The sequence below is a fragment of the Phasianus colchicus genome, chromosome 20 (genome assembly GCF_987193195.1).
Source record: "Phasianus colchicus chromosome 20, bPhaCol1.hap1.1, whole genome shotgun sequence".
Taxonomy (NCBI): Eukaryota; Metazoa; Chordata; class Aves; order Galliformes; family Phasianidae; genus Phasianus; species Phasianus colchicus.
Genome location: NC_143455.1, coordinates 7,164,614 through 7,652,200, shown reverse-complemented (window position 1 = coordinate 7,652,200; position 487,587 = coordinate 7,164,614). Strand labels below are relative to the sequence as shown.

Sequence of the window (487,587 nt, the reverse complement as noted above, 5' to 3'; positions counted from 1 at the left end):
GCACTGCACCCAGCGCCCATCCCACCACTGAGCAGTGGCTTTTGTGTTCCTCCTTTCCATTATGCATACCCTTCCTTTTCCCCTTAATGATTTAGTGATGTTTGTTCCCTCACACTGTGCGCAGACCTTGCAGATCAAAATAGCCAGTCATCTAAAAAAAATTCCTCCTCCTTTGTTCTTCAAAGGAACCAAATAATCTCAATCCTTTGAGAAAACTCAAAGGGTGAAGGCAAAGCATCGGGGCTGCTGAGAACAATGGTGGTGCATCCCCTGATGGACGCACGGATCTCCAGTGCTGTGTGGTTATTAAATAATAATAATAAAACAACGATAATTCCTCATACTGAGAATTCCTGGGTCAATTACTTGTTGCCACAGGGAGACTTCCCAGGAGTTTTATTGTTATTATCGCTATTCAGTCATTGTGTGTAGCAACACAAAGGTGAGTTTTCACGCAAAGGAGTGCAACGTTGGGAAAACTGTGAGCAACACACAGATGAGGTGAGAGAGATCAAAGCCCCCACAACCCTGGCAGGGTTTTGGAGCCACTGCTGCCCATGCAATGCTTCCTTCAAAAGCCTGACGGGTTTTTCCTCACTTTGGAAGATGAGGCTGCAGGACACAGCCCCACCGCCTCGCCCCCACCTCTCAAGATGATGCAGGAAAACCTCTTTTACCATCACTGCTTTTTGTGCAGGGAGCGCCTGCTTTGCAGCAACTCCCTCCAGCAGCTGCACACACGGTTTTGCCTTTTGTTTTGTTTTTTTTTCCTCTGGCTAAAGGCAAAAGGAAGCAGCAGAAAGGCAGGAGAGCAACGCGTTCCCCCACGTGCCACAAACTGCAGTCCTCCTTTAATAAAGCAAGGAGAACACTAGCATTAATTGTCCCTGTATATAGTATGCACATACGTATGTAAAAATATAAAAAAATTGGAATATATATAGCAGTTATGTGCACACATACAAGTATTTCTCTTTCTGCACTCACAATACCATGACGCAGCACTAATGCTTTTCCCAAGCACTCTTTCCCACTCCTGCCCCGCTGAGCCCCAGGGGCAGAGCCACACCAGCAGGGCCACCTGAACATACACATGTGGCAGGAACAGGGCCTGAAGAAGGGCTGGATCCCATCAACCTGCTTGCCTGAAGAGAATTAATGTAGTAAGTGCTCTGGAAATATCCATTTGGATGCGAGCGCTGATAGGAAACGCTGTCTGGGTATCAACTAGGTAGCTGAAATGTGTCTATCAAGGCCCTTTGATCATCAGAAGTCACTCATCATTTACACTTCACAGGAGGATGCTCAACTCCAGAAGGCACAGAGTCAGCCAAAAAGGAAGTGGGATCAGCTGAGTGTTTGTGCCTCAGAGTTGCGCAGCCTTAAAGAAAAATACCAAAAAATAAAGCATTCACCCTCCCAAGGGCAGCAGCATCTTCTGCTCAGACAATTTACGCGTGCTCTACGCAACAATTAACTCCACCAGTCACCAGCGTGTTCAGAGAGGCTTTCATTGCTCATGTCACCGAGTAATCTCACTTCTGATTCCTCTAACAAATCCATCCCACAGGACCTCTCCTGTGTTATTCACAGCCCCTCAACAGCCACTCTGCTGCAGAGAGGCAGGACAGAGCTGTAGAATGCTGGTGCCTCAGGGCCATGCTCTCCCTGCACTCAGAATGTGTTTCTACAGCACATAGTGCTGGGGCCAGCCCAGCATCCAAACCTGGCTGGAGAGTAAAAGTCAGAGGAGGATGTAAAACACAGACTTGCATTGCTTCCATGACCAAAAGTGAGCATTAAACAACAGATTTAAAACAAACACAAGTCTCAGACCAACTTATTTTAGGAATAAATAAGACAACGTGTCACTGTAGGGACCAGGCTCTCCTGGACACACACACTCACCTCTGCCAGGACCTTTGCAGCAGCCATTGCACGCCTCCATACACACACACTGCACTCTGCTTACCTGCAGCTTGAGCATCAGGCTCTCCTGATCCCACTTCAGCTCTCCAGCAGACACTCACCAGAGCAAGCTGTGCTGGTGTGGGACTATTCCAGCACCATGCAGCACAGAGATGAGGTGCCCATGGTCCCTTACACCCCAGTGCAGGAGCTGGGCAGTGCTATGAGCACTGCTAAGGGCAGCTCAGGCAGGGCCAGCAGCATCGTCAGGGTGGAACGAGGACAGCTGTGTTTGGTGCAGCCACCTGAGCTGTGTCCCCCCTGCTAAGACAAAGGCATCCCCCCACAGCCCCACCTGGCCCAAATCAGCTCCAAGCATTAGCTCTGGGATAATGCTCAGTGCACAGTCCCATGTTTGCCCAGTTTGTTTCAAGTTCAGCATTTTGCCCAAATTTTGCAAGTGAACCTGGTCCCAATTTGGAGCTGGTTTGAACTCAGATTGAGCTGATTTATAGTTTGGCATTAGAAAACAACAACAACAACAACTGTTCTTTAAAATGGCAACTTTGACTGTAATTTATTTGAGGCCAGATGGAACTTGGTGTTTTCAATTAAGCTTCAGCTGGGTTTTGTAATTCTAGTTTTTTGTTCAAACAGGGAGTTAGAGCAAAACATGGCAGAAGGAATGGAAAGCAGCAATTAATCCGCATGAAGCTGAACGGGAGCATAGGTATGTAGACATCTTGCAACACAGAGCAGTGCCTTCACATGTACAACCAGCTACAAATGGAAGACAGCAGCAGAAGTGTTGCTTTGAGCTCATCCTTGTGCTGCTCGGCTGGGAGAATCTCCTTGCTGTTCAACCCTGTGTTGTGTATGTGTCCTTATAGGAGGCACCCACAAGATGGTATAGCTTAGAGCTGGACTGCCTCCTTGTGTGGTTTGTTCTGCTTGTTCTCTCTTTCTCCCCTCATCCCCAATTAATCTTCTCCTGGCTGGGCAGGAGGAAGCGATGTGACCATAAAAATGTGCTGCGTGACCCACTGTCCCCTTTGTCCTTGTCATTTAGGTGGGGTCTCATGCCAAAAAGTGCTACCCTGGAGGGCATGGGTCATGCCTGGCGCCAGGGCAGGGGATGTGGCTGGGGGTTCACCTTCAGGGACTGGGATTTATGGCCAGCGGAAGACAATGGGAAGAACACTGCTGACAGCACTTGGCTGTGCATGAGGTCTTGGGCTGGGGGATTCTGGAAAACATAAGAGAAGGGTTGGAGAAGGCAGTGGCTTGTGGTGGTGACTGTCCTAAATCCATGTGTGCTCTCCTTCTCTTTCCTTTTCCCTTTATTCTGAAGTTTCTGTGGGAAGAAGGGAGCGTTCTGCAACCTCACTCCTCCAAATGGGGGCACAAGGAGCAATGCTGTGCAGTAGGCTGCCCTGGTTGTCCAAAACTCCAGCAGTTCCATTGCCCAAAGCAGAGGAGCTCCAACTGGAGCTCAGAGGCTGCAGAGACAAGGTTGGATCGTGGGGTGAGGGTAAAGACTGCTCACTGGAGGGCATCTGGGTGGCTTTGGGGCCTTATCCTGCAGGACAAGGAATGAGCTCATTGAGCTTTGCCAAAAGGCTGCAGGAGATGAAGGCCATCTGCATCAATTGAAGGCAGATATGCAAGCAGCAGCCACTTGTACCATGTGGCAGTGAGATCCTCCAGAGCACATGGCAGAGGATGGCAGCTTAATGAAGTTTATTGTGAAATTAGCTGGGAAATCTCTACATAACAGGAGGAGAAATAGAGTGCTGTGTGTGAGATCATTATATCAGAGCCTTTCAAGGCCACCACAAAAGGAGACGAGGAAAAAAGACCTTATGAGAGACTGAAAAAAATCCAGCACCTTTTCACATCCTGCACTTTTAGCCAAAGTCTGAACTTGCACTGAGTCATGCTTTTCATATTTAAATCCAATCAGCACGATGGCAAGCTGGGAGGAAACACATCCAGGCTTTGGAGCCCAGCTATAAAGAGGTGAGCATATAGAAATGGGGTCAGCTGGGGAATGAGGCCAACAGAAATCCCAGTGCAGCCATTCACCCCTGTTTGGTTTGAAGAAGCAGCCAGGTGGGTTGGCTGCAAACACTGCACGTGGGACAGAACATACGAGGAGTGGACGTGGGACTGATGGCACAGCCTCCCCCAGCTTCGGGGAGCTCTTCATAGAAACAAGCAGGGATTGGTCTAGATCCATTTCCTTCAGAAGAGGTGGCTACCAGTTTACCAGGACACACAGATGGGGGTCAGGCAGGAACCCATCTCCAATAGGGCTCAAAACTTTACCACTTTGAAAAGACGGCATCTTAATTAGATGGGAAAAGTACACCAAGCTCATTAACTAATTATGAGGGAAAGCCCCTGCAGCAGATGCCTGGATTGCCTGAAGTACCGCTTGCTCTTAACTGCTAACTTCATAAAAGGATTCTGCTATTAAAGCATTATTTTGTTCCAAACGCACAACAAACTCATTCATTTTTTATCGTGTCTGTCCAGGTTCACCCTTACAGCACAGAAGAGCATGTGTGAGGCAGGGAGCTGGATGTGGGAGACATCTTCCAGCTGCCTGGGACCCTTCACATGTGGCACCAGGTGACATTGGTCTGGTACTAGACCCAAGTGTGGTCAGTGTGGCTAACGAGTGCCTCTACAGCTCTAGGAGCAAAACTGGGAACTGAAGGATGAGGGCTGAAGCATGAAGTTATCATACAGCCAAGAATAAATATAGCCAATGCCCTTGGGCAGCAGACCTTCCCTCTTTTCCTTTCCAGTGGGAGCTGGTAGAGCAGGGGATGAAGATGAGTATTGTGGCTATCCCTTGTTGCACCAGTTATATATCTGTTCTTTAACTGGTAGGAACCAACCTGCAGCAGTGCACTCTCCCCTTCGTAAGGAATGGTGTTTTAGTGCATCCAGAACCCCAGCTGGATCATCAGCTGAAATCCTAATTGCCATCCTGCGTTCACACGGATGTGAAGGAGAACTAATCTTTGTTTCCAGATGCTTCCAGGCTGATTTCTTTCTCCTAGAGCAAGGGAATGAATGAGGACTGTGGGGACAAGGAGCAGTGATGGCAATGATGAACAACATGGTGGAGATGAAGCAGCAGGGAATTGAGGCAGAGACCAGCTCTTTGGGGTGGGATTTCCAGGCATGACAGTTGCACAGGGAACACTTTCTCACCACTGATACATAAGTAGAATGGAAGCAGACCAGGTTTGCTCTGCTACGACACACTGCCTGTGTGTTGGCACGGATGGAGCACAGCACCCAGCAATGGTGCCCTCACTGATCTGAATGCAGAAAGGGTGGAAAGGGTTGAGAGAACAGCAAGAAATGACCTCAGTTGGGCAGCTGCCTGTCCCATACCTGGCACAGCTTCACAGCGTGGGGCCTCCTGCTCTTCCTCAGCTTCATCCCCCCCCCCTCCCCCCCCAGAGAGGCACTGCCCTCCACCATCGCCCTGCACAGGAGAGCTGCTCAGATGTGTGTTCCTGAGCCACACAGAGCAATCCCCAAATATTTGCCCTCCTCCCCTCTTGAGGCTGAAGGAATGCCTTAAAAATGTCTCTAATCATGTAATCTCAGCTGTCATATGACCTCAGCGAGAGAAAACGGCCAAATTCAGAGGAAACTGTTTGCTTAAACCTATCATTAGCTCTTCCTCCCCACCCCCCTTTTTAAATAAACAAACAAACAGCCAAAAGCCCTTCAGCCCCCGGGCTGCTGTTGTTTTCCTTGCCCTAGAAAGCTGCTGGAATGGCATGTTTGGGGAACTTCAGCTATCAGGGGCCGCTCTGAACCCCACACTGGGGGCTGACAGCCGTCCCTCTGCTTCCAGGGGCGTTATCAATGAGCAACGCCATAAATCGTCTGCTGAGCAGGAACTGGAAGAGCAAAGCCCTGTAACTCAAACAGGCTCAAAGCAAAAGAGTCCCTTTAGTGTGAGGGTGGTCTGCGTAAAGTTAGGAGACACCTGCTAGCACGTCCTGAGACACTAGCATCTGTGTAAACGTGCCCCCTCCCTGCGCCCGCAGCCCTTATAAGGTGTTGAATGAATCAGCTCCATGAAAAAGGCTCTGTTTGGGGCAGCTCTAAGGCTCACATGTACCTAAGCAAAACAGAGCCGGTGCTGTGCAGCCCTGGGATGGATTACCAGGGGCTGCAGGGAGGTCTATTAATTATTGTGACAAGATCTGTGTGTTGAGCGGTGCTCGGAGGGATGGGTGTGCAGAACCTTAGCGAGCAATGAAGCCATGAAGCCAAATGGGTGCAAGGAAACTGGGGAACCCAGGGGAGAGCCCAGGGCACCCATAGCTGAGGATAGGGCCCAGCACCCAACTCCAGCTCAACACAGAGGGTGGGCAGTGTGGTTCCATCCGTCTGGACCTGGGGGTCCTTTGCTGCTGCGATCTGCTGCAAGCTGCGTTCGAGCACTGATTTCTTTTTAATTGAAAAGCCAAAGCCAAACAGTGAAATCTCTCCACACACTTCCCTGCGAATTAAACAGAGGGAATATATTAGCACCGGTGAAGCTGAAATCTGGAAATACCAATATTTCACCAAAGCACTTGTTAATATGCAGAGAGTCATACATATTGCTGTGAAGTCTCTAGCTGTAGGTGAAATCTTCTCATCACCAGCTCTCGGTATAATGCGCGCTTATCTTAAAGGACATTTACTTTCCTGTGCTTACTGACTGTATTTGAATTGTCAAATGACACTTTGCTGAAAATATTAAAACTTAGAGGTCATGGAGAGCCCGACTTGAAAGCAGGAACACACATTCTTTCGTCTGAGAAAAGTGCATATTTGGAATTTTAAATGCAAATTTTCTGGGGGAGGAAGAATCGCTTTTCTGGCAGTGAAGCACAGATGGAGCATTTGAAGGAAGGTTCTGCTTTAATTTTTGACAAGTGTTGGGCATAGATACTCTGCACTGCTATTAGAGAGAGGGGACAGAGCAGGGTGGTGGGGAGCTGGGGGGTCCTTGCACTCTCCTCAACGCTTCTCCTGCTGCTCAGTGCCTCCAGGAAGCCGCTGTTCCCCTGGGCAGCTCACAGCATCCCAGTCTCTGGGAGGGGGTGGTGGCAGGGGGATGGGAGTCTGTGGGTACCATACCCACAGCAGAGGTCAGCTCCTCTGAGTGCCATGCAGGGAGCAAACCTTGCCTCAGAGAGACACCAAGCTGAAGATAATCCTTAGGGCTTCTGGTTGAGAGCTTTTCCAACGCCTCTCTGCTCCCCTTGTGCTGGGCTGCTGGCAGGTGTGAATGTTTGGAGGTGAACCCCAAAAATATAGAGGTCACTGCGAAGGGGATGGAAGAAACCCAGACATGATGGAAGAGAATTCTGATTGCCCCTCCCTTCCTCTTCAATGGTTTCCACTCAATGGTTTGAGCTACAGAGTGCAGCCCCACCACGCTCCTGCAGGCAATGGAGGGCAACAGCCCAATGCTATCACCACCACTGCACTGTTCCCATGGTATTTTCACCAACGCGTGCATGGATGTGCTCACCATCACCCCATCTGTGAGTGCAGACCCTGTGTCCCAGCAGCAATGGCCCCAATGGGGACGTGGCCCCTCCATCCCCAGCACGCAGCCCGCCCCGCTGGGCTCTGTGCCTCCCAGAGAGCTCCTCACTGCTCGTCTGACATTTGGATGCGGTGTTGTTTTTATACATAAATGACATTATGACAAATGGTGAAGGATTAAATTACACTTCAATCAAATCAAGCCAAACCAGTAGGGATTGAGGTCCCAGTGGAAAGTGTACATGGAGTTCCTCAGCTTCCTGATTTGAATGACTTTGTTCTTCTTCCAGAGAAAGGCGGGAGGGGGGAAGGAGAAGAGAAGGGAAAGGAAGAGGAGGGGGGAATTTGGCCTAAAATGAAACATCTTCCTTTTAAGTTGAACATTTGAAAATGGCTGGGAGGAAAGAACTGAAATGCTGTAATGGCTGATACTGAAGAACAGCCTGGGACTTTTGCTTTTCGAGAACAGAAGCCAGGGAGAGAGCTGTGGTGTGAAAAAGGCAACGCTGTGCGCCTTGAAGGGGAAGGTGTTTGCAGCAGCCCATCTCCTGCAGACACTGAAAACCCCCTGCAAGGCACTAACCCAATTAGCTTTGCGAAGAGCTGTGCTGTGAAAAGGCAAAAGCACTGACAGTGGTTTTGGTAAAGGCTAAAGACAGCCTCACTCTGCCTTGCACTCCCATCAGAGTCACTTTCTTTTCTTTGTATTGCCAGATCTTGCGCGGGTTGGCTCAAGAGCCTTTAGCTCTGCATCCCTGCCCAACTGGAAAGCCTTTCTCAGCATCGTGCTGGCTCACAGAGCCGTGTGGATGTGAGAGCACTTCTAAAGGCTGCAGAAATTATCATTCTGTGAATGAATCTGCCCGTAGGTAGACAGATAAACAGACAGATGGACAGATACTATTCTCCGGAAACTGTGTTGGATACTTTGCTCTACGGGTTGCCTGAAATACTCACTGAGCATTAATTTCTGTGTGCAAATTGTGGGTATTGTGCCCAGCAGGTCCCATTAGAGACAGTCCATACGCATTGAGCAGAGCACGACAGGGCTCAGCTTGTCTGAGAGATGACCCATGAGGTTGTCTTCACCACTGCTTCTGCAGAAAGCAAGCAGCGATGGGCAAGCTGCTCTATGTTTCAAGTGCAGCTTACATTATTCTGGTCATTAGATGTATGTCAACCACAAGTGTACCTGCTGGAAGAATCTCTTCCACTTTGCAGGGAAAGGTGTCAGTCCTACTGAAATGAAAGGCAACTTCAGCAGGGCTAAAATATTGTCCTCAGTGCACAGTGAAGCCACTTCCATTGCAATGAGTGCAGCCCAACAGCACGTGCACGCGCCTATACATGTGCTCTGGCACAAGCTCCAGCCTGCTATTCCACGGGACCAAAAGCAGAAGATTGTCTCTTTGCAGAAATCAATTGATATGAAGTTTTTCCCCACCTTAATAGGCTTTGCAAAGTATTTTAAGGAACAACGGAAGCAATCGTTCTCAGGAAGCCATTAGTTACCTGTGGTTAACGTCCCGTCTGCTCACATCTCAACTTTCTGATGCAGAAATGAAGGAGAACGCTCGTAGAAATCAAGATCCAAATTGGTTCAGCCTCTGAGGATAATAAAGACTTGGAAATATGTATAAATTTAAGTGGTTTTGAATAAGGACACCGCTTCAAAAAGCAGTTGAATTGTTACTTTGAAATAAGCCATTATTTTCTGCTTCTTTAAATTCCAGTCTTTAATAGGGGATAAGATCCAGACCGCCAAGAAGCAAGGAGAGGTTTTGATGCAAATGAAAAGCAGCATTTAAGAAGTATAAGCATCCCATAATAGAGCCCACACTAAACTGTTGGCTCTGAGATCTGCCTGGAACACCCAGGGGAGCATCAGGGCTGCGAGGTGTGAGCAGGAGGGGTGGGTGAGATGCCCTGTTCTCAGGTGCTGACCCCATCAGTCACCAAAAGAACAACGCAGAGCTCACATCACAGCCCCATATTTGAGCATCGCCAACCTAAGGGTGTGGAAGGTCCAAGTTGGCATCATGGAAAGTCCCTTTGGAATACACTTCCACTCTCCTATTGCCCCAGGGAAAACTCTCTGTTTAGTCAGATATATGGAAAGGCCAAAGAAAATCTACTGTCCCACGCACCCCATCCCTAAGGGCATTCAAGGCCAGGCTGGATGTGGCTCTGGGCAGCCTGGCCTGGTGATTGGCAACCCTGCCCATGGCACTGGGGTTGAAACTGGATGATCTTTGAGATCCTTTTCGACCCAGGCCATTCTATGATTCTATGCCGATTCTCATTCTTGTGACGCTTTCAGAAGCGAGCAATGGAGCAACGTCCAAGGGGAAGAAGCTGGGGCTGGACCAGGCCCTTTTGGTGGGCATGGACTTTGTGTTGCTGCCCCATGGCACGTGTGGAGCAAAGTGGGGCAGCAATCGGAGGCAGCCCCTGTGAGAAGGCCTGGTTGGCCAACAAACAGCCACCATCCCACATTTTCCAAAGAAAATAAAAGGGCTACAGCCGGGATGGGAGGGACCAGCCTAAGTCATGTACATTTATTTAACGAGAAAACTCATTGATAAGCAAACCACCTGATGCTTGCACAGCAGAAAAGAAAACACCTGGTTCTGCCTGTGGGTTGATAAGCCAATTTCTTTAATCTTTCTTTTTTTTTTCTCTTGATGACTGAAGTACACACTCTGTGCGGCCCTATGCTCCAGCCACATTGGTAATAGTAACAAAGCTTTGATGTCCCCTTCATTCAACAGAATGTTGTTTAGTTCAAAGCGAAGAACAGAGGCAATTCTTTGCTTTTAAATTATTAGCTCCCTAAGTCTTCTGTAATGATATAGTTTGACTGAAGTGTGCAGTTTATTAACTACATAAAGACGATATTATTAGAGCGGAGAAAGGCAGCCGAAAGTTTTGCCTTTCAGCTCAGCAGCAGGGGTTTTTGATACTTTGATCTCAATCAATGCTAAATGTCTTTGTGAGATAGAGGGAGCAGCAGAAATTACCTTTGGCACCATGACTACATCAATTATTTAGTTCTTTTTCTTATAAATTAAAGTGTTCTTCAACTTTTACCCCAATTTTTTCTTCTCCTTTTTTTTTTTTTTTTCTTTATTTTTTTCCCTTCAGTTGATTGGGAAAAAGAAGGAAAAAAGAAAAAGCTGATGAGAAGAAGTCTGGCTGTGCACACTAATAGAAATCCCACTGCCCTCTCCCAGTCCTGGCCTGGAAAGGTCTCACCTGGTGTGGGGAGATGGATTCCTGCAAACAACAACAGCAGGATGGTAGCTTGGGTTAATGTGCTGTTTAACCCAATGACTGCATAGGTTGCTGTTGCAAATTTATCTGTGTCCAGTCTAATTTTTTTTTCTTTCTTTGCTCACTTCCAGTATTGCTAGCATGAATGCAACCAGAAAATGGGACACGCAATGAAAGCAAAAGGATTGCTCCAAGCAGGGTTTGAAGTGATGGTGCTTATGAAAACTCCTCCCATTGCTCCCAGCACAGTGCAACAGAGGGAAGGTGTAGGAGCAAGAGCTGCTCCAGCAAGGAGGATGCTGAGAATAAATTCAGGTGTCCCATTGTGATATTCCAGGGAAGGGATGGAGCTGGTGGGCAAAGAGCAGAGCCAAGGGAGGGGGGTATTGCTACCATCCATGGGGAAGGATTGGCAGCTGGGCTCAGTGCTGTGTTGTACCAGTGTGTGTTGGAAACTGCTGGAAGCAAAAGCTGAGCTGATAGATGAGCACTGGGGACATGGTTTGCACTGCTGTAGAGCCCAGTGCTGTCCTCTGGCCTGGGAAATGCTGTGAGGGAGCAATAAAACAGGTCTTTGCAGAGATGCTGAAGCATGAACTATGGGAACTTTGGTATATTTATATGTAGAACATGTTGGAGAACAACATAATTCTGTTTTCATGGTGATCAAAGTTTTCCAAGAAAGAGGACTTGAGACAGTGTGCTAAGCTGCTATGGCAACATGAATTTTAAAAGGTAAACTGACTTGCAATAGCTTATCTTTTCCTCTTTGGTGTGGTGTAGAGGAGATCTGGGAACCTGCAGCCCAAAAGAGATCCTATGAGATGCTCACCTCTGCTTCCAGGCCAGGCATAGTGCAAGATGCATAAAACAAATCCCTGGAGGCAAGGGAAAACTCCCCTGCTGCCTGGATTTCCTCCTGCATCCCTGAGGCTCCGCACCCCAAAAAAGCTGACTAATAATGTATTTATCAGCATTCAGACACTCAGACGTTCAGAGGCAGGGGTGAGGATGCCCTGAACTGATCTTATTCCAGGGCCTGAGCTGGATGCCACGCTGCAGAGGTGAGTTCCAGCCTCAGAACTGTTACACCGCTAAGTTCCCATCTCAGCAGGGGATGCAGCGATGCTCTGGGCCAGCTGTTCCCCACAGCAGCATTTTGGGCAGGATAGGCCTGCTTACAGAGCCATCCCACTGCACAGCCTGCCAAAACCGCCCCACGAACCTCATGGGAACCAGCTTTCTCCTGAGCCAACCGGTGCTTCCTGCTCCCGAGGCCTGATCCTGTGGGATGCTGAGCATTCTTTGTTCCATTTTTAAATTAATGAGGTTTGAGCAATGCAGAGACTTGAGGGAAAAAAAAATAAAAGAGGTGCTTGATGCTTTTGGTGTTTGTGTCCCAGCTGGAGAGAAGAGAGGGAAATGTCAGGTTTGGGGGAAGATTTGAGAGACATCCATCACCTGGAGAACTGTTTTTAATTTGGGTGTTTTAACAGGGGCTCAGCTCCACGGGGATGCCACATCCCACACACCAGCCTTCGGGTCATACCAGCACTGTGTGCCCATTGAGGAGCAGCCCTGGAGGTGGCAGAGCTGCCAGCACTGCCCGCTGCTCCCATCCCATCCTAACAGAGTCCCCTTGAGGTTGTTGGGAGGCAGCCCGGGATGTGAGGAACCCCAGAATCATCCCTTGTAGCCAAGAGAGGACAAGGAAAGTATAAACATACAATCACAACAAACCCCAGTGCCTGTGGGGCAGGCTGAGCAAAGGAGAAGCTGGAACTGGCACACGGCAAAGGATCCACCTGGGAGCAGAGCATTCACTACGTGCCATCCTTCGCCCTTCCCCATGCATTCAAACCATACCTGGAGCCCAGTGGCAGCATGGCAGTGCTGTGCCCCCTCCTACAGCAGGCAGTGAGCAGGGCACTGGGATCCTCACCGCCGCTGCAGACTCCTTTCTTCTCTCAGCCAAACAGCAGGGAGCTTTCTGAGAAACTGCCCGCAGGGAGCGATCACTTTTTCCAGTCATTAACCTTACACATCCCTCGCATTATCGGAATATTCTGGATGTGTAAAGTTGCTGCAGTGAGCTAATTCTTCCAGGTGACTCCAGGTGGCTTTAAATGGGCTGCTGCACAGCGAGGGGATCTGAACTGCTGGAGCTGAAAGCACTCTGACTCCAACATGCCCGGCCTCCAACGGGGCTGTGAGCCTCAGATGTCACCGTGTGAGCACTGAGAGGCAGTGGGGACGTGGGGCCTCTGAAGCTCTGGTTTCCAACCCACAGTGGGCACCTGGGGTCCATAAGGAAGGAAAGTAGTGCAGATCACCTGAGATCGACCACGCAGGGGAAAAATATTTACAAGTCCAGAAATCAGGAGCAGCTGAGGAACAATTTTAACAAAAACAGTCACAGAAGACATCACATTTGACTCTCACTGGGGATGGGTGGTCATCTCTAGTTTGTGCACAGCACAAACAGGGACAATGCAGGCAGCACCCTCCTGCTGAGTAACTTCTGCTTTGGGGTACTGCAGGGTTCTGCTCCTCTGGGAGAGCCTTTGGCAATGGAGATGTCACAGTCTGTTCTTTTTCCCCAACTGCCCTGAGATCTGGAGGACTCTGAAGGTGAGAACAATGCTGTAGATTTTGGAGCATCCAAATGTAGGATGGTTCTCACAGCCTGGCACACCACTCAAACAGGCTGTACTTTCTGCACACAGACTGGCTGCCCAGGGAGGGGAATCACAGTTCCCTGGAGGTGTTTCGGAGCCATGGAGATGTGGCACTGAGGGACGTGGTCAGTGGTCACGATGGGATGGGCTGAGGTTGAACTTGGAGATCTTGGAGGTCTTTTCCAACCTGAATGATTCTACGATTCTATTCTATGGTTCCACGAATGTAAGCTCTGCAGTCAGCCCCATACAACGTACTGATCAGCAGCTTTACCTCCTGTCGTGGGGTGGGGACCACTGAGCATGATGGAAGAGAGACTTTACATCCTACAGCAGAAGTCTGCATGATGGACACTGTCAGCCACATAGGTGAAGCTCCACTTACAATTAGAAGTATGAAATAGCAACACTGAAAGTCAAAGGCCATGTGGCAATTCATAGAATAATGGCCCACACCACACACATCTGGGAAACCCCTCCCCAAGAAAACATCTTGAAATACAGCTTGAAACACTGGCATATGGTATGGAAAGCAGTGTTCTAACACTCTTGAGAACAACACAGATTTAAGTGGTGGCAGTGCCTCAGTCTAAGCTTGGAGAGGTTCAAAATGCCAACTGCCCTCCCCAGGTGCTGCAGGAGTGCTGTCCTCTTTGTGATTTCAGGACCCATCCTGGCACTGAGAAGTCACAAAAGGTAAAGTGGAGTTCATAGAGAAGTGCTCAGGAGGGTTTTCTGCCCTCCTGCACCATTTGCTCTCTGGGATTCTTTTTGGTTTGGATTAAGAAATGATACCAGGAAGGGTTCTCAGGAAGGGTTTAGCTTTGTTTTCTTTTTGTCCCAACTATTAGCTGACTCTTAATGAACCTGGTGCTTGAAGTCTTAGTCCCACTCTGAAAAATGCCTGCAAGCTCTGCTCCAGCTGTGCTGTGTACAGAGTGCTGACACCTCATGGCCAAGAAAGTAATTCAGATAAGACCATTTTCCAGGATATACGGACATAAATTCTCCATCTGCTATAAGGCAAGAAAAGGGGTTCATTTATCAAGAAGTTTGTAATGAAGGGATCTGAATATACCAAAGACAGGAAGGAAGAAATCCAGAAATGCTTCGAATTCTTGAATTACAAACACACGGGTGTATCAGGGCCCATTATTCACAGCTGTGGTAGTCTGAGCTTCCTTGATGCTGAAGGATGCATTTCTTCAGCAGCACGGCTCAGGTACTGAACCATACGTGGCAGAGCTCATCATCTCAGTGAGCAGCATTTGTTAACAGGTGATATCCCACCTGCTTCAGGGACTGCTGCTTACCCTGTTCTGTGGGGCTCTCCCATGGGCAGATGACCTCCTTTGCAAAGTCCTTATGGGTCTGCTGCTGCCCGTCCTCTCCCTCAGAGCCTATGAGGCAGATTTGGCTCTCCAGAGGAATGTCCATTTTTATTTGGAAGAAGCTGTGTTGTGAAACAAAGACTCATCACGCACAAGGCATTTTCTGATGTGCTCTCTGAGGCAGTGAGCACGCAGCACAGAGGCTGGCTTTGAGTTTCCTACAGTTCAACCCCCAAACCCCAAAGCAAAACCCCTGGGCACAAGCCCACATAGATGGAAAATGAAGAAAACTGCAGAAAAGGTGCCCTCTGATTCCTCAGAAACAAAACTGCTGTGCAGCACAGCCCGGCGGATAAAGAGCCCTCAGGTTCTGAATTTACAGTATGGACTCATCCCCTCTGACTGCAGCATGGCTGGTTATAAAATGTACATACATTAATGTAGAGGTTGAGAGCACACTGATTTACCACAGGACAAGGCCAGGAATCGGTCTCAGCAGTGACAGACTGCCCCAAAACCCCCATTCTCACAGCTCCAAAACAACAAACGTTTCCAGGTTCTCTCTCAGGATTTCTGCTTCCTCACTACTTTCGGGTCTCCTCTGACTTTTGGATCATTAAACCACTCCTGAACCAGAGCTCAAGAACCAACACTGACACAAACACACAAGTGCTCTTCAAAACTCAGGGATCGGAAGACCTGCGAGCTTTACACCATCACCAGGAGACACGAGGGCAGCAGAACCACCAGCACCTCGTGCCCATCCTCCTGCTGCAGCTCGGTCTCTCCAGTGCCATGCTGATGGGCGAGGGGCAGGCGGTGTGTGGGGCAGGGCCATAGGGCTGGGGGGCAGCTGCTGGGGCTGATGTAAATGGCTGGATGAGGGGCAGGGGAGGCGAGGTGTGGCTGTGGGGAGGAAAAGGAGAGGTTTGGTCAGGGCTGGTTGTGTCCCCAGATGTGAGGATGGGGCCTCATCACTGCCCGCTGGTCCCACAGCTCCTGCAGGAGAGCGGAGTTGTTACTTGCACGTGGAGGAGCTGTTTGCACGTGGAATGCACCAGGCTTGTTAATGCAGGCCTCAGCAGGGTTGCTGCACCAGGCTGACATGCTGCTGTAGGAGACATCAGTTTGTCCACACAGTGCCTGTTACCCTGAAATTGTGGCTATGAATGGCACAACCACGTCAAAGCTGAGGCACAGAGGCACGAGCTGCCCAGCAAATAGGACAATGTGCTCAAGCCCCTGTGTCTGATATAACAGAAGATGGTGTTACATCTCAGACTGAAGCCCCATGTCTCCAGCTGATGCTGCAATGGCTCAGGCTCAGTTGCCAAAGCCCTCGGGATGAGTAGGAGAGATTAATCCACAGAGCACATGCTGCAAACCAGGGTCCCCCACCCAGCTACCAAGGCTTCGCTGCCAGCAGGATGAAACGCAGCTCAAGGCTTCAAACAGAAGTACTGAGAGCAGAAATACATACAGAAAACACATGCATGGCAAAAAGATGGCAGCAAAGGATGGACAAACTGAGACATGACCGAGAAGGATCAACAGTTTTTTTAGTTTTTTTTTTTTTCCTTCATTTTCTATATTTATTTTTATTAGACAGATAAATGCATGAAAGCAGTGGCCAAGAAACAACCAACCTGCTGCCCTGATTTCCAATGGAAACAATTTTTTGGCTGACATAAAGTGAGGTTCAGTTTGTACCATGGTCACACTTATACCTTCCTCTTCAGGGACTGAGCAGCAAGGGACCAAGCAGTGGCACACTGCGTCATACCAGCTTACTCAGCCTATAAGCAGAACAGAGCCAGCTTCTGCCTGCAAGTGTAGGACTGGAGTTTCACAAGCATGGGGACTGCAGAGCAGCATTAACCCACCAGCAGCACTAACTCTTGCCAGTGGCAAGCAAGGTAAAGCTGAGATGTTAAAAAAAATAAAATCAGAGAAAGGAATGGATAGAGGTAACATAAAAAGCACAGCTACAAAAAAAAAAAAAAAAAGTAGAATCAGAGGGACTGACTGGAACACACAGATTTGTTATTTATTATTGATATCCTGACTTGATCTTCCATATGTTACTACTACTGGCAATCCCAACACGTTCAGTGCTCCATGTTACACAAGCTCTGAAGAGTGTAGAGCTCATCACATCCAAACAGCTTTAAACCAACCCTGCCAAGCTCTTCAGTGCTCTCTTGTCAAGGTAAGCTGATGGTGCTCAGTACCTTGTGTAAACAAGCCTTGTGTTTTAAGCATTTACATCTGAGTCTGCTCCCCCTTATGGCACTGCAAAATTTACCATTGATTCCTTTGGGAACATGAACAGAGATTTAGCAAGCAGGCCTTGACATCAGAGCAAAAGACTCGTACAACTTGATTTCAATTCCTCTAAAAACGTTATATCACCATTAGGTTAACAAGGTCATGAAAATCTCCCATAGCTCAGCTGCAAAACGAAGGCCTGGCTGGCTCCCTCTCAGTGAGAAGTTGGTCTATATGCACCTAAGAGTTCCCACTCACACCCAGGTTTCTCTACCTTCATTTTTCTGCAATTTCATTCCAGTTGTAAAAATGGATGAACAATACCAAGAGGAGTTAAGAACTTTCCTGTATTTCAGTTCTTCCCATCCAGTTCCTCTGCTTCCCCTAGCTTCTAACAAACAAGATTTTCTGCCTCCCCACCCCCACTGCCTTTACTGAGCTTTGCAGGAATCTTCCCAGTTCTGATAATCATCAGCCTAGTCCAGACAGGCAGGGGTTTCACAGCAAAGCCTGGAATCTCCCCAAGCTCTTTAGTGCTAACATAATTGTTTAGATTTCCTATTCTAAGGAGCAAAAGAGACAGTAGAAATGGGGAAAAAAGAAACAAAAAAAAAAGAACAACAAAAAATCACTACTTAAACTTGAAACCAGCTCTTAACACCTCTGCCCTGGCTCTTCTTTGCCTCTGGGCTACAAACCAGTGACAACTGGAACTACCTCCTGTTATTTTTTTATTTTTTATTTTACAGAAAATAGAATAGCAGGAAAAAGACAAGACAAGAGGCAGAAAGGACCTGATAAAAGAAACACAAAAATATGGTAGCATCTCTCAAGCACTCCTGCAAGCTCCTGTGAGAGACAGCTCTAAACCTGCACACCTAGCTCATTGTCTGCAGGGTAATGGAGAGAGAGCAGAGCTTTTCACTGATCTCCAGTGTGCCAGGGGGACTTGGGATTGTCATTACAATTCAAAGAGATATCCAAACTTTCAGAAATGCTCCTTGTACTGTTCTCACAAGAAGCCTATCCCACTCTTCTGCCTACAGCTCCTCTGCACTGATTTGGAGGTGCAGGATACTTGAAGTGCCTTAGAGCAGATGGAGAATTTATGTGACCACTCCTCTCAGTGGATGCACACCATAGGAGGGTGCACATCTTGCTGAGAGGATGGATATCAGCATGGACACATTCTGACGTAGGGCGCCTTGCTCTGCTCCCTGGAGAGTCTTCAACTGCTGCTCCTAAGAAGGTCGGTATCAACCCAGAGGACTGAGACAGCACAGCTTCACTCTACCTTGTGCCATCCCAGCTGCTAGAAGAGCAGAAGACAGGGAGAGGCACACAGGCTGCCCAGTCTCCTGGGGCTTGGGGCAGCTAGAAGGCATCCCCTGTCATGGTGTGCACAGAGGGATTTTTGGCCCCATGCTGTGAATCCAGCACAGCCAGCAGCCTGTCCTCCAGGAGCATTCCCATGCCTGATGTGCCTGGGAAGTGACATCTGCTGTAGAAGCCATGGCAACATGCAGGAAGCAGGCTGCTGGCAGAGCTGGCCTGGGAAACCTAAAGCAGCACTGACACCTTCAGGAAAGGGAGACGAAGCTCAACACCAGCCTCAGCTTGTCTTTTCCCTGCACTGTGCCCTGCAGGGCTCAGAGCCTACTTAGGAGGCTCCTGCTTGAGCTGGCTCCTCCGATCCAGCTTGCTCATGACCTGTGTGATGTCCACGGTGGCAGCAGCTTCTTTGGCTTTGGCTTCTTCCTCCTGCTGCCTCAGGATGATGGGGCTGGGGCTGGAGCGGAGATGACGGCGTCCAAATGGGAAATTGGAACTGGGCAGAAAGAGAAAGAAACAGAATGTTACTGAGAAACTCTGCATAGCTGGATGACCTCAGATAGAGCAGAGCATCAATCAGAAAACCTGCTGAGGCTATGCACGTGGAGAGAGGCACTTGTCACAGTGCCTGCTGCTAACTGACCAGGCAAAAAAAGGCACCACATACATTAAATACAGAGGTGTACCTTAGTAATTTGGCTGACATTCCTCTTAAACATTTTTGTCTCTTAAAATCTCTCCCAAAGAGAAGCCAGTGAGTATTCCATGAGATCATTTAATGAGGAGGGCAAGCGTAGATAAAGCAGCATACATGATGCTGTCACATTCACAACAACAGGGAAGCACAAACACAGACTAAATGGTTTAAAACAGGGCTTGGTGATTCTGTCATATAGCAGCTCCAGTACTACTAAAAGAGTAAAGTCAGCTTTGTTCCTGGTCTTAGTGAGAGACACCAAAGCCAGAAGATGTCTAGAACATTACTCTTCTTGTTTTAAGCATTTGAAAGGGCCTGGAGCATATCTCGTACAAGGAAAAGCTGAGAGACTTCAGACTCTGCAGTCTGGAGAAGGAAAGGCTGAGAGGTGTTTATAAATATCTAAAGTGTGGGAGTCCAGTCAATGGTGGCACATGGCGACAGAAAGGGGCAACAGGCAGAAACTGGAGCACAGGAAGTTCCCTACTGCTTAAGCAAGGAGGTTGGATTTGATTTCTAGAGGTCCCTTCAACCCCTACAGTTCTGTGATTCTATGAAAATAACTAACACTCAGCACGACTCCAAACAACAGCCATCAAATTGAGACCAGTATAGGTGGTTCCCAAAAAGACACCTGCTATCTGTTTCAGCAGAATTGTGCCCAGCAGCAGTGAAAACAAATGTTAAACCACTTCTGGATGGGGTACTAGCTCTCTAGTTTATACAGGATGCTGCTGTGTATCCAGAACAGGCGCTGAAAGATATGATGGTAATCACCAGGGGTAATCCAGCATCTGCCAGTGACTGTGTGTGGCTCAGGGAAAAAAGTAACCCAGCCCCAAACAGGAGGGTTTGTTGGTTTTTGTTGTTTTTTTTTTTCCACTGACTTGGGCTTTAGAAGAAACAATAATGTGAAAATCCATTATTCCTCTTTTTGTTTGCTAGGCTGACGAGTGGAAGAGGAACAGAGAGAAGAGCACATCACCCAGTCTGGCTCTGACGGTGCACATTTTGTTTTAAGAAGCTATTGCAGTTCAAATTGCCTACATTTGCTGTACAACTCCCACCTTGGTCAGGAAAAAGCCATTTCAAGCCTTCCCCTTCTCAGGCAGTCTACCTTGTATCACCCACAGGTAAGATGCGTTTCACCTTCACTGTGTAGGGTGTAAACAGCTTTGTTCAGGCAGAGCAAGCAGAATCCATGGAGGATCCTACAACAGCTCTGCATCTCCTCTGGCAGCCAGTGTTTCATGGCTGAGAGTTCTCGTGCCCAATACACAGTGCTCTCTCCTTCCAAGAAAAATGCTATGATTAATGCAACAATCACAGCATTTCTGAAAAGACCCAACAGGCAAGACAGCTGAGTTATCATCAAGCAGATTCTGATTGCACAGGAGGCATTTCCAAAGGACTCACAAATAAACAGCATAATGAATCTCAAAGAAAGGCATCTTCTTAGTGAAAAAATGTATTTAATTAAGCAAATATCTAAATTATAGTAATTTTGCTGTAACTCAGGCTTTTTCAACCCTTGCTACAAGAAAAGTAAAGCCCAGAACTGTGTTTAGTTTCACTTGCCTTTTTTTGACAGTTTCTTGTGGCACAACAGCCTTGGCCAGCATTTCCTTGTATACTGGAGACTTTAAATAGCGGCCATAGGAGTCCTACTAGGAGAAAAAAGGGAAGCTGGTAGTTATGGGCTTATTAAAATCACCACCAGATATATCTGCTCGGGAGCCAAGGAGGCTGGGAACTGGACAGCCTCACCCAGCAGCCCAAGCGACTTTGCATTTTCAGGCAAATGTAGGTACTTCAACCAATTCCCAGAATTTTCATCTCCTAGTAAAGCTTCCCAGGTACAACCCAGGGGTCCCACAATCATTGCAGGGTGAAGAACTTATGCTTCAGAAGCCAAACCTTTCAGCAACTGGCTTAAAATCAACTTTTTCTTTCACTGTCCATTTGCATTAGCTGCTGATTTGGCCGACAGCGCTCCTCCTTGCTGAGTGCAATTTGACCAAGGGAATATTTAGAAAGAAGGACATCTAACCTCGGCCACCTTGGGGGAAAAAGCAGCAGCAAAATACAAAGAGCTGACCCAGTGCTTGCTTAAGTCAGCAAATCTGAGGGATTTTCAGACAGAGGCCACTCAACAGCTGGTGACAGTCAAAGACATGGAAAGGCCCCGAGACCTGGAATCTCCCTGAGGCTTGAAAACAAATAACAAACCTTTTTCATCAGCATGTAAATGTGGGTCTGAGCAGCATCTAAAACATAGCGATGAGGGTGCTTGAGGCCTTTCACTGTGATGCCCATTGTTGTGCCATCGATGTTAATCCAGCGCCTAGCTCCTGGAGCGAGGAAGAGCCTACGAGGAGAGGTGGATCAACAGTGTCATTAACAAGTGAATTCCCCGAGATTCCTGTCTGTGGATGAAAGGAAAAGTCCCTTCAACTTCCCACTACAATTTGCTGTAATTGATCTCGAGCAATTAATCTTCTCTCCAGCAAAATGAGCTGTGACATTCAGTCACTTCCTCTTGCAATTCAACACACAACATAAACCAAATTTTAGCCCTCTGGAAGCAAAAAGGGTCTCTCCACTCATTCTGCGGCAACCCCAAGACATTGGCTATTCTGGTATTTAAACTACATGCTAAGATTTCTCTTAAACATTATACTGGAGAGCAGAGGGGAAAAGCAGCCATGCGACAATATGCTTTCATCTTCACAAGCTCCATTCCTTCACGGGCAAAGCCTCAGGAATAAATCACTAGGGGAATGACAACATGTCAGGGAGAATACAAGACTCATGTAGAGTGTAAGAATGTAAAATCATCACACTCACTTGTAAATTTCTTCTGCTTTTTCTTTGACCTTGGACTGGTCTCCATATTTGAGATCCTCACAGGCTTCCCAGAAACTCAGGTTCTCTCCTGCACAAGAAGGATTCGTTGAGTACAGGGTGAGACCAAAGAAATCCCGTTTCTTAACTCCTAAACTGAATTTGTTTGATTCAATACAACACCGTCCCAATTCAGAATCTCTCTAATTCTTACAGTCACCCTAAAAATCTCCTGGGGACTGAAGGAGGAAACAGCTTCCCACTGCCCTCTGCTCAGTGACAAACCTGCAGGAGCCTGCAAATGCAACCAGCTGCAGTTTGTCTGGGAACAGTCCCAGCACACGAGCACCCTGTGCAGCTGTACTGTGTGTCCCGTGCCACTAGGTGGTATTGCACGCACTGGCTGCACAGTCGCTCTGCTTCGTGAGTTTATCACTGTTCCAGCTCACAGCATCTATTGCAAAGGCACGGATTGCTCCTGGTGGCCCGGCTCAGCTGAGCAGCATCCTGCTGTGTGCCCCAGGGAAAGAGAGACAAGGGACGAACCGCTGAACTCCTTCTTCAGGAAGAGCTGGAAGTTCTGCCGACCTTTTGGGTCCCGTATCAGCTCGCTGAAATTAAAAGCCCATCGCTCCACACGCATTCTGGTGGGGATTTCCACTCTGTAAAGGTTAAATACAAACAGGACTGCCAGTTTCATGAGGCCCATCTAAATGGCAGATTAATTAAAACCAAAATGTTGGAACGTCAGGAGACTTAGTGCTTTCTGTTTTCCAGAATGCTCTAATGAGCTCCTCAAGTCAGCCCGCTAAGGAAGCAGTAATTAAACAACTTGGTACACAACGGGATGAGGATTTATCTTGGAATTATTCTGCTCTCACAATGCTGGCCCAGCTTTGCTGGAGGTCTGACTCAGTCCCATCCTGGAGGAGGATATCACTGTTGCTCAAAGCTTCCATTCTGTGAAGGTATCTTCTGGGGCTGCCTTAATGGGATATTATCACTATAACAGGATTGTTGGTCTCAAATGAGGACCAGTAATATGCTGTATGCTTCAATCCCAGAGTTGCTAATACATAATTAGCAAATGCTCTCTGAATAGGAACCAAGGGAGACCTCAGAGAAGGAATGGACCATCAGTACATGTCCACAGTCCAAACTCCCTACTAAGAAGCCAAGTAGTTGAACTCTGAATTTCTACACCATTGGCAGGGGCTATATTAGCAAGGTTAATCCTAAATCAACTGCTATGCCTGAGCATAACTTGTCATATTCTACTCTTCTGCTAGTAAAACTGAAATAATTCAAGGGAGGATTAGGACAATTGAGCAGCTTCTAAGTGCGTACTCCCAACATTTTAGGAATTTCCAGTGTTAAGGAAGGTTCAGCATGAAGTATTCCCCACAGACACTTACTTTAGCCATGTCAGAAGGGGAATTGTTGCCCTGCTCATGATCACGGACTGGATATCATGATGAGATCAGCGGTTCCCCTTTCTGATTTCTATCAGCATAAAGGTCACTGTAAACCACAAGCTGACAAAAAAAAGTACGTACAGCTTTGCATTGAGATCCCAGAAATCAGGGTCATCTGTTATCCAGGGGTTGCTAGGGAGACATCCAGACAGGATAGGATCATTGGAGAGAAACTGCTCAGAGTACTTCACAAGCCTGCAAGTAAATTCAACAAAAATCAAAATCATAACTTGCAACAGAATTGCAGTCAGACCCATTACAACCAAATGAATGGCTGTACAGACTGTGGGTATGCTCAGAGCAGCTGCCTTACCATGGAGATCTGGAATGTGGCCCCTGCCTAACTACAAAAACTGATTCAGTAGCACAGTTAATCTTTTGTGCTTCACAAACAAATCTCCCAAGCATCTTTCAAAGCACTGATTTTGTCAGGTCAACTTCTGGGAAATCCAAGGCTCCTTCATTACCTCCTTTTGCCTCTTCACTTCAAGGAAGTGGGACTAAGCCCCCAAAAGACAGCTATCTCCTGCAGCCAATAGGTCAGATAGAGAAATGCCTGCCCCCATGCTGTTTTGTGCCACACATAGCAGGGAAAAGGAAAGCAAGCACTGCATTTGCTCAGATTGGATCCTCTGCAGCCTCCCCACAAGGTGTAAGAGATCCCAGCAAGCTCTGGAAGAGATAAGGCAGTGATCAAGGCACATCCTGACTTCTCTCTCCACTGACATACCATAAAGCCCATTCCCATCCACATGAGGGTGAGGGCTCAGCACAATGCAAAAATCTCCCTATCCTAGCAGGAACCAGACAAACACTTCTACCTTCTAAGTTGGTGAGACTTGTAATTACAACCAATTTCACTAATGTCCTGGAATTTTAATTCTCTCCTCCCTTTTTCATTCTTGAAAAAAATTATCTGGTTTCTCTGTTTAAAATTCCCTCTGGGCAAAACTGCTTTTAAGTGCTCAAAGCAGGGAGTGCACTGTCCAAGGGCCTGTTGCTAACAGGCACTCTGGCATAGATCCTGTGATTGTACAATGCTTCTGCACAAAGTATAGCACAGGTTTGGCACAGAAGTGCTTGATCCTATCTTTTCACTGGAAATGCCAAGGCATTCAGCACCTACATAATTCTCTCCAGTCCATACATTCTAATTAAGCTGCAAATCTAAACCTGTCAACTCAGGTAACATCACACTGTTCTTTTAATGATTAATGCTTTGCAGCTCCTCCTAAATCAATGTGGTGCTCTGATGCATGCATACTATCTAGTTACTGATCTTATCCTCGTCAACAATAATTTGGAGCCAATCCCACAGCTGAAGATGGAGATCCAACTTTCCCAAGTGTTTTTTGCTCCAAGTATTGGCCATAATCCTTTATACGACTAGTACTAATGTGTAACTTTATTTTAAGTACCTCAAATTGCTGGAAGATAGACAGGTGTCCCCAGCTCCAACTCACAATTCAGATAATTGAGGCAAGGAGAGTTTTATGTGACCTGGGTGTATATGACAGACAAAGGAGCAGAACAGCTCGTGCCTTACAAGCTGTGGTTCTCAGAATACAGTATGACTCCCTAGATCTTCCATCCTATTTCATTCATCCATGACTGTCTTTCTACGAGGGAACAGGCCCAAGCTCCACGTTTATCTTGGATTTGAGAGGAACTGCTGGATGGCAATAACACGAATGCAACGTGGACTGGTGGTGTGGACTGCACTTCCAGGGAGCTGCCAACACATGACTCCAGGTGAGAAACTCTTTCAAACTGCAGAGCCATGCTAGATCCAACAGCCACAGCCCAGCCTCAGCCAGCCTGAATATCTCTTGATTTCAAAGGGAATCTTGGCTGAGAGGCTGACACTGCTCTGCAGATGTTTATAGCAAAGCCCCCCTTAGCTGTTTAGCTTCCCTGAAGACGAGGACTCTGCCACCTCCTGTGCCTTGTGCCTTTTTGCACAGGAGCACACAGCCACCAAGATACAAACAACAGGCCATGTGGCCACTGCAGCCATTCCCCAGACTGAGTCACCAGCTGCAAGAAGAGACAGCTTCATCATCTCACTAAGAGATGAGCACCAAAGACTAATTAATGTGTGGACAGAAGGAAACTGGGACTTACCCTCCAAGGGAGACAGAAGATTTCACTCTGGATTTCATGATGGCCTGCTGATAGTACATAATCTGAAAGGGATCAGACATGCCCATGGTTAGGAGAAATGAGATATGCAGACAAGGTCAACTCTATCTGAACAGCAGACATGCCCTCTCCCAGGCAGGAGAGGGGTAGTCCTGCAGTACCTACAACTAAGAGCTCCTCCTCCCAGCAATTTATTGGATGTCCAAGGAATCACAACATCCCTAAACTGTCAGGGAAAAAATGGCTATTTTCACTGAGCTCACTGAAAATACCGGCTGAGCATTTTTCACTGTGAAAGTAATGAAAAAACATTCTCCATGCTATAAAAGAACTGCATAGTAGCTACCGTTCTTGGCACCTAGAAATGCTCTGGATGATTTAGCATGTAATTATCATTGATCCTTGGCTGTCTCTACACTGGCGCCATTGGATGCATCTCCTGTGATTTCCCCACCACTAATTTTGATCTGTTGGATTTTAGCCCCGGTGTCTGCCCATGCTAATCCTTCAGTGTTTCCACACATCACTATGAGAGCTGCTGCCTGGCTCCTGCAGTGGGAGGAAATGTGCTGAAGACACACTGACCAAAAGCTCTGTGGGGCAGAGACTCTGCCAGCCAAACCAAAGCATTCTTAACACAAGCTATCCCCTGCAAAGGGGGCTCTGATCCCTCAAGTAGTAAGAGTAATACATACATGTTGGACAAGTAGTAATCAAGGAACGACCAGTTACCTCTCTCCTATAAACATCCATTGTTTTTTTCTGTAAAATAAAGAAACAAAAATAAAGAAATTGGGGTGGGTGCTTTCACTCATCCTCTTTGAGACATGAAAACATCATTGCACTACTGCTGTCGTGCAGTGCTCTCCAATTAATTCTCATTACAAGTAAAATCAAACACAGCAGCTCAGCTAATCAGGGTATCATCAAAGCTAAGAGCATCCACACACCGTAAATTGTTCCATTAGCTGTATTTACTGTTAGCACTGCTTCTTCCATCACAGCCTGCCTGTGTGCCTTCAATTAAAGGGGTATTCTAATGGAGCTAAAATAGATTCATTTACGAGACACAGATTAGATCATTCAATATTAGGTAAAGGAGACAGGAACCAACACATTGCAAAATATAAACACCACAATTAAAAGCCTCAGAAGATGTATCTGCTGTGCAAAGGGTGCTTACATTGTGATTTGAGTAACTCAGACTATGTTACATGTCATCCACAAATGAGCAAGCAATTGAAGGCAAGAAATTAACTGCAGGGTGTTTATGCACACATCTTTCTTTGAAGCACAGTTACTTTGTGTGAAGTAAACTTGAAGAAGGAAAGGAAAAGACAGGCTAAATCAAAGATGCTCCCAGCAAGCCTTTAAAGGCTTTTGCAAGCTTTCAGTTCTGCACTTCCTGTTCTAGCTAACAAGAGCCACACAGATAATCTGCAGACCAGAATTATCCTATCTAATTAACCCTGCAGCAGACAGTGGCCTGCAGAGTGCCTTGTGGAAGCACAGTGTCTGTCAGCCATGAGGAATAGAACATCTGCTGCCAGACAACACGAGCAACACAGCCTGCTTCTCTCTTCTCACCAAAGAACCTGCAGAGCGCTGCCCCTGTGCCCCTATTCTGGGGAAGGCAGGATACTCTCCCAAGGCTGCTTTTGGAGAGGCACTGATACAGATCTGATTTTGTATTTTAACCATGATCAGCAGCCCTACTCAGAAGGAAGAAACTGTTCTATAATTGGAAGAAAAACGTGTACATTTTGTTGTAACCTGGTTGTTTTTAAGAGGGCGCATTCACCATCTCAGAAGTAGGAGCAGATCAGCCAATCTATACAGCACTACCTCAGAGCCATCCCCTCTGATCCTAACACAAACCTAGCCTGGCCAGTGTAGTACTAACAGGAATCCCGACTGTGTTGGTATTGCAATGGGAGGAAGCTTCTGTTACTGGAAATACCATGACCAACTCTGAATGATGTATGATCTCAGCTGGGACAAGCAGGACAGCAAACACTAGTTGCACCAGCAGAGATGCCCTGCTGATTGCACACAAGGAACTGCATGTGAGGGGCTGAGGGTTGACATGCCAGCAGAAGTACAAAGCTGCTGGACAACAGGATCATTGGCCACAGGGTTGTGCAGCTTCCCTTGCTGATGCAAAGGTTCCTGGGACATCTTATGAATAATTTGAAGATAAACACTGAGTTTCAGCTTTTCACCCTCCCTGGCTCTTGGCCGTACCCCTGATGGCAAACTTTCATGTAGGCATCACTGCTTCCCCTCTTTTTTTTTTTTTTTTTTTTTTTTTTCAACGTTAATACTGTTCCATATACACTGTAGAAATGGAAGGCAAAAACCTGCTTGCACAGAGAATCTAGCTTCATTTACTGACCTAGAAATGCCCACATCAAAAAACTTTGATTCTGTTTCAGGCTACCTAATTCCTGCACAATAGGAGTTCACTATCTCCTTAGGGAACCTGAGATGCAAATCAGGCCCCATTAGATTTACAGTGTGCCAGCTGAACTTTTCCATTTGATGAAACTGAAGAGTGGACAGGGCTTTTACTTAAGGAAAATCAACAGGTTAAAATTCCCAGATGATTTTAAAAGGCTTATGATGTCGTCTTCTGTTTTGCCAGGTGGGTTCCTTGACCAGGTGCAGTGCAGTGGGGTGAAGAGAAGGTGGATGCTGGCATAACAGCTTGAAGGCAGCTCACATGGTAAAGTTGTATTAGTCTTCTAGAGGGATCTTAGCGAGGCAGGCAGCACACCACACACACACAAGACAAACAGCTGCTGGGAAAGAGAAGAAGTCAGTAAGTTAAGTGTTACATGGAGTAAAAAAAAAAAAAATAAACTGTCATTTGTGTATGAGTTGTGTAAGTATATTAAAAAAAAAAAAAAAAAAAAAATCACAGGCTATGCCACATCTGCAAACAAATTATTTTGAAAGTGCATCCTACTCCAAGGATCCCACCTGTCACAGCCTGAGCAGGTAGGTCAGCTCTCTGCACAGGTCCTGGGAAACTTGTGGGCTTTGGTAGGGTACCCCAAGGTGGGAAAGGGATTGCACAGAAAGGGGGCTATGGCACAAGAAGACCAACACTGAACTGGAGAGGAATGAAGCCAGCCCAGCACTGAGCATAGTATCCATCAGCTCACCCCACTGAGGGCTACAGGTGCTGGCTGTGCTCAGCCCTTTCCAGCTCTGTAACTGGGAAGGATCTCAGCTGTTTCACCCCAGAGCTGCACATCATTTCATTTCCCTTCCTCCCAAATATCCCATCCTTTCTCCTATCACCAGTGTTTCTAGTTTTACTGCTGCTATAAGAAAACCTGAATATTCTGTGCCCTTTTGAATGCTGCCTGTGGTCTCCACCAGTTTCCCCATCCTGATCTCCAGCTACTGAAAGCAATGCCAAAGCACTCCACAGCACCTATCCACCCTCCATCATTTGACTGGAAATAACATTTGGAACAAAAGAGTCATTTCTTATAATGAGTTTAATTTTGCAATGCTCTTAACGAGTGACTTATCGCAGTTACTGTGGATAAGCTCTGCAGCCCTTCAGGCTTCAAATCAAAATGGCAATTAGTGATAAACCTCATTCTGTCTCAGGTTGAGTGCTATACGTGCTCCTCCCTGAGAGGCACAGCAGCACCTTAACCCCTGCATGGCCTTGTCACCCCTTGCTGCAAAGCAACCATTGAGGCAGAGCTGGGAGCCAGCCCAGGCTCTGAGTCCAGAGCTGATCCACGTGACTGAAGCAAAGAGCTCCTACAAAAGCTGAGATTTCTCCTGCTTTCTTTCCAACTGGATAGACCTCGTCTGCTCCCAGTATGGGAGCACACAGTGGAGACTATGGCAACTGTGTTTTTGGCTGTCTGGCCACTATCCAGTGTCTACAGAGGCCAGGAACAGCTGGACAACAGCTTTTGTGCATATGCCCAGACAGAGCTTGGAGCAAAGAACAAGCACAGACCGTGGTTATCCAGAGTTCATTTTAGACCTGGTCACTGCAAAAGTGCCTTGCAGTTTGCCTCTCCTGAATGCTGGTCGTGTCCTCCATCCACCATACAGATAAACACCATGAGAGTGCACTCCAGAGGCCAATTCTGTCTGCATCTGACACAAGACCATCTAAGCATGCATCTCTGCTGCGTTGGTGTTTCCACCCCCACAGCTGGAAATCAGATTTTTAAGTGTCCAGATGTCTGGTTTCCTTCAAATAGCTGGGTTTCCTCTATCTTGTTTATTTGCTTCTGATCCTGTTGTTTCAAAAAGAGGGCTGCAGCGGAAGTTTATCAGGCAGCCAAACTGGCAGAGGCTTAAAAAAAATTAAAGTCCTGCAACAAAAAGACTGCAACGAACTGTTGCATGTAGCTCATTTGCTGCATGCAACACAGAGTATTTCATTCAGAAGTCCCCAGATCTAGCACGGTGATTCTGGCCAGCCTAAGCACAATTTAGAAAGGCTTTCTGCTTACAGAAGAATGCAGAAGCAGTAACTACAGAGGAGACAGTGGCTCTGCAGTTGCTTGGTAACTCACTAAGCAGCGATGCTTGAGCCCAAGACCTGGGTAACAAAAGGCTAAAGCAGCCCTTAATTAGCTGATCAATGGACAGCTACTGCTGCCTTACTCCCGTCCAACTATAGCTCCTAACTCATTGTAGCAGTGTGCCCACGGGTCAGTGATAAAAGTCCCCTTCAAAATTGTGCAACGTTTGGCTGAGCACCTGTTTATCTATCAATTAGGGAGGGAGCCGCCCACCAAAGGGTCTGAGGCAATTGAAAAAAAAAAAAAAAAAAAGAGATGTGTGTGCCAATATCAGCTTCAAAGAAGTCGTTCTGAAGTCAGAAATGAATTATCAGCTGAATTACTCAGCTGTCAAGATAAAAGTAAACTAATTGGCCAGTATTGCCAAACTAGACTGAGAGGGAACAGAGTCACAAATCAAGTAAATGGGTGCTGGATTCATGCACTTATTTTCTGCTTCCATTCTTTCACCTCTGTCAGAACCAGAGGGGCTGGGCTCACAGAAAACATCAATAAATACAACCCATGCTGCCTTTAGCAGCGATAAGGCATGTCCAACAAAGCACAGCCCAGCTCTGCACTCACAGACCTTGGACCATCCTTCCAGCTCAACAAAGGCTGTTGAGCCACAGGTGCTTTTCTGCTTGAAGGAAAAAAAAAAATAAAAGCTGCAAGTCCAACGATGGATGTATGTCAGCCTTTGGCTGCTTCGTGTACTGCCAACTGTTCTTTCAAAACCAAAAAGAAGAGCGAGAACAACTTTTCCTCTCCAGCTCAGGCTCCAGACAGCACAGGCAGCTCAGAGATCAGCTTAAAGCAGAAAGGCAGTGAATCACCCCGAAGTTGGTGTCCTTTGGCTCAGGCCCCAGTAACCCCCAGTCCCTTACGAGATGGGGAACTGTTGGTTCCTCCTGTGCCCAGGGTGTGAGCTGAACTGAGATCCCTCAGCTCACTTCTGTTACCAAACAGCTGGCAGATAGCTACAGGCTTTCACACTGTTTGCAGACTGAAAATTTCCTTCCGTGTCAGCTGTAAAACTGTGGGCGAGATGTTGGCTTACTCCTCTTTTCCCTTTCTCTTTCCTCCTCTCCTGCTCTCAGCAGCCGCTAGTTATGGCATGAAAAAAAAAAAAAAAAAAAACAACCCCCAAACCTACATTTTGCTCATTTTCAGTATCTATGGTAACAGAACAGAGTTGGTCAAAGCAATTATCCTGCCTCTGGCTGTTGAGATGTTTAAAGGCTGTTATAAAAATGAGAAGTTGTGGGAATACAGTGAGTGTGATTGCAGTAACATTTGCATTTAATTGCTGAGACATACTTTGCCTTCACTTTCAAATGAACACCATTAAGTGCACAAATGCAGGCTCCCTTTAAAGGACTGATGGAAGAGAAGACAGGCTTCAGCTCCTCATCCACTGCTTTCATCTTACTGTGAACTCTAAACCAGTCCCACCCAGTTACAGCCTCCACAGTCTCAGTTCATTAATTCTGTTTATGATCTAGCACCACAATATGCATTCTTAGAGAACATTTCGTGCCTCTGTCCATCATACCAACTTCACCTCTCACCACATATTACCTTTCTGGAGGTATTCAGTTATTACATATTTTAAAACTGGATCTATCCTCTGATTCTTCTTACTGCTCAAGCCCATACTGAGCTTATTCAGCACTAATAAGAAGGCAGCTACAAGCATTTGCAGGTAGAAGATTCCTTCATTCGGCTTCACCAGCAGAGAAAGCATCTCCGGTAGCTATACAGTCTCACTAACTGATGTGGCAAGAAAGTTGACAAAGTACTTTTTTGACAAAGCCAAAAGAAGCTGCCAAAGCTATTTTGAGGGCTCCACACCCTGTGGACAATGAGACAGCTTCAGCTTCTGGCCTGCTAGCTGTCATGGCTGAGCTAACTTGCTCTGCCTGCATTTTCCAAAACCACCACAGTGCCAGCAACACTGCCTGGATCCTCCCAGACAGATTCAACAGATGTGAAAAAGTGCTTCCTCACCTGGTTTACCTTATCTTCACGGGGATCTGTTACACGGTCTATCCCATATTCTAGGACATCCAGCATGCCGGGCTGTTATGAACAGAAAACATCAAAAGCTTTGCCACTCATTTGTTTTAAAGTCTGTTGGACATACTAACACATGAGGAGATTCCTAAAGCCTGAGGGCTGTCACTCATTGCTCACCACTGTGACATTACCCCGTGCATGAGATGAATGATTCTGACTGGAGGGCAGGGAGCACATTTCAGCACAGCCCACAGTCAGGCTATGAGCAGCACAGCTTGGCCTGGCATTGCAGTGCATGACATCCTCCCTGGGAATGCACCCCTTCCGCATGGGCGTTGCAGCTGAACCTCCCTTCCCTGCAGCTTTGAAAACCATCACAGTGAAGGTGGTGTGGATGCAGGGCTTTGTTTTGCACCCCAGTCTGGTTGTGGCTGGGAGAGCTGTGGGATGTTCCCTCTGTGTGTATGTACAACATCCCTTCAAGCCTCTTTTCTAGGACTGTCACTGTCAGTTGATTCCTCAACCCCGTGGCCCCTTTTCAAGTGTTCCCTGTGGTGAAGCAATGGCATGCACACCCAGGCTCATGCCCACAGCTGATCCCCAGCAGGTCAGGGACTTATCCCAGGGGCTCTTAGAAAGGGCCCTGCTGAGACACAAAAGCCACACACTATCATCTGCAACTTACAGGAGTTCTGTTCACAAGCCAGTAGGCTCTCTCCTGGCAATCCAGCGCGTACCTGTCCGCCTTCTTCCTCTCCTTTCCTGCCCTGCAAAGCCAAGAACAGGATTTCACTCTACTGGAAAAAATCATGGTTTCTTCTTCAAAAACCAGTAGGATGACAAAGGGGACACATCATCAGCCTCCCCACCCCACTGGGTTCCAGTCTGCCTGCCCAATGCTCTGACGCAGGCTCCTGACCACATCTTATCCCAGATAATTCTGGGCTGCAGATCACGCAGTTCACATGGTCACACGTGACTGCTACTCCTCCCTGCTTTTAGCTTATAAGAAATCATCTCCTTCCTCAGCTGGGAGCAGACACATCCTCTTTTGAGTAGACAGACAGCCCTTTCAGAGAGTCTCATGTTAACAACCCACTGCTTGCAGTCAGTCTTGCTGCCTGATGTTTACCCATCTCAGACGTCACCAGGCAGTACATAAGGGCCCCATGCAGAGGTCCTGCCCATACACATTGTGACCCATATCTCAGCTCAGCATTTCTCACAGAAACAACGTGGAAACAGCACCAGCGTTCCCAGGCACTACATCTCAATCATCTCCACAATTAAATAGAAGAGGGACTAGCATGATTTGGGCTCAAACCAAGTAATTTTTCTCCCAGACGTGTCCTGGGTACACATCAGCTCTGAGCATGGACACAGGAGCATTCTCAACAGGCCATCTGCTGTGGCCATAAGCAGTGTCTTAGTGGATGCCTGCTGCCTGCACCACCAGCTGTAGCATCCCCAAACAGCCCCAGAAGCATTTAATCTGCTTCTTCAGATACTGCCTCAGTACCCACGTTTAAAACTGCATTTGGTACCTCTAAGCCTGAGTCTGACCTCAATTTACAAGAACGACAGTCTTGTGCTTAATGAGACAGTTATCAGATGAGCTGTATTCTGACAACTTGGCTTCCATCCCAGTGAGGACAGAAGTGGCTCTTGAACAGTAGAGATGGTGCTTGTTGAAGCAGAAGGTGAAAAAAAGTAGAAGGAATCCAGAGAACTAGGAAATATCTTATCTTCAAAGGAGTAAACCCATCCCAATTCACTGATTTTCATGGGAATTTAAGTGATTCAGCTCCCCACATCAAGCCATTTTGTCTGTCTAAGAAAGCACTTCAGTTTTTTCCAGAAGTCTCTGCTGGGAACACTTACCACTTCTTGATTCAGGACTGAAGTTCTGCTGTAAGACTTGGGCAAACAATAATCAAACCAGACCAGTAACAGCTCCTACGTCCAGCAGGCTCACCCATAATGACACATGGCCATCTCTGATGCCTGAGCTAAAAGAAGCTATAGCTCACGAGGGCTTGCATGCTGCAGCATCAGGCTTCTGCAGGGTAACCTCAATCTCATCAGGTGCAAAACCTAAGCCTCCTGTAGCAAAAGTCACTCACAAAGAGGCATGCCCTTGAGTCACCCACCCCCACCCGTGCTCTCACTCTGACAAACCACTGATTTCACATTATGGGTGGTCAAAGGACGGGCAGGGAGAGAAACACAGATGCAGAAGGAGATAGTGAGACTTTGCAAGCAGACGTCCACTCATTTGAAAACAGTTGCAATCCTTCACATGTGAAGTGCAAACTGAACAAAGTTCCCACGTTAAATGGAAAAAACCTGCAACCTGATATGAAAGGCAGATTTGTCCCACAATTTCAAGGGGTCCTTGCAAGTTATTTTAAAACTGCAGCTTACGCTTTAAACTGTAATTTAACTGTGTAGCAGGACAGTGAAGCTCTGCTTTCTCATACCCACCCCCTCTGATGCAAATAACAGAATGCAAGTCAACTCACTTATACTGCTCTTTGGCCTGCATAATAACAAAATCCCACTTGTAGTTTATTTTTTTATTGAGCATGTTGTAATGTTCCTGGAATAAAAATAAAAAAGCAGTTAGTGTGAATATTCTGGACGAGGCACTCCCATGCTAGGGTTTTCTTGACTCTCCATAGCTCAGCTAGGCCAGGCTGCTAACTGAGCCAAGAAATCTGGATTGTTCTGAATGTAATTATATGAATTGCAACAGTTTAAAAATACCACAGCAAGGAGAGCAATTACTCCTGCTAAAATTATCATTGACTTCAGAGTATTTTTCTGCACCAACCAATTTTTTACTTCCACAGTTTTGCCTTTGATACCTCTGGAGTAACACCTCATTGAAAAGAGGTCACTTTTTGCTATGCTTCATTCATAGCAACAGAGGGCTTAAGCTCTAGCAAATAAGGGGTTTGCCACGGAACAAGTACAGAACCTCCTCACCTTTTCATATTCTTCTAAAATCCCTTTCCTCTTAATGTTCTTCTTTGCTAGGTAAATTGCTGTGGAGGGAGAAACAAACGAGCAGTCAGTTCTACTTAGGCAAACAACTCCAAGAATAATTAATAAATTGCCTACATTGCAAATACAGGAATCTTTGTTATAGTATCCTTCTGAGCATGAGCTCCAGGCTCACAAAAGCTCACTAAGAGAAACAAACTTTATGCTTTACCATCAGTGCCACACAAGCCATTGTATGGGTGGGAGCAGCCACGCACAACTGGTGCTGTGCGCCTTCCACCAGCAGCTGCTCCTCCTTTGGGAACCTGGCCAGGATTTCATGGGCCAAAGTATGCCGAGCCAAATCTTTAAGATACTGAGGTTGTTAGAGCTCGTCCTCCACGTTTTTCAAAAGCAGGCCAATGTTCTGTTTCAACTTCTATTAAAAACATTCCAGTGTAGAATGTACTCTTTTTCAGATCTACAGCATAATGTAGATAAAAACCACAGAGGACAACCTTGGTATAAACAAACCCATCTGTGACTGCACAGCCTAAAGGAGTAATTAAGCTGATCAGCCCAAGTTTCATGACCAGTCCTATGATAAAAGGCATTACAATGGCAGCAAACGAGTGAAGGAAAGAGGTGTCAAGAGATATTGGCAGTCAGTGTGCATTATGTAAAGAAAGATCATCTCTGAATGCAGGGCTTGATCCAAACCTACAGAAGACAGTTTTGGGCTCAGATCCAGGAATATACTTAACTACTCAGGGAAACCTAACCTTGTGTTTAAAGTCTTCCCAACCCAGCAGAGTATTTTAGACACTTTCCAGTCCTATGTCTCTGGTTGGAACGTAAGAGAAGGATAAGCCCTTACATCAAAGGCACACGAGGTGCACGCATCCAGAGCATTCCCTCAGTTCAGCATTACTCACAGTCATTCACAAGATAATATGAAAGAGAACACAAGGGCTGGTCATACCATGTGGAAACACAGCAAGAAAAGACGAAGAGCAAGCACAATGTAGGACTGCCTACACAAACACTTGGACCAGAATTACCTCTCCTAAATGCGAAGCTATCACTTACCATAGTCGGTGTCATCAGCAGGCCAGTTTTGTGCGGGCCAGAAATATGGGGTCTGCAGGAAAACAAGCCTTTTGTTAGTGCAGAGCAGCAGTGAACTCATGCCAAGTGGCACACAGCACTGCCCATACTGGAAGGAGAGAACAGCTTTTCTCTGCCATACCCAGAACCTCAGCTCCTTAGCATGCACAGTGGTGCAGGCCAGCTACAGCATGAGAACTTAAGTCATCAGACTGACAATTTCAAATCCACTTCTGCTCTACAGTCAACTTGTCCAACCTTTCCCTGCTGCACGAACAAATAGACTGAGATCCTGGAGCATGATTTGGCTCATTAGTACTTCCTCATTCAAAGTACTAATGAGAGTACCCTAATTTCCTATCACTGCAGAAACTCTCCAACTGAGAACCTTGAAAAAAAATCTCATTATCATTATTATTTTTGTGTATCCATTGTTCATTTTCCCCAGATCATTCTACAATCAACCATGTATTCCATTTGCTATGATAAACCTGGAAGGAAACATATTTGGAAGAACTCACAGCTATTTTTAAGTTGAGCTGGAGCAGTAACTTTAACTTAAAGGGAGTATCATAGTTTGCCTGTAATCTGTGCTCTGATACACAGAAGTGACACCTGACTGGGTGAACCGGCCTCAAGCTGCTCTGTGGATCCCTTTTTCCTCCTCTAAACTGGGTGATCAGCATGGCTGCACAGCAGGAACTCATGACTCCAGCTCATGGGGAATTGCCCTAGGTGCCTGCATTCAAAACTTGTGAACTCCCTCCTGGTGGCATTAGACAAAGTGAACTCACTTGAAACCTGTACAGGCTGCCATCTGTCCTGAGGGTGAGATTCTTTGGCTCCTGAAGAGGGTAGATGTAGCCATATTTGACAAACAGGTCCCCCAGGTGCAATGCCTCTGAAAATAGGGAAGGTAGAAGTTTTGATTGCATGGGAACACTGCACTGGAATTTAGAAAGTGAACTGCAACTCAGGAGAGAAGGATTCATCTAGGAAGATTTGCCTATGGAGATCTTAAAGTCTTACAATTCTAATCTGGAAAGGTGTCATTACCTTACATTTCTACCCACCTTCATTAGTGACCTGTAAACGCTGGAGAATCCACTGAAATATATCATTACCTGCAAAACAAAGAAAATACTGGGCACTTGAAACCAGAAGTGTACAATTCGTTGGCCAAAATGATAGCTTTCCAGTCCTCACCCCTAACACAGCCTTTGAGAGCACACAGAAAAAATGCACAACCAGCATCTCACTGGCCATGCTGTCACCCTGGCTTTCTTCTGACCAAGCAGGAGCCAGTCTTTGGGAGTGGGAGCACAAGGCAGCAATGAGCTCAGGATGACATGCTATGAGCGTGCAGAAGACCCACGTGGCCTAAGTGACATTTAAATCCTAATCATTGGCTTTGAAAGGACTTAAGTGATGCAACAGCTTACACCTCCAAGGAAGGGTAAGCGTCCCTTGTTCTGCATTATCTTGTCTTGGAAGTTTCAATGCATAGTATCTCCAGATTCACAGAGCATGGTTCTGTCTCAGTTTCAATTAGAGACCAGTGACTGGTCCCCTTTGGTGCTTTATGGAACGTGATCTACAGAGCACAAGGGATGTCTGAGGCTCAGATCCAGATTGCAGTGATAACAGGAGATATCAAAGGCAAGTGAGTTTTTTTCATTCGCAAACACTGCACCTCTCCCAGTTCTTTTCTTGGAACGTGGTCAGTCATACCCAAAGTCAGCATAGATCTCCAGTGGTTTTATTTTCACATTTTGGGAGGCAGATTACATGAACCTCCTTCTGCTTCAATAAGGCCAAGCAGAAATGCACTCAACTCCTGATCAGCTATTGGTCTCTTCTCCCCAAAGTCCCCTAGGATTGTAGACTGTGATGCTAATCTTTCTTGACATTGCAGCGATGACTTAACTTTCTAATAAGGGCTCACAGCTCTTATCCTACTGCCTGCTTCCTGAAATAGATGAAATTAAAGGATTATCTCATCAATCATTTTTAGACAGTTCTCTCTGTATTTTCTCCCACAGGTACACATTTAGCATGGATGTTTCTTTGCCTTTTCTGATGTAAGCCATTTTACTGATACGGAATTTACCTAATTCACCTCCTGCAAGCAAACAGCAAAGTTCTCTGCAGTGAATGTGTGTCCACAGATTGATTTGTTTTACCGTCTTCCCCATTCCATCCTTAAAAATTAATTAATTTCTCAAGCAATACCCAGAAACCAGTATATATGCAATTTTTGCAGCCCCAAATATATCACAGTTTAGAGAGTGATGACTGCCACGTAACTGTAACTCACATGCCCATCAGAAGTTGATGACAGTTTATGCAGGAGGAAACTCGTAACAATTCTGGTTAAGGAACCAGAATAAAGCAGACAGCACGCAAAGAGAACGAGCACCAACGGGCATCTTCCCTGCACATTATCTAGCCACAGACTTTTAGGAAGTAGTATTTTCTATCGGGCAGACATCAGGAGAAGCACTTAGTCTAGTTGGCACACCATCTACAGCAATGGGGCAACTTCCCCACAGCGCTGCCTTAACATTCAATAAGAATAGCAGAGGCAAGGCCAGATCTTTTGCAGATGCAAAACAGTCCACCAAATTTCATTCATAGCAACTATGTAAGGCAGGAGAAGGATGTGCTGTAACACACTGAGGATGCTCCTCAGAACAAGCTTCAGACATCTCCTTACACTGAGTCTGACTGGAACCAGAGGCAAATAGCTTAATCTGCATGCCTCTGCTTCTGTATTGAAGGAAAAAAGAAGGGGGGGGGGGGGGGGGGGAGGGCAAGCAATATGCAGGGCCTGCAGGGCTCCACAAATACAGTCAGAATGAATGAATTTTGGGGGGCTAAACTTCTTCCTGAGGTGCCCTGAGCAAGCTCAGGGGTCTCAGCAGGAGTTCTGGTTCTGAATTTCAAAGTGCTGTAGAAAAAATGAAGCAGGAGAAAATACTGGTACAAGTTTGTGTGAATATTTATAGTGGAGGATCTCTCACAAGTGCTGCTGTGGAGGCTTGGAGAACAGGCAAGCAGAGCTATTGATAGTGCATTCTGCTGCCCTGGGCAAGGAGCGAGCAGTCATAAAGAAGGGCTGTGATAAGAGCTGCCTGTAACACTAGACGTGACACATCACAGTCCAGCTATGTGTCTGCTTCTCCTCCAGCCTGCTTGAAGGAGGCAAAGCTGTCATTTAGAGGTAGAGAAGTGGGCTGAATATTTTATTCTTTTCCTGCAGGTTGAAGAAAAACAATTACTATCAGAGAATGTTGAAAGGAAGACTAATTGTTTGTTGTTCATTTCTGATGCATGATATGTCATTTTGATTCCACTCTGCCTCTTGTAATCACATTCTAATGTTTATCCTTATTTATGATCCAGCAACACCAGGAATACAATGGGTCTGGAGCCCAGAGCACCTTTTCACCTCTACTCCAAGAAAAAGCACAAAAACTCACACGAGAGAGCTCTAAGTGCACGATTAGAAATCTTTGTCTCTTATTCCAAGAGCTAGGAATAAAATGAGACAGGTGAGAGTGAGATAAAGGGGACAGGCACGCCCCAAAGGACATACAGCAAACGTTTATCAGGAGCATGGGCTCCATCATAAAATAGCTTGGGTTGGAAGGGACCTCAAGGATCATCAAGTTCCAACTCCCCACCACAAGCAGGGTTGCCAATCACTGGATCAAGTACTAGGTTGGATATCCCAGAGCTCCATCCAACCTGGCCTTAAACACCTCCAAGCACAGGGCATCCACAACCTCTCCAGGCATCCATGCAGCAATAACCTGCGGATAGACAGGGGGTCTTCACACAGCTTTGCTTTGCTGAACTTGGCCACAGCTCTTCCCTTGGAGAAGTTCTTACCTGCCACAGCATGTGGGATGTTTGTGATCATCACCCTCTGAGTCTGCATCTTGATGCCCGTGTCTGGATTCTGCATCTCCATTATGAGTGCTTCAATCTGCAAAGCATGGAAAGTTCTTTTATTGTACAAATACCCCAGCTGTGCACAGACTCACAGATACTGTATCATTCATCAAGGAAAAAAAAAAGGCAGTATTTTGGCTGGCGACCAAACAGCAAAGGTTCTGTTTCTGGTCTGCAGATAATAACCAGACAGAACTTCAGGAGAGCAGCAGGAAAAGCACACTGCTTTGCTCCAGAGCTGAGCAAGAAGTGCAAACACCAGGGAGATGAGAAGGGCCCATCCTTTGAGAAAGCACAGCCACATTGAAACCAAGCCTCTGAAGCAGGCAAAGGATCGATTACAACAGAGACCAGCATTTACATGTTACATTTACATCCTTCTTTTACACTTGACTTCCTGATAACAGCATCCTAAAAGTGCAAGAGTGTCCCAATATGCTCAGGATGGGTGGGCCTGGGACATGCTCACCTCCTCATTCCATGTGATGCTCAGCTGAGGGCTATGAGAGCTCCGACATTGTGAGAGATGCTCTGATGTTTGCTTCTGCTTCCAGAGATATTAAATCAGAACTGGTCCAACAAGATCAATTTAGTCTCTCTGCACATCCATTTCAGGAGAAGCTGTAGCCTTTTAACTAGGATTTGTGGATTTAACAAGTGTGACTTGATGACACTTATGCACAATGAAGGGCATTGTTTTCACAGGCACCACAGTGACTTTGGCCCTGAGTCTTGCCAAGTTCAGTGAAGATTTAAGCCCATAGTGACAGGATGCAATCTAGGCTTAACAGTAAAAATGTATTTTCAGCTGTCCTTTAAGCCAGTGTCAAATTAATACTAAAACAGAGAAATCTGGTAAAAATTCACACAAATACTTGTATATAAATACTTTAAGACAGCAAAACCAGACCCAAAACAATGGAACATGTTTGGGTTTTTTTGTGATATTTTAACTGAACCCTGGGCTGTGGCACCAGAGATAGGCCAAAGGACACAAGAGTGCCCTTATCCAGCACTCTGCCCTCTGCAGCAACAGCACCACCTCTGCCAGACTAAGTATTTCCTTACTCCAAGGGATACTGGGATGCAGATACAGCAGTGCCCATCGCCACTGGACTGCTGCACTTGTTGCCTGCAGTACAGCACAGCATCCTCTGTCCCAGTCTGCATGGCTGGAGCACCTCAGGGCTGCTCTCCCCTCCTCAGCGGGTTCCAGACAGGTCTTTAGCAGTCAAGAGTGTGGAACTGGCCTGGAAGCCCCCACACACCCCCCAGCACAGAATGTTCTCTTTCACTAACGAGCAAAGAGCTCCTGACTGTCGTCGCATTCATTCTGTTTTGGGCTCCCTCTTATCGATGGAAAAATAACATATACTAAAAAGAACCAACTGAGAGGAGCCAGGGAGCTGGGGGGCACCTGCTGCTCTCTGGCTGCAAACCAGGCACTTTGCTGATCAATACTCTGCCTGCCTGTTCCTCTCCTCCCAAGGGAATGCTCTGCTTTATGGCAGGTTGCTGAAGGCAGGAGTTGCTCTCAGCACCAGCCAGCCAGCGGGAGGCCAGAAGGGCTGCTTAAAATACAGCAAGAACATTTGCTTGCTTTGCTAAGGGCTTTCACACATTTTGTCGCACTTTCAGCCAGAGAAGCATTGTCTGGCTTCAATTTTGTACAGCTAGAAGCCACTTCCTGCCTTTGATGATGGGTGGAGATGTGCAGAGAGGTAAATATCAGCAGGAAAACTGCTAATGGAGCCAGGCTATGGGGTGAGCTCACCTCTAGCACAGAGCCACAGAAAACCATGAACCCCACTGAGATCTCCCATCAGATCAATAGGAATCGCTTCCTATTGGGGTGACTTCACCCCAAAAGCCATAAATACAACGGGAAAACTGTCTCCTAACTGCAAGTCAGAGGGACAGTTAAGTGACAAGCAAATCTCTTCTATTCATGAACCATAAGAAAAAGGATCACTGTATTTTGGGGATACTGGCAGACAATCAGTGACTGCTGGGGCAACACAACCCTGGTGAAGGCTTTCTCATGGGAAGGAGCAGTGGGGACAGGTGGCAGCTGGTGGCAGCTTGGTGACCTGCCTGGGCACACTTCCCATGCCTGTTTCTCCTGACTTTATCCTTTGGGCACCCACCAGGGTCAGGGTGTGCTGGGTGCTGGGTCTGACACACAACAGCAAAACACCAAAGGGAGGAGTTCAGCCCCCTCATGATAGGCACAAGCATCTCCATTCATGATGTCAGACACATTTTCCCAGCAGACTCCAGCTTTCTGCAGTGCCCACTCCTGGTGCTATAGTTAAACATCTGCTGCCTTCTCCATCAGGAATGCTTGCGCAGTTATAGACCCACTCACTGCCTAGTAAAGATCATCCCTCACCATACTGACTTCCCAGGTAGCAATGCAGTTATTTCACTGCTACTCTGAGCTCAGAAGATTAACTCAACCAGTTTTCTAGGTCTGCAATTAACAGTCCTGCTTTGCACATTCATAGATGATGAGGGGGGGAAAAAAAAAAAAAAAAAAAAAGGACATGAGTCATTTGTTAACCAGCTAAAACTCCCTGCTTTTCCTTAATCAAGACTGAGAGGAGGAGGAAGATTTTCCCACCCCACCACAGCAAAGCAATCCAACATCAAAGAGAAGTAAATCCACAAATGGGGAAAGGAGCAGCAGCTGTCTCTTGTGTCATGCATTGTCTTTTCTCACTGGACCACCATCTCCATTCCAAATTAAACCCACAAGGAAACAAAACCAAACCAAAAGACAGCCCTGCCTAGCTGCACATACTGCTTCTCACCAGAGATGCTCACAGCATTTCACACTTCGTGCAGCACTTCACTCAAGCAGCACTGGCATTTCCACTTCTAGATGGGAAGGGCCCTAAACCTCTGAGATGCCTTGGTGATGAACTTCTTGTACCTAGGAGACAGCACAGGGAATGAGGAAGGGAATCACTTGCCCTTTGCCAGCACAGCCCCTGCCTGTACACTCAGGCTAACTCATCCATGGAACAAAACACATGGCTGACAGCTCAGCTCTGGCAATGTTCTGAACCTCATTTAAATGGAGAGCAGGAGCCTACAGAGAAGCCCCTTCCAGCCACAACACAATTCCAGCACTAAGACATCTTTAAAAACATCTAGACAGACAAGTAGTAATTGCTGAATAGTATCAGATGGGAGAATTCAAGATGGAGCTGGGCTGGGAAGCCCCAATAATGCTGTGGATCCAGTCCATCTCTGCCTGTCTGGACATCAAGGAGCTGAATAAGGAAGAGGCAGAGAAAAAGGCAAGCGGCATCCATCAGCCCAGCCCACGAGCTATGAGTCACGATGCAGCTCATGCAGCACAGCAGAGGAAAACACAGAGCCCACCAGGTGCTGGGAGCACAGCCCAGTGCTGCTGTGTGCCTTGGTGCCTGCCACCCTGCGAGGCCAGATCCTCACTGCTGGGGTAGCAGGCACTGTGAGCTTGCTTTGGTTCAGACCACCAAACATTCGCAATATCTGAGCTGAAGCACACGTAGGTAAAACGTGCATTTTGGAGAGTTTTTTTCCTTTCCTGATAGACTTTCTTGCCCATGTTCTTTCTACCAATGCAGTTTAGGAAAAAAAAGTAACAATCAATATAATTTCCTGAAGAAAGCCCTTCCACTCCCTAGATCAGTCAGAAGCTGGAGAACCAGCACATGGAGACAAATTGCAGCTGCAAGGACACAGCAGGACCAGCAGCCTCATGGCACTGCAGGAAACCATTCCGTGCTGCTGGCACAAACCCACAGCTACAGCAGACATGTCAGCCTGTGGCAAAGCCTAAGCACAGGCTTAAGCAATTAACAAAGCTTCTCTCTACAATTTTAGCTCCTTGAGGCTCTAAGCCTCCAAAGTGCTCAACGGATGCGTGCCAAGCATCTTCAGCTCCCCTCTGGGACAACAATGAAGGACTCAGTATTTCAGGGGATGTGACCATCACCATATACACGCTGCAGTGTAACAGCTGAGGCTCTGTCCATGGCTTCCCCAAGGACTGAAAAAGCAGAGGAGGAAAGAAAGCAGAGAGAAGAGCCAAAGCCTGCTCGTGGACCATCCAGGAGTGTCCTTTCACAGTGCCATCCGGTCTTATACTCCCAAAACACTGTAACTACTCAACCACCCTGCTTTTGGCAGAGTGAATGGTGCATGCTCCATAAGCAGTGCTGTATTTTAAAAGATCTTCCCACCTGAGGAGCTCAGAGCACTTTGCAAAGACTGCTAACACCCACCCAGCAGCTGAAGCACAGCTGTGGGAGGCTGTTTTCTCAAAGCACGCTGCCTCTCCTCTACACCTCTGCATGAAACCCCACAAAGCATCACTTAATGCAGAATGTGGCCCCACGTATTTCCTCTGCAGGGCTTCCCTGCCAAGTGTACCTTGAAAGACACAAATGTACAATTCCTGCTTCCTTCTTCGTGAAAAGCACTGTCAGGTTCACACCTGGGCACTGAATGGTCCCTGATTTCCTCACTTGTATCCCTGGAACCTTCGTGTCTCTGTAGGTCGTAGGCGTTGCAGGAGAGCTGACTCGAATAGCAACTGGCTGGCTGTGCTTGTCACTGGAAATTCAGCTAATTCCACTCAGCAAGATAAGCCACAGGCAGGAGAGGTGGGTGGAAGAAAAGCTAGCTTAACACTCTGCTTTTTAAAATCTCTGCAGATATTGCTTGCACTAAAACCCAGTTACACTTTTGAATGAATGCTACAAAAAAAAAAAAAAAAACCAACACTGAATACTTTACAACATTACGCATCACATCCAAAAGCGTAGGCATGCATCTTCCCACTCTTTCAACTGTTTGTGGTCACAAATACGCTCGTCTCTGAAAACGTGGAAGGAGGCAGGAAGCAGGAGCTGGCCATGACACACGCTCATAAAGCAGATAGCAGCTGAGCGGGTGGGAACGCAGCGGAGGACACTGCCCCGGCCACGGCACAGAATTTTCCCCCTGGGAACAACTGGGTTGTAGGGATTTAGGGGAAAAGACAAGAGAGGGAGGAAAACCGTCCGAGTAATTCAGCTAAGCTAATACTAATAATATAAATAACTTTCAAATTACAGCTTTGTTCTCCCCAGGACTTCTGCGCACGCTGCTCCTCAGCCACCAGCCGAAGCCCCGGTGCCGGGGGCTCCACGTGGCCACACGGCACAGCCCTGGGGACGGGGCTGTCCCCGGCGGGCAGCACGCTGCCGGGGGGCCGTGGGGAGCAGCTCCCAGCAGGATGCTCGGACGGCTGATATGGGCACGGGGACTCCTAGCCGGAGCGCCATCAGCCCGGCTGCGATCTGTGCCCCCAGTACTGACGCCCAGAACGGCGCTGCCTGTCACCCGCAGCTCCTCAGCCCTCACCTTTTTCAGGAAGGCCATCCGCGGGCGGTAGCGCTGCCCCTGGTCCAGCCGTGTGACGGTCATGGTGCTGCCGATGAAGCAGAAAGCGTAGCGAGCGAACCGACAGAGCGACGGTTCCAGCAGCGCACCTGGCTGCAGCCCCCCACCACCGGCTCCTGTCCTCGCCGAGGGTGGCGCCGCCACTGTGCGCCGCAGCCAATCAGCACCCGCCGTTCCACGCTGATTTACATGCAGGCGCGGGGCGGCACGGCTCCCGCCTCGGGGCGCCAGTGAGAACCGGGCGGGGCTGAGAGAGCGGGACCTGCAGGGAGCGCAGCCTGCGGGTGGGCGATAGCGCGCATAGGAAGCTGTCCTCGTAAAGCGTGCCGCCGGTGTTTGGGAGGGCAACTGGCAGAGCCCCCCCAACACTGCTCGCTCCTGGGGAGAAGAGAGGAGTCATCCCAAAACGCTCCCAGCGTGCAGCTGGGTTGCTGTGATGGAGCAACGCGAGAGGCAGGCAGCATTCGGGCGGCTGCACCTGTAACCGCAACGCCACTGCCTGACAGCCAGCAGGGCGGTTTTGGGAACTCAACGGATTTGTCATGTGGGGAAACGATGACTAACCGTGACCAGAGGAACGCCACAGGGTTACAGCGTGCTTCCTCACGACAGAGCTGCCTCATGCCAGTGGGTGGGGGAACAGAAACCTGACTGGCAGCACTAAAAACCAAGAGCTTCGTGTTTCTGATTTCTTCAGAGTGGTGGGATTTCCTCCTGCTGCCAAGGTTCGGCCAGACAACACAGCCAGGAGGAGAGGCGGTCCTCGCTCACCCACCCGGCGTGGCCGGTGTTCTCACATCGCACAGACACGCACAGAAATCATACAGGCACATCTATACCTGCATGTTCACACGCAGCACGTCTGCTTTGAAGTCATGCATTGGAGCATCCACACACCCCATGCACGTGCTTTGCTGCTTCTTGAGGCACTGCCTTCCCCAGCACAGTGAGTGTTACTGCTCTGACATTACAATCCGTGGCTCATGTGCTGGAGGAAAGCACGCTGGCTCTGAAGACAGAGCCAAGTTCTTTTCCATTCATATAACACCCTGAGGGCACGGGCTGCTTTCCCAGTTGCTCTGCTGCCCTCATGGAAGGGTTTTATCTTTATCTCTGCTCTTTCATACTATCTGAACAAGCCAGTGCTTTGGAAGGCCTTTCTTCTGTGTCTGCTTTCAGTCATTTCCATGTGAAATCCCCCTGTGAGTCACAGCAGCTGCTGAATCGCAGACACTTCTTACTTTCCAAAGGCTTTTCCACCATCCTCTGCTCTGTGTTGCTAGCTACCATAATGACAATGAGTAACCTGTCGTTCCACTAATACCAAAGTTATCACACCTCATGCTTCGAGGCATCAGCTGACTGCCAGAAGGAGAAGTTCTTCAAGCATTTGCAGTGTCTCGTAGTTCCAGTGTTGTGTTGCTGTTTGATTTTTCAAAACAAGCTCAGATCCTGGTGGCCCTCTGATACTGCCAAGGTGACAAACTGTGGTAGCATAGACTGTTCTGTAGGCAAACAGCAGGAGAGAGGGAATTAAAAGTGGGGTGAGATGAGGTTAGGGAAATAACAGTGAAAACATGCAAGCATTTTGAAGGTGTTAAGTAAGAGAAGTGATTCCATTTCTGAGAAAGACAGATAATGTAAGAAACTCTTTTGGACATGATATCAGGGAAGGCTATGAAGAAGATGTAGTTCAATGTCTTGGCTTAGTAAACAAACTAGAAAAAAATCACAGTAAATTGCAAAAGGTTTCTCTGAATGGCTGTTGGCATTGCCCCTGTGTCATGCATTGCTGTGTTGTGGAAGGATCCAGAAGTTCTCCAGATGACGTGCAAAAGCAAAATCAGTCACCACCAACCTCCCTCATAGCTCAGGTTTGAATTTTTTTCAGTTTCCAGTCTTCTCTGAGAAGCTAAAATAAAATGTAAGAGCATTTCTCTGTGTATTATAAATCTGTTTCATGTCATTGTTATAAAAACGTCAAACATAAGCTCAACAGTGATACTACTTAGAAATGACGCAAAAGAGAGATCAGAGATGAATTGTGTTTCACCTGCTGCCCAGGTGAATTACACCAGCAGTTAATGTGTGATGGCAGCTTTGCCATGTGAAGCACGAGGCACTTAAATCAGATTATACAAGTTCACAAAGGGCATACAGTCCTGGGCTTCCAATGACAAAACACTCACCTGTGGAGACCAAACAGACTTTTTCCATCCCTGATACAATCTGGCAGACTTATAGGTGAATTTGTCAGTCAAAAAAAGCTTGTGCAACAAGCCAGAGCAGAAGAGTGCCAGCAGAAGCCATGTACACTCCCTATCTTCCTGCTTATTTCTAGCTCCCCCTGTTAAGTACTGATGTCCTTGTGAAGTCCCTTTCAGTAATGTTTGTTCTCACCAGACACGTTCACAGTGAAAGCAATAATTCTTGTTACTTTCTATTGTGGAAAGCACTGCAGGTGGAATCCCCCCTTTTTTACAGATGACATTTCCTAAGCGGTTGCCCCTTCTTCACACATCACAAGTTGAATCATGCAACACAAAAGACGTGTGGTAACTACGTTTCTATCTGAGGAAACTGGGGACAGCGGTGAGGGGAAGGAAGGGGTAGGTAAATGAATCAATGAATCAACGTAAATGAATGGCACCCTGAGTGTCAAGCTCAGCCTGAATTTCAGTACGCAGTTCCTTCCAGGAAGATTTCAAAGTAGTTTATCAGAAAATAGTGTAAACTTGGCACAGACAGAGACATGACTTAATCTCAGGTCTCCCAGTAAGGCAACAGTGGAAGCACTATTTCCGGAGTCCACTGTCCCAGCTGGTAGAGCAAAAGTACTGAGGGATCCTTAATTGCTAAAAACTAGTGGTGAGCAGGAACAGCAAGCACTTGTCTCCCATCACTGCTGAACTTTCCAGGAAGTGGCAAAGAAGAAGGAAAAAAGGGAAACAGAGAAATACTCTATGCACCATGCCTCAGAGATGAAACCAGGCTGCTGCTAGGGAGAGAGAACGCAGCTGGGTTCACAGCTGATGCAGTACTGAGGTAAATCCATCATCCTTGTGGCAAGAATAGCCCTCTTCTTGCTGCAGCATTCTGAGGGCCATGCTGCCTTGCCAAGGGAGGGGAATGGCACACCTAAGCAGCTTTAGAAAGCTTAGCAGCTGTTGGGAGTGTGAAGAGGAGAGGACATTGCTGGGAGGAGGTAAAGGATGATCCTGCACTTGGTGATTTGAATAGCTGGAAATACAAGTATCAGAAAATTGGGTGACAAATTTGAGACAGGGAGCTGCACAAGGAGGGGCAGCAGGAAGCAGCTGATAGAGAGTGATGGCTGCAGGGGCAGCTGGAGGGAGGGGCTTGAGCAAAGTAACCGGGCAGGCAAGCGGGTGGGGGAAAGTGAAGTGAAAGGAGGAAAATGAGGAAGGAAAAGGGCAAAACTAAGACTGCCAGGGAGAGCCAACAGGAGATGGAAGTAGCCTTGAAACAAAGTGCAGGTAGCCCTAGGAGACACTTCTCTGTCCTGAAGCAGCAAATACCTCTTTGTGAGGGATATCCTGGATGAAGAAGGTGATATTGCCATGGGGAGACATCAGTAAATAGCTTCTTTCTTCATTCTTTCCCTCATTGTTGTTGCAGCACAGGTTTTATGTGTATTTCTCTGCTGGCGTGGAAAGCAAAGACCCATTATGATATCCATGCACAACCTCGACTGTCAGTTATCTTTTCTGCTGCACAGCTTTGATTTTTAACCTGCTTCGATGACTAATTACATCTCCTTTTGTTACGCTTCCCTGGTGGGCATTAACTCACCTTCAAAAAGAAGACAAGCTGTATGGTCTCTATGCTTTAACTCTATCCATCACTGGGATGCAATAAACGCTCATTTTCTCTTATCAAGAACATCAAACATTTTGAAGGAAAGCAGTTACGAGTTCCACCTCACTGACCAGAACCATTAGAACTTAAATCCAAGAGGAATCACTTGCTCTGCCCACCTCACAGAGAGCAGCCAACTTTCAGGAAAACTTCACTACAAAACGCATCAGAATGCTGGGTTTGCTCATTTAATGTTGGTAAATAAACACCCCGCTTGCTTTTCATCCCTGTGAGGCGTGTGCTTTGTGGTTTGCTCAGTCTGTGCCACGGCGCAGCACCACAGGCGAGCTCTCAGAGCACCGAAGAGGAAATGCGTGCCAAACCGTTCCGAGCGTTTTCACAAAACTGTTTGCTTTTCGAACCGAGAACAAAAACCGCTGAGCCGGCAAAGCTCCATCCTGCTCTTCTGACCGAGGGCTGACCTCCCCCGGCCAGCTTCCCAGCACCGTGCCGAGCCGTGGTAAATGTGCTGTTGCCCAACCCGGCCGGCTCAGGCCTCGTTTTCCGTCACATTCACTTCGTCCACAGTAACGAAACCCGCCGCCGCCCCCCGCCATTTCCTGTCAGGAGCCGCCGCAGCGCGGGACTCCCGCCCAGAGCGGGCGCGACTCGCGGCCACGTGACACCCCCGGGTGCGTTGGAACCGTCACGTGACGCGGGCGGCGGGCGCACGCGGTCACGTGAACGCGCGTGCGAGGCGCGAGGGGACGTCCTACGCCGAGGGTGGAGCCGCGGATGCGCATGCGCGGGCAGAGAGCGGGCTGGTGCGGGCCGGGCCGGGCGGCCGCTCCCCTCGCTGGCAGTGCTCGCTAAAATGGCGGACTTCCTGCCGTCGCGCTCCGTGCTGTCGGGCTGCTTCCCTGGCTGCCTGCTGACCAGCGGCGAGGCCGAACAGCAGCGCAAGTCTAAAGAGATCGATAAGTGCCTCAACCGGGAGAAAACCTACGTGAAGCGCCTCGTCAAGATCCTGCTGCTGGGAGCGGGCGAGAGCGGCAAGTCCACCTTCCTCAAGCAGATGCGGATCATCCACGGGCAGGACTGGGACCGGGCGGCCCGCGAGGAGTTCCGGGCCACCATCTACAGCAACGTTATCAAGGGTGCGTCGGCCGGGGGCGGCCTTAGGGTGGCGGGGCCCGGGGCCGGGGGCTGGGCGGGGGTCCTCGGCCTCCGTCCCGCTCGGGGTTCCTCGTCGGCGGCCTTTTCTCCTGCCGGCGGGGTCGGGATGCGGGGCGGCGGGTGGGGAAGAGCCGCACCTGAGGCCGGGCCGTGCCCCGTGCCGGGCAGGAAGCTCGGCGCGCGTTCTGCTTCCGTGCGAGGAGCGGCGGCGGCGGGCTGACAGCGGCGGGCAGAGCTGCGCGCTCCGAGCGGCCGCAGCCGGGCTGGGCGCCTCGCCTCGCCGCTGTCAGCCGGCCGCGCGTTGTCAGCCCTGCCTTCTCACCCGTGAGTTTGGGTTCTGTAAGGCTTTGGTACCATCTTCGGTGTGTTTCTTGAGGCTGAATCGTGGGCAGATGTCAGCGTTTCTAAACGGGGCTCCGGGATTCCAGCGGTTCTTAAAGAGCCGTTTCACAACAGTGCTTCAGATCGAGGCTGAAAAACGTAGCGAGGAAGTAGAAGTCGCGAGCAGAAATGTTGAGGTGGTAGTCTCTTAATAAAACCAGGTGATTCGTACTGTAAAGGTACACACGGAGCAAGTGCGGGTCTGCTGCCGCAATCATTGCTTTGACAGATACAGCAGTGACAGAAACAGAATGAATTTTGGAAGGATGCTTTGGTATTGATGAATTATAGAATGGCCTGGGTTGAAAAAGTTCTCAAAGATCATCTAGTTTCACTCTGCTGTCGTGGGGGGGTCATTATCCCTCCGTTAGTACACACCATCTTTCTCCGTGCCTTTACAGTTGCTTATTTTTACCAGATTTTCTTTCTTTGCCACCAGCAAACCTAACACTAGAATTTATTTCCCCTTGTTTACGTGATCGGTATCAACACAATTTTATTTCTTTTTTTTTTCCCTCTAAAATCTATGTGAGACAGTTTCAAGATGCTCAGTTTCTCCTAGAGGTTATTTACTTTTTTTTAATTATAGTAAGTGTGGGAAAGTCTTCATGTAAATGCAATTCCAGCTGCTCTTGAGCAGTAAAACCACACAGTTCAGAAAGCTCTGTGTTTTTACTGAGTTTAGTCTGCACATCATGCAGATGTTAAAGACTGTCAACTCTACAATTCAATACGACACTGTAACAAAGTAGTAAGATGTGCTCCCTGTAGGCACTAGGGAGCCTTAAAATTAAGCCATCGAGTGGTTTAATGTATTCTGAAATAAACTTTTAAATATACTTCATTTGTTTGGTGTTCCTGCCAAGTAAATATAACAGCTGTAAAATGATTCAGGAGATCAGAGGAAAATATATGTGAAATATATTTATGTAATACCATAGATTGGGGATTTAGTGGTTTAAAGATGGCACTTTTGGAAGTGTTGTACTTCGGATATTATCCTGTTTCTCAAAGCTGCATTTTCCTGATAGCAGCTCTTCTGAGTTTTGTTACTACCTGATGATGTAGTATTTTAATTCAATATTTCTGAACCTTTTTGATTTTCTCCTGCCTTCAGAGCCTTACTGAGCTTTGATGGTACAGAGTAACATACTGTTGGACACTCTGCAGAGTTATAGGCTAGAAAAATAGTAGGTGCAGACAAATTCTAATTGCAGCGCTCTTTCATGTTGTTAAAGGTGTGAGAGTCCTTGTGGATGCCAGGGAGAAACTTCATATCCCCTGGGGAGATCCTGTTAACCAGAGTAACGGAGATACGATGATGGCTTTCGATACCCGCTCAGTCACGGTGGTGCAAGGAATGGTGGAGACAGCAGTTTTTTTACAGTACCTCCCAGCCATAAGAGCTCTATGGGCAGACAGTGGGATCCAGCACGCGTACGACAGGCGCAGAGAATTCCAGTTGGTAAGCTTTGTTTTTCAGTGTTCTAAGTCTGGGGTGTGCGTGTTGTCTGGTTCGTGCGTTGCTTTTTGGTGAAACGCTTTCTGCTAAGTGACCTCCTTGTGGATGTTCAGCATTTCAGATGGTAGTCTGTTATTGTGTTACTGTGAACTCGTGCATTTAGCTCCATTTTTTTCCCCTTCTTTCCTTTCAAAACGAAGATTTACATGGCGCACCCGATATAATTGTCCTCATTTAATATGTGAGAAAGCCAAAGTATCAATTACCTTTTATGTTCAACAACAAAGCTTGGAACTGCATAGTGTTTTTAACATATGATTATTTTTATGATTTTTTACTTCAAACTTTTTTAAAAAAACATCGTTTGGAGGGATGACTTAAAGTGATCTTTAAGAAAAGATATGCATGGGTTAATGAGAAGAATTTAAAAACCACTCCCTTCTCGATTCCAATTTGAGCAATCTAGCAAACATTCCCTCTGTATACTTCCTGTTTAATTTCGGATGTCTATGTTAATTCTCATGTAATGAGGTTTTTGTTAGATGGAAGTTCTCAGCTAAGGCTGGAGTTCAGTAGTGGGATTGGAAAGGAAAAAGACTGCCTTGATTCTCGAGCTGAAGCATTAACTGTGACAGCTAAAGCCCCTTCGTTCCCTTTCCATGCTGATAGTGCAAGAGGAAATGAAGACTTTGTTTGCTGTTTATTGTTTTGTAGGCTTGTGTAGTAAATGCCAATGGCATAGGCTTGTTTAGGGGTGAGGGTGGGGTTTGACAACCTTAAAATAGATTAAATCTGTTCTTGTTGGTCTCTTAAACCTAACTGGCTTTGTGCTTTTATGTCTTAAAAATAACCTTTGTCTTAATGTGAATCTGAACAATGGCTGATGATGTCTCCTGTTGAGCTATTATGAACGATTGTATAATCACAGGCTGGCTTAAATAGGTTGTATAAATATTCTTTATAAATATGTATTGCCCAGATTCTGGAATGTCTCAGAGAGGTGCCCAACTTGCTTATCGCCTGCCTGACCCGTTTGTGCTATTTCAGTATGTTTTTAATGAGGCCTATTGCATTTTATATTTTGCATTGGAAATTATCACAAAGGGGTAATTGCATGTCTGTATTCAAGATTTTTATCTGCTGCAAATGTGACTTCTCGTTGTCATAATTGCCATGCTGCAGTGATCTGTTTTAAAAATCCATTGAGTAAAAACGTTTCATCTTCTATTAGATTTGTTTAATGACTCGAGGCTAAGTAGCTCCCTTTTCCTCCGCTTCTACTTCTGCCACCTTGGGTTTCTGACAAGTAGGTTCTTTCCATATCTGAACCATGTGCAGAGTTTCACTTTGAGTAGGAGCTGAAAACGTTTTCTACTGAATCTGTGAAGGGAGGGGAGGAAAAGAAAGTTTTGTTTTGGAGGTTCCTAAAGCTGTGTAATGGGCTCTGCAAAAAACACATGTTACCATTCGGGCTTTAGGCAGAATTTAAAGTATTTCTTAATGTGCTATTCATAGTTGAGTGCTGCCCTAGTAATAGGTTTTGCAGATCAGGTAACTGCTCTATTTATACTTACGCTGCTTTATTCCCTAAATTGTGCTGAGATTTTGAAAGGATTTATTTATCACATGATATAAACATGAAAAAAAAAAAAGCTGAATGATGTCATTGCATGGGGTGCAAGCAGCGTGTAAATGCTGCCCAAACATCAAGTCTCAATTTTACCCTAGTACATTTCAGCGTTAAATTCTGACAGATACACGTGGTCAACAGAATGACAAAGAACTCCTGAAAGCAGTGTGTACTTCTGACATATCCACTGGCAGGCTTTGTAGGAGTGTGTTCAGGGAGTCCAGGCATGTGCTGTGGGGTGGAATGAAGACAAATAGCTAAGGTGGGAGTTGAAGGTGTACCTGAGGGAGGGCAAGGGAGCTGGAAGACACATGCAGGTGGCTCAGTTGTACTGAGTACTGACTCTTCAAAGAAGGCTTAAAAACTGAAAATTGTGTTGCAGCGTGGGAGATGAAAGAAAAATACTGTTCTACATCCAGTTTAACTGCATGTAGCAAAAAATGAAATGTAATGAAAAAACGTAACAAGAGAAATCAGCAATAAAGGAATTAGAAAGGAGTATTATTTGCCTGTGTATGCTCTAACTTTAGAGTGATGAGCAACTTTGAGACTGCACTGAAAAACATGTCTGGTATTATAATGGCACAGACAGGAATGCAGGGAAAGTACTGCTTATGATGGGAGTAAAGCAAAGGCAGAAGTGAGCAAATGAAGTACAGAGCAATGACGGATAAGAAGCAAAACAAAAATTTGTGTGGACATTGTGGAGGGAAGGATGCAGGAGTATGGTTCTGGATGCCATTTATAGCCTGAGTGTAGAATAAGAGAGATTAAGATGAAAGCTTACACACGTGTAGTTAAAATTTGAAGAGGGCTGTATATTTGTGAGAGATCATTAAGCTATTTGTTTTGTTTTGTTTTTCTCCATCTTTCATTTGTAGCACCAGAGATGATGCTAGGATCCTAAAGAAGCAGCGTTGTCTTTTTATAGCAATGTGAGGGAGGGGGGGAGGAATGCGGTTATATTTTAATAGAGTTAGAAATCAGCATTTCCATGCCTAGTTCACTGGTGTCCTTCCTCATTTTGTTAATTTAAGTGGTCATGGGGATAGTTAATATCTTAGTTCCCTCTGTATAAAAATAGGGGCCTTCTGGCAGTACTTACAAGTACAGCAGTACTTATGAAAATTCATTAGTTCATCCTTGTGTAATGCTTTAAAACTGAAAAGAACTAATGACAGCTTACAGTGCAATATGTGCTACTTCAGTAATTCTCTGATGGTTAACATTATAATCCCTCAAATTTTATTACAAACCATAACCATTTAGGTACCAGCACGGTTAACTACAGGTTACTTAGGCTCCATAGCATAGTCAGTTCCTGTAATTTGCTCTTGGGGTTTTGGTCATCCACAAGCTTTTTCTTTTGTCTATGGAGCTTTCCTCCTATGGCCTTGTGTCCGACAGCAAGCACGGATTAGCTATGGAGTTAGTCTGTGTCACCCTAATGCTTTGTCATCTCATTCACACTTTGGGTTTCCCATTACAAGTTGACTTCCAGTAAATGCATGTATGCAATCTCCTGAAGTGACTTGGATGAACCTACCCATTCTCTTAATTGTCTCGCAGACCGGTGGTTGTTTAAATACAAAAGCAAACTGGTTTTCCGTTTGGTTGGAAAACTGCTACTTGAGCACTGGAGTGAAATTTGTATTGCTTTACTTGGAGGAGGAGGGAAGCAGAGGTATTTTTAACAAATTGTGAGGGATGTCTGAGTGCTTAAGTAGAGACTTCCTTGCCTTAATGTTTATACCCATGGGATCCTTCGTTCCGTAGTTGTAAAGGTTTGCTGCTCTCATTGAGTTTTGCTTTCAGGCACTGGCAGCTGAAAAAGCATCTCGTTCTGATGCTGTGCATCCAGTAACTGAGGAGAGCACTTCTGTGCAAGTGTTGCTTCTGAAACAGTCTGCTTCTCTCTGAGAGTGGAAAAGTGGGATGAGAGCTGGGTTCCTCATTTGCATGACAAGCTTTGAATGTGTTAAAGATAACTTTTGGGTGGATTTCGACGTTCGTTACTGGTGTTTGTTGATCTTCAGATATGTGCTTCTTGCCCTACTTGCACATTACACAGATGTTTTTTTAATGCCATGACCCTTCAGTGTGAGGAGGCAGTGATGACATTTCATTCTGTCAGCGTTCACCCAGAGCTGCAGGCACTGATGGCACATAAAGGCGATTGGGTATGTGTTCACCTCTGGGTCCTGTTTACTTTTGTGACATGTCTGCAAGTGCTCGATCAGATTATAGAAGACAGGAAAAGGTGTGTTCAGAGTAAAGTTCTTTTTGCTGCAGCTTCTCCATAGTATTTTTTTTTGTCATGCAGAGTAGCACTTTTGGAGAGTGTTGTACAGCTTACTGGAAGATTGTATTTCATCTTCTTTTGGAGCTTTTGTAGCTTCTGCCTCTGAATATTGATGGGGCTATTGTATGCAAGAGGAACATTAAATTAGCTCTTAGGGAAAGAATCAGTCCTCAGATGGCCTTTGCAAAGTACTAGCAAAATTTACTGTTCTTTCAGGCCCAAAGGCAACTTATCTTTGAAATACACATATAGAGTAGTGATCCTGAGGAGGCCAATGCTTTGAAGGTAAACTGGGCTGCGTGACATAGCAGATGCATCCACATGCGAGAAAGAGGAAGTCATGTCTTAGAGGCAGTTCAGAACTCAGCGCTTCAGCAACTCTGAACCTGGAGAAAGACAGAGTATCTTGCCCACACCTCCTCAGAAGTGTCTTCTACACCGTACTTGTGACACTGAATTTCAGAAGGCTTTCAACAGCTTGTATCCTCTGGAATGTGTCAGTACTCCTCTCACTATTCATCCTCTGCAGCCTCCCTGAACTGGAGGGCAAACTTCAGTGCACAGACTGTCAGAAAGTTGTATTGACTCATGGAGGGTTGTTAGAATTGGGTAGTATGGTTAGGTTGTGGTTGGACTTGATGATCTATAAGGTTTTTTCCAACCTGGGCAATTCTGTGCTTCTGTGTAAGAATCTTCTTTGTGATCCAATCACACAGTGATTCTGTAAACATGTATTGACTTAGTTCAGTTAGTGTGTTTAAAAAAAACATTGTGATTACACTGCATGTTGCTTGAATTTTTGTGGATAAAAAATAACCAACTGCTGCTGCTTTGTCAGTGTTGAAATATGAATTGTTTTTCCCCTTTTTCCCTGATCAATAGGTCTGCTAAACATCACATGACGAGATGGCATGTGTACAGTGAGCACGACTCCTTAAAACCCTTGGAAAGGTTAGAGCTACTTGCCATCTTCTGTCCTTACTTTGTATTAAAAGGATTTATCAAAGCTTGTTGCTAACACAAATTTCCACAAAACTCATTTCTATAAAGTGAATCATTCAAATCCTCAGAGAAGACTGGGAGTCTCTGTTGTTCTGCTGTTTTTCCTGTTCCAGTGACAAGATTATGTGGATCTATATTAATAAGGTTTTGTATAGAGATTAACACTAGAGCCAAACAGTAAGGAGGCTTATTTTTTTGGCTAAAATCCCTCCCAACATGTCTACGGGTGCTTTGGGTAATTGGGATTGATCATAATATTGTGACTGAGCTGAATTACCTTTGAATGAGCTCTTAATACAAATTTTACACAAAATGCCAACTTTCATCCTTTTCTAAATTCAGATTAGGATTTCTGTTTCAATCTCTTTGAGTTCCTGTGCCTCGAAAGGCTGCTTCTGGATCTGCCTCTTTCCTCTTCTGCCATTCTACCTTGTCTGCCTGCTAGCTGTTCTTCAGAAAGGTACTGAAGTATCTGAAGAGCAGTGGCCATGGATTGCCTGCTGGCTTTGTTGCATAACCTGGCCTGGTTTTACAGATGGACATCTTTGTCATGTTTTTTTCTGAACACCTAGAAAGTAGATTTTTTGTTATTCACAATAGTTTGATTTTTGTTTTTCAAGTTTGAAAGTAATTTTGATATGGGCTTTATCTCCACTGGGCGAAGTTGAGTGCTGAATGTGATTGCTATGCTGATCTGGTGCAGCTAGTGGCTGTATGAGTGGCTCTTTCTTTACAACTACTCCAAATGAGTGTATATATATCTTGTGAATTATTTTCGTGTACACATGCGACTGGATTGGGATTGTTTCAGTGGAAGCTGACTTGATGTGGATGTGTTATGCCAGTACATACGTCAGACGGAAGCATGCTGAGTTGACTTCCAACCAAGAGTTCAGAGGAAGAGATTTAAGTGGGTGAACCTTTTCTCAGCAGATTCTTTGAAATCTGTGCAGAAGTGTTAGATGAGTTTTTGGTGCTTCTGCTGCCTATGGTCTAATGTGAGACCTTGGTACAAACACGGGCTAGGAGCCAATTTCCTTCCTGGTTACTAACCTGCATGTCAGTACCTGTAGCACTGTTACTTCACACAGTTTTGATGTGGCAGTGGCTCAGACTTTGTCCATTTGGAAATTACTTTGTATGAGGCCAGTCTACACTGCAAAATCCCAATATTCACAGCAGTTGGCAAATCTCCGTGCTGGCATAACGTGTGGAAGCAGCAGTGATGTTCCATTCATATACATTAAATTAATTTTACACTTCAGGCAAAGAATAGAGTGATCTTTTTCATATGTGAACATGGGATCTTTTAGGATTAAGGTGAAGTGCCAGGGGCAGCACTGTCTCATGCTGCTGTTCCTAAATTTTAGCCTTAGAGGCTGGTTCCAGTCTGCTGTTGCTGAGCACATCTTACATCTTCTCTGGTTGTATCTGGATGTCTGCGTAGGCTGTGTTTATCAGTATGAGCTTCACTTTGTGATGAGTACTGCTTAAATGTGCCCTGCTCATGCTGTAACTCTTATGCAGAAGCAGCAAAATGGTAGGAAACTTTAACTTGTGGTAGCTGAGGAAGTTGCTTAAGAAAATGTGAGAAAACAAAAGTGCAGCTGACCTTAATACGTACGAAAACGTATAGAGTAACTATACTGGCTACTGTAGTATATGCACCTTTTCTTCCTTTTTACCAAGGAACTGAAAAGGTCCTGCATCCTTTTTTTATTAGAAGTGAGTTTCTCTGTTTTCCTCCTTTGTTTAATGATGCCAGAGAAATGGCTTTAAGCAACCTGCTGGAGGGGGGGCTCAGCAGACAGCTGGAAGCACTTCTCACTGGCTGTGCTGTGGTGTTTGGTCACCCCGTGGTGACTGAATAAAGGGGACAGGGATGTTGCAGGAAAGGGGATACAATATGCAGATACCTTCTGAAATCCAGAGCATCTCTGCAGAAGCGTGTACAACAGCTACGTCGTTCTTTTAGTAGGTTATCTAGGGTGTAATTCTACAAGTGATGTGAAATGTGTGGATGTTGCTTCTATTTAGGAAGTTTCCGAGGTTCTACTGTCTTGAGTGCTTTAGACACAACTTTCACTACATCTTAAATTAACATTCATCCAATGGTACTTGTAGCTCTTTCAAAAAGGTAGTACATTTATCACTAAATCTCATAAAATATCTTGTTACATGCTCTCATACACTAGTATGGTACTAATGCTTAGTTCTGCTGGTTTAGTGCTGTTTGCAAACAAAAATATCAGAACTTAATTGAAATGGGTTCTGCTAATGGAGACAGAGGAAGAACTAAAAAGCATTTGGTCGCCTAGATTTCTCATGAGGCTGAAATAGAAACCAAATGTGCGTTATAAAACTGAATCCTAGGGATACTTCAGTGCATGCATCAGTATCTAGTTTAGGGTTCTGCTTTTAAGATGTTATGATTTGGTTTACTGAATATGCAATAATGGAATTTTCAAGCATCTTAAAGTTCAACATGACCAGTTTTAGTGCTGATGTGTTCCCACATGCCAAATACTTCTCATTTTTTTGGAGCCTTTGCCAGTCTTGTACAACTTAGAAGCAAGCAAAGCTCTAAATGATGGATGGTGGATTTGCAGACTCACTGCTGCTTCAGTGTTACATTAAATACAGTTTGAGTTGCAAACACATGAAGTCATGGAGCCAGTGGGTCAGCACACTGGAAGAGGAACAAATGTTTACAGTCTTGTTCCAGTCTGTTTTGTGTGCAAAACATCTAAAGTTTACATAGATGCTTCCCAGAGTGTAAATAGGGACTGGGAGGTGGCTGTTTCATCTCCATCAGTGCCTGTTTTCATATGGCTTCTCGCTAGGTCCCTATGTGTTTTGACTTGAAAGATCATTTCATCAATGAAATTTTGAAAAATATTTGCAAAATATTAAGTGTCTTTCCTAAAGGAAATGTTCTGGAAGACAGGTATGGGTTGTAAATACTGAGGGAGCAAGTGAAAATGGTCTTTGAGTGGTCTTTTGTACTTGATCTTCTGAACAATATATTCTAAATTGCAGTCATGGATTGATTTCAGGTTCTGGCAAACCTGAGTGTATTTGTTCGATGCACTGCTTTTGCAGTTGTTGTGTCCTAAATTCTGTCTGTGGTTTTTGCTAACTTGGCTCTGACCTCTGCAGGAGGCTGCAGGAGAGACCTCTGTTTGCATCGTTTGGAGCGGTCCTAAGGATGCATGGCATGCCAGCGTAAATGCTGTGTTTTGCTTGGGCTTTTAGCTGTGGGAAAGCTTTTCAGCAGGCTCTTGGGTTTTGCTCTTGAGTTGTACAAACAGAATCACTTCATACAGCTCAAAATTGTTTCATTTCTTAAAATTCTCAGCTGCTAATGGAATATGGCACATCTTGCTTTCCAAGTAGGCTTTCAGGATTACTTGGAAATATCATAACTGAGCGATGTGCGTGGAAGAAACTGTAGTTTTGTAGGCTTTAATGGAAAGCTATCTCTGTTCTAGTCTAAAAGCTGTAGTGTATTTTCATATCTTTAAGCAAATTTTATTAGGAAGCTGGCAATTAAATCACTTCATCAGGAGATGGGAGAGATACCTAGCTAACAAATGAAATTGGAGGCTTAAGTCAATGAAGCACTTTGAAGGATGATTCAAAACCATATTCAGTGCAAGAAGAAAACAGATGTTAGAGCCTTGTTTGGAATACTGTGTTCTAGGCTGGAGTGCTCATGGCCTGGCGTTCTGCTCCTTCCTGCTGGGACACAGCAGCCATGCAGGTGTCCCTGGGTTTCCAGCAGCCTACAGGTGCTGCCTGCTCACTGCATTGCATGTGCTCAGGTTGACGTGCTCTGTCTACCTCCATTTCTTAACCACATTTTGAGAATTATGGTTTAATTGGATTACTTGGTAAATAGGGAATAATAGATTAAAGGGATATAATTGGGTTAAAAACCCTTCTTAAACTCCTTCACCTTTTGCTGTTAGTGCTGTTGTATGAGATAAAAACGTCAGGCATGCAATGAACTCAGTGGGACTCCTCCCTTTCTTGTTTCATTTTTAGCTTTGTGCTATTGAGTGCCCTCCACCAAATGGCACCCAGCTGTTCCAAATTCTGTTCTACTACCAAAAGGTTTTACAGAAGATTACTTTTTATGAATCAAGACCTAAACCTTTCTTTTTTTAAGGCCAGATCCTCAGTTGTGTGCCTGAATGAGGTCTCACCTGTACGCTGCGTGATGTGTTTCTCATTGCTCTGAAGAAAAGTCAAATACAATGTGATCTGCACACAGGAAGCGCTGAAAAGAGGAAATAGGATGGTGCTGTGCAGAGGTAGGACGAGCTGTGACGCATTTGTGACGTGCATTGGTGCAGGAAGGGATTGTTTTGTACCCCTGTAAAAGCAGATGTACTCTGTGTCTGAGGTTCTGCACTTTTGCAAAAACCTGTCGCTAATTCCAATGAACTAAAATTTTATCTTGAAAACAGGCAGAACAGATTTAAGCTGACTATTCAAATGGTTGCACTGGAGAGAAAGAAGATAGATCCTTAAAGGTCTGATAATGACATAAGGTCTGTGCTTCAGCCCTCCTGAGACTGTTCTTTTAACACAGCAGTTTAAAGCAGTTTGCCATCACTTCTTAGGGACAAATGAGTATAACATGGATCAGATGTTGGGTCTGTTTGTACCACAAGGGGTGATAATGCTTCTGTGGGCATAAGTGGGGTGATTTGCTTTGGTGGAGGTGTCAGTTTGTGCTGGTTTTAACGTAACATTGTCTGTAATTAAAGGAAATGTATTTCTGCTGGAGAGCTGTTTTCTGTGTTAGTCAAGGCTTTCAGTTCAGTAAGTAAATGGACAGTTGCTTACACTGACACTTTTCTCAAAGTGCTTTATTAAAAAGGAATCATTGGATATTCTTATTGTAAACTCCTGAAATGTTGCCAATAAAGTTTCTCTTTAAACAGAAAGCAATATATCAAATGTTAGAACAGATGAATGGCAATTGGGAAATAAATAATTTTCCCCAGCCATAGCAGATACCAAGCAAGTAACTGAAGTCACCGTGAAGTTGGGAGGGTATCTGAGCTTTTTCTTCTGATCAGAATAATCAAGTTACACATATGAATGTGCATGATTTCCATGCTTTTCTCTTAACTGAAATGTGTTTGGAAGAGGAACCCCCACTTAAAAGGCCCAAGAGGAGTGAACAATGAGAGAAGTTAATCTGTAGAAACATCAAAGTTGAGAAGGGCCCAGGAGTGTTCCTCACTCTGAGGCTAGTGAAAGAAATGGAGCAGACTTAATGTCTGGATGTAGGACTTGCTCAGCTTTCACTGTTCTGACTATCAAAATAATTTGAGATTGGAGATAGGTACCTTAATTAGGGTTAGATGTGTTAATGACATAAATGTCATCTTGATCATCTGACTCTTTATGGCAGTGTTTTGAGCCTTGGGGATTGGGTGAAGGGTGAGCTGTGGTGCTCCTACCTGCTCATCTCACTAGGAAATGTCATTGGCTTGACTCAGACACCTCTGAGGATTGCTCCTGTGCTTACTACTGAAATTTCAGAGGACTTGTGGTGGATTGTCAATAGCAGCACCACTGATCTGTAGTCAGAATTCCTTTGGATTGGCTGGGGCAGAGGGAGATCAAGAAAATAAAGGTTACGGGTTCTTTTGGTTGGATTATTTGTAAAAATCCTCAGATGTGATTTTATTTGTATTAAACCTCTAATAGCAGAAGCTGTAAGTACTTGATTGTATGGGTGTTGTAAGATGCAGAATTCTATTTAACAGACTGGTTCCTCCTACATCTTTCCTTCTTCAGGCTGCATTTCCCTGCTTATAGGCAGTTTGCTCTCTATGTCAACTTAGGCACACACATAGCAACCCAAGAACACTTTAGTTACCTGTTCTTCCTTTAAACTAAGCTTTAAAAAAAACATGTTTTTTTGGTTGTTTGGGTTTCTGTTTGTTTGTTTTTAATAGATGTGGAAATGTTGGTTTCTCTTTTCCCAGAAATTCAAGTCAGGTCAGGAAGAGAAAATGATTGGTGTTTGCTCTAGTTATCAAGCTGTATCTCCTGTTCTCAGTAAATACCTGATTTACTCTTTCAGATTCTCAGGCCTTTTTTAATTTATAGCTTCAGGAAGAATTATAGCATCTGTGTTCCCCTAAAGCAGCTACAATTCATTTAACTATCTTAAGGTATCAATAAATCATATATGATGGCTGATACTGTTTTCGTGGAAACCGAGTAAGTTGATGTCACTTCCTGAGCTTAAAAGATGCGTTCATCTGCTGTGCATTTCATGTAGTTTTCTTTCCACAAAATATTTGTGGCTGCTTTGTTGTAGGTACTTGCTGGTAATGTATTAGACAGTAATCTGTCTCTGTACCATCTTTTGTTATGAAAGACTCTTAATCTTCTGGTCTTCTGAATTAAAACAGCAGTTAGGATGCACTGGGGTCCTGTGGGTAAATCACTGTTGTAAAAAGAGTGCACTGCACAGAACTTGAGGTCCTTCATTGTACTGACATAAGCAGGACTGGTAAAAATAAATGCAGTTTTGTGAGGCAGGCTGTTGTTTTAACATCGGATACCTCGATAAGAATATGATTTAGTTGTGTTTTGTGAATTACTCCTGAGTTCATAATAAAATGACTTGGCTGGACTTCAATATAGGGATCACAAGACTCCAGGAGGCACACAAGCTGTTCTGAATCAAACCTTTCTGAAAATGGAATACTTGACAACTATGAGTAAAGTTATTTAACAGTCAACTTCCTGTGGTTTACATGCTTTTCTGAATCAGGAGGAGGCTGAAGGGCTGCAGCTGAAATGCTTACGCTTTGTTTGAAGTAAAAAGGGCATCTTCTACAAGCAGTCAAAGAGATTGCTTCAAATCTGAGATTCGAATACGTTTTTCTTAGTCCCATATTAAAGCTGTAGAAGCACAGTCATCTAATGCTGGAAGATCTTTAAAACTGATATAGGCCATTCATTTGTGCTGCACTGACTGCAGTGGCTGTTGGTTAAAGCTGCTGCTTGTCAGTGTGAGTGCAAGAAATGTGCTGAGGCCTGTTTGACTTCATCACTTACGTCGGTGTCTTCAGGGCCGGGCTGAGGAGAAGGAACTGAGCAGCACCAGCTGAGGCCATTGGGGGCCTTTCACACACTTCACAAGTCTGCTGTTCAGAACTGCTGAGCTGCAGAAATCACTTTGAAAGTTTTACCAGCGTTTAAAAACAAACAAACATAAAAACCAACACCTGGGACCTTCAAAAAGTAAAAGCAGGACCATGCTGTGCTATGTAACAGGCTCACTTGTGAATGTGCTGATGTTACCTGAGAGCAATTGATCGTAACTGCATTTTTATGTAATAGGTATCAAACCCAGTATGTGTGGTATACTTTTTTTTTTTCCTCCTCTCCTGTCTCTGTGACAGGACATCTCCTGAACCAATAAAATAGCATCAGAGATGTGTTATTCCTGGCTTTGTGACTTGTTCAGGGATCTCTGTGGAGCATGAGGCAACTGACACGAGCTCGCTGCATCACCGTGCTTTAACTAGATCTTAAGCTGGACTTTCCGTGATACATGCTCACAGAATGAGGGCTGGAAGAGAACAGCAATGTAATGGAAAAGTTGCCTTTTTTAACAGGGAGATCCTGCAGTTTCCCAAGCTGCTGTTGGGTTGGTCATTGGTGGCTTCTGTTTCACAGCTGGCAGTGCTAGAGCAGATGAGCACTGCAGCAGCCATGTGGGAGAGGTAGGGCATGGCCAGCCAGGGCAGCATGGGGAAACCCAGCTTTTTTTTCTCCAGTCATCTCAGGTATACCGGGTAGTTTACAGTTTGTCTGAGGGAAGACTTTAGAATATGACAGATGTTTGTTGAGTCCAACTGTTTAAATATAGTCACTGCCATGAGTTTACAGTGTGAGATCTAGTTCTGTATCTGGTATCAGGAAATAGCCTCATGTGAAAGCTGTCTTTGGACCTGTTGTCAGACAAGATTGCAGACAGATCATCTTCTTACTCAGCTTTAGCAATTACTGGGATTAAGTCTTTCCATTGGTTTGTTTTGTTTTTTCCTTTCTATGGATTGCTCTCCATTATCGCATAAAATACAGAGATGGACACCTTCCCAAAGTGCCAGTCTTGCTTGAGTGCTTTGTGATGCTGCCTTTTTACGCTTATTTAAAATGTGTTAAAACTCCTCAGTTCTGCAGTACTGCACTCTGATAACAATCTGTTAACCGTGATAGCTTGCTGTTCAAGGGTATCTGAAATTAGTGGTGCTTTTCCTGCTAATAGGAGAATGTTGAGGTCAGAGTGGCTTTGTATGAGTTAGTTTTCTGGCTTGTAGCTGTATGATCTAGAGTATCTGGAATACGAAGGACAAAACGGGTTGTATTTGAAGACACTGGAAGTTCTCAATGACATCCAAATAAATAAAAGTTAATGAGTGTGAATGGCTTAAAGATACTACAGGGTTGAGTCCCATTGACAGTTGCTCAGTATGGTGTCTTATTGGTTATCTGAAAAGATTTTCATGAGGAAAGAGCCCAGTGACTGATCCAAAAGCAATGAGGAGGGAAGCTCGGTGCATCTCTGCTTTTTAAATTTCACTGTTCTTACATCTGATTACTTCTATAGTTTAATCACTTGAAGTTCAGTACGGCCACCTTGATATTTATCTGCCACTGACTTCTGTTGCATGGCAGTGTAAAAACCTAAGCAACTTTCTCTGTGTTACTTTGCTGTTGCTGGACATGTGACTGCAGGGCATTACCACTGCTGCAGGACGATGCATTTTACTGCATTTGTGCTTTCTGGAAATCCCCTCTTTGGGAAGCTGCCTCTGGTGCTGTTAGGTGACCTCTGAAGGCTGTGGTTTGCTTGTGTGCGTGAGCTGCTGGGTCTGCAGTAAGCCCCAGGATTTGAAGGAGAGGCAGTAACTCATGCATTCCAGAACTGGAGAGTTAATGCTTCAGGGAATAAGCATTGCCATAAGTAGTATATAAAAGAACTGATATTAAAATACATATATGCACACACACATATACCTACAGCTCCTGAGGCCTAGGTATTCTAGAATAAATATCTTCTCTTAATGAATCTGACATCTAGCCAGTTTTTTTACATAACCCTGTGGGGGAGGAAGGTTCTCAGCTCCTACTAGAACTTAAACAAGAAATTGAGTCTGACTTTATTTTGCCATAACATTCAGCTAAAGGCAGTGGGTTTAAGCTCTTGGAAGGCTGAGTTCTGTTCCTGTTACTCCTGTTTGGGAAGCTTGAAGCTGAAGTATTCCTGGTAGGTTTGTGTACAGCAATTGTGTTTTTATTGCCTGCGAAATAAGAATGCTCTTCCACCTACACTCTCCTTGCAGGCCTGTGTTTAGAACAGATTTCTGAAATGCTGAAAAACGTAATAAAACACTTCCTGCAGTTACTGCAGGCACTTGGTGCTGTGCACAGCCGGCTTTAGAATGGTGTTACTGCTGTACTTTGTCCCCACTGAGAGAACAGGTAGAGTGGTAGGTCTGTGCTGGACTCTGTTCTACAGGTGTGTCAAGCACAAAGCATGTTTCAACTGAAGTCTCACTCTTGCCTAATGAAAAGTTGATGTTCAAATTGCCCAATTAAAGGTGCAGCATCTACTTTTATTAAGTGACTTATAGGATCTACTAACCTTGCATGTGTCTGCTGGATCCCTTTTTGCTCTGTTTCTTTACCCTAGTGTGATGCTGCTGCTTTGAGAACACAGGTTCACGCTGAGATTTGATGTAATTCCTAGAAAAATTTGTTGAGCCCAATTCAAGTGAAAAGTCATTACTACTGCCATGTAACTGCTGTCCTAATTCACTTGTCTGGCTTGGATGTAGCTGATCCAGTTTTAGATGCTTCATGGTTTCCTGCTCTTCCATCCTCAGAGTGGGAACACAGCTGCTTTTCTTTGTTTGTAATAAAGTAAGTTATGTTACAGCTTGATAATCAAGAGCTGTCACAGGGAAGCATGTTTTGTTGTTGTTGTGATGCTGGGATCCTACAGTACTGTTTTCCTTTTCATTGAGCTCAATTGGTACATTACCTATTGCAAGTAATTATGGATCCAGCAGCATCCTTGTGAGAGTTCTTCCTGGGTTCTAATGCTCTCCCAGAGTCCTGGTATGTTGACTGCAGTTACAAAAAGAATCTTCAATTTTGTGTTAGTGGAGTGATTAAGAGCTGTGGTTACTGTGATAGTGATAGCTTGAACTGGAAGGTTGCCCATACAGTAGATGCAGCATCGCACGTCATTGCAGCACAGAACGCAGTGTATTAATCCCTGACTAAGGAGTTCTTCTCCAACTTGATCCTTGACAGGAAAGCCTGTCTAGTAAAATGCTTCCTCTGTTTCTCCTCCTCTGCTCATCATTTGTTGTGCTCAAGGGCAGCACACATGAGTGGGATCCTATGGCAATACAGCTATAAATTTATCTGCCTCCAGTGCTCAGCCCTTGCATCTGAATGCATGTGCCCAGAGCCTTCAAAGGGCTAGGAGAATTGAATGCATCTTTTCATACTGAAGGCGTGGTTGTTTCCTTGCTTGTTCTGTGAATAACACTGTAGGATTTATCTAGCAATCCTAAAATTGGAAAGAATTTTCCCCTAAACCTGGCTTACTGTGCTTTTGAAGCTTAAATATTAACTGGCCTAAATAAAACTTCAATTGTGTTCTTAGGATTGCTGATTTAGGGGGAAAAAAAAAAGGTAGTAATTAAAGCTTACAACAATTCATTTTAGATTTAAATTAACTGGACTTGAGTGTATAAGCCATTGAGATGGAGTGAGCCACTTGCTAAGAACTGTTTGCTTTCGTTTCTAGGGGGAATCCGTAAAATATTTCTTGGACAACTTGGATAAACTTGGAGAACAGGTAAGCTTTTTGTTTTTCCTCTCCTCAAAGGATTCTTTGATCGCTGGATTTTAAGCCGATCAAATATAATTAGTGTCTATTAAAATAACTTCAGTTAACTTTGCCTACTTCATTACCTCAGCTGTTCATCATTGGTGTGTCAACAGCACAGGGCAACACGAGGGCCAAGAGACTTGGGAAATAAAACTCTTCTGTGGAAATTGAGCAAGAAGCAAGTTACAAATGGCTGCCCACTCAGAAGGCTGTTAAAGTAGCACATTGAGATCAACTGTTATCCAAAAATGACTTAAAAATGTGTATATATATATACACGCTTAGGAAAACTGAGTTAAATCAATATATAAACCAGAGGTACCTTACTGCAGTATCTATTTTTAAGTAGACAAATTTGGTACAGAATAGAATGTGTTTTCTCTGGGGAAAAAGCTGAAATTTCTGTAGAATATTTTCGATATGATGCTGGTTTCTGTTTCAGTGATGAAGTTATATGCTCATTAGCTTTGTACTGCAGAAACAGCATGTGAAGATTGCTTTTAAAATAGAGTGCTAGCTTCAGCTCTGTGTTTCTCCATGGTCATTTCCAGCAGATGGGTAACAAATACTGAAGGAATCCGAGCCACTTCAGATGAATGCTGTTACATCATGCTTAATTTAAAAAGTCAAATGAACAGATTGGGAAAAAAAAAAGTGGAGCCAGACTTTGTGCTTTTTTTTCTAAATAGAGCACTAGTGATGTCTTGTGGAATGTGTGTGCTTCCTGGTATCTTGCTTGAAGTCTAGCACTCACTCTTTGAATTTTTATTGGCCTTCAGTTATGAGAGAATACAAAACTGCTCTAATTCTCTTTAATGAACTACTAAACTTGTTGTAAGTGGTGGATTTCTCATACTCTAAATCCAATGCCACTTGAATTTCAAGGGTTTTTTTCCTACTTATTTTTGTGTACTTGGGTGCAAATTTTTGCAGTTTCTCTTTCAAATGTCCTTATGAGAAATCTTCTTCCTTTGATTACAGCATGAGACCGAAACTCCATACTTCAAAAAAAAACAAAAGCAAAAAAATGGTGTATGTCTATATAGATGTGTATGCATGCACACTCCAATTGTATTTCTGCTGTTGCCGTGGGAGTGCTGAACTCCAAATGACAGCATTTCCTGCTTAAGGTTAGACCGAATACTATGAGATACAAAGGATTCTTCAAGATCTGCAGTCACAGAAAATATTTAATCTTGGTGGAAAAAACTGCTAGCTGTGTTACTAAGAGTGAAAGATTTGATAGGTTCCTCTGGTTTGTTCTTATCTGTACGGAAGATTTATCTAATGATTGTTTCAACAAACTATTAATGTAAGTATTTTAGTGCTTTTATCTGATAATCTGATACAATGAGGCTGGCCTGCAACTGAATTGTGTATAAACAGATAGACCTCTGGTTTGTGTGCCCCTTGCCAAAAGGGAGCTCTTTTGCCTGTTGCCAAAAAGGGAGCTGCTGATAACAGCATGTAGGGAAAAGAACTTGCTGTTCAGATTTAATCAGCTCAGCAAAATAAGAGAGGCTGGGATCGGCTGCATTCCTTGCAATGCTTGTTACTTCTGCTGCCAGTGCAGACTGTACGTATTCAAAAAAGCTCATAGAGACATTGGTTTCCATGGTGTCGTTGGCTCTTATTCATACCTTAAATTCCAGTTGTAAGTAAGCAAACAGTGATGTGATAGGCAAAATAGCTACCTGATAACAAAAAGTGCTGTTGAAAAAGGTAGACGGTAGTGAAATTGAGGAAGATGACAATTCAGGAAGAAAGCAGCAGGTAGGAAAAAGTTGAATTGGGTTTTAGGAATCATTGCTGATTTGTATCCTTGGGAGGAGCCAGTGCTTACGGGCAAATAGAACTGCACAGGAGGAAAAGGAGAAAAAGGGAAGGTAGCAGAAAAGTCAGTCCCCATGGAAGAGCGGACAAAGTGAAGAAGAGTGGGTACAGGACAAGTGCAATGGGTGCAGCAGGAAGAGGGATTAATATGGAGGAAAGGGCTACTTTAAAATTGTTACAGTAGCAAGCTGCTGGTATCCCAGAGATCTCTATGAAGGAGAAAAAAACTAAATTGTCCTTTAAAAAGAGCATTAAAATACTGGGAGATTACTTTGGAGTAGTATTTAGTCTCCTGTAAACAAATGATGTCTCTGTAGCAAGCACTTGACTTCCAGTGCACACAACTGTGGGGCTGTGTTGCATAGGAGTAGCCAACGAGGTAGGATAAAATGTGGTAGGTCTTCTCCATGTATGTGGAACTTGGAAGCACTTGAAAGTGTTTTATCTGTGGTTGCAGTGTGCAGGGAATTTGTCAGGAATTCTAGGATGAAGCCCTTTGCTTGAAAGCCTTACTGAATAAAGAGTCAGGGCCAGCTTCCAGAGGAGTTTGCTTTGTCCTCTTGTTTCAATATGGAAAGCAATATGCAAAGCATATAAGGCCTTTCCTATTATTTGATTTTATTCATTTATGTACTTTTAAGAATATCAGTCACTCCTGAGCTTTTCTAAGACTTCCTGGTTTTGCTCTGAGAACTTGTGACTGAATTCCCAAATAAGAAACCCTGTAGGTGGCTGTTGGCAAGATGGGATATGTGTTGAGCTCTCTTGCCACAAAGCTAACAGTCAACATTACTCAAAATGCCTTCATGTACCCACTGCCATTTGATATTACACTTGTGTTTCTGGTTGTCCTCCCTCTCTTAACAGCATTTGGTAGAAAAAATCCAAGATAAATGTGACTAATATAAACATCCCATTACTTTTTATATTCACTTCTCTTTCATCAGAAGGGCCTGGAAGCACGTCTGGTGCTTGGTTGGAAGAGAACATAGAACTGTTATAGCTGTTGAATTCTCCTGCAGACTGAAGTAGTACAGGCTTGGGATTTGTATAGGGTGGGGATCTTTTGCTTCAGAGAACTGCTTTGAGATTGCAAACCATGATAAAAATCAGTGCCCTAGTCCTGGGCGGCTTGAATGAAGAGAGCAAGGAGTTCAAACAAAACAGTCTAGCTAGTTTCACTTTTGAGCTTACAAAGTAAAGCAAATTAAATGTTTGGAGCATTACGCTTCCCTTGCAATTTTTGCTGTGGTTCAGATTTTTCTAGCTCTCTTAAACTTGGAAATGCCAGTATTTGAATTGCCATATATTTTCCCTCCTGCTCTGAGCTCACAACTTGTTAGCTGAATCAGACTTTCTGGACTATGATCTTAGACATCTTTATAAAAGCTTCCAGTTTGGTGACTGGCAGTGTCAAAGGAAGACATAGATCACTAAGAAGAGGCTAAAGTTCCAGCTCTGAAACCTAAATCATTCTTCCTGAAGTTAGAAATGCTGGAAAAATGTAAGGAAGAGTTTCAGTAAGAAGTGAATGGAAAAGCTGTAAACATCAGCATCAGCCAGCTGTCTGGTTTAGATGCAGTTTTTAAACAGGAGAAGACTTAAATGTAATTCTTACAATGAAGAAATACCCTATACGCTGCATCCTGAATTTCATACCATTGAAAGCTGACTAATAAGAATTCCTCTTTCCATAAGCATCTGCATCTGTTGACAATGATCGTGTAAGAAGTGCAGAAACTTAATGCTGCCTATGAAATTCTGGGAAGAAAGGCAGGCTGGAGAACCACAGGGACAGCTGGCTCAGGTGTTTCCCTAGGCTACACTACTGCAAAAGCACTGCTGTCATCAACTACTTGTTTCTCCTTCTGTTCTACTAATTGCAATTGCACAGGATGTTTGGACAAAACCAAGCTGTGGGAGCTCAGAGGAGGGACACAGCTAATTAACAGAAGTGCTTTTTGGGTTTTTTTTTTTGGACAGATTCAGCTGGATCCAAAAGATCCATGGTACAAACACAGCAAGTTGCTTAGGTTTGACTTTCTAACGTAATTAATTGATTGCCTTTAATTACTAACTGAAGCAGCTCTTTTTTTGCCTAGAGGCAGCTGTGCAGAATGCATGAGAATATGGGGCAAACTGCCCGTAGTTAGAATGGAATACTACCATGAATACTGGTTTGAGAGACCCATTTTAGACCCCATTTGCTGCATTCCTGTGTAGTTGTCAGATGTGTTTCCTAGTTTTGTGGGAAGATGATGAATGAAGCAGAAGATAATTCAGAATAAGGGACCTTGGCATGAGAAGGTGATGGTGCACCTTTCAGGGTTGTTTGTGAATGCTTGTCGTGTGGCAAATGGAAAGCTTCAGTTCTCTGCAGACCAATAAATGTTTTGATTTAACCTTGGGTGTGTTTCCTGGTTTTGACTCCAGATCTTTGCAAAATGCTTCAGTGTTGGAATATAAATATACATACATGTGTATGTTTGTTCAAAGCCTCACGCTGTTCCTCTGCAAGCTTTCTCTCAATTGCAAGTCAGCTGCGATCATCGTGCCTGTGACTTGTCCTAACCATCAAACTGCTTTATTTTTTTTAGGATTATCTTCCCTCACAGCAAGATATACTGCTGGCAAGAAGACCCACAAAAGGGATTCATGAGTACAACTTTGAAATAAAGAATGTTCCTTTCAAAATGGTTGATGTAGGTGGCCAAAGGTCAGAACGGAAACGTTGGTTTGAATGCTTCGACAGTGTCACATCAATACTCTTCCTTGTTTCCTCAAGTGAATTTGACCAAGTGCTTATGGAGGATCGGCAAACGAATCGCCTTACGGAGTCCCTGAACATTTTTGAAACAATAGTCAATAACCGGGTTTTCAGCAACGTCTCCATCATTCTCTTCTTAAACAAGACGGACTTGCTTGAGGAAAAAGTACAAAAAGTGAGCATCAAAGACTATTTTCCAGAATTTGAAGGGGATCCCCACTGCTTAACGGATGTCCAAAAATTCCTGGTGGATTGTTTTCGTACCAAACGCCGGGACCAGCAGCAGAAGCCCCTCTACCACCACTTCACCACTGCTATTAACACAGAAAACATCCGGCTAGTTTTCCGTGATGTCAAGGATACCATCCTTCATGACAACCTCAAGCAGCTTATGCTACAGTGATGTGCAAAAAGACATTTTTATTTGAGTAACTCTTGTGTGTTGTTTTTTTTAACTAGAAGTTTACAGCAGGAGTAGAGAAATCCAGATCCTGTCAGACTTCTTGATATGTGGCTAAAAGCTGCTGCTGAACACATTATTGCCAATTTCTGCAGAATTTCAGGCTTAATCTCTCCCAGTGTAGCTTCAAGTTGACTCAAGTTGTAATTTTATAGCAGACCTATGTCTAAGTTACCTGTAAAGTGATTAAATTTGACCTTTTAAGAACATGTATATTATCTTAGAAAATCATTCTATATTCAGAATTCCAAGTCCAAACTTCAGTGTAATTGTTGCAATTGTTGAGCTTTGGCAGTAATTTTAGGGGGGCAAACCTTTCACATCTGACTTCGTAATGAAGACTGTGATACTGTAGCTGACTTACAATTTCTCAGGTCTATTGTTGGCTAGAAAACCCTTCGATCCCTCACTGGAATCATGCATCTGAAGCTAGGATTCCTGGGTGTAATGTTCTTCCTGTTAAGCATAAACCTCTGCATGGGTTTTGACTAGGATGTGCTTTAAAAAATCCGTGGATTGGAAACTTCAGTCGCCTGGCAGGAGGTATTGGTGCAGGCACAAGTCCAGCGGCGAGGCGTAGTGAATGGCACAGTGCACTGTTTCACTCTGTTGCATTGTAAGTACTGTCTTGGAGCCGTGGCAAACACAGAGCACTATGATACAGTCCTCTTGAAATTCTGATGTGGGAAGGTGAGCAAGCTAAACTTATCTTCACAAACCAGATGTGACATGTAGATACCTTTTCTTGAAGCGCTTTAATATATCACTGGTTTATGACTTCCTGCAGTGTGCCTCCTCGTGATCAGTAAGGATTTGGTGATGGATAGAAGTACTTGCAGACCTAAGTGCCTCCTCGTGTTCTGTCCTACAGTATTTTCAGTGGCCTTATGCAAATGTGTGTTCCCAGCAGAGGCCTTGTGTAGCTGACACCGTGAAGATGAATGTGTTTTCTGAAAAAAGGGCATCACAGCAGAATATGCTTCAGCTGATGAGGTTCTTTCTGAGACTTTCCAGTTGGGTCTAGCAATCCTAAGTGTACTTGAGCCAAACATGTTGCATAGCGTACTTTAGAGTGCTGCTTGTGACTAATAATATTTTACCAAAAGTTCCATTATAGTTTTTTTTTTTAAAGGGTAGGGGGGAGGTATTACTGTTGCCATGTGATTACAAAATAAGAAAAAAAAAATGCTTCTTGCCTAGAAATCCTCATCCACTGTGCAGTGTGCTACTAAGTAAGAGTAAGCTTGCCAACGTGGGTTTTTACAAAGTAGAGCTGCTCCAAGTCTTTCCCCAGGCTGTAGTTCCACTTAGTCTGCCCAACTTGCCACTTTGCCCCGTGGAACCTGCACATTCCTGTGGATCCTGATGCTGGCCAATGTTTTCTTAAATTGAATTTTTATCAGCATACCACATATGTGGCAAGAGGTGTGATGTAATGTTCTCTCTGCTCGGAGCAGCGTCCCTGCAGGTGTGATCATGTTGCTGGAACATAGGAAAATTGCTTGTCTTCTGAACTTAAACCTTACTTACTGTGATTGTAAGTTGTATTAACATCTGTACCTCATTCTCCTGTTCATAGATGGAGCATAGTGTATTTTTATTTAGTTAAGTGCTTTGAAAGACCTCTATTTTTTATATCATCCAATGAATAGTCATAGATTAGTCTGTGTTTGCTGCATTGAGGCACTATTTTGGGAGGAAGGAATTCTGAAAAGATCTGGGAAGGAGTCAGTGTGTTATCAACATAGTGCAACACTGTCGAGACAGTTAATACAATCATTAGATGGGGATATTTAGATTTTGCCTCTGTTGTAGGCATGGATACGGTTATTTTGTCTTCAGTTCATGTGTAAGCAACTCAAGGATGGTGAACTGGATGCCCCAGAAAAGGCTAGTTGAGGGTATTTAAAGGGTTGGACAACATGCCTCTAATGTCAGACCAAGAAGTTTTCCACTTTCCTCTTGGGAGGATGACAGGTTGATTTGGTCAGGCTATAAATGCTGTGTGAGCAGATGACAAACCTCTGCCTTTTGGCCTCCAAGTGCATAACAAAGTCCATTGTTTGCAAGTAGAAGTTTGAACAAATCCACACCCTTGTAGGGAGGGCAGTTAACCATTGGAACAAACCAACAGGAGGAGGAAGGGAGTTTTTTCCATTGCTGACAGTTGTTTGAACAAGTTTATTTTGAAAAGAGATTCGTGTCTGTGCTGATTAAAATAATTAATTTGGAGAGGGTCAGTAGTAAGTGTTTTGTGGGATGCCAGACCGGGTGGCAGCAGAGAAGACTGAAGACTGGATATTGAATGATGAGGAATATTACCAGGAATTTGTCTAAAAAAATAATAATGTAAAGTGTTGATAACTTTCTGTGTCAAGGGACCTGTCAATTTACAAAAAATCCTCAAAACTGATGTCAGTCTAAGGATGTAGTCAGTTTCACCAAGGCACTTCTGACATGAGCTAAAGTAGGAAAATATTCAGCAAGCTTCTCCATGAACCAACATTTACACACAAAACAAAACCGCTGTTTGTAATCCTTTCAGAAGACTTTCTCTGTGAGTGTTGGGGCCTATAAGGCAGCAAGGTGCACCCAGGTGTTGGGGCACTTCTGACAAAGTGGTAATTCCTGGGAGATAAGCACTATACGAATCTCAGGCAAAAATGAATTATTTTAATGAAATTACTGAATGAAATCACTTGCATTTCCCACTCCCACTTCTTTAAAGGGAGGGAGGCAACTAACCTTGATGTAACTGTTTACATGGTTTCTATGCTAACATACTGGATAAACAAACTGAATCAACATTGGGCTTTTCCATCTTTAAACTTAATAGCTACCTGAAAAGGAGCACATCATGTACTGTTGTATTGCTTTTTAGATTTTCTTCTAAACATAATTCCTGTACAGCATTATTTAATTTTGGTACAAGACTGCTGTTGTGGAACAGGCTGCTCCTTATCCTGAAGCAATCACCTTTGGGTAGGAAGGGTCAGCCTGGTTGTCTGCATTCCAATCAAGGTGCATTTCCAGGAGAGGTGGAAAAGCAGGTGGCAAAGCAAGGTTCACAGAACTCTCTTAGTAAGAGACTTAGCAAGCCCTGTTAAAAAAGATGACTGATCAGTGACCGTAAGGAGATATACCACTGTCTTGTACAGGCTTACTGTACTTGGAAGTGAAATCAGTGTTTTAATGACTGTTCCCTGCTGCAGTATGTTCAACTGCATCAATTGATACCTTAAGACTGTGGCTGTTCATCGAGGCTTTAAAAATTTTTACTTCTTTATGTGTTGTATGTGGGAGCGTAAGCCATCAGCTTATGTAAAATGTAAAGCTTTCTTTTGGGATACCCACTGGTCTAAAAAGAAAATAATAATAATATTAAAAAAAAAAATCAGGTGGGTTCATTCATCTTGACGGCTGTATATTGGACTCATTTGTCTAGTAAGTGGCTTTATATTCTGCCCATCAGAATTATTGTAGCATTCTGCTCAGATGAGGTGTTTCAAGCTTTGTGACACTTGGCTAATAACAGTATTTATGGTCGGTTTCAGACAGCTTATCCAACTGATCTGCTCGTGATGTTTAGGAGCAGCTCACTGCTTAACCACACAACTAAGCATGTTTAATTGTCCGTTGCCATCAGAAGACTTCCCTGCTTATTTCTCTTCAAGGTCAATTGCAGATGGTTCATTTTCCAACAGCAGCATTTCCTGCTTCAGAACAATCAGAAGTTTCATGCCATACTGAGATGTTCATAAATTAACTTTACAGGTCTTGCCTATTTGATGGTACCATTAACATAGTTGTTTTTTTAATTATACAGCATTGCAATACAGTGCCATTTTGCAATTTCTTTGCGTTGTACTTGAAAATAAGTTGAATTGCAGACTATTTAAAACCGCTTTCCTGCGCTTTCAGTAGCAGTGAGAGCTTACCTTAAGTGAAGCCTTTATGTAAAAATATATTTTGTAACAATCTCATAGATCTTTAACAAAACCAAGATTTGTATTAGCTTTGTATAAATGTTTGTGGCTTACAATTTTATATGTTTAACTTTTTATAAACTTTCCAGGGACTACTTTTTATTGTAAATTTTTTTTTTCTCCTTGCTTTAGTTAAAGATTGGCAATAAGTTATTTCTAAGGGAGGTCTTAGAAGACAAAACATCGCTTCCTTTTTATAAAATGGTTAAATCAATTTATAGTTTAAAACCTCTTCCATTCGCTTGTACATCGCTCTGTACATACTCTCCAAAAGTGTTGCCTTTCAGCTATTAATATTTGCCTTGTGTACAAAATTACTGACAATGAATAAACATATACAGCCTCATATTGGTATTATGAAATCATTTTTCAGATTCATGGTGTGTGGTGGCAGTCAGATCATTTGTCTCTTGGTTTATCAGGCCAGCTGTTGGGCTTCTGCCACAGCTTGCACTGCACATTAAATAGGTGATGTTGGAAGTTTCTGGGTTCAAGCAAACCCTTTGCTTCAATGGCTCATCCTGATTCTTGTGTTCACACTGCTCCCTTTTTCTCCAGTAAGTGAAATTGCTGTAGTTGCGTTTGGGAATCGGTTTGATACTTGGTATTTAAAGTATTGATGATGCTTGTGTGTGCTGGCGTCAGTGGCAAGCTTCTGTATAAATTATCTATCTCAGTACTGTATACTTATATTTTTTTCATTATTTATGGCTGTTTTCTGCCAACTTCTGCCTCCTCCAGAAATGGGTCACTGGCTGTTTGGCAATGTGAAACAATGTTTTGCAGCAAAACACTGATTTCTCCTTAGTTTGTTTTTTTTAGGCCTGAGAGGCTTCAGTTTCTCCTCAGAACCCAGATGTGGCTGGCATGCTGTGGGCACTACATCTCTGAAAATACTCAGACCAAGTAACGTTGATATATACGGCTATTTCTTAGTAGCCGAGTATTTGTCTTAATAATATTAATAAACAAGCTATAAAAATCCTTGGGTTGATGTGAATCTGCTGCAGGTTAATAGGGACCTGCATCTTCTCCCCAGCCCTCTGCATTGATTGTGAAGAGCAGAATATTTTTATACATATCCCCTCTCTGGAATCAGGAGTGAGAAACAAAGCATTGCTCTGCTTTGCAATGCAGTTTTGCTTCTGGGTCTTCCCTGTTTCTAGAGCAGGTGCTTCTGGTTCTTTAGAAACTTAGCATTTAACCACTTTTTTGTACTGGAGAAGCCTTACTTATCACTTTTTTGCACTTTTTTGAATTGGAACAGCCTTAGTGATGTTTTCCCTCTAACTTGGAAAATCAGTCTTTTTAACGATGTTGAAATCTTGTTTTCATATATGTCTTATTTTCTGTCAGCTGCCTGTGGAATACAACTAACAACATCCAGAGAACTCAGCAGGGTAGTGCCACGCAGGAATTGCAGCAAGGTTCACCCAGGCTTGTAGTTATGGCCTTGTTGAATACAGCTGTCATTAGAAATAGCTTTTCCTTATTGGGAGGACCTGCCTGAGGATACACTGGAGTGGTAACAGAAGTGCTGGTAACATTGAGTGACTGTTTCTGAAATATGCATGCTGTTGGAACATGAGCTCTGTTAGCAGATCCAGGGCTAGTAATGGATTGTTGAGCAGTAACCTGTGGGTTCTGGTAACGTGGCAGTGTGCTGAGCCTGGCAGCAGCAGGGAGAGCCACGTGGGCAGGGAGGGACTGTTAGTGGGTTTGTGAGCAAGTAGAAGTCTCGTTGCTTTTGGTAAATTATTTAACAAAGCACCTAATTGCACGGCCTATTGAATGTAGGTTGGGTTTTTTGAGCCTCTTCCTTCCTGTTAGTTGGTGATTACACAATAACTGACATAAGGGAACCAAAATCAAGTGAGGCTGTGCTGAAGCAGCCCTGCTCACTGCTTGAGCTGAGCATGGCTGCAGGCAGGAGCTGCTCCTGGAGCTGACCTCCAGAGCCCTGGTGAGGAGCTGCCATGGACAATTCTGCTCTGGAGGAGCTGAATGGCAAAGTGCTAGAGCAGCAGCTGCCAGGTGGGAGCTGTCCTGGGGATGTGGGTGGGAATGGGGTGAGTCTGCTCTGGTGCAAGTTACTTCTGAGTGTCTTGCCTAATGCACACAAGCTCTTTACAACTGTATGGAAATTACTCAATGAACTCAGTCCAAGGAGTCCCACAAGGTCCTGCAGTAGTGTGGGTCATTTTCTATCTGAAGTTAGACAGTATTGGATTGTGGTAAATTATTCTGCATTCTTCCCTTGTGCTTTTATGCACACTTACTGAGGGACGAAATGTTTTTTCTTGGTTGAGTGCAACTTCCATTTTTAGCAGCTGTCTGGGCTCTGTGCTTCTTGCTCCTTATTGCTACAAAGGAAAGCTCTTGGAAGGCCCCAGAGTCAGCTTCGCAGTCTGGCTTGTGGAAACTGCTGTGGCAGAGTCAAAGTCCTTCCATGAGAATTCAGTAAACGAGCTGTGATGACTTGAAGATAAGGAATCAAAACATCCAGCAGAAATGTGCACTTGAGATGATAGAAATGGTCACCACTCACGCATGCAGTCAGAGGCACTGAAGACCACATTACTGTGTCTGCTTTGCTCCTCAGAGAAAGTGGAACAGTTTGATTAATCGCTGAGCACTCGATCTGACAAGTCTGAATTTGATGTAGGCTGTTCTGAGGAGGGTTCTGGTTCAGAGCAGCTTCCAACTTGTGCCTTCATACATAGGATAAAATTCAAAGGGCATGTCTTCCAAGCTACTGGCTGTCGCTAGCAAGATGTGCATCTGTTGTTCTGCAGGCAACAAGGGCTGCAGGGCATGGGAGGATAAGGTAGGGACGTGTTTGTCAGCATGCACAGTAAGTGCATAAATCTAATTTCTCTGTCTGGGGTGTTTAGAATATGATGTAATGTGGATCAGTAGGATGACACTGATCAGGGCAAGCTAGCATTGATTAATTTAGGACTTCAGAGGAAGCATAAGACTCTGTGCCTCTCAGTATCTGCTGTCTTTGGATCCAGTGCTCGGTGTAATGGATCTTGTATCCTGCCAGTGTAGAAGATGCTGTCTTCCCAGACCTCTTCCCATTGACAGCACAGCCAAAATGCTTGCAGCCTTGCTAGATTTCCATTTCTCAACCCTATCCAGTATCAGAGGTCTGATGTCTCTGAGCCGTGGTAAAGGCTCTGCCCTCTGTTCTCTAGTTCTTGTTGGCTGCAGCCTGGAAGACAGTCAACTTTTCTTATGTTAAAGAAAGCTGCTTCTTTCTCAGACTCAAAAGGGGAAACAGTAGAGGAAAAAAAGGGTACATATCTTAACACTGAAACTCCACGCAGACTTGAGATGATGAATGTTTCCATACTAAACATGTACCATGCAAGTGACATTTGTGGCATGACACCAACCCTGTGTAATTAATGGCCAGCAACTCACACCAGGCTGTTAAGTCAGTCAGCACTTCCACAATTAGTATGTGTGCTCATCAGCCCTGACACCAGGCTCAACTTTGAGTGCTCTGTGTATCTGCAGTCTTTGGTTGGGAATGGTTTTAAACTTTAATAGAAAGAAAAGGCAATATCTGTAAATGATGCAGACCTTTATGGGGTTGCCTAGCTGTAATGTTTTGCACTGTTTCCTGTATGAGCTTGATTCTTTTACATTAATCCACATCTAGTCACAGAAGCAGCTACCAGTTGATGACCATTTCCTGTTGAAGCCTCTCTTTTTCCTGAAGAAAGGGGAAACAAGCAAACAGCAAACTTCAAAACAACCAGCATTTTCGAAGAGTTAATGTTAGGGTTTGCAGAGGAGCAAGCTAAGCAAGCCTGCAGCAGTGACAGCCTTTTTAGCTCATGTCTGACATTTGCTAAAAAAAACTGTCTAGAATTAAGGGGAAAACTTCCTCTTATTCATGCAGATGACCCAAGCAGACTGTCTTTCACCCTCTCCCCATTCCCCTCTTAGAAAATGTTGAGGAGAAAAGGGGATGTGATTCAGACCAGGCACAGCAAAGTGGTGGGCATTAGAGCTGCTGCCTTCAGCTGCATGCATTGGGCTGGGAGCAGTGTGACGCAGGAGCTGTGTGCACAGCAGTGCTGTGAGCTGATTGGGGGATCCATGCTTGCAACCTGCAGCTGTGAACTTGGCATTTAAGTTGTACCTTTTAAAAAATAAACTCTCAGAGCTTCCAGTTTTATCACCTGGGTACCACAAACCTGCCTTCTGCTGGGAAAGGGTGCTCTGCCTGCATCACTCTGCAATACTAGGGGAGAAATACGTTTTTCAGAATGCAGCAGATCCTTTGTTCCAAGTGAAATGTTGCCATTCATTGTGCTTGTAATAAATTGGTGTATAATCATCCCTACTATCTTTTATTTGTGGATGCCAGCGAGGCAAGGGAACATCTTTTCAATGGATGAACGTCAGCAGCAAGTCACCCTGTCTGTTTCTTTGTCAAGACAAAGCACTGATTGACACAGATTTCCTCCTTCAGAAAGGAAACCCCATTTTTCTGCAAGAGTAGGATAAACACAAGGAGAGCATTTATACATGTGATATGCAAATTGTCAAAAATAGCTCCTCACTAAGAGGCTAGCAAGGTAAAATGTTTTATATTTCCCTCTTGACAGAAGCAAGGATCGAATATGAAAGCATCTGGCTGACAGCCAAGCCTTTAGCTGGAGCCAGGCTTTATTTTCATTGTCTCTGTGCCCTGTATCATTTGCTTGCAGCAAGACAAATGTCTGTGATTATACCAAAGCACGGTGGGGAATGTGCAGCATCACACCTTCATTTACACCTTTGGCTTCCCTTGGTGCTGGAGCAGCCCTGTGCAGGGCAGCTTTCCTTGGATCACAGCTACTGCCCAAATTTAAGCAGTGTTTGTAGCAGCTAGCTGCAACGAGGGTCAGCTTCCATCATTAGGGAGAGAAAAGCCACTGCATAGAGCAGTTCTCAGCCTGAAGCTGTGTCCCAGGTAGCTCATGTGAAAAAGTCACTCCTTGGTCGGGCTGCTTTCTCCCAGGCTGTGTCGCTGTGCTCTCACACACCTGCAGAATGGCTCCAGGTCTTGGCAATGGTGTAGGTTCCTTGAAAGCAAAAAAACTGACAAAATCCTCATTTAAATTCCCATTTCCTTAGCTGGAGCTCTTTGGATCATATATTTTTGTAGCGTGGACTCATTTTTCTCCATCGTTCAGCTAGACAGCACTTGCATTTCATGCAGACCTGGGTGTCTCTCCATTCTCACGTTGCACTCAGCACAGGTAAACCCAGCTCTTAATGCAAAGTCTGTCAGAGCTGAAATCATTACCACGAGAAACAGCGGATCCATAACACTCATAAATGGTGAGATTATTTACTGCTCTCAACCCTGTCCAAAGAACTGCCTGCTGATGTTTGCAAGCAAGTACACTCAGCAGTGTGCCTCGGAGTGCCTGGAAATGATGAGGGCTGGGGGTGTTGCATGTATCCAAACCGCCCCTGTTTTCTTTGGACAAAATCATCTCAGAGGGGCAGAGGGAGCAGTGCTGTGATCCAAGCACAGGACTAAAGTGCAGGAGCATCTGAGCACTAAATATAGCAGCTGTGCTCAGTCAGCACAGCAGATAACATCCCACATTGGGATGGAGCTGTAAGTGTGAAATTAAATCCCCATCTTGGCACTGGGAGAACTGGGATCCTGTCTGTTCACTGGTTTGTGTCTCTCAGATGTCTGGGAGAATGAAAACATCAAGAAACAAACAAGCAACAGAACACAGTTTGGAACTGTGAGCTGAACTCTTCCTCCTTCTCAGTGATTTTTATGGGTCCCTTCCACCTCGGGACAGCCCATAATTCTGTGATCACGCAACACGCCTTATTGATGCTTGCAGAAGCCTCTGAAGACAAACAGACATCATGAGGCTTAAAGACCTGCGTTTGTTTCTAGTTTTAATGCAAACACCAAAGAAACAGAAGCTGTGAGGCCGCGCAGCTCCCGGCGGGGGAACGCAGAAAACGCACCTACAGAACCCAGACTCCAGGAGCTGCGATGCTCCGCACAAAGCAGCTGCTACTCGCGTAGAGAAAGAAACCCATCCGGGTGCATTTACCCAGTGCAGCGCAGCGATCACCACCTTCCGCCTAAAGCTTCGTAGCCTTAACGCGCTGCCCGGCTCGGAGGCGGAAGGTCGGCGTGCCCGGCTCCGCCCGTGCGGGGAAAGGGGCGGAGGGGCGGGCGGGGCCCGGGGCGGCTCCGGCTTCGGTGGGGCCTTTTCCGGCTGCGGGGCTCCGTGTCCCGCGTGGGTCCCGTCTGCAGGTCCGTTCGTCGCCGCACGGACGGGAGCGGTTTTGTTTCGGGTACTCCATCCGCAGCGCTTCGTTTAGTAACGGTCCGTGTGACGCCTGCACTGGTGCTGATCGGTTGCCGTGTATTCGCGTTGGCGTTTGCTTAGTTGTCTTCACAGCTGTGAAATGAATTGCGTTAATAAAATGCGCTCCTCTCTCTCACACGGGCGTGTAAAGCGAGTAGTTGCCGTCAGTGCGTGCTGGAAAACAAATTTCAAGTGCAGCAAGGGCAGCTGCTACACAGCGCTGGGCTGAGGGGGGGGGGGGATGGTCGTGTTGGGATGTGGGATGGGATGTGTTGGGATATGGGATGAGATGGTAGTGTTGGGAATATGGAATAGGATGGTTGTGTTGGGATGTGGGATGGGATGTGTTGGGATGTGGGATAGGCTGTGTTGGGATATGAGATGGGATGTGTTGGGATGTGGGATGGGATGGTTGTGTTGGGAATATGGAATAGGATGGGATGTGTTGGGATGTGAGATGGGATGGTTGTGTTGGGATGTGGGAATGGGATGTGTTGGGATGTGGGATGGGATGTGTTGGGATGTGGGATGGGATGGTTGTGTTGGGAATATGGAATAGGATGGGATGTGTTGGGATGTGGAATGGGATGTGTTGGGATGTGAGATGGGATGGTCATGTTGGGAATATGGAATAGGATAGTCGTGTTGGGATGTGAGATGGGATGGTTGTGTTGGGAATATGGAATAGGATGGTTGTGTTGGGATGTGGGATGGTTGTGTTGGGATGTGGGATGGGATGTGTTGGGATGTGGGTAGTCCTGTTGGGGTTCTGTCCCATGCTGAGGGCTGTGATGCTGCTGGTGGCCCAGTTGGGTGTGATGGCAGATAGCCAAGCCCTTGTTGTGTGGCCATGTGTGTGCGGCGTTGCAGCCATCGTTGGTGAACATTTATACTTCTGTGATGGGCAGAGTGCTGCAGGGTTGGTGAAGGAGGGAGATATCAACACAACGAGATCTTTGAAGCCCCTATATCGTGTTACACGTTACAGTGCTGCACAGCAGCTGGTCTGTGTATTTTTGTGCCATGAAATGAACTGAAATTCATTAAAAATGGCAATAAGTGGGAATATTGCAGCTCTGAGAAAAGCTGTTAAGCGAGTTGATTGGCTTATTCTGCCACAAGGTAATTAATAATTTGATGTCATTTTAATAACTTTGTGCCATTTTGAATCCCTTGTACAGGTCTGTTCAAGGACTCAGTTTGGAAGATGATAGGAGGTGGCTGAAGTCGTACCATGAAGCCTTTTGCTGTGGTCTGACTGTACAGATCCCAGAACCTATTCCAGTTGCAGATACAGCATGTGCTTCTCAAGTAAATGGGCACACTGGGAGCCTACAGACTTACTCAGGTACATAATGCTGTTAGATGATAAACAGAGGGAACTTCAGATTCTTTGTTGGCCACGAATCAAGGGGGAGATGTCTGTTAAAAGCCTGTTCCCAGTGCTTTGTGCTGGAGAGAACAGGTGTGAACACAATTTAAAGCTCAGTATCTGGCAAGCCCAAATCCCAGCTTCTGTAGCTCATTCTGTAGCTTCTATTCATTGAAGTAGTCCCATTGCAGATGGCAGGGTGATCTAAGAGCAGCAGCCTGGTGCTTCAGGAGCTGGTGGAATTACTCTGTGAAGGCTATACTGTCAGCCACTGCGCATGAGAAATAAACTCCCTCAATAACTGCAGTGGACAGAGAGGTGTTTTGCCTTTTGTTGAGCATAATAATGTGGGATTTATGTTCTTGTCAAGTTTAAGTTGAGAAAACAATTAGTAATAAAATTTGCTATTTGTTCATATTGGTGTTTTTCTTCTGGTGGAGTTTATTAGGTATTTTGCTGAGCCTACTCTAATATCCATAGGGCCAAGAAGACTTTGCCCCTTAGCATGCAGCAGCAGATTCAAGCATCTACATTTCTTACTGTCCTTTCTGTGAACCAAAAAAAAACCAACCCAAACTACCTAGGCTAATTTGCCTGGAGGCCCAGGCTGTCCTGCTCAACACTGAGCATTTACTTAATAAAAATAACCCTGCATGTTCACACCTTTTCTCTGTATTTCCACTCGTTTCCTGAAAATAGCCTTGTCATCAATGGTTGTTTGTTTATTCATTTGTTTATCTCAGGGGACCTCTTGCAGTACCTGTAGAAGAAAAGACCAGGAGATGCTTTTTGTGGCAGTAGCTGTGCTACACTTCTATCCAGCTGAGTCTTGGAATTTCCTCTTTGGACAAACTTCTGTGACAGAAGGTACCGTGTTGTCTTACAGCAATGACTTTGTGTGCCTTGAAAACTCGGATGACTTTCAAAACAGAAACAGTCAGCTTCAGTTGAATGTGGTGATCTTTGAGGTCCCTTCCAATGGAATTGTTTTATTCTATTCTGCGCTAATAATACAGAATCATCACATTCTGTTTGCTGTGGAAGTGTGGTGGAAGGTGGAAGGCCATTCAGAGGGACCTCGAGAGGCTAGAAAGGTGGGCCTGGGTGAACCTGATGAGGTTCAACACAGCAAAGTGCAGAGTTTTGCACTTGGGCTGGAGGAGCCTACAAACAGGAGGGGAATCAACTCTTTGAAAGTGTTGATAACTGCAGGACAAGGGGAAATGGTTTTAAGTTGAGGGAGGGGAGATTTAGGTTGGATGTCAGGGGGAAATTCTTTACAGAAAGAGTGGTGAGGTGCTGGAACAGGCTGCCCAGAGAGGCTGTGGATGCCCCGTCCCTGGAGGTGTTCAAGGCCAGATTGGATGGGGCCCTGGGCAGCCTGGTCTAGCATTAGGTAGGAAGGTTGGTGGCCCCGCATGTGGGAGGGGGGTTGGAGTTTCATGATCCTTGAGGTCCCTTCAAATCCCGGCAATTCTGTGATTCTGTGATTCTGTGAAGGTGAGCGGGGTTACTGCTTTTTAGTTTGTTTTATGGCTATATGATTGAAGATGGATGTATTTCCACTTCATTGCTATCTAATCATTGCAGAAGGTAGGCACACGAGTGGCACTGATTCACTGTGCTGCTCAGACACCCTTTCTTCTGCTGAATTTCATATGCAAATAAAACCAAGAGGGGAGTCCCTAACAAACAGCGGCGTGTTTTTTACATGCTAAAAACTTCCTGGCATGTGAGAGATGGGCTGTAAGTCTGATAGTTTCGGTGACCTGTGCCACACTCAGAGCGTGGGTTGGCCCCCTGGTCACAGCAGGGCTCCCTGATAAGTGAACTGTGCCAGTCATAACTACGCTCTTTGGCCCTTCCCTGATAAAGCTATCAAGCGTCAGACTTTGCAAGACACGTCACGCTCAAACAATCAGATTTGCATGGTGACGGGATGTGCGGGTAAGGGCGGCAGCAACCCTACAGTGACTTCAGCGCCTTTAAAATACCGTACGAAGAGCTGAAAGCATCGCTGAGAGCCAGGCCGGAGTGCCGGCTTCCCCCCACGCCGGGCTCCGCTTTGCCATCCGGGAGCCCCGCGGGGGGCGGCCAGCAGGGGGCGCCCGCGGGCTGCGCAGCGCCGCCCGGCCCCGGCTCCGAGCTGCGCCCCGGCGGGGGGAGAGCAGTGCGTGCAGTGGAAAGGAGCGGAGGAAGGTGAGGAGGTGGAGAGAGGAAGACTTTACCTAACGCAGGCTGTGCCGGCTCATGAAACTGGGAGGGTTTTTGGACTGTGCCAGTGCCACTGGGGAAGCTCAGATAGGTGTCATCTGTGCTGTGCCCAGCTTGCAGGCGTGAGCTGCGGTGTGGCACGCTGAAAGCTCTCAGGTCTGGGCAGTCCTAGAAGCCAAGAGCCAAACTTTTCTTTCTTCTCCTTCAGCGGCTGTGCTGTTGGCACCCTGCTGCAGAGCTCTCTCGCTGCTCTCCCACCTGAATCCTGGTGCCATCACCCGCTGCCCTGCAGGTCTTGTACAGCAGGGCATGAATGCCAGCACTGCGTCTTCAAAACTGTTATCAGCTTTCCCACGGCCTCCTGAGGCAGAGGTGTGAGGAGCAGAGCATTGCTGCCAGGATTTGCCTCTGCCTGGGAAGTGCCATGGGAATTGGTGGCCAGGAGCACAAGCCCTGCCTGGGAGCTGCCACCTCACTCGTGAGATTTGATTTCACCATCAGTGTGTACCACTCAGCCTGTTTTAATGTCCCTGCACGGTGAATTTCACAACCCCTGGGTTAGTTTTTGTTTCAGCTGTTGCTGTAGATACTGTCGCTTCTGTCTCTGCACGGCTTCTTGTTTTTCTCATCTTTCTAATGTCTTACTAAAGAACTAAGGGAGCATGTAAGTTTAGGGTTTCAAAAGGAAGCTGTGGTCTGAGACGTGCAAAGAAATGTCAGTGGTAGAGAGTTATACTTGTGGTTAGAAACAAACTGTTTATTTGTTTTGCTAACAAGAAGCAGGTGTTGCTGGGGCACTTGGGGAGAGAGGCAGGAAGGTTCTGCTGCGCACACAAGGGCTGAAGACCTAGCTACCCCACTTTTATGGGGGTAGCTGAAGACCATTAACCCTGCTTTTATTAAGAGCGTGGAGCAGAATGCAGTGGTGAGAAAATGACTCTGAAGTCTTTGGTCTTACAGCATTCAAGTTAAAATCTTTCAGCTTTCTCATTTTGTGTTGTCTGTTTATGGTGAAGGCCTTACTGTCATGGGCAGGACCCAGCACAGCCATCAAGTCTTGTTCCCCAAAGTCCCTAGAAGTGTTCAAGAAGAGCCACAGGTGGTTACCAGCAGGTTTTGATGTGGTGTAGGACTAAAGCATACAGAAAAAGCAGGCAGAAAAACTGTAGAGTATACACAGAAAAGCTCAGGTATTTAAAGGGTTACTTTCCATCATTTACTACAAACTATTTTAAAATTTACAGCGTGATGAGAATCTACCAGTGCATTAAAAATTCTTCACTGAAAAGCTCATGTTTGTATCATCTCTTGGCTGACACTGGTTGCTAACAGGATGCTGCAGTGTTTGGTCTCTGCTGATGCCGCCTTGTATCCAGGAATGTTTGTCTTCATCACTTCTTTTATAAATAGGGTCTGGGGTGTGCTGCATTACACACAGCTGCGAAAGATTCTTGTGCTCTTTAATATTTCACGTACTGTAAGACTAGTGCTAAGGTTGCAGGAATGAGAGTCCCTGTGTACAAGTAAAATAGTCTTTGCAGGTGAAAGGCAGCGGTGACCGAACAGCTGCTTTTTAGGGAGCTGGCTGTGGGTGTGGGAGACATCATCTGAGGGCAGCGCTGTCCTCAAACAGAGCCTGTGTTGGAACCAGTCCTTGGCAGTGCAGTACAGGGAGAGGGTCAGCCGTCTGCCTGCGTGAAGATCAAGAGGAGGTGCTTTGGACTTTAATCGGGGGTTATTTACACAGTTTCTGATTGTTACGATTTATTTATTTTTCTTCTGAAAGCGGGTTCACAGATTTAATTGGTGCTTCACGTGAAAGGTTTAATTTCCTGTGTCGGGGTGTTATTTTTAATTAATGTTACCAGGATGTGGTCAGCCTTTCATTTTGCTTTACATCACCTAGGTAGGATATTTCCTCATCTTTCCTGGTAACTTGACTCACTCATCCCAGGGCCCCAGACCAGGCTGGCAGGTGAGAATTCCCACTGGGCATCATTTCCAGGATTAATTTTTGCGCTCTGGTGCACAAATCTACTTTGGTGCTCCCTTCCTGCTCTTACACACTGAGAGCAATTAGTTTCTCTGAAGTGTGTGAATTATCTGCTATTCTGCCAATGAGAAAGCACACAATAAATTGCATCTCTGTGTATAAATAATATTTTGAAATAGAAACGCACATCCTGATATTTATTGTTTTTACATAGAAACAAATTAACCCTATAAGAATACATCGTTTATGTTCAGTTATCACTTCACATACAGTTTGCTGACCAGTTTGGCTCCTTTTGCACGCAAGACACCGCTGTCCCAAGAAGTGCAGCATGCAGGTTGGGCTGCAAGGTCTGAGAATACAGTCCAAGAAACACTTCCAGGTGTACAGGTACATTCTTAAGTGCTGCCACTGGTCAGATTTCACCAGCAGAGCAGCTTGCAGAAGTGGGTCAGAACTGCTACAGGCACATACATTGGTGACAAAGAAATGCTGGCTGGACTTGGTTAGCCTGTATCTACCTTCAGAATAGCCAGCCCTGCTTCCTTCATGCATTTAGGATCAGGGTTGTATCTGAAGAAATTCTTGAAAACTCCTGTCTTATTCAAGGCTGTGTAAAATAGGTGGAAGAAAAATCGTAGAGGTGCGAAGCTAACGCTGTAGATCTGGGAAGGATATGGGCAGCTTCAATAAAAACCTTTTACAAACCAAAGATTGAATGTGGTTTTGTATTTAAATATTGAGGTGATGTGTTTGCACCAGGACTTCTGCTAATTGTTGTGAAGGGAGTTCGATTCCAAGTTCTCCTCTGAGAGCTCTCGATTGTGATATTGAAAGAAGCTGTGCAGGGCTCTGACTCCTCACCAGCTGGGGCAGGAGAAAAACAGCCCATGAATGGGAGAGACTCTGCAGGTTCTGTCTTTCCAGGTACTGTTTTCCAGGGGGGAGTTTTGCTGTTGCAGAATTGCTGCAGTCAGAGCTTTGGTGCTCACAGGGAGAAGTGTGCAGTGTTTCTGTTGGACTCCGAGGCCAGGAGGACTGAAGTATTGCAGGCAGCTCTGTGCTGAGAGTGTGTGGGTTTTGCTTTTGGGTCTTTCTGGTGATGCATGGGAGGGGTCTGGCTTTTCCTGGAGGCACAAAACCAGCCTGATCCATCCGCCTGGTGAGACCAGCTGACAGCAGTGATCCAGCCCTGCCTCACGTCACCGATAGTGCCTGTGGGGCTGTTCCTCTGAGTGGCTGCTACTGATAAGCTGTTGTTGATAAAGCCTGGGGTGTGTGAGGGAGGGAGATACAAGTGCAGGCAGCGTTTTGGTGACTAATGTGCTGTGGTGAGGGCGAGCTCAGAGCCTGAAGGCCTGGGCTATTGCAGGAGGAGGGTGAGGGATGTTTCCCAGCAGGCAGGGAGCCTTGCAGTGTTTGGGAAGGGGCAGGGTGCTCAGATCCTAGCAGGGCATGAGCCTCCTGCTCCATATGTGTTGACAAATGCCAAGTTTCTTGGCATGCACAATGCAAAGTTCAGCAAAAGCTGGCTTGTAGCACACAGCTGCCTTTGTGGAGCAGAGGAGTCCTGCTGTGGGTTCACCCCAACAGTCTTTGCTGCTGGATCCTGCCCTGCTCTCCCCTCTGTGCAAACCAAGCAGTCTCTTTCCTTACACCTGCTGCTGGCTTTCTAGGAGAATGCAGAGTGCAGCATTTACTGTGCAAGCTCCTGGCTGCCAGTGCTGAGTCATGAATAACAGCGCCCATGAGAATTGAGGTGTCCCCAAAGCACTGCTGTCTGCAGCCAGGATGCATTCCCAGGGTATGCTGACACCAACAGAGAGAAGCAGGCATGTGAGGGGAAGGTTTTAAGTGACTTTGCTCAAATGTTGTGTCTGGAAGTGGCTGAAACTCAAACTGGCCTCAGCAGTGGATTTGTCCAAGGGACAGTGTCAGAAATGGATCATGCCAGAGGTGATGAAATGTCTGTGTATTCTTCAGGTCACCTGGGCACCCATCACTGTGTTACTTAGTCATCAATTCACAGTAACCCCACCGCAGGAAACCTTCCCCCATTGCACACAGTGAGGACGAGCAGGGCTGTGCTGGGGTTGGGGAACCTGCTCAGTGCCCAGGGCAGAGCTGGGGAGTGCTTTGCTCGCCATGCAATGCTGCTGCTGGAGCAACGAGAACCAAAACCCCTCTCCCTGCTGGGGTTGCTTCCCTGTGCCCAACTCCTGCAGTCCTTAGACAAACCATGTCTCTGGTTATTTCGGGTCTTCGGATCATTCTGCAGCAGATTATCTCCGTGAGATTATCTGGTGAGCCTTCACCTGGAGCACTGCATCCAAACGTGGAGTCCTCAGCACAGGAGAGACATCAATGGCCAAATGCAAAGAAGCCTTGCTGTGCAGGTTGTGGTGACTTCACGTGCCCTCTGCTAACTTGTTCTGGTGCTCAAAGCAGAGGGCATGGTGAGGCTCTGGCACAAGCTCCCAGCAATGCTCACAGTGCCCAAAGGCTGGGCAGCCTGCAGCAAGCAGCCGGCAGCAGCTTGAGGAGCAAAAGCCATTCACAACATTAGTGAAAGCTTTGACAAAAAGGAAGCAGGGGGAACTATTGTCTTGTTGGCCTTCTTCTCATAACGTCTGCGTGTAATAAGTCTTTTGGTTACGCTTGTGGCTTCTGTGACAAAGCAGTGATTTAGGGGGCTGTCTTTACAGAGGCAGAGCTTCTCACACAGGCCAAAATGCTGGTGAGTAATATTTTACCACAAATTGTCGTAACTGGGGCTTGACAACTGCTGTAGGAAAGAGGGTGGGGGGTTGTATTTGATTTATTGCATGACTTACTGCAATTTGCAGGGGAAAAAAAAAAAAAAAAGAGCTTTATGCTAGCGTAGGCTATGGGCTTGCACATCTTGCAAATAAAAGTCTGTGCGAGTGCAGTGGGAAGGGAAAAACTCTGTATATCTTTGCCAGGAACCCTGGAGTTTGCCTGAACCCATAGGAGGTACATAAACTTCAGCTGACAACAGGGTTCTTTAATTGAGAGCATCTTTGGATGCCTCCTGCAGCAGCACTACACTAAAGGGAACCATTCTCTCTCCAGCCCAGGCCCCTGTGGGTCTGTGCTCACAGTGCTGATGGGCAGCGGGCAGATTTCTGTGCAAAGCATCTCTGGCCAAAGGGAAACACGTGCTCTTGGTGTGGTGTTCCAGTGCAAAGGAGGGGTTCTGCCTTTCGGTGTTACCCGGTTGTCACCAAGTAGAAAGTAACTCCTCTGAAAACAGCGCTTTGCTCTTTGTTGCTCTTTAAACAAAGCCAGCAGTTACATGAGCCTTTCTAAAACTGAGCTCTGAGACATCTTCAGGGTGAGCTCTGAGGAGGGAGAAGGATTGCTTTTTGTGCTTGCATCAGTGTGAAAATTCAGGTCATGTTTACTATGGGCAGCTGGAAAACAATGATCTCACATGCTAACAACTAACATCTGAAGGGAATCATTAAAACACTTGTGTTGTTTTGTAAGCACCTACTTCACTTTTTTTTTTTTTTTTTTTTTTTCCCAAACCAGTTTAGCTGTTTTTAAAGACGTTTTTCCCTCTGAGTACCTGATGTTACTCATCTAAAACAAGCGACAAAGGCCAACAGGTTGCTGTTCCTTTTAGTTTTCAATGGGGGAAAAGAAAGGGGCTTTCTTTTTAAAGACCTCTATTCCCCCAAACAAGGAACAAGACAGCTTTCTGCTTTAGGATGGACAGACACCTATGGCTGGCGTTTTTTTGCCCTCTGCAAGCTGCCCTTGTGTAATTTCCTGTGCTTACATCTGGTTGGCATTGCCCTCATTGGAGAGATGGCTACAGAGCTTGTACAATCCCTTCTGAAGGGAATGTGGAGGCTTGCAGAAGTGAGCTCTTCTCTCCCACGCTGTCCTCCTATTTACTGGTTCATATGAGATATACAGCTCCTGAGCAGAAGTGCTTTTATTCTATTTTACTCTGGTATTCATAGCCTTCAGACCAGGATTACAGAGGAGGTCATGGGCCATTAATTTAAACCAGGTGGGAAGAATTACTCAAAATTGTGTGCTGGGAGACATGTGATAATGTTACAGCTTTATGTGCTCTTATACCTAAGTACGGGAGCAGCGTGTGCAGCCTTTGTAAAAGCTCTTCTGTTGTTCTTTTGTGGAAGTTGTTGCAAATAATGTTTGTTCACTGCTGTAACTGAGCCAGAGTCAGATCTGGAGACTGATGATCTTCCTGGCACTCTGGTATTTGTGCTGTCTGCTCTGCTTGCACATATCATCATCTCTGCTCTAGAACTTTTGCAACTGGAATGAAAGCAAACTGCAATTAGTGCGTATCAGTGGTGTGATGAGGCTTTCAGCAAGTAGTTAATTTGCAAATTGAATATATGCACTCACATTTGGAATGATGCTGTAGTACTCTTTGCAGGGGTTGGCGATTGTGGGAGTTACAGACTAAGAGAGGGAGGACATAATCTCAACTGGTATAAAGAGAAGTGAGGTTTGAGGGGGAGAAAACTGTCACCTAGTGCAACTACCCTGGTGTTTCTTAGTTTGGTTTCTGATATGCAAGCTGTCTAGCCTGGCAAATAGAAAGCATTCTGCAATTGAGAGAGATGATATAATAATGACATGATTGCCTGCTTCTTGAAGACATGCAGATCACCTCTCTGAGTAGCACCAATTCAATTCCCACTCACACCCAGCAGCAGCAGCAGCTGCTCACAATCAGGCCTGTGCTATAAGGGTTGACAAGAGTACCCTTGAGGTCAGCACTAAGCTACCAGCTTCCAGCAGCTCCTATAGAACGTGGGATTGCCCAAGCTGCAGGGCAGTGCTTCAGCCCCAGGAAGTGATGTGCAGCAGCACAGCCTTCCTGGCAGGGGAAGCAGCAGCAGCAGCCCTGGGAAGGAGAGGGAGGTTCTTCATAATTCAAAAGAAAAAAAAAAAAAGTTAAAAAAAAAAAAAAGAACAAGTTTATTGCAAAAAACTCAGTGTTTAGAGTATTTCCAGAGACCAGTAGATACATTACAAACAAATCAGTAAATCCTGCTTTGAGCTCGTTGGCACCTGCCGGGCCGGCACAGCCGTGCTGCCCTGCTGGAACCGGGACAGAAACGTGCTGTGAGGTCAGTGACAAATGTAGGATTTGAGCTGTATTGGAAACGGTTGTAAAAAACAAGAATATTACAGTAGAACCTCGTAAATCTGCAGAACGGAGAGCTTCCACACACACACACACAGAACCTGGAGGCCTTATTCCACTTTCAAGCAGAGTTGTAATGCAAAGTGCTGTAGTGAGGTCTCTTGTTACAAAGACTTCGATAACCTTACAATTAGAGGCTACAGAACATTTACCAACATGCTTGAAGTATCATAAATTAACAATAAATAAAAGTACATCGAAACGCGACACATTTGATCGTCGACTCACAATGCATGAGTCCTCTGTGAGGGGTCTTCCAGTCCTTGGCGTGAGGTTCTGCTGGGGCTGATAAAGTGCTGAGGCACAGAAAGACACGAGATGCAGCGTGGACACGACAGCTGCCAGGCAGCGGCAATGGGCTGCTGCAGCCAACGGGTTTGCACGAGTGCCTGTATCATTTTTGGACATCTAAGACAGAAAAACAAATCAAGCACCTTCCCAAAGAGGAGTTTAACAGATTGTCCCACATATCTATGGCTGGTAGAATACACAGACGTGTCAGTGTAGCAGTTAATGCATGATGCCACTTCCACTTAAATGCACAGAAATGCTTTTTTTTTTTTTTTTTTCCAAAGCATCGAACCGAAGCAGACTCGTTTTATTGATCCCCCTGAGTTGCCTAGAGGCATTAAGATGCATATAGGTGGGGTAAGCAAGCTTGTGTCACCGGGAGCCTCTCCCACTAAGACTACATGAACAGCTACTACTTTGTCTTACGATTCCTTTTACAGATTAAATGCACACGGGCTCCAGTTCATTTCTCCCTAAAGGCAGCAGCAAAGAGCCTCTCACCGAGTGGGGGAGGAAGGGGCACTGCTGGCACCAACCTGCCTTCGTTCAGTGATGTGGCACAGACCTTGGTGCACCTAGAGGGGAAACTTTGGGGTACATTCAGACATGGTTGAAGACATGCTGGGCCGGATCTTCCCTGCGCAGTGATCTGGTCATGGCAGGGCAGCCAGATCTGCTGCCAGCAGCTGAGGCCTTACAGAAAGAGATGCTGAATTTGTAGTTTATTATTATTATCATCATCATCGTCTTTTAAATAATAATTGGGCTACCTAAGACCTACCTATTAAAAACAACTACGCTGTAAAATTAAGTTTCCTAATGATTTCACAAGCGAGCAATACAATATAGGTATTGAAAAGACTAACGTAAAGACAGCTTCCCACTATGCAGAAGATAATTTTTCCTCTCCAGTTATTTAAAATAATGTCCTTTAAACTATCAGAATAAATTAATAAATAGTTAAATTATAAACAGAAAACGAATAGAAAATAGTTAAGAAAAAAAAAAAAAAAATCAATCAGGAGAAGAAAAATGACCTTATTGTGATACATGTGCAGTAATAACTGGCCATAAAGACATATGGAACCTCCAATTTCCCAGCATTTGTGACATTCAAGTTAATTAGAAGAATAATTGCAATGTATTAAGCCGCTATCCAGCCTGGCCTCCTCCTCAAATTTGAAACATCAGTCCAAACTCTTCTGCAAGAAAATGCAGTTGGCTACTGGTATTGCATGAAATACTCTTTTCTCGTTAGTGTAATTGGTTTCAGGACTGCACAGGACTTGCAGCATGGAATGGAGACAGTCAGACTGCTCCGCTGGCTTGAGCTGCATGGGCTGATTCTGCTCTTCAGTTTTTCACATGGAATCGGTCAAGACTTCAGCTACAGGTGGTATTGGAAAGCAGGAGTGTGCATCACATCTTCATGCTAGGCAGGAGCTGCTCTTTTGTGGCTTTCTATGGAGCTTTCAATTGGTTTTAAAAAAGTTTTTTCTAAGAATAAAAAAAAAAGTTGTTGATAGCAACTGTTCTGTTCACATTTAAAATTTCACATTCCCTTTAGAATGTAGTTTTAAAATGTGGAGCAGAGTTGGCGTTTTCCGTAGTCTTACACCAAGGATGCTTGGTAGAGGAGTGGTTTTTAAGCCACGCTGTCAGAGCCTTTTCCTGAATGATCTGCCTTTCCAATGTCCATGTCTATGAAGTCCTCTGGTGAGTCTTGTGTGCCTTCCACCACGCTTCCCTCTGTGCCCGGTGGCTGCTGGTGGCACATCCCAACCTTGCATGGTCTCACCAAGGACAGAAACACAGCACCCATGACCGTGCCAGCAGCACAGGAGTAGAAGGCTGAGCTGTAGTTTTGTGTTCTGTCCACTATGACACCTATAGAAAATACATCAGTTAGCCACAACCTGCCCCCCACGCTCTTGCCCATCCCTCCCATAGCATTTCTAATCCAGGTACAACAGCACCATTAATTGCAAGGAAACGGCACTTAATGACAAATAGATGTTACTTTAAAATTAGCAGTAAGAATGTGTTCTGTGTGTCATTGCTAGACAAGTCAGAGGATTAGTCACTGCAGTCTCTCTAGGACTGCAATACTTTAGGCATCTCTGTATTATGAGAGTCTGTTTTTTGGCTGAGTATGGTAAAAACACATGCATAGGGCAAATAGTTTGCTTCTACCATTCACTACAGCCTGAAGCGATGCCAGCAGTAGGTGTCTGACAGGATCAGGGTTGCACTGCAGTATTTTTCTCTGCTCTGAGGTTCTTCGGTGGAGACTGCTTCATCTGTGGGACTCTGCAGAGCTGCATTGCAGCAGCCTTCTGGCTCCGAGTCTCCTCGTGCTAGCTGCAGGTCTTTAGGGCAGTTCTATGATTATGGCTAGCAGAATGCTTTCTAGATGAGCCATCTGTCAAACATACCAAAAAAAAAAACCCACCACAAACCAAACAACCCCACAATGAAAGCGTTAGTTACCTGCGAGGGGTGGGCCAGCCAACCCAGAGAAGCTCTGAATAAAGACGTAGACTCCAGCTGCAGAAGACATTCTTGCAATGCCAACCACATCATCTTCTGCCAGCAGCGGGATGTGTGTGCCCGCTACCGTTCCAAGCATGAACCCAAAAAATATGCTACATGTCATCAACCCCCAGAATTCAGAGGCAAAAGGGAAGGCAAACAGTGCTACAGACAGCAGAACGACACAGATGAGTTCGATGTGGATCTTGCGGATGGGCTCTTTGTTGAGCACCCAGCCAGCTGAAATTCTGCCCAAGACCTCTGCAATCGCCATTGCAGACAGTATGTATGCAGAATGGTCTTTGCTGATGCCAAGGCTGCGGCTCAGGGGAATGACATAGAGGGAGGGAGCAAAGAATCCCAGGGTAGCAAATAGGCCAAAGAATGCATAACAGATAAAGCTATAGTCTCTCATCACAGAGAAGTCCAGTAGTTTGGTTTTTGGTTCTGTAGGGGTGCTGTTATTTTCAACAGTTATCTGTACATGGTCCTTTGGTTCTTCACTTTTCGGCTCTGCTTTGGTGTTTCCAGGCACATTTTTGGGTGAGGTAGTTATTTCTACTCCTGAGTCAATGGACTCTATTGAGGTGCGTGTTTGCTCGTTTTCAAGCATGTACTTTGTCTCTGCAGGCTCTTCTGGAGGCTGCGCCTTCACTTCTTCTTCTTCTTGCTCTTTGATTATCATGGGTCGCAGCAGTGATCCACAGATGACAATGCTCAGCTGCAGCGCCCCAACAAAAAGGAGGCTGTATCTCCAGCCAATCTGCTCCTTCAAATGAGTGTTTACTGAGGAAAGAAAGCAGAAAGAGAGAGCATCGTTAGAAATCCCTGCAGTTGCACCGAGCAGCTATTTGAATTTACAGCTAAGGAAGGCTCTGAGCAACCTGACTGAGCTGTAGGTGACCCTGATCAATTGCAGGGGGGTTGGAGTAGTTGACTTTTAAGGGTCCCTTCCAACTCTAAACATCTTCTGGGTTGTCACCGGGCTGAGGCTATCTTCTGAGGTCCCAGCTAGCTGGGGATGCGCAAGGACATAGGTGGTGCTATTTTTAGTGAATGAAAGTGAACTCAAATGTTGAGTTTCCTCTTACAGCTGACCCCACCCTGAAACCAGCTACTAGAGGAAGTCTGTTAGCCTCGCTCTAAGGTGCGTGTAGCTGCTTCATTACAAACCTTCATCTGCAATCAGCTAAGCTCTGTGATGGGTATTAGCTGGAAGCAAGCATGCACATCAGAAACCCATCAGAAGTGGGGGGGAATGACTTCTGAAGCTGTGACACACTGGTGGGGAGCAGGTGGTGATGGGGACGTGTCACTTTCCTGTGCTTAGGACTGCTCCTAAAGGTTAGTGGGCTTGTGATTCGTACTGCCTTATGTTTTAAATAGCTGAAGTTTCTCAGTCTTATTTTTAGCCTGCGAGATCTATATAGGGAAGCAGCAGGTTGTGTATCAGTGTAGCATGTCCTGTTCTGCCTGGTGATGCTGGGTGAGCTCAGCCCTTTTCCCAGCCCTTGCCAGCACCTGGCTGTGCCTTTTCCCCTCTCCCTGCTGTGGCCTAAGACAGCTGCAAGCTCCCCACTGTGCCCCCTGTGCTGGGGATGTGGGTATCCCTGCAGCACAGCTCCTTGGGACAGGAAAGGGTGTCAGACATGGTTCTCAGCCCTCCAGGATTATTGTAACCCTGCCTGCAGGGCATGAGTACGTGAGCAACCACCCATGGGCTGCAGCAGCTCACGGGAAGGCCAGTGTGCACCATTTTGTTGGGAGAAAGATCAGAGTAGTGCTGTGCTTTAGGCATGCATGAATTCATGGCGTTCCGGCACTATACCTGGTGCGAAGAGGAAGACAGCAAAACATTCCCCTGTAGATGCCACTGCTGTGACCAGCGAACGTCTTTTGTCAAAATACTGTGATAAAATGGTGACAGTCGGGAGGAAAGAGAGGCAGTACCCGAGGCCTGTGAATAAATGCCAAAAATTGCCATAACAACAAGTAAGGGAGGGGGAAACACCGATGCGAGAACACGTTAAGTCAGCTTTCCCCATGGCGAGATTACACAGTATCATTTCGGCCAACTCAGCAAGTCACCCTGGAAAAAAATCATTGGGGAAACCAGAATGTTATTTTTTTTAAATTGGAAGAGAGAAAAATAACAAAAGCAAAACCCAAGAAAAAACAAAACGCCCAAAACCCCAAACCTGTTCCCAAACAGCCAGCAGCGTCACTTGGAGGACCCCATCTGCTCAAGGGCTCAGCCTGTAGCAATCGCTCCCATAAGCGAGGCAAGCTCACTGACAGCAGATGTGAGCAGGACACCCAGGCCAGATGGGAACAAGGGAAAAATAACAGGGAGAAAAAGGAAAAGAGAACGTGATCCCACGAAGGGCGTTTCTGAGCCCAGCTCTCCCAGCAGTCAGAGCTCCTGCCTGAGCGTGGCAGCGTTCCCCAGCAGAGCTCGCTGGAAGCAGCGGGAGCAAGCCAAGCGTATGGCAGATCTGAGAAGAGGGGAACTCACCAGAAATGATGCCGATGGTGATGTACATGTGAACAACACTGTGGGCAAAGGAGGCTGTGATCATGCCGGTGCTGACCAGCACCCCTCCAGCCATCACGACGAAGCGGTGACCGAAGCGGTTGCTGAGCACCGTCGACAGAGGAGCTGGATGGGAAGAGAGCTGTGATCAGCACAAGTCGGCAACAACACAACCAGCAGCTCCACCACCAGCCACCTCCTGCAGATACCCCTGTCCCCTCCGTGTGCCACCTCCCCATCTGCTCGCATAGCAGAGCATCGCTCCTGCAGCACCACGCAGCTCGTGGCGGTGGGATAAGAACCAGAAGAGACCAGGATGGGTGGGCAGCCTGGAACAAACCAGCAGGAGCAAATGAGTTTTGATAAAGCTCGGGTTATATTTTGATCTTTTTCCACCACTGAGTCAGGTTTTGATGTTCTGTTGTTGGAGTTTCATCTCCTTTGAGAGCTGAGCAGCTGGGCCAAGGGCCACGTCCTTGTGCCACGCAGGAGCTGTAGCTCAGGGAGAGCAGGGGGCTGGGGCAGCCATTTGGTGGTGTCTCAGAAAACAGCCACGAAGCCTGGAGGCTGCGATTTATCATGGAGCCATTGGGGCACAAGTCCCTGATCCCTGGCCTCCACATGCTGAGTCAGCAGTAGAATTGCACCTTCTGGCTCCTGCCCTTTACTCTTACCTGTGAAGGTCTGCACAAACACACAGATGGATATTATCCACGATATCCTGCTGTTGGTTTCATCAAAGCTTTCCATCAGGTCATTGAAGAAGACTCCAAATGATTTTATAACGCCATATGTAAGAGCTTCCACAAAGAAGAAAGCCACAGCAATTGCCCAGCCCCATCCTCCGTCAGGCACTTTAGTATAAACATTTGGAGTGGTGCACGGCATTTTTACAGCTTTGACAGTCATTTTTGATCTGGAAAAGAGGAGAGAACAAACCAGGCATCAGCTTGAGATGAGTTTTGCTTACCAAGGCATGGCTGAGCAGCTGCCAGAGCTGCTAGGCAGTCCCCGTGCTGCTGAGGAATTAAATCCAGGAGTCGGGCTGAAGTTCCTCCCCCGACAGTCCCAGAGGGACCATTTCTACCCGCGCCCTTTGAACCAAGGACCAGAAACTCTCCGCTCAGCACCGGGTTGAGCCGTTCCCATCAGCAAAACCCAGCGATCAGCTGCGTTCCAGCACAGCGGGATGGATGCAGTTCGTGAAAGATCCACCGCGGCACCCAGAGGGCTGCTGGGGCTGCACGGCTTCCCGACAGCGCCCGACCTCCCCATCCGCAGCCCTTCGCTGGGCAGTGACAGCCCGGGGCCGCCCGCACCTCGGGGTGCCTCTCGTTCCCCGCAGCGTCGATCAATGACACCGGCACACCGCAGCGAGCCGCTGCTCCTTAAAACCCCCAAACGTCACATCGAGCGGCTGTCGGCATTCGGCAACTCCTCGGGAGCACACCTGTACCCCAAAAGCACCGCTGCGGGGCTGCCGAGCCCCCGCATCCCCGCGCGCATCAGCACGGCCAGCCCCGCGGCCCCGGCTCAGCTCTGCACCGCGACACCTGCGCTGCCCGTAGGGACGCGGTCCCGGCGCCGCCTGCAGCCGTCACCCAAGAGGGGCCACCGGTGCACGGCACCCCCCACCCCCCCGAGGCATTTCCCTCCTCCATTTTACGCTCGGTTGAACCCTGGGCGGCTCCGGCAGCGCTTCCCCATCCCACTGGGGAACTTCTCACCCGGCAGCGGGCAGGGCGGCACCCGACCGTGACAGTGGGCGGCCCCGTGGGACCCCCCATCCCCCCTTTCCCCCCCCCACCCCAGCACCCACCGCCACACTCTGCGGCACCGCCAGGTGGGTCACGGCCGGTGCGGGACCGAGGCGGGGGGGAGGGATTTGCCACCAGCATCCCTCCGGGTTAGAGGGGGGAGGGGGAAAAGGGGTACACGACCACCGCCGTGCGGTGCCCAAAGTTTGTGGGAAGTGCCGTGATCCCTCCCGAGGGGCCGGCGCTGGATGCCTGTGTCATGGCACGAGGAGAGGAGATGGGAAGGAAGCACGCTATTAAAGCAGGAAAAAAAGGGGAAAAAAAAAACAACAAAAAAAAACCACCAACCTTAACGTGCATAACGTGCGTTTAAAAATTAAAAGAAATTAAGGTGAACCATGCGGGGAGAATAAAAAATTAAAGATGCCGGAGCCGAGGGACGCAGCGTGCCCCCCCTTCCCTGCATCACTTTCCGAACATTTCAGACCTGGTTTCTGCAGCGCCGGGGCCGCCGGCTAAAAATAAAGGGATGCGGAAAAGCAGGAAGGGGGGGGTGGGAAGGAAGAAAAAAATATATATCTATTAAAAAAATAATAATAAATAATAAAAAAAAAAAAGCCAACCGAGCCCCCCTCTCCCCGAGCCCGGGAGCCCACTCACCGGGCGGCGCTGGGTGCTGCGGCGGGGCGAGGAGCGGGGCTACGAGCTGCCCATGCCGGCAGACCCTCGGCGGGGCGGCGACAGGAGGTGCCGAGGTGCCCCGCTGCCCGGCGGCCGCTCGCTGCTCCCGCTGCCCGCGGCGGCGGCTGCTCTGCGCTCGCTCCCAGCCCCTTATATACCGGCTGGAGCCGGTCTCCGCCGGCGGCTCCGCAGCGCCATGTGCGCGCCGGGCCCGGCTCGCCCCAGCGGCGGCGCCGGTACCGCGTGTGCCGCGGAGGGGCGGTGCTGGGAGCGCGCCTCGGAGGGGGGGGGGGGGTGAGGGTGCGGAGGGGTGGGGGGGGAGTCGCACCGCCGGGCCGGCACAGCACCTGCTGGCAGAGGGGGGGCACCGGGACCGTCCCCAGCCCGGCTAATAGCGGGTCCCTGAGCCTCGTACCGGGGGTTCTCCAGCCTTGAGGCTGTTTAGGGGCAGCCCCCGACCCTGGGTCACGGCTCTGGGTGCGGAGGGTCTTTGCCTCTCTTTTTTGGGGGTGTCCCAGACCTGCTGCTGGGTTTCTAGCATTGTTACTGTAAGGATCCTCAGGCTTGCTGCAGGGGGTTCCCAGCCTTGGTACTGGGGAGACACCAGCCCAGCTGGGTCCGTAGTCCTGGTACTGGAGGGTCTGTGATCCTCTTACTGGAGGGGTCCCTGGCCCTGTTACAGAGAAGGTCTCGAGCCCAGGTGTTGGGTGATCCCTAGTCTTGTTACTCTGGGATCTCCACCCCTGCTACTGGGGGGGTCCCTGACCCTCTTATCAAGAGATCCCCAGCACTGCTGCTGGGTCTACAGCCATCCTACTGGGAGTCTCCAGACCTGGTGCTGGAGGGTCTCTGACCAGGAGGGTCTCCAGGTGTGCTACTGGAGTCTCCAGCCTTGCTAATTGGGGCAGGGAGGTGTGTCCCAGCCATGGTACTGGGTCATCTCCGGTCCAGTTACTGGGGACTCAGCACAAAATGTGATAAAAAGGGTAGAGGGGAGCAGGCAGTGCCTTTGGGGAGCAGCATTAAGCATTACCAGGAGAAGGTCTGGGTTTGCTCCATCACTTCTGCCCGGTGGGAACTTGCAGAACCTGGCACTGGGTTTGCACTAGGAAGCTATGCATCCCTTTGTTTGCAGAATGGTGGGATCGCAGTGTTCTGGGCTGGCTGGGGCTGGAAGGGTCCTTCAGGCAGTAGTGCTGCAGTGCCCAGCTCGTGTGCCAGATATACCAGGCACAGATGGACTCTGCCCATGGTGCTGGGGTGATTTTGGGGCCTCGCACCCTTAGGGCTCATGGAGAAGGACTTTTGCCCACAGATAACAGTGGAGCACACCATACCTCTGCCCTGTGTGCCTTCCTGCACTGCGCTGGGTGCACTTTGCCGGGGCAATGTGTAACCTGTTGATTCTGGCTTATAGAGCTGGAAAAATAACCCAAATGAAACTGCTCCTTCAGTTCCCAACCTGTCAGTAAGCCCCAGTGCTTTAGGTTGGGCTGGAGTCCCTTTGCCTTTTTTTTTTTTTTAACAGTGGAGATTGCAATGGTTGGTTTAGTGGGCAACAAACTTCTGGGAGTTCTTGGGTAAAGAAAATACAGGTTTCACCTGGTAACTTAGACACAAGCCCACAGCAGCAGCACCAGCCCATTGGCCACTCACTGATGCTCCTGTACTGGCAGGGCAGCTTGGCACTGAGTCTGCTGTCCCAGCTGTGGCTGGCAATGCCCTGCGGTGCCAATGGTGAGCACCTCTCACGTTCCTGTTACACAGCCTCACCTTGGGGTTGCCCTCCCCAAGCTGTAACTCAGCCCAGCAGTGACAGTGTGAGCGCTTAAGGGACAGCAAAACAGGTTTGTGCCTCCAAGGGAGAAATAAGAATGCAAATATCTTTGGCATGAAAAGAAACAAAGGCGTTCGCTCCTTGGTATTTCTTGTCGGTATGAGGCATCTGTCCCTTGGCTTTGCCTTCTCGTTCCTTTCCCTGCTGCTTCCCAAGGATTTGGGGAGAGATTTGGGGTCTTGAGATGGGGCTCTGCAGAATGCCTTGAAAAGCAAAGCCTGACCATGGGAGGACAGGAGGCAGCTGCTGGGAAGCAGTGGTTTGCCCAGCACTGTGCTGCCCATGTGGGGCAGAGACCTGGAGCTCAGTTATTCAGCTCGGGTCTGTCCAGCACTGCTGTGTGTGTGTGTAATGCTTTTCCTCAAAGACCGAACAGTGAGATGAGTGGAAAACATTCTCCGGTCTCAGGATCTGGCAGAAATCCTAGTAAGTCTGCAGAAGTATGTTTTTGTCAGTGCTGCTTATTCTGCGAGGGGAGCTTGTATAAACTATTCCAGTCGGAAACCTTTTCCTGGAATAGAGTTCTGACAGCTCAGAACACTGTCAGGACAAGTGTTACCAGGAATGGGCTCTGCTTGCACTGCGGAGGCTGAATGGAGCAGTGAAAACGCTCACACACAAAGCACTGCCTGCCCTTTGCTGTGTTCAAATGAGAAAATAGAACACCTGCACGTGGTAAGGTGGAAACAAAACAACCTTTCCCCCTACCAGGATGTGTCCATCCCAGCAGCTGGATGGCTCCTTGCAGCAGCAGAGCTGCTGTTTGGGTTTCTGCTGTCCCACTGCATCCCCAGGTGCGTGGGGCTGGCACATGGCATCAGAACACTCTGAGCACCACAGCTGTCACCTGGCTCCACGGGCCTGAAAATGTGAAGGAATGTGAAAAATGTGAAAGTCAGCATGCTGGCCCTGAGACTGCAAACTTCTGGCTAATGTGTAATAAATACATGGCGGATCCTCCTGGCTGGAGTTCTGTTGCAGGCAGCTGGGAGGTGGTGGTGGCATCCCTGGGCGCAGCCCCAGAGGCACCTTTTCCTATTCTGCCTTTCCCAGCAATGTCCTGCAGAGGCTGTAGGGCTTTTCTGAGCTGGTTTGTCTGGTTCCACCTTATCCCCCTCCATTGTTTTTGAACCACATTATCTGGCGTGCAAAAGCACGCTTTCACTTTCTGACAGCCAGCTGAGCTGCCCGGGTGTCACAGCGGGTGTCACAGCGAGCCGCACAGTGCTGGCAGTGCAGCACCCTGAACCTCAGTGCAGGTTGTCTGGCGAGTGGAGGAAGTCTCAATTCCTGCAGGTAATGCTGGAGGTCAGACCTGCCGATGGGGACAGTTCCTCTGGCACAAGGGAGGGAAGCACATGCCGCGTCGTCACGTCCCACTTTTCCATTTGTCTTTCTTAACATCTTTTGGAAACAGCTTCTGAAATCGGAGCTCAGATTCCCTGTCTGACAGCAGTGTATAAATATTGGCCCGGATGACTTCCCCCTGTAAATTAGAGAGAATAGAATGTCCTTTGAAAACGCTTTTGATTGTTTTTCTTAGCTGTGTTACGCTGGTGTACCTCCCCAAAGCAAACAGGAGCCCCTGCCAAGTCCGGGGTGACTCCGCTATCTGGATGCTCTGAAGGCGTAGGTGTGCCGGCCGGCTGCTGTGACGTGTTGCCCCCGCCAGGCAGTGTGCCAAGAGAGCCCTGCAGCCCTCATCTTAGTGAGCAGCTTCTGAGATGCTGGATTTTTACATTTGCCCCCTTTGCCTTTTCAGCAGAGAGCGCGCGGGTTTGATTTGCGTCTTTGCAGCTCAAAGATGGGGTTTGGAGGGTTGCGGGGAGCGGTGCGGGGCAATCCTTGGCGCAGGGTGAGGTTGTGGGGCTGGCTTCTATGGCACGGCTTCCTGGCAAAGCTACATCTGTCTGTGATCAGCACGTCCCTATGGGGGGCTCAGCTTTGTCCCTTTTGGTCCCCCTGAATCGACTGCAGTGGGCACTGAGGTGTTGGTGCCACTCCCCATCCCCCTGCCCCATCAGCACGCTGGCAGCCCCGGCACATCACTCCTGTCCCCAGCCCTTCTGTGCTAAAGCAGCACACTGGTGTGGTTTCCCCTGCCATTTCTGGATAGGAGCCCTTTCACCTGCAGGTGGCCTTGCTTCGGTCCCTGTGAGGGGTGGTGGTCCCTGGGAAGGGCTTTGTGCCCACATGGGGAGCAAATCTTTCCAAAACCATTCAGTGCTGGTAGGGAGGAATTGAAAGCACAGCTCCGTATCTGTCTTTTGTTTAGATAGTGCATGTGAAATCTTACATAGGTTTCTAGATAGATATGTTCACCTGGGTCAGTAGGGGAAAGGAGAGCATTGGAGCCTTAACTTGGTCCTCTCCAGCCAGAGAGCTGCAATGGGGCTGAGGTCCTCCCCGCGCCCAGGTGAATTGATGCTTTCAAGCCCCTTTCCTCCCCAGAATCCCAGGGGCTTCTCAAAGAGATTGCAGGCGTTTTCTGGTTGTTGTGCAGCTGGGTGTGCAGGGCTGAGCTGTGGCTCGGGGTGCATGATGGCCCTGTGACACCGCACCCATGGCTCCTCCTGCTGTGCTGCCTGCACCCAGCGCTCAGCTCACGGAGAGCTGCAGGGCCCTGCTGGGAGCTGGTGAGTTAAAGCTCTGGGCAATGAATTATGAATTGAGTTCTGTCCCTAATGCTGTGATGAAAGCCCTGATTCTGCCCATCTGAGCGACAGCCCTAAGCTTTTAAGTCACGCACAGCGAAACCTGCAAATAAATTGTTCTGCCAGCTACAAAACTCTTGGCCTACAGATGGGGCTCATTGTATTCCCTCTCCTGCTTCCTTCTGTCATGTTGTCCTCATTTGTTTGTGACCGTTCCCTCCCTCCTGTCCCTCACACTTTATCTCTGTGACTCTTGTCCTGCTTGGCTGCACGTCCCCATGTGCTCAGGATGCTGGGTTTCACAGCTGTTGGCTTTTGGATTGTCTGCTCTTGTTGCCTCTTTGCCACTTGGAGCCAAATCCTGCCCTAAGCAGCCATCCCAGCTTACATTTTTCAAGTGCTGCACTTCTCTAAACCTAGAAATGCCAGGGCATTATTGCATTTTTGGGTTATCTGGATTGCTGCATGATTTCAACCCTGTGCACCAGGCGGCAGGGCAGCAAGAAATGCAACATCAAAGGCAAAGCCTCAATGCTGGATGAGCCACTCCCTGCAGGCAGTGACCATGGAGGGGCTGTTAGGATTAGGGTTAATTAGGGTTAGGATTTGGGTTAGGGAGCTTCTGCAGGTCCTGATGGCTGCTTGTGTCTCTTGCACAGGAGTTCCCACAGCGGTGACTACCTGATGAAGCAAAGGATTCCTGATAGTTACCAGCAGAGCCTCGGTGATCCTTGCCCACGTGGGACACTGCAGAGAGCTGGGAACAAGGCCTGCTGCCAAACTTGTGCTTGAAACCCTACACAGGAAGAGCCATTTGTCAGACGTCACCCCAACAGGGGCTGCTGAATTTGACTGTGCTTCTGGAGGAAAAAATAACAGTTTGGTTTTGTGTTTCATTAGATATTTACCAGGAAGGAAAGAAAGTTAAAAGTAGAGTGACAGTGACTTCAAAGAGGGTGTCGGACTTGTAAGAATAACACTTTTGCTGGTGCTGGTTTTAGGAGTATCAGCTGTGCCTGTGTTTGAAGGATGGAGCAGGTGTTTCGGCCAGGTCAGTAGCTGAGGTTGTGGATGCTGCCAGGCCCCGGAGGAGCATTTTGGAGTGAACATCACCCTGTTAGCACCATGGGAACTCCAGCCCCATGGTCTGTGCTGCTGCTTGCCGTGCTGATGGGGCTCTGTGCTCTCCCAGTGGCACAGGGGAAGCCAAACTTCATCGTTATCCTGGCAGACGATCTGGGCTGGGGGGACCTGGGGGCCAACTGGGCCGAGACGAAGGAGACCCCACATTTGGATGAGTTGGCTGCTGAAGGGACAAGGTAACAGTGCATCCCCACCCTGGGCCTTTCTGAGCATCCCTGGTACCTCTGTCCTGCTTCAGCCCCTTGTTCCTGGGGCTCCTAGGGCTGTGTGCGAGCTGGGAGGGATGGGGCAGCCTCACGCTGAGCACATTTTGCAAGCCAAGACAAAAGGTTTATTTTCTGTTCTTTTTCCAGGTTTGTGGATTTCCACTCGGCTGCCTCCACCTGCTCACCATCCCGTGCCTCTCTGCTCACAGGGCGCCTCGGTGTGCGCAATGGGGTGACCCACAACTTTGCCATCAGCTCGCTGGGCGGCCTGCCCCTCAATGAGACCACGCTGGCTGAGGTGCTGCGGGCAGCAGGGTACAGCACAGCAGCTATAGGTAACGCCCACAAGCCACACTGTGGCTGAGATGAAGTACCCAAAAAGAAAGTGCTATGGGTATGTAGGGCAAGTGCCGGCACCTAAAGGATCAGGTGGGAGAGATTTTGCACTTTCCCCTCTCTTTTTGCAATCCCTAATTTTCATATTCATATTCAAACACAGCCTGAAGTTTGGGCCTGCCCCAGGTTTCCTGGGAATCTGAAGTTGCTTAACCTTTCAATGGGAACGCTGAGTTTTCCTGAGAAAACATGAGTGTGCAGAGCAACGCTGCCCTCGCACGCCCCGGGTGGGTGTGATGCTGAGTGTGATGCCCCAGGGGCTGGCAGTGCGGGTTGGGATGCTCTGTGCTGCTGGGCCATGATACTGGGCACCCTCCTGTGCACACAGTGCAGTGTGACCTGTCTGAAAGTGCATCAGGTGGTGATGAGTCCTCTGCACGTGGAGCTCCCCATGAACACGTGTGTGTTGGGGTTGCATCAGCACAGAAGCCCTTGCTGTCTCTTCTCCCCATTAATTGTTGCTATTCCCCTCTGATAGCAATGTGCTAGGTGCAGCCAAGCCTTGGGACACTGCAGATCAGAGGATGAATCCAATTCTTTGGGATGGGTTAGGAAATTGTGTCTTCTGAACACAAACACATGAAAGAGCCTTTTAAAGCTGGAGATGGTTGATTTGGACGGACATGAGATACCTTTGGCGTTTTTTTCTGCGTTTCTGTAAAAAGAAATCCAGCCAGCACAAACAAGTGGCCTTTCTTGTTGCTAGATTAAAACATCCTGCACTGTGCCGTGTGGGTTTTCACTGGTGATGGCAGCACCCACGGCTGAGTTAACCACCCAAATGATTCTCTGTGCTTTCCACGCAGGCAAATGGCACCTGGGGCACCACGGCCATCACCACCCCATCTTTCGTGGTAAGGACATGGTGGAGCTGAGATGAGTGCCCAGCATTCACTTGGCCTCCACTGACCACCACCTTGCCTGCAGGGTTCGACTATTATTTTGGGATCCCCTACAGCCATGACATGGGCTGCACAGACACCCCTGGCTACAACGTGCCACCCTGCCCACCCTGCCCACAGCACAGAGCAGCCACCAGGTACAGCTCTGGTGAAAACACACCATGCATGGGGCAATTTGAATGCTGGGATTTGGGATTTGCAAGCTGCAGTCCCATGAACTGCTCCCTGCTATGGTCTCCCTCACGTTCCTTGCAGATGGCATGGAGAGGTGAAGCATGGGGTGCTGGGGTGGTCTGGCTAGGAAGGGAGCAGTCTGTGCCATGGGGACATCAACATTGTCCCCTTTCTGCCACCCTTGGCAGTGCCATTCTACAAATCTGGGTGAACAGTGGGCTCTGTGCCTACTCCCAGCTATCGCAGTCCTTGCTGCAGTGATGATAATGCAGTGATCTCTTCCTGCAGCCCCACCAACAAGGACTGCTACACGGATGTAGCCCTTCCTCTCTTTGAGAACCTCACCATCATCCAGCAGCCCGTCAACCTCAGCAGCCTGGTGGAGCGGTACGTGGAGGCGGCAGCGCACTTCATCCAGCAGGCAAGGTGAGGGCACCACACACCGACCCCATCCACATCCCTCTCCCCACACCTGCTCACGAGGCTGGCAAGCACTTTCTGCTCATCCTGGGGCAGCCAGAATTCACATGCTAGAACTCACAAGCTCAGCTGCACAGTGGCAGTGCTGTGCTGGGTGAGCAGATCTGCAGAGATCAGGCTTTGTTTTCTGATGTCCTGGGTAAGAAAGGAGCTGTTCCGAGGTCCCACAGAGCTCCCATAGAAGTGTTTTGGCCTTCAGAGAATCACATGCAAAGGGATTTGTAATCACAGTTTAACCGCAAAGGTCACAGCCTTTCATCCGGGGGCATCTTCATGGCTGGATGTGCACCAGCATCCAGGCTAGCAGTGAAGGGAAGCACCCATCCTCTTCTATGCTGCTGTCCTTATGGTGGCGTCACCCAGAGGTGACAGGGGACAGCTGCTGGGCAGCATGTGCTGGGAGGTGTGGGCAGCATCCTGGGTGTTGCACCCAAATAAAGGCCTTGGGGTCACCGCATTTCGTGGATGACTTTCCCCAGCGGTGCAGGGAAACACGGAGCCCAGGTTTGCTGCTCCCCAAGGAGCAAAGCACCTTCGGGAAACAGCAGCCCCCAAGCCCTGCCGATGGGTTTCGTAATGCTAATCCCTATTATTCAAGGATTAGTAGCTGTGACTTTGCAAAACGCCTTTCTGCAGTGCTGTAAGAGGCCATCTGAGGGGTAGTGCCCACTGCCTGGCACAGCTCAGGGCTGCTTGTGCAGGGGGGGCTTGGAAAAGGTCTGTGTGCTATAGGGGGGTAAAGAAATGGGAGAGACAGAGAGAAGACTGTAAGGAAAGGGCTGTGTCAGGGATCTGGAGAAGTCTGGGCACTGTCTTGGGGTTATCTGCGTTTACAGAGAACAGGATTAAACAGGTGCCTGCCTTTCCTCTCCTTTGATGGTTTATTTCAGTTTTCCTCTGCCTGACTCACTCATTATGGGGCAAACGAAAAGAACACAGGATTTGTCATCTCGCTGTTTTTTTAACCAGTCGTGTCAAGGTTGAGCAATTCAGTGAGATTTTGCTCTGGCCAGGACGCTTAGAGCACAACAAACACAGGAGCAAAAGCCAAGGACATTAAGTCTTAAGTTATTGATTAAATGTTTGCTCAGTTTTCAGGAGAGGGGCTGAGCTATGAAATGTAGATGCAGCGAGCAGGGCTTTGTGTTTTGGGGGCTGAGTGTCCTGTGAGCAGGGCTCTCAGTGGGGTGCCAGGATAACGATCCCTGCGCACTGTTTTCTATGGGTCTGAGACTTCCCCTGGAGGTGCATGGGACAAACTCATGCTGGGGCTCTGGGCATGAGCCAGAGTGGTTTGGATAGAACAAGAAAACAGACCTGCCCCATGAGAGCTGTTATCACAGGCTACACTGGAGCACTGCTGATGATAAGAAGTGAAGGGGATGCTAAGCATTTCTGCATGGTGAAGGAGGTTTTTGCATGAAGCCCGGTGGCTCCTTGCAGGGCAGGGCTCGGGCAGGTTGGTGTGCTCTGGCTCACAGACAGCAGGCAATCACTGGGAGCTGAGCATGCTCCCCTGTTCCAGGGTGTCAGAAATCCCACAGGCAATGATGCCGTGCAGAAAGAGGCAGCGCTTTGCAGAATGTGCAGCCAGCCCCTGTGTTTCCTAAATCCTGGTGGTTTGCAGGGTGCTGAAAGGGCTCAAATCCACACGGGGTTCCCATTCTGCGCTGCAATGGGATGGCTGTTGTGGGAAGGGTGAGATTTCTTAGTTTGAGATCCCAAGGTGAGTGATGCACAGGGGACAAAGGAAGGAATTGCAGTTCAGTGGGAGCCCGGCAGCCCCCAGCTCTCTCTGGGGTTATGGGGCACCCTCACCAGAACGTCCCAGGGATCACAGCCCCTCCCCGCCATCCCACCCTTCCCTTCTGAGCTCCCTGAGGAAGAGCAGCCACACTGGAGGAGATAAATATAGCCATAAACAAGAAAACAGGACGTGTCCTCTGGTGATTTAAAAGCAAACAGCCGCCCTGCTGCCTCCCCTCTTGCATAAGGGGAGGAAGGGGAGCATCGATGCGGGGCGTTCTGCCCATGGCTGATGTGCCGTAGGACGTGGGAGATGGAGGAAGGGACGAGCTCATCCCGAATGTGGGTGCCCTGGGGAAGGTCAGCACTGGGGGGAGCAGGGGGAGAGGAAGCAACACTGGGGAGGTTTCAGTGGGGAAAGAGTGACTCACTGACAGTGAAGACGTGCTGTCCTGCCGCTTCCTCCCGGCATGGTGCTGGGGCAGGTGCTGCACACCCAGTGCTGCCCAGGCAGTGGTCTGGGAACGTGTCCCACTTGCCTGGGGGCAGGCGGCCTCTGCTTTCATCCCCCACTGGTGGTTCTTTGTGTTTTGGGGGCTGAGTGTCCTGCAGGGTGGCAGAGTTTGCCCGCATGAGCTATAGCAAGCTTGCAGCTCCTGCAAGGAAGGGCCACCACTCCACATCCCCTGCTCAGCTGTGACCCCCTGCACCTCACCCCTCAGCCTTTCCAGCAGTTTCTTGTATTTCAAAACAGATGTGGTGATCTCTCTATTTCTCAGTTATCCCCTAGAACTACAACCAGGTGGGACTGGAACCCTCCAGGTTCCTGTTACCCCAAACCTTTGGCAAGCTGATGATCAGTGGCCGCTGCTTTCATCCCTTTGACGCAGCAGCTCTTGGGGTGCTTCAGCTCCTGGGATCTGCAGGTGATGAGGCATTCAACCTCACTGAACTCTCCTTTTGTTCCTTTCAGGGACAGCAGCCGTCCCTTCTTCCTCTATCTGGCACTGGCCCACATGCACGTGCCACTGCAGATCGCCCCACCACGGGACAGGGGCATCTATGGGGCTGCCCTACGTGACATGGATGCCCTGGTGGGACGTGTCAAGCGCCTGGCCGACAGCTGTGGGAAGGGCAGCACACTGCTGTGGTTCACAGGTAAAGCACTACAACTGGCCGTGGTGGTGGGTGGTGGCTCTACACCAGCCCCAGTGGCACAAGGAGATGGAACTGGTGTTTTTCCGCAGTCCTTGATGTGCTGTGACAGGGGGAACTGGTCGAACATGGGCTGTCACTGTGGGGATGTGGCTCCCATGCTGGCCCTATGGGCAGCAGCTCAGCCAGTGCCCATCCTGCTACCCTCCCCCAGGCATGGCCTGCCTAATTGAACCTCAAATCCACGCTCATTAAGAAGTCCAAATCCACTGGCGCTGTGCAGCCTCCCTAATGAGGACACTTTGCTCCTGGCACAGGAACTGCTCTGCTGCTCATTAGTGCCCAGAGCTGGTGACAGCCACCTCTGTGCCCCTGGATTTGCTCCAGTGCTTACCTGGGACCCCCAGAAGTGGGCCCCATCTCTTGGAAATAAACCTTCAGGAACAAGAGCAGCTCTGCTGCCAGGCCCTGCGCTGCTCCTGCTGGTGTAGGGCAGCACCCAGGGGACCAGAAGGAGGTGTGGGGGCTGCTTGTCCTCTGCCACCATGCAGAGTGGAGGTGCCCCCCCTGCTTGCTGCTCATGGGGACATTTCTGTCTCTTGCAGGTGACAACGGCCCTTGGATGCAGAAGTGTGAGCTGGCGGGACGCCTGGGGCCACTGCTGGGGGCCTGGCAGAGGGCACGAGGTGACCTCAAGGGGCTGGGGGGGCTTCTATGGGGGGTACACAGGGCTGATGCCAGACAGCCCTGCTCTGCCTGCAGGCAGAAAGTGGAAAACGCTTCTCTCTCCTCAGCCTTTCCAGCAGTTTCTTGTATTTCAAAACAGATGTGGTGATCCCTCTATTTCTCAGTTATCCCCTAGAACTACAACCAGGTGGGACTGGAACCCTCCAGGTTCCTGTTACCCCAAACCTTTGGCAAGCTGATGATCAGTGGCCGCTGCTTTCATCCCTTTGATGCAGCAGCTCCTGGGGTGCTTCAGCTCCTGGGATCTGCAGGTGATGAGGCATTCAGTTCCTGCCCTTCATCCATTTGGGTCTCAGTGCCCCTGCACCCCCTGCCCGGCTCCCTGAAGCCCAGCCTAGCGGGAGTTGTATTTTCTTTCTAACTTCTTGTTTTGTTTTGTTTTTATTATTATTATTATTTCCTCCTTTTCCGGCCAAGCCATCTGGTTGGTGGGTTTCTTTCAGCCGGAGCGGCCAGAAACATGCATGAGTCAGGCATTTCCCACTTCTGCTTGTATTACGCACTGTAAATGTGTGGCGGGTTATGTTTCCCCGTTCGCTCGGGGTCAGTGCGGGAGGGGAGCAGCGGGGGGGACACGGAGGCAGCTCCGCTTTCTTTCCTCATCTGCTTCCTGACACCTACCCGGGGGAGGAAGCCGCTGCCGGAGCTGTGTGAGCACGGCCGTGAGGCTGGCAGCCGCTGGCTCCCCCCGCTCCCTTTTCCGGTTCCCAGGGTCCTTCCTTCGGGTGCTCCAACCCTGGGAAGAAATCGTAACCTTCATTTTCTTAGTAAACAAGCCCTGCCGACGACCTGGGTTTCTCTTGAGCAACCAATGGTCACAAGCTGGAGCAGATGGTACGGGCAGCGCGGCGTTCGGGAACAAACCTACAAAAACACAGCCCCTTTCCAGCATCTCGCTGCCCACATGCAGCCCTGCCAAAACAACCCTGCCCTGGGGAGCACGGGATGCTGGAGGAGGGTGGGCTGCCCATAGCCACCAGCTGGTGGTCAGATAGCCTCCTCCTGGGCATCTCCCCCTCCCCACGCCGGGGAGGACAGAGAGGAAGGGGAGGAACTGTTGCTCAGGGTTATATACATTTCGCAGAGCTTGGCGTTTCCTTTTAGGGTCCAACCCAAATTCCAGGAATGTTTTCCACTTGCTTCGGTACAGTTGGCCGTTGCACGCAGAGCACAGCAAACACAAGTGCTGGGCCCCCCAGCTCCAAGTTGAGGGCAGAGCTTCCCTTCCCTTCCCAGAAGCCCCCTGCCCACCCGGAAAACCCAACCCCCATCCCTTGTTCCCAAGTGCCCAGGAAGGGACAGTGTCTGGGGATGTGGGTATATACGGAGCTGGGTTTGGAGATCTGCAATCCCACTGAGGAGTGGGGACACAGTGATTTTTGTCCCTGCATGGGAACGCTCAGCTCTGCGTTCCTGGAAAGCGGCCTCAGCATGGTTGCATTATCACTGCTCTGGAGAAAAATCCTTGCTTGGGTCTGGGGTGCTGCAGCCCAGTTCATTGTTGAATGTGGAACATGAGCTCATACATGGGCAGTGTGGGCTCCCAGCCTGCTCCACAGCCGTCCCAGGCAGGCTGCAGGGGCACAGCGTCTGTCCCAGGGCTGCTCTGGCTGTGGACTGATGGACAGACGGACAGGCTTGCTGCCCTGCTCCTGCTGCCCTCAGACTTTTCGCTGTGCAGCAAATCCCTCGCAATACTGCAAGGATTATTTAATGCTTGTTGTAATCAATACCATTTCCTATGGGAGCTGAACACGCAGGAGGTGCGGTGTGTCCCGAAGCGCCGTGCCTGGTTGTGGGGTCCTGCAGCAGGAACATCCCCTGGCTGCTGCCTCTGCCAAAGGAAATGTCTGCGGGCACGCGCCGTTGCCATGTGTACACTGAAAGCCAGGCAGACAAAGGGCAGTGCCCACTTGGGAGCTCTGTGCAGTGAATGGGGTTGGGATGTTCCCTTCACCCCCTGCCCAACCCCTTCCCTACGGCTGCTTGGGGCCCTCGGTGCTGCAGCAGAGGCAGCAGCTCTGTGACACCCACCAGCAGCCCTGTCATGCTGCTCAGCACATTTTTTTTATTGTTCAGCATCCCCACTTACATCCTCAGCCCCTCTTTGTGGTGCTCCTCCCTCAGCTGCAGGCAGGGCCTGGTGACTCTCCCACCTCTGTGCTTCCCAAGCTTTGTGTCAAGGAAGCAAGGAAAAGGGTTAATTGGTCAGCAGGTGGGATTGCTGCAGGGTCAGCAGCGGGGATGTGTTTTTAATGACACTGGGGACCATAGATGTGCTGGCAGGTATTGCACTCTGTGCACACACATGTGGGCTGGGAGCCCCCAGAACTAATCCCTGCATTCGCTACCTGCCCCAAGCCATGGAGGTGGATGGAAGTATTCAGTTCCATTTCTCATCACTTACTGCTGGAATAGATGTGAAACCAAAGGCAGTGCCAAGCTGAGCCCCTTTCCCACCATCTCCCTATTTCTCGTAATAACTCCTTCAGCTCTTCTCCCTCCCCTGACTCAGCTCCAACCACTGCCACCTTCCTCCCTTTGCGTGCTCTGTGTCCCAGGGCACTCCTGTTCCCGGAGCAGCTCTGGGTCAGAGGGTCCCACCGCTTCACAGCTCCCATGCAGGGGATGCTGAGCACTCTGCTTTCTCATGCAGGAGGCAGCCCTGCCAAGCAGACCACCTGGGAAGGAGGGCACCGGGTGCCAGCACTGGTGTACTGGCCTGGCCACGTCCCTGCCGAGCGGAGCAGCCGCGCCATGCTGAGGTAGGGATGGTTTGGGAAACGGGCTGAGCTGTGCCTGTGCCACAGCTTACTTGCTTCAAGCTGTGGGTCTGCAAGGTCACGCTGCCACACGTGCTGACACCCCCAGAGCCATGTGGTTATCTGGGGCCTGGCAGCACAGGGCCCTGGTTGGGCATTGCCTGCGTTGTGAATGACGCCGCACTTTTGTCCTCTCCCCGAAGACTTTAATGCTTCAGCAAATAGGAGTTGAAAGCTCTTTTTGTGCGGCTGGTGGATCCGCGTTAGCAGCTGCAGGGCTCCGTGCTTCTCTTCCCCTCGGTGGCTGAGTGCCTCCCGATAATTAAAAGATGACGATGTTCTCTCTCTCCACCAAGAAGCAGGCTTAGGCTTTGTGGTTTGCAAATGGCTTAATGTGAAGGAGGGTGCGGTTGTGGGAAAGGCCGTCCGGAGGGACAGTGCTGGCAGTCAGAGCAGCCCCGCTCCGAGGTAGTCCTGAGCTGCTCCTGCACATGGGTGAGAGCAGAAGGGACAGGACATGCTGGGGATGGTGGCACTGCAGGGACTGGCACAGAGAAAGCCATATGGCAGCAATGCTGCCGCTCTCCTGGCAGCTCTCTTTGCAATTCTTGCAGCACTTGCATCCCTCCTTGCAGCAAACAGCTCTGGGATTTCTGTAAGGCTGATGGTTCCAGGTGTGCACGCGAGTTCTGATGCTTGCTGATTGATGAGTGCAGTACCAGACATGCCAGGGGTTCCACCTGCAAATCCCTCCCTGGTTAGGGAACTCCAGCCTGTGTCCCCCTGCACCGAGCAGCCCCAGGGGACCCGGTTATCTCCCAGCCCTTATCTCCTGCATTTCCCAGATCCAGTCCAGCAGGTTGGGTGGCTGTAAATGCAGACAGCTGCCAGCACCGGGCTATGCTGCACACACTGCCTGCTCACCCAGGGGCTCCACCATTCCCCAGGGGTTCCCTCAGCTCTTTATCATTATTATTTTGTACACTTCTGAAGACAAAGCTGCGATGCTGGGCCCGATTATGCCCACACATTGGCTGCAGAGCTGTGCAGTTCCAGCCACGTGTGGTTGCTGTGCCGGTTGGCTGTGGTCACCTCGGTGCTGATGTTCCTGCGCTGAGCCCCATCGCACCTCGGGGCTCCTCCAGGAAGCACAGCCCATCCTGCTTTTCACCACTGCTGACCCAGCTGCACAGCTTTGCTTATTCAGAAATGCCTACAGGGGAGCCTGCCTCCACCGTGGAAATTCAAAGCCAAAGCCCAGGGAGGTTTCGTAAAGTTCAGGCGTGTGATACAAACCATCCCAGGGCAGGGAGCTGCCAGCTGTGGGCTGGAGTCGTGTTGGCACCCAGCCCGACCCAGCTGTGCAGCTGGAGCTGTGCGGCACAGCGGGGCTGTGGGGGTCACTGCAATGGGACACGGGGCTCCTGAGGATCTCAGCAGGGGTCCCACCCTAATGCTTCTGAGTTGTGCAGGTTGGTTCATCCCGTCCTGGAGAGAGGCGACCTCTGCTAGGCTGCACGTGGGGCTGGGCAAGGGCAGGCATTACCTGCGTCCTCCTGCCCTAGGGTTAAGAAGTGCTGGCAATGATTACAGCCTGACTTGGGAGAAAGCTCCCCACCCGGCCCTCCTTCTGCCTGGGGCTATGTGGCATCACCTCTCTTCGTTACCTCCCTGCTGGGTGAGAGGAGGTGAGCGTGGCCAGCGGCTGGGGAGGCAGCAGCTGGAGCTGCATGGACTTGCACCCGCGCACCGCGCCCTGCACCAAGCTGCTTCATCGGCTCTTCTTAATTATAGCTAATTGTGGGAGCCTCCTGCCATGCCCCGCACCCTGCAGGGTGCTGAGGAAGTGGGTCAGTGGAGTGGCCAAGAAGTGAGCAGAACGCAGTGCTCTGCACTGGGAGGGACAGGGCTGCTGCTGCGAGTGCTGAGCTCAAGCTGGGGATTTGGGAGCCTGTCCGTACCCATGGAGCCCTTGCTAAGTGCTGAAAAATGCCTTCTTTCATCCCAATGTTTTGCTTGCACCTGTCTGACACTGTCCCAGTTCTTCTTGCTTTGCCCTTTTTGTGAGCTGTGATGGTTTCCAGGGGGGTCCAGCTGCTGTTTTAGGGTAATTACACATGGGATGGGTACAGACACATCACAGTGCCGGGGTTGCACCCAGTGGGTGCTGAGCACTGCAGCAGCGATGTGGGGCAGCCTCGTGCAGAGCTCAGTGTGATCCTGCAGGGATGCACTCCAGCTCTGCACAGTGGGGAGCCGAGGATTTTGGTGCCTCCTGGCTGCTCCGGCCGTCTCCACGAGAGCTGCATAGCCGGGGCTGCCTTTCAGCTCTCCTCAGCATTGTTTGTTCTTATTTGTCCTCTCCGTCTCTTAGCAGCTAAATTAAAACTCATTGAATGGGAGAAACAGGGGCCCTAAAGTCCTGGGCTGTTTGCTCTCTCTGCTCACGCAACAGCCTGTGTGCGCCGGGCGAGGGGCCCTGCTCCTCCAGTCTGACTGCTGCTGCACCCTGGGGTGCTCAGCTGGGGGATGCTGGGACCCAGAGCTCTTGGTAGGGTGCAGGGTGCACGGTGCAAGCATCACCCCAGCCGAGCCAGCTGCTGAGGGAGCGCAGCACTGCCATGTGTCACTTGCCCAGGAGCGAGGTGTGCCTTGCAGCAGGACGTGCCTTTGCTCGACTTGCTTGCCCTCCGTGTCAGCACTGGCAGTGAGAGGGCACCAGGTCACCCATGCAACCAAGACCCAGCCCTGAGAGATTGTTTGTGGCGGAGGCCCCTGAAAAGAGAGGATTATGGTGGAAATGCTGACAGGCATTTTGGTATAAGTGCACAAAATAGCACCGCTCTCATTTTCCATTCTGGCTGCTATGGCTCGTGCTGTGCGAGGCAAAAGCGAGACCACATTTTCCTGGGGCTGCGGGATCTGCTGGGATTGGCGTAAAAAGTCCCTGTGCTAGCATTTTCTGTGCTGGGTGACCTGGGGCCTTCCCCATGTGCACGGGGGGACGACGTGGCGGGGGCTGCACCCTGCTCTGCTATAGAGAAGCACCCAGGGTCCCCCAAGCAAGGGGTAGCGGGTGCAGGTGGGGCTGGGGGGCTTTGCTCTGTACTCTGATGGAACCTGCTTCTTTCCCCAGCACCCTGGACATCTTTCCCACGCTGGTGGCCCTGGCTGGAGCCACGCTTCCCCCAAACAGGCGCTTTGATGGCATGGACGTGTCCCCGGTTCTCTTCGGGCTGTCAGACGTGGGACACAAGGTAAGGAGAGCCCCATCCTGGGGACGTCCTCGGATCTAAAGGGGGGCTGTAAGGAGAGGGACAGAATCTTTAGTGGAGACTGTTGTGATAAGACAAGGGGAAATGGTTTCAAACCGGAGCATCGTCCCTCCTGCGGCCCCACGGGCACAGCGTGGCACTGCTCCTTCCTGGCCACGAGAGGTGCACAGGCATGGGAAACAAAGGATCCCTGGGGCTCAGGCCTCCTTCTATCTACTTTATTGATCTTGACAGATAGAGATGTAATTAAGCACTCCTTCTCTGAGCTCCTTGGCTCGGAAACGTGCCTGTTATTGATGTTTGAGTGGGGCAGGCAGCACCGTGCCCTGCAGCTCTCTGCCCCTCCAACAATAGGAGCTCCTTTAGGCATGAGAAACGCAGCTACCAGAACGAGAAGTACGGCAATATATTTTTCTCAGAATTTTACAAGTTTTTCACTGAACCAAATAAAAAGAAGTTTGGCTTTAAAGCAGACCCACAGATAGAGCCTGGTTTTGCTTTTCAACTCGGCTCTCCTGTGAGCACCACGAGCCTACTCCCAGCAGGAATCTTGGATCTGCTAGCTGCGTCCATCAGGGTTTTGGTATTTAGTTCGTATTTATGGAACCCTCTACTGAACTGTGAGATAAACCGTGGGAGCGGATGGGACGTGGCTCAGGGATTAACCCTCTTCTTGCAGAGGCACAGCAGCGTGGGGCCGCCCTCACCAGCCCTTACTACGTGCTTGGGACCAGGAGGTGAACCCTCAAACTCGGGCTGCTACCCCGGTGCTCTCGGGGGTGTTGTGCTGCTATCAGGGCCCTCCCTGTCCTAGCTGCTCTGTCCCAGGAGGGTTTGTCCCTGCCCATCCCTGCAGCCCTGCAGACGTGTGCAGTGAGCATCTCCCCGTGCTCCGCTCATCTGCGCTCATCCCCTCCCGGCTCAGCAGCGGGAACGCGGCGCTTTCATCTCTTAATGGCAAAACCACCTTTGATGTCGCAGGGTTTTCCTTGACACAAATCCTCCCAGAGCAGTTCCTCTTCTCGCCCGGCCGCTGGATCCACGCACACTGCTGACAGCTGCTTTCCAACTCAGGCGGGTGGGGGCTGAGCTCACGGTGCGGCCGTAACCTTGCTTGTGTCCCAGCCCGGCTCAGCGCCGGCACAACCTGTGACGGAACTGGGCAGCAGCCAAGGCCCTGTTTTGAGCAAAGGCTATTTACAGTAAAAATAAACACATCACACGAAATGTATCAAGGGTACGAGTGTCAAACAAATACGCTCTTTCCATTAGCGGAATGTCAGAGGGCTGTGCTCCTCCTCTCCATGCATGGCTCATTTGTGAAAACAGCCCGGAGCTCTACGTGCGGATGGAGGGTTTGTCTTTCTTCTTCCTATTTCTTCTTGTTTTTAATAACAAAGTCACTGGCTGCAAACCTTGGGAATGTTTCCTGAAAGGGCTTGGCTGAAGCAAAGTCTTTATGTGTGAGTTTCTTAGCGCTGGGGCTCCAGGAGGCAGCTCAAGAGCAAGCTTGCTGTTTGTTTCGGTGCTTTGCAGCCATACAGCACCATCCAGCCCGTGCTGCTCAAGTTAAAGGAGACAAGCAAAGCTGAGCTGTAAAGCTGGAAGCAGACAGGTTCAGTTCTTGATAGTTGGGCTTCAAGCACCCTAAAATAATTGCTGATTTCTGCTGTGGAGCCACCTGCTTCTTCCAGAGGGCTGCCAACGTGAGCGGTTGGCAGTACGGATTTCCTCCTTGCAGCAGACGTACACTACACCACCTCCTCAGCTCAGATTTTCATTTTTTTTCCCATAAAATACCGTTTTAAAACTAAATTTCAGATGGCGTTTTTGCCTCTCTTGCTTTGCAACTGAGGGCAATAAAGGAAACTGAGAGCCATGGGAAGTTCCCCCCGAATTGTGGCTCTGCTGGGGGTGCCAGGCAGAGCAATGAGTGCTGCGGGGCCCTGCGCCGGACACCTGCTAGGTCATTACAGTGCTGATCAGCTGTGAACACTGTTACTAAACTTGGCACCGCAGCTGCCTACAACTTCGGCAGATGTTTCTAATTTTTAGCACAGTGGAAATTTCTTGAATCACTTTTAAATTCAATTCCCAGGGAGGAAACCTCTGGTGACTCATCACTCAGCGAAGCCATTGGCTCTGCAGCAGATCTGATCAGAGGGACGCGCACGCTGCACCGTCCAGCTCACTTGTCTCCTCACTGCCATGTGCCAAGGCATCAAGTGTCCTAAATACCAAAGAGCAGAGACTCGACCCACCCCTCCCTCCTTCCCTTCCTCCTCACCCTGACTCCCTTTTTGGGCACAGCAGGCAGAACTCGGGTTGATGCTGCAGCTCCTGGGCTGAGCAGTGCCTCTAAATGTGTGCTTTTATTGGGAAGGTGACCCCATGTTGGGAGATCTTGGGACAGAGCAGGTTTTCTCTGCAGTGGGCTGTGTTGTGTTCTTCTTTCAGATTCTGCTTCACCCCAACAGCGGGGCAGTGGGGAAGGACGGGGCGGTCGAGGCGCTGCGGCTGGCTCAGTACAAGGTGTTCTACACCACAGGTAGGGCAGCTGTTTTACAGAGCCTAAAGTCAGAACAACAGCTTCTGGAGTTCTCAATTCCCTGCAGGGATGGGTGAAAACCAAATCAGATTAACACCAACAAGAACAAGCCCAGCAAGGAGCGTGCGCGTGTCGTAGTCCTGGTGCTTCAGAAGCACTTAGCCTAGCAAAGGGCTCCCAAAGCCACCATGGTGGCAAAGGGCCATCACGGAGGTGATACCTGGGCAGGGGTGAGCAGCCTGGCACTGCACTGTGTTTCTCTTTTCCCCCCTAGGAGGGGCGAAGGCTTGTGATGGAAGCATTGGGCTAGAAGAGCATCACTGGCCACCGCTCATTTTCAACTTGGATCGCGATATCCAGGAGCAGGAGCCTTTGGACGTGGCATCCAGGGAGTATCAGGCAGTGCTGCCTGCAATCAGCAGGGCTTATGCCCAGGCCCTGGAGGATATTGCAACAGACAACATCACGGTTGCAGACTACTCCAAGGACCCAGCAGCAGTGCCCTGCTGTAGCACACAGCACGTGGCCTGCCGGTGCCACACACCCACATCTCACACAGCCTCGCTGGACCAGCACACGGACAGAAGAGCAACACGGCTTTGTCTGTAAGCAAATCATTGCTCAAGCTGCTTCTTTTCCAATCCTGGTTTCTGTGAATGGGACTGCTGTTTGTGCTGGCTGCAGGCTTGAGGTTGGCCCAAGAGGGCAGGGATGGAGGCTGCAGCTCCCCGTGCTCTGTGCCTTGCACAGAGCCTTTCCTCAGCTGTGTCTGAGGGAGCAGACAGAGGGTCCCCTTTGCTGCAGCTCATGCAGAGCAGCACTGTCTGCTGGCTGGAGCAGTCACTGCAGCACCTGGTAGCTCTGGGCTTTTTGTAGGGCTACATGTCCCTGACATCTTGTTAGATGGGATGCTTGGTGTGTCCTGCAGCTGCTGTGCATTGCATAGCAGAGGTCAGAAATTGTCTTGGGAGAAGTGTCTGAGTCCTGATATTTTGAAAGGCTTTGTGTAAACAAGTGTGCAATGCAGAACTGGGGGAACTACTCCCTGTCAACTCTATATCTGCGTCTTTTAGGGAGCTCAGGGAGAGGGTCCCAAGGTCTCTAGGCAGCCCAGCACTGCAGGCAGACTCAGCTTCTGCCAACCCTGATGCGATGATGCAGGGCTGGGTGAGGCTCTTGTGGGACATTTGTGGGCACATGCAAAAGCCTGAGGAGCTGCAGAGGCAAAACTGAAGTTGCAGCTGAAACTCAGAAACCACCAGGATTTCCCAGCAGCTGAGTGAGGGTTTTCTGAAACACATTTGGACTCCAAATTACGCACCCAGGTCTTTCTTTGGACAAGCCGTAAGTGGCTTGTTTCAAGCAAAGCAAGGTGTTACATGAGCCACAGCAAACTGGGAGTTGTAATTACGGGCAGTGCTGCTGAAATTAGAGGGGCTGCCCAACCGTTTGCAATTAGCACTGGCCCACAGCCTCCCACAGCAGCACAGTGTGGCTTTGGCTGGGCTGGGTCCGGATGGTGCTGGAGCCACCAACCTCTCAGCAGCGCCCCAAACCCACTTGCTAAAGCTTAATCAAGACTGACATCTTTAGGGCCCCACAAAGAACAGCAGGAGCACGGGCAGCGAGCTGCCAGGGACGGACTGTGACTTTATTCTGTCTTTAGCTGTAGCAAATCGCATCTTTTCTTGTGTCACTGCAAAAATACTTTGCTTGGGTAAAATAGTATGTACTGTACAAAGACATAAGTTTAATATATCTTCCTATAAGTACATTTATACACATAAAACAGCATAAATTAGAAATGGGTAAAACAGGTATATAAAATCCTGGTTACATACAGATCTGATTAAATTAGCATTTACAATGTGGTTCTAACATATGGTTTGTTAAATATAGCAACGTGCATACAGTACATGGACACCCCACCCAGACAAGGATTAAAAACAAGGGGTGAGCAGGACCAGCTATTCACTTACACGTACTCTAGTTAAAAGCAGTGGCCCACCTTGGATTTTTTAGTCTTCTTGAAGACTCACAAATCTGTTCTTCGAGATTCCTGGCTGCTCCAAAGCACTTCCCAGCAGCTGTCCTACACACGGATGTTTGCTTCCATCATGACCTCTTCGCTTTGCCCGGCTGACCTCCACGGCACAAGATTATCTACCAAAATCAAAACAGAACAGCCTTACTTTTCCCAGCAACGGGGTGTGTTTCAAGTTGGTTTTACGTACATGGGAGGAGAAGGGGAGGGATGTCCTGCAGTGTTTTACTTTCCATCCAAAGGCAGATTTGTCAGAGGTTTATTTATTTACTCTCCCCCTCCCCAAATTTAAAGCCTTGGGAACTGGAACCAGCTGCCTTGGTGCTGTGTCCTGCCTGGGGTGGGCACGGCACTGAGTGCAGCCCTGCTTGCAGGACTGGGGTCACTCTGGGTGAGCTGTGTTTGCCCCACTAAGTCCCCTAGAAATTCAGCTTTGGCACAGTAGGAGAACGGAGCGCAATGTTCATCACTGGGGACTGCAGATGAAACGCAGACTGAATTATAGAATTAGAGGGTGATTGAGTCATTAAGGTTGGAAAGGAGCACTAAGATCCCCAAGCCCAACCTGCCCCCACTGTGCCCACTGACCACATCCCTCAGTGCCACATCTGCACTGTTCTGGAACACCTGCAGGGGTGGGGACTCCCCCACCTCCCTGGGCAGCTGTGCCAACATCTGACCATGCTTTCAGATAAGAAGTTGTTCCTAATATCCAACCTGAACAAGGCAAGGCAAAACCAATCCTAAGTATTACCAAAACCATTTAGTGATAAAGCAGCCAGAGAGAGCAAAGTGGGAGCAGCAAAGACTCTGAAACACTTCACATGAGCTACTCATGTATAAACACATGCCACATGCACCATCTGGCTTCACTCCTACTGAATCCTATGGAATTTCTTCTGTGGAACCTCACAGCCCTACCCTGCAGTGCCTGCTGAGGCTGAGCAGCCAGCTGTGAACACACACCAATGTTTCTGACACTGCTAGAAGCTTCAGTGACATCAATGAACCTGCAGAGAGGTGGCAACTGCTTGGTGAGAATGGCAGGGACCATCCTAACTGCTTGCAGCCAGAGCTGGGCTCATTCTTCCCACGGCGCCGTCCAATTGCTCAGTTCAGGTGCAATGCTGCTTTCTTGAGCCCATCTGAGGCACAGCATTTTCTCTTCACCTTCTCCTCCAGCCTGCTGTCCATCTCAAAAATGCCTGAGTACCTTCTGTAGAAGATCGCAGTTACTCCAGAGCCCCTAGGAGACCTGAGAGCATTTAATCCAGCCCATCAGTGTAAGCAAGACACGTAATTCAACTTTGAACTTAACCTCTTGCTACAGGATACTTCAGCAGTGCTGGCATCATCAATAGCAATAGCCACATTCATTCTTACTGAGGTGTTTTTACAAGCCATCCTTGTGCTTATCTCTTCTCTGACCTGTCCCTCCTTCCATTTAATGAAGAGGCAGTTTTCTACCATCAGCCACAGATTGTGCATTAGACCGATGCTGCATTTCCTTGTTATTAACAGCTGAGCCTCTGAAGTCTTGCTCACCAGCACTTGAGGTCAGGGGAAGGCAAACCATTTCAAAATGGAGAGGATCCGCTGGGTCTCAGCACTGCTGTTCCTCCAGAAGTACGTCTGAGTTCAAAGCCGTGCTCGTGGGCTGTGGGTAAATATTCCATTTTGTCACAAGTTTTGAGGTTTTTAAATGTCTTTTTGTTGCACATTGGAAAACAAACAAAACCCTTCCCATGTTTCCACAAAACAGAATGCTGTCAAAACATTTTTGTTGGATAAGGTCAGTTTTCTTCTCCCTCCTTCTCCGCACAGAAGTGACCGATCCCTGAAACCCCTCTTGGACAAGTCACCAAACTGCTCAGCGCTGAGAAAACAGCAAAGCTGAGTGAAATTCAGAACATCAAAACATCCCAACTGAGTCTCCCTATGCAGCACACAGCAGGAGCCAGCACTGCACCAGCGAGCAGAGCAGATGCAAAACACATCACCGTCAGCAATGGAGGGCAAAGCTGAAGTCCTGACTGTACACACTTTATCTGGAAGCTCCAAATGCTAAGCTGCCGTATCAGGGAGTATTTTTGGAAAGCTCCTTCCCTCTCACACCACCTCCTCCCTAACATTACACATGTAAGTTGCTCCGTTAGGTTAATTAAAGCACAGGATTTGGACAGATCAAAGTCCATTTAATAAAACCCCTGCCTGTACAGCAGGGGTTTGGGGCTGGTTTTTACAGCGCAGTCCCAGCAGGCAGGCTCATTCAGGAGCAGCGTGGTTCCTGCTTGCTGGCATTTGCATGGCCCCAAACCACATGCTCAAAGAGCAGGTTCGTCAGAAGGAAGCAAAGGATTTCTCTCTGGCTGTGCTGCTCCTCAAATATTCCTTCCAGCTGCTCTGCGGCCCAAAGGGCTTTGACCAGATGGGAGACACTGAAATGTCCTCCTTAGGGGATGGAGTAGGAGAAATAGAAAACTCTTGTTCTCTGTCTCCAACAAGCTGTGGTACAGGTAAAGAGAATCGGTCTAAGATTTATGTGACTTGAAGAGCTGCGTTTAGGCAGAGTTTCAAAGGGAGGCACGAATTAGTCATCTTTTATATAAATAACTCTTTGCATCACTTAATTTGAAAGTGCCTTACAGAGGAGGTCAGCCCCAGCATATGGAACAAATCCTGGGATCCCAATGAAATTTTTACTTCCTCCTTCTTCAGGCAAATCTCCAACAGCAGGATATGTGAAAGTGGAATAAGGAATTCCAAAGTCTGCCAAGTCTACAGCTTGAAATCCATTACAGTATTCTGCTGTATTAATGCATTACTATCATGAAGATGCTGCTGATTACAGCCAGATCACAGCACTGTAAGCAATATCTGTCCAATTAGGGGTCAAGTATTTAACACCATAAATGCTTATATAACAGGAAGAAGAGCGGGAGAGACACTGCCAGGCTTAAGTTAGATTTTATAAAGCCAGTATGTTCTTCCAACAGTAACTGAGAAAGTGCCACTTAAAAAAAACCAAAACAATGGCTTAAAAATCTGTTTTGCTTTGTTTCTTTTTCTGGAAATGAGATATTTCCAGAGGGCTGATGAGGTTCAGGTATGTTCCAGTTGTTTTCCATAAGCTAATACAACTGATTGAAAATGCAACAGGGAAAACTAAGTTTTTATTTCTAAATGACGGCATTGTTCAAATTAAAGCTATTCCTGATAATACTAGAAATCTGAGCAAGGCACAAAGGTCAGATCTGGGTCTGAACTCCGTTCTGCATCTGAACTTCATTCTGCTCATTTGTTCAGGTCTCTCTCTAATTATGAGGCTGATCATCCTTGCCCCATCCCAGCTGCCATGTAGTAGGGGTGTGATGTTCCTGGCACTCTCCCTATACCTGAATTAGTTATTTTAAGCTTCACAGCTAACTGGGACAAGGTCAGGGCAACAGAATTTCTTCTGTAAGAGGTTAGTACTTTCTTCTTAGCATTGGGGTTGAATTGCTGTTTTAGGGGTCCTGAATGCTCACAGGAGGAAACTCATTCTCGTCATCGAGACACACTGGTCCAGTTGCAAACTCATGCTCTGGGATAACCTCTCCTCGCAGGGCACCACCATCCTCCGAATAACCTGCAGAAGTGGAAATGCAAAGCACTGCTGATAAATGGGTGCTATGAGGCTAGAAACAAACAGCTGTAATGCTGTTATCAGTGTTTTAACACATCCTGATTTCTCTGGCATTTGGCAGAGCATTTGGGGGCAGCAGAAGGGAAAGGTATCACAATCAACACTACCTATCAGGAATGGACTGCAGCTGCCTGGCAAGGGGTCTGGGCAAGCAGAGCAGAAAATAAGTGACCCATTCCCAATAGAATGAACTGGATGAGCTGCAGAAGGCCCTGCTACCCCAGTGTGCCTTGCACATGGGCTGTTTATGGTTAGAGTGAACATCTTATTGTTCAGAGACTTCCCGCTTTGCTCCAGGGGCTGTCTTGCTTTCTTTGCTCCAAGAAAGGGCAGGTGTGGTGCTTACCTGGCATGGTCGAAGTTGAAGGCACTGTACTTTGTCTGGCTACAGTTGCTGCATAAGATTGAGGTAATGGAGGCTGAAGATCATTTTCTTTGTTCTCCTCCATTTTTCCTGAGCCAAGCAGACTGATTGTACAGGAGAAAAGAGGGAAGAAGAATTAGTTCTGATCCCATTCATTCCTCCCCCAGCACTAGCTAGACACACATTTGCACTCGTGTCTCTTTGAGGCACATCACCCAACTGAACAGTTGGAAAGTGCCTAGGCCAATGCCAGGTAGGGTCTGGAACTAGATGGTTTGTAAAGGTCCCTTCTATCCCAAACCATCCTACAGTTCTATGATTTGTAACACTGCATCAAAACTTTGACTGCAGCCCTAACAGTGCTGCAGAAGAGGAGATCATTGTGCTCTCCAAATGAAGCAGGGGGGATGCAGAAGATAGGGAAAGCAGTACTTCAGTTAGAGGACAATGCTGGCATGAGAATAGAAGGGAACAGATTGACCACAAAAGCTTTAGGTTACAAAGGCAAACAGTGTTTCTAATCATGGAGGGGGCTCTAAAGGGCTTTCAACAGGAGTGGACTAGATGGGAAAAGCAGTGCTGGCTAGTTTCGGACGGAGCCTAAGCAGAGATATAGTATGATGTAATGTAACTCATGACCCAAGGGCCCTTTTCAGTCCTCTGATGCTAAAAAGAGGAACCCACATACAATGCAGGGCTGCCAGCTCCGGACAGCCACAGCACAATGGGAGCACGGGAGGGGGGTCAGCAGTGTCTGAAGGAGGTGGGAGGCTGGCGGCCGGAGCACGCTGGACAGCGCAGCTTTGAAGCACTTTTGTTTTGTGGCTTTTAAAAATCTGTTGGCATTTTCCTGGCTGCTGGCCACGTCCTGGCTTACAGCACATATTACATCGCACCCCACCCCAAAGGCTTCACATCTGGAGCCAAGTAGCCCAGATGTGGGGTTACGTGCTTAATCAAATTGGCATACAAACGGAACGGCAGCACGGAAGGCTCTGCTGAGGCACTGCGTGCCTGCAGGCATGCGTGTGTGTGAGGTTTTGTTGACGGAAGCTCCCAAAGCTGCTCCACATGATCGCAGCCCCACAGTTGGCTCTCAACACCCGCTGATGCCTGGGAGAGGTGCTCTGCTCTCTGCCGCCCTCAGGTCTGTGCGCTGCTGATGTAGGCATCTCCTCAAGCCCACCTCTGCCATCTAGGCTATGTCCCACAGCTGCCTGAGATGTCCCTGCTTTGTTCTGCACGATGCTGCTGACATGGTCCTCACTGATGTCTGCTAGATCAAGCAACTAAAATCACAACTCAGTTCCAATGTTCTTGCTCCTACAATTCCATTTTGTGCTTGCAGGTAAAATTTCCCTTTCTTAGTTTTTAAGGATCAGCATTTACCTCAAATGTGTAGGGAACATCAATGCACTGGAGGGGCATTTACCTGTGTTTCTGAATTAAGACACACTCTCCTCCATCTTGCGGGTCCAAGTTGTAGATGTAGAGATGTCCATCAGATGTAGTCACCAGCAGTCGAGGCAGCTTCTGAATCCTAAGTAGAAAAGCATCACGAGTTCAAACACAACAGCTGCATGCACACACTGACAGCAAACATACACTGTGTGCTCTGCAGGGTGCAAGGTAACAGGCACAGCGGGGGAGGCAAGCATCCATAGTTGTGTCTGCTTGAAGGCTGGTGTGGCAGTGGGACACAGATATCAATACATACGTGGAGAGGGCACAGATGTTCCTTTGTCCAGAGATGTTGAGGCGGACAGTGGCAAAGGCTCGATCTTGGTTCATCATGCCCGACACCTGGGCAGGGAGGTAGTTGGTGGCAGCCTGGAACATTTTTCCCATGTACCCACTCCAGGTTGGTGGCTCTTCTGGGCGGCTGAGGGGGGACAAACAGAGCTGTACAGGCAGATGCCCACAGTGGACACCCCTGGAGCAGGTTAGCTCAGGTTACTCCCTCACCTGTCAGTGAGATGCTCCAGTTTAAAGATGTGCACTGTCTCTGTGTTACTCGAAGCACACAGGAACTGGGAATCCATGCTGAACACCAGAGAGCTGATATTCACATACCTAGGGCCAAGCACAGACCATTCACTGCTTGGCGCCCCGCTGCATGGGAACTGCAAGGTTTTGCTCACAGAGGAAAGGGAGAGAAAAAACCCAGCCCACCCCTGCCATCAAGACTTGGGCTCTGTGCAAGTGGCTTAGCAGTTTCAAAACACCTCCTTTGAGAAGGATTAGGATGATAACTCTGAAGACTTCATTATTTCAAGTAAGAAACAAAAAATGGACAGAGAAGATGGACTGAATCTACCTCTGTTCTCTGTGATTGCCCTGTTCTGTGACACACTGAATGGAATTGCTAAGCTTGCTGGAGGCAGCTGGGCGCAGCGCGGCTGTCTGGCACAATGACATTTCTATCTGATATGCTCACTCTTGTTTTCTTTCTGCAAAAGATGCCAAAGCTGCCAGGATCTGACGGTGCTCTGTCCCCATGTTTACATTTCTGCTCCAGGAGCCCTCTGTGTACTTGTCACTGATAGAAGCATGAACTGACCTTTTCATTCCTCGACGGAATTCATAAAGCTTTTGCCCACCAGGAATGGAAAATACACGAATGACTGTGCCCTGCAAAAAATGCAGATGGAAAGATCACACAGGAGCAGGGCAAAGAGCACGAGACCTGACACACCAAGGAAACTCAGAACATGTAGAGGCTCTGTTTGTCAGCCTGGTTCAATATGGGCACAATATGCTGGCCTCCTACAAGTCAGTTACCTGAGTGCCCCTCCCTGGGAAGCTGTGTTTAAAAATGGGCTGCCCCAACATCCCCTGTCCCTGCATTCCATGCTCCAAGGCTGGCTGTGCCCCTCTGCCAGCCATGGGCTGTTAGTGGCAAGGAGGTTGCTCCCAGCAGTGCTCACTCACTTTTTCAGAAGCACTCGCCAGCTTCGACCCGGTGGAGTTGAAGGTTAGGGCAGCTAGAGGCCCATCATGGGCAGCAATCGTGCAGGCTGTTTTCTGTAGGACAGAAGGTGATGTGAGAGTAAAGAGACACACTGCTTCTCAAACTGCGTAAGCACAGGGCGTTCTTGCCTCATGCCCTATGCAGAACTGCCCATGTGTATTCAAGGGACCGTACTGCATTTCTGGTATCCCTTCAGAAGTCCCTGCCCTGCCTCGAGCTCACTCTCCACCTGCTACAAGCACTGTGCTTATCAAAAGCTCCTCCTGGACACAGATGTCCTCAGCTCCTTGCCCCTCAGGCAGGCTGCAGGCTCGCAGCCGTGCCCCCAAAGCCTGGCATTTCTTTGTGCCTTGGCTCTACGCACTCTGGCTGTACAGCAAGTACTGCTGTGGCCCCACTGCCTGTGGGAAGCCCTGGCTCCTGCTAGCATTTCTCCACAGCAGCAGTGTGTTTTCCCCATATGTGCTCTGCTTTCCTCTGCTATAGATCTTCAGCTCCTACTGCATGTACAGAGCAGCAGCCTTATGTAATCCAAATCCCTGGCATAAACTGCAGATAACTGCAACCCCTCTCCTAGCCAGGGGCAAATTTCCTGAGGAGGATGTGAGCACCTCATCCTTCTCATGGCTCGGGGTTCAGCATCCCTTGCAGCCTGTGGCAGCTGTCTGCATCCTATGCCTGGAGCAGCTCCAAGCTCTGTGAGCCACCCCGCTCACATCACTCCCTCTGGGCGTGAGGCTGAAGCTCGCTGAGCCCTGTCTGTGCCAACCTGTCAGCTGCCCTCGAGCATGGGTCACATTCCCCTCACTATCCAGTACTGGGAAATGGATGTTCTGATCTCAAAGAGGCTGTCTGCTTTGTGCGACATCCAGGCAAAGGGGATAGGGAATGTGCCTGCCCCAGGCAAATATTCCTTGCAGTGCAGCAGAGTGCATTTATTCATCTTTCCCCAAGGCCCTGCTGGCTCTGCTGTGGTTCTGTTTGTTTTCAGTCCCTGCCGGTATCCAAATGGGCGAGCTTCACACTTACCAAAGTATTTCCGTCGTAAAGTGCGATCTCTCCGCTGGTTGCACTGCCGGGATAAGCCAAGTAGGAGTTGGCGTGGTTGATAGAGAGAGCGCACAGACCTGGCAGGGCAAGAAGGACACAGCTGAGGTTGTTTGCTGGTGGAGCAAAGAAAGCAGAAACGTGGCCATGGACACCGCAGGGGTTCGGGTGCTGTCACATTTTGGGATGGTGTCCGGTACCGGGTGTGCGCCAGCTGGATGCTGGCAACGCCTCAGCCGTGGGGACACCTGCTGGTACGGGACAGTATGGCTCCTGCACCCCACCACGGCCTCCCCAAACCCTGCTCTGAGAGCCCCTGTCCTGCTGAAGCTCCTTCCTTCTCCTCCTTAAACATCTCCTTTGAGAAGGCAAGAATGTAGGGACCAAAGGTTCCTTGGTCTCAGGGCTAACAGGGCTCCTGTCCCCGCACATCTGGACAGTTGCAGATGTAAGCAGAGCTAAGTGCACAGCTGGAGCTCTGAGCTGCAGCCATGGGGCCAGGCACTGCCACTTCCTTCACTGATAGGAAAAGGGAAGCAGAGGGAGATAAAGCAAATGCCACAGTTGTGCAGGGAGGTTCTGGCAGATGAGGAACTTGAGCTGAGCTGAATCTTACCCGTACGAGGATTTCTTCCCTTTAATAACCATCTGTTTTTATGCCAACATGAGGATAAAATCTCCCAAACATCCCCTTTCAAGTGAGCTGGAATTGCAGGAAACGACAGGGATGGATGAATGTGTGTGTAGGGCTGTCCATCCGCCTGTCCCCCCGCTGACCCAGCAACGGAGGACCTCTTCCTGCCTCTCATTTCTGCCGCTGGCTGAGGATCATCACAGTGGATCATGTCACACGCAGCAATGGATCTCACTTGCTTCCTGCCCCATGTCTGCGTGCTCCCAGTCATCCCAGCACTCAGCCAGGGGCTCAGCATGACCCCAGCTTCCTGGCTGCCACCCAGGGGTCCCACGTCCCCCACGTGGGGAGGAAGCTGCAGGGTTAAAGGCTGCGGGGCTGTGCTCCTCACTGCCCAAACAGGACACACACACACGGGCACATATGCGCACTGACACGCGCACAGACACTGTGCAAGCTGTCATGTCAGGACACTGCTCTGGCCCTGGCCCAGAAGTAGAGAAGAATCAGCTGAAGCTCTTGTTTTAGGTCATTGTTTATAACTAAACAAAGAGACCGCAGCACAGCCAGGAGCTTCAGGATGGGCCAAAGGCCCCTGAGGTCCACTCCCTATCAGTGAGAAGCACTTACATCATGCCAAGGACTGTGTGCGCTGCAGGGAAGTGAAGCAGAGGCAGCAGAGGTGATGGCACCCAAGAAAGGCAGGCTAGGGGAATGCAGACAGCTCTGAGACTGCTGTACAGAGCAATTGTGTGTCTGAGGAGGGTCTTCCCCAGCCCAGACAGCACCAGGGGTCAGTGTAGCCCCTTCTAGTGCGGGCCTATGGAAGGCTGAAGCTCAACAAAGCAAGCTCTGAGCTGGCCGGTGTGAGTCATCCTCTTCCTCTGCTATGCGCCTGTCTGGGAGAAGCAAATGGGAAAGCAGGCCAGGGGAAAACACAGATGTGAGTGTACTGAGCTGACCTCAGGGATGTACGAAGAACACAGAGCACAAGCCATACAGCAGCCTTTGAAAATGCTCTTCTGGTCCTGGCACCTGGCAGCCTAGCAAGAATCAGTGGGCACAGGAGTGGGCATGGCTCAGTACAGCGTCTCTGTAGCTGCCACATCATAGGGGGCTTCCTCTGGCAGCATGGAGAAACACCTACAGCATGGGAGAAGCATGGCTTCAGTGCCAGGGCAGCAGGTCCAGTGGGGTCTCGGGGTTCAAGGGAACGACTTGAAGTAGTTTCCAAAGCTGCAGTTGTTTCCACAGATCAGCCCTCACGGTGTGCATGTCAGCATGAGCACTGAGCACAACAACCTCAGTGCAAATCCTGCCTCTGACATGAGTCACCACACAGCCTCCCTGAGGCTCTCCTGCCCTCCCTGGAGCAGTTTGGGCTGGGACTCTCAGGGGAAAAGAGCCACCAGTGCTCTCCTGAACAGCAAGCATGCTGATGGTGACAGACAGCCCCGCTCTGCAGAGCCGTACTCCCTGGGGGCTTTGCTTCATGCACGAGCAATCAGCCTGGCTCGTGTGCTCGCCTGAGTTGAAAGCTCACAACTAAGCAGTGTGGTTTTCTCTCAGGAGAGAAATTCACTCCTTATTTGAGCATGCATGAAAAACAACAGACTCGCCCACCCCGGGCATTTTCCTCTCCTGCATGGAGGAGGCTGGCCAGACATTACCGAGCGGCAGCCCGCGGCGCGTGCGATCATCCTGGAAAGGCTGTGCACATCGCCCCGCAGGAAGCATCGCTTCTCCTGGCATGTGTGTGTGAGGGGAGCCCGAGGTCACTGCACTTCCCTCAGCCGTGTGACAGCACAGGCTGCTCGACCCGCAGTCCCTTGTGTGCAGCCCAAGCTGAAGGAAAGAGATGGGTTGGGAGCTGGGTCCTGCACAGCGCCAGGCAGTGATCCCACATTGACTGCCCCACGGGAGTGCAGCAAATCCCCAGATCCCTGCTCTGAAAAGGAGCAGTAAGCTGGGCCTGTATTGGCCTCCTGGACACGCTGTCTTTGGGGTCAGGCTTGGGAGCAAAGCAGATGCTGGGGGACAAAGGCAGCACACATGTCACAGCACTTGTCACTCAGCTCATTTCAATGACAGCTGCTGTGGTGAAAGGGTTTTAGAAAATTAAGCCTGCATGAAGTCCTATGATCTGCAGCAGCCTAGTCCTGTCCCAGTGACTGCTGATTGCTGTTGCTTTTAAAGCGTGACCTGATCAGAACAGCTCCGGGCCCGGAATATCCCCTTCCCGCATGCTGCTGCTGGGCTTTCTCAGGAAGGTTTTAAACTTTAATTATATTTGCAGTATTTAGTATGTTTAATCTACATGAGGAGGCCATCTGTTAAGACCTGAAGTAGGTCAGGGGAGAAGCCAGAACAGCATCCCTTGAAAGCCCAGAAGCCAGGCATGAGCACATCAATAACTTCACAACCAACCGCCCTTGGAAAGCTGCTGCGGTCTGCGACCGGGATGTCACAGCTCCATCCGGCAGCGCTGCCGTGGGCGCTCAGCCAGGCTTCCCTGCTCACTGCTAAAAACTCCTCCTCTCCATCAGCAGGATTCACCCTACACTAGGCAGGGAAAATCTGTTGCGCAGCCACCTGCCCTGCCCTGTAGGTTTCTCCTGTGTGTGGAACAATACCAGGCGGCAGCCCAAGCTCGGGGAACTCCCCTGGCAGGGCTGGCTCAGAGGCACGGTGGAATCAGCACTGTGCCTGGCTGTGTTTTCTGTCCCAGGTGCTCTTTGCAGCACTACTCACTCTGGGAGCTGACTCTGAGCACCTAATTGATCACAGGAGCCACCGCGTCCCTGTGGTGTGAAGCAGGTCTGCAGGGAGTGCCAAGGTGTGCCTCCACAGCTGACTCACGCTGGCAGCAGGGAAGCAGGGCCCCTTTGTCCTGAGGGAAAGCACTGTGGGACTCTGACAGAGGGCACGCTAAAGAGAGGGGTTGGGAGCCCCACAGGGAGAATATGAAGTTGCCCTGTATATGAAGGGGAGTTTGAAGTCCTGGCCTGCCTTACAGGTCTTGTAACAGGGAACAAAGGTGTGCTCCAGGAAGCCAGGGTATCCCTTCTAGAATGGGAAGGGACTGAACTTAACTCAAACCATGCTGCTGTCTTTGAAGCATTTACTCAGGACAGAGCAGGGTTTCTTCTCTCAGAAGCCTGACTGCCTCCTTTTCTGGTTCCCCAATGCTGAATTAATCATGCTGCTAAGAATACACACACCACAGGCTGGTTTGAATTCTAAAACAAATACTGTGGCTACAGAAGGCTCCTGCAGAGCTCACCTCTCCCTTACATACAGATTCCTTTGCTTACCTGTTGTATTTGGAGGCGTATCCAGGATAGTCTTCAAGAGCTTCATGTCCTTTATGTTATGGATGTAAATTGACTCCTCCAGGCAAACAATCAGCCTCTGCAAGGACACAGGTACAGAGCCTCACCAGCACTGCTCCCATACTTGGCACACTCAAATATTGCTGCTGGAAAAACTCAGCAGGGATTTTGCCTTAATGCTGCAGAAACATAACCTCTTCTGCTTCTACATCCCCTCCCACTGGACACCCTTTGATTTTGGATGGCTCTGCTTCTGAGAATTGACTACATCTGGTTTTGCCTTAGAAAGCAGATAGAACATGGTAACAACTTCTCTGTTACTCTACAAACTGATCTTCCACATCTCGAGGCCCTAAGAACACAAAGACAGACCTTGGTTATACCCTTGCCATGGGTCTTGGTTAACATCTATTTCTACCCCAACTTCTCTTTGCAGTTCTTTTCACAGCAAACTATGTTTTGATCATGAAGACCAGGGAACAGAGAGGCTGCCAGTCCTGCTTGTTAGCCTGCCTGCAGATGAGATTTCCTGCCCTTGCCCTGACTTTTTCCCAAACTGGAAGCAAGCAAGTAAGTGGTGGGCCTCCCACTATTGCTAAACCTAATGTGTCAGCATAAGCAGGCAAGACTGTGCTTTATGTGCCCAAAGTTGTGAGGCAGAATTGCATAAAACTGGGCTAAGAACAGTTTGTTCAGGGACAGTCACAGAGGTTGGTGCTTCACACCTAGTGTTTGCACATCTTGGCAGACAGGCAGGGTATTTCCAAGCTTATATGCTTGCACCTCTTCTGTTTGAACTGATGAACTCATCAGTAACAAACACCCACCCAGCAGGAGGCAGCTGCGGAGTGAGGAGCTGCCAAACCACAGGCAGGAAAGGCAGAAAGGAAAAAGGAAGCCTAATATTGTAACTTTAGCACTGGGCCACCATTTCTGTGATTGCTCTGCTCTGTGTCTCAGCATGGTCCAGATCTCTATGAGTTTCTGCAGAGGCATTTTACATAGAGGCTTTTTTGGGACCAGGCTTTGGATTTGGCTGGAGGACTTTCTGACCCCTGGGTATGCACAGCTCCACCTATATTAGTGCCATGTGTCCAGAAGCTCTGAAAACATCCCAATAAAAGTGTGAGGCCAGACTGTGCCCAAACTCCTGAAGCTGAAGCACCCAAATCCAATGTACAGGATGTACAGAGCCTCCACCTCTTTAGAAATGAGGCCACTTATTTAGTATCTAAATGTGGAGTTTAGTTACTAACTTGAAAACACCCACATTAGAAAATCTTTGCCTTGCTCCACCATTACTCTCAGATCAAACTCTTTCCCACTTCTATTCCTGCTAACCACAGCATCTGGGGCTGTGTCACAGCCATTTTGCATTTCCAGGAAGACTTTGCCTTTTCTACAGTAAAAGCCATCAACTTGCTAGCAGGGACTGTCAGAGTCATATTTATACAGCTGATTTCAGCAAAGCCACCATGTACTTTCCCAGAACTGCAAAACGCACTGCTATTGATGTACAGGTGAAGGGAAATACTCCAAATGATAGTAAAGCAGCAAGCCAGAGCTGTAGCAAGAGATGTTGGCACTGATAGGACAAAATCCAGGAAAACATTAGAGGGTTGGGAGGTGAAGAGGTAAAAGAGGCCTGGATAAGAGCTGGAGAGGGCTGATTCTCTGCCTCCTGCACAGCCCCAGCTGACATCAGTGCAAAACCTGCTGAGATGAGGAATGAGTTTTATCCTCACTGTGCAAAGACAGCCTCACAGAAGGTGCCTGGTGCTGCAATTGCTGCACACCATTCAAGGCACTGCATCTCACATTTCTCTTCAGAACCGAAGTCTGACACAAATCAAGTGGGGTGGTTGAGTTGTATGTTGAGGACTTAAGATGTGTTAGATATGAATACAGCCAGAAAAAAACTATCAAATGTCTCAAAAAAATTCAGCAGGGTTTTAGCACAGTAACTGAGAATCCAGGGAGGCTGCAGGGGAGATTCTAACTGATCTCATGGTACAGCCTTACTTTCTGCTTTGAGACACACCATGACCTAGCTTCATGTGTATGTGAGTTATAGTAGAGACTGAAACAAAGAATTTCAGTGGATCAGCAACATCCAAGGGGCTCTTTTGTTTGCACAAGGATTTTTCACAGACAGATCAAGTAAAAACATGCACTGTTTGAATTCTGTTCCTGTTTTATTTACTACCATTTTCCTGTGTTAACAGCTTATGTGAGATTTGGCTTTATATGGACTTTTAACATCACCTTCAGGCAGTCACTGGAGCACCACATGGGAAAAATCCTGGACTTTTTTTACTCACATACTTACGTCCTAGAAATGCTAAGCAGAACCTCCCAGTTTCTTTTTATACGTATACATCTATCTGCAATTCACAGGAAGTTCTTATTTTGCTGGTTTCACCATAAGCTTAAGTGAAAAAAATCCATTTAGGACAGATTTAATTGTAGTACAGGAACTTCTGGTCAAACACAGCCTTACTGGAAACTCAACCCTCCGTTTCCTTATGGGAGAGTCTTACTGCAGGTCCCACTGTTGCTAAGTGAGGAGAAGCTGATTATATACAATTACCCAGACTGCTTATTTCTTCATTGTAAAATGTCCTTAGCTTCTTATGGCACATACTTTGAATATAATTATGGATAAAAGAAAGATGATTTTAAATCTTCCAATAGGACTCAGAGCTGCATAAGGCTACATCAGTCCAGAGGCTAACAGTATAAAAGCCTCCTTCCAAATGGCCTGAACATTTTCTACTCCTTTAAAAATAAAACACAGTGCCTAGCAGTACTTGAGAAGCAGCCTTTTGCCTCCATCATGGGGTTCACATTACTCCTGGGTTTTGTTACCAACTTTGACAGTCTCATCTGCATAAGGATGGCAGAGGTGGTCCTGGATTCAGGATGTAGAATCCAGGAGAGGGAGAAAGATGAAGAAAAGGTGTTTTTTTTTTTTTTTTTTTTTTTTTTTTTGCACAACTGGACACTGAGTAGGCCAGAAGGCAAACAACAAAAAGCCTTTGTATAACTGCTAAGAAAACAAGGACTCTGAAGTGGTTATGGCAGATGATACCCACAGCCACCCTCCTCCTTTTCCAAAGGTAACCAGGACTGAGGTGGAGCTGGTAGAAGAGAACATGGACCTATACCTCCAAGCCCTCTGCAGAAACACAGTACAAACCCAGCTGAGCAGCAGGGTGCCAGATGGACTCTGGTCTGTGTAGAGTCAGCACCAGTAAAGAGCCAGAGTGGGACAACTCTGGCTAACCCATTTCCCCAGCTTCTTACCTGACGATTCAGCCGGATAGACAGGATGTTACTGGAATAGCTATAGTTGCAGATCTCTGTCCCTTTCTTGAAGTGGTAGACATTCATTTGCTGTGGCTTGGCATGACTGACCACAACCACAAGGCTGCTGGAGAACAGACGCTCCACGATGTAAACATCTGGGATTTCATCTGGGCATAGAAGGAAAGCAAGACAGTCTTTAGCTTGGTTTATGGTTGGTTTGTTTGCAGTGACAAGTGAAACTCAACTCGGGAAGAAATGGGGTTAGGCTCAGGGCTAAGAAGTTCAACATCAGCTTCTATTAAAAATTTCTCATAGCAGGCACAAAGCAGGAAGGGGTTAATGAAGCCTCTCCTGAAGGCAGAATGCTGTCATGCCCTCCTGGGCAGAGCCCTCCAGCTGTAATCAATCTTTGGGCGGGATTTAAAAAAGGAAGAGCTCATGCCTGTGAAAGGAAATGAGAGCCAGTTTGGTCAGGGACCTTCCTAGAGGCAGTGAATGGCCAGGACTTACCAAGGTAAGGCACAGCTGTGTGTAACTCACTGTCCATTCTGCACGGTGTCTGATTTCTCCTAGCCTTCTCAGGACGTGGGAAGGCTGACACATTTACTCTTCCCATTGCTGTGGTGAACAGTGGTGTGGTATGTCTTGCAGTGACCACATTTGGGCTCTTATGTTGGAAAGGCACTGTTACAATGATACTTTTGGACACTTACTTAAATAACTGGGAACTGTGACTTCTAATTAGATAGTCCTGAACCAGTGCTTGGGCTGTCCTGCACTGGAGGAGTATAAAGACTGATACACAATCATGATGTATGACTATGCATCTCAGCCCCTTACCATGCATGTAACACCCCCAGGGATCTGTTTCTCATTGATCTTTGTATCTGAATGTGTGGACAATCCAAACTCCTAAACAACTTTGAAATATGGCTGTGGCTTGCTGCCTTACAGCAGCTCACTTACTCTGTAAGGCAAAGAAGGAGCTTTAACTTTGTGCCAGATGAAGCTGCTATGCCTGGTTGCTGAAGTTTCCGCTGCAGACAGGAGTGGGTTGTATCTTGTGTGGTGTTATCTCAGCTGAAGCATTTCTGGTTCTGGCCTGAACTACACTGGAATATGTGCTTAAGGTCTGTCTTGTCTTGGGTTGTTGAGTGTGCTGCATGCTGCTCTGAGCACAGCTAATGGCTGAAAGCCTGCTGTTGAATGACCTCTTTAGACTGGAAGCCCATTAAAAACACCTTACAAGTAAATAACACATTGGACTAAAAGCCTGTGAGTTATCCAGAGTCCATGCTAGTGGCCTGCAGCCTCTCATGTGAAACATTCAACCCACAAACTAGCTCTAAATACTGGTTTTTCCAGAACAAACTGCTGCTGTCAGTCTGAGAAGCAGTGAGGAATCAGCTGGATTCTAAACTTGTGGGACTCCTCCAACTCTGTTACAGTACTGATGGTGGCTCAGGAGTTTTTTCACAGCCATAGTTGGCTTTAAAGGCTGCCATGCACAGGGCATTAACCAGAGCTGTTTCTGTCCTGGTAAGTGAGCAGCAGAAATAGATGCCATTGCTGCAAGAGCAGTAAGAAGGATCAGTCCCTCAAAACAAACCAGATTGCAGTAATATAGCTAAAGCCTGTGCCAACGCCCAGGGAGAGGAGACTTACTGCTTTCATGGACCTGGTCCAGTTGCTCCACGGAACTTAAGGAGAAAAGCCTGTATCCAGTTGTGGTTCCAATTGCCAGGGAGCTGCAAAGATAAGACAAAAGCCCACTGGTTTAGATCCGGTAGTGCATTCACAGCAAGGAGTCCCTGCAGATAAAAGGAATGGGTAATTCATCATACAGTGTTCTAAGAAGGCACAACTTCAGTGTCCGCTCAGCCAACTACGTATAACAAACCTAAGCATTCTGCTTTCCATCTGAGGATGCTGAGCAGAGCATCCATGTGCAACAGTGTCACCCACTGGGATTCTGTGGCTGCTGGGAGGTCATCTCTCTGCCTGCAGACGGGGCCTCCGGGCACACCTGCTGCATTACACAGGGGCTTTCCGGAGCCAGGAGTGGCTCTGCCTGCACCGAGGGCTGCAGGCACACGGCACAGCCGTGCCAAGGGCTGGCTCTGCTCAGACGCCAAGCATTGACGTCCCAGTCTTCAGCGAGCAGCTGCTCGGGAATCCCCCGTGCTGGCAGCTGCGGGCTCACGTCAGCAGCTCTTTGTTTGGGCACGGGAGGCTGACAGCACCTCCACAGGAACGTCCGCAAACCTGACCGGAGCTTCCAGCCCAGCGGTGCTCGCTGTGCCACCGGGAAAACGGCTCTCGGCGCCGGGCTGCGGAGGGGCAGGCCGCAATTCAGAGCCGGGGAAGCTCCGTTCTCTCACAGCCGAGGGCGGCCGGCAAATCGAGCCCTGCTGGACGCCGCTTTCCAGCTGCCCGGGTCTGACCGGGAGGCACCGGGCCCTGCGGGGCTCTGAGGGCCGCCCGGCGCGGCTCCCTGTCAGGCCCAGCCCTCCTGAGGGGAGCGGACCCGCTCCTGGCTGCCCCCCCTCCCACCCGCCGTCGATCTCCGTCGCCCCTCCGCCCCGCTTACGTGCAGTCCTGGTTGTAGGAGAAGCAGCTGAGCGCCGCCGGCCCCCCCGGGGCTTCGGCCGCGGCCTCCATGGAGCGGGCGCGGCGGCTCGGCCCGCTCCGGCCCCCGCCGCGCCGCCGCCGCCTCCCCCGCGCCGGCCCCGGTTCCGCGGTGCTGGCGGTTCGGGGCGGTGCCGCTTCCCATTGGTCCGCGGTCTTACCGAAGGACCGCCCTATCGATTGATTGACTTGGATATCGACCTATCGCCGTTGGGAAGACGGGGAGGCTCCGCCCACAGAGGGAAAAAGGCCGGCTGCTATTGGCCGGCGGAGGGAACAGCTGTGCGTGACCACGCGGTGGTGTTATGGTTGCATCAGACGGGGCCCGGCCGCTGCCGGGGGGGCACAGCTGGAGGAGCGGCACCGCTGCCGTCCGTGCTGGGAGGGGAGCGGCTCTGAGCTCAAAAAGGGCGATTTAGGTCTCCCGAAATTCCTCACCGGGAGGCGCTGGCGCCGCTGCCCAGAGAAGTGTGGGTGCTCCATGCCTGGAGGGGCGCTGGGCAGTGTGAGCTGCTGGGGGAACGCAGCCCAGGGCGGGCGTTGGAAGTGGGTGGGCTGCGAGACCCCTTCCAAGCCGACCGTTCTGTGGGTAGATGGGGATGGTGCAGGGACGGCCGTGGCAGCGTGGGGAGCCTGGGGGATTCGCGTCGGGTGCTGGGAAGATCGGTCGCTGGGGGGGCAGGGCAGGATCGCAGGATCGGCCTCCGGAGCTTTCCGGCTCTCAGCTGAGCAAAGCTGAGGTTGACCTGACCTGGGCGGTAATCCTCCTCGTCCCGGAGGCTGTGCCCGGTGTGCTGCGATAAATAAGACAAAGGAGGTGCTGTACTGGATGGACGAGGTGCCAAAGCACGCGAGGAGTAAACGAAAAGAAAAAAGCTTGTGATTGTGCTTGTTCTCACTGATTGCAAAATAAGACAGTCCTCCTTTCAGAGAGATTCTTTCTCCCCACATTTCAGCCTCTGTAATTAAATAGGGCTTTAGAGAGGCTTTTAGATCTTCTCAAAATCTGTGGTCTAAACTTACTGTGTTTATGCAGAGATAACAGCTTTATTCATGGGGCTGATGCTACCTTATGCTACCTTGTGAGGTCAAATCTACCAGTAAAAGTACAAAAAAAAAAAAAAAAAAAAAAAAAAAGTAAAGCCAGTCTCTAAATGATAAATGTTCCAGAAGTCAGTACAATGACATTAACAGTGCACAGAAACACAGGGGCAGAGCCTGCAAACCCCCTAATTAGATGAGTAATCCTCATGTGAGTGCTGAAGTCATTGGCCCTAGATCACTTGGTGTACACCACAGGACTTTTGGAAAAAAAGATCTACATGCAATACCATCTAAATGAGGCAGATTCCATGTGGACACATACATCTGCCTAGATTAATCCCCCTTTGCATCACTGGGGCCTTGAAGTGTTCATAATATTCCCCTGTTTTGAAATTTAAGACCTGCAACTGTGAAGATGATTGATTTCAGGAAGAAGTATGAAAACAAACAGCTTTGAAACAGCATTAGCCTGTAGAGGCTGGCAGCAGACCGTCCCTAGGCCATAGAGCATAAGAACTGCACTGCAAAGTCAGCAGGGGAATGATTTTCAATTTACAATGTTTTGGGGAAAAAACATCTCCTATTCATAGGGGTCTTGTGGGGAGCACTAATAGAAGCTACAAATGAAACAAAAAGCCTGTTTTTGAATGTGCTGATTCTGTCCCTGTGAGTTCAGCATAGTTTGATTTTGAAATAGCGATGTCAAAGTGAAAGCAGGGTTGGGGATTAGGAAGAAGTTAAACAGGGTGCCTTGTGCTTCAAAACCAGTTTCTGAGCAATTGCTCTAGTTGGATGTTTGCTGCTTGGGTAATCAGGCAAACTACCATGAGCTGGTTTTAAATGAAGCTTAGATAAAGCAGAGCCACAGAAGCATCTGAGACTTGGGCAACACCATTAGTTTTGCAGCTTGACTGATGCAACCATGTTGGTCAATCTTCCTTTCAGTTAGCTGCCTTCAATTTAATCAGCTATTTAATCAGCAGGGCTGGGAGAGAAACTGCTCTTGTCCTCTGCTGCAGTGTAAAAACTTCAGGTGGCCTTTGGGTGTTCTTGAGCACTGCTGTGCCACAGCAGTGGTGGTGGCTGTGAGGAGCTGCTTCTCTGGCTGGAATAGTTTCTATGTGTTGATGAAGCCAAATCTCCCAGGATCTCCAGGACATCCAACAGACTGGGGCACTGGGGCTGTAGGCATGGATTAGAAATTGAGATGCTAACTGAGGAAACTGTGGGTCTTTCTGGAAAAGAGCTGAAGTGTCTCCCATATCTCAAATGTGAAAAAATAGCTCATCTCTGGTTTTTAAGTACAGATTTAGAAGGAGGCTGCAGGTAGGGACGAGGGGCTGAATTTCTTCTTGTGATCTGGTGATATGTCACACCTGGGGAAAATGGTTGAGCAGAGACAGCAGTGTAAAGCCAACCACCAGCAGGACAGCTCTCTCTCTGATGCATGCTTTTCTGGGAAGAATACATCAGGAGCTGGCTTTCCTTTCCTCATGGGCCTGAGACTGCAGTAGCTCTGTTTCATGTGCAATAATTTTTGACACTAACAATCTCAACTCATTATCTCTAAAACCAGTCCAGAGTGCAGCTAATGAATTCTGCTTGATTTTCAATGAAGAAAACTTTGTATGACAGATGTTGATTTGCATTCTGCACCCTATATGTATGTATTTAAGTTTTAAAGATGAGATGCAGGTAAAGAAGCATGGAAACCAGCTTCTAGAAGGACCATTCCACAGCCAGGGCATTCTGCACACTGCCATTTGACACAAGGAGGGTTAGGTACCTTTGGTATTTTCAGGCTTTCCCCTGGCTTAGTGTTTAAATTCCAGTCAAGCTCTCCCCTGTCAGACAGATAAAAGCCAGCTACTGATGGTATGCCTGGTCTTTGTGTGAAATCTGCTGCAGAAAAGAGATCTTGGCAGGGGATCTTGCATTGGTTATCAGCTTTACCAAGTGCTACAATGATCATCAATGCAAAGGAGGAAGAAGACATTGCAGTGCAGCCTTCAGAGGTGTAATCAGCATGAGCTGTGTAGCAGCAAACCAACAGCCCGGGCTGCTCTGCGATCTGCAGGCAATAAATGCTGCCATCTGGTGCCCCGTGTCCAGCCACACACTTGTCGGTGCTGGGCACATGTCATCACACGGCAATCTGTGTGTTTGTTAAATGGAGAGAACAGCATTTGCTTAATATTTGGATTATCTAAAGACCTACCAGCACCTCCATTAGCTTTTAGTATTTATTTAAGGAAAAGCCACTGACTTCACAGAATCAAGTAGCCCTGCTAGTAAGAACTTGCATGTAGGAATATGGAAAGCACACCTTGCATTCTCCTGTTGCCTTGATAAATTAATGTCAGGACATCTATGTGTTTTTTCTCTTCTTGATTGATTCAAATCCTTTGTTTGATGTTGTGATATCAAATGTAAAAATGGGCAGTGCAGAGAGAAGAAGGAATGGGCAGCACATCTTTGCAACAGTAATCAAACAATGGATCTTCTGCAAATATGGCTGGTCAGATTCTAACCTGGAGCTGGGGGCTGGGAAGGGGTCACCCAGTGGAAGCGTGGCTGCCAGGTGCATGCAGGATGTTTTGTTGCTACAGTGCATCACATTGCTTTAGATTGAAGGGCTACAATTATAAAACCAAGGAGGCTCTATCACATTGCTGGGGTGCACAGCACATGCCAAGCAAACCTTCACTGACATTTCAAAGCCCTATTGTTTTTAAAGTGGGTTCTGTCCATCTGGGAAACTTTTCTATTATCTTGTGGGGAGAGAGCAGCATGTAGGGCAGAGGAGGGAGGCACAAACTTACATCAGCAGTCGCTCGGCTCTGTAGCTGGTTTGTTAGATGTCAGTCCAGGCATTGTTCAGATGTCAGTCCAGACCAAGAATAGTGGATGTGACCGACAGCACAATGTGTTTGCTTTGCCACCTGCTTTCAAAGAAAAGCCCATAAGTAAAGGGCTGTTCTGAATCTTTTGGTGTGTATTTAGCTTGCAACAGAACAGTGTCTCAGACGATGCTCCAAGAGGGAGCTGCCCCAGACAGCTTATACATTAGAAGCAAGGGATCTGAGGATTCGTCTCAACAGAACTATTTGCATTTTGCTGCAAAACAAACAGGGGGTTACTGTTTGACGTGCATTCCCGGAAAAGAAGTCAACTGCAGCCACACAGTATCTCATTGCTCTTTGATTCAGTGTGCGTCAGAGAGACCGTCCGAGTTGGGAATCACATCTGCCAGCTGCTTGGGCAGTTCATGAACTACTGAAGGTGCCCAGATGTTGTAGAAAGTTAACAATACAAATGAAAGGAGGATTGCATACAAACTGCTGCTCCTCTTTCCCATCTCCTCCGCTCTCCCTGGAGGACTGACCTTCACAAGGTCTTTTTTTTTTTTTTTTTTTTTTGCAGCATTTCAGTCTGGTTTTTTATCTCCCAGTTCTCATAAGGCAGCACAGCACTCTGAGCAGACTCTGTTTCCCCATCCTCACTGACAGCTGAGTGTCCCTGAAGTCCTTCAGACACCTAGGCAAGGAGTTTCCAGCAAATGCTGTCAGGATGTGCCTTTATGAGTTAATCTAGGAATTCTTGCCCCACTGTTGAGGTGCAGTTTAATTCCTCTCCTAGATGCAACTCCACAGGTCAGGAAAGTGAAGTTCTAGTTGAATATGGTTGAGTGGTAAGTAGGACACAATAATCTAGGTTTGAATTTAATCGAGGTTTCACAGCTTTTTCAGTGTAATTGAACTCATCCTTCAATAAGCACTACGTGACACACCTCGGCTAATCAATCATGCCATCCCAGCTGCATTGCCTCCCTCGTGCTGCCGAGCTGCTCAGCATTTACTCAGGAGGTAAAACGTTCCCAGCATTGCCTCTTGGGTGCTGGAAGCCTTCCAGCTGGAGCCACGCTGAGCGTGCTACAGGCTGTGCTGTAGCAGGCACGTCTTGCAAATGGAAACAGATTCCCTGACTGGCCTATCTTTAAGATCTGGGCACTTCAGGGCATTATTATTATTTTTTTTTTTTCTTGGCTCTTGTTTGCTGTGTTTTGAGACTTACCAGTCATTTTCTTCTTCAAAGTAACATATGGAAATGATTTGAGAACTGCTGCTCAGAGCAAACTTGTTTTGCAATGGGAACCATTTCACACAGCTGTCTGCCCAGTTGATGTGTGGCAGGAGCAAAGAAGGGTTCCGTGCACCATCTTCCAGGGTCCAGGAGGTCTTTATCCCACAGCACAGGACACAACAGGGTTAGAGCAGGAAGCTCAGGTGGTAGCTGTCAGATGGCATGGATTTTGATCATTTGTTCTTTTATGACCTAAATGATTTCTCTTTCATGTGGCAAAGTTACAGATGTTGATACCAGACCTACTTACTTATCCAGAGGCTCAGACTGCTTGGCAAACACAGCACATTGCTGTGCACTGTGGTGAGCACCAATTTTCTCTCCTTGCATACCAGTAAATTGAAGTGTCACACTACAAGCTGTCAAGTTCATGTATACAATCAACTCCAGAGTTTGGCCTGGGATGTAGGAGCCCCCAAATAGTCTCTTGTTAAGCAGGATTATATTTTTTTCTGCCTTTCTAATCTATGGGTCTTGCTATTAATCACACTGCATCATCTGAGTGGGACATGGTGTGCAGCAGCAATAGACAGTTACTTTCTGTGCTCATTAAAACTTGAACAAAATTACCAGAAGATATGTCCAATGTACACAGCACAAACTCTACCTCTGACATTGCCAGGGTCCACAGTGAGCTCACAAGTTTTCCTTCTCCTGAATTTGATTTCTGCTAGATGTGAGTTTTAGGGCTGTTGGGACTGATGGCTGTTACTCTTGATAGAAGAAACCGTCCTGTATCACCAAAGCTTTTTCATTCCCTATCATCCCTGCACCAAGGTAGTGCACACAGCAGTCACTGGGGCCAAGTGTTGTATGTTGGGCTGTGCTTCTTTGGGTCCTGCTTGTACATTGAAGATGACTCATTTACATCACTTGTGTGATTTAACATGTAGACGTGGGAGGTGGGTGATGTTGAGGAATAAGCTTAGGCTGCTCCAATCAGAGAGTTGTTTGATTCATTTGCTTTCAGTCCCAGTGGCTTATCTGAGATGGTGGTACCTCATGGGCAGAAATGACACTAAGTTGGGATGGTATCATTAGCGAAAATCCCTGCTGTTACAACTACTGTGTGACATTCCACATACCCACAGGCCTTGTCAATTCTGCTGCCACTGAAGAACCTATCAGGAACCTTTTTTCTTCTTCTATACACGCAGCAGGGATAGACTTCTTCTGTGCCCTTATTTCTCACTGTGGCTTATCTTCCCTTCCTCAACCTCCCTGCTCACTGCCCCACTGTCAGACTGCAGTTCTTCATGGAGATATTTTTCCTTGCCTAGTGATCCAGTGACTCTTCAGCCACTTCACTTTCAAGCTGCTCTTATGCTCCTCTAGCACTTCTCATAGCCTCTCCCTGTGCCATCCTGTTCCATCTGCAGTTTTCTTATCCAGCAGCCTTGGCCCAGCCTTCCTTCCTTTTGGCTGGTCTGTTGTGCTGGTCTGCTCTCGTCTGCTTCCTTGGTGAATGCTGCAATGCTTTATGCTCACAGGATAATACTGAGTCAGTATCTCTGTGGTGTTTACAGGATTGCATGGTGGTAAAAAGTGTAGAAAGCCTTGTCTTTTTTCCTTCCCAGTGACCATTCTCAGCTTCTATTACTGTTGAACACCATGTTGATAAACAGCACCATAAAAATTAAAGTCATAAATTTAGTCTTTGTAAGAACTTCTGGGAAGCTTTGTTAAAAAGCAAACAAATTATCTCTAGGGATAGTTCAGATGCTTTTCACAGACAAATTTATTGGTCTTTTATGAGACCAGGAATATGTAATCCTACATGACTTAACGCAGAATGGAGGTAAACAAAATGCCTAAGAATGACGATGTGCCATTCTCACTCCATCAGTGAAGGAAGTGTGATGACCTTGAAGAGGGCTGCTGGTTTTAATCATGAAAATGGGGCAGCTGACATCTTCATTATGAAGATGAAGCAGAAGTGGCTAACTACATGAGCTGAAGAGCAGAGGAGTGGTCTTACAGCTCCAGGTCCTCCCAGGTACTGGGTAGCCAACTCCTCTAAATTTGCAGGGCCCTCAATATCTTTGTATATTCTGGGCCATGGATTCCCACACATCCACATTGTCTGTCCTTTTAAATCTTGGCTTGGGAGAGCATGTAAAATAATAACTGCTGTTTGAAGCCAGATGTAGATTTGACATAACTACTGAATCCTGTGAATGATGAACTTGGCCTGTGGCACTTGCCTTTGCTATTTCCTTCCAAAAAGAATAAACTTCAGGCAGTGTTTCTTTCTTGGTTTAAAAATGACAGTAATCAGACTCCTAAAATCCAGTAAGTCCTATCTGCAGCTTTCTGCAAGTCTGTGCAGTGGCACATGATGATTCACAGCCCTGCCTGGGGAGTCGTCTCCCCTCATCCATTCTCAGACTCCGACGGTGTTTACCAGTCTAGGAAAATGAGTGTCCCACCAGGAGGACATGTGATGGTCACCATCACTGAAGTCACTGCTGTGCTAACCCGTGGTTCTTGCTGGTGGGGTTTGAACCGGGACTGACTTCTAGATTTGTCTACAAACCAGATCATTAAATGGTGTGTTAGGACAGCGTCTCTTACAGGATAGGAGACGAAACTGAATCAGAAAAACGATTCAATGGGATTCTTATTAAATGCAATGAGACACAATGAGTGCAGCTCTGTGAAAGCACAGGCTCACCTTCCCCCTCTGCCCCATGGCTTGCTGGCTCCGTCACACTCTTTCTTAGCAGTCTGGGCAGCTCTCCTCTGCTCTTCAGCAGCCACAGCCTCACACAATTGTTTCATGAGAAACTCTAATAGTGTGAACTGAAAGCTGTGGGAACAGTGCTGATGGTAATGCAAGTTATTTACTCTGGAGCGTTCACTATTTAATTAGACAGTTAACGCTGGGGTTTCACTGCAATTCAGACCAGACTAAACGGCAAAGCCTTTTGCTTTTCATTTCTCCCGTCTTTGAAGCGTTAAGAATTAACACACGGATGCATACAAACACATGCTCATGAGAAGCACGATTTAACTTCGCTGTGCAGGCTCACAGCGAAGGATTTGCACACGATTAACAAGAGGAACCTCAGGTTGGCTCCTTTTAAAGCCGTCCTGCTCCCTTCATCACGCTGCCAGGTGAACTCCGACTCAGCAGAGGATCGCACCAAGGTAAAGCCGTACAGCAAACTCGTTTCCTCACGCTGCAGAACGGGTTTCACACACGGAGAGATCTTTGTTCCAGACGGGCCCCATCCCAGGCAGCAGCAGGACCTGGCGGAACAGCACTGCGCATTAACGGGCCCTCACCATTCAGCCCGCGATCAACTCAGCGTTTATTGTTAAACTCAGCGTTTATCGTAAGGCTTTCGGCTTAGTGCCGTAACATCCAGCCCCCCGGCTGCCCCATTATCCCATTAAGCCCCGTAGTGCAGGCCAAAGCGCGTCCCCCCGCGCCGTTCCGAGCGGGATTTCGCTCAACGCGAGCCCTTCACCCGCGCAACCCGCGCGACTCCGCCCCAGCGCCAGGCCGCGCTCGCAGCTCCGCCCGCACTGACACAGCGCTTCCCGCCCACGGGGCGGCCCCAGCCTGACGCCAGGCCCGCTCCCCTCCGCGGAGCGTCTTAAAGGCGACGCGGCAGCGAACGCCGTATCTCCGAGCGTAGCGCAGAACGGCGCTGTCCCTTTAAGGTTACCGCGGCGACGGCTCTGGGTGAGAGCGAGGCGCATTTACGTCACGCCGCGCGCTGATTGGTCGGACCCGTCGGTTTCCGGTGGGAGCCGCTGCCGTCTGTGAGGCCGAGGCGGGGCGGGGGCGCTGAGGGCCCGGCGGAGCCGCCCGCGCCAGGTGAGCGCCGGGTGCGGCCCGTGAGGGACACGGCGGGACCGGCCGCGGGGCGGTGGGGCCGAGCGGGGGAGGCTCGTGGCCTTGGGGGCGGGCCCGGCCGTAGGGAGCGGCCCTGCGGCCGGTACCGAAGCCCGGCTGTTCCCGCGGGCTGTAGGCCCCGCTGTTGAGGCTGCGCTGTGAGGGGCCGCGCGGGGCTCCGCGCTGGGAACGGCAGCGTTCAGACGATAAAAGGGAAGAAAAGGAAATCCACGCGGCCGTGGGGTTTGCTCCCAAACCTGCGGGGTGGGGCCTGGGGGGGGGGGCGGCGGCTGCGGGGCTGTGTGAGCAACGAGCGGCCCCCCCCGCGGCCACGGTTTCCGTGGGGCTCCTCGTTAGCGCTGACCTTCAGCGCGCTGTTATGGGAGCGAAAGGAGCGGCGGAAGGAAAGGCTTCCTTCAGTCGTTTTGAAGCCGTGCTCAGTGTTTGTGCGGTGTGTAACGCGTCTGCCCGGGGCTGGAACCTGTTGGAAGCGTTTGCGGCTCTGTGTTCGCTCCGTGCTTCCTGTAATCCCAGCGCAATTCCAAGGGGTGCGGTGTTACATCGCCTATTGCTGCCTGTGAAGCACACGGTGTGGCAGCTCGGTGACATGGCATCTCAACATTGCTTTGTCTGAAACCTTTTTTTTCCTTCCCCCCCCCCTTTCTCTTTCTAAAGCTGATCCTGAGATCGACGCTTCTCACTCAGTAGTCCTAAGCTGTTGTAGCTGTCTCTGTGCCAGGTAACTTTCTTTATGTTTCACCAAAAATGCCCTGAGAAATCATTTATTTCCTGTTCCTTTGGCTGTTTTATTAAAAAAAAAAAAAAAAAAGACTCAACATTGTTTTTACAAACACATGAATATATGTATAAATATACTAATGTAATTTTATAACATGAAAGATAAAAGAGAACGGACTTAAAGCTATTTTTTCAAAGCCTTGCAGCTGGCACTGTGATTTCAAAGTCTCCTTAAAGCCTGACAGTGTGACAGGTATGCCTCAGGGCACCCTCCTGATAATGCACAGAAGAAATATTTGGGGGATTGCAGTGTATTCATGAAGGTAGTTATAAAACAATTTAAATAAGGAGCTTTTTAAAAGAAATGCTTCTAATTCCCTAGTTGCCATTGATGGGCATCTGGTGAGCTGGCTTTAGTTTGACCTTAACTCATCTCACTTCCGAATGCTTGCAGTGCTTGCCTCTCAGGTTCCCACTTTCTGCCCACTGATCTCCTGATCATCACCACCTGACCCCTGGTTTCAACTGGGATAGAGCTAATCTTCACAGTAGCTGATATGGTGTTATGTTTTGGGTTTGGGAGGAAACCATTGTTGATAGCACACCAGTGTTATAGCCGTTACTGAGCAGTGCTTATGCTGAGCAAAGGCTGTTTCAGCTTCTCATGCTACCAGGCCACTGAGGGGCTGGGAGGGGACAGAATCAGGACAGCTGCCTCACCTGGCTGAAGTGATGTTCTGTACCACGTGGTGTCATACTTAGCAATAAAACTGGGGGAGTTGGCTGAAGGGGCAGTTGCTGCTTGGGGACAGACTGGGCATCGTGCAGCAGGTGGTGAGCAATTGCATTGTGCATCACTTGTTTTGTGTTTTTTGTTTGCTTTGTTGTCCCCCCCTTCATTTCTGTTACATTAAACTGTCTTTATCTAAATCCACAAGTTTTACTTTCCCCCACATTCTTCTTCCCCCAGGGAAGGGGGAACAAATAGCTGTGTGGTGCTTCAGCTTAAACCAAAGCACCCCATACAATTCTGTTTATGAAGTGATTCTTAAATCCAGAGAACAAATAGTAGGTTTAATCATCAGAAAGTTTAGATAAAAATCTTCCCTGACATTGAGTCCTCGCAGGGCTTGAATTGTTGAGGTTTTTTCAGCTCAATCAAATACACTTCTGCCTGTGTGTATGGAACACTCAGTTCTTATTTCTTCACAGGTGCTAAGTTCATAGTTTTTTCTTTCACACTTTAGCTTTGTTACTGATCTGAGATATGAAGATGACTTTATCCAGTGATGTCAGTAAGATGATAATGCAGTATGATTTTCCTTGAGGCAGTATAACATGTCAGACTATACTGAGCAGCACCATCTTCTTTTCCACTAGTTCTTTAACCTTCTCTTTCTCTTATTTTCAGCAATGGCAACTTCCAGCAGCAGCAGCAGTGAGGAGGAGCGCAGTCTTCGGGAATGTGAACTTTATGTCCAAAAACACAACATCCAGCAGCTTTTGAAGGATTGCATTGTGCAGCTGTGCACAGTGAGACCTGACCGACCCATGGGATTCCTCAGAGAATATTTTGAAAGATTGGAGAAGGTAAAAATAAGCACTGGGAGAGAAGGAGAGTGGAACAGCTGAAATTTGTACTGCTCAACTTGATTTAGTGGCTGAGCTTCCAGTTTGGCCCATGTTTGTGTTGGCTGTTTGGAAGTGGGCCTGATGCTTTTGGAGAACAAATGGCATTTTCTGTAGTTTTTTTCCTAGTGGCTTGTGGTATGAAAGCACCTCTTGCCTTACTTACCTTGTTGTGACAGAAGTAAACTGGTAGGGAGACTCGTCCACCTGGGATGCACATGGAATCCCAATCTAGTATTTACTCATAGAAGCTGATAGATAGGACACACGATCCTGTCTGTGGTCAGATGGTAACTGTGCTGTGTGACCCTGGTAGCTCCTGGCGATACACATTTGGTTTCTTCTGTTGAGGCAAATTGGTTACAAAGATTCAGGTACAGAACAGCAGCAGGCCAGTGGTAGTTATCCAAGCCTAGCTGAAATCAAATGGAAGCTCTTGTTTTCCTGATTTCTAAGAGAGCAAGCCTGTTCTCCATTATGTTTTGAGCTGAGTGTTACCGTTTTGTTGTGCCTCTCATTTTTCCTGAAGGTCTCTTTCTGTGATCTTGGGAATGAAAAGAGTTTTCATTTCAGTGCTCGTATTTGAATCAGTTTAACATCAATTTGAACAGTTTGTTGAATATAATAATATCTTAAGCTGATAGAAAATAATATGGTGTGAAAACCTGAGTTTTTGAAGGCTAATGCAGAAGAAAGATTAGCTATAACCACTGTACTCAGCACAGCTCGTTAGTAATTAATGTAGCTGTTTCCTTGGACAGCAGTCACTTGCAGGTGCTGCAATCCATCTTAAATGGGAACTGTACCTTTGTCCTTTTTTTTTTTTAATTCTAGGTAGTTATTAATTGTTGAAATAAATAATAATGCTATAGAAAGTGTAGGTATGGGTAGTAGAAATAGTCTTCTAATGGAAGTGCTTGTGATAGATACTAGAAGATGCTCGTATGTTGCAGACGTACCTCCTGTAGCTTGCTATGTGCTTGAGGAGCAATTTGCTTGTAAAATGCACAAGAACTCTGTAGTATTCCTTATTGTGTGGTAACATCTTGAACATGTTTCTTTTCAGAATCCCAGCAGCAGCCCAGATTGCAATCAGGTTCCTAAGAATCCTTAGTCCCCACCTTTTACTATGCCAGCTTTCCTGCCTTGTATTCTTGGGTTTCTAATACTGATACATTGTACAGTTTGGTGTATCAATGCTTGTGGTAACATTGCTTTAAAAACTATCAAAACTGTTATACTGCAGATAAGAGGTAGAACTTAGAATAAGCCGTAAGCAAAGACATGAAGGGACATAAAACAAGCATTTCAATTCTCTTCTGCAGCGGACTGATGTTCAGTGTGCAATAATTAGTTTTAAAGATAGCTTGTCTTTAAGGTCAGAGCTTGCCATCTCTCTCATCATGTGTATTTTGGAGATGAACAACTTTTTTTTTTCTGGTGCAAATAGGCTGTCCATGCACTCCATCAGCCTACAAGGAGGCTGAAAATAAAACTGGTTAGATAATGGTTTTCCCCTAAGATTACTCTTAAAGTTTTGTTTAAGGCCTTTTGTTACAAATAGTTTTGGCATGGGTTATATGTGCCAACTCATGCAGTTATAGCTGCCAGTGGAACTGTAGCCTCCTTATATTATTGAATATAAAAATTGCTACGTCTTTCTTGAGGTAGTTTCATAGTTCCGATAACATTAGCTGTGCTACTGTTACTAACCAGCTCTAACCTGGTACTTAGCTCCAGTCCAGCAAAAATGTTTGAAACAACATGTCTTCCAGGAGTGACATCTGCTCTGTTTTCATAAGGATAGAACAAGTTTCCCATCTACTTTTAAAATGTTACACTGAATGAAACTGAGGTTGAGGCAGAGGTTTTTTTTTAAGCTTTGATTGAGACTGAGTTCTGGAGGAACATCATTTAAAAATGAAGTGTGGGTTCTATTTTCTCTCCTGACAAGTCATCTCTTCCACCGAGCTGATTCACAGTCATGTTACTCACATACATTGAAGATGTTTAAACTTGCTGTTGAATTATTGCTCAGAAATATTAAAATTACTGCCTCTGAAGTAGTTACAATAGGAATTCGCGTGTCCTTTTCAGCTATGAAAGCTTTCATGTGAATTTTATCACTACACTCAGATAAAATAACATTTATACAATCAGTTTGTGGTGCACTATGGCTTCTGTTGGTTTTGCTTTGCAAACAGGGCTGATAACAGAAGTGCACGCTGACAGCTGGTAGCTACCTGGTGCTGAGCTTGGCTGGGTTCTGTAGTTGAAGCTGTGGAAACTTAATACAGGGATTGGTATTGCAGCCTGCCAGGTGGATTTGCAGCACGTGTGTTGGGCTTTGTGCAAAACTGAAATTAGGAAGCTGAAGATTGTTGTCTAAGTACTGTACCTGTTCCCCATCATCTGGCCTGCCTCTACAAATGCATACCTAAATATCCTTCAAGTTTAAGTGACTTGTTTTCGGGGAAAAAAAGGGTGGTGGAGAGCTGATATAAATTAAATACAAGTTAACCAGAAGAAATCGACTATTTCTGGAGTAATGTGGATGCCCCATCCCTGGAGGCATTCAAGGCCAGGCTGGATGTGGCTCTGGGCAGCCTGGTCTGGTGGTTGGAAACCCTGCATGTAGCAGGGGGTTGAAACTGCGTGATCATTGTGGTCCTTTTCAACTCAGGTCATTCAATGATTCTAATGACAACTACCAGATACTAGAGTGTATAGTGCACAAAATAATTCTGAAATCATAGTGGTCTTCGGTAGCTGAAAGAATTCAAACATGATGATGAGAAGCTCATTGTCTTAATGTTTTTTTTCTCATAAGTAATAATGCAAATGGACTTAAAAATGATTTCTTATCTGTCAGGAACAATGGAATGTACAGTTGTGGTCACTGACAATAAAATCTTTGTGTGAGCTGCTCTGTCAGCTAAGAGGTCAGGTTGAACATTTGGATGCAATAAGTAGGCTGGCTTTAGTAATAAACCTTTTAAGAATCCATGTTGTGGTTACAGATTATTTTCTTCAATATTTGCTTTAATTTTAAGAGCTTCTAAACTTGAACAAATACATTACCTCCCTCTGGTTAGATTCTAAGGTACCGGAAAGGAGCAGCTGTGACTTTTTGATCAGGGCCTGGTGCAACTTATCTCCAATCTAATGGTGTAATATAACACAGTTCAGTATAGGAATGATATAAGGTATATTTTAAAAACGTGAATGCATGGAAGGCTTCTGTAATGGAACCAGTGAGATTCCAGTGTGTCCCTTACTAATGGCACAGAGCTGTCTTGCAGTAATGTGGATGTGGTGATTTGTCTCATTAGGGGCAATCCTCTCCGTAGGTGTTTCAGCAGAATGTCCAGACTAGCTGAAACACTTGAATATTTTATCTTAGCCATGTGTAACCTCTGCATGTCCACGTGTCCTTGTTTTTAATGTAACAGCATTAGGTCTCAGAGCAGGCAGAAGTCAGCAGTTACATTTTCTCTCTGAGTGCAGTACTGTGATGTGCAGCTTCCTTGCTCAGTGCTGCTGAAGTGCTTCTGCCTCTGGCATTTGCAGGGTTTCAGTGTCTGTGTATCCTGTGTGATACTGGAAAAGTCACAGCAGGTGATGTTTGCTTTCTAAATAAGTGCCAAGGCTTTAAATATTCCTTGCCCCAGCAGTTGGAAATGTGGCACTATTTTGTTAATGAACACAAAGCAGGAAGCGCGGGGCGATTTGACGGATCGGTGCTCTTTGGTTATCTGAGAAGTATAAAATGTAAACTCACTGTAATGTTTAGCTGAGGTCCCTTTCCTCAAAGTGGTGGAGTTACACGTAGCCTCTGTGTACCTCCGGAGTGGGTTGTGGCAGCCAAGCTGCCTGACTGAGCTGGGGTGGACGGCTTTATCAAGGGCATGGGGACAAGCCTGGCTTTTATGTGCCTGGAGTCCTCAGAGAACAGATGACTCCTTGTTCTGTTAAAACATGTCCCCAAACCCTCTTTCCTTATGGCAGGGAGAAAGTCATTTGAGCTATTATGACTCAAATGTTTTGGCAGTGAGGTTAGCTTTTTTAAATACATATCTTAGTTAAGTAAGGTGAATCTTCTGGTATGTGAAAGGATCAAACCCCTGTGCATTTATGTGGCTAGAATTCACTTTATTCCAAGTGTGCTGGCTTTCCCCAGTATGAGCACAACACAACCCAGGAAACAGCTGTGGGAAATAAGGAACATGTCTAGCATTGTACACAGCTGACAGATCTGTGGTTTGAGGGAAGATACTGTTTGGCCTTTAGCATCCTTTCTGCACCTCTTCTGTAAGCTGCATTTGTGTTTCTTTCTCCTAAAATAACCCATGGTTACAAAGCATCGAGTTGGTCCATGACTTCACCTTGTTTCAAAAGCTTCTCTTATAACAGGGATTTCAGAGGAGTTGTTTTTCTGTCCTTCAAAGGAATAAAAGGCTTAACACTCTGCGGCTCAGGGAATGAACTGCTGTGTGCACTCTTGGGAAAATGGCTTTTTCTTTTGCAGGTTTTTTTCATTGCTTATTGAATATGTTAGTGGAAAGTAGAGTCAAATTGTTTGTGCTTCTCAAGTTAATTAACTGTTAGTATAATTTGTTAAAATAAACACCATTGTGATGTGAATGTTAGGAAAGGCTTATCTTCTGTCTACTTCAGTAAGGCATTTGATCATGCTAGCTGTAATCTCCTGCTTGCCTTAATGTGAGAGTAATAGGACACAGGACGCTCCCTTTCACTGGAGGGCTAAATTGAAATATGATATGTAACTGCTTTTTTCCTTTACTGGATTATGTGACACAAATATCTCTTCTTTCCTGTTTAGGAGGAAACAAAACAGTTGTTAAACCAACAGAAGTCTGGTTCACGCTCAGACTCACGGGAGGATGAAATCTCTCCTCCTCCTCCTATGAACCCTGTGGTCAAGGGTCGAAGAAGACGTGGGGCCATCAGTGCAGAAGTCTATACAGAGGAGGATGCTGCATCTTATGTTAGAAAGGTGCTCTAATTTTTTTCCTTTAATGTTGCCAAGAGTTGCACATTCAATCAGACTACTATCTAAGACTACTTAATATCCAGTATATTAAGTAACGCTAAGCCTGTAGCCTGTTATGTAGTGTGATAACAGTAAAATTCAGACTTGTGTGGATAGCTCTTCAGTTTGTCATGCAGATAAACCATTTTTACACAGTTTTGATCTTTTCCTCTGAAGTAGTGTGTGTGTATATATATTCACACGCACATATTTATATGTATTTGTAATACATGCACACAGAGTGCTTCTAGCAGCTGCAGCAGTATTAGGTTTAGCCCAGAGGCAGAACTGCTATTCTTAGGGAAATAAGTTGAACACATACTTGCAATTGTGAAAAGAAACTACAAACTTAACATGGAATTATGTTCTTACAGTTACATAGAATCAATGTTTTATTTACCTTCTGTATAAACTAGCTGTAAATGTTGACTGTATTTGTTTCTTAGATCTAGAGTGCTTGAAAGAATTGGAAAGACTCAGGATCTGTAGCAATTTGAGTGATTTGTTAGTCCTGGATAGTGCAGAAAATTTTCTTTTGAAATCGAGTCAGTTACTTTTTCTGATTTTTTTTTTTTTTTTTTTTATCCTAGGTTATTCCAAAAGATTATAAAACTATGGCTGCATTGGCAAAAGCTATTGAGAAGAATGTGCTGTTTGCCCATCTTGATGATAATGAGAGAAGGTAGGAATAAATCTTTGAAGTCTTAAAAGTATAGTAAAATGCAAAGGTAGAAGTTACAACTTGCATCTAACTTTGCATTTTGTAGTAAAATACAAAGTTGCCTAGCCTGTTTACAACAGTCAGTGTAACCATAAAGAGATGACTAGAAAAGTTGGTTGGTTGAGATTGGAGATGTACGAATGCATGCACAGTATCACAGAATAGTTGGAGTTGGAAGGGACCTTTAAGATCATCTAGTTCCAACACTGCAGCAGGGGCACCTTCCACTAGATTAAGTTGCTGTGTGTGTTGCAGTTGTCTAATTTTGGTATCCTTCTTTCAGTGACATCTTTGATGCAATGTTCCCCGTCACTTACATTGCAGGCGAGACTGTCATACAGCAAGGCAAGTGACAGTGCTTACATTGATAAATGTTTGAGATGGTGGGCAGGCTCTTGTTAGTGTGCTGCTTTGGAAGAAAAAACCCTCTCTGGATGCAGTGACCCTTTCTTGTCATGTTAACTGAAGTACAGCTCGTGCTCTAAAGTAAGGAGTGGAGGAGTTGTGGGAATATTGTGTTTCATCAGATGTTATCTGTTGGAAAGATTGTGATTTAATGACTCTGTAGAATACTTCATGACAATTTTTGGATCCAATATGCCTTTCCATCATTCTTAGAAATGTGGCTGATGTACTGCATACCAGTAGCTGTCCTTTTTCACAGGACTGAGAGTGTGAAATGAACAAAATGTGGTATTTCACCCTCCCAGCTGTGCAAAATGTCTCTGCCAACCTCATTACATTCTGCACTTGAAAGCTGGCAGACATGCTGGGTTTGTAGAAGTATATTTGCCTAGCTTTACCTTTTTTTTTGGTGTATTTAATTTTTGATTTTTTTCTTTTTTTAGGTGATGAAGGTGATAACTTCTACGTTGTTGATCAAGGAGAAATGGATGTAAGCATTATTGGTAGTTTATTAATGATGCATTCACTTCTAGCACAAGAGTAGCATGGTGTTCATAGGCCCCTCTTACATGTCTTTCCTTTATCAACTTTTCTCTTAAGAAGTTTGAACTTGTAGAAGCTAATTTTGCTTTGGAGCTGTTTTGCTCTTTATTGATTCTTCAATCTGACTGCAGAGACTATGAATTGTGTTTAAGATAAATTATTCAGATGTTAATAAAGTACTAATACTTCACAAGTTTAGAATCTAGGTAAGGTGTGGGACAGGCTTTAAGAATGACAGCCCTTTTTATTTTCTAATCCAAATCATCCATAGCTTTCTATGCAATTTTATGACAGCTTCTTGAAAGTCCTTTCAAGTCCTTTGTGTTTCATTGAGGCTTCTTGAGATTTCATTTCCTACCCAAAGGTCTTTGGGTCTGCATCTCTAATCTCTGTGCACATGATGTGGGCAGCAGACTCTGTCAGTGGAAATAAAGCTTGTGATGGGGTTTGGGGTTGGGTGTGAAGTGTTAGTCAAAGTGGATTATTTCAGGATTTCACTATGTAGAGGTGAGAATTTCCCTACATTATAAAGGAAATACAGGGTAGTGGGAGCATCACATCACTTTCTTTGACCAGCATTCCAGACACTGTGTGCTTTGGCTTTCAGGTTTATGTGAACAATGAGTGGGCAACCAGTGTTGGTGAAGGTGGAAGCTTTGGAGAGCTTGCCCTTATATATGGAACTCCTCGTGCAGCAACTGTCAAAGCGAAGACAAATGTGAAGTTGTGGGGCATTGACAGAGATAGCTACAGAAGGATCTTGATGGCAAGTATTTGTCTAGCTGGTGTGTGGTTTACACCAGTGACTCAAGTAGCTGTCTACTAACCTGCAGTTACGCTTTTGCTTTTACCCTTCAGTCAACTTCTGTTGGTTACTTGACCTTCTGTCTGTGCTTGTGTTTTTGTTGGAGTTGTTTATACAAAATCCTGTTTTATGTCTTGTGCAATCAGAGAACTTATCATTCAGGATGTACTTATCAGGAATGTGGCAGGGGGAATCTTGCTTTAGTGAAGAAATCGATTCCTGTGCTACCTATGAGGTGTAGCTCTCTGGATTGAAAATATACCACCTCCTGGTTAAATTGTCACTTAGTCTTTTGTGGGCTTGGGCTGTGTGGGATGGGATGTCACATATCAGGTGAAGCTGTATATTTTTATATTGAATTTCATTTGAAGTTGATATCAAATGAGAACTAGACAAAAAAAAAAACCACCATTTTTTTGTGGTTTCATTTTGTGCTTTTTCTTTTTTTTTCGTAGGGGAGTACTTTAAGAAAGAGAAAGATGTATGAGGAATTCCTTAGTAAAGTGTCTATATTGGGTAAGTACGAAAATATTGTTCCGAAGTGGAATAAATTGCCATATTACCATTAAGCTGTTACTCAGCATTATTATGATTACAGGCTATTGTGGTAATGTGTTAAACAGACTGCAAAGTCTGTATTGCTGTTCTGCATCATTCAGAAATAATTGTAATTGAAGTCTTGATATGCAGTGCCCAACTGCAGCTGTAAATATGCTGTCTTGTCTGTAAGGATGGAGGAAAGAGTGTGGTTTGTACTTCGAAAAGACAACCTATTAATGAACACTTAACTCTCTAGAATCTCTGGACAAGTGGGAGCGCCTTACTGTAGCTGATGCATTAGAACCGGTACAGTTTGAGGATGGGCAAAAGATTGTGGTCCAGGGAGAGCCAGGAGATGAGTTCTTCATTATCTTGGAGGTAAGCAGGACTAAAATCAAAACCTTGTAAGTTTGTCTATGTTTTTAACATTGTTTATTCTGCCCCTAAATAGGTACTCAGAGAAAAATGAAATGTTGGAATGTACTTCTAGAGAATTCCTCATGAGATATAATCTTGCTGGGCATGCAAAAGCTTATATTTAGTTTTGCTATTTTTATAAATGGTAATTCCAGGAAAAAAAAACTGTTTCTGGCTTAAACTGTTTATCCTGTTTGGGAGAGTAAAGACACATGTTACTAGATTGCTAGTAATATCCTGCTAGTGGTATTGTTATCTTCTCCTTTTGCAATCTGTACTGTAATATTGGTGCAAGAAAAATGGGAAGAGATCAGTGCTGCAGAAAGTAAATACCCAAGATGATTTAAGCTTAAAGAAGAAGGAAGGTCAGTTGTTCTTATGGAGCAATCTGTGAACTATGCATGAACTGTGTTTTTTAAAGACTGACATCGTAACAGTTATTTCTGCAAAGCAACTGATTCTGGAATTCAGTAATTGAAGTGATAGCAGAAATTCCAATTGTCTAATTGCTGTGGTTCATTAAAGGGCACAGCTGCAGTGTTACAACGTCGATCAGAAAATGAAGAATTTGTTGAAGTGGGAAGACTGGCACCTTCTGATTATTTTGGTAAGTTTTGTAGTGACAACAGTGGTGCCATATACCACTGTCAGTGTTTAACTTGTGGTGATGACTGCTGTGGGTGACAGTGATGGGATGAATTTGCTTAGTCACTGTTTTGTCTGATTCATGTGGTTCACTCAGTGTCAGTCACTTAACAGGCATGCACACCTGAATGTCATAGAAAAGTGGTAGTTGTAGAATGTTGCTATTTGGAAGGATGATGATTTGGTCTGACTTCCCTACAGCAATTTGTGTCCAGGGATGGAAATCCCACTGTCTCACTTAAAGCCTTCCCCTGTGAAGATGAAACAGACCAGTTCCTCCAGCAACTCTCTGTACAGCCTGTGCTGCAGTCCCATAACCATCTGCGTGGCACTGCTGGACTTGTTTCATGCCAGCATCCTGCACTGGGAAGCTTAAGACTGGGCGCAGTACTTGGTGCAAATCAGGGTCTCTTCTGCCTTCTGTTGAAGGTATTTTTATTAAGCTAAAAGTTACATGATAGAGAAACTGCTTTGGCTTGAAAAAGCCTATATGTGCTAGCAAAAAAATAAAAAAAAAAGCTAAGTTCCTAATGCACACTGATCTATTTGATCACAAGTAAGGACTGGACATGTATGCTCACAGGGCATTCTTGGAGAATAATGTAACAGTGTATAACAGGATATTCCTGACTGCCTCATTTTAGGTTCAGAAGAACAATGCCTTGAAGCTCTCAAGCAAAGCTTCTTCAAAAGAGAATTAATCTTTTCCCACCCCTTCAAATCTGTTGAGAACCAACTATTTAATATTTTAAAACTTCCCTCTTTCAGAAAACAAAAAGGCTAATTTTTTCTTCCTTCAGATTTAAAATGTCCTCTCATTATTTTTTTGAGCTGTCCTCTTGCAAAAGTCTTCTGGTTGTCTGTTCAGTGTTTGTAGGTGATGTAATCAACAAATACTCTATTTCAAGGCCTGAAGGGGGCTGTGCTCAGGAGTGCCCTGGTAGTGTTCAACCTGGCCAGAGGTTTGCTTAGCTCAGTACCTGGTGCTAGATGTTTGTTCTACCTACGTCAAACGTTGGTCTCTTCCAGTCTTTCCCTTGATATGTATATCCTTGAATTTCCTACTGCTACACTGAATGTTATCCTGTTGTTGTGTTCAGGTGTTGCAGAGCTGTCCCTGAGGCTTTAAGCCTCCCTTAGAACCTACTTACTCCTTTTGCAAGCCTGTGTTTTGGAGGCTGACAGGTTTGAGGTTTTAATTGGCACCGAGGAAGTTTTCTACTTTCTTTTGAACATCCCTTCTGGTAATACAGGCAGATTTATTCTCTGAGGATCCCTGCATTCTTTCCTTAGTCCTGAACATGAGTGTAACCTGTTCAACTGCTTAAAAACAAATCAACCCAAAAGTTGATGCGGTGACTTCATGCTCATTGCTAGGATTGTTAGGCATAGCTGTTACCACCAAAGGGAACAATGGCTTGAAGAAAACTTAATTTCAAAATATGTTGTTCAGCAGTTGTTTCAAATGCATGTTACAAAGTTTTTGACGTGCTTGTGTGTAACTTATGAAGTGGGAATCCCAGACTTGAGATCCTCATTCTACCACCCAATGGCAAGGTAGGGTTCTTAATTCTGGCTAGGTATTGGTCAAAAGCTTCTGTCTTGTGCACTGAGGTTATTATTTGAATAATAATGGTCTTGTCTCGAGCGTCATAGAAGTTTGAATTGATCAGCAAAATGTCTTACATATTAGAAAAATGGCTGCTTGCTAAGGAAAGTTACATAGTTAACTGAGATGCGACCCTTTTTGAAATAGGGAAAATACTGAAACAGAGATTTCTGAATAATTAAAAAAAAGAATAGCACATAAAGCTGTTTTTTTTTTATGCTGGCTGTACTATTGCTTGTAATATACCTGCATAAACATTAATTCTGATAAATGTTAAGACCTGAATTAACTTTGGTTCAATTCCTGCAGCGGTTTGAAATACAGCGGGGTGACGTGTGACTCTTTGCACCTTGATTTGTAACGCTGTTCCCGTTCTCCCGTTGCTCTAGGTGAAATAGCTCTGTTGATGAACCGTCCCCGTGCTGCCACAGTTGTTGCTCGTGGCCTGTTGAAATGTGTAAAGCTTGATCGACCCCGATTTGAACGTGTCCTGGGTCCGTGCTCAGATATTCTCAAGCGAAACATCCAGCAGTACAACAGTTTTGTATCGCTGTCTGTCTGAAGCCTTCCTCCCTCTCAGCAACATGCTTCACGAACGCAGACTGCTTTATTACCCTTGTGCAGAGCCACATGGCCACTGGCATTTGCAGCTTTCTGTCTGTTTAAAAAAAAAAAAAAGCTTTTCATAGTACTATTTTTAATTTAGAGCATATTAGTTCTGTGCTCTCTGTCCCATTAAATACATAGGAAAAAGTTCTATGGACATGTTTGCTGTTACAGCTTCTCTCTGTGCAACTGTGTCCAACTCGGGCAAATACAGCAAACACAGCCTTGCTTTACTGAAGGAGAGATCTCCAGGCACTGTGCCAATTGCCATAGAATAAGGAGGTAAAAGGGTGTGGGGGGGAATTTCAAGGTGTTTCTTAAATCATTGGACAGACTTTAAGGCTGTAGTCCTAACCTGCTGTATTTCTTTCCAAATGAGAATTGCCCATGTAACTGAGCTTCTTGGGGCTTGGGGTTTTCTTTATAATTTTCTGGGTACTGTAATCCTGGGTTCAATCGTGAGGCATCAGCTGCTAAGAAAGCCACAGTTGGAATTTAACAGTTTAATTGTTCCTGTGTTTGCTGGTTTAAGGTTGCTTATGTTGTCAAGTGTAAATCAAAGCTTTCAAGGTTAATAGTTCAGGTGAACTACTGCAGTTGTTACTTAATTTGCTGATTTGCCGCAACTGATTCTTTCCTTGTTCTTTCTTCAGTGATAGATTGCCCTGAACTTCCTGTTCAAAGTGGCAAGAACCAAATGTTCCATACAATGCCTAACTTTGGGCTCAAGTACATGGACATAGGGATGGTGCAGCCGCCAGGTGTTAGTCATGCACAGGTACTACACTGGTGCAGAAATTGGAAGCAAACTTCTCATTTCCCTTGCGTGCTTTGTATTCCCCAGTTGACTTTTTTTTTTTTTAAATGCTCATCAGTTCACGTGTCCCTTTGATTCCAGGGAAATTTAAACTTTGAAGTATTGATGGGCAGCATTAGTTGCAGGGTGCTGGCCCATAGAGATGCCATGATGCTTAGTGGAGACTGCAAGGCAGGAAACGTGCCTCGCTTTAATGTTTTAATTTTCCTGCAACACTCATTTTAAGTTTGTTTGTTTTTAAAGCAACTCATAATTTTAAAAAAGGATAATTAGGAGTCTAGTTTAAATACAAAAGGCTTATTCTCTTTCCATACTTACCCGATTGACACGACGCATTTCATACACTTTTTTTTTCCTCCCAAGTTCAATATGTTGTGGAGTCTTAAACGTATTTCAGTATTTTCCAGCTTTGTGTTGCATCGTTCTGTGTGCACCAATACTTCCCAGAGGTTTGTACTGAATTCCACGGTTCAATAATGGTAGGCAATTTTTAAGGTTTCCTTTAACCTGTAATTTATATCCAGTAGTGTAGGTTTGTATTTGGGAGTGACAGCAAGCGGTTTTGCGTTTATGGGGCAACTGCTTCTCAAGATGGAGCCCTCATTTAATTTCCTTTCCGAGATGATATGGATTCAAATCCAACAGGCTTTCTCCCAGGCGTGTCAAGAAGAGCCTGCTAATTGATGCAAAGTAATTTTGAGGGTGTCGGGCTTTTACAAAAGGGTATTTCCAAACCTGAAATCCCAGTGGTGGGATTTAAACGCTCATGGTTTGAGTTCTGTCTTCACAAGAAATTGAGAAGACTGCTTCTGCCGGAGTCCTTAAGGAGTAAGCAAATGCTACTTTTATTTTTTAATTATTTTTTTTTGTAAAACTGTTTTCTTCAGTTTTGGATCTATCCAGGTTTTTCCTTCATTCTGTGTTCATGTTACTTTAAAGCACCAAAAACTGTGTAAACTAGTTAGAGCTCCACACAAAAGTGCACATTTTTTTATATAAGGCTTTCTAATCAAGTTTCACTACTGCATCTTTTTAGCTTGCTGTTTACTCCCTTTTGTAGTTTTACCTACAAGATTTTAAGATAAATCAGCTAAGTCTGAGTTAAATATTAATCACAGTTGTAGCTTTACCTTTGTGTGCAATTTAAATATGTTTGAAACCACAATTGGCATAGTTTTGCCTTAGTTAACATTTGGGGCTTTAGAAGTAATTTTTGCTAGTCCACCTTTAGCGAATTTATAAAGTCTATTGCCCTAGAAAGCTATAGTCAACCAGAGGACCATTTTTGTATTGTTACCTGACTATATAAGTCTGATTTACTGTATGTGCTAATATATTATATTATATTCCTTTTGTTATAGATTGTCCTAATGGCAGGTAAAGCAATAAAATGATTTAAATTCTTAAATGCAATCAGTCTCTTTTTTTTCCCACCCCTATTTTTATGTTTTCCTTCACCTTCAGAGGATGAATTGCCAATAAACTGGTGGTAAATGAAGAAACTTAAGGGCTCTCTGCAAACTGGAGGTTTGAGTTCCAGTCCTTGATCATAGCACAGCTGAGCCTTCCCCTCTGGGACTGAGTGTGTCATGTGCACAAAAAATCACCAGTAGAGGGAGATGCAACTTTGGGAATAGAACATCCCATACTGGAACAACTGCAGGTGGTGCATGCTGAGAGAGTGAGTTAAATCCTTTCGTTTTAATCTATTATCTGCTCACAAGAGTACATGGGAGAAAAAAGAAAAGGCCTGTAAGCCTGCTGCTGTTGAGAATTCTGTTTGATTGAGGCTATCTAAAATGTGCTTAGGTGAAAGCTGGAAGTGGAAGGACGTGGCTGAATCAAGATGGACTGAAGGAGCCTGCTGGGCTGGGTTTTTTGTCTGCTCTTTGGTTTTGTGCATTAGATCTTTTCCTGACCTTTGTGGCTACAAAATATTGGGCTCTCTGTGTTAAGCAGAAACACTCCCAACTTCCTCAAACACGAATAGAACAGCACCTGTGGGGACATACAAAATTGCACCTACAATCTCTTCAGTAGCTTTACAGAGTGAAGACAGGCAACCAGTTGAACACTTGTTCTGGGGTTGGACTGTTCTTCACTACAGTTCCCTATGAAAAACAGCAGTGCTGGCCAAACCAGCTCTGTTACTTCCCTGCACAGTGCAGGCCAGCGTCACCCAGTGCTCGTTAGGCTGGGCAGAATTCCAACCTAAAAAGAAAATGTGGTAGGTGATGCAGCTTGCTGTGAGCCTGAGCAGCCTGCAGCACTGCTGATGGCTTTTGTTTAACTGAAAGGTTAGTTTAGAATGAACTTCTAGTAGACTGATTGTTTTTTTCTTTAAGGATGATAAATGATCAACAAAATTCTCAACTACTTTCCCTAGGCTGCCAAGAAGCTCAGTATAATCATTCCTGAAGAGTTGAAGCAAAAAGCTATTAAAGAGCTGCAGTAATCAAACCATGCTTAAGCCTTGCCCTTGGGAGGCAAAAGAAAGCTTACAAATTGAAAGATCCCTGATAACTCCTTCTCTACTCTTTTTTGGTCTTCAGTTCCTATTGCTTCTCCTCAAAATACATGGAGATAAGGGGAGGAGGAGGAGCCATTTCTGTTTTCCAGGAAATTCTGATAGCTTGAGTGACTTTAAAGCAAGATGATGATGCAAGATGGAGCCCCTCACCTCAGCAAATATTTTGACCAGAAGTGGGTGACTTCTAGGATTGTAAATACAGTCCTATGTCTTTGAGTAGTTGTATCTAAAATATATATTCCTGGTTTTCTGTTATAACTCAGCCTGGTTCTTCCACCCCCAAGGCAGGTGAAAATAGAAGTGATCTAACTGCCCTGGAAGCCAATGGGCTTTTGGGCAGCGTGCACAGATTGAAGTGGATTGGGCTGGTTGTTTTCTGTGCAGAGAACCAGGGGCAGAGGTTCTGTCTGCTGGTGGGTACTGTGCAGAGATGCTCCAGTCTGACTGCATGAACCAGTGTGTCACCTTGTCTCAGAGTAAGGTTACTCCTTTCTCACATGAAGTCTTGATTACAGAACGCAGACTTAGTAAGAGGAGAATATTCGTGGCATCTCTTTATTCAAGCCTCATCCTTGGATCTAGCTTGTGTCCATCATAGCAAGACCAAGCTCCTGAGCAAGCTCTGCAGGCTGTATGTGTTCCTGTCACCCACAAGGCATGCTCAGCTGCAAACCAGATCTCTGCTTTCCCACAGAGCTGGTGCTTGGGGTGCAAAGACCTGCTACAGCCACACCACGCTGAGCCCCGCGGCTTTGCTTGAGTGCTCAGCCTGGGAACCTGCTGTGATCCCTGAAGGTCTTCCAGAGTTTCCCCTTTCCATCTCGTGGGCACTTGTAGATAGAAATGACCAACTGTTAACACTTGTCCCTGGTCTCGCAGGGGTCTCCCCTGCTTCTGAGCAGGAGCTGAGGGTTGTTTATGTGCTCAGCTTCACTCTGTTGGATGTGGGAGCCTCGGGCTGCCTGGTGTCATTGGCCACCACCTTGGCTTCTCCATGTGTGTCTATGCACTTCCTCACGGCTTTCAGGATGAGCTGTAACCGTCGGTCCAAGGCCAGGAGATGGGGCTCAGTGAGGACAGGTGCCAGGGGGTCCTGCAGGAGGGATTCTCTCATCACAGCACTCAGCTGGTACTCAGGCTCAGCCAGCAGCTGCAGGCGCAGCAGCGTCGTCCGCTTTATTCTGGAAGAGAAAGAGATCAGACATCCCAGTGCCAACACTTCACAGCACCCCAGCAAGGGGCAGTTGTCTGAGCCCTCTGCTGAGGGAGGGAAGATACAACTCCAAATAACAATGGAACAAAAAGCTCTTACTGAAGTAAATGGAAATCTCTGCAGAAACCTCTGGTTCTTACTTATTTTTCAGGCTACAGAGTGCTCATACAGCAGATTTTTGTCTTCACAGAGAAAAGAATGTTAGAAATCCTCAGCAATGAACATTCTTCCTCTGAGTCAGATGTGACCTAGTTCCCCAGATGATTGCAGGGCAGTGCCACGGTACCAGAAATGACATTTATGGGGCAGAGGGAGAGATAAAATGAAGCGGCGTATCTTATCTGGTGATGAATGAGGAAAAATCTCTCTAAACTGAGCAAAAAGAGAGCATTTCCCAGACCTGATCTGACACTGTGCCTGAAGAGGCAATGAAGATGAAGTATTTCCCTTTGACAGAAGGGAGGATGAAAAGCTATAATCTTGGCATGCTTTGGGGAATGACACTAGGTATTCTAACATGATTTGTTTAATGCTCAGCAGAAGTATTTTGATTTCAGAGTCTCTATTACTGAAATGGACCAGTGATCTTAACCACTGCCTTTTAAATTTTGGAAAGATGGCAGCCTGTGTTTGTGGAACCATGCTGACTTAGCCAGAATTTCCATGTGGAGAAAGTTATAATAGGAGAGGAGCAATCTTCACTAGACGAGACAAGGACTGGAACAGGAGCTGTGAAAGGTGGGTCAGAACACTAGGAGGCTGCAGGAAGCAGAGCTTGGAGGATTCCAAGCCTTTCTGGATGCTCTCCAGCTCCAAATGGGACTGCTGTAGGAAATGAAGCTTTGGGTGGCTCTGTAGTGAGTACAAGTCATTTTCAAGTTGCAGTTCTTGCCCATAGCTGGCTCATTAAAGGTGTGATTTGCAGCTCATCCTACCTAAATTAAGAGCAGCTTCTGGGAGGTCGATCTGAATGAGCAGGAAGGATGTGACCTGCAGATAGTGCTGCTAGGTCAAAGAGTTCATGTGAACTGCACAAAATAGGAGCTTGGCAGGAGGAGTCACTGTGAGCTGTGAGCAATTATAAATGGAAAGTCTCACTTGGTGCAAACAGCAGTTCTTAAAATTAGATCCGGTAATACGAATATATGGGGAGAGTGCAATTAGCACCCCAAGGCTTACATGGAGCAGGTACAGCAAGGAAATAGATTAGGGATCTCCTAAAGAGAAACCACAGGGAGGAGCAGCTTTTCTTCCTCTTTCTCTTTAATTTAACTTTCAGCTGTTGATTTATGTGGATTAATAAAGGAGTGGCCAAGATAGGATTCAAATGGTAAAACTGATGAGCTTCTCCTTGATGTTGTGAGAAGAAACCTGATTAACTATCAGAGCTGGTGGATGGAGGTTTCATGTTAGCACACGCAGACAAGTGGGGCTGGCAGCACTTCGTGTTGGGAAATGCAAGGAGATGCTTCTGGAAGGGTCTGGGCCAACAGAAAAGTCAGTGGAAGACTTTCTGTGTGTGAGACCAATGCTTTGGTGGGCATTCGAGCATCTGATATTTGCCTGCTGCTGAGCAAGGGAGCTGTTTGTGGGGATTTGGGAAGCTCACCTGGGCATTAGGGCTATTTAGGGCGTTCTCATGGGAAAGGGTTCATTGGAGTATTAAGTATGAAGTGCAGGAATGATGGCTGTGTGACACAGCAGAGCAGCTCCCTACTGTGAGTGACATAAAAGCTTAATTCTTGCTTTGGAGATAACTGGTGGTTTCCATGCTGTGCTGTTTGGTTGGGTTCCCAAGATTCCAGCAGCCAGCGCTGCCAGGCCAGAGGGAACTGATGTGTCTGGGAAGGAAAACAAAGCTGACACTTACACACAGCACTGGGAGAGCGGAGCCAGGATGGAGATTTCATCATGAGAATGGCGCCCAAACCTGGGGGAAGGAAAGAGCATGGAGTATTATCACCTGCCCATGGCCTGCCCACATCCCCTCAGCCTCCCAGCCTCACCCCCTGGCGTTGTCCAGGTGTAGGAGGAAGCCATCGTCTCCAAACTTGGTGAACATCTCATAGTGGTGACGATCCATGTTCCCTGGTAAAGGAGGAACAGAGCAGCCGTTTCCCTTGCAAGTGCCTGAGTAATTTTCAGACCTATCCCATGTTTTCTTTCCCATCAGCACGAAATGCTTTAATTGTACCTATTAGGAAGTCAAATATGGCCATGTCAACGATGTTAAGCAGCCGGTTGCCACTGCTGTAGGGGTAGATCTCCCTCACGGTGTCACAGTAGAGCGGATTCACCTCCCACCTGCAGGACACCAGGGGAGGGGGCACACAATCCACTCACAGTCTGTATCCCACTTGTTCTCCTCCCCGCATGCTCCCTGTAAGGCATATATATGAAGCAGCAGCATTTACCCACTTACTCCTCTTTTCCATCAAACGAGTAGGAGCGGATCCACGGGTTTGGGATGGAGAGCCGTGGCGCCAGGTTGAGGGATGGAAGGAAAGCAGACAGGGATCCTTCCAGGAGGTGAGGATTCCCACACACTGCGTATTCTGTCTTGCACATGTACGGGCACTTGGCAAAGAAGCACACATTGCTGGCTGGAGGAGAACAGAGAGAACTGGGGAAAGAAGCTATGGGGTGTGGAGCTTGGACTGACCCCTGCCTCACCATGCAATGTATCTAAGCACATAATGGATGTGAACTACCAAATCATGGAGGGAACCAGAGTTTTGGTCAATGGATAGCCTCAGTCCATGCTGGGGGAAAGGTTAAGAAGCAGGACAAGTGAACAGACCTCAGTCCCATTCCTGCACAGCCCGTAATCTTTTCCTACCTGGAGAGACAAAGAAGACACTCTGCAGGACTTCATTCCTGGTGACTTCCAGGATCTCCTTGGTGATGTTGATCAGCCTCCCAACAGTGGGGGGCACCCGTCGGAAATCCAGGATCCTGCCCGAGGAAAGCAGCTCAGTGCCACGCAGTGGGACCTGACTGCATGGAGTGGCAGATGCTGCCCGTGCCCTTCCTGCTGGCAAAATGTTTGCCTTCTTGATGGCTGCACCCAAATGGTGGTGAAGCTGGGATTGCTGGAAAAGGCTCCTGGGTTAATTGCTCATTAGCTGTGAGCTCAAAACAAAACAAACCAGGCACCCAGAGCTCAGTTGGGTCAATGCCCAGGATGGACCCAGTGCATGCAGCAAAGCCACAACCCGTGTATCACTGCCCAGCCTGCATGGAGCAAAGCAAAGTGAATACTGGGCTCCCAGTGAGAATTTTCCCCATCACAGTGCTGCTGAGCAGTTGCTGATCCACGGCCAGCACTCCATGGAGCTGAGCACAGCTCCTCACGTACCTGTCCAGGTGGAAGGCTGCGATCTCAGCATTGTGCCTCTGGAAGTCCACAAAGTAGAAGAAGTCCTCGGGTGTTTCCTCCTCACGCTTCTGCCTGGAAGAGATCCAGGGGTCAATCCTGCGGTGTGCGTGCAGTTGTACTCAGGGGATCCAGGGAGAGACAAAAGCAAAGCAGTGCTGAGGATGTGCTGGCCCTGAGGTAACAGCAGCGTGTAGGAAAGTGCCCTGAGGTCCTCCATTCTCTGGCATCTACAGAGAAAGAGCCTTCCAATGTCAATAAGCAGTGTGGGAACACTGATGTTTGCGTGTTACCGGGGAGAGAGCAAGCAGCCAGTAATAATTAAAGGTAGCTTTAATAATTCAAGGTGGCTTTGCTGAGCAAAGGACAAGAGATGCATTGTGACGTGCCCCTCCTTGCCCGAGGATGCCTGCAGCCCTCACTGCAGCGAGCTCCAGTGCTCCCAGCTGCTCATCACGGGCAGTGGGGCTTTGCCTTACCTCATGGGCTTGAACATGGCTTTGCCAAAGTCCTGGAACCTGAGTACCAGCTTCAGGTGCACGCCGCTGGGCTTCACAACTGGGGGGAAAGGGGATGTTAGGTGCCTGTGTACCACAGATCTGCACCTCTGCACCATGCAAGTCTCCCAAAGTTCATTTGTTAGGTCCCCTTGGGGACTTTTTCCTCCCCTCATTGGCACATCAGTGTCTTGGCATCCCCAACCCATCCTCTGTGGGGCTGTGGGGTTTATCCCTGAGCAGAGTGTGGGGCTGGAAGCTTGAGGGGAACCCACTGCCACCCTCCCCACTTGGGTGAAGCAAAGATGGCACAGAGTCCTGGGAGGATGCACTCACTCTGGCTGCAGTCACAGGCTCCCAGCAGAGCTTTCTCATCCTGGCTGTAGTCTGCAAGAGCAGGAGGAGCCGTGAGGAAGGGGCTGTGCAGGGTTTGCTATCAGACCATTTAAAAAGCCAGACTCCTTTCTGAGTATAAGCTCCATTTATGCACTAAAGACACAGGAAGGGCCGCAGCCCTTCTCCCATCTCCAGGTAACACAATGACAATCATGCAGCACAAAAACCATGGAGAAGCTCAGAGTCCCCACACTGCAACACTCACCAGCGCTGACGGTCGCAAAGTCGTGCATATCCTGCAGCAGCCTGCTGACAGCAGGGCTGGAACGGGGGTAGAGCCCATCCCGACTGATGCCCAGGTGGAACTGCAGCCAGCTGGTTTCAGGACGCAGTGGGAGCAGCGCGGCTGCAGCTGTAAGGTTGAGCTCCTGCCTGTAGAGCTTGTGTCTCCTGGAAGGGAATGAGCACGGGGTGATGGGGATGGGTGCAGGATGGAAACTCTCGGTGCTCGGAGTAGAGCTGGGGGCTGTTGTGTTATGGGATGGGTACAGAAAGCATTTGCTGTGCCGGAGACTTTTGACAAATCCAGAGGTTCCAGGCAGCACGACTGCTGGAGCCCCAAGTTGTCCTGTGTCCTTTACAGCCTTTGTTCTGGGCAATGGAATGCAGGAGGGCCACCCAGCACTGCGCTGCCTGGGAATTGGTAAAACTGGGGTAAATCTGTCCCATTCTAGCAGGTGGAGTTGTGACAAACCAGACGTTTGTTACCATAAGCCATTTTCTCTCTGGTAGGACCCAAGCTTTGCTGAACTGCCATCAAAAGGTCATTTATCCCCTGGCTGACAGCACTGGTTTCTCATTAACATCGGCAGAGCCGTGCGTAGCATCTGCGCTCACAATAAAGGGAAAACTGAGTTCAGTTTGCATTGAAAGTGCCAAGATACCTCGGTGAAGGCAAACAGGAGCCAGGGCTGATAGCGAGTGGTTCATTAACCAGTGGAGCCCTGGGGTGCCCCAACCCTGCCCCAGGCAGCGGGGTCTGTAGGGCTCCCATCCCTTCTCCATGGTGCACATGGACAGTGCGGTCAGTCCAGTCCGAGGGATGCATTTCAGGGATATTTGGGGAGAAATGTGGGGGATGCCACCAGTCCCACAAATGCAGACGGCGATGGCGAAGCCCCCAGTGCGTGTCAGCAGAATGACGCAGGAATTTTCCCGAGGGAAGCTGCCCACATATTTTACCATATTTGCTCTCCCACTTCCCATGCATGCAGCCTGTCGTCCCCCCCCCCGCCCTGGATGGCAGTGAGCGGTGCGTTACTGATGGGGAAAAAAATGCAGTCTTTGTGCAAGGGGAGCAGTGGGCATGGGGCTGGGGGCCAGCCACCCTGCGAGCCTTCAAACCCCAAATGCTGCTCCCTCCAGGGTGCCTGAAATATTTCCCTTTAAGAACAGCCCTCTGCAAAAGACATAACAATGTAAAAAGCAGGTCCATATAACTTGCTATGAACAGCCTTGGGGTTGCCCAGGCTCTGCTCAGCTCTGGGCTGCAGGAGGCACCAGGCACTGGGTGCCACTGTCCTCGTGGCACTGGGCTGAGTGCTTGGCACTGAGCAGGTCACAGAGTTTGGAGTATGGAACTGTTTCCTCATGGATAGAAACAATCTCTGGGTTTGTTTGGTTTTGTTTTTTTTCTTTTTTATTCTTCCTGCAATGCCATCAGCCACCCCTGCAGTCAGATTCCCCTAGCCAAAATGCTAACAATGGGAATGAGAAGGCAGAGCTCTGTGTGCAGGTAGGATGCACAGTGCACTGTTCTCCTTATCGCCCATAAACGAAAGGTGCCATATCCTGGGGCCAGGCCATGTGAGAGCCAGGCAGAGAGCCCCAGACCAATTTATTTCCACCTGCCTGCAGAAACTGCACTGTGCTGTAGGTGTAGGGCTGAGCTGCAGCTGGGTCCACTCAAGCCATGCAGATGGGTGCTGCACTGACAGCCCCACCGTTCATGCCTCACATGGGATGGCCATAGGGTCAGCTCTGATCCTGTTCTATCCTGTAGGATGTGTCACACCTTGGGGAGAGCTGGGAATGTGTGGACAGCCCTTACCTACACCATGCTCTGCTAAACGGATGGGCTGGAAAAGCCATGGCTGCTCAGTCCTACACAGATCCCACTGTCAGCCCAGAGATGTCCCCATACCAGGAAGATGAGCTGCTGTGGCTGTATGACCTCAAGGCACAGATCACTCCGATGGGCTGGCGAAAAGCACCATGGCAGGCACCTTCCTAACCCACATTCAATTTGCATTGCCAAAGAGAGGAGATGTTGGGTGTGAAGTTGCAGGGGCTTGGCTGGAAATCACAGTGGTGCACTTGGCATTGCGTGCTCTGTGGTGGTGTGCAAGGTAGTGCACTATGGAGCTGATCCTGGTCGCATCCCACCTCCCCACAGTGCTTTTCCTTGGGAAGCATCCAGCCAGCATCCCAAGCCCTCTCGCCTCGTATTTCCCAGCCGTGTGCTCATCACTGCTCTGTCCCACCCTGCTGACATGCAGCCAATGCACAGCTTAGCCTCGCCCCGTGCGTTCCCAGGGCAGGGAGAGGAAGAAGAAACTGGAGGGGTCTGAGCCATGCTCAGGTCGTGGTCCCTCCCCTCCTCCACAGTGCCTTGCAGGACACTGGAAACAGGGAAACTTTTCCTGCTGGTGGGTGCAAGGAGATGGCTCTTGGGTACAGCACCCAGGGGCTGACACCAATCTGCACCCACAGTGCTGATACAGAGTGAAGAAGGCACTTATCCCTGCTATGCACAGCTAGCAGGGGCTCACCCTGCATCCCTGTACCCTTCCCCTCCTCATCTCCCCATCAGGGACCACAGCAAGCCCCATCCCAGCAGAACCTCCACGCAGAGCCCTGTGATCTGTGGGGTGCCGTAGAAAAGGGCAATGGGGAGGACAGCAGAGAGCCAGGAGGTGGGCACCAAAGGGGTGCCAAGGGTTGTGTGCACAGGTCAGGGTGTCTGGGCAAGGGATATCTGGGGGGTGTCCATGCAGGGGGTGCTGGGAGGGTGCTCTGGGTACCCAGAGATTGGAACCTGGGGACGTGCACCTGGGGATGGGGTGCCGAGGGATGGAGTACCAGGGATGTGTGCCTGGAGATGGGTACCTACGGGTAGGTGCTGGGTTTGGGTGTCTGCAGATTGGAACCTAGGAATGGGATGCCCGTGGATGGGATGCTGGGTTTGTGATGCCCGGGTACGGGGTGGTTAGAGATTGGAATGTGGGGATGAGTGCCTGGAGATGGGATACCGGGGATGGATACCTGGAGACAGGTGCCCGGGGGTGAGGATAGGCGCAGAGGGATGAAGCGCCCGGGGATGGGACTCTGGGTTTCGGGTGCCCGGGGATGGCTGCCCAGGGAGCGGTGCCGTGTCGGGGTACCGCGCGGCGGGACGCACCTGTTCCAGCGGGCCGCCTTCCGCCGGTAGTAGCGCAGAGCTTCGCGGGCGCCCAGCAGCGGCTCGGCGGGGCCCGGCGGGGCGGCGGCGCGGTACAGCGGGTGGGCGAAGAGGCGCCGCAGCGGGGAGGAGGAGGCGGAGGAGGAAGAGGAGGAGGCGGCGCGGGCGGGGGGCGGCGGCGGCGGCGGCGGCGGAGCGGCGGAGGGAGCGGAGCGGCGGCGGCACGGGCAGCTCGGTGCGCTCGGGACCAGCTCCCTCCGAGCCCGCGGCCAGAGGTGGAAGTAGAGGTCGGCGGCCAGCAGCGCCCCGAGCAGCAGCAGCACGGCCGGCCGGTCCCGGCGGGGCCCCGGCATGGCCCCCGTTGCCGGGTGGCGACAGCTCCGGGTGCGGACAGCCCGCACCTCCCTCCCTCCCGTCGCCGCCGCCGCCGCCGCCGCCTCCCGGGGCAGAACGCGCGGGGGAGCTCGAGCGGCGGAGCCGGGAGTGCGGGCACCTCGGGGCGGGGAGCGGGCAGGGCGCTGGGGGCCGGCCTGGGGCAGCGCGGAGAGACCGGGGCGTGGAGAGGGAGGGGAGCGCGGGGGGATCGGGGAGGAAGGGGGTCCCGGTGGGAGGGGGATCCCGGGATGAAGGAGGGTCCCGGTGCGCTGCCCCCGCCCGTCGCGGTCCCTCCGAAAGTAGCGCTGTCCCCGTGCAACTGCTGACCCCGCTTCCCTGCGTTCCCTTCGGTTTCCTGGTCGTCGGAAGATGAGCACTGGTTCATATTCTCACTTCGAATTGCGTTTGCAAAATGACTCTGCTCCGTCTTTTGTTATTTGAAAAGTTTGGGTTTTGGGTGTGAGGGGCTCGCTGTTGTAATACCGAACGTTATGTATTTGGGAACTAAAACTGGAGCAATCATTGCAGGGGGATTCGTTCCCAGTGGTGCTGTATTGCTGGTCGAGCGGATCCGCCGTCCTCAGCCCTTCCCGGACCGGGTGGTTTGGTGCTTTCCCAATAATCCCAACAATAAGCAATGGTCTGTGGCTAACAATAGGATTTTTCATTTTTATTCACTTTTTTTTTTCTCTTTTAAAGACGAGATTATCCAGCTGAAGTGAACAAAATCTGCTCTCCAACGAGCCAGAATGAGTCACCAGCAAACACAGCTCTGTGGATGTGAGCCCTCCAAAAGCCCTCATCGCCTCACTTTAAACTTAAAGCACAACTTTGACAACCACTCCATCAAAACCGGCTGATGCTGCTGCATTCGTAATCCCCTCTGAGCTGCTGCCCGCTGCTAATCTCTCCCAGAAACCACTATTAAATCTTTCCTGGTTTGCAGTGCCAATTCTGAGCAACGGCACGAGGAGAAAAGCCATCAGCAGGGCTGGCATCTCTGTGCTATTTGCACACGCAGCGGGAAGATCGTTTTGTTGCTAATGAGGCTAATTAAAAACAAATAAATAAATAAAGCCATCCCATCAATCTGTACCAAATTGAAACACTGTGGTCCTTCCCGAAGCTTTCGTGACCTCCAGCTCTGAGCACATCGTGGTTCTCCTTGCTATTGAAGGTATCTGTGCTTTCCCAGGAGGCTGTGGGTGCATCCAGGCAGTGTGGAGATGTGTTCCTAAAACAAACCTGCAGAGTTGCTTGGATGGGACACGGACAGCTCAAGAGGAACCAAATTACCCTTTGGAATTGCTGCCAGATAATTGGCCTCATTTACTATTTTCAGACTGAACTCCTTCCCCCAGACAGTCACAGTGGAGGAATATTCAGGCGTAGATGATGTCCCCAAACATATCATTAAAGCTTGAAATAAACGTGCAGTGACATCCCATGCTAAGGATTTCCTTTGTGCTTCGGGTGGTAACCGGCAGGTTGTTTTCAAAGTCATTTTTAACAAACAAAAGATTTCCCTCTTGTTTTTCCCCAAACATTGGGAAATGTGTGTAATTTGGGTACTCTCGTGCATTTCTGATTTAAAAATGGTCTTCCTTAGAGCTGCTTCCTGCTTGCCAATAGGTAATGCCTCTGTTTGCTTCTCTTTCTTCCTTCTCTGCTTGAAATGCTCCAGGAACCACCCAGCCCAGCCCCTCTGGTTGTGTTTGTATAGGGGAAAAAGAGGTGGATCTGCTCTTTTCTCACTGTCCCATTAATTACTAGGATTAAACACCAAGGCAGCCACATAGCACTTGAAGGGAAATAGAAATACAAAATAGAGGAGCCAAGTATTTGGCTTTTCTCTATGGAAATGTGTCTGGGCACATCGGAATGCAGCAATGCCAGCAGTGTGACAGAGCTCCATTCTGCCCCCAGCCCTGGTGGGACGCTGGGGGTAAAGTCCCCAAATTGTGTCCATAAGGCTGATGAGGATCACTGGGAAAGGCCCTGTGTTGGTTGGGGGGCTCCTGTGTGACAAGAGGACCCCAGGGCCAGGTGGTGGGGGAGCATTGCCTCATGCTCTGCCTGGGCTTGTAATGAGCAGCATAACGCTGGGGCAAAGTGTTTAAATGAAGAACACGTTTTTGTTAGCTAACAATGCAGAGAAAAGCCCTGGAGGCCCCACTTGGACAATTAATGCCTCTTCACTTGCATCTTTGGAGGGAAGATGGCTCTTCACTCCAGGGATTTTGCTACAAAAACGTAAATTATACCATATCAAAGGAGGTGTTCAGAGATGTGCAAAGTGGAAACGAAGCCTGAAGTCTCCTTTGCTCTGTCCCTGCAGGGGGGACCACGCAGGGCTGTTTCTCTTGGCTGTGCCGACGCAGGCTGGAGAGCAGTGCTGACCTCTGAAGCAATTCTGGGCTTTTGGCCGCCTGGACGCTGGCTCAGCTTGCACTGAACTGACGAGATCTGGCTTCCCAGATAGGAAAAACAAAACAGTCTCTGCTGGGCTGAGCTCGCTGGCCGATGTCACCCTTGCCGAGGAGGAAGGGAAGAGTGAGTCTGTGCTGTAAAGGTTAAATCACACGGAGCCAATCGCATTCCTGCTCTGCAAACAGAGCTGGGCTGGACGTGCGCATTCTTTAATCAGTATTTGGTTTCTTGAATTACTTTTATTGGTAGTTAACTGTGTAATGGTCTCAGTGGAACATCTGGTCCATGATTTCAGAGGAATATTCTTCAACCCTTGCTGAAAGCAATTATTTTTGGATACAAGTGGAGGCTTTGGAGCCATTAAGAAGATAAAATGCAGATTGTTTGCAGAGGATTTTTTAAAACTGTAATGGCTCTCAAAAGAGAGGAACTCTGATTACTTTTTCCCCTATGCTATCAAGCAGACAGCAGGGGCTGAGCAAAGTAGTAAGGGACTGAACCTAGGGCAGTGGGCTCTGACCCAAGCAATAACTCCTCTACCCATCTTCATAAACCACCGAGGTCTGGGACTTCTTACAGCAGGATTTAAAAGCACATCAGCAGATGGGACAACTGTTGTTTTCAAAGCAGAAAATGAAGGGCTTTGCTTTTTCCCCCACTGATGGGTGGATCACAAACTTCCCAACTCCCAGCCTCGTCCCGGTTCATACAGAGCACAGAATAAAGCTTTCAGCCTCTGCTCTTTGGACATGGCAGGCTGTGGTGGCAGCTGGGAAACCTTCATTCCAAAGCAAATGTGTTTTCCAAGGAAAAGCAGTAATTTATCAGGAGGAAATCAGTTGTCTTGTGAGTTAGGTGTGGTTTTTGCACAGTGTCCTCCATGGAGGTTGCTGGCTGATGTCCTCTTTGTCTGCAAAAACAGCGCTTTAAATTATTTAGAGGAAACTATACAATCTTGGCTGCTGTGCACTATTATGATTGCACATCTTGTCCCAGTGAAAACCACGTGCAGACAGGCTGTAAAGTCACGGCTGTTTTGTAGTAGGAAGACAAAGTGAAGCTGTTAAACCAGGTAAGAATGGTTCCTCTTGGCTCGTGCTGGAGAGGTCGGGGGGTTGGGAAGGACTCTGTGCCCTTTGCTTGGGATGGGCTTGGAAGTGCCAAAGGATTGGTGGAGGGATGAAGGAGAGAGTCCAGGTCTGTGTGTCCTGGGCAGGCTTTGCTGCACTGCAGCTGTGCTCAGCTTTGTTTTCGTTTGTTTGTGTTTGTTTTTTCCCCACTCCTGACCTGACTGTGGTCACTCTGACCTTGGCTCAGGGGCTGGCATTGGGTGGCTGAGGGCAGTGGGCTTTGCACTGTGTGAGCGTGGCATGCTGCACTAAAAGTAACAATGCAGGGCTCACAGTGCAGGGCACTGCACCACAAGGATCTGTTCAATAGCTTGTTTTGTGAGAAATGCAGCATGCATCGTAAATCAAATGCAAAACAGAACAAGTGGAGGAGCTGGGGGGTACCACAAGAGGACAGCTGCTCCATTCGTACAATGACATAGAAGACACAGAATCATGGAATGGCTTGGGTTGGAAGGGACCTCAGAGATCAACCTCCTGCCATGGGCAGGGTACCAGCCACCAAAGCAGGCACCAGATGTGCCTCCTGGATCCATGCAATGCACTCCCATCCATCGCTGTGGGCTCCTCTGGCATCAAGACTGCATCAGCTATTTGGGCCTGAGCTGCACATCGGTTTGCTTCCTGTTTTCTCACGTTGCTGGAAGTCAACAATCACATTGGGATGTTTTGGTGCTTTTTTTTTTTTTTTTTTCCCCACCAGGATGTAAAATAAGGAGAAAAAGAAACACACATCCTGCCGAAGAGCCTCTGAGCTGCGTTTTTGCTTGGGAACTTCTGTCTGACCGCTGTACAATCAGGGGTTCAGGTCAAATTAAGATGCAATTATGGCGCTGGGATTTCTCATAGGTTAAAATGTCTCTCTATAAAATTCCTCCAGACTTTTAGGCGTGTACACTCGTGTCTAAATAATGTCTTGCACTTGCCCTGCCTGCTAGCACTGCCCCAGAGGTCCATCACCGCAGGGACTGTTTGCCAGAGAGCCAGCAAGGAGATATTTATTGAAACAGGAAAATAACCAGGATGGCTTTAACAAGGCTCAGAAGAAGAGGTCTCTTATCAGCAGTAAATTCAGCTGTTACTCAGCTCAGCCCTTGAATTCCTTATTAACCCTTAGTGAGTACCAAGGGGTGTTGTGCAGAGCAGAAAGTGTGTTCCTATTGAAAGGAGAAAGGTTGCCCTGGGGGAACAGGGTGATACCAGTGATGGAGGGAGGTGATGCTGCTTTTAGTACAAGTTCCTGCAACAGAAATAGATCTTCCTGAGCACGCACTTATATCTTTGTAAATTATATCTCAGGTTAAACTACTCATTAGAGTGCCACAGGGGAATTTCAGGCTGGCTAGGTACATCATCACAGGAGATAGACTAAAAATTACAGTCATTTGAAAAGAACGTGGATTCGAGCCTTAAGGCCTGTGGTGAAAGTCAATGCATACATTGGGTTCAGCCTAAGTGTATCTATAGCACAACATTTTTCCAAGGAGCTACCACAGAGCTCTTGCAGGGGGTTTGTGCTGGCTCTGGGGTTCACATTTTTTTGCTTTGGTATTCATCTGGAGGTAAACACTTGTGAAATGGCTGTAACCACAGCACAGGGAATATTTCTTCCTGCATGTGGTAGTTAGTCTTGTGGGGCAGAGGGGAGCAGAAGGCATTGGGTCTTTGTCATCTGTCGTGCTGCTCCCATCATAGAGTCACAGCATGGTGACCTCAATGATCATCCAGTTCCAAGCCCAAACCTTCAGACAGGGTTGCCACCCACCAAATCAAGCTGCCCAGGGCCCCATCCAACCTGGCTTTGAGTACCTCCAGGGGTGGGGGTACCCACATTTCCTCCCCATGCTCTCTCCTTTGGCTCCTCTTAGGCCACCTCTTCCCTCTCATGGGAACAGAGTGTTTTAAAACACACACTAAAATTGCTCCCTAGTGGTGATACTCACCAACCACAAAAGAATTTAGACAACCATAAAAGAATTTGTCGCACTTGGGAAGATTTTTCTCCCTCTCCCTAGACTTGCATGTAACTTAAAATAGCTAATTATTAATGCCAATGCCTCTTCATTCTATGAATAAATGAGATACTGGCGCAGGGAAAGAAGGAGCTATGAGATCACCAGATCTCCCATTTGCCCATCTCTGCTGCTCATAAGCACGGGGGGGCATGTGCAAGCGTTCACCATTGAAAGGGAAGATTTAAACCGTAATTTAATAAGCATCCATTATCACCAACAGAATCATGTGAGCGTAGCAGTGGAAAAATTCAAACGTTGGTCCCATCCTTTCTGTTTTGCAGTCGTTGCACTGAAGCCGCGTGCTGAGGACGCCCGCCCACAGCAGCCACGTTAGCAGCAGTGAGGAGGTTTCTGCAGATGGGATCTTTTGGTGGGAATTGCAGCCGTAGGAGGCCTGCGGTGTCTGGGCAGCAGCTTTGAGCTTTGCTGAAGGGCAGTGGAATTGGTTTACTTGTGGGGAGGTTCAGAGTTAGTCTATCTAGCATGTGGGGATTGCAGCTCCTGCTTGCGTAGAAGTCGAATCTTTGTTGTGCTGTTCCTCCATAAGAAAACGTTAAGGGTCTGTTGAGAGAAAAAGGTTGAAAATTATGAGTGTCTGTCCATCTTCCCCACCATTTTATTTCAGCATAAGGAGTAAATAACTACGCTGTGATTGCAGCTATTGCCGAATTACGTGGTGATTCACGATGTGCAGATTACAGGGCAAGGGTTATAGCTGGGATTGCTGTGGTTTCTCCAGATCCCTGAGTATCATGGACTCATAAGCACTGGGTTTTTCTGCTTGTGTGACCACGTTTAGCTTTAACTGCAGACACAATTAAGTGGGAAGATGGCGAAATGCATCTTAACTACTGTGGCACTGCAAGTGTGAAATCTCCTTGAAAATGAAGTGACAGCTGAATGAGCTTCTCCCGTTGTCTTCTGGATGTTCTGAGAGCTGGCACCAGCCACAGGGGCCTATGGCAGTGCAGAGAGCCACATCCAGCTGCTGGTGAGGAGCCTGCTGGTACTTAGGTGGTGGTGGAAAGGAAGGGCTGACACTGGTGGGAGTGGGAGGAAGAGAAAGTGGTTCGCTTTGGCTCACCGTGGGGTCTCAAATCAGTGAGCCAGAAAAGCTACAGTTCTTCAAACCCTGTTCTTGCTCATGGTGAAATCTCCCCCCCTTGCAGACACTGTCGCTGTGTGCGCCTCTAACAGCATCGTTTTAGCATGCAGGATCATGTGGGTGTGCACGGATCCTGCCTGGGGGTGCACTGCCGGAGTGGATTTCTAATTATAGCTAATTGCAGGGTTGATGCTCCCTGGATTTGGCCTGATAGAAGTCAAACGATTTCCTGTTGCTCAGCACTTTGCAGACGTGCACTCAGAGGCGCTGTGATGGATATGCTTTCTATCCAGCTTGGTGCCTGCATACTCTTCACTCTCCTTCTTATGCACGGGACTTGGGGGAGCAAAGCATCACTGTGGGGTCATTCTGTGGTAAAAGTAAAAATCATTCTTTGAAGCCAAATGGGGACATGAAAATTGCTTTTTATACAGTTAGTGCAGTCATAACATTGTGTTGTCAAAGACCCCAAGGAACTGAAACAGCTGTTAGCCCAGGAGGGGTCGTGGCCAGAAGGCATGGAGGGGATGGGTTGGGGTTCTACTTGGGAATCCTAGAGGTCTTTTCCAGCCCTAATGATTGTATGATTTTTTGGTTTGTTTATATATGAAGCAGCCTTCATTGCTTTGTCACCTTGTAGGTTTCTTAACAAACCTCAAAACAAGCTGGGTTCTGTCATCTCGAGCTTCCAGCACTTGGCTGGAAGCATGGTGAGGACAAGGGACTGCTTTGCCCTGCTCCTCCCAGGGAGAATTCCCCAAAGGAGGAGGAATTGCATGAACCCGGAGCTAAATACCATATGGCTGAAGCAAAAAATAAATGAAATCACACCTCTTCATTACAGAGATTTATCTCGCTGGGCAGCAGCCTGACAGCCATCACCAGATGCTCATCTTCTCAGTTGCTTTATTGGCTTCTGGGATATCCTCATAATTGCCATAAGTGGGAGATGATTCCCCAGCATCTGGCGTGTGTTAATACCAATTCAAAGTGCTTATCAATCCACTTAAGGAAAGCATGTACGTGCTCGATGAGCAGAGCTGCTCTGAAGGGTCCTCTTTGGGTCCCATTTTCCCTTTGAATTGCTGCTGAACGGCTCTCAGTGGCCCCTGGTGCCATCAGAACTGCTGGGAGGCATTGCCCAGATGCTGCGTCCCAATTGTGCCCATGGGTTGGGAAGTGCTGCTCAGTTCCCCGGCCCCATTCAAGGGTTGTATTTGTTTCAGAGCTGCTGAAATACTGTCTCAGTACAAATTACCCCTCAGCTGGTGAAAAACGCATGCAACAGCTGAGCCTCAGTAGAAATATTCCAATAAATTACAACTGCTGCTGTTTGGTTTTTTTGCTTTGTGTTCAAACCACCTCTTGGGAAGCTGCCTGCAGCCGGTTGTGGTGCAGGATGCTGCTCCAAAGGTGCTATTTTCATTCCAGATAGGAATACAACAAAGCTCTGTTTTTAAAATATTTTCTCCCCACATCCTTCCTCAGTGTAGCTCTTGGCCAGGTGAAGCTCTGTGCAAGCTACAGCAACAGCAAGCTCCGGGCTTCCAGGCAGAGCTTTGGGGCGGAGGTGCTTGCAGGAGGACCCGGTTAAACAAGGGGATGAAAGACTTCCCCACGCAGTTCCTGGCTGAGGAATGCTGCTCGGTATGAGGCAGTGTGTGAGGGCAGGGACAGGCATTCCTCAGGCTTGCTGGGATCCAGCTCTGTCTAGACTTCATAATGCAGTGGTACGCACCGCCCGGCCTTGAACTGCTGCCATGGCATCTCTCAGCTCTTCCTATTAATGGAACCCAGGAGCCTGTGCTCTGCCAGAGCCTCAGCCACGCCAGTGAGACCCCGTTCCTGCCAAGATTGGCAACTGGTTCCACTACAGCAGTGAACGTGCAGCAGGTGGGAGCAGAGCTCGTCTCCTGACCCACATCCTGCTGATGGTGAGAAGCCTCCCCTGATGTCCGGGTACTTCTGGGCTGAGGGAGATGCTGGAGGGATGCTCCTGCAAAGGGAACCTGCAGAGCTGAGCTCCCAGCAGGTGTCGTTTTGCTCTCACTCAAATATAACTGTGACTGGTGGCTTTGGGTACCTGGGAGGACGTGCAGTGCTGAGTGGATCCCAGAAGTGTGGTCAGCCTGAGGTGAATTCCAACTTTGGGTTAACCAGCTTTTCAGACCTGCTGAAGTTTTTGGTATTTTTGCCTCTCAGGCTGACACGTCATAAATGTGTTAAGCACCAGGAACGATGTGTTGGGACCCGTGCAGAATTCTTGTTGCCCATAGGAATGGACTATTCCTGCTTGCTACAGGTTCTGCTCTGCTTGCCTCAAGGAGGCTGGAGGACGTGCACAGGCAGGCTGTTAGGGCTCTGCACCCAGGGTGAGCGCTCACTGCCTGCACACCTCTTAATTTACATGCAGGGGAATGGGCACAGAGAGCTTCTGTGCTGAAGTCTGTAACAAATGCTGAGAAAACCTGCAAAGTCCACTCCTGCTTCCTGCTCTAAATCCCCCACAGCAGCCACTGACATTCAGAGCCAAACACTTTCCAGCCAATGGAAAGATTCCCTTTGACTTTAATGGTCTTTGCATAAGTGCCTAATTCCTTCCTGTTCACAGACTGTCTTGGAGCTGATTATGGAAACAACTGCATATATGAAGTGCTGCAGTGAGCTGTAAACCCATCAAAGCAGTGCAATGGCAGTGTGCTGTCCTCCCAGACAGCTGGAATGGGCTTTGTTTGACCAAGAACCTGCTGTGTGTCCTTACATCCAACCCTGTGGCTGCAGGGTGAACAAATGTGTTTGTGTGGGCACTGCTGCTGTGAGTCCCAGGCTGAGCAGAGGGGAGGCAGATGATGCTGCTCTTCCTCTATACCCTACAAACGTTCCAGACTTGGTTTCTTTTTCACTTTGCTTCTCAAACTCAGGAGGCTGAGGCATGGATGAAGTGATGAGTTCATCTCTTTGCAGTTTTGCCAGCTCTGCATGCTTTTCCCCCTCTCCTTACACTGGAACCCAGAGCTTAACCAGCCCCAGTCCCATTGGCAGCCAGTGAACCTTGAGGAGAGCTGCCTTGCTCTCTTTGGTGACATTCTTCCTGCTTGGTTGCACCCTGCAGGGTTATTGGTCATGAAATGGCTGGTTTTATGGGAACATTCTTAAAATTCAGCTTTTCTTAATATAGAATGGTTTTTGCTGCTATAAATTTTGCAGTGGTGTGTTCGACATGAATTTACTGCTGCTCTCATGTGTCAAAGCCCAGGACAGCTTGTTCCATTTTCTCCTCTGGATATGACCAATTCCATGAAATCAAAATCTAACTTGGAACGCTCAGATTGCACTGCACGTATGGGAAATGGCCGTGTCTCAATGTGTTGCCAGAACAGTTGCATTATGAAAGAGGTGCTGGCTGTGTAATAAATGGGGCATCTCTAGGGCTTCCCTTTGCAGACCCATCAAGCTGCAGCTGAGTGATGGGAACAACAGAGGAGGCTGCAGGAGCAGTGAGTCTGAAGGGTTCAGCCTGGCTGCCTATTCTGGGATGTCTTAATCAGCTGTGATACATGAGGTACAGTGATGAGCAGCAGCATGCAGAGGGGGAATGTGGCTTAGCTGGAAAAGCATTGGTGATAGCATGCAAACCCTTCTGGCAATGTGATTTATTGGACTATGATGGTGTCTTTCACATCGAGTGGCAGATGCCTCATCACGTGCAATATGTAATGCAGGGTGGAATCATTCCCTGCCTGCAGGGAACTTAGCAGGTTTGCACTCAGCTCCTCATGCTTGCAGATGGAAGGGGAATTTTGGAAATCAGGTTTGTATTGGGTGCCTCATTGTCTCCTAATCCCTGCCCTATGCATGCATGCACATTTGCTCTGCCCTGAAACGTGAGCTGCATGAGGCTGGTGAGAGATACAGGCTGAATATAGCTGGGGAGGGTGGGAAGGAAGAAAACTCCCAGCAGTTGTTTAAAATGGATTGTAAAAGACTGAAAAAAAAAAACCAACACCCATGCATAAAAAAAAAACAAAACACCAAACACATTACAAAAAAGTTGTGGTTTCTTAAGCTGGTTTGAATTCCTGGAAGCTGATGGAGCCCTGGGTTGTTGTTGGGTTTTAGACATCTTTCGGCTTTTTGGATAGTTTGGAGTGTGAGTGTGTGTGGGGAAAGAGTCGGGGATAAACCAAAGCTAAAAATGGTCAGGGAGCACAGGAACAGGATGAGTGCACACGTAATCTTCTTGTTTCATTTATTTATTTATTTCCTAGGCTTGTTGGAGCTGATGGATGGAGCCCAGGCGTGGCAGTGGAGGTGGATCCCAAAGGCCAGGTTGGATCCGTCGTGCTTCACCACATCTCACCTCCTCAGCTATGGGAGACCCTCTCCTTTTGCCAAATAACCAACGCCAGCTTCTCTCACTGATGTCCTTCCTCGGAGATGGGGACGTGGAGAGCCATCCCTGCCAGCCCTGCTCTTGTGGTCTTATCTCAGCATTTCAGATGACGTCAATCAGATTAACTCCCTTCCTTTCTTTCCCAACTGGAAAGCTTTCCTTTGAAAATATGAATATCTGCATTATGATTATTTTTTTTTTTCCCAGTAGGTTAATTAATAGATGATTCATCACCTTGAAAGCTAATGGGTATTTATCCCCATCACAGAGGAAATGAATGCCTTCTATAAATAAACGACACCCGCTCACAGCCCGTCCTTATTTATGCAGCTTCTCCTTCAGGAAACCAACTCAGCTGGAGGAGCTGATGCTGTTCCTGGGCTGCTTTGCACTGTCCTGCTTTGGTGTTCCACACAGTGAATACAGTGCCCTTCTGATGGCACAGCATGATCTTCCCACTCTGGGCCAGTGAAGGTGATGCTCGGTTGGTTTCTCCCATGGGCTGGAGGTCCCCAATGTACAGTTGAAAAAAAATCCCAGTTTTTTCACCAAATATTGGGAAACCCTTTCCGAGTTCCCATCTGCTTCACATCAGTGGTGTTTATTGTCTTTGTTTCCAGCTCTCCAGCTATTGTCAGCGGTGACCTTAATTAAGAGCACATTAACAACTACATCTAGCTTGTTGCTCACGCGTGTGGAATTAAGAAGCAATTATTTACTTTTACTGCTTGCTTGCACAGAGCTGCTGTGCCCCTTGGGGGCAGGAAGGTCCATCTTCTCAAGGACTTTGTGGTGGGATGAGGGGATCTGAGTGCTCCTCCTGCACTGCTTGCTCTCTCTGTTTTCATCGTAAGCGATGGAATTTGTGTGGCTGCCTTCAAGGATGGAATCTGTGGGGCTGCCTCCAGGCTCCAGAGTAACACCAGTGTGTGAGAATCCGGGTTGGTTCGTGTCCCCATCCCTCATGGAAGCGTGAGCTGAAAGCTCTGAGCACAAAGGAGCACCGGGACGGTTTTTTTAGGAGACTTTTGAAAATCTGTGCTACTTCGGATAATTTATTATTTTTTAATTCATCTTTAGGGACGTGGGTTCATGAATTTTTAATTCTTAAGCTCGGCAGCCCTGGCTGAATTAAGAAGGGAACAACTGGTTTTAATGAGTGCAAGATTAATGCAGATGAACTTGGCTCCCAGCCCTCTCCTCAGCGCCCACTGCATTCCCACTCTCTTTGCTCATCACCTGGGGAGATGCTTAGATGCTTTCCCCCTGTTAGCATTCAGGCTCATGCTTTTCCCTCATCGTGGCACATCCCTGGATGGACTTCTACTTTTTTTTTTTTATTGTTTTATTTGTTTGGAGAAGTGCTTGGTGCTCTGGTTTGTATAAATAGTGGTTATGGACAGGAGGGCCCAGCACTGGGCAGAGCTCTCTCTACACCCATCAGCTCAATGGCTTGTGCCTCCCTATGCACCCCCCAATTAGATATTTGCATAGTGAATGATTTCATTACCCGAGCAGTAAGAGAGGGGAGGCTGAGCTCAACTGATTTGATTCCATTCTGTGGGCAACACTGAACTTTCTATCCCTGTGTTTCAACGTGTGCTTTAAGCACTGCCTTCCTGGGCTGTCGGGTAGCAGAAACATTGGTGAGCAGTGTGTGGCAAACAGCACCAGATACCACATTCTTTCTGTGCTTTTTTTTTTCCCCCAGTTGCCCCAAAATACAGCCCCCAAACTGCTGATTCCTCCTCATGTCAGCCAAGGGCAGCCATTCCCACCCACAGACCCGGTGCCCTTCTGTTGTTTGTGCTGAAGTTACCACCAAGTGCACATTTTTTTCCCCTTTCAGCACAGCAATTTCCTTTATTTTTTTCCTGGGCTCAACTTAAAGTTTGTGCTTTGGTTTTTAAAAAAAGGTTTTGTAGGGCTTTGATTGCCCTGACGAGGACACCAAAGTGGAACATCTGAACACTGGGAGGAACATGTCCCACGAGCAAGGGTTTGCACATCCTGTTTTCAAAGCTGCTCTTGTAAAATGTTCAGAAGCTTTTCAGTGTCTGTGAATGGCTGTTTTAGTGGCTATGTTAGTGACTTACACGTGGCTGCTGTTAGTGGCAGTATCTGTAACTGTGATATTGCACGCTCAAGAGGAGAAAGAGTAAAGGCATTGAAGGTTCAGGTTGGATCTCAGGAACAAGTTTTTCTCTGAATTCAGTGCTGATGCAGTGGCACAGCTGCCCTGTGAGCAGGGGGATCACCATCCCTGGAGGTGTCCCAGAAAGTGGGGATGTGGCACTGAGGGATGTGGGCAGTGGGGTGAGCTGGAGTTGGACTTGGGGATCTTGGAAGTCTTTTCCCACTGAAGCCCCCATTACATGAACATGAACAATAATGCAGAAGACAAACAGAAACACTGACGTGCAGCTGAGATGCTGATGTATTCAGCACTGAGGGTCTAACAAAGATGAGTGTGTTATACGAGAAAAAAACTTGGAACCTGGAGCATGGGTTGCTCTGCAGTGCACAAAACAAGCCTGCTAACTCCATGGCCTGTGATTGAATAAGTGCCATCCTAATGGAACAATGCCCTTTCTGCTGCACCTCTCGGAGGCAGAAATGGAGACTGCAATCCTGTATTCCAGACTGCCCTGTCCCCACCCTTGTTGGATGAGCAGCCAAACGTCTGCAGGGAGGTCCTGGGGCATTGAGAGCAGAGCAGAGCTGGGCTCTTCTGGATGCTCCACACCCTGTGCAGGGCTGTGCTGGGTTGCATTGGTTTTACTGGCTGAATTTTCCAGGTGTTTCCAAGTACAACCAAGCAGCAGGTGGCATTCTGCCAGCCCCTGGGAGATGTTTTTCCATCCCTGACCCTGAGCTATGACAACAACCACTGTGTTGGGGCCAAGCGAGAGGAGTCAAGCCGCAAACCCTGGAACCTGCAAAGGTGGAAAGTTTAAAGGCAGTAAGGACTCATTTCCCAGGCAGAAAACCCTGCTGCAGCCTCACCCTCCCTGTTTACTGCAAGATGAGCCCTCAAAATTGGGCCATTCTCTCCCTGTGGCTCCCAGCACTGGGTTGGCAGCAGAGGCCATGGCATCATACCCAGAGCTGTGTTTTTTCCAATGGTTTGGGCAGCAAGCAGCTGATGTCACAACAAGTGGCTGCCACAGGTCCCAGTGCCCAGAGGGTGCTGCAAACCCCACTGTAAGAAATTCTTCCTTACAGGGCATTAAGATGTCTTCTGAAGGAGGAAGACAGGGTTTGGCTTTGGTCTGAGTGCACAGAGATCCCTTGCTAGCTCAGTTCTTGCAAATGGTGTTAGCAAATGGCTCCTCTTGTGGGGTTGTGAAAGAGAGATTTCAGCATAATTACTATCAGTTTCCTTTTAAACCCATCTTCCAGCAGAATTAGGGGCAGGGATGGAAAGAGCACAACATTTTCCATTTTCCAGCACTGCAGAAAAAGTGACCCTTAGCGATGCTGGCTCTGGAGAGAAAATAGGCATGTGGGTGAGTTGCATTTATCCATTTTTGTTGTGGTGAGCTCTGCAAGGGGCATTCATCCTTATTTTGACACTCCTGTGATTTAGAGTAATTGCTGAGAACTCCCTCCTCATTGCCTGCAGAAGGACTGGTTGCAAAGTACGACTGTTGCAGCCACTGTTGGAGAAAGCAGTGGATAAAAGCCCTCCTGGTACCTCTGAGCAGCCCCATGTGTGTTCCTTGTCCATAGCAACAGACATTGTAGTGGAATAATGCACCAACAATGTGTTTCATCTTTCACCCAGGGATTAAAATGGCTTCTGAATGAGGCAGCAGCTGGGGGATCTCCTAACAGCACAAGGCAGCATGGGGCACCTCCTGCCCCAAAGGGACCAGCTGTGGGACTCAGCACCAAGAGCTGCTCTGTGGGGTATGGCTTTCAGCCATTGTTCCCTTTGCAGGTGAACAGGGGCTCACTGAGTTTGTTCTGTGTCACCAAGGAGAGCTTAAATACCATGAGTGAAACGTGGTTTGCTTGGACCACAGGAGGAACCCTCTGCTCTCAGACTCCCCGTGCACAAATGGGGTGCACAGGACCCAAATGGAAGTTCTTTATTTTTAATTTTTCTTTCTCCATCTTGTAGAAGAAACATTAGGTCAGGGCCTGAAGCACTGATGGAGCACCTGGTGGGAAGGAAGGGCCAACCCAGGGGAACTCAGGTGCATGCAATGAATCTGAGTGATCAGAAGGGCAGCAGCCAAGATCCACCTTCCCAGCCCTCATTTAAGTGCTGGCAGTGGAAGTGAGGGCATCTCATCTGGAGGTCCTTGAGTACCTGAGGCCTTTTAAAGGTAAGCAGATCATTTCCTTTATTTTTGTGCTCACAGCTGTTGTATTTGAGCAAGTCTTGCTGCAGCCTAGGACCTTGCTACTCTGCTGTCATTGCTGTGCTTTCCATTGTGTTACACATCTCTATGCTCTCCTGTGACTGCAGAGCAGCAGGGGAACAAAGCTATTGGATGACCCTCACTCTGCTCCTATCCAAGATATCTCTAGGATAGAGATATTTGCCTTCAGGCTTTATTTTTCCTGATCCTCACAGAGCTTGCAGATCTTACCTAAGTTTTTCTTGGAGAGCAGGGTGGCATTGCTCTCTATTACTAACTTTTATTTTTAATTGGAATTAAAACAAGATAGGGTTTGAAAACGAAGCATGAGGCACCTATTCTCAAACACGTGGGTCCGGCTGTGTTTTGCTCCTCGTTTCTCGGCTAACAAAGTGCTTTCAATCTGCGTTACTGTTCGGTTCTGGCGGTGCGGGGGGGTTGGATGCGGGGCTGTCCGTGCAGCTCTCGGTGCCGCCGGGAGGTGGCACAGCGCACCCGGAGATGCTGCGGGGTACGGGGCGATGCCGCATCCCGAAATGGGAGCGGTGTGAGTCATTGGGGTAGTTCCAGGAAGGAGAAAAAAGGGCTAGCGTCTTTTTTCTCGGAAGCTTATTGTGCGAAATCTTTGTAGACGGGGGTGGAGGGGGGGGGGGGGGGGGAAGCAACAAAACCCACATTTAATATCGAGAGAAGGGGGGAAAATATGAGTGTTTCCAAATGCTTTGAAGGCATGCAGCTGTTGGGACAGTCTGTGCTATGGGTTGCTGTGGCCTTTTCCAGCTGAGCACAGTCCCAAATGACCCCTGATTTCCTTTTTTTTTTTTTTTCCCTCCCCCCTATCTGCTGCCCATCATCCTGGTTACAGCTTCTACCAACCCATCCCATCACCACACACTGCAGGGGTTTTCCCCTAGGAGCAGGCTGGTGGCTGAGCACATGGCCTCTGAGCCTCCCACCTGTGGGTCTGGTGCTGCTGGTTCCCAGAGCAGCCCATGTTTCCCTGTGTTTGGCCCAATTTCACCTCTTGGAGCACTTCTCAAGCACCTGCATCTGAGGTGATACAGCTGGAAATGACAAGGCAGTGTTCTTTTCTAACTGCTGGCAGTGTTCCCTTTCTAGGAAAGGCAGAACAGAAAGGGTAGAGTCAGGAGATCAGGCATCTGGAGACCAGAACAAAGAGTTGTTTTCTACAAAACATTGGCTACAGGGCCCCTGCTGCAAATGTTGTATTTTGAGTAAATTATCATCTATATTTCACTTGAATGGATGATTTAGAAAGGCACTGATATTGTTGGCAACCAACATGCTACACCACTTAGCCCGTGCCCAGTTTGTAACCAGAATAAAAGGTGATTTCTCAGAAACAGAGTTCTTTCTCTCCCAATTTTTTCCCCTTTTGATGTTTTCATAACCAAAACGCTCGCTCAGCAGCAGCTTCATAGGTCCCAAGAGACTGACATCCAACCTCTGTCCCTTCAATAGGGCCCTTTGAGGGCAGGATCCCAAGGACAGTGCAGGGTGCTGTGTCCTAGCAATGGTGGCTCAGGATCCCTCCAGCTTTTGCAGCTCCCATGGGTGTCTTCTCATTGACCAGTTTTTCCCCTAGACACTCTTTAAAGCTAGCTATGCTTGTAGCTTTCTCAGCATCCCTGTGGCCTCAGGTTGTGATGAAGAAGATGGTGTGTGAGCTCATGGGAGCCCATTCTTTCCTTTTCAGTCTCTTGTGACTGGCAGTGACAGACCCTGATGTGAGATATGGAGGGGCTGCAGGTGGTAGAGCAGCCCTTCAAAGTGCTGGTGAGAGATTTCTCTCCTGCCCTCAGGGGAAAGTGCAGTGGCAAAAACAAAGATCTATTCTTCATTCTTTTTGTTGTGCCTTCTGAATTCCTACTTAGCATCCTGACAGCCCTTCAGAGACTTGCATTTAGAACATGCAATGAATTTCTCACAGTGTGGGGCTGGAGGAATCGTGCTGGTGCAGCAGCAGTACAGTGGGGCATGGCCTGGGCTGGGCCAGGTGAATCTGTACAACAGAGTCTGCCTTGGGTCCTTCTTGTGCCATACAGCCCTTTCTTTTAGTTTTAAAAACCATTTTTTAATAAATACAAAGGGAGCACAAGGGGTTGTTTCCAGAACCCATTGCAGACCTCACCTCTCAGCCCATCTGTGGATGAGAGGCTTAACTAGCTGAAGAAAGATGAAAAAAGGGTCATTTATGACTCAATCCTGACCACCCTGATGGTGATCTGGTTGCTGTTATTGAGTATTTCCATATGTCCAGGCTGATGGGTGGCAGCTGGGATCTCAGGGCAGGTGGCAGCAGGCAGTTATCCCCCTGATCACAGCTGGATGTGACATGACCTCAGGTTCTCCTGGTGGGTTTGGAGACTCTGGCTTGTTGTTTATGGGCATACACAGTGTTACAGCTGGATCCAGTTTCCTGGGAAGGATGAGGTGGTGGGTGGTGGTAATGATTCTTTGGACAAACCCAAGGATTTCATGGCCAGGAGTTCATAGAATGACTAAGGTAGGAAAAGACCTAAGATTGTCTAGTCCAACTGTTCCCCTATCACCAATATTGCAAGCTAAACCATGTCCTTTAGTACCACATCTACGTGTTCCTAGAGCACCTCCAGGGATGGTGAACACAATCAAGTGAAAGGGCTGCTCCAGCTTGTCCCAAACCCAAGGATGGATGAGCCTTCCCACTGAAATCCATCAGCTGCCCTCACCTGACTGCAGCCTTGTCCAGGGACACACTGTATGCTGGTGGATGACTGCTGATATTTCCAAATAGCCAGACTTCACTCAGAATAGTGCAGGGTCAGCAGGACTCAGCCCTATACCTGCCACATGTGTGCCCAACAGCCCATCTCCTACTTTGCCCATCTATTCCTGGTGTCTGCGCCAGAGCAAAGATGCACAGTGACAAACGGCTGCTTCCATTTTGCCTAGAACATAAGTTCATGAACTTCTGCTATCATTCAAGTATGATTTAATTAAAACATCATGCCTTACACAACCATCTCCCTCTCTCCTCTCTATTTAAAAAGCACTTCCTGCTTTTTCCAGCTGGACAAGCGAGCCTTCTGTCTTCTTTGAAGTAAATATTTTGTTGGGTTTGGCTGCTGTCACAGCCACACATAGTCCTCTGTCTGATATTTTATCCATCTGCTGCTGAAGGACTTCGGAGTATTTTCAGCCTAGAGTCTCCAAAGGGGTTGAGATGCGAAGGAACACCAGTGCAAGAGAAAAATGTTCTGTTTGGCTTCCACCTGTGCACTAAGTCAAGCTCAACTGCCTTAAAAATGAAATATTTGCAGAGATGCTTGTGAGGATGTCCTGGTACTCACATGAGCTGTGATCATCAATGGTCCTGGTGAAGCCAGTTCCCCACACTGTGCTCACGTGTAGGGCTGCAAGCCAGCCCCGGTTTCCTCTTTTTTCTACAGGGAATGGAAAAAGAGAACTGGACTCCCACGCCAGTGAGGTTGCCAACATCTGCATTGCCTTGCTTGTTGTGCCTGAAGTACATCTGGCCTGGGCAGTGCTGTGTGGGAAGGAGCTGTGACAAAGCCCTGCATGGGCTGCAGGGCTGGTGGGGGACCGCACTGCCCTCACCATGATGCACAGATGGGGGCATGTGAGGATGGGAGCTGTGGTGCCTTTCTGGTGCAGCCACACACAGCCCTGTGTTTATGGCTGGACCTATTTCCCATGGTTTTATTTCATTATCTACCCTGCCTTACCCGTCCTATCCTATCTTTAGTTTTCATCCTTCTAAAGATGCTCTGGAGGTTACTTGGTGGTCAGTTGAGCCATGAGCTCTGCCCAGCATAAAGCACTGATGGCAGCCCGGCCTCCAGCTGCCTGCAGGACACCAGCTCCTTGTTCAGCATCACTCTGCTTTATCCTCCTCCTCCAAAGTTTGTCCTGTAGATATTTTGGAGCTTGCATCAGTTCTTTCCTTGAAGTTCCTTGAAATTCTCAGAAATACCAGTTTTTGTTGTTGCTTGCTTGTATTTAAGCAGAGTTACTTCATTTACATCTGACCCCAGCAGAATTCTGTTTCTGCCTGTGCTGCAGCTGTGAGGACACCTGGAAGCCCTGCAGTTCCCACCCAGACATTCTCAATCCTCCTAGACCTTCCATGGCAAAACACCATCCCTGAGCTCCCAGATTTTGAGCCTGCGTGCACCTCAGTCCCCAACACTGGGAAACCATCAACTAGTACTGTTTTTTTTATTATTATTATTATTTTTCCTAGGATGAGAGGTAATGGCCTTAAGTAGTGCCAGGGGAGGTTCAGGTTGAATACTAGGAACTATTTCTTCTCTGAAAGAGTGGTGTTTTGTTAGCACAGCTGCCCAGGAGGTGGGGGAGTCATCACTGCTGGAGGTGCTCCAGAGCTGTGGAGATGGTGGGCATGATGGGGTGGGTTGGGCTTGAGTTTGGGGACTTTTTACAACCTCAGAGATTGTATGGTTCTCCCTTTAAACTGAAAGATGCATTTTGCTTCTTGCTGCTGCTCCATGATGCCTGTTTGGGGCATGATGCTTTGGGACTGGTGGTGAATGGCCCTTTGTGCAACGAGGGCATGCTGGCCACCCAGCTGTCAGCAGGGAAAATTGGAAGAAGTATAAAGAAGGCATTATTAAACCTAAAAATAAATACAAATCTGCATTGCACAAGGGAGCAGGCAGTGCACAAGCAGGGGACTGCTTGCTGGAGAGAGGCAGGTTGCATGCTGAAATGCCCTACCTGCACTACAGCAGCAGCAGAGTGATGGCAGCAATGAGGGGGCATTTCCCCCCAGCCTCTCAGGGAAGGGATGGTGGGAGGGTGACCTCTGCAGGGAACGTTCACGAAGCCTGATAGCTTCCAGAAAATCTCACTCTTGTTTTTTTTTCTTTTTTTTTTTTCTTTTCCCCCTTAAACAGCAAAGCCAAGTGCTCATGAACTTTTTGAGCACTTTTGTCCATTCTCTGCTGCTAGCTAATCTCTTTTTTTGTGCAGGGCACAGAACTCCTTTCTCCCAGTGCTGGCTGTGGCCCAGGTCCTGGGAATCTCAGTCTTGTGCTGGTGATGGCACTGTCCCTATCACCCTTCCCTGTCTCCAGCTCCTGCCAGGCAGACTCAGAGCACTCTGGGGGTCTTTTCCTTGTTAAAAAAGCAAAGGTCTGAGTATAGGGGCAGGAATACAGAGGGGAGCAGCAATGTATAGAATCACTGAGGTTGGGAAATATATCTAAGATCACCCAGTCCAACCATCCACCCACTGTGCCTGCTAACCACGTCCCTAACGTATTGCATAAATGGCTGTGATATCAAAGTGGCCATGGCTTGCACAGCCCTGAATCAGACTGCTGCAGCTATCCTCAGCACGCTGAATGGAGCTCTTCTCTTTCCCTGAGTTTACTTTCTCTGGAACTGAATGCACAAGCAGGTGACTCAAGTGTTTAGGGCTTCTCCTATCTCATTTCCCAGGGGTGGGAGTAAAACCATTGTGCAAGCAGCAGGGAAATAATCTCTGAGTGAGTGTTCTCTGGCTGCCAGAGCACGTTTTGGAGCTGAGTGCATGATGTCTATGGGCAGAGACTGCAACACAGCCACCAGTGTATGTTATAGAGGAAAGTTAGGCTTCATGTTTTCTGAAGGGGTTTTTGCTGTTGTGAATGAGCACAGGTATAACGTGAGGGCATAACCATGTGTTCTACACAGACATTTATTGGAAGGATATAAAAATAGAGGGTAAACTTTAATAAGATGTGTTTAAAGGCATCTCATAGTTCCATGTGTGTGGGAGATGAACTGAGGAGATGAGCAGTGTGGTCAGACTTGCTGATGCACCCAGATCCACCAAGCAAAGCCTTGTCCTTAGAGATGGGGTAGGAATCCCTCCTGGTCATCTGCTCCAACCTGCTTTGCTTGATGGTGGCTCCCACTGGTGCAGGTACAGATTCAACAAGCAGTTGTTGGAGGCTCTCTTGGGACAAAGCTCAGTGTAGGCACTCATGGAATCCTGGTGAAATGCCTTCTGCATCAGCGTGCAGCCCTGGGCTGATCCTCTCCAGAGAGGCAGAGCCTGATCCTATTCCTGGTACGCTGATAATGGTAGTAGATACGTGCAGTTATCACATCACTTAGGCTAATACAGAGTAATGTGTAAATGAGCATCAGAGACCTTTAACTATCTTCCTGCTGAAGTTGTTTCCATTCAAAAGGACCATCCAAAGTGAGATCAAAATTATCCTTTTCCTGCTCTCTGGAGAGTTCCAAAAAGACCTAAATGGACAATGTAAAGTTGTGATTATTTTTTTCGACCCTCCCTAGATTCCGTGATGCACCTTTGCAGGAGGTGCAGCTCTGTAACACCTCCCACAGGTACATGAAGTAGCTCTATGTGGGGAACAAAGGCACGGTAGCTGAGAATTCTGCTCATAGGTATATCCATGGGATGGTTTGTATTCATGGAGGGATTGGCACGCACTGCAATGCTTTGCTATCAGCCTTGTACAAACAGTGACCACAGTGGCTGGGACTGGGCATTGTCAGGGACATCCATCTGTCACCATGTGCAGTGTGCTTGTTTTGGGTGGCAACACACTGCCTGGGTTGTCCTGACCATGCTGCTTCCCAACAGTGGCAAAACTAAACCAAAACAAATTAAACTCCACCATTTGCCACCATTTTCCTGGCAGACAATCCCATACCAGCCCCCCAGGGCAGTTTCTTGCCTCCCGCTCCTGGCCCAGACCTCACTGTGGTTTTACTCACACCTTGAGGTCACGTACCTGAGCCAAAGTATTCAAAGAGAAGCTGTACTCCTCGAGGTTGAAGTTTTGTTTGGCTGTGGAGGAATGGAAATCGAGTTGAAGACTACATGTTGGTGTTTCACCTTTTCAAACAGTCGTCTTGCTTTGCTCTTACCTTCCTCTAGCTTGGAGAAAGACTGAGACAGGGGCAGTGCATCTTCCATTGGGACCTTGTAGACAAGCAAAGAGGGGAACCTGGAAGAAAAAGAAAAAAAAGGGGGCTCTTACTCTAGATTGTAATTCTGCATTCAGAAGTTTGTTACAGTATGAGCTGGACCTATGGATGTTTTACTGTGGGGATAGCAGCAGGGCTGGGCTTGGTGGCATTACTGAGTTAGATCACCTCATTGGGACTATGGCATGTAGATCTCTCAGTAGCAGAGATCCTGTATTTGGCCGTCCCACTGGTCAGGCTTTTAGAGGTGATGCAATAGTGAAGCCACTGTTCATTCCCTATTTTGTAGTTACCTCTCCTGACGGGCAGCGCTTGGGAAAATCCTCAAAATCTCAGCATGGAGAAGATCAGTGGTCTCTGGGTCTTTGACTTTAATTTCCAGCACATAGCCTTTGCCAAACTTGTTCTTTAGGTACTGAATGGAGCCAATGCACCTGCAGGTGAATCGAGAAGAATAAAGTCAGTGTGGACCCACTGATATCTGCTCCTTCCCAAATCCTACTGTTATGGGGATCACAAAGCCTGGGGTGAGGCTGGGGGATAAACCCTATCCTAGTCCTGTTAATACCCACCGTAGCTGCCCAGCCACCAGCATGGCCACGCGGTCACACACTGCCTCTGCCTCCTCCATGTAGTGTGTGGTCAGCACGGCACCTGTCTCCTGGGTCTTCAGGGCAGCACGAATCATTTTCCTGAAGACACAGAAGTTAAAAAAAGGAGCCGACACTACCTAGAAATACCAGGTACTTTTTATCGAAGCTTTGCCCCTCTACCCCCTAAAATTATTAACATTTGCAACAAGGAGAACTTCTTAGCACTTTGGGTAAGGAGAACCGAGAAAACAGGTTTTGTTAAAAATTATGCAAGCAGCATCAACTACAGATGGGATAGAATGCTCTTTAACCAACCCTACACATCCACTCCTAGTTTCCAGCCCTTCGCCACGCAGCAGCCTGGGGTCCTGCTCACCAAATGCAGCGCTGTCCTTTGGGGTCCATGCCAGTCGATGGCTCATCCAACAACAGGACTGAAGGGTTGCCCAGCATGCACACAGCGAAGCACAGCTATGGCAGGGAGAGAGGTTGGGGTCAAACCTACAGCCCCAGCAGTGTGTCTTCAAGGAGCTGCAGGCAGCACTGCATTCTTTATGAACACATCAAACTTCTGATTGATACGAGACAGGGACTTGGAAGGTGCAATGTGATGCTTTCCCAGGTGGCTGGGAGCACAGGGAGGTCCCACTGTTCCCAGAGGACATTTTTCATTTGTGCTATGAACATTACAGTGCTCGTTATAGGAAAAAGAAGGAAAAAAAATGCACCTTTCTGGTTATCCCAGCAGGTAGTTTTCTGGTTGGCTTTTTTAAATAGTCTTGAAGCTCCAGAGCATTCACTATTCTGTGAGAAAGAGAAAGAAAGGGGAAAAAAGAAGTTGTTATTCTCTGACACAGTACTCTAATCAGAAGTTCCCAAAAGAATAAGAAAAAGGAACTTTCTTATCCCTGACTCTCGGCTCCTGTTTGATTTCAGTAAATTGTGTTATAAAAACATAAGCGAATGCTTATGGAGCCATTCAGACTGGAAAAGACCTCTAACATCCCCAAGTCCAACCCCAACCCACCCTGCTATGCCCACTGACCATATCCCCAAGTGCCACATTTCCACGGTTCTGAACACCTTCAGGAATGCTGATTCCCCCCACGGCCTGGGCAGCCCATGCCAACACATCACCACTTAACTGAAGTGTACTGAACAGACCTCAAAATCTATTCTAAAAACTGTCGCTTGTGTCAACAGCATTATAGATCCACTCCATCTTCTGTGCCTGCTGAGTAGGCACTATGTAAGCGCCTTCCTTGCAATGCCAAACAATAAAATCAGAGATTTTAGAAACGCTTCCTATGGGTAATGTATTTTAAGGGATGTTAGTGGTAAATCCATCCCCACCAAATGCACTTAGGCAAACCGGAGCTTTCCTTAACCCACTCATTCAATCACAGCATTTAGTACAAAATCCCTTTTACAGATTTGCTTCCTGAGTTTATTCCAAGGCATCTTCTTGCTCACTGAGGGTTCTGACATTCAAATCTCCTCGCTACGCCCTACGATGTGGAATAAACCCTTGACTGACCCCAGGACCACCCTCACCCCATACCTGTTGATGGCAGTGGCGATGTCCTCCTTGTGCACACCCTTTACAGCAGCATAGATCTTCAGGTGCTCGTGCACGGTGAGGTCTGGCCATAGTGGGTCCTCCTGTGGGCAGTGCCCCAGGTAGGCAAACGCATGGTCCTGTGTCCAGCACAGCGTGGCATCACGGCTCCTCAGCAGCACCTGCATGATCACGCTGTGTTTCACATGTGCACAGCCAAGGGTGGAAGGTTTGGAGGGAAACTATGGGCTTCACAGGGCTTTAGGGGAGGAAACCTGAGGGGTGAGGGATTGGTTTTGCAACCCTCAGATACATGGCTCCTGAATATAATGGTGAGTTAGCATAGATGCACACGGTGGTTAGAGTTAGCAGCAGCTCACCATCATTTTTATTAATACATAGTTCAATAGAACAATGTGTTTGGTTAATCCCTAGTATTACTTTGAAGAAAAACTTAGCTGGGCACAAGCTCTGCATTTTTAGCACACATCTATCCCTGCCCTCCAGCAGCCTCCTACCTGCCCAGCTGTCAGCGTTGTCTCCCCAGCTATCATATTGATGACCGTGCTCTTACCAGCTCCATTGGGCCCCAGGAGTCCTAACACTTCTCCTGAAATCAGTACACAGCATTTCTTAGTAAGGCCCGCCGTTCAGCTGAGATACCAGGCAGTCTCATAAAAAAAAAAAAAAAAGCTTACAAGAGAGTATGCTAATATCAAAGATCACATACAATTGTACAGATGTATGAATATATGAGCAGAGAGGCCATAAATGACTTTTCAACTCTGTAGCTGATGCAGTGACGTAAGTCTGAGCATCGCTTCCAGAAGCTGCTGCTGAAGTGACTGCTGTAGAAGAAGTAATGTAATTTTGGATAGTGGAGAGTCAAAGGTAACTGGTTGGATGTGTCTGTGGTATTCATTATCTCACCAGCCATACACTGGATGTGCCTTAAGCATGGAGGAAATGGATTCCACCTTGGTGTCACGGCTCAGATAGCAGACCCTGCAGAGGATTAGCTCTCTGGGTATGGTCAGAGTAAAACAGTTCCAGTTCTCACCTTTCTTAACACAGAAGGAAATATTTTTGGTGGCTATTTTCTTCTTCTTCCTAAAAACGGAACCAGCTTTCTTAATTTTATATTCCTTGTAGAGATTATTGACAATAATAACTGATTTCTGAAAGCAAGGAGGAGGAAGAAAGATCAGTCATTACACTGAATAGCATTCATCCTTCTGTAATATTTTTGCATTTTAAAAGGAAAAAACTTTAAAAGATCTGAGAATTTGAGATGCCACGGAACATTGTCCATTTTCCACTTAAAACATTTCTTCTTTATCCTGATGGGACCAATTCTGTCCACTTGAGAGCTGGGTTTTTCCATTGAGGAATGAATAATGCAGCCAGAGCATTCACTTGCCCTTATTAATCTTGGTGATTTTTTTTCTAAACCAACAATCTTATTACTGATATAAAGCAAAGGAAGAAGAACCACACTCGGCCTTACCTCCTCCTGGCTTGGAGCTGCTATGGCATTTTTCACTGCTTCTCTTTCAGCTTTAACATCCTCATCTTCCTCTTCGGGCTCCTCGGGATGCTGATGGCTGTTCTCTTTTCTTGGGGAAATTCTACAAATCCAACAGGTTAATCTTAGCATTTGGTCAAGTTGTTGTCTTCCAAGAAAAGCAGTATGCTAGGAGTGCCTGTGGTGTGTGTGTTTATACGAACCTAAATATTGGGTCCTTTCTCAGAACTGGCCTTCCATATTTTATCTCCAAATAACGAAGGAGGAAAACGAAAACCACAAAATGGATGTAAGGCTGAAAAAAAGAGGTTGCCACACTGACAGACTTGCCTTCCATTCTGCTGTGGCTGAAGCTGAAAAGATGGTGGCAGAGTTACAAACTACGTGGGGGGGAAAACACAGTGTGTGAAATTAAAGTTAGTTGCCATCTAAACGCAGGGTAATCCTGAAGGCTGCGAACTCTGCTATCATTCACCAGAACTGCAGAAAACACCAATGCAGAAGCATCAAGCTACCTAGACTTATTTCCTTCCCCATTTCAAAGGAACAAAACTATTTTTACACAGGGGGGTAATTTGTCATCCACGTCCCCAAGATTCTCCTTCTCTGTAAGATGAACTCGCTTACTGAGAATACAACTTGGAAGGCACACGTTCCTAAATAAAATTATTCTTAAATGTTTTCTTACTGCAAAGACAGCTATGACTACGTTGTTTTTTGGGAAGCCTTCAGTGAAGTCGGAGTCTTGAATAAAAATCTGTAGGAGTAAAAAAAATACACAGTGAAGACCTGCAATTCTTTTATATAATGCTGGGTAGCGTTAAAAGGTTTAAATACAAATAACAAATACATCAAGTATGCACAAAAGCTTCTAATTTATCCCAAACATTCACTATACACTCTTCACTTTGGGTACTCCAGTCCTACTCCAGAAAATGCTGTAGCACTCAGTAGATGCATCAGGCTCTTTTTTGGAGGGATGGTGGTTTGTCAGAGGAAAACATCTCTCTCCTTTGGGGGCCCAATAGAGGAGAGGCTGGAGAGAGGGGGACGAGGCAGAGGAGGGGTCCTTTTTTGGTTGAACTTCTCTCCTAATTCCCTTCTGGCACATAAATGGCTTTGCATGTAGCTGGAGGGTTTTTTACATTCCCTGCTCTCTTTCCCTGCCCACTCCCAGCTGATGTGCAGTAAAATGCTTTAGGAGTATCCATAACTCTCACTCAGTTTTCATGCAAAGTCAGCTGTGCAATCTTATATGATTGTTCAAGTCAAGGTGCTTGACTTTGCATGGGAAGAACTAAGATTACCTAACCCACAGTCACTGCCCATGTGAACAAGAAGCAGCCCATAGCAGTAATGGAGCAGAAGGACCACCTGGTCTGAAATGATTACCCAACAGATGCCAGTACAGCCATTTACCTGCTCAATGTTGAGCATGAGGCCCAAGGGTGGGTACAGGGGGATCAGCAGAGACAGGAGATAGAGGGAGATTTCGAGATCTAGTGCAAAATCCATGAATCTGCTGATAATAAAAGTAACAAGGCATACCTACAAATGAAACAGGAGGGTTATTCAGCTGTTCAAGATGGCCAAGAAACATAAAGACAAGAAAGGATGAGGGTACAGGAGGTCCTCATCTACCTCTGCTGCTGGTTTTGGTCATATGGGGAAACTCCTCCCCACGCACAGTGCTGCTTTGGTCAGAAAGCAGCAGTATGGGATCCCGTTCTGTTCCCATCCCACTTCACACTATCCCATCTGATCTACACAGAATAAGGGAATGGAGTACAAATTCCCCATTGTTTTGTGTTTTGAAACTTTAACTTGACTTTGGGGGAAGAGAGAAAGAAAGGCAGGGCTTGTAAGGATTGACCCAAACTGTGAAAAGCATCCTTATTTCCAGAACTGTGGGAGTGAAGGGCTGGGGGAAAACGGAGGGGGGGCAGCAAGCAGAACAAGGTGACAGTGATTTCTATTGAATTTTTTGTTATAAAACACATGCCCTTATCTATGTCCTGGATCTATAATTGGTGTTTTGACCTCTAGGTTGTCTTTAAGAACTCAAAATACATTTCTGTAAACCCCATATTGCATTATCAAGCTATATGCTTACCACTATTAGGATAAAAGACCAAAAATCACAGTTCCATCCTTTCCGAAAGAAGAAGGAGATAAAATAGATTAAGAAAATGATAGAAACTCCATAGCCAAAAATATTCATGATCTGCAGAGAAAAGTGTTTTTATTAGAGAAAATGGAGTCACGTCAACAACCAGAAACCTATATAGAACAATGTGGTTCAGTTTCTGTAGTCATTCATTAAGATCAGGACATTCAGAAATTACCACAATTTGACTGCTTAGTGTACAGCAGTGTATTAAGGCAGGATTTATTGCCTTCCTTTTCCAGCTGGGAAAACTCACGTTATAAGAGGTGAAATGAGGAGAAAGGCAGTAAGGATCTGGGGACCAGGAGATATGCCAGCATTGGCTGTACCCACATATTTTCTTCCTGCCTGCTACAGTGAACTGCTGAAGTCCTGCTGTGCTCCTGCATGATTTTGTGTGGATATTCTCCAAAATGCTGCCTCTCTAAACATTGCTGCTGTCTCAGCTAGCCCTCCTCTTGCCGAAAGTATTACCCAAATCCCCCCTTAGCAAACCAGCGTTCACTAGAATAGGACTCACCAGCAAGAAGAAGCTGCTGAAGGTTCCAGACACTCTGTTGCTAATTGCAAACTGTAACCCAAACATGGAGAAGAGAAGGAGCCAGCAGAATGGAACATCCACCAGTGCCTGCCCACACCAGTACGCCGAGGGGAAGAGCCCTGAGATCCGCAGCTGGGCACGAGCTCCTGTCTGGGAAGGAATGTGTTGGCCATAGGAACAGCTCTGGGAAGTGAAAAGCTAATAAAGCTCACAAAAATCTATTGCAGTACTGCAGTATTTGTAATATTGGTATTAAAATCCAATGTTTTTTTGTCTTTTAGCTGTATATGCTGCCTGCAAAGCTGGCCGTACAGAGAAAAGCCTCAGGATGCCATATTCACATGGCCTCATGGCAATACAGTTGTGACTCTTCTGCTCATATAGGATTTGCTGCATTTCAATGAATTTACCTTGTAGTCCTGCAGATAGCCCATTGCAAAGTGAGGAGGGAAACCTGGGAATAGCAGCAGCATGTAGATAAGGTAGAAAGAGACAAAGGAATCCCAGTATTGTGGATTATCTGTCTGAAAAACAGAAGAACAAAACATTTGTAGAAAACATCTACAGTCCAATGGCTAGATGCTACAGTTCTTAGCATTTAGCATAAGTTCATAGCATTTCTTGCAGTATAAAAGAACTTGAAGTGTCTCTCAGACTGTGACACTTACAGAGAAAAAAGGATGGCTCCAGACCCGGATGTGTGCGGTGGAATTGAAAGCTCTCAGCAGAGCATTGCTGATGATGTTCACAAGCACTGGGAAGCAGTTGATGGCCTCCATGTGGCAAAAGATGGTAAACCTGTAGCTCTTCAGAGAGCAAGAAACCAGGATGAAAATTCTTGGCCAGGAGAATTCAGGCCTAAAATAATACATGTCGCTTATGTCTTTTGTGCAAACAGCACAGAGAAAATCTGTATAATTGTGCTGCACAAATAGAATCATCGAATGGCTTGAGCTGGGAGGGACCTCAAAGATCATCCAAGTGGAGGAACAGAATCTTGTCTCCTCTAGCACATGGGTTACTGGCTAAAACACCAATCTTTGTCCCTAAAGGTTCAGTATATCTGATAAAGGTTCAGTATAGCTGAAGGAGGAACCGTGTTTAATTAGTGCGTTGTTAGGAAGAAATGTGAGGGTGGGAGCAAAAGTCCTCACCTGGCCTTCACGAGATACTTTAATGGCCCCATTGTATTTCAGCTCCTCTGTGATATTTTCCTTGTTTGTAATTTCCACTGCGAGATCTTGGCTCTCAAGGGCGTGGATAAAGTCCTCAATGCCTGAGCCTGATGCAAAAGCCAAAAGCAGAGAAATCATAATAGTGAGAAACAAAAGAAGCTTTGATGGTTTCTTTTTTTGAATCCATGACCACTGAACATAACTAGAGAAAGTCTAATGACTGTGAAAGCCAGACAGCACGTATGGATTGGATCACTGCACAGTAATTTTAGTGATATTAATGGATGACAGTTTCAGTGACTGAAACATTGCTTTTTCTCCCCCTTTTATTCCTTTGCTGAGTTGCAAATGTATTCTCCTGATGATGGTCTGACAAAGCCAACAGTATCATTCTCTGGCAAAATAACACGAAATAGCATCCACTCAAAGGAATGTCAAAGGTAGATTTCTGGAAGGAGACTGTTAATCTGATCAGGATTAATTCTGAAAGAGCAGAAACCATTTGGGTGGAGGTCAGGTCTTGACGCAGGGGAAGAACGGGATCCCCTCTCATCCCACATTCCAGTCCCTTTCCATGTCATTGCATGAGGATATCATCTACTGAAGCATCATCAGGCTTCATTTACAGCCCATTAAATCATGAGGAGCCCAGCTCACCCGTGCTGTTGAGCACCAGCAGGTTGGTGGTGTCAGCATGAGCCCTGGTCCGCAGGGGCAGGAAGTACCGTGATGTGCACAGCTCCCAGGCACTCATGCTCTCCCAGACACTTGTCAGTGACAGCTGTAGAATCAGGGGGAGCAGGAAAACCACGTAGAGCAGCAGACTGCATGGAGAGAGAGACGAACGAACACTTTGAAAGGAGATATTTTGCAGATTGTGATTATGTATTGGGAATGATAGACTATCTCAGCATGTCCCCTCCATTTCTTGTGTCCCATCTGGAAATGTCAGCATGGCAGACTGAAGACCAGTGGGGTCAAATGAGTTCAGACACCGACAACATTAAAGAAGTATCAAAAAAATAATAATTTAAATGGAAGTCTGAAAGCAATATTTTCCTTCCTCAGACTGTAAGAATTAATTCATTTTAAAACTTCTTTCCACATCTGAAATAAAATTGTTCCTAAAAGTTCAGAAAGTAAATGGATTTCTTTTGGGTAATTTACTCAGTGTAGGAATGAAAATGCACGGAAGATATCGAGTATCAAAATTGTAAAGAAGAGGAAGGGAGGAAGGGAGGAAGGGAGGAAGGGAGGAAGGGAGGAAGGGAGGAAGGGAGGAAGGGAGGAAGGGAGGAAGGGAGGAAGGGAGGAAGGGAGGAAGGGAGGAAGGGAGGAAGGGAGGAAGGGAGGAAGGGAGGAAGGGAGGAAGGGAGGAAGGGAGGAAGGGAGGAAGGGAGGAAGGGAGGAAGGGAGGAGAGGCTTTTGCGTTTAAGGCAGATTTAATATTTACCAGCAATGGAAAATAAGCTGCTTTTCTCTTCTCTGAGTGCAGATTGTCAAGATCATTCATAGCCAAGACCTGATACCAGTTACTCCAAATGCTCATCTGAACAGGGCTGTGAGGATCATCCCCCTCCTGCGACTGCCCCCAGCTCCAGGTCTACACAAGAGCATCCCTTTTATACTCACATGGAGAGGAGGTTCTTCACTGAGCTCTTGAGCTTTAGCAAGCGCACCCATGCCACGGCAGAGACCTGCTGCCTCCAGAGTGCCCAGCAGCTGACTGTCACCCTCCCAGTGTCTGAGAGCAGCAGGGAGCCTGACTCCATCTCCTCTGGGCTCCGTGCTCCTCCTTCTGCCCGCTCCCCAGGGACACACTTATCTGCAGAGAGTTTTCCACACGCTGTTATGTCTGAAACCAGCTTCTACACTGCGATGTTGGGGTGGTTGTAAAGCAGCTGTTGTCTTGGCTGAGGGCTGTGTGTTGACAGCCACAATTGTACCTTCTTGGTCCACTGCATCTTCTTCCAGTCTCAGGAAGACATCCTCCAGGGTTGTCATACTAACTCCATAATTGATGATTCCCAGGTCAGAGCAGCTGTCGAGGCCCCTGAACAGATCTGTGTGACAGAGGTATGGTCAGTGCCACCAAGGTGTCAAACACAAGCATGACTATGGACTATGGACTATGGAGAGGTGAGGTCAACCAGAGTGGGGTATCTCCAGTCACAGGGAAAATAGCAAAGCAATAACTGCCAGCAAGCAGGGGGTTTAGAGGGAACCCCAAACTGCCAGATTCGCAGTTCAGTGAAAATTTCATAGAATGAATCACAGAATCAAAGAATGGGTTGGGTTGGGAGGGACCTAGTTCCAACCTCCTGCCATGGGCAGGTTTAGCATCAACATTTCAGGCAGCAGGGCTATGGAACTGCCAGACTGATGGCCACAACTGCTGCAGCAGGTATGGGGTAGTGGACATTGCATGCAACGATTTAATAGTCTTCATGCTATCCTTGCAGAAGTTCCTCATTTCTCTTTCCCCACATATTTCAGTTTTCCTTTTCTATGGACAATTCTGAATTATTTTCATAAACATTACCTGGGAATTTATTCACGTTTTCTAATGGCAGTTTATATCTCAGCTCGTATTGACCATGTCCCGAGAGCATGACTCTGGGGATGTACTGCTTAACCAGAGATGTCACGTTCTCTACATCACAAGAATCACTGACATGGATTCTGTTCAATTGAAAGGAAAAAGCAAATGGTCAATATTGAAAACTAAACAAACAGCAAATGAAATGGAAGCAAGACTGTATTTGCTAGGATGCATCAAATTGTACTTCATTGCTTACTCTGGAGTAAATTACATCTTCGGCTAATTTAACTCAATGTGAATTCAGCTCATCTTAGTGGATTCATGCCTATTCCCAGACACTGGTCGGTACAGCTGAAGTGCATACCTTAAGTGGTAGCCAATCCCCCACTTATTCTTCAAGAACAAAGAGGAGCCAACACACTTCAGCCTCCCACGTGAGATAAAAGCCTTGCGGTCTAAAGAGAAAAAAAAAAGCACAAGAAGATTATAAACTGTAGAGCAGTGATTTAATCTTTTTTTCCTACATCTGGACCTCCCATGGGCTGTTCAGTGGTATTTTGTATTTTTCTGGGGGCAGATCCCATGATCCAGATTTTCATCCCAGGTAGATTGGCCCAGAAAAGGACTTCCAGTTGCAGGGATGCTCTGCAGGGATGCTGAGCCTCTGCTTACCCGCAAGGATGTCAGCCTCATCCATGAACTGGGTACTGAAGAGGATCACCCGGCCAGCTCTGTGTTCCTTGAGAAGGCTCCACACCTGGTGCCGGGAAAGAGGATCCAGCCCTGCTGTCGGCTCATCCAGGAGCAGCACCTGCACACGGGATGAGAGCAGATGTTCCCCACTGAAGGAATGGTTGCACAGCTTGTGGGATTGGTGTTCCCTGAGAGCCTCAGGTCCTGGAGGCAAGAGCCAGGCCATCTGGTGTGCAGGAGCAACCACTCTGGGCACTGCTCAGGGGACTCTGCTTTAAACTAGATGTGTAAAATTAAGGTAAAGAATTTACCATCTTTCTGGAATAACGATGGCCACGTTAAAATTACTGAATATTCTGTATATTACAGAGCTGCTTTACCTGTGGGTTCCCAAGCATGGCTATCCCAATGGATAACTTCCTTTTTTGCCCACCACTCAATTTCTCAGCTTGAGTGTCTTGCACACTACTGATATCCAGCAGTTCCAAAATGTTTTGCACCTACAAAAAGCACAAGAAAGCCCATTCCCAGAACCAGCTGTCTGTCCTCTGTGAACCACAAAAGAGGTGTGGCTGGGACCAAATAAGTGATTTCGAAGGCTATGTTGGCTTGCTTTGGGTGCACCAAGGTTGGGGCACTTTGAGTGTACCAAGGTTGGCTTGCTTTGGGTGCACCAAGGCCCCAGGATCTCATTACAGGGGAACTTGCACTTACCTCTTGCTCTACCTCTTTGGATTTGATGCCCTTGATCTCTGCAAAGGTTTGCAAATTTTCTTTCACTGTTAGGACTTCGAACTGCGTATCGAACTGTGGGCAAACACCGACCATCTCTCTGATCTCTTCCCTATCTCCTATCTCCGATAGCTTGTAGTCATAGATGGTTGCAGAGCCTGTTTATACAAATACAAATGTGATGACAGGGAACAAGCTGGGCTTTGCAGCTTTGAAGCTCACTCATCCCACCTTACCAGTCCCATCCTACCTTCAGAAGGCAAAGTCAGCCCGCTGAGCACATTTAACAGTGTTGTCTTTCCAGCCCCACTGTGACCGAGCAAGGCAGTGATTTGACCCTCATAAATATCTAAAGACAAACCTAGAACACAAAAAACACCAAATCTGGGGCAAAAAAATGAGGTTTTACTTCCCTCTGTTCATTGTCAAAGGCAAGGCAGGTCCAGAAGCACAAGAACTAAGTAGCAGTAATTAGTCAGAAGTCCATTAAGGAAAATTGAGGAAATATTCTGCAAAACTAAAACTGAAGGCAGAAGAAGCCGCTCTGGAATTAGCTGAAAAGACATAAAAAAGCTTTCTTATTCTCTTCACTTTTTGGAGGAATGGAAAATCAATGGATGTAAACTGAATAAAGTAGTAATCAGTTGCATCAATGTTTTAGACAATTTTTCAAGCAGTGCAAGTATTGTTTTCTTTCTTTGATCATCATATTTGCAGAGCTGTGAATCTTCACCTTTAGCAGAAATTAATATCACAGCTTTCATACCTCTCAAGGCTTCTGTCTTCTTGTCTTTCTTTTTGTATGTTTTTTTAATATTGTGGAGTCTGAAAAGGAAGGAAAGGCAGATATTATTTCAGAATTCTTGTAAGTGCATTTAGGTGTCCTTTCTTATTCTTATGGGTCTGAATTCAAAATGACAGAAATGGAATGTGAGGTGTGAGTTTGAGTGCCCTGTATACAGATGTGGACATTTCTACCTGGCACATGCTAACGAGGCACCAAGCCTTGCAAAGACAAGGTCAGCCCCATTGCAACAGGTGGCCCCTTTGCAACAGGCTGCCCTCCAGGTTCTCCTTGTTGTCTGCAATGGCAATTTACCAAAGTCCGTGGCAAAGTAAACAGCAGAGAGTTTATGGGGATTTCACCGTTAGTGACCTGAATTATCTATTTATCTCATCAACATTTTACTCTAATGTTTCTCTGTGAAACAAAACCACGTGAAGATGGAAACAGAACTGATGGCAGAATGGTGCCAGCAGGAGCATTGACCCAAGCTACCAAACAGCACAATCCTCAGTTCCAACCTGATGGCCTCCTTCCCCCTGAACTCGAGGGGCACCGGCTCCACGTCGTCCCCTGGGGGGTCCTCAAGGCTCCCAGCACCTCTGTGTCCTTCCCCAGGAAAGCCCCTCCTGCTCCGCATCCAATACGAGGGCTTCAGGCAGAAAAATGGTGGGGCTGGGATGCCGTATTTACCTGGCATGACAGTGTAAAAGATGATGGTGTGTCGTTAACTGAAGGCACCATCAGAATGCCATCCTATGGTAAATGCTTCTGCAAACTACCTGTCTGCCTCGAAATTGGTGCTTTGTCCCGTTAAAAGGTTGGGGAATTTTCATCAGTGTGCACAGGAGTTGGGTTAAGTAGCACAAGAAGGTGGCTTCGAGGCAATTTCCAATGAATTTCATCATTTATATAATAATTTAATATAGTTCCCATCATAAAATAACCCTATTTTTCTCATGAACAGTTCAATGACAGTGTAAGTAAAAACAGAAGGGAAAACAAAATACTAAATTCTTCACTGCCTTTGATCTGGGAATTACCAGAACATGTCAGGGATAGAAAAGTCCCTCAGCAGTGTAATATTTTCTTTTTCAGTCCAAAATCTATTTTGGTTGATGCAGACAAGGGAGAAGCCCATCATTTCTGTGAGGAGCTATCACACACAGTCCATATAATTCAAAAGTAAAAGGGAGGAAAGTACAGCTGTAAGTATAAGCCACACTTACCCTGCAGAACTTTGTCGAAGTAGACAGCTAACAGCATGTACAAGACCGAGTCAAAGGTCAGTATGATGTAGGTTGAAAGTAAAAAGTATGATTCCTCCATGATGTTAGAAAAAGTGAAACCTATTCCATATCTTTCCAAACTGAAAATCTGAAACAAAGGGCGAAGTAGAAGGATTTTCATGCTGAAAAATTATGCAAGTGACATTGAATCATGGATGCTGTTAACTTTGTTAATCCCCAAACCTTCTATTCCATTGACCCATTGACTCTGTTGAGATGATGCCCCATACCTTCGCAATGCCAACGTTGAACGCAAAAGGACAAAAGAGGCTGAGAAACCACTTCAAAGGTCCTGGAAGGTTTTCTATCAGCACTGAGAGGCTCAGGCAGCCGAAGAGAAAGGTGATGAGGAACCCCAGGGAGCCCACAAGTTTGGATGTTCTCAGGAGGGAGCAGAGCATGAAGACCAGGTGGACCTGTAAGAACAGGAATGTCCTTCAAGCTCTGAAGGAGATAAGTATCCTTAACCAGCAGTAATGCCTCTTGCCAGGCAAATAGGCCTCTGGTGAGCTGGGTCTGTGTAATAAAATATGACAGAAGTCCTTTCTCAGTGGGTAGACCTGAGTTTCAATCAGGTCTGGTATAACCAGCCTACAACTGAAACTACTCACTGAGGCAGGGAACCACTCAGCTTTTTCACTTCATGTGACCAAACACAAATACGACCCTGACCACAGTGCTCATGCCTTGGAGCAATGGTTACGCTCATCAAAACATCAATAAAACCATGCAGTGAGAAAATCTGTCTCTCAAATCCAACTTACGCATGCGAGGCCATACAGGAAAAACAGCAGTAGGATGGCAGAGAAGCTGCTGGTGTAGAAACTTTCCTGCACCACCAGGGCAGTCAGCAGGCAGGACAGGATCAGCACATAGATGGCATACAGCAGGCTCCAGGAGAGCCTGGAAGTGGATAGCTAGTGTTATATGGCTGTGTAATGTTGTTGCAAAGTCATTTAGATGGCAGAACCATTTTTAATTAAAGCATCATCTGTTTCCCAGAGCAAACCCAACCGTATCTTATGCAGAGCAGCGAGCATGGCGCACTTCAGGAAATTCCCAAAGAGGAATGGCCATGTTCAGCCCTTTTGGTTTGTCCTTAGAGTAGTCAGAAACCCATTTAATGTATTAAAATATTACGAAAGTGCCCAGAACTCACCAAAATGCCATATCGTGTAGCCCCATCAACTTCATCAGTACTTTGAGCTTCTTCTTTTCTCTTACAACATTCACAGATAAGAAATACATGAATGAAGAGAAGCACATCACAACAGTAATCATGAAATAAATGTACTCTAATGTAATTGAGGAGATGACACTCCGGGACTTCGCACGCACCCCAGCAATTGTTCTCATTTCTTCCCAAACAGAATGATTTGCCACCACCTAAAGGAATTCAAGTCAAAGTGTTAACATTCAGTTTATTTCCTACAGTGAGTTGTGGCTGTCCAATGAATCTTCCGATTCATCTGACATAGAATGCCTTTTTAATATTACTTTTTAATGCAGCCTTATAGACATCAGGGAGTAATGCAATAAAGTCTAATGTGAAGGGCTCAGTTGGACTCCCTCCATCATCTATCAAAGCCAACACACCCAGCAGCTGTTTGTGCTACCCAAGAATTGCCTTTTCCGTGACACCTGGGAAATACACTAAACCAAGCAATGGCATTGCGTTTGGTTCCCAGCCTTCAGGAACAAATGCAATTTTGAAGAGAAACAAAAGTTAGCACAGCTCTTCAAAATGAAATCGAAACCTAACTTCTTCTGCAGGAAACTGCTGATCCTATCCAAGTCGCTGCTGTCACTGCCAATAATACACAGGCGGTATTTGCTTTTTCTGGAGAGGTTTTCTGACAAGCTCATCCCTTGTTATTGTCACAGAAAAATTTGTCTTTCCTAGATAGAAAGATGTGTATCTTTTAAAAGGACATGTACTGCAGTTCGTAACTGATTTACCTCTATAATAGCAGCATCAATGCTGGACTGCAGGGACAGGAAACCTTGGTACCAGTACTTGGGGCTCTCACAGTAGTGATCCGAGTAATTGTAACAGGTATCTGCAGGGATGGAGAAAAAGGGCATCACTCATACATACACAACTGATTTAATAGAAGAGGAAAACAAGATTAAGATCCTCTGCAGGAACCAATAGCGTAAAAAAAACCCAACAAAACATTTTAATAAGAGCATCAAACAGCTTCAGAAAACAGCTGGGTACCTATGTATTCAAGGTTTTCATTTGGAAAAATCACGTTCTCAGCAGAAAACCGGAGGTGATAGGAGAAGTTGTTTTTAAATACAACTCCTATAATCTCTTTATTCGAAATCCAGGCTTCCTCCAAGGCTCTCTCGGTGTCCAGTGCCTCCAGTTTTATCCCTGGGGTTTAAAAGATGAAATATTGCAATGAGTTTCTGTTGCACTGCAAAACACAAGCTGTGGGTGTAGATCTTGCTTTGCTGAGGTTGCACCTGCCCTCTCAAGTTCTCATTACTGGACAGGGCACACCTGTGGCCCCTCTAAATACTTCACACTGAGAAGTGTACCTGGAAATAAGTGAATGGATGTGATTGGATGTGACCCAGTGGTATTATTCACTACACAGTGAACATCAGGCCAGGTAGAGTTTTAAGGTACAAAATCATAGAATAATAGAATCATGAAGGTTGGAAAAGACCTCTAAGATCTCCAAGCCCAATCTCAACCCATCTCAACTTAAACACAAACGTGTGTATAAAAGGTTGAATAACACCAAAGCCAAGCATTTAAAAGATAAATCGTACCTGTCATCACAGACTTTGAGGCCACCGTGTTCATTATGTGCCTGGTGGCTGCAGTGACGGGTGTGAAAGCAATGGTAACTCCAGTGGCATTGTAGGCAGGATCATCCAGCTGCCCCAGGTGGCTGTGTGGCACCTCGGGGTAGGGGATGTACATCATGAAGCTGCTCACTATGAACATCAGTGGCAGGAAAAGCAGGGACAGCATCCACTCCTAGGAGAGGGGAGTAGAAAAGGGGATTTAGTGGTAGAGCAGTAGAGGAGCATCTCTGTTTGATCAGGGTAAACAAGGCACTGAGTTGCATTGGTTTCTTGGTCAGTGACTGACGAGGTCGTTGTGTTGTGCAAATCTCCTCATGGAGAACCCATCTGTGCTCTTCCATGTCATCCAAAAGAGAAATATATTGGATAAAAAGGTAAATGTGTTCGTTCCCAGTCAGTCGCAATTGGCTTGGGTGGCCTGAATATCCAAGAGACAACGACAACATGATCAGCCAAAATCCCCAAAATCCAGATACGTGTAATATTAACGTGCTGCTTCACACCAAGTGTTGGAGCAACTCTTGGCCATGGTACAAACTGAGCTTTTGAAATGGACTTTAACACTACAGAAGGAGGTGGAGGTATAGAGGAAGGCAGAGATTAAACCATCTTCAGGGGCCACTTCATGTTGTGTTTTTTTTTTATCCTACCTGAAAACTCTGCATTTTCATCCTCCATTTGATAAGCACGTTTTTCCACAAGAGAATTTTAGTTTGCTGGAACACACTCAGATTTCTCTGAAGTCTCCTCATCTTTCTACCTAGAAAAAAAAGAATAAATTAATTGCTTTCAGATACAGCAATGCTAAAACATCAGAGACTGTTTTTATTTGCACGGCATATGCTTGTCTGCCAGAAACACTTTCTTTTTTCTGAGAAGGGGCTGAAGCCATTCGGTCCCTGACTCTGTCCTGCACCAGAGGCCATCGTTGTCATCAGTGTGTTCCTCATCCTTGCAGCTCAGCACTGTGACACCAATTAATCCAGATTTCTTCCATGCTTTAGCATGGTAAGGCTGGGAGGAGTTAACTTGATAATACAAAAGGGAAATCAGACTGCATGACCTAGTTGGTTTGGGTGGCCTGAATATCCAAGAAGTGACAAAAATATAGTTAAGTAAAATCAACAGATTCTAGTTGCATGCGATTTTAGCGTACTCTAGGCTTCACACCAAGTGTTGAGAAACTCTTGGCCACGGTACAAGCTGAGCTCAGACAGAAAACAGAGTCAACTGAAGGCAACTGGGAGCTATGAGAGAACAAATTCTTGGAAGTGCTTTCAGAGAGCTGCGTTGTCGGAGTTCCTCATGGGGAGCAAGAGAGAAAAAGCAACCATGAGTGTGCAGTGGTGGGTTACTCCATAAGATCTCGCAACATCCTCAAATCTGTGGTCAAAGCAAAACAGTGATTGTTTCCTGGATGACAACCAACACTCGTGTTGAGCCTTAAAGAAGTAAGGCGTAACATGCATTGTCAGAGGAGCACTGCAGATAAGATGTGTCCACGTTAACCATCAGGAAAATAGTCACGGGTAACTGAAGTGAGTGAAAGGACAAAGCACCCAAATGTGAAAGGGAAACCAAACTCCCACAGCCAAACTGCTCTGCTGCTCAATTATACTTCCAGACAATGTTTTCTTGATCTTCTGTATGCAAATTCTCAGGTGGAGCTCCAAGAGCACATAGAAAACAAACCCTTCCAAAGCTCCTAGTACACTTTGGGGAATGATGCCTCACAGTGCTGACAGTCAAGGTGCAGCTTATCTTCTTCAAATATTTATATTTGCATTATCACCTCTCTTATTATTCTCCACTTCACGCACATGGATGCTTGATATCAGCCAATTTCAGGGACGTGATTGCCCAGCCCAAGGAATGGCCAAGCTCTGCTGGGGTGACACAATGACACCAAACACTCAAAAAGCTGCAACAAACTGTATTACCTCTGTGGGACACTACGGGAGAGTAGGGACGGGAATCTGCTATTTGACCATCACACTCTGAATGGATTCTTGTCCTTCAGAAGCCTTCACAAAGCATATAAAAATATGAATTTAGCTTGTTATGATGATCTCTAGGCTTCCTTGAGATGGTGAAGCCAACGTACACTTGGACAAGTTGACCCACAGCCAGAGTTCCACCTTCACACCCAGGAGATTGCAGTGGGAAGAAGAGCTGGCCACCAGGTCCCACTCAGATGTCCCAAGTGTCCCCTCCCCACCACCACCAGCTGCGTCATCCCAGTCAATCTCAGTGGTAATTTGTAAGAGTGAAAGACAATTTTCTTTTTTTTAGTTCCATCTCTAGCTTACTCTGCTCCTGTGTATGTTGGATGCCCTAAAATACTAAACGCAGCTGAATTGTACCACGTTCTCCTAGCAAAATGAACTGCCAGAAATGCACCTCTGCTGCAAACAGAGCTCCATTTGCTCTATATCAAAGAGGTTAAAATGTCTCTGTTCTGCTTATAGTGCCAATAAGTTTAATCCCAACCTTAACTGAGCCTGTTCCAAGACACCCATTGACCCATCTTCCTGCATCCGTGTTCACCCAACATTATTTATGCTTAATCACTGAGTGCTTTCATCTCTCCGAAATACTGTTTTTCTCTTGTTTAAAGAAGAATGCTTGAGCCTTACCTTAATGGGAGGGTTTGACAGGGATCCAAAGCTCACTCTGTGCAATGCACCTCTGGACGTGGGGCTGCCGGGGAGATTCTGGCCAGTGGTTGCAGTGCTGCTCGGAGCCCTTCTCTTCACACAACCACTCCTTCACGTGGATATTTCTGCCAAAAGGCATTCCTCATGCGATCCCTCACTTCCCCCCCTTCCTCTTTGGCAGAGCTTCAGATTTATTTACGTTATAAAAAGCAAACAGAGCATATTGTTGTGGAGTTGTCCAGGCAGATTTCACTGGAAAAAAAAAAAAAAAAGAAAAAGAAAAAAGAAAAAAAAAAGAAAAGGTTACTCAGGAAATTCTTGAGTCTCGGCCAAGAGAGGAAAATTCAGCCCAACAATAAGCCGTACACATATCCTTTATCTGGCAAATCCTTATGCTTCTCAGCACAGAGAATTCAACTGAGCTACCCCAGCACACTGCTGCAGGAGGGAAGGTCGCCCGTTCCCTGACATCGGTTTTCTTAGCAAACTCAACGCACCGAGTCCCGGTGTAGGAAGAGCAGCGAAGTGCTGCCACCTGGATGGGAACAGCCCTTTGCATTATAAAGCCTCTTGCAAACGTTTAAATCAACTGGGACTGACAGCGGGCACGCTTTGCTTTTGTCCTGGCTGGGGCTGAGCTGCGGAACTCGTCTGCCCCGTGGCGGCGGTGGGATGCAGGAGCTGGGATGGGACAGAGGCAGGGATGCTCCTTCTGCTTTAGTGTTTAAATGACATTCACCTGTTTTACAACTGGACCCAGCTATGCTTCGAGGTGTGGTAAAAGAGGACGCAGAGCATGCCATTACATCTCCTTGCAAAGAGTGGGGGAATGAAGAGAAGTGGGTCTCAGTGACTCTCAAACAAGGACATCCCTGCTCATCTCCTTCTGAGGTGGATGGAGATCCACATGCAAAGAACCTCTTGGGGAGAGTGTGGCGTGGCCCAACTGGGAAGTTTCCCCACCAGGAGCAGCCCATGGCTGAGTAAGTCATTTGCATCCTGTGTCTGCATAACTCACCTGCATCATCCGCACCTGCTTCATCCATGTCCCCTGTACCCATTTCATTGCACAGCATCCAAGTGGCCCAGGGAGCTCATGGCATGGGTGAGGGTCTCACAGATGTGTCCTTCATAACGATGCTACCTCATCACCCAAATCTCCAGTCCCAAAGGCTGGTGGAGCAGGGAAACAAAACAATTGGTAATATGGAGAAATACCCTATGACCCGAATGAAGAGGAAACTTCTGTTATGATGATCTTCTCATTAGAGCCAGCCTTGACAAGCAGGTGATCAAGAGAAGGCATCTGCCCCTACTCTTCACTGAGCAGCAGAGGTGGATGCTAGCCAGGTGCCCACTCCACCTCCCCTCAACACAGTGTCAGACACAGGTGCTTTGGCTAGAAGAGCTGCTTTCCCCACATCTGCCTCCGGGTTATCCCAAGCACCAGGAGCTTGCAGAAGCACTCAAGCACTGGCATCCTTTCCTCTCTCCACGCAGCAGAGGCCAGAGATGGATCAGGGTGGCTGGGACACTGATTTTGGGTCAAAACCTCTATGGAAAGCACCACACTTGTTGGCTGTGCGACACCAGCCAGGAGACAGGACTCAGGCCCAAGCAAGCCAAAGTTCTGGTGTCCAAGAGCTGGGGAGGCTTAAGAGCCCTCCCTGAGGTTGTAGAGGAGTTCCTTCAAGGAAACCCCTGGTTTGCCTTAAGATCAGCAATACAGCCCAGCGAAATTATGGCTCAGCACAATGGATTCAGTCATCTAGTCATATAGATGGATGGCAGGCACCAGTTGCTAAAGGATAAAGGCTTTATTTATTACAATAATAATTCTCTTTTCTTTTCCTTGCAGGGCGTCTGCTGAGCTCCACATGATGCGATGCAGGTATGTGAGTCCCAGTCCCCAGTCCAACACGTTGGTAACACTGACTGAAGATGCTGAAAATATTCCTTCATGTCTCCCAGGGCTCAGGGCTGGAGCAACCACTGCTCTGCAGCCCCTTCAGCTGCTGCCTCCAGGTCGGGCTCCTCCAGGTCCCCACCGAAGTCCATGAACACCTGCAAGGCACCGGAGTGGAAACAGCCCCATTATGGCCAAGGACTGATGGTACTAACGCTGCTCATGGGATGGTTTTGTTTTCTGTACACACCGTTTTTACTTCCTGCCTATATATATTTTTTCCCAACAAGGCATATGTCATTTCCTGTACTACATTGTGAAATATATTTTCTACACATGCAGCTTTCTCACACACAAATGATTCAATCAACACTTTTCTCTAAGAGATCAGTATGGGTTTGATCAGTTTGTCATTTCTGGAAGTTATTTCAAAATTAACAGCAGGATTTGAACTTTTTTGAGATAGCTTTCTGGCCATAAAACATCATCTTGCTTTCAGGAACATTCCTGACATTTTCTTTCTAAACCAACATACCTGTTGCAAAGTGTGCAAAGATAAGCTGTACTCCTCAAGCCTGAAATTCTGTTTAGCTGCAGATCAATAGAGAAGACATCCTTAAATACAAATCCATACAAACAATTTGAAAGTGATCTTCATACTGGTTTATTTATTTCCTTGTACCTGCTTCTAGCTTGGAGAAAGCCTGGGACAGAGGTAGTGCATCTTCCATTGGTATCTTGTAGGTGAGCAAAGAAGAAATCCTGAAAAAGTAATAGAAAGCAAATCCATCATCATGGTGAGACTCACCACCAAGGTTTAGGTGTGCTTCTAGGATTCCTGCATTCTTGGATGAATGACTGAGCAGGGTCAGTGCATCCCAGCATGTATCCAGGACCTTTTTTGCTGAGCTGCACCAGGGAAGAGGTGCAGAATTTCACTATGGAGAGCATCGCTTTGCCCCACGTCCTTTGGTTTGACTTCCAGGATGTAACTCGTGCCAAACTTCCTTCTCAGCTCCTCAGGGGAACCGATGTACCTGTAGAGGAGGGAAAACAGCACTCAAACCATCCTAAGCAGCAAATAAAGCAATCACAGAATAGAAGCAGCAGATATACGTCCTCTTATTCATCTTACTAATTACACTACGCTGCTATAAAGGCTGTGTCCTCAGAAAACGGTGTCCATTACACGCCTGGGACAAACCACGAGACCACTGTCTTAATAAATAAATGTAAATAAAGACTGAAAATTAATGTTGCACGTTGCTACACCAGTGCTCACCGCAGCTGCCCCGCCACCAGCACGGCCACGCGGTCGCACATCGCTGCCTCCTCCAGGCAGTGCGTGCTGAGCACGGCTGCACACTCCTTGCTCCTCACAGCAGCCTGGATTGCTTTCCTGGGAACAGAGAGATCAAGATTACCTCATGGAACAGCCAGAGGAATAATAAAATCAACGCAGAACGGTCAAGGAATAACTGGATTTTGAGGGACGCGGTCAGTGGGCACGGTGGGGATGGGGTGATGGTTGGGCTTGGTGATCTTAGCGATCTTTTTTTTGGTCTAGTATTAAATGGGGAGGTTGGTGGCCCTGCATGTGGCAGGCGGGTTGGAGATTCATGATCCTTGAGGTTCCTTCCAAGCCTGGCCATTCTGTGAGTCTGTGATTTTGCAACCTTACTGATTTCATGATCCTATGAAATAATAAGCTCATCATTATTTAAAAGGTTTCATCTCATCTGTCCTGCTTGAAGATGACAAGTGGATGCTAACTGCAATTTGTTGCGTCAAGAACCATCCAAATTTTACGGCTCCAGGTAAAACTGTCATAGAAAAATGACAGCAAAACACTAAGCCTGAATGACGGAGGGGAAGGACTACCTCTATTTTTTTCTCATGCTCTGAAGGAAAGGAGATTTTTATCTTTTCTGCCAAATGCACGGTTTCAGATGGAGTCTGCTCAGATTTTTTTTTTTGGTTAAGAATCAATACGAAGGTTGGCAAAGGCTTACTGCCTGGCTGGTGAGGAATCTGGTGAGTGGTACCCAACCCCTGTGCATTGGGGTAACACAGGTGACCGCAGCCACCAAGGAGCCCTTCCTTGCCCAGCCATTCCTACAACCAGGGACTGCTCACCGCAGACAGCGCTGCCCTGCCACGTCCATGCCCGCCGATGGCTCATCCCAAAGCATCACCGTTGGGCTTCCCAGGATGCTCAGTGCAAAACACAGCTGGAATGGGAAAGACACATAGCCAGGTCAGCGTTTAAGCTGCATTAATGCACTGTAGATGGTGAGTCACCTCACATGTTTTAACCCATGTCAATATTATAGAAGCTGAAGCTTTTGATTACGAAAAGTAGTGGAACAGGGATTCAGTAAACAGACCTCAGGTGTTCTGACTTAACATTTTAATCTCCCAAAATAAGCTTTACCAAAACACACACATTTGCCAATGAAAGATATTCTCCATCCTGCCTACAGGCAGATGCAAACCATGGGGCATGAAGAGGTGATCACCTTCGTCAATCTAATTGTGGTTCACGTTTATTTAGTGCACAATGTGGAGAGAGGAGGGAGTGGAGGATCCTGCCAGGATTGAAAAGCTATTGATGGAACCATGCCATGCCAGGCACCCGCTCCCTCCAAAGCCTTGGGATCTGCCATCAGCACACTGGGTTTCCAGAAATTGTAATTCAAGACCGAATTTCATTCAAGAAGAGAATTGCTACGTTGTGAAACAAACAAAAATTAAGTTTTACAACACCCAGGAGTGTGTTCTGCTCTCACCCAATATGCTCCTGAGCTAGAACGTGTGCATCACACTCAAAGCAAGAAAAGCAGGTTCTGCTCAAGCAGAAACCTAACACAGACCTTCCTGGCTTCTCCAGCAGACAGCCTCCTTGCTGGGGTTTTTAAACACTTCTGGAGGTCCAAGGCCTTGGCTACACTGCGGGGATAGAAAGGAAAAATGTTGACATGACCATCCCTGTGTGCTGATGCTACAGCCAGAGGTGCCAAGGAACCAGGGGCTGACAAGCAGCCTTTGGCTGATGTGCATCACTGAGGGTTACTTAATGATTCTAATCCTAATTTACAGATTTGTTACAGAAATTCAAGACTGTAAATGCAGCTAATGCAAGAAGTAAGGTGCTTTCTCTTCCTCGTGCCAACCAACTCTGTTAGCAGAAAGCCCTTTTCCTGTCCAATACCTCCAGAGAGAGGAAACAAGAATCCTTTGGCTGCGTACCGGCTGATGAGCACAGCTGCATCCTCTCCCCTCACCCCTCGCACGGCAGCATAGGCTTCCAGATGCTGGAGCACGGTGAGGTCCGGCCACAGCGGGTCCTCCTGTGGGCAGCAGCCCAGCACCACGGCCCTGCAGCCCTGCAGCAGCACCTGCAGAGACAGTGCTCAGCTATGGGAAAGCAGCGAGCCCTTTGGAAACGCCAGTGTTTTCTCCTGTGCTGCAGGGAAGCAATGTGGTCCTCAAGGAAAAGGAACTGACTATCATTCCTGTGCTCACCCCCATCTACCACAGCTTCTCCTCACCCAGAGTGCTGGTTGTGCAAAGCCAAATGGTGTTTACTACCATCAGACTGTGGGGAATAGAACCAATGTGAAACCATAATCTCCCAGTAACACTTCTCTCTTTCAAATACTCAACCCCGAATCTGTAATAGCAATGGTATTTCCCCCCCAGCATATGTCATTAATCATTGTGTGCATAATTAAGTGATGGGTTGTTACTGGCTCAACCCTGCTCACATTCGTTTTCAATTTCCTGGTTTTGCAAGGCTTTTCATAGAGTGCTATTCCTTTTTAACATGTCAACATTTCTTGCAGTGCTTGGGAAATATCAAGATGGATTTCAAATCGAGATTGAAGATTTTGTGTAGCTCAAACCCTTAAGACTTTAACATTGATTTTGATGAAAGTAGAGCGTGCTCTGTATGCATCAACACTTCCTTCTTACTTCTGTCCATGTGCAGAGCTGCATGTACAAAAATCCCCTGAATTAAGGGCTGCAATGCCAGCTTCTCTTACCACATCCTTCACTTAGGAAGGCATCAAAGCTACTCCCCGCTGCCCCAAAGGAGCCTCCTACCTCCCCAGCAGTCACTTCTATGTCTCCAGAAATCATGCGTATTGTTGTGCTCTTTCCAGCTCCACTGGGTCCTAACAGACCTAACACCTCTCCTGGAAGAAACGTTAATGGTGATAATTGTTATTAAGACCTTGTCCTCTGGGTGCCAAGCAATCCCTCAAAATACAGTATAAGAATGTATTCATTAAATGGCATTCGTTAAATTATTCCAGTAAATCGAAACTCTGATTGGCAGAAGATGATAGAATCATAGAATGGCTTGGGTTGGAAGGGACATTAAGGATCATCTAGTTCCATCTGCAGTGCTGCTGCATTGGGTTTAGAAGCACATGAGGGAATTCTAACAAAAACAAAGTTTCCAGTTGACCTTTTCTGTTTGTGGGAAGGCACAGCAAGGTACTCAAACCTTTTTTAACGCAAAATGAAAGATTCTTGACGGCCACTTTCTTCTTTTTCTTAAAGATGGAACAGGCTCTCTTGTCTTCGTACTCCTTGCGCAGACCATTGACAACGACAACTGACTCCTGCAAACAGACCAAGCAGGAATAGAAACTCTCATGAAACATCTCATCTGCTCTCACCATTAAGTATTACCGCTTGAAGAAGCCATGTGCCCAGCTCACCTCAGGCTGCAGGGAACTTGCTGCACTCCGTGCCCGCTCCCGTTCTGCCTGCACCTCGGGGGGCTCCTGCCCTGGTGGGTCGTTGTTCTGGGGTGGGAGGGCTCTGCTCCGTTGGATCCTGCAGGCAGGGATGGGGTCACCACGCAGCCCTTCTGAAAATGCTCAGGTTTACAGGGCCTTACGAGTTTGTTCCATGGGCAGCACCAATGCAATATTTGGCACAGTTTATTTGAATTTATGCCACAGATGACAATTGTTCAAATATTTATTTGCAGGGGAAGAAAAACAATTGCACTAGCACACATGAGAAAATAAAGGTCAACTTCAGCTTGTGTTTCACCAGTAATATTGACCAGTCCCCCAGTCAATACATGCCAATTACCTGGTCACATAAACACACTGGATGGGATTTTGGAGCTATTTCAGCATCCAACCACTACCTGAGTCCCATTCGTTTATATTTGACAGCCAAACACTATTACTAGTCTTCTCCCATGTGACTTGGGAGGTCTGTCCCACACTTCTGGTGACAGGTAAGTGGTTAGCAGAAGACCTTGGTCTGATGGAACTTTAGGACAACTCTGTCCTGCAGAGAACTCTACAGATGCTTTTGGGAAGGAGGTAAAATGTTGGATTTCAATGTGTAACTATTAATGGAGACAGCTACAGTGAAATGTCCTGAAAGCTCAGCAATTAAACGTAACCAAAAGAGCTCAGATCACATTTGCTATTCTTTCTAGGAGACTGTGGTTCAATTGACCTTCTATTGCAACACACTGGGTGGGTGTTTGCCTGGAGACACGCTTAAGGAAACGGAGCAAATTAAGCCTCAGACCCATAATGACCTAAAGGAATAAAAATTTCCTCCCTCCATTCTCAATTTCCTCCCCTAAACTGGTTAAAACTGAAAATGTGGGCTTTGCACACACTTTGCAAAATACTTTGGACCTTACTCATCCCGTTCCACTGCCATCAGGGTGAGGCAGACGGGTCCTATCTGGCACAGCCTGCTTATGAGTGGTGTGCCAGCTGCTCCCAGTGCACCCAGTACGCACCTGAAGATGGGATCACGTTCTGCAACTGCTTCTCTGTATCGTATCTCCAAGCAGCACAGCAGAAACCCAAACAACACACTGTGGATGTAAGGCTGGAAGATAATAGTGAGTTAGGTTTGCATGGAGAAAGGTAACAACACAATTAGTTTTAATTATAAAGGGATGCGTGGCCCCACAGTTTACTTCAGCTATTGGAAAGAACCATATGGTTTCATCTCGAATGCAGATCACTTGCAACAGCCCTGACTTTACACTGCTGCAGTTTTGGTTCAGATAATCTGCACCTTAACAGAATCTTGGAGGCATCCTACAGGATCTGAAATCACGTCTTTCTTTTGAAGATGCAGCATTAGGCTGATTAATTAATAACATCTTTCACTTATTTCCTGAAGTCCACTTAATTCCCTACCATTTTCCCACATGTTGCAGCACGTGGGAGTCCCCTGAGACAAGCCCATGGTTACTTCGATGTACCCCCCAACAACATTCAGGGTGAAAGTTCCACCACATCACCCATGGTCTATTAATAGCAAGACTTTTGCAAACTCAACGTAAGTCAGAACAAGCATCTATTCCAAAATAATTATCATCAAATTGTTCCTTACTGCAAAGACAGCAACCAAGATGTTACTCCATGCATCACGAAGAAGATTACTACTGGAAATAAATGCTAGGTGCTACAAGAAAAAAAAATTAAATCAGTCAGTTAGAGCACAGTGTACCTCAGTGCAGATGTGTGGGATGTAGGGACTGACCTTCCAATCAAGTAAAGGATCAATAAATCAAATTTTCTTGATCTCTTCCCTCACTCCCTAGCCCATAGCTTTTCTTATCCCATTTTTTTTTGCCTTTTATCTTCTGGGCAGTTGGGAACAACTTTTGATTCTACTGGCACATGCACTTACTCTTGTAGAGAAAATCAACCAGCCCAAGAGCGGATATGGGGGCATCAAAGTGGAGAAGATGTAGAAGAAAACATAGCTGTTACTGAACATATGGAGAGTGAAGTTCACCTGGAATAAAGTAGAAAAAGTGTTTCCAATATTTATGCATCCCGTTACTAAAAACTAGGCTGCTTGTTACTGATTTGGGTTATTCTGTTGAATTTTAATACATTCAAAATGAAACCTCAAATGGCAAGATGTGTTATAAAATGTTACAGAGTGAAGATTTCCTCCTCTTACCAGAATGAAGACAAAAGACCACAGGTAACGATTGGTTCGACCCTTGCGAAACATAAAGGCAATCAAATAGACGAGGAAGATGAGAGAAACTCCGTAACCAATGGCACTAAAAATCTAAAGAGAGAAGGATGTCACTGACAAGGAAATCAATGTGGGTACACCAAATCCTGCTTACAGCAGTTTGTTTGGTTAAATTACTGAATACATCGGGATCAACCAACTGTGGTCACACGGTGTGGGATGAGGGAGGGGGATTTTCGCACCATGGGCAGGATGATGAAAGCCTCCATGGGGCAGATGCGGTTGAAGAGCAGCACGACTATGAACATGAGGCACATCAGGGCCCAGAAGAGTGGGACGTCCACCAGTGCCTGCCCACACCAGTATGCCGAGGGAAAGAGCCCTGAGACCTGCAGCTGGGCACGAGCCTTTATCTGTGATGGAAAGGGGAGAAGGAGGAGATTCAGCAGAGCGCTAAATGCCATTCCCACTCCTCCTCATCTTTCTCCTTTGCTCCTCCTTCCCAGCTGAGCCTTCCTTTCTCTTCCAAATTCCTTCAATTCCATCTTAGTCCAACTGTTGCTAACAAGCATATCATTCTCAAGGAAAAATGAAAAAAAAATCTTTCTGACTCCCAAGTCTTTATTCATGAAACACCCAAATAGTCCAACTATTCGCCTCTACAGGGACATTGTGTTTCCATTCATTTCTCCTTGTGCAAGACCATAGACTTTCAGTGCATGCCTTTTACCTTGTAATCCTCCACGCTGCTCACTGCAAATTGAGGAGGCAAACCAGCAGCCCAGATCAGCATGTAAGTAACACTGAGAAAAAAAATACCACGGCCTAGTTCTGGGTTTTCTGCCTACGGAAGAGAAATTCAGAAATCACAATCAATAGCTGTCCAGAGAAAATTAGCAAGGTTGACATTCATAGTATGGCTAAATACACAAATGAGCCATAGGACAAGTATGTAATTACAGTAATCCCTTTGTGCTGAAGAACACAAAAAAATAAACAAAGCATTTACCATCTTAAAATTTGCAGGAGGTATTGGAATTGCTGTAAACTGTTGAGGAGAGGCAACACATTTTTGACACTGAAGGAAACTGAAAATACTGCTGCTGTATTCCTACCCTACTGATGCATAGCACAAGCTTGAATGTCATACAGTACCGAAACCTTATAAGAAACACCGTGGTAGAAATTCTCAGGAAATGGCCCCAGTATTTAACGCGCCCATTGAGTGGAGCACTGACCCCAACCAATCCCTGGAGACACTGTGGTCCAGCTAGTCTTTCCCCTTCTAACCCTCATCACTTTGGCCATTTCAAGTAATTTCCAACACTAATTTGGCAGGATGCTCACTCTAGAGAAGGGATGGCTCCAGATACGGATCCGTGCGGTGGAATTGAAGAGCCTCAGGAAGGTGTTGCTGAGGGTGTTGATGAGCACAGGGAAGCAGTTGATGGGCTCTGCGCCGCACATGAGCGTGTAGTGGCGGTGCTGAAAGTACGAGAGGAAAAGATGTCACCTTTGTGCCTGCATGAGCTTGGAGAATTTTGGAGAAAAGCAATGAAAAGTGCAATCAGTTTTATTAGAGATGTGGCTGTGTACTAAAGGTACCGCGAGCAAAGCAATGGATGAAAATAACGACCTGGGGAGAAAAGCAGAGATGACTTGCATTAATACTTTTCTCCAAGGATTGCCATGATCCTGGCTGCTCACAAACAGGATTACTGATAATATTTAATGTGTCAAATAAATTTTCTCCTTTGGCTGGTCTATTTCACCGCATCCCATGTAAACATATTTCAGAGAATCCTATTGACGTATACAGGATGAAAGAAGAAAATAACATCCTTCACCTTGCCTTCCAGGGATATCTTTATAGCTCCATTATGTTGTGGCAGGCTTGTGATGTTTTTCTCAAGAGTTATTTCTGGCATTATATTTTGAATCTTCAAAGCAGCAATGAAATCCTCTATTTCTGATCCTGAATTAACATCAAGGACACAAATTAGAATTAGGTTTTTAATACAGTCAGTTTTTTATAGACAAACTCCTGCTTGCAAAATAGAGTAATGCTAAAATACTCATTTAGAATCTGAATCAATTTCTATTTCCTCTGTTTTTCTTTTCTATTTGAACGAAACTTGTTAAAGACAGCACGTTTCCATAGTTCATGTATTGTACTGATTGTACAATTGTTCTTTTACATATCAGCTACTCATTAATCACCACTAAAATTGGATTTGTGTCCACTCAAAACAAAACACCCCCCAAAGCCACAGACATATAAAGGACCATGCAGAAAACAGAAGGCAGAGACGCCCTATCAGCCCCAAGAGCACTCAAAGTAATGCAGAATACCAATCAGCATCATGTGTTCTTCTTCACCTGTGTCGTTGAAGACGAGAAGATTTGTTGACTTGCTTTGAGTTTGAGTGGGAGGCTGAGCGGGAAGAAAATACTTGCTGGCTGTCAGTTCTGAGATGGATTTGTTCCATAGATTAAAACCAAGGAAAAACATGAGCATCTGGATGATAAATACTCCAAAGATCAGCAATCTAGATGGAAAAACAGACCATGAGTGGCTCCAGGGAACTGCACCATCAAGCACTGGTGTGATTCATGTAGCAAAATCAAGAAGAAATTTGAAGCTGAGGAATATACTTAAACAATTCAGAGCTCTATCAGGAAGTTCTGTTTTTATCACTCCAACTTTTACGCAACCAACACCTACTTCTCAGCTTCCAAACCACTCCAGCACTTTTTAAGCTTTCCCTCAGTCGACCCAGGGAATGACAAAACCTCTGCAAACCCCTAAGTCAGTATAGGGCTGACAGAGTATAGGGGTCAGTGCTTACAAGGACCGGAGAAGCTTTCCATCGTGCCTCAGTCTGTAGAAACGAACTCTGGCCACAGCAAGGACCTGCTGCCTCCAGAGCTCCATGCCACTTGCTGCTATGTGTGCTGGTTCAGAAAAACCCAGGAAGTTCTGGTCACTCTCCTTCAGGTTTTCTGCATGACAAACACCATTATCCACAATGAGCTTCCAAAGCACGTGTTTTAAGCACAAGCAATAAAGAAGGGTTTTCTGTTCTGAATAGGAGCGCTTCTATTTTAGTCAGAGAAGACAATATGGCAGAGAAAAGGGCCATTCTGTAATCAGAATTAATTTATGTTGGTGAATTGAGAGCGGCTGAACCTGAGCTTGTGTGACCACACATGCAGTACTTGTTCCCTGGCCTTGGGAACTGCCCTTGACTAGATTATCTCTTCCCACCTCCTGCTCTGGGGAGGATATTTCCTGCAAAACCTTTACAACATCGCTCTTCAGTCCTTGTGTTAAGAAGCCTGTGGCAAATTAAGTCTGAAGCATTCAGACTTCTCAGGGAAGTTATCTGTTATCAAAGAAAATCTGAACTTTTACACAACTGCAACTCTTGACCTTCCAGGAACGATGAAACATCACATTCAACAGAAACTTACGCATATTTTTTAAACTGAAAACAAAATGCAAACGCTTAATCTTGCAGAGAGGAATCAGTGCCTTACCTTTATGATCAGCATCTTCCTTGCCTTCCAACTTCAGGAGAGCATCTGCCAGGGTTGTCCTGCTGACCTCGTAATGAACAACCCCCAGCAAGAGGCCGTTGTCGAGGTGGCCAAGCAGATCTGCGTGACAAAGTGAATCAGCTCAGCCCAACACCTGGGCTCCCCTCGCATTCTGATCTGGCATCCCCTTACAACCTCGATGCAACAGCAGGCTTTTGTTACCTGGGAAACTCTTGGTGTTTTCCAGAGGCAGCATGTAACACAGCTCATCCCTGTCCCGCCTTTTGAGCACAGCATTGGGGATGTACCGCCTGACCAGGGATGATGCAAGCCCAGGGTCACACTGATCATTTATGCACATCCTGTTTGTATTAAAAAGTGATTGCTAGAGTATTAAATTAAAAAAAAAGCAATGCATGCTTCATCCATTAAAAAGACAAAGCCAGCAGTCATTCTTCAAGCCATAGGGAAACCTCCAAAACCAGGCAGCATTTCAGTGGGAATTATCCACAGGCATCTCCCGTGCCCCTGGTTTTACCATGCATGCAATAAATAGTTGAGGCTAAGAATAATGATCCTGGCCAGCACTGCTTAACCAAGAACACAGAAATTTAAATCCTATGAAAAGCAGCTTTACATTAAAGCCACTGTAAGTCACTCTGGCACCATAGAGCATGTGGGAACTGCTGTTCATTCTACTCTGGTCCCCTTTTGGCTGCGAAGGAGGTTGCAAAGTCATCTTAGCTGCATGCTCAGAGCTCTCAGGATTGGGTCCAAAGAAAAGCAGCTTGCTATCCAAGGCAAGATAGACTTGGCAGCCTCAAAAGACTCCTAAAATGGATTGTCAAGATTTTTATTCCTCTGTATGGAAACACCATAGAGACATAGACTCTATGTGAGAAATACATCAACCAGAAGCTTTTCATAAAAAGAGCGATGACCAAAAAGGATAGGATTTTACCTTAGGTGATAGCCAATTCCCCATTTTCTCTTCAAGTACAGAGATGAGCCAACACACTGTAATCTCCCATTTGAAAGGAAAGCTTTCCGATCTGAGGAGGTAGGAATACAAAGATTTAGGGGGGATTTACAACAGCACAGTAGGCTGACCTTAACTCTGCTCCTTCAGAACTCAAGAGATACTTCTATAATGAAGTCAAGAGGAGTAAAACCAGACTAGTCTTCTGCTTATACATTCTTACAGGTTTACAGAAAATTTCCCATGCAGCTCAAGATAAATAAAAAAAATGAGAAAGATATTAACCCAAGAAACGTCACTAATTGGGGTGGGTGCTAAGCCTATGGAAGTCTTCACCCTCATGCAGAGCATGAGCAAGGCCTTGGAAGGACATCTGGGGCAGAGGCTGAGCCTTTGCTCAACTGCAGAGTTGTGTGGTCGCCCTTGGACAAAACCCAAACGAGTGCAGATGGCATCACAGCAGAACCCCGAGGGTGGGATCCAAGTAGGGAATCCCCAGTTTCCACACTGCAGAGTGAACGTCTGGACTCACCAGCACAAGCATCAGCCTCCTCCACAGACTGTGTACAGATGAGTGTCACACGGCCGGCCCGGTGCTCCGCCAACAGCTCCCACACGTGGTGCCTGGAGCAGGGATCCAACCCCACCATTGGCTCGTCCAAGAGCAGCACCTGCAAGGTGAGAGCAGGCGTCATGCATACAAGCCACTGTGTTGGCATGGCTTTGTTCCATGCTTTGTTCCATGTTCCATCCTCTCACCCAAAGAACACAATGCGTCCTCAAACGTTGGTCATTTTTTATTGAGCTTTCAATATTTTTACCCTTTCTATGTGAATATCATTACCATTTTCATTTAAAACATGGTTCTCGTTCACCTAGATTCCTCATTCCTTCTGGCAGGCTTTCAGAGCACAAGGGCAAAAGAATACAAATATCTGCATACCCAAACCGTGCCTGTCGTATGCGTGCAGTAGGACTTGTGCCTACCTGGGGATCCCCTAAAATTGCAATTGCAAGAGACAGTTTTCTTTTTTGTCCCCAACTCAGAGAGTCAGCGTGGACATCCTGAAGGTCGGTGAGGTCCAACTGTACCAGGACTTTCTGCACCTTGGGAACACATGAAAACAAGAACATGTGGAACTGGTCATATTCTGATTCGTGCACAGTGCAGGAGAACATAACTTCTGTATTTAATACTTACATGTTTTTAAATGGATTTGCTGCGAGAAAAATATTGCAAATCTGAATTCTGACTCTCAGGACAATAGGATAAGAAAGAATTAAAAACAATTCTCTAAATTACAACTGTTCTAATTTCTGCAGAACAGGTTATAGGTGAGAATGTACTATGAAAGTAACCCAAGAAGTTGTCCAAGATGCTGTGTAATAGAGATCAGTGATCCCTACCTCTTGCTCTACTTCTTTCCACTGAATCCCTTTGACGTGAGCAAAAATTCTCAAGTTTTCCTTCACTGTTAAGGCTTCAAAATGTAAATTTAATTGTGGGCAAATCCCAACCAGTGCCTGAATTCCTTCCATGTCCTGTACTTCAGATACCTTGTAGTTGTAAATCACTGCAGAACCTACACACAGGAATAAATGAAACAAATGTCTTATGTAGTATATATAGAAATGTATAGCTAACAAAATAAAATGTATTTCCCAAAGATATACAGCTCATGGAAAACATCAGAACGTCTAGAGGGAGAAATAACCATCCACACGTGCTCGCACACAGGAGAAAATCCATGAAGTTCATGCTGAAGGAGCAATCTGTTCTTACAATAGGACAGGTTGAAGGACTGAAGGAAAAACTAGTTTTTTGCATATTTATGCTTGAAAAGAGGGCTTCTCCTCTTCTCCACTCATTACCTGCTGAAGGCTTGGAAAATCCACTGAGCACATTCAAGAGGGCAGTTTTTCCAGACCCGCTGAGACCAAGTAATGCAGTGATCTGACCTTCATAAATGTTGAAGGACAAACCTAAAAGAGAAACATGGCACTATTAGGATGGAAGTGTGCGAGGCTAACAGACTTCTGCCCGTGGCTTACTGCTGAGTCTGATAGAGGGACACCATCTCTGCTGACACAGATCTGAAAACATGTGCTGCGTGTAAATAATTGAAGGAAAACGTTGACCTTGTTTTCTGCAAGGTTCATAACCTTTTATTTTAGCATGACTCAAAAGAGAGCCCACATAAAGAGGAAAACCCATAGCCTTTCCAGTTTAGGGAGACTTTGCCATCCCGTTTCCTTTTAAAAAGGACTCGTTTGGGATTTTTGTGGGTTTTCTTTTTGTTTTGTGCTTAACTCAATATAAACCTTTGAGACCACGCTGATGTTTTCAGTGTGACGTGGAGTTCTTGTTAGACAAAGGCATTTAGCAAACATCTCATGGCTGTGCTATGACATTGCCAACCACTGGCATACCTTGCAGCTGGCAAATGCACAAATGCTTGGGGAGCAAGGCCCAGCCAGTGACAACAGCCCTGCTTCCAGCTAGGGCCCAAAAAACGAGTTGTGTTTGCCGGGATGAATTTACATTTTCACAGGGAAGGTTGGGAGGTGATTTGACTCAAGCCCGCAGCTTTCAAGGAGATTTCTGCCATTGCAAAAAGCAATAAACAGTAATTTTCCCAGAGTGAAAAGGAAAAGGTAACAACCTTGTAGAAATTTGCCAGTAATTTACCCCAGCAGGAATAACTGTTGCATAATGCATTTTAACGGTGCTGGAGGCACAATCAGGTACATCCAATACATTTCAAAACAGCTTGGGTTCATCGCCAGTGAAAAATGAAATTAAAGCCATTACTAAGCCAGCTCTTACCTCTTAAAGCTTCGGTTCTCTTGCCCTTCCTCTCGTATATTTTTCTAATGTTGTATAGTCTAGATGAAAGGCAAGCAAGCTATTAGTAATGGATCACAGCATTTTGGCAAGGAAGTAACCTTTGAAAACTCCGGGAAGAACATTTTTTGGCCTCCTCCCCACACTGGACCTGCCCAACAGCACCAAGGGTTGGATGAGCGCATCCCCAGAGCTCCCTTACAACCCCTAGGATTCTGTAACTCTACCTGAAGGCATCACTTCAGGTAAGTTCTAAGCCCTTCCCCAGAGCGCTATGGCTGTGCTCACACCGTGCGTTGCTGCTCTCCATACCTGATGGCCTCCTTCCCCTCAAAGCCCTCAGGCATGGGCTCAGTGTCACAGCCAGGGACAGGGATGGGGTCAGGCTGGATGCTGCACTTGCTGCCCTGCTGCAGCCAATACGATGGCCTCAGGAAGAACAGGGGAGGGTATGGCACCCCATATTTGCCTAAATAGAAACAAACAGAGTGAAATGCAGCCCCCACACTGTTACAGCTCAGCTTCTATAAACACCACGTCCAACCAGCTCTTGACATATTGACAGTGCAAAAGGATGGGTAATTTTTCCTATTTCTGCTCACTCATCTGTAGCTATAAATGCATGTAGGCAGCAGTCACCTCAGTGGTTACCAAAACACCTGAACATCAGAACATCCTTTCAAGCCCAGTGGTTGGGACCACTGCAGCAGACATAGACCAGCACAGAGCCATGGTGGAAGTTGTCAGGTTCCTTTTGGAGCCTGCTTTGGAGGCCAAATTATTTAGCTGCATGCAGCCATCTGCTGGGAAACAGGATCTTTCTACATCTTTTTTTCATGAGCAAGACAGCAAACCCAGTTGGCAGCCCTTTGTGTAACATGGCACAGTCTACTTCTGCTAAGATGCTGCACCACAACCTGACCTGCACAATGCTGCAATGCCTTTCTTCTCTTCCATGCAGATAATGGCTTCTTCTGCTCTATCCCATTGCTCTTTTGGCACCTCTTCCCCGACGAGGGGACAGGATAGAAGAAAATTGAAATACGTTGTTTTTCACATATATTTCTACTTACCAGGCAAAACCTTATCAAAGTAGATGGCCAGCAGCAAATACAGAATGCTGTCCAGGATCAGCATGCTGTATAGGTTAAAGAAAGGGTACAACTCCGCTGCAACAGTTGGTCCGTATTTTTCTAATTTTACAATCTAGGCAGAAAAAAAACAAAAACAAAACAGCACAAATCAAATCAGATGCAGCCCTTCCTTTAGCCGGAGATATGGAATGCAAGCTACAGCTGTGTCACATGGCCTTTTCTTCCCAGGAAGCCCATCCACTTGTGATGTGGCACTGTTTCTATCACTTAAAGACCAGAAGCATCAGTGGGGTCTCAGTAGAGTGAACTTGGACTCTTGCAGAGGTCTCAGCAGCAGTGCAATGCCTGTGGTGTTGGCTGGGGCAGCAGCTGGACACATTGCTGCTCTGCAGCTCTGGGTGCCCACCAGCCACATCTCACTGCTGCAACAGCTTTCCAGAGATGGAAACTTATGGTGTGTTCAGCTAGTAAAATTCCTGCTGAGGTTCTGAGCAATAGCTAACATCTACTTTTTGGAGGCACATTTTCTTCCTGCAAAGCATTTAGGGTGTAGGGGCACAACTGCATCACTACAATGATGAGCAGATGCAACGCCAGATGGCAGAAGCTGTGTGTGCTGCAGGCTGAACATTCCTGATGAAATGGCTTTGTTTTGAGCATACCTTTGAGATGCCAGCTGTAAAGGTGTAAGGACTGAAGAGGTTAAAGACCCATTCCAAAGATGGTGGCACTTGTTCAAACAGTGTCATGAAGCCCAGCGAACCAAAGACGATGTGAAGGAAAAATCCCACAAAACTGGTAATATGAGGCTGCTTTAACAAGGAGCTGATCATGAAATAGAAGTGAATCTGCAGCAGAGAGAACCAGGAGTCAGCAGGATGCATTTCTGCTAGCGATTAAGCAAAAATAAACCAACAACAATAACAAAAAATGGTAAAAGAACCCACAACGTGGGAAAATCTGGGGTCATTTACAGGAGTGATATAGCAGCCTACAAACAAGAAAGTCAGGTAATGGAGAAGTTTCTGTTACATTCTTGCAGCTCTAGAGTCTGCAGTCTGAGTTTTAGATGTTTTAATTAGGAAATGGAAAAACGTCACTCATCATTTAGAAACAGAAAAGCAGACTTACTGATGCAATGCCGTAGAAAAAATAAAGGAAATATATTTCTGAAAAGCTGCAGTCTTGGGTGACTTCCCCAATCGTGATTGCTGTCAGCAGACTTGACGTTATCGCGATGTAAATGGTGTACAGCAGGCTCCAGGACAACCTGCCAACAAGTCACAAGAAGTTCCCTTTTCATTGAAGCACAGAATCTTTAAAGGTTGGAAAAGACCTCTAAGGTCACCAAGCCCAACCTCAGCACACTGTGCCCACTGACCAGAAGGCGATGTCCTGTAAACCCATTGCTCTCATCAACACCTTGAGCTTCTTTTTCTCTCTGATAACTTTCACTGATAGAAAGTACATATATGGGGAGAAACACAGCATGCTGTAAATGGTGAACCAAACGTAATTCAGTTTATATATGGATTTGATCAAGGGTGATTGCAGACGGATGCCGCTGATTGATTTCATCTCTTCCCAGACAGAACGGTTCGTTTTCGTCTGAAGAAAAGAAGTCAGCCATTAATTTTATATCCCGTAATGAAGCAGCCAATAAATAGCTTTTCACAGGCTTGACAATAACTACCATTTCAGTAATGACATTACATTTAAACCTGGTGAATTACCATCAGAATTTAATATTTTTTGTAATAAACACTAATGTTGCATTTGAGCACAGGCATGACCTACAAAGCAGATGGAAGAGGAATAGAGCAGAAGTTGTAAAGCAATTATAGCATAGCTAAAGGGCAGGAGCTTTACTGCTCTGTAAATACCATATTTGGAGATGATTATCTTTTTATGATGGATGGAAGAGTTTATCGCTGAAAAATACAGTCTGGTCCATATTAAACACTTCACATTTATTTTTCAAAATGGACCAATGTGATAAAAATGAAATCTCAAAGATAAAGATTCTGGCAATGGTGTTTTCATTCATTTAACTACAAATTTTTCTATAAACTTGCAAATATAAAAGGGGAAAAAAAAAAAAGTTTGGCAACAAAATAAGTTCCACATCTTTTAAGTCCAGAAATAGGCTTCCAATCTTTAAGTCAGCAACAGCTCACAGTTATTCCATGTGTTTGGTTTCTTTTTTTTTTTTTTTTTTAAGCCAAGTATATGGATAACTTTAGAAAGCAACCATGTCTTCCATCATGCCCATACCTCTATGACTGCTGCATCAATGCTGGACTGAATAGACAGGAATCCCTCATACCAGTACGAAGGAATCTTGCAGTAGGGTGATGAGACATTATAGCAGGTATCTATGAGAAACAAAGAAAATTAAGTCCCATATATATGTTTGTATTTATATTTTTATACATATGTGTAGTTGAAAATATGTTTGACCTAAGAGCCAATCAACCCAAATTTAAGCCACCAGCTGGAGGGCATCACCTCTAGGAAACCCAGAGCATGGACACAGCTGTGGGGAGCTGCTGACTGCTGGGCATGGCAGAAATAGTCTCACAATCTGTTTTCCAAGGCATTTTTTTTCTTTCTTTTTGGCTGCTTAGCCAATGAACTCACTTGATATTTTATCTGAAAATAAGCTGAGTTTTTGTTTTGCTTTATTACTTCTAGACACTAACTGTGAGTGCATTTGGTCAAAGAAAGAAGTAATTTGGATAAAAGTGTGTTCAGGTTGATCTTTTTAATGCATTAAATGCATGTTAGAAGTGTATGAGTGCACAAACAGTGTACATTTCCACTGCATGATCCAGCACAGAAGGAAGGGGGACAGCAAGGACTTCAGATAATGTGCACGTGCTCTTAAAAACACTTTGACATTGCCCTTAAACTCCAATTAAAACCTTTCCTGAAACACTTTTCACATGCAGACCTGATCCCACGGCATGGCAGCAGAGATCCATCTAAACTCATTTCAATATAAAATCATTGAATGGTTTGGGTTGGAAGGGGCCTCAAAGATGATCTACTTCCAACCCGACTGCCACGGGCAGGGTCACCAACCACTAAATCATGTCCTCTGCTTTCATTCATTCTTTTTACCGATGTGTTCAAAGGCATCAACGGGAGATATCACACTGTGGCTCTGAAATCTGAGATGGTAGGAGAAGTCATCCTTAAAAACAACACCGATCACACCATACTTAAAAAGTCCTCTTGCTGACAGGTTTTTCTCATTTACTGCCTCTTCTATTGCTATACCTGGTAATAAACAACACTGATCAGCAGTTGCAACAGGACAACACATCAGCCACGTTGTGTACTCACAGTGCAGTGCTCAAACCCTTTTCCCTCCCACCACAATGAAGGCTGATGTGCCCGTGGTTGGGATCTGTGCAGCCTCACATCTGCACCGAGGACATGAGCAGCTTTTACCCTTCAGCACAGAGTCTGAGGCCACTCTTCTCATGATTTCCCTGGTGGTGCTGGTTGCGGGCGTGTAGATGAGTGTCACTTCCTTCACCCCGAAGGCGGGGTCATCCAAACGCCCAAGGAACTTGTAAGGGATTTCTTGTCGCTCAAAATTGTAAATCACAGTTGATGATATTTGTATTATTAAGAGAAGAATCGCAATGGTAATCCATTCCTAGGTGAAAGGAGGGGAATATAGGTGAGTGGCAGTGCAGTGACGTGGAGTTTGGGTGCTATGGGAAGTGCCTGCTGCTGCCTCAAGGACTTTTCTCATCGTGCACGGATCCACCTGCATGGTCCAAATCATTTAGACACAAACGTTGTCTTTCTATAAAGAAGCTATTTCATAGGAGCCGTAATTTTAAAATATGAGGACTGTTCCAAGTGAAGAACATGTCCTAGCACAGGAGCCAATGAGTTCTGCCTCTAATCTTACACCAGCAGGTGTGCGTTGTACATTGTGTTCTGGTCACTGTGGAGATGGGATCAGCAACCAAAGCAGCAAACTGGCCTTGTATCAAGCCCTTATTGTAGTGTCACAGGAAAAGCTGTAACTGAGGACATTTTTCAGAGAGCCATGTTGCCAGCTGAGGCTCCTCACGTATCATCTGACATCAAAACAACGTGATACAAAAATACTTGGTAGTGGAAATCCTAAATTTTCTTTGGAAGAACAGACACTTGCCTGGAAACTTTCTGTTTTCTTCCTCCACACCAGCAGAATGTTTTTCCATAAGAGAGCCCAGGTTTGCTGACTAATTTTTGAGGCTTTTTTGAATGCTCTCTGCATTTTCCCAGCTAGGATGAGAGACAAAAGAACATAGTTCAGAATGAAAACAGGTCACTGAGAACGAATACATTCACTTGGCTAAACTCCACTTTGGAGAAATCCAATAACATATCAAAGGTCTAGAGCTTTCCTATGTTGGCAACCAAGAAGGGATTCAAAGGAAAGAGTGTGAGAGCATGCAGGTGAACATGGAGCTGCCTCTGTGAAGTCACAGATGCATCCCATGCCATCCCTGAGATGCTCTGTAGGAGGGGCTTTGAGCTGGTTCTGCATCTACATAAGGCTGACAACAGAAAAGTCAGGGGGAGAGGATTAAGTGGCAAATGCTATGTAGCAAATTGTAAATCTAATATAGCTAGAACATATCATTAAGAAAAACCAGTTTGTGCTTTTGTATCCTCCTAAATACTGAGCAGGGAATTCTTGGAGTTGGGGAACATTAAATCCAGCTCCAGCCGCGTGGCCAAATAGCAAATTTTCCACAAAGCAACCCTGCTGTAGTGGCTGGGAGGGAACCTCAAACAGTGTTTTTGCATTTAAACCCTTTAAAACAGCAGAAACCAAAAATTAAAGCAACTTCAAATGCATTGTGCTCTTTTCCCCTTGGACATCATTTCCTGATTTCACGGATTGGGCAGCTGCAGTTCATAAACAATTCTACAACTCTGTTCACTGTTTATGGGAGAATTCAATATTTGCAAACTCCAGGGGGTAATGGATCCCGTTTGCTCCCCAGCTATTGGCACACAGCTTATCTTGAATTGCTGTGCCTGGAGTTTTCTCTGGGATCCCACATCAGAGCTGACTGCAGGAAGGGGTTTTGAGGAAGGGCTGCAGTGCTGCTGGCTCCCTGCACGCCAGTGGTGAACCCTTGTGCAACAAGAGTGCAGAGGTTTGCAAGCAGGAGGGCACAGCACACACATCTGCCAACAGAAACCTGCAGCCAACCCCTGCACCGCCCTGCCTGATAAAATAGGGGATAGACTTGTGCTGATTTTGCTTTTACACGCAGCTCTGGAAAGAAATTATTTTCCTCCAAAAAACTCATAAAAACGGCTGTAAGCCCAAAGCTCAACATTTAAAACCTCCCTGAGAGAAGAGAACTTTGGGAGTCCTCCCTGGAGAAGCCTTAATTGGGAATGGAGCCAGGGCTCAGCTGAGAGGAGCGCCGCATCAGTGGCAAGAATCAAAATCCATGCACCCAGAAATGCAGAACATCATTGTTCTTCTGCTTTTTAAACAACTTGGTGCGAAGCTCAGTGTTGAGAATTGAGCTGGAAAGCACCGATCTCATGCTTTCAGCATAACACTACTGAAATAACTATGAAAAAACTTAGCCATGAAAACCCCCTGCATGTAATTTTTCACTTACAGAACATCAATACGAAGAAGCTCCTCACCTGGCAATGGACTTTCCATCAGAACAGTGTCTTCTGCAGCTCGGGGATGTCCAGGCTCGTCGTCTCCTTCAATGCTGGATGGACTGGGTTGGATGCTGCAGCTGTGCCCCTCTGCTGCCTGACGTCAGCCTGGGTAAGTGCTGACCCCACTATGAGCGCAGCAGCTGGAAGCATCAACACTGCATTTTGCATGGTATTATTTCATTCAGACATGTGCACGGGTTGTAATATCAGAGTATTCCTGGTGCTTGCAACATGTGCAATCACAAGGAGTCAACAGCACTCTCTCCTCTATGGGGTCAGCCCTGTGCCCCAGATGTGATTTTATTTCTTGCTTTTCTTTTCCCCTTTGTTTTCAGTATACGTATAATTTGCTTCCACTCCTTTTAATTGCTTTCCCAGCAGCCACTGCAAAGTTGGGATCAAGATTTTTTATTTTTTTATTTTTTAAATAGCTTTCTAATGGATCTGCATGCCAAATGGTGAGGAAATCAGATAAGCCAGGAAGTCCAAACACATTGGAAGGGCGTGGAGTCACATGACTAATCACATTAAAAGAAAGCAATGTGACCATCTTAGAACAGCAGCTCTGCAACTGATTGGCAGAATTGAGCAGAAGCACAGAAGCAGCCCGGCTGTTGCTTGACACCAGGCTGCAGCTCTTCTGCTGTTGTGCTCATTTGCAAGGAACGAGCTCACTGCAAGGAGCAGAGCACACTCCTGCATCCCATCGGGCAGCAAACTGCAGCAGGGGAGGCTGCAATTAACTGTGAGACAGCACAGATGCACAGCTCATTCTTAGAGAATTCACTGACAAAATAACAGTGATGCATCTGAGACATCCCCTATACAGGGTTGCTGCAGGGCCACTTCATTACCCAGCTCACAGCAGAGCCCAGGCATTCCTGCAGGAACAGAAAATGCATTTTAATATTGAAAGGACCTTAAGTGAGCTCACCTTTGGGTTCCCCATCCTGCACAGTGCTGCTGCTGGGCTCCGGCTCACGACAGCTGCACACAGCAGCACCTCCAGTGCTGCTTGCAAGTCTCCCAGGAGCGACTGGATGGACTGCCAGGCTGGTGTCAGTGCGTGTGGCACAGGGATGGGGTGGGAGCTGCAAGTGGGAGGCTCAAAGCAATTCATAGCAGGGAAAAAGGGGAACTGAAAGCTCCAGAGAACACGGATCCTTGAGACATACAATGTGCTGAATCAGGGACATTCGGAAGAGCTCTTAAGAAAACAGTACTTGGAAATGATCTTGTTTTGCAGCTTAAAAGAGAAATAAAAAATGGCACGCTGCCCTCAAGACACCACTGAACACAAACTAGTGTGGAAACTGAGAACTTGGGCCAAATTTGCATCAACAAACGTGGGGTTACTTGCCACACGCACAGCCCCCTTTCATTCCATCATGTCCTTAGCTGATCCCAGGACTGGTGATGGGTGACCTTCATCATCTCCTCCTCCTCCCACCCACTGCAGCAGCCACCCACTGAGTCTGTCTCAGGATCCAAGCAGAGCAGTGAGGTGCGCCTTTTGGCAAGGTGAATTTTTGATGGGTGCACCACTCCCCGTGTTGGTAATGCATGGGTCTGGATGTGAGATACAACACTGCCACAGGCTGTGGGATCAGACAAATGCAGGCACTTAATCCAATCCATCTTTATTTTGGTAGTACTTTCTGCTGGAAAAGGGAAACCCTCAGCTTTACAAACAGAATCATAATGGTTAAATGGAGAAAAAAAGAAGTATGAAGTTAACCACGAATGATTCAAATGCCCGACTCCAACATCAGGAGCATTACAGACATGGCATGTGCAGAGCTGTTACCTTCTGTTTTCTGCTGCCAGAACACTGAATGCTGGCTATGTTATAGACTTCACTCACTGTACAGGTATTTTTTAATAAGGACTTTTTTTGGTACGCACTCAATCCCTCCATATAAAAATACATTCTTATAACAACACCCGAAGTAAAGGCATCTCCAAAGTTTTGGAGCTTATTACCATCGCAGCAACTCTGCAAAGAAGCTGAAGACCATTTTGTCTGAGAAAGAGGCACCACTGATTTGCCCAAAGACCCATGGCGAGCCCGAATCCTGCTCTGTGTCACCTCCCAGCTGTTCCACCTCCCATAGCACCAATTGGGCAGGGACACAAGGGCTGGAATTTGGAATGTCACCAGTAACAGCTCAAAGGGACTTGCATACGCAGGAGTAAAGTTCTAGCCTACAGTGTAATTCTACTTCTATAGTTTAGTTTTGCATATTTTTTCCTTGTTCTGGCAATTACAGACACCACATGACACGTTGGAAGACTTCTGACAACAGTACACCACGATTCCAGAGAATTGAGGATGATGATATATGCCACCTTGAAACATAACACCACCACAAAGATCCCACCCAAACATGTGGGTAACTCAACGAGCCCAATTCAAACACATGGAGCTGCCAACAAAACACTACCATGAAGATCCCTCAATGCTAACTCAATGAGCCCAATCCTTTGTAGGTGGAGCTGCACGAACATGGTGCCACAACCAACAAGGTTACACCAAGGTGAAGATGAGGAGCACCAAGCTGAGGAAACCTAGATGCTAAGTTTGTGTAGGGTCTACTTTAGAGGTCAGACAACATGGAATTATTCAAAATAAGGTGATGTTACCCAGGCAGAAGTATTATTATATAGAACTATTTTACAGTCTATTAACTCTATAACTGAAAGGGAATAAAAGGAACAAAGCCATCAAGGCTAACAGCTCAGAACTGCACCTTTGTTACATGAAAGAAGTGTGCACTAGGCTGCAGGACAGATGTGTGAAGGACACTTGGCAAACACCACGTACAAAGAAATGATGGAAATACGGGTTTGGGGACACTCATCTTGGACATACACGGATGGCAAAGGGCTGTGAAACACAAACGTGAACCCATCTGCACTGCAGCTGTGGGAACACTTTCAGGGACCCAACCACAAGGCAAACTCTACACTCCTATTTGCAGTCTATGGGTACGAAGGAGGAAGCAAAAGTTGTACACAGAGTTCACATCTCGCCATGTTGGTTAGAAACGTTTCCATTGGGACAAAGGAAAACTGATCTGAGATCTCAGTGTGGTAATAAACCACTGTGGCAGACTTCATACAACAGCTGGGATGCAACGATCTGCCTGAATCCCTACATTTCTGAATATTCTCAAGACAAACAAAAGGTGTTTTCTAACTTTAAAGTGAAGATACACAAGTGATATGAGTTATGAAGACAATGCTTTGATAAAAACACATCACTATGTTTGCTCATTGCAGAACACAATGAACTGCTAATCTTCATTTTCACTTACAAAACTAAAAAAGTGATGACAGCTTCGTGTAGAAAATAATGTATCTTAAACATGTATTTGTTGCATCTTAGGATAAAGGATAATGTAATTCACTTTGTAGTGCTTTGATGCAAAATAAAGGCACTATTCTTACTTGTGAAGATGTGAATTGGGATCTTATTTTTTGGGTTTATTAGAGTGACTGCAAAGCTGCTGCACCAGGAGGAAGCACAGCATGCTGAGCACACTGCTGTGTTACCCACTGTGACCACAACAAAGACAGATGAGGGAACAGTGCTGCATGTGCTTATCCACTGCCAAGAAGGAACACATCTCCAGGAACAGCTGGCAGGGTACATGTCATCACCCCCCCCCAAAAAAAAAGGAATTAGACCGCTAGGGATTAGAACAAAGATAAGAAATACTTTTCTGCAAATCCCATAACTACACAGCTATGCCTCTGTACTTGTACCAAGCTGGGGGAAAAAGCATCCACTTCTGCAGACTTACTGAACCCTGCAGCGCATGCATTACACACGCTGGTGTTGCCAGGACTGGCAGCACGCAGCAGTCACATCTGCCAGTTTGCAGTAGGAAAGAAACACAAGAGTTGATGAGTGCTGTGTCCTATCTGCAAACGAGCAGCTCCAGGTCGGTTGGACAGTAAGCTGAGCCTGCAGAGCACTTCAAGAACCCGTTTGCAGTGAATATGACTACAGTGGAGTGATTGATGCTCCCGTCTTCTAGGCATTTGTGCCTTCCAAGCAGGGGCGGGGATGCATCAGCAGCAGGAGCACGGTGCAGCAGGAAAGGATGCTCTGGGGATGGTGCTGCCCTGACGCAGGGTTCCACAAGGCCATCCCGACCTGCCGTGCTAAACCACCAGCCCCAGAGAACCAGCAGCCGTCCCAGTAGCATCTCCTCCCTCCGTGGAAACTGGGAACCAACCGGCAGAGCAGGAATTTCCCAGCAGCCAGGATGCAGAGGGATCCTCACCGCCTGCTCCGCAGTTGCAGCACACCTCAGGTATCAATGATTCAGCATTCCTGAATGCCATTCTCTTCCTGCTCTGTCCCAGCACTGAAGTTCCCACGCAGCTCCCCCAGCACAGCCGTGCTGGGATCACTGTTCAGAACACCACTCGGTCCTCCTGCGTCCGGTCCCACCACAGCGTGCTGTTCAGTGTGCCAAAGCTGCCCTCCTCCTCCTCCTGCTCCTTGGCCAGCTCCACGAAGACCTTGAATTAGAATCATGGAATTATAGAATCATTAAGGTTGGAAAAGACCTCCAAGATCCCCAAGCCCACCCCACTGACCACGTCCCTCAGTGCCACATCCTCACAGTTCAGATGCATCTCCAGGGACGGCGACTCCCCCACTCCCTGGGCAGCTGTGTCACTGCATCACCATTCTTTTGGAGAAGAAACTGTTCCTAATGTCCTAGCTGAACCTCCCCTGGTGCAACTCAAGGCCATTAAATCTCATCCTATCACAGGTTCACAGAATCATAAAATCATTCATGTTGGAAAAGACCACTTAGATCATAAAGTCCAACTGTCAACCCATACGATTCCCTGATTCTATGCCTGAACAAACTCAGCCCCAAGACAATCTGTACAAATACAGAACATACTGCTGCAGATTCAGGTGGGAAACTTTAATATTTGATGCTTTTTTCCAGACCCAGAAAAAACAACCAGAAAACCAGCAGGGCCACAGCATGGCATGGTCACATCCATGGAACACTGTCTGCTCCAACATACCTGTTCCAGAGTTGCCTGAGAAAAGCTGTACTCCTCGATGTTAAAGGCGTATTTCACTGTTAAGAGAGTGTGGGAAAACACATTTAGGAACACTTTGCTATCTGAGGAAATTGGATCTAAAGTGTTTTAAAGCTTTACACGCTTACTTCTGGCTTCACAAGAAACACAGATGGGAGCGACAATAGCAGAGAGAGAAAAAAAAAATACATTCAATGGATTTTAAATGGAAATGTGTAAGTGCTTTTTCACAGTGAATGAAGACACATGAACAGCTGTGGGAGACGGAAAGATACCCAGGCAGGATGTGGTGAGTGCTCAGTTACCTTCTTCCAGCTTGGAAAAACAATGTGAAAGTGACTGTACGTCTTCTCTAGGGATTTTATATGCCAAGATAGAAGCAAAGCTGAAAGAAACAAATAAAGCAAAATCAGCTTCAGGTGAAACAAAGCAAAAATACGAATATCCAAAGGAATTGATTAAAATTCATTTTCTGAAGACTACTCCACACACCTTTTGTTGGGCCATCACCACACAGGACAACAGGGGTGTTCCACCCTCCCACCATGAGTTTCCAGTAAGGGCAGGGACTCAGTGACTCAGGATTTACCGTTTCCAGAGAAAGAAGCTGTCAGGTTATGAGAAATGTGGGTGTGCATCTGCTGTGCCAGCACCAGCCAGCAGTGCAGCACTGCGGCTTTGCTGACTTGCAAAATGCTTGCTTTGTTTTTAAAGCTACGTGTGAGTATTTTTTTTTTGCAAACATCTGTACTACGGCACTCCTTACTCAATAGGAAGGGGCTGTTGTGAAATCAAAGGCTTGCATGAATGCGAGTGCTTTGCCTATCTGTTCAGCATTACCTTTCCTGACGGTTTGCATTCGGGAAGATGTGCAGGATCTGTCTCTGCAGGTACTCCACCTGCTGTACATCTGCTGTGTCCTTCAATTTCATTTCCAAGAAGTACCCTCTGCCAAATTTACTCTTCAGGTGTTGAACGGTGCCTATACACCTGCCAATTGCAGAGACACATCGCAACATGCTCAAATTCAGATGGAAGAAAAATAGAACAGAAAGAAAGCTGTCTGCCTGCATTTCTCAAGGGATGAATCCTTCAGCCCCCAGCAGCCCAACCTGTAGAGCAATACCTGAGCTGCCCAGCCACCAGGATGGCCACACGGTCGCACACAGCATCTGCCTCCTCCATGTAGTGTGTGGTCAGGATGGCTGCCCGCTCCTTGTTTTTGAAGGCTGCTCGGATCGCCTTCCTGCAAAACAGCAAAGAGTAAAGCAGGACACGACTTGAAGGAGCAGCAAAACCATCTTCTGAGCTCTGTGTGAGACGTTGGGAAGATGCTACAAGGGAACCAGCAAACAGAGCTGCTGTAAGAGAGAAATGCATTCCGCGCTTGCTTCCTGCTGGTTTCTGCAGTCCTTCTGTTATTGTGGTTAAAGGCACCTGAACGTCAGCACTTGGCAGCAATGCAGCACATACTGGTGCTGGAATGAGGGTTGCTTTCCCACTGGGCACTCACCACATGCGCTGCTTGGCCTTGGGGTCCATGCCAGTGGAGGGTTCATCCAGCAGCGTGACACGGGGGCTGCCCAGCATGCTCAGGGCAAAGCAGAGCTGAGGAGGAGGAAAGGAAGGGGTGAGGACAAAGCACCCCCTGCACGCAGCCCCATGGCAGCCCTGGGAACTCTCCCATACCTTGCGTTTCAGCCCCATGCCCAACTTCTTTGTAGTCTTCTGCAGGTGGTCCTTAAAATCCAGAGCACTTGAGATGCTGTGGAAGGAGAAGAGGAGATGAGAATCCCACAGAAGGCGGTGTATGACGGGTCAGCTTTTCTCTCATCACAGCATACATCCACAGATCCACATAACGAACTCAGTTATGCATATTTGTACCAAAAAAAAAAAAAAAAAAAAGAGAAGAGAAGCAATGAGCAGCATGGGAGCTGGGCACTTCCATGTCAGTGGGGAGTCTGAGGTGAGAACCAGACATGGCTCTGAGCTCTGGGCTCACCGTCTTGCAGACTCTGCCAAGGATGATCCCAGGACTTCAGAAATCAACCCCTCCCCCCCAAAAATAAGAACCAACAACACAAATACCAATTGAATTTTGTGTGGCTGAATCTTCATCTCCTAAGCCACAAACACTTGCTAAATTGGCTAAAGTGATTCCATCATAAATTTGAGTGGGAAAAAAAAAAAAAAGCGTTAGAGAAAGTGGAAAAAAAAAACCCATTCACCAGCTATAACCTCCAAGGTGTCTATAATAAACCACTCACCATTTTATCGCTTGCTTAACGTCAGCCTGACTCATTCCTTTGATAGCACCATAAATTTCAAAGTGCTCCTGCAGGGTGATATCTGGCCAGAGTGGGTTGGTTTGAGGACAGTATCCCACAAATTGAATGGAGTCATCTTCACTGTTCCCTCCAGGAGAGCAACCTCCCATCAGGACCTGCACAAGAAACATAGAAATTGACAACTTTGTAAGCTTTAGAACTGTTTTTTTTGTGTGTTAACATGTTACCAAAGACATCCAAGACGACCAGTACTAATAAAACAAATGCAAAATGGATTTATTTTCTGTTAATGTCTGCAGAAAGGCTCTACCTGCCCACTGGTTGGCTCAACTTCTCCAACAAGCATGTTAATCAGCGTGCTTTTCCCAGCTCCATTGGGTCCCAACAACCCCAGGATTTCTCCTAAAGATGGAACAACACAAAACGTTGCCTGTGAGGTCAGATCAATTAATTAAAACATACGAGAAAAAAAAAAAAAAAAAAAAAAAAAACAACCAACCCCACCCACAACCTCAACAGTTCAAGTCAAACCTTTCCTGACGCAGAGTGAGACGTGTTTTGTGGCCACTTTCTTGATTCTCCTCCCCAGAAGGAACTCCCTCCTCTCATCATACTCTTTGTGCAGGCTGCTGACCAGGATCGCTGGCACCTGAGGATGGATAGAAGAGTCCAGCAGGTCTGTAGAATGATGGGTATGGCATTTGGGCTGCAGTCCTTGTGAGGGCATGGTGTTACCTCCTCACTGTTGGGGTTGCTCAATGCTTCCTTCACTCGCAGCCTCTCTGCCCGCACGTCCTCATCTTCATTGCATGGAGCATCTGGCAGCTTCCAGGACTTTGCTTTTTTAGAGCATTTCCTGAGGGGAAGAAAACACCGGGGGACCAGAATTCAGGTGTAAAATTCTGCACTTGGGAGAAAAAAAATTCTGCATTCAACAACTTCTTATTTTTATACAGATTGCCATTAAGATTCCCCATTTTGCACAAAGATGACTTGAAATGAAATTAAAAAAATGTATTTCTGCACTTTACCAACTGGGTTTCAGACAAATGATGTTATGGTAACAAATTCTTTAGACGTTTGGGATGGGATATAACAATGCCATTTCATCTCCTGCTATATCCCTTATAGTTATAACAACAACCAGTGCTGTTTTTAAGAACTGCTCCTTCAGACTACTCCTTAAAAGTCAACTCAACAGAGAAACCCACCTGAAGAATGGGTCCTCTCTGATGGTCCTCCCTCCACTCTTCAACTCGAAGCACCGCAGCAGGAAGAGCCACACGATGCACTGTAAATAGGGCTGAAACACACAGGTCCAGCCATCAGAGCACTGCTAATCTTTCAAGGGTGGAGATCCCACAGGTGACCCAATTGGTGACCCTACAGGTGACCCCCAGCAGTGCAATGAAGGACAACTCTTCACCACCACAGAAATGCTGATGGTTCTGAGATGATGAAACAGAACCACAGAACCATTAAGGCTGGAAAAGACCTCTGTTGTCACCAAATCCAACCACTGACTAAGTCAATGAGTTGACCAAGTCCAACTGTTGGCCCATTATTACCATGTCCACATCATTACATGCCTTCTTCCCTGGATAGGAAAAGGCTGCTTTGATTTCATGGCAACTACCTGGTTTCTAAGAGGAAATGCTTACTTTCTCCCCTGCTCTGGAGCTCCATTAGCATGGACTCCCACAATAGTCAAGATTAATAACAGCACTGCTAATAACACTACTGAAGGAGGATATGTTGAGCTGGTAGGCATAGCACATTTTACTGACACTGTTCCAGCTGCAGCAGGTCACAAAGCAGCAGGCTCCAGTGATGCTCAGCATTAGATCTAAGTTTTATTTGTACAAAAGCCCAAAAAAGAAGGGGCATCTCAATGGAAGTCTGCAATTCTCTATGGGAAACAGGGCAAATAATCATACTTACAGCTATAACTGCTACCAGGAGCCTATCCCACGGGTCATAGTATTCCCCTCTTTTCTGTTTGCCTGTCCATGAGACCTGATAATGATAAAAAAAAAAAAACATGCTGAAATAAGAAATTACCCACCAGAAACCTCACATCCCACATTGCACTTTGCTCTCAGCTCAGTCATTTACAAATGCTCTGTGCCCTTACCTTAATGAAGCAGATCAGACAGCCAATGAGGGGATAGATGGGAACGAAGGTGCAGAAGACACAATGCAGGGCAGTGGTCACTGTGTCAAAGTCCAGGAAAAAGGCCACTTCAGTGACAACCATACACAGCAAAGCTGTCTGTACAAGATGAAAAAAAGGGGGGAAAAAAGGGTATTTTCATTCAATTCCAAGTTTCGAGGATTATGCTGCCTCATTTATTTCTTTTTTTTAATTCCCACTTTACCAAAGCCGAGTTACTCACCACTGAGTATATAAATGACCAAAACTCTTTTGTGTTTTGGACTTTCTTAAATGTGAAGGAGACCACATAGGTGAACAGCACGACCGATGGAACATAGCCAATGAGGCAGAAAAGCTACAAAGAGAAGAGATATGTCATCACAACGCTCCCATCCCAGACCCCACGAGTGAAGAGAAACAGATTCTGGGAAAGAAACTGTGAGAACACAATTCCTTTCTGCTACAGCTGAGATATCAGACAAACCCACTCCGAATGCAAACAACACGAAGACTTGGAGCTCCCTCCACTTAATCACATGCTGCAATTCATTGCAGAGCTGCTCTGTGCTCAAAGTCACTGCAACCTTGTTGGCAGCCGGGTGCTGCTGACAGCAGTGCAATCATCAGATAGAGCAAACAGTGATGCTGCATTGCCTTGGGAGGCTCTGTATTTTAAAGTTTTGTTCTGGGTCTGAATGAAACCCCATATCCCTCAAATATCCTAAAACTAAATTCTTTTTCCAGTGGTTTTCATGCAGGCATGTTGATGCTTCTGCACCACGAGCCTCGATCATGGATTTTCTCTGGACACTAAAAGCACACCCACATGTTCTCTGCCCTGAAACACTCACCACAGCCATGAACTTGCCAGCGTAGAAATAAATGCCATAGTGGAAGGCGAAGAGGCTGCCCAGCATCAAGACGAGGATGGAGAAGAACAGTGGGAGGTCCACGAGAGCCTGGCCAGCCCAGTATGCCGATGGGTAGAGCCCTGCTATCTGCAGCTGTGTGTACGCCCTGAGCTGTGGTGAGGAAAGGAAACCCCACAATGTTCACCTCTGGTGCGTGAGTGGGATCCCAATTTTCGCTACAAAGCATCACTTGGACATGAGATCAAAGCCTGTAGCCCATTTATCATTCCATTCCTATGGAGAGCCAAGGGACTTTTTGAAATCTACCCAATGCCAGCAGCACTGGAGCTGCGCTGCTCCTTGTGCCTTGCAAGGCACTATCTAAAACACTTCCCAAGATTTTCCCAAGAAACCCCAAGGCTGTGGAGATCCTGTGATCTTCATACAGAGTTTACCTTGCGGTTTTCTGCATTCTCCATGGCAAAGTAGGGTGGCATGCCAGTCACAATGATTCCCAACAGCACAGCTTCGAAATAGATCTCTAGTTTGAAAACGGTGTCTGGAAGATCCTGAAACACAAAGGGGATTTCTTCAGTACTAGAATGTTTTGGAGCCAAAAAAAAATAAAAATAAAAGACAAACTCCAAAAAAGCATATGCACTTATGATTGGAACATGACTGCAAACACTGAAACGTATAATCTGCATTATTCCAACGTTGCTTTAGGACCAGCCCTGTTGCAGCTGATGCACACCTGGATGAAGGCATTTGGGTTGGCTCACCTGAACAAAGGGGTGGCTCCAGACCTGGATGCTCTCGGTGACATTCAGAGCACGCAGAAGGAGGTTGCTAATGATGTTCATCAAAACTGGCACAGAGTGCACCATGGTACTGTTGAAGACGATTGTAAAAACGTAGTTCTGGAAAGAGAAGCATTTGTTATATTCATTATTCTGCATGAAGGGTAACAACACCCTGAGAGAGCTCTCCTGTGGGGTTAATTAAACCTGAACAACAATAAAAATCTCTGTGTGCCAGAGGATGCTTTGCAGGAAAGCTGTGCGTTGCTCAGGGTGGTTATATCACAAACTAATTCAGTAAAACTCACGGAGAACAAATTATTTGGAATAAATTCCCAAAACATTTTATGCAACTGTTACACCGTGACAAATGATGTCCCAGCCAATTACAGTCTGAAAAACAAAACACATAAGGATCTGCATTCATAACTTCTTGCTAATGCATCTGAAAAACAGACAAGGAACAATTTCTGTTAGCTAAAGCCTGCAGTGACAGCACTATTAACAGTTGCAAGGAATTAAAAAGGGAACGTGAGACAGAACTGGCACGTTGCAAAGCATTTCCTTTGCTGGAGATGAAGTACAGCCCCAGTGTTAAAATTGCCCTCAGCTCCTTTAGTGACCGTACTGAAAAGAACACGCACAGCCCAAGATGCTCATTTTTCTTTACACAGGAGAGTGCCATGGAATTATAACTCTGTCAGGCAGTGTAATTCAACCAGTGCGAGTGAAAAATAAACCCGTACGCCAAGTCTATCATGAAGTAAAATATTTCTCTTGGCTTTCTGTGTGTTTGTGAGGGAAAAGGGCGAATAGAAGTTTTATTAATCTACCATAATTATTATTATGAAAGAACATTTATTTTGACCCTATTTCCATTCTGTTAACACAAGTCCTTTCTGCAGTCCTCTTGCGTAAGTGCTATTATATGACATTATTTGATTATATAATTCAACACTTGAGACTATTTTTTTTAAATTTGACCTCCTTGATGACAACAACCCACAGCTCCAATACACAGAGCTGTCCCTGGATACTCAGAGAGCAGAGATGAAATTTCAACCCTATCACCTCCAATGAGCTATCAGCATCCACCCCATCATGTACAGAGCCAGGAAGCCAGAGCTAGGCAGAGCAAGGCTGTGCGTCTGACCGTCTGTCTGTCTGTCTGTCCATCTCACCTGCTGGGATTCGAGGTCGTACACGTTCAATCCTGCACTGTGAGGCGCAGCTGAGATGTAATCACTGCCATTGAACATCTCCAGCAGCACATTCATGCTGCCAAGAGAGTGGACAACGTCGTCGATATCCGAGTCTGTAAGAGATGGGAAAACATCATCAGACTGCAGCCTTTTACACAGAATTAATGCTGCATTTTCACAACCCAAAGAGTGACATCTATTTATATGATAACCAAAAAGAGGTCTCTGCTGTTCTGAGCACCGCAAATGGTTTTATTTGTGCTTCCTGCCCTCCCAGGAACTCAAAAGACATTTTGGTTCTTCAATTCAGTTGTACCAGCTGAAGGTGACAGCAGGAGGGGCATCACCAGGATACTTAGTGCTTCAGAGACAGAGCTAGCAGATGGAAATTGGTGGCACTTCGATATGATATCTGGAGGACTGAAGAACTGTATTGAGTGCAAAGCCCCAAATTCTCAAAGATGTGTTTATTTCTACTGCCCACACTGCTGCTACCCACTGTTAAGCATTTTAACTTGAAACAGAAGGTAATTTTACAAAATAGCAGGACTTTAATGCATCCAAATGTCCTCCTGCCCAACTCCTTCACACGGGTCACCTCCATTCCCTCAGACACAGTGAGCACAGCACTACCAGGGGTGAGAGGAGGATCTCCAAAGCCAACTCTACATACACTCAGGATTCTCCCACTACCACATCTGGCCACGGAAACTCCTCATTCGAATTCATATTAAGGAAAAATATCCCAAATTTGATATTTGCCCCCAAAACCCTCCTCCCCATCCTGCATTCTTCCTCTGCCTTCCCACCTGTGGAGTTCTGCAGCAGCAGCCGGCTCCTATACTTGTGGTGCTCCTCCCCGGGCCTCAGCAGGTACAGCTCTGGGGAGAGCCTGAGTGGAGCGAGCGAATGCTTGATGTAGTGGTGCGTGAGAAAAAACAGAATTTGAACGACGAGAAAAATCAGAAAAAGCAACAACCTGAAAGAAAGAAAAGGTCTGACCTTATTAAAGCTCAGCAAACGCATGCCAAGGATACGTGCACGTTAGATAAAGCAACATCACCGACATGCAGCTGCTCGACGGCACTGGACAGCCTCACATTTTATACAGTCATATCTGAACACAAACAAATTGCATCCTGCCATTTCTCCGGCATGATTCAAACTGGTTTTGGGGATTCTGTATACAAACCACAAGGCCCTGATACTCACATCACTCTGACACATTTGTTCTCACGCTTGAGGCTGAGGAAGTGAAGCCTGGCTATGGTGGAAACCTGCTTCTTCCACAGGGCTGTGTTGCTCTGTGGGGCTGACCTGGCCTCTGGCAGCATCAGCAGGCTCTGCTCCATGTCATCCTGTGAGCTCATGTCTGCCTCCTCCTGCGCCTGCTGGGAGCTGAACACACTGTAATCTGTGATGGAAGAGAGGGACATGGTACCAGGAGGATGGACAGAGCTGCATGGCTTGAGGCCGTGGGGCTGGAAGAAGCTCATGGGCCATTGACACCTTGCCATCACTACTGAGAAACTGTCTGCTCCCACCCCAGGCTCAGGGTAGCACCAAGACTCTATGCACCTTAAAGCTCTGAAGCTCAATGACACCAGCACTTCTCAACTCTCTGATCCCAGTGACACCAACACACCTCAAAGATCTGAACCCCAATGACACCAATATACCCCAAAGCTCTGAACTGCACATAAATCAAGCACTGAAAGCAGCTAATGCAAATTTCCATCCTAGAATAAAACGAAGCATAAAACGAGCAGCCTACACTCAGATGATGCAGACTTGCCCTGGTTTCATTCCATCAGCCTAGGTGTGCACTTGCATTATTCAGCACACCCAGCTGTTGAACTTCCTCACACTCACACAGAAGGCTGGAGACAGATTTTATGTTGTGCCTTTACAATTTCTCCAAAGTTCCATTATGTAAATAAAACACTTTGAAAAACAACAACAAAAAAAAGTAGACCTAAAAAGCTCAACTATGAAGCAGGGAAGTTAGATGTAAGTACAGTGGATGAAAAATTCATCACAGCAGGGACAGTCGGTAGATCACTCATACCCAGTCCTCCCAGAACCTCTCTCCACCCAGTTCACTGCTTTCTGTCATTGCATATTTCATACACTTGGGACAACGTGAGACCCAAGCAGCCCTGTGCTGCTGAACACAGCCATCTGAGGGGGGATTTTTAACTCCTGCCTCTGCAGCAAACCTCCTCCAGGCAGCCATGGGGCACGGACACTGCTCCACTAACTCAGAGCACACCGAATAGAAGGGAAATTAGGAATGTGCCATAGGCTGTCCCACCTGCTTGGTCAATCTCTGCCTCAACTTCCAGCTTCAGGTAGACATCCTCCAGCGTCGTCATGGAAACGCCATAAGAAATCACACCCAGATGGGAATGGGTGTCAAGGTCGGAGAACAAGCCTGGAGGCAGGAGGGAGCACACTGCTTGCTTTGTGCCGATGGCCTTGTGTGCCTGACAGGTCCTCCAGCAAGCAAGGATGCTCTACATACCTAAGGCACCCTGTGTAAATGTGGCTGCTTCACCTCAAAGGAAATGGTCATGGCATGAGGACCACAGTGGGACAGGCTCATTTTGGTATAACTACAGGGTCAGGTGTGGAAAACAGAGTGTGTGGCCTAAGGGAAGCACATCAGCATCCCAAAGCTCAGCGCTGGCTTAGAATGGCTTGAGTTGGAAGGGTTCTGGATTCTTATCCTGGGAACAGTGCTGCAGGACAGCTCATCCCAATCAGAAAGGGAGAGAATTTACTAATAGAACCACTGGGCAACTGCACAAAGAAAGAAACAGAGAAACAAATCAAAAAGAAATAAAGATCACCCAGGCGTGTGAAGCCAGCCTAATTGGACAGGAGATCCTGGGTGATATGCATCGCTTGGAGACCAAAAATCACATTCAGAGAGAGTGTGCTTATTAGCTCCTCATGGTAGAAACCATTATCAGGTTCCTGTCAGTGCTATGAAATGAAGCACTGACAGAACAAGAAGTTCTGGAGCCAACACTTGAGATGGGAAAAGCTCCTGGACACCTCCCAGTGCTCAGCAAGCCTCCCCAGCTGCAAAGCCTGACCTCAACCACACTGGAAGGATCAGTTCAGTCGTGCACAAAGGTGCCTGTTTTTCAAAAGCACACCCAGTGACTGCTAAAAGTAGAGATAATCAATTATTAACTAGTTAAGTGCAATGGGAAAAGAGCATTTATGAAATATGAGCTGCGTTCACATCAGTATTGATCCCCCCTTGGCATTTCATAGCATGAGAAGGACGCGCCGTTTCTTCCACCTCCTGCTGGGAGATGGACAAGGAACACCGTGTGCAATTAAAATCAGATAATTGCTGCCATCTAGTGAAACCAACACATTTGTTGGTTTCACTTCTTCCTCTTCCTCAGCAGCAAATGTCAGTGTGAGGACAGGATGCTCCTTGTGGCTCACAACAAGGGGATCGTTTGTGGGACTTTTTGGCTTCACTGCAATGTCCTGCAGCAGCAGAATGTTTCTGCTGGACACAGAGCTCTGCGACAATGGAGTCTCATTTCTGCTGCAAGCTGTACCTCCTAAAGCACCACAGCCCCTGAAAGAATGCAAGAGGGCCCTCACCTGCTGACAAACATATGAGAACTAAAGCAATTAAGTACTGAAAGGGAGCTTATAAATGAGATGGAGACCATCTTTTTCCACAGGCAGACAGTGACAGGACAAGGGGGAATGGTCTTACACTAAAAGAGGGAAGGATTTAGGTTAGACATGAGAGCTGTGGAGGTGCCCATGGTCACAGATGGGGCTCTGGGCAGCCTGAGCTGGTGGGGGCATTGCTACCCTGAGCAAGGGTAGAATTGGATGGGCTTTAAGGTCCCTTCCAATCCAGCCATTTTGTGATTCTATGAAAAACCTCACTGCCTGACCTTCAGCCAAAAAAGCAAATGCAGAAACAGCAATTTGATCAGTAATGCAAGCTACACCCGTCCCTGCTGGATTTCTCTTCTACAGCCACCCCACCCAACACAATACCTGCAAACTTGTCCATGTCCCGGAGTGGCAGTGTGTAGACGAGCTGCTGGGTGTTCTCTTGAATCAGGCTGGCTGTGGGGATGTGCTGCCTTATCAATGAGGTTGTGGCTTCCGTGTTGCAGTAGGCATCAATATGCATGCTACAGAAATGCACAAGAAACTGGCTTTTAAAAGGTAGCTTTCCTCCTGATGCCTGTATCAGGAATAGCAGCCTGAGGAACACTGAGCATTCAGAATGAAGATGATAAAAGGCTGCTTTTTGGGGTGGGGTTCCCTCTTATTGATAGGTGATACCACGCAGCAGATAAGACACAGAAGTACCTCAAGCGGTAGCCAATTCCCCATTTGCTTTTCAGAAAGAGAGAAGATCCAAGGCATTTCAGCATCCCTTGAGAAATCACAGCTTTACGATCTAGAAATCAATAAATAAGAATGATAATAATAATCACAGAATCATTAAGGTTGGAAAAGACCACTCAGATCACCAAATCCAATCCTAATACATCCCCACCATGCCCCTAAATCATGTCCTTCAATGCCACATCCCTCTTTTCCTTGAAAACCTCCAGAGATAGTGATTCCACCGCTTCCCTGAGCAAATTATCAACAATAATAATAAATGAAGAAGAATGAAGAAGGTCCTTTGAACCAGAAGACCGCCAAGTGGCCCCAGAACCCAACTAACCAGCAAGGATGTCTGCCTCGTCCATGAAGTGAGTGCTGAAGACTGTCACACAATTCGTCTTTCTGTTCTTCAGGAGGTTCCAGACAATGTGCCGTGAGCACGGATCCATGCCTGCTGTCGGCTCATCCAGCAGCAAAACCTTTGTGCAAAAGGAGAAGTGTTTGCAAAGCCACGAGCACGGTGCAAGGTGCTGGGCTCAGAAAGTCCTGCTTCAGCAACAGATATGGGCTCTTTGGTCCGCAGCTGCTAGTTAGCTGCCCAAAGCACATGGGAAATATTGCTGCACTTCCCAGCTCTGTATTTCATAAAGACACCAAACGCACAGCTTCTGCCCCCACCAAATGGTTTGCCATCCTCATGCACGAAGGCTGAACTGCTGGAAACCCTCACCTTTGGGTTCCCAAGAACAGCAATGCCAACCGACAGCCGCCGCTTCTGTCCCCCGCTGAGCTTCTTGGCTTGGTTATCACGGATGGGCTGCATATCCAAATCCAGCAACACCTTCTGCACCTTCACGCACAGGAAACGGATTTATTGGTTAAAAAACAAGAAACAGGATTTTTAGAACTAGTTCACAATGTTTAGCAGTCAAATTGATGCTAGGATTTAAATGTTTTATGCGTGCTTTAGGTTGCTAGGAAAAAACAAATGGATCAGCGTTGGACTAGATGGTACCAAGCACTCTCTTCCAACCTCAAGATTCTGCAGTTCTGTGATATAACATAATACTGGGGTACAAGCGACCTACCTCCTGTATCAAGTCATTCTGAGGTATTCCTTTAATGGCAGCAAAGAGGGAGAGATTCTCCTCCACCGTCAATATATCGAAGTGGATGTCAGACTGTGGGCACACGCCTGCGATGCGCCGCACTTCGAGCATCTCGTCGATTTCGGAGACTCTGTGCCCATAGACAGAGACAAACCCTACAAAAAGCCCACAGCAGTCCAGGGTAAGATGTTGTTGTTTCTTTTTTTTTTTTTCCCAACAGCCAGCCAGAAAACAGGCATGGGAAATCCAATAGGGGCAAGGAGAGGACTTTGAGACGTTATTCACAGAAATAACTGGGGGTGAATGGTTTTAGAACAAAGCTCCTGGCTCACCGTCCGTCGGGGGACACAGCCCACAGAGGATGTTCATCAGTGTCGTCTTCCCAGTGCCGCTGTGCCCCAGCAGAGCTGTGATCTGCCCCTCATAGATGTCGAAGGACAGGTCTGGCCAGGAGGAAGACATGGAGAGCAGAGGTTGGTGATGCGCCCACAGCACCTGGAGCCAGGTGAATTCAAATACTGCCATATGGGGTATGCATTTATGCTCTGCTGGGTGGAACCTCCCGGCTACATTACGGCTTTGTGCCACAGGGAAACAAGGTGAGAGGATGGGGAGATGGGAGCAGGGGTGGCTGTAACCCTAACAAGGGCAGAGGGGTCAGCACGTTGGCCTTGGTGAGCCATGTTAACAACCAAGCAGTGAGAGAGGACACGTACAGCACATCCGGCAATCATGCTCCAAGTCCCACCCCACTGAAAGAAACCAAAAACCCCAAACTGAAAGACAAAAAGAGCACTCAGCAATGCAGCTATTGCTGTTCTGCACCTGGTAAGCAGCTTAACAGCTAAAGGGTTCTTACTTCTGAGAGCCTCCACAGTTTCCCCTTTTTTCCTGAATGTTTTCTGAACACAGCTGATTCTGAAAGAAGACACGGCATTGTATAAGCTGGTTTAAGATCTCTGCACGTCACTGTGAATGGTCAACACTGCATAACAGCCATACAGAAGTGGCACAAAACAGGCCTAAGAGCCACAAAGGCAAGGCAAAGGATGGGGCATCTCATCTCAGAACTTCTCCACCCTGCTATCAGAAAGCTTTTCTTGTCACCTTATGCATTTCCTATGAAGGAAGATCAAATTATTTCCATCTGTGTCTCTTTAATATGGCAAAACAAGGCACCAGAAGCCAGAGAAGAGCACTGTACAGCAACTTCACAAACTGACAGCAGGTTCAACAGACACTTGTGGAAAAGAAGTATTAGTACAACAGGCTCCAAAGACATGATTTCTAATGGCTCTCCAACAAAATGAGCCCCAAAAAAGCACTTTTCTTGCCAAGAAAGGTGAAAATATTCCTTCCAGCCCCACTGCTTTTCAAACAGAGAAAAAATACAACAAAACACCAACAAAACCCCTCAGTTTACCTGAAAGCAAGATGTGAGAAATGGACACCTATACAGAGAGGCTAGGGAGGAAATCACAGACATATAGAATGAGGTGGGAAACGTGAAAGACAACAAAGTGCAAAAATGACAAGAGAATGGGAAAACGAGAGCTGGCAAAGGGACACGATGGAAAGAGTCCAGCAAGGATGAGAAAGGTAAAAAATGACCTTTGGGAGCGTTTTGATTAGAAGTGGATCCTTCCACCTTATGGCAGACACCCAAAGAGATGTGGACAGCACAGACAGCGCTCAATTTGAGACAGCACAGTCAGCCAAGGGGAACAAAGAGAGACCTCAGCTCACATGGGGCCACGTGGATGAACAGTGCTGAAAACAAGGACTAGGTGAAAGATTCTGCAGATGCTACTAAAAACACACGACTTCCACGTGCAAGACAGCAGGCAATGGTGAAACAGAGCTAACAATGAGAGCACACACCTCTGTTTTCCAGTTTTAACCCCCTGCATAGGACAGCTGGGTAACACAACCACAGAGCTCCCCTCTGGCCTGCAAAGAGCACCTGCACAAACCCAGAACTCAGCCCAAGTGTTACCAGATAACAACCCCTCCCAGCAGAGAGGGCATTTCGGCATCTGCAATGCTCCTGTGGGACAAAAAACCAGCTGGGTTGGGAGCAGAAGGAGCACAGCACACTAACAAATGCTCTCTTTAAGCCCAGTGATTTGCCCTAGGACAGCTTCCATCTAGCTGACAGTGGGGCTTCATGAGCACAGAAAGTCATTGCAATGCATACCATATGCCATTTGAATCAGTGGATTAGATAAATGGGAAGAACTGTCATGTTGTACATTAAATGCTGAGGGCTCACGTGATCCAGGTAAGCACTGTACCTGATGGCTTCCTTCCCCTGGAACTCGGATGGCACGGGCTCGACCATCTCGCTGCAGCTGAGGTTGCCATTGATGCTGCTCTCATACAATTCCTCATAATTTTTCCTGTGCTTTGACCAAAACGAGGGCTTCATAAAGAAAAACGACGAGCGGCGCAGTCCAAACTCCCCTGGGTGATAAAGGGAAAAAGAAAACTTAATAGTAACATTAAATACACCTCAGCCTATGGGTTGTGGCTGTAAAAGCTAGGAGCTGCCCTGCTGGAAGTCTGGGAGCCAGCCCACATCCTAATTGAGGAGGGATTCTGCAGGCCATGCACAGAAGATCCACATATCAGTCATCATTTCCATCACCAAAAGACCCCAAATTCTCCCAGCTTCAAAGGAGCATCATCTGGTTCTATCAGCCTTCAGCTGGGCACGGGGCTGCAGCAATTCACACCCTTAGCACAGCCCAGCTTCCCTCATGCACATACCTGGCATAACCTGATCGAGGTAGACAGCTGCCAGCAGGTAAAATATGCTGTCCAGCACCAGTAGAATTAAGGAGATAAAAAGTGGGTAAGGACCATGATTTAGATTAGAAAACGTTGCTCCGTCTTCATAATCTTCTAAATGCATCACCTGCCAACAAACACAGACAGGTGCTGCACACCTGCACTGTACCAGCATGGCAAGGCATGCAGCAGAACAAAATTAAAGAGCGACCAACACAGCAACAAACACAAGGGGCAAAGCTGCACGGTGCTGCACTGTGTTTCACTTTTACCATGTTTTTTATTTTGACATTATTTTTTACTTTGGTATTAAAAAGCACCACGGGGAGTTATGAGGATAGCTATACTTTTCCCCACCAATAGTTTAATTAAAAAAGAAAATAATTAAGCGATTTAAAATGATCTCTATGGCTCCTGGCAGGAGGATCCCTACCTGTGCGATGCCGATCAGGAAGCTGCATTGGCACAAAGGGCTGAAGAGCCACACAAAGGATTTGGGGAAGTCTTCCAGCAGGACGATGTTCAGCCCCACAAACCCAAAAGCCAGCGTGGCCAGGAACTCAACGATACCCACGTGCTTTGACTTCTTAAAGAGAGGCGTCAGCATCAGGGCAAAGAATACCTAAGGATGGATAATATAGAAAAGCAAATAGAGAGATAAACAAAGAAATAGCAGGTACAGAAAAATCTAAATTGGAAGGACACTGCTCTGTCCTAAGGACATTTTAGCAGAGAGAACAGGGTGAGGTGGGAAGGAACACATCTGCAGGTGGGACTGCCAAACTGAGCAGGACCCAGAGTACTTACGGAGGAGATGCCATACAGGAAGAAAAGGAGGAATATCACGAAGGCGCTGCTCTGGGGAAAGAGCGAGGAGGCCGTGGCGATCACAGCCATCAGGATGGACATGACGAAGATCAGGCTGGTGTACAGCAGCACCCAGGAAAGCCTATGGGCAAAAATGGGAGAAAAGTTGAAAGACTGACTGAACCCCCAGCCCAAAGCATGAAGAACAAGCCAAACCTATATTCCTTCACGTTCCAGGCTGATGCACCACAGACAGGCTTGTGGCAAGACAAGAACCCTTGTGAGCATCCCTGGAGCTGCTCTGAGCATTGCAGCACACCCACTGCGCCCCAAAGATGGGCAGCTGGGTGATTCATGATTTTTGTCCTTATTTTTGAACTTGCATAATTAATTTCCTCGTTTAACCAGCAGAGGGAAACTGAGCAGTAGGTTTCAATAATTAAAGAAGTTCTATTTAAAATTTAACACACTGGTCATTCCAGTAGCCGGGTGGGTAATAAAACCCTTTCCTTCACAAAAACAGCTCCGACCTCAGGCCAACAGCTGTGGTTTGTGCACCGGTGGTAAAGAATACTTCTCTGAGGTTAATGGACCATCCCCATTGCATCCCACAATTTCCCAAAGCAGAAACGTAATGCATGTTGCTGGAGACCCACAATGGGTACCATAGCCATAAAGGATCTAACTCGTCAGGAATGAGGTTTGTGACCAAAGATGCACATCAAACAGAGGGGATTGATGTCAGAGAGTGGTGTGGGGCAGAAACAGAGCAAAAACCAGCAGGAAAAACAAAGAAGCTGCAGGTAAAGCTCAGTTCTTTCTGTTGCTGCAATTATCAATGTGTTTGAATTAGCACATCCTCTGATTTGGGAAAAAAAAAACCACACCAAAACCAACTGCCTTACACTACATGGGACAACTTCCACTCCAGGAAGAAAGCACATTAAAATCTCTTGTTTGGGCTGCTCCCTGGGTCACATGAAAATTATGGAGTTAAATTGATTTAATTACATGCCAGGCCCATAGCAAATACATACCAAAAGGCAGTATCATGAAGTCCCAATATTTTTAAGAATTCCTTCAGCTTCCTCTCCTTTTCTGCCACAATATGAATGGCCAAATAATACCCAAAGGGCGAGAAAGCAATGACGAGGTAAATCAAAATGATGGCACGAGGAAAATTGTCGATCTCCATCACGGCTGCTTCTGCCATCGCCGTGGCTCTCGTCAGCTCGAGCTGCTCCCACACGGACTGGTTGGTCTTCAGCTGCCAGGGAAGGAATAGCAGGGCTCACACTGTGCCTCACGTCCCAGCCCTGCTCCAAGGACAAGGCAGCTCTGTTTAATGCTGGTGTGCACTGGGCTCGTTTGGATGCAAGGGGGAATTGTCTGCATTATTCAGCTGGACAAGAACGTTCCTGCGTGGCGGACAAACTAAGCAGTGTGGCAGCTCACTGGAGTCAAGCTAGTTTTTGGTGTGGCTTTGTACAGGTTAGAAGACAACAATGCAGAAACTCTCAAGAGCTCATGGATCTGCATGGGCAGACAGGATGATGTGGAATGGTGTAAGACTAAGAGAAGGGAGATTTAGGTTAGATGTGAGAAGGAAGTTCTCTGTTCAGAAGGTGGTGAGGCCCTGGGACTGCTGCTCAGAGCTGTGGGTGCCCCATCCCTAGAAGTGCCCATGGCCATGGATGGGGTCCAGGGCAACTTTGATAGCATGAGGAGTAATGGCCTTAAGTTGAGCCAGGGGAGGTTAAGATGGATATCAGGAACAATTTCTTCCCCAAAAGTGATGCACTAGGACAGCTGCTCAGGGGTCACTGTCCCTGGAGGTGCTTCAGAACCATGGGGATGTGGCACTGAGGGACATGGTTATGGGCACAGCAGGGGTGGGCTGGGATTGGAGTTGGGGATCTTGGAGGTCTTTTCCTACACTTAATGAGTCTATGATGTAGGATGGTAACCAGCCCATGGCAGAGGTCAAAACCGGCTGGGCTTTAAGGACCTCTCCAACCCCAAACATTCTATGGTTCAATGGCCTGAACCCCAGTGGTGGTATTGCATTATTTCTTTGGACTAACCTGTATAATGGCTGCGTCGATGCATGCTTGAAGAGCTGCAAATCCTGAGGTCCAGTATGTGATGGACTCACAACTCATCCGTAAGCTGGAGCAGCTGGCTGCAAAACAGCAAGGCAGTGTGAAAAGCAAGAAGGTGGGCATAGAGCAACCACAGCACCAGCATACAGATGAGACCATGCCTCATAAGAGGTGAAAACAACTTCCAAAAATAAATAAATATACACACATTTATACACATACACACACAACATCAGATCAATAGAAGAAAAAAGGTCTCGTTTTCCAGTTTATCCCCCACGTAAGGGCGTGCAACATTTACCTCTTGACTCTGTATAAACAGAAGCCATAGCCACCATGTCAGGAAACCTCAGCTGGTAGGACATGGCATCTTTGAACACAACACCCACGAAGTTGGAGGATTTGGAAGCACTGGCCTTTTCCAGGTCCTCTTCACTTAAATACTCCTCTGTGATGAGGCCTGCTGGATGGAGGAAATTATCGTGTTGATTTACATGCTGGGGTTGCAGGAAGGAGAAGGATACGATGCTATTTATTTTAAAGAAAAGCCATGCTAATCATTAATGATTTATTTGCTTTGGGACACACGTAGAGCTATATTTTTGTCCTAGTAAAGGAAGCATTTTCCTGAAGCTGCAGAACTGTCGCTTGGTACTGAGGTGAGTTAAATCAAAGGGAAACATAAAGGAAGAAAGCAGATGAGGATATCTGTAATGAAAACACAGGCATGGGGCTGTGCTGCTCTCAGTGATACCTTTGAAGTACGAACACCATCGGGAAGACAATCAAGGGTACCAAACCAAAAATACATCAGAATGGTCTGGGATATATTGGTTTCTGTTTAGATGTGCCTGCTGGGCAAAGCATTAAAAACATTTGTGTATGCTTGTCAAAAGAAAAGGTGAGAGTGTTAATTGGAATCATCACTAAAAAAGAAACGCTGTTTGGATAGAAGCGCTGGGATAGAAAACTCAATGTGAACAGTCTGCAGGGCAGCAGCACCTTCTGAACACGCACAGGGATGCCGTGGGCAGCTGCAGTTTGCCCTGCAGTGGTTCAGGGGCTCTTTGGGCCCTCTGAGAACCTTTTCTGTAGCTATAAACCACTCGCTGCTGCCACAGCAGCACGGAAGCACACTCAGGAGGCAGTGCCAGAACACGTTCTAATCAAACAAAAACCACCCTCGCATTCTGTTCTTTATCTGAGATGGATTTTTTTTTTTTTTCCTTATCATTAGCAATAAGAGCGAGCTGCCTGACTAAACACAAGCCACAGCAGGATATAAGCTCAGAAAAGCCAACTGCTCAGCTCAGAGTACCGTCTTCGAAGTTATCGTAAGCCACCTTCCTCATGATCTCCCTGGCCATCCTGGTGGGTGGTGTGTAGCCCACCACCAAGTTCACCAGCACTGAGGGATCCAGCACATCCAGGTTGGAGTTGGGGACCTCGTCGTACCACCGATGCGGGTGCATCATGCTCATCAGGATCAGCCAGAACAAGAAGAAGAGAGGGAAAAGAACCTCCTGTGGGAAGAAACAAAGGAAAAATGAGAACTTCAAAGAGCAGTTGTAGATACAAGAGTTTACAACGCGTTCATAGAATCACTGAGGTTGGAAAAGATCTCTAAGCTGTCCAAGTCATCAACTCATCCACCCCACGTTCACATACAGAATCATTAAGGCTGGAAAAGACCTCTAAGATGATGAATTCCCACCATCAGCCTATCTCCCCCATGCTCCCATATAGAATCATAGAACCACATGATGTTGGAAAAGACCTCTAAGATGACTAAGTCCAACCATCGACCCATCCCCCCTCACTCCCAGAGCTCAGACAATGGACTGTGAATGTAACTACTTTACAATAAAGTTCCCGGAATGTTCTTGATACAACAATCTCAATGCCAAATCCTTCCCTGGCACCAAAGCAGGATTTTAATGGCATGCATTGGTAACTTGAGGAGCCAATTTAAGGTACAAAGGAGTAATTATGCATGCTTCAAATATCTGCAAGCTTATGCTAGCTGGAAAGAAACAAAACAAACCATGAACCACTGAACAATTAGCCAAGCATTGCAACGATCTTGTTCACCTCAAAACTCATTGTACACCTATGCATAGAGCTGAACATTTACAACAGAAAAACCTTTTGGAGAGGTGTAGTTCTGCTGTAGTGGCCAGCTGTGATCGCTAGGAAGGGTGCAAACGTTCTGGAAAATGCACTCAGGTTGCCATGTTCATTCAAGAATATTTCCTGGATAACGCCATATGTCCTTAGGATGAATTTCCAGCCTAAGGATTGTGAAATGCCTTTGGAAAAAGCCTTTTTCAAACCAGAACTCAGGGGAGACCCTAAACCTTCAGAAGTACTGCTGTAAAACGGAGCACTGCCCCCCACACCGATGTGCAGAAGCTCTGCTCTGCTCACCTGGACGCTGCTTTTCTTGGTCCTGCATTTCACGAGGCAGTTCTTGAACAGGAGAGCTTTGGTTTGCCTCCACACTCCCGCTTCTCTCGGAGCATTTGGTGCCATTTTTCAAGCCTTAAAGGGAAAAAAAACCAAACAACAAACCCCAGAAAATTAAACTAAATCAACACAAAATGAGAAAGTAATTTGAAATGCAAAAGCCAGGCAGCTGCATTGCTTGCTATCTCTAAAAGTGCCCTCCAATATGCGTGCTGGGTGCCTGTTGCATCAGGAAATTGCTACTACTTGTTAACAAAGAGAAATCTGGGAAGGAATCCTGCACCTCAGGGTCAGCCCCAGGCACACTCACAAGGCAAACTGAGCTTACTGCATATCAATTAAAACCAATAGCACACCAGAACACCATTCCCATGCATAGAATGGGAGCTCAGGGCTGGCAGAGGCATCTGGGCTGAGCGCCACATCACCCACAACTCACTGTCCCAACTCACCTTCCCATCAGGAAAGACCTTAAGAATTTATCCACGCCCCTATGCAAGCAGCCCTGGGTCTCTGGTGCCTGCACCCTGGGAGCAGCTCTGCAGCAGGCCCTGCTTTCTCCGCTATCTCTCAGACAACACATGCTTTCAGCTTCCCCCCTCCGCTGTATTTTAATATGGCAACCTATTTTTGGAGCACTGTCCTCATCTAACTGAAGAAACAGACGAGGTTGCTCGGATGTCAGCACTGTTGCTATCAGCTTTGCTTGAAGCACTCCAAAGGAGCAGCAGTGCTCTATTGGAGCATGCGGTGCTGCGAGTGCATTGCACAGCCTTGGCTGCTGAGTGTTTGCAGGAGAAGCTTTGCTGAGGTCCCCACTGACAACCACTGCACCAAAGCAGCAAACCCAGCCTTCGCTCTCACTCTGCTCATTTTAATGGCAAGCTGATTTGATCAGAATCAATTGCTAAGGCCATTTACTGCTCCTTTAATTACATTTTATCCACTAATAAAAGAAAAAAAACAAAAAACCAACCCAACAAAACAGTAACTCCACATCTTTGCTGAAATTCTTCCATACTTCCATTCACACCGTTTGGGTTGGAAGGAGAAAAACGCTCATTTATTTCTTGGCATTGCAATCTGCCATCCCCAGATGAGACGGCATTGCTGCACAGCGCTAAGGAGCGGGAGAGCACAACCGGGGGGAGGAACAGCCCCCAGGGCAGGGAGAAACACGGGCATCTCTATTGGAGCACAGCACTGCACAGAAGGAAAAGGCTCAGCCCTCAAACATCCCCAGGCGCTGCACTGACAGAAGCGGTTGGAACAAGGCTCCTTGCGGGCACCACAGCCAAAACAATCCCAGGGTCATCGCTGCTTTTTTAATTAATTGCACGTAGGAAGCGCTAGTGCTCCTTAGAGGGAGAAAATAACCAGCAGTGCAGCTCAGGAAATATTCCCGCAGTCCAAACACCGGCCTGGCGGTGCTCTGATGTCCACGCACACGGCTCAGCCCCGCATCCCCCTCAACCCCTCCGCTCAGCAAACACCGACCGCACCACCATCAACAAACATCCACTGCTACACAGTGGCGACGGACACAGGTGCAAGAAAACTCCTCCTCTTCCTTCCTTTTTTTTTTTCCCCCCCCCCCTTCCTTTTTTTTTTTTTTTAATTTTTATTTTTTTCCCGTTTCCCCCCCCCCCCCCCCCCCCCATCCTCCTCTCCCCATCCCGCTTTACCTTCCCCTCCGTACGTCGAGACCGCTCCCCCGGTGCTATCACAACCGCTCCCCCACCTGCGGTACTCAGCGGCCCGGTTCGGTTCGGTCCGATCCGACCCGGCCAGGGGACGCGGTGGTGGCGGCGGCGGCGGGGACGCAGAACGGGGCCGGGCAGCCCGGAACCACCGCCCCGGGGCGGAGCGGGAGGAACGGAGCCGCCCCACGGAGTTGGGGATGGAGGAGGGAGGGGAGTTCGGGATGGGGGGTGGGGTTTGTGGGTGGGGGGAGTTTTGATGGGAGGGGGTCTGGGGGGGGGGGGTTGGTTTGAGTAGAGGGGTGCTGGGGGAGGGATCTCAGGTGGAGGGGTTGTGGATGGGGAGGTCTGGGTGGGAGGGTTCTTGATAGGAGTATTCTGGATGGAGGTGTTTTGGATAGGTACCGGTATGGGGGGTCTTGGATGGAAGGGTTTGGATAGGGAGTTCTCAATGGGGGGGTTCTGATTTGAAGAGTCCTGGAGAGGGGATCCTAGAAGGAAGGTTCTGGGTGGGGGTTCCCCCATGGAGCTTCATGACAGAGTGGGAATCCCCATGACAGACCCAGCGCTGCACCCCCTGTCTGCTTCTGGAACTTTCTGTCGTTTTATTGCATTATCAGAAACAGAACAAAAACACTGAAAATGCCACTCAGAGAAGCAGCCACTGAGCTCCAAGCACTGTACCTTTATTTGTATGCCAGTATGATACTGAGCACAAGGCACAGAGTGTAACTACATACCTCTGTATCTCTGTATGTCTGTACATCTCTGTATCTGCATATTGACATATTGACATATATATATTTATGTATATCTGTACATCTGTGCCTTACTGGTGATAAGCTAAGATGATATGCCTTGCAAAAGTAGGGATGGGAGGGGAGGGGAGGGGAGGGGAGGGGAGGGGAGGGGAGGGGAGGGAAGGGAAGGGGAGGGGAGGGAAGGGAAGGGAAGGGAAGGGAAGGGAAGGGAAGGGAAGGGAAGGGAAGGGAAGGGAAGGGAAGGGAAGGGAAGGGAAGGGAAGGGAAGGGAAGGGAAGGGAAGGGAAGGGAAGGGAAGGGAAGGGAAGGGAAGGGAAGGGAAGGGAAGGGAAGGGAAGGGAAGGGAAGGGAAGGGAAGGGAAGGGAAGGGAAGGGAAATAAATACAAGTGTTCTAATAAAATAATGCCTTTAGTTTTGTTTAATGAAGAGTGAGTAAATAAAGGGCATCGTAACTTGAGCTTCAATGAAGAAAAAGAAAGAAGAACAAACTTCTTATCGTCATCCAACAAGCATCAAACAGCACAGAAGTCTGGATCTGAGTTCTTCTGGTCACTTTGATGTCTGTTGTGGTCTCTTTTTATACTTAGTTCTAAGTGCTCCTGGTTATGTCCTACCTGCAGAACTCTGAACTGCAGCTCAGGCACTGGGGTGAGGGATTGGGTCTGGGGATTGGAGCAGGGGCTGCAGCCATCGGTGCAGTGCAGTGCAAGGAAATGCAACCATGCAGCATGGGAGTGATGCAGGAGCTCCAAAGCAATGGGCTGTGTCACCTGGGGAGACAACGTCGTGCAATAAGGAATGCATTTTGCTGAGCCACCCATTGGGTGCTGCTGCAGCATCTGTGCAAAGGAGTGAAGCCAAAAGAGCACTAAAAAGAAAAGTACAACCACAGAGGGCTGCTTGCAGATGTATGCTGGCATCCCTGCTTGTCCTGTGTCCTGCAGCCAGAGAGGGGAGCTCTGCCCATCCCTCCCTATGCCATGCACAGCAGGATGGAGAGATTCGGAACCAGAGCCAAATGGCTGCACTGGAAGTGAGCAGGTTCTCCAGTTTCAGTTTGGTGGATACGTCCCTTCTGTCCTTGATGGTGTTTGTGTCACAGGGGGAGCACACAGGCTCTGGTGGCCCCTCACATCCAGCAGAGATATGCAAAAATAACCCAACAGGAATGCTCCCATGGGTTTGCCCTGTGGTGCAGGAGCTGTAGGTGCACAGCTGTCATCACTGCTCCTCTTTCAGCCCAGCCTTGTGGAGCCCTCTGAGAATCAAATCATACAGATGAAACCCAGTGTTTTGCATTTTCCTTTGGACTCACCTCTGCTCGTTAGCTGTCTCAGGGCCCACTCCTTGCTCATGTGCAGCTCTGTTTCTCATGCTCAGAGCGTGCTCGTGTGTGGGTTACGTGTGCACAGGGCATTGCAGGGTCATGGGTGCAGCATGAGCCACAAACTGCAGCTCATCCCAGCTTAGGTCGGTCAGGACAGGAGCAGAAGAAAGCTGCTCCAAAAACAAGTGGCTGGAATGGTGGCCGTTCCGTTTGTCATTAGCCTCACATCTGTCAAAACAAATGACAGTCACCATACTGGACTTTCACACATCATAGCCCTTATCAATCTGAACTAGAGCACCTCCATCACTATTTCTTTTCTTTAGGAGTGCAACATCATCCTTACTTTGCTGGAAAAGTGTGCTCAGCCCATTCCTCTGACCCAGCAGCGCTCAGAGCTCTGAGATGGTGTGTATTAGGAACCATTTCTGCTGAGAAGCAGCAGTCAGGCACTGGCACAAGGAGTGGTGGGGTCACCACCCCTGGAGGTGTTCCAGAACCATAGAGATGTGACACTGAAGGATGTGGTCAGTGGGCACAGTGAGGGTGGGCTGGGGTTGGGCCTGGGGATCTGAGAGGTCTTTTCCAACTTCCATGATTTGATGATTCTGTTATTATTTCTTTGGTTATTGAGTTGTGAGCAGGTTTTGCACATTGGCTTCGGACACTTCCATGTGCTGCAGGTGGTCCTGGGGCCCTGATCCTTCTGCACATTGGGTGCCACAGCACTGGGGACAGTGTCCCCCTGCTTCTCCCTGCCATGTTAGCTCTGGGGTGGGAAAACTCTCAGCACGCAAGCAAAAATGATGGAGAAGCAAGTGGCAGAGGCAGAGCAGACAAAAGGCACAGTGTGGCTGAGCCCAGAGGCTTTCAGCTTGCTCACAGCTTGCAGTTCTCTTTAATTTAGGGAACAAAGGAACACAGGGTATCGCCCGGCACCATTCAGGCCATGGGGAGCAGATGGCCGAGCTCATGCTCATTGTTTCTCACCTCCTCTCTTTCTCCAAAAGCGTTTTTCTCCTCCTCGGCATCTGCAGCACTGTTTGGCTCTCCTTGCAGCTCCTTCCCTGCTGAACAGCCCTTTGCCCCACTGGGAGGATTTTTTGCAGGGCCATGCCTGTGCCTGTCCCAGTGCTCTGCATCTTCTGCTGGGTGGGATGCAGCCCAGCAGTAGGAGGTGATGCATTCACCTGACCTCGAGGTCTCTGCAATGGAAACGCAGTGGGAAGCAACCGCTGCAAGAGGAGACTCAGAGGGGAAAACAGAAAGGCTCCCCAGTGCCCCAAGCAAAGCACAGCCTGCACACAAATGCACACTTCAGTGCAAATCTAGGGTATGGTTATCAATTTTCTTTTTTTTTCCTTCAGTAGGTTTTTTTGTTTTTTTTTTTTCTTTTATTCTCTGCACTCTTAGCAATGAAGGAATAAACAAACCATAATCACGCATAAAATGGGAAGGATTATGCAGAGGCAGTGGGCACAGACAAAATTAAGGGCAGGCACAGATTTTAGCATCAGAGCTCTTCTTTCAGCCTTATGGACTCTTTGTAAAATGAACTTTTTCCCTCGGAGCTGCACTTTGCTTCATTTGGTGGCTTTTTGTTCTCGTTGCTGCAGTGTGTGAGCATCCCTGGGAGCACCGGCGGTCAGCACCGACTGCTGTGAGCATCTGAGGTGCACAGGCACTGAGATCCCATGCATGCCAGTAGAGCACGAGCAGAGCAAACAGCAGCACTGCTGCTGGGGTTTGTCACTGCGTGCAATCCCTGTGGCTTGCAGACAAAGCAGCAAGTCATTGTCTAAAAAGTAACCAAGTGTGACGCTGCTGACTGACACAACTGGATGCCCTGTCCCTGGAGGTGTTCAAGGCCAGGTTGGATGGGGCCCTGGGCAGCCTGGTCTAGTATTAAATGGGGAGGTTGGTGGCCCTGCCCGTGGCAGAGGGGTTGGAGATTCATATTCCTTGAGGTCCCTTCCAACCTGGGCCATTCTGAGATCCAACTCTTGCACAGGGTGCACCTCAGGCTCCTCCTACAGCTCCGAGATCTTTGCCATTCCAGAGCTGATCTCTATGTTTTGCTTCAGCATTTGCTCTCTGGAATTAATTGCTGCACAGCAAAGCTGAGGTGCTTCGCTGTAAACAAACCAGCAGCCAGTAACTCACGTTGTTTAAAAAATTGCTTAAAAGATCTCAGGAGACAAATGGCCTTTTTTTGCACAGCTTGGAAGCGCTGCGGGTGGGAGGAGGAGATATATGCAGGGTTGCAGGCAGGGATGAATGCAGAGATGCACAGAGGGGTAAAGAAAAGGATTCACATAGGGATGGCAGGCAGGGATGCACTCAGAGGTGAAGGCAGGGATGCCAACAAGGATGCGTGCAGGGATGCATGTAGAAATGCCCTGAGGATTGAAGTAAGAGATGCACAGAAGGACTGATGGAAGGATGCATGCTGGGATGTGAACAGGGATGAACGCTGGGGTGAAGGCAGGGATGCAAGCAGGGCTGCACACAAGGATGCATGCAGAAATGCACGGAAGGGTGAAGGAAGAAATGCACGGAGAGATTCATGATGTACGCAAGGATGAACCCCACAAAAATCTGGGGGGCGGGGGAGGTGCAAAAGAAACAACCCCTCCCTACACCACTGCGCTGCAAGCGCGGAGCCACGCACCGCCCCGAGCGCGACCCCCGCCGCTCCCCCCCCCCACCGCGCAGCCTCCGCGCCGCGCCGCGCAGCAGCGCCCCCTACAGGCGGCCGCCGGAGGCTGCGGGACTACAGCTCCCAGAGGGCAGTGCGGCGGCCGTCGGCAGCGCGCCTGCGCACTGCGCCCCCCAGCTCCAAGTTTGGAGCTGCGAGCTGCCAGCCCTGGCCCATCATGTAGGTGCAGCAGAGCCTTCCCCAGCACTGCAAGCAGGGGGGGAGGAAACCCCCCGCGCTGCAAGCTGCCCTGCAAAGTGTGCAATTGCACGGCCCCCCGCTGCAAGGAGAGCTGCTGCAGCGAGTCAGGAAAACTCCAGTTGCATGAAGATTGAGCGCTTGCAGTTTGCATCTTTGTTGCAAAACTAGCTCCAGAAGAGAGGCAAGGCAAAGTCTTTTGTGCTCCCCTCCCCCATCAAAGCAAAGGGGAAAATGTCTCAGTCGAGAGGTAAGGCTCCTACTTCTGTTCGTTGCAAATATGCAAAAAGCCGTGCATGCATTTTGCAGTGCATGCATGCATTTTTCGGGATGCAATTGCATTTTGAAGTTTGAGGCTTTCAATGGCTCTCAGTTGCATTTCCTGTTTAGTATGTGCCTTTTTGCAGCCACACACACACTCACACACACAGTTCCTGTAAGGCAGGGCTCGCACTTCAGCTGTGCATTGACGTTATTTGAATTCTTCTGCGGGCATTACGGAGCCCTTTCTGCCTTTTGCACAGTCAGGACAGGGAGAGGGTGCGGAGGAGCAGATGCATTCGCTGTCGTGTGGTGTGCATGCAAAATGGGCACGGTGCAGGAGAACCGCAGCTGATTTGCAGCGCAAAATGAAATGAAACTTTTGCAGAACTCCGGGGACGAGATGAAAGGTGAAACTCGAGCGGAGTTACCAGGAATTAAATATATACCTATGTTTCCATGGGAAAGTATTGTTCTGGTGCCAGGGCTGAGATCATTTTTCCACCGATCTCTCTCTCTTCCCCCCCCCCCTTTCCCCCCCCCCCCCCAATAAGATGTGTAACTTTTGCAGGGAGCAACGCGTGCAGCGGGGCCGGGGGGTGCAGCGCTGCGATGGTTCCGGGGGGGGCTGCGGGGGTACAGCAGAACCTCTGCGAGGGGCACGGGGGCGGCGGGGGGGAAGGAGGGGGGTGAAATATTGCAGAAATGCGGAGGGAATGCAAATAGTCCCTGCAGGGGGACTGTAATTGAGGCGCTGGGGGAGCTGCCGCTGTGGCCATTCATTGTGGAAATAATGCACATATGTCAGCGAGCGGCCACGCAGATGCAGCTTTTGGAAACGCGTGGATTTGCTGTTGCAATGCATTTTGCAGCCTGGGGTGGTTGCAGCCCTCGGGTTGGCGTTGGGCTCGTTCCGGGTCGTTCTGGGCTGTGCTCCTTTGGTGGCCCTTTCAGTGCTGGGGGACATGGCAGGAGTTTTCCTTTGTAAGAAAAATGTAAAGTTGTTGTATAATTTATTCCTAATTTGGGTTTGCTGCAGTCATCTTTTCCAGGCAGGCAGGGAATTGTAAAAGTTTCCAATAGGACAAGCCAAGGGAGTTTGATAGGGCGGAATTGAGCAGGATGGGACCCGGAGCTGCTCGCTGGGGGTCCCAGTGCATGGCAGGGGGTGAGTGGGGGACGGCTGCATCCCGGGGGTCCCCCCAAAAATGGGGTGAGGAAATGGGGCCACTGACAGCAGGGACCCACAGGGATATCCCGCAGCCCCATTACCAGGAAAATGGGAAAAAGTGAGTGGCCAACCCACAGAGTATAGCCTCAGTGAATGGCATCGTTCTGCGCTCCGCTGCCTGTCCATCCCGTGCTCTGTGATGGGAGCATTGGTGCTGGAACTCTGTGTGCAGCTCCTCTCCTTGGGATGAACTGAACCACCCCAAATCTGCATTTTGGAGCAGTTTTTTTTTTTTTTTTTTTTTTTTGCATTGCACAGGAGGTTCCTCATCAGCACTCTGCAGTGCTGCACAGGGCTGCAGAAGGCTGCTGGGCTGCACAGTCCTCGCCCGGCTTTGAACCTGCTCCAAAGTTGTTTGGCAGCAATGGACGTTTCGGTGCTCCCTCTCAGGGTGGGAACTGAGGGGCTGCTCTGCCACAGGGCTTCTCCCTGCAGAGCATCTTTCCTGGCTCCAGGCTGGAGCACTCTGCAGCCCCCACACCTGTGCTGTGCAGTGGGATCTGCTTTTATGTGGCTGTGAGCTGCTGGAGCTGGCTCGGCCTGGAGCTCAGAAACAGCTCCTTCCTTCTGGCCCTCCCTACAGCAGAGAGCAGTGATGCTTTCAGCATCATCATCCCTGTGTTACACAGCCATGGTACCCGCTGGGCTCCCCAGCATTTTGTGGTCAACAAAACGTACCATCACTGCATACCAACTGCTGTGTTCCACCACCTGCTCGTTTCTACCTCCGTTCCTCTTTCAAGCTGACAAGTGGTATTTTGGGTTGGATGGAGGAACTGCAGCAGTTTGCTCCCACCTGTGGCACTGCTGGGACCTGGTCTGGAACCCCAGAGCTTTGGCTGTCACCAATGGGATGTTCTTCTGGAAGAACAACTACACAGAAGGTTGCGTTCACAGCAAGCTAAGCACGGTTTGATGCTGTCAATCTGGACCCTCGTGGCATTGGATACACTTGGGAGTCTTCCAAATTTGTTGTGATGGGGAAGTGTTCCCTGGGGAAGCCCACGTTGGAGAAACACCTGCAAACACGCAGCGTTCTGCCCAGAAATAAGAAAACGAAGGGGAGCAATGGTCATTAGAGCACTAATTATAAATACTTCACGGGCACGAGCTTAACCACGAAATATGGCTGCGCACCGATCTCATTCCCAGTTCTCACAGTTTGTTGCCTCAGATTGATTCTCCTTTCTGCACTCCAGCTGCAAAAGGAACAGCAATAGTGAGAACCATGGCCCACGTGACGCTGCTGAACGCGTACCCTATGGACTTTGATCAAAGGCTCTGCACCTCTCCGCAGCGCTGCATTTCACGGAGAGCTCTCTTTTTTTTTTCCGCCCAGAAATTGCAACGGGATGAATGCGAATCCAAAATGGTGGACGTTTTCTTTTCCAAACAAAACAAAACAACCGCCGTGGGGAGGCAGCAGGTCTTTGCTCGTAGCAAATTGACCCACGAGCACCTCGTTGTGCAACGCGAGGTTGCCTCGTCAGCACCACCTCAGCGCTCCGTGCTGCCATGACACAGGCACTTGGCATGGGCGGAAAAGGGCCGGGTCTGGCTGCAAACCAACCCATCTCAGCTCAAGTTCTACAGTGTTGCTTTTTTTTTATTTTATTTTTTATTTTTTTTTTATTTTTTTTTTCCTATAGTATTTTTTTTTTCTGCTGAATTGCTGTCTGACAATGCAAATTGCGTTGACCCCATTGCGTGACTTGTTTACTCTCTGCCACTTTTTTTGTGATGGAGCGTGCCTGCCTTAAGCACTTTTGAAGGCTGGAGCACCTCTCCTATGAAAAAACGTTGAGGGAATTTGGCTTGTTGAGTTTGGAGAAAAGAAAGCTCCTGGAAACCTCAATGAGGCCTTCCAGGACTTGAAGGAAGCATATAAATAGGAGGGGGAATGGCTGTTTATGAGGGTGGATAGTGATAGGGCACAGAGAGTGGTGATGCACTGGAACAGGTTGCCCAAGGAGGTTGTGGATGCCTTTGGAGGCATTGAAGGCCAGGCAGGATGTGGCTCTGGGCAGCCTGGTCTGCTGGTTGGTGACCCTGCACATAGCAGGGGGGTTGAAACTAAATGATCATTGTGGTCCTTTTCAATCCAGGCCATTCTGTGATACGCAATATATAAGGAAGTGTGGAAGTGCAGTGCATTGCTGGAGGAGTTAAGTAGCATGGGATGAAGGGCAGGCAGATGGCTGGGGCAGAAAGCAGCAATGTTTGATGTCAGCCAAACAACTGCACTGTGCAGCTGAGCGAGGGGGAAATCGTGCACCCTGCACCTCGTGGTGCTGCTGTGCTGCTCCCATGGCATTGCCCTGAGGATGGAGCTGCACCTTGGGCTGTGCTGAACCCACGTTCCTGCAGCAATGTGGCAGGAGGGCAATGCTCCCCAGGGCTCAGCAGGGACAGGAAAGCATCAGCATATAAAAAGCTTGAACTGTATGAGTAATTATAGCAATAAAAGTGATACATTGCAGGGGGAAAGGAGTAAAGCCACGGCGTGTTTTTTTTTTTTTTTTAGGTTTCTCACTGCCACACCAAGGGGTGCTCATTTGTTTCCTTCAGTTCCCAACAATCAGACCTTCCTTTGGGGTGAATTCCCTCCTGTGACACACACACACATTAGCTGCTAAGGTGAAACAATTGATACTCAATTAAAACCACAGGAGTAATTTAGGGAGCTGAGACTCTGCGTTCTTCCAAGAATATTGGCGTTCATGGAACACAATTAGCATGGAAGTCACAAAGCAGACTTGTCCATTGCATGCTGTGGTTGCAGATGTATCAGATAACTAAGAAGTTGGTTTGGTTGGCTTGTTTGGCTCCAGAGGCAACCCTGGGCCAATAGGGCGTGATGGGTGATGGCCCCAAAGGCAGCCCTGTGCCAGTAGGGTACACTGGGTGATGGTTTGGCTGTGGGGTCACTGGAAATTGGAGAAAACTCAGGGCTGCTCTGTGCATTTCAGCCACGGCCAGAGCTATAATTACAAAAGTTGTTTCATTAGCTGCAGAGTTGCTTAGCTCCCTTCCTTAGGGCCTGGCTGGGAATAGTTTAAGAGATTAGCATTATCAGCTAGAGCAATGTTAGCACTAAAGCAGATCTAGGATCCTGGAGCTTTGCCACGCCAGATATATTCTGCAGCAGCAGAGCAGGAAAGGCCATTCAGTACCACTCCATACCCACACACAGTGCAAAAAGGTTTCGGGTTTTTTGCTTTTTGTCTTCCAAATCCATGTTATTTTGCACGTTGACGAGTACAAATGGAAAAGTGCACTGTAATCCTGGCTCAGTAAAAAGCCATTGGGAGGGGGAAGCCTGAGCCATGCTTATAGGGCTTTCTTCTGCCTCAAAGCCAAAACGAAAGCTCTCCTTCCCCCGAAGCAGGAAATCCCAAACACTTGGTTGACGTTTCAGGGAGTTCATCCCATCATTAAGGTCTCTGGGGTGCGAAAGCACTCGTGAGTCATCTCGGTTTTGGAGATGTTGCAAACAGATGCAGCACATCCTCCACGAGGGCTGCAGGAAGCTGCTGGCGCATCCCAAGTGAGAAGCACTGAAGCACTGTGCTGAGCATCCTTCAGGGTTTGCACCCCATAATAGCTGAGTGTGGGGCAGGCACTGCTCAGGCTGCGTTGCTGCCCCAAAACCATCACATCGAGGGCCTTTGCACATTAGGCTGCTGCAAAAAGCTGAGTGCAGTGAAGCCCATGGAGCATTGTGCAAGCAGCCGGAGGGAGCAGCCTTTGCAGTTTTGTATTTGTAAGAAAGATTTCAGGGAAAGAAAGAGATATTTTCTTTTTTTTTTTTCCCTGTTGAAGTAGGAAAACTTCACCGAGCGGAGCTGATCCAGTTTCTTGCTGCTGCTGCTGTTTTGTTAGCCTACTTAGCTTGCCATGTTCTCATCGAGGCTGGGCTCTCCTCGTCTGCACCGCACAGATCAAGAATCATTAGCAGAGCTGAAGCCCAACAAACATCCACTTTTACTGCACTCTGATGAAACCAGTGGAAAAAAACAGTAAAAGTCACAGCTGAGATGCCAAAGATAAGGCAGCAATAGAAAATAAGTACAGGAGTCACCACTTCTGTCTGCAATGAGAGGCCTTCAGGAAGGCTGAACGGGCAGAGCTGTCGTAGCTGCTTTTGAAGGAGAATCTTCTCCTAAACAAAAATATGCAGTTGCACTTCATCAAGCAGTGCTTATCAGTACGCAGTGGCCTCAGAGCACTGTGTGTGGTGGAAGTCCCAATATCTGTGTTGTTGTGCTGTTTCACCCCACGGTGGGTCTGGTCCTGGCTCTGCCCATTGCTGTGCTTGCAGCAGGGCCCATCTGACACTCAGTTGCTTTATGGAAATTACTGCTTCCTTCCATGCAGTTGTTTCTCTTAAATGCGTTTATTGCTTCTCCAGTAGTTCAAGGGCAGATACAGAAAATGACAAAAAAAAAAAAAAAAAGCCTTTTGTTGCTCTGATAGCTCTAAAGTAATGGATTTCCCTCTGGCACAACCCTGCATTGAGAGGAAAAGGAGGAAAAAAAAAAAAAAGGGTTTTCAACCTTTTTCAGCTGAGGAGCTCCAGCACTGACTGCTGGCTCTGCCCTGGGCTTGTTCTGCTCCAGCTCAGTCACCCAGCAGCCCCATCCCACTGAGCTGTGCACCCCTGCCCTGAACAGAGGGTGCATGGGCTGAGGTCCCACAGAGCACTGTGCTGCCCTTGGCATGGGCTCCACACTCCCCAGGCACTTTTCCAGTACTGGCAACTGGAAGCCATTTAGAGGCACACTTTCCAGCTTAGATTTCAACACAGCCCTTTCTTTCTAGTGTTGTTTTAATTGCCTACAATTAGGGTCTCCCATGCTGCAAAAATGGGAAAGAAAGCAAACCAAGTTTGCCTTTGCAAGGGCTGGAGCTGATTTTGTCTTCCAAACTGTGGCCTTTCTAAGGGAAGTGCCAGCCCACGAGAACAGCAGTTGTGCACGCTGTGCCTGCTGGTTTGAGCCCATATAAGTGGCTTGTGCTGTATAATCATAGCATCATTAAGGTTGGAAAGTACTGCTAAGATCACCAACCCCAGCCCACCCCTGTTGTGCCCACTGACCCCATCCCTCAGTGCCACATCTTCGTGGTTTTGGGACACCTCTGGAAATGGTGACTCCTTCACCCTCCCCCCCACTCCCTGGGCATCTGTGCCACTGCATCACTGCTCTTTCAGAGAAGAAAAGTTTCCTAGAACCAACCTGAACGTCCCCTGGTGCAACTTAAGGCCATTAAGGGATGCTGCAGTGGGTTTCCTATAAGCTGGGTAACCTCTGGAGCTTGGGCACAGTGATGCAGCCCCTACTGCACTCCTGATGTAGGATTCCTTCCCCCTGCTCAGAGCTGTTGATGCAGCAGCTCACTCCCAGGTGGACCTCAGCACTTAACTGTACTAATTAAATGTTTTCAGAAACCACAAGATTGACCTTCACTGCATGCCCACAGATTTTTCTCTTATTTAACAAGCACAGGGTTGACGGGGTAACCTATTAAAGGAGAATAGCAGTGCTCTAGATACTGTTGTTTTCCCAACCTGTTCCAATGTGTTTTTTTGCTTTTTAGCTATGGGGCTGGGAACCATAATCCCTTAATAACCTACAGGAGGAGCCAGGCTGGAGATGAAGAATGCTCAGCACAAAGTCTGAGTCAGAATCCTGGGATGTCAGCATCCCTCAGCCTGGAGCTCCCCAGGTCCCTGTGCAAGAAACCACAGCAGCCAACATCCATCCATAGGGACGCTTACCTAATAGCTCTGCACAGCACAGGGCCATCCTTGGGGAGATACCCTCTAGAAGAAAAAAAACCAAAGGCAATTAACACAGAGCTTGGCTGCCTTACCTTTCCCAAGGACAGCACTGATATGCTTATTGCTCGCACAGCTTGGAACCTCTCTGCAGAGGATTTGACTCGCTGCCAAAGGAGCAGTTTTACAAATGAAGGAAAGGAGCAGTGCAGTGTGTGTGTCATGGGAGGACACGGCGGGACAGCAGCATCCCAGCTGCAGGCAGATCCCAGCCCGTCCCTGGCAGATGTTGCACTCAGAGGTTATCAGTTGTAAATCACTTTCTGGAGGTCAGAGTGATTGCATTCACAGAGGTCCCTTGTAGAAGGGGCATTGGGGTCACAGCAGCACCCATAGCAGGGCAGGGAGCGTGCTTCCACCCAGGGCAGCTCCATTCATGTCATAGGCAGCTTCCCTTGGAGCTAACTGTGATTTATCTTTTTTCCCCTCTCTAAAACATTTGGCACTTCCCCCGCAAGAAATCAGGAGCTCTGTGTCAGATAAGGGGCTGGAACAGCTTCCTGCAAGCAGGGAGCATTCCTCCTCTTCTCCCAGCCCAATACCAGCACTCCCAATTACTTTACCTTGCAGCACACACATTATGACTGTCCTACACCAGCACCACCCCCAGGAGCACCTCTTGCAGGATCTGTCCCCAGGATCCTGCTTTTCAAAGGCATTGCCACAGCTGATGCCAAGCAGCAATGAATGGGAGCAGATTCAGAGCAGCTGGGCTGGGAGGGGTCTGGAGATTTGTTTGCTTTCCCTACACAAGCGAAGCTAAACGTGATTTTTTTAATTCATATTCTGATCTTGAAACTCCTTATGCATGTGTTAAACTTGGAGTGCGTGAGCAGAGTCAGTGGTACTGGATGTGCTTGCAGCTGAGCACACACATAAGAATTTACAGGGCTGGGGATGTATTTGCTCCTGGTTGCTAAGTGGGGTGGACATGTGGGATCTGTGTGATGATTTACACCACCCTGCTGCTCTCCCTTGGTTCCTTTTTTCCTATTTCTCCGTGTCCCTGTCAGAAAGCAGTGCTGTACTTGAGAGCATTTGTGCATCTAAATGAACGTGCAGTCACAAACCCAGCACAAGGAGTTCTACAGAGGCTTTGACAGAAGGGCTCCTAAAGGCAGTTCTGTGGTCACAGCTCCTGGCTTAGGCTGGGTGGAGAGGTGCAGCCTGGTGGGGTTTGATCCATGTGGGCCTACGTGGGTAGAAAAACATCTGCTCACTTGTGTCAGGGATGCTTGGCTGGATGGGAAAAAGGACAGGGAGTGCTGTCTTCTGCCAGAGTGCCATGCCGTCATGCATTTTGTAATGTGTTCTAAACTGAAATAAAATGGCATGATAAAAATCTTGCTTTGCTTTATTAGATGAGGTGCAAGCACATCCACACTCTTCGCAGGTGCCTGGCAGAAGAGCTGCAAGTCCCTGCCCTCTGACTTCTGCCTAAATCCACTTGAACCACAAGTCTTCCTTACCAGCTTGAGCAATGCATCCCATATTCTGCATCCTGTATCCTTGGTCCTACGTCCCATATTCTGCATCTGGGATCCTGCATCCCACATCACCCATCTACATCCCGCATCTTCCATCCCACATCCTCCATCCCATATCCTACATCTCGCATCCCATATCCTGCACTTTGCATCCCACATCTTGCATCCTGCATCTTGCATCCTCCATCGTTTCTACTCCAGCCTGCATCCCGCATCCTTCATCACAGGTCCTACATCCTATATCCTGTATCCCGAACTCACTGTGAGTGGGGGGCCCTACCTGTTTGCTGAGAGGCACTGCCAGCAGAGGGAGCATGAGTGAGCTGCCATCTGCGCCGTTCAGAGCGAAGTATCATCTTTAATTGTCTTGGTACAAAATTAAGCAAGCAAGCTCACAGATGAGAAATGAATAGAAGAGGGTTCTTAACGGGGAGAACACAGTCATGTTGGTCAGAATCTCGATCGTGTTGCCAACAAACAGAATTACAGGATCAATGGGCATTTCTCTCTCTACTGTGCTTGGAACGTGAATTGCCTGTTTTATCCAAAGGTGGCTTTTCTTGTGAACAGAAGATTATAAACTCAGATTTACATGCAGTGAACCAGCAGCAGGAAATGGCTCCATGGCACTGGGTAGATGTCCAACGTTTGCAATATGCTGAGGGAGTTCAGTCCATCTCAGCAAAATGAACCTCTCGTGGCTGCTGAGCAGGGAGCAGAGGGAATGTCACCACGCCGTGGGTTGGTGTGGCACCAGGATTGGTGTCCCAGCCACAGAGGAAAGCTGTTCCTTTGGGTCTCAGCTGAGCAGTGGGGGAATTCTGTTCCTCTGTTGAGTTTTCCAGGGAGTGGATATGTTAGTAAGGATGGAAGTGTTTGTAGCTGGGCTGTGGTTTAAGGCTGATGTGCTCCCACCATGGCTAAAGCTGTGTGTGTGCATGTCCTTGTGTCTTTGTGTCTGCGTGTCACTGTGTCTGTGTGTTCCTGTGTCCAAGTGTCTGTGTGTTTCTGTGTCTTTATGCCCACATATCCATCTGTCCCCTTACCTGTCTGTCCATATGTCCGTGTGTCTGTGTGTCCTTATGTCCATCTGCACACCCACACGTGCCAGCCATCCCTCTGCCGCTGGCAGGTGCCCTTTGGCAGTAGAAAAATGAAGGTAGCAGCAATGAGAGCAGCCTCATCCTCCAGCTCTTCCTGCACAAAAGCCCTTTTGTTCCACGGGTAGATTCCAGGAGCTTTTCTCCAGTTTGGATTCCAGCAAACTCCCACTGGAAGCAGACAGCCGATGGTTTGGAAACAGAGTGGTGACTGCAGCAGTCCCTCCCCAAACCCTGTGCGGGCTGCAGGCTCCCAGCAGCAGCTTCCCTGGGTGGCAGTGCTGTGAGTTGCCTAATTGGAGATAGTAGCAAAGCACACAGGCTCCGGGATGGAAAGGTGGTGAAGGCAGAGGGGAGATATTGGTGTAATTTCTGTGCTGGGATTTCTCCATGCTGCTGGCACATCCTTCCCAGAGCTCATTGCAAGAGCCCTGCAGGGATGCTGTCCCCAGTGCGGGGTGCCCACCTGGATGTTGGGGTGGCCATGAGTGATTTGTGAGATCTGGGGCATTTGGGACAGGAACAGACTGGAATGGGTTTTTCACTGTAAGCAAGCTATATGTGCAGGCAAACTGTCCAATTTTGCTTTTTTTTTTTCTTTTTTTTTTCTTGCACATGACATGTTTTTCTGCAGGCATCCCCATAACCATTGCAGATGGGTTTGGAGGTATACTTGCATGGTGCTAAGGAGAATGGGACCACAGATTCCATGCAACATGGGCAGCATCCCCCAGCGGCTGCCCATGGCTCTTCACTCCAGTGGGTGTGAGTCAGAGCCCAGGCGTGTTTGTGCCTTAACTCGTTATTGCAGCACACCTGAGTGCTTGGCACACGCAAACAAACCTTGTGCAACGTGGTCACGGCCAGGGTCATCGGAGCTGGAACCGGAGTGGGCACATCCCTGCAACCTGCCACCTCCCCTCTGTGTGGGATGTGCCCAGGAGGGATGTGCTGCACTGTGCTGGGGGGATTGCTGCCAGCTGTGTCCAGCTGTGTGCCTCTCTGTGCTGGGACGTCGCTGCTGCTGGTTGCACCCAGCTGTGCCCTTTCCCCTGGCCACTGAACTGGGTGGATGCACATGTGGGATGCCTTCAGCCAAAGTGTTGTAATAGAGTTTTTAATATGAAAACCTCCTGTGACCTGTGCTGAAAGCCGTAGGCAAGCAAAACTCTCCTATCTACCATCTCCCACTTGCGTTAGAACCTGAAGTGTGATGGATTTGATGGATTTCGGGCTGTTTTGCATTGCATCTGTTTTGGCTGGGAAGTGAAACCCAAAGTCTCGGTTCACTTTTGGCTGGTGGGGATCTGGGGAGGTGTAGAATTGGCTCACTAGGATCACAGTCATTAAGGTTGGAAAAGCGCACTAAGATCTCCAAATCCAACCCCAGCCCACCCCCATCGTGCCCATAACCACATCCCTCAGTGCCACATCCCCATGGTTCTGGAACACCTCTGGCATTAGTAACTCCTCCATTCCCTGGGCAGCTGTGCCATGGCATCACTGTGCTTCTGGAGACTAAATTGTTCCTAATATCCAACCTGAACCTCCCCTGGTGCAACTATCACCTCTCATCCTACATCATTGCAGGACTCATGTCAAACCCCAGTCACAGCATCCCTTCCATTCCAAAGCTCTTAATGCCTCCAAAATGCAGAGGTGCAGCTATATGAGAGGGTCCAATGACCTCTTGCAATCAAAATATACAGGCATACAGGGAGAAATGGCAGCCCTCTGCTTTCTGTATTGACACAAATAAACACGACAGCCTGCAGCCTGTTTGCAGGATGTGTTAAGAGAAAAATGGGCAGAGTACAAGAGCTGAGCCTGAATCAGGAAATTACCTTCCAAATTGAATTACGGAAATACAGAGCTTATTGAAAGGCAGGCAAATGGGTTCTGATATTTGCACAGTTTGGTGTCGCTGCTGTATGGTTCAGCACTGCAGGAGCACACAGATTAGCCTGCTGGAGCCCTGAGTGCAAAGCTTTCTGCATGGCCTTCCTCACGTGTTTCGTTCTTGTGCTGCTTTCCTGACCCGTCCCTTGCAAGAGGCTGAGCTCACCCTGCAGCACACCCAGAGATCTTTGCATTGTGTTTGCACCCGGGCAGAGCTGACACGGGCTGGAAACGCAGCTCTCTTGCATCGGAACACAGCAATGAGCAGCAGGGCGTTGCACAACCTTCGCACCATGCACCTCCTTGCAGAAACCCTGCTATTTTGGTTTGGGGCCTCTCCTGCAGGGTTGATTACAGGTTGCAGGGTTGAGTCATAGGAGTGAGCAGAGCCTTGCAGCAGTCCCAGCAGTGTGGGTGCTAACAGTGTCAGCTGGGGCCATGGGATCGTGGTGTGGGGCAGCAGGAGAGTCAGTGTGGGGTGCTGCTGTGGTCAGTGGGAATTGTACTGGGATGCATGCAGCATCCTCTGCTTGCAGGCTTCCAGCTGCACAGCTTTCCAGACGTTGTCTGGCCAGATAGGGATGCAGGGTTTGCCGTCACCGTGTTGTTAAATGGGACTAATTGATGGATTGGTTTTGGAGAAAAGCAAGGGAGGAGTGGAGGGCTGAAGGTCAGAGGAAGTCAGGGCTGTGCCCTGGTCTCTGTGCCTGGCTCTGTGTTTCAGGCACATCCTGACTCCGGATCTTGCCACATCCATGACAATCACAAAAGCTCCCTTGCTTTTCCTGCTTCCTGTCCCCAAATGTGGTTTCTAAGGGGAATTAAAAAAAAGAAAAAAGAGACAAAGACAGAGAAGTGTGAGCTGCAGCACAGTTATGGAGTGCAGCTCAGGGGCTGGAGCTGGGATCCAGGAGCTGGGATCTGGAACCTAGGATGTAGGAGCTGGGAGCTGCTTCAGCCCCTTTCCCAGCAGCCCTGCATTGAGTTGTTAAGGAAACAGATTCCAAGCTGGCTGTTTCCAAGGAGTTCTTGCAAACAACATGAGGGAGGATGGGGATGAAGGAGAAGCAGAGTCTTCATCCCAGCAGTGCAGTGATGGAGGAGCAGCCACAAATGGCCAGGCTTGCTTATTAGCAAGGAGAGAGCGCGTGAATTATTTTTCAGGGAGGCAAATAAAGCACAGCAAGCACTTTAGCCCTTCCCTTGGCTTTTGGTTGAGCCTTTAAGAGCCTCTTGCATGCTAATTCCTTTAACAGGGAGCTAGAAAACAGATTTTCAGGCCCACTTTCATGGTGCTTGCACGGACACCACGTGGAGCTTTTGGTTTCATCCAGAAATAAGGGCTTGTCTGAAGCTGTGTGTCCACAAACTGGGGGTGTATGGAGCTCAGCTACTTCCCCTGCCTGCTCCTGCTTCTGAGCATCACACAGCCCTGGAAATGTGATGGGAGGAGATGGAAGTGATGGGAGGAGAGCTTCCCAGGAGGCTTCCATCAGCTCCAACCATTTTGCATGCATTAACCTTCAATAATTTTCAAGCGTAAAGAATAGAGCTACGGAATGATCTTTAGTAACTCAAAACTTTGGGTATTTTCACTGGAAGCCTGCAGAGCTGGGCATTTGCAGGGCGTATGGGACCTCAAAAAGTAATTCTAATTTCTTGGTTGTTCAAGAGGTGTTTCAGCCTGAGGTTTTGCAGCAAGCCATGGTCATGAGCTCTCAGTCTTGCAGAGGAGATGCTGATTTACCCTTGTTGTATGGAAATGCACCAAGCATCTCCGTTCTGCCCTCACTTTGGATGGGGTGTTGTTGTGAGGACACACAGTAGGGAAAGGGCATCGTTTGGCTTTCATGAGTTCTGAGAAAACCAGACAAAAACTCAGGAATTGTAACGATCTCTTCAAAAGGAGCAGAAAGAGGCATTTCTCTCCTGTGAAATTTTATCATCAAACTCTGTGCTAAAGAGTGTTTTGTGAAAGAAAGTGCTGCTGCACGGCTATTGAACATGGCTTTAATAATAAATTGTGGTGAAGACAGAACTGGTTAATATCCTTTGAAGGAAATAGGAGCTTTTTGTGGCAAGGAACCATTTACTTTGGATTAAATCATAAAAAGTTTTTGACTGCAAAGAAAAGTCTGGAGATGGGGAATGGGATTTTCCTTCAGAAGCAAAGGTTTGTTTTCTGCTACAGCATATGTGGGCAGCAAATTCCTCTGTCTTCCTCTTTATTATTCCCCATTATGTTCCCTGCCCTTCCTCCATGAAGCTTTGAAGTCTCATTTTTCAATATTGATATTTAACATTGCTCTAATAGAACGGGGCCAGCCCCATTAATCTCGGCGCAGTGGTGGGAAGAGGTTAACAAGCCGATTGGAGGCTGTATTTTTCTCCCCTCCCGGAGGAATTGGTTTAAGACCTTCACAGGGAAGTATTTAATGTGTTTTCATTAAGTCAGTTTTTCTTTTTCCTGCTGTAGTTTTGCCTCCGGACGTGGCTCCAGCAGCGATGCTGCAGTGGGGCTGAAGGGAAGGGGGTTGGAAACAGAGGGGCTAAAGGTGAGGGGTTGGAAACCAAAGGGTTTAAAGACGGCCACTGCAGTACATCGTGTTTGTAACTGCTTGCAAAAGGAGGTGGATTTAAGTTATGCACACCTGGGGTGTTCTGCTGGATCAGAACAAGGGTCTGGAGATGTCTCTGTGCACTGCTTGAAACCAGTTTTATTATATGTATTTATACATATATATATATATTTAAAAATATATATATTTTTCTCAGTTACTCTTAAAACTTGGCTTTTGAGGTGGGCGTTTGTGAAAGCCTCTGCACGGGAAATTGCAGGGGAGAGCTTTCAGATGAGCGTTAGCACGGAAGCTGTAAGGCTGGTGGGCCACTGGTGGTTGTTCACATGGAAAACTCACAGCTTTTTGGAATGCTGGGGAGCAGATGTGCAGTCACATCTGTACGTCAGACCGTGAGCCTTCTGCACTCTGTGCAATACCTCGCTGGGGCTTTCCATGCTCAGAGCTGCAGTGAACCCTTCTACTGATGCTGAACACCTGCCCTGTGCCACCTGCTACCCAGATCTGCAGTCTCCCAGAGCTCCATTTCTCTGTTAGATGAAGTTGGCCACACTGGATTTAAATTTCCCGTGAGGGATGCAGGCAGATGCACAGATGTGGTGATTTTCTTTAGGAAGCAAAGCTAAAAATAATAATGATTCATAAAAATGCTGTGAAAAATACCATTTTTTTTCCAGTGGATGGAACAGGTAACGTCCAATTTGCTGTGTGATTGAGCTGCCTCCACGTTTGGAGCTCTGTACAGATGACTTCTCTCAGCAAGCTGCAGTTTCATCCAGCGTCGTTGTTCAAAGCTGGTGTCTGCTGTGGCAAACTGGAGGCTGTTATCTGACAGCTTGTTTGGCAGTTGTGATTGAAAAGAACTGATCTTGGGACTAACATTTCTTTTCAAAAAAAAACCCTTCAGACATAAGTGCCTCAGACACGTGGGACCCAGCACTGCCTCCCTTCCTGGGGTCTCTTGCTGGTTTTCCCCATGTATTGCTCATTTGAGCACTGGACCAGCTCAGACCACTTGCTTATGCCCTCCCCATTGTGCATATTCAAAGCAATCAGGGTTAGTTTCTTTTTTTTTTTTCTTTTTCCCCTTTTCCAACACATATGCAAGGAATGGTTTAGGCACTGGGTGCTCTGTCCCCATCCCTGCTGCTCACCCTCCAGGGTCCCCACATCTTTGCAGAGCATGCTGCTTAGGCAGGGCTGTTGTCTTGGAGCAGATGAGCATCCCTCATGCATCTGGGAGAGCCAGCAAGGGGGTCCCTGCTGCATGGTCAGGATGGCTCATGCTTGCTTTCAGGATGACTAACTCTTCGTGGTTAGGATGGCTAACATTTCATGGTCAGGATGGCTGATGTTTTATGGTTAGTATGGCAAACTCTTCATTTTAGGATGGCTGATGGTTTATGGTCAGGATGGCTAATGGTTTATGGACAAATGTCTAATGTTTATGGTCAGGATGGCTCACGTTCCATGGTCAAGATGTCAAACTCTTGGCGAACTCTTCATGGCCAAGATGGCTAATGCTTCATTGCAGGATGGCTAAAATTCAAGTCCTCCCACAGCAGTTCCCACTCGCAGTCCTTCCCAGCTCAGTCCTGACCCATGTGTTCTCTGTGCCGCTGCCACTGCTTTCTTCTGTCTCAAAAAGAAAACCCCAAAGAACTGTTAAGCTGTGTCTGCGTCTTGGCAACTCAAACATGTGAACAGATTGTACTTCAAAAAAATGGCAAAGTTTCAAAATATTGTATTCTGTGAAGAAGAGACAAGGAAAATAAACTCCCCAAAGTGCAGATTTTATTTCACCAGAAGGCGGAGGGCTTTTAATATTTATTTGGGTTTGTCATCTTGCTACTTAGTTCTTCTGCTGACACCACTTGTGAACCATGGTAGGATTGAATGCTGCACAGTCTGTTCTGATTCATGTTCAAATTAGGGTAATTTCCATTTGGTTCATTTATCCTCTCCTGGAGCCACCTGAGAGCAGCTCGTGAGGTATGACTGCAGCACCTGAGGCTGTGCAAGCAAATCCATCAAGGAAAAAAACAGAGGAAAAACAAAGCAAATATATACTTGCTTCCCTTATTATTTTGGTGGCTGCGTGCACATCACTGCAGCAGTGTGGATGGATGGGTGGCTGATGTGCAGAAGTAGTGGTGTGCTAAGAGATGGCTGCTGAGTCTTTGTAGAAGTTCTGTCTTATTCCCATATGCAGAATGAAGATGAAAATACTGCCTTCCTTATGGATTTGATTGTGTTGTTTGCTTTAACTGTAAGAAGATGCAGGCAGGTTTTGGAGGCAGAGGTGGGATGGGAGAATGGGTGACTTCCAGGGAACAGGGGTTGTTTGTTTGCACTGCAAGTCCTGTGTTTGTGAGATTCCTTTTTAAGCTAAAACATGACAACATCAAGAGCACCGCTATGGATTTAGCATCTTGTTGGATCCCACGTGCACAGCTCGGGCGAGAAATGGGATCTGACATAACAGGGTTGGTTGCTGTGTTGTGCCTTCTATGTGCAACTGGGAAACTGAGAAGCAAAAGGATCACAGAACAGCTCTGCGAGCTGTAGAAATTCCTGCACTTGTCTTCACATTTATCTGTACTTCTTTTCAGAGCAGCTCCTACCTCTTGGAAAAATGGAGAGCTATTCCTCATGTTTCTGAGCGACCTTCCTTCTTTTAGTTTGCCTTTTCTGTGTTGGACCTGGAGCTCCCTGGAGCTCCCGTTGGTTTTGTTGTTGTTGTTGTTTGGTTGGTCGGTTGGTTTTTTGCTTTGTAAGTTTGCTGCTCTGCAGATTTCTAGCAACAATAGCAAGTGTGCATGGCGGTTTCCCATGAATGCTTTTCCCACGAGGTGTCAGCTGGGCTGCAGCAGCCTGTCCCATCCTGGAATTGCTCTTTGCCAAGCAGAGCGAGCGTAGTCTTGTCTTTTGGAGCAAACAGACAAACAACAACAAATAAAAAGTTGGCAGTCTGCATTGACTAATTGCTTCAAAAAGGTCATTTTCAGAGCTGGGTGCTTGCACTTTGATCTAGCACCCCTCCAGCACTGGGATGCACACACTTCTATCGACCCGGGCTTGTGTCAAGGGGAAAAACAAACTCAAACATGAAGGAGAGCGTTGAGAATAAAGAGTAAAACTCATGCTTAAAAGAAAAAGTAATTGATATAAATTGTTAGGTTGAAAATGTTTGATGCCTAAATTAGATGCCTGTGACTTTCTGGGGGGCACCTGGGGTTTTCTTACACACCCAAACAGCCAGAGGTTTACCTTAGGGTTTTGGTGACATGACTTATGTTTTCAGGTCATTCTATCCATGAATTCAAAACCCTGTGTTGAAGTGTGGCTGTATACGTTTAGTCATAAAAAGCTTCTTGTGTTTCTCTGTCTGCCTGGCTCTCGTGTCTGCCTGCTGGACTCCCTTTCCAGCAGAGGCTGCATTTGAACTGCTTCAGAGCTTGAGCTGCATCCAGCTCAGAACGGCTTGGCCGGTCAGCGTGAACAGAAACAAATGGCTTTGAAGCCTGCAAACTTCATTCTGCTGTATTTTTGCTGGGTTTGCATAACTTTAAAGACCAAGAGGTGAAACGTCAGTTTGAACAGAGTCAGAATGTAGCTCTGGACGTTCGGATTCAATTTGAAAAAGGTTTTTAATCCTGCCGGCGTTCACAGTTATATATCTGGAATGGTTTAAAATCTGTCGAAGAAACATTTGAAGGGGTTCTACGTGGGTAGGGCCGATGGAGGAGAAATACTTTTCTTTTTGCATTTTCACATGGGCTGCCTTTGCCAGAGCTCTTGCCTGTGTTCTGTACCAAGTTGGCAGCCAGACCGTGCAGGTCTAAATGAAGCGTTGCTGAACAAAGGCACTTTATGTTTTGAACTCTGTGCCCTGAGTCTACACCACCAGCCTGGCCTGGCATTTATGTTAAATAAGGTCAACAAATATAGGCAAGCTGTATTTCGCAAATTAACCACCACCCCCCTCCCACCAAAAAAAAAAAAAAAAAGGCCTTTCTTTAATTCTGCCTCTTTCTTGTTTCATAGGCAAGAAGAGAAACCCTGGGCTGAAAATTCCTAAAGAAGCATTTGAGCAACCACAGACGAGCTCCACGTAAGTCACCAAAGAGTAACAGAAAATAAAAAGCAAACCATGGGCTCCAGCTGCCTTCCAGTGTTTGTGGGAGTGCTGCTGGGGCTCATCGCTGCAGGTCTGGGTAATAAGACCCTGCCCAAGGACAGTGCCTGGGTTCACTGTGGCACCATTAGACTGTAATTAGCAACCCTTGTGTTTTTGGTGTAGCCCCGTTGCACCCTGCCTGTTGCTGCCATGGTCTGTGTCTCATTTGCTGCTTCGTGATGTGCCCAGGGAAAGGAAAATATCATGGGCATCCGATCTTAAGCTGTGTGGCACTTCTTCCACCCAGATTGATTTGGTCGAGGCATAGAACCACCTCTCTTTCCCTATCTATTCAGACCTATCTATTCAACCTTGCAAAAGAAAACATTGTGTTTTTATGGCATTTTTTTCCAGCTCCAAGCTGCCTGGCTTTCTTGACTCCTTGAGGACTGCCGTCTGTCAGCCCATTACCTTGTAGTGGTGATCAGAGCTCCATCCCTTTTTCTCTAAGGCAGTCCCTGGGCATTTTGGAGCAGCAGCCTGTGAATGCACACCATGAGAAAGCTGAGATCCTAATTTTTGTGTTCGTTAGAGTGGGTCAGATCCCATGCTGTGTTCATGGCATGGGCAATGTTTTTGGCAAAGACAGTCAAGTTCTGCATGCTGGAAACAAGGTGCTCCCCGAGAGCCCCATCCCTGGCAGTGCAGAGCTGACACCTTCCCTTCCCCGGGAGAAGGTGAAAGATGTGGTGAGAAGCTGAGCCCTCCCCATCTTGCCTTTGCTATTTCTGGAAAGGATTAATGGAAACCAGCTTTTGCTTTTGACCTTTATACCCACTTAGTCCATATTTCATATGGGCTGACAGAGATTTGGTGTTTGTCACCTCGCTTGCCTTTCCTAGGACCAGGCTGCAGTCCCAGCCTGCTGGAGGAGCACATCCCACACGGGGTATGGATGTGAGGAATGCCAGCTCAAGCAGCTGCCTTCCTGACACCTTTTTGGGATGACTTTGAGGAACTTGGTTGTATCTATTGATCCAACAAAGCTAAGAGACCCACCAGATGTGAGGGCTGCTGGTTTGCTGTGCAAGGGGATGGCCTGGGGGTTGTAAATACTTGTTGAGGGAAAATAGGCCCTTTAAGCAATATTTCACATCTTTTCTCTTTTCTCTCCTGCAGGCCACCCAGGGATCTAGACTCCAAAGCCTGCATCTCTATTGGCGAGGAGGTAAGCCTGGGGGTTATGGTGAGGAGGAGACTTTGGGGACAGGTGACCCTCCTGCTCCAGGCATGCTGCTGCTGGCATTGCTTCCTACTTAACCGCAGCCAAAATAGGGCAGGTTGGCACACACCAGCAATTTACATGTGCAGCCCTGGGGCAGCTGCAGAATGCCCTGTTAGTGGTCCTTGCTACTGACCATGCTCCAAGTGTTCACCCATCACTCCTGGGTCCCATTTGTGTTTTCCATCTTGGAAATTCCTGCCTTGATCCGGATGAGGTGCAGCTAATCCCCTGGAAATATCCATTACAATCCAAGGGGCTGCTAGCAGCGGATTTTACTCTCCTTTGCATCTGCTTTGCTGATTTAAAGCCTTCATCCTAAGTATTTCCCTTTGCTAATACTAGAGGCCTTCTCCTCGAGAGTCTTAACTTAGGGTAGATCTTCCTGTCCTGGAAGTGAAACCTGACAGCATGGAAACCCGTCCACCTGATGCTATAAAAACACAGCAGGGAAAAAAAACACCCCAAAGCAAGGACAGCTATTTTGATACGAGAAAATGGCCCAGCAGCATTCAGCAAAAGGCTTTAAAGCTGGGCAATAAATTTATTTAGGTGCAAAAGATGGGCCTCAGTGTCAACGAGTTAATTTATGAAGTGAAATACTAATGCAGAGGTGTTTTATATCGTCTGTCTTTGGATGCTGTTCTTTCATTTTGGATCTGGTATTTTCCCTGGCATGGGGAGGAGCTGGGAGGTGGACAAGAGTGTGAGATGCCTCTGGAGCACAGCAGTGCAACCCGAGGCAGAGCAATGCTGCTGCTGGAGCTCCAGGAAAATCCCTGCTCCCTGCAATCCCAGGGAAGGGGAACATCCATCCCAGCCCTCCCAGTGCTCTGTGCATGGAAGCAGAGAGGCAGTCTTCTAAAACACAACACTTGGGCTTTCTTATGGATGCAGATGTGTGGCTATCTCAGGGAAGCCAACGTGCAATGGCTTGAATTTCCCATGGACCCATCACTTATTTGTCCAGCCAGTTCCTTTAGGATGCTCTCCCCTCTTCCTACACTCACCCCAATCCCTGGAGAAATCCACTTTCCCCTTCTCCCTTTAAACTTCCCTGCTAATTTGAAGAGCTCGGAGCACGTCAAAGTGCTTTCCTGGAGAGGGTCCCATGGAACAGTAGCAGCAGTGTCAGGCAGTCAGCGATGCTTAAATCATGCAGAAATGTTGAGGAGGGCTCCTTGTGCAGGGGATGGAGCCTGAGCACAGTAACACAGTGTATGGGCCCGTGCAGGCACGGGTCGGGCTGCAGGATTTTTCTGCTGCGCAGGCAAAAAGCGGTGTGGGATTATGTGCTGTGAATCAGTTCATTATAACCCGCTTCTTTCTGTAGGATGATTGACTGATGTGGTGGTGCCTTCAGCAAACAGAATGGCTGGTTTTTAGTAGCGAGAGCATAATTTAAAGATCCAAAAATAATAATAAGCAAAAAAAATATAAAAAAAAGAAAAAAAAGGAAATAGGGCTGCTGCACAATATCACAGCAGAAGGGAGAAGGGCAGGTTAAAATGCAAGGCTCCAAACAAAGTTATCCTTTGTGTAAGGCCAGCAGAAGGAGACCTCCAAGGCTAGACAAAATAAATCCTTTGTGGTTTACAATTGGGGCACACTCGGCTAGCTTTTGGGCCATCTGCAGGTCTGAAGAAATAAGCCTTGAAACAAATCGGGGATGCTTCCTTGAGTGTTTGAGGGAGGAGGGAGGAAATTTAAAAAAAGAAATAGAAAAACTGAAGGTGATTCCTGGGAGGAGGCTGCTGTGGGGTTTTCCATCCCATGTCCTAAAGGATGGGGAGGCTGCAGGTGAGGGGTGGGAGGATGCAGGTCGCATCCCACCAAGGAGTGCTCCTTCCTGCATCCACCCCAGAGCTCTGCTAATTACTGTGAAGTAGTTAATCCTCCATACAGCTGCTGGGGGCCATGGTTTTGTTCGTAGCCTCATGGAGCAGATGGGGAGGTACCCAATTGAGATGAATTTACATGCTCAGGGTTAGGTTGTAGGGGAAGGATGCTCCTTGCAGCCATTTCCTTGCTAATGGCTTTCTCCCTGCAGAACTTTGAGGTGAAAGCTGATGACCTGGAGCCCATCTCCGAGCTGGGACGAGGTGCATACGGGGTGGTGGAGAAGATGCGGCACATGCCTAGTGGGCAGATCATGGCAGTGAAGGTAGAGTCAGCCTCCATGCTTTGTGTGTGTGTTACCTGGACCAACTTCTTTCCAATTGGAATCTTCTTTCTTCTCAGGGGCAAAGAGTGCTGATTCATAAATTCAGTAGATTCGGGCCCCATTTAACAAAAAATTAGGTGTGTTGAAGAATGATACATAATATAGCTCAAGCATCGTGGTTCATCTGAGTAGCAACATGTCTGTCTTTGCTAGGATTCTAGAAGCAATTTGCCATCATTTCTTTAAAGTATGCATGTATTTTTCTAGCAAACCTCAATTCAGACCTCTGCACAGTACTAATAAAGAAGACTGTACTGTAAATTCAGTTGCATAAGATCATTTTCTTCAGCTGGTATTGTTTTAGTTTCTTTGGAATGGGGAATTTTTGTTGGCTTTTTTTTTCTTCCACAGTTTGTCTGCTGCAGTGGGGTCTTGGTTCACAACAGGTTTGTTGATGCTATTATGAAAAGTTTTCATAACAGCAGCTTTGACTCATAAGCCTGCAGCTTAAGGAAATAGTCATGGGAAAATTTGTACCTTGGGAAAGGCCAATTTTTACAGGACTGAGTTTTAGCTCAAATTTCCTTTCAGAATAAGAAAAAAGGCGAAAAAAAGATGCAGAACTGGAAGCTATGAGCAAACTGAAAGGAAATTCTTAGCTCCTCTGTTGCGACTAGACCTTGCTGTTGATGCTGGGATGTGTCTCAGGGCCGCCATGCTCTGCATTTTCTTTTCTTGTTCACCATACTGCAAAAGACCTCTTTGAGAATGATGAAAGAAGTGAAGAAGATATGGCAGGGACATTCAGGCTATTGCTTGCATCTGCAGAACTGAATAGAATCATAGAATCTTAGAATTATAAAGTCATTTAAGGTAGGAAAAGACAACTGAGATCAACTAGTTCAACTGTCAAACTATAACAACCATGCCCACTAAGCCATGTTTAATTCCATCATTTCTGATCTTGAATGGCTTTAACCAAGAAGCCTAAATGCATGTGTGATATGTGTTGAGCCCATTCATAGTGTTTCCCTACTAAGGGGCTGCAGGTGTTCCACATAGATGACATCTCTTCCCTGGAAGACTGGGAAATGCCCACTTGCTAAACCATGAGGAGCACATGGCCCTGGGCTCTGGGAATGATGCCATCTTATCCCAAAGTCCGGTGATGGAATAGATGTGCACTACAGCTTCAAAAGTCACAGCTTTCCACCAGTCTAGAATTTGATTTCCTGCTCCCTTCTCCTCTCTTAAGTCACAGTTGTTGTAAAGTCTTTTGGGTGTTGTAAAAATGGATGACATTTGTAGGCACAAGCAAAACCACCTGCATTTTGAACTGAGGTGAGGAGACCTCTTCATCCACCTTCTGTGGCATTTGGGTGGCTGTACTTGGGATGTGCCAAAGACAGAGGTGTGACAAAGGGTAAAGGCACGATGTCAAGGCATGGTGGCCAGCCTGGGAACCATCACCTGCAGCAGCATGGTGCAGAGATGCTTCCAGCCAATGCTAAACTGCTTTGTGTTCCAGCGCATCCGAGCCACGGTGAACAGCCAAGAGCAGAAGAGGTTATTGATGGATCTGGATATCTCCATGAGGACAGTAGATTGCCCCTTCACCGTCACTTTCTATGGAGCACTTTTCCGAGAGGTATGGCACCCTGCAAATTGACTATGCTGGATCCTCTTCCAGGCTCTGAATTGTCTGGGTTTGCTCCACATGCAAGGGTTTAAACTAGATATGAGGTATGATAGGATTGAAATTTGCTCAACCTTGGGCTGAAAGTCTTTCATTTACACTTATTTCTTGGTGAGCAGGGAGGGACTTGGTGTTGGCTTTGTGTGGTGGGGATGCCCAAGTGCCAACGATGCCAGTTTGATCTGTTAGTGTTAATATTGTCCTGAATTGTCCTTGACTTCCTCCACATGGAGTAAAAATATGGAAAGCTTTGAAGTGCAAGATTTATTGAAGAGATTTAAGTGTAGCTCTACAGAGCTGAACGTTTCCTGACTGGGCATTTGCAGCGTGACCTGAGCATGTAGGAACCTCAGTCCTGATAGCTTTCAGGACTCCTAAATTACAGAGACTCTGCTTTGGGAAGAGGCAGCAGAAAATGAACCTTAAATGGTAGAGAAGGTGGACGGCACTTAATTCCAGCTGGGGAGACAAGAAGTGGAATACCCACTTCAGTTTTGCTGAATGACTTTTAAATGACAGAAAAAGAGCCAAACAGAACAGCAAAGGAGGACAGTGCCAAAGAGGATGATTGCACATGAAAGGAAAGCGTGATCCATTCCATAAGCAGATATTTGCTTTTTTTATCCTCCAGGGAGACGTGTGGATTTGCATGGAGCTGATGGATACCTCACTGGACAAATTCTACAAGCACGTCATTGACAAAGGCCTGACGATTCCTGAGGATATCTTAGGGAAAATAGCCGTCTCTGTGAGTATGAGCAGGGCGAGGAGGGAAGGAAAAGGATGTTTCTTTTCTGAGCCAAGTCCTGCATCACCAGCCTCCCAGCAGTGTTTGCACTGGGCAAGGTCCACAAGCCAGCCCATATGGACGTTTCTAGGTGGCTTCCAGTATTTGGTCTTGGGTGATGTCATTTATAAGCCATAAATACCCCCCAAAAGTGCCTGTGCACACTGCCTCTAAGAGGCGGCACAGTGTTGGGTGTGGGGAGGACCCCACAGATTCCTCTATCTTCCCATTAGGATTCTGGCACCCTGGGAGATCCCTGGGTGCCTGCTGTCACCTCAGGGTGCAGGACACAGGAGAGATGTAGCTCCTTCCCTCCAGGCAGGTCCAGTGAGGATGGGGGGGAAGGCAGTCAGCATTGCCTCCCCACCGCAGTGCTGCCAGCTGTGATTCACTCTAGATTTGTTCTTTCAGATTGTAAAAGCACTAGAACATCTACACAGTAAGCTCTCCGTGATCCACAGAGGTAAGAGCCAGGCTGTGCTGCTGTTTGTCTGTCCCATCAGCCTCCTGCAGCCAGGCGCAGGGCTCCCAAAGCACCCCAGATGCTCTCTTTTATGACTAGCAGAAGGCACGTCAGAAGAAATGTCTGCTGATTTGCTCTTTAAAAACTCCATGCTGGAGCTGGAGCTGGAGCTGGAGTGAAGTGGGCTCCAGCCTGATTGTGTTGGCAGAGAAAGAGCTGTTTGCTCTGGATTACATTTCCCTAATCCGTGGTCTGAATCCACGGTGTGCTTCACCACCTCTGCAAAGTTAAAGCAGACTTTTCCTTCTGACTTTGCTGTGCTCTGGATCAGGCTTTGTGCAGACCTCTCCATTCTGGCAGTGCCCTAACCATCCCCATCCCCTTCTGTGGGCTTCCCCAAACACTAGATGGGCAGTGTGTTCCATACTTAACGTAGAATCATAGAACATAGCTTCAAATGAACTCTAGAATGCTCTTTAAGCATTTCTCTTTTTGCATCTCATGGATGCCACGAAAGAAAGAAATTTGCAGTGTTGCTGCTTGATCCCTTTCTTTCTAAAGGATCATTTTCAGTTTGTTACGAGGAGGAAAAAGCCCTCTCTGGAGTGTGACTGCTGGGCCAAGGGGTGTCCAAAGGGAACAGTTCAGCTCCAACAAGTGGTCGTGTTCTGTAGATACTGCATGTGGCTGGAGGTTGAGTTCTGCCTTCTGTGTCGTTTGCAGTGGGTGGAAAAATGCTGCTCAGCTTCTGGATTTCTGTTTGCTTGTTTGATTTCCCCTGAAAACCATCTTATTTTGAGATAATAACAGATGGGTGAGAATCTCAGCTACCTGAGGCTTTTGATGGCAAAACACTGATGAGAGAGTGGTTGTTAATAATCTGTAATCCACTCAGTTCTGAAGAGCAAGACACAAAGCAGCTTCTGGTTTCCTTTTCAGCTCTTCTTTTTCATAGTTTATCACATGTAAATAGATGACCTTGTTGCAGAAGTGACCTCTTCTTTCCGGGTGTCAAGATTGCTCCCTTCTGAGGATCAGACCTGGGATGAGAGAAGATAGAAGCCTGTGTTGGGCGTATAAGTCAGATCAGCAAATGGACTTTGTGCTGAAATTCCACCTGGGAGTAGCCCAGGCAGGGAGGATTCCCCACTGCACAGGAAAGCCCCTGTACTCCAAGCTGGATATCACTTTTGGGTTCTTTCTGTGCCTTAATTTCCCTTGCTGATGGTGATTATAACCACTTTCATGAGAATTATGCAAACACGAAGGCACCAAGGATTACAAGGCCATGATGGGAAGCAGATAAATTGGCAGTAATAAATAGCTGAGACGCTTGCCTGATTTCCATAAGGTGTGGAGCACCCACACGCCTGCTGCTGTTAACACTGCCTTCAAGCTTGGGATCTTTAAATTTAGAGGCCACTTCTGAAATCTTGATCCTCATTTCAGTTTACTGCTTCCTTCTTCCACTGCGACCCTCACTGCTCTTCACCCCCTCCTGTCTGCCTGTCATCCCTGCCCTGTGGGTTTTCCTTGTCCTGACACAAGAGCATCCTCACTGGAAGCTCACCAGTGCTCCAGCCTTGCACAGACATTCCCTAGAGATGTCTTCAGCTCTGCAAAGCTGTTCCCTGTGAGCGCTCTGATGTCTGTGGCCAGCCCTGGCTTGCTGGGATGTATTGGCCGTGTACAGGGTTTCTTCTCACCTCCCAGACCAGTGAGAGGAGCATGCAAGTGAAAGGACACGCAAGACATGCAGTAGGCCCGTGAGGCAGTCACCTGGATGTGCAGTCCCTGCAGCCAGCTGGGCTTCTGCTGTGTGTGCAGTGCTGGGGTTTGCGTAGGCACCTTTGGTGCCCTCTGCTGATAAGAAGCTCTTTGGCTTTTTTTGGCTTGGCTCAGCCACCCATGCGTGACAGTGACTGTGGTATGTGTTCCTTCTTGCAGATGTAAAGCCCTCTAACGTGTTGATCAATACGCAGGGGCAGGTGAAAATGTGCGATTTTGGAATTAGCGGTTACCTCGTTGACTCGGTTGCTAAAACCATGGATGCAGGATGCAAACCCTACATGGCTGTAAGTTGAGATGCCGAAAAGCTGCATGTGCAAGCTGCTGTGGGACGGCCAGAGGAACATGAGCCTGGGTGTCAGGTCGTCCTAAAGGGGGAAGGATCAGCCACCAGCCTGTCCTGGGGCCTCGTTTTGGAAGACATATCCCTGAAACTGCTTGTAAAGGAGCAGAGATAGAGGTGGATCTCACAGGTCAAATCAGGTTTCCTGGGCACAGCTTCCTGCTGCCTTATTGCCTCCCCATGACCTTGGGAAGGCTCTGTAATTACTCCCAGTTGCACTTTTGCTGTTTGCCCTTTGGGGACAACAGTACTCTCCTGGGAGGAAAACACTCCTTTGGACTTGCTTTCTGTGGAATGCATGCACAGAGAGCACAGTCCTGAGGAACTGAGGCTCGTCACTCCTTTTTGTGCCAGATGTGCTGCGTCAGCTGCATCACCCCATTCCCTGATGCAGGTGCCATGTGTTTCTGGTGACCCATTTCACTGCTGCCCCTACCGACAAGGATGTAGGGCTGCATCTGGTGCCACCGTGGCCAAGGGAGCAGGCTGCAGCATGGGCTACGTGGCCCTGGCCTGACATCTCAGAAAGACCCCTCTGAAGTCAGAGAGCCCTGGGTGCAGGCATTGAACTGGGTCCATCCCTCTTTCTTAACTGCTTTACATCTCTTTGCAGCCTGAAAGAATTAACCCGGAGTTGAACCAGAAGGGGTACAGCGTCAAATCTGATATCTGGAGCCTGGGGATCACAATGGTAGGAGGATCACAATGGTAGGGCAGTCTGGGGGTTGCAACAGTGCTGGAGGCTTGGCTGTGCTTCATGTATTTGTTTTCCTCCCCATAGCTCCCTGACACTGATGGCAGTGATTCCCTGGGAATGTGATAGGGTGGGAAGGGGTACACAGCTCTACAAGATACCAGCAAGTACATGGTAGGGTGGAGGGTAAGGGGGATGGAGCTGTTTTGCAAAATCCTTGCTGCTTTGGATGCATTGGCATGGCAGGACTGGCCCCCAGGGTTGTCCAAACGTTGGCCAACCACTGGGTGTCCAACCTGTGGCTGTCCTTGCAGCATGCCACCCTGATGGGGACAGCTGTGCTGTGGTGGCTGCAGGCAGCCGGGAGATGGCAGCATGGGCTAAGGCAACGGTGTCCATCAGTGCAGCAGGTTGGATTCCAATCTGAAACAGCACTCCCAGCACTGAGTGCTTAGTAAAGTCTTCTTGGAGGAGGAGGCATTGGGTGTTGATAATACGCTTTGTACACCAGGAGAAGCAGTGTTTAGGGGGAGGCCATCAGCTTGCCTTTTTAAAGCACAGGTACCCTTTGCAGTATGGCTTTGTTCCTTTTTTTTAACTTGAAACCTCTCCTCAGTGACATGCAACAAGATGGCAGTGGGGAGGACTGTATATGGAGGCTGCTGGGTCTTCTCAGGACTTCCTTATATACTGGGGGATGTGAAATGCAAGATGTGATGCCTTGTAGCCTGGTGGGGTGATGAGATGCCACGTGTTTATGCGGAGCCAAAAAACCCACGGGTGGTGTGGGTGCATGGGTGGGAGTCACAGGCTGTTGAAATCCTATGGGGTGGCTGTGGGGTGTTCTCCAGGGCTGAGGTTGGGTGCTGTCTCCCCCCAGATCGAACTGGCCATCCTGCGCTTTCCCTATGACTCCTGGGGGACGCCCTTCCAGCAGCTGAAGCAGGTGGTGGAGGAGCCGTCGCCGCAGCTCCCAGCGGACAAGTTCTCAGCAGAATTCGTCGATTTTACCTCGCAATGGTAAACAAACCATCCTTCAACCCCCTCTCCTGGCCCTGCAGACCCCAGCCAGCTGAAGTTGAGGAAGGCAGGTGCTGTCCCCATCCCCACATCAGGGGGACAAGATGATGGTTGTGAATCATAACTGCTCAGGGTAAGGGCTGAGCCTTCACACCTGCAGGATGGGGGCTGAGCTGTGCTGAGCCTTGGCACTGGGCTGGGACTGCGCGTCCTTGGTGTGGTGATGGTGGCTGTGATGGCCTTCCCGGCTTAAGGACCAGGCTCAGCCTTTTAGAGGACACAGGAGGAAGGGATTAAGGAGGATTTCTCTGCTGGTTGTCTCTGTATGAACAGCACAGGGTTGGCAATGCAGAATAGAGAAGGTGAGCAGAGCCCAGGAATGGCCATGTCCTCCTGCCACCCTGCTCCAGAGGGAAGCAGCACTGAGGGCAGGCACAGCACAGAGCTTGCCCCACGATGGCCCCATCCACAGCCATTCCGCTACCCTCCAGCTGCTGCTCTGTTTTCCCCAGGACTCAGAGCTGGAATCAGCAGGAGAATTTGGCTGCGTCGTAGGAAAAGGGCTGGAGCAGATGAGCGCTGTCTGGAGGCCGGGAGCGCTGCGTGAAAGCTCAGGCTCTCCCAGCACCCGAGGAGACTCACAGCTGCCCTCGTCGTATGGTTCACAGAGAGCTGGCAGCGGCCCCACGGCTCCTGACTGCTTCTCCCTCCAGCTTCCCTGGAAACCGCTTGGGAGGCATTTGTATTTTCCAGGCGCTGCAGTGCCATCCGCTGCTTGCCAAGTTGGCAGGTGGATGGTGGTTTGCAGGGCAGCCAAGAAAGGACGGCAGATCGACAAATACAGAAATGTGAGCCTGTTCCTGAGCTGCCAGTGTCAGGGCCTGGAGCCCAGCAGGCTCTGCTGTGACCCAGGAAGGGGATTATCAGCCACTCCTGCCTGGGAACTTTAAGTACTGACACTCGGATGCTTTGGAGTCTTGTCCAAACATGTTTTCGAGGTCCCTGTATTTGTGTGCACCAACCCGCACTGGGGAATACCTGCACACACCCACGCTGCTCTCTGGAAGGTGGGACCTCTCTGTGTCTCTGGGAGGTGGGAGCTGGCTTGGAAAAACCCTCTTGCAGAATGCCCACCATTTTTGCAAGACCCACGCTGGGATTTTGGACCAGCCGCCTGTCTCCCATGCTGCTGGCTCACTGCTTGTTATTGCTAAGTTGCCTGTTTGTGCCAGGCAGGCTTTTCTTCCCCACTGAATGGAGGCATATTTTGCATTTGCAAGCATGGTTTCTTGCAGCTATTGCCTTAGGCTGATTTAGGAACAAGACGTCCTCTGCTGTTTATGGTGGTTGCATTGAGAGGAATGACCTCTCTGAGCAGCACTGACATCTTGAAAGCTCATGCTTTCTGGGCCATATGGCTTTTTCTCTCTTTGCAAATCTTACCATCTAGGATCACTGAAGCCCAGTAGAGTTGCATGGAATCAGGAGCGCACTTTGGTTGCGGACTGTAGTGGTTTTGTGCTGTCGGATTCAGAACTTCTGACAGCAGACCGTGTCACATCAAGTCAGTGTATCAGGACTGGTTTAAGGCTATCTGCAGTTCAACAGGTGGCAGGGTGAACTTCACCATCTGCTGGGTGGAGTGGTGCAGCTCTCATGACCTGTAGCTAAAGCAGGGAAGTTCCCGGGACGTCTGAGCTAGCATCAGATCCAAATACGGTCTTTGTTCCTGAAGATCTACATGGGTATCAGTAAAGTGTCAACAAATTTCCTGGTATTGGTAACCTGGGAATAAGGGTTTTGTTTGTAGAGGGTCTAAATTAAGAGGACTATACCCAAATCCTGCTTCTGAACACGGCCAACCTTGAAATTCACCTTAGCATCTCAGCTTGGGTTGCTTTTCAGCCCAGAGGATGTGACACATCCCGTACCTCCAGTTCGTCGATATTGGCACGTATCGTTACTAGGTTCCTCTGTTCATTCACAACATGACACTGAACACGAGCCCACTACACACAGCAAGCAGGAAATATCTATTCAGTGTGTGTACTCTGCTTCCTCTGGGCTCCGTCAAATCCCAGCAGAGGAGCAACTTATCATCACCGAGGTTCTCACTTTTGTTTTGCTCAGTGTGACACCTTTTCCCCGCCACCGACGTGTACGTGTGTGAAGATCTTTTCAAGTTGCTCCAAGTGTCTTTCCCCTAAATACACTGTCAGGAAGTGAGTAGCGATTACGTCCTGTCTTTTAAAAACTATTTTCTGCAGGAGGGAAACCAAAATAACTTCCAGCTACAACTCTCCAGAGCCATCTGTTGTAGGAGAGGAGAAAAAAGGATGTCCCATGTAACCGTCCCCATTGATAACAGCGGGCTGATAAACAAATAGTTGTACATGTGCTTTGGAGCCACTCGGTCACCACTCCCAATCAAAGGTTGCAGCCTTACCCGTAGTAGCTGACCTACTGGATATTACCCCAAAAAACCCAATTGTATCTGAACCCCAGCAACTGGCAGAGCATTAAGTGTTATACAGGGTGTCTGCAGACCTGGGACCTAGAGCACTGGTGTAGCCAGTGGCTGTATTTGTTGTAGGTGTCCTCAATGGCTAAGCTGTTTGCTTAGTATGGATAAGTGGCTGAACTTACTCGACAGGGACTTGAAGCCTTGTTTTTGTCACAGTATGATTTTACAGGCTTGCTTAACTTTCATGCAGAGTGTAACGTTGAACAATTTTCTTCTTTTTCTTTTCATTAAAGCTTGAAGAAAAATTCCAAAGAGCGGCCAACATACCCAGAGCTTATGGTGAGTGTGCCTGGATTAAACAGTGTATTGGTTCAGAGCTGAGGTGGGTTGTAATGAAATGCTGAACTCAGGGTGTCCAGAAGTGGCTTGTGATTTGGGATACTCAGCATCTCGATTTTCATAACAGAAATGAGGATGATGACACTTCAGTGGGAAGTGCTGCAATCCAGAGATGCTCTTGGAGGTGTCAATCAAGTGCTATTCCAGTCAGATCAGTGGAGAAAAAGTGTAAAACAGTGAACAGATTTGCTAAGGGATAAGAATGAGGCTGCAGCGAATCACTTTGCAAGGGTAAAGTCCTCCTCTTGGGTTTGTGTGATGGCTTCAAACACTGAAGCCAAGTGCTTGCAACATGAGGGCTGCAGGAATGGAGCAGTCTTGAGCTCTCCTGCCATGGTGTGTGGGGAGAGGAAACTTTGGACATAGACAAGTCTGTGACTAATAATTCCAGTTATTGAGTTCTGTCTGCTGCTTAGAGACTGTGAGCATGTCTAGGAAAGAGGAATAACTGAGGAAGAAGATGCTGGTAAAGGCTCACAACGAAGGAAATGCAGAGCAGTGCAGGGCTTCGAAGTCAGATGCACTTAACTGCTGAGGAACTTCCAGCAGTGCAGACATTGACGTAACTCGGTCAGCTCTGGGCTGGAGCTGGCACAGGATGGTCTGTGCTGAGGTTTTTCTGCCAGGGCTCCACAGCTTCATGGCCTCTCTCCTGATGTTGTGGTATTGATCCTGATGCTGCTAAAAGCTGACCAAAAGCAGGGGAGCTTGGAAAGCCAGTGTTTAACTCAAGCATCTCATCTCTTTGTCACCTTATTGACAGCTGAAGTCTGGGAAGTGCCTTTGTTCCCTGCGTATTGGTGTCTCCTGCCCTTAGGATGTGCATTGTGTCATCCAGGGGGTGACATCCTCAGCCTCACTGCTGCTCTGCTTGGAGTAGTTGGAGTTGTCCACAGTGCAAAGGTGCCAGGGTTGAAGGTGTTCTCTGGCTGCAAGACATGCCAGAAATCGCTGCACCTTTCAAAAGTGAAATATAAGCAATAAATAATTCCAGTGGCATTTTTGCTGGGCTCTGTAATGCAGTTTTTCTATGTATAAATCTGATTTACACACAGTTTGCCCAAATACTGGTTTCAGACAGAGGGAGGCTTGAGCTTTATGTTGTTTTCTTTTTTCTTTTTTTTTTTTTTAATTACTATTGAATAAACACATACATATTTTAAGTGTATTTCTGAACTTTGCCAAATGGCCTTTTATCAAAAGGTTCACCAGCGCAGCTCTGTCTGTTGCAGCATTAATACCCATTGGCAAGCGAGTGCATTTCTATTGAATTAGGTTCTTGGATCACCTCTCCAGAGTATCTCAATGCTGTGGTATTTTATGGCTGACATGAATGTTGTGAGGTCCTGTGGTTGAGGGTTGCTGTTCTGTTGTGTTTTTGTTTTTTTTTTTTTCTCCCTCCTCTCTCTGTTATGGCATTAAGTTGTGGTACTGGATTGGACTTGCCATTTAGACCAAGACTGCTCCCTTGCTTTCCTGTGGAATTGAGGTTTCTCATGGAAAATATGACTCTGTGCTATCTTGAGCATCAGGAAAACTGATATGGATGCTTAATCTCATTTAAAAAACCACTTCCCCAGGTGAAGTGGAGCATGAAACTACTGCAGGACTCCTCCCCGGTGGTCTGCACGTTGCAGGGAGCACTTCTCACCCACCACGGGGGGGGGTTGTGCTGTAACTGGACTCAGACATTGCAGAGGGGTTGGGTTCACAGACAGACAGGGCTGGAGGGCAGTGCTGCCATTCATGTCATGGGTGTGGGTGCATCTGGGCTGTGGCGGCCCTGCTTTGGGTGTGAGTTAGCTGGGGTGTGAAAGCAGTGGCATCTCGATAGGATAATAATACAGTAGACCATTTGGGTCATTTCTCTGAATAACTCTGAGAGTTATTCAGGACATTTAATTCCTGTGAGTGTCTGACCCAGGGAGACCTTAAATTATGTCTGAATCCTTACCACAACCCCTTTCAGTTCTATTCTCCACGGAACTGTGTTTCCTCTTCCTTGCTGCTGTGCCTTTGGTTGTTTTCTGGCTGCTCAGAGCTGCCTCTTTGGTCGCTGTATAACTTTCATCTCAAGTCCACCTCGGAAAGTCTCCTTTCTCTGCCCCTCTTCTCCCTCCACTTGTCCACTGCCATAGATGTTTGACATAGCCAGCTCTCAGGGATGGGGTGGTAACAGCTTTGGAAAACCCACAAACCCCAAAATATCTTTAAAAATCCGGCTTGAGTGGAGAGAGTCAGGAATCGAACCGAGCTCCCCCAGGCTGTGTATGGGAAGCACAGCTATGTTTTACACAGAGCCGAGGTTGCCTGCAAGCCCTGCAGGGCCCCAGCTGCCATTTGGTTCTCTTTAACACTCTCAATACAAATAAATACAATTAACTGCCAAGACAGTGGGTGTCGAAGAGTGTTTTGGTGATTTCAGGTGGAAGCTGGCTTCGACTGATGCATTACAGGCCCTGGTACAAACGGAGTTGCTGGTGCTAGCAGAAAGGAGCTTCTGGGGGTATTCAGTTGTGTATTTTAATCCTTCCACATATTTTTCCATTTGCACCGAAATGCAGGCAGGATTTTCTGGCAGGATGTCTTCCCATGTTGGTCACGATTAAGTAGTTAAACATACAGCTGGGGATGGCTTTCCAGCCAGGATGGCTTTCCTCTCTGCGGCATTTAGGGGTAAGGTAGCCATCTCCTGCTGTGAGAATGAGCAATTGCAGGGAAGAAATGAGACTCAAAAGTCACCGGAGGGTAAATACACAGATAAAGCAGGAAGCTGAGGGAAAACCCACTGCAGTCAGCCTTCCTGCGAGGTTTTCCCTTGCTCCCAGGCTGCTGGGCACGACGTGCTAGAGACGTTGTTCTGTACTCTCTGTTGCTTCAAGAGCAGCCCAGGTCAGCCCTCCCAGGCAGGGCAAGGTGGAAAGAGAGAATGCCAGAGCGTGGCACAAATCCACAGCCTTTGTGAAGTGGCCCCGTGGGCCTCCTAGAAGTGTCTCAGCTGCAAAACATGGAAAGCCCAATATTATTGTAGAGTCATAGAAGCATTAAGGTTGGGAAAAACCTCCAAGATCAAGTCCAACCCCAGCCCACCCCCACTGTGTCCACTGCCCACATCCCTCAGTGCCACGGTTCTGGAACTCCTGTAGGGACAGTGACCCCACCACTCCCTGGGCAGCTGTGCCAGTGCATTCCCACTTTTTTGGAGAAAGGTTTCCTAATATCCATCCTGAAAATGATGCTAGCAACAGAGTGTTTGCCACCATCTAGAAGACTGCCTGAAAAGACGTTAGATTCAATCCTCAGCATTGTGAATAATAAACTTTTCTGTTCTTTTTTCACTCTTCTTCTCTTCCCAGCAACATCCTTTCTTCACCCTGCACGAATCCAAAGAGACAGACGTCGCCTCTTTTGTCAAACTCATCCTGGGAGACTGAGAACTGGACTTTGTATGAATTGCCCTTCTGTGGACTGGTGGGTGCAGGGGAGGGGCGCGTGGCAGGACTTGTCATGGAAGCACCAACAGAAAGTCGCCGTGTTTTGTTTTGTTTTGTTTTTATTCTGAGAAACCCCCACCTCGCCGAAGTTTTTAAAAGGGTTCTTTGGTATCCATAGTGACATAGAACGAGCTGGTTAGTGAAATGAATTTTAATAAGGTTGGTAACCTTGAAACGAAAGCAAAACAACAACAACAACAAAAATTAAGAGTGATTTACATATTTAATGACAGTCAAAATCCCTCTTCCTAACTTTTTCCTCCTTCCCTTTTCCTTCCTCCTGAACCGGAATTTGCTTTGTCATGGTAATAGGTGCTATGGTAGTCATGAAGTTGTATGTAGATTTATATTTTGTCCCTTCCATTATTTTAATATTTATGTTAAGTGCTTGATGGAATAGATTTCTGTTTTATATGAGGATGAATGTGTGGTGATGATGATGATGCTAAATGAGGCCACAGCAAGCAATAGTCCTAGGGCTTTGCTGGGGAAAAAGGTGCCAGAGGAAAAGAGAAAGAAGAGAAGTGTCTGTGTTGTGGATAATATTTAATGTGCATCCTAAAAAGAATTTATAGACAAGGATCTCAGTTCAGCTCTTTGAGCTGCCTTCATAGGGTGTGAGGCAGCGTTGCTGTGCTGGAGGGAACCCCGGCATTCCGTGAGGTCACCTCACCTCCAGAGACCACGCTCTGAGCCCAGGCAGCCTGATGCCCACGGTGCTCTGCCAGCCTCTGCACAGGGAAAGCCCATGCCCGATGTCCTGCCCCTTACCCTGCAGGACTGGGCAGGTGATGAGGTCCGGGGTGGGAAGATATTGTTGGGTGAGTTTCTGGGATAGGAGTCCCAGAGGGAAACGACTTGTCCGGAACGTTGCACAAAGACCAGGAGGAGCCTGGTCCCCACCTGCCCTCAAGCCCAGCAGCGTTGCAGTGTCTGGGGCTCACCTGGGCTGGGGATGTGCTGCTTTGGGCATAAAAGGGCACTCCTCTCACCTCCTCCAGATAAGAAAGGCAAACTACACAGCGGGATGTCTGAAAAAGCAGGGATAACTCAGCACAGGTTTCCAGGGTTTTCAGCACTGCCTAAGCAGCAATCTCCCTGTGTTTGCCTACAGACTTCAGGAGTGCTCCCCTGGAGCCTGTGCTGGCACGTGATTTGGGCCATGTCCACCTCTGGTTGTGATACTGGAGGCAGCCAGGAGTGCCGGGCTCCAACATGGGCTGCAGGTGTCCCCCCACCAGGGCAGCAGCTGGGAAAACCATGCAGGGAAGCTACAGCCCACCTGTCCCAGGAGCTTGTTGCTGTTGGCCAAGTCTGCAGAGAAAAGCTGCTAGCCAAGGGCTGTCCGGGTGGGAGGGGGAATATGGTGACCCACTCTGCTTTTAGGTAACATGGTTTCTTTCCAGAGAAGGGGGGCCAAGCACTGCGAGGCATTGCTGCGTCTGGAGCAAGGCCACTGGCAGGCACCAGCTTGGTGCTGGTTTGACCGAGCCAGACCTGCACAGCTGCATTACCAGGCTATGAATCCTTTGCCTTTGCCCGTGGCTCCTTCCCCTAGTCCTATAGGGTGCCTGTGTGTATGGCTGCACTGCAGCCTGTGTGTGTGCCTCGTGCCCCTCTGCATGCTTCCCCTCCCCACCCATCACTTCTGTACAAGTTCTCAGAGCCAAATCCCAACTGGAAGCATGCCATGCCCTGCAGGATGGTTATGCAGGATGTTATTCAGCCTGGAATACAGCCCTTTCTCTCCTAGTTTCGTGGCATCAGTCTCCATTGATGTAGGTTGGACTTCAGGATTATCCTGAGCAGCCATCTGGGAAGTGATCTCTTGAGAAGGGCAGTATTTAGAGCAGGGACCCCTGAGTGGCAGGGTAGTACCACTGGTGCTGGGGACACGCAACTGCTTTGGAAAGGTGCACGTAGACACCAGTGCCTGGGCTGCCGCTGCCAACATCATAACTGTGGCTGGCTGTAGGTTGCAAACCCTACAACAGTGCTGCTCTGCCCTGGGGCCATATCATAGAATATCCTGATTTGGAAGGGACCCATAAGGATCGTCAGGTCCAGCTCCATATCGAAGGAGATTCATCGATCCTTGTGCTCCTCCACTGCAGGCAGGGTGCAGGTGACTTCTTAGTGCAAAGGGCTCACGGGTCATGCAGGCTTTGGGGAGGAGGTTCCCCTTCCTCAGGCCCTGCTTCACGAGCCTGCTGGCCCCCAGTAACAATAAGCTCCATATTCCACTTTGCGTCGAGGAGAACCTTTCAGGTCACATTGTGTTGTGGGTGAAACACAAGGATGTTTTACTTCACTCTGTAATTTTAAAAGGCCTCGCATGGCTCGTAATCTGCCCTCTCATATTCCGTGGTGCGTGTGTGTTTTCTCTCTCTCACTTTCTCAGAGTCACAGAGCTGTTTTGATTGATTGTCCTCAGCTGCAGCTGAAAGTCCGGCCAGCCAGTTTATGGAGTTGGTTCCAGCATCAATTCTCGCTTTGAAAAACATGACATTTAAAACCACCCTTTGGTTTTCCTACATATGGATCTGATGCTTTTGTTCAAGATTGTTTTTGCTACTTTTCTCCTGGAATATAAGTCTCATTTGGACACCGCATCCTCTTGACCTCACAGCACCTTTATTTCAGTGCCATTGTAATTGACAGGTTGAATTTATGAGATACTGTCAAAGTTCAGTATTAATAGCAGATATTAATGTCACCATCGTTTTCCAATAGAAAATTAATGTCAGTGTTGTCTGCAGCTAGTAACCCTCTAAAATGATTCCTGCATGCCTCAACACTACATGCTGAGTACTTTCTTTTATGCCTTTTGCTCTTGCAGTGCTTGGGCTGTCTAATCCCTTTGTTTTAATGACATTACAATAGAGCATGCAACAAATCACTTCACTTCCTCCTGATTCTCCATGACTTTGTTCCTTTAAAAGTCATTTACGTCAGCCCAAAGTGTGAATCTGTATGGCCAGTTTGGGTAAAACCAGTGATCTGCATTGATTGCCACTGTGGAAGGTACTTGGAGGAGGAGAGGAATGCAGATGCTGTCTCTGCATCCCTCTTTGTGGACACAAGGCTTGGCCTGATCAAGGGTATTCTTAGAGAGAAGCCTGAGCTGGTGGCCTCGGAGCAAGGAGGAGAGCCAGGGATTCCTGCCTGCAAGGTTGCAAAACAACAATCAGACTCTTCTTCTATTTGATTGTAAACTCAGTAAAGATGAAAGGGTTTTGTTCAGTACTCAGAATCTTTTTCGGATGTAACCTGAGCACAGGTTTGGCTGGGAGAGGCACAATTTGTGGGATGTTTAGCCTTTTCCAGCAACCATGCCCCATGCCCTGGTGTTGAGGCTTGAAGCTGTTCTTCCAAAGGCTCCTTTGTCTTCAGACAGTGCAGAACTGTGGGCAGCACACAGGGTGTTAGATTGTCCCGAGTCAGGATATTTAAATTGCAGAAGCAGCAGGTCTCATGCCACAAACCTGAAACAAACCAAAACACCCCAGGGAGTAAAAAGGAGTGAAAAGCTGCCCAGAGCTGAGCACTGAGCCATGGCTTGGACCAGCAGTGTGAATTAATTCCAGCACAGTGAGACATTTGCAAGGCAGGGCCTCTCTGCTGCTCTCTTCTCAGCCAAAGCAGTGTTGATCTGGCTGTGTGAGACATAGCCCATCCTCATGGCAGGAAGAGGGAGACCACAGGGGCATGATGTTCATCATCTATTTTCTCCAACGTGCCAAATTCCTTACAACTCCTGATGTTCTTGCGACCTCCTCCATGCTTGAGGCTTTGCCATTTCTAGGGGTCCTGAACTGTGGCTGGCAGGAAGGCTTCTTTCTGGGACTCCAGAAGCCCACTGTCCATTAAACTTGATGGGGAACTTGGAGAGCATTTGATGGTTACTGTTTTTAAGGGCCACCCTGCTGCGGTGGGTGGAACGTCCATCTTCTCTGGAGATTTTCCAGACGTTCACACAGGTAGCTTCATATTGTATGTCTGCATTTTTCCCCGACTTCTGTTGCTTTTAGTGGCAAGGAACGAGGTACTTGTTGAAGAGGCAGGACTGCCGTCTCTGGAGGCACTTGGTGGGTAACTACGTAGAGATAGCACTTAAAATAACTGAGTGCAGTTGAGCTCGCTGTTCTTTGACTGGTGGGGAGGGAGGTGGTTGTGTGGCTGTTGGGCCAGTGTTAGGTGCATTTTGACTTGGTGGGAAGGGACTCTGGGGTCCTAACCTGTGTGACGTTGCAGTGCCTAGTTCCAAAGGACAGAGATACCCACACACACAGCATTAGCCAGGATTTCTCCATGTTTGCAGAAGCAAAGTATGTACCTGAACATTTCCCTTCTTTCCTAGACGTTTTGGAAGAGGAAATCCCACTCGGCTAATGCAGCATTGCTTTAGTGGCTGGTCTGGTGTAGTTCAGACAAGGTTCCCACCAGCTCCCTTGTTTAATAGGCCTCTTTTTTATTAAAAACAAAACCCAAACTCCTCTCTCAGAAAAGCCAGCCAAGATGCTCTTTTTTTTTTTTTCCTTCTCTTCCATCTTGTTCCTCTTAGAGGAACTCTGGGAGCCAGTCTTGGTGCTTTCACTCTTTCACATGCCAAAGATTGCTACATCCCTCTTAGTTATGCTCCTGCCAAACCAGATCTTATAGTCTTGCCTCAAGAATCATCCACTTCCCTGCTCCTTGGGGTTCCTTTTGTTGCTGTTGCTTTTTCATTGAATTTCCTCATGTTTATTGACATGTCTATTGTTGAGCTTCCTGGACACATGCAGCTCTCTTTTTCAGATACAGAGAAAGACTAATAGTTGCCTTCGCTGGTCAGCCCCTGCTGTTGGGGAAATACTGCTAGTGATACAATTCTTGCAGGTGGGGATGGCTCTCATTTAAAGCCAGGGTCACAGAGGGTGTAAACTGGCATTGCTCCATTGGCTTTGCTGGAATAAGGCCAGTTTTGTCCAGCTGAGAATCTGTCCTTAATGTCTAAACAGTTACTACATACTAATAAAGATTAATGATTGTAAATCCCCATGGATTATACATAAAATGGCAAGTTTCACTCATTAATCTTTATTGCCATATTATAGCTGTTTATGTTAGAGGAGTTATCTCTCTCTGTTCTGAGCATGCACTTAGGAGAAAGGGGCTGAGTGTGGGGGAGATGGTGGGTGGACATAACAGACCAGATGTCCATGTGTTTTATAGTCTGTGTCCTCTCCCCCAAGTTACTTATTTCCTTGAAAGCCTTTAACCAGCAGCAAAGGATGTATCACAGAGCTTTGTCTGCTTCTCTGGCCTCTGGCTGAGCTATAAAATCCAGATTGTTTCTGGTGAGAAGGGATCAGATCTCCTAATTAATATTTCAGCTCAGCCTTTACTGGAGCAGATGGATAATATGAAATTTGACGAGTGCTCTGGCAGGCCTGAGCTCTGCAGTGCACTGAGATTCACTCTCCTGGACTGTGGCTGGAAGAGATACTTTCAGCGCAGTATGAAGCAATGTTTCAGGCTGAAAGGATGCAGCTCCTTCACGGAACCCTGCACTATAAAAGCAGTTGATTTTGTTATTAAGGAGGGCTAGAAAAAGCTCACTTGAATCTCATCTTTTGTGTTTGGAGATGAGCACAGATTCAGCTTGGAGGTGGTGGTGCCAGTGGTCTGCACTTAGGACTGCAAAAACCTGCAAGGGTGGTTTTAATGGCATAGGAACAAACTAAGTGCTTTGTTGAGCAGCTGTTGTTTGTCCTCTCTGCCAAGGAAGAATTGAAGTTGATCGAGGAGAGCTCAACAGACAGAGAGTAATGGATTTAGGTGATGCATTTTGTCATGTGTCCTAGATATCACTGTGTCCCCAGTGCCTGTAAATGAAACAAAATTTAAAACCCAAAAGAAAACCAGGGAAGAACTGCAAGTGAGCTGGTAGTGGTGCCTGCTGTGTGGCCTTGTGCATTGCTGCTTCCCCCATTGAGCTTGTCAGTGAGTTTCATTGGGCATGAATGATGGGAAAGGCTTGGGAACTGCCTCTGTAGCTGAGAAAGAAGAGAGTAAATATTTTAAGGAGTAAATTCCCATCTTTTGGTTGGTTATGTTTATAACTGCCACGGGAACAAAGGAATCCTGCAGGGACCTGTACTGTGGGCAGTGTTGTTCTGCTAGGAATGATTGTGGCTGTGCGACACGTGTTGCACGGCGTGCTTTAGCACACTGCTGGATGGCTGGCCAGCTCTTAGCCTCCACTGACCTCTTCCCTACAGTCACAGTCACATTTTGCATTTTACCATCTGGGATTTTACTAGCAGCTTTTTTTTCAGGTGGTCGGGCAGAGGGAAGGCAAAAGAAAAAGGTCTTTGGGAGAAGAAGGCAATGCCTGTATGCTATCCAGCACTTGCCCACAGGTATCCAGCCAAGGTGAGAGCTTCCCCGAGCCGTTGGAATACTCCCTGACGTGTGTTCTTACTTCTCCTCCATCTCAGGAAAAATCCCTGCTGGAAGCAGAGCAGCCCCATGGCTCGCCCTTGCCGGCAGCCAGCCTGCGGGCCGGGCTGCGTTTCCTTCCTCGAAAGGCTCTTGGGTTTCTCTAAACGATGGGGCACCACTCCAGCGGCTGCGAGGTACCGCGGGGATAAGCTGGGAAATGCTTGGAAGTGTCTTAAAACGCGCTGGAAATAGAGATGGAAATCTCGAAAGATCAGACGGCTTTCGGCAATTTCCAAAGCTGTGTGGTTTTAGCCAGACCTGAAAACCCTTCCTAGAAGTTTATTTCGGGGTATTTTGGTATGTTACTTTCACTTTTGGGTCCAGCTAAATCCAGGAAGCTCAGAATAGTGTAATTTTAAAATAGAGAATAAACACACCCACCCCGAGTATTGCTGAACAGATCAGGAAAATTCGTGTTTGGTTTCTCACTAAGAAAGAATTCAGGCCAGTTCAGGGTTTATCCTAATTCAGTCTGGTTTTGCCCGAAATTATTACTCTTTTTGAGAAAATAAGAGATCACTCTGCGGTCTTTCCATAATGCCATGATCCAGCATGCAAGGGTCCGAATCAGATGATGCCAGCAGGAGGCTAGAGACAAGTGCAATGGGGAGAGGCAGCCAGCACTGAGCAGAAAGGAGCAGGATGGTCACAAGTACATGCCTGGCCTCTAAAAACACAGGTAGAGGCAGATCCTCCATGGTTATGTGTGATGGAGGAATTGGGGTCTGCCATGTTGCCTTTTTTTCCTTGTCTGTTCCTCTTAGAAAGACCTTGCAGCCATCTCAGAGTGTCCAGAAACAATATCTGAGTCTGTAGTATCTCCCAGCTCAACTGTGTGCTTCTTTTCAGGAAGGGTAGTGGGAAGAGTGGGAAGGGACATGATGTCTTCCAGTTAGACAGCCAGAGTGAAGAGATGTATATTAAGTGCCTTGCAAGAGCCAAAAAGGTTTGTTTAAAGAAGAATTACAGCCTTTGGTGTAGGCTGTCGAGATTGAATTTATCGTATACAGGTGCAGCTGCAGAATTCTCCATCCACATTTTGCCTGCATTTAGTTGTGAGCCTTCCGTAAGTACAGAATGAATCATAGAATGGCTTAGGTTGGAAAGGACTTTAAAGATCATCTAGTTCCAACCTCCTGCTGTGGACAGGGTTGCCACCCACCACTTCAGGCTGCCCAGGATCCCATACAATGGCCTTGGGCACCTCCCAGGAAAATATCTAATAACAGCCCATGCTTGGTGGGCTTAAGTCAAGGTGGGGCTCTACAAACAGAAAAAAAGCCATAGCATCACCAGACCCAGAGTCTGGCTCCAAACATTTCCATATAATGGGTGTGTTGTGAATTTCTAAAGTCTACCCCCATTTTGCTTCCTCTGCAGCCATGAGTTGAGCAGCTTGTGTTTGGTGGTGGCTGTCACTGTGCCATTGGGGCTGCTGGAAATGATCACCACATCCACAACTGTTGGAATTTGGCATTTATTTGTTAATAGCAATACATTGGGGGGAAGCTGCTAAATGTAGCGTCTCTCAAACTGAGGATATGTTGGAGTAAAACCTGTCATTTCTCTGTCTAAAAGTGCCCAAAGTCTTCAATTTATTGAACGACGGTTTTAATGGCAAAGATCCATGTTTGGCATCAAAATTTATGAAATTTGTAGAGTTTCTGTCTCAACTTGTGAAATCTACTGTCTTGAGATGGTGGGGAATTTGTAATGAAGATATTTCTATGTATTTTAAGCTAAAAAGTTTAAGGAGAACTGAGCTGAGTGGAAAAGTAACCCCTTCCCAGTGGTTGTGCTGGTGTTCAAGAGGACACAGGCAAAGTGGCAAGTTGGAAGTCTTCTCTTTTTTAATGTGTTCAATGTTTATAGCAGTTCAGATTTTCTTTCAGTGACTTGGTTTGCTCTGGAATTAGAGATGAAGTAATCTTTTTTTTTTTAAAAAAAAAACATTTTTTTCCACTTCTTTAAGCATCTTGGAGTCTTCTGAATAAATCTGCTCACCTTTGTTTGGTTTTAATAGGAGAAGCACCAGTTGGGTTGTAATGGTTCCTTCCAGAGGGGATTGAGTAGCACCAGAGATCGTCTTAGCTGCTAAATGCTTGGTGCTCCAAGCATGAGTGCACTGCATTTCTGATAAGATTCGCCACCTGAAAAGTACAATCTGGTTTGAGATGAGCTGGGTTAGTCCAGGCCTTCCTGCCAGGTTCTTCTGTATCAGGAGCCTGGAGTTCTCCATCAGCCCTCAGGTCAGGGATGCTCAGGGCTGCCAGGAACGCACTGGAAGTGCTGAATGGTGGAGCACTGATAGCAGCATAGGGGTGCAGTCCCAAACATGAGACCTGTGGGAGACTGGCAGGGGTCTCCCAGACATGCTCTTCTTGTTCTTTTCATTCCCTTCCTCCTCTTTGCAAATGTATCTTGCTGCTCTGTTGCTTCCAAAGCTGCCCAGGCCGTGCTGATAAAGAACTCTGTGATGCATCTGTTTTCTAACAGCTTGCGTTGGTTTTCTGGTTTGTTTTTTCTTCCCCCTATGCATAAGAAGTGTTGGGTAGCAGAATGTGGATTTCATTAGAAGTTCATAAAGCAGGGACTTCAGAAGGATGTGGGTATAAATGCTTTTCAGGCATCTGAGGTGAACTTTAAATGGAGCTTTGGCCCTCATTTGCTTTCTGCTTTTCAAATACCATTTATGAGAAAGCGGAGCTGTCAAAGCCATGCATGAACTTTGCCTTCTTGTGAATAACTTGTCTCCAATTGTCAGAATGCAAAAGAAACTTGTCTCAAAGTAAATTCGGTAGCTCCACAAAGCTATGAGTGTGTCTGCATTTACGTGCAGCTTGGTGGGTGCAGGGAGCCATTCTGCCATTTCAGAGAGTTAAAAAACACAATGCAAGTGTTTTTAAAAAGAGCAATTAAAACATTTGATTTGTTGGCAAAAGTACATCAAACCACATCTCCCATCGTTCTTTTAATTGCTTCGTGTTTGTTTGTGTTGCCTTCGTCTTTGCTTGCCTTTTTCCTCTGCAGCACAGCCCTGAGCCTCACACAGCCCCTCTGGCAGTAAAGGAATGGGGAGGAATGGGAAATGAGGTGTTAGGGGAAGGGCAGGGCGGTGCAATGGGAGCCATTGTCACTTTTTAGCTTGTTGAGGTAGCTCTGTCCTCATCAGAATCAAAACTTCCCATATCCTAACTTAAGACCCCAAATCTTTGTGCAAGGAAATGGAGATTGGAAGCCCTGCCCTTCTCGCCCTGGCTTGGGCAGTCCTTCCAAACACTGCTGGTGGTTTATTAACAGCAGCATCATGGCTGGGATCAGGCAAACACTGCAGAGTGTTTTGGTGGTCACCCACTGCCAGCCCCTGAGACCTCGTGTCAGCACGATCTGAAACACTTCTCTTAACCTGTGTTGTCTTCATTCATCTCAAAGCCGCTCCTCGTCCTATGGAGGTGATAAATAGTAGGAAACTGACAGTAGGACCATGTGCGTAATGCTAGATAGGCTTTTATTTAATGTTGTTGTTTTAACGAGATGCTTTTAGGACCCACGTTGTATTGGATTAAGGATATTGGTGGAACAGTTGAACTGGTATTCCTTAACCTTTCCCTCTGCCCTCTTCATTCGAAAGACAAAATAGATTGGGAGAATATATTTATCTTGAAAAAGAACCCACAACCCTGTCGGTAGAATACATTGATCTTTACTACGCTTCAGTTTTATTTCTCAGGATATCCAAAGGTTTATCACTGCTGCTGAGAGAAGGGGACAGTACACCTTTTTGAAACTTCAACCACTGTAACCCATTTTCCAGATGTGTGTGTGCGTGTGTGTGTGTTCAACTCAGCACTGTGTGTGCGTGTGTTCTGCTGATTATTGTGTGCATCTACGAAATGCTTCAAACAACTGCCTGGAAGTCAAAACCAACCACCTCTTTCCAGTCATGTTTGCCGTGACTTTTCATAACCACACTTGAACTAGTGGTCTTGGATTAAATATTCAAAGAGCAGGGCATCTTTATAGCGATGGTATGTCAGTCAAATTAAGAAAAATGTACACAAAAATAAATAAATTAAATTTAAAAATGACGCGTTGTCAGCCTACCTGTATTTACCTGCTGGAAGTGCTACAGTAGACTGTGGAATGTTTGCCGGGAGCACATTTTGTACTGCTTTTGCTATTCATATGGAAGGTTTTTAAGGATCAACTTACTTGTAACAGCTTATCATCGGGAATGCTCAAGCTGCTCTACAGAAATAATCACATTTCGGCAGACGCATCCACATCCCGTCCAGCCCACATCAAAGCATGAGCCCTGGCCCTGCTGTGGCTCTGGCAGATGCTGGGGGACCAGAGGAGCCAGCTTCCTGCCCCCCAAAGCAGCTTTGCAGCCTGGATGGGGTGCAGTGGGGTGCAACCCCGTGGCCAGCATAGACCGGGGTGCAGGTCTTGGGCAAGGGCCCATCCTGGTGCAGCCCCTATGCAAACTGGCTGCAGCACTTTGCACTTGGTCCCACATCCAACCTCCAGTTCCACCGCTAGCCCCGTCACTGTTTTCTGCATTGAAGCCTCATGTTTCTTTAAAGGTTAGTGATGCTTTTGCCATGATGCAAGGCCAGTTTTCACCCTTAATTTATTGGCTGAAGTCACATAGCATTTTGCTTGAGGAAAGCATGCTGGTCTGGGTCATACTGAAACACGAACAGCTTTCCCTCTTTCTCACATAAATAAAACGATGCTTCCATTTATTTAGGAATTGCTGAAAACAATATATCAGCTCCCTCTGTCGACCCTGCAGTCCCAGTTAAGGAAAAGCAATGGTTGCTGAGCTGATGAACTAAGGAACAAGCTAAGGAAAAGTATCCTACTTAGTATGATCACTTTTCAGGGGCACAAGAAAGGAACTGATCTTTATTACATAGCAGTAAACCATGTCCTGGGCTGAACAAGTTCAGATTGCAAGGGAACATCACCATGCCAGTGACATGGAGATTGCCATAAAAACATCTGAAGGGGAGAGCTGGAAGAGGAACATCAGCATTTCTGGGAATCCTAAGCAAAACAGCTGCTGAAGCTTCATCCTCACTATGGCATGTGTGTGTGGACACATGTTCTGCTTAAAAGAAATTAAGAGCCTTACTTTCATTTTATCAAATGAAATTACCCTTGTACGTTCAGAATATTTATGCATCAGTACTTTTTTTATTTTATTAGAGCTTTATCTTACTGTAATCAATTCCAAATACAAAACTATTTTTATTGCTGAAATGCAGCAGTAATTTATAAGATGTACATGGAATGCACAGGAGATGCCAAAAGCAATTTTATGGAGCCTCTTTTGTTGTCATCTACAATGCATCAGTCCTTGCCTTTGGCCTTCCATCAAATTTAAAACGCTCAGGTCTAAATAAATAAATAGATAAATAAGGGTAAGCGTACTGAAGTAGCTGCCAGCCCCTAAAATAGTCTGGAGATATGTGTGCACCTTTGGGATAGCTTTGGGTTGAACACAGAACAATCATGTAAGCCGACCTGAGCTTTGTAATGCAATTATTTTTGTTGGCAGAGTGGTAGATCTTGTTCCCTCTGTGTCCCTTGCTTCCCATATAGTATTTCACTCATTTTCAGAAAAAGAAACTGTAAAATAAGATCCTGCATTATCACAGCTAACATCATGTTGAAATGAGGAGTGAAAGCTGAAGGTCTGCAGCTGAATGGACAAGTATGTAAAGGCTGAATTGACTTGAAATGGTCACACACCCACACAAGACAGGGATGTTGTAGAGATATTTCAGTACTTTCTGTACTAACACTGGCTATAAATTTGCTACTGGAGTTTCTAAAGTCCTCAAAGCTAGGAAGAGGTGGCTGCTGAAGTGCTTTGCCTGATAGCCCTACAGGTGGGAGTATCAGTACAAGTGTGTGGGTAAGTTTATCTTCATGTGCTACAAGAGTGATCAGCCTCTGGCACAGCACAACAGTCAGTGATCAATCTGTGGCACCCAGGGACATATCCCTGCCCATGGGAGTACCTTGTCCCCTGGATCTGTCCTTGCTTTGTGCATGCATGGTGCTTGCTAGAGGTGGATGGAGATGATAAGGAAAAAAAGCTGTCGAAGCACTGTTTGCATGCATCAGAGATGGCAGAATCAAGGAGAGATGTTTCACAACTCTTCTTGCTAAGGGTAGCCTTGAGCATCTAGAATCTGCCTTCATACCTGACTTTTGCTGGGGAACACTTTGGCCTGACAACTAACGTCTTCCTGATGTCCCTCCCAGGTGAACAGCACAGCTCTGCTCACCAGAACCTGAACAACCAGCAGGATTTATCAAGTGCATAGCACTGCTCAGACACAGCTCTTGCTGCTGCGTTTCCTTGTGGCTGAAACAAGGCACAGGAAATTGAGCAGTTGGGTTTTATATATAGGGTGGTTTGAGAGCATTTGAGGCGACCCACGCTTGTCTTGGCGTGAGCTGCTCTGCCCTCTTCTCTGTGTCATGAACAGCATGCTTGTAGCTGGCCCAGGCACAGCAACGCAGTGTTCTGCCTTCTCTGTCTTCTCTTTGTTTCTCCTATTTGGGACTCCTTCTGGGCAAGCAGCAAGATTTGCTTCCAACACACCCATGCCAAACAAAGCCCTCAGCTGTCTCCTTGCAGCCTGCAGCAGTGGCAATGGCCATTCTCCTGGCCAGAAGCTGGCTCGAGCCTGGAGAGTTGTCATTCTTACTTTCTGGAATGTCCCTGGTGTCCCTGCTGTAAAGCCATGTTTTAACACTGCAGGACGCTGCTGGTTGATGCTCTGGCTCTCTGGTGCTGGAGAAGCCTGGGATGATGCTGAAAATGAAGTGTTACAGAGTTCCATAAGAATATCTTGCTTCTAGAGATGATGTTATTTACCGATGCAAAAGATATGCCTCTATAATCCTAAGTTTGATTTGCTTGCCAAATCCTACTGATGTTGTGAGAGGAATAAGTACTTCATTAAAAAAACATGCGATTTTTAAAACCTGATGACTGTTTTTGGTACATTCGTGTTACTACTTCTTTTCCAACTTGTGCCGTAGGTGTTAAAAATAAATGGAAGAACATTACAGAGTGCTCCCAAATTACTAAAGGGAAACGTTATTAAGACTCCTTTCATGTTTGTGTACCGCTTTCACGTTAGAGTGCTTTTGGGAAATTATTGTTATTAGTATTTATAGTAATAACAAATCCCTCGTGGAGGTATCGCTCCTAAAGCATTTTGCACGCAGATGACTTCAGGCCTCAGCGCTGCGGCTCTCAGCGAGGTTGGGAGATGAAGGCCAAGATTCGCTGATTGAGTTCAGATGGCTGGTGGCGAGAAGGAATCTAGATGACTTAACTGGAGGGATTAAACTCAAGTCTTTTGGCTTCCATTTGGCTGTTTTATAAACTGCTCCGCAGGGCCAGCCCGTCGGGCTGCTCTCCCCTCGCTGCGGGTGTGTGATGTTAGTGCGGCGGCTTGGAGCTCCAGCCCGGCGGTCGGCGTTCACCGCCCAGACGTTCTGGGTGAGAAAAGGGAAGGCAGGAGAGCAGAAAGCTAAAATTAGTCCCGCAGCACCCGGCCACGCACCTCAGCCTGCCCTCCTGCTGCTCCCCGGGCCGTGGGGTGGTGGTTTGGGGCCATCCCCACGCCGAGGCCTCTCGTCCCGCATGCAGGCTGAGAGCTGGGGCATTGGTGACCCCCCAGCCACGCACCCCCAGCCCCACGGGGGGAGATGGGGCTCCCTCCGTTCTGTCAGAACCCTAACCTTTGCTTTTACAGCACTGATTGAAACCAAGAGTGGAAAGAAAAAGTCAGAGCCGCTCTGTTTTCATTCCCCTCCCTTCCATTATCTCCTTGCTTTTCCATCCATCCTCATTTCACGTGCCTCTCAGATTGTGTCCCCCAGGTCTTCCAGTTATTTATTGACCCAGACCTAATTCCTTGTTTCCAGAAATGTGTCATGAAGCCTGCCTTTGAGTCGCTCATGTTTTGCTCTCCAGGCTCACCTCTTTGACCATGTTTTCCTGTAAGAGATAAGGATGTGGGGTTTGTGGAGTAATCGCAGCAGGATGCCTGGGTTTCATTCATAGATCCGTTGCCACTGGCTCATTATGGAAAATTAGGAGAGTTGTCTCACCTTTCAGTGCCTCACCTCGGTGTCACCATCTGTAAAACAAGGCTAATAATTGTTATCTCTTCCTTGCAGGAGAACTGGGGAGCTTTGCTAATAACCATCTGCTAAATGTTCTCAGAGCCCCCACATGAACATTTCTACTGAAGTGCAAATTATTATTAGAAACCAGGGATTGTTACTGGATTGATATCAAATCATTGTCGACAGCTTCTCTGCAGGGAAAACTTAGGCGCAGCCAACAAGAACAAGCTGCATGTTTTGAAGTTGTGCAGTTGATTATATTGGCTTTCATCTTCTGGTAAGAGGATCCTCTGCCATCTGAACTCTCTGATCTCTGGGAACACAATTCATCCAATCAATCTGGAGGAAAATAAACCTCCTCAGACAAAAAATAAAGTATCCACCTGAGATCATACGAAGATGGAGGATGTCAATTAATTCCCAGCCCCCCGTCGTTAACTCTTGTATGCCCAGGGTTTTTCTGCCCCACCAGGCAATGCTTAAGAGAACACCTAATGCATCCATTACACGGGCTCGATATCACAAAGAGCCTGTGGGGCTGCCTGGGCTACACTAATTGAAAACATGCAAATATTTTGCAGCAAAATCAGTGCCACTGAAGGCTTGTATGCACTGTTGGAGGGATGCTTGTTGGTCTCATGATAGAACCCAAAGGTGCCAGTAGGATTTCAGCCAAGCCCCACCAATGCCTTCCCATAGAACCACAGCCTTGTACCTAGCTTGGCCTCCCTTCCTTTTTGTGTCTGGGCCCCTCCGTTGTGTTTCTGCTGAGCTGAAAAATGAGAAAGAGGATTGCTGGAGGCTGCAACCCATTACTGGTACTCGATAAGTGCACTGTCAATAGGAACGAACAGCAGATACAGGGCTGAAAATGGGGATAATGACAAGGTCTGTGCTAGAAGGACCTGAATGCTTGGGCCTCCAATGGCACTGTAACTGGTAATATTTAACTGGTGGCATGTAGCCACCAAGCCTTTTCCCTCTGATGCTATAACTTGTCATTATGGCCACTGTTTTAGTTTGCTGGATTTAAGTAAAACGAACACATTTTTAATAATGCTGTTACTATTTGACAACATCAGCAAGTGCTGTACAAGAAAAAAAATTCCAGTACAATGCTTGCAGGGAATAAAATGGGCAAGATGGAGCTTTTGGGAGCTGCAAGGTGGCAATAAATAGCAGTGGTGCCAACATCTATAGTGCAGTGAGGGCTTGAGACAAGACGTGGTTTTCCTGTGCGCTGCTGAGGTACAGTGCAGAGTGTGTTAAGTATGGAAAAATACCGCAGTAATTTTTTAATTTAAAAAGGATAATAACATCTTGTGTTAAAATTTTAAAAAGCAATCGTCTACAGTTAAAAATATACCTGTAAAATAATATGTGCCTTTTGGCTATTTCCTATAATATGCAACTTTGGTCACATGGCTCTCATTAAGACACCAGAAAGCGTCGTAAACTAGCATTTATAAGCTCAATGTAGGAAATTTCTGTATTTTTATTTTGAATTTATAATCCCTGTCCAAGATTTGCTGAAAGATATGAAACTTTATTTGAGGTTTTGGAAATGGAATGATTTCAGAGCAAAACAGTCTTACTTTGGTGAGAATGCCTGACTGTTCGAATTTTGACGTTTTCTTCAGGAAAATATGATTATTTTTTTTGCTGACAAATATGCAAATATTAAAAAAAAATCTGGCTGAGAGAGTAACTCGTACATAAAAAATGCGATGTTATGAAATACTAACACTTTTAGATAAGATGACTTAAACTGCATGTGGCACAAATGCCTGTCTCTGTCGGGCTGAGCACTGCCATGGGTTTCTGCTGCAGTTTTGCATTGTTGTGTGTGCAAAGAGAGGAAGATTTGCTCTGGAAACTGACAAGATTATTAGGAAAGATGTTAACCATATCTTTTTAACGCTGAGATCTGAAAAGCGCTTGCTACGATCGTCAGTAATTCATACTGCCCAAGCAGCAGGACCTTCCCTCTTTCCTCCAAAAGCTCAAATCTACTTCCAGCTCTCAGCTGGATGAAGGTTGAGCTTTAAAATCCCAAATCAAGTGCGCTAATTACCCGGTGATGAGACAGGACGAGCTGGTGCCCTCGCACCGGGATGCTCGGGTGCCTCAGAGCTGAGTGCGGCTCTCTCTCGAGCTGGCTGCAGGTGGCAATGCGTGGATGTGCGATCCAATACATCGCAGCAGAGGCTGCTGCTGTCGAAGAAGAAATACATCAGGAGGGGAATACGGTGAGCATCATCACAAGGGAGGGTTCAGGAAATCAGTTGGGTTTCCCATTCCTGGGAAGGGCTCGTTTGGGAAGGAGGCTGCTGTGATTTCTCTGTTTTCCCTCCAGAGATCTGAGATGGGTGCAGCTTTGTGGCACATCAGGGAACGTGTCAGAGGTAGAAAGGATGAAATGAGGCATCCCTAATTCTTCTTCCCCAGGCTCATTGCTGTGTCAATCTCCTGCCAACAAGAATACGGTCTTGCATCTCTCCCTCCTTCCTTAAGGGAGATTAACATATGATTTACAGCATCCTTAAGCGCATTATAAGTGCCTTACAGTGTCTGTCTAGCAATTCAGTTCCCTAGACATTGTAGCAGAGTTTAATTGTTACTAAAGGCATTTGTAAGGTTTTTCTGCGCTGTTACTTAATTTTTCTGCTATGTATTTAATACACTGGAGTTCTGATCTAACCCTTGACAAGAGAATCTAAAGTCAGAACTTCACCTGTATTGCTGTGCTGAGCATTTGGCTGCTTGTGCCACCTCCCTTCCTGCTCCCATCCTGTCCCAGATGGCGGGCAGGGCAAAAGGGCAAGTGCAGCAATACCTTTGGCTTATCAGTGACAGGACAAATTGATACCAGACCTTTAGGAGGGTGGGGAAACGTCTCTCCATAAAAAGAATCTAAATTTACCATCGTGTTAACAATTCTGTAAGACTTTTTGGCAACTTCTAATGGAAATTTCAGGAGCAGATGGAAATATTTGGAAACATATAGAACACATGAGCCTGCAACATCCATTTTTATTTTCTCATTGGGAATGTGGAATGGTTTCGTGTTGCCTTTATTTTTTTTTTCTTTCTCTCTTCTGGATACCAAGAAAAGCAAGAGAGGAAGAAAGCAATGGCTGTAGGCAGGAGGGCTTTGGGGTGTTGCTTACTTGGCTCCTCTGTGTGGTCTGGGAGGGGATTTGGGAGAAAGTGGCACCAACACAAGGCTCCTGGGCCTCAGGAATTTGGGAGATGAAAAGGCACCTACCAGCTTGCCTGGAGAGCTCTAGTGAGCCAAGTAACTATTTTCTATATAAATTGAGCTGGGTGAGCAGTATCTACCTCTGTGTGAGGTTTAATTAATGAGTGTATAGAGACCTCAAGGTTTCATTATTGGAAGATGGTGCCAAAGGATGCAGAATGTCTTTACTGCTCTTGATGACAATGCCCAGGTGAGAGCATCCCTAGGAGGGGCAAAGTCAGGCTTCATAGCAAGGAGAAGAGATACTCAAATCCATGGAGGATACTGAAAAGGTGAACTGGACATTTCCAGACCCCACAGCCCACAGAGTAAGGAAAGCTTTTGCTTTTAAGGTCCTGCAACCTACCCTGGTGCGTGAAACAGTGCAGGAGGACAGATACTGGTAACAGTAAGAGGCACTCATACACAGAAGCTGAGATAAAAATAATAGCTATCATTTACCAAATTTCAGGAACACTGCTGATCAGCAATGATCAGGAATGAGGGCATGTGCTGTGTTTTTCTGTCTCCCTGATGGCTTAGCACAATGAGGGCCAATGCGGGGGCTCTGCTGCTGCTGTGCTCCGGGAGAGCAGACGCTGCATGTTTTTATGTGGGGAACTCAACTGGAAACTGAGGCATTCTCCAAGGTGTTTATGTTGTCCCGATTCCACCGGCTCCCAGCAGCTCTTGGAATATCTGTACCCGAAACCTTTAATTAGAAGAGAGACTTCTGGGCCTGGTGGTTGCAGCATTTATTGTGCTTGGAAGGGGTCTGCCCTTCTGTTCTAGCAGTAGCAAGGCAACACAGAGCCAGCAGCACTCAGGACAGTGATCATGGCCATGGCTGGATGTGCGTCACGGTGGGAAACCGCATGCTCTGGGAAAGGAGCAGGGAGAGATGGACCATGGTGATGACAACCATTGCAACCATTTGAGCAGCTGACAAAGAAAGATGGGTTCCAAATCCTTCATTGTCTCCATCAATTGCCAGCAGCATTTACAACATCCTCTATGGCCACAGAGCATCTAAACTCCATGGCATGGTGCTGTATCCAGCTGCCCAGTTAGAATCTGCTGCCTTTTCTCATGGGTGCTGCCATCACCTCCTGAAAGCCAAAGGCAGGGACCTGCCCTGAGCTCTCAGCCACCAACACAGGGAGCAAGAATTGCAGCCTTTCATCTTCCAGCTGAAACACAGTGTGGAGCGGTCCTTTTCCCTATCAGGATTCATGCAGGGACTGGGTTCAGCCCTGCTGGCTCTGGGCTTCTTCCCCTTTGCTGGAGCATCACCCTCAGCTCCCTTCATAGAACACAGAGAAAGCATTTCCACTGCTTAATTGTGGGCTCCTCCTTCTTAATTGCAGTGTGATCCCATGTGTGACATGGAAGCTGTTACGATAATTCCTTTTTTATTGACTAGAATGAATAATTATATTATGATCACTCTGTCTGTGACAAATGTACAGAATGCACTCATGACTGCTCTGAGGCAGGTTTAAGCCACAGGCTCACAGCTCTACCAGATGCTGGGTACCCCAAGTCATCCTCAATCCTGAAAAAACCCAAACTAGTCTTGATTCAAAGCAAACAGCCAATGTGAGAACCCAGCAAGTGAAAAGAGAAAGCATATGTGACTTGGAAAAAATTATTTATCTTTGAATAATAAAAAAAATAATCTCTGTTTTCCTTACGAGCCACTGTTCATCTCTGAAACCACCTGAAGGTAAATCTGAGAACAAGCCGGATTTACATTATTCACAATACAGCACTCAGGTAGAACATTAATAATGAGAAGCAGTTGGGTTTTTAGAAGTTAATCATTTTCAGTCATCTGAGGAAGGAGTGTTATTCATAATGCAGACAAATGTCTTTGCCCATACCTGTGATTCACGCTCAGATGATGACTCCCCTCTTCCAGCTGCCCTTCCTCCTCGGCTTTTTTCTCTCTATTTTCCTTTATAAAATATTATAAACTGAGACTATTCTCATTTAACAGAACAAATACAAAGTGAGGGCTGTGTGTGGCTGGAACATGATGCTGATGTAGAAAGACTTCCTTACGTTAAGAGGAGCCCATGGAGCTGGGGTAGCTGCAGGGGGGCCAAGATGGAGGCTTAGGCCCTTGCAGACCACAGGGACTGAAATGGTCAGATGGAGCATTGCAGCATTACAGACAGACAGACCTTCTATGAGCCTTCCCTGCAGGAGATCCCCCAGTGATTCAAGGAAAACAAATCTCACCTTTTGGTTTGGTGCAACTCCATCAAACCAGTGCAGCCCATTGGCTTTCTCAACTAACACCAACAGAGATTTAAGTTTTCCCAGATGCCCAGTGCTTTAAAGAAAGCACCAAGCATCACCAAGACCAATAGAGATGACTGTGAGCAGATTGAAATTTCCCTAAATTTCTTGGCTTGTTCTGTAAATCCCCTCCATTGATTTATTTATTTTTGTTTATTTGAGGATGGACTGAACATGCTCCTGTCTCAGCCTTGTGACCCAGCCCAGCCTAGCCAGGGATTTTCCTCTTCCTCAGTCTGTTGGATGCCTGAGTGCTTTTCTCACAGACACCAACTGGTGCAAAAGGAAAGTCCAGTTTCGTCTAGGGAGGGATGATCCTGGCTGCTGCTAATTCATGTAAAGATCTACATGAATAACTGTGGAAAATATTTTGCATTGCTCAGCCCCAGATATAACATGATTAAATACATCTTAGTCTAAAATTATAAGCCCTTAAATACCTTGCATACTGCTCACAGCTGGTATATCTAAATTTAGGGGGTTCATCCTCTGGGAATACTGTACCAGCAGCACACGCTATTGTTTGAGGGGTTGTGGCTGTGGTGGGGACACTCAGGTCAACTGTTGCAGTGATGGATGGCATCAGCTTTCCCAAATGCCTTCAGGAATCTTCCTGGACTCCCGTATGCACCACTGCATCCAAGCAATGCTGCACAGATGCAACATGTTGGAATGCAGTGCATGGGGATGCAGTGCACAGGGATGCAGTGCATGGGGATGTGATGTGTGGGGATGCGATGCATAGTGCTGCAACTCCATCCCACCCTGCCCCATGGCCCTGGGCAAGGAAAGGGCTCTTTTCAAATTATTTCCTGGTCGAGCTTTATTTTTCTTTCCACCACCTCCTGACCCTGGACATGGAACTAAGGCTAGCGTCCACAGAGCTGCAAAAGTTCTCAGCATCTTCTTTCCTTCCTGCTGACATCAAAAGGGGATTGTAGGGTTGGTTGCGTTTTGCATCATGGCAGTTTTTGATCCTTTAAGCACAGCAGACATGAGTCTTCCTTTTTCTTTCTCTGTTTGGTTGTCAATCTCTTCCTGTGTTCTGAAGTTTCTCAGGAGAAAATATAAGCAGGCTTTTGGACTGAATTTCTGCCTGCACACTGGTGACCATTATGGTCACCAGTGGCTCTACGGCATTGGGAAGCGTTGGAAGAGGGATGGTCAGAGCAGGATCAGGGTATCCATGCATGTGTGAGGGGCTTGAGGTCTGGGGGTCTCCTGCCCCAAAGGCTCCTGTGTGGTCCAGCTCCCTTGCTTAGAGCTGCCTTCACCTCAAAGGTCAGAGGGCCCAGAGGAAGGTCAGGATGTGAGAGAAAGGTGAAGTCCAAGGAGCAGGAGCTAGCAGGGCCGGATCTGCAGATGTTACAGCATTTCCTAGTGCTGAGATGTTTGTGAAAATGAGCATCTCTTATGTTGCTGCCAGCAGTTGCACAACCCATGTGCTTGTTCTCATCATCCGTGCAACTCTAGAGACTCCTGCATGGATGAGATATGCTGGGAAGGTAGTGAGGGACTAGTGCTGGAGAAGCAACTGTGGAAAAACAGACAAATTGCACAGAGGATTTTCTTTTCTCCCTGTACATGTCTGCAAATTACTGACTGCTTTGAGCTGGTAATTGTTGTTACCATTATCATCACCACCATCGTCATCATCACTGTCATCCTCATCATCACCATCCTCATCACCACCTCATCCTCACTGTGGCTGGATAACAGCCTTGCTGCCCCTGCCCTGCTACCAACCAGCATCTCAAACTTAATTTCAGGGGAACCCAGCACTCAGCCCAGCCCCCCTGCTGCCCAGCCATGCCTTGGGCTCGTCCCAATGAAACAAAATCATTGAGTGCAGAAATTTCAGTGATTTACTGCCAGGATTGTGAGAAAGAGAGAAAAAAAAAAGGGTTACTGGGGGAGGGGGAGGGAAGGTCATCCCAGTTTCTTCCTGCTTACACCCCTTGCAGCTTTCGGATACAGGATATCGCTGAATGGCAGCCTCCACGCTGCATTTATTTTTAAGCCACTGATAGCTTTCGAAGTGACCTCGCTGTACATGAGCGACATCAGCCAAGAAGCTGTTTTTTTCCGGCCCTTCGACGTCAGATTGCTTCCTTTGACACCTCTGAGAGCCAAAAAATGGGAAGCATTCTCTTCCCAAGGTGACTTTATTTTTTTCCCCTGTGATACGGTCGCTGGGTTTCTCTCAGGCTCAGGGATGGGGATGGTGCTGCCCTGGGGACACAGCCATGAGGTGACAGCTGGAGGTCACCTCTCTGTTGCAAAGGCACCTGAATTATCCCCAGTCTGATGAAACACAGAGAGGAGCCAGAGTTAGGGCCACTTCACCTCAATTTAAAGCCCTCTGGTATGCATTTGTAACTTCTTTTTTTTATTATTATTATTTTTCCTTTTCAGGGCAGCTGGGGTTTTCCAGGATATCCCAGCTCCCATCTCCACAACCTGTTTACTGTAATCTTAGATTTGGTGTAAACTTCTCAAGTTCATTCACAATGGAATACGAGCAATTAAAGGTTGCTCTGGGACACGAGGAAAGCATTGGCATGGTCCCCACTGCTGGGGACTTGGGGACATCTGACTTGTGCATGGCTTTGGTGTTTGTTAATGAGAAAATGAGGACATCCTCAGAGCCACTTTGGGCAAGAGTTGGTAGAAATTAATGACAAAGGATCCTGGTGCGTATGGAGCTGGGGGTGGTTCAGGAGGCTGCTTGTTGCATGCCTCAGTTTACCCATTTGCAAACAGTGGCTTTGCACTGATTTGGTGACTGCTGAGCACTCAGTGCTCAACTTCTCCTTGCTGAGCCCCAGCTGCATCTTATTTTCTCAAAATTAAGGGCATGCTTGAAAATCTCCTGGAAATCAACAGGAGAAGGCTGGCCTGGAAAAGACCCTCATGGGCACTGGCTCCTAAAAGGACCCGTCAGCCCCACTCTATTCAGGCCTATGGGGATGTATGGTGCTGGGAAAGGGGAAGCAGCAGGCTGGGTCCTGCTCAGCTCCCATCCCTGGCTCTGCCTGGTCACTGTCCCGCATCACACATTTCAGACAGCCATGCACAGCGCCCTGGTGGAGAGGCATCCTTGCAAACCTCACCTTCCTGCATCACTCAGCAAGGAGAGGGCACTGTGCTCCGATACAAGCTTCTGAGCTCAAAAATGTCAGAAGGAAACGATGGACTCGGAGGAAATTCTTGCGACGGTCTAGGAGGAAATGGGAGATGTGAAAATACACGATGTATTTTCCTCCCACAAGCTGCGCGCGCTGTTTTTATTATCATAAACCCGGGCCCGGAGGATGTCAGCTTGTTTATTTATTTGTTTAAATGAGGTTTCGCTTCTTGTTCAAACATTCCCATGTTGGCAGCTGCTGCGTCCCGGCCCATGTCCTGGTTCCCAGCCCCCGTCCCCAGGCGAGGGGACGTGTCAGACCAAGCAGTGTCCTTGGGCTTGGGGGGGGACAGTGAGGTCAGGGAGGGACGTAGGGGTCCACAGGGATCCCCTCGGTTTCTGTTTGATGGCACTGCAAAACACTTGTGCATGGTAGGGCTGTGCCACCCCTGCAGCCTCCCCAGGCTCACTGCTGCTCTCCCTTGGGGTAGAATTAAAAATATTATTTTGTTGAAGTTAGTGTCTCCATAAGTGACTCTATGTCCTTGCATTTGTCATGTTGATGTTGGGAGATTGAGTCCCATTTTCTGTGCTGGGGTTGTGTGGAAGTGCTGTCGGCATTTCTTGCTGTACAACATTGCGCTGCAGCACGAGGAGCCTCCATGCATGCCTAATGCTGACTCTGCTCAGGCTGTGGCGGCTCTTGGAGGCCCTCACGATGCTGGCATTGTCCTGTCTCTCTGGAGATCTTCCCCCTGCACTTCTCCAGCATGTGGGTTTGCTGCCCCACAGATCCTGCGTGAGGTCGAAGGGCGCCAGGAGCTCTGCAGCAGCACCACAGTGACCCCAAAACCCACCCAAAACACAGATGTGCTGTGCTTAACCCAGGCCTTGCATTCACCCCCATTGCTGGGGGGTTATCAGTTACTTATTGCAGTGCAGTTCCCTCCTGCTGCAGGCTGCCCTGTGAAGGTTTTACTGCATGAGGGTGGGCGAGAACCCATGGCCAGGAAGCTGCGGGAGATGCACCTGGGAGGAGAAGCACTTTGCTCGAGGAAGAAAACAGGATCTAACATATAAACAACATCCTCAATGGCTCAGCAAGTGAGTCGCTCTTTCCAGAGCCTGTTTTCGAGCCATTGTTGCAACTTCATCTAGTCCCCTGCTACAAAATATAATTAAAACAAGGTATAGGAGCCCTTGAAGCCGGAGTGCTGGGGCTGTCCTGCTCCTCCTCGCAACGCTGCAGCCCTGGACAAAGCAGCAAGGGCAGGTGCTGCAACAGAGGGGAGTAAGGGTATTCCCCAGCTCTGCTGCAGTCTCAAAGTGTTGGCAATGCATGCAGAGGAGGCAATTTCCACTCATGTTTATTGCAAAGTATAGACCCTGAATGCCATCTGTTTTTCAACAGAAAATGGTTTTAATTTTGTTCTCGAATTACAAAAAAAATAGATGTGTTAGTGTGCTTTTCATTGCTTAGTCCTTCCTTTCCTAATATCCAAGTTGCATCCTTCAGGTCCCTCCTTGAGATCCCACTTCATGCCTTGTCTGAGTCCTCATTGTGACTTCAGACCTCCTCACCTCCCTCCATCTCACATCCGAAACCTTCATGACTTCCATCTGGAAATATCAAAGCCATCCCTAATTTCTTTTCTAATTTTTCTCTTTTTCCCCTTCTCTCCACTTTCCTTGCTTTCCCCAACCCTCCCTAATGCAGCCCCACTAGCATCCTAGCCCTCATTGCCCTCCTTTGCTCTCCTGCACCCACCCCTTGAGCTGCCCATGCTCAACCCTGAGGACGCAGCCATGGGATGTCCCCATTGCTCCCAGCCTCAACAAGTCCCCAGCACAGGAAACCTGCTCTCAGCCTCACTCCCAGGGAGGAAGCACTCAGCTTATTGTGGGAGAAAAGGTAAGCGAAGTGTTAACACCATGGCTGCGAGCAGAGGTCAGCAGCATATCCTGCTGCAAACTTCCTGAGTAACCTCAGCCCAGAAAACAACAACCCCGGAGCGGGATGGGACATGGTTTGTTTTTCTCTCTGGTTACCTTGGACCTACTTCTTGTGGTGCTCGTGGCTGCTCAAGAAGCCGCCCCAGCACCTCTCCCTGCACCACACTTTTGTGGGTTTTTAATGCTTCTCTTGTGTGACTGATGGTTTTTTTACACCCGGCCTTCGTGGGTAGAACCAGAGCAGGGGGAGGAGAGGAGGGAAGCAAAATGTTTCAACTCTACAGAGATTTCTTGAGGGAGCATTGCAGATGCTCTGTTCCCTTGGAGCAATGCAGCCACAACCAGTACAATACAGCTAGCACCTCCAGAACCATCGCTTCTGTCTCTGGCTCCTGGAATGTGAAACAGAGTGTCTAGGGTTGCGGAGTGGTGCATGGAATAATAGAATCATTAAGGTTGGAGAAGACCTCCAAAATCAAACTCCAACCCCAACCTCATCCCACTGACCACATCCCTCAGTGCCACATCCCCACAGTTCTGGAACATCCCCAGGGATGGTGACTCCCCAGCTCCCTGGGCAGCTGTGCCACTGCATCACTGCTCTTTCCGAATGGAGATTTTTCCTAATATCCAACCTGGCAGATCTTGAAGTTCATAGCTTGCCCTTTTGATGAGCCAGCAAGAAGACAAGTTGGACGTCTTCAAACACTTGTATCTCTGAAAACATGGATTCAGCATTGGAACAGGAACTGCTAAGTTCTCACTTTTGGGGCTTCTGCTCACAGCGGTGGGAGAAACGTTGCTTGGACTGACTGCTGGGATGCCATCATGTACAAACCATGGGAAGAGTGGGTGAAGAAACTGCCACGGTATCCATCTGTTCATGACCTCCATAGCCTCTTGCATGTGCCTTCACCTGCACTGTAATGTCCAAACTTCCCAGGGCCTGTGAACCCCTTAAGAATATTAAAAACACTTTCAGGATTCCCAACAGCTACCAACTTGTGGCCAGCTCAATGCAATGGGCTGAAATGTGTTTCCTTTTTCCTTTTCTAGGGACTCTGCTGAATAACCTGCTTTGCTGCCACCACAACTGTGCTTCCTGCACTCAGCATCCCTTCTGCTCTGGGGTCTTTGACAGGAGGAGGCTGTACATCCCTGGACAGCAGTACAGCCTGGCTCACTCCCAGTGATGCATGGCTCCAGGGGAGCACAATCAATGCCGTGATTAGCTATGCTAAATTGAAATCTTATGATCTTTGGGATGGTTACATAAAATGCCAATTATTATGCGGTCTACATTGTTTCATATAAATGTTTTTCATTATATTTTGCTGTCAGCAAATGCTGGTGTGAAACCAGTTTTCATCCCTCATATGGCCGCCATGAGGAGGTTGGGAAATACATTAGCATGCCTGAAATCATCCCTGGGAGAGATGGTATCTTCTTCAGCCTGGTGCAGCATCTCCTGCTTGGGCCGTAGGATGGGCAATTCCATGTTGAGAAGGATGAGCCCTGAGAGCTCCTGGCACAGTCCTGACCAGCACAACCAGCACCTCCCACCTGCTGCAGCCGTGCCTCTTGGAGCTCTATTCTTGATAGCATTGCTGTGTCGATAAAGTGCTGAGTCACAGCATCCAAGAAACACTGTGCAAAATAGCCGCAAGGGACTCCTGTTTGTTAAGATGTCTGGGATGCTTCCTATTAAATAATAGCAAAATGCTGTAATAATAACTTGGCAGCTCTCTGCCTCTGTCAGTCTGATGCTTGGTGTGGGTTTGCTTTCCTAAAATTCCTTCAAGAGCCTCAGCAAGTTGCACTAAAGGAAGGAAGGCCACTTCGTGCTTGACATTTGCCTGAATAAGTTCTTGTAATAAGCAGCTATCTTGAAGAGATGGAAAGGATGAGAACTGCATCTTTGTTCACCTTAATTAACAGTGTGTTATTACACAATATATTTCCTGATGAAGCAGGAACACGTTCTGAGCTGTGATTTTGGCAGATCTTAGCAGACATGGTGGTGTGGGTCAGGGTCAGCTTGCATCACCTCTTGGGGAAGTATTACAAAAGTACCTATGATTAAAAATAAAAAGCAAAAAGCAGGCAACCTTCTACTGAGACACTTTCTGTCTGCTTTGCATCCCCATTTCACGGTTAAAAGTCTTCTGTAACGAGAAGTTTTAAGTCATCTATAACATCAAAGCCTCAAATAAACTTGTGGGGTGGATCCGTGGATGTTATTACTTTGTTTTCAGTATTTATTACACTGGTAAATTGGTCTGCTGGCTGCTGCATCCATCAGAGCTGCTCTCCTGGTGGCACCGCTGTCCGTGTGGGGCACTGCTGTGTGCCAGGGGATGTAATTCACAAAGCTGCAGTGCAGGGAAACCTTCCCAGAGAACCACATTTTTTTCCCCTGAGTTCAGGATGATGGAAGCTGAACCAGATGAAAGATCAAATGCATTGTGCTGACTCGAATATCAGGGGATTTGGGCTGAAAAACTCCATGCAAAGGGTTTCTTAAAATGTTTTGCATCGGTTAGTATTCCACTTTGTAAGTCCTCTGAATGACCCCATCCTGAGCTGCAAAGGCTGAGAGCATCGTACTCAGATTATGTGCTCCAACTTTAAAATTAGTGTTATCATTAGAGTATGTGAGCTCATGCAGGTTCCTGTTGCATAGGGAGATCCTGGGCCAAAGTTCTGGCTTTGTAAGTTACAGAGCTGCAGGAGCAGGATGAGAAGGTGAAAGCAGAGAACAATTACACACCTGTGACTAAGAAGTGATTTTGTCTTCTGGAAACCAGAGAGAAGGAGACAGAGCATTATACTTTTATGGCATAATTATGGCTGTGACATGATGCAATGATGAAGAGAGCAAATGCAATTCTCGTTGTGTCTACTTAAGTATTTCCAGGAGAGATAAGGGATCACTCCTGTCATTGTTCAAAGTCTGGATAAAGATGTCTCTAAGAAGTGTGCTGTTTTGGTGACTCTGTCCAAGAATAACTAATTTAAACCAGAATGGATTCAGAGGTCTCTTAGGTGACTGGAACGCTCCTTTCCATTATAAAATGAAACATCTCTTAGCCAGAGAGGTGGCAGTGCCCCATCCCTGGAGACACTTAAGCTGTGTGGGGCTCTGAGCACTGGTGGAGGTGTGGGTGTCCCTGCTCACTGCAGAGCAGTTGAACCAAATAGTCTTTAAATGTTCCTTCCAACTCAAATGGTTCTATGACTCTATGAAATCCAGATGCACATATCAGTGCATCAGGAGGCATCTATGGGAGTGAAAGTGATGATCAGGGACATCAGCTCTGGATGCAGAAGGATGGTTTGTAACCATCATCTCACGAGGTCCTGGAGCAACCTTTACATCTCTGTGGAAAGGGAAAAACAGCCAAATGTTAAAGATGGACCAACACTTACAAAATGGGTGCTGTGCAAAGGCAAGGACTGTACAAATGCAATACCACTGCTGGCTTCACAGCTTGGGTGGAAATGTTTCTAAAAGCAAATACAGCAGTTCACTCTGTCCCAAACTAGTGATGAAGGCTGGGCTGCAATACAATGAAGGGGAATTTACCACTGGTTTAATATGATTAGGATTTTTTTTCCCCAAGAGTTTGTGGCTGTCTCTTTATATTATTGAAGAGTCGGTGCCGAGTCCTGAGTCAGGGAAACAGCTAACTTCAATCCATCCCTGTGCACAGCAGAAGTCTTTGGTTTGACTTCAGAGTGATCCATGCATGTGCTTAACATTAGGGGTGTGCTTACAGGCTGTCCTGAATAATGTGCTGTAGTGTATTTTGAGAACACGTTTCTACTTTTTATTACGATAATAACTTCTGCAGTAACATGGGTTCCAACACGAAGTACCAAGAAGTAGCATACCCTTCCAAATGGTTTTCCCCTTTGTGCTGTTATTAGAATACATCTCGTAAGACAAAGCACTTTCCAGAAGGCATATTTTTCCCATCCTGACAGCAGCCCAGCAGGTACTTTGCAGTCAAAGATTAATTGTATTACAGTGTCTGCTTCTGCGAATTGTAGTCAAATGGATCGTTAAAGAGAAGGACAGCAGTGATCACTGCTAGCATATTGCTGTGGAAGAGCCCAACTTGTCAAGGTGCTGAGCTCCTGGAGCTTATATTGGTATTTCTCTCCCCAGTTCCCTTTTTTTTTTTGGTCTCCTTCCTGTTCATACTGACTTTCCATAAAATCATGTGTTTGAAAGAGCGTCCTGCTATGATTTCAACAGTATATTGTGTTTCTCCAAGAGCAGAGCTAGCACAAGTACTGAGCCCAGGATTATGATGAACAGCCAGTCCTGCGGGATATGGAGATGTCTAATAATTCCTTATGCTTATTGAGAATTACCACCCAAAGCCTAAAGAGCAACATCAGGCAAAATACACCTCGTGTCCATTAGTACTGAACGGGTGACAGGAAAAATCCCGGGGTGTTAATCAGTCAATAAGAACAAGGGAAGTGGAAGGGCAGCGTAGGTCCGTGATGCTGGTTGCAGGATGAGGAAGGAGGGCATTGGGAACCATGTGGCAGGAGCAGCTCCTCCTGCATCGCCCAGGACCCTCGCTGCCCTGCTGGAATTGTGCCAACTTTGAGATCAAATTCACTTTGGCTGTGATGGAAAAGACAGATTTCACTGAGAGTAAGCTGAGATGAAGACTCAAGCTTTCACTTTCTGGCTGATCTGAGTTACGGGTGCTCCAACAACCTGGGGCACAGCTCTGAAGGAGGAGATCAGCTCTGGCTTACTCACGCTCCTTGTCTTCAGGGGAGAGGAATGATGACAAGATTTCCATTTAAAAATAAGCTGTGAAAGGCAAAACAAAACTCAAAGTTAATTTTATCTGTGGTTTAAAAAAGGGAACTGGAAAAAAAAAATAAAACTACTCAGCAAAAGAAAAAACAATGGGAGAAATGAGCAATATTTGCCAAATAAAATCATTCACTCACTTCTCATATTAGTCAGGAGAGAAACAAACTTTTAGAAGGCCACACAGTAAAACAAATCCCCAAGTACAGTTCAAAAACAGTGAGTCAATATCCATGCTTGCTCTCCTGAACGACTCCGTATTTTCTTGGACATCAGCACGTTGTTTCACAGCAACACCTAAGCCCCAAGGTCTAGGAAGATGCACAGTTATTTGGATCCTTTAAGTTAATGGAGCTGTGTGGCAAATGAGTCAATTTGATGCGTAGGTGCACTGCTCCTTGTGCCCAACCTCAGTGCAACACTATTGGGAACAACGTGACTATGTCTGCAAATGACAGTGGAGGGTGAGTAGAGGTGAACCCAGCAGTGAAGCTGAGGGGCACACAATGGTTGGTGAGAGGCAGCTGGTGGCCTGCCTGCCAGGCTGTGGTGGCTGACCAACACCAGGCGAATTTCTGGGCTGGAAAGGGCAAAAGTAAGGGAGCATCCTCAGCCATGCTCTGATGAGCAGTGGAGAGAACATCTCTTCAGTGCATCACTCCAACTCCCCCAGCACTCCCAGCATCCCTCAGAGACCCCAAGGACACCAGGACCATGTCAACATTACCACTATTTCCATCCCCTTGACCAACGTCAAGGGTCACTTCCATGGTAGGACATGGCTAGGTATCTTGTAGATACTGCTGTGCTTCATGGTGCTCTGTTTCACTTATTTCATCTCAAAGACTCCATCATGAGAGAGCAGAGATCGCTGTGGACTTCTGCTCAACACTTTACATAGTTTGGCATGTGCCCACTGAGCCAAGAACTGTGGAGAAGTGGCAGTGAGGAACACGGTTACAGGGCATGGTGAAGATGGACAATTGGACTTGGTGATCTTAGACGTTTTTTCCAACCTGAATGATTCTATGATTCTACGAAAATTCTTTGAGAATTGTTTGGGTTGTAAGAGATCTCTAAGATGATCAAGTCCAGCTGTTACAACAGCTGTTTGTGCCTCTGCAAGTTGATTTTGTAGGTGCATCTCAAGCATAACTCAACACAAAGTGAGCTGAGAGGTACCCAAGGAGCTCCAGTGTTTGTCAACAGAAGCCAGGTCAAGTCCTACTCACCTGCTCTGAAAATAGCACCTCTGAAGTCAGGAGCAGCACTCATGCTCGCAAGGGAAGCATTTGGGCAGTAGAACATAAAGGTAAATTTCACATCATGACATTTATTCTTTTTTCTTTTCTCTTTTTTTTTTTTTTAATTTACTGCCTTTGGGAAGGTTTTTCTTCCTTCTCTTTCCCTGACCCTGAATCCAACACCGATGTTGTTGGTGAGATGAAAATCAGACAGCCAACAATCCATGGAAATCAGAGAGTTCAAAGATCTGGAAAATGTAATTATTTTACTGAGAGGTGAATATACCTGAATTTACACCACTGCATCCATCAGGGTGTAAGTAGGGTGCTAAAAACACATAACAAACAGCTGTGCTTTCTGGGATGAAATTAAACAGATACCGAGAAATACACAAATAGAGAAAAATCTTCAGGAAAGTTGGCAAAACCTTTGCAAAGACGGTAACAAGTGCCTCCAAAAAGGAAATTACAACATGTGGCAGCTGTGTTTTCTTGGTTAAGCAACTTTTTGTAAAAGTTCAAAGGATCTGGGGAAAGTAACTAGGAACAGGGTGAGACAGATTTATGGAACCCACACATGGCAATATTTTTGTATTAAATTAGTGAAAAGCCATTATATCCCCAGCCGAATAGATTAATTCGTAACAGTTTGCATTCTTTGAAGAGCAATCATATTTTGACTTAGTAAGCTGGCAGAGCTGAGTAATTTTTTGGATTAACTGATCACAAGAGTTGTAATCTGTTATATGTATATATATGTATACCTATATACACATATACCTATATACACACACACAAGACATCCAGGCTTTGTTTCTCAGAGGATTTAGGGCAATATGAGATGCTTTGGCAATAGCAGAATGAATCCCAGACTGCAGCCCCATTACCTGGATCTCAGAGGCAGATTCAGAAATACAAGGCACTTAATCAAAGCCTTCAACATATTTTTTTAATATAGGGGATTGTTGTTGCTTACGCAAATGGCCGGAGTGATGCATTTAGGAGAAAAGTTTTGCGTAAATCTACAGTGCATGGCATGGACACTGCATCTGTGTAGCTACCCAGCTACCTGTGTGCTATGTATGTATGCCTGTGCATGTATAAGTATTTATGTATAGAAATCACGGCTTTCTAGCCTTCACAGGCTGCAGTGCTCATCACAGCGTGCTTGGTTTTGTGCTCCCTTTTTTGAGGATGGTGTCAATGCTTTGGAGAGTCAGGGAGCCCTTTTCTATCTACTGCCAGAGCCAAGTCAAGAGAAACACTTTGTTTGGAACTAATAAAGTCCTAAATTAGATTTCTAAAAAACTTGTTATAATTAAATAAGTGTTAATATTGCTGGATCTCGGGGATCCCATGCTGGTTCCCTTCCCACCCTGCAGCTCCAGTTCCACTAGTGCTGGCACGTTCTGTGAGCCAGATCAGGGAAATGATGCTCCTTAAAATTAAACCAAATGTTCTTTATCCATTGCTATTTTGGATTCTTGTTAAGCCAAATCAATTCCCGGTCTGGTTGGCACGGCCAGCTGTGCTGGCATGGAGGGAGGGAGGAGAACACCAAATCATCCCGACTGCACTGGGCGACCTGAGGAACTTCAGATGGATTTGTTTTTACCATTTCTCACCTCACCCTAACCTGCACTAAGTGCATGGTTGTCACACTAAGCCCCTTTTACAACAGCTCTGCTCCAGAGGAGACATCTCCATAGGGAAAACCCTGTTTATCTCGTGTTTCATTGCAGATCTCCATGACATTTTGCATCCTCATCCCCACCTTTTGATGTACACCCACCCTGCTGGAGAGCAGCACGATGCAGGGCACAGCCCCACAGCAGGACAGAGGGACAGCCCACGCTCCCCTCCTGCCCACCCCATCCCACCAGCACCCCACTGAGCATCCCCACACAGGTGCTCCCACATGGAGACCAATTCCAGAAGGCGAGCAGAGGCCCGAGGAAGCCGCAGTCACGCGAGCTCATGTGGTTTCAGCAGCAAGTGCCAACATCTCTCACTCTCGCTGTCCCAGCCTTGCTCCGAGGGCAACCTGATCTGCCTTTAGTCTGCTCCGACCACAGGACAAATGGTTTAAATAAAATCCTGCATGATTGAGTCACGCCGCTTCTGGCTGTTGTACGGCGTGCTGAGGAGCGACGGTTTACTTTGCCTCAATAACCAAATTAATATAAGAGAAACATTTTTGTTATGTGGTAAGCAGGAAAAAAAAAAAAAAAAAAAGGCAGATGTAGAGGAACTGGCGCGGGATGTTTGTGTTTGATAAAAGGATAATTGAGGGAAAATAAGTGGCTACTTTTCTTAGAAGGATATGTAAATGTAGCAGCAGATCAGCAGCTAGTGAAATGGGATGGTGGGCTCTGCTCTGACAGATGAAGTATCAGAGGATCACCAGCCCATAGGATCATAGAAACACAACAGTGAGGGGTTCAGCATCCGCATGCATGTGCAGGAAAGGTGTGAGCTGTGGGGGACCATCTCCCACCTTCCTCACCACCTGCTTTGCACAGGGCTGATGGCACCAGGCACCTTCTGAAGCTGTGCACTGAGCTGTGGGAGAGCACAGGGTTTGTCCCACCCTATCCTATGGTCCTATGATTCTACAGACCCACGATTCTATGATCCTCAGGCCCTGGGAACGTGGGAAAAGAAGCTCCAAAGAAGGCTGTTCAATGGGACAATTTAAATCCCAGTCACAAGCCAATAGCACCTGTGGGAAAAGATGCACTTTCTTCATTAGTGAGAAAGCTTCTAACAATTCTTGGTAAGCTCCGGGACAAGGAGGGTAACATCCTGGCCTCACAGAGAATAGCAAGAAATTCCCACTGATGTCTTGGAGCATGGAGCAGCTCTCACACCAAGCACGAGCTTTGCAGGGAAGGGCTTGCAGTGCATTGCTGCATCTGCATGCCTGGCCCCGTGTGCTCCTGCAAGCACCAGTGCTGTGAGATCTGCTCCATCCCCTGGCTCATGGGTCTGGGCATCCTTCCTGATGCCCTGAAAAGAGAACAGAGCACAGAGCTGAAGACCTGCTCACCTTCAGTTTTCCACACGTGGTTACACAGTGTTCCTAAGGTCTTCACACACTTCATTGTGTTTCCTCAAACCCTGGCTTGCCATGTTCAGGACGTGTTCCTAATGCAGCACAGCAAATCCACTTTGAAGTGGGAGTTCTGGTGCTTTTACAGCAAGCGGTGCAAGAAGAGGAATGTTTCCCTTTGATGTTTATTAGTTGTGAGCATTGCAGGCCCTGTTTGGAGTTGATTTCATGCGTGGTCCTCTGTAAGAATCGGAAATCCATTTTACCAACCTTTCAAATGTTATGAAATGCGGAGTTTGGTGGGAAAGAAAATGACAAATGAGAAAAATATGGGACTTTTTCGTTCCCTGAAAGAAGTCCTAACTACAAAACATCCCCTGTGTGTGCAAGGCTGAAGCAATTCACTGTCACTGTGATGCTGCAGCAGAGGCTGAGCTGATATTTCAGCCCATCATTTGCAGACACTTATGGATATTTCTTCTACAGTGTTTTGGGGTCATAAACAAAACAAAGTCAGCAAGGACCATGAGATCCCTCTGTACTTCCCTTTATTGTCTTTGGATTATGTTTTTGAAGGTGAGTCAGTGTTTATCAATATAAAAATGTAAGAAACAATGCACTATCAGAGCCGTATATTTTCCCATGTGTTCATTGTCCCTTCTCTTGCTGCAAAATCCACATGATGGGGAGTTAATGAGCAGACACCTGTTTTCATTGCAGAACCTGGGTTTTATTTTTAAATTTTAAGCATTCTCTGAAAGTGATCACAAAGGCAAAAAAAGGACAATAAACTTTGCCCTTGCCAAGAGAAGGGGAGGTGTTTGCTGAGCAAAGGGTAGCTCAGTGTTGTACAGCCTGCATGAACCATTCAGAAAATTCCAGCTGGCCACAAGCTGTGAATGTGGGACACATCACATATGCTGGTACTACAGAGGTACCTCCAGTTTACCTACAAGGCAACAAGTGTAATAGCAGGATGCTAAATGTGGCTGTTCACTTTTGCATAAGACAATTGGTTTTGCAAGACTTATTCCCTCCATCTATTATTTATTCCCTTGCTCATTAACTGCTCCAGCAGCCTGAGATGTGGAAATCTTGCAGTCAGACTTCTTATTGGAGAAACGCTTTGTTTTTAATACAGGGCTCTCAGCAGACACACTTTGAGCAACTCTCCCTTTCTCTGCTGTTCTTCAGCCCTTCTGGAAACACATCCTCTGTTTTGCAAGATTGTGTTTACACTCAGCAAATATGCAGGGAAACAGTCTTCTGCAAGGCTGCCTTGGCCAGAATCAGCAACAGCAATGCCCACGAAGCCAAAAATAGCTGCAGGAGGGAGCAGAAGAAAAAGAGAAGTGGTGGAGGCTTTCAAAATTCCTTCAATATTGCTTTGTCAAGCTAAGATGCTGCCTGGAAGATAGTCCTGCCTACCAAAACCTGCAAGCAAGCATGAGGAGAAGGGAGGCTCCATATTCTGAACCCCATGGAAAGTTGAGTTCTCGCCCATATTGAGCACTTCTTGCCATATGCCAAACAATGGGAACAATTCTCCACCTACACTTTGCTTTCTCCCTACCTCTGGTATCTGGCAGACAGATAAAAAAGGTGAAAAGAGAGAATTTCTGAGGGAATTGCAAAGATAAGAGGTGGCATTAGTACTTTGGTGGAGTAATTCTGAATCATGTGTAGCCTGGAAACAACATCATCATGGCGGAAGTGAAAAATCCATCAGGAGAACAAAGGCAAAGGACCGTGATGCAGAAACTTGGGAAATGGAAGGGTCATCATATTGTTCAGAGTTATATTCCATCCCAAGGATCCTGGGGTGATCACAGGGCTTCTTTGGGTGGGGTTTGTTATCTGCTTTGGCAGCCTCAAAGCAGGATCACAACACATAAAGCACAATTTCTATGCTATACTCCAATGATTTAGAAGCCTTCCTCTTCTTCATGTATAAGTGTCTATATGAAAAGGATCTCACTTCATGACAAATGCCACCAGTTTTGAGCCAAACAGGGATCTTCCTTCTGGACATGAAGTGTTGGGGTGAATGACTTTGCTCACGTTTGCGTGGCAGACCTGGAATGAATGGTGTGGAAGGCAAATTGCTGAGCACTGCTGTAGTGGGAATGTTCTCCTTGCACCAGATTAATACCCATATATCAGGTGCATATAAAGTACCAATTCTTATCATAATTTTATCAAGCAGGACAGATGCACTTGTTTTCCTCTCCTGGATATGACTTACCTTGCTTTCTCATTTTATAACCAGACATCAAGCTGCTTGCACATGCACTGTGGGAGCAGCATGGAAACAAGTGCATGGCACAAGCACAGAGAGGCTTTTGCATCACTGGAAGTTCACCACTGAGTCTGATCCGCCCTCTAAACGCCTCATGCGTGGAATTTTTTAGAAGAAAAACATGCGTATCATAGTTTTCATTTGCTTCTTCTCTCTGGTTAAGTGTGCATGTGTGCACATTGAGGGGTTCGTCTGTTTGATGAACTGAATTTCAGATTTTATGTGCTACAGCTGCTCATCTCCCAGCTGAGATCCCTATAGTTGTGACATCAGAGCTGGTTGCTGTAGGCAGCATGATGATGTCACGTAGCATCAAGACCACTTCATCTAGGGAGTACGAGGAAGCAATGAAGACCTTCTCTTTGTACAACTACTTCTAGCCTAAATAAAAAGCTGAAAATATGTGACATATCAACAAAATAATCTCAAAACAGAATGTTCTCAGTGTTTCCAGCAAGTATCAGCTGCTCTTTAATTAGTACCCAGAGGGACATCAAAGAAAGCTGCTCATTATTAGAACGCCATACAATTGTAAACACTGTGTTCCAGTTGTAGAATGGCAACACCTTCTGTCTCCTGTGGATGCACCAGTGAGTCTGGGTTGGCTAATGAATGGAAAATCATGGGATTCTTCTTGAACAGCTCACGAAGAGGCATCTGCAGTTATAAAACCAACTATTTCCTCTGGAAAAGGAATGAAAATATTTGACGAAAATACCTTCAAGCTTTTTTTTTCTTTCTTTCTTTTTTTTTTTTTTTTTAGTATATCCCAGGAGTAATCAAGATCTGCAGTCCTTTAAAAAGAAATTGTAAATCAAGATAGCTTTATTGAAAACCATTGGTGCTTTCAGCATTTTATGATGCCTGAAATCTTGTCCATTGCAACTCCTTGCGTTTGCTGTTTCTGCCTTTTGAAGCTCTACTGGAAGGCAATCACGGAGTGAGTGAGATCTCCATGCTGCACTGAAAAACCTGATGAAAAGCAGCCATTGGAGAGAGCTTGGTTAGGCCATCCAATTTCAGTCCAACAGTTCTCCTTGATGGAGATTATTTTGGTTCTTGCTCCACTTCAAAGCCTCCGAGGTTGATCCTCTCATGCATCCCTCTCCTCAGTGCCTGTGACTGCTCCCATGTGGATTTTCCACCCTGAACATCCGACAGCTGACAACAAACCCACCCGAGCATGTGCTCAGCGCAGGCACTCGGTTCCATCATGGCAGTGCAGTGATGGACAGCATGGCTGAAACCAAGGATTTAACAGCAGAACACAGGGAGTGCTGCGAAGGCCAAACCCATCCACGAGCAGTTGCAGAAGAAAAGGGCATCCCCAGGGTCAGGAGATGGCTTTGAACAGGTTGAGCACTTTGATGGACGCAGGAGTGGTGGATGAACCCGCGCCGCATGCTGACTGCATTATGTTGGACGTGTGGGTTGCAGTTGATCAGTTTGAGAATGACTGTCTGCCAAAAAGCTGAAGGAAGTTCATAAATTACCCCAGAGCTATGGAAACAGATCCTTTTTGCAGAGGGACCTGGGGAGCGGCAGCGTCCCTGGGTAGCCCATCTGCATCCCATAAAGGAGCGGATACCTGTAATTAGTGCCATGACTTATCACAAATATGTCTCCATCTGTGAGGACAGCGCTCCGCAAGTGGGAGCATTTAACATGGAACAACCAAGACAGCTGAACGTGAAGTTTCCCTGGATGGATTCCAGTTGAGACATTTGAGGCAAAAGCTCGCTCTTGCCAGCATGGGGGAAATCTAAACCTCAGAGCTGATTGCATTTCCAAGAAACAAAGCAGGGAAACTTGGACACACTTTTGTTGGTGAGCTGGGGTTCATGCCATGTTTTCGGTGACCAGGTGCCCCAGCAAGGTGCCACAGTGCTGTCTGGAAAGCAGAGATGCTGAGAAAACAGCTCTGTGTTTGTATTCCTCAAAGCTGCGAGGATGGGGGAATCTGGGATGCATTTTCCATCCCTGTGCTCTACAGCCTTGTACTGAGGCTTAAACAAAAGGATGAGGAGGCCACTGCGGAGTAAATGAGGCCCTTAATTTACCATTAAAAGAAGACAACTGGCAGTTAAGGTTTTATCGGATTACAACAAAGGCTTTTTGCACTCAGGAGACTGTGGTTTGGTTCCCGGCACTGCTGGCAGGGCTGGAAATCCTAACCACAGATTATAGCAAGAAGCTTCCAAATTTCCGTGCTGCAGCCAAGGGTGCTGCTCCTTGCATGGACGGATCTGCAGTGTGCTGTAGGACGGACATGATGCAAGATGGGAGCTGGGAGAGTTCACACAATGGGAGCTTAAAAATGAGCCACCATCTCCAGTCTGCCCCTGTGCTACAGCTTTGCAGAAAGGAATTGCCCTCCAGCCCCCCCAGTGCTTCAACAAAGTGAAGTGAGAGCTGCAGATGATGGCAAATGAAATTTCCTTTCTATTGACCAGTCCTGATTTTTTTTCTCCATAGCCGTCAAATCTGCATGTCCAAAATAAGTGAACCCTTAACAAAATGAGCAACAAGAAATCCAGAGAAAAGAGGATTAAGCTCAGTCTCCATCATAAGTTGTCATGGTTGTCACCAGCCCGCTTGGCTGGATGCACCACGCATGGATGCAGCCCTTGGAAGGAAATACCTCCTGATCTGAATCACAAGTGTCAAAATGACAGGGTGGTGAAGTACTACACCTGTACTGAGGCATCGAGCTGTCTGTAGACCTTCTCCATTCTATCATTACATGGCATTGCTGCTGCTCAGTCTGGGAGCATCTGTTAGGAATGGCAGTTGGGATGAGATGGACACACACACCCCCCATTTACCCTTCATAAAAACAGTGCTCAGTGTTTTTAACACAAGCTGGATGTATGGTAGAAAATGTGCTTCTGTCTACTAGGTCCTCCTGTGGCTACAAGACAAGTGCTGTGGCTGTTCCAAGCCAAGGCCAAGGCAGTGTCGAGTCCTTCGTTACCAACCAGAGTGTGTGCAAAGCTCCAAAGTAAAATTTTCCAAAGAAGGATTCCAGATTTTTTTTTTTTCCTGTAGATCAAAGCAATCGTTTTCATTTTAGCATTCTAACTTTTATTTCTATAATGTGATATATCTAATATATAAAAATATCGGAGAAAATATAACAAAACCAAAAAAATTCAAAACAAAAGCCGTTGCAAAAAGGAAACTCTAAACATTTTGTTCTGAAACAGTCAAAACAGAATATTTTGACATTGTTAGAATTTTTTCCCTCAGGTTCTCTTCCAAAACAAAATTCCAGAGGGAAAAAAAAAAAACAAAAAACATTTTCTTCGGTATTTCTGGTTAACTTCCACTTTGGCCCCATGGAATCCAAAGGAATATGTTTTTTGTAGCCACTTCTTGCCATCAGCACTTCTGCACATAAACAGGCACCATGTACGGAACAAACGCCCATAGACTTTGACCTGATGGATGCTTGTATGGTTTTGCATGTAAATAAACCAGATAGTAATTAATTAGGTTAGAAACCTTGCTGGAGTCAAGCTGTAATAATGAACTTTGAAAATGAAACGCTGGCTGCTACCAAAGCAGGACAACAGATTCAGTGGTTGATCAGATTAGTATTGATAAGCCTAATTATCTCCTTGTTCTTAGAAGTGCATCTTGGTAATGTTAATATTCCTGGTAACTCATGGAGGTCTTGGAACAGATTTACACCTCGATGGGAACACAATAAGATTTAAGAAAATAGCCCCAAAATTAAGCAATGTTCTTGACTTTCAACATGTATTTATACAAGTATATGTATTTTTTTTCCCCACTGGGGTTTCTCCCTTGAAATATATAGGCAGCAGCCTGAAGAGATCCCTTAAAACATTTCCATGATCCTCAAAACTTCTCCAGGAGCTGCACCGTAAGCTGTATCCTATTATTGAACACATTGGAGTTGAAAACGGAGCTTTGCCAGAGGCAGGCTCACAATATTAAAAACAAAGATCCACCCAATAAGTGGCAGGCTATAAGAAAAACAATATTGATGTATTTTCCTCTATTTGTGGTTTCTTTTGTCCACAGAGTGGGTTTTGTTTCTCAGTGACGTCAAAGCAAAATTCGCTTGCAAAATGACAACTGGAAAATAACCCTGAGAAAATATTGGATTTCCTATCTGGTAATTAACTAACTTGAGCTTAATGGAATGTATTATACATTTTACCTAGCCTACAGAAGATTAGCAAAACAAAAGTAATATTTTCTTTAGTTTCAATTGTAGAGCTTGAGGCAAAAGAAGATTAATCCTTCACAAGGAAGAGCTTTTCCTTCCTTAGCTATCTGTATGCTCAACACGTCACAGCATCCTCACTGGAGGTGACAACTAAACCGTGTGTCACATACTTGAGCCATTGCCATTGGGATACCCTAGGACGTGGACATTGATGCTACCTACTGCTAGGTGACCTGCACCTTGTCCTCCAGGGGACAGAGTTTGTCTTCTTCTTGGAGAAACAGCCCTAATTTCCTGCTTCTCTCCATGTCTCACAGAGACTCTTGGCCAGACGCGGAACTTTGAGCTTCTCAAGAACAAGGGGACAAGGGGAAAAGCACTCCCAGAGACCCAAGAGCCTTCAGAAACCCCTGGAGACAATGTCAACGTAGAAAGGGAAGCTCAAAGACCCTGTTGGTTCCATCTGGGTATGAACTATTCTTTCTTCCTTCTGATCATCCACATGGGCCCACAGTCACGATGGGAAAAATCAGATTTCCATTTCCTGTGCATCATATCAGACGTGGTGAAAACATCTTTCCACCTATGCGCAGCAAAATGGGACTTTGCCCTCATTTGCTCTGCGCTCCTCAAAATAGACCTTCAGTTTCTTGGGAAAGATTTCCTTTTCCAAGGAACTCTGTTTTCATGGCTTTAGTGAAGCACCAATGTACTTCAATAAAACTCTGTTAAGCGGATATATGTCAGGGGAGATTTAACACTGATACTGGCGTTTCGCTCTGGAGATTCAATTACCCTCAGCTGAAAAAGACATGAGCGTAGCACTTGAGTGAAAAGACAACTTTCAAAAATGAAATTAAAAAAAAAAAAAAAACACAAACAACAACACCCTAGCTTTATCCAGCCAAAGTAGGAATCAGGTGAAGAAATAAAGGCTGTGTTGTAGCCACAGGAGAGACTGTACGTATGTGTTCTGCAGCGCAGAGGGACCTTGCTGTCTAAAAGACAACGGTGTTTTGAGATCTATGAAACAAGTGTTTTCTTGCTGATACATCAGTAAAAGCAGATGTTCAGCCTGTCAAAAGCAGTGAAGCTGATGTTAGAGCTGCTGAGGAGCTGGCTGCAGGAGTCAGCGGGGTTTCTTATGATGTGAAGTCTGTACCTGGAACAGATCAATCAAAGCTGGTGCATCTGTGCGGGTATTTCACATCTCTCCTTCCAGAACAGGGCTTGTGTTCACAAACTGCTACCCAGGACACCCTAAAACCTGTGATAAAAGCAATCTAATTAGTGAGCAGACCCTCAGCTAGGCTTTAGCCCGGGGGAATTCAGCCTTTTGCATTGCTCACCAGTTAGTTCTCACTCCCTACGATTGGACCATGGGAATTTGGTCAGAATTCCTGGGCTTTGTGGCAAATCCTTGCTCTCGGTCGGGTTGTCTGAGAGGTGTCCTTGATCTCAGCCAGTGCATCCACACAGCTGGTGTCAGCAGATTTGTAAGAAGACCGGAAAGTGGGAAAACAGCCTACACATCCCTGCCCAGCTCTGTCCCTCAGCCGCAGACAGCTGAGGAGGTGAGGAGAACTGAATCCAGAATGAAGGAAACCAACTTTTACAACCTATTCAGAAGAAGCCATTTATTTAACGGAAAGATTTGTCTACAGCATTCTGTGCTCTGTGTTTTATACATCAAGTGCAAAATTATCCTTTCAAAGAATAAGGTTCCTTTCAACGAGGTAAGGTTCAGTTTGAGAACTGTGTATTAAAAAATACAAAACATATCATCATCCCCAGGGCAAAGAAATGAGTGTAAAAGGGTCGTGGCTGAGCTCCATCCCCTGTCTGCCACTGCTCCGTGCTCACTGTGTGCAAGGAGGAAGCTCTATGCTTCTCCCACTCTATACTTGCTTTGGATGGCAAAGATGGTTTCACGTAGTCCTGAACTACTTTCTACAATGTGAAACAATATTGGTCAGTACTGCTTGTTGCCTCATGTAAGCGCATCTGGAAAACGGTCTCCTCTCCTCAAGCGCTGAGTGACATCTCACAACCTGTTTCTTTCCAACTGACCTGGAAAATATACACTCAGATTTCAAGGGAGAAGAAATACAAAGTATTTTCTCATCAAACTTGGCATTATCTGTTTAGCAGGCATAACCGCTGTACAGTATTTTTCCATTGTGCTGAATCAAACTTTATCTTCAGCTCTGCTTGCCCATTCTAATAATAATGACTCGGTGTTCAGCGTGTGGCTTTGCAAGCGATTCATTTCCTCAGTACTGTTGATTGGAACTTTGCGCTGCTTCGAAGGTACGCAGCAATTTGGCTGTTTAGCACATTAGAGATAACGTGTCTTTTGCATTGGGATGAACTCATTATGGGCTTTAGGACTGGGACCTGATGATTTGCAGACGCGCTGTGCTACTCTTCAGCTGATAGGAGTGGAGAGATGAGGGAAAGTAATAGATTGGGTGAGAACTCATTAAACACGGTGATAGAACAATGGGCTCTTAGTGCCTTTAACTCCTTAGATTCATCTGGATCTTTCCATCTCAGCATCCTCCAGCCACTGGAGACCGAAACAACAATGAACTGAACGCAGAAAAAAGCCAGGCAATTATTTCAGTTTGGTAAAAATTTAATGGAATTCATAAAGTCAGAGCAAGATAACAGTGTAAGGCTTAAATTGGGGCTGCTGAGATTCTGACGTAAGAGAAAGAGCAGAGCAGCAGAGCGTGGCTGGGTAAGAGCTCCCCTTTTGAGAGTGGCACTTATTTCTATGAGCAGTCCTATGTCCACTTCTTTGTATGAGCAGTTTGTGTTTACAGACACCAAAAAACTCAGGAGGGTCTATCTTTGCACATACCTGCGGATGCTCAGCTCTCCTGGGAGCAGGGGTGCTTACATTTTAGCACCTAAACGTAGACTTGGGTGCGTGTCTATGCCTTACATCCAGCTGATACATGTTCTTTTAATGTAAGTTGGATTGCTTTACATGCTTGACAGGCTGTGTTTCTTTCTGTTGGCCGTCTGTAGCACCGCAAATGCAAAAATCCTGACTGCAATAGCCAGCGCTTTCTCTTCTGAGGTTTACATTATCATCTTTGTCTCATTATTCCTGGATGGCTGCCCATCATTTCTTATGTGGATTTTTTCTACAAAAGATGAAAGGAGAAGGGTGTGGGAAGAAAAGGAGAGGAAAAGAAAACTTGCTTTTTCTTACAAGAAGAGCAAATAATTCATTCAATTGCATGGCTTTTATTATTTATGTAACATGCTTTGAGATACTAGCATGTGAGCTGAGAACATAGAGAAAGAAAATCTCTGCTATCAAGGGAAAAGTCTCTCCCCACTCCATCCCTCTCCCTATCTCTGGTCAGTTTATGAAGGAGTGAGAAGGATGCTCAGGAGCCACATCAGCAGAATGCAGATGGCAGCTCTGCCTTCACAACAAGCTTTAACAGGTATAGCTCTCCACATCTTTCCCCTGCAAAACATGATAAGAGTTTCAACAATGAACATTTACCCTATAACAAGTAGCCTCATATTCCCCACCTATTCCTGGCCACTTTGTGCCTCTGCCACCCTGATCCTGAGCCTTGTGATCCAGCCCTGGGCAAACAGCCAGGCAATGCAGCACAGCAGCACTGCAAACATGAGGACCTGAGAAAACATCTCTAGTTTTATGAACTAAAATCTCAGTGTTGGCTACATCAAGCCAAGTTTCCAAGGCTTTGCAAAGTCCTGTCTAGGCTTGATCTTTATTATTTATTTTCCTTTATTTTTTCCCTTGAATTTTTTATGCATTTATTCTCTGAATAACTAAGCTGAGGTCACTTCAGCACAGTGTATGGACGGAGGAGGCCGGAATTACACCCCATAATCCTGCACCCTGCAGTTACCTTTGTGGTGTTTGACATCTCTCAGCTCAGGGAGGATACAGTGTAGATGCACAGTATTGCACTGAGCTCCAGGCCTTGAATAATCAGTTGAGGAGCCTTCTCCTTTATCAAGTATGAAATTCACAGCTGTGATCTGGGCTGTGATCTGACCTTTCCCTTCCAATTCAAGCCTGGGCAGAAACTGTGAAGGGGGCAGGATAGATTTGACCTGAAAATGGCATCCATCATCCCTGCTTCTGTCAGCTCTGAGGGTTCTGAGGACACAGCAGTGAGGATGCTCCCAGGGCAGCAGCCGCATCCCCAACGCACACACTGCAGATTGCACAGCAAAGGAGGAGAATTTCCTTCTGTTGTTTCTTGCAGGTGAATTCCTAAGCCAGATGCAGAGAATTTTCCCTTTGTGGCCAGGAACATGTGGCCGAAGGCGATGGGTTGGGTGTTCAGCTCCTCCACTCTGTCTGAACAGAGCTTTGGACCAAGAGATCAGCACTGAGCCCTGCAAGAGAAGGGAGCTCAGTGCTTTGTGTGTGTGTGTGTGTTTCTTTTCTTTCCATCATACTAATGAAATTTGCAGACATGGAGAGGAAACTGAGAGTTATTTATAGGAGTGAGAGGAATGTGAGACCTAATTGTTGCTTAGTCTATTGCTAAGTATGTAATCTGTTTGCTATTAAATTTTACAGTCTTGCAGCAATGTACATAGGTTCTATAGTGGGCTTTTTTTTTTCTGTTAAGGGGAACATATACAGCTGATGAAGAAAAAATCTCAGGCTAAGGTGCTTGCAAGCATTATGAGCAGTGACGCAAGGCATCATTTTAGGGAGACAACCAGGATTCAGTGCAACTGCTGACATCCACCAAAATTCAAAAATTCAGCTCCAGAGCTAGTTGGCTATATTGCTTATCACTGTCTGTCTGTGCTGGAATATTCCACCTCTATAATTTGTAAGAGGTCCCAGAGGATCCTGTTGCCTCTCCCCTGGGTTTAGGTTTCTCTCCTTTGTGTACAGATGCTGTTCCTGGGTATTTTGAAAATGCCATGGTGACTCACTGACTTCTGTCATTTTGCTTTGCTGGGATAACAACACTGAAAGGAAAAACAAGTGTATTTACTCCCGGTGTCCAAAACTAGCTTCACCACTGCAAGCAGAATTTAGAAAGACAGAAATAGAAATGTGATTATAGTGCATGTAGCAATTAAGAGGCAGCCCTGTAGTATCCTCCTGCTGGGTTTTAGCCGGACACATAGCATTGTGCCTGAATGTAGTGCCATCCATCTTTGTGAGGCTGCTAGGAGAAGAAAAGAGCCTTGACAGATACAGTGGGAGCTGGCATTTAGGGCTGAAGCACTGAGAGGCATCCACTGTACTTCTCTGCAGGGATGATCTCAACCTTTCCCAGATTGCTTGTACATCTCTTTTAGATCTCATGTGTAACTCTCAAATAAATTGACTTTATTCAGTGGGAGAATGAAGACCTGGACTGGTTTTTGTGTTTCTGATGAGCTACCAGGGAAACACTGATTTAGGATGTGACACTTGGTGTGTGTATAGGGCAAAAATGCCAGGCAGGTTATTGGCAGGGAGCACTCAAGCCCTCCTCTGTTGTGAATAAGGCCAGGGGTGCCAGCTGGCCTCTGGCCAGGCATTTGGCCACTGACCAACTGGCTGACATTCGTTTCTTCCTTACGCTTCTCCTGGACCTGGTGGGAGGGGTGTTTTACAGCAGCAATTAGTTTATTCCTGGGGTAAACAGTAGAAATTGGAGGGTAATTGCAGCAAGAAGTTTGCTTCCTGTTCCAGTGAGAAAACCCGCTGGCCGCCAACTGGATGTTAGCCCTCAAATCCACAAGGCCAATCGACAGCTGGTCTGCGTTTGTCCCTCCTTAGGATTTGCAGATGTACGTTGGAAAGTGTGGGGATGGGGATCCCATCAGCCCATCCATCAGCACAGGGCACAACGTAGGTAGAGCTGGGAGCATTCCCATTGCTCTCGCCTCCTTTCTATCCCAAGTCATGGCCATTTTTACCTCTCATGGCCCAATTGCTAGCTTGTGGTGTGATGTATGATGCAGCTTTATGCCCTGTTTTGTTTCCAGACCTTCCCCTGGCCGTACACGAAGAATTCTGTGCTGGCACACTGGGATGGGGCTGCTCCCACTTTCCAGGAACTAGCTCAAAATTATCCATCTAGCTGTGAATTTCTCTGTCCAGCACTGTCACTGCCCAGCCAGAAATGACACCAACAGCACTGCTGACCTCTCTGCACAAGTCATGCCTGACACATTTCCTATCCTTCTGCTGTTTGTTTTTCTTCTCTAGTTATCCTCCTCTTTGGCAGCAATCTCCCCTCATCATGTTGCCATTATGGAGCATAATACACCAGGAGAACTTCCTCAAATGAGCTACCAAGCAACCTGCCGCCTCTTCCATTGCATGCCTTATTAGCTTACTTCTGTTGCCCATTTCCATCCATCACACGGATGCTCAGATCAATTTTATGTATTTTTTCAAATTGCAATATTTTCTTTCAAGGTCCCCTTTCTCCGCCCAAATATGTATCTTTTCTTGTTGAAATGTCTTCAGACCAAGGTATGCTGCACCATTTTCTAACTGGGAGGTAACACAGCCCAAAGCAGGGTCTGCTCCACTCACATTTCATCCTCCTTTTGGATCAGAGCAGCAGTGGTGGCTCAGAGCTGGAGGGACAGACCACATCATTTGGGTGGTGAAAACTCCTCAGATCCACTCAGTGATTTAGCTGGAGTAATGCTGAGATAAAAACAGCTCAGCATTCCCAAGGACAGCTCATTCAAGTTGCTGATATTACTGACGTAAGAAAATATTTATACACGTTTGGACATTTTCCATTTTCACTTTAAAATTAAAACTTGCCTTCCCAGCTCTAGGGAACAGGTTTGCTACACCTCTACCTCTTGCACCTCTTTGCACGATATTCTTTCAATCACTGTTGCTAGAGCATTTACAAAACACATTCTAGCAGCCTTTTACTAATGGTCTTTGTATTTGAAAAAATATGTTTCTCAGAGAGCATTCTCAATTCTTTTAGTGCAAGCACTGTTTTTATTTTTATTTTTGGGTAATAATACAGCACCGCTGCAATTTCACTTCCAAGGAGAATCTCTTAATCCATTTCTAATAATCTACCTGCATCCCTACTGCTGCTTTGGAGTGGCCCAAGCGTGCAGTGCTCCCATTAGAAGCACTCTGTGTTTATTCTGGAACTCGCATTGAAATCAAAGCAACAGCTGATGGGTGCCTCGTACCTCTGTAGTCACCATCCATAGAGCACCGAAAACATGGTGAGAGAGAGCAGCAAGAACAGACAATCACTGCTAACCCCTCTGTCAGAAGATGATATGTGATGAAGTAGATTACATTCAAGCAGAGTTTGGAATAAATCTCAAACAAGCATTTTGGCTGAAGCATCCTTGAACCCAAGATAAAGAAATGTCTATCCCTTGGATATCTTCTGTCAACTGAATGTAGTTCTGTGAAATTTACTGTTGTTGCAGAAATCAGGATGACATATTTTAGGATAATCCAGACATCTCTGGCTGCCTGGATTTCCTCAAATTAGCTTTGTTAGTTCCCCTACCACTATAATACATGTATACACAAGAAGAACTTAAATAACATCTTCCTGAGGCACAATTTATAATAAACAAACAAACAAACAACAGTCCTCACCCGGAAAAAAAAGATGCAGCAAAGAGAATACTGTAAGGGAAAGAAGTTTCTGTTACAGATATGAACCAATACTTTGTGTGATGCCTCTGTCCTTCAGAAATCAGCAGCTGTACAAATCGTTAGGTTGCTAAGGATTAAGGCTAGCCAAAATATGCTCTTTTACTGTCTTAAATTTCCTCAATGTAAGAGAAATGTAAGCTAAGCTGCTCTCACTGCAGATGCTGCAACTACTTACAGAGGGATGGATTTGATTCCTTCTGAAATGAATTTGATGCTTTCAGGTGACATGGGGGTGTGAACACATGATATGCCACAGCTGTGAGGAGCCAGAGCCCCAAGGTAGAGCTCAGAGCCCACATAGTGCTCTGCTGGAAGTGTGCAGGGCAAGGATGGATCAGGACAAATGCAAGTCTGGGGCTTGCTGTCTGCTCACTTCACATTTGTTTTTGTTGCTGCAGAAGCTGTATGGCTTTGCTGTGCCACATTCACACTAAAAGGCAGAAGTCACATCCACACCTGAAGAGAAGGATGTTGCATAAGTTGTTATAAATGCAATACTAATGAAAAATGTCCTGTAAACCCATTGGATGACTGACATTTGGGTGGAGAAGTGCAAACCAACACGGGCTGAGCAATGGCTGACTTGTCTCTTTCCATTTTGTTCAATGGGATGATTAAATCCCATGGAGCATCAAGAAAACCTCACCCAGGCCATCAAAGCAGCCCCATTCCTTCCATGGAAGCTGGGAATGCTGTATTATGGCATGTGCTTTAGCCTCACCCAGAGAAACATTCCAGGCAGCAACAGCAACAAAAAACAAAACAGCCAACCCAAAGCTGAGGTCAGGGGAGTGCAGCTGAAAGGATGTTTTGCCATCCCTTCATGCGCTCGCTGCAGTGTGCAGAGCTGCTCCCAGTCCTGCCTGGTCTCCTGTGCTTGGTTGGAAAGAAATATGAAGTTTCCACTTTACTCAGATATTCATATTCATAATGCATCGGCAACTGGGAAGGAAAGAAAAGATTAAAGATTCTCTTTGCTAAGGGAGATTGCAGTGAAATAAATAGTGTCTTTTTGTTAAAGATTAAGTACCTAAACTACAATCAACAAGTTTACTTTTCTTGAGTCAGAAACCATGAATCATCTTGTAAAATCAGATCAAATTCAAGATTAGTTTTTCATGGTATTGCTGAGGAATTTCAGATATTTCCAATGGGAAAAGAGTTATTTCTTTAACCATCCCAAGGTTAGTTTTTTCAGCATTAATTTTTTCTTGCATAATGAGGGTTGCCCAAAGGTAAGGAATGTCAAAATCTAAATGTGGAGAGGAAAAAAAAAAAAAAAAGAAAATATCAAGTTTAGGACAAAATCAAGAAAATAAAGTGGAAACACAAATGTAGCCTATTGCAGCTAGGCAGAAAGGTCATAAAATCTTATGAGTGTCTTGTTAAATACTACACAACGATATATTGAACCTATGGCTATGGAAGACTTCAGCTCATTATGTGTGTTGGAAATAATGCCATCGAGAAAGCTATCAGAGCACGCATTTCCAAAGTTTCTCTATTACATGGCAGTCTTGCAGCTGCCCAATATCTAAGATGCATGCTAAAGCATCAACAAACATGCAAGATGCTAATGGATTTTCTTACAGGAGCTCGAACCTGAATTGTTCCAAAGCACTGACTCTGAGCTGGTGGTACCACTGCAAAACCAATTGCACTGAGATGCCTTTGAAACACCTTGCCTTCCCAAAGCTGTATCTCTTTTTTGATTTTTTTTTTTTTTTTTCCCCAGAATAAATTCTGAGAACTGCTAATGTTATTTCTGTCTTTGAATTTCTGTGTAGTTCTATTCTTTCTCTTCAGGTGCTAATATCTGATAAACGGAGCAACAAACAATGGATTTTTAAGTAATGTGTTCTTCTAGCCTGAATCTACAGGACTGCCTCAGGACTGCCTGCTTCTTCTCCAGCTAATATTGACCAGTATTGACCAAAACAACAAGAGCAGTGCCTACCTGTCCTCATTCAGCCCCCTGCTCATTTTATACACGCCCAAGGTAACAAAGCACTGGCTTTGGACCTGATAGCACAGACGGAGCATCAGCAAAGGGGCTGTAAGGCTGAGCATCCCCCAGTTCCTCCAGCCTGTGTGCTGCCTGTAGCCTCAAACAGGACAGAAACCAGCACCCAACACTTATTCCACTCCTTGGGCAGCCTACTTGGGGTGGCACATGGCTGGAGAGCATCACCTGTTTCCTGCTATTGCCAGCAAAGGGGGTTCACCCACACATCTTCATGCGGAGTGAATCACCCTCTGACAGCAGCCACCTCCCACCAGGTGCTACAGACTTGTAGTATATGTCTGACTTCAGATCAGTAAACTCAGGGGAAATTAATCCCATTTTCTATCCCAGATCGTTTAGTGACGTCCCATTACTACTTTATTCTGAAGTATTCTTATAGTCATGACATAAAGTCATGCAAAATCTTGCCTGCTATTGGAACAGGGATGGGAAATTTCTAAAGGTTTGGTTTTTTTTTTTTACTTTTTTTATAAATAAAGCCCTTAGCCTGAATCAGTGGTGGTGAGCAATAGCAGAAATTGAAGCTACAACTCCATGGGTAGAATTTTTGATGCAGAGGGTGACTAATATTTCTAAGTGAAAAGTATCATGCTATTTTCACCTCCTGCTTTTCAAAGGAGTAGAAGGAGAGAAAGAAAAGGTGTTCAATGAAAACCCTGAGTTAGATTTTTAATAATGTCGTTTTTCCCCTGCTGTTATCCCCACCTTTTCCTTCACATAGCGAGAAACTTCCCAAGGTTGCCAATGGCACTAAAGCAGTCAGTCCACTTTCAGAATTTCAGTCACCTCTTAAACACTTAGAGGCTGAATGGAGTGAAAACCCGTTTTCAGAAGAGTTTCCAAAGAAGAAGAAAGTTTCCACACTCTGAATCTCGCACTCAAAGAAGTGGAAACTGGCTCTTTGTTGCCAGCAGCCTGATCTGTTGTATCGCAGGCTGCTGAATGCTCTATTCTGTAGGAAATGTGAACATGCTTGGTGCTATACTGAAACACACAAATACACTTTGGAAAGAGTAGCTGAATAATATGAGTCCTTTCTTTCATTTGCTTGCATATTCTAGTGCATAATATTTTTGTCTGCATGATAAGGGAGAAATCCTGAAGGAACTGTACAGCCTGTGCTTTGGGAAAGCACAGGGACCTTTAGGATCACTATGACCCCTTTAAAAAAAAAAAAAAAGAATAAAAGATGAGAAGGGCCATGACTAGCATCAAGGACACCTGGACAAGTAATCTGTTGACACAATCATTCATGAACGACCAATCAAGGAGTCCAGCTGCTCTGCAATCTTCTACTGGTCTTAATTATTTGGGTTTGAAATGAACTTCTCACGGAGCTACAAGGAAAAGTTCAGCAGAGCAAAGAATTGAGAGCCTGTAATGGAGATGACAACTATTTGAAGACTCCTGCTGGGATGCCAGCAGTATACATTGGGACACAAACTGAGATCCACTGGCCAAGCTGTTTTCCTCCATGTGGGCTGAGCACCCAATGCTGGCAAAAGGCATTCGTGCTGTTAAGGCCACTGAAGAGCTGAGATGGAAAAATCTTACCAGAAGTAGGTTCAGCTTTCTGTCATTCCTAAAAGACTTGACCATACCAGAAGAAAATTTATAATAAGCAGAAGTCAGAATTTAAATAGCCTTTCCTTTCTCTTCATCCCTTCTACTTAGTGCAAGAAGATTTATTGCTTACCATATTCCCTTTAAAGACTACTTTCATGGAAGTGCAAGTCTAATAAAGTAAAAGACTATTGCATTTAAAACTCACCCACATTCAGTGCTTGAAGTCCATGGAAAAACTGCCCCTGAACTTAAAAGTTTGGGTGAGACGTTATCAGGTTCCCAGTGTTCAGCCCTGTCTGATCGTATCGATTCCATATGGCAACACAGCTAATGATCCATTCAACCACCTCACGCCAGTGGCTCCATCTGATTTCCACATCAGAGGAGGGTATAAATCTGGGTAGGGCTCAATAATGAAGTTTCTTAGCAGGGCTGGTTGAGGAAATGGAGAAAGCGTTCAAGGATGTTTTGGGATTCCTCTGTGTTAAACACTGATATTTGCTGCCAAAGTCAGGCTTAGTCTTGTTATCATTTTGGTACAGCACAGTAAAGCTGAATTAAATTATTATAATTAAATTGTTGTTATGTAAAAGCTGATTACTTTGCATTGCTTTTCATATTATACAATAGAAAGCAGTTATTATATAAAGCAACCAATCAAACAAAACAAAAATCCCTTCCAGCAAATCCTTCTTGTTTAAAGCGCGATCAAATACTAAAAGCCTTTGTAACGAGCAAATAAAGTTTGCAAACAAGATTTATTTCTCTACAAACTAACTCATTTTCCACTCCAGTCCAAAAAAAGAAATCATCACCTTTTCCTGTTGATAAATTTTCAGATCAAAATGCCAAGTCATGGGTGGGTTAGGAAAATCTTGTTGCTAATCAAAGGCTTGGCGACCTTCCTACATTTTTTACATTTTAATTATACACTACGTTGGCATCCTGCTTGAAAGACATTACTTTCTGGAAACTCCCAACTATTTACATGACTAAGACTTAATTGAATCAAGAATTCTTGCTTTTTCTTCTCTCTCTCGGTTTAGGAAAAATAAAAAAGCATAAATAGAGCTGTCATTCCCATTCTTCGCAGCAGAAAGCATTCCTCTGCTCCTGGTGGATGTTGGTAGCAGATGCAAACAAGACATTTGTCCTCATGCAGCGTTTAAGACACTCGGCCAAATGAATCGGGATCTATATCTTTCGAGGAACAGTTAATTACTGCTGCTAAATCAGATTAACACTTCCCATAGAGCTGATGTAGGTGTCTGGGTTCTGTGCTTTTCTACCAACTGGGAGCACTTAAATATGGCTTTGGTGCCCTCTTAGGAGAATTAATCCTCTCTAATCTGGTGTCTGCACAGGGGCTTAATGCATTTTAACCAATTCCTTGGAAAAAGTTAGCTCAGATTACCTTTACCAAGTATCCAAGGGGAAAGAAAAGAAAACGTCCATGAGGATGGTGCTAAAGGTGAAGCCCATGAAGGCAAACATCCCCAAAAGCGCATCTGAAGAACAGCAGATCAAGATGCTCATGGGCTGCAGGCACAGCCCCAGTGACCAGGGCTCAGATTAATGTTTTTAAAGAGATTAAAAAAAAAAAAAAAAGATGAATGCATTTTTAGCATGCCCTAAAATTTGCTTTTCCAAATATTAAAGATGAAGATGACAACATTGGTTTGTTTAACCAAACTGTAGTGAAAATTACATGTCTGCATAAAAAAAAAGATATTACATGCACTGCTATCTTCTCCCAGTTATGAGACAAATTCTAAATCTGGCAATTATAGTTGTGTGTCACTTTTTCTAGCTGCTTCATGGGTTCAACATGCCTCGCTTCTTGTATTGAGAAACTCAAAAGAAAGGTATTGTTGAATTGGAAAATATTATTATTACAGTAATAGTCACAACGAATTGGATTTGTACAAAACTATAAAGCAAAACACACTGAGATGATTCATTATGCATCACATGGAGAAAGATGTAATGTTGTTAATATGGGAGAACAGATGTGTCTATGTATTTTAAGTATCTCTTCTTTTCTCTGATGAAAAGTCGTTTTTTCTTGAAAAAACAAAAAAAAACAGCCGACCTGATCTTGATTACTGGTATTATTGAGAAAGTTCACTGGGAAATGAAAGCAATCACTGCTGTTGCCATTAATCTCATTTTATGTTAGTTTGGCTTTTATTGCAGAAAGTAAAAACTCTTTGGTTTTCTTTAAACCCGGCGCCATATGTGAGTTAAAGCAGAATTGACAAGCGAGTCCTTGACGTAACCTCACGCACGCTGTGGTTAGAAGCTGTCGAACAGCAACGGCCCAGATGTGATTTCCTCGCTTTATTCAAATTAATTGGGCTTTAATTAAAAACGCAACGCTTTGTTTTGTTTCGTTTTAAAGAGACAGGGCTCGGGGAGATCATTTGTTAGTTATCTGCGTTTTTCACGGTAAATCTGGTTTGGTGCGTGTGAGAAAGAAAGTTCATCGTTTTTCCATGCTGTCATACCTCAAGCATTTCGTGCAGGGACTGAGAACACGCTGCTGAGTTGCTGTGCTCTATAGAACAGTGCCCCGTGATGTTAGACCTGACTGCACTCCCACCTCGCCTGCAGGAATGGGGCCAGTTTGTCACTGTCTGATGGCTTAATACTTCATCCCAATGGATGAGCTGCCTCTCCGTGCTGCAGACACTACATGTTTTAATACCCTTTATTGCACAGCCCAGTGGAAGTTGGATCTATAGAATTTATTAGATGGTCCTCCTGGATATTAAAATTATACAATATGTTTATACAATGGAGGTGCTCCTTATGAACCCCAGAGGATGTATTTGACAAGCACAGGACTTTTTCTGTCTGTGTTACACAAGGAGCTGCCTCCTCTATTTATTGTGCTGGGAATAAGGAGTAAATGTTGGCTCTTGACTGTCTGCTTTTCAGAACAAATGAGTTAAAGACAAAATAGCAGTGACCATCAGTCAATGTGAAGCAGAAACATGGTGAGAAAGCCATCTGAGCAGAGAGAATCTGGTTCTAAAAGCAAAGGGAATGGTTTGGGAAACACCTCCTTCCCAAACATGTTGTGTTCATAGGAGAATAGGTGATAGGAGAATAGGTTTTAAACTCAAAGAGGGCAGATTTAGGTTAGATGTGAGGAGGAAATTCTTTACTCAGAGAGCAGTGAGGCTGTGGCACTGCCCAGAGAGATGTGGGTGCCTCATCCCTGGAGGTGCCCATGGCCATGGAGGTCCTTGGGCAGCCTGAGCTGGTGAGGAACATCCAGCCCATGGCACCCCTGCTGGTCACTGTCATTCATTAGGCACTCTTTTATGAGCACCAAAAGGCTTGCGAGGTCTCAGCCACTGTTGGAAGTGATGACTTTTTAATGGCAACCATCGCACTTGAAAAATTCCCCAAGACTGAACAATGTTCTGGAGACAGTCATTTCCCTGGGGAGCCAGCTGCCCGCCCTCTTATTGCTCAAATATTGAGGTTAATTGGGGAAGTGGTGAGCTTTTTGAATTACCGCTGCAGTATGCAGACATCTATGTGCTTCTTTTTAATGTTTTGTTTCAAACCCTTGTAAAAATACCAATGCAAGCTTTTGCTATTACTAATCACATTAAGCTAGTGGACACATTTTATTATTTGGCAGTGAGTTTATCCTATGTACTGTAACTGAGTCCATGACGAGATTCCCACTGTTTGCTTACTTAGTAGTGCAGATAGAAAGAGGATGATGAAAATGAAAACTTTATTTAGGCCACATAATCCCCTTCATTAAGTGTCAGAGATGCTGGATAAGGCTCACTTGGGGACCTATTAATGGAACCACATCTGCTGCATTCATAATAATAAAAGAATGGCTATAAAGTGATTAATTGCTGCTAACAGAAGCAGGCTCTGCTTTGCAAGACAAATATGTGGCACATTTGGATATGCAAAGTGCTTACGGACAGGAAATACAGGGCAGGGGAGCACAGTTCTTGCTGAGTTTGATTTGCATCACCATAAGGACAGCTGCAAGGACAAGCGATGTCCATGCTGGGGTGGGTCATGTTGGGCCACTGTGCCTGGCAAACCCATCCCACCCAGACCTTCCTGAGTTAAGAGATTACTGGAAAAGCAGCATCATTGCCTTTTCCTGATTCAAATGCATTTTATTCGCAGTATTTGTATTACGGTAGTCACAAGAGACCCTAATCAAAGTGGGGCCCTCTTGTGTTAGACGCTGTCCAGATGCATAATATGAAACAGCTCTTCCTTTAAGGAACTTCAAGGGTTGCAGATAAGCCAAAGCATGGGAAGGGAAAACCAGACACGAAGAGGGGAAGTGCTCTGACCTGCCTGTAGGTTTGGAAGACAGCTGAGATCCTATAGGTCTCAGTACAGGATTACTGGACTGTGCCTTCTTTATGACTGAAAAAAGTTGTATGAGACCCTTAGCAGCAAGAAATCAGCATTGGGCCTTAGCAGAGCCTTCTGCCCTGTGCCTGCAAGGGTCTGGCATGGGAAGGCAAGCAGCACTGAGCAAGAGAACATAAGAACTGGAAGATGCTCAGGCTGCTTGAACAGGGAGTTCAGCAGTGTTCCTAGCTTACAGTGACTCTGTAAGAAGGCATGTTGTACCCTGTCAAATGGATAGAAAGTATGAGCCAGAATGGCAGGAATATTCTGCTTATTTCCAGACAGAATGCTAGCATGTTGATTAGAGTCCAGATGAAGACAAAAAAGCTAAAGATCCAATGCGCGGTGCTGGAATTGTATGTTTCTGTAGAAGATCTAATGTATTCATGCTGTCAGGTCACATACATTAGACCTAGAAACCTGATGTTTTCTTTTTTCTTTTTTTCCCCCTTTTTTGGAAGCACTTGGAGCAAATATATTGAATGAGACATTTGCAAGCATGGAGCCCATTAATAACACAAGCTGAATGCAATGCTGCAGTCTCATTCATACTGCTCTTGGGAGCCAAGGAAATTAAAATCCTATACGTTTCTTTTCTGCACAGGGGAAATCAAAGCCAAGCTATGGGATGGGGCTGATTAGAGACAGGTGAAATGTCTGTTTGTTTTTAAAGCTTTACAGCTCTCATGTTGATAGTCCCTGAGTTTTCCAAGTGCATTCTGCAGATATTTCAGAGCAGAGATGGCTGCAAGAGAAGAAGAAAACAAGTCTGAAGACCATCTGAGAACCAGGACCTTTTCAAATGCCAAAGAACAAAGATGCTGCAGTAAAGGCTCCTGCTGACAGCTGGTGGAGACATCCATCTTGTGCTTATTGCATTCCCCACATCATGTACTTGTGAGTCTAGGAACCTGTGGTCCAATTTGTGTTACAACTGCAGAAATAGAGAGCCTCCCGTAAGTCTAATGAAAGCAGGAAATAGTGTGAATGAAAAAAATTACTGGATTCTGTATATGAATATATTATGTAAACAAGATTAACTCATCTATACATGGACATATTGTTACTGTACGTATCAGACATCTCATTCAAGGTGCACACAGAGCCACGTCTGTGCATACATAACCCTCAGTATGCAACCCATCCTTCTCCAGGCAACCACTGTAAATCAGGATGCAGCTGTCCATTAGTCAGGTATTAAGTGGACAGACAGACATCAAAATGACTTTGCCACGACTCTGATGTTCTCATCTAAATAGACTGAAATGGTCTTGTTTTATAACTGCTTCCTCCAATCAACCTCCCATGATATCCTAGACTTGCTAACGCTCTTTTTATTGCTGCCATCTGATTGTATAACTCTCCACTGATAGCAGCTCTTCATATTGCATCGATTATAAGAGAACAGGAAAATGAACAAAATGTACTCATTCTGTTTATAGTTTGAACTATAATTTTGTGGCCCTCCTTGGACGCCTTAACAGAAGAATCAGAGGCACTTTTCTCCATGTTTGGCAACACGTTCATAATTTGGCTGGGAGCTCTGTCCAAGTTTTCTCAGCTCTTGTGCTCGCCTGTTTCACGGATGACTTTTTTTAGGACGTAGGAGATGGACAGGGCTCCTAGTGCAACTGCTGAGGCATGGCACAAGCATCTGTTCAATTGAAAATTTCCAAGCAAGAAGGTTGTTTATCAGCCTTTGATAAGGCAGCCTCTGTACAGCAGCTTTTTCTCTGATGTTGCATTGAGCACAAACCCCAGCTGGCCACTGGTGTGTTGCTGGAGCACGGAATGCCACGAACAGACAAGACCCTGATAAGATATGAGGGGGTGCGGATGGGGATGTACTTGGCAGAGGTTATGTTAGCCCTCATGGGATTTGCAGGCAGGGTAAGAGGGGCCATTGCCTGTTTGCATGGACAAATCTCATTCCCTTCTTGGTCTCAGCTGCAGACTTTGCCTTTTCTTGCCTTGAAGGGCTGAGGAGGACAGCATGACCCATTGTCAGCTGTGACAACCTGACTGCTTCGCTGCACTTCAGTCAAAACCCAGTGTTGAGTGACTCAGGATTACAGTAGCCTGATTAAATTAGAAATGTAAGGTACAGCGAACCTGGCTTTTTTAGAAGCTGTAGGAGACAAAAAAAAAAAGGAATTTATTTATTTCTCTCCTCTATGCTAAGAATTCAATGTAAATTGAATAAGTTTGCACAAAGTTGCTTATTTGCTTTGGGCCCAAGTGGTAGAAATCTCTTCTATACAGCAAGGAAAACCCTTAGACCAATGTAATAACCACTGAAAATGTGAGTGCCTGTCTTGCACAATTTACCTCAGGTACAGCGAGAAAAACAAAAAGTTGGATGAAGCTGGAACTGCAACTCTGTTCAAACTGGGCTGCATTTTCTATTTGTTTCTAGGTGTAGAGCTAAGCTAGGAGATTGCATGAGGCTAATGCTATCCCGCAGGTCCCCAGTGAGAGACCACCCTGGGCCACCCTTGTGCACTGCCACAATGTGTGCAATGCAGTTTTTGTGGGAATATGGCCTTTTCCTATATCACCAATTCCTCTGTAGACGGTCCTGTATAAAAAGGCTGATCAAAGGAAAGGAACACTGAGCCCGGTTTCCTCAGTTTCCACGTTTACTAAACAGCAACATTCAAAACAGTGTTACTGGTCTTGTTTTTGTTTTGTTTCCATAGACTTTGTTGACCAAGGTTTCTCCAGGCATTTGTTTCCCAGGCCCCAACATCCCACCCGTCCCTCAGTGGTCCATCAGCTGCCAGCAGCCCAGCAATGGAAAGGGACATAGAGCAAAGATAAAGGGGAAAAATTCCTGTCCTCACAACAAAATGCTGCAATAATTGGGACGGTGAAGGACAAAGAAGCCATAGGATGTCACATGTGGCTGTTTAAAGAAAACAGCCCTCCTCCCATCAGAAGGAGCAGACCTGCCTTTGGTCAAGCTATCAAGCTATCAGCTATCTTTCAGGATTTCATCCAGTCTGATTTTCTGAGGCAGGGTGAAATTTGCCATTGGCAAAGGTGAAATAAAGCATGAGTAATGTGTATGTAGATCTGGAAGATATCTTGGCACGGAGATCAATTTCCTGCCCTGACGGATTTAGAAGCGCTCAGGTTCCTGCTGCGCCTGGAAAGTTGTTTCAGAACATCTTTCCTGTGATGCTCAGAAACCTGCTTCATGTTTCCCCCCTCTATTTACTCACAACCAGTTTGATTCCAGGCCAACATTGTCCTTCAGCTTAAATAACTATCTCCCTTCCCTGAGGGGTTACGTCGGCTATTTATAGAAAGCAATCCTTTTCCGAGCCTTTCCCTCCTTTTCCGAGCCTAAACAAAGCTATTTCTGATTCTCCTCCACCACCCTGTTTGCCCCACATCTTCCTCTGCACCTGCTCCTCCGTGCAGTGGGGAGGAGATCCCTTGGCTTTTCCCTTTGTGCCTTTGTACCTGCCACAGTCTTCAGCTCTCCCTACACCCACTGTCATTAATTCCCTGATCTTTAGTACAGCCACATCTTTCTTTTTCTATTGCATTTGCAATTTTGGAGCTTTGCTTATCACAGACATTTTTCTTGATCGTCCCTCCTCTCGTTTCCATGCTGTCTTTATCAGCAGGAGGAGATACAAGGATGGGCTGTGGCACAGAGATGCTATTTGGGGATTTTGATTGATATGACAATACAATTTGCTTGCATTATTACTGCACTCCTGTAGATACGGTGCTGACACAGTCTGGCTCATTATCCAGCAGCTCTTTGCAGCCCACTGGAATCATAGAACATCCCAAATTGGAATGGATCAGCCAAAACAATCATCGAGTTGAAGGTGCAAGTTTGGTCTCACCCTTGTGTACTGTTGGTCAAATCGAAATTTTGGAAGTGCCTGTTGTTTCTCACAAAATATAAAGGAAGGCCATGCCCAAGCCCAGGATTCATCAGCCAACTCTTGGATACCTTGGAGTTGGGTAAGATGAATTTTACCTTTGTCTGTAAGCATGCACATCAGCAAGATGGTTGTTGTTTTGGCTAAGCTGCTTCTACCACTGACCAAGCAGATCAGGAACTGCTGAGACAACAAATATTCCTTTTATCTGGAGATTGTATTTCCTCTGTTTTGGGCACACGCATGTGAAAACAGAATGAGGACCTCAAACCTCCCCATCATTACCCGACATCTTCTCTTTCTAAAGTGCCTAAGTTTACTACTGGCTACAGGTAAGCAATGTGACACTTCTAAAAGTGCTTCCTATTGTGCTTGAAAAAATCTAGGTAGTTTGGTGTTGGTATTTGTCACCTTTCTCTACTTTTTGAGCAGAGCCACCAGACCCAGGGCAACAGCAAGCCCCATTCAGGATCTCTGCCCTCAGCCCTCAGCCTGCCTTGGGCACAAGAGAGCTGAACCCTTCCTCTCCTCCTTCTGTACAACCTGTGTGTCAGGCTGTCATCACAAGGTAAGTGAGAGGCACGTAAATCTTTGGGCTGTTTGTTGTGATGGAATCTGGGCAAGAAAAGGGACTTGGAGATCGTGATGGAAAATACTTTTAAAAGCAGTTACTCTGTGGCAGCAGCTTTGCTCAGTGAGCGTAGGAATTATTTTGGTGTACAATAAATCTTTGTAGTTCCGCAGTCTTGCTTGTCAGGTCTCCCAACGAGCATCCTCCTTGGGCCAGATCCTGACAGGTTTAGCTCTGGAGGCTGTGCCTAGTTGGGCTGTTATGAATTCATTAAGTATTTTCTTTTCCCCTGTTCCTTACATAAGCCTTCCACGCAATGTAAACTGGAAACATGTAAACTGAAAACATCTCTTTCTGTTTACAGGAAGAAAGGGACTTGCTCTGCATGTGCCTGGGAACGGCGTCACTTCTAAGCACTGGGCTGACTTGCAGTGCATCCAATGGGGCAAAACTGGGAAAGCATCTTGTTCAACTGGTGGTGTTCCCTTCCCTGAATATTCTCCAGGCATCTGAAGAGAGCTGCAGGGTGATAGCATGGGCACAGCAATGACTCAGGAAAAGGAAAAGGCAGCATTTAGTTTTTGCTACAGCTGTGGCCCCGCTGGCACAGGGCTGCTTTGCTGTGGCCTTGGAGGCAGTCACTGTGCCAGCAATGCCCTAAGGGCTGCTCAGACGACTATGGATAACTTCAGCAAAAGACCACTGGCACATTTCTGCACAACAACGCAGATAGAGTTCAGAGTTCAGTGTACATTGTTAGCAGAGTGGGAAAAAACCTACAGATGGGTTGTAATTCATCTTATCCCTTAGAAGTTGCTTATGCTATTCCTTTCCTTCTTTAAGTTTTGTTTAAAATCTTCAGTGGGGGTGGAGAGCTGGGAGGACCTTTTACATGAATGTCCGAGTCCTGAATAGCTTTTGGAGAGAAAAGAAAACAAAAACTTAAGGTCTGAGTCTGGTTGTTAAAGACTGTCACCTTGTTTTCAGATCCTCAAGGAGATCCAAATGCTTATGTAGCTAAATTCCAGTCCCTTTCATTTTCAGGCAATTCCCTTTGTGCTTTACTTATACCAGTGGGCAGCTGCATCTTTTGGAGCTCTGACTCAACATTATTTACAAGTTCAGTTGATGCAAAGGATTTTATTTCCAGTGGAGCAACTGTGGATATGTGTTTTTTAACATTAAGAAAATAATCCAATGATTATTTGCAGCAAGATGGCAGATATTCCTTTGCAGAAACCACTCTTTACTCTTCACAAAAAATACCAAAAAAGTTTTTGGAAAAAGTGCAGCATGCTTTATTTGAAACCACTCTAGCAATTTTTCCCAGTCAGCTTTGTCAGGAGTATCTTTAAATAGGAAGAATTTCATTCTATAGATGGTCGGAGTTAATCATTTCCCCTTACACACACACATTTAGTCAGACTTTGGAGAAGCGGCTCCAGGCGGTGGGAATGGAAAGCTACCAGCATCCGAGCAGGAGCGGAGCCTGCAGAAACCACAGGGCTGTACATGACCTAGGAAGGAAGCACAGGGATGTTTCCGAAACCCATAGCATATAATAATTCACTTTAATGTTCCGTTGTTGTCTTGCCTCTATGGCAGGGAAATAAAACCAAAAAACTTCAATGGAGCTGCCTCCTGGTTTTCTGGCCGTCAGCTGCAGGAGAAATGCTTTCCAAACTGCAATTGCTGCAGGGACAGATCAAACTGCAGGACAGCTTAGAACGATTTGTGCTGGGCCACACAAACCCATGGTTTGCTCTTTGGGAAAGGCCCAGAAGACAGGATTTGTACAGCTTCAAGTCAGCTATGGACTGTCTGCAGAAGTGGCCATCCTGCTCCCCTCATCTGCAGCACACTGAAATGGAAAAATCCCTGCACAATCTCACTTGCGAGCAAACAGAACTATAATAACAAGACCTCTTTTCATGCAGCAGAGGAGACCAAGATCTTTTTGGGTCTGTTTGGATAGCCCTGTGAACCATAGGCTGAAAGTGCAGCTTGTGTTACCAGTCCTGGAGCGCTGTTTGCCAAGAGGCAAAAAGCAAATCACTATTTAAGACATCACCAAACTCCCATTGGGCCTCATCACGTCCGACAGATTTGTGAGTCAGAAAGAGGAAGTATTTTACTGCTATCCTGTTTGGTCAGCAGGTGGAAGGGAAACAGCTCTTGCAAACCCTGGAAAAAATGAATTTAACAGGACTTGAATTTCAGTGTAGTCTTATTGCTTTCAGCCTCTGTCTCGTTTCATGTTGTGCCAGCAGATTTCAGGATATTTTACAGATGAAGACAACAAGATTCTTTTGGCACAAAGAATTTCTTTTTACCCTATATAATTTTTCTGCTGCTTCCCAACTTTTCATCCCATATCTTCCTATTGAACCCTAAATGCTCTTTTCTCTTGTTAACTTTTCCTCTGGTGTTTGAGTTTTTACTTTCGCTCTCCATGAAACTGCAAGGTGAAAATGGTTAGACTTCCTTAAACTTTATGTTTTACAAAGGACTTGGACAGTTCATAAACTGCAAAAGACACAGGTATTCCCTAAGGGAAAAGTGCTGTGTTTTATAGGCAGGCAACTCCATAACAGAGATCAAGTCTTGGGTATATAGTGGGCATTCAGAAGGCACCAGGAATATCTGGACTTGGACGTGGATCTCTTGTATTACCACTGGCAGTCTCCTACCTTCCTCATTACGGTCCTCTGAAAGGTAAGAATAGGATAAACCAGATCCTTGATGAATCCTTGAATATAAGTTAGATTTAAAGACCCCTTAGAGCCAATTTTTCTCACTGTCTCTACATTTCTGCTTCAGCAGACATCCATCTCAGAACAACAAAGAAGAAATGGGGTTCATTGTTCAGTAAAGTAGATAAAAGCTCTGAAGTTTCCTTAAAGACTTTCCAAAGTGATGCACGATCTTGGGTGCCCAAATCTGCGACATATAAGAAACTTCAAATAGTATTCTTACATAAATTGAGTCGTTGGGTCAGTTCTAGCAGAGCTGATGAGAGAGCAATGTATAAAACACAAAGTGACCCTCTGACCCACATCATGTGCTTGTTTCTGTAACTGCATTCAAAGAGTGGATTTTGGAAAGCCCAGCGATCTTTTGATGCACACAGACATTTCATTTTCAGGTTCCACCTGGGACTTGTAGTAGCTGCACAGCAAGGAGAGCAATTGTTTTTTGTGGTTTCTTTCTGGCTCGGTCTGCAGGCTGATGCACCAGGAGTCTTACGAGAAATTCTGCTTTGTTGGGATTTCCTGCACACTTCTGCACACAAAAGCAGTCCAAGCGATTCAGCTGACACAGTTATTGGAACCTGCAGATGATTTTCCCAACACAAATCAATTTGGGAACTTCTGCTTTTCACCCACCGCACTTTGTTACATCCTATGTACCTCCTGGGTCATATGATTTGGACGCATTTTTTTTCATGGACCATCACCAGTGTTACAAAGTACCACTGTATTTCCTTCTTTAACACTGCCAGCACAGGGAGAGCAGAATTTCGATTGCCAGGAAGAGATTTCAAGTTACTGAGATTTAGCGAGTTTACCACGCGTCATCTGAGCTGCAGGATATCTCCAGTTTGCTTTTTGTTGTGTTTTTCTACATCTGTGACCAAATGCAAACCCAAGTATATAGCTTCTAACCTCTCTCACTGCGTGCTGAACAAAGTTAATGTGCAACAACCACAGACTATGCCTGCACACACTCATTAACCACGAGAACATGAGGCTCAGCATCTTATGTTTGGCTTGAGATGTATCTCTAGGTCTCAGGAAGAGTCAGCACATTGCCTTGTATCCAGCATTGGTGCTTTATTAGCAGAGGGAGGAACTTCTCATCCTCACCAGCAGCACCTTAAACACCCTAGAGCATCTTGTGTCTTGTGTTGGAGCAAAACCCCTATGGTGGTGTGGAGCAGTTGTAGTCTGACCTCTCATTATGTTTAACTATTTCTTCTATTGTATAATGATCAGCAATTCACAAGAATACCAATGCTCCTGTTCTTCCAAATAGGCAGTAAAGACAAAAAAAAAAAAAAAAAGCCCTAACCACAACCAAACTGATTATTAGACTGGGAGGTCTGCCAAACAAAACTCTCCCTAATGGATGTGCATGGGGCACTTTTCTTGCTGCTGCTCAGGCCAACGCTACTCCGTGTGGTCTTTGCTTTCCTCGGCATTATCTGCAGCCTTCATTTCTGCTGCCAGAGCAAATCTCTGCCCCAGCTCAGGGTGGGAGGAAATGAGATGAAGGAAAGAATGCACTTGTAAAGCAGAGTTAGGACAAGTTTGTTAGCAGGAAAATATTCAGCTTGCAAGAACAGAAAAAACCCCTCTTGATTACAAAAGAAAAGCAAAGGCCCTACAAACAAAGAGAAGAACTAAAGCACTGTGATTACAGTGAGTAAATGAGAATCATTTTGAGATCAAGAACACATTAACGTACTTAGCAAATGAAAAGGAAGGAGATTTCATTCTCTCACCAGCCTCATTTTATCTGCACATTGAAGAGATCAAAGCTGGTGTCTGGTATTCTGAGGCTACACTGAAGGTAGCTTGTGTTTTTCTGATGCGTGCCCATTTTAAACACAAAGGATGATGCCTCTGTCTGAAAAAAACTCATGGGATCAAAGCTGTGTGGAGCTGGTGTCTGCCCAGCCTTGGGATCAGGGAGGTCTTGAGGATGGGAGGAGTCGGTTCCTTCTCGAAGTCCCTGTCAGTCCTTATTTTCAAACTATTGTGCAGCTTTGATACAGTGATTGGCATTGGAAGAGCTTTGATCTTTTATTTCCTTTTCCCAAATGAAGAGCTGAAATTGAAAAAAAAGCCAGCTGGCCAAATATTGCAGATTAATTGCAGAGAGATACGGAACGGAACGAGTTAAATCTCAATTACTGCAGTATTACTCCTAAATGGTTTACTGTATGATGTGAGTCACGGTGTGGTTTGGTCTTCTGTCTATGCAGAGTTTGCAATTTTTATTATTATTATTATTATTTGAAGGAGAAGGTTCATCAAAACAAATTACACCAATGGCTTTATGGAGCCCAGCAATGCAGCCAGCCTGGCAGCCCTGTGGTATCGATCCCCCAGAATGTGAGAAAACCCTATTAGAGCACCTCCCCAGCTGGGCAGCAATATCCTTTTGAGGAAAATTCTTTCCTGATCCTTGCTTTAAAGAAGTGATTCGAGATTAATGTAAAGACCATTTGTCATTTTGGGTATAAGAAATGCTAATGGCTTTACCAGCTTCTTGCGTTTTCTACAAATTAAGTTTGCATTGTGAACCTCTCTGTCAGGTACAAAGCAGTAAAGAAATAGCAGCAATCAAACTGAGTCACTCATCAATTCCCTGCTAATTGTCAGACGTGTTTATTGCAGGAGAGAATTGATAACCTGTAATAAGATGTGATGGATTTAGCCAGCTGTGTTTCTACAATTTCAGGCTGGTGCATGGCCAACAGAAACCAAGCAAGTTAGACGAGTTCAAAAAGAGGAAAAAAAAAAAAAAGAAGAAGAAGAAGTACAGTAGTGTTGATTCAGCACTGGTGTATTTTCCTCTCCTGATTATTTTTGTAATAATAAGTGTCTGATAAGTGGGCTAAAGACTGACTGGAGGAGATGGGGTTGGAAAAGAATTGCCATTCTGTTTGTTGATATTCCACCAGTTAATCTGAAATGTAGGCAAGTCATGGAATAATTCAGACTGGCAACATATTTCATTTAGAGACTTTCCTTCTCAACTTCTCAAGCTAAAAAAAAAAAAAAAAAAAAAAGAGAACATGCTGTCTTTATTAGATCTTGATAAGTAAATGGAATCAGAAGGAATACTGCCTACACAAGAAATAAAAGGAGACAGAATCCACAGCACAAAAAGCTCTGCTCCATGCAGACATTCACACTGCCATGCCACTGTAAGCCGGCTGCTGCAAAACCCTGCCCCTGCACTGGCCCCTCTCGCATGGGATGTCCTCTCCCTTTGGGATGAAGATGGAGGTGATGTCCAGCCCTGTGCCTTTGGGACACAGCCCTGCCATGCTGCTGAGGGTTGTGCACTCAACGTGGCCATGGCACATGTGCATGGCCCAGAAATATGGCTGGAAGGGGCTGCTCAGGTGTTCTGCTGCCAAAACTGGAGAAGGCCCTGCAGGGCAGAAGTTTATCTCCTGACGTATCGTATCCTGAGCACAGTGATGTGGCACCCTTGTCTGGTGATCTTCTCTATCAAATTTCCTCCTACTGAAATCCTGCCAAACCAAAGTTAATGACCCCAAATACTGGGAACACTCACATGATATTTGCAGCCGACCACATTCTCCCCAGTCTTTCTTCATCTTGGCCTACTCAGTTCATGAGCTTGCAGAGAACACTTCATCCTTTGCCCAGCAGGGTTTGAATTCAACCAGAATTCACAAGCACTCCGGTAAAATTTGGGCATGATCTGTGAAAACCTAGTACAATCTTAAAAACCAAAGTTGTTCTGATGATGCCTGACTGATGAATGCGTGGTGGCCAAAGACAGCTAATGAAACATGACTATGTTAGTCCTACAGAAATCACGGCAATTAATCATACAGTCAAAGGAGCAAACATGATGACAGAAACCGATGACACCTTCACATGAGACTTAAACGTCTTCCTGGCAGATAATTCATTCAGGATGCAAGATTACTGAGCTTCATGCTCTGAACTTCATGAAGGCCTTTGATCTGTGCCACATGGGGTTAGATTAGAAAAGGCATGAAATGTATACAGGTTCTTCAAATTGCAGGAAAACTTCTCCTTGATCACAAAAGAAGATACGAATCAAGGAGAATTCCTTAAGGAAAATCTCAAAGTTGAGGTTTTCAGCAGTGCCCCCAAATGCAATTAGGATGTGGTGAGCCTTGGTTTGCTTTTGAGTCCACCTGTGTGAACAGAAATTGGAAATAGAAACATTAGAGCAGCTTCCTGTACATTTTGCAACCTGGATTTTATTAATATCTTCCCCAAGCTGGGATTATTTTGCTCATGACTGTTGCTCGAGCCTGCCCAGGCTTTGTTTGGAAGGAGAAAAACACTCCTTATGGAGGCACTCTGTATTACCTAATAGAAAATGATAGCATTCAACAGCTTTTATTTTTAAAACAACCATTAAAATTTAATGCATAATCATATCCCGCTATGGAATCCTACAAGAGTGTTAAAAATAACCCAACAGGAAGCATAAAATCACTTATTAAATTCTACAAGTATTTACAGTAATTTCTTCCTTGGACTCTATAAAAATTCCTAAGCACCCTCAATTCCATCTCTACCAGATTCTCCAGGATTTTTCCAATGTGCTCCGCTATTTCTTCTCCATTTTGATGAACAAAGAAGCAAAGCAGCCTGCTGCAAATCTGAGATCTGATGAGCTCAACACTGGTTGTTGCAGTGCACAGCTTTCAGATGGTGAAACACAGCATAAAACTGTTGCCTTCAGCTCTGGGCTCACGGTCTCCAGTTCACCCTCAGCCTAACACTCACCCCAGTTCCCCTTAACAAGATTATAAATCCACGTGGCTCCTGCTTTTTGGCTCCCAGTTAGCCAACTTCAAAAGCTATGGTGTGAAACTTTGGTATATTTTAGTAGCTGTAAAATTAGGCGCTTTGGTTCGCAGCTTATGGGAGGGGCTCCTGAGATGTTCTCTCTAACATTTCTTGTTGGAGGTGGACAAGGCAGCCAAGGGCTGAGGTCATTGGGACTTCGTGCTGAGCAGGAACGGGGGGGATCAGCAGTGCTTGCCAGCAGACTGTCTCCCAGTGACTGTCAGGGTTATGCAACTGGATGTCTCCATGGTGCCCTGGAAAACTGCTGCATCTCTGCTAGAGATGCTCTTTCTGAAATAGCCGCTGTGTTTCAAAGAATGACACTTGCTGGCTGCCCAGACACAAAGGCACAATCGTTTCCATTACAGAGCTTGTCTCATCACCCCAGGTTGTGCTGGCCCCGAGGAGTTGCTGTCTAGAGACTGTGCAACTGGGCTGCGATGATGGGTCATGCTCCACGGTCGGCTGCCAGGAGTACTTCTGGGAACAAAGACGTTCCCTGATTTTTCTGCAACTGAAGTAAATCTCAGACAAAAAACCCAGAGGGAGCTGTTGGCACACATCATGCGGCCATCAAACAGGAATCCTGCTCATGGATCAGCCAGCTCCTTGGCAGGCAGGAGCTTAGAAACCATTTAGCACACGAAAGCTGGTAAATATGTATGTCTATGTGGATATATGTATATGAGACACTTATGCGTAGGGAAGGTGGGCTAGGCATATCATTTTCCATAGCTGAAAATGTGTCACTCAGCCATAATTGCTAAGCTAAGGGTAATCAAAATGATTGCTTTAAAGGTTGCTCAATTACTGCTCTCAGAGATGCTTACATCCACAGTTGTAGTTTTGATAGGGTGGCTCTGGCGAGTGGATGAATAGAGGCAGCAACATGAACCTGGTGAATGATGGTATATTCTTTTCAAAACCACTCAACAACATGCTATCTTTGCAGGCTGCAAACTTCCCAATAGATGAGGGTTCACTGTGGTACTGAAATGAAATATAAACAGATGCTCTTCTGCAATTAAGTCTAAAGAAGCTGCACATTTGCATTCATTTCACACTTGCTGGTAGAGTTCCTCCAAACTACTTCCAGGCAGTAATGTCTCTGGTTTGGGAGCCCAGAGCTGAGGTAGGAGATGTTTTCTGCAGTTCATGTTGTTTTGCAGCTGTCCTTAGGATGGACTGCTTGCCCACTCCAACACAACTGATGTCACCTGAACACTATGGGCCAAGCTCCCTAAGCCAAACGCAGATTGAAGACCAAAGACATTTTGCAGCTTTGCTGTTATCATTTGTGTGTCTTCAGCCCCTGTTCAGCTCTTCCTAGTGCAGAATTGGTGCTGCTCACATGGTACAGCCTCTGTATAGATGGGTGCTCAGGGAATTCTGGCAGGAATTACAGGGAGCTCCAGCACTCAGCATTGCACTGACATTAAGTACTTGATGGACTTTGGTTTTCCCAGATGAGTTTTCTCCCTGGCACTTGCTTCTACCTCAGACCTGCACTGTGTGTTATACTGTTTGCTCGGCTAGCATCCAGCCCTGGCCTCATCACAAAGGCCATGTACATAATAAGGCGTGCGTTCCTTGGGTTATTTATGAACTAAGAACACATCCCTGGGCAGGGCAGAAATACTCTGTCTCTCTTCAAGAAGCACTTCTTTATTTTCCAGATGCAACCAGCATTTCTAAAAATTCAGTTTCTTCTTCCAATTCCTGGTCATCCTCCTTCTCCTCATGGAAGATGTATGCATTTGTCATAAGCTGTTCCTTGATGGGGACATCAGTCACCCTGAGAGCCGTGGTCTGGTTGTGCCAGGAGGGATGCAGGGAGCAGGGATGGGGGAAGACACAGGTGGCATGATGGCTCTCGCCTTCGCTTCTCAGGGCATTTGGAGCAGGCAAGTCACCTCCTTGCAGCATGCTCCTGCACTTCATCCCAATCTGACCACCCTGTCTGTCACCACCATTTCACCATCCCACACGTAATACAGCAGGCTTCAAAACCTGCTTCTTACAATGCACAGAAAGAGCAGTGTAGCAAACGCGAGTGACAGCTTGTTTTTTGATTTTATAATCACCATAAAAGTCCTTTCCATCTTGGAAGGAGAAACATAATGGTGAGGAATCCAACTGTATCCTTTGGAAATTGCCCAGCTGACTCCAGAGGAGGATCAAATCTCCAGAATGCAATAAAGTAGACAAATTTGTCCATGTCAATGGGAAAGTCACTGGCCTCTGGTCAAAAGCATATTCTGTATTGACCAAAGAAGTGGTGCACGGGGTCAGGAACTGAGCAGCTTTGGAAGATTGAACGATAGGAGAATAAAGGGCTAAACTGCTAATCCTATCATGAAAATATAACTTAATCTGGGGCTAGGTATTAAGGATAGCATCCAAATCGTAGCAAATTCACCAAATTTGCTTCTGTGTGCTTGTGCTGACAGAGGTACCAGCTGGCTGCCCTTTGTTCTGTACAGGGTTGCATCCAATTACTTGCATTACATCCAAAGCGCACGATATTTCTCATGTGAGAACATTTAAAAGTTTAATCCTTGCGAGAGGATTCTCAGCAATCAGAAGCCAGGCTTTTCCTGTCACCCTTAAGAGAAAAATAACTTTGCACCAGTTGCATTCTGCACACGGGGCTGCGCGCACGAGGTCCGCAACTCACCGGGGACTAAGCCAACCTTGGCTCCTGCTTTGTGACCTTCCTTTTCATTTTTTTTCCCCCATTCTTTGCTTTTGTTTCTCCTAGAGGCTCCTCCCCTTGGCCTGTTCATGGCACATGTACGGGAATTCAGATGTTTGATGCTGAATTAGGATGTGCAGCACTGCACAGAGCCTGGGCTGTGAACCTGATGGCATAGCTGCAGGACGAAGGCAATGATACTTGCTAACAGCTCATCCCCCACTGATGCTGTCATCTTGCTTCACCATGCAGCAGTAAAAATTAAAAACAACACGTAGCGGGGGGAAGTAATTCGCCTAAAGATGAAGGCTTGCAAAATAGAAAAGCAGGAGAGTCATGCACGGGTGATGGTACATGGTGTTCCACGAGCCCTGGCTGTTCTTCCACAGCACTCAAACTCACTGGTGGCAACGGATCTTTAATGCTGTTTGCAAAGCAGCTGCCCTGCTGATGGTTTGTGAGCATGGAGGGAGAACAAGAACACAGCAGGCTCGAGCCACTCCAGGGTTGGAAGCCACTCAGCAAAAAGAAACTGAAGCACCACTCAGCTCTGCATTTGAGGGAAGCAGTTCTTGGAAACGAATGGAGGAAATAAAACACCTGTTCACTTATGTGGAACAGAGCAGGCATGCTTTTGAAGAGGAGTGCATTTAGATCCTAGGTGTAATTATAGCAGCACTGACGTTATCTCCTTGCTTCTAGACTCCATGCATCTGTGGGATGTGGCTAGTGGCAGTAGCAGGGCCACGTCCCACCCATCACCCTGAGGTGTGTCACTGAGGGGGGGCCCAAATTGTCCCAGCTGCCCCCAGATCAAGAGGCAGCAGCATAGCACCCAAGCTGGCCCTGTGCTTGGTACTGGGCAAACCCATCAGCCTTTACAACAGAAAGACTATCTGCTCACATAGCCTTTATATTCCTTCTTTATTCTTCTATATTCTTTATATTCAAGGCTGTCTCCTGAGCTGATCCTTCAGCATACATCGAGCCCACACAACAGCTGGAACAAGCATGAGACAAACCTGTTCTGCTGTAGCCTTGCCCTTCTGTGCCTTGCTTGTCCTGGTGCCCGTGATCCTCCAGCTCTCTGCATGCTGGAACCACAGGGTATCTTACTTAGCACAGATGTAATTTGTTAATGGGTAATGTAAGCATGATTGACTGCAGATGCAGCAGCAGATTTAAGCACTGGGTCTGCATCAGAATTCCTTTAAGTTTGCTAATATAGTAAACTGATTGATTAATTAACTTGCAGACCATCTGACTTCCCGCTTTTGTGGCAGTTTCTGTTGGAATATCAAGTCACTTGACAGTGACTAGGGAAAGAAATATGTGAGATGCCATGCATACCACAGGCAGCAGATTAATTTTTTTTTACCAGGAAAACAAACATTTCACGTCTGATTGAGAAACGTCTTGTTTGGAGATCGCTCCAGTGTAATTAAATGCTGGAAAAGCCAAAAACACAGCTGCCACCTCCTTGCTCCACTGCTCACAACAGTTGGAGGGCTGGGGGGCAAGGCAGGCCAGGTTTTTGGAAGAATTCACCAGGCTTGAGGTCAACTGTGTAGTACCAGAGACTGGAGCCAGATTCTCAGTCATGCTCAGCCTCCTTCTATGGAGAGGAGGGAAAAAAGAAAGCAACCCTGCAAATATTCTTTCAGCACAGGCACTTCTATTGCAATGCTGGGATCATTGCTGGTGCTGCTGGGGAACTCTGCCCGCATCCTGCCTGCTGCAAAATGCCATTCACCAGCGGGCTGCTGGCAGGACAGCAGCTTGTTTAAATAAAGATATTTGCTCAGAGGAAGCTTATTAATTCTCACTCAGTGTCAGCAACAGCAGAGAAACAGCGTGACGGAGAAGTTCAAACGCTGGGGAAATGCAGTCAACCTATAAACAGGAAGTGAAAAAAAAAAGCCCAGATTGCAAGGCATGTCCTGCCCTTAATCACTGTGGGCTCAGCTGCCCCTGCACTGCTGTTTTCCTCACTGGAGGCTCTGGTAGCTCGTCCTTGGCTGAGTTTTCTATTTCTAGCAGCAGCCAATTCACAGATAACAGCACCTCTGCCTGGAGAACATCTTCCACCCTCTGCTCGATGCTATAGAAAAGCTGGTTTGGTGCCACCAGACTGCAGAGCTGCTCATTGTGGTGGTGGCATGCCAAACTGTGCGTGCATGTAGGGAAGTGTGGTGCTTTGTGCTGGAAAAACCCTTGTGCCTACTGCCTGTGCCATCCCAGAGGTGATGGACCCCATCCTGCTCCCATTTATTGCCCAAAGAAAGCATTGTTGTCCTCCTGGCACTGTGGTGCAAAGCTCACGTTCTCTTCTGGTTTGATTCCTGGGAGTCTGAGGGCCATTGTGCAGTGATCTTTCTTTAGGAACGACTGCACTGAATTCAGCCCTGTGCAAGCGTTGTGATTTTAGAAGAGCTGGGTACATCCTGACAGAAAGACACAAGCTGAGCTAATAAGAATTCGAGAAGATTTTGCATGCACATTGCAAACTGTGTCCCGAAAGGAGCAGAACAGGGTGGAAGAGGCAGCGGCCACTGGCAGAGGAACGCAGGACTGAGTCACGGCCACATCGTGCCAGCACTGCCTGCCTGCTGCCTGCAGTGCCTGGGAGAGTTCTCCGTATTTCTCTCTCTTCCCTTTCTGCACAGGAATCATTACTCACTCTGCACACAATGCCAGGTATGTTTTATTGTAAAACGGGCAAGGACAGGGAGCGACTGGGCATGGGAATGCAATTGATTGGAACTCTGGATTTCCTATATGACTTCAAATTATAACAATCCGAGATATTAAGATTTTGGCATCAGGACTAGTTTGGAGGATAATTATGTGCTATGATCTAATTTTTGGGATCTGCATGTAGTTGCCAAATCTCCACGGCTTTCCTGTCTCCCTCGAGAGCAGCTCAAGCTATGGGTTTCTTAACTCTTCGCCCCCTAGCAAATTTTTTTTCTCTTTTTCCCCACCTCTAAGATCTTTGGGAAAGCCTCTCTCCAAATGTAGAATTCAGGCTCTGTAGTCCTTATCATTATAGTCCATGGGAAAAAAAGGAAAGCAAAGTGCAAAGTGCTGGCGCAATGGGCATCTTTTGAATTTAATGCACCGTTCAAGGAGTTGGATTCAATGACCCTTATGGGTCCCTTCCAGCTTAGGATATTCTATGATTCTGTGAATTCTGTAAGTTAAATAACTGATGCCAGCATAAAGGTTTATGGATACACACACAAAACACTCCAACTTTATCACAATTGATTGGAAAGCCTTTTTCCTAAGCACTTATAAGAAAAGCACATAGCTTGGGTGAATTGCCATGTCCTAGGGCTGATGTCTGCTGAGAATGAAGCCCTAGAGATGAGAAGTGAGGTTCCCCTGGGATGAGGACACCTCTCTGGCCTCCTGCATGCTGCTGTGTTCTTTGGTCCCAACAGCTCCCTTCCTGCCCACTGCCCTGCCCCAGCTTTGCTCCAGCAGGCACAGAGCACGGACCTGGAATAGTTCTTATTGCCACCCTGCACTGCATAGCAGCTGTGATCAATTCAGCCAAGCTGTGGTCACGGAGTGATTTACGCTCCTTCACTGTCTCTTTTCAGTCAAAGTTGCCCTGGATATTATCTCTGCTGTGATTCACTGCTTTGCACCAACTTAATTCTCCTGAAAGACTGTCTCACCTTCTGTGACTAATTAGAAGCTTTGTGTTTAACTGTACCTCTGTACCTCTGGCAGTAGGTGTGGAACAGATCAGTGGTCATGGCACCGAGTTGTTGGAGCTCAGGAAGTGTTTGGACACTGCTCTCAGACAGAGGGTCTGAGCTTTGGCTGGTTCTGTGTGAAGTCAGGAGTTGGACTTTGTGATCCTTATGGCTCCCTTCCCACTCAGTGTTCTATGTCTCTGTATGGCAGCAGAGTGCAGACTCAGGGCTTGACCCCAGATTCAGTCTTCACTAGGGGACATTTAGCATGGAGGCAACACCTGCCTGCATAGTCTGAGCTTGCTTGGGTAAGTTTATTCTCACTTCCTGATAAAGCAAACCATCCCCCCTCAGGCTTACTGCTGGAAAAAAAAAAAAAAAGAAAAAGAAATCAATCAAACACCAAAAACATGTTAAAATAAACAACACACACCAAGAATCTGTTTTCCCTTGTTTCCCTTTGTCGGAAGTCAGCAGGGCTTTGATGTGGGGATGCGCGTTTGATGCCAGCGCCGCTGACTGACAGCCCAGCTCTGAGGAAGAGTTGGACTTCACACAAACAGTCCCACGTTCACAAACTTGTCCACAAGAGCATCCAAGAGCCCGGAGTTGCCGAAATCTGCAAATCCCAGCACCCGAGGGCTGGCAGGAACAGGATCCCACAGGCACCTGTCATAGCAGCCCCTGTGCGATCGCTGTTTTTTTCCACTTTGGTTCCTGTTCTGGCTGGAGATTAAAACACGTGGTGTCAAGAAATGAAGCAGAGCCCCTCCCTAAGGCCTGGTGGATGCCTGGGGAAAGGTTGGTCTGCAGGGAATTGAGCTGAACATTTGTGAAAACTCAGCTGAGCAAAAAAGCCCAGGAGCACACAGGGACTTTGGCAGAGATGGAGGCAACAGGGGATTTAAAGCTTGTGATCTCCTGAGAGTCGCTCCCAGGAAACATCACAGCCCTCTACAGCAGCGTTCAAAGCAGTGAGAAGAAAGCTCTTCTGTCTTTGCTGGGTGCTTGGGGCTGCACTAATATGGGGTTTGCCTTCTCTCCTTACATAGGAATACCCTGAGGGTTGATAGGGGGCCACATGGTTCAGCACTGCTGAAAACTCTCCTCCAACTGACAACTATTTGTTCACCCAAAGCTGTTTAAACCAACTGCGTTTTTGCTCCTGGAGCTTCAGGAATCCTTTGCCCAAACCTGATTGCCAACCTCCAGGATCTGCAGATGACCAAGTCCTCCAAACCCTCAGAAAACAGAAAAAAATGTAAAGACATCTTAACTTTTGACAAGTGGGACTCTGCACATTTGGGTGGCACCTTTCTTATCACAGGGAAAGAATTTGTGCCCGTTTTGGAGGGCTGGAATCAACCTTGCTTTTGGCCCAGCGACTTTTCAAACAACATCCACTTGTCCCAAGCTGTTGCTTGACCACGAAGATGTTTTTTGTTGACACCAGATGGTTTTCATCTAACATGGTATTTTTGTTCTGAAATAATAACATTGCCAGTTGTGAATGAATTAAATTGTCACTGCCCTCACTTTCCCACCAATTATAGTGAATTATGAACAACTCTTGAATGAGAGAATTTCCCTTATAGTTCTTGATACTGGAAGATATATTTGCCTTGTGGCCAGCCCTATATCATCTGGCTGATTTATAGAACTATAACTTATGGCATTAGAGGTGATCTTTTTTTCAGAGCTTTCCCTCAGAGTGGTTTCTTTTTTTCTTTGAAATCACGTGGAAAATGAAGATGATAGATTTTCCCTCTATATATTTTCCTCCCTTTAATAACAATTTGAAGCTGCCTGGAGGCCTTTTAGTCTGCATCCTCATTGTACATTAACTCAGAAACGCACCATTCCAAACACATTTCTCCTAAGTTGAAATAGACTTTACATTTTCTAAAATATTGATCATCCTCTATCCTTGCAGAGAGTGAATATGACACTCGGGACTTAATACATTCAGGCATATAGTAACTTTTTCCTATGGAAAGCCAACCCCTGGAAACAGATTTTATAAGAAAAACAGTTTACCACTATGTTATCAGCAGAAATCACCTTGCAGTGAATGCTGCTGTTGCTAAAACATTTTTTTGTCTGATTTCTTTGGGATGCAGGAAAAACTTCTTTTCTACTTCTTTTTGAATAGAAAAGACACAATCCTTAAAAAGCATCATGGTATAAATGGTGAGAAATGTTAAGACTAATTTTGTATTAAGACTGAGATTGGAAATTTGGGAATCAGAATGCCTGCTCCTCTCGAGGTGCATGTTTCTTATCTGTCTGATGGAACTTATGAGGTTGTATAGAATCATAGAATGACCTGGGTTGAAAAGGACCACAATGATCATCTCGTTCCAACCCCCTGCTATGTGCAGGGTCACCAACCAGCAGACCAGGCTGCCCAGAGCCACATCCAGCCTGGCCTTCAATGCCTCCAGGGATGAGGCATCCACAACCTCCTTGGGCAACCTGTTCCAGTGCATCACCACCCTCTGTATTTCCATGGTTGAACTGCATTTGGAGACTATTTTAGCAGGACAAACTCTTCTACACTTCTCAGAACCTAAGGCAGAGTTGCAGTTTTCTCCAGAACAAATCTCTGCTTGGAACTGTTGACAAGATTAAAGAAGAAAAGCAGTCTTGTATTTCTAAAGTTATTCTGGGATTGAAAAAATCTAAGAGATTTAGAGATTTTTAAAATGCTCTCTAAAGAAAACAGGTCATTTGGCTTCCTCTTCTAACAGCTGCTAATCTTCCAGAATAGATGGCTATGTGAAATTTTGCCCCTGTTGGGCTGAAGTTCAGTTAGATTTTGTTTTCAAAGTTATTTTCTTTCTGGTAATATCTAATAAAATAAAAACCTGTCGGTAAAGATACCTCTGCCTGGCCCACCTGCAAATGATGTCATGGAATTTCTCCATTCTCCAAATGCTGCTCAGCCAAACATCTCATTAGAGAAGAGGGAGGGAAATGTTTGTTGTGAAATAACAAAAAGAGAATATTTAATAGGTCAGGCTCTCAGAAACGCCTCCAGACAGGCTGGGCCAGTCAGGGTCAGTTCAGTCTCCTGGGGCACGAAGCATTACTAATATTTTCCATGGGCTAAGTACAAGAACGAATTTGCTCTGGGTGTTCCTCCAATACCTGTGCTGCCTACATTGCCTTTTTCTTTTGAAATCTTGGTATGAAACATCGTTTGCTGTTGGAGCCCTTTGGGTTGAGTTACAAAAAGTTGGTGGCATTTTGCCTCTATTCTTCAGTTTATTCCATTATCTGGATCTCATTTTCCTTGACCTCAAAGTCACCTCTTTGCTCAACCTCCCTCTATATGATGATGTCCCATTGGGTGAAGCTCACTGTCAACACTGCATTGCTGAGCTCCTGGGCATGGGCTTGGAACATTCTTGTTTTGCTTCTGTGCAGTTCCTGGCTCTCCCCAGCATGTCCCACTGATGGATGGTGCAGGCAGCACTCACGCTTTGCACCTGATGGGATGGGACTCACCAGAACGTTACATCCCCATGCTATGAATGGGGTCCTGGAGCCTCAATGACTCTTGGACAGGTGCCATTCAGCCACTTCATGCTTCTCAGGCTTGCATTTTCCTGCCATCTGCAGATGATTATTGCAAAGCTCAGAGACCACCAGCTCCTGAGCAGCCCAGTCCAGTTATCCCAGTAAGCTAATTTGATGTGGTGTGCTGGGAGGGGAGGAGCTGGTATCATCCATCTCATGAATGAAAGGTGCTCAACTCTGGTTTGGTCGAATGGCGCAGCAACCTCAGACTATTATTATGAACTGGTCCTCAGCAGCATGCCAAAAACCCAGCCCTCTTGTGAAAGGAATAAAGTACTTGAGAATCCAATATCTTTGGTGCTAATTTTAGGCATGTGTGCTGGCATGAGGGGCTTGTTTCATCCACTCAAATCTGGTGCACTGCCACAGAGTCAGATTTACAGACTATTGCTGTCCCAAATAGCACTTCATGTGCAGGAAATGAGGGGAAAAACACTGGGTCCCTCATCTCTGAGGGGTTTGAGCTGAGTTACACGAACAAAGTTACGTTAGCACTGGAGTTATTTACAGGTTGGCTCGATGAAGCCTTAGTGACAGATTTAAATGAATTAATTCTATGACTTTCATTTACTGTCTTCCCTTCTTCCCCCCTCCAGCTATTACATGTAATTACAAGAAATCTGAGTGTATCACATCTTCAAAAAGACATAATGAAAAGCAATAGCAAAGATATTCATTTCTTCCTTCTTGATTATTTGCCTTGGCTGCTGAGGTGGGATGTGGATGGGCTGTTCCCCACAGCCCCCCCCCCCCCAGTGGGCACCCGCATGCTCAGTGCAGACAAGATCTGGCAGCCCTGTAGCAATTGCTTCGTGCTTCCTTGGCCTCTGAAACCACCTTAATGATTATGTGAGACACCCATGGTAAGCAGCCTGAATGGGAGCTTTTATTTTTTTAAGCATTAAATAAAGAATGTAAGTGTAAGGTCTCATAGAATTCTGTATTTGCTGGACCCAAATAGCATCAATTCAAGCATCATTCTGAGTCATGGTTCCTGGACACCTCGAGGGATGGTGGCTCCACTACCTCCCTGGACAGCCTGTACCAATGCTAGGCCACTCTCTACCATCATTAACTCATGGAGAAGAAAGACATGAGCATGCCTGCAAACACCTCCAAAAATGACAGGATTGAGGATAGAGCTTTGGTGGACAAAGGGGGAACAAAACAATGGCTGGGCACTGACACAAGCAACTTGCAGTGCCATCAAGCCCACCTTATGGCCCACAGGGCCATGGACCAGTGTTCTACCATTGCCATGGGAGTTTGTCTGCAGTTCACCTTGTGCTGTCTGCACAGTGAGGCTGACCTTAACTTCCAGCATATGAGAAAGACTTACTTGTGAGGAGCTACATGGCTTAGGGACGTGGTTTAGTGGGTGTTGTGGTGATGTGTTGATGGCTTGACTTGCTGATCTTAGAGGTCTTTTCCAACCTTAATGATTCAATGATTCTGCGATCATTTAAGACAAAAGAATACTTCTTCAGAAGTACAGCTGATACAGAGCAGCCACATTCCCTCTAAAAGCTCAACTAGCTGCTTTTTTCACATGTATAATAACTGATTTTTGAAAGAAAATACAAAACTGGATTAAGAGAGAAAAGCAATTAAGTAATGACGATGGTGGACATATGGCTGGATAAGAGGAAATAAAAAAAAGAAAAAGAATACTGCTAGATTGGTTGCCTTCAAAGAAAGAAATTTGCTTTTTAAGTTAAAAAAAAAATTTTCCACTGGAACTTGGGCAGAAAGTCAGAATCAAAAAGATATAATTTGAGACGCAGTCCCAAATGAGGACTTGCATTACTGATCCTTTTTTTCTTCTCTAAATGATCCTTCTTTTACATACCATCAGGAAAATTTCCTGAATAAATAAATACTGCTGGAAGTTAAATTGTTATGAAAAAAAATCCTCTCTTTTTTCTTAACAGAGGCAAGTCAATGGTAACAGCCTTCTCTGTGAAATGAACATAAACTTTACCTGCAAAGGAGGTATTCCCCCTTAAGCCAAATGCATGACTGGAGAGAATTTCAAGGCATGGCCATAGATGCATGTAACAGAGACTCAATTTAAATAAAAATTGAGTCCAAATTACTCACCTGTGTTAAGGACTTTGGTTGTACACATGCACCCAGCATGGCTCATCACAGCTTTCCCTGCTTTTAACACCATATAGATAGCAATGAAACCAGTGATATCACTGTTCTGAAATCCCCTTTATCCTCATGGTGAATACAGCCACAATGTTTTAAGCACCTTTGTTAATCCCTGCTGGAGAATAACAAGTCACTTGGTAGATTAAACTTTATCTTTCACATGTGGACAGACGTACCTGCAACATGAAATGCCCCAAGTGATAAGAGAGCAAAGAGGAGGAAGTCACACTAAAATTTTCAATGTTAAAACACAGATTTAGATGTTATACTGATCTTCAGGTGAAGGCTGAGTTATTGGAAGTGATGCGGGCCCTACCTCTCTAATTGGCACAAGGGCTGATAAACATTTCAGGTTGCCCTGGAGGAGTCAATGAACCCAGCTGGAAGTTTTGGATGATTCTTAGGAAAGGCTCAGCAGCACCAACACGAGCTGTGGAAAACGACCCCCTTCTCCCAAGACAATATCTGGGATATGGAAATAAATAAATGAAACTCTGTCTTGTATTTCCTTAGAAAACAGGGTTGGAGAGCTCAAGGGTCCTCTGTGGGGACCTGAGCTTCCCCCAGCACTGCGTTGCTGGAGCTGGATGAACCCCACTGTTTTAATCAGATCACTGGAAACATACAGATGCTGATCCGGACCTAAATGAAAATCTTACATTAGGAGAGAATATGGTGTAGGTGTTTTGGAAGCGTGGATGTGTTCAGTGAAACACCTTCCCTCAGCGGATGCTAACCTTGCTCGGACTTGTTTGTTCTGCAGCACCTTCCTTGCTCTGTATGGTTACAATTTAGCTTGCATTTTTTTAACCTGAAAAAAAAAAAGGGGGTAAAGTGAGAAAACACGGGGTGGGGGGGGGGGGGGAAAGAGTGAAAAAAAAAAAAAAAAAGATTTTTAAATCAACTGTCATTTCTGGCAAGGCTGAGGATCCCGGCAAGGTATTTGTTTATTATCAGGTATTTCCTCAGGATCAAATCCAGAGGAGAGAAGTCTGGTACTAGTTAAAGTCTGTTTAAAATCCTTCTTGAAAAGAGATTTATGCGAGGAAATTACCTAACCTCAGGACAGAGGCTTAGTCAGAGGCAGCGTGGTTCAGCCGCTCGCAGCGCGCGGCTTTTTTTAGCCCCAGCGAAGGCACCCAGTGAGAACAGCAGCAGATTTTCGCTCACATAACGGGATCAAAGCTCCCAATTGTTTCGAAGGAAATGACCCAGTGGGAGGAGCATGGCGGGCACTGCTGTTTGCTCCCAGCCTCCAAACGGCTCTGGAGATGGATTTGGGCACGCGGGCATCTTGCATGGTGGTCGCACTGCTTGTTCCCTTCTTTGGTGGGGCAGCATCCCCCAGATTCCCTTTATGAAGCTGTATAGCCCACGCCTCTGGGATGCTCTTCTGGTCCTTGGCTGCTTTTCTCTTTGTAGTAGGGAGGGGACACACAGCCCTGATGAAGTGGCAGGAGAGGACAGTGGGAGGGCAGCCCCAGTGGTCCCAAGTGACCACTGCGAGTGTGCTGGGGAGTGAATGTGCATGGCTGAAGCAACGGATTTAAGATATAAGGGAAGGGAAATGTGATCCAGCTCAGCAAACAGCAGCAGAGGGTGTGTGTAATGACCGAGACAGGCACTGGATTTAAAGCACAAAGGATGGAAAAACCTATTAGTTCATCCCTGCCACTTCCCTGCCAGCAGCAGTTGGATGCATTTCATTGTCTCAATGATGGGACTTCCACTGTTTCTTTGGGAAAAAAGTTCCCATCCGCAGCCTACTTCAGGGACGCTTCACCCCACGGTCAGGACAAGCCACTGCAAAGCACGTGGCCAGGGTTGAGATGAGGTTTTGAAGGCAAAACACCGACTGAGCAGGTTGAAGTATTATTTTTTCAAGGTCACCACTAAAATATCTGGCAGGCTTATCCCCCGGCTGGGAAATTTTACTGTACTTGCAGAAAACAACCAATATTTTTTATTCTGGTGCCCAACTCTTAGCTGTCTGTGTTGGTTTAACTTCACTGACCCTAAAACACAAACTTAGAGTAGCGTAGTGTTGAACCGGTTCCCTATATGGATATGAATTATGTGTGTAATACAGTAAATTATTGTGAAACAAACATCCAGCAAGCATCCTGTATGGAAACTCTTTCTTCTTTCATCTTCATTGATCATTGACGTATCTGCTGACAGAGTGTGGTTATACCGGCCGCCTATGATCACTCCGAAACGTCTCAGAAATAAGTCTCCATGCAGTTAAGGTTTTCCGCTGCTAAGAAATATCTTAATGCTAAAGGTTTGTTTACAAGGGGTGGCTGTTTCCACTTGCTGGTGCATTAAAGAAGTTGTTTTTTCCAACCACTAAGTAGATCTAAACATTAAGTGTTTCTTAAGTTGGGTTTCCAGCTCCTAGACTGCTATAAACATTAACTTTTGTTGGTTTAAAACAAAACAAAGCAAAAGCAGTCACTGCTTTCACTTCTCCTCATGTACGAAAACAACATCTATATGTATTTTTTTTTGGTTATTTCTAAAAGACTCCTTGTGCTTTGGATCATGGAACATGGGTGGATGAGGTGGGGACAAGTGGCTGGGAGAGATCTATGTAGGGTGCTGAAGTCAGTGTTGGGTGCTTTGGGGTCTGCAAAGCTGTGGGGTGTGAACTCAACTTTGGAGTCCTCTTGTCACTCTGCTCATAATTGTCCCCAGTGTTAATATCACTTTCTGTACAAGAAAAAAAGCTTTTGCTAAACTGAGCTTCAAGATAAATTGGGGGCTGAGGTGTTGGGCAACCGAGCAGTTAGCTATACCTATCACATGCCCTAGAGCATCTCTAAGGGTCTCAGTACCACCACATTGGGCTGGAGTGTAAAAATATCACCAAGGTGGGGATTACCACTGTCACCTCATCCGAAGGGGTGGTTGGTGGGGCTGGAAATGACTGGATGCACTGAAAACACAACCAAAATTGGTGATTGGTGAAAATGGCTGCTGTACCATCATACATTTCCAGTTAGATCACTGGAAATGAATGATCAATAGTACAATAATTGCTGTTTCGGGATGGAAAACCCAGAGTCTGGAAAACATGACTGTAGTATAAAAACAACAGCTTCAATCAGCTGCAAGCAATGCCACAAACTGCTCCAGCATCTGTACATGCCCCATGGTACTACAGAATAGATTCTTATTCATACCCATGTTCTATTTTCTACAACATTTTTCCAATCTTTGTCAAATTAAGGAAGTTCTGGTGATGGTGGGAATTAATTCATGGCTTGAGCGCCCTGAACCTCCGTTGAACTCTGCATAGCTGGAACTCATTGTGGCTGAATGATTAAACTCGAGCAGGGCCAGACGGGCTGCTAAGTGTTGGGAGATGCCTTTCCTCATCCAGGAAGTGAGAGCCACTTTCTGAGAGCTTCACCTAAGGCTCGAGTTACAATAAATCTGCTGCAAGAACTCACAGCAATAGATCAAAATCCCATGACAGTGCACACCCAACGCTCCGTCCCGCTCCCATCCTGGGCTGGGTCTGTATGCACCAGCACTGGGTGGTCTGCTGATGCATAGATGCCACATCAGCAATTATCTGGAAAACTTTAGATTTTTTTTTTTTCCCCTTTCTGGTGTATCCTTGCTTCCTTTATGGAAAGTTTGGGAGCTGGAAGCTGTCTGTGAATTGATCTGAAGTCATAAAACTCCTTTAGAGGAGGCAGAGGGCACGTTGGAGGTAGCCTGCACATTCCAATTCAAACATGACTTTAAATTATTCTTATTAAAAATGGCACATATCAGAACATCAGAAAGGTTCTGACTACTTGAGGGTGGCTCAGAAGAAAAATCACATTGCTTCTGTCTCAGACATCCAGAGGAAGAAGAAAGTCATGAGCTGTCAAACACACAGCGTGGTCAAAATATCAAAATTAAGTGATTTTTAACAGAAAAACTGAAAGCAAATACCTGTTTTGCTTCTCAGTTGCTGCTATTACTTTTAATGAAAAAATTGCATAGAAGTTTTCCTGATTAAAAGAAAAGCTACTCGTATCTCCAAGATGTTTCAAGTGGAAATTGCAGATACACTCTCACGTTAGCCAAAAATGTAAAAAGCATTTCACTACTGAAAGCAATAAATATCTGTCATTCTTCTCTGCAGTCATTTCTCTGTTTTCCTTACCACACAGCTCATTTAAATGCAATGACATCCAAGTTTCCTATCATCAGAGTTTGTTCTGGTCCATCTCATTTCCCTCTTTCATCACTGAGAGATCTTCATTGAGTTTTGTAACTCTTTGATTGCTCACAACCACCGGAGGAAACATCGTGCGTGCAAGCGAGAAGCACGAGGAAGAATAGAGCAGCATCAAACAGCCTCTTCCTCCAATAGTTTTCCTGATGCAAGGCAGCCCAAAGGCAGTATGATGCATGACGTGCACTCTTGTTGGGTGAATTCCCTGTCTGAGCAGGAGCAGGGCCACCAGCACAGCCTCTCCTGCCCTGTGTAGCAAAGCACAATGCACGGAAGCTAGGGAAAGTTTATCGCCAGCCCCTCAAGCAGAGATGGTCACAAGGAGACAACACATGTTCCAGCACTGAGCAGAATGTAGAGCCTTATAAATGGCACATTTCAGAAATGGGAACAGGATATGTTTTTCCCATGGTTTGGGAACAACGTGAATACTTTCTCACATGCTGTTGGTGAAGTATTTTGACACACCTGTGTGTTTTGAGAGCTCAGTTGAACTTTAAGGTCTCCTAGTCAGCTGTTAAGGACTCTTTTCCTCTCTAAGAACATGGATGGATTACATGGAAATATGATTTAGTTTTCTATTTGTACTGGATCACAGATCAGGATGTTGCAGCTTTCTGCTTGCAAGTGAAAGACAAGCAAGAACACCTCCAAGATGTTCACACAACTCCCTTCTTTATTTTTAACCATACTGAATAGGGAAAATCTGTTTACATGCTACAGAGGATGTTTTATTGCTGTTACTTCCTACAGAAATGTCCTCAAACTTCAAGTGCTGGCAGAGACAAACTGCTCCCCACATCTCCTCCCAGGAGAGGGAGGATGGGTGTTGCCCCTCTGAGCACCTTGAGGCCTGTAACCACCTCCTCCAGCTCTGAACAAACCATTGATGCTTCAGGGCATCTGCACCTTGTTATCCCAGATGGCAATTTGGGCTGCACAGTGATGAGCAGGATCCTCAGCCCCTGGGCACCTCCAGCCCATGGGCTCCTGCAGGGAACCATGCACTTGTTCAACACAGCTGACTTTTTGAAGATTAATGAAATTATAGAATTATGCAAACATTAAGGTTGGAAAAATATCTTTAAGATCCCCCAACCTCAACCTATCCCCACCATGTCCACTGACCACATCCCTCAGTGCCACTTCTCCACAGTTCCTGAACACCTCCAGGGATGGTTCTCCACCACCTTCCTGAGCAGTGCCTCACCACTTTTTCTGAGAAGGATTTCTTCCTAATATCCAACCTGAACTTCCCCTGGGGCAACGTGAGGCCATCAACCTCCTGTCCTACCACTGTTATCTGGGAGCAGAGGCCAAACCCAACCTTGCTCCAACCTCTTTTTATGGAGTTGTTTTTAAGGAGTGATAAAGTCTTCCCTGAGCCTCCTCTTCTCCAGAACCAAACCTTTAATTTGTCTGAGACCTCTTTGGCTTAAACTCATCTGGGGCCATGGGATTGGAAACAGGGCTTGCAAAGTAGATCCTTCATCAGCTGCTGTTTGGAGGGCAAACAACAGGAGCATTTGCTTGGTTTTACTTATGTCCAGATGGTCCAACACCCAACACATCACTCAGCACTGCTAGAAGTCTATATTTAGAGGCCATCATATTTAAGCATCCTGACTCAGGCCAAATTTTCCAATGCACTGAGCACCAGCAGCTCTGGCTGTGTTAATGCAGTTGCCTTGCCCAGGTATGACAGCAAAGCCCCTGAAAGAGAGCAGTTCTGGAGGTGTTTTTCTAAGCTGTAAAACAGGATGGCTGCAGTAAATTGAAAGTTTACAGGTTTCCATCCCCACAGAACAGTTAAACAGGGCACAAAAAGCCAGAGAATTGTGATATTTTCCCCATAAATGTTCTTTAAAAATGTTTTCAATGACCATTTGGCACTGGAATATAATTTCCATCAAAACCTGTTGAGGGACAAGAACAGTTTCCCTCCTTTCCTTCCACAACCGGGAAGAATAATTAATCTCTGCAAAGACTATAAGGAATTTTCCAGATTAGAAACCCAGCTAAAATCAATACCTGGCCTCACGTGTGCACACACACGTGCACGGCCGTCTTGCACGCTGCTGCCTCCAAGAGCTGCCCCTCTGCAGCCCTTGCAGGGCGTCGGGAGAACTGAAATGAAAAAAACACATGAGGCAGCATCACGCACAGCCGCCCGAGCTACCTGTGTTTTATAACATCCACTCTGTTTCCAATTTCATCAGCTTGGCAAACGTTCTCCTGGTGGAAATAATTGAGGCCTGAAAGTCAAAAGCAATGGAGGAAATATCTAAGCTATGAAATGTCAAGGCGCTTTCCAGAAGGGTTCCAATCTCCAACCACATCAAGAAGGGTGTCTGAAAAGACAATCAAGCCTTTGGTCAATTAAGCCTCTCTTTTTTTTTCATTTTCTTTTGCTTGGGAATGCAGTGCCGGAGGAATGCCCGGCCCCACGGGGTGCTTATCTTCCCCAGGCCTGCAGCCCTTGTTTTTCAGCTTCAGGTTCTGTTTTTCCTCCTGAAGTATTTGTATATTACATAGAGCTCCATTCTGATTATTCAAAGCTAGCAGTTTAGGATCTTGTTGTTTCCATTTTATTTTTGCCTTGGGAAGGTAAAACCTTTGACACTTCTAAATGGAACCCAAGGAAACAAAACCTGAGCTAAAAATAAATACTCCTTCCCCAATTAACTCGTATTAAAAACACATTTCAACTGAACCCAAGAGCGTTGAGCCTCTTGCACAGGGGGATTAATTTCACATGAATGTCAGTCACATCTACTGCCCAGCAAATCTTCACATTCTATGGTTCAGGCTCAGAGAAGAGCCACTGAATGCAAGCTGTGATGCATCACAAGATGTCCTACGTACTGCCTGACACAGCTGTGCCAACCTCCTGCTCCTCCATGTACCAACAGCTGCTCCCCTTGGAGAGTCATGGTAGCATGGTAGCACGTCTTTTTGTGTGCATGAAATCTTCTAAACTTTAGGAAACAGGGGAAAGAAGGATGAATATATTCCTTAACTTACCAAAAAAAAAAAACCAGAAAAACAAACAAAAAAAAAACCCAAAAAAACCAAACCACCAAAAACCTAAAAAAGATTCAGTTTTATTTTCCCAGGGGAGTTTAACCATATTAGTTTACATCCTGTGGTATGAACAAATAAACAGTTCTTAACCGATTTCAGACTTGCTGCTGTTTGGGCTGGCAGAACATACAAGGCTCTGCTGAGGCTGGGGCTCCCTGTTTCTGTTCCATGCGCCCCTTGGCTGCAGTTTTTCTTTTGCTCTCCTGCTCCCTTCATGCTCCCCGCTTCCCTCTGCTGTTCCCTGGTCCTTTTCTCACCCTTTTATCTCTCCCTCCACCCCATATTATCTTTCTCAGTTGCCAAATTACCTCTTGTTCCACCTGCTCCAACAAGGGGCTGGCCTTTATAAAATTAATGTGGACTAGGAATAGGGACCTCATTTAAGAGAAGTCCACTGAGCCCTGCAGGCTCTGGGTTCAATCCCTCCCCATCTCTGCTGGCCCCTGTGATGTTGTCCCAGCATGGCTGCTCACACATCATAGAATCACTGAATCATTAAGGTTGGAGAAGCCCTCTAAGATCCCCAAGCCCAACCTACCCACACCATGCCCACTGGCTGTGACCCTCAGTGCCACATTTCCACAGCTCTTATGGCCAGTTGCATTACACCAGTGCTGCCTCCAGCATGGGATGTGGTGCAAGGAGGATGCTGCACTCTCAGTTGTACTGTTTATCAGCCTGCAGACCCCTGAGGAGCCTTGACATTGCTTTTCACTGCACTGGGCTCCGAGTTTGCTTGCTGCTGCATCCTTCCAGCCTCCAGCACAGGCTTTGCAAGCATCTCTACAAAACCACACGCTGAATGCATGCCCTGACAGGTGTGGAGAGCATTGATCCTTGATTTCTTTGCTCAGATAAAACCAGAAAGGAAGAAAGTAATCTCAGAGGCTGAGATTGGTTGGAAATCACTGTTTATCCCCTTGAACTCCCTGCAAAGGATACAATAGAACAATAGGCTCACAGAGCTCGGAGAGGCAAAGCCCTGAGGTCACCTACGCAGCCTCCCAGCTGGAGCAGCATTGTTCCCTGATGGGAATTTCTGCAGTGACCATGTGTTTCCTACCACTGTTACCCTGTTTCTCCCTCCCCCAGTCCTTCCTCCTCTTTGTTACTCCCACAGAGGCTTCAGTTTGTTCATTAAACCTTCACACCAGCCACTGAGGGAGGCGGGTATTGGGAACCCTTATCTTACAGATAGGGAAACTGATGCAGAAAGAATGAGGGTGACCTTGTGAAAGCAAAGCTAATGGCAGCCCTTGGAGCAGGACAGCCCACAGCAGAGACATAGGCACAAGGCTGACAAGTGCAGCCCTGGTGCTTCTCTATGTTTATCAGCATCCAGGTATGCTTGAGCTAAGGAGATGTGCTAAGGGACAGTGGTTTACTTGAATGACCAAACTTGCTTATCATCCCTTTGGGATGTGAGCTAGGATCTCTGCAAGGCTAAGGACATTTCACAATGGGAGGGAAGCATCAGCCAGGCTGCTGACATGGGAGGTATTCATATCAATACATCGATAGGACTGCTGTTCCTGCAGGTACAGGAGACAGCAGGTCTTTAGGAGAAAACTTTGATCATTTATCAAATTTCTGACACCACTGTGATAAGAAGTATATATATATATGCCCATATATACACACACAGATATATGGTATGATACGATAGGATATAATTAGTACAGTATAGTACTGTGTAGTATAGTATGGCACAGTATAGTATAATGGCTTTTGCAGGATTCAAAGGGTGATGTTGTTCCAGTTGTCTGAGCTGGCAGTTTCCAGTTTGTGGCCATGTGGTTGGCTGTGAACTTGACTAATAAAAATGGAGAAAACTTTTTTCTTTTTTCCTTCTTTTCTTTCTTTTTTTTTTCTTTTTTTTTTTTTTTGGTTCTTCCTGACCCTACTCAGTGCCATAAATACCTGTGTGTAGCAGAGGGTTTATAAATAGCATGGTAGCATCCACTGATGGTGGAATAGTGTTAGGTCTGACCAGCAGGAGCCAGGCTGGAGCAGCTGGGAGGGGAATACACAGCCAATAAAGATTTGTGAGGCCAAAGCCATTCAGGAAGCCCAACACCAGGCAAAACTGGGCAAAAAAATACCAATCTGCCATGGGACAAGTTCCTGAAATGGAAATATCTTAAGCCAATATTGCCCCTGTGAGATAGCACTGAAATTCCATATTTATGGTGTAGTTGACAGTGAGCTTGACTAACTTGGTGTGTCTGGACATCTGGCCCAGTCCAATAATAACACAAAAGAGAATTTCGTACATTTTCTTTGCTGATCCTGAGACTTTGGACTCGGTTTTTGGAACTTTATTGTTGAACACTTGTCCACAAATTGTCAGATTCTCAAATGAATTTCTTATTCAAAATTGTTCATAAATTTTCTCAGCAGCAGCTCTTGGTATGCAAGACCTTTGCAGCTCAAGTGCCACTCATTGCTTATTCACTCCATGCAGTAATATTCTGGTTCCTTTACTGGAGAGCCTGTGTTACGTTCTTATCAAAGTATTAAAAAATTATGAGTCAATACCCAAAACTTTCCAGATTGGCTTCAAAATATTATTATTTTTAGGAAAAACCCCACCAAATTTGGTGCTTTTTATTTGCTTTCTTGCTACTGAGTCTGTAGGGTTCACATTTTCAGTCCAGTTTGGAAACCAACCTTCAAAATAAAGTGAGCTGCATTTCCCACATAAATTCAGTGCTTTCAAAATCAGCAATGAAAGCTTTCTCGAGAAGAGCAGAACTCCTGAAGCTCTGTTTCTGATGGACTCTTTGATGTCTAACACAAGCTGGATTCTTTGATGTCTAATATGAGTGTGAGTGCCTGCTGATGCTCCTCCAGCAGCTGGGACTTTTCCTCATGCTTCCCTTCCACCTTGGTTCTTTGGGTTTTCCAGATGCAGAGCTCACCCAGAGCAGACCCTTCAGCAGAGGCAGTGATAGCATCTCACTGTCTGCCCATTTCCAATATGAGTGGCTGACTAACAGCTGGTTTTACAGTCAGGGTAACGGCAGCCGTGCTCAAATTGCACTGGTTCACTTCAAAATAAACTAGTTCCAGGAAAGGAGTTTGGGTATTTTAAACTGAGTGGGAAGATAATCCTTATCTCAGCTATGGTCCAGCACAGCAGCGTCAGCTCTAAGCTGAACACACGCACACCAGCCTCCTCCCTGCATACATCAGACACCCCTGTCCTCCTGAAGAACAGAAGGAATTGAAAAATCAAGTGGTTTAGGGGGTGGAAGTCATATTTTCCTCTTGAAAAATGAATGGTTCTTACCAGGCTAATCAGGGATACTTATGTCTGGAGAGACAGCAACCATAAGGACTCAGCTCCATTGAGAATAATGGCATTTTGATCCCATCATCTCTGCACATTTAGGGCGCTGCTAGCAAACCTGAAAGCATCCTGTAATCCCATGCCACACAACACAGAAGCAGATGGAAATGGCAGGAGCTTGAAGGACACTATGCTCCCTGTAAGGGAAGATGCAGACCCCCCCAGTTCTGCTTCTTTTTGCTCCACTACATTTCTGGATAAGAATTATTTCTTTTTCCTTCCCTCATTTGTTTTAATCCTCCTGGTGATAAGTGCAGGTTTCAGTCTCTGGCCCACACTGCTGTGCATTCTGAAATACTGGTGTAGGTGAAGTATCATCTAGCTGAAAGCAGGAGTGCATTTAATGACACAGAGTTCTGCATCACATCTCACTGTTAGGCAAGATCTTATCTCGATACGTGTAACCCTCCTTCATTTTTTCAAATCTGAACCACCTACCTCAACACAGATCTTCTTTTTTCTCCCAACATTTTCATGGAAAATCACGAGTTTATCTTTCAGATAAGATGTCATTCCTCTTCCAACTCTTCTCATTCCTTCTTTCCCTACTTTTCCAGTCCTTCTTCCTCTCTTTTTATTTTTCCATTAACAGAGAAAGCAGAGACCAGAAACAGCAGCCACAATTTTGACTGCTCAAATCTCAGATCATTTTCTTTTTGCTTTGCTTTACAGTGTAAAAATTTTCCAACTTCTTGAGCAAGTTTAATCTCACAAAAGAAAATGGTGCTGAGCTTACACATAGGCATTCACAAGCAATACCAGACGCAGCAGTATGCATCTGAAGAATTGCCTTTGTTAAGGCTCAAAGCAAATTCCATTTTACTTCATGGATTAAAGCAGATGGGAAATCATTTGAGCCTTCTGTATATGTCAAGCCTCTCCAGTAAGGTAAATGTTTTTCCTACAAATAATGCCTTGCATGTTTGATCAACTTTGTAACCACAATATCTATAAGAGCCTCAAATGTTAAACAACGCAGCAGCCAAATATATTTACCAGCCAGGAGATTTAAAAGCCATTCTTGACGTCAAGCTGTGAAGATCAAATATTCTAACTTGATGGCTGCCAATACGGTTCCCAACAATTGTCAAGGTCCAAAACCCATTGTACTTGTTTTTGTTTTTGTTTTTTGGCATCTGAAATCAGTCTTTCATTCAGACCGCTTCTGTTCTTAAATAAATAAGTTTCTAGGTCAACTTGCTGATGGATGTTAGTCTAGCTGTATTTTAAACCTAATGGTGGTATCAGCTTCTATTAGGGTATGAACTAGATTTTAGGGAATCTGAGTTGTGCAGAACAATATGAAGTTAGTGACTTTTCCAGGAAGTCTTTGCTATTGCTAGTGCAGAGGCCCAAATTAGGAGATTTTAGCTTTATTTTTCTTCATGCTCTTTTTTTCTTAGGCCTAACTATACCACAGTCTGTGCAGATACCTCAAGAAGCATTAACCCATATAATATTCCCCCCTCTTTCTTCCATATTTGATACTCCTTCCCTCTAAGAGACAAGAGAACAAAAGCTGCTTCATCCACGTCTCCTCAAGTGTCTGTCCTGGTTGTGAGCATATAGCAAATGTCCCAGGTTTCTGAGCAGCATTAAAACAAGCTGGGTTAGATTTGTACTGAGGACTTATCCCTGTGCAGGCTATAGAACACAGGGCCAGACTCTGATATCATTGCTCAGGCTTAAAGATAATAGCATCAATCAGGGAGGATGCTTCAGGAGTAAATGGCTATTAAAGGAAAACAAGTGTGCTAGCCTGAGCATCTCCACCCATTGCAGTCAGCAAGAACATAAAAGTCTGACTCTGACACCTCTGGGACAAACACTGCAACCTTTCCGTATGCTGATAACCAATAATGGCCTTCGTGAGATTACAGCTGGGAGTAATTATTACTCATAATGGGTATGGATTGCTGAGTCAGACCTCGAGATAATCTGAAATGCCAGTGCATTGTTTAAAAGGCAATAAACTTGATTTGCATTTACTCAGCTCTGACAGAATTTATGGCAAGGACCTCCTTTGAGGAATTTCTGTTTCTTTCTTCCTTTTCAGCTGTTTTAGGAGCAAACCTTTTTCTCCCAGATGCATGGGAGGCCACATTCCCCTGCCTGGGGCTGGTGGAGACGCATTACCAGTGCCCTCAGCATCACCCCCAATCTCTGAAAGAGCTGTGTTCCCTCTGGACCTCATGCCCAGCAATGTGCTTAACTGGTTAATAAACCCACATGGCATACTTAAAGCATGTTCTAAATTATATTTTACAAATGAAGAGCAGGGAGAAAGGATAGAAGAAGAAAGCTTGCACTGACCATACTGTTCAGGTTAAAGAGCGAGAGAAAGGAGTACCTGGCTTAGTTACCCTCTGGGTAATCCAGACACCACAGTGCTCTGAAGCATCTGCCCTGCCCCAGATTCAGTTTCTCAGTTTGATGCTGTTCAGCCTTTACACCTCAGTTCAAGTCTGAGCTGGATGCCCATGATTTGGTGCTGATTGTGTGTCCAGGAACACAGGATGTGTTGCAAGGTACAGAGGAATGGGCTGCAGCTAGCATCCTCTGCTCTAGCCCCGAAGTACAAATTAGCTAGTCTGGTATTTGATCACGGGCTGTTCTGAAAACAGTTTTTCATTCTGCACTTTGATTTTCCACAGCTGTTGCCAAGATAGAGTCCTCTCCAGGACCCCCTCCCACCCCATCCCATCCCGTCCAATCCCCTGGTTCTCCATCCTCGCTTTTTGCTTTTTATTTCCCAGATCTAACCTTGGCTCCTTCTGCCCCTTCCCTTCCACACTGGCTTTTGTGGCCTGCCGGCAAACTTGCCTGTGTGCTGTATGTGTGCTCATGGAATCTCTTCCCTCTGGCACTGCACTGTCCCAGTGTACTCTCACTGGTTGTGATTTTTTAATATAGAGCTGTTTTCGCCTTATTCCTGGGCATTGGACTGTGATGCAAAAGGCTTTGAATTAATGAAATATCTATAGCAGCTGACTTTAAATTAGCCTTAAAAAAAAGAAAGAAAGAAAGAAAGAAACTTTAAGTTCTGCTTGTTCTGATTAGCTCAATTACCTGCCAGTACAGGCTTCTTCATTATATTTCCTAATTCTTTGCCCAATCTATTATTAAATGTCTGAAGGAATTGCTTTCCTCTGTTTTCATTGAGGAAATAACTCTGGTGCCTAATAGCTCTCCCTGGCAGGAAACCTCTCCTTAAAATCATCTTTTTGCACCTCCTCCCTTCACCCAGACTACACCAAACAATTCCCGTCTGTCCTTAAGGAATATATGTCTTCACATTTTCATAGGCAATTATTATTTTTCCACTTTCCCAAGTAGCTGGCCACAAAGTGGCTACATTTAGAAGATCTCTCTCTCAGATGCTTCGAGAATATTGCCTCATCTTTCGCAGAGTAAGTGGCAGAGGTAACAACACATCCAGCTTCTCGCAAAGCTCTGAAAGCTTCCATGCAACCCAGCAAAGTGGTACTTTGGGCTCAACCCTTGATGGTATAGGAAGCTTTGGACCAATTGTTTTTGGGAAATGACACCCAATCCTGGCAACACGTGCTTTTCATGTACTGGTAGAAGCAATGGGTCACACAGCCCCAGCCCAGGAGACCAGGTGGAAAGTGAGCACGATGGTGGTGAGCTGATGATTAGACTTGATGGCCTTGGTGGCCTTTCCCAGTCTTAATGATTCTGTGATTCTAAGATGTGATTAGCAACTGCTGAGGGACCCACCATCACCCGGTGGCTGCCCTGGGATGGGGAAGGATTGCTGGGGTTTATGGAGCCTTGGTTTGCCTGGGCTGCCCCCCACGAGCAAAACATGCAGCACATGAATTTTTCTGTGGCAGACACTTTCTATAACCAATCAATAACCACATCTGTGGTCTGACAGAGTCTCCCAAGCATGACAGCTGGGTCTGGCTGGCTTTGTCACTGAGATGAAATGGAATAGAAATGGAAGAGAATGAAGGCTGAGGGATGTGACAGAACGCCCTGCCATCAAAACTGCATTTTCGAGGACTCTAATCTCACAGACAAACAAATATTTTAATGAATTGCTACTTATATGAATTGCTTAATATGCTACTTAAGCAGTGTTTTTGACATCGCATTTTTAATAAGAAAAAATTATTCTGGTTGCGTGAGGGGCTGTGGTGCAGCACAGAGCCCTTGCAACCTCAATGAGCCCATGGACACAGCCCTGTCCAGCCCTGCTGGTTACCAAAATCACTTGTAGAGCAGCGTGGGCTCTGCTGCCTTCATTTGAGCTGATCAGATACAGGACTCCTTGCTCAGCTATTATTTTATAAAGAGCTTCGTAACCAAAATGATTTAAGAAGTTACGGGGGCTGGGTGGGATGGCTGAGCATCCAAGCACGCCAGACTCCAGGCCAATGGGAATTTAAATGGCCTTGTACTCAACTACCTGAAAATAAAATAGAGTTGTGAACGCTTTGAATGGAAGTTATCTTCTGCCACAATGGCACCTGCAGAAATGCCAAGTTTACCTATTTATAATGTTATCTGTGTCTAAATGCCCATAAATAGCTAAGTAAAACACTGCAGTTATATGTATGTGTGGGTATGTCTTTTCCAGCCACTGAAATGTTAAATCAATTTTATAACAAGTTGCTTTTCCAGCCACTGAGTGGCTGTAAATGTTAAGTGTTTTTACAGGCGATTTTTTCCCCAGCTGCTAAGCAGCTTTAAATGTTATCAAAAAAAAGTTGCTTTTCCAGCTGTTCAACCACTCTGAGCATCTTTAATGGATTTTTTTTTTTAAACTTGCAAAAACCTATTTATATTTTACTCACAAAGCAAGTGCAAAATTGTCCTGGCTCTGTCTAGGTCTTGTTTTTATTGTATTTTTTTTTCTTTTTTTTTTTTTCTTTTTAAACTGTGAATAAAAATTCTTTCTCTGTCTTATGAATTTTTTTATTGAGAAGAGAAGGGGTTCTGGTTTAATGAGTCCAAGATGAACGTTATGAGTTCATCTTAGCATTTAGATACCTCAAAAGGCACCGTCCTTGTGGTATGTTCAATGGAAACACTGTTCTTGTGGTATGTTCAATGGAAATACTGTACTTGTGGTATTTTCGATGGAAAAAATATTATTGTGGCTTTTCCAATTCAGGAAATGCTGGTCGGTCTTTAAACCAGGGGAAAAAGAGAGAGTGGAGGGTGAGAGAGCTAAAGCGAGGTGACAGCGAAATGGAAGAATTATTTTATTGTAATGAGGTGGGGAGAGATATACGAAGAGTTTAGGGCAGGAAAATGGAAAATTCTTGTGGCCCTTGAGGATTCATAACAGTGGGAGAAGGAAAAAGATCTGGGATAGAGTTAAGGAAAGGTGTAGGGCAAGGTTAGGAAGGAAGCAAATAAGAGGTTGAAGAGAAAATGAAAATTAGAATGAAATGAGATGGCACAGAGGTGACTTAGAAGGAAGGTGAGTAAAGGAGAGAAAGCTCTTGTTAAGTGCAGTGATTAAGAACACATCTCATTTAAAAGGACGCAAGGATTCCCTTTAACTTTGGGTGCCAAAGTCAAACTGGAACATATTGCCACACAGATGGAGAATTTAAGAACTAATTCAAGTTAATTTTGATATCAGTCCTTAGGGAAAAAACAACAGTATTTAGTTTAGACAGGAAACAACCAAGGAGTTCTTTCCAGTCTGATAGTCCTGATTGTTATTATTTTCAGTGATAATTACAGGCATGTGCAGGAGACAAGCTTCAATCACCTATGCTGAAGTGGGATTGCTTCTCAACCAATAGAACAGCAAGTTTTGTCCCTATGTATTAAAAGTATATAACCTATATTTCTGAGTTTAAGTGACTCAATCCAGGTTGACGTTATATCTTCAAAAAGCCTGAGGTTTCCATCTGCTTTAACAGTGATTCACAAGCTATCTTCAAGTCTGTTCTAGATTTGAGTAGAATGTTCTGTTCTACTGCAGTTTTAACGTGTCCTTTCACTGATACTAGATTCGTTCAAATTTGCAATAAAGTCACTTCGGCCACGTTCACATCTCTTTGTCTTTGCTTTCTAAGAACTTTTGAGTTATCAGGCTTTACTGGCCAAAAACACAGAGGAGAGCAAATTTTAGAATCACACACAGAAGTATTTACAGCAACTGACATTTCGGTTTCTACCAGGAAATATTTGCAGCAGATGTGCTTACACATGCATCCACTCAGGACTGGAAACACCGCCATGTGATCCATCTGACCAGTCACAGTGGAGCAACTCTGATCAAATTTTGGAGCCTCGTAATGAATCCCTCGAGTAAACTGTTTGAAAACACGATGTTTACACAATAAATTTAGACTGCCCGATAAAATCCAAAGACCCAGCAAAGTCAGTGGGCAGATTTCTCATCTCTTCAGATCAGTCACGAGCAAAAATTTTAAGAAAATGAAATAACCTATAAAAAGAAGAGAAAAAAGCAGCAAGTGGACCAACATACAAAACTGCTAATCTTGCTGGTGAATCATTACAGCAGTAAATCCTGCACTGTCTGCCTTGCCCCAAGTCCTTTGCCATTACTACATAAAACAAGTTAGCAACTTGGATCTCAGGTAGCAAGTTATCTACACTGCCACTAATTGTACTAGCCTCTTAAACACATATATTTAAAGCTTAAATACCTATGTGAATGTTGCACTGACTATAGTCAGTGTATTATATATATATATTATATATTATTATTACCCAGTGTGACACAGCAAGTTGTCACAGTTGCTCTGAATTCAGTGCTTCATTTACACTGTTGTTATAACTTCTGTTAATTGACAAGCGGCATCAGTGCACGCCTTCCCTGTTTTTAACTCATCATTATTTTTGCTTTCTTGACATCCTCAGTTCAGCCACCAAGCACTCCGATGCCAGAAGTGTATGCTCTGGCTTTCAGACACATCCTAAGGCTCTATTTGACAACTTTCCATTTTCTTGTTGTTAATTTATTGTATTTTCGGCTGAGGTTGGAGACTGCTGGCAGATTTTGCTTTCTTGTACTGCGTAGACTTTCTCTTCAGCAGGTAACAGAGTGAAAATCCATCCTCACAGTAAGTGAATTCATCTTTAGACATACACATCTCACTGATATTCTCACTCTGCATGGACAGATTTGTGATCAATGAAATGGAAGGAGGTGGCATTGGGAACATGGACTTGGCCTTGTCAGCTCACACCCTTTGCTAGTGCAAGCTAGTTTAAGATACATAGTTTTAGTCTTTTGTCCAATCTAATGGCAAACTGCTCAAATAACGGAGCTTCTCCCACATCCTTTGGAAGAATTTTCCACAGTCTAATAAGATTTCAGCATTTGGAAGTTAATCCCCTTATGTAGCCTAAACTTTCCTTTACTTAACGTTACGCTTTTAGTCCTTATACCCCTTCCACCATCCTAAACAATTCATCTTCTTCTCAGTGTTTACAATCCACAAGATTTCCTTCTTCCTTCCAAGAAGAAGTTTCCAATCAGTATTTATAAAATGGAAAAATAAATGACAAACAGAAGGTTCAGTAGAAAAGAACCTCCTGCACCACAGCAGTCAGATGTTTGTGCAACAACTCTGCATATTTCAAAATACATTTTACTTCTATAGCCCTTCTGCATCCAAATATACCATTAAAGGTACTGGACACATCTTCTGTCCAACTGAGGTTTATGAACTGTAGAGAGCTGGATACCTTTGTCTTCCAAAGTAGTGTTTTATTCTTTTTTAAAAATGAAAATTTGAAGCCAAATAAACCCAGGACTTTTTTCTTGTTATTTTGCTATTGTTATTTTTGACTAAGCATGGAATGATGGAGTTTACATGGTCAAGGGCCTGTTTGTGAAAGGGAATTGTGTCATGGTGCTGGGGCATCACGTCCATATAAAGAGTTAACCTCCCAGGATGCAGGATCTTTGTTGTGTCTGACGAAGGCAGACTTTCATTAGGCCTTTTACCACTAGTTCTTGGAACTCTTCCACTTCATGCAAGTAAAAAAACCACAAATATTCCTCTACTTATATCAGTACCAGAAGCTGGGAGCGTGGAATGCTTCAGAATGCTTTGAACCCCGTAATTGTCTCTTGTAATAATACATTTTTTACATTTGAACTCGTGAGTTATCAAGGAGAAAGAACGTAGCAACTTGGTTAAAATAAGGAATTAAATTATGGTCATGGAAAAAAGAAAAGGCACTTTCCACTGTTCTCAAAAGAAAGTGTCTTTGGGAAAGAATGAATCAGAATGGATCCCTATCCTTCTCTGTAAGGCTTTGTGTTGTATTTCAAATACCTGGGGATGGGCAGTAGGAAGGGCATGGTTGGATAGATCTGGGGTCAACTTATTCGTTTTGGAATATCTTCCCAATGCATATTGCAGAATTTATCCTGGGAAATCCTCTAATCTTTACACAAATGTGACCCAAGAAAGTGTTTTGCCATGGGAATCTTAATCCTTTCTTCACACACTATAGGAAAATGCATTTCTTTTCTTAGAAAGCCCATTATGTGGAAGTGAAGAGGAAAGGCACAGTGTTTGCAAGGAAAGACATCTTTTAAAAACTAGCTCAAGTCATTGCTTCAATTTGTACAGACTCCAAATCCACAAAATATATAAGAAAGTGTCAACAAACAAACAAAATGAAACCTAGCAATGCTCTGAAAGAATTTACAATAATTTTATACTAAATTAAAGGAATACTTACATTTGAAATGCATACATGGAAAAAGCATCTTTTTTTTTTTTCTTTCATAAATTGATTTGATTACATTTCCTGGGTTAAGATATCAGTGTTCGGGTCAAAACTAAAATTGGTGACCCCTTTGGCTATCAAATTAACTGGAGCAGGGAGTTAATGCTGGGGAAGAACAGAATGTAGGTAGTCAGAGGTCTGGATCCCAACCACTTCACAACTGTTTGAAAGAACATGGAGTTTCAGATCCTATGGCAGGGTAACTCAGGGTTCTTTGGTCTTCATGCACACATGATGCCAAATTGTCCTTTGAAGAGGAATTGGCAACATCTGTGAACAAAATACCTATAGATAAACCTGTTCCCATATCTTGGCTCAATTCAGACTTTCCTTAAGTAAAAGAAGCGACAACAGAGAGTAAGAGGTACTTGGGAAGCAGCTGAAGGGTAGCAGTAAGGGAACTGAGGAGAGCTATATAAGGATAAGAAGGCTCTTTTCAGTGTCTTAATCTTCATTTACAACATAAGAATTTTTATTATAGAATCCAGAACTTAATCATGGTTCAATCCAATTAAAACTTGATGAAAACTTTGCTACTTTATTGCTTTATCCTTGACCTATGCTGGTCTACTTTTTGAGAAAAGTGTCCCTTGTTTCTCTAAGGGGAAATTTGCCCTTCTGCTGCCATGTTCTGCTGGGATGTCCCATGAGGAACCCAGCCACAATGACTGCTCAGTGGCAGATCAGAGCAGAAGGACTTGTGAAATGGGAGAGCTGCCTGATACATCTCACCGAATACAAACGGGGTACAAAATCCTTTGTTACCAGGCTGCCTTTGGTATCAAGACCAGAGTCAGATAAGGAAAAAAGCTCCATTTCTCTAACTCTGTTTTATGTCGAAGATGTCCATTTCGGCTTTGCTGTCTCACGTGGTAATAACTCACTGCCACATATTATCAACCCCAATCTGCCTCAAACAGAGCCACACACAGCAAACGCCGAACGAGGGAGGGAAGTGTGCCAGAGGAAGGAGACCAGAAGCCCAGGGAAAACAAAACCCAACAGTCTCAAATCCAGGGAGAGCATAAAAAAGCCCTTGGACATGACTTCACATCCCACTCAATATCCCAGGAGCCGCCTTTCACTTGTGCTCAGTCACACTGAAGTGTGGCCCACACTAAAGCCCATGGGGAATAAAGAAACCAGCAAGTCACAGCCGTTCTTCTGCACAAGGATCTTCTCCCTGTGGGAACCTCCAGCACTGTTCATGCTAATACATGACTTCAGCCACTATAGATAGTGGAAGCTTTCTGTGCTTTGCTGCCTCAACAATGGGCTCGGGAACCCATACAACCTTTCATTTCCGTCCTTTTATTTGTAAATTACTTTCCTTTAGGAATATTGCTCTTTAATAGTTGGGTTATGATGTCAAACTCTTTAATAAGTACTATGCTTTTTCCTCTGCAGTTTTGTTTTTATTCTAAACAAGTCTTTTTTCCTAAACAGATACAATTTTAAGGGGGAAAAAAAAAGGCCAAACATGACCAGAGAAGACCTTATTTGTTATGGAAAAATTATAACAAAGATTTTCTGTGGGTTTTTTTTCCTCCTTTGCTCTTCCTGTTGTTGGTAATACAAGAATTTTTATTGTTCTTTGGTGGTAATCCTAGCTTTATGTTGAAAATCAGAGGGATTTTTTGCTTCTTTTTCTCTTCTGTTTCTGGTTTGGTTCTTTGGTTTGTAGCCTGAATGGAAGCAAACCAAGCATTGAAAGCGCTTGCCGCACGCTGTCAGAAATGGCACTCGGGCAGCGCGCTGAAATTGCTCAGCAAAACATGGGTTCCCATGCAATGACTAAGAGGGCACGAGGAGCATCTATGCATGTTCTGTGCACAGTTCTCACCTGGGTTTACACTGTAAGCATGCAGTAAAGTCACGCAGTGAGTATGGAAGATTCTGGTTTGCTGTGTGCTAAATGAGATACTGAGCAATGTTGTGCCCGTGGAGATCTGGCAGATGTCACCAGATATGGGCACTACAAATGGTTGAAACTTCTGCACCAAAGTTTTCACCAGATAGAAAGCCCTTTGTGAAAGGTTCTTTGGAGGGATTAGGTTGTATTCCATTCCATTTTGTTTTTCCTTTTTCTTCCCTCTTGCTTGGGATGGTGGCAATCAACAAAAGGTGGCTGGAAATTTTGCTTCTGCAAAAATGGAAAACTGAGTTTTATTTTTCATACAGAAACACCAGCAGTTGACATGTTACAACTTCAAGACTAACTGAACTGACATGTTGCCTAAGTAAAATCTTGTGCTTACTGCCTTTGTTTGCCTTCTTCCATATAAGCTGCTCTGCCAGTGTTTATATAAACAGTCAAGGCTTGGATTCTTGCCTTCTTTAAGAAAAAAAAAATCCCATCCTTAATTAACAAACATAAAGGACAAACCAGAAACAAAACAAAAACTAACAAGCCAAGTGAAGGCACTTCTCCTCATTCTGCTCAGACATTACAGCACAAAGCTGCCTCACCACCATCTGCTCAGTCCATCCCTAAGAGCTCAGAGCATGAATGACGCAGAATGAAAGATGGAGGGGAGCACTGGAAAATGCTGTTCCACTTGCCTTTACCCTTCCATGATAATGCCAAGAGGAAACAATCAGAAATAATGTCTCTTGTTATAACTAGGTCTACAGCCTTTCAACATGATGGCTCTGGCAAGACTTGGAAAGACATCCAACAGACTAATAACACATCTTTAAATATCAGTTTTGAAAGTTAATTCATTTGGAGCCATAGATTTTGCCAGAAAGGGAACTTTTTTGCTGCAAATATTTGTCGATTTTTCAGACGAATGGAATAACACAGCAGTCCCAGAAAGTCTTCTGGAAGTTATCAATACCTAATTTGCCACATTAGCCTTCTCATTCAACCTGCAAATGAACTATATGAGCATATCCTTTGTGGTGAGAGAACAGCAGAGCTGTATGCACTGTCTGAGCTCTTGGGGAAACAGGGCAGAAGGGCTTCTGATGCTTCTCTTCTCCTGTGCCCTTCCCAGGGAAAGAAATGACCTTGGAAACTGCAGAGGCTTTGCTGATTTCTGCAACCAACAGTAGCACTGAAAGTAGTGCAAATAGTGTTTCCATTGCTCACTATTTTACACTGAGAAAGTATTTTTACTTTGAAAGACTATTTTCCTTGGAGCATTCATAGCCTTTGGGAAATGTTCTTTAGCCATTGTGTTTGCTTCTTCCTCGCTTTCTTCCACGGAAAGCTGAAGTGACTCGTAATTAAAATGTTTTTTTTATTATTATTATTATTTAAAGCAGCTTTCTCCTATTGCTTGGGAAAACAAATTTTGAACAGTTGGAATGATACAGTGCAACCAACTTCCTTTTCAAATACTTTCCCCTTCTATCAAGAAGTCCTGCTTGATTTGGATCCAATTGTTTGCTTGTGTGAAGAGGGAAGACAAAACCACTTGGTTTGCAAATAGACCTGGAGAGATCTGCACTAGCTGAAAATATTCAGTGTTAACTCAAGGGACAAATCTCTTTGTGCTGGGCCAGATTCTGTCAGCACTGTTTGGTTGTCTGCTCTTTAATTTTGCAGGATCAACTTGTGATTCACGCTGATACAGCTGAAAACAAAGCCTCGCCAACAAATTGAAGGGGCTAATGACCAGCCAGTCTATGATTGGAGGTGAAACAGAGTCACAGACTGCTCGTGTGATCCACACTGCAGAATGTTAGAGGATTTGGGGTTTAGGAGCCTGGTTTTACCCATTCTAGAAACAACATAATGATGGCACTTCCAGGTGAAGGCAGAAGTGCTCCGATCCCATTTCAGCTCATTGTGACATACACAGACCACCTGCACATGTTGGGCTTTCCCAGTTTAAAGCTGGGACTCAAGTTCCAGCCCAGACTCAGCAAGACACCTCTGCAAAGGCAGTTGTAGGGCAGTCAGGTCCTCTGCTGCCATGACCCACATTCACCCCAAGGTTCCACTTCATTGGTGAAACAGGCATGGTTATGTTCCTCAATGAGTATATTTACTTGGAAGATAGGCACATAAATCACTTCAGTTGAAACGCAAACAAGCATATGACAAATATGGTATTTTCAAAGGTTAGTTGTTTTGTATTGTTTTGTTTTTGTTTTTTAAATGAAAGAGGATGGGGTTGTGCTTTTATGATGTGCAAAAGAGGTTGTAACCACAGAAAAATCTGCCTCCAAAAGCCAAATATTATTCATTTTGGTGGAATGCACTGTTAAAATAGCTCAGCCTTTTAGGAAGAAGGAGGCTTATGTAAACCATCTAGTTTACATTCTTTTGAACAGAAAATCTAAAAAAAAAAAAATCCTGCCTATGTGCATATATGATGCATTCCTCATATACATGTACATAGACTTGTAGACATCCACATAGGTTAGTTAACTTCTTCAACAGACTTCTAGAGCACATGTAAGAGAAGAGGTGATCACAGGAATGGCAATGCTGTAAGCCATGACAAAGTGCTGATGCCCTTGATTAAAAGCAACAAACCCCAGGGGCTCTCATAGGAGCCAACAAATTTATGCACCTTGCTGGTCAATCCCATTTTCTCATTCACTATTACAAATGGCACAATTAGAGCTGAATCCTCCCCACCCATCCTCTGTCAGGATTTGGAAACGCATGCCATGCACAGCACACCCATCAGAAAGGAGTGGAACACCAGCATATTTTCAACTCTTGAACAGAGTCTCTTTGATTGACATCTGACTGCCTCAAGTTTCACGTTAAAGTCCAGCAGATATGACACTGAAGAATTTAATACTGTAGGTGCTTACGCTGAGATTTTCTGCTTCCTTAGGATCTTTAAAGTGATTACAGAGAGGCTTGCATACATTCACCTCAATAATACAGTTATTTTACATTATTTCCATCTGCTTTTTGTGTCATTTTTTCCTTTCCTGTATTTTCCCCTCTATTCTTCCAGCACCCTCACACAGTGGACATTGATCTGTGCACACCCAAGAACAAAAATGTGGATCCTGCTAGAAAGCAGCTCCCATGCCCAATCCCCTGCTGACATTGATGGTGCTGTTTAATTCCCTCCTGTTGCATATTTCCCCTTACCAGGCTCAGGATCTTCCAAAGTCAGTGCACTGCCCCTCCCAGCCCCTCCCTTCCATGTCAGATTGGAGCTGGGTGATGCTCTATGTGGAACTCATAATTTTCTGTAGCGTTCTTTAATAACTGCCTTGGCTGCAATGGGGAGAAGAGTAAGGGAACCAGCAAGTGGGTTATTGCATTCAGATCTAGTTGCTGTCCATTAAAATTACAGCAAAGGAAGATGTGGGTGGCTCTTGGGTCTCTAAAACATACAGCTTACTTTTCAAAACAGACACCTCTGAATCTTCCCCTCTCTTCTGTTTTAGTTCTTAACACTGTTGTTGGCATTCACTGGAAGAAGAGCAGAAAAAACCTCTCAGCCTCAGAACACAGTTTCTTTCTGCAAACAACTCCGACTTCATCATATTTATCTGTGCCTAATGGCATCTGCAGTGATGCTGCACTAGGGGTAACAGAGATGCAAGGCAGTGGTGGGGGACAGTTAGGAAGGATGTGGGGTGTGACAGGACACAGCCTCACCGCTGTCCTGTAAAGGCTGTGGGCATTCCTGGAGGCCTCTCCCAGTCACACAAGGACAGAACAATCAGTGAAAGTCTGCTCAGATTTATCAGCAGCAAATGATACCTGAAAAACCTGATTGCTTTCTGCTATGAAATGATTAGCTCCGTGGAAAAGGGCAGAGAGGTTGTAAGATATATAATACGACACTCCTTCTTGTTATCATATGGAAATGTGCAGTGCAGCTGAAAACCCATTTTCCTTCTTAGCAAAAATTACATGGGAAATATATAAACTTGGATTTGTACTTCTTTCACAACTTGAATCCAACAAAACACTTCTGATATCTATTCATGCTATTCCAAAAGGGAATTTTTCTGACCTTTCTTTCATCCAAACCTTCCCTCTGTTCTCTCTTTTCTAGATTAAGACCCATTTTCAGGACAGTTCCTCTACAAATGCAAAAGGTCCCCACATGCACGTTCTTAGAGTAAAGTTTAGGACCGTTCCTGAAAAGGATGCTCCAATGAGTGACTTTGAGGTTGTTGACCCAACAGCCAGGAAGCTCAGAAGCTGAGCTTTGAGAAGTCAGCAATAGTAACACGAAGACTACACATTCAAGCTTCTATTCTTCACCCTTTGATTTTAACCCCATGTAGCTGAAGGGGGAAGTGGGGGGAGAGAAAGGCTGAGAATTTGATGATTTAATTGAAACTTTAATTTGGGAAAGCTCAAAAACATTTAAAATAAAGGCCAAACTAGTTAGTGTTCTTTCTCTGTACTTCGTGTTGTTAATTTGCATACTCCAGCTTCTCATCTCCCTGCAATTTCTGTTCCCATCAGTGATATATATATATATATATTTTAATCCTGTTTAATTTTTGCTGGGAGTAGATGAAACACTGTGGCTGCTTTTCTTGGCCTAAGGAAAAGTTATATGCGTGCAGTAAAACTACTCCCTGCTATTATCACCCTAGGAGTTACACACATAAAACCAGTTTTTATCCATGAAAGAAAAGAGAATTGGAAATGCTTCTAAGTTATTATAATTGGTGAAAAAGATTAAATTCAGTAGGTGATTTTCTCCACTCTTCCAAGTGTAAGTAGAGCCCTTCTACCTCAGGAGAGCTGTGTTGATTTATAACACTTAAGGATTTTACCCACAGTAAGGAGGGAAAAGCATAAAACACTCTTTTTTTTTTTTTTTTTTTTTTTCCCCCCTGAAAAAAGAAAAGGGAAAAAAAAGCCCTTCCAGGCTCTGACATTCACTGAGTTTTAAAGGAGAAAGAGTGTGAAGACCATGTCTCCGTGAGAATCTAGGATTCGAAAAGTGACAGAAAAGCAAAACAGAGGAGAATGGAAATAATCCAACACAGGTGAGAGAGATTTCGTTCCCTTTTTGATTACACTCATGATTAAATTATGCTGACATACATGCATTTTCAAGGAATTCTTTAGGACAAAATAAACTCTTAAAACTGGCAATATTTAAGGTGCGATATTTGAGATGATTTAAGGTGATCAAAACTTACTGAAAGTGTGTTCTTCAAAGAGCCATGGGAAAATTCCTGGTTAAAATGAAAGAAGTACCATACTTCAACACAGCCAATATTTATGGGTCACTCACTTGTGCAATATAGTGCCACTAAGGCTGGGAGGTATCCAACCACAGGGTATCTAGGTAGTAGAAATGGGGCTCATTGCAGCATTTGGCGTGGGTTCTATATGACATTTGATCAATTATTCAGCCTTCATTATTGCGTGATCACAAACACAGCTTCCCCATTTGAAGTTAGTGCAAGAACCAAACAGAGATCCTCTAAGTGTCCTGGTTTTCTGCACTGGCTTTAGCAGGGGAACCTTCACAAGGGATCAGTTGTGCTTCACATTTTGGCTGGTGCAACACCCTCTCGTTTACCAGACAGCGGGATGTTAGCAGTTCGATGATGAGGGTAAAAGGGCTTCGATAAACACAAAACCCCATCATCATCTCATTTTGGTGCACTCCACAGTTTTTCCTAAATAAAGTCCATGGAAAACTCATGTAGGAAACCATAACTTGCTACAAATGAGAACCCACAGTTTTTTTTTTTTCCCCTTTTTTTCCTAATATGTGAATGCAGGGATAAAATTACTTCATTGAGAAATACATGACATGAGAAAGAACAGAAGGGTAGAAGAAAAAAATATCCCAAGTCTACCAATGTCTAATGCATTTGTTTTTCCTCAGGAAAAAAGTTCTATCTTAAAGCTCTCCTATGTCACAGGTCTAAAATTCACTGGAAACTGATGTACTGAAATGACTGTTCAAACCATTGAACAATCATTTATCATTACTTCTCTTCACTCTTCTGTATGGTACTGATATTCCTTCAAACTGAAAATATGTAATAATCTTTCAAATATTAATGCACAAGTGACCTTCAAAACCCAAACCAAAACACTGAACCTGAACTTCTAAAGAAAATCAGTATTTTTAATATCAAGCTCTGCTCGGCATCTAGAAACAAAGATTAGCCTAAATGCTTTGCAGTCACTCAATGGTGGTAGTTGGTACTTTTTGCAGTTTTACCTGAGAGTGACTCAAGTTTACTCACGTATCACTAAATTGTTTCTATTGCTGTTGTGCATCAATTCCCTTCTCTGATGAACTGTTCACCTCCAGGGTTAGCCAAGCATAACAGCGTGGTGTTTGATACTGTGGAAACATGCACAAATTACAACCCAACAACCACAATCCTGGACGTATTTCTATAGAGGGTAGCAAATATAGGTCTCTCTTCTTAAGAAAATCAGTGCTTTGTCATTTTTTTTTTGGTCTCCTGTTGCACAGGATGTCTATCTAGTTGGAAACTGCACTTATGAGAATCATTAGAATATGCCAATTTTCCATGTTATAATTTCCTGATAGAAGTTTCCATGAAATGTATCTAAAGTTCAAGATGATAATCATGAGAGGCAAAAAACCAATATCCACTCCAAAATGAGGCAATTCCTGGGCTAGCCCTTTGCATCCAAAAGGCCACATTTAGGCTCTTGCTCTGGTCTACCCAATTCCTGGTAAGGTACTTGGGATTTTAGCTAGAACTGAGGTTATACTCTTTTAGGGTGGATATTAGGAAAAAAATTCTTTTCTGAAAGAGCAGTTAAGTTTTGGGAAAGCCTGCCCATGGACTAGTAGAATTTCACACGGGCCCACTACCATATGGTGTTGTGAGTTGCAAATTACTTCCTCTCCTCACTTTTTACATTAATTCTTGATATCACGTCAGAAATAAAACAGATTTAACTGATTTAATTCTTTGTTGTGGCTATAGAGTCACTTCAGGAATGGCAACGAGCAACATCACATCCAACTCCAGAACACAACCTAAGTCCCTATTTGTAAGTGCAGTCTGGTGCTTTCAATGGGTGATAAAAAAGCTCAGGTGCTTCAACAACCACAGCTGCTCCAGGCTTCATCTCCAATGCTGTTGTGAGGAATTCTGAGCTGCACACTGGATGTGATTTGCTACGCAGAGGGCGAAGTCTGAGCAAGGATTTTCTTGGTTGTAATCTAACTTTGAGATCATGTGGCACTATTTCTGTTTCAGTAATGAATATGTTGGCAAGCATGGGCCTTAAATTCCGCCATATTCATGTAACAAAGGCAAACTGAAACATGTCTTGTTTAATGTTTAATATCTACTTAAAGAAAAAGGTTGTTTTCTGTAGAACTGGTCTTGTCTAAGCTCCTTTTAGTGAGCAATCAGGTTTTTTACTTTTTTCTTGTTGAGGTAAAAACAAGTGTCTTTTATTGGAGAATTTTTGGGCAAAAAGCAAAAATATTTTGGTCCCAAACCAAAAAAACTTTAAGCTTAAAATGGCAAACCTCTCATTTTCAGCCAAACAATGAAAACGTTGGTTTTGGCTGAACATTTTTGGCTTTTCAACAGAAGTGATCTTTTTCTCGGTCAAAATTTTTCCATGAGGTGAGGAATAAACATTACGGGTAAAGCTTAGTGTAACTGGAAGGAAGGAGCAAAGGCAGAGATAAGGAATAAAAACAGTTTATCACAACCATCATGAAGCTACTGTTACCAAGGTCTGCTACCAGCTATGCACCAATCCAGTAAAGAAACCCTGAAACCTATAGCCTGGTATATTTATAGCGTGATTCATGGTCACTGAATGTTCTATAAACACATTTATTGAGCTGTTTTTCTCTCAGATGTTTCCTTTTTTAGAAAATTATCACCAGGAAAAGCACTTGCAGACTATTCCTACCTGCGCAGAGATTTCATTGCTGTCCTGGTGATCTCAATTGCTACATAGGCAATAAATAGTTCTGTGTGCTTGTGACCAACCTTGTTAATTCATGAAAATTGCAGTCCCATGCAGGCATCTGTCAGGAGATGCCTTATCACCCCTTTCCCACCTGCTGTACACAGTCTCAATCTGGAGGAGATCGGGATGTGTTTAAGGATGGCAAGATGAGGGTTTCCTACAGGAACAGGGCAAGCAGCTCTCACCCAAATTTCCAAAATGGTGTTCTCTGCACAGATCAAAACCTTTGTGTTGGGCTCTGCAAATTGGCTATTCTTGTGGTACGGATTGCATCCAGCTCCTTTGTGGAGTGATCACAGCAAAAGAGATGAGATGGGAAAAGCTGGTGGGTAGGAGGATGGGGATCCTCCAGGTTAGCAGAGGCAGAAAAGATGTTCTGCACTCCGGAGCTGGCTTGTAGTGAAGTTCTTACTGATGGTGCATGTCTGATTTCTATATATTTTTTTTTTTCTTCTGCCCAGTACTTGGCTTAAAAGAGCAAATTTTATCACAGCACAGCATGAGTGCTAGGCCACTCCAAAAGCTGTGCAGTGTCAAGAGGAGAGCATTCCCCTGAATGACTAGGGCATGTCCCAGTGCTTTCCTTTTCTCTTTACAAGTCTTCAGGAAATAACTGATCATTGAAAGCACTGCTGCCAGCATCGTACACAGCAAAATAAACTCCAAGTAAACTACAAAGAACTGATGTTTTCATCCTCTGTCTTTTGTGCAGAAACCATGATCAGAAACAACTTTTTTAATCACTGACTGTTTTAATGTTTCCCAACCAGTTCATAAAGCGGCTTTCAGGACATGACGCAAAACAGCAGTTCAAAGCCATAGATCTTTCTAGTTAATCTAGAAGATTAAGCACCTCACAGCCACTGGAAAGTGCTCCTTGGAACTACAGTATTATGGCCTGGATAAATCTGGTTTTATAATCCTGCTTAGTCAACACTGATCTGGATAAACGGAGACCCATCGTTTGAGAATGAAGCTCAGAAAGAATGATTTAGGCAAAGAGAGGAAAACAGCAGCACGTATTTTCAACAGGGACAGGAAGGTGGCATAGGATGTTAAACCATGCCAGGGACAAAGGATAATCCCCAATTGCCCTTTGCGATGGTGTTTCACAGAGAGTCACCTTACTGTGAGCCCTGGGATGAGCGCGGTGGGCAGGGCCAGCTTGGCTGTGCTGAGACAGCGCGGTCCTGCAGCCAGCAGCTGACCTTGGCACAAATGCCACCTGAGATCTGGTGTGGTCTTGAACATGCATGAATGCTATCGAGCTCAAGGAACTTGCAGGGCAGCCAAGGTGCTTATTCCCGGGGGCAAAAATAAATTATACTTATCTGTCCTCCTCACCTTGAGGAAAGAACTAAGAATAGAAGTAAATATGCACACTAATCAGTTGATTTCCAGGAATCCCGTTTTACCTACCAGCATTTGACATAGGAGTAAATTTATTTCTACCAGAAATTCCTCATGACAACTCAGCTGAATCGTTGCACCACCCTGCAGCACTGTAACAGCCTTTAGCAACCAACAGCAGAGATTTTATATTTTTTTTTTCCCCCAAGGATAGCAGTATTTGTCCTCCTTTACATTGCTGATTTGTCCTTTACTAGCACTCCAGGAAAGCTGGAACGAAGCTTGGCTCATGGATGTAGCTGAGGTAATTGTTTTCCTCTTTATGTTTTTTTATCATTTCTGAAGTTAGAGACATGTAAAGACAAAGCACCTTACAAAGCTCTGTGATGAAAGGATGAAATGCTGTCTGTACTCTTCATTAAAAAAAATACCCTCCGTTCTAGAAAGGCTTCAGTTTTCTAACAAGTTTTTAGATTCAGCTGCAACCAGCTCAAGTTTGAAGTGCATTAACTACTGGGTTATTAAAGATGAGTGAAGATGAGTGAAGAACCAAAAATATTTATTGCAAGTAAGAATTTTAGGAAATACCTTTTTTAACATTTGAAAAAGAAACACTTGTCTGTACAAATATATATAAATGGTGCAAAAAAAAAAAAAAAAGTTAGAAAATAATTGTATTTAAATCCAGGTTGCCTGTACTTCTGAACATGTGCTGCTAAGGCATAATTTATTGGCTTAGTACACACATTATGGCCAAAAATCACTTGTCAATGTTTTGCACATTGTCAGATCAGCTGGTCACAATGGCTTTGTGTTCTAGAGGAGTTGCTTTATTCAAACAAAGATTTTGCAATTAGCTCACAAACTAAAATCAATTTGAATTATAGAGCTTTCTAATACAGAGCATTTGTCTGCTGCGAATCGATGCAAAACCTTTGCCAGTAAACACAGAGAAAATGGAAGTGTTGAATGTGCAAAAGTTTGCTCCTACTCACCCAAAGTGATAATATTAAAATAAGTGTTCCAAGTACTTCATGGCAGCAAAATCCAGAAATGAGAAAAGAAAGCTCTGTTTTTAGAAAACAGAGCAGCACATGAAATTCATTACCTGAGTATCATATCATTTTGGCTCAGAAATGCTGCCACAATGGGGACACAAGAAGGAAGGAAAGATCCAATTCCTAACACATTTGTTACGATCCAGAAACTTTGCTGTCTTGAGAAACTTCTGCACTAAGATCACTGGAGCTAATATTGCAGAAGACTTTTGGACATAGATTTCTATTATTCTCCTCATTTAAATTTTTCATCAACTACATAACAGAAAGTGTCAAATCAGCACTGAAGATTCCTCTTTTTCTCTGTTCTTCTCTTTCCGTTGCCTCAGAGAAAACTGTGTCTTAGTGTTAAAGCAGCAAGATCCATCCAACTTAAGCAAAGGTTACACAAGCTAGTACAATTACTACAGTCTCCATATTTCCCAATAATGAATCTAGCTCTAATTCAGAAGATATGCCCTGCCTGGGAAACAATGTGAGGTTGAATGAGGACAGAGCAATGAATGAGATGTCATAAAAGCCTGATGTTTTTGAGTGCCACCAGAATGGTTCTTTTCTGATGGGTGCTCTTGGGTTGCTAATTTGAGACATTTGGAGCATTTGGTATACAGCTGTTCAGCTCTGAGTGCAACGGCAAGCATTTTCAAGCTAAAACCACAAGAATGAACCGATGAGGCCATTTGGAAGCCATGTTCAAAGAACTTACCTCCTCTGACTACATTGTTAGATTTTAGGAGCAGAACCCACCTCCCTTCCCTGCTGGTTTTCCTTTTGCACTTCTCTAAGCGCCTGACCTTACCAGAGATGCAGATATTGTAGGCAAAGAAGCTGTGAGTAGAGCTTCACCATGCTGGGTGGTGCCAGCAGTGGGGTAGAGGGAGGAAAAGAGGTCTCATTTCACAAACACCTCCTTATTCTTCATTAGAGAATCTCTAGCTGTAGCAATTGATGTGGACTCTTTCATTTCTTCCCTAACACGTGCACATGCAGTATGCAATATGCTTTGTTGGCATGTTTTACTGGCAGGAACCAGCTTGGAATTATCCAACAGGAGGAGATAAGAATCAGTGACTGTTTTCCCATGGTTGATTGGTTTTGTTAACTGTTAACCTGTTTACTGATCTTGTGATAGTGGATGACATCTATCCCAGCTGTCACAAACAGAGATATAACTTCATTAAAGTGAAGAAGATCAAGGCCAGTGTCATAGACATAAGGAGAAGGTGTTTTGGTCAAAGGGTAACACGTGTGAGACTGGAATGCATGATGAGTTTCCTCTGGATCAGTCATTGAATTAACCTGAGTTTAGAACTTTCATCAGCAATCTTGGGCATGTTAAAAAATTAGGAATGAAATGTGGATTCCGGAGGAAGGAAATACCAAAAGGGGAAAACCAAGCAGTCTCAACAGACTGAGTAATGGAAGTGGGCTGGAAAATTAGTAACACATAGTGTCAAACCACAAGTGGTCATAGCAAGAACTTTTGCTATATATTCAGAATATATCAGATAGAAAAAAAGAGAGAAGAGGAAGATGTGGTTATGAACAGTGGAAAAAGATGAATCCAATCCAATGTATCAGAGGAGGTAACTGCAGATAGAAAAGCATTAGAGTATTTGTAGTACTGTAATTACATTTTTAATTGAAAGACTATGAATTTTTTCTTCTATTCTTTTTTTTTTCCTTCTGAACTGTAGTCATTTCCTTGAGACTCTGCACATTTCTCTGTTTGATGAAATTGTCACTAAAAAAGGGGGTGCACAGTTTGTTCTTTAACCAGCTACTGAAACCTTCAAAATGTTTCATTGCGAAGCACAGGAATCTGAAAATGACCACCAAAGAAGAATGAATGTTATTACATTGTTTCTTTCTCTTTTTTTTTTTTTTCCATTTTTTTTCCCCCCTGGTATTTCTAGAAAACTTTATAATTGACTTTTATGCCATCAGATTGCTGAGAGTCATTTCGCATCTTCAGTTTCTTGATTTTTGCCTTGATTTGTGCTGCTTTTCTATAAACATCCTCAAGAATTAAACTGCTTTTAGAAGCCTCTCAAGTTTGTTCAAAGTTCAACAGATTTGAAGACAAAAAGGGGAGACCAATTCACAAGAATGGACTGATTCATCTGTTTACTGTTTCAACAACTGCACATCACGTGCTCCTTGATAACTTTTGCTAGGGCATCTCCTTAGATCTCATTCTATACATTTCTCACTCCCTTATAAAGAAAAATGAAAAAGAAAAAAAAAAAAAGCCACAATACTAATTTCAGCAACTGATTTTAAATATTGTGCTTGAGCTTCTAAGTCAGTTTGAAGAAAAACACAGAAAGGAGAGCATAGCTACACAGAGCAAGTAAGACTGATATCCTTCTTCCTCTACCCTTCCCCACTACTACAAGCATTCAGTGCCAGTTATTTGTTACATAGCTGTCTCTGAAAGCTTGCATGTGCAACTTTATCAGGATTCTTATGTTTCTTTCTGCCGCTGATGTTTCCATCCATTCCTGCATTTAAGAGTAAATCAAATATAAAGTGATGTTCACCATGTACATGCTGTGCACAGCACACTTGCTTGCCTATTTTTCACTTCCTTTTCACATCATTCTTAATAGGCCTTTAAGGACATATCTGTATTCCCGCAGTGTTATTTATGGTTCTGACATCATCCCTCAAGGTGAACACTACTTTGCTGTAGAGTATTTACTCTTTTATAGTAAATCTGCCTGCTGCTTTCTATAAAAACAGGAAAACAGCTGCAACTTTTATAGGTGAGAATGAAGGTTTCTCCCCCACTCCTAACACACATTTCATCATGGAGAAGTTAAAAGTGATCCTGGGAGGAGAAACACAAAGCATGAGTGTGGTCCTTCCTGACTGAATTCTATCTGTATTCCTTCAGCTGACATTAAACAAAATGTATTAAGCCCCAACAGATGTTTTTATTATCACGCATTACTTATGTGAATGCAATATGGGCAAGCACAGTACTAAATAAAAAAAAAAAAATAAAGTGACCTTGGACCATGGGAGTAGGTCTTTCTTTGCAAACATCTTGTTAAGTAGTTAAGTGTATGCACAGTGTCTTTGAATTAACTAGCATAGAGCAAAACAAAATCTGTACAGAAAATCTGTACTGTCAACAAATCACAGGCATTGAGAGTACTTTTACTACAGAGGCATGGGAGATTCAGAAGGTTTAACAGCTTCTACTTGCTCCTCCAAGAGCACATTTGGTAGAGAGAGCTTGCAAATATCATGTAAAGAGTAGCTCTGGAGCGGTTTCTAGCACCTGCATCTAATTAGAAACAAAATAAAGCATAATTATTTTTAGTTATTTTTTTTTTCTGTCTCTTTTGTAAGTGCAATTTTAAAAGAAGTTGCTTATGTTATTTCCACTTGCATCTGATCTGAACAAAGTGTGATGCTGTAGTACACAACATGTGCTTCAACCCCAACTGCCTCCAGTGCTTTATGCACTTAACACAATGAAGCTTTCTGACAGCTGGAAAGATCTGAAAGGCTGGGGGAGTCGAATGGAAATTTCTTAGTATTATCACGTCTGGGATGTGACTTTGTGTTAGCATTTCAGGTGAGGAATTCTTATGAATGAAACCCCTCGTCAACGATTATCAATGGGAAGAGTTCATGTGTCAGTCCACTCCAGTTAGTGTGTATTTTGTTAAATTTCATATACTTAGAGCAATATGGAGCAAATCAGGGCCAAACCAAGAATCATCATTGTTCTAAAGCAAAATATCTGCTTGCTCAAAACGTCAGTGCCCCTAAATGAAGCACTGAATCCAGATTGTCTTTACCCCTAGACTGCAGTCTCTGCTGGTGCTTAAGCCTCCTAAAAGTCCATGCAAAGCCTCAAAGTTCTTGTCCCAAATGCTCAGTATAGTGTTTACCACATTATATGCTGCTCTATGTGTTATCTCAGAAGACTTTTAGGCCCAAGTCTGAGATTTCTCTTCCTGACATAGGCAATCCAAAATATCTCAGTTTTAATAGAGCACTGCTGAACTCCTCAAGGCTTCAACAGAAACTAAAAGCTTTATTTTCTTAACTGGCTGGTCAAGCATTATGTCTGAATCTTTAGACAACTTTTCTTCCAAGTGCTCTCCATGAAGCTAATGGGAGCACAGATGTGTTTAAATAAAGCCAACTTACGGAAAACATTCATAAAGACAAACTTGTCTCTCGTAATCAGTTTTGCTGATGTGTGTAGACTGGACGCTGTCACTACAGTTTCATAAGAACTTTAGAATTTGCTCCTTCTTTAGTTCCACTGTCAACTGGCCAAATATTTCAAACATTTTCCTTTAACAAATGTGCCCTTGTGGGGGAAAGTCCATTAGTAACAGAGTACTTGCATCTTGTCAGGACCAGACTTTAATGGCTGTTTGAATTTTAACTATTATTTGCTAGCTGTTCCTGCTCAAGCCGACTACGTCCATAATAAAAGCCATTAAATACCAAGTAACTGGCCTCAGTGTAGCTGCAGGGTATAATGCTGAGTATGATCTGAATTCATCCATTGCAAAGCAAAGACTTTGACCCACGCAAACCTTCTGGAGATGGAAACTATTTTTTCGAAGGAGATTGCCTATTGCAAGAATAAAAGTATTCTTCTTTGCCACAGGGAAGATTACGCATAGTCTGAAGGTAACATGACAGATTGTGAGCCATTTTCCTATTTACAGGATGAATGAAGACGGTGTAAAATATTTGGTAGTGATTTACCGCTAAACATGAGACAAGGCAGCCTGGTGTTTGAATCAGTGGCAATGTGCACTGTATAGAAGACAGAAAATGCACTGCACTGCCTCAGCAAAGAGCAAGGCAGTTGCCAGCATTCCTGCATGAAAAGACCATGTGAGTCAACCTGAACTCTGCATTTTTTTGTCCCTTGCCATTATTGTTACTCTCTGAGCACCAGAAAACCCTCACTGCACAGAAAGCATAACTCTGATTATCACTGCCCAGCGATACAGCAGGGCATGAGCAAAGGAACTGCAGCCAGCACAGATAGAATGGTAAGTGGTTGTGGTTAGCCATGGGCACACGAAGCCTTGATTGTGCAACTTCAGAGAACGCACCAGAAAAATTTCCAGAACATCCATGGGTCAAAGGAGATGGTTACAGCCTCTGATCTTCTCAGTAAGGAGAACACAGACCCTGCTCAATCACTCAGTCACAGCCTTGTCCTGCTGTAACCTAAGAAAGGAGGCTGGGATAAGAAGGGGATGTGCTGTCCATCTCCTGAGCAGTGGTTGAATGGAAGCATTACATCACAAACAAATGGAAAATTAGCACTGCCCCTTGAGAGATCTATCTTCCCCACTCTTTGTGGGTTTTCTGCAAGTATGTGGGGTCTAAGATGAACACTGGCAGCATTTCCACTTACGCAACAAATCTGATTTTAAGCCATTTAAAGTGGCTAGGAATAATAAATCAAAAATCTGTAAAAGAAAAATTAAAGGCATGGTGATCAATATGAGAAGAATGTGTATCTCTCACGTAGATGTGAGCTAACAAATATAAGTAAAATATTCAGTGCATGAAAGCAGAAAGGTAGGACAAAGGTTAAAATAAAGTTTCCTGGTTATTTACTCATGGCCCAATCAAAGTCAACTGAAGAAAACAGAAAGCCTGAGTGGGCTTTGGGATAGGCTGCTAAGACATTTGCACATCTTAAATGATTGCTGGATGCAACCAGTGCACTGAGACCAGAGTACTGAATGCAGAATTAAAAATAAACAACGCATTAGCTCAAATGTGAGCATAACACAGAGCTCACAAAGCAGTTTTCCATACAAAAACCTTAACTCACAAAAAAACCAACAGAAGAAAAAATAACACAATCAAAACCAAAATTCAGCCCTCACAAGTGATGTTCAAAACAATGCTTGGCTGGAGAGATGAGTTTTACACCATATTCCAAATCCAAGCAAGTTCCACAGCTGGAGACACTAATCTGAAAATGTTCACTGCATGAACTGATCCCTGCAGGGGTCAGGAAGAAATTTATTTCCCTGAAGAACAATAATGTATTGGCAAGGTGTACCACAGGAATGCTTCACCTTTTTGAACCAGCGAGTGTTGCTGGTGGCTGGATAGCAGACTTGACAGAGCATTACGTATCATCTGTTGAGGCAATATCAGTGTAATATTGAAGGTGGCCCCGGAAAAAAATGTTGTTTAGCTGAAAGGACTTCATATGTGATCCTGTAGGAATAGCTTACTGAGGCTTCAAGAGCAAGTTACTCAAGCTGAGATTAACAATACTTTGCTCACTCTCTTAAGTAAATCACAACACACTTTGCTTTGAAGGTGCTTCACATAAAGCATGCAGTGTGTGGGGGAGCTACAGAGTTCACCTTCTTTGAATTAATTGACTCATGCAAAATTGGCTCTCTCTTTCACTAAAAAGCATAATGCTGTGTAATTTCCTGGGGCTGGAAAGCACATTCCAACATAGGTTAAAACTTACACTGCTCGCAGAATGCTTGGATCATCCCTGTGTTTGAGTGAAATGTGCTAGCTGATATTTAGGTCCAGGAAAGCCCTGAGAGAGCAGCTAATCACAGCTATCCAGCAGTGGTTTTCACAGAATGATATTAAAATGCTTGAGTTACAAGACTAATTTGCTTCTGTATATGTTCTTTTTTTTATTATTATTATTAGAATCAGCTCAGGAGTTTGCATGATTCCAGTGATGTTTAATGGGGATTAGTTTGAAGTGAAAATGTGTTTTCCATTTGTCTGAGAAAGACACAACAGGGAGCAGAGCCCAGGAGATTACTGAAAGCTCTGGGTGATTCTGAGAGGCCAAAGGCCGAGTGACTTCAGATTTCAGTGAAGTGTAATAATCCCTTAGAAATGCACAGCCTGGTGTGTCTGATTGTGCAATTATGGTATGGAAACTGTAGTGCATTTCTGAGCTCTGGATTACTCACTGTGTATCATTAGCACAGCTATGACACCAGTGCTGGGCACAAAGCAGTACCAGCTGCATCTGGAGCTACCTGCAGAAAAAACCTCCACTTCCTTTTTCTCTGCCTCACTGGGATGCAGTGTCTCTTCTTAAGTTTGACAGCAATTTAACTACAGAGTAGCAAATGGTGTAGCTGATTAGCTGATTACCTGATCTGTGGATGATGAGTTAGCCATTTTGCCCAACTCAGGATATTTATACAGTTATTGGTTGGAATAAAGAATTGTTATTTCAGCGATCAAAGAGCCCGCACTGTGCATTGTTTTCCTATTCTGTGGTATCTGTGACATATGGTAGACTTAAATCTCTGTACTTATCACATGCCTTGCCAACACAGGAACATATTGGTTTGTTTCATAATGCATCTTTTATTTATTCACTTAAATTTGGTCGCGAAAACAAACATTTTCCTTGTCTGCATAGCAGTGTTTTCTGTGTGTTTCTACAGGTGCACTTAGCAGCCCCATGATTCTCCCTGCATCCATCCTGAATGCCAGCTCCAGATGTGGGTGCCCTGAGAGACATCTCAAACATCTCTGATGTCACAGAGACGTCTCCATATGACAGACCTGAATCTGGGGAGCCTTCTCACCATGACTGCTTAACATCTCATGTCAAGAGAAAAATTTTGTGTCTACAGGGGCAGCAGCACCCATATAATCCTTAATTATAATTAAATTTTTGCTTTTAGACAGCCAAAATACTTTATCCATGATAGAAGTAATACAATAATGTTGTCCCTACTGATTTTTCCTTTATTCCAACTATTTGCTAGCTGCCTTTCTGTGGATAGATTCGAATGCTGTTAGTGACCTTGTGAAAACACTGTTGTCATTACTAGAACCAGGTCATAAATACCCCTGGGCACAATGAAATGTCTCACCTGCAATTCTTCAAATAGTTTCCACTGCTGTTAATACTTTGAGGTGTATGAGGTCTCGCACGTGTCTATCCACTAAACAGATATCACCTGCACATAATATTTGGCATCAAATATCTGCTACATGGAATTCATAGAAGTCTTACTTGAGGATTTATCAATGCACCGAATTCCTGATTTCCTGGAATAGCTCATCTACAGGGAGAAAAATCAGCTTCAAATGGGAAACGGAACCTTTCCAAAGTTCATTGGTGTTGGAGGTCAAGTTTTAGTTCAGCTCATTACAAAAACACAGATGTTAAATTCAGATTAGGAGTTACATTTTGGAAAAGTTTAAGATGTTTTGGGATCTGTGGTTTTGGCCTAACCCTCTCTTTAATCAAAAATGACATCCCTGGGCAAGAGAGTCTTCAGCTTTTTCGTACCTCTCAGAAATGTGCATTCAGACATACAGAAGCTATTTCAGTCTTGATGAGGTAACTCAGGTCATGTTTATTACCACAGCATAGTTGAAAAATCTCCTCCTGTTCACACGAAAACTCTCTTCCACACCCACATTTCATTTTTTGCCTACAATTTTTACAACTTTTTGGGGAGTGTTTTGTTTTAATGACAAAAAAAAACACCAAAAACCAAACAAACAAAAAAAAACAAACCAAACACTGTTTCATTATGATTGTCAAATCAAATACATCACATTCAAAGAAAAAATTTAAGTGAAAACTTTCTCTTGTTTGTCAGCTGTGGCTTCTATGAAAATAGTGGTTACTGTAAGTGAGATGCTTTTGGATGTGAATATTTTCCTTTGAGATCTTTTTAATTACTTCTATGAGAAGCACAATGAGCGAAGTCATGTTAAATTTAGAAAACAGCTTCTTCAGGTCTCCGCAAGAAATGTTTGCACCCTCATTCCTCAGTGCAGGTTTTGTATTTTGTTTATCCCACTTACAGGGCTGAAGAATCCTAACATACACCTTATGTGAAACACTAAGACACCAATATGGGCCTGTGGAAATACTTTCACGTGGTATCCCTGAAAGATCAGATTCTGTGTGCTTTCACCTACGAAAACTTTCTGGTCTGAAAGCAGGGCCTGGTATCTTTGCACAGAGTTCAGAATGCACTGCAGAGAAGGGCACTGAAAGAGGGACTGCAGCAGAAAGCCAGAACTGCCTGACTGCTGTGCTGTTCTTCAGCCACCTGCCTTCAGAGCAAAGGCTGGGTTGTGTCCTTGTTTAAACAGAAAGAACAGCAACAAAACGTCTTAGATAGCAGTGAATTTACAGGATTGTATTACAATCACAGCTAAAAATCTGATAATCTTTATGTATGATGTAAACAGCGTTTATGAGTGCTTATAAAAATGAATGTAGCTACTCAGTGTTACTTCTTCCTAGCAGGTAAATAAAACTTTCATTTTATATGTGGGTGAACAAAAGACTCAGCCACAGCCATGTGAAACCTGGAACTGACCCCAGACATTCTCTGTCTAGCATTACACAAGGTAGAAAGGGAATTTACTAAATATAGTATTTTCTGCCCAATATGTGTGCCAAACAATTGGAAAAAGAAGTTTAAAGGATACACATGAAAGAAAAAGAGCATCTCAACAACTTTATGTAAAGACATGAAGAGTATTTAGTTCTGAGTAATTTCATACCAAAATGATATCAACAGATTGGACAACATTCAGAAGTGACCAACAATGATTTTGAGCTGGAGAGACTGATTCATAAAAGTAAAATAATACTGCTCATTTGTACATCTTGTTTTACCAAACATAACATCAGTGTTGGAAAGGGGTGGTTTAGTGGGGTATATGAAACAGCTATAATTAAAGGGATGAGGTCAAGGAAACAAACGCCCTAGAAAGCAGGGGGAAAACTTTCTGACACTATCTCTTAAGCTGCAACACTCTGCAAGGAGAAGTGATTGAGGCCACATCTCCTAGAATATTTGAAATTACATTAGCCAAAGCACCAGAAATTGCAGTGCAAAAAGCAATCCTGGCTTGGCAGGGGAGAGGACAGGATTAGCAGAGGTCTTTCCTACGGTTACAGAGGGGCTGTTGTAGGGGTTCAGAGTTATTTTTGTCTTTTACAACAACTGTTTGATGAACGACTCCATTATTTCCCAGCTGTCAATGAATAAGAGGAAAGTGTTTCCCGTGGAGTAAAATCTTTCCTGTAAGGTAAAGAATCAATTGGAGAAAAATACCAGTGTCACATTCCAGTGCTTCACTCCTTATTGTGCTTGGCATGTTGCTTCCTCTGTCCTGCACAGCAATTGGTCCATACCAGGACAGAACCAGCCTGTTCTGTCTAATAAAATTTTATTGCATTGCTTTTCAAAATAATTTCTATACTAGCACTCTGAAAGCCAGGAAGGCACACAGGCAAGAAAAAACATGCCTACAACTCATTATGAGAATAGTTGCACAAAAGAATTTGACAATGCAGCACAGTTTGTCACATCAGTTTCGTTCCACTAATTGTTCTTTTTTTTTTTAATTTCATGAAGAACCATCACCCTAAAATAGACTGTTTCCATAAGAATACACAGAAATGAAATTGAAAATAAAATCATTAAGTCTTATTATCTGTACAGCCACGCCAAATTCTTTTTGTTTCCAATGACCTTCTCAAATTCCTTTCTCTATGTCAATTGTGCTTCTCTTAAATATTGCGGGTAAGGAGGCCAAAGGGGTGAAAGGAAGTGGTCAAACCACCATGTTCTCTGGTGTTGCAATAATGGGAAGCTGACCATTTTCAGCATTGTCAGTAATTCCAACGTGGGTTCAGCCCCTGGAAATACTCTATCATCAGCAGTGTGCTGTTTGTACTTAGCCCCCCTCAGTCCTTGACTTTAAAGGAAATCTATCAGAATCTGAGCTGGAATTTGCTTTGCTTTGGATGCCACAGTTCCCCATCTCAGGTTATGGAAGCAAAGCAGCTTCTGAGGTGACTCAGTAGACTGATGGTGCCCTACGCCTTGCTGCAGACTTCTGGCTCTTGCTCACCCACCTGACAACACAAACCTTTCATCATCCTTCATTTTGATGTTTTTCCTAAAAGTAGGCCCTGTCACAGGAAAGCTAAACAGTGTTTAACTCAGTCTCTCCTGCCTGAACTCTGCAGAACCCTGAACTTGGGCTGGAGGCAACCGCGCAGCCCTGTCACTAGAGATGGCTCCCAGCTGCTCTTCAGGCCTCGTTTGAAGCCCTGTCAAGCTGCTAATGGCTGCTTCGCCTCCCTCACACACACTTTGCCTTCATTGCTGTTCCCCTCCCTCTTCCCCCTGTGCTCCCTCAGAGCCTCCATAAGCCCAAAGCTTGCAGCTGCCCTCAAGGGGCCATGCTGGGCAGGAGTGTGGGCCAAGGGACTGCATGAAGACCCAAGGGGTGCAGAGGAGACCTTAGGGACATGTGTAGGCCGTGTGCTTTCATACCGTTGTGCATGAAGCAAAAAATATCCCTCTTATGGCCCCAGATCAGGATCAGCCTGGTTTGAGGAATTCCTGAAGGTATCCTGTGTAGAAAAGGATCCTGTTATACAGCCTGTGCCCTCAGGCAATCTGTTCCAGGGCCCATTCAGCCTTATGGACTGCGGGTCACTTTCAGAATGTGTTCACAGAGAACAATTACTTTTCTTCTTATGATGTTTAATTATAGATTTTACTATTTTTGTAATTTTCCCATCACAGGAGGTTACAATGCTGTCTCTTCCAGGTCACCCTGATTTCCTTTTCAGTTGCAGTTCAGGTATCTCCTTGTTAAGGGCAGAGAAATACTAGTCCAGAAACACAGACAGGCTTATGCAAGGTCCCATGAAATACTGGGATCTGCAGAACAGTGGTGTACATCAAAAGGCTCCTCCAGTATGTCCTGGACATGTTGGAAAGTAGAGGAACTGATTGTATTTTCCAGGTTTATTGCTTCACTTAAACATATTAAGAAACTCTTTCTCTCACAGCATGGAAAACACATGTCTATGTTTCACAAAGGGGAAAAATGGTTTTTAGATGGCTGCAAATGAACTGTTTAATATGAAGAGAGAGAATCTCCATTTACTTTCCTCTGTTTGCAGCAAGATAAATCCATCCTTTTCCTCTTACATCAATGGAAGTTGATGTAATTTCTCCTTCCACCCTTCTAGATAAATACTAATGAACCTAACATGTCCTTGGCTCTTGCACAGGTTGATGAGGTAGAGTCACCCTCACAAAGTCAAGTGCAGTTCCTACTTGTACAAGTCCCATTAGCAAACACCACCCCAGAAGGGCCTGAGAATAGGTGGGTCACAGCCAGTCACAGCCCATTACACACACTTAAAGGCTGGTGCATAGTCAGTGCACATTGATCCTTCAGGCACAAGTTCCTATTTAGGCCATGCATCTCCACAGCATCTTTTGCAAGCAGTGACAAACAAATGCTATCAGGCTGGTGGTATCGACTGCTTTTGTAATGTCTCATTCTGTGCACACTCTGTTTGCCTGTTCTATTCTGATAATGCTGAAAAGATTCCAATTTTAAATGGGGAAAAAAATGGAAAAGAAAAGCATAGTGCCATTGAGTCCTAAGAGTGCCATTGAATCCCTAACTCATTCCCCAGCTGTTTGCTCTTAGGCACTGGGGAGTTGTAAATAGCTGGAAGCAAGACTGCAGAACAGTGGTATATACATTTTGTAAATGGAGCTCTGAGTAATGTCCTGGTTTCAGGACCAGCGAAGTCAATAATGGCCTAGAATATACCTCCGTGTGCAGGTTATTATAAAATGGAATAACAATAAAAGGGGTTCTGGATTTTCACAAGTTCAAGTCATAAAGAGGAGGGAAATTATATATTTACTCTGCCTTCCAGTCATTTTTTGTAGCTAAATTGATACTTTTCTCAGAGAAGAGAAGGAAGAAGCAATGCTGTCATCTCTGGAGGAAGAAGAAAAAAGAGAGAAGAAAAAAATAAAGACTTGAGTCTAACTTCAGTTCTTTAGGCATCTTTCAAGTTTAACAGTACTGCAGTCAACGGTAATAATCATTTAAGCAAGTCAGTATCTTCCAGTGGCTTCCAATTATAGACAGCTTTGCAAACAAAGGAATCATTGGCAAAACCACTGTTGATTATCATGCGTTATTTGCCAGAACAAGTCATGTTTCTTCATTACTACTAAGCAGAATTACAGTGAGTCATTCTATCAGAAAATCTGAACCATGAGCAATATATAGGAGTAACTGTTCTATATAATATGGCCTAGGTAGAAAAACAAAAAAAAAAACACACCAGAAAAAGATATAATGGAGCCATATGTGTTATAGAACTGAGTACAAAGATACACTGAGGGCTATAAAAATAGCAGTGTCCCGAAACCACATAGTTGCGTCTCCATGTATACAAAAAAAATCAGTTAATTGGACTTTCCCTGTTGGATTGAGCTTTGCTTTTTTTTGAGTCAAGTGGAATTATATTAATGGAAGTCATTTGTCAGCTTTGCAACCCAGTTTGCTCAGCATAAAGTGGGTCTAACTGTTCTTATTGCAAGGTAGAATACATGGAATTGTGGAATTTTAAGATACTTTGTTAGTCAAGAGCTAAATCTCTCTTCAAGCATAGATGTTTTTTGAGCCTACCTTGAAGTAGATTACAGATGACATCTTCATACTGGTGGATGGATGACAGATGCTCTGTTATTGCTGTAGGTTACCTCAGCACTGCCACTTTGACCATGAGAAACTCCAAGATTGTCACGGCACTGTTTGAACAGTCAGAATAATCTCTACAGTGGGCTATAGCCTTCACTCCTGCTGACTTCTAAGGGACTTCTGACTGGTAACCTGCAAAGCACGTCAGAGGCTTTGCAGGGTAAAGAAGAGAGTAAGTAAAAGAAGGACTGTCTGAATAAATCGAGGCTAAACAGAAATACAGCACTGTACAAACACCAAGCCAGGCAAACAGTGATTGATTCAATGCAGGAAGAGACAAAACGGAAAGACTACATATGCAGCTGCCACAGTTCCAAGTGGTGTGCTTTGCACATGCTACTGAAGCTCCAGCTTGTGTGACAGAAACAGTCACTTGCAGGCAAAGGGTATGTCATATTATCTACTCCAAGATGATCTTGTTTTCATTTTTATCTCGCGTGTGTTGTCATCTCCTGCTTTGTAGTGCTACAGACTTATATTTGCTACAAGCATGAGGCTACACTCAGCAGTGTGTGGTAATTAAGCCCTTTGAGGGCCATGCATATTTTAATTATTGCTTATTTCACCGTCGAAAGCTTTCCCACATGAGATGCAGCTCTACATCTCATATGGGACTGAAATAGGGGTCCTTCCTTCAGAACACCAAATATTAAGCGAACGTTAATTTATTTTGAGCTTTGCACATTTTAGATGAGTGTAAATCGACATATATAGTGGGAAAAAAAATTTCCTCCATGCATTGGAAAGCTGAACTGAGAAACCAGAGCTAAGTGACAAGAAGTGGTGGCTACGACAGAAAATGATAAAATGATTTGTTTAGCATTTATGTGCTGTATGAGTGCACCTTGTCTGTGTTAAAGCAAAGTAGTCATAGGTTTTCCACCAGCAAGGGCTGTGAATTTTAGCTGTATTCCCTTCTGGGATTCTGAAGTTCTCAGGTTCCGGCTTACACAACAGCAGAGTCTAAATGCAGACCAGTTTTTCATCCATGAAATGGAAGTTAAATAACACTTGACTGAAGTAGACAAAACAAGAAGATACGTAGACTAACTGGAAACATCAAGATTTGAAAATTACCTGATAGGAAAAGGGAGGGGAGTGGGATCAAAGACGTCCCAGGGAATGAAAAATTCCTTCACAGCACTTCCTGTTCTCTCTGTTATGCTAACCAAGGTAGGATTAGATTTCAGCTGCCAAAAGAAATAACATTTGTAGATTTTTTTTGGTCTGGGGAAGTGGGATAGAAAGATTTAAGACAGCTTTTTCCGAACTATTTGCCTTTTGTCAAGCAGTCAAGTCTAGTTATTGTTATTAATTTGTATTACAGAACTACCAAACTGAGACTGGATTTCCATTGTATTAGGTGCTGCACAAATATCCAGTCAAAGGCTGGTTTTACCTCAAAGAGCCCATAGTCTAAATAGAGCAGACAGACAAAGGGCACTTTGCCCTAAGTTGTATAGCTGCTTAGCAGTTGAGCTAGGAATTATCTCTCCTGAGTCATAGCTTAGTACCTCAGCTACTGGAGAACTATTCTGGAGAACAGAACTGTCATTAAAAGAAATGAGCTTGCCTTCTTGTAAGCAAACATGAGATAGTACAAGAGTGATCACAAGTTCCTTGAAGTTTACTTGTCACCATGCAAGCAGATGTTTGTGTCTACTTTAAAATGGAAAGGTGTGGTTCCTTGTGTCGTGTCTCTGAGATTTCAGAGGAAAATGTTAGACATAAAAAAGTAATACATGGTTGTTGGGTGTTTTTTTTTTTTCAGTGCTCACGGAGCTCTCCAGAATCTGTTAAGGAACTTCAAGCTGGCCTCAGCCTTTGATAAACTATTGTCTGAGCCAGCTCCTCTAAAATTACGAGCAGTACTTAAAGGACTTTGAGAGCCTGGGCTGCATTTGTGCTTCTGTAGATCCTCAGGGCTCCAGATATTAGTACTATGGAGCCTGGAAGGTAGGGAGAGATACCTGAAACTATGCTGAATCTTATGAAGCTCCTGTTACTTTATATGTCACCTTGGCACATGAGAATGTAACTTGGCTACAAAAAGGTGCCATCCATTCTTTAATATATACTGGAGCTTCTGAGGAGAGACAAAGGCTGCAGACCAACACATCTGCTCCCAGGTATCTTCTTAGCAGGAGCTAAGGTGGAATGCTGCATTGTTGTGTGACTTGGGCAGAAAAGGAATTTGACCTTTCATGTTAATATAGAAACAAAAGACTTTCTCTAGAAATAAATTGTCAGCGCAATAGAATGTACTGACTTGAACCTGTTTATTCCTAAGAGGTGTTTCAGTGAGTAATTCCAAATCGAATCCTGTGTGCAAATATTTGAAGTACCATTTGAATGGTGAAGGGCTTTTCTTACATGGCAGAATTTCCTGCTTCTCGTTTTTGAAATCCTAACCTGGATGTGCACAGGTGACTAAAGCTGTCTGCTGTGCATGTCTGAACTGCACACAGGGAAACAGCGGGGCAAGCAGCAGATTGGCTGCCACCCATTTCTCAAGATGCAGCTGTTATCAAAGTAGACCCTCTTGAGTTTGCTCACAGGAACAAGCTGAGGTAAATGTTTAACTTGAGTCTTTAGAATCTATGGCTTGTACCTTTCTTTATTATTAACCCAACCCCTGTTTTTCTTTACAGTTGCATAGCTGCTGGCACACAAGAAACAAAGGACCCTTGACATAGCTTCCTCATGGTGGCATGAGCAAAGGTAAAGTACCTTTTATATTGTTTCCATAGGAGAGAATGGTTGCATATTTCTGCTTGCCTTTTCTTTTAGGGCAGAACAGCCTGCCAGTAACAGGCACTGCTTTCTTGTGCCTATTTTAAAAGTAAATAACTGGATAGATCCAGCTGATTTCACCCTATTTTGATGTAAAGTGAAAATACATATATATACATTCTCAGAGTAGACACAGCGAATTCATTTGGAGATTCACTTTTTCACAGATACATGCACATATTTCCATTGCTCTTCTCTTCAAGCAAGTAGCCTTACCTCTATCACTACTCTTGTTTTCTGTACTGCTCAAGTCTGAAAAGATGTGCCTCTTCTCCTAATGGAGAGGCTACACTATCAAGATATGAATTTACATGAGTCCTTTCACTAAGCCCACAAAAACCAGATGTACCATTTGTTTTGCTTGCATTCTGCATCTTCCTTAATTTTTCTTGAGTAATCTGTGAATTGTATAATAAAGTGCCTTCTTGAGGCAGGCACCCAGCAAGACTGTATAGAAATAACTAGAACACTTGTCTCACAGTTGTTCTGTTTATTATGTCAGTAGTGTGAATAGTTGCTTTAAAATAATGTTAAATACCTGTGTATGCTATGTGGAGGCTCAAAATTGGTTTGGAGAGAGAATGTTTAACTTGCTCAACTCATTTTTATTTGCTGTGACATAAACTTACATGGAAAATGGTATAACTGAGCTTTAGCTAAAGTAATGCATCAGTGGAAATTAGAGTGAAGATCAGAAGGGTGACAATTTAAACAAGAAGTTAAAGACATTCAGAAAATACTGTTGCTTGTGTTGTGTTAGATATATTTGTGCATATATATTTAGATAAATACAATATATTTTTAGCAAAAGTAGTTTAATATAAGTATATTTGACAAATTTAATCAAAGGAACCAATTTTTTCTTGTCTCCAGCTGTCTGAAATATCATTTTAGTCCATGAATATATCCTGCAGGTCAGGTCTGAGCTCCATCTGAGCAGACAATATCTCAGCCCCCATACATTATTTAGGAAGATTCAGGTGGAATCTCCTCTCTGTTATTATGTGTGCGTGTGCTGTCTTATGAAGCTGAGCATTTCCTGAACTACTGACTGACACTGTAAAGGAGATTTCTACAGTCACTGCAAATACACTGTTAGCATTTTGCTTTATATCACAGAATCACAGAAACACCACGGTTGGAAAAGACCTACAAGATCATCCAGTCCAACCACCCACCTATCACCAATAGTTCTCACTAAACCATGTCCCTCACCACAATGTCCAAAAACTATTAAAAAAAAACCTAACAATAAACTCTTAAACTATTAAACTAACAATTACAGCGTGGTATGGCAATGAAAGTATTTGGCTTGTAAGTACTTAGGAATGTGTGAGAAAAAGTTTGTGGGCACATTGTGAAACGTGAAAGTGTGTGATCGATAAACAATATGAAGACACACTGTACTTCCTCTAAAGAAAGTATAAATAGCTGTTTGGGAGTAGTTCACACATTTCTCATTCTTGTAAGCCTACTAGACTGGGAATAAGGCTCTGTTATTCCCTGTTTCAATCAGATCCAGCTGTTTGTATAACCCTAAAGATCACTGGCACTAAACACAAGGGATATGCAGGGAAGATAATCACAGATAGAATGACAGAATCTAGCTGTGATTGATTTACTCCCACTGAAGTATACTGAAATGAATGCAAGTATTGGCGAAATAAATTAGTATTAATTGGAAGGATATTAGAACACAGGCACAAGTGACTATGAAAATCTGAGTCATAAGATAGAGAAGGTAAATTATTTGCATTCATTTCAAGAGACTGGCATCTTGGTTATAAAATGAGTGGGATGTCAACTGTGAAGCTCTGAACCTACAGTGGCTGAATTCAGATATCAATTTACTCAAAGATCAAGAGATAAACAAGCAAAGAATACACAACAAAACACAAACCTGTTCTTTAAAAGAATGGCTGAATTGGCAAGTTGATAAAGAACATTGTGTTTGTTCAAAGGTGACCTAGGTCAGCAGAGGACAAAATATGCCTTCTTCTTCATCAGCAGTTGGGTCTTTGTTAAGGGCTCATGGATTTCTCTATTTCCTCAATATATATTTTTTTTAAACCTGGCAATTCTACAAAGCATGTGTTGGACTTTAAACATATTTGCCTAGCTTATTCTGAGTGCTACAAAATGCAAATAAAGACGCTGGCATCAAAAGGGGATGGAGTGCTTTGAAGATGAAGGGCTTGACAGGGAGCCAAGGAGCCAATGGGCCACTGAGAACTGTAATTCTCATAGGTCTGTAAGGACACCCTGCCTGTTTGGTGAGTGTGAATATGCACCAAAAAGGAACTGGGAAAACTCTTCACTGCTTTTTTCTGATAAACTCCTTAGGCCAACACAGTTGTATTAAAATCTTACTTGAAGGCTGTTCAAGAGGAAAAAGTGTGAAATGAGTACTGGCTAAATTCTATATTGCCTGTATTAAAAGTGGACAATCTCATTGTGCCTGCTGTTGTGACAGAACCAGCATCAAGAATCCCAGCCCAACAGGGTTTCTGCTGTTGTTATTCATTGCTTTGCTGTTTGTTTGTTTTTCTTTTTAGTGTAATGCTAACAGCCAGTTCTAAAAACATACTGCTGATATTAAAGGATAGGATAGGAAACCCTATCTTGTTTCAGATACATATCAACAGAAAGCAGAAAAGCATCCTTCTCCAGCACAACTGCCCCATCTAGGCTCAGTAGCATTATTCTGACAATAAATGGATTACAATTTCTTTGGAAAAAAGGCAAAGCCATAACTCACTTTTCTGCTTCATTCCAACCCTTAACATGTTTCTCATCTCCTGTGTAACTCCACAGCAAAGGAATAAATTGGCTAGCAACAAGGTACAGCATCAAGTGTTAAAATGAAGTGGAATCACAGAAATAATAGTAATGTTATTCCATGATGTGATCAGGGTTCCTTTTTGAGAAACTAATGATGTTAAAATAAATGGAATTATGTTACTTTTCATTTTTTAAGTCAGTAAATTCCAAAAGAGGATTTGCCCCATTTCTACAATATGCTTAAAGACTTACAGTGCACGATCAAATGCAGATTTATTAGGGGCATGAGGGGTTGGCATACGGCATTCTCTGCTCAAAGCTGCTCAGTGCCTTTTTGTTCTGGTCAATGAGGATTTTTTTTTCATTTTAATTATTATTTCTAGACCATATGTGGCCTTGCATTTTCCAGACATTTTTTTTATTGCACAGAAAAAGTGATTAACATTTTACTACTAGTAGCAAGGTAAACTGATGTTACAGATAGAGAGTATGATAGGATCTAGAAAATGTGAATTAGAGAAAATATTACAAAAACAACTCTAGTGCAAGGTATTCCCTACTTTTTATTGACTCAGTAAGTGAGAATACTTCCACTAACTTGAGTAGATGTTGGATCAAATCACGTCTCTCTAACTCTCCCCCTCTGCTGGCAATTCAGCTCTTGCTGTGCTGCCAGAGCTGCACAGTATCTTAGAGCTTTTCAGAAAAATCCTTTAAGTCATACAGCAGTACTCCTCATTTGAACCAAAGCATGAAATACAGAAGAAAACTGCGGGCCAGTGGGGAGCAGGAAAACTACATAGATAATGGGGAAGGACAAGTAGATTCTGTAGTCTGAATAGTATCTATTTACTTCACAACCAAGCAGACAGGTTGTGCTTGATAGCACGAGGTCAAGAAGATAGCATTTCTGGTTCAGACATAAGAAATGCTTAGTAAACACAACTTGGAGTTTTACGATACTTCATTTGATAGCCCAAATCAATTTTCACTACTAAGCCAGCAAACCATGACGTTATTTCTTAAATTTAAAGCACAAATAACATAGAAAAACAGCAAAGTGCAGACTAGATTATTTTATACACATTTGTAAGCTTCTCCAATTTACAGAATGCAAAAGGCTGGCTCACTGGATAGTTTTATACAAAATGTTTAACTTGTATGTGTGCATGATGTGATTTCACTGTTGATAAAAGCTGGCTTAGCAATAGGGATCAACATGATGACACAGACAAAATTATTTTCCTACTTATGCTTCACAGCCTTTCTTGATGCACATTTTTTATTATTATTAATATTCTGCTCTACACAGCTCTCTACTTTGTTCAGCACAAAGGCATAGATGTTGCCAATTATAAATGACAAACTATTGGAGGAAGAGAAATCCACTTCTTAAAGTAAGTCCAACAGTATTTAGAAATTTCCTCTCTCAATAGAAACTAGCATTTCTGTTCAATATTTCTTCTGGTCAGCTATAAATATGTTTTAAATTCATAATACAGAAAACTGGCATACCTTGGAGACCCTGATTTTGATCAGAAATGTAAAATTCTCCATCTTTGATGGAAAATTTCTCACCAGAAAATAAGTATACTCTATATTTTTGCAGTCATAGGAGGCAACTTGATTCCCTGATATCTGTTCAGTTTAAAGAAAGCTCTGTTCCCCCCCCCCTCCCCCCCCCCTTCCAAAACCAACTTTAAGGAATAAATTGAGGATGCGATAAGTTTGTTTATTTGGTACATAGATTACTTTGCAGTAATGGAGTCTGCAGCAGAGTTGCCCAAAAATGAAATTATGGATATTCATGAGAAAGGCAGACATTTGTCATTGGTTAATCAAGTTTTAAGTTTCATTAACCCAATTAATTGTTTTATCCAAATTAGTAGATCAAGTCCAGAGATTGTATGGCTGCTTAGTTTTCTTTTGGTGTAATTCTATAGATGGAAATATGGGAAATATGTTTTGGTTGGGTTGTTTTTTTGTGTTTTTTTTTTTGTTTTGTTTTGTTTTGTTTGTTTTTTGGAAGAAAGCATAATGAATACGTTAATGAAAATAGTTTTCAGATAATTCTTTCAAAAGAAAAAAACCACAGCTTTTCTCTGTATTCTTTTAGTGCTGAAAGGTCTTTGTAAAACTACATTCAAGAAAAGTATTTGCTAGCCTGGCCCGTTTCCAAAATTCAGACACTTTCACCTTGCCTTTTGTTCCTAGCTCAAATTCAGAAAATCCTCTTAGGTTAATTTGTTTTCCAGCACAAAATCATGTGAAATCTAACATGACAGAAAGGCATTTTCTTCTCTGCTTTGCTCTCTGCCATAGAAGAACAAGCTAATCCCACTCAGCACGAGTAGGCAACGTATGGCAGACCCCAACCTCCGGAAGCCACAGCAGGTTGAAGCTTTGAGATAACGGCTAGGGCAGGGTGAGCTTTTACCACTGGCAGCTCCCACCATCAAGGAGCACGGGCAGTTGGCTGGATGTCCTTGTCGGTAGTTCCTCGGTCACCCTTCCCAAGGCTGCGTGCAGCCCTGCCTGCCGGGCATTCGGCGCGTGGTGCTGAACGGATAGCGCCCACCCGCCCCGGGACCCTCGTCGTTCTGCAAGTGGGCTGAAAAGAGAGGCGGTGACACAGGGCTTCTAGAAGAAAAGTGCTAAAAGCAGAGCTCCTGCCACAAAGCTTGATTTACTATGCTCTGTGGAACTTATTTTTTTCCTACCGAGTAAGAATTACTGACATTTTAAATATTACAGCACTATTTAATGCCCTTAGTAATGGTCTATTGTGCTGCTTTACCAACAGAGAGCGACGAATTGGTCTCCAGCCTGAATTGCCTCCAGCTTAATTAGGTATGACACATATTACTTCTTGTGCTAAACTGCTGCAGGGGGATGTTGTACGTTGTTAAACAGCTGCTGGATTCTGCCTGAGAGGGAAATCTATTTATAGGTTGTATTTTGGGTTGTAAAGTTTGCAACTCTGCTTAGGAAACAGCAGTGCTATAGAACCACGCTGAATTATTAAGACTGTTCAGTCACACAGAACAATAACCATAAAACAAGAGGTCAGACACTGGCTGGCCCTATGCGTGTGGTGTACAGAAACGGAAAGCATAGGTCATCCGGAGTGCAAGGGCTACTGCTGAGCAGCAATGCCTAAGTGGTCAGAGATCATTAACAATTACCCTCTGGCCTGTGAACTAGCTGGATCCAGACAGCTCAAAAATAAGTCCCACTGCAGAGACTGTGTTCATGCAATAGGAACCTCCGAGGGAGATCTTCTGACTCACTGTGGAATCTGGGATCTGGAAGTACATACTTTAGTGAGAAGCCAGATTTTTGCTTCTTAAGGTACTGTGGATCTTCAGTAACGTCTGAAGACCTTATGTGTTAACTATGCAGTTGACAAGAACTAGGATATTTCTGTTTATCAGGTATCCCATTTGAATTCCCTTGCCAATAACTGAATATTTAGGATTTCCATGGCAACATATTTCTAGACCCATATTACAGTCAGACTGATGCGTGTCAACTGATACAGAGATGCAGAAGGTAGTGGCTGAATTTATTCAAGCAATCACATTCTCTTTTCTAAGACTAATGCGCATGAATACTGAGTTAACAAACTGAATTGACAGGGATTCCATCTCAATGAACATGTATAATGTTCCAGCTCAGGAGAGTAGCATTTAATTTATAAGTGTGATTATATTTACACAGCTATTACAGAAAAGTCAAGGTTGGCTTTATGCAAAAGACTGTTTGCTGTAGTATCTTGCTACTTGGTTGTCCAGTAAAGCTGTTCCTTTGTGGTCAGGAAAAAAAAATCAGACCACATGCACTCAACTTCTATATAAGCTTCTTTTCATATGCTGCAATTGCTCACCTCATGAAACCAACTCAATAGTCACACTGTTGTTGCCTTAGAGACATACATTAATTTACTCCATTATAACCTAGATGCTGATCTTAACTACACAAGTATTAATAGTTATTCAATGTTATCCTCAAATGGCTGTTCAGTGGCTAATGTAAAATGAATAAGGGTTTACTCTCAATCTCATATAAGTCAATGGATATCTTTCTCCTCATTTCATTCAGAGCTGGAATTAGCTATCCCCATTGCAGTGCCAACAAATATTAATTTTTTGTCCTTAAGGCACCTCTGCAAGTTAGGGTAATGCCACTGACTCCATTTCACATATGAGAAACTGGGGCAGAAAGTTGATCTGTGATTTATCCAGCAAATAAACAGATGTTCTGCCCTCAATCTGGATTTCATTTGGTGGATAGTAAAACTTCTACAGGTAGTAAGGAGGTTACTCATGCTCATCCTTCTCTTGAACTTTGACCCCAGACAGTGTGTTGTAGATCCATTTTTGTTACTATATTAAGAGATACGAGTTATCCTTAAGTGGCTTGCATAAGGGCATATTGTGCTTGAGACAGAGAAATAAACTTGTGTCTCTTGAGTCTTTTATACCAAAAGAGTTTTCTTCTCTTAATATAAGCTTTCAGTGCTCTCGGTCTTATTGCTGTGGAAATTGTCTCCATAACTGGTATTAGAATTACCTTGTTGATATCATTAGTAAAGCATGTAATAGATAGCTGAACTGTTCTGATATTTATCTTTAGGTCAACAGCTATTGAAACTCCAGAGGCAAATTAGAAAGACCATAGACTCTTTATTAGTAGAACTTAATTTAACTGTATTTAAACTTAATTAAGGAGGGAAAAAAAATGACCTTTCTTAATTCTTTCTTTCTTTATAAAGTATGAAATAAGGATATTAGATTAGTTTGATCCTGGTTGTTATTATGTATACACAATAGATGAGAATGCAAAAATTCCCTCATTCAGTTAGGTACTCTTGAATGTCAAATCAAAGACCAGGTGCTGCACAAGCCCATTTCCTTTCTTCAGTGTTTTATGTTTCCCAGCCATGTAATTCCTCCCAGGAAACCAGAAGAACTCTTAATTTCTTATCCCCTCCCCCCATTAAAGTAACAGCTCTGGTCATTTAAACAATCAAGCACATGTTCTTTCACTGTCTGCACCTCATGCTACCCATAAATGGTGATGTGGTAAGAAAAACCATGGAGGAAAGGAAAGGAAATGACATTAACCTTTTCCATCTGATAAATAAGGGCTTCATTCAGCTGCAATAATCCACATCCTTCCCCAGAGATCCAGTTAATTTAATACCTGAGGGCTCAGTTCATTTAAAATTATTTCCACACTGGCCAGCTGATTTCTTGGTGAATTATTCAGTCCCCAGACTGAAATATTCTCCCTGTGCAATAGCATGAGAAAGGACTAAAGCACCTCTCTAGTTCCCAGTAGCCTCAATGTCCTGTCAGAGTAATGCTACAAGTGGCTCTGTGACATCCACAGGGCTTCATCTATGCCCTCTAAGTCGATAGCAACTTTTGGGCTGATTTAGGACCACTAATCTATATGCTTGTTCTATATGCTGTTCTTTTCTGCAGAGAATTTCACACCCTCCCATCAAACTTTAAGCACCTGCAGTTTACAGGTTATAAAAAGAGAATTTGATCTTTGAATGAGTGGAAATTTAGAACAACAGAGTTACCCTAAAATAGGCAGCCTGCAGTTTGAGGGAATGGACATGGATTTGTGAGCCCTGCACTGCTTCTTGTGTGACCCCCTCTCCCCAAGGCCAAAACCAAGCTGGAATGGCTTTTTTTTCCCTTTTGCTCCAGTGCAATTGGTATCTGTTCAGCCATACCTGATGAAGATACCAGCAAAAAAAAAAAAAGGACTATTTGTATCCTCTCAGGCAGATGTTTTCTAAGGACCACAGAGCAGCAGGGCATATGGAACCAAACTGAAGATCAGCAGGAAACAGCAGTCTAACATCAGTAGTAATACATTATTATGTATTATATTATACATCAATCAACTATTATATTAGTTGTATTGATTCATAAAGCCATGGGAATCTTGTAATGGGCATCAAGAAATTTTGGATTAGAGTCTTATATTATGTGACATGCTCTTTGCTTTCTTTTTTTTTCTATTGAAAGGGAGTGTAACTAATTGAGTATGATGATCCAAAGTTTATGCAATTTTGTAGCCTTTCTGATCCTGTAATAAAGAGAGCTCTGAGAGCTCTTTATTAGACTGCCTTGCAACTTGGTAGTTAAACAGGAAAAACGAGAAATCTGACCTCACTTAGTATTTAATTGAAGTGCATTTATTGACTGTTTTTAAACTCTTGTAGCAATATTGTTTGCTAAGAGTGGTGGGCCAGCTCTTTTGTATGTACCCTTAGCTCCCTGGATAATCACAGCCTTGTAAAGAAGGGGTAGGGAGACCATAAAGTGTTTCATACAAATGTATCACACTCCCAGTTTGCAGGGACTGGACAGGGACTGAACAGCTATAGCTGAAGATTTGCACATTCTCTCTTCTTCCAGAAACCCACAGGCTGGCCAGACCATGTGGGATCAATATGCCAAAAGTAAAGCAGGAGTGCTTTAATGGGCATGTTTGAGCTTTTGACAGCAAGTTGTTGGGGCAGTCAAAATAAACTTCTTTGGATCTCTGCTGTTTCCTTAAGCATTCTGCAAGTTGCAAAGGATGTGGATCTCTAGCCTCATAATGCTGAGAAGGGAGGACTGAGAAGGCTGTCATGTCGGAGTGCCAAAGCACTACAACTCGATAGTTCTGCTAGTAAATCTACCCTTGATACTGTAAAGCTGAGCCTGGTATGCAACCAATGCTGATAACATTCTTATCTCCATCCTACATATTAGAAATTGAGGCAAAAACATGAAGATCATTACAATGCTGTAACTTTAAGAATGGTTTCCCACTTCATAGAGGCACTCAACAGGCACTGGTGCATTCAGCTATGATTCATTATTGCTGAATTTTGGGGCTGGCTATGACCAGTTCTATCTGGATTTAGTTAGCCTGTTCTACTGTCAGGAAAGACTTCTTAGCATTTATGTTATCTCCCTGAAAATCTTAAGTAGGGACCTGAACACGATTGAGAGCAATTGCCTGGTAGAAGATGTAGAACAAAAATCCATTCTGCAAGAAACTGAGAGAAATAGAAGATGGTTCTGGAATGATGAGCATAGCCCTTCCCTGGCATAGGAAATAGTGAAGAAGTTTAGCTAGTGAGACATGCAACCAGGCATTTTTACATATGATGTCATACTGACTTTGTGCGTGCTCTTTGAATTCACCTATAATCTAGTTCGCTGTTATGTTAAATTAAACTGGCTGTTTTTATTTCCCCAAAGTTTTGGAAGGCTTATGGCTTTGTGGAGCTGTTGCTTATCAGCATGCTGAATGCTGTAATGCTCGCCGTAGTGACGCAGGTAAATGAAGTCTAGGAGACTTCATTGTTATAAACCAGCTGCAAATCTGACCCAGAGGAGATATGGATTCTATTCGAAGAGTCTATGATGCAAATTTATGCAGATGACTGTCATTAGTCTACTGTACGTCTGCTTGAAACAGCAGGGTAAGGAAGTGACAGCTACTCTGCAGAGAGCAGGCTGTGGAAATTACAGATTTGTGCCAAAACTGCCATCCTAAGAAAAACATTATAGCACAGAAGAGACTTGCCTCTCAATCCTTTTGATCGATTACAGGAAAGTAGAAAATGTAGAGGATGTTTCAACACCAGCCATAAACTTCTTGATTCCTTCTTCTTATCACTTAGTAACAAATGTCTCTGCCCATGGGCCTCCACATCCACATCCACAGGCATACAGGTGCACAGCAGGCTGAGCTTTGATAGTGCCCTAATCTGAAGGCCCTATTAATAGGGTCAAGGAAAGAACACTACCTGCATCTTGGGTGTAACGCTCTAATTGGCTAACTTAAAAAAAAAAACCTGATGTTTCCAGGAAAATATAACATCTAAGTGGGCCAAAACAGTGGTAAAGGGCAGTGGAAGCACACAGCTGTGATAGCACTGCCCCGTGCCCTTTTTCACATTGTTCTTACTACCGTGGCCAGTGAGGTTGCTAAAGGACTCTCCCAAATCTCCCTGAGATACCCAGCAGGGATCAGTGTTTCAAGAGACAGTGACAAGCCAGCAACAAAGTCAGAGGGCAGAGTGAAGCAGGAGTTTAAAATAACCTGTTTTCTGCTGCAAGTGCAGGCAGGTTAGCAGGAGCAGAAGAGTCCGGGAGAAAAAGGAGGATGTCAGATGTCTGCTGGTGGCTTTTATGCAAAGATAAAGTCTGAGGCCCAAAGACATTTGTGCTGTTTGTAAAAGCCCTTTCCACTTGTACAGAAATTGTTGTCGAGGCTGTCTGAAAGGGGCTGTAATTATCTGTTGGATCAGTTATCAGAGACATGGGAAAGATCTGGGGTCAAATTAGTTCCTGGTGTAAATCCTCTGCTTGCTTCATAGTTATTGCAAAGTAGACTTTGAGCCCTTTTGAGAAAAAAAAAAAAAAATAGGAAAACTGCTGGACTCCCAAATGTAGTATATTTCTCGTCAGATCTAACGTGCTGAAAGGATGGGATTTTCTGTGAACTTTTCCCAAGCTGTCTTGCATTTTTTTCTCTCTTTGAGAGGGGGAGGAGTTGTGCCTAAAAAAACAAACCCAACCTGTCGTTCTCAGCTCTGCCAACCTGTCAGTCCAGCCATGCAAGAGGGAGAGAGAGAAAAAAGGAGGGAGTGAAGCAGAGATTCTTTCAGATCTCAGCAGATATTAAGGTAAAACTCATTTCTGATTTCCTGAATTATGCTTGTCTGTGTGTGTGTATACATGTAAATAGAAATTGTTACCTCACAGAGTTTTAAACTTACTAAACGACCTGTATGTGAATAAACAGTTTATCTTGTTCCATGGGAAGTGTGTTTTGCATTGTATCCTGGCAGCTTGTTAGCTGTTGTTTGGAAACATTGTTCTTTACAACACAGAAATTCAGGAGGTTTTGTGTTCATTTGAATATTAAATATGGGCAGACCTACAGTGCTTGTACAGAGACATGCTTGGGAAGGATATTAAGCCGTGTAATTTCAGGGCTGAGTCCAGCCTCTAATTACTGAAGAGCAGGATGAGAACTTGTTTGAGGAGGGAAGTTCTTCCAAAGCTGCCTATTGCAGGGCTCTTACACCTTCTCCTGGAGCATTTGGTGTTAGCCCGTGGTGGAGACAGGATACAGAACCAGACAGACTGTGGGTCTGATCCACATTGGCAATTCCTACATTCCTCTGTTCCTGGCTGTCCATTTCTGGTGGGTTTTTCCAACTTGTCATTACCGGAGGAGGAACAAAGCAAAGGTGCAGAAGAACCGACCGCGTGAATTTTTCAGTTAGGAGGGCAGACCAGCAGAGGCACTTTCAGCTAATACCAGAGGAAATTGAAGGTTACAGACTATGAGAAATGTTGGCTAAAATGAGTGTGAGTCAGAAGAAATCGTTCTGGTCCAAAGCTTGCCTTATGAGTCTGGTCTGGGCAACCAGCTTTTTGGAGCAATTGTGGGAAGAGGGGCCTAGGATAAAGGCATGAAATACAGGAATGCACACAGTTTTATTAGGGCTGAGTAGCTGTGTGTGAGATCACGTATTAATTTGTGCACAAAACTATATCTGCAATGAGTCTGATGAGAGAAGCTGGTTTCTTATAAGAATCTGCAAGCAAAAGTAAGAAAAGAATTATTTTATCCCCATGAGATATAACCCTGTTTCTGTATTTCTAACTCTGGATAAACATTTCAAACTGTAGTGAAAACTAAAAAAGTTTTTCTAAGTAGGTTGAGGCTCTAGGAAGGTCATGTGGAAGGCAAGCTAGTTGATAGGGTTTCCTTTCCTCACTATTTTCATTCCCACTCTCATGGAGTGCCTGTGGAAGATAAGCTGTCTAGTAACTCTAACCCAGTGGATAGAACATGGTTGAAAGATGGTAAAGACAATACAATTGTTATGCTACTCACTGCATGGCTTGCAATGCCCTTGTCAGGGATTTGATTACATTAGCTTCCTCTTGTTGGTAAACTTCCTCTAATACTTGTGCTTGTGCCATAGTTTAGGAAGGAAACTCTCCTCCTATGACAAGTAGCCACCACAGTGCTCTGAGCCAGAAAAAAAGATAGAGGTGATCCACCTTAGGGGTGGTCTGAGGGCAGTTTGTTCTCATTGCCACTATTGTAAAAATGTTCCTAAAGCCCTTAGATTGTATCTCCTTTCCTTTCCTCTGGTTGCCTGAGCTCCTGGGAGCATTCAAGCTGGTGTTTCATATTACTTCTGACACACTTGTGGTCGTACAGAATGAGTGCAAGCTTTTAATTGAGCACAAAACAAATTTTTTACAGATTGTGTTTTCTGTATTATTATTCTAAGCTTTCCTGCCAGAACCAGAATGCAGTGGTGAATGCTTTTTCAAGTGACTTTAGGAGATGGAGAAGAAGCGAGGATGCACATTCCTCACATCTTATTACAGTAACAGAAATTAGTCACTGAAAGAAGGAAAGGGGGAAAATTATTTATTTTTCATTATCTGCAGAGACTGTACTAATTGGTCTCACAGCACTTACGGATCTTCCTACTGCTTTCTCTTTTGTTTCCTTTTGCTTAGCTGATTTAAAGTAATGCAAAGAAGGCTGGAGGCATTTACATGACACATTGTACAATATTGATGGGCATTTTTGAAATGGGAGCAGGCAAACATCCTGATACACTTGTTTCCCTACTCTTACAAAAGGGTGTGAATAGACTGATACAAGAAGGTTGTTTCCACTAAGTCATGCATGCTCCCTAGAGATGTGTACTGCCAAAAGCAAGGATTACAGTACATTTGGTTAAATTGCTTAGCAAATGTCAGTTGATCAGTCAGAGTAAACCAGTAGCACACTTGCTAAATTCAGGCAATATTCAAGCAATCCATAGGTTAGATGTATTTCATCAGTGCAGCTATAATGACTCAGCACTACAAGAAAAGGAAAGAAATATCAGAAATACAAGTTCAATTCTTACCAAGACTTTAATGTGTTTTCCTTCTGGAGGAAGAAAGATCTGGAACTGATGTATCAGTCATTTGTTCAGGAAGCTGTTTCTCAGGATGCAACCTTTTGCAAATGAAATGTTACTAGACAAGGGGGCTGAAATCTCTGAGACACCCTTTTGGCAGAAGGGATTCTGAACAGTCCTTGGAAAGAATAGTTGGAAAACACTTCACACTGAGAAAGTTTCTGCCTTTCAACAGGACACTGCTGATTCACTTCATTTTGTATCTTCTGGTAAGAAGATTATTCTCTAGATCGGCTGATGCCTTGTCCTTCTTTGTTTTATTAGTTACCTTTCCTCCCCAACATTCTTACTATGAGCACGAAACTGTTCTTGGGAACAGAATATCCATTTCCAGTAACTTGCTGTGCAACTAAAATGCCAGATGATAAATAAAAATAAGCCAAACAAACAGAAAACAACCTCATATTTCTATTTGCTTTTAAAACTGGGACAGGAACTTGATCCAATTCTTTAACTACTTGTCCATCCTGTCTAGCAGGAAGGAATGCTGTAACCCAAAAAGCCACCGAGCTGCTTCTCACAGGGAACTGTTCATTTTCTTTAGCTTGCAGTCATGATGGTAACAATGGTTCCTGTTTCTAAAGCAGCTAAAAGTCCTGTTTTCAGAGTGCAGATGGGAGAATATGCTTCAGCTACTCAAATGTGATTTGTGGTGGCATGCTGGATTGGAGAATTGGAACAGCAAAGAGAGTTTCAGTCCTTAATTTCCTGTGGAAGGATTCAGCTGAGGAAGCATTGCATTTTTGGTTTCTCTTTGCTGTCAACATGGTAGAGGATGGCAGGTAAGTGCTAGGCTGAGGAGGTCTAAAAATTGACATTTGATAAAAATCAACAGTCTGGGAAACAAATTGAGCAGAAGTAGTTTCAGTGAATGATTTTTCAGACAAGTTTTCCTGCACTCCAAAGGAAAAGCAAGGCACGGTTTGACTGCAGAATGTGAAATGAAGACTCATTAGGGTAAAAGAGTAAAACTAGCTGGAAATATTCCATATATAAGAACTAAAAGGATCTCCACTTGTGAGGCAACTTTAAACACAAAGCATCTTTGGTTCATTTTAAAATGTTCTCTCTCAAACTGTTTTCAGAACGGCATCAGACTGAGCTGTGTACCTCGGTTTAAGAGCATAGATTTTGTGTTGCAGCACCAGCATCATCTTGTTTCTCTGCAAGACTGTATCCTGGCTCTGATCAGAACTGATCTAACGTTACGGGCTTGATTTCTGACATGGCCAGATGGTCAGGGTTTTTTTTCTCCAAGAAGCACTGATCCTTAGCAGCTCTGGAAGAATGTACACGTTTTCAAACTGGCAATTTCCCATTCAAAGATAGCTCAAATGAATTGATATACAAACTTAATATTTCTAAAAGAAGATGCCATAAAACAGCCTGCTTTCCACCAGAAATCTCAGTGGGAAAATTCCAACATCCCTATTTCCACTCACAAGCGTTAACCAGCTGTTTGACTATTAATGAAAATTCTTTTACTTCTCCAAAACTGAGTGAGAACTCTTTCCAGCAGTGGTCTGTGGTGAGATTTCTAGTGCATTCTTGCATTGGATAGGCTAAGAATATTCATCTTTTCATGGCATTTTATCACACAGCTAGCTATTCTCCAAATAAATGAGGCAATTAGTGCTTCCTGGAAAACAAAACAAAACAAGCAAACACACAAAAATCACCAACAAATATCGCTGAAATAAATCCTCTGAGTTTCTGTTATTCACGTCTCAGGAAGATTTGATTTTGACTTTTTCAATGAGAATGAATAATTAGGTCTTTGTTTTATCTACAAGAGTCTATTCAAATCAAGTTAAATGATTGGTGCAGCAGTTTTGGATTGAGGTGCAGTTGCCCTGGTAACAATCAAGAGTGAAATCAGAACCTTCTGAACAGCCAGTGGAATGTGGTTCTACTTGGATGACAATAGGTCAAAGCATTTTAATGAGTAAAAACGTAATCCTGTACAATAGGATTTATTGCCACTATGTCATCAGATTGACACTATTCCTACAATTTCTTTAGCTTGTGACAGCCCTTAAGTGAAAACTGTTTAGGGGAAAACCTTGTAAAATGCTATTAATCATTTTATTTTCCAAATCAACCAAAGAGTCTGTGTCTCGGGGGCTTATAAAGAATATCTTCCAAGTGAGTGAAATTCAGCCTCTCTGCACAAAGCCTTAATGAATGGCTGTTCTGGACACAATGGTTCTAAGAACTGAAGGCTCATTTCTGCAGGGCGCTGAGTACTCTGGTCCCAGTCTATTGGAGAACTTAAGCACTTCCTCAATTTCTTGCTAACAAAATAGTTTCTGGTGATTTCTAGGATGGTTTTTCATCCTCTTAAACCTGATTTTATTTGCTGACAGACAGGACCTTGCGGGATTAAGTCCTAAACCAACACTAAAAGAAAAGACTCTCTGTTCAGTAAAGCAAGGGCGTGGGACAATATTTCATCCTTTCTACTGACATTCTTCCAACTTCCCCCCAAACAATCTTTTTATTCCGAAAGACTCTAAAGTGCTTTCTAAACTGATAAAATGCAGCCACTGCTAGGAGCAACAGTGCATAAAACCAGAAGAGGAGAATACATTGCTGCAGTTTTAAGGAAATATCAGATCAGGGTTCGAAAGTCTTCCACTCTACCCTGAAGCCAAAAGCATAAACAGCTTGTCTTGGCATCCTTTGGGATGTCAGTATGGGACTCCTGTCACACATAGACATCTAGAGTTATCTGTTTTAATGATAAATGGTAGAAATGGCCCTTAGCATTCATTATAGATGAGTACCTCACTGAACCTTCAACTGATTTCCCTTTCAAATAGATAGATGTCAGTCTCACTCATTTCACTTTAATATGAAAAACAGATTCTTCTCAATCAAACCTCTGCACCATGCATATCCTTTCATTGTTGATATGGGGCTTTTACAACAACAAAACTTAAAGCAAGTAAGTATCGCTCTCTTTGGCATTGTTAAGTAGTTACAGAGAACAATTGAGCCAGACAATGACACAACCTGTTTCTTGTCTTCCTCAATGGGAAATGGGCTTTGAGTTTTGTAAGGTTGTTCATAAACAGCCAAGGGTGTGTAAGCAGAAGAATGACCTCAAAGCTGGGCTTTACATAGGAGAACAAAGAGATCTCAAGTCCTGATTTGAAAAACACTCCGAGACCAAATCAATGTCATCATGTCATAATTACCAATACGCGTCATAATGTTGTTGGAACCCACTTGCTGCTTCTGCCTTTAAACACAAGCTCCTCTCCTAATTGCTGTGCAGCTGTCAAGCTTTGTAAGTGATGTTTGTGCTGGCAGTTAGCTGGGAGATAACTTCATCTATCTAGCATTCATATGGACTGGAGATTCATCCTTGTTTCTTTCTGCGGGATGTTTTGTGACATTATTGTTTTCAGATTGCTTGGCCTTTGTTACAGTTCTTCTGGCTTCTCTCCAGGACCTTTCAGGTTACTTTTTAGTCTCCTTAATCTGTACTTTCCCTCCTGAGCATAATAAGAATTGCAGTTGCTCCCAGACTTAGACACCCAAGTGGTGTGACTTGCTTTTTCTGTGGGAAACACCACTTCATGTTTTTCACAGACTTAATTCCCTGAAGATCTTTTGAGTATGAAGTGAATACAGCTTAGCACTACACAAAATGTTCCTAAGGAAGAATGCCACCAGTCCAAGTTCACATGATTTGGAGCTCGTCAGGCCTTGGTAGTGTTCTGAGGTTTAGTTAATAACCTACGGATTTCTGGACCTTTTGAGTGACTCTGGCTTTGTGGCAGGATAAGTGATGCTCTGTATCAGTGAAAACAGGAGGGGAAAAAAAAGAAAAAAAGATGCTGGGAAAATAACAGCCAAAATATCTGTCATATAGTCAGGGTGTATCACTTCTGAATTCAATTTTGTTGATTAATTACTCTTCCAACTAGATTGAAGAAAGCTATGGGGGGGCCACTCAATGAAAATTTCAAACCAAAGAGTGAAATTCTGTTTAGGATGGTTCAACAGCATGCTGACTACAGCCCTACGAAGTTAGTGTGTAATACATGAATGAGATGCTTTTCATAGAGGCATAGCACCTATGAGGTAAAACAGAAAAAGTTGTTTCCCAAAACAATCCTTTGGCAATAAAACCAATTAAATTGCAGTTCACGGCTCTCTCCCTCTCTCTTTTTTTTGGTGTTGACATTTGTAATGTAACGTATTTTTATTTGATGTGTTTTTGTTAACATCGTTTTGATAAGATCTGCTCACTTGTTCCCAGTGTTTGCCTTTGAGAAGTAAAACAGGAAAAACACGGCTGACTGAACAGGTTCATTACAAATATCTTGAAATGAAATGAACCTTCCACAAGTAGCTCATTCAGTCAGTAGTACTGCAGAGTGAAAATGTTCCATATGAAGATCAGGCACAGAGACATAGACCTTGGGCACTGAGGGAGACATAGTCAGCCTCTGTGCAAATCACTGAAAGACAAAAATCCAAGAAATAAACCCTAAACTCATATTTATACTAAAGGCAAGTTTTATACAGAGGTATGTTCTTTTTTTTTTTTTTTTACATAAGTATTTCCACCTTTGGAAACAGCTTGAAATTTTGTTAATCAGTGGAAAAAATTGAAAAGAGTCTTAAGAATTAGGCACTGAACTTCAGAATTAGGCATTAAATCTGACATTATACAAAGTTTTGAATGGGATGGAGAAGAGAAGCTTCGTATATTGAGCTGTAAATGATCAATAGATCTTACATCATTAAATATGTGATATTGACCACTATTAAAGAGTAAGTACTGACAAAAATAAAACACAGCTCTGATTCAAGATGAATGTTCCCATCTTTAAAGGAACGAGTAACTTAGCTAAATATGTTTTAAAAGACGGGGAGAAGAGACAAGAATTAAACAAAGATTCTGCCTTTCTCTGAATTTCTTAAAATACTACTTGCTGTCTTCAGAGCCTTATTCAGGTGGTCAGGAATAAGCTCCGGGATAGCTTAAGAGATCTAAAAGGAAGTTTTGCAAGTCACACACTGAGGTAAAAATCAGGCTCTTGGATGTATGGCCCATACACGCACAGACACACATGATTTTCCACTTCCACGTTAATTATTCTTGCAAAACTTCAACTGTAATTTGGGCTACTGAAGCCTGGAAGAGAAAAACAGTTGAAAACAAGAGCAGCCAACACCATGCTGAGTGTAAGTTCTGAAAAAAAAATATAAGCAACTATTGAAATTTGTAGTAACCTGACTTTCCAGATCACACGCATCCATGCTGAGACCAAGGCTCATGAGGATGCAGACACAAAGGTTCAGCCATCTGCTCTACAAGGTGTTGAAAGTCATCTCTGAAAGAATCTTCCTGTTCCCAAATTTCATGTAGATCTCAGTGGAGTTAAGTAGGAATATGGAAAGTCTATATTCTGCCAAATTCTATGAACCAAAGAAAATGAAGATTAGAGGAAAGCCCTTGTTCCTTAGAATTACTGTTCTAACTCCAGCAAACAGAGCCAATTCTGACGACGGATACTGCCTGTGGTGATACTAAGAAACCCAGCAGCTAGCCCTGATCCAAAATGAGACATTGAAGAGAATCGCTTTGCTGACTTCTAGACTTTGGATCAGGCTTCTGATCTCTGAAAACATTTAATATATTCCACAAGCTTTTGAAAAGTGGTGACAAATATAGTCTGAAAAATGTGGAAGCATGTCTTGGTTTGGATGAAGAACCTAAACCTTGGGATGCCACGTAAGACCATGGGCTTTGGCTGAGCAGCTCCAATCTTAGTCTAAACTAAGCTACATGATACCCTGTACCAGACTTGAGATAAAACCACATCGAGGCATATCAGAGGTGGTCTTCTGTTGTTTCTATGTTCACACATGAGTCATACAAAGCTGCTCAGAAAGAAAAATAGTCATTCTTGACCCTAGTGATGATTGAGAGACAGATTTCTTGACGCATAGTTTTTGATTGCCTGGTTTATCTGACTACATGTGTTAATGTCTGGTGTTTCTGGTGCTTTCCCCTGAAAAAAAAGCATTTGTACATTGTTTGGCTTGGTCCTTAACTAATATTTACCTTTGATTTGGGGAAAGGCTGGACAGCTGGAATCAACAGTTTTGTTTGCTTTTGTTTGTGACATTTCCTAATTAGTGTGAATGGGATTCATTTATTTACCTGTTCTAAACTTTTTTCCTTCTCCTCACCATTTGCTCAGGGCAGTCACATAAAATCACCACTACAAGACCGTATTTTAGATTCAAAATGCTAAAGGCTTTTGTGACTTCATTGGCATTTGAGATATTTTGTTAGGTGCAATGAGACAGCTTCTGAGAATTAGAAGGGAATTCATGCTGAAGACAGCAGCTCAAAGTTGGTTTGAGTAGAAACCTGCAGGTGTTCCCCTTTGCACCCAATAGCCATTACAAGTCAACAGCTGGTGTCAAGCTCTCTTCAGGAGCTCTTCACTAGGACTGAACAAACTTTAGCAGAAAATCTTTGATCCTCATGCTTCCTACTCAGGTCTTATTTCTCTCACCTGTTGAACACAGTTCACGCACCACGTTAACTTGGGATTCTCTTTTATTCTATTCTAATCCATATACAAAATGCAGTAGTAAGGCATCTAATCCAAGCTCAACTGACAGCAACACAAGTCTCTGCATTGTCAAAACTGCTGTCTTTTGAATTGGCAGGATTAAAATTTGCACAAGCCTTCTTCTTCTGATCTTCAAGTAAGGTTAGTTTGGTTAAAGACGTATAACCTTTTCTTCTCTCAGTTGTTTTTGACATGTGTACAGAGAGCTGTAGGAGCAGGGAACACTGGAATACATGGGATCTAACTGCACCTAACTGCATCTGGTATCTACTCCCCTTTCTTATTCTAGAGATATATTTGAATAAAGAGTGCAACAGGAAATACAGTGTTCATATGTCCCAGCCCTTCCCTGGATATTTGATTTACAACGTACTCCAGAAAATAGAAGAAAAGGAGTATGCTTTCAGGGAGCAGTAAAAAAAAAGCCCCTGCAAATAGAAGAACCCTTGTAGAATATTGTCTCTTTCCTGCCCCCAGACTCATACCTTATTAATAACCCCCTGTGTTTAGAGAAGAGGTATAGCAACTCTGAACTGTAGCAAATAACAGAGCTGAGGGTGTTGGTCCTGTTAACCGAAAGTGGCTGGCACGATCTGATCTCATTCTGTCATTGTTCATGCCCTGCCACTTACCTATTGTTGAACACATTATTACATCATGTCTATTAAGAGCTGCAACAAACTGTTCTATTGCTCTCTGCCAGCAAAATACAGTGGAAAAGTTCCTCGAAGATTTTTTTCTGTGCCTGTATAGGCTGAATACAACTCATAAGGCTCAATGTGTGGAGAATATTGCCAAGCTATTGAAATTAACCTTCAGCGTGTGTCCATTTTGACATGAGTGTGTCAGGGAGAAGGAAACTGTAATTAGTCCTAATACTTATATTCAATCGCCTCACAGCTAACTTAGATTAAAATTAAAGCCCAGGAGGCCGTGCCTGCTGAAGTTACTGAGAGGTTGGCTGCTGAATTGCACTGGAAGAAAACTGGACATAAAATGAATATTTTCAGTTCCATATCTGCAATAGCTGTTAGATTGCCATGTCTAGGACATGCTTTACCACTTTCTAGAACTGAGGCTGCAGGAACCCTACCAGAGATAAAAGCTCTGGTCCTATCAGTTCAGCCCTGAAATGCACAGGGTTCGTATCTCATGGGCTAAGAACCAGAAAGGAGGGCTTTTCAGGCAGCAGGAAATAATGATACGATGATTCATGGACCCTGCTGCTCCTCTGCAAGGGGGTGGGCAGCACTGATCACACAGCAGGGTCACCTTTAAGGGTTGGCTTCCCTTGCTATGCTCCTTGTTATGCTCCTTTGGCCTCCCTGTCTCCTTGCTATGCTTGGGGACATAGCATATGAAGGCAGCACTGATGCAGGGAGCTGGCTGCTCCCTGGCTGAAATCTGCCTGTGCACTGCATGTCAACATGTGTTTCTACCACCTACAGCTGCACCAGGAGATGCTGGCATGGGTCTTGAGCTGGTAAGAGCATGCTGTGCCCAGTTGTCCTGGTATAGGAGTGTGTGGGAGCTCAGGGCTGAAAAGGGGAAGAGAATCCTGAGAGTGAGCAGTTTCAGGTTTCACCCCTGCCAAACTGTCTGAGACAAAGAATGGCAGTGAGGCCTGAAATAAAGAGTTTCAAGTTGCCAGCACTTTCCATTTCTCTTGGTATTTCAGTGTTTCCACTGCTTGCTCTTGGCTACAACCAAGCAGTGCATACAGTGTGAATAGATTAAAATAGACATTTTTCAGCTTTCTACAGATTTTGGGAGTCACTCTGAGTTGTAATGAGGGGCCTTGTTCGTTATAAACCTGTCCCATGGCTCTGAAACTGGTATCCACTCTTCATCAAGAAGTAACTGTCAGAGTCTGTCATCTCAAACTTAAGGGGCAGATTTTTTTTTTTTTTTCTTTTCTTTATTTTTAAGGAGATCTGGTTTCACTTAGATGAATTAAATGCCAATATATCTCTTACTGGGAATTGTTTCAGTGTAGATTACAGCACAGTTGCATTACTTTAAAATGCGTGCAAATGTCTGCTGCTTTGTGCTATTTATATCTATCTTATAAAATGTTTTATAAACACTTATATACTGATATTCCAGGTTTTCTTCCTGCACTGAGGTTTTGAATAAGAAGTCCAAGAATTATCCTTTTCTCCAAGCTTAGCACATTTAAAGTGTGCTTTTCTTTCTGTATTTGGAATCTTTGCAGTTGAAAGACCTATATTCACAAAACGATGGAGAGGAATGGTGTTCCTTGTAAGATGATGCTCTCACAACTGTGTATTTCCAATCTGACAGTCACTCTGCTGGTTGAACTGCAGCCCTGCCAACCACTGCTGCATTCGGTCATCTAATCTGAAGTGATTAGTACAAGGAAACTTTAATTTTAGGGAAATTTGAGCTGTTTTAAAGCTTTGCTCCAATGGCTGCATATAAATCATTGTGAATGTAAGAGTTTTGCAATCGAAGCTCATGGTTTGGATGTGCTCCTCTCATTTAAGTCAACACAAGAGCATGTGTGATCTGACAGTGCACTGGTATGGATTCAGACATGAAGACACCTCTCCTTCAGCTCTGATCCCAGAGCTCTGGCTCTGGGAATATGTCAGGTTCAGTTTAGGGGAGTTTGCCTTTTCCCTCCCCTTGCAGAAATACCCTTCAGTCAACTGTGGGGATCTAAGATGAGATGGAGATAACTAAATATAAAAGAATATAAATATTCTTACTCTCCATGTTGCAGAACAAGAATATGACTTTTCTGATGCAAGGGAAAGTTGATTCCCTTTCTAAAAATGAGAGGAAGGAGGGAAGGAGGGAAGGAAGGAGGGAAGGAAGGAGGGAAGGAAGGAGGGAAGGAGGGAAGGAAGGAGGGAAGGAAGGAGGGAAGGAAGGAAGGAAGGAAGGAAGGAAGGAAGGAAGGAAGGAAGGAAGGAAGGAAGGAAGGAAGGAAGGAAGGAAGGAAGGAAGGAAGGAAGGAAGGAAGGAAGGAAGGAAGGAAGGAAGGAAGGAAGGAAGGAAGGAAGGAAGGAAGGAAGGAAGGAAGGAAGGAAGGAAGGAAGGAAGGAAAAGAAGAGATCAACTGTTCTACGATAGATTTATTTAGATTCTGTGGTGGTTTGTTGTTGTTGTTGTTGGTTGGATTTTTTTTTTAGGGAACAAGTATCTGAGTCAGTTCCAAGGCAGCTCAAAAGGCTTCTTTCTACTTGTCACATTTCTGGTCTATGAGCTCAAAGACTTCCAGGGTTACACAACAATGACTAAAACTGGAAACCTTTCAGACCTTTTCCAAAATGAAGTGGGAAAGTGAGGTGATTGCTAAGCCAATGCAAGAGAGATATCCACTTCCATGTGTGTGGAGTTGAGCAGAGAGGACCCAGCTTCATTCGGAGGCTTCGAGTTGTCTTATTTTTGATTTGATCTCATCTTCAGAACGTAATTATTCCGGAACCAAGATCTTCACATTGTTTTGCTTAATGCTTTACAAACAGACTGTTGACTGAAGTTGTCACTGAACAAAAATTTGCTTCTACATGTTTACATAATGGGAAAATAAAGTCATAAAATGGGTGTAACAACAACTCGTTAGGCATTAGGTTAAGGTGCAGTACAGGAATTATCCCCATAAAACGCTAAACCCTAAACTCAAAATATCACAACGAAGTTGCAGGTTACATTTACTGAAAGCCTTTAAAAGTCTTTAAGCCTTAACATGATGCTTAAAGCTTCTGAGAGAGCTGATGACAATCAAGAGGAGTTCTTGTACAACCGCTCTATTCAAGAGGAACTAGATTAAGATGATAAATATAATACAAAGGCTTGATTCTACTAGTGTTTGCTTTGTTGTAACTCTTAAATGGATGTAATTAGGTGCTGAGTTTGTTCCTAGTTCTGCCACTGCACTACTTTATGGCCTTTTAAACAGGTGTATGTGCTTACCTTTCTCCCATATCTAATCAGGGTGAAAATTTCAGAGATACCAGTTTGGGGGTCATTGTGCAGACCCTACGAGCACAGCTTTCTGCAGCAGTCATGCTGCAGTACACAACACAGTAAGATCCTCGCCTTGGCTCAGATAATTAAGAGTATTTGCTTATTTTCTGAACTCTGAGTCTGATTCATAAAGAAGAACTTCTGAACTCTCTCTGGCATTTACCCTAATGAAACCTTTGAGATATCTCAATTGCTCTCTTCCTTCTATCCTGCCTAACTTTGCTGCTCAATTTTTATCTCTAATCAGCCAGTACGTAGGGGTTAAATATACTTATATGTATAGTTACCAAAAGTGCTGTAAATTTCCATGCACTTCTTGCTCTGAAGGACAGGATAGTATGCAAGAGGAGGCTTATGATGTGTACAAACATGCCCAAAAGCAAAAGGGGGAAAATAAAACACATACAGAAAGTAAAAGCAAGGCAAAAAAAGGGTGAGGGTTTGTGATTGTTAGAGGAAGGTGAATACACTTCCTGGCAACATCTGAGAATCATTTGCAGCAACTGATCCATGAGCCTTAGTGAGTAGGGAATGTTTTTAAATCCTCCCCCATCCTCTTTGTTAATCTTTACCAGGTAGCAGGACCTTTAATGCAATTCCTACGGGCATCTCGGGATGTGTAAAATATTTTGTCCGTTTTGAAAAATAAGATATTTGACATGGCTCCAAGATTGAGGTGCAGAAGTCTGGTTATAAGTCTGTGCTCTTCTCCTCTTTAAACTTTGGTAGTAATAATAGCCTTCAGGCTGCTCTGCAAAAGGCAGAGTGTCTCCATAGAGCAAGCAATGAACATCTGGCCTCGGTGCCTCTTGTTTGAAATAGGAAAATCACTTTTAAAAGTGTCCCCATGAATGAAGTGCAGATCGTAATACAAGCTTACATAATTCAGAAACACTGAAGGATGTTTTTTTTAGACTTAAAACGTTCTGAGCAACATCAGACAATATAAAAGAGTTATTAATTATGATGCATGATTATTATGGCACTCAGGAGACTTGAAGAGGTAGCCTGGAAAAGTTCGGACTTGGCTCACCTTTAAGCACACCCAAAATACTGGGCAACATTTGTAGATGTTTTTGAGTGACTGAGGAGGCTATTTCCTAAGACTTTCAAGCACATTTGGGATTTTAGGTCATTTGGGGCACGTCTCCACTGTGCAATGCCAAATGGCTCTGAGCAAGCCAATTTTCAACACGATGGAGAAAGATTAACTGAGAGCAATATATGTGTTACTTTTCCTCTGCACTGATTCTATTCTAATCCATCTAGCTCCAGGGGTAGATCATTTGGTTCTGGTTGAAAAGGCTCTGCATCATGTTCCTTCTTCTTATAGATCTGCTCTCTCTATGTCATATATTATATATTACATATTACATACCGTATGTCAAATGCTATATATGTTGTATGTTATATACATGTGTTATATGTTATATATTATTTTATATATTATGTTATATATTTATTATATATTATACTATAGGCATACTCATGCAATTGTTTTGCAAAATCCAGTCCAGCATCTAACTGCATGGCTTCATTTACACCAGTCAGAACCCCACCTGAGGCACTCACAAGAATATATATATATAACCACCACCTGTACTTAAGAGAGACCCTAAGTGGGGTGAAAGCTCTTAATGCACGAGGAATAACAAAGTTCTCTCCAGTGCATCGTGGACTACTGTAAAATTTGGGTGGACTTTTCCACTTAGTTGCATGTCTGACAGTCTATCAGCGTTGCCAACACCATTGACATTTAAAGATGGTACCAGCAAAACACCATTTTTGAAATATGATTATTTGCTGAAGGCAACAGTAGGGAGTGGAATCAACTCAGCAGTCTTTTTTTCATGAACTGGGAACTCTGTTTAGAGTTTGTGAGTAATTTAAAGGCATGCTCGTCTGAAGCAGTCAATAAGAAAAACAGCATAACCCTCAGTATGTGTTGTGTGTAATGACATATCGACTCCTGATTACAGTGTGCTTCATTTTCACACCTCACATCATGAGGTTCTTAAAAAAATTGCACAACAGCTTCTAGCTTTTGTTTGTTGTTAATTACGACTTATAATATGTTAGGTCAGGAGTCGTCAATGGACTAGGCTAAAGTGTTTGTTTAAAGCAATGAGTAAAGCAAGTCATATGAATGTTTCCAAAGACTGTATTCCAAGAAGTATTTTTGGAAACATTAATGTTGTGTTTTTTAATGCAGGCCACATTCTGAGGCTACGACACCATATGTCACATTCATTTCTGTACTGAAAAGAAAAAGAAAAAAAAAAAAAAAGAAAAGAAAAGAAAAAAGAAATGGAAACTATGTTTGGCTTTTAAGTGTTTTTGGAATAGTGTCCGTGCATGCTTGTCATTGTTACTTGGATGGGAGAAGCGTTCTCAGTCTGTTAATCTAGTCCATCCAATATATATTACACTCTATGGGCCTGACTCTCTTCTGCCTTAAACTGTGTGCAGTCGTTTATACGTTTGCAAAGTGAATGAAGAGCTGAGAAAAAAAGACTACGAACTGGGAAACATTTCTGTAAATTCATTTTCCATGAATACTCTGGCTTCACTGTGTGCCTACATCTGAACTCTTCTCACATGAAACCAGCTTAAAAATGGGAAAAGTCTTTGCCATTTTTCCACTGAAAGCTCACAATTTTGGAAAATGAGAGTTTTTTCCTCAAGAAGTGGTATATGCTTCGGATTTTTCAGCGTTATATATCTGTGTTAGGGGTTGGGATATAGTAGAATCAGTTGGAGATCTGTAGGAAAAGGCATTTCCTTTTTTCAGTGCTGTATCCTACAAGTAACTCAGAAGCATCCTGTATCTGACTACTTCAGCTAAGTCTTTGCTTTTTAATGGATTTCAACTGACGAGGTCTCAGTTTCTAACACAAATTCTTGTTATTAGTCAATGAATGCACAGCCTAGCACTTCATACTGCTGAAATTCATACGGTTACAATCTGCCAAGACATCAATTTTTTCTCTGATCTGACAGAGGAATCTCCTAATTCACATCACTTTCTAAAGTTGTGTCATCCACACATTTTATTAGTGCATGTTTGCTCCAAATTTGTTAATAAAAATCTAAATACTTCTTGGCAACTGGACTTTTGTTGTTATTGTTGTTTTAAGGAATTATTTGTGAGGGTTTGTAGGACCTCAGAGACGTTTCTTTTTCATGTGAGCTGCAAATATATTTCTTTTACTCTAGCTCAGTAAAAAGAAACCACTTGACGCATTTTTTTTTTTTCTGTGCAATATTGAAATATCAACAATGACGAATGGGTGGTTGAAACATTTTCTGTTTAAAACTGAACTTGTCAGTCCATGACACTGTATTCTTCTGGCTGACTGAGAATATTTACCTAGGCATTTCTTCTAGAGTGGGAAAACAAACACAGAACAACTGACTACCCTAAATGCTTGGCTAACTTTCGGAGAGCTCATGCCATCCTTGTGAGTGTTCATGAAAGCCCTTCCTGATTTGAATGCTACTTCACCAGAACTTTGGAAGAGATACAGTGGGGTCACCGCAAAGGTTTTGGATTATGCTTACATCTAGATAACAAATTTTAAGATTGATGTGAACATTTCTAGCCGGTTGATTTTCTAGCTGAATTTCTGAGTTTTTGAGCTATATGGCGTAATCAGTGTCAGAGTCTGTACTCTTCAGAAAATTGCTCATGATGGCCAGAAAGTATATTTAGTTTTAGTTTTACAGAGTTTGGCATACGAAATTAAAAACAAAAATAAACTTTTTCTTTTATTTCATAGATTTCCAATGAACAAAGGAAACAAATAGCCCCTGGGACCACAAGTGTGTTTTGTAAACTGATGCCACGAGGCAGATATGAGAAAGATGACTGAACAGAGTGGTTGCTATAGGCCTGTAAACATACAGGGAAATAAGATCAGTTACAAAGGCTCTTGCAGAAAAAGCCCAGAAATGGGGATGAAAAGACAGCAGAAGCGGTTTCTCCACAAGGATGGCAGCTGCAATGTGTACTTCAAACACATCTTTGGGGAATGGGAGAGCTACGTGGTGGACATATTTACCACCCTGGTGGACATCAAGTGGCGTCACATGTTTGTCATCTTCTCCCTGTCCTATGTTCTGTCATGGCTGTTCTTTGGACTGGTCTTCTGGCTGATAGCAATGCAACACGGAGATTTATTGAACGATGAAGAAACAACCCCCTGTGTTGCAAATGTTCATAGCTTCACGGGGGCATTCCTGTTCTCCCTCGAAACCCAGACGACCATTGGTTATGGTTACCGCTGCGTTACGGAGGAGTGCTCTGTGGCAATCCTGATGGTTATCCTGCAGTCAGTACTAAGCTGCATTATCGACACTTTCATCATCGGAGCAGCCTTGGCTAAAATGGCCACAGCTCGAAAAAGAGCTCAAACCATTCGTTTCAGCTACTATGCTGTGGTAGGTCTGAGGGATGATAAATTTTGCCTGATGTGGCGCATTGGCGATTTCCGACCAAACCACATGGTGGAGGGCTCTGTACGAGCTCAGCTCCTGCGCTACAAGGAAGACAAGGAAGGAAGGATGACAATGGAATACAAAGACTTGAAGCTGCTGAATGACCAGATCATACTTGTTACACCAGTGACAGTAGTGCATGAAATTAATAGTGAGAGTCCTTTGTATGGTTTGGATCGGAAAGCTTTGGCCAAGGACAACTTTGAGATCTTGGTCACGTTTGTCTACACAGGGGATTCAACAGGAACTTCACATCAGTCAAGAAGCTCGTACGTGCCCAGAGAGATTCTTTGGGGCTATAGGTTTAATGATGTCTTACATGTAAAGAAAAAGTACTATAAAGTGGATTGCTTGCAGTTTGAGGAAACTACAGAGGTTTATGCTCCTCACTGCAGTGCCATGCAGCTGGATAGGAAGGAGCAAGAATGGAATCGAACAGAGAAGATGCTGGAAAAAGAAGCAGAGACATCAGTGACAGAAATCAAATCATTAAGTGAAAACCAGAAATCATTTAGTGCGGTTGCCCTCATCACCAGTTGTGAGGATCCAGAAGACTCAGTGGCAACTGTCAGTCAGCCTTCTGGAGAAGCTTCTTATCAGAAAGCAGCTGTGACCTTGAGCACACTATCGCTGGAGTCACAAATCTAGCTTTTCACTGCAATTAAAATCAGTTCCAACAACTTCTCCTAGCATAGCTTTTAGAGTATAAACAATGAGCTCGTGTGCACAAGTATTTACATTATAAGCCTCATACTGTCAGCATGCCTACATTACAATACTGAGCTGCTAAAAGGAGCTTCATAATGGTTAGTGTGGGTATCAGTAACAGATTAGTGCTGGCACAAGAAAGCAGCTTATATTTGGGTTGACTAGACAGCTACTGTGCTTGAGCAAACTTCTTCTAAACTTTATTACCCTGCAGGGACTAATGCTGAAGACACCCAGAGAGAGATAATGATCTAGGCAGAGAACAAGAACAATGAAGTGTGCCCTGTAGGTCAGACATTTCAAAACTGCCTAATTTACTTGGGAGTTCAGTTCCCTGTCCCTCTGGGAGACTCTGAAATTCCTCTACCATCACAGAAAATGATTGCTCTTGTGTGACAATTGCCCCTCTCTGGTAGTTCAAGTGAAGCCCCTTTGCTGGGGTGGCACTGGGGAACATGTAGGGCTGTTCTATATAAGAGGAAGCCAAGTGGCAGTAATGGAACCCAGTGTTACTGGGTAGCTTTGAGAACCTGCTATACGCTCAGTTCTCTGAGATACCCAATGAGATCCTCAGAGCTTTTCTCATTTCTTTGTCATGGGCTGCTCCCATTAATGCCACAGCCTCACAATTCAATCTGTGTGCTATGTTAGCTGCATGCTATGGTGCTGCATGCAGGCTTGGCTCTGTCAGAAATGAGAGCTGGTCAAATGGGCTCCTTTGCACTCCTCAGAAATCAAAATAGAATCTCGAGTCTGAGATGAAAATCAGCACAATCCTGTTAAGCCTCAGGACAGAGCAGGTTTTAGAGGGAGCTTTGCCATCCTTAAAATCAAAATGTCTTTTCATTTCAGAATGCCAGTCTTGCTTTTGCTTTTATTTTGTTACACGGCTTTAGAAAGAAATTGTTCAATCTAGAGACCAAACGGCATGATTTTGTCAAAATGAGATATGTTTATTCATCTGAAATGACTGTAAAAATGATCCTTTGCAGAGAAATTCAACACACTCAGCTGTCAGCTCCATTGGCAAAAAGAAAAAGAAAGAAAATGTCAGTGTTTTGAAGTTGCCATGACATGGAAGTTCCACTCCCTGCACACCTCTGTTATCCAATGTGCAATATCTCATCATGCTTTTATTTTTTCCCTGATGATGATCACATCTAATTTACGTTATGTTTCATTAGCCTGCTAATGTAAAAGTTATTGTCTCTGAATTTATGGTTGCCTAAAATGGAATTTATCTCACTTGACCTCAGCCACCAAGAGGTGAAGTACCACCTCCTGGCCAAGGCTCTCAGTAGTTGCTGTAACTTTGTTCTGTCTTCACAGAGGAGTCCATCCCATCCCCACCTGAGTCGTTGGGGAGCTGAAGGCAATAGCATGGTATTATCCTGGAAGTGCTCATCCATCCCTGTTTGCTACTGAAGGAGATGAGATGACTGTTTTGGAAATGCTGGCTAACTTTAAGCAGCTAAAATTAGGTCTGATGAGTCATTCCCATCATGCTGACTAATTCAAAGTTTTTTATAAGCTAATCACATTTAATGAAAAGAAAACCAGCAAACTGATCGCTTTTTCCTCTCCTCTCCTCTCCTCTCCTCTCCTCTCCTCTCCTCTCCTCTCCTCTCCTCTCCTCTCCTCTCCTCTCCTCTCCTCTCCTCTCCTCTCCTCTCCTCTCCTCTCCTCTCCTCTCCTCTCCTCTCCTCTCCTCTCCTCTCCTCTCCTCTCCTCTCCTCTCCTCTCCTCTCCCGTTCCCTTCTCTTCTCTTGTTTCCTTTTCCTTTCTCCTTTTCTTTTCCTTTTCCTTTTCTAAAACTTACCGCATTATTTTAATGTATCTTGCATTTCTTTCTGCTCACACTTATACAAGTTCTGGATGCTATGTGATCCCTTTCAGGTAAAACCAAGTATATTAACAAGCCTGAGTGGAAGTGGTTATTCTTAAGCTCATTAATTGGCCCATTTCATATGCAGAAGCATCACTTGCATCAAAAGAGAGGGATACTCTCTATCTGGTGGACAGGACAGAAAGATATGGGCTTAAACTGAAGCCAAACAGATTGAAGGTGGAGTTAGGCAGCACTGCTGCAAAGAAGGCAGGACAGGCTGAGGGTGTGTAATCTTGGTGCAGGTGGATATAGGTATATAGGTTTGAGGTATATAATCACAATTACCCAGTTATCTTCAAAAGGGACACAGTTCAGGTGCTGTTTGTAAAGGCAGTTTCCCTTACCAAGCTGTGAATTGCAGCTTTCCCTCTCCCAGCAATGCACTGTGTGAGCCTCTTGCGGTGAAGAAAATTCTTTCCTTGGAATGACTTTCCTGTAAGTGAAAGTACCAGCAGCCTGATCTGGCATTTGGTCACATGCTTCTTGGTATAGATAGATATAAATACGTGAGTGTGTATAGTAATGTATGCTTTGGCATATAAGTCAACCACTAACTGATGAGGGTCAGGAAGAAACTTTTCTCCTGGGCATGTTAATTCGTAACAGGTTACTATACAGTTTCTTCTACTTTTATCTGCAGCATCTGATACCAGCCAGTGCTGGAGACAGGATACTCTTTGAACCACTGCTCTCAACCCGTCTGGCTTTTTCTGGGTTTTTCTGTTTGATATTTTAATTTCATTTATCAGAGTATAAAAACGATGTATTATAATGTATAGTAAAGCATGTGTTGCATTTTTATGAATAAAGGAACAGAAATAAAGAACATGCCTCTACCACACACACCTTGTGAGAGCACATTACTTTCCTTCCATTCGGTCACTGTTTTAAGCCCCCACATCTTGTATACTCAGAAGTCCTAGGAAAGGTGTTAAGGTGCAGAGTAGGCTTTTGACTTTAAAAGATGCCAAACCATGAGCAAAACCACAAAGTTATAAACACGTTGTGCTGCAGCTTCTTAATATGAATTTTGCTTATTTGGTGGAAGGAGCCACACGCAAATTCTGTTCCATGTGAGTTCCCAAAGCCCATCACACGGACATCCACACGCACACCTGTGCATGGTATTTGCATCTAGAGCTTGCAAAGCAGTATCCTCACCTGATGAAGGATGTTTGATAGTGCCAGGTGGATAAAATGGGAATGAGGTGTAGGAGCACAAAGTGCAGAGGATCCTTTAAGTAGGGCCAGTTCTCTTTGTTAGGGAACATCTAGCAAAGACACTTGCAGTACGTTGTTGTACTGTGATTTTGGGTGAGTAGAAGGGAGAATTTTCCACATTCATCTGCTTGCTCTAGATGAGGATATTCTCCAAGGTTTCTTTGTCTTTCATTCATCCCCATTGCAGAGCAAACAAGCCTCTCAGAAATCCAGCAAAAGCAATACATACATTGTCACAGCAGAAAAACAGCCCTAATCCTCAACTCATTCCCACTGAAATGGACAAAACAACCCAGCAAATTCCCAAAGAAAGTGCCTGGCTGCATTACAGGTCGGGAGCTGAAGTGAAGCATGAGCACCCTCCTGCTCTCCCTTCAAGAGAAAGCCAAAGTGTTGGGTTGAAGCTCTGCTTCTTCTCCCCAGCCACCCAGAGGCAGCAGTTGGCTGTTCCTCCTGCCTTAGCTGGAAGTAGTTCACTCTGTTCTTGCCTTGTCCACAGCGTTTACCAGATGAAGCAAAATGTGACCAACAAAGAGAAAATACAAACCAGTGAGCGCTGGACTCCTGTATCGTGATTATAGCTGCGTCTCAGTTATTTTCTATTGGAGAGCAGCAGTATTGTTCTGGGTCAGAATAAGTTTATGACAAAGGGAATATAATACAAGATTATTCTATAATTTATTTTTCCAGATTTGCCTAGCACCATTCATTAAGGCAGCTGGCATTTCCTTCCCCGTTATCATGTATCATTATGCATCATTTAGTGCATATTTCATGTGAAGCTGATTTTCAGATGTGGGACATAATACACATCCCTTCATTTATTCCTTGTTTCTAAAACACAGTACGGGAGGTCTGACTTGAGCTGCCTGTCTAGCAAAAGCATTACCTTGGTATGGTTACACTCGGTTCAGGAGATAAGAGGTACAACTCAGCGTATCAGAAGTGCTTGTGTGGGAAGCAACGTTTGGTTGTAAGCCCTTTTTAGCTCTTAAATCTTCACTGGTTTCCAGCTGGGAACCTGCAAACAGGGAATTGGTGTCTCTGTGGTGGGCCCAGGGGGCAGCTGGCAGTAAATTCACTTCCACTCAGACAGCAGGAAGCAGGACAGAAATGAAACACGAATGAAACAATGAGCATTTATAGCTTTAGTCTGGGCTGCAAAGCGGGGATCAATGCTTTCACGGGCCCTAAAGTCATAGCACTTCTGGAATTTAAATCTTTCCAGTCTGAATGGTTGAGGGGGAATCAAACAAACATCAGGAAAAACCTGCAGCGGGTCCAATAATTCCAAGCTCCCTAAGAAAGCCAGGAGATTTTGGAAGCTGTGACACTGCCTGCCGTCAGTCAGCCTTTCACGCTCCACAATCCGGAGTTACCCAGGACCATCGGAAGCCCCCGCGCCCCGACCCCCCGCGGCAGCGCCCACCCCGCTCCGCTGCTGCTCCCGCATAGCGCGGCCGCGCCGGGGCACTTTAGCGCCACCTGGTGGCCGCCCGAGGTACTGCCGCATTCCCCCCCCCCCCCCCCCCCCCCCGCGCAGTGTCCCGTCCCGCTGTTGCGGTGCGTGGCTTGGGGTGGATGGATGGGGACGACACGATGGCCCTGTGCTCACCGATGGTGCTTCCCACTAGGTTCTGCTGCGAGCAGAGGGCCGTAAGTTCGTCTGAACCCTGAATATCTCTCTGTATCCTTTTCCAGCACTTGTTCAGGGGTCAGCTTTACGGTGCTGAGACTTATAATAATTCATGAGGCACGGCTTCTGTTCACACAAACTGATTCCTCAGCCATTCCTAAATGGCACATGGAAACCTGTCAGCAACCTTAACGTTCCTAGCACTGCCTGACCATCCCATCCAAACCTGAGTTTAGGGCTTCCTATAGTTGCCCACTTAGGCTCTAAAGCCGACTCAGAAAGCAAAGAATTTTGGTATAAAAATTGATATGACATATGCTCCGTCCAGCTGATTTATTCTATATCATTCCTCTTTATATATAGAAGCAAAAGCTGAGAGGTTGCTCGATTTGCCAGCTTAGGTATATATAGCCAGTCAAAACTGGCTACACTCCACTAGGAACTTTTCAAATAGGGCAATGATCTATTTGTGGCCAAAGATACTTAACTTCGAGAGGTATCAGTGACAAGAAGCAAAAAAGCTGCTTGTTTGTTTGGGCCGGGGATCGTGTGTGCGTGTAGAAAGGCAACGCTAACATTTATTATGTAAAACTACACACAGAAGGGCTCCAAAATAGAAATGCCTTAATAATTATCTCATATTCAGTGCCATGTCCACTTCTGAACGCACATTTTCCATTGAACAGCTTCGTGCGTTCTCTCACGCATGGGAGTAGCTCCAATGAAACATCTGCTGAACCATCTATATCATCATCCTCCTTCACATCCTTTCTTCAGGCTCTCCTTCGCAGCAGTGCGTGGAGGAAGCTCCACAAGTGTCAGGCAGCTGCTCTGCTGCGACTACTGGGCATTGTGTCTGCTTCCCCATCTTTGATCACAGGGTGTCTCTCAGACTTGCCTGACAGGGCAGGAACTATTTTTGGTCCGATGTTCATTCGGTATGATTCGTGCTTAACTCAGGTGCCAAAACGAGCTGGCAGCCTCTATGTGACCATTGTGCAAAGCAGCGTAGAGAGGAGACGGTCCCAGAGCTTCCCCAGTGTCACTGGTGCTTGTTGTGGCTTGAAATGCATGCCCTGCGTGTCTCCTGCACACCGTCTGGGTGGGGTTGCCTTTTGGGTGTGTTGTAAGTTTTCAAACCTCGACTGATAAATGTTTTGTTGAGATAAGCGTGCCCTGAGAAGGGTGTGAAAAATAACTTGAGTATAAGTGGGCAGGTCTCATTTCAGGTCTTCGAATGGAAATCAGAACAGCCCCTGGTGAGTGTACTACAGGGGAGGCTTCCTTGCACACCCGGGTCAATGGCCTTACTCATGTTGAGTAAAGGTGACCCCACCAAATTCAATAGGACAGCTTCCAGAGGGACCTGTGGTGGGATGTGAGCCTGGTAGGAGTCCCCTGGTAAGTACTTTATTGTAGATGTTTCATTACTTGCTGTGCATACTGCTGAAAACTTTTTCTCCTCAGTGATCTCATTTTTCCATAGGCAAAAAGTCCACCTTTCCCTTGCCATTTGTGTCATGTAAAAGGGCACAGCACAGTGTCACTCCTCAGCTGGCAGCCACTCTGCTCGGAGGGCACACAACCCATGGCTCACTGGACACTATTTCTCCTTCTTTCCAGTTTATCCTTCTTTTTAGAGAAGTACCAGGAGAAATATCAAGTGTAGTCCTTCTGAATCCTACTTTAGCCCTTCCGAATCCCCCATGAGGCATCAGCCCTGCTCACCTTTCCACACCACAAGCCACAAGCTGTTTTCCCAAAACCCTCCAGCAAACCTCTGGCTGGTAGGACAAAAGATCAAGGATGTGCAGGGATGACTGTGAAAGCCTTACACTGGCATTGGCAACCTGCAGGAAGCTGGGTGCAAAGCTCTAGCAGGGAAAATCTGTCACATATGAGTGCATATGTCTACACGTGTGGATGTGGGACTGAAATAACTCCATCACTTTCCTTATATCAGCCTTAATAAGTGGGGCAGTGCCTTCTAATTCCATCTCAAGTTTCCTCCTTCTGAAATAAGTGCACTTTCACCAGTTGATGTTTGGCACAGGGTAATTACTATGGTGCTAATTTTACCAGAGATGATGAAAACACTGGAACAGCCTAACCATATGAAGGGAGGAGATACCTATTGCTGATTGAGTCTTCTGGATCCTTTTTGAGCATGGGAAGTCATGGCTTTGACTCGTAGATTTTCTCCTTGGGGAGGCTTCTTCTTACAGAGCTAGCTGACACACAAGTGGGGGTAGAAAAGAGCAAGGTCAGGGATAGTTGTGTGCTGGAAAATGAAAAGCACTGAGCACTGAAGTGTTGCCTTGTAGTAAATTACCTTACACAGATTCAATTACTCAAACAGATCTGCTTCTTCTCTTTTCTCTCCTGTGAGAGAAGCCACTTCCAAACACCAAAAGCACAAAGATGCTTGAAAGTCTTCTATTTCTCTCTGGTCCTTCCAAAAAGATTCAAAGTCAATTGAAATTTCTAATGAGGATTCAGAGCAGATATTTATTCTATCCAAACCAGTTCAGCTTGAAAAAATTAGAGTGAAGTATAGTTGGAGGAAAAGCAATTTGCCAGAGCCTGAAGAGTGTGAATAATGAAAAGCAAACAGCTCTCTGCAGCACTCACTTTTGCTTTCAAGTCAAAGGGTTTATATTTATTGTGCTCCCACCCTGGCTTTACCTGGTGACCAGAACTGGGAACGGTGATTAAGGAAAGCTGAGCTGGTTGGTAGTTTCCAACTTCTGAAAACATGCAGGAGAGTTCTTAACAAAGCACCCAGAAATGATGGGTGCTGTTGGCACTCCATCCTGGAGTCACGCCATTAGGAAGGACTGAACAAAACTGGTCCGCTGAGCCCTGTTCTATTGCTCTACTATTATACAGAGGTTTTTGTGTCACCTTTGCTGTCAGGGAGCACAAGCACCTTGCAGAGGCACAGCAAGCAACACAGCGAGGCTCTGCTCATTCTCTTCAGTTCTTTCTTGCTGTCTCCCTCACTTTTTGATTGTCACTGTCATTGAACAGCCTGGGTTGAAAAGGACCACAGTGCTCATCCAGTTCCAACCCCCTGCTATGTGCAGGTCACCAACCAGCAGACCAGGCTGCCCAGAGCCACATCCAGCCTGGCCTTGAATGCCTGCAGGGATGGGGCATCCACAACCTCCTTGGGCAACCTGTTCCAGTGCCTCACCACCCTCTGGGTGAAAAACTTCCTCCTAATATCCAACCTAAACCTCCTCGTCTCAGTTTAACACCATTCCCTCCTTGTCCTATCACTATCCACCCTCGTAAACAATCATTCTCCCTCCTGTTCATACGCTCCTTTCAAATATTGGAGGTCAGAACCTGAGTGCTGAACAGGACGTCTTCTTCATGAGCCATCACAAATGTCCTCAGCAGGCATTTGGCTCCAAGGCTGAACTGAGGCTAAAGCAAAACATGGATCTATGCACTGCTCTGAGCGAAGGTGGGTTTCTGGTCTCAGAACACAGCAATGTGACCTTCCCATAATCAGATCGCCTTCCTCATGAGCCTGACAGCATATTTCTGCAGATCGCTTCACGCCAACAACAAAGTGCAGTCGGCTCTGAGCTGTGTCAGCCTGCAGGCAGGGAGGGCCCTGCAAGCAGCCCTGCCCTGCCAGGCACATCACTCCTGCAGCACCCACTGCATGGGCACAGCCCCTGGAAACCACCAGGATCTCAGGACCCGCAATGCCACCACAGCCCATGATGTAACCATGGGCTGCAGCAACTCTGACATTTCATGAACTTCCATACTGATTTTTTAATACTCGATGAGAAACGGCACAATCCTTTTCCCTCCAGTCTCTGTCACAAGGTTGCTTAATAGGGTTTGGGCATTAGCTCAAATAATATTAGAGGATCAAAGCCAACTTTTGAAGTATTAGAGAGATTACAAAGAAATGCATGGCTCATGCCTTCACGGGCACAACATCTACTAGCACCAAACAGGGGAAAGCCTCGTTCTGTAGCCACCCTTTCCCTCTCTCTGTGTGATTTAATCAGGGCCCAAAGGCTCAGGACGTGCAGTTTTAATGCAGGATGCCCGGGGGTGGGTGGGGAATCCTTCTTCCCCTCTGCATCTGCACAGACCAGAGGCAGAAATCAGCCTGAAGGCACAAAATGACATCAGAAAAGCAAATAAGCAGCACAAGATTACGATAGAAAAAGAAAGGAAACTGCGGTATTTTCTTGCTGAAGATTATTTCCTCTCTGACGACAGATTTTTCAAATGACAGAGGTGTTTTAGTGGGTGGGCCTTGAAGGACCAGTCCAAATAATCAGTCAAAAACAATATCAGGAAGCTTAGCCAACGGTTTGAGCTTGGTACGGTTTTACTCATCTGTTCAATTTTAGTTTTAAGGGAAATTTAGGAAGGTGCCAGCTAATTACATTTCTCATCTCTTTCCCAGCCATGCGGGCATTACGAGCAGGGTTGGGCTGCCATGTTATGCCTGCTCCCCACAGCACTCCTGGCTTAGCACAGGGCAGGGAGATGTGGCAGCTCAGGGTGGCATCGCTTCCAAGCCCCTCTGGGTTCTGTGCTGGAGAGGATTTGCTTGGAGGCTGCAGTGCCCAGGGCCAGGCAGCACCAATATGGGTCGTCAAGATGGAGTTTCACATTGGATGTAAATTGGCACAGCGTCGGCTCCTCAGGAAATCCGAGCTTGTTTGCTACTGTATGCTGCCATTTTTCCTTCCACAATGGCCAATGATCTAATCCTCTGTTTTCAGCAAAGTTTATTTGCTCTCTGGGAGAGAAAATAAACTCTGATATTGTCATTTACATTGCGGCCGCACACTGCAGGCGAGCTGAAAGCTTCTGGTACAAACTGATAGAAAACATTGAGGACATTTGCATCTCAGCTACTACACTAAAGCGGAAAATCTGAGAGAGTAAGGAGGGCAGTCGCTTTTGCACAAAGCACTGTTAACACAAACCATATGCTTCGGAGTTTATCAATGCAGTTTTCACTTGAGTGAACACACTGATAGGCAGTAAAGCACAGTGGTAGATAATGAATGACCAGCAGCATAAAATACAACATGCACATTGCAAGGCAGAGAACTTCAGTCACTTCTGAGTATATCCTACTGCTCCTGGAAGCATTGTGTACCCATGTATTCACATCATCTTTCCCTCGGGAATTGCCAAGCATCACCTGGGAAGTGAATCACACAGGTGAAAATAAATGGGTTGGCAGGATAGGTGAAGGAATACTGTATGTTAAAGATTTCTAGCACTCTCTACCACATTTTGCTTTTGTTCTTTATTATCATATTTCTACCTATGGCAGCACACAATGTAACAAAGACCAAAGCAGATCTCAGCTTCATCCCTTGCAGTAGTGGTGGCATTAGGGGGAATACAGGCTGGTAACATTGCTCCTTCATTTCTGGTGCACAGCACCAAAAAGTAGGTTGGAAAATTGATTGAACGCTACGTGGGCTTTTGAGCAAGCAGGTGACTTGGCTACTGAGAGCCCATGGGAAGGTGAGAGTTGTAAACCCAGTGAGGACCTGCTCCCATGACAGCCCTGCTGCTTATTCACAGTATTTGCATAACTACAGATGTGCAACCCAGAGAAATGCAAAGATATTCCTGCCCTGTTCTGTTCAGCTGAGCCTGAGCCTATCCTGATTTTGGCACACTAATAAAACTGAACTGAAGCTGTAAGTCAGAGAATGAAAGTGTGGTCACATCGTTTTGTATGTGTAAATTGCTGGCTCTTAACCCTTTTCCTTCCAGGAATTGTCACGTTCCCTATGTCAGCTCCATGGCCATGTTCTCACCACTCTGGCTGGTTTATTAACCATTAACTCCCTTTCCCTTGAGACATCCAAGGAATGGGAACCATAGAAAATCATTTTGCAACTTTGAGATTCATAGGAAAATTTTATCCTTATTAATATATAAATCATTGGGCAGTTTTATCATTACACTAATTCATTAATCTGAACATATGTTCCCCTTTGAGGACATGTGCTGCCTTGGAGGACAAATTGCCACAGGTGACTGAGGGCTGAGTGATTTGAATTAAAGAGCATTGCAACATCACAAATAATTCTAGTTGTCCCTCAAGCTCACTGCATTTCCCAAAGACGATCCATAATCCTAAATTATGAAAATAGATAACTAAAAGTCCATACAACTGTCTTGCTAAAGCAAAGCTTCCAGAAAATGAAGATCGTGCAAGGCATACATTAAATAACAGACTGATGTTTCCTATTTGCTTACAGGATTTTGACCCTGTAGAGGTAAGAGTTTGGAAGAGCTCCCCTCTCCATTCTCTTTTTTTGTTTTTAACCATATCTTTTGGGCTCTAAAACTTGAGCTGGAAGTTAAAGATTCTTTAAATTAGGCATCTTAATTCAGTGAAAATTGAACCACATGGAATATGGTGCTGGAAGTTAAGTTTTCCTTGGCAGAACTTCATGGGTTGAATTTGGATTTCTGGCTATATAGTTACCATTAGCTGTGGATTACTCTTTGTAATTCATTATTTCAACATTTCTTCACCTCGCTTCCCACATCCACCATCTGCAGTAGCAATGACTGAAAGCCTATACTCCAATATGTCAAACTACAGTCACTAGCTGGTGGTTTGATTTTAGAATCAGGCTGAAGAAGGCAGACTGAAACCTTAAGCAAAGATTTTGGACACTCAGCGTCTGGGAAAGAAAGAGAGAAAAAATGTGAATGCTGTGTGAATTCCACTCTTCTCAGAGATATAAAACAATTCAATTTCCTTTGTCATATTTCACTCCTTGTATGAACAAACACAGTGTTATCCATTATAACTGTGTCACTGGCTGCATGTCTGTATATCCTCTTTGCTTGCAAAGTACAAAATGTATTTATTTGCTCTCTCAAGTCTTATCAAACATGTAACCAGCTCTCTTCAGAATTTACATTGGATTTACTGATTCCTTCTGCAAATTTTTCCTTGGAGATCACAGCATTAGACCTATAAAGATCCAGTTAATGTCTAAACCCCAGAGATTTACTGTGAATGGGAAAACCACCTTTTCCTGATGAATTTTTTCCAGTTGACTTAATGGTTAGAGAAGAAAGGCTAACGTGTGCCAGTTTACATGCATGGAAATGGTGAGACCAACAAAAAGCCCAACAGTTTATTTACAGCATTTCTTCTCATCCAGTGGAAACTGACGGCTTTGATTCGACCAGACTGTGTTTTCTTTGCAAGTACAATACAATCAAGCTATTTTCAGCTGGCAATAAAATCCTTGAGAACCAAAGCAGATTTGGCCACTTTAAGAGATGAAGACTAATGCAATCTGATAATTAGGCCCTTTCACCGCCAAGAAGAAAAACCAATTTAATAACATGCAGCAAGACAGGGGTTAGAGCCTCTGGGTCTCAATTGGCAAGAACTATGCCTGCAACACAACTCTAATTTGCTTCCACGGGGCATCTGCAGATCTCTGCAAGACTGAGGAGATGCTCAGGAAATGTGAGGAGAAAAACCTCTCCCTCCACTGCTGTGGCTGAGCTGCAAGATGGATCGGAAAAAGCATCCTGCCCTGGGATGCTCCTATTCTTACACCTCCTACACCCATATGAAACATAAATATTCTGCTTTCCTAGCGCCCTTCTTATCCCCTGAGAGTGTTTTTCTTTCTGCAGATAGCAGATCTTGCCCTGAAAATTCCTCAGGCCATCTCACATAACTCTTCAGTTCATCAGAAAGGAGGCAGCAAAATTTGAGCCAGGCTGCCTCAAATGAGAAAACATTGAGGGAAGGCAAACAAAGCCTCACTCACTCTTGAGGGTTAAGTTTTCAGCTGTTCCTCACCCTCTTTGTCCTGGCTCATTGCAACAGGAAAGAGTTTTTTAGAAACTTTTCTTGTAACTTCAACTTCCCCATTTGAGGGCTTTGGAAGTGCCTCTGCTGAAGTTCAGGCAGGCGAGAGGTGGCTTTGTTACAGTTCCTGTAATCTGTGAAATAGATTCAAATCGATATTTCATTCAAAGGAGAGCTTTCTGGACAAGAGCAACTTGGAGTTTAAGGAAGCTAGAAACCAGCCCTGATGTGTGCATTCAAGCCTTCTTCAGTATGAAACACTGGATGGGTTGGTCTGCAGGGCTGTGCTGCTCTGAATAAAGTCTTACTCATCTCAGAGGATCTGGGCTCTTGGGTCCCGTAAGTTAGCAGTGTTAATCAGTCAGTTTGGTGAGTAAGGGTTGAGTAAGAGTCTGGAAGGTCAGGCTTTAATGGGTAATATCTTGTGGGCATTGTGCAGAGATGTGTCCAACCCACCCTCCAGCACACTGCATGTATTTTCAGCAGAGCACTTCTGAGCCTCAGTGTATCACAGCACTTTTATTTCCACTCCAGTTAGATGAGCACATACTTCATCAAGGTGGGTCAGATTGTTGCTATTTTAGCTGCACTGATACGTTCAGAAACACAAGGGGTTTTTTGCCATGAATCTTTGTAGCATTTGTCCCTATGGACTTCAAATCCTGTGGCTGACTTCAGTCTTACTGCATGAATGAAATAATTGCTGCCTTTCCCTCTTCCAATTTTTTATTATGCCTCAATCACGAGAAACTTGCCTGAGTTAGAGAGTTTTTCTTTCAATTAAACATGGACAGAATCACCCAAGAACTACGCAGGAACAATGATTGCCCAACACGTCAGGTTGCTCAATGTACACAATCACTTGTCTTTTCTTTGCTCCCAGACCACATAGAGCCATGCATCCTGCACACACCACGCTGTGGGCTGCTAAAGGCAGCTGCAATTGGCCATTGTGTTTGTTGCTGCACCAATGCTTCCTCATTCAGAATATGGGAACTCAACACATACTGTAAATGACAGCGAAAAAGTGTTTTCTTCGTTTTATTACAAGATGAGAAAGCATTTGGGGGAAACATTTTCACTGAGCATTTCAAGACTTGCTCATGTCAGAGTTGCATGCTTACAAAGCTTAAAGCAACCTAACAGTGACTGCAAGCATTGCTGTAGAAACATGGAATCATCTTTGGAGCCTGTTGGGAACACGGGAAGGAGGGGAGGACCCATCTGTCTCTACAGATGCTGCTGTTGCAGTCCCAGGTGCAGCTCACAGAGCCCTCACCAGCTCCTACAGCCTCATGTGCTCTGCATTCAACAGTCACCTTCACTCTGACTTTTCCAGCCCACCACGCAGAGCTCCGTGATGCAGTTCAGCTGTTAGCACTGTGCAGGGGACACCTGCCTCGGAAACTCACACCCCTGCACTGTCCATCAGAGCTGGAGTTTGGCAAACTCCAGAGCATGCTTACAAGGCTGTTTTTGTTCCTGCAAGGCTCCCGGCCAAACATTTCATCCCTGTTTTCTTTGTCAGATGTCTTAGGCCACGTCTACCATAAGGAGGACAAGCTATTAAATGCCATTTTGATTTCTGCACTTTTCACCCATGGCCGGACAGGACAACCTTCTACAGGTGATGTATGAAACAAAGAGATGCACCCAAGCACTGCAGCACACCAATACTCTGCTTGCTCCAAGAGGTCTTAGACCAGGAGACAGAGCTTTGCTTTTGAGAGGGACGTCAGATTTCAGTTTAAGGAGCAATGATGGAGCGGTGTGTGCTTGACTTGCTCCGGGTGTGTGTGAGGGCTGGATCTTAGTGATTAGATACCACACATTTCAGCATTGAAAGATGGAACAAGACTACCAAAGGAAACCAAACTGCTTTTCCCTGCTATTGTTCCTTACTACATGAGGCATCATAAAGGAGCCAGAGAGGAGAAGACCAGAGCGAGCAGCCTCACACATCCCACCCGGCATCTTCATAAGCAGCCCCACCGAACGTCTTCTTGGAGGGGTAACAGCCGCGGGCAGGTGCTGCCCGGAGCTGCGGGGCTGTCCTCGGATAGGACCGCTCCCCGCGGGCTGCGCTCCATCTACAGCGGCACTGAGCCCAGAGGGGGCAGCCCCGCATCGCCCCGCACGCAGCCCCGCACCGCCCCCGATCCGGCGCCGTTCTCCCGCAGCCCCGCAGCCCCGCGGTGCGGCCCGGCCTCCCGTTTGCCATTGGTGCGGGGTAGCGGCGAGGGCGGGGCCGACAGGGCCGCTATTAAACATCACATGGCAGCCCGCAAAAAGGGGGCAGCGGCTCATTGAGTGGCTCAGTTGCAAGCGGTGCGGCGGCGGCCGGCGGGCACCTTGGGATTGGCTTGGCTTGGCTTGGCTTGCTGCGTCCCCGCGGATCTTAACACCCTTTAAACTCTCTAAGCACCTCTGTTAAAGCCACCGGCAGGTAAGGAGCGCTTTCTTTTCCCCATCTATGCGGGACGCCCCGAGGTGCCATCAGGGGTCGGGGCGATGCGACGCGTCGGGGCTTAATGCAGCATTGCCGAGTTAGCGCTTTTCGTGCTCGTGGATCTGTTGCACGCTTCGGCATAACCGCTCGGAGGGGGAACTCCTGCGTTTCTAGTGCACCATACACGAGCTATTCTGGGTGCCTCAAATAATTAGATAGGTATGCTGGGAACACTCGAGCATCTGCTTGCAGCATCTGTTTATGTTCATAACTTTCCATGCACCAGCTGCTCCCCCCGAGATATTTTGTTCGGGGGAAGGGCTGGAAGTTTGCATGACAACTCCGTCGTGCAGACGCAGCACCGCTCCATCCCCTTTTGCTCTTCTTGCCTGTTGTTTCCCGTGTAAGACAGAGGTCAAAACTATCAAATCTGAGTTATCAGATGTGTCATTTATAGAGGAGAGTCCGAAATACTTCAGAGGGACATGAAAGGAACCTGTAGCTTCATTCACTAGCTTTATGGGAACGTGGGGTTTTCTTCATATGCAATCATTCTGCCAAGAATAGGAAGAAAGAAACCATATTGCAGCTGGGGAGTGTGTGAAGAGGATGCATTGTTTCAATTTAGTTCGTGACTAGGAAAAAAAATACTGATAAGAGGCGGCAGATTTATCCACGGGGGCTGAGCGCTGCTCTGTGTCTTTCCGGCGGGGCTGCAGGTGCTGGGGCCGCGCACCGTGCCCGCCCGCAGCACTTGTTCCTCGCTCCAGCCTTACCTTTACACTTGTTTGCTTTTCCATCCTCGCAGCCGGTGCACCAAGTACACCCCCTGGTGATGGCTATTTCACTTGTAGCTATTTTGTCATCAGCTAGAAATATCCCGAACCCGGCTCCTTTGTGGGTATAGCAGATGCAAACGCCACTTGTGCCCTTTCTCCTGTTTCTTCATACCCATTTCCCTATATCATCTGCTTTTTTTTTCTTTTTCTTTTTCTTTTTCTTTTTTTTTTTTTTTCCATTTTATTTTATTTTTACCTCCCGCTGCCTGTTCGAGCAGGACAGATCCTTCTCCTTGAAGACAGCTTCGGTATAACCCGAGTCCTGTCCCGGTAGAGCAGTGCTGGGCAGTGCCTTGGAGGTGACCCTGGGGCTCGGGAGCGCGATTGGAGCGGTTGTGCCCAGCAATGAGCACGGGCTGTGAGATCAGGCTTCGTTCTTGCGATCATTCTTTGTTCTGTTTACCGAGGGCAGCGGGGGAAGGCTTCGCTAAGGCAGCGCTTCTGCTCTCTTAGCAACATGTGCCCGACTCACGGCGCGGGGCTGTGTGGCATCAGCCTGGGAATAGCTGCTCCGAGCACTCATTAGTGCTCCTCTTCTGCTCTGCTCTTCTGGCACTTCACGGGTTTTGCTGGGTATCAAACCTTCTGCAGAAATTCCCTCCAAGCTGCTATGATGTTTAGACGTGCGCTGTAAATGTCTTTCCTCTGGGGAAACGTTTAGGGGGAATGCTTGCTGAGTGGGGGCTTAGGAGTTGCACTGAATTTAGTTCAGAAATGCAGCAGACACAGCACGGCCCCCCTTTCCTCTGATCCTCCAAGCATCCCCTTGCAGAGCTGTCCCATCCCATCCCATCCTGGTAACACTACATCAGTTCCAGTGCTGGTAATTACAAGCTGTATCACTCTAATCTCACATTCTCTTCCAGCAGGAAAGGTAGCATGCATTAATGACAATAACACACCTAGTGATGATTGAGTTCACAGCTCCACGCGTGCTCCCGGTTTGCTGGGCCCAATTACACAAAGGGCTGGGCTGGTTTGTGGGTTCTGGCTTGGTTTCTTTAGCCTGGTGAGGATTGCGGAGCTGGTCCCATGTTAGCTGAGCATCCCCAGTGCCTCCAACACACTGCTGCTGGGGTGTGTGGGGGGAAGGAGCTCATTTAGCCTTTGAGCAGCAGGTGGATTAGCAGAATAAAAAGTACCATTAGATTTTCAAGCTTGCTTGATCGTTTGTGGGATCTGGGGGACCTCTAATGAAATAGCTTTGTGAGTCAAGGTGAGCACTGGCAAGGGATGGAGCAGGACCAGGAGCAGACCTGCTGTCTGCAGCCCCATCTTGCATCCTCCCCATGCTGAGCACTCACAGGGAAGAGCCAATCTGTGCCATGCAGAAATAAAAGAGCTATCCCACAAGCAGCAGGAGCACACCAGAGCATTGTTGTGTGTAAACTTCAAGGAGCAGCCCACACACTTGGCTAAGCATGTCCCTAGGCACACCTCTGCTGTGAGGATCTCAGCATCCAGAGGTGCAGCTCCGCTGCCGGCAGCACGCAGCTGTAGGCAGCACAGCTGGGCAGATGTGCAGCAGGTAGAAGTGAATGGGATGGCAGCAATGTGTGGCTGCATTGCTCAGCTCCCAAACTTGTAAATGCAGCCAGCTTGCTGCAGGAAGTTGGAGTTAGGATTTCAATGATTTATGGAATTCAAACAAACGTCCCCAGGTCAGGACTTTTGCTGGGGGGGGGGGGGGGGGGCTGCCTGCTCTGACACTTGAGACTTTACAGCTTATCTTTCCCTCTGCTGCAAGTTTTCCTCTAAAATCCAAGAGACAATGCAGAGGGGAAATAAAACTCTTCAGAATAAGCTGTTTCCTGGGCTGTGTATTTCCATCAGCTTGGAACAAAACAGTCTCCGAATGTGGAATTTGAACATGTCTGCAATTATAGGATGTGGTTTAGAAAAGTGATCAATTTGTGAACCAATGCAGTGGTTTTTCGGGGACGTTTTCATGTGGAATGCATAAACAATTTTACTTGCACCCTCTGCTCAGGTTTCTCTAAGTCCTTTCAAGCCTTTTTTTTTTTTTTTTTTTTTAAGTGAGCAGTCAAAGAATTCCTTTGTATTTTTGAGAAGTCCTGGGATTAAAAAGGTGTGAGGGAAATAATGAGTCCTTACACTTATCTGACTATCTTGCGTGTGCTGTGTAAGGGCTATACCATCCCATAAATTAAACTGCTGAGAGTTTTACTCAAATGGGACATAACTGAACCCATCCAAAGCTGCCAAAATCTCTTGTTTGCTGCTGCAGTCACAGATGAGTAATCTCAGCAAGTGGGCGGCGGGACCCAATTGCACAACAAAGAGAAGTGAGGAAAAAAGGGAAGGTAAAAGTAAAGCTCAAAGAAATCCTCCAGGGAAAAACATCCTGCACGCAACTACAGGCACGCCGTTTGTTTTCTGTTTGTCACCTGCTCTTTTTCCCAACAAGTGTTTGCTGACCTAAAGCCCTCGTAATGTGGTGGAAGGATGTGGGAGGGTCGAGGAACTGCTTGAAATCCCTTCGGTTGCTGGAACACCTCTGTGAGGCTCTGGGGGAAGGAGATGGACTGTTATCTGCTGCAGTTGTCGGGCTGAGTCAGAGGAGCAGCCGTGGTACTGAGGCTGTGCCATGGGCAGAGGTTGTGCTCTTTGGCAGCGATAGATGTGTTGGGTTTGGGACAAACTCAGATGAGTTTTGATTATATTGATTTATGAAGAGGATGGTGATTTAATCCCCCACCAATGTAAACAGTACTTAAGTCTCCTCTTCTAGGGTAAATGGATAGCAGACATTCCTCGCTGCTTGGTTTTGGTTTTATTTCCTCCATGAGGTGAATGTATGGATGGAGCAGTTGCATTAATGCATCTCTTATCCTCTGCAGTACTTCAATTACATTTCCTGATATACAGTACATGACTTAATGGATGACGCACTTGTTAAAAGCTAAACCTGGGTCTAAGCCAGACCTCCCTGAAACAAGTCTGGTAGCTTCTACCCTCGGGAAGAAGGTTCTGCAGCCTCTCTGCTGAGCCTTAGTTGCTGGCATCCAAGACCTTGAGGTGTTCTGAAGATGCCCATCCAGTCCTACCCCCATCCAGTCCTACCCCCATCCAGTCCTACCCCCATCCAGTCCTACCCCCATCCAGTCCTACCCCCATCCAGTCCC

The 487,587-nt window shown here is 45.8% G+C and overlaps 13 protein-coding genes and 3 long non-coding RNA genes across 33 annotated transcripts in view; 7 read left to right on the top strand and 9 right to left on the bottom strand.

Annotated features, from left to right (window-relative positions):
- Positions 1-15,470: 15,470 nt before the first annotated feature.
- On the bottom strand, positions 15,471-46,205 carry RGS9 (regulator of G protein signaling 9). Of its 3 annotated transcripts, none has more exons than XM_031598835.2 (17): positions 45,538-46,202; positions 40,075-40,171; positions 37,254-37,304; positions 36,975-37,081; positions 36,163-36,214; positions 35,077-35,135; positions 34,611-34,687; positions 32,774-32,855; positions 32,080-32,151; positions 26,258-26,287; positions 25,508-25,569; positions 23,465-23,578; positions 22,455-22,570; positions 21,912-21,999; positions 21,294-21,432; positions 20,643-20,728; positions 15,471-18,863 (listed from the first exon to the last, which is right to left on the bottom strand). In XM_031598835.2, the coding sequence occupies exons 1-17, from the start codon at positions 45,598-45,600 to the stop codon at positions 18,692-18,694; spliced, it is 1,467 nt and encodes a 488-aa protein (XP_031454695.2). In that variant the 5' UTR covers positions 45,601-46,202; the 3' UTR covers positions 15,471-18,691. The 3 variants fall into 3 exon arrangements, with proteins under 3 accessions (XP_031454695.2, XP_031454696.2, XP_031454697.2); XM_031598836.2 differs by having other exon boundaries at positions 32,089-32,151; positions 45,538-45,740; XM_031598837.2 differs by lacking the exon at positions 15,471-18,863 and having other exon boundaries at positions 20,643-20,731; positions 45,538-46,205.
- A 3,935-nt stretch (positions 46,206-50,140) lies between these two features.
- On the top strand, positions 50,141-75,063 carry GNA13 (G protein subunit alpha 13). The gene is made up of 4 exons (XM_031598838.2): positions 50,141-50,552; positions 52,191-52,417; positions 68,213-68,263; positions 72,727-75,063. Exons 1-4 carry the CDS (start codon positions 50,270-50,272, stop codon positions 73,297-73,299), a joined length of 1,134 nt encoding a protein of 377 aa, XP_031454698.1. The 5' UTR covers positions 50,141-50,269; the 3' UTR covers positions 73,300-75,063.
- A 7,638-nt stretch (positions 75,064-82,701) lies between these two features.
- Positions 82,702-126,087, top strand: ARSG (arylsulfatase G). 6 transcript variants are annotated; one of them, XM_090122127.1, is made up of 15 exons: positions 82,702-83,710; positions 84,874-85,040; positions 85,808-85,931; positions 107,431-108,090; positions 108,268-108,455; positions 109,323-109,370; positions 109,444-109,555; positions 109,881-110,018; positions 112,792-112,976; positions 113,579-113,659; positions 116,377-116,485; positions 119,619-119,739; positions 122,215-122,305; positions 122,580-122,910; positions 125,871-126,087. In XM_090122127.1, the coding sequence occupies exons 4-15, from the start codon at positions 107,843-107,845 to the stop codon at positions 125,872-125,874; spliced, it is 1,656 nt and encodes a 551-aa protein (XP_089978253.1). In that variant the 5' UTR covers positions 82,702-83,710; positions 84,874-85,040; positions 85,808-85,931; positions 107,431-107,842; the 3' UTR covers positions 125,875-126,087. The 6 variants fall into 6 exon arrangements, with proteins under 6 accessions (XP_089978253.1, XP_031454699.2, XP_089978256.1 ...); XM_031598839.2 differs by lacking the exon at positions 125,871-126,087 and having other exon boundaries at positions 82,703-83,710; positions 122,580-123,781; XM_090122130.1 differs by lacking the exons at positions 82,702-83,710; positions 84,874-85,040; positions 85,808-85,931; positions 125,871-126,087 and adding an exon at positions 98,470-98,653 and having other exon boundaries at positions 122,580-123,781.
- Positions 94,226-102,468, bottom strand: SLC16A6 (solute carrier family 16 member 6). 2 transcript variants are annotated; one of them, XM_031598843.2, is made up of 6 exons: positions 102,260-102,468; positions 100,517-100,758; positions 99,825-99,968; positions 99,138-99,266; positions 97,268-98,095; positions 94,226-96,664 (listed from the first exon to the last, which is right to left on the bottom strand). In XM_031598843.2, exons 2-6 carry the CDS (start codon positions 100,749-100,751, stop codon positions 96,423-96,425), a joined length of 1,578 nt encoding a protein of 525 aa, XP_031454703.2. In that variant the 5' UTR covers positions 100,752-100,758; positions 102,260-102,468; the 3' UTR covers positions 94,226-96,422. The 2 variants fall into 2 exon arrangements, with proteins under 2 accessions (XP_031454703.2, XP_089978258.1); XM_090122132.1 differs by lacking the exon at positions 102,260-102,468 and adding an exon at positions 101,948-102,182.
- WIPI1 (WD repeat domain, phosphoinositide interacting 1) lies at positions 123,934-142,409 on the bottom strand. Of its 2 annotated transcripts, XM_031598841.2 has the most exons (13): positions 142,282-142,409; positions 141,357-141,439; positions 139,689-139,858; positions 136,365-136,461; positions 132,399-132,496; positions 131,330-131,422; positions 130,959-131,029; positions 130,364-130,471; positions 130,116-130,280; positions 129,831-129,938; positions 128,381-128,502; positions 127,877-127,977; positions 123,940-124,468 (listed from the first exon to the last, which is right to left on the bottom strand). In XM_031598841.2, the coding sequence occupies exons 1-13, from the start codon at positions 142,350-142,352 to the stop codon at positions 124,421-124,423; spliced, it is 1,335 nt and encodes a 444-aa protein (XP_031454701.1). In that variant the 5' UTR covers positions 142,353-142,409; the 3' UTR covers positions 123,940-124,420. The 2 variants fall into 2 exon arrangements, with proteins under 2 accessions (XP_089978259.1, XP_031454701.1); XM_090122133.1 differs by lacking the exon at positions 127,877-127,977 and having other exon boundaries at positions 123,934-124,468.
- An 8,787-nt stretch (positions 142,410-151,196) lies between these two features.
- Positions 151,197-167,291, top strand: PRKAR1A (protein kinase cAMP-dependent type I regulatory subunit alpha). 2 transcript variants are annotated; one of them, XM_031598844.2, is made up of 12 exons: positions 151,197-151,332; positions 152,026-152,089; positions 153,500-153,678; positions 158,561-158,734; positions 159,361-159,452; positions 159,775-159,836; positions 160,340-160,386; positions 161,047-161,205; positions 161,700-161,760; positions 162,041-162,162; positions 162,727-162,808; positions 164,845-167,291. In XM_031598844.2, exons 3-12 carry the CDS (start codon positions 153,502-153,504, stop codon positions 165,015-165,017), a joined length of 1,149 nt encoding a protein of 382 aa, XP_031454704.1. In that variant the 5' UTR covers positions 151,197-151,332; positions 152,026-152,089; positions 153,500-153,501; the 3' UTR covers positions 165,018-167,291. The 2 variants fall into 2 exon arrangements, with proteins under 2 accessions (XP_031454704.1, XP_031454705.1); XM_031598845.2 differs by lacking the exon at positions 152,026-152,089 and having other exon boundaries at positions 151,235-151,332.
- Positions 167,292-168,947: 1,656 nt separating this feature from the next.
- On the bottom strand, positions 168,948-177,738 carry FAM20A (FAM20A golgi associated secretory pathway pseudokinase). The gene is made up of 11 exons (XM_031598846.2): positions 177,291-177,738; positions 174,096-174,280; positions 173,831-173,881; positions 173,477-173,555; positions 172,980-173,072; positions 172,461-172,576; positions 172,044-172,224; positions 171,816-171,925; positions 171,628-171,709; positions 171,492-171,551; positions 168,948-169,589 (listed from the first exon to the last, which is right to left on the bottom strand). Exons 1-11 carry the CDS (start codon positions 177,641-177,643, stop codon positions 169,325-169,327), a joined length of 1,575 nt encoding a protein of 524 aa, XP_031454706.1. The 5' UTR covers positions 177,644-177,738; the 3' UTR covers positions 168,948-169,324.
- A 3,071-nt stretch (positions 177,739-180,809) lies between these two features.
- Positions 180,810-197,371, top strand: LOC149915372 (uncharacterized). The gene is made up of 3 exons (XR_016459047.1): positions 180,810-181,167; positions 188,614-193,072; positions 193,974-197,371. It is a non-coding gene; the product is annotated as an uncharacterized LOC149915372 (long non-coding RNA).
- A 1,453-nt stretch (positions 197,372-198,824) lies between these two features.
- Positions 198,825-220,378, bottom strand: LOC116232477 (ATP-binding cassette sub-family A member 10-like). Of its 4 annotated transcripts, none has more exons than XM_090121785.1 (40): positions 220,196-220,378; positions 219,157-219,429; positions 217,171-217,280; positions 216,482-216,692; positions 215,919-216,077; positions 215,657-215,757; positions 214,857-215,083; positions 214,462-214,600; positions 213,928-214,113; positions 213,638-213,785; positions 212,930-213,101; positions 212,391-212,449; positions 211,875-211,985; positions 211,607-211,782; positions 211,273-211,392; positions 210,872-211,010; positions 210,564-210,654; positions 210,200-210,339; positions 209,604-209,720; positions 209,290-209,482; positions 208,315-208,481; positions 207,637-207,764; positions 207,151-207,288; positions 206,893-207,006; positions 206,462-206,632; positions 205,888-205,998; positions 205,194-205,322; positions 204,463-204,531; positions 203,978-204,069; positions 203,757-203,877; positions 203,310-203,427; positions 202,768-202,859; positions 202,253-202,431; positions 201,420-201,495; positions 201,068-201,162; positions 200,671-200,790; positions 200,392-200,532; positions 200,039-200,118; positions 199,903-199,958; positions 198,825-199,393 (listed from the first exon to the last, which is right to left on the bottom strand). In XM_090121785.1, the coding sequence occupies exons 3-40, from the start codon at positions 217,270-217,272 to the stop codon at positions 199,295-199,297; spliced, it is 4,887 nt and encodes a 1,628-aa protein (XP_089977911.1). In that variant the 5' UTR covers positions 217,273-217,280; positions 219,157-219,429; positions 220,196-220,378; the 3' UTR covers positions 198,825-199,294. The 4 variants fall into 4 exon arrangements, with proteins under 4 accessions (XP_089977911.1, XP_089977910.1, XP_089977909.1 ...); XM_090121784.1 differs by lacking the exon at positions 220,196-220,378 and adding an exon at positions 219,675-219,796; XM_090121783.1 differs by lacking the exon at positions 220,196-220,378 and adding an exon at positions 219,544-219,707.
- Positions 220,379-220,986: 608 nt separating this feature from the next.
- Positions 220,987-243,371, bottom strand: LOC116232480 (ATP-binding cassette sub-family A member 9-like). 2 transcript variants are annotated; one of them, XM_090122172.1, is made up of 40 exons: positions 243,172-243,371; positions 242,214-242,392; positions 240,709-240,821; positions 239,988-240,198; positions 239,655-239,813; positions 238,806-238,906; positions 237,913-238,139; positions 237,663-237,801; positions 237,194-237,379; positions 236,511-236,643; positions 235,750-235,906; positions 235,420-235,478; positions 234,465-234,575; positions 234,000-234,175; positions 233,580-233,699; positions 233,125-233,263; positions 232,575-232,665; positions 231,836-231,975; positions 231,614-231,733; positions 230,923-231,076; positions 230,453-230,622; positions 229,921-230,048; positions 229,421-229,558; positions 228,804-228,917; positions 228,316-228,486; positions 228,053-228,166; positions 227,774-227,881; positions 227,474-227,545; positions 226,869-226,960; positions 225,814-225,931; positions 225,597-225,714; positions 225,191-225,282; positions 224,333-224,481; positions 223,957-224,032; positions 223,220-223,314; positions 222,366-222,482; positions 221,980-222,120; positions 221,766-221,845; positions 221,619-221,674; positions 220,987-221,241 (listed from the first exon to the last, which is right to left on the bottom strand). In XM_090122172.1, the coding sequence occupies exons 2-40, from the start codon at positions 242,230-242,232 to the stop codon at positions 221,152-221,154; spliced, it is 4,794 nt and encodes a 1,597-aa protein (XP_089978298.1). In that variant the 5' UTR covers positions 242,233-242,392; positions 243,172-243,371; the 3' UTR covers positions 220,987-221,151. The 2 variants fall into 2 exon arrangements, with proteins under 2 accessions (XP_089978298.1, XP_089978299.1); XM_090122173.1 differs by lacking the exons at positions 239,655-239,813; positions 240,709-240,821; positions 242,214-242,392; positions 243,172-243,371 and having other exon boundaries at positions 239,880-240,127.
- A 490-nt stretch (positions 243,372-243,861) lies between these two features.
- On the bottom strand, positions 243,862-270,142 carry ABCA5 (ATP binding cassette subfamily A member 5). 3 transcript variants are annotated; one of them, XM_031598849.2, is made up of 39 exons: positions 269,958-270,142; positions 268,234-268,347; positions 267,125-267,329; positions 266,108-266,269; positions 265,789-265,886; positions 264,742-264,971; positions 263,705-263,846; positions 263,331-263,519; positions 262,877-263,024; positions 262,402-262,570; positions 260,967-261,025; positions 260,440-260,550; positions 260,087-260,262; positions 259,729-259,848; positions 259,339-259,477; positions 258,975-259,065; positions 258,654-258,793; positions 256,927-257,046; positions 255,825-256,026; positions 255,422-255,591; positions 254,592-254,725; positions 253,393-253,530; positions 253,066-253,179; positions 252,611-252,781; positions 252,001-252,114; positions 251,739-251,876; positions 251,546-251,620; positions 250,816-250,907; positions 250,340-250,460; positions 250,136-250,253; positions 249,915-250,006; positions 249,584-249,759; positions 249,003-249,078; positions 248,827-248,921; positions 248,440-248,559; positions 248,154-248,303; positions 247,619-247,698; positions 247,296-247,351; positions 243,862-246,770 (listed from the first exon to the last, which is right to left on the bottom strand). In XM_031598849.2, the coding sequence occupies exons 2-39, from the start codon at positions 268,336-268,338 to the stop codon at positions 246,663-246,665; spliced, it is 4,944 nt and encodes a 1,647-aa protein (XP_031454709.2). In that variant the 5' UTR covers positions 268,339-268,347; positions 269,958-270,142; the 3' UTR covers positions 243,862-246,662. The 3 variants fall into 3 exon arrangements, with proteins under 3 accessions (XP_031454709.2, XP_031454710.2, XP_089978297.1); XM_031598850.2 differs by having other exon boundaries at positions 266,108-266,266; XM_090122171.1 differs by lacking the exons at positions 266,108-266,269; positions 267,125-267,329; positions 268,234-268,347; positions 269,958-270,142 and having other exon boundaries at positions 264,742-265,020; positions 265,789-265,865.
- Positions 270,143-274,888: 4,746 nt separating this feature from the next.
- MAP2K6 (mitogen-activated protein kinase kinase 6) lies at positions 274,889-320,642 on the top strand. Of its 2 annotated transcripts, none has more exons than XM_031598853.2 (12): positions 274,889-275,207; positions 293,401-293,467; positions 294,653-294,701; positions 296,806-296,919; positions 298,448-298,567; positions 299,247-299,363; positions 299,814-299,865; positions 301,813-301,940; positions 302,610-302,687; positions 303,571-303,710; positions 306,468-306,513; positions 309,930-320,642. In XM_031598853.2, the coding sequence occupies exons 1-12, from the start codon at positions 275,192-275,194 to the stop codon at positions 310,005-310,007; spliced, it is 1,005 nt and encodes a 334-aa protein (XP_031454713.1). In that variant the 5' UTR covers positions 274,889-275,191; the 3' UTR covers positions 310,008-320,642. The 2 variants fall into 2 exon arrangements, with proteins under 2 accessions (XP_031454713.1, XP_031454712.1); XM_031598852.2 differs by lacking the exon at positions 274,889-275,207 and adding an exon at positions 275,226-275,628.
- Positions 280,578-284,937, bottom strand: LOC116232482 (uncharacterized). Its single transcript, XR_004167703.2, has 3 exons — positions 282,852-284,937; positions 282,229-282,273; positions 280,578-280,958 (listed from the first exon to the last, which is right to left on the bottom strand). It is a non-coding gene; the product is annotated as an uncharacterized LOC116232482 (long non-coding RNA).
- A 56,332-nt stretch (positions 320,643-376,974) lies between the features above and the next one.
- Positions 376,975-385,275, bottom strand: LOC149915371 (uncharacterized). Its single transcript, XR_016459064.1, has 3 exons — positions 385,092-385,275; positions 382,428-382,499; positions 376,975-378,046 (listed from the first exon to the last, which is right to left on the bottom strand). It is a non-coding gene; the product is annotated as an uncharacterized LOC149915371 (long non-coding RNA).
- A 70,635-nt stretch (positions 385,276-455,910) lies between these two features.
- Positions 455,911-469,177, top strand: KCNJ16 (potassium inwardly rectifying channel subfamily J member 16). Its single transcript, XM_031598601.2, has 2 exons — positions 455,911-456,039; positions 467,128-469,177. The coding sequence occupies exon 2, from the start codon at positions 467,204-467,206 to the stop codon at positions 468,491-468,493; it is 1,290 nt and encodes a 429-aa protein (XP_031454461.1). The 5' UTR covers positions 455,911-456,039; positions 467,128-467,203; the 3' UTR covers positions 468,494-469,177.
- Positions 469,178-483,430: 14,253 nt separating this feature from the next.
- The window catches only part of KCNJ2 (potassium inwardly rectifying channel subfamily J member 2), a 6,976-nt gene continuing 2,819 nt past the window's right edge, over positions 483,431-487,587 (top strand). The window contains exon 1 of the mRNA XM_031598854.2: positions 483,431-483,599. The gene's annotated coding sequence lies outside the window, so the exon portion shown is untranslated. The remainder of the gene's footprint in view (positions 483,600-487,587) is intronic.

Coding starts and splice junctions, on each gene's coding strand:
- ABCA5 (XM_031598849.2), bottom strand. CDS start 268,338: ATGGCACCAAATGCTCCGAGAGAAGCGGGAGTGTGGAGGCAAACCAAA. Junction 250,908..251,545: donor TCCTGGTAGCAGTTATAGCT/GTAAGTATGATT, acceptor TGTGTGTTTCAG/CCCTATTTACAGTGCATCGT. Junction 249,079..249,583: donor GTTAAGCAAGCGATAAAATG/GTGAGTGGTTTA, acceptor CTCCTTCCACAG/CATCTCAAGTGCTCTGGATT.
- MAP2K6 (XM_031598852.2), top strand. CDS start 275,592: ATGAAACTTTTGCAGAACTCCGGGGACGAGATGAAAG. Junction 296,920..298,447: donor GGCAGATCATGGCAGTGAAG/GTAGAGTCAGCC, acceptor TTTGTGTTCCAG/CGCATCCGAGCCACGGTGAA. Junction 306,514..309,929: donor CAACATACCCAGAGCTTATG/GTGAGTGTGCCT, acceptor TTCTCTTCCCAG/CAACATCCTTTCTTCACCCT.
- PRKAR1A (XM_031598844.2), top strand. CDS start 153,502: ATGGCAACTTCCAGCAGCAGCAGCAGTGAGGAGGAGCGCAGTCTTCGG. Junction 159,837..160,339: donor CGAGACTGTCATACAGCAAG/GCAAGTGACAGT, acceptor TTCTTTTTTTAG/GTGATGAAGGTGATAACTTC. Junction 161,206..161,699: donor GCTACAGAAGGATCTTGATG/GCAAGTATTTGT, acceptor TTTTTTTCGTAG/GGGAGTACTTTAAGAAAGAG.
- FAM20A (XM_031598846.2), bottom strand. CDS start 177,643: ATGCCGGGGCCCCGCCGGGACCGGCCGGCCGTGCTGCTGCTGCTCGGG. Junction 173,556..173,830: donor AGCCTGTGACTGCAGCCAGA/GTGAGTGCATCC, acceptor CTTTCCCCCCAG/TTGTGAAGCCCAGCGGCGTG. Junction 171,926..172,043: donor TCGTTTGATGGAAAAGAGGA/GTAAGTGGGTAA, acceptor GGTGTCCTGCAG/GTGGGAGGTGAATCCGCTCT.
- GNA13 (XM_031598838.2), top strand. CDS start 50,270: ATGGCGGACTTCCTGCCGTCGCGCTCCGTGCTGTCGGGCTGCTTCCCT. Junction 50,553..52,190: donor CTACAGCAACGTTATCAAGG/GTGCGTCGGCCG, acceptor ATGTTGTTAAAG/GTGTGAGAGTCCTTGTGGAT. Junction 68,264..72,726: donor TGGATAAACTTGGAGAACAG/GTAAGCTTTTTG, acceptor TATTTTTTTTAG/GATTATCTTCCCTCACAGCA.
- KCNJ16 (XM_031598601.2), top strand. CDS start 467,204: ATGAGAAAGATGACTGAACAGAGTGGTTGCTATAGGCCTGTAAACATA.
- WIPI1 (XM_031598841.2), bottom strand. CDS start 142,352: ATGGAGGCCGCGGCCGAAGCCCCGGGGGGGCCGGCGGCGCTCAGCTGC. Junction 131,423..132,398: donor TTTACGACGGAAATACTTTG/GTAAGTGTGAAG, acceptor TCTGTCCTACAG/AAAACAGCCTGCACGATTGC. Junction 131,030..131,329: donor TGGCGAGTGCTTCTGAAAAA/GTGAGTGAGCAC, acceptor CATTTTTTGCAG/GGCACAGTCATTCGTGTATT.
- SLC16A6 (XM_031598843.2), bottom strand. CDS start 100,751: ATGACTGTCAAAGCTGTAAAAATGCCGTGCACCACTCCAAATGTTTAT. Junction 99,267..99,824: donor CACCATCGGCATCATTTCTG/GTGAGTTCCCCT, acceptor ATTTATTCACAG/GCCTCGGGTACTGCCTCTCT. Junction 98,096..99,137: donor TGTCTTCCTCTTCGCACCAG/GTATAGTGCCGG, acceptor TTCTTTCCTCAG/TAAACACTCATTTGAAGGAG.
- LOC116232480 (XM_090122172.1), bottom strand. Junction 232,666..233,124: donor GGAGGCTGATGCTTGTGCTG/GTGAGTCCAGAC, acceptor CTACCTCCTCAG/ATCGGAAAGCTTTCCTTTCA. Junction 226,961..227,473: donor TCTTGGTTGCTGTCTTTGCA/GTAAGGAACAAT, acceptor ATTATCTTCCAG/CCTTACATCCACAGTGTGTT.
- ARSG (XM_090122127.1), top strand. CDS start 107,843: ATGCTGCCAGGCCCCGGAGGAGCATTTTGGAGTGAACATCACCCTGTT. Junction 110,019..112,791: donor CACTTCATCCAGCAGGCAAG/GTGAGGGCACCA, acceptor TGTTCCTTTCAG/GGACAGCAGCCGTCCCTTCT. Junction 119,740..122,214: donor TGTCAGACGTGGGACACAAG/GTAAGGAGAGCC, acceptor TTCTTCTTTCAG/ATTCTGCTTCACCCCAACAG.
- LOC116232477 (XM_090121785.1), bottom strand. CDS start 217,272: ATGAGGAGACTTCAGAGAAATCTGAGTGTGTTCCAGCAAACTAAAATT. Junction 216,693..217,170: donor TGAAAATGCAGAGTTTTCAG/GTAGGATAAAAA, acceptor CCCCTCTCCTAG/GAGTGGATGCTGTCCCTGCT. Junction 213,102..213,637: donor CTTCGACAAAGTTCTGCAGG/GTAAGTGTGGCT, acceptor CTGTCATGCCAG/GTAAATACGGCATCCCAGCC.
- RGS9 (XM_031598835.2), bottom strand. CDS start 45,600: ATGACCGTCACACGGCTGGACCAGGGGCAGCGCTACCGCCCGCGGATG. Junction 20,729..21,293: donor TTTACATGCTGATGAAAAAG/GTTTGTTATTTG, acceptor TTCTCCTAGTAG/GACTCCTATGGCCGCTATTT. Junction 18,864..20,642: donor CAAGAAACTGTCAAAAAAAG/GCAAGTGAAACT, acceptor CTTTCTGCCCAG/TTCCAATTTCCCATTTGGAC.